The sequence below is a fragment of the Bos mutus genome, chromosome 4 (assembly GCF_027580195.1).
Source record: "Bos mutus isolate GX-2022 chromosome 4, NWIPB_WYAK_1.1, whole genome shotgun sequence".
In the NCBI taxonomy this organism is placed as follows: Eukaryota; Metazoa; Chordata; class Mammalia; order Artiodactyla; family Bovidae; genus Bos; species Bos mutus.
The window spans coordinates 8,166,393-8,743,108 of NC_091620.1; the positions used below are offsets into that span (position 1 = coordinate 8,166,393).

General features: G+C 48.2%; 1 protein-coding gene across 2 annotated transcripts; it reads right to left on the bottom strand.

Moving 5' to 3' along the window:
• Positions 1-5,469: 5,469 nt before the first annotated feature.
• PLXNA4 (plexin A4) lies at positions 5,470-486,294 on the bottom strand. 2 transcript variants are annotated; one of them, XM_070369025.1, is made up of 32 exons: positions 486,157-486,294; positions 411,587-412,838; positions 391,778-391,960; positions 172,920-173,051; positions 115,400-115,500; positions 105,355-105,478; positions 104,533-104,686; positions 103,229-103,328; positions 100,726-100,840; positions 88,733-88,933; positions 81,367-81,463; positions 80,802-80,992; positions 76,024-76,175; positions 73,156-73,273; positions 67,419-67,555; positions 66,008-66,172; positions 63,665-63,758; positions 62,945-63,184; positions 62,146-62,292; positions 60,893-61,127; positions 57,798-57,940; positions 49,358-49,626; positions 46,162-46,228; positions 45,248-45,394; positions 40,217-40,376; positions 27,758-27,861; positions 27,132-27,231; positions 25,612-25,802; positions 24,227-24,396; positions 20,002-20,214; positions 12,514-12,664; positions 5,470-10,219 (listed from the first exon to the last, which is right to left on the bottom strand). In XM_070369025.1, the coding sequence occupies exons 2-32, from the start codon at positions 412,769-412,771 to the stop codon at positions 10,124-10,126; spliced, it is 5,682 nt and encodes a 1,893-aa protein (XP_070225126.1). In that variant the 5' UTR covers positions 412,772-412,838; positions 486,157-486,294; the 3' UTR covers positions 5,470-10,123. The 2 variants fall into 2 exon arrangements, with proteins under 2 accessions (XP_070225126.1, XP_070225127.1); XM_070369026.1 differs by lacking the exons at positions 5,470-10,219; positions 12,514-12,664; positions 20,002-20,214; ... (24 more) ...; positions 115,400-115,500; positions 172,920-173,051 and adding an exon at positions 303,981-306,207.
• Between the last annotated feature and the right edge of the window lie 90,422 nt (positions 486,295-576,716).

Below are 576,716 nucleotides of genomic sequence, written 5' to 3' on the forward strand. Positions count from 1 at the left end.
AGTGAGGCATTGAGCTGTAAATCAATTTGTCTAAGCCACTCACATACAGCTAAGTAGGGTGTTGACGATTAGAACCCAGATCCCACGTCACTCTTGTGCATCCCACCAGGGAGCCTGCCAGCCTCTCATCCCTGTGAATGTCAGTCTCTAAGGTTTTCAGCTAAATTCCCATTCAATTTCTTTTCTTCTCTCCCTGCTTTAGTTCCCAGTTGCAATCCAGTGCCTATCTTTTCTCATTTTCTCTGCAATATCTTTGCATTGCCAGTGCTATGGTGATAATCAACCTACCATGGAAAGAGAGAGGGAGAGAGAAGCTCTTGGTTTATAGTTTGTTACAACAGAGCCCAATCAAGAGTATAAGTTTTAGAGTCAGAGAAGCCTAGATTCCCATTCCAGCCCCATCACCCCTATCATTTGCCGTTTGTGGGATGGGAGTTGCTATTGCTTTGAGCCTCAATGTACTCATCCATAAAATGGGTGGAGCAGTGACAGCTACTGCAGAAGGCTGGATCCTAAGAATGAATGAAGTAATGTATGTAAGTGATATATCAACTCATAAAATGAGTTGATCCCTCTAAGGCAGTTCCTTCTGGCCTGGGAGCTGATGACCCTCTTGTCACAAGGCATTAAACCAAGGTTACAGTTCTCCCCTACACTTGTATATGCTTCTCCATCTCCTCCCAGATGCTATACATTCTCAAGGCTCCTAAATTTTTTAATTGATGGGATACCAAAGACTAATGACATCTTGAAAACCTTGTATTTAGGATCAGTTTGGTTTCATTATATGATCTTCTTCAGGTATCTGATCTTGTGGCCCAACGCTTTAGAGAAAACAGTGGGCATTTGTCTTATTCCTAAGTATCCAGCTTTGAGTTCAGAATAAAAGAAATGTTAAGACCTGGTCTACTACTGAGTTGAGGAGACAGGACTGAAAACAAGGTGAAATTATTAGGGAATAAAATTATCATGTACATACATCAGCACTGGTTCTGTTAAAGTGCTGAATGCTGTATTACAGGCAATTAGAGGCTCTAGCCACTCAGGATAAGGTGCTAATTGTGCAAGAAAGAACGGCAGAGGTCTGGAGGAAGTTGAGTAGCAACCAGTCCCTCTGAGAAGTCACCTGTGAATGTGCTGGGTCACAGAGCCAGTGGGACTTATCGTTTTCAGTTATCCATTTCTGTATTTTATTGGGAAGCTGTATTCTTTCTTTCTTTTCTTTTTTGGCTGTGCCAGGTCTTAGTTGCGGCATGTGGGATCTGGTTTCCTAACCAGGAATCAAACCCAAGCCCCCTGCACTGGGAGCGCAGAATCTTAACCACTGGACCACCAGGGAAGCCCCAGAAAGCTTTATTCTTATATTTCAAAATTTGGGCAGCTGAGAGATCCTTGCACTGACTTTATTCATTCATCTAACAGACATTTTTAGAGCAACTACTACGTTCTTGGGATAGGACCAAGTACGAGACAGAGAGTCAACATGTGGGGTCTTTCCTTCAGGAGCCCGTCACTCAGTACTGAAGCCACCATCGGCTAAAAACTTGTAAGATGTTGGGACTCACTCTAAGTCCTTTGAAAGCCTTACATCACGTGATCCTCTCAACAACTCTGTGAGGAAAGCATTATTATTCCCATCTTTCCAGATGAGAAAAACCAAGATTTGGAGACAGGAATTTGCTCCAGTTGACCGTGCTAGGCAGTAATTGGGGGCGGGGGGCGGGGGGGGGGGGCGGGTCTTTGCTATTATTCTATGTAGAGAATGGGTTCAGGCACAAAGGGGGATGAGGTCACAGCTGTCTGGATGTGGGGTGCTCACACAGTTCTGAGCCCCAGGTGTATCCCGCCTGTGTTGCCCATGAGAATTCACACAACTAGAGGCAAACCACCGAGGAAGAAGAAATGAGAAGGGCCCTGAGGGATCAGGGTCAGTGCAGTCAGGCACATGAGGAAGGGGTGCCATGATTAGGTCCTTGTAGTTGGCGTGGGTGGGCTGAGCGCCATCTCCAGTGACTCGCCAGCCCCCTCACTGACAACCCTGCTTCCTGTAACCCCCAGGCCTGCCCTTGAGTTGCCAGAGGTGGCCAGGTTGGACCAGACAGTGGGGGAATCTGGCAGGTGTAGAAGCAGCAGGACTGAACTTCTGAACTCCAATATGGAAGAAGCATAAGAAGGGTCCCTTCGGCTGGCAGCATGTGTTCCGCCCCCGCTTTGGTCTTAGAGCAGCAGTCCCCAACCTTTTTGGCACCAGGGACCAGTTTCAAGGAAGACCTTTTTTTTCCACCGACCAGGGGTGGGTGGGTGGGGGGTGGTTTCAAGTGCATTGCATTTACTGTGAGCTTTGTGTATGTGTGTGTTAGTCACTCAGTCGTGCCTGACTCTTTGCGACTCAGGCCCCTCTGTTCATGGAATTCCCCAGGCAAGAACACTAGAGTGGGTCACCATTCCCTTCTCCAGGGGATCTTCCCAATGCAGGGATCAAACCCAGGTCTTCGGCATTGCAGGCAGATTCTTCACTGTCTGAGGCACCAGTTTATTCCTAATCCAAGGCTGCTGCTGATCTGACAGGGGGTACCAGTCTGGGGCCTAGAGGCTGGGGACCCCTGTCTTGGAGGGATCGTCAGGCCTTTATTAGAATCAGGCAGCAATAGGTGCTGCTGACAGCAGCCAGCCCGCGTGTGTGAACCAGCCTTTCTGGACATCACAAGAGGCTGTCGTCCACTGCCTCCTCGAGGCAGCTGCCATCTAGAGTGAGGACTTGGGTGGGGAATGCGTTCTCTCCAGAGTGTGTGCCTGGAGAGCCTGTTGAGAGAGACTGAGAGACTGATGGGCTCTGTACTAAAGCGATGTCTGCTGATGTCCCAGTCGTATTGACTGGGAATACGTCTGCTTTCCCCAGCTTGGCAGGGTTATCACCTCCTGAGATGCCTGCTGAGGACAGAGCCTTAAGTAAACAGATGCATCTCAGGTGGTGGAGTTCAGACACCACATAGCTGAAAAGAGAAAGGGCTGTGTGTCCAGACCGTAGGGTATGGTGGCCACCAGTGGCTACTTGTGGTCCCGCCTCTCCCTTTCAGACAGACACATAAAGAAACATTCCAAATCCCAAACTGCATTTTTTATTATTTTTTAATAAACTTTATTCTATATTACAAATAGGTTTTTTTTTTTTTTGTTCTGAACTGCAAAATAGGAATGCCTTATATTTACATACACAGGTATACAATTAATTATAACAAAGGTACAGAAGCTTGCCTTTACCAAGTTACAACTGGGCTCCAATTTAAATAGCATAGGTTTCCTTTTTAAAAACTTTTATTTAAAATCTTTTTTTTTTTTTTTGTAATCTTACTTGGATACACTTCTTTAAAAACCAAACCAGAAGACCCTCTTTCCTCTAATAGATTTCATCCACATATCTTTGAGGCTCATTATAACACTGTTGTCTAAAGATATGTTTTGCTTTGTTCTAACAAAGGGTTGGTGTTCAAGGTGGGAGCTTTTTGGAGACAGAAGTGGGGTGAGGCTGCGAGTGGGTGATGGGAACAGGACTGACCAACCTGCTACTTTCAGCCACCTGTCTCTGAGACTCAAAGGCCCCTGCCTGTCCCTTAAATCACCCATTCATCCTTTCCTGCTCCTCCTCCTCTCTCTAGTATTTGAGACTTAACTCTGGGTCGTCTGACCAGGCCAGACTCCTCTTCCCCCACCCCTTGGCTCATTGAGCCATTATCTGTTGTGGTACCCTGGAGTTGCTGGTTGCTATGGTAACTTGGCAGGACCCTGCTGAAAGACATAGGCTGGTCTCTACTAGCTAAAGTGGGGAGGAGGGCGGCTGCCTCCAACCCTTCCTTCCCATCTTGGGGCCTGGGGTTCTTATTCTTGGTCAGTGCAGCCAACACACGACTAAGCCAGGACCTCCGGCCTCAAGGATGCCAAGCCTTGAGAGAGTGATGGGGGTGCGGAGAGTCATTCACCCTAAAACACAAAGTCATGGTTTCCAAATGGAAACAAGATTCTTTGAGGTAAGCTAGCTTTTCTCTTTAAAGAACGGAAGGTTTAACGAGCCAACAAGCTGACGGGAACACTGGGGAGGGACAGGGAAGGAGAACACACAGGGACATGCATGCCTTCTTGGTCATCTGCCTGAACTGTGTCCAACAGTCCTGTTTGGTAAAGTGGTGCCTCAGTTTCTCAGGTGTCCTTTGCAGTGCTCTTTAACTGTACCCTCTGTTTGGAATTCTACTCTTATAAGGGAGCCCTTCTAAAATGTGCTTGACTTATAAGATCAAAGATACCAACAAAAGAAGTTCTGATAAAGAAACTGGTGGAAGACGAGATGCACAGACCTCTTTGCCATGCGCATCTGTCTTTGTGATCCCTCCACGACCAACCCCTAATAGGGTCTCCCTGCTGTTTGGGGGAAGCCCTGGGGTTCAACAACACCAGGGGCAGCCTGGAGAGAAGTGAAAGAGGATATAGAGTGGAGGGAAGGTGAGGCTCACCTGACCAAGGTCACTCGCCCTCCCCCATCCCCACCCAGCTCACCTCTCTGCCAGTACAAACAGAAATCTCTTTTTATTCATTAGGGATTCTGTTTTGTTTTGATTTAGGGTAGTCACCTGCCTACTCAAAGGATTTAATTGGACCTTAATGAGTATGTATTACTTTGACAACCAAAACATCCTTTACCTTATACAATAAAATTGGATACTCCCCTTAATTAAAAAATGATTTTATTGGGGAACACAAATTCATAGTTTAAAAAAAGGTCTCTCCTGAATGAAGTTTTACTGCAGAGATTCCTTTCTGAATGGGAGGCTGGGTCGTTCCGTTTTCCAGCACCATGACGGGAAGAGGCTCCCGGAGCGTCAGCCTGTCCCAGGAGCTGCCTCTACGGCGTCACCTACAGCTGTCCCTCGGTCTCCCTGTCTGTTGTAGGATGACTCGTTTGCTACACCTGTGGGGTGAGGCGGCACAGGGGGGAGGAGCAGGGTAGCACTGCATGCTCCAGCCAGCGAAAGTGCAGGGAAGCACCAAGAATGTCAGCAGCCCCTGGCTGCTTCCCCTGGCATGGCCCCGGCCCAGGGATATCTGGACCCATTTCTTTAACAAGTGGGATTTCCTCTGTCCCCCAGTCCCAGTTTCTCCTCAGCCCCTTGGAAGTCACAGGCAAAGAATTCTGTGTCCCCCCTACCCCCGGTATTTGGATTTTACATCCACACCTGGGCTCCCTCCTTAAACTCAAACTCTTAACATATACAAACAAAAAATAAACTACAAAACCCCAAACCACCCATTGATGGTTCAAAGATAAAGGGAAGGGCTGAGAGACAAGGGGTCCTTAATGGTCTGTCCTGAGAGCCAACAGAGAGAGTGGGAAGCTGAAAGAAGGTTCTTGATGACTACATGAGCTAGAAGCAAGCAGAAGGTCCAGGAAGCAGGTGGGATCTGCCTGGGTCAGTCTACTGGGTGCTGGGGGCACCCTGGGGACTCCGGTACCTATCCATGGAACTGCCTCTCAGAGGTCCGCCCTAGGTTCTCATTGTGGAGGGGAGGGGGTGGCGCTGTTCCTGGAAGGACTATAGTCCAGGGTCAAGAAAAGAGTGTTTATGGGCTTTCTGTCTGCAGAGTGCCTCCCCAAGGCCCCTCTCCCTCCACAGGTCTCTGTGAGGTGGGAACGTCTATTCTTGATTAACAATAATTAACCTTAACCTTCACTAGGCTAAATATTTGACTTCGCATTCTGTGAGGTCAAGGAGACGTGTCCCTTAGTCTTGAGAGAAGAGACGGATGGCACACAGAGCTTCCCCATTTGTAGGGTGGGAACGAGGCCTTGTTGAGGCTCTGAAAGCATCAACAGGACTTGCCTTGTGGAACGGAGGTCACTGGGGAAACCACTTCTGTGGCTCCTCTGATGGGAGACCCACCAGGCCCCGGCTGTATCAGGGAGCCTCGAGGGGGGCAACTTTGGAGGGCAGGACAGGGCTGGGGTGGTCCCAGGAGGCTGGACTGAGGGCGGAGCTGTCCACCTGAGGCTGAACAGCTCCCGAACTTAGTGGATACATGGCCTTGGGGCAGAGCCTCACGTGCAAGGGTTGGGGGCACTCTGCTGGGGAAGGGGCACACTCAGGAGCCAGACATGCAAAGGGGATCAGAGGTTGAGGACCTATGATGAGGGAAAGGGGAGGGGGCAGTGTTGGGATAACACATCACACTGACCCCAGTGTTGGGAGGTGAGAGCTGGAGACCTTACTCCCACTGCTGCCTGGGACCAGGCCTGGCTAGTCTGCCTCTAATGTTTAAACTGACTTGTCTCCTTCCAGCGTCTCTGGCCTCACTCACTCACCCATGGGCTCAAGAGAGAGAGGCTCTAGGCTGGCTCTGGGTGTGCACGGTATTCTCGGTCAATGGGATATCCAGGTTTTCCCAAGTCCCTGAATTCCAAACCACACTGAAACAAGGCAAGAGGAAGTTAACAGCCACAAAAGCCAGCTTCAGGCAGTGTTGCTATTTGTGGTGACCAGGACATGTCAGGGTCTCTCCTTCCAGGAAAGGACAAGGAATGGTAAATATGCCCACCCCTGGGGAGACTTGTGCCCTTGGGAGGGATGACCAGCCTGCAGCGAATTGTCCCAGCCTCTCTCTGCTCATTCTTTCTTAAATTCAGGACCTCACAGCATTTCTCCCTGCCTCTTACCATCCCATTTTGCTCCAACATTCAAACTCCTCACCTAATCCAAGTCGGTTATGTGTGACTGTGTGATCTCCTGGTACCATTTTAGACCCTGGTGGTTCCGAAGGGTTGAAGGAGTGAAAGAGACGGGATGAAAGGAAGGTGAGGAGACACGGCCTTTCCTCCTGTGCTCTCTGCCCAGGACTCTAGGAGTCAGATAAAGGTCCCACCGTGAACAGAACTGTGACCCGGCACATAAACTGTGACACGGAGGGGGGCCCTGAAGAGACCTCCCTCCTGCAGGACCCAGTCTGCCCAAGTCCCTTCTCTCATGCATGCTGGCCAGCACGGGGTCTCCGGCCTGCCAGGAGGAGGTTGGGGATTCCAGGGGAGGTTCGGAAAGAAGATCTAGGGGGAAAGAACAGCTTTTTTTTCTTTTTTTTTGATCACGCTGCCTTGTTTTTACTTTGAAACGGATCACACGTGCACCAAGAATCCAAACAAAAGAAATGGAAAACAAACAGCAAACGGAAAGAGTTCTTATGGGCAAGACGGGTTGCGCTCTGCATGACTCTGTCCTACTTCTCCATTCCCAACAGGCCGCAGAGACTTCGGGCAAACAAAGCACCAGAAACCACCACCCCACCAATTAAAGAAAACCTGCCCCAAACCCTCCCCCAGGAGACACGAGGAAACCAGGGAAACATGCCCATCCTCCTCCCCTCTTTCTTCCTGACATTTCTTTGATGGGTTTGAGGTTTCTCTTATAATGAAAAACGTAGGGAGAAAAAGTTTTGTACCGACAACAAAACAATAACAATAATAATAATCCAGTAAAAAAAAAAAAAGCTTCAGCAGAACCATGGTAACAGTCTTTTTCTCTGCTTGTTCATTTTTTTTTCTCTAACTGTGCAAAACTTAAAAAATAAATCAAAACGCACTCACTTACGCACACACACGCACAGCTTCCATTCAGCACACCTGTGTTAAATATGTTTGTGTCTTTCTTCTCCCCAACCCTTCACATGTGCAAATATATGTTAGCGGCCCAGGTGCCTCCTCAGCCTGCCTCCCACATGCTTCCTTCCTGGCCTGCCAGGCCTTGTAGCTTCTGGGGAGGAAATCAAATGATCAAGGGGAGAAATTCCACGCTTCTTCACCTGGCACTTCATTTGCCGAGACCTTTGGTTATGTTTTTCCCACTCAAAATGCATCGTTTCTCACTCTCCTCTTCCCGTTGATTAGGCTACTTGCGTTTTGCCCATCACTTGTCCCGCTCGATGCCACATCATGCCCTGCTCTGTGTCACCACCGCCTGGCCTCCAGTCACGTCCAGGCTTCTCTCGGTCAGTGACCACCCTGATTTCCTATAGACAGGTGACTTCACCCCCCAGCATGCAGCACAGAAAACAAGTATGGAAATGTCCTGAAGTTGCAGAATGAATGGTGGGCAAGGGCAGAGAAGGGAAATGCTTCAGACCCTCCCCGCCCCCGCATAGGACCAGAAAGCTTTCTGAGCTCTCTGCCTACTCCCGGGTCAGACAGATACACACACACACACACACACACACACGTGCATGTGCACATGAGATCTCACACACACGCACATGAGATCTCACACACACACACATGCTCATATCCAAAGGGGCTAGCATTCTTCAAATATAGGGTGTTCCACAGATGTTGCTGGGAATGGTCTGGTCCCTTCCTCTTTCCATGAGGGGCCCCTTTGGAGTGGATGGCAGTGGAAGATGTCTGATGCTTGAGGAGTGAAGATAAGACTGGAGGAACCTCATTCCCAACCCCACAGATGCCTCTGCCTGTCTCCCAGAGTGGGGAACAACTTCACATCGGGGTTGCCTGGGGAGAGTCTATGGCCGAGACTGGACCACAGATGGAGAGATGGCATCTAAGGTCCTTTCAAGGTTACAGGTTTCCACGGCCCTCCATCAGACTGTCTCTCACCATAGCCCCTGCTCACCTAGGACGCATGTCTGAGCACGTATCTGGCTGGCTGGCTAAGACGACGTATCCGTGAATGGAAGGACAGAGGGAGACACAATGCCAGGGCCAAGGTCAGTGGTTATGTCCCTCCTCCCATTTCCGGGCAGGTCCTTCCTCTTGATTCTTCGGTCCTCCCCAGACATGACAAACCTAGGGTTGAGTTTGGCTGGCATTTTGGTTTGTCTCTGAGAGGCTGTGCTTGCAAGTGTTTCTTCCCGGGATGACTGCAGAAGGGAGGAGGGAGGAGAGTGACTAAAGAGACAGCTGAGATGTTGATGAAATAATTCCCGGGGAGGTCTGAACAGTCCATCACAAAGTCATCTGCATAGCAACGGCACCAGACTCTGCAGGGAGTCAGGAGCGAGGCTGTCGGCCCCAACCTTCTCTAGACTTCTCAGGAAGGACAGTGGGGGTGGAGCCACGGGGACCACTGGAGGTAGAAGCTCCTGGATGCACTGGTGTTTGACCTTGACCCCTGATGAGTGATGACTAAGGAGGGTTGGAAGTGTATTCTCTAGACGGTGCTTGGGGGTCTGCGAGGGATCAGACCTCTGACTATGGCCGTGATTCGTTAGCATGTGGGGGTGAATGGAAAACAACCAGTTCTGCTTCCAGATAGATGCAACTCTCTTCTTTTCTCTCCTGCATGTTATATTTCTGCCACTATGAGCCACATCGGGAGGATCTCCATGGTGGGCTGTAACTGCTATTTCTCCTGTCTGGTTTTCCACAGGCCAGGACCGGGCAGGCAGGGCACCTATGGGCGCTCAGAAGGACTCCGAAAAGATCTGAAGGGGACAAGGGAGCCTCTGCTGCCAATCCCACATGTGAGAGGCAGCTTGCAAGGTGCCCCTCAACTCCTCACGCTCTCCACTCCAGCCATATGCAGGAGGTGCCGCCTTTCTTCCCAGAGTTGCAGGGGGACCCCGTGGAGATAGACACCTGAGCCAGGTGACACCTTCCCAGTGAAGATAACACTGAGCTCACTGCCTCTTCTCCAGGCCAAGTTCAGACCCACGTGGGGACTATGGAAAGACGGAAGGTGGGGTAACAGCACAGAAGCACCCCCATCCATGGCTCCTCATTCGTATCCGGGCCCTGCTGCTGCTGCTCAGGGTCAGCTGGGAAAGAGGGCCCCTCTGCTGTCTTCAGGTCAGGCCCCTTGGTGGGGTGAGGACAGGCCATCCTGGACTAACTTGAGGGTCGGCGGCTTGGTTCAGTCGTGTTGGCAGAGGAACTGAAAGAGAGGGGATCCAGGAAGGCAGGAGAGACAGAAACAGGCAGAGAGAGAAAGAGAGAGGGAGATAGCGCTGCTTAGGGGATGCTGCTGACGCCAGTCGGAACTTGCACTTGGTAAAGATGATAATCTAGACTGAGGCACGGCTTGGTGTGTCCCTCCCTCTGGTGGGGGAGGGGGGAGCGGGCGAGCTGGAAGGACGGTTCTCAGCTGTCTAAGCTCATGAGGGTTATGACTTGTTCTAGTTTGTAGGCCAGTTTCTGCTTCCCACACTGGTCATCGTGGTCCAGGGGTCCGAGGATCTGTTGAAGAGCCAAGAACGGGGTGGTTACCAGTTTGCGTGCACGTGTCTGTGTTCTTGGGGTACGCACTGACAGGGCTTGTGGTCAGAGAGTTTGGGAAGATGAGCGCGGGTAAAGCAGCCCACACAAAGTTGCTGGGGAGGCAGACGGCCTCCACGACTTGGGTGGGGAGGTGTGTGGGGGCGCTTGGGCAGAGGGAACCAACTCATGGGCATCCGTGTGTCAGTGAGCACAGGACGCCAGCACACACGTAGGCATGTCTGAATACACGTGTACCTTTTGCTCCCTACGTACGACAGCTGAGAATGGGCAGAAGACACCTGTGCCGAGATGCTGCTGTTACCTCTAGGCTAAACAGCAGGGGGATCCACACCCAACGGAAACTACAGCACTTAGTGTCTCAGGGCAACTATGATTTCACACTATCAAGACATCCCACTACCCTGTGAGAAAGGAACATCTTCCCATCAGCAGCCCAAGGCCTGAAATTCCACATGCAGAAAGTTATTTGACTCAACTTTGCCTGTTAAGAAACAAATGTCCCTCGAAGAGTGATGTTTCAAGCTTTACTGGTGACAGACATCTAATGACCAGCATCTACACAGCCTTCGCTGAGATTCGGTGGTTGGTGGATGAGAATAACAGGGAGCAATTGTAGGTACAAGCAGGAAGATGTGTGGGAACCTGGCTCAGACTCAGGAGGTGTAGCACTGAATAACGGCTCCGCCAGTTTCTAGCTGGGTGATGCCAGGGCAAAACACGAACTCTCTGAACCCTCCTTTCCTTCTCTGTAAAACCTGGGACCTATGACCCCCTCTCTGAGTTGCTCCAAGAGAGGGCATAAAGTCACGTAACTAACGTGAGCACCTGTCACACCATGCCTACTCCAGGAGGGGCAGGTGACAGACAGGGGTCCGGAACTAGGGAGTAGGGTGGGAGGGCAGCAGGAGAGAAGAGGAGGCTGAAGGCTGGAGGAGGGCCACCCCGAGCTCTGAATTTCCTGATCCAGTTAATCTATTTTTAATTGGGGAGACCAAGTCAGTTGCCAGCTTCTCAGCTGGCCAAGAACCACCAGTGATTGGCCCTGACATTTCATAAAGATGGGACATTTTCATGCTAACAGTAGAAGAGTGAACTTGGGAAGCTGGTGGCTCAGTGGGAAAGAATCTGCCTGCTGTGCAGGAGACTCAAGTTCAATCTGTGGGCTGGGAAGATCCCCTGGAGAAGGGCACGACAACCCTCTCCGGTATTCTTGCCTGGAGAATCCCATGGACAAAGGAGCCTGGCGGACTAGAATCTGTGGGGTTCAAAGGGTTGGGTAAGACTGAACATGCATAAAAAGATAAAAGAGGACCGAACCTGCAGACTGACGTCCTTTCCAAGACGAGACAGTGGCACTCATACACTGGCCTACTCTGTGTCATCCTTACTTCACAAGTGGCCACAGACAGGGGGAAACTGTCCTGGACCAGCAGTGGCCCACAGGCTGGCTGCGGGGTCCCTCTCTTAATGGACCCGCTGCCGACTTTCTCCATACTTGTTCACAGCTCATGGCCTGTGGGCACCAGGACTGGGCCCTGCTGGGGCTCCTAGATCCTCTCTTGGGGACAAGGCTGGGAGGACGTAGAGAACCCAGAGTACTGGCTTCAGCTCCTATTACTACCTTCCACTCAGAGAAGGTGGCTGTGCTGCTGCTCGGACATGGGGAGCCTGACTCTGAACCCACTTGGTCTGCACTGGTATGGCCAAGAAAACTCCCGTAGACACCTTTGTGCCGGCCAAAAGATGGCCATGTCTGAAGGGGCAATGACCCCAGGTGAGGTTTCTTAACTAGAGAACACAGCAACTAAAGACAGACTCCAGTCTACTCTGTCTGTATCTATCCTGTTCTGATTCTACCCTATCATCCTGTTTCTATTCTATTCCTTATGACCTGCCCATGAATGTGAGGAACTGCTTGATTAAAGAGAATGAAGTCAGAGAGCGATATAGAAGAAATAAAGGAGAAGGAAGAAAAAAATAAAGAGAAAAATGATGAAAGAAACAGAGACTTGCTGTATATATCTGAAAAGAAGAGGGATTATGTAGAATTTACAGAATGGAACATTTCTAGCATCCCAGTCTTTGGAACACAGCCCCCCAGTCCTGGGTGATAGAGTTTCCCCTGGCAGAAGTGGGTGGTGGAGGTGCCTGGGGTGGTGCTCTTGGGCACTGAAGCTGCTCCAGGCAGGAATATCTGGGTCTCTCCCCAGTCCTTCCCCAGGGGCCCCCGAGCAGGGCAGGGCAGGGCTCACCTCCTCACTGTACTTGCCCACGTAGGAGAAGATCTCGGAGAGGGCGCTCATGGTGTTGAACTCATTCATATGCATCCGGGACTGCTCAGCTAGGTACGCGTTCATGTCCTGGTCGCTGATGGCGGGCATCTTCCCGATGTCTGAGTAATACCTGTGGCGGCATGGGAGTGAGGAACTCTGCGTGCGTGTGTGTGTGTGTGTGTGTGTGTGTGTGTGTGCGTGCATGTGTGTGTGTAGTGGGGGGCCCAGGGGAGAGACGGGTGCTCCCAGCCCTGGGTCTGGGTCCAGTGGATGCCTGTGTGTGACCTCTTAGGGACCACGGCAGGCTCTCTTCCAACTGGGCTTCAGAGTGCCCTCTGCAGCTCTGGATGCAGGAGGCAGGGAGAAGGGATTCAAGAGTGACCCAGACAAGGTCAGAGAGTGGACACAGTGGGGCAGGAGGAAGGACGGGCTGTCTCCTGCACTGGTTTTGCTCCCAGCTCCCACAGGATTGATCCAGTCTGCCTCTCAGGTCCTTCTAACACCCCCTTCCGCAGATGCAGGAAGTCCCCTCCAGGGGCCTGAAGGCTCTTCTAAGCAGTTGCTCTGCCCTGACGTCGTCCCCATCTGTGAGTACTAGCGGGGAGAAGGGTGGGGCTGGGGGTGCTTGGTGGGGAGAGGCTGGGAGAAGGCAATCAGTTACTGTCACTTGCAGCTGTGCTCTCCTGTCAACTGGTTAATTAGATGCCAACATTTACATTTTTAATTTCTGCAGTTTGACATTTTATGCAGCAACCCCCAAATCTCCCACCAGAGGGGAGCTGTGTCGCCTCCTAATGAGGAACCAAAGGCCCCCAGTGTCCCAAAGACAGCCACCTCTCCTGGGTGCTTCCGGCCCTGGGCCACATGGCAGAGAGGCACCTGCAGGGGTGGGGTAGGGTCAGGACCTCGGGGCAGTGCTCCCAGGAGTCCTCACGGTGTCCGCTTGGCCCACACTGAATGCCCATGGCTTCAATGCTGGGAACAGCGAGCCTGAGAGCTTAGAACAGAGGAGGGTGGCGGGGGACAGTCTCCAGGGTGGGGACCAGGGTGAGGCAAGTGAGGCAACTGGGGCACAACATTTTAGTCAAGTCACTCACTCTCACCTGGGCGAGCACAGGTGACCGTGAGGGGCCCTGGGTTCCCAGAACTCAAGGCTTGATCAGGGGAGCGGAGGGCACATTCCTGGAGGCGCTGGATCAGCCTCACCCTGGACCCCAGTCCTGTGTTCCTCCCTCCGCATCCCTCACTGCGTTGACTGTGAATCCATCTGTCCTGTGCTCTGTTCCCCGCCTCCACCTCTGCCCACTGGGGCCCATTGGAGCTGGGTGATAGGCTGGCAGAGGTGGCACCTATGTGCCACTCCAGCATCATGTTCAACACCCTGCCTGAATGACAGTTCCAGTTCATCTGCACAGAGCATCCCCAGGCCAGCAAGAGTAGGCCAGAGCTGGGCTGGCTGCCCTGCTTGAGCCACAGCCCTGTGTGAAGGCTGTCACACGCCTGGGTCATGTGGACTTCCTTCCTTCACAAACTTTCAGTGTGGGGTCCTCTCTTCCCCTGCCCACCACCCCCCCATCTCCAGAGCCATTGGGCCCCTTACTCAGCTCCTGGTCCTGTTTCACTCTAGGTCCTCTGCTCCATTCCAGAAGAGCCCACTCTCTGCCAGGCCTGCAACCCACCCCAAAACATCTTCACGTTCCTTGGAGTTCTGGGGAATGATACCCCAGGTACATGCACTCCAGTGAGAGACTGGATTCATTGCCACTATTGTGGAAGACAGTAAATGCAATGTTCTGTTTTATAGAGGAGACCTGGAGCATCAGCGGTGGCTCCAGTCCCGTCACGCTCAATGATATTTGTGCCATCGCCCCCTCGCAATTGTATGCCAACTGAGCAAAATACATTTGTCCTGTAAGGGGTCATGCCCAAAGCTCGCATGGGGGGAACAGGAACGGACGACTCCCTCATTTCTGTGTCCCGGCCAGCAGCCAGACGTGGCTCTGACAACACAGCTGGGTCCAGAGTGTCCTCTAGGCAGTCCCACTCTGTCACCACGGACAGTCAGAGCTACTGACTATAAGGAAAACCCCAGCGTCCCCCTGGTGGGACGGCACTGTCATCAGAAGCAAAGGCTCCTGCCGTTTCTGTTACCTGCTTGTGAAACCTTACAGGTAGGAGGATGGCTCTATCAGGCTTTCTGCAGAGAGCATCGGGGCTCCTACTGCAACCTGTGTGGTTCCTGGGCAGCCTGAGAGCCCAGGTCAGGGACCACATCGTCTCCCGCAGAAACAGCAGACACCCAGCACCTTGTCCTTTCTGAATGGCCTGCCTTGTAGTGCACTAAAAGCCCGGTCGGTTTCTCCGAAGACAATATTTAGAAAATGTGTTTGTGTGAGAGAAAGAGAGGGAGAGAGTGTGGGATGGAGTTGAGAGTAAAGTGGCGGAGGGAGGGCTCTGATTCCTCACCGAAGTTGGGGGGGGGGCAACTGGCCCCTCCTCTGCTGCCCATGTGCAGAGGGCCCCACCTGTCTGTGCCACACGCAAGCCCACCTGGGGATGGGCCACATGTTCTCATCTTCAGCAAGTTCTACACGGCTGAGCTGAGTGGCTTTGGAATGCTCGATGTCCTAGAGGAGTGTGGGGCGTCGGGTCTGGCTGACATTCAGCCTGGAGCTAAGTGGGCCCGTACCCGGCTGCAGGTCTCTGCTGCCCTTGCTTTGACCTCTCCCCGCTTCTCTCCAGGGCTTTACCTAACTGCACCCCTTGAGCCTGATGGCCCAGCTCTGGCATCTCTGTGCTGTGGGCAAAACTGCTGTCTCCTGAGCACCTGCTATGCAGGGGCTTTATGCTGGGCTCTGCCGCTGAGCAGCCTTATTGATTGTGAAGAATGCAATTATGCCCCATTAATGAACTTCACACAAGTGTTCTTATCTGCTGGCTGTGCAGTGAGGAAAGGAAAGGTCAATCTGGACTCCTCTTCTTGAACTTGCTCCATGGGATGTCCTCCTGCAGGTGAGTCTTTCTCTAGAAGGGACTGGTGCTCTGAAAGTCTCCTGGGACCCACTCTCGAGCTGGCCAAGGACTGGCCCGCTGAGGAGGGGTGGAGCCCACCACTGGCCTTACCCAGCTTTCTTTGTTGTGCTTGGTCATACCAGGTGGGATGCCAGCACCATCGTGGTTCTGACATGGTTCTGACACTGGCCCTCAGGAGCTGCTACAAATCCAGCTGCCAATCACCAACAGCTGGATTCACTGCTGTGGACTAGTCTGCAGTGTTTCACATTCACGGGCTTCTATGAGATGTGCCCAGTGTGATGGTGGCACCTATCTCTGTCTCTAGGATGGCCCCAGTGATTGAGAAGAGGGTCTCCAATGCCCTGAAGTTTTTGCAGAGCCCAATGTATCCTTACCCTTTCAACACCTCAAGGATGAAGATGTAGACACAGAAGACACATCTGAGGCTCTAATGTAGAGACGCTTGCCGTTTAGGGTCCTGCACAAAAGTCTTTTCCTCTGTGTTCATTCACTGGCCTCCCTCTGCTCCTTGCTTCCTGAGCCCCCATGAGTACAGTTCATGGTGCCTGCCTATCTGTATCTTCCTCGACCATGAAGGCCATAAGGGAAGGATCAAGACTAATCCATCCTGAGTGTTCAGTGCATCCATGATGGACACCATAAAATGTTTGACTCATGGATGAATGAATATGTTAATGAAATGTCCATACTTCACCTCCAGTATGGCTCCCAGGGTGAACTGTCACAGTTTTATATTTTGAGTGATGGCTTCTTTAGGTGGCATTTTTAAATAGTTAAAATTCTTAGCCTTTTTCACAAGTGACACAGGTGACAGACGGCATCCCAACGTGTGGCACCCTTTAGTCCAGTTCCAAGGGGTCAACTGTGTTTCATCTCACTCATTCCTATGTACAAAACCTGCGCCTGCATGCAAGGGAGGCTGGGGTTTACTCAGTTCAGTTCAGTCCCTCAGTCATGTCTGACTCTTTGTGATCCCATGAATTGCAGCACACCAGGCCTCCCTGTCCATCACCAACTCCCAGAGTTCACTCAAACTCAGGTCCATTGAGTCAGTGATGCCATCCAGCCATCTCATCCTCTGTTGTCCCCTTCTCCTCCTGCCCCCAATCCCTCCCAGCATCAGAGTCTTTTCAAATGAGTCAACTCTTCACGTCAGGTGGCCAAAGTATTGGAGTTTCAGCTTTAGCATCAGTCCTTCCAAAGAACACCCAGGACTGATCTCCTTTAGAATGGACTGGTTGGATCTCCTTGCAGTCCAAGGGACTCTCAAGAGTCTTCTCCAACACCACAGTTCAAAAGCATCAATTCTTTCGCGCTCAGCTTTCTTCACAGTCCAACTCTCACATCCATACATGACCACTGGAAAAACCATAGCCTTGACTAGATGGACCTTTGTTGGCAAAGTAATGTCTCTGCTTTTCAATATGCTGTCTAGGTTGGTCATAACTTTCCTTCCAAGGAGTAAGCGTCTTTTAATTTCATGGCTGCAATCACCATCTGCAGTGATTTTGGAGCCCCCAAAAATAAAGTCTGACACTGTTTCCACTGTTTCCCCATCTATTTCCCATGACGTGATGGGACCAGATGCCATGATTTTAGTTTTCTGAATGTTGAGCTTTAAACCAACTTTTCACTCTCCTCTTATTGGGGTTAATTTCTATTTAATATGAGAGGCAATCCCTCTAGCATGAAAATGTTACTGCTATTGGCAATGAGATAGGAATGACTACTGACTGTAACACACCAGTTTGGTGACAACACTGTTGACTTCTGTTCCTTAAGATGAGCGGAGTGGGTGGTTGCTACTGGGGAACCAAGAGATTCTTCTCGCTTACTCTAGATGTGACCGTAAGCAAAACCCCTCATGCTTGGATGAAGGTGGCAAAGACTGGGAGTCTGCAGCGGGGCTGCCAACCACCAGTGCTGCAAGGAGGCAGGAATGGGATGAGGGATGCATGGGAGGACAAGTGGAAGGAAGGATGGGAGGGAGATGGGATGGGAGGACAGGTGGGAGGTTGGGAGGGGGTTGGTGCAGGGATAGGTAGATGAAGAACTTCTAGGAGGTGTGACAGCTTAGGTGGGACAGGATGACTCGGGCTACCCAACCAGCAGTTAGTAAGGCCTCTGGAATCCATATATGTTCCAAGTCCCTAGAAAGAGGGCCAGTCAGAGTAAACCCCATTTCTCAGTGGCACAGACAGAAGGCCCTCCCCAAATGCATGTAGAGCACACTCTACGTCAGCAAGGCCTTACGTATGGACTTCCTGTGTGTGCACAGCAGCCAGACCTCAAAATCAGGGGGTAGGAAAGCCCTGGCCATGAGAAAAGGGGGTTCTACCTTCACTTTTCTGACCTTGAGGCTGCCGGGGCCCTCAGCAGGTCAGCCTCCTGGTGAAGGGAGGGTGGAACTGATCACCAAAGGAAGAAGGTCTCTATACATGATCTCCAGACCAGGGCGTGCTATTTCTCATCCCCTTCTTTTTGCACCCTCATCCCATAAGGAGAGGAGGAAGAATTTGGGACCCCAAACAAGTGAAAGATGACTTTCCTGAGAGTGCCATTGGTTGCTAAGAAACTAGTGAGATAAGAAATGGAAACCATCAAGGCACTCCTAAAAATAACCAGATGGACTGGGGTGACTCGTGACCTGTAGCAGCTACGTGGCCCACCTCTCATTTAGCACCAAGCAAGAGGGAGACCGTTCGCCCAGAACTTGCATTATTCTCACCACAGCGTCCTCTAAGCAGATGCTTCGTCAATGCCCCCCAGCCCATCTCATCCTGGCCTTCTCCCTCCCTGCCCGAGGTCCTGTCGCATTGACACTACACCAGGGCAGGGATGCCCAAGAGCCCAGCTGCTGCCTCTTTCTTTTTTCTCTTCACTGAAGAGCCAGCTGACCACACGGGAGAGCTCGCTTCTGGCAGCTCTGTAGTCAGAAGAGTGAGCCACTGGCGATGCAGGGGGAGGCAAAAGCCTCTTTGGTGACTCAGACATAATCAGATACAAGGACAAAAGAGTGAGCGCTCTCTCTGACAGCCAAGGCTGGATGCGCACCACAGGCACCAGCAGGAAGGGGTGGGGGAGAGATCAAGGGGCAGGGGGAGAGGGAAAACAAAATGCAACTCTTTCAGCAGAACTAGGGTGGGATGGTCAGTTTTTGTGACTGGGAATGGCCAGGATCTCACCCCCTCTTGGTTATTCCCTGTATAAAGGAAGGCAGTTTTCAACTTATAAAGATGGGGACTGTGTCTCTACCATGAGCAAAACGGTATTGTTCATTCTGTCTCAGTTGCCGAGTTAAGAACAACTCCTGGTTTCTTTGACTCTTCAAAAAGATCCAAAATCTGAGCCTCCATCCAGGTTTCCTGTCTTTAAGCTTGGAAGAAAGAGAAAGGGACTCTAAACTCAGAATCGCCATGGAGCGTTGTGCAGGCTGTTCACTGCACAAAGGTGGGGGTGAGCTAGGGCAGACAGTCAGCCTGTCACTCAACAAACCACACATTCTGGCGTGGGGCCACATCCTCTGGTAGGAAGGAACACCTTCCTTAATTCGCATGGACACCATATGGGTTGGCAGAGGCCCTGTCTAAAAGGATTGTAAATGGTAGAAAGATTTGGGAGTCAGTTGAATTTGGGGATCTACTTTTCTCTTGGCCACATAAGTCATCTTGGACTGATTACTCAGCCATTCTATATGTATACTTCACCTTCATGGGCACAGAATGAGGTTATAAAGCCTGTCCTCTTATATTCCAGTGCTGCTGTGATGAATAAATAAATAGACTTTCAGCTGGTTGTCTAGCTCAGGTGCTTGGCATACGGAGCTGATGCGACCCAGACAAACCATGAATGTTGTTTATCGTGAGTTAGCTTTGTGCCAAGAGAAACCCAGCTTAATGGCATACAGGTGCCCTCCCCGCCACACACACAGGTGCACAGCTGAGGCTGGATTAGATCAGGGCCTGAAGCATCTAGAGCTCATTGCCTGAGCATCAAGGGACTGGGACAGCAAGAAGCTCTTCAGGGTTACCATGACATCCCCACAGGACACTGGAAGAACTGCCAGATGGACAGGGCTCCAGTCTGTCTGTGGCAAGATGTTATTCGGTCCCTTGAAGTCTTTTTTGTTTTTCTTTTTTTGGTGAGCGTTAGAGCAGTGGACTGTACTTCTTCCTTGGGCCTAGGAAGATCTGGGTCCTCCACGCAGGGGAGTAGAGCATCGTGGCAACTTCTAGCCATGTCCCATTCTTGTTGTGACTGACAACACCAGGTTCTCGGGCTGTGGGTGTCCCAGTGCAGGATGGGGCTTGGTGCAAGGACCAGCCTGCAAGCTCCATCCACTGCAGAGGGGAAGGGGGCCCCCCTACACACACCCAGAGAATTGCCTGCTGCAGCCAGGGTCCTGCCTGAGCTCCCTGGGCCAGCACTCACCTCTCCACCCAGTTCTTGTAGCTGGGGATGTCCTTGGCATAGAGCAGCTTGTTGGAGGGGGAGTCCTTGCCCAGCCGGTGCTCCGATGTGGAGCACGAGTCCATGAAGGTCTGGGCCACCACGGAGAGGCAGGCGTCGGTGATGCTGTTCTTGTGGATGTCAAACACGAATTGGGGGTTCTTGATCATGTTGACCCAAAACCGCAGGGGCAGGCTGTGTAGAGGGAAGAGGCAGATGGTCAAGGGAGATGGGGTGGGAGAGCTGGACACTGACCCAGAGAGGTCCCTGGAGGCAGAGAAAAGGCTGGGAAGCAAGCCTTCTGATGGGCCTTTCTCCATGCCATCAGTTCACCTTCTGGGGAGCTGGAGATCAGCAGTGTTGAACAGTCCATTCAGAGATACAGTGTTGATGGGCACTGGAGGTCTCGATGCCCAGCCCAGACTGTAGGACTCACCAGTGGCCCTGAGAGCACAAGGCTTTGGGGTTCGAAGCAGTCATGACAGGTGTTAGAAAGTGGAATGTCTAACTCTCTCTTCCACTGTCTGCCCCCACGTTAGATACAAAACATATCTGGTTGGCAAATCTTAACTAGCCTGGAACCTAGGCTATTTATTATTCTCTGTCCTCACAGTAACATGTGGAAGAAGCACATGTTCTTCTTCCCTGAAGAAGGAACACTCTTCCTCTCCGCCTGGCCTAATCAATTTGTTTTTACATGGTGAGGGCCCTGGCACTAGTACAGTTCAAGCAAAACTTACTGATTCTCATCTCCAAGCTGGCAAGCTGAACAAACCCCACTTCTGGCTCTCACCTGCCCCATTATGTCCTCTCCTTCCTCTCCCTTTCTTATAGTCAGCACCTACTCTATACCAAGAGCCATGCTAGCAGCTGTGGGTACAGTGTGAATAAGACCTATCCCTGGTCCTTGAGAAGCCTGCATTCTGGTGGGCTCATGGGGAGGTCAGGCACACAATCAAGAATTTTAGGTGCTGGACCCAGAGGATGGAGGGGGTCCAGTTTAAGACCTAGGTTGGTGTGATCAAAGCTACCCAGAGGGACGTGTCCGGAAGTCTGGAAAGTCTTCACAGAGGGGACCACGCTAAATGGTCTCTGTTTTAAAGATACAGAGGTGTTCTTTAGCTGAATGAAGCCTGGAGGAAGAGGGCGAGGAAAAGGAGGAGGAAGGAACCTCCAAAGGGGAATCAGTTCAACAAACAGGACGTGAAACATGCAGTGCAGTCTGGGAACCATAAACCCTCTAGCTATATGCTAGAAAGGATCCTGGAGCATTGGGTAAAGCCTGCCCACGTGCCCCTCTGTGACTACATTCCGCTGCCTCTCTGATCCTGCAACTGCCATCCAGCCTATGGAGACGTAGATCAGGAAGTGGGATGGCACCCAGCAAGGGATCACTTATTTCCCTCCCTCTGCCCCCACCTCCTCACCTCCTGCCATGTGCCCTGATGTTTTATTGTTATTTTGGTTGCTGTTCTCACGGTTGGTAATAGTTGGTAACAGTCATAATGTTCCTATGTGTTTGGCTTGCTTCTTAGAACTAAAAGTCTTTTGAATTACATTATTTCAACCCAGCAAGAACAAGATGTCTATATTCGTTGTATCTTCCAGCAGCCAGCATATACATAAAACAAATGCTAAAATACAGTAAAACCTCATGTTCAAGACTGCCAATCAGTCAACAAGTATTTATTAAGTTCCTACGAAGTGTGCTCTGGAGCCAGCACTGAGGTCTAACAATGTTAAGTGGCCCTCATTTCATCCTGGGAAATCCAAAGAGCAAATAAAGGGATGGTAAAAGTTCTGACACTCGGGGGAAAGTCAGGGTCACTGCAGCTGCCCAGGGGAGACCCTGAGAGCTTGGCTTAGAGCCCTGGATGCAGGGCTGCCCAAATGATGAAACCTCCAGTCACATCTTCCTGCTTCCCGAAGTTCAACATGGAGAGGGACCCTGGAGCCCACACTTGCCACATGGATGTTTCTTTCCAACACTCTCCTTCCTTCAGCCAGTTGTGCTGACAGGCAAATCAAACAGGGAAACCACAGCAGCTCCTGCCTAATGAAATATTAGCATATTATTAACATTAGTGGTGGCACTAATCTCTGGTTGATTGCAGCCACTCAGGCTAAATGAGCAGGAGGTTTATTTAAAAGAGAAAAGGCAGGGGGATGAGGAGGAAGGGGGCAGGGGAGAGGGTGAGCTACAACTTTGGCCAGGAATAAGGAAACAATCTCTTTCCAATCAGGAACAATGGACCCTGAGTCAGTATGTAGACCTCATAATTCCTGGACTGACTGAGTCTTGCGCAGGTGGCCATGGTCAGGGTTGGGGAAGTGTGTTCTCTGGTGAGAGGACCTGAGAGTTGGTACTCCTGCCTGACTGCCCTTCACTGGGACCGGAGCTCTTTCTGAGAACAGCTGGCACTTGGAAGAGCTGGAGGGAAGGAAGACTCTGCCCTCTCCCCCAAGGACTTTATTGGATCTTGGAGGTGGATTTAGCCCAGTGGGAGGTGTATGCTCATTTAGATACCATTTCAGGGGATGCACTTGTAAAGGTTACAAGGGCATGGTCTGGAAATAGCAGCTCTCCCAGGATAAGGTCTGGACAGGGCATTTCTTGTATTCTGAAGGCTGCAGGCATTCAACTCAGGTGGTAGGAAGGAAGACTCAGTGGCAGAGAGAAGCAGATTAGGTGGGTCAGGGACATGCCCTTGGAACAGCTCTGCAGAGTCATTCTGTAAAGGTGTGCAGAGTCAAATGCAATCCTTCTTTTTTTTTTTTCTGGCCATGCCATGTGGAATGTAGGATCTTAGTCCCCAGACTGAGGATCAAACCCATGCCCCCTGCATTGGGAGTGCAGAGTCTTAACCACTGGACCACCAGGGAAGCCCTCAAATGCAGTCTTACCTACGGGCAGTCACCGGGAAAGGCCAGACCTGCAAGCCTTTCAGAAGAGGGAGCAGCCTTCACCCAGTGCTGGACTAGATGGGATCCAGAGTCTAACTGTCTTATTTCCGAAAGGTCACAAGAACTCCACAATGTACCCCGAATTACCGTGGGAGCAACCCTACTCTTCCGTTTTACATCCAAAACTGTTCCTGCCTGACTTTCCAAATTTAGTGGAGATGCACTATTCTTCAGGGGAGAGAGGAAGCCAGAGCATCCTACCCTGAATAACATTCCAATGCCCCAGGCTGGGACCCTGGGCTGTCAGGGTGGCTGGCTGAGCCCTAGTACCATGTCAATCCTGGCAGTTGGCAGGTGCTACTCTGAAAGAATGGGCTGGGGAAGAACACCCCAGGACAGGGACTGTGTAAAAGCTACTGGGAGGCGATTCTGGAACTAAAGGGACTAAATATAAGACGGCTTTACCCTAGGTGGAACTCTCAAGTAGAGACCATCTTGGCTCTGCATCTCCATCAATATTTATTGAGTCCCAGCTCTGTGCAAGATTCCGCCACGAGAGCTGCATACTGATGTCTGACCTTGCAGTCTCAGTGAAACAACCGACACACGAACGAAGGGAAAGGCGGATAAAGGCTAAAGAAGAGAGGGGACCGTGATGAGACACCTACAGTGTCATTTAAGAGTTAGAGGCTCCCCTCGTCTCAAAGACACCCTAGTTATGGGACAGTCCCTTCCCCAAAGGGAATTCTGAAAAGGGAAAACCATGTCTTGAATGAACTGGAAAGACTCCCATGTTCATCTAGGTGACTCCTAGCTGTGCTCCAAACTCCATTTAAGAGTCTCTGTGAGCTCCTGCCTGTCTACAGCCCGGCTGCACACACGCACTCCACATCCTCACATGTGCCCCTCTATTCAAACAGCTGCCGTCCTGTCAGCCCACGGAGGGCAGAAGGCACGACCCGAGTGTTTGCAAACTCAGGGTCCAGCATGTCAGGCACAGGGGAGGGACCAGGATGTGAGAGCGACCTGGCTGTGACATCTGGCATGCTCATGTTTGCTCATTTAGTTGGTTTAATGTTTGTTGACTGAAAGAACCGATGACAAACATGGACGACTCCACTGAGGGAAGGGAGAGAGGAAGTGAACGCCCAAAAGGACCGGAAGCAGGTGGAGCCCCACAGAGCGCCTGCGCAGAGCTGCCGCAGCGGGGAAGGCGGGCTGGCCCCTTCTGCTTGTCTCCAAGGCCGGCCATCAACTCGGGGGTGGCCTCTCCCCGTGCGGCTTCCGCTTGCCCTTCACTCACCAATTGCTCTTCCAGGTGTGGCGGACGTGCGGGTCGTGGATGCCGTGCTTGTCTGCCTGCTCGTCCAGAAAGTCGAACATGTACTTGATGGCCAGGGGCAGGGCCGAACCGCGGTGCGCCGTGCTGAAGATGGTCTCGAACAGGTCGTCCACGAACTTCTGCAGCGTGCCCTGCGGAGGGGACCAAGTTCACAGTTCGCCCGCCCTGAGAGCTCTGAGGACGGGGCTGTACGATCGCCCGGCCTCCCAGATGGCGGAGGGGAGGGGAGGCCAGCACACAGCCAGGCCTGCTTGGGTAAAATCGCATAAGTGCGTGCAAAGAATCTGCACCCTCCTCCTGCCCGCTCTCATCTGTCTCGGAGCAGCTTTCCATTTCCCCGGCACGTGGAAAATAGATATAACACTGATGACTGGACCTAAGGAAGCCTCCCTCTGCCAACACCGCGGTTTGGTTTTAACACCCTTCGGTGGTGTTATTTTAGCACTTTTCACAAATGCTAATGAACAACTCACTCGGTCAGAGCAGAGAAGCACAATCTGCTGGTTCTGTTCGGGCATTACTCACGTCAGCTAATGAACAGTTTACTCATTTGGATCCACAAAGAGCAGAGCTGGGGCCAGTCTCGGGCCTTGTGGGACTAACTGTAGGCACACAGGGTCCCCAGAACCAGGATTAGAAAGGGGGCCTGCAAAGTCACTGATGGGGCCGCAGTTTCCACCACTAGAGACTGTATATGACACCCCAGAGATATATAGCCAGTCTTCCAGAAGGCATGGCAGAGGACCAGGAATGCACATGGCTAGTGTCTCTCTATTTGAACAAGGGCAAGAGAAGGGATTGGAGAAGGCAATGGCACCCCACTCCAGTACTCTTGCCTGGAAAATCCCATGGGCGGAAGAGCCTGGTAGGCTGCAGTCCATGGGGTCGCTAAGAGTCAGACATGACTGAGCAACTTCACTTCACTTTTCACTTTCATGCACTGGAGAAGGAAATGGCAACCCACTCCAGTGTTCTTGCCTGGAGAATCCCAGGGATGGGGGAGCCTGGTGGGGTGCTGTCTCTGGGGTCACACAGAGTCGGACATAACTGAAGTGACTCAGCCGTAGCCGTAAGAGAAGGGATGGAATCGAGACTTCAGACTGCGTGCCAGCCTGGATGTATGGGAGGGTCTGGCTGCAGGACTGGGTTGAGAAGAATGCTGAGGTTCTGTGCTGGGAAGGAGATTAGGCTGATGAGCAGGGCCTGCATGGATGGATGACTGAGGTGGGGGTCGGGGTGGCACCAGCACAGATGCTAGGTATTTGCCAGCTCTGACATTTCTGTGGGGTGATGACACCCCACCCCATAACCCACTCACACCCCACACCCTGGCTGACGTCCTGTACCTTAGTGGCCAGCAGTCGTGTCAGATAGATTTCAGACACCATCTTGCTCCCCCGGTCCCCCTCCTTCTGGTCCCCGTGCTCATGGTTCTTCACCAGGTGCCACATCTTGACTCCGCTCTCCAGGTCAGGGGTGATCATTGGTGTGCGCGAACGGAGGCTGTCGGGGCTGCCCGTGTACCGGATCATGTTTTCTGCCAATGCAAGGACCCCAGGCGGGTAAGGCCACCCAGCCTTCCAGCCTATTGTTTATGATACACCTCGGCTCCAGCTGAGGCCAACTCTGATCCTTCTTGCCTTTGGAGGCGCTTCTGTCCATTCCTGAAACTGGAACATCTTTTCCACCGCCTCCAGGAAATTCTCTGTGTCTTGTCCACCCAATCGGATTCCTTTCCCTCTTGTACTTGCATCTCTCCAGCCCTTATGATTCAATTTGTAAAAAATACAAGCTTGTCTCTTTTTGTACTTTCCTTGTAAGAGCTCTCAAGTCTCAGGATGTGTTCTGTGTCGCCAATTAAGTACCAATGAAAGAGCTCGGGGTGGTGGTGGGGGGGGGAGGGGGCCTTCCCCTGTGGCATCAGTGGTAAAGAACCCACTTGCCAATGCTGGAGACACAAGTTCTATCCCTGGATGGATCGAGAAGATTCCCTGGAGGAGGGCATGGCAACACACTCCAGTATCCTTGCCTGGAGAATCCCATGGACAGAGGAGCCTGGCGGGCTCCAGTCCATAGGGTCGTACAGTCAGACTGAAGCGACTTAGCACGCGCTCCTGAAAGAGCTGGGACCCTGTTTCCCTTAACCGGTGACTGACCAGCTGAGTGATCGCCCTGCCACTTGTGTACCTTCGCCTGCCTCTCTCGCCTGGACCATTTGTCTGCTGCAACAGGTGTGGTGAGATGAGTGCCGAGCGGGAAAAGAAGAGGCAGGTCCCACTGTGTGCAGGCACCATTGTGTGTTGTCTTCTATTTCCCAGAACTGTCTCATAAAGCTGGTGGCTTTTTCAGCCAGTTTTGCTGGTAAGAAGGCACCGGGGCGTCCAGCCCACCTCTGGCACCCTTCTCCCCACCCTGAGGAGCAGAGACCTGGGTCTGTACCTTCCCTCAACTGCTTCATAGTGTGTGACCTTTACCCGTCATTTAGCCTCTGTGCATCAGAGTTATCATTTGCTAATCTGCATAACAGGGGGAAATAATAATTATTTAATTCACTGATTATTATGAACCTGACGTTTGATAATGAGTTATCACAAACGTGGAAGCATCTTAGAGACTGTAGGACGCTCAGGAAGGTTAGACTTTCTTCTTGTTTCCAGGGACGAAGCTCCTGCATCAGAGTCCCTGCTCAGAACCAGGAACCTTCTTTTGCGTACAGTGTGCCTTTCTGGGGGCCAAGCTGCCTGACTCCCCGCATCCCTCCCCACTCCCTATCCCTGGCACCCACTATCTTCCAGCAGTGCTGCCATGGTGACCACAGCTGCTCAGGGGGCATCCTTTCTTCCCCAGAAAGATTTGATGAACTCACCGTATTTACTGGCTGAGGTCCTGGAGACAGTGGAGTTGTTCACTGCATTGTAGGCTGTCACTTGCTTGGACACTAAGGCCACCACAGAACCATCTGGCACCTACCGGGGAAAGGCAGGTAAGGGCCTGGTCACAGAAACTGCCACCCAGTCAGGACGAACGTGGTCCTTGGGGACAATCAGGGCCTCACTGAGAACCAGGGGATGGAGGAGGCTGTCAGTTTTCCTTTGATGAAACAGGACAGATCTGAGTATAGAACTGTAGTCCATGGTGGGGCTCACTCTTGGAGTGACTCAGGCAAGAGCCTCTCACCAGCACCCTCTGTCCTTATGCTTCCCTGGGACAGCACCCAACCTTAAACTCCAGGGCTCACCTAAGAAAGGCTTTTGCTCAGGGTCTTTGCCCATGCCCTGCAGGAAGCGCACACCCAGCATGCTATCTCCAGGAAGGTCAGGGTGTCGTGGGGTCCCATGTTTTCCCTGGGTCACTAAGGGCACACAAAGTGCTGGTGAAGAAGGGTTTAGGGCTTGGTAAGAGCCTCAGGATGACCCTGTTATTCACCGACAGAGACCCCCAGGGACCTGGCTGCCTAGCTTGCTAGCCCCTCCCCATCCATGGTCCCCTTACCTGGTAATGTGCCAGGGTGTTGAGTCTCTTCCAGTCATTCTCAATCTTAGTGGTGATGTCTTCATCCTGCAGGATCATCCTCGCCCCGCTTCCTTGTCGCCACTCTGTAGGGGGAACAGTTCCATCTCAGACAGGCCCTTGGGCCCCTCCCATGGGACCCTGAGGACCCCTGTGCAGGCAAGTGCACGGCACCACCTCAGGGTGCCTCCAAAGACAGACAGGTGCTCGCAGATGCTCCCAGAGGAGGGGTGCAGAAGCACAGGGGGACCCTGATTCCCAGGTCTGGTTCTCATCCCAACAAACTATATGACAGACATAGGAATAACGTCACCTCCACTGCCCACGTGTTCCTGGTGGCTGGCCACATAGGCAAGAAGTCAATGCTTATTAAATGAATGAAGAAGGCAGGGGGCTTCCCTGGAGGCTCAGTGGTAAAGAATCGTCCCACCAAAGCAGAAGACACGGGTTTGACTCCTGATGTGGGAAGATCTCACTCTGCCGTGGAACAGCTAAGTCCAGTACACCACAGCTACTGAGCCTGTGCCCTAGAGTCCAGAAACTGCAAATACCGAGCCCACATGCCACACCTACTGAAGCCTGGGCATCCTAGGTGCTCTGCAACAGGAGAAGTGACTGCAAGGAGAAACCTCTGCACCGCAACTAGAGAAAACCCACATGACAATGAAGACCCAGCACAGCCAAAAATAAGTATTAAAAAGGCACGTGAGGACACTTAAGGACATACTAAGCAAATGCAAGGTGGCATCACCAGTGTCACGTACTCTTTGCTTGACTGTGAGGTCTTGGAGCTAACGAGACCAAGACGGCAAATTCCACCACCAGGCACCCTCTTCCTATTCCAGGGGTGTGACTTGGACCCAAAAGCCAGCAGGTGGGCCAGTCTTGGCAGAGAGATTGAGTAAATGTACATGGAGAGGCCAGCAAAACCTATCCTCACACCCAAGAACAGCCACAAAGTCGATGTGGAGAACAGCATCTTGGTGATCTATCCGACACCTAATTTTCTTTGATGCCATAGGTGTACGGTTACCTCCCACCTTATCCTCATGGGTCCCAGACACCTACACACATGGGTTCCCTGATGGATCCCACATGGGGGAACAGGAGACTGTTTCTCACCTGCCAAACCCTCACTGCCACATGTGGTACAAATCACGTGGGGATGGGGACACGCACATTCCTGTCCTGAAAAGTTCGCACATGGAGACCCAGGTGCAAGCCAGACACAGACCAGCTCTTGTGCACGAACGCATCCACATCCACACACGCACACACGCTCACATGCACACACCAGAAAGGAAAACGGCCTTCTCAATTCAAGTACAACATGTGTGTCTGCCAAAAAGCCAGGAATCTGGTTTCCAAGCAGCCATGACCCCACTCAGCGCCTCACAGATGCTGAGATTCTGAAACGGGTGAGAGCACCGGGTTTTTGCGGCGTGCGGGTGGGGGCTGGCGTGAGTTACCCTCTGTCCTGGTCTAACCCCGCCTTGGATTTTTTACTGTGGCTCCACAGACACACATTTCCGCTCCCCTCCCTGTTCTCTCCTGTCCAGCTGAGGGAACATGACTGATTCCTTCCTGCCTTGTGCACTTGGCATGGCCAGTGCTGCAGATGAGAATCCGGCCCAGGAAGGGAGCTGCCTGCCTTCAGCAGGAACAGAGATGTTCCTAACAGCCACGTCCGTGCCTCTAGCTCCCGAGCTTGTCTGCTGCCTGGTTTAGAGCTTCTTGTAGCAACAGGCTGTCCCAGGAATGAAAACATGAGGGTGCCATGTGGGTTCACTGGAGCAGAGGAGCCTCCAGAGGTCTCTGGGGACCAGCTGTCACTTAGTGCTGTTGACGGCACGGCTGGACTCGATCACGGTGGTGAGGGTCTGGGGGCAGGTGGGGTGGTATGTAAAAGGGCAGATGCCCCACCAGGGCACCTGGTCATCAGCATTTTGTTTGTTTGTTGTCATGTTGTCTGTTGTGGGTTTTTTGTTTTGGATTTTATGCAGGTAGGTATGGGTGCATGTTTTTTGAGTGGTTGCAGTGGCATGCTGCAGTCCATGGGGTCGCAAAGAGTCAGACAGGACTGAGCAACTGAACTGAACTGAAGACTAGCCTGGGCCAAGGATAAGGCAGGGACACACGTTGTCCCAGTTGCACAAAGATAAATGGCCCTGAATGATAAAGCCTCGTGGGTCTCCCCTCTTGCCTTGTGAATGGTGCCAGGCCATTAAGTCAGAGGAGAACACATGGATGGGGGCCTGGAAGGCAGGCAGTGCTCTGCATGCCTCACATGGGAGCCGGAGGAGGAACAGGGGCCCAGCTCTGGACACTAAGTCTCCTGGCCAGGCCCGAGGGTAGAGGACTACGCTTCACTGAAGAGGCCGTGGGGCTGGCCAGGATTAAGTGGGGTAAGGTACCCACAGAGGGCCAGCTTGCTGGTGTGCACTGGCTCCCTTGCCAATGGCTCTGTAGCACCTCTCAGGGGGATGTAAACAAACCAAACCACCTGGGGGACCGAGCAATGACAGCTGGTGACTTAATGCTGGAGCTGGACGCAGAATTCCTCGCTATACAACTGCCCTGAAGTTGTGCAGTGCGCAGCCTGTGCGGCCCTATGCAGCAGCCCTGGCTCTGAATCGTGTCCAGCAATTATGTAAGCAAATGAAAGTCAGTCTGCCTCTCTGCCCTCGACTGAAAAAATGTAGGGCAGAGTGCGGCCATCCTCCCCCCACTCAGGGCAGCCAAGGGATGATGGCTTGTCCTTGGGAGTACAAAACTGATGCCACCAGATGCCCAGCAGCAGGGCTAGCCCAGCACGTGGCACACAGTAAGTACCTGATGAGTATTTATTACATGAATAATACATAAGTGAAAAGAGTGAAATAGATGAATAGATGAAAGAGGAGAAGGAGTAAGTGACTGAGTAACGGTGGCTTATTTTCCAAGCAGTGAAAGGATTTTCTACCCGTGGGTTGCTGCTCCATGGTGGGCAGACAGCAAGCTACAGGTCAGCTGTGAGCTGAGCTGTTAGAACCTGGGACAAAGGTAGAGCTGACCTCCAGAAGCTCAGCTGGGCACATTCACCGCCAAAGTGAAAGTTCCCTGGAATGATTATCACTCGTTCTTCCAGTTTTACAACTGGGAAATTAAAGAAGCAGGTTGGGAAGGCAGACCTGGAGGTCACTGCAACTTGGAGCTCGGTGGTGTGGTGCTCACCACGTGTGTGAGCCACTCAAGTGTTGGGGTGTGGACAGTGATGGCTGGACTGGAGCTTGGGCTGTGGCCACACTGGGATGCTGGTGGGTAGCTGCCTCCCCTCAACTCCAGACTCTGAGCTCCAGGAATCCCAGTGGGACACGGCACTTCCACCTCCACAAAATCAAGTCCATGCGGATGGGGTTACATGCCTTCCACACTGGCTGAGGCTTGTGGTCAGTGATATGCAGTGGGCAGCAGGATGGTCAAGGGCAGCAGGAAGCCTGCCCATCACTGTTATCAGTGCTTAGTCACACGTTTAGGGGCTGTCAGAAGAGGTGTCCTGTCCATTGGTCCTGCCAGCCCCGGCCCCTGCCTCTGGGGTGCCAGCGGGCAGCAGGGAGGCAATGACTATTGTCTTTTTTGGCAACTATCTCAAAAAGTTAAGAATGTTCCTCCAAAGGCCAATATGATGATAGAAAGCTGGAGAACACTTAGTCCTGCTTTCAGATCTCTCGAGTGAAGTGAAGTGTCAGTCACTCAGTCGTGTCCGACCTCTTTGTGACCCCATGGACTGTAGCCCACCAGGCTTCTCTGTCCGTGGAATTCTCCAGGCAAGAATACTGGAGTGGGTAGCCAGTCCCTTCTCCAGGAGATCCCGACCAAGGACCTAGGTCTCCTGCATTGCAGGCAGACTCTTTACCGTTTGATCCACGAGGGAAGCTCTCTTAGATCTCTCAAGCCTGTTATTCTCCTCCTACAGGAAAGATGCTATGTGCTTTTTCCCCTGAAATATCAGAAAGGTGAAAAAGTGAAAACCTCTGTTCCATCTCCAAACCAATCCTGAAGAATGAACGCAAGAAATATGGGAGCCTGGTGTTGGCAGCTTCATCCCTGGGACATGCAGGAAAGAAGAGAGGCCGTGGGTGGCCTGCCCAGCTGAGCCGGAATGAAGAAGTATGGATGCAACATGAGGGCAGGGCGTCCCTGGCACCAAGTGACATAAGTGGGCTAAACCCATCCCTCAATCTCACTCTTCTCTGCCCAGGGTCCTCAAACTCACCTGTGGCCTGAACACATGTCATTTCCATGTCACTCTTTTCCTTCCTTTTCTGAAACCCCATATCCAAGCCAGCTAGGGCCTCTCTTTCCCCAGACTCACCATGGGGTATCTCAGGAAAATCAAACAGGGTAGGCTCCGCTTTCTGGAATGCTCCTGTGCTCCTTCAAGACCTGCTCTTGACAGAGGTAGGGGCCATGGAGCTCACATTGGGACCAGGAACAGCCAAGGTCAAAGATCAAAGCTGCTGGCTTCCCTCTGTCCCAGGAAGAGTCCAGCCCACAAACTGCATGGCTGGCTTCGTGAACCCTCATCCCTACCCAGTGGTAGAGAGCCCCAAGGGTGGGGTGGGCCAGTTGAGGGCAAGGCAGACCTGCAGTCTTCAGGTCTGGTGTCCTTGGCAGTGTGGGCGGCTGGTCAGGTCACGAGGCCCCCGAGCAAGGGCATATCTAATTTTGTGCTCTGGGTACTTCTGCATATTCAACATAGGCTTAGTCCTAATAACAGTAATGGAAATCAACAGTATCCAGGTCTCCTCATCCCAGGTTCAGCATTCTTTCCACCAAATAGGCTCCTTCTGTCTTGCCTATGAAAACAGCACTAAAAATATCTCTCTTTTGTGTCCACACCTTACTGTGTACCAGGTGACCCTGTTAGAACAGCCGGGGGGCAAAGTGACAGCTGGGCCAAGGGCCAGTGTCCTCTGGATGAATGCCCAGCTGCCTGGACAGCTTTGCCTGCCCACGGGGCCCAGTGAGACTGGAAAATGCCTCAAGGCACCAAATGATGTGAGCTCGGTGATGGTCCCAGTGAATCCCGAGACAGGGACTCATCACCCTGCCCACGCTGGACCAGGTCATCTCCCTGCTCCCCCCAGACTAGGACACAGGAGGCATCTCCTACGGCCACCATGGTGAGAATCCACATCCGGAAAGTCTTAGAGCTCTAACCTCACTCACTCAAAACTGAGTGCCCACGGTGTGCTAGGCACTGTGCTGGCAGGACATTACACGGGTGAAAAAGAAAACTTCCTAACACGAAAGCCCTGGCCCCTGAAGGCCTCTGTGTGTGTGGAAGGTTATGCAGGAAAACAAAGGCGCACAGACCCAGAAAAGGGGGAGGGTAGAGGAGTATTTGGGGGTCGGGGAGGTGTTCTGGCCCACAGGGGCCACTTGTGTGACACTTCTAGGGATTCATGAGGGTGAGTCCTTGTGGGAAGGAAGGAAGTTTGGAACTGAGTTAAGAAAGGTCTGGAATACCATTACTTTACTAATATCTTAGTCTAGTGTCTAAGGCATCTAGGGTTGAGCTGGAAAACCAGACACAGGGGTGGATGAAAAGGAGTGGGGGAGCCCTGCCCAAGAAGGGGAGGACCTGGCCAAAGGCGGGGGTGGGGTGGGGTGGGATGCTCAGGAGATAGGATGGTACCTGGAGGTTCTTGGAGAAGAAGGGGTGGGAGCAGCAGTGGGGTGCCCCCACATTTCTGAGAGGTGTCTGGAGGAATAGTAGGGAGCTGAGGTGTAGAGGAAGGAGGGGTTTATCTGCAGGCCAACCCTGGAGGAAACACTGGCACCCAGTACATCACTGGTCTGGCTCCTGGAAGGTCCCCTACCCACCAGCAGGTATCACTTGGAGAGGGAAACCCCCCTCGGAAGCACGATCCACTCACTAGCTCAGGGCATCATAGTGTGCATGCAGACGGGTGCACATGCATGTGCATGCACACACATGCATAGTCACACACATGCACACACGCATGCATATACTCACACAAGCACCTCATTTCACCTCCTAAGGCTCTGCAGCCACCAAACTCTGCCTACCCCGGCCCCTAGTCCAATCTTTGCATCAGCCTCTCTCCTCAGACCCATCACAGGAAGCTTTAGGAGGGGGTGAGCTAGAGGGATGAAGGAGGTGCCCACCAGGCTGGTTAGAACTGGCTGAGTCAACCCTTCTGATCCACAGGGAACCAACTTCAGAACTAGCTGCCTGCACTCCCACTCCAGGTAGCCTTTCTTCCCTGCCGGGTGCTGAGCAGGATCTCAGCAGGTGCACACGCCAGCCTGCACAGGGCCCTCTCTACCTCCCAAACCAGGGTCCCGAGCAGAAGGCTAGAGGAGGAGACACAACTCTACTGCTGCACACCTGTCTGCAGGTGAGCCCCAAGGAGAACACCTGGCAGGGAGCCTGGATGCCCTCGGCACCCAGCCACTCCAAACTGTGGGAGGGAGCAGCTTCAGAGAAGAGTGGGGAGAGGCCCGAAGAGAATCAGTGTCAATGCAAATAGTTGGGAAATTGACTCAGGAATTGGGGGAGGGCATCTAAATATAATTTGTTAAAAGAGGAATAATTTTATGGTGAGAGCAAATTCTAAAATATAAAATAAGTGAACTAGGAAATGTGGTGTTTAAAAGAAGAAATCCCTAAATCGAACAGTGCCATCTACTTTCAAGCCCTAGGTCTTTGCAAACTGTAAAGTGCGGTGCACCAGCTAGTTGTCGCTTTGGGGAAGTCTGGAGAGCTAAAGGAAAAAGTGGGCTGTGCTCTGCTACTTGATTTAAGAGAGGTGAGCTAGAGCTTAATGGATATTCTTGAACATGGAATAATATGGAGGCTCTGGTGGTGCTCCAGGGTGGTGTGCCATGCTGTGCTGTGTCGAAGAAGAGTTAAGAGGCAAGAGATGGGCGGCTGGAAGGAGGAAAGGTGATTCAGGTAGCAAAGGTGACCCAGGTATTCATATGCATATCACCAGGGAAAATTGCTGGCTCTGACCTCTTCACAGCTCGGCCTGCAGCCCCCTGCCCTACTCCAGGCTCCAAGCACAAAGGACAGACACACTCACAATCCAATTTGCTATACTTCCACCTTCCAGGGAGAGAAGGAGGTGAAATAAAAAAGAAAAAAAAATCCCATTATCTTTATCTGTCCTTCCCATCAGGTGCAGCGAAAAATGCAAACTGGGGCGACAGCTGCTGTGAACTCTTTATATTTCACTCAGAAGATAGTGTATCTTTTTGTTGCATACAGGAATTAGTTATTTGAAAAAATATACCCTTTCAGACAGAAGGGGTGGCGGAGTTCCGGGGCTATTGATGGGGCATTTGCATTAAACCAGAGGAACTGGGAGGTCATGGCCTGTGGAGGAGCTTGTGAGGGAAGGGAACGGTTGTTCTCTTCACTTCCTGCTGTGTGACCAGGGCCCAGGCTCTGTGCCTCTCTGAGCTACAGAGTCTCCTCCTGTGCAGTGGAACAGAATTGCATCAATTATGTCCTCCGGGGAATGAAGAGAGGAGACAAAGAGTCCCTTGGCTCAGAGAGAGCAGTGTCCAGCCTCCTTCTACTGTGCAAAGAAGTGAGGAACTCTTAGCCGTATGGCTCCCTCTGCGCTGGGCATTTCCCCAGGGCAGGCTCTTATGAGATGCTGGTTGAGGAGTTTGGTGGTGTAACAGGGTTGTGGTTTATTTGGTCACTGAGTCGTGTCTGACTCTGTGACCCCATGGATGGTAGCCCACCAGGATCCTCTGTCTGTTGGATTTCCCAGCAAGAATACTGGAGCAGGTTGCCCTGACCTCTCCAGGAGATCTTCCTGACCCAGGGATCCTACATTGGTAGGCAGATTCTTTATCACTGAGCCACCACTGAAGTCCAGCATAAGGGAGTACCTACAACCAATACCTGTGGGTGGAAAGGGGCATCAACTTGGCGAGGACAGCCTCACATATAACAAAGCGGGGAGCCCTAGCACTGTGCTTTCAAAGCTCCCAAGGCCCACTGGCCCCAGCATAGTCCTTAACTCCTGCCCTGGGATGTCTTCCCTTCCCTAGATTCCAAGAGACTGAAACAAAGGCAGGTTCTGTGTCCTTCGCTTTGACTCTTACAATGGTTAGTTCTATCATATGTCAACTTGTCTGGGCCACAGTGCCCACCCAGATAGCTGGTTAAAAATTATTCTGGATGTTTCTGTGAGGGTGTTTTTGGATGACATTAATATTTAAATTGGTTGGCTTTGAGTAAAGTGAATTGCCCTCCATAATGTAGGTGGACCTCTTCTAATTAGGCGAAGGCCTGAGTAGAACAAAAGATTGACCTCCCCTGAGCAGGGGGGACTTCTGCAGCAGATGCCTTTGGACTTGAACTGTAACATGGCTCTTCCCTGGGTCTCAAGCCTGATGGCTTTCCCTATAGATTTTGGACTCAACAGCCTTCATGCTAGACACTGAATGTTTGTATCCCCCCAGAATTCATATGTTGACTCCTAACCCTCAATGAGATGGCATTTAGAAGCCGGGCCTTTGGGAGGGTGCCTGAGGTCATAAGGGTGGAGCCCTCATGAATGGGATTAGTGTCTTTATAAAGAGGATCCCAGAATGCTCCCTGGAGAAGAAAATGGCAACCCACTCTAGTACTCTTGCCTGGAAAATCCCATGAACAGAGGAGCCTGGCAGGCTATATAGTTCATGGGGCTACAAAGAGTTGGACATGATTGAGCGACTGAGCACATGTTTTCTTGCCCACTTTCTGTCATATAGTCCCAATAAGAGGATGGACACCTATGAACCAGGAAGTGGGTTCTCACTGGATACTAAATCTGCTGACACCTTGATCTTGGACTTCTTAGCTGCAAGAATTGTGAGAAATTATTTTCTGTTGTTTATAAGTCAAGCAGGCTATGGTATTCCATTATCCCGGCCCAAACAGATTCCTCCTGGTCCATTATTAATGAAATCCTCCATAACTGCATGAACCAATTCCTTCAAATAAGCCTTTCTCTGTATAAACATATCCCATCCCATTGGTTCTGTTTCTCTGGAGAACACTGGCTAATACAGTTCCCCATCTTGGCTCCTCAATGCCTGGAGAAGCTGGTGGAGTGGGCAGGGTAGGAGAGCTTCAGTCCCAGGAACAATGAACAAAAGTGTTGGGAATGGGGGACTAGGCCAGGCCAGGCGCCACAGTGATGATGAAAGGCAGGGGAAGGAGTTGGGGCTGGATGTACTTAGGATAATTACAGAGGTGGTTTAAAATGTCTTTGTTTCCTTCTAAGCTGGCCTGGGACAGATGTCCATGCCTTGCCAGGATGGGGAGGGCAGTCTTTGCCCAATGCCCTCAGCTATGGAAAGAGGCAACATGGAGGGAAATGAAGTGGAGGGGTATGCTTGGCTGTCTTGCCTCCAATGCATGTGCCTCAGAGACTTCTCTGTGCCTACATGCTATGTGTCCCTTTGTTGCTGTTGTTGTTTAGTTGTCCAGTTGTGTCTGACTCTTTTATGACCCCATGGATTGAGATTTTCCAGGCAAGAATACTGGAGAAGGTTGCCATTTCCTTTATCCAGGGGATCTTCCCAACCCAGGGATCGCACTCATGTCTCCTGCCTGCATCTCCTGCATAGCAGGCAGATTCTTCACCACTGAGCCACCAGGGAAGCCCGTATGTCCCTTTGGCACAGATGAATTTTTGATAACAATCTCACCTTATATTTGTAAACTGCTTTCAGGTTTCAAGGCACTTTCACCTACACAATGGGAGAAACTTGCCTTGCCTCTCTCTCCCCACGGAGGCCATGCAACTGAGTGGGAGCAAATCTTATGGAAGAAGCATTTGGGTCTCTGAGGAGGCCCTATTTTATTTGTTATGGAATCTGGCTTTGGTAGAAAGAAGACCAGAGTTGCGGGGACAGCTCCAGACCCTTCATTTAATAGAAAAGAAGGAAATTCCTCAGAAGAGCATCCATCATGGGAGGCCTTTGTGAGAAGTTCAATATGATGCCACTTCTCCAGGAAGACAAGGCCCCAGATGCTCAAATTGTCTCCTTCCTTTGGTTTCTCCCCTTTACCCTGCCTTCTGTGAAGCCTCATCCATCCAGCGATCCTGCATCCTCCCCAGCAGCTCCTGTGATGAGAAAGATGGCTCCTTTGCCCTCTTGGAACCTGGTAAGCACCATGCCCCTGGCCTGAGCAGCCTCTTAGCTCGAGAGAGTAGCAACTCTTGGGCGGGCCCTGTTTGCTGCATAGCCCTCAGGCTTCCTTCACTCTTGGTAGATGGCAGGAAGTGGACAGCAGGAAGTGGATGGCAGGAAGTAGACAGCAGGAAGTGGATCGTAGGAAGTGGATGCCAGGAAGTGGCCATAGCTGCTTTGGATACTGCTGCCTCCATTCCAGATTCATTACATCCTTTCATCAACAATCTGCTTTGCTGGACTTGCACCCGACAAATGTTCTAAAGTTAAAAGCAGTTCCTCCCCCTCCTAAGTTCTGGGTGTGTGGCTTCCAGGTGGGGATGGTTGATCCTGAACAATATCTATCTACCAGCCTTGACATGGTCTCTCTCCCCCATGGGAGGTCAGCCCATTCCCAAGCACCAGAAGTACACAGTTCTGTATGCACCCACCCAGTGAGCTCTTGCCATGTTCTAAACTAAGGCACAAGCTTTTGAAACTCACCTTCCAGCATGAAGATAAAGGTTCTTATAATAGTTCCTCCTCTTGGCCCTGCTAGGCCAGGGCTCTCCTCCCACCCATATTGCAGATGAGGACTTTGATAAGCCATGGCTCTCACAGACGGATAAAAGGCATGGTGAGTACTACCTGGTGACCGTAGTAAACTCAGTTCTCCCTGGCAGACCCATGGTTGATCAGCCCACTTAATTGCTTGAGGGTAGGGACATGGGGGTCTTCCTTCCCTGGCACTATCTTCTCTCTCACTGGTACTATAACTGAGCCTTTGACTCCATCAGTCTGTGGGATCTTCCTGGTGGTAAACTCCCCCCCACACAGACACAAATGGCCACTCCAACTCTAGGGGCCAGCACTGGGGACATACTCGCCTGGTACCCTCTACCCTGAGGATCTCACAGATGCTTCCTCCTTGTCCCAGAAACATACAGAGACAGCTCCAAAGGGAAGGGGAGAATGTGCTCGGTCAGTCTGTCCCTCTGGGCTGCCAAGCTCCAGGCACAGGGCCAAACACATCCTGCCAAGAGCCAACCAACAGGAGAGGTGGGGCAGGGGGGAGGGAAGGAGTAAGAATTGAGGTGAGTGAACTTCCTGATCCTGAGTCTTTAGGCATCAGAATTTGGTGTGTTGGCGGGGGGCGGGGGGGGCGGGGGGTGGTGGTGGTGGTGAGACAGTGGGAGGGGATGAAAATTCCCCATGGATTTTAGAAAATAGCACAGATGCCCATCTGCCTTGGATGGCTTAGCTGAAGCCAGCTTAGAAGCCAGATGGATGCATTAGGGGCCTCTGGAGGTCTTCTCCCCTCTATGTTGCCATGAATTTCCAGACTCAACCATGTACACACCTAGACACCTTTCCCTCCATGCCCAGGATCAACAGGCACATACCATTTCCTCACCAGTATTATCTTCATAATCAGAAATAATAGTGGCCAATGCTTCCTAGGAGGCACTATGTACCAGGCAGTACATTAAAAGCTTCTATATGCATCCTCTCTTTTCATTCTTACAATGAGGCAGGCACTATTATTTATCTCCATTTTATAGGCAAGGAAACTAAGGCACAGAAAGGTTAAGTAACTAGACCAAGCTTACACAGAACTCAGTGGAACCAGGACCCAAACTCAGGCAGGTGTGATGCTGATCCATGATGCCAAACTGCCTCTCTTCAGCCCTGGCCTCTTTGGAGCCTGGGGCTCCCCACTAGGATTTCCCCAGGTCGCTGAGTGTCTTATTAAACACGCAGGCAAGCTGTAACTGGATCTAAGTTCAGCTGGCCCTAAGTGGCAAGCCCTTGTTTATATAGGCTATGCGATCTATTCATGGAACATTCAAATAAAATGTCACCCTGCTCCACAGTAGGCTGTCATATCTCATTTTTCTCTATCCTTCCTCCATCACTGACCCAGATCCCTCCTGCTTTTGGTAGTCAGCAAAAATTAGAGGCACAGCACAGAGGCAAAGGGAAAGGCCTGGGGGCACAGAGAAGGTGGTGGCAAGACCTTGGGCCACGCGGATTCAGACTAAATTCTCTGCTGCCACCCCTCCGCTGCTCAAAAGACCCCAGAAGCAGACTGTGGTCCCCTCTCTGCTTATTTCTCACTAAGTGGCCATGAAGAAGCAGCCCCTGGGCTCCTGGGGGCCATGCATACCTGTTCTGTGCACCCTAGCTCCACTGGTGGGTAGGAGGGGCTTCTGACCAGTCAAGGACAGCCTCCCGGGTGGGCTGCTTACTCACCTAGGTCCATGTCTGCAGCTTTGGGCCGGTGGGAGCAGGGCACATTCTTGAAGATGGCATCCAGAATCTTCTCCTTGACCTGAGTAATGGTGTCGCAGTTGAGGATCTTCACTGGGACCTCGGGACTGTTGGCATTGTCGGGGTTGACACAGCTCAGGACCTGGTAGAGTGGAGAGAGGAGGCACGTGGGGAGGGCAGCATGGAGGTCCCAGGGATCACCAGCAGCAGCCCGAGGTCCTCTCCTGAAGGGCTCCCATCTCTGCGGGTTGGACTGGAGTAGGGTAGGGTGACCCCAGCTAAGCCCTCTTCCCTTCCCGTCCCCACAAGCAACAGGAAGGTACCACTTCAGCGTCACTGCAGGAGTAGGAGCTGCGTATTTAATTCCTCGCCACAAAAGACTCCATTAAAACCCTGATTTATCAAGGGGAGTGACGTCCAAGCAGGAGGAGGCAGCGAGGGGCACTGTGTCTGAGAACGGACGCTACTGCATGCCCCACTGTCTCACACACATGCGCTGGGCACCACCTCCATGTACACCCAGACCCTCACCCACCCCGAGACCCCTGCCCCATCCCTGTGTGTCTTTCTCGTCACTCTGTCTCTCACACTCTAATGGGAAGCTGGCTCCTTTCTCCAAAGATTTCATATGCTTTGATTTTTGTGCAGGTTCCAGGCTGATTGGAGGTTGGAGAATCTGTAAGAAGCTTAATGTGATCTTTAAAAAATAAAAAGATGCCCTCTAAAAACTTCAGGTTCAGGCCACCCGCAAGCCCGTCCTGGCTCCGACCTGGTGTTGGGGGAGGAGGCCACTCCAGCCCAGGACTTCAAATTCCCTTTTTGGAACTAGTCGGGTAAGCCAAGACTCTGCCTAAATCACCAAGCTATACTTTTTCCTTTAAAATGTTCTGGACCATTTCTAACAGCTTTGAGTCTCTTGCTGTTCTCAACGTGGGCTCTCTCTACATGGTGAGACTGCAGAATCCTTTTCGGGGGGTGGGCAGGGGGGGAACCAGAGCTGGTCGGGCTGCGTGCTCTGGGTCATAGATGCTGTCAAGTGGCCCTGCCAATCCGGGCTCCTGCACCCTCTGCCTGACCCTGCGACCTGCGCCCTTTGTGAGTTTCCGTCTCAGAACTTTCACTGCATACCCACCCCCCGCAACCATTTCCCAACTGCATGTCTGGTTCACAGATTCAGACAATGGCCTTCCACCCCCCACCCCTCTCCTGCTCCATGTGGCGGCAATCAGAGCCCTGGCCCCTGGACGTCTGCCTTTCATTAGCGACCAGACTGCTGTGAGCTCAAACCAGAACATGCTTATTCCATTAAGAAGAAGGAAACCTCCTAAATCTATAAAACCAAACTCTCACCCTCAAAATGTCTTAAATCGAAAACAACGGTGGAAGGAACTCTGGACCACGCACTCCTCCTGCATGCACTCTCCAAACCATTCCCTTCCAAGAGCCTTCTGGGCCCCCCTCCGGGCCCCCTCAGCCTGGCCATCTGTGCTGCTCTGTGCTGCCCTAGGCTCCTGTGCTCCGGGCCACGTAGGAGGAGGGAAGTTGATCTCCCCAGGCAGCATCACAGCTTTATCCGGGCTGTGAGACCACAAGGCAGAGGCTGCCACCTGAGTTTGTGCCCCCACACCGCCCCCATCTCGACATTTCTGCTTGCCCCTGGAGTTCATGGTGGCCCCACAGGAACAGCTTTGTGGAGTGCTTCAGGGCATCTGGACAGGCAGTAGTGGTCCCATCGAGGGACAGGGTTCCCAGTCACAGGCCAAGCCCCAGCTCCCCGGGAAGTTCCTTTCCCCATGTCCACGCCTCTGGGCTATTTCAGAGCAAACTGCCTGGGGTCTGTTCTGCTAGGTCATTGCTTCTCAAACATTCCTGTGACTAGGATCACTAAAATAGTTATAAGTGTTAGTTGCTCAGTTGTGTCTAACTCTTTACGACCCCATGGGCTGTAGCCCACGAGGCTCCTCTGTCTATGGAATTTTCCACGCCAGATCGTGAAGTGGGTAGCTGTTCCCTTCTCCAGGAGATCTGCCCGACCCAGGGATCAAACCCAGGTCTCCTGTATTGCCGGCAGATTCTTTACCATCTGACCCACCAGGGAAGCCCATATTACTAAAGGGTTGTGTTAAAATGCAGATTCTGACTTGGGAGGTGGAGGACCAGGCCTAAGACTCTGCTTTCAGACAGGCTCCCAAGTGAGCACCTAGCACTCTAGCGGGCTCCCAGCTAGGCTCTTGGGCACTCCCAGCAGCAGGGTCCTAGGCATGCTAGTCTAGGTTCAATCTAATTCATCACTCAGCATAGAGGAGGAGCATCTGACTGTCAAGTGACGCTTGCTGAGCCTCTCAGCACCTGTCTCACTCCCGCCTAGCACAAGGTTACCATCAGCTGGACCACAGCGCCCTGGGCTCCTCCAGTCATGCTGAATTCTAGGATGGCCTGGACTTTATTTGACCCCTTCATCTCGATTCTCAGATCAGCCCTGTCTGCTGCTAACACACTTTCTTCCTGACCCCTCCTCACCAATGACCAGGCTGCTCCCCCTTCCACAGGAGGGGGTTTCCTCTCACAGGCCTGAGGGTGGCTATTAAATCTCCCAGCAGCCATTTTTTTCTCCAGGCAAGACAGCTGCAATTTCCTTCCCCTTCCCTCACGGTGCCTCTTCCCCAAGTGTTTCTACCTCAGTGGATGCGCTTCCCTGACCCACTCCAATTTCCTCACAATCTCTTGAAGTCAAGTCATCTGCAACCGAGCTGGGTGTGCCAACAGTTTGGCCTCTGGTATAAAGGATGCTGCAATCTGGGGACACAGTGTTATTATAACTCATTGCGTTGGCGTCAATATTGGGGAACCACTGATGAGATGGGAAAGAAAGGGATCTGAGAGGGAGAGACCAGGCAGGAGACATTTCAACAGTAGTTTTTCTAGCTCATTAAGAAATCTATTCAGGTATCTATTTTTGGAAGTTTTTTTCTCTTTTCCCTTTCCCATGTTAATCAGAGACTCTAACTCTCCCCTGTAGCAGACCACGACACTAAGGAAGCTGGGCCCTCACGCAGACATGGCTGCCTCGAAGCCTTGTCAACTGAGCCAATCCTGGCAGATCCATTGAGATGCCTGCTGGGATCCCCAGCAGGATGGCCCTCTGAGGATGGAGTGGGACAGGTGCATATGGTTGCATCACTGCCAGCCAGCAGGACCAGCTGTGTTCAGAGTGGCCAGGAGATCTCCCCAGCTGGCTTCAGGGTCTGGGATTCGTCCTCAGCTCAGGGCTTCTGCCCAGTTCTGCCTTGCCTCAGGCTGTTGTGTATCTCATCTCCTGATAAGTGCATTTTAAACTCGTCTATTCTCTGTCCTTCTTAATGGTCCAACTGGATGTGAGCTGAGCACTAAAGAATTGATGTTTTAGAATTGTGGTGCTGGAGAAGACTCTTGAGAGTCCCTTGGACAACTAGGAGATAAAACCAGTCAATCCTAAAGGAAATCAACCCTGAATACTCATTGGAAGAACTGATGCTGAAGCTCCAAAACTTTGGCCACCTGAAGAGAAGAACTGACTCACTGGAAAAGACCCTGATGCTGGGAAAGATTGAGGGCAAGAGGAGAAGGGGGTGACAGAGGATAAGATGGTTGGATGGCATCACTGACTCAGTTTGACATGAATTTGAGCAAACTCCAGGATATAGTGAAGGGCAGGGAAGCCTGGCCTATTGCAGTCCATGGGGTCAACAAAGAATTGTACTTAGTGACTGAACAACATTCTCTGTCCATTTCTGTCTCTTCCACCTCCATTCTTGGGCTCCCTCCATGTACGACCCTCCACAGCTATTTTTTGTCTCATTTTCTCACTCTGGGCTTCCCTTGTGGCTCAGCTGGTAAAGAATCTGCTTGCAATGAGGGAGACCTGGGCTTGATCCCTGGGTTGGGAAGATCCCCTGGAGAAGGCAAAGGCTACCCACTCCAGTGTTCTGGCCTGGAGAATTCCAAGGACTGTATAGTCCATGGGGTCGCAAAGAGTCAGACATGACTGAGCGACTTTCACTCACTTCTTCTACCTTCTTTCCTCTTTCCTGGAGAAGGCCTGGTGGGAGATCAGAGCTCTCTTCCAGAAAAGCCCAAGAGTGAGCTCCCTGGCCTGGAAAGAGAGTGGGCACCAGCAGACAGTCAGGGGGGAAAGAGGAGCAGGACTCACATGAGCCAGCAATGGGGAGCCTTGACCCTGGGCTCAGGGCTTTGTACACCTGATCACACTCCATCTTCTGGACAGCTCTGGGAGGTAAATAGTGCAATTATCCCTGTTTTATTATTATCCTATTTTTTCAGCTAAAGATCCCAAACTCAAGATTTTTTTTTAAGAGTCATGCCCCAAATCTCCCAGCTGGTCAGAAGGAATCAGGGCTCCAATCCAGGTGTGCCTGGTTCCAAACCATGTGCTCCTAAGTGCTGAGCTTTGTGGGGATAACTGTTTCTAGCAGGAAAGGGAGTATAAGCTTGACTGAGGGTGGATACAGGTATCCACCTGTTCCCTGGACACACACCTTAAACAGATCAGCCGAGCATCCTATCCTACAGCCTGAGTCATTCAAGTGTGGGCTTCGGGACCATGAGCAACCATTTTTGGCTTTCCCCTCTTCATACACTACCTGCTACTATTTGGAACTGATCTGCAAAGCATGGGTTCTTCACTGGGAGAACTGTTAAGAAAGTGTCATTCCTTGGGCTCATACTCAGCCAGCTTTTGGCAAGGGGTTACCACCTTACAATCCAGGTTACCAGCCTGGAAGTACATTGGTCTCTGGCTGTTGCTCAGATATGTCTGAGACACTGGTCCCCTGGTGTGTTGGGATGAGGAAGTCGGGGTGGTGCCATGCACAGGGGGAAGGCCAGGCTGGCCCTGTGTAGTGGGGACCCGAGAGGTGGCTTGTCAGCATTCCCAGCATCCCCTGGGCTGGGCAGGGGCTGCACAGGACCAGGGTGGGATCAGAGTCACGGGGAGGAGCCGGGAGGCTGGCTTACCAGGGTCTTGTAGTCGATCTGCTGGCGGATGAGCTTGTCCTCACTCAGAGAGTAGCGGGCCTCACCTGTGATGGCATCGATGGGCCCCTTCTCCATCTGCTGCTTGATAGCGCAGAACAGCGAGAAGAGGGGCTCCCCAGCGCACTCCTGCACATGGAGGAGAGCCGTGCTGGGAGGACCCCACATGTGTGGAGCCTGGCCTCCCATGGCCTCTGTCTCTCCTCTGCTTTCCACTTCTCTGTCTTGATTCTCTTCTGCTCCCCTTCTTGTTCTTTCCCACTTCTGTTCTACAGCCCTCTCTTCATGTTTCTGGCCCCACACCCCTGTCTGTCCCTCTCCCAGTTCCCCGCTGTACCCTGCTTTCTCTGCTGCCCCATCAAGGAACAGAGGTCAGTCCTCAGCGGTGTGAACTCCTTACAAGTCAGTAATTGGAGGCCGAGCAGCTCTTCCGCCTCCCAGTCACATTTGCAGTTTAACTGCCACCACACGTGCTTCTCTACCTGCCCAGAGCCCTCATCAGCATCAGTAAGTACCAAGCTGGGGCCAGGGCAGGAGGAGAGCAAGAGGAAAAGAAGGGGTGAACTGTCTTCAGCTTGAAATGGGAACGCAAAAGAAGGGGTGAACTGTCTTCAGCTTGAAATGGGAACGCAAGGGTCTTCTTAGAACTCATCTCCCCTCACCTGGGAGAAAGTGGGGACCGTGCCTCTCAAGCCAGTCCTGACTGTGGGGCTCTGTCTCCTGAGATGGTCAGGAGCCTGTTCCCTCCATGACTATGAGGAGGGAAACACCATTTCTCGGTGGGATTCTAGGAGCTAGGCTGTGGTATCTGTGAACTTGGGAGCTTGCAGGTTGGTGCCCAGGCTGGTGGGGAAGCTGAGGCAGGCCCAGAGATTCCCTCCCGCATCCAGTCATACCTTGAGGAACTTGTAGAGCAGGAAAGTGAACCAGTTGGTCAACATCTTCTCGGCCACTGATTCAGTCCTGGCAGCAGTCATGGAGGTACCCAACAGAGCAAGACAGAGACAGAGGCAGCTGGTCAGACCTCAAGGGCAGGAGGGCAGGAACTCTACTTGGAGCTTGCTGCTTAAGGCTTTCAGAAATCTTAAGACCGTAAGGGATACCTGGAAGCTCCAATACTTTGGCCACCTGATGCAAAGAGCCAACTCATTGGAAAAGACTCTGATGCTTGGAATGATTGAAAGCAGGAGGTGAAGGCAGGGATGGGATGAGATGGTTGGATAGTGTCATCAACTCAATGAACATGAGTTTGAGCAAATTCCTGGAGATAGTGAAGGACAGGGAAGCCTGGTGTGCTACAGTCCATATGATGGCAAAGTTGGACATGACTGAGCAACTGAACAACAAGAAGGGATACCTGAGTTCCATGGACTCCTAGACACATCATAATGATTAAGATAATTAATAAGATAAGCTTTGCCTACCAAGCTGGGAGATAACTTTCTGAGTGTAGACTCCTCAGTGGGTTTCTGTGAGAATATGCTAGAACATCATGTCCAACTGTCCAAGAGCACTTTCTGTGTTGTCCAACCTGGTAGCCACCAGCCATAGAGGACTTGAAATGGGGAGAGGCAGAATTTTTTATTTTATTTGCTTTAACTTAGATTTAAATAGTCACATATGGCTCATAGCTATCACACTGACAAACATCTTAGAGAAATTTATAAGATAGGTGTGTTCCTTAGAATAAGAAAAGAAAAAAGAACCCCTGAGACACTCATTTGGCTGGGGATGGAAAAGAAGGTGACAGGGGACATGGGTCATGGAAAAAGGCCAGATAGACCAGACTGAGACCACCCCTTAAGCTAAAGGCTCCCAGAGTAAGTAGTAACAGGGAGCTGAATCTTAGCTCATTCCAATAGATATCCAAATTGTCTTATTTAAAAGGCTTCCATGGACTTTGGAACTTCTCCTGGGAGCCTTTCTAGAGTTTTATTTGCAATGATAGTGATTTCATTCTTGAGTCTAATTTGCATCTTTCATGCTACTACCCAAACCCATTTTTTCTTTTTTTTTACTTTGGAAAGTGAGAACATCACAGCAGCATGACCAACTAAAGGACACTTTTGGTTGCATTCACTTAAGAGAAAAACTACATTCAAACTTGCAGTAAGAGTGTGGCCAGTTCCAGAGAGAAAGCTTGTATCAGGTATGTCTGGATAGAGTTGAAAGTTGCAGTTGCCAGAAGATACTAACACCTCAACTCTCAAGGTGGTTGGACAGCTGCCAGCACTAAATGAAGCTGAGAAGAAGGAAAACTGTTGAAAGGAGGAGAGCAGCCAAGGACAAGAAGAAGAAAAGGAGACATAGGAGAGCAGGAGGGAGAGAGGGCATCTGGGAGAGAGCCAGTGGACAACGAGAGCAGGAAATACACGGATCCAGAGTGAGACCTCGGCGGCAAGTTGTTGGTGGGAGTTCTGGCGGGCGGTGGCAACCCTAGAATTATGCTGGTGGGTGGCTGCATGGTGAAAATAAAACAAAAAGCAAAATAATCTACCTTGCTGCTTCTAAAGCTGTATGATTGTGCCTATATGGAGCAACTTTTTGGAGCTGTGCCTGGCAAATGCCCACTGCACCAGGAAAAAGCCAGAAGTAAACACTTCACAGAGCCAAGACTACCCACTGGACTGAGCGGGAAGCCCTGCCTCCCACTCAGAGACCAAGGATGGAAGGCAAAGGCAGGCGATAAGTGGGGTGGTCCAGGCAGAGGGCTAGACGTCATAGCTTGATGTGGGGGAAGGCAGGTTCCAACCTCATCTATGCAAAGGCTAAAGGAAATGGAATAATAGCCTGGAGGAGAAATGGTCTTCAAGTGCATGGACAGTTTGAATGGAAGACCCTGGTGCCTCAGTGGCAAAGAACCTGCCTGACAATGCAGGAGACAGAGGGTCGATCCCTGGGTCAGGAAGATCCCTTGGAGAAAGAAAGGCAACCCACTTCAATATTCTTGCCTGGGAAAGTTCATGGACAGAGGAGCCTGGTGGGCTACAGTCCATGGGGTCACAAAAGATCTGGACACCACTTAGTGGCTGAACAACAACATCAGACAGAGGCAGAGGGTCTCTGTTTCCTCAAGCAAAGCCATGGTATATGGTTATGTCTGCACACATGACCATGCAGATTCCAAACAGTGTCAAGGATGAGGCATCCATGGTTTTGAAAGGTGGACCTGGAATTGGCAGAACCCACAGCAGATGCCAGGAAATACATGCTGTGTTGCATCAGGCAAGTTGTCACTAAAGACCTTGAACTCAAACGCTGACTGGACCAGTGCTTCTCGAATTTTAATACACATTCAGATCCCCTAGGTTCCTCACTAAAGTGCTGATTCTGATCCGGTAGGTGTGGGGTGACCTGAGGATCTGCATTTCCACCAAACTCTGGGTCAAGCTTCTGTTGCTGGCCCCGGACAGCAGTGAGAATTACAAGGGGCTGAAGTCTGCCATCTTGAAATGGTGAGGTGGGTGCCCAGAGAGGCCCTGGGGCATCTCTTCTAATTCAAGTTCAGTCATGGAAAATCCCATGGACTAAGGACCCTGGTAGGCTGCAGTCCATGGGGTTGCTAAGAGTCAGACACGATTGAGCGATTTCACTTTCATTTTCATGCATTGGAGAAGGAAATGGCAACCCACTCCATTGTTCTTGCCTGGAGAATCCCAGGGACGGCGGAGCCTGGTGGGCTGCCGTCTATGGGGTCGCACAGAGTCGGACACGACTGAAGCGACTTAGCGGCAGCGGCAGCAGCGTGGAAAAGGTGACGGGATGGAAAAATGACCTCTGAAGAATCCATAAGAGAAAAATTCTGGTAGAAAGGCTCAATCAGGGGAGTGTAAGGGCAGAAGGAAGAGAATGGAAAGTCAATAGAGGGGCAGAAGAAAAACCGTGGGGCAAGAAGATGAGCTTGGTTAAGTCACAGGTAACACAAGGGGCAAGTTCTTCTAAGAGGGCATGGGTCCACCCCAGCCTCTGGCCAGGTCAGTGCTGGACCCTGGGGGACTTGGATGCTCCTGGGAGATCCACCCTGGCCTCCCGAGGGCAGAAGAGCCAGGCTGGTGCGCTGGTCTGGATGGGGCCCCCGGGCCACGATCCTACCTCCTGAGCAGCAGCTTGGGATGGTTCTTGCTCTCCAGGTTCTTGTCGATGAGGTCGGCCAGCAGCTGTTTCAGCACATCGGTGGCATACTCCAGTTTGCTCTGCAGCACCGTCATGATGAGCGAGGCCACGTTGCCGCGATCGCGCATGGAAAAGCTGCGCTGAGACTCCAGCGTGCGGATGAAGGACAGCAGGAACACCTTGTTGTTGATGAGCTGAGCAAAGAGCTTCAGGCCTTTCTCCACACGCTCCTGCCGGTAGCCCGGGACCTGCAGGGGAGACCCAGGGGTGCGGGAGTCTTAATTGCCTCCCACAATGGGGTGAGGCAGGCCGAGCGCCAGGGATGCCCCAAGGGGTTGGCTGTGCACAGTGTGGAGCCTCCCAACTCCCGTTCACTCATGACAGGCCACATGGCTGATGCCACCAAGCCTTTATCTAGAGCCAGGCACTATACTGGGTGCCTACCTAACCCGTGTCACAGCCCACGAGCCAGGTCACTGTCTCCAGAGGCAGGGAGAGCGTCATCGTTAGTACGGAGTTGAGAAGGGGGCCCCTCGCCAGCGGAGACCGCCATCATAGCCCCAGGTGACTCCAGGTCATGCCAGCTGACTCAGGGAGTGGGGGCTTCTGATCCCCGCCCCCTGGCTGGGGGATCACCAAACCTGCGCCTTCGGCTGACCTACTGCTGACCCGTCTCCGATGCTGGGGTTCCTGTTGACAGATCAGTGGCCTCAGAGCCAGGACTTCTGGGCTCCACAGGCACTCTAACACCCCCATGCCGTGGAAGCTCGGGCAAGTCCCTTTACTTCTCTGGGGCCCAAGTTCATTCACTTGCAAAAAGGAGAAGCTTAAGCCCAGGAGCCTCTCAGGCACTGCCTAACTCTAGCACTTGTCGTTCTAGGAATTCCTTCTGAGACCCTGCTCCATGCTGCATCTTCTGTCCATTTGGGAGATCCGTGCAAGGGTGTCCCATCCACTCAGCAAACATGAGCCAGCAACTGAGCCAGGCATGGGAGCGGCAGCTCTGAGCTGCATGAGGTCAGGCACAGTGGTACCATGCGTCATGCCCCAAATCAGAAACGGCCGGAGGTCGGGCAACAATAAGAGACCCCCAGGAACTATCGTACATTTACCCAAGGATGTGCTTCAGGGCAACAGGGATGAAGGGCCTATTGCCACTCACAACAACAGGAATGACTCTTGTAAATGTATCGAGAGAAAAAAGTCAGGTGGAAAAGAGAGCATACTGTACAATACCATTAAACCCAGATTTAAATAAAACAATTAAAATTCTTCAAAAATGGAAGTAAAAGGGTTTTCTGGGCGGTGGCTGTGACTGGAACGGGGCTCAGGGGAACTTTTGGAGACTGTGAAGTTCTCAGTCTGTGCGCTGCCTGACGGTGTGTTCACTTGGGGGAAATGTGCTGAGCTGTGTTCTGATAATTTGTGCATTGCTCTGTCCGTACATGTGTGTGTGTGTGAGTCACTCAGTCGTGTCTGACTCTTTGCGACCCCTGTAGCCCACCAGGCTCCTTTGTCCACGGAATTCTCCAGGCAAGAATACTGGAATGGGTAGCCATTCTCTTCTCCAGGGGATCTTCCCAACCTAGGGATCGAACCGGGTCTCCCGCATTGCAGGCAGATTCTTTACTGTCTGAGCCACCAGGGAAGCCTTCTGTCTCTATGCTTCCATGAAAATAAAAAGTTCATTTAAGAAATTAAGCATAGCTTCTGCTCTGGAGGGAAGCACTGGGGGCAAGAGGCACCCACTGAAGGTGTCTTTGAAGCCTTGTCTTGAAGGATGTGTCCCCTACCCGCTGGGGGTGGGGAGGGTAAATGTGCCAGGTCCTTGGGAAGGAGTGTTGTGTATGGAGCAGTAAAGGACACAGTTTCAGTGTCTGTCGAGCTTGCATTAACTCCATCACAGTCACTTACGAACTGCAGAACCCTTAGGAGATTCAGTTCCTTTATCAGAGTCAAGAAGGCACCGCAGCTAATATGTATACAGATCTTATCTATGCCAAGCACGGTTCCTCATACTTTAGGAATACTGACCATGTAATCCACACAACAGCCTATGAAGCAGGGGCTGTTATTACCCCAGGGCCCCATGAGGATAAGGAACTTTCCAAGATCCCAAGACAGAAAAGTGTCAGAGCTGGGCCACAAAGTGGGCAGCAGCACAGTGTCCTTCCCCATCCCGGGGCTTCTGAGAGCACTGAACGAGACATGTGAAAACCCTCGGCATGACCACAGTCCAGTTATTGAGTGCATCTTGCTTCTCTCTAGAGATTTTAAACTGGGGGGGATGGAGGTGGCCAGAGAAATCCTGTTGTCAAGGTCCACAAAGCTGGCAGATGCAGAGCTGCAAAGTTCCTTCTGCTCATTTATGGTGCCGCCCTGTGTTCTGAGCTCAGGGCTTGGTGCTGGCTGAAGCAGAGTCCAGTCAGACCCAGGCCTTCCCCTCCGATCATCAGCCAGGAACCATGCAGTCCCTTCAGTGGGGGAACCCCTGACCCCTTAACTCTGCGGAGAAGCATGCGCACAGAACTCCTGTTGCCTGGCATCAGAAGCTCACATAGGTCAGGAACAGGCGGGTTTCCAAATTGGGTCCATTTGTGTTTCCTTTGCCGCTGTGCTGATACATGGAGGGCTGGTACCTCTCCAGTCAGTTCTCAGGAGAGATGGGAACTCGCCAGAGCCAGGGTGGTACTGGCTAAGGCCCCCCGGAACTCATCCTGGCTCTCAGCATAGCCCCCTCTGGCAACCCTCTCGTTCCCCAAGGTCCTCCAAGCTCAGCTTAGCTCCGGCCTGGCTCTTTGAGTCCCACACTCCACGGGGGCTCTTGAGGGAAGGGCAAGGGGAACACAGCCACCTCGCTGTCCATCAGGCAGGGCCGCAGTCTGTCCACTGTCTGTCTGTCTCCTGCTGACTCCCGCCCCGAGACAGCCCCTCCCACACACTTGCACACGCTTTACTTCCTCTCGCCTTCGGACCCCTCAGAACAATCTTTCTCTAATTTGTCCTGATAATGAGAGATAACGCCATTTCTCAGGCTCCTGCGTTGTGCAAAAGACAGTCCTGGCACATTGCACACATCGATCAAACAAAGCCCTCTCATAACCTCGCGAGGGTGAGTCGCGACCCCCTTATAGCCGCCTCTCAGGGAAGCCACTGCAGTTTCTCAAGGCCAAGCAGCTGGTGGCGGGCAAGGCTGCATTGCCAAACCCCAGCTTGTTTGGCTACTAGTCCCTGGCCATCTGCATCGATGGCCAGTGTATCCTACCCCTGGGTCTGGGCGGTGGTGACCGACAGTCAGCTCCAAGGCCCCCCATGCTGGGCCTCTTGGAGCTCAGGTGTCATTGGAGGAGGACAGGGGAGCCAAGCACAGGGGAGGAGGGGAGGAGTGGGGGGAATGGCTCTGGACTCCCTGCCGTGGCTGCACGCTCCTTCCAGGCAACAGGGCCAGGGCCCTGGGCAGGAAGGTTCATCAAAATGACCTGCAGAGAAAGAGCATCCCCGTAGCAGCAAGCAATGGAATCAGAGAGACTAACAGACTTGTACACGGAGGACGGCTCTGTCACCTCTGGGCTCTACTGCCTCATCTATAAAATGAGAATATGAGTGCCTATGTCATAATGTTTTATGAACATTAAATAAGATAATGTATGTAAAGTGCTTGGCACACACAGAACGCACTTAAACAGCAGCAGTTTTACTACCTGCTTCTCCTCCCTTGGCTGTTTTCACTGATCCAAGGTACCTAATGCATTGGCACAGTGTCCAGGGGCAGAAAGTAGGCACTTTTTCCCCAATTTTATGAAGAGGAGAAGGAAGTGAAGTATCTTGGTGAAAAGTATCCAGAACAATTCCCCTCTGTAACTTGCCGCCCCCACCTCCTAAGCAAATGGCACGCTGAAACAAGAGTTTCTTTATTCACCAGATGGTTCGATAATTTAGTTGAAGTCTGTGAGAATAAAATTGGATAGTAAATTTTAATTGTAACCCAATAGGTTAGAGTTTAGGAGGCAAGGATAGATGGAAAACGAGGTGTGCGGTTACTGTTTGCTCTGCATCTTTAAAGGACTGGTGTGTAACTGGTGTCTGGGCAGCCCCTTATCTGAATGCCTGGGCTGCACTCAGATTGTCATAAGAGAGGGCCTGGTGGCCCGACCTCCGGGACGGCCTGAAACCAGAGGACCCCATCTTCTTCACAAGCACCGACCATTCATGCCCATCCCAGCACCTGAGAAGGTGGAAACCCTGCTTTAAGTTAGTCAGTGGCTTCCCCGGGAATGTTTCCAAACCTGGAAAACCAACAGGGAGATACTAATCCAGAAGCAGGGAGAGGTTGGAAACAAATGAGAATAGAGTGATCCATATGAGATCTCTGGACAATGCATACGAGGCTGGATCTCACATAGCCCCAGGCTAACGTGGAACGTAAATGGCAATTTCTGTCTGCAAGAAATCAATGAATGAGTTTAATGGAAATGAGAAACTCCTGTGTTCTACATACAGAACCCAAAAGATGGAAGCAGGGCCTTCAACAGACATTCGTACCCTCATGTTCATAGCTGCATTACTCACACTAGCCCATGTGTCCACTGACAGAAGAATGGATAAACATAATATGGTTTTTACACACAACAGGCTACTATTCAGCCTTGAAAGGAAAGAAATTCTATCACATGGCACAACACGGGTGAACCTTGAAAACATTTTACTAAGTGAAAAAAACTAGTCACAGAAGGACGAATACTCTGTGATCCCAACTATACGGGAGGTATGGGCTTCCCTGATAGCTCAGTTGGTAAAGAATCTGCCTGCTCACCAGCTCAGCTGGTGAAGAATCCACCTGCAACGCAGGAGACCTGGGTTCGATCCCTGAGTTGGGAAGATCCCCTGCAGAAGGGAAAGGCTAAACCCACTCCAGTATTCTGGCCTGGAGAATTCCATGGACTGTATAGTCCATGCGGTCACAAAGAGTCAGACGTGACTGAGCAACTTGAACTTTCATACGAGGTATTCAGAGTAGTCAAGTTCATAGAGACACAAAGTAGAAGGGTGGCTGCCAGAGACTGGGAGAGGAGGATGGGGAGTTAGTGATCAATGCGTACAGAGATTGAGGTGGGGGAGATGAAACAGTTCTGGAGATGGACGGTGACGATGGTTGCACAATCATGTGAGTGAACTTAATGCTACTGAATTGTACACTTAAAAATGGTTGAAATGGTAAATTTTATGTTATGTATATTTTGCCAGAATTTTTACAAGTCTGTGTGACCTGCCTGATTCAGAGCCCATGCCTGACAATTAGCCGTCTCCTGGTCTCTGCCTCGGGGAGATCAGTGAAGCTGGCTGTTAACTCCTTTCTGAGCAGGAGGGTAGGACCAGAAAGTCTCCCCTCATGATAAAGGCAAGGACAAGACAGAAGCCTCAGGTTGGAGGGGAGATTTTAAGGTGCCCCATGAGGAGCAAGGCTATGGCAGGACATGAGGTGACTTGTAACAGGGGGCCATAGAAACAGTCTCAGACATAAATGGGGTATCCACCCAGAGAGCATCCAGGGAGTCATACAGGCTGGTCAGGTCATTGGCAGAATCCAGCAGCCCTGATTCTCGGAGGCTTTATTCTGCAGCCCTCCATGGACTGAGTTCATTCCACAGCCCTTGACAGATGGGTGGGTGTGTGTTGCGGGGGCGTCAGGGATTCCTGGTGGTGCAGCCCTGGACGGGCCTCCTGTGCATCCAGCCTGTAGGGTGGGTGGTGTCCCCATGAAGTGAAGTACAGTTCAGTGCTCTGGACTATACTGAACAAGGACTCCTGAAGCTTTCTGGGCAGAGGAAGGAGTCTGCTGCCATTCATTCTGCAGCCCCGGAAGCCTCTGTTTAGGGGATGCCTTAGCTGCAGGGGGACAAGGCAAGCAGGGCCAGGGCAGTGCACAGTGGGGGAGGGAGCTGGCTCCATTCTTGGGGGCCTGGGCTGGGTGTGAGGGGGCCCAGAGTTTCTGTCTGTTGAGCCCAGCTTGCTGGATAGGGCTAGTGGACTGTGCACCTTGCTGAGGATTAAGGCTAGGACTTGGGCAGCAGTTTCTCTCGGAAAACTAGCTCTCAAGGAAAGGCCCGGGGAAGTGCTGCTAGGTAAGGATGCCACCAGCTTTCAGCAAAGGGCTGGGTACAGTTCAAAAAGGTAATGGAGGGAATCATTAGAATTCTGGTCCTGGGCAAACAGGGCTGCTATGGACAGTGAAGCAGGCTGTGCACTGCACAATTCCAGGAAGTGCTGCATATGATCAGTGCACTCTGGAGCAGTGCTGTGTTCGATTGCACCACCACCCACAACATCCTGTTGGGGGATGAGCCCTGAAATTCCCCTCCACCACCTGGAGCAGCCCTTCGGCATGTGCTGCTCTTGGGTGATCACTATTCCAGCACCAAACCAGGCCTGACAATCCAAACATCTCCAGAAAGACTTCCTTAGTGGTCCAGTGGTTAAGACTTTGCCTTCCAATACAGGGATGTGGGTTTGATCCCTGGTCGGGGAGCTAAGATCTCACCTGCTTCATGGCCAAAAAAAACCCCACATAAAACAGAAGCAATGTTGTAACAAATTCAATAAAGACTTTAAAAATGGTTGGTCCACATCAAAAATCTTAAAACAACAAAACAAAATATCTTTGGAGGTGCAAGGGCAGGTGGAAAAGACATGAGATAGGATCAAATGAGGAATAAGATCATACATAGCATGTGGCATGCTTTATAATCTGGGCCATAGGACTGGTCAGGAAAGCAGTGTGGAGTGAGTATGTATCCATAAGAAAACACCTTGTGTGGGAGAAGGCTGTGCCCCAGCCCTGCTCCAAAGTATTCAGGCTGCCCTCCAGGGATGCTTGCTTAGAAGTGGTCTCAGCAAATCTGATTTAAAAGTTAAATGCTTCAGGGAAATCTACTTGGAATTTCCAGCTAGTGAAAACGAGAGAATAACTTTATATACTCATCGTAGTTGAATTCTTATTTTGAGGGGTATGGGCATGTTCAAACACAACTTCCCTTCCTAGGACTGACATTTCTACCCTATTTCAAACAGACATACATTCATCCAGTCAAATCATTCAGCAGTTCCTGCAGGCCTACTATGTGCTGGGCACTCTTGCTGGAAGACACAATAGATAAATAAGGTACGCAAGACAAAGATGAAAGGTATGGAAAACAAAGTTAAATAAGGTATGCACAGTCCACACACAAGTCATACACACGCGCACACACCCCCCCACACACACACGCTCCTGTGCTTCATTCCACAGTCAAGTCAGAGAAACATGTGGGCCCTGAGCACTGGGGACTTTTGCGTTTCCTGCAGGGGACACAGCTTCTATGGCCCCTTGGAGAACCCATGCAGACATTCCCACGGGGGTCAGCACCTGCTTAACCGTGCAATTCAAGTGACAGGTCTGTTTCTAGGTTTTGGACAATAGAAACATGGAATCAGGTTTATCTTCCATGGTGCTCTGGCTGAAGATTTTTGATCCATCCAAAGAAGTCTCCAGAGCCGCAAACCATGACATGGACATAGTCTCTCAGAAGCCAAGTATACAGCCCCGTCCCTAAGAATATAGACTCTGGAGTCTACCTGCTGGACTCAGATCCCAGCCCCACTACCTCCCCACTGTGTGATCTTAGTTTCATCACCTGTGAAATGGGTGTGCCTGCTTCTGAGGGCTCCTGGGAGGTTACATCAATGTGTACATGTAAAGTACTGAAAACGGGACCAGGATACTAGTCAGCAGTCAACTCAGGGCAATTATTCCTTAGAATTACTACTTTGCCCTGCTTTCCTCATTTATATGTTTCGCTTTTCTCTGGTGTTTATCTTTATAAGTCATTCCAAATCCCTTTCAGAACAAAGCGTAATATGAATATATGCATAAGCCAGACACTACACTAGACAGTAAGTGGGATAAAGCGTTCACAGGATGAGGTCCCTGCTGGTACAAAGGCAGTTACGTTCTTATCATTCACATCCCCACCTCCCTCCTGAGCACGGCAGTTATCTTTTCCACATTTATTTATTGAGCACCAACTAAGTGGCGAAGTCCTTTATACTGTGGTTTCTTAAACAAGCATTCACAAACCCCCTACACTGTTGGCCAGATTTCCTGTTTCTGCGTACATGGACAATTTTTGTGGGGGAGAGAAAGTCTTTGCTTTCCATCTAATTCTCAGGGGATCCACAGTCCCTTAAGACCCAAAGCCCTACTCTCACCTGTGCTCTGAGATCCCTTTCGTCCCAAGGGACAGACTGGCTCCACAAGGTCTTGTCCCCTCCCTGGCCTCAGCTGACCCTCCTCTGAATGAGGTGGCTGGACTTGGTCACCAATGTCTCTCTCTGCACTGACACTGTGACGGGAAAGGACTCAACCATGGCGACTGCTTCTCACCTCGAGGTCCCGGAGGACAGGGTGGTCTTCGATTCCCGGGAACAGCACCCGCATGGTGTAGGTTCTGTAGTCCAGGAAGGGAATCCCGGCTCCGTCAAGGTCACTGGTCAACTCGTGGATGTCCGTCTGCAGCTCGGCAAAGGCTGGCACAGAGACAAGCTCATGAGACTGCTGCGTGGGGCCAGCTCAAGAGCTGCTCTGCCTCGCAACACTCAGAACCCTCTCCCAGGCCCCTGAGACCTGCACAATGGACCACAGTAGTGTAGGAATAAGGCAGGGCTGTTTAATGCAGCAGAGGTGAACAATATAGGAACGAGAGAAAGATGCACAACGGAGAAGCTTGTCTTGGGCCAAATTCCTTCAAAACATGACTGGGGGCCAGAAGGTCCACAGATCTGCACTGTTGCTGGGGCCATGAGGGCCTCCCACTCTGAAGACAAGGGCTTTGGTTCTTGCAAGATACATGGAGGGGTAGGGGGATGTGGAAGGACATGGGGAGTGAGGGAGAAGTTCCAGTGATAGTCTGCTCTGGATTCTATGCTTTACAGTGGGTTTCCTTATAGGAGTTAGGAACACTTTCTTCCAAAGTCCCAGTTCTTGGCCTCACAGATTACCGGAGCCATCAGATCACCAAATGGGGCCAGATGAAGGCTCTGCCCAACTGATACATCCCTCCTGGATAAACACACAGGCCCCACTTTGTCTTTTCTTGCTCAAGGTGATGTTATCTGGTGGTGAATCGTGATCTTCAGATGGGTACCACTGCCTGTGGGGACAGCCCAGACCTCCAGACGGTCCTGAAGTTGCAAGACCAACCCCCATGGCCCCCTGAGAAAGTTCCATACATGGACCCATTATCACACAGCCATGTGATCACACTCTGTCCTGGGTACAGCCCTCCTCCCCAGGAGGCTGTCAGCGGTAATGTGCTTGGTCCTTCCTGCCTCCATCTTCTCCCTCAGCACGTGCAAATGCACTCGTACACACATGTATGCAAACATGTGTGTGCACATGCACACACACACCAAACCAAGATGGATCAAAATACACGTGCAAAGAACAGGCAGTGTACGTTGATTAGGCAATGCTTCTTTCTATTTATACAGACAAAAGTATGAAAAAAATGCTCTGTGAGCTCAGAAGGAATTCACAAGCCCAGTGTAGGTCCAGGGCCCTTGAAATGCCAGTCCTGTGCTCAGTGGGCTCTGCAGATGACATGATCATAACACAGCTGCCCAGGCACTGTCAGTGGGCCCCACTGCCCCCCAGAAGTGCTGACTTCCTGCCTGTGACCCTGGAGCTCAGAGCCTTGAGGATACCAATGCTTCTTGCTTGACAGAACAACGGGGAGGCCCCAGGACCCCTCAGAAGCTACTGTAGACCCCTTCGATGTTGCTCTCTCTCTGCACCCCTGGTCACACTGACACGGGGAGCAGGGTGATCCTTGCCAAGAAAAGTGATTCAGAAGGCAGAGGAACCCTAACACAACCGAATGGAACCTGCACCAATATGTGTGAGCTTACACCAATGTGTGTGAAAGGGGAGTCAGTAAGCCTTTCTGGGAAATACTGTCACCAAAAGCCCTGATGAGCACTCATGTGTGTGCCGAGTGAGGAACACACACGTCTGTGTCTATCTCTGGAAATGTGTGTGTGCATGGGTGTGAGTGTAAAGGTGTGTGAGGGCATGAGTGACCACCTGAGTACCAAGTGTCTGTATGTGTGTGTGCATGCATATGTGTGTTTATACCACCAAAGGTCAGGCCAGCGAGGGCCCAGGCAGGGCCTCTTCTGAGTCTGTGACTGGGTATGGCCTGGCTCATTGTCAGGTCTTCGGGAGGTTGCCTTCCCTGGACCCAGTTTGCCCTTTCAATGTTTAAGAGCCGGCCCTGGGCATGCCTGAAAATACCTTCAGGGCCAATCCTACGCGTCTTTGCTCTATCTCCTCCTCCTACCAACAAGAGACGGCCCTCTCCTGAGCCGGAAGCCACTGTGTGACCGCTAATTCCTCCTTCTTCCGAATGTTCTCCGAGAGGAACCCGGCTTCACACTCTCCTCGTGCCCCCCTCCCAGCTGGGGGGCTCAGCTGGCAGGAGGAGAAGGAGGCGGTTGGCTTTTTATAGGTCTGCAGCTTTCCTTCAAGTCACCGAGTGCCTCCAACATTCAAAGCCTCACGCCTGGCACACATAAAAGAGATTCTAATCACTACACCTAATTAGAGGGAAGAGTACATTGCGGAGAAAAAAATTAAGCAGCATAAATATAATAAAAGGCGGTAATTAACAGTCCCACAAGGCAGATGCTGTGTTGACAGCTGAGGATGTGGAGAGAGGGTGGAAGAGGTCTGCTTCCCCATCCAAGCACCATGGCCTCCCTGGTGGGAATGCTGGAGCCCCAGGTACAGGCTGATCACTCCATGTATAAAGCTCCACAAAGAACCAGCCCAGACCCTTGCAGGGTGACTCACGAATGATATCCTGGGGGTGACAAGAGTCTGACTCCTAAATTTCCTTCTTGGATTTAGTGTGGCTGATTGCACTTCATGGTGTTGTTGGTAATTTTTTTAAAAAATATAAGCTGTGAAATACTCTTTCCTCTAAATCTCAGATCGGCCCTCCAGCCTTATGTTCCTTCTGAAGGAAGAGAGCTGAAGATTACTTGAGTGTGTCATGGCAAGACACCTCCGCGTCTCCCTGAGAAGAGAGTGCCAAAGCCACCCCGGCCAGGATCCTGGGCTGGAGACGGCTCTGGTGCTAGCGTTAGTCGCTCAGTCGAGTCTGACTCTTTGTGACCCCATGGACTGTAACCCACCAGGCTCCTCTGTCCGTGAAATTCTTCAAGCAGGAACACTGGAGTGGGTAGCCATTCCCTTCTCCACGGAATCGAACCTGGGTTTCCTGCATTACAGGCAGATTCTTTATTGTCTGAGCCACCAGGGAAGCCTAGAAATGGCTCTAGTGGGGTTTAAAATGGCTTGAGGTAGAGGTTCTGGAGGCAGGAAACCCAGGCCTAGCACTGCCCACTGCTGCTGGTGTGTGAGATGCACACACACACACGCGCACACTCACGCCCGACTCCCCACCACTCCCTCTGTACCTTCCTTGCACTCCAGGGCCACGCGGGACTCCAGGTTGTCCATCTGCATTTGCAGCCGCTTTAGAGTCAGGTCACTCTCTCGGGACTTGCGCTTATAGGCGATGAGCACGGCCACAATGAAGATGATAAGGAGACCGCCGGCCACGGCGATGCTGACGATGGCAGGCAGGCTGAGCGGGCTGTCTGGGGCTATGTACACCATCCCTGGGGAGTACTCCATGCCACCGACTCGGGCCTGGGGGGAACACACCAGGGGAGAGGGAGCTGGGTGTGGGGACAGAGCATCCCAGGGAACAGACCCAAGCCACCAGTGAGCTGGGCACCAGGGCCGGATGAGGGAAATGGCTCCAGGGAGGAGGATTATCACTGGCTGTGAAAGCAGATGAGCGGCCATCGGGGCAGAGGGAGGATGGATAGCTCAGCTTTCCCCCAGAACTGGAAAAACCACACGTTAATTTTATTCGGGAACAAACATGGCCATCTTCATGAGGAAATGGCATTCAACTGGAATCTAAAAAAATCCTGCTACTGCTGCTAAGTCGCTTCAGTCGTGTCCGACTCTGTGTGACCCCATGGATGGCAGCCCACCTGGCTCTACCGATCCTGGGATTCTCCAGGCAAGAATACTACATGACCTCAAAGACTGGCTCCCCGAAGACTCATCCCATCCTGAGGACTGATGACTCAGGCACAATACGTGACATTATGTCCAGCCTGGGTCAACAACACTCCTCCCCGGGAAGCACCTCTTGCTTCTAACAGGTGACTTGGTGTGCATGTCTGCTCAGTTGTGTCCGACTCTTTTCGACCCCATGGACTGTAGCCCACCAGGCTCCTCTGTCCGTAGGATTCTCTAGGCAAGACTACTGGAGTGGGTTGCCATTCCCTTCTCCAGGGGATCTTCCTGACCCCAGGGATCGAACTCATGCTTTTTATGTCTCCTGCATTGGCAGGTGGGTTCCTTACCACTGAGTCACCTGGGAAGCCCAACAGGTGACTGAGCACATCACTGGATGCTGTTTGGCTTTGCCCTTACTGCAGCACCAGCCAGTATGGAAAGAATGACAACACAGAAGAAAGAAATTTGAAGTGAAATGAGGAGAAGAAACAGGAGTGTGGGTGAGCCAGGAGGAAAGTTCAAGAAAGCCAGAATCCCCTGTCAGAAAGCCCTGATGGCCCAGGATGGAGCAGGACCACTCCTCCCACAGCATCCCTGGTGCCCGCCCATCCGGTGTGGGTCCCGCCAGCCTCACCATCACTTTGTGCCTGCCGATGAGGTTGGGGGACTCGCAGAGCAGCTGCACATCCGACACCGTGACGGTGCAGGGCTTCTCCCCAACCAGCACGGTGTAGTTCAGTTTCACATTGCCCCCAGCAACAGGTGGGATCAGATTCTTGCCCTGCATGGACAGGAGCGCCTGAGTTCTCACTCCAGTCAGGAGCACAGATATTGGCTGGCCACCATGTCCTCCCACCCTGAGGCCCCATCCATCTGGGGAGCTGGTGGAGAGGCCACTTTCCCTAGTTAAGTCCAAAAAATTCATAACACCTATACTACCATACTACTATTCCCGTTTCCTCAGTGGGAATCAATAATCAAGGTACTCTTTTCAGCTTCTCCCAAAGGCAGCCTCAGAATCCTTCTCAACACAGAGCTGTAGTCAGTCACTACCAGTCGATTCAAATTGTCATATGAGTTAAAATTAATTTATTATCCATGCTGCAAAGAAGTCCTAGAAGGTGGTTTGCAAAGAGCTTTGCAAGAGGAAGCAGTATGAGTCTTTGACCTCCCAAGTCCTGGACTCGAGCCAAAGCTGGGAGTCAGATGGCCAGCGTGGATCCGGCTGCCCTGACTAGGCTTTGGTGACCCACAAAGAGTGCACATCTTAGTACAGACTCGTAGGGAGCGTTTACCATAGTCTGGGCTGTAACTCAGCCTCTGCTAGTTAGTGACACCACCATGAGATCTGGCAAAAGGCCATGACTCCTGGCCTCTTCCTGGGACATGGAAAGCCTCCCCTTGCACACCTCCTACCTCCCCCATCAATCTACCTTCAGGATGATGGGTGTGCCAGGCTTGAGCTCCAGGATTCCCGAGGGGCTGAAGGCCTCAAACACAGGGTTGGGGTAGTAGGTGAAGTTGGTCATGTTGAGGATTAGCAGGGACTGGACATTGTCTAGGATGAAGCCAAACTCCTCGGGCCTCTCTGTCAGGTCGGACTGGTGGTCGGGTCCCAGAGCGAGGGCTGGAGCCTGGCAGGTCATCTCAGTGGCGTTCAGAACCTCACAGAGCTGGGGAGGAGTCAGAGAAGGTTTATGTCTCGGGTCTCCACACACCCACAGCCCCAGCCACCCACCAGGCCTCCCTCCATGGTGTTGTACAGCATGGCGTTGACACGGGACTGTTATACACAGATCCCAACAGCCTGACCTGGAAATTCAAGGACAAGCTCAGAAGCTGGTCCCTACCTCTGCTCTGCATGGCAGCTGTGGCAGGCACTAGGCTATCTCTAAGCTAAGGAGTGCCACAGGAGATCAGAGGAGGAAGGAAGAAGGATCTGAAACCTCAGAAACCCAGGAGCAATGGCTCCTCCATGCCTTTAGCCAGAGTGTGGAAGGGGCCTCATGCCTGCTCCCCCATCCCACTATCCCAGTGTCTGGGGGCGTTGCACACGATGAGTCATCAGTGTATGAGATGAGCCTGCCTGAGCCCCCAGAGAGCCCCACACCCTCTAGGGCAGCCCTCTCCGAGCCCACTAGCCCGGGACTCACATTGATGTGCTCCTTCCCTCCATGCTTGGCCCGGATCTGGGGGTTCTGTATGAGGTCCAGGTGAGTACCCCACACGGCGATGGGTGTGTTCCCACTGACCGGGGAGAAAGAAGGCAGCGTGTAAAGACAGGGACGGGAATAGTAATGACTCTCGAGCACAAAGATGATGATGACGGTCAATCAGGCTGAGCTCTGGCACTGAAGATAATGATTACCAGGGGGCATGATGACGTTCATGGGGACAAGATGACAAGTGACTGTATAATAATAAGGATGAGCTCTCAGCAGCCAAGGGGAAGACAGTGATGACCAGATGTCCACAGCCGTCCTGTGCCGAGCTCATTCAGAGTGTGGACACCCCACGGAGGCTGAACCTGCAGCACGGCCCTCTTGCCCCTTCCCCGCTGCTGCTCCCTGCCCCAGCCTCCTGACCTGAGCCAGCTGCTTCTCTGTAGCCCCCCGGGGGCTCTTCCCCTGACCTTCCCAGTCTCAGGGAACTTTCTTCACACTGGCCTTGCTCCAGACCGTCTTCTACCAGACCCTCCAAAGTCTAAGCACAGGACAATCACACTACAAATTTCCACCTTAGAGGCTTCAGCTGGCTGGGACCTGGGAAAGGCTGAGGCTCAGACACTCAGGAACCTTCTGTAAGAATGTAAATATGAAATATTTCAGGGCTCTCGCACCCTGGGCGGGGGTTGGCTGGAGGATTGCCGATAGGAGAGATCACAGGATTTGTCTTTGGTAGCTTTGCATTGGAAACCTGGATGCCACTGTCCCACCCTCAGTGCCACTGAGATGCTGGCATGGGATGGGGAGCCCCAACCACTCAGAACGCACCTCCAGCCTTCCACTCGATGTGAGGGTGACTGGGGGTGACTGCCGAGTGCCGGGAAGGCCAACATCTCTATTTCTGTGACAGCGACATGAGGAAGAGCTGAATTAAACCAGGCTGTGAACGCCTTGGGGAACCATAGAGTTTGTCTAAGAATAGGGGCCTGTGCCAACTTCCTGGACTCACCAGGCCCTGGGGGCAAATCCTGGAATAGCTTTTACAGGCTCTTTGGTCCTCTCTGTGTCTTATATTTATTTGCTTTCAGGTTACAGTTAAAGCTTGTAAGGCCTGGGCCTTAGAGAGAGTAACTGTTGAGGACAACAAAGGCTCCCAAAGGCTGCCCTTCATGTGGGTGTGTAAGGCCAGGTGACAAACTTCCTGTAAAGGGCCAGAGCATAAATCTTTCAGGTTCCTCGGGGCCATATGATCTGTCGTAATTACTCAGCTCCACTGCTGTGGTGAGCAGGCAGCTAGAGACAAAACATATACGGATGAGTATGGCCGTGTTCCAATAAAACTTTATTTATGAAATCAGGCAGACAGCCAGATTTGGCCCCTGGGCTGGAGTCTACTGACCCTGTTTAAAAGACTGTTTTCTGGACTGGAGTCATCATTGACCCCTCTCTGCTTGTGGAGACCACATCTTCATGCTTTCCCTGGTCTCCTGACCCCAGATGGCTTCCAGAGCTGAAGCGGCCAGTTGGGTGGGCTGAGGATGGAGTGTGGGGAGGAGAGGAGGGGAGGGGAGCCAGGCACCGCACTGGGTGTTTGTAGCTCACATAATCCTCTCGGGGTCCTATGAGAAACCATGGATCCAGGGAAGCCAGCTAATCTTTAAGGTCCCTTGGCTGCTTGTGGAATGGAGCTGAGTTGCACTCAGTCCTTCTAACCCTAAGTCTACTTCCCACCCTGCTCCCTACCCAAGCATTGATACAAAGGTTTCCCAATGATCACCAGGGAGCATCCATGCTGTCAGGATGCCCTCAGCAGCCCCGTCCAGCCTCCTAGTTGCCCATGCATGCGTGTGTGCTAGGTCGCTTCAGTCATGTCTGATTCTGTGCGACCTTATGGACTGTAGCCTGCCAGGCTTCTCTGTCCATGGGATTCTCCAGGCAAGAATACTGGAGTGGGTTGCTATTCCCTTCTCCAGGGGATCTTCCCTACCCAGGGATCGAACTCGCATCCCTTACGTTTTCTGCATCAGCAAGCAGGTTCCTTACCACTAGCACCACTTGGGAAGCCCAAAGTTCCCACCAAGATTTGAACTCGGATCGCTGAGTTCAGAGTCCAGGGCACTCACCATTTTCCTAGTTGCCCACCAATCCTCAAATCAGGGACTGTAAACTCCTGCTGGCCAGAGTTTGGCCTCCAGGGCCGGGTCCTGCTCAGAGGCGTTCTCATTAGAAAGAGGGAGCCCCGGCAGGAAGGTCTGACCCACACCACTCCCAGTTCATCTCCTGGGTTTCTGAGACTTAAGGAGGGAAACCCGAGGTCGGGGCAGCCCCTACCTGACGATGCTCCACTCGGGCTCGATCCGCACGATGGTGGGATCCTCCACATACTGGAAGAACAGGTCCTGGTGGATCTTGGCCCTGTCCACCTGCACCGTCACCTTCATTTCCAGCACCTCGTCTGAGGACGTTGTGTTGCAGACGATGTAGGACGGAGAGCGCCTGGAGGGAGGAGGGGAGACAGGGAGCTGGGCTCCTGGGTGTCGATCAGGACTGTGGTCTGGGGTCAGGGCCCTCCTGCCCCCCTCCCTGTTCATCAGACTCCTTGGGGGCAGTGGGTGAGTGCTGCCCTGGACACTACTGATCTGAGATCTACTGATCAAGACTCTGTCCTTGACCCAACTGTAGACAGGTTCCTCAGAGCCCGCTTTTTTGACTAGACTTCTTTCTGGGGCCCTGCCTTTCACTCGCCTACTCCCATTTTTAGCAAGAATCCTGCTAACTCAATTTAGTAAGAATCCCCCACCCCACCCTGATATCTGAATACCCTTGATATCTGGGCAGCTTCTGCCTCCCTCACTCTTGATACCTGATCACCTTGACTGCCTTCAGCAAGAGTCTTGTTAAGTCGGTTTAGCAAGAATCCTCTTAACCTTGTTTCCTCTTAGTAATTTTCCATCCTCAGCTTCCCTCACTGTGCTCCTTGGCTATAATTCCCCAGCTGTCTGCTGTATTTGAAGTCTGATCTCTATCCCCGTTGCAATAGTCCTGACACCTATTGCAGTAGTTCTGAACAAGCTCTTTCTTACCATTTTAACAAGTGTCAGAGCCATGTTTTCTGGAACACTCAGGCAAGGTCTGGCCTGGCCTGATTCAGATCAGGCCCTCAGTATAGCGCTCTCCCAGGACAATCTCTCTCTGCAGAGCTTCCTGCCAACCACACCTCTTCTAGATGTGCATTAGATGTACCTCTCGCCTCCCGCCTCCTTCCCAACCCTCACCCCCAACCCAGGTTCCTGGCTCCCAGTTCCTGGAAGGTGTGTCCTCTTGGGACTGGACACTGGAACCAGAGGAAGGAAAGGAAAGTCAGTTGCCTTTGGAGGTTCTGTGACCCTTGGCCAGGTTTTAGCAGTCCTGGCTGGCTCTGCAGTAGCTGCCCAGGAGCTAACCCAGGGGGCAGGTACCCTAGATTCCAAACCCTGTCCTATGGAACCCTAGGGTCCTGCACAGTGGGTGGTATGGGGGCACCCAGGCTAAATGGTAGGAGACAGCATGACAGGTCCATCCAGGGTAGGGATCCCTGGCAGGTCCCCGGACTGAGCCACAGCCAAGCATGCCCATAAAGTCTCCTCTCAGAGAGAATGATCACTTTCTCAGGAAGGAAGAAGCACCTCCCAAAGGTCAGCTGGAGTCAGCCCTGCCCACCGTCTGCGCCGGGATCCCTGGAGCTGGCCCTGAGGTGAGTTACCTGTGGAAGAGGCAGGGCTGCTTGCCGAACATCACTACCACGTTGCTGCCTGCGTTCAGGTTGGTGCCCGTGATGGTCACCTGTGTGCCTCCGGACCTGGGCCCCCGGCTAGGCTTCAGGTCTGAGAGAGTCAGCGTCTGTGCAGGAAAGGATCTGGCCTGAGGACACTTCTGGGCAGGCCTGGGGCAGCGCCCCACTCCTGGAGCCACCTTCCGGAATCCTTAGTCATGGCAGCCTCCCAGCGAGCAGGTTCACATGCCCTTCATATATATACATATACTTAATCGCTCCATCAGTTCTACAAGGTAGGCATTATTGCCCATCTTAAAGACAAGAGTCAGAGATGTTAAGTTTCCAAGGTCATAAAGTGAAGCAGTGGCCTGAGACATGACTCCACGGCTGGAGTTCACCCCTTCTCCAGTCTACAGCGTGGGTTGCTTTCAAGAAGGTGAGTCGCCCCGTCCACAGGCCTCTCACAGAGAGCTGCCCAAAGCTCCCAGCGGCCAGGGCCACAGGATGTTTGAGTTCCACGGAAACCCAGGAGAAGCAGCAAGGAAAGGTCAGGGGATGGAGTGAAGAGTCGGACTGGGGGCGGGGTGGGGAGGGGCGGGGACCGCTCTGTGAGCTGAGGATTTGGAGTTTCAGTTTGTTCCTTCATTAGCATTTTAATGGAAAAAACTTTCCTTAGTCCCAGGTGAAAAGCCTGTATCTGCATTTAAATGAAGATTTCTCTCTTCTCTACTCCCTTAAAGAATTCAGCACCAAAAGTTGAACCCACTCAGCTCCTCGAAGCGGGCAGGCCACCTCCGCTCGGCGAGGCCTCGATCGATAACACAAGGGGAGGAGACGTGTCAAGCGAAGCCTGCAGCCCGGCGGCCTGACAGGGGCGCGCCTCGGTTGCCTCATTGGGTGGGGGACGCGCCGGGACATACAAGTACCATTGCGCGGGCGCGTTCGCGAGCCCGCCCACCCGGTGCCTGCTGATCCCGAACCTGGCAGCCCCGTGGCACCCACCGAGCCCAGGAAAGGCTTATCCTGGCTCTGATGCTGGCTCACCCTGAGATCCGCGCAAAGATGGGAAGAAGCTTCGGAAAGAGCCTTCCTTTCTCAGCTTTGCCTAGATCGCGCTGTGTGACCTGGCGCAAATCACTTAACCTCTCTGATCACAGAGAAAAAAAAAAAAAAAATGGTTTTCTCTGAAGCGCCTGACAATTTTCTGGTTCTAATCTCCCACTGATGGTGTCTTTGTCCTGCAGTCTGTAAAGGGAGAGCTTTCAAAGGTGGCTCCTGCTGACCTCCCCAGAGAGGAAAGGGGATGTGAGTGAGTTACTTAGGAGTAGGGGGCAAAGGGAAACAGAAAACAGGTTTTCTGACAGCTTGATGGTAGAAGGGGTAGAGGTGAGTAATCCTGGCTTTGCAGTGGCATTTCTGTGTGGGGTTAACTGGGCCCGGAGTTATTCCAGGGGCCCGGGAGAGGGCAACAGGGGCAGGTGTTTAAAAATGGTGAGAAATTATTCATTATCCAAGGCTTGCTTCACAAATATTTCTCAGTGGGTCTGCATCGGAAATCAAAGTTGGCATTTTTTGCGACCTCCTCCCCTGGCTCCCTCCCTTCACAGAGATCTCTAGGAATGGAACTGGTGACAAGCCCGAGAGTGCTGACTTGGGGTCTGTTGGCCTTGGCATCATGGTTTGGGGCGAATAAACCCACACATCAGAGCCTGGCTTAATTTGTGTAGGGAAACTGAGGCAGACCCAAACTTTACCCCGAACTTGCATTACTTTGCCAACAAAGGTCCGTCTAGTCAAAGCTATGGTTTTTCCAGTAGTCATGTACGGATGTGAGAGTTGGACTATAAAGAAAGCTGGGCGCTGAAGAATTGATGCTTTTGACTGTGGTGTTGGAGAAGACTCTTGAGAGTCCCTTGGACTGCAAGGAGATCCAACCAGCCCATCCTAAAGGAAATCAGTCCTGAATATTCATTGGAAGGACTGATGCTAAAGCTGAAACTCCAATACTTTGGCCACCTGATGCAAAGAACCGACTCATTGGAAAAGACCCTGATGCTGGGAAAGATTGAAGGCAGGAGGAGAAGGGGACAACAGAGGATGAGATGGTTGGATGGTATCACCAATTCGTTGGACATGAGTTTAAGCCAGCTCCAGGAGATGGTGATGGACAGGGAAGCCTGGCGTGCTGCAGTCCATGGGGTTGCAAAGAGTTGGACACGACTGAGCAACTGAACTGAACTGGCACAGGGCGGGGGGGTGCGCTCCCCAGCATCACCAAGTCCTGAGAAGTACCCCTATTCCCCAGAGGAGCTGAAAAGGGGCTCCCCAACTGAATCAAGAGGGCTTCTGTGGGAGGTCCCAAGAGTGCCCCCTGTAAGCTGCCCAGCAGGGTAGGAAGGAAATGAAGGCTCTGACGTGCTGGGAGGAGGGGGACGTGATGGAGGAGCATTCTGTCCTTCCTGCCTCCTTGGTGTGACTCACAGCCGGGGGACTTCTGCTCCTCATTCCCACCATGAACTCCTAGAAGCTCTGTTGCTGGTAGTTGTATGGAGGCCCTCAACGACCAGATCTTTAAATGCAACCTGGGCTGTAGGTGGATGCTGGGGTCCCTAGCACCATTCCCCCTCCCTGAAGCTCTTCCCAAGAGGATGTGTATCCCCAGGAGAGTTCATCAAATAGAAAAGTGACCCACGTCTGGGTCCCCGGGACCCCTTGGACCAGTGCATTTTTGCCTTGTAGCCACACCTCGCATCTTCCTTGCCCTTCTGCTCCAATCTCTCATCTAGCCCATCGACCCCTGCCTCCCAGCTCCCTTCTGCTCCCATCTTTTGGTGCCCTTCCATGTCACACCTTATGCCAGGAACAGCCTCCCACTGCGTGAGATCCATATGGAAAGCTGTATTCTGTCTTAGACAGATCCTGCCTTTCCTTCTGGCTCCTTCCATGAAGGCTTTCCTCAATACCCTACATCCAACCATATCCTGCTCTGGGGTAGAAATGATCATGCTGGCAAGACTGACCTTCCCTAAGAGCAGAAGGAAGAGGCTTTTGAATGTCTCCTGCCTGGACAGGTTCTAAGAGTTAAGCCCAAGAGCAGACAGCACAGAAGGAGCAGCAGAAGAAGGAGACAGAGAAGGGAAGGAAGTCAGGCCACTCAAAGGCTTGAGGAAGGATTGGATAGGTGGGCAGAGCGGACCGAGGAACTTGGACAAAGTCTAGAGGCAGTGGGCACCTTGGGTTCTCCTGGAGCTGGGGGCTGACATGATGAAAATGGTATCCCCGCCATGTGGCTGGATTAGAATGGGCTCAGGCCAATGGCGGGGATTTAAGGGGGCCAGTGTAATGGCACAGGGAATGGGGAGAGTCAGACTCCAGGACATGGTGATGGAGGGACTGACATCAGATGTCAGGGGATCCTCAATCACAAGGCCACCGATGTGGTGGGCCCGGGGGACAGGAAATGGGCAAGTGAGGGGGACATGCTGTTTACAGGAGCTGACAGCGGGTCTACCCTCCCATGGGTATGGGAGTTGATGGCAGGACATGCAGGGACAGTAGCCTTTGAGTTAGTCACAAGGGTGAGAAGCCTGGCTGGAAACACACCAGAGACAGCTGAGGCACAAAGCAAACATCAGCCTCATGAAGTGGCGGCTGTTCCTGGTACCGTTCACTTGGTCTCTGCCAAGAGACCACGGGATGAACACTGTTCCAGGTCTCTGACTGGCCAAGGAAGTCCAGCGCTTGCTTTGGCCATGCAACGGTGTCCTCCCTTTTACCACAGCTGCCAGGTAATTCAGAGCCAGGTTTCATGCCCAAGTATCGATGCCCATGCCACACCTCTCAGACATGTGGGGAGCATTGTCACTGACTCTCCCTGGTTTGGCCTCTCTCTGCTTCTTATCTCAGCTCTGCTGGAATAACAGTATCTGGGTATATAAATGTATATATATATTATACGCATGCATGAGTGCTAAGTCACTTCAGTCATGTCCAACTCGTTGAGACCCCCATGGACTGTAGCCTGCCAGGCTCCTCTGTCCATGGGATTCTCCAGGCAAGAATACTGGAGTGGGTTGCCATGCCCTCCTCCAGGGGATATTCCCCACACAGGGATCGAATCTGAATATCTTAACATCTCGTGCTTTGGCAGGAGGGTTCTTTACCACTGGCACCACCTGGGAAGCCCATGTATATTATATACATTTATATAAATATATATACATATATCACTAGTTGTCTTAAAGTGTATTGGGTTTAACTTGAAAATTCCCTCAAACCCTTTCAGAACGAGGTGTGGGTACAAATGCTAAAACAAATAGGTAAAACTATATATCCACTAAGTCCATGACGTGTGTGTTCTTCTCCATGAGTTCTTATATGTAGGTTCAGTGTCAGCCGTGTTCATAAGGTTGGCTGGTTTTCAAAGAGTAGAGTGGAGAAATGGAGAGATCAAGATGCAGGCAGGGAGGGGCACCTGATGTACATCCCTCCTGGGGAGTCCTTCATCTCCTCTCCTCTTCTGGACTGTGGGCTGTGTGAGGGAGGGGTTGCATGGGGTCTGATTCATCACTGTATCACCTGCAAGTCAGGCCGTCAAAGCATTCAACCAATTAAGCAAGTATTTATCAAACAACCCAGGGAGAGGTACTGTGCAAGATGATAAGTGGTTGTCAGCTGAAGGGAAGAAGGAAGAGGAGGCAGGCAGTTGAAAGAAGAGGGAAGAAGGAAGGAAAGAAGGAGAAAAACGGGCCCCTATGACATATTTCAGGGCATTTGATGCCCAGACCTAAAATCCATCATTTCAGGCTTCCACTTCCAAAAGTAGCTGAGAATCAAGAGGAAATGATCTCATCACATCTGTCATTAACCCAAGAAGTTAACTGGATGGTAAGTTTTGTAAATGACACCACATGTGTGGCAGGGGATGGTCCCCTGCCTGCAGAATCCCTGGCCAGGGCTGTTCAGCAGCCTTTTCAGGGTCTGAGGAGGGTCTGGTCTAGAGGGAATGTGAGGGCAATGGTGGGATCTGCGGAAGCTATGGACTGGGGAGGGAGATGTGGGGAAGGGTGTTGGGGCAGGCGGGGATAAGAATGTGGGAGGAGGCAGGTGGAGCGTGGACGAGATGCGGGTGAGGAGCTGGGGTGAAGGAGGTCGAGGACTGGGATGCTGGTGAGTGGGGATGATGGATGGAAGGGGCGGGCTGCCAGCACACAGGGAAAGGGCGGGGCACAGTAGGCAAGGTGGCAGGACTAGAAATCATCACAGTAGTGATACCAGAAGTGATCGATCTATTCTATCCAATCTTCGCAACAATACTGTGGCGTAGTTGCTATTATCGTCATCCTCATTTTACAAATGGAGACACTGAGGCACAGAAAGGTAAACCACTTGCCCAAGTTCACCCAGTTATTAAGTGGCAGAGCCAGGGTTCAAATCCCAAGAGTTCCCATGCACAGCCCACACCCTCACCCACCAGGTCAGGCTGACACTCAGCCAGAAGGGGACACTGGGGCCCAAGAGTCAAAGCCACTTCCCTGGAGCCCAGCCCAGCCCCTCAGGGTCAGGATGTGAACCCAGGGCTCCCCGACTCTCAGGCGCTACAGGACGGGACTCCCAAGAACTTGGCCTGGGTTTGCCCACAGAGGTCCAGAAGGGCCCGGCAATCACGGTAAAGAGGCCGGTGGCCAGCGTTCGCCCAGCCAGGCCGCTGGTGGTCAGGACTCACCATGAAGTAATAGAGCTGCGAGGACCTGGCCATGAACTCAGGCCGACACACGGCCACACAGATCTCCACGAAGCCGGCGTGCTGGCTGGGCTTGGCCTCCCCCATCTCACACACAATCCTGCAGGAGGAGAAGACGGCCCCTGGATCACAAGGAGGTCACAGGCCTCCTTGCCATGATCCGTGGGCCCCACACCTACCTGGGCCTCCTTCTCTGCAGTACCGTCTCAAGGATGGGCAGGGGAGGAGGAGGTGAAAGACACTGATTCCTGCGGCAAGGGCTCCTCCCTGGTTCTCAGGAAATGAAGTGTGATCTACAGGGGTCTCCTTGGGGAAAAACGGGGTGCCTCGGAGAGGACCCCAGACACTCAGTCCTCAATTCATGAATTGTCCACTCAGTTCTAAATTAGAGTGCAGGGAACGTTTCAGCCAAACAGCTTAGGCAATACAGATGGCAGAGCCTAGAGAGGTAAAGTGACTTACCCAAGGGCATACAGCCAGCAGATAGGGACCTCAGAGCAGACCTAAGGTTCTCAAGTCCTCGCCTTGGAGCTCTTTGCTCCCAAAGCATGGACTGCCCCAGGCAGTGGTTCCTGCTCCTAGTCCATCTGGCAGGGGAAGGGGTAAGGGAGAATCTGAACGTCTCCCCTTTTAAAAAAGTGTTACTGTTTCACTTACAGAATGGTTCATACCCTTGAAAACAGTACAAAAGTAAAAAGCAAGCATGCCTTTCTTCACTAATCTATCTCAAAATCTTGGTGTATAAATCTGTGCAGACCTTTCTCTAGAACTATGCAAATATATAATACAAATAATCTCCATTTTATAAATGAAGAATTGAGGCATAGAAAAATGTATGCTTTTCTGTCCCAATAACACAATTAATACATGGTAGGTTAAAAAAAAAGGGAAAAAAATCACCTGCCATATGTATATCCCCGCACCCCCATTGCATCCCCTGAAATATCCGCTGTCAACGTCTTGGTGTTTATGTTTCCAGTCTTGCTTTTCTCTTACAAAATTAATTATAAACTCTGTTTTCTGCTTGGTAACCTGTGTTCTCACTTCATAAAACTTGTGTATATGCCTGGTCATGATTCTCCTACAGCATCAAATTTAATGGCTGTGTAGGTTACTGTCCTAGGTATATACAATAATTTATTAAATTAATTCCCTATTTTTAGACATACAAATTGCTTCTACAATTTCACTGTTACAAATTAGGCCAAAATACACATTCTTGCAAATAAACATTTGTGCGTTCTGTTTATTTGGGGAAAGTTCTAGAAATATTATGGCCAGGCTAAAGACATTTGACCTACATTTCCAAATTGCCTTCCAGGAAGGTCATCCCAATTTACCCTCCCAACATGAATGTATGAATGTGCTATTTCTCATGCCTCTCACTTGAACTCGGTATTAACTTTTAAAAATTGTCCCCACTGTTTTAATTTGCATTCCATTGGTTACTACTGATATTAAACATTTTTTATATGACTTTGGTTCTTTGTCTTGTGACTCGCACAGGCACACTCTTTGCTAATTTTGGGATAATTGCCTTTCATCTATAGTACCTCTTCATATGTTAAGAAAAAGCATACTGTAACGGGGTAAAACCGTATTCTCGGTTCATCATTCATATTTCTACTTGGCACACAGCGGTTTTGGTGCACAAGTTTTAAGTATTATGTACTCAAATCTCCTAATATTTTCCTTTATATTTTTTCTTTTGCAGTCACACCTGGAACACCTTCCCTTTCTTGAAACCAAATAAATTCTCACCTGCATTTTGTTCTAATCCTTTTACAGTTTTATATTTCACCCTTAACTCTTCAATCCATCTATTTTACACCAATAAATGCACCAATTTATTTTGGTGTATAATGTGAAATAAAAATCTGATATACTTTTTCCAGGTATTGAAAATGAACCACTAATTGAATGAGCTTTGCTTTCCTTTGTTGTTTTTGTTGTTTAGTCACTAAGTCGTGTACGACTCTTTTGTGACCCCATGGACTGCAGCTTGCCAGGCTCCTCCGTTCATGGGATTTCCCAGGCAAGAAGAACACAGCATAAACACGTTCACCTGCCTAAGTGAGACCTTGCAAAGAGTTAAGAACTTATGCACACAGGGGCAAATGGCAAGGTTTCACTCTGGGAGGGGCAATATAGAGTGTGTAGAATATAGATTCTACTGTGCTGGTGAACATTTATTTCATGCCTGTGTTTGCTGGGCTGGAAAATTGTCTTTACTTATTTACAAGGCAATACATGATTCATAAACCTCCCTTGCCAGGTAGGTTAGAGGTCAAGGCCATGGTCAAGATCATGCGTCTAATGGCCCTCTCTGTGGACCAGCAGATTTTGCTGGAGGAAAACAATCCAAGTTCCCACAGGCGTGAGAGTGGGTGTGGAGGTCCATTCTCAGCCTCCATAGATGGTCACATAGGACTAGCTTTTTTCATAACAGGACTTCAGTCCACAGAGAGTGGACAGGACTGGGGAGTTAGAGACATCAGAGGGAGTCAAGGGGAGGAACTGAACTCTCACTACTGTAGATTTTGGTTTTGATCCATCTTGCTCCTACTCATCTCCACACCCCAAAGAGCTAATGATCATTTCTCCCTTCTCTCCTGGCCATCTCCCCTTCCCCTTTCTGGACTTCCCCCAGTGTGGCAGCTGGCTAGTTCAGGAGCTGGGGAGTTGTAGGAGTCCCCACCACACACACCCTAGAAGGTGAGGGACGTTCTCCTTTTGTCCATAAGCTCTAAGAGCCTCCACTGTTGACCCGGGAAGATGTCAGCGTAAGTCATCTATTTATATGAACTTCTCATCCCTGCCCTCCCCATGTCTCTGAAGGCCTCCACTTACTGTTCGGCAGGGATGTAGCCATCCACCAAAGGGCTACACTCCACGCCCGCCACCTTGACGTGGGAGGCGATGTCCCGGAATTCCAGGCCCAGGTTCTCCCCTCGGATGGTGACCTTGGTGCCCCCTTCCCGGGGTCCTGTCACTGGGATTATCTGGAAGGAGGAAGCACAATAATCTGATACCAAAACAGAGCATCACCCCCCCTGCTGATGGCACAGGAAGAGGCTCTTTCCCTTCTACACCCCATTCCCTCCACCCAATTCAAGTCCACAAGGGCACCCAGGTCTGGGACTGTGGATGGGCAGGAGCTTCTGGAAGAATAGTCTGGGTGTTTTAGGAACAGGGTTCAAAGCCCCTTGTTCCTCTTCCTGTTTCACAGAAGAAGAGATAGAATGTGATCTGCAATGTTACCGGGTAATTCATAGGAAATTGGAATTAAAGCCTAAGGCACTGGCACCCCACTCCAGTACTCTTGCCTGGAAAATCCCATGGACAGAGGAGCCTGGTGGGCTGCAGTCCATGGGGTCGCGAAGAGTCGGACACGACTGAGCGACTTCACTTTCAATTTTCACTTTCCTACATTGGAGAAGGAAATGGCAACCCACTCCAGTGTTCTTGCCTGGAGGATCCCAGGGATGGGGGAGCCTGGTGGGCTGCGGTCTATGGGGTCGCACAGGGCTGGACACAACTGAAGTGACTTAGCAGCAGCAGCAGCGGCATTTATTTGGTGGTGCTAGTAGTAAAGAACCCGCCTGCCAATGCAGGAGACATAAGAGATGCAGGTTTGATCTCTGGGTCGGGAAGATCCCCTGGAGGAGGGCATGGCAACCCACTCAAGTATTCTTGCCTGGAGAATCCCATGGACAGAGGAGCCTGGGGTCTATGATCTATAGAGTCGCAAAGAATCGGACACGACTGAAGCCACTTAGCAGCAGCTGCAGTATTGCTTTTGTTAGTTCCATTCTCAGTGAAAATGAACAAGCCTCCTATCAACCCACACGACGGCATCCACCCACCTTTCAAGATCCTTGTCAACAGTCACTTCCCCATCACTAGATGCTCTCTCTGTCTTTCTCCACTGAAATTTTAGGACACCTTTGTATGCTCTTTTCATCATAGTGTTTGTGTCTGATTCTTCACACTGCCATCCCCCTGCCCCCTCCTCTTCAGATCCTGAGTCTCTGAGAGCACAGACAGTGGTGCCTCCCTTCTCCTCATGGACTTCCTAGTGATAGCACCATAGTTATTTCTTGAGTTGTAATTGTATTGAACACCCCAACTATCCAAGGATCTTCCTGGAGTTAGAAAAATGTTTGTCACAGCTCCTCTGTCATTATCTGGTTTGGTTTCTAAGGAGATGGGTTTAATTTAGACTTTATTCTCAAAAACTTGGCCAAAATGACTGGCTTTCCCTCCTAAGACATCACCACTGATGCTAAAAACCCACGATTGGAATGCTAGAATTCAACAACCAAGGGCCTGCTTTGTGGTGGGGACTCCATACACGTCACGTGATTTAATTATGAGCCCACACAGTAGTGACCTGAATGGCAGAAGACACTCCATGCCAGCCTCTCCTGGCATCTGACAGACCAGAGAAGGGCCCATTTCTTATTCTTGGTGCCACTGAACACCAGCGCCTGGCTGTTTGTCAATGTCAACGGGATCACAATTGGAGGAGTCCAGATAGGGTACTTCTTAATATTACCTACTCTCTCTATCCTTCCAGGGTTACAAGTGGAGATTTCATCCTGGCAGGAGGGTGAGAGATGGGGAAGGAATAACAGCTTTGCTGGGCTTTCTAGGCTGCTCACCTACAAAGGTCAAAACACTTCTGCTTCTCACATGCATAGGTGTGCGATCTGTAAGTGAGCATACATGAGGGCAAGGGTTTGCACATGCACATTCCCACTGCAGTGAAAAAAACAGATTCTTTGGAGACAGGCTTGGTTCTGTGTGAGGAAGGTGGCCAGAGAGAGGGGGGTGGGTTGGGGCAGTCCCTGTCCTCCCCAGATGCCTGCCCAGCCAGTCTGCAAGGCGCCGCTGGCACCTGGCAGCGGCAGCAGCATGATATTCCAGCTCTGGTCTGCGGTCCTGAAAAGGGAATTTTATCTCTGGCTCAATCCTCAGGTGCCCGGGATTCCCAGAGGGCTGATACCAGTATGCAGCCAGTAAATAGCCTTTGTCGCAGGGAGATTTGTTTCATTTGCTGTCTCCTCCCTGTGATTTTCTTGGTCTCAGGCCAAGAAGAAAGCAAGTCCCATCCTTTTCACCAGACACACCATTAGCAGTCCTGTGAGGCAGCCCCGGGGGATGGTTTCTTGCTATGGGCTCTGAGGGTAGAGGGTGGCTGGAAAGGAGGGGCCCTCATGTAGAGGTGGGACAGAGGCATCCACCTGCCCGCCTTTTCCAAATAATTCTGTACGTAAAATGCATAAGTATTGTTCCGTGGTTTGAGAACTATTGTTGAGATTCTGACTCATGCAGGAGACTGAAGTCAGGACTGAATGAAGCTCTCTTGACATCTGGAAAACCAGGGATGTGGAGAGTGAAGTGGGGAACGTGGCGGGGCATTAACGTGGGGGAGGGCCCACACTCGGGGGCCACGCCCCGGAGGCTGCTTTGAGGGAGGAGCTACTCACTCAGGAGTCAAGCCCCTTCCTACTGTGCCTGCATCACTTGTGAGGGGAGGAGCCAGGGAATGAGTGGATGTTCTTCTGCCTTTGTAGGGCGGAAGATAGCAAGCAAGAGACCTGCTTTTCAGGACTCCTTTGATTTATTCTTTGGTCAGAGTAGATCTCAGTGTTGATCTTTATGTAGGAGAGGGTGATAATAACCCCCAATTCATGGGTTGCATTGTGTCCCCCTAAATCCGTATGTCAAAGTTCCTAAATCCCAGCATCTCAGAATTGTGACCTTTGGAGAAAGGGTCTGTATGGAGGTAGTCAAGTCAAAAGGAGGTCATTTGGTGGGTTCTAACCCAATATGACTGGTGTCCTCATAAAAAGAGATTTGCACAGAGACACACGTAGAAGAAGGACGATGTGAAGAGACACAGGAAGAAGACAGTCACCTACAAGCCAAGGAGTTGTTGTTGTTGTTTAGTGGATAAGCCCTGTCCGATTCTTTGCAACCTCAGGGACCTTCCCGACCCAGGGATTGAACCGCGTCTCCTGCATCGGCAGGTGGATAGAGGAGCCTGGAACAGACCCTTCCCTTCACACCCCTTAGAATGAACCAACCCCGCAACACCTTGATTTCAATGTCCAACTCTGGAACTGAGAGACAATGTGTTTCTATGTTTAAGGCGCTTGGTCGCGGCAGCCCTAGGAAACCACACCGCACGGTTGCTGTGAGCCCGGATGTGGCGAAGGACAGGCGGCTCTTCCACAGACTCAAAGCGCCACACAAACGTTCAGCCTCTAACTGTGGGCTTCCCTGGTGGCTCAGGGGTAAAGAATCCACCTGCCGATGCAGGCTACTTGGGTTTGACCCCTGGGTTGGGAAGATCCCCTGGAGGTGGAAATGGCCACTCACTCCAGTATTATTGCCTGGGAAATCCCCTGGACAGAGGAGCCTGGTGGGCTACAGTCCCTGGGGTCACAAAGAGTCAGACATGACTCGGCGACTAAACAACCAGCAACAATTGCTCGAGTAGCAGATGGGGCGTGTGTGACACTGCCCAGCGCTGGATGCCCAGCGTCCACTCACTCTGGACGGGCAGGCTGAGCTTCCTTCTCTTCTTCCGTCTGTCCCTGCTGTGACATTATCATTATCAGCACAAAGCACCGAGGCACCTACTATGTGCTTAATCCTGGGCGTCAGGAATCGACATATCAGACACTGTCCTGTTACTAAGACAGGCATGTCTCTTCCTTATTTTACAAGAAGAGTAAGGGATTCCATCCAGGTAGGGGGTAACTTAGGGGGTCGTCCTGAGGGAGTGTGGCTGTCAAGACACCAGGGCAGTGAAGGGCTCAGATACACACTTTAACAATGATTTTGACAATGTCGATGATGAACGAGGAGGAAGAAGGTGATGAGATCCCTACGAGCTGGGCGTCAGCCAAGCGTTTGTATGCATTTACTCATATAATCCCTGTCCCTGTGCTGGGAAGTGGGTGCTTAGACCCATGGCACAGGTGAGCAAGTTGAGGCCTGGAGATACGATGAATTAGCGCCATGGGACCCAACAGTTAGCTGGGATTAGCTGATGGCACAGGGATCTCTGGGACCCCAGTATCTGCATCTCTAGCTCTGCCCTGCCCGTCACCACTCCTGGCCACGCTGCCTGTGTCCCGTCCATCCTCCTCACCGTGCTCCAGTCTGTTTCTGTCATCTTACAGCTTAGGTCTTGCTCTGTGTTCACCCTGAAGCCTCTCTGCTCTGACCTCTGCCTCTCCAGGGCTGGCCATGCCCTTGACACCCACGCAGCCTGGGCTCATGGGCTGACTGCTTAATGAGCTGCCGCCGATGAAGCGTCACAGGCTCATCATCAAGACTCCTAGAGACCAGGAAGGGGAGTTGAGGACTGCGAGTCCTTCCTGGCACACGGAGATGCCACAGGACAGCTGAGTTGCACCCTCTCAGCTCTCGCCCTCCTCTGATGTGGGAAGGGCCTCTGAGCCAAGCCTAGAGCTGCTGCAGATTTGCAGGAAAACGAGGCTACTCACAGCCAGTTGGGCACCTGGTGGTCAGTGGGGTGCCGCCACCATGCCAGGCGTGGCTTTCAGGGCCCAGCCAGGGGGCAGGACAGGGCCCAGCAGAGCACAGCTCACCTCTGTGATGCGGGGGTTCGTGCACTTGCTGTTGGTGCTCGACAGCTCTAGCCACTGGCTCTCGTGGACAGGGCAGTGCTGCCGGAGGGTGCACTGCCCTTGGCTCTGGCACCAGCCACATTCGAAGTCCGGGTCCGCCTTGAGGCACAGCCCACAGCTCTCACGCATGGCCCCACACTTATAGAGGTGAACTGCAGGCAGAGGACAAGAGGGGTTTGGATGTGGGGGCAGGGCGGGGGCAGCCAGGAGTATGGACCGGGAACGCAGTCCTGGCCTCTGTATGGGACATGGACAGCCTTGTCTCCTCTGCCTTTTGGATGCAAAAACGGCTTGGGCAGAAGAACATGGCTGGGAGGTGAAGTCTACCCCATAAGCAGGGACCCGGTTAGCTAGCTGCTCCTTGCTAACCCTGCTCCCTCCACTGCACTCCCAGGAGCTGCCCACCCACTGGAGCAGTCACAGAGCAGTGGTGGTGCTGGGGAGGCGTGGAGGGTGGGCACGGAATGGCACCGCCCTGAATGGGAGCTGCTCCTCCCTGCCCGCCTACCTGGCCCACCTTCCGTACCCTTATTCTGAGCCGGGTTGTCAATGTTGAAGTGCCCATTCCACACAACTGTCAGCTCCACCGGCAGGTTGTTGATCTCCATCCCTTCGTAGGAATACTGCAGCCAGGATGGGAAGAAAGGAGAAAGCTGGTCACAGAGATTTCTATGGGGTGAGGCGTGCCTATTGTTCAGCTTGGTGCCCACAAGAGTGCATGGGGCTCAGGACAGGCCAAGACTGCGTAAGCACATGTGTGTGTGCACGTGCAAGCACACTCAAGCACACACACATACACGCATGTGCAAGCAAGGTGGGAATGCCTGTCTCAGGGGATCAGAGCAGGGGGTCAAGAAGCTAAGCTGGGGAGGGGCCGGGCCTGGGTGGGACACACATTTGGAATGTGGGTTCACGGAGCAGACTACAGGAAGTCTTGGCCACCTTCTCTGGACGTCTGTTCCTGCCAGCTGAGCCTTCCCCTGGATGTTTAGGTGAGAGAGGAGACTGCTTCCCACTGGGTGCCCAGGTGGGGAGTTCTGACCTTTAGGCCTTGCCAGGCCCTCGATGCAATTCAGGAACTTTCATTTCTAGTACATGTTCAGGGGAGGTGGGTACTTTACCAGGGAACTGGCCAAGCCTGATCAATTCTCAGGCAGGGAGAGAAGGGGAGACATGGGGAAGAAATGAAGGGGCTGCTCTCTTTAGGGGTGAGTGGCTGGGGGTTAAACAGAAGAGGATGGATGAGAGCTCAGAGGTGAGGTGGGAAACGCACAGATTTCCAGCACAAACCTGGAAATCTGGGTCAAGACACCAGAAGCTCCAAGATCGGGCAGAGGGCCCGAGCCCTGCCGCTGTCTGTTGGATGGGGAGCTGTTCCAGGCCTCTAGGCCCTGTTTCTTGACCCAGCTCTCCTCTAATGTCCCTGCCCCTGCCCCAGGCTGGGTCTATCCCAAGGAACTGTGGTGCTAAGCGGGGAGGCGGGGATGTGGGCGGTACAGCCCCCAGCATGCCAGCCCCCATCTACCTTCTGCCAGCATCCCCTTCACCATTCCCAGAGAAGGAGGGCAGGCAGCAGGAACTTGCTGCCCGCTCAGGGTAGTGCTTCCAATCCTACCTGGTGATTTTCTCATTATTCCACTGGATTCTGCCCACCACAGGGGGTGGGATGGGAGATTGAAGCTAAAACAGGTTTTCTGCGGAGGAGGCACTGGGAGTGGGCAATTTGTTGGAAGAGTTACGTCCAGGGGACATGGTCTGAAGTTGTGTTTGCAGAGCCAGCAGGCTCTCTTAACGCGGTTTATGTTTGGAGGGACTGGGCCATGGGGATGTGCGTGGCTATTGTGGCAGGCAGCTGACGCTTTGTTTCCCTGAGGGGATGACAGCACAGAAACTTGGAATGCTCAGCCTGCAGAAGGTCTCGGGGCCTCTGCTCTGCAGCCTATCTGTGGGGGCTTCTAAAGGAGATGTTATCTTAACCTGGGAAATTGTCCTATATTCCTGAGTAACAGAGCGTGCTCCATGATGAGCATGCTGTGACCTTGTCCTCATACAGAATCACAAGCAGGGTGTGTGTCCAGCCTTCTTCAGGCTCTACCCTAGCACACCAGAGGTTTTCACGAACTCTTTGCTGATGATGCCTGGGCCAGGGAGCCACATGCAGTGTTTCTCCCCCAGTGGTGGTGGTTTATACCACCATCCACACTCTTGCATAATCTCCCTCTTGACAGATGACTCCTGGGCCAGGGTCAGAGTTTGGGCTGAGCCGTAGAATAAAGCAAAGCTTCCTACTCCTGCAGAAAGAATACTGGAGAATATTTTTGGTCATCCTGTAACTCAGCTGATGATTCATAAGCTTTCTGCCTTGCAGGCTAGTAATCAACTCCCCAGAGGTTAAGTGTTTTGCATCTGGGTGGGTCATTCCAAGTTGCCCTGAGTTTTCTTAAAAAAAAAAAAAAAAGGACTGCTTTCATCAGTCATGGGGGTCTCGGGGGTGGGGAATGAGGTCTACTAAATGCAGATTCCAGAGCCCTACCCAGACCTGCTAAATCGGAATCCCTGGAGACAGGAGCACTTCCAGGGAGGCACTCTAGTAAGCCGGGTGCTGCTAAAGAGAATCTAGAGAATCACTGCTCCTCGCTGTCTGCTAGCAGCAGGAAGACAGAGGCCTGCCAAGGGGCATGTGTGTAGGAGAGGACTGGGGGGTCGGGGAGGCAGAGAACACTTTCCAGATACCCCCTTCCCATTTCCTCCTGTGGCCAAGCTCCTCTGCCTCATCCTTCCTATCCCCCTCCTCTGAGACCCCAGTGGGAGACAGATGGTGAGAACCAGTGTGAGGCCGCCCAGACCTCTAGGAAGGATGCTGGCAGTGCCTAAATCGCACTGGAGCCAGGTTCCTGCCGCTCAGGTCTGGGCCTGGGTCTCGCCCAGGGGTGTGTTAGCCAAAGACCAAGAGCACCTTCAGGGCCTTCTGCAGAAGGACCTGAGATCCCCAAGAGAGCTAGGCAAGACCGACCACCCACGTGTGCTCGGGAGTGTCTGCATGCACGAACGTCTTGGCATGCATGTGGACGTGAGGAGAGGTCTGTGCACCCCTGTGCTTTTAGACGTGTGTGCGCCCGTGAGCATACACGGGCACACACGTGTACTGCTGTGAAGGGACGCCACAGTGACCAGCTGTGTGAATGCGGGCAGAGGAGCTGAGTTTCAGGTTCTCCACGTGAAAAATAGGAATTACACACAGTGCGTACCTCACGGGACAGTCGGGAGGGTTCGAGACAACCGTCCGATGCTCTGGGCGGTACAGTGCCTGTCACAGAGAATGGGCACCCAAATATTACGGTGTATTTGAATCTGTGTGGGTACACTGAAGGGTGCTGTGTAAAAACACACTTGTGTTCCCTGCGTTTATGTTCATGTGGAATAATAGCAGTGCCTATTGATTGTGTATGTGCCAGACACTCAGTACATACGGAGACATATGCAGATGAGAACACTCATGTGTTCAGACGTGTGTGTACGTGTGTGTGTATATGCACACATTTTCTTTTGAAGAAAATAGAAATTATAAGGCTTTAAGGATCAGAAGTTCTGGGCATTGCTTCCTCTTTCTCCTTCCCTTCCTGAGACCTTAATTCTGAAATATTAACAGAAATCATTGACCGCGGTGTTCCCCACCACCCTCTAGGTCTCCAGGGAAGTCACTCTGCTTCCTGGAGATGCCCTCCCTCCCCTTTGACCTATATCCTTCTGGAAGCAGCCTGCTGGGGAGCCTGGACCACCGGTTCCCAGCCCCTAACATCCCCACCTCCACTCCACTTAGCATTTATACAGCTCTGTGTAATCAGTGGGCAGTTAATCTGCACAAAGCCCAGAGCTGAAGGAAAAGTGTTTCAGGCTCCCAGGGGCCAGGAGGTTAAGTGTCTCAATCAAGAGCTGGCTCACGGTGGCCCAGCTCACAGATGACGTTACTCATTCCCTGTGAACCTCAGTTTCCCGACCTTCTAAAAGCAAAGAGAGGACCTCTGTATAATTTGGAGATTCTTCCCTCCAGCCATTCCTCTGTCTGAGATATTTTGGTGGAAATTTCTATCAATTCTATCACCAACATAAGATGCCAGGGCTTCCCAGGTGGTTCTAGTGGTAAAGAACCTGCCTGCCAATGCAGCAGTCACAGGAGACAGGGGTTCAATCCCTGGGTTGGGAAGATCTCCTGGAGGAGGGCATGGCAACCCACTCCAGTATTCTTGCCTGGAGAATCCCATGGACAGAGGAGCCTAGAGGGCTACAGTCCAGGTCACAAAGAGCCGGACATGACTGAAGCAATTTAGCACGCATGCAAACGCATATGTGTTGCGTCCATCTCCAGGACCTCAGAGGCTCAGCAGACACACTCCCAGCTGTGTTCCAGTAAAGCAGGAAGCGGGAACGTGTCACCCCACCCCCATCAGTCTCCCCATCCTTGTTTTGCACGCAGTAAACTGGGGCACCACAAGGAGTCGTGAGGCCCCCGTGGGCGGGTGGAAGCTGGGCCTTACGTCTGCAGTGCAGCCAGCCCTCCAGCCCTCTGCGGCCCACTGACTATCGTGATGGCCAGTGACTGCAGGGCGGGACTGGGTGCTATTCTTAGCAGCACTTGGCATTTCTGGAGCCATAGTCTAAAGGAGGCCTCAAACACCCACAGTTGCTCCCTCCTCCCCCTGTTGCCTGCGAGCTGCCCTGATTTTCCGCCTACAGGCCCCCGAGGGCTACGGTGATTGGCCCAGGGCCTGTCCCCACATAGTGGGCTGGAAGTGAGCTGCCTGCCTACCAGCCCTGGGGTTACCCCGTGCAAAATGTTCCCATGTCTCTCTTTTCCATCTCTCCTCTTCTGCTCTCCTCTGAAACCTCTTGGTCACCCTCCTGTCTCTGCCATCAGAAACCAAGGGTGTGGGGGCAGGGGTTGGTTTCTCTGTTAGAACCTTCTCTCCTCCTGCCCCTACTCCAGAGAGCTCATTTAGGAAACAAAACAACAGTGACTCTCCTTCCACCATCCTCCCTGAGGCAGAGCAGACCCTACTTTATAAAGTGCAAGCACTTTATAAAGTGCTCAGTGCTGGTTTTGGCCTAACCTTTGATGAGGGGTGTGTTATAAGACTGGGCTTTAGTTCTAAATCGGCTATGACTTGCTGTGTGACTTAGGGCAGGTCACCTGCCCTCTCTGGACTTTGGACATCCCCTCCCCGCTTCTGTCACAGGAATAAGTAAATACTCAGGTCTTGTCCCGCCCTGAACGTTGTTTTCTATTACAATGGTAAGGGAGGCTTGCCACTCACAATGACCCCAATTGTCTTTTTTTAAGGAAGTCACTTGACAGTAAGCACCACCTTGGCCCAGATGGCATTTCAACTGGGATCCCACTGATCCCCCTGAAAAGAGAGGCTCCTGATAAGCCTTCCCGAACTGTGTGATTTCAGCAGGTCCTGGACCCTCCTAGAACTCACTCTTTGTGGGGTACACCTCCTGTTGCCTCAGTTTCTAAGACTTTAAAATGATAGAGAAACAAATGCTCCCATTACCTTCCTTACTAGGGTGTTGAAGTGAAAAAGGCAAGAGGAAAAAGGCTATTTTGGGAGCAGGGCCTCGGAGGCACTGAGACTGTCCATGGGGGTGGGGAGGCCTCCAGAGGATTCCCAAGTCCAGGGGGCCAGAGGCCAGCGCAGGCCCTCCCCACTCCTGAGGGGACGGCAAGGGGAAGGTCAGGAGCTTAGAAGTCGCCTCCTCTCCTTGGCGGTCAGAGCCTTGGGTTCCAGGCCTCCAGCCCCAGTGTCACATTTCTGCCATGGATCTGGTGTCTCCAAACTTCTGGAGACAGATCTGCAGGTGGCTGAGCCCGTGTACCCTGGAGGCTGGCTGATCGGGCAGGACTCCGTGGACCGGGGCCTCTGGGGACCAGAAGCAGATTTGACCATCATGCCCTGGGGCATCAGGCTCTAGGATGAGAAATTCTCGCACAAGCAGCTGAGTGATCTGTGATTTCTTAGCTCCCGAGAATTCAACATCAGACCAGCAGGTGCCCATGCTGGGGGTCAGCAGCATGGGCACTTATCCTTATCCCACTGGTACTAGCCAGCACTAGGGACTCAGAAGGGGCATCACAGAGGAGGAGACCTGGCCCCGACCTGCCTGGCTATTACCTGGGGTAGCTTCCTGTATTCCACAGAACTCAGTCTAGCACAGGGCCCTGAAGCCCAGTGACTCAGAGGCCACAGACTCTTTCCTCTCTCTTGACGCCTCTGGGATCTGGATCCCTGGGGCAGCTTCTTTGAGGACAAAAGCCTGTTTTCTCTAGAGCCTGAAAACCTACTGCTGGGTCAAATGTGGAACTCAGGCTTACTTTTCCCACGGGATGTCCTCATTTGGGGAGAATCATTTGAGCTGGACCCTGGGGGGCCTGCTCGGCCTCAGGATTCATGAGAAAGCAGGAGGCATTTAATATCCCTTGCAGGTTTAATCTGGGGTGCTGCAGAAGTCTGCAACACAGCCTGGCCACTGGGGAGGAGGAAGATGTAGACATGAGAGGTGGGCACACATCTGGGGTTTCAGAGGTTGGGAGGTTGATCGCCAGGAGTTGCTAAATGATAAGCAACCCGGGGCCAGCATGTTCACCCCTCGGAGCTCCGTTCACCCCTAGCCTGCTTCCTTCAGGAAGAGCGGGGTGCCCCGGGAAGAGCTTTGTCAGGGGCTCTCCTGGTCCCACGTCACATGCTTAATTACAGTCTCACCTGTAAGTACCCAGAAGCAATGGCATGAATGACACACACAGTGTGGTAGGGGAGGGGACCCCTGTGCCCAGGTCTGGCCCTGCCACTCACCAGCTGTGTGACCCTGAGCAAGGGTGGCTGGCCCTGGGGCCTCTGGGGACCAGAAGCAGATTTGACCATCACGCCCTGACGGGTTACCTTGAAGTGAATGGAGCCTAAGGGTCAGCTTTAGGGCCCTGCGTGAGCCTGCACAGACCATCCTAAGGCCTGCCTGTGTATCTCATTTGAATTGATGCATTTCATTCTTAAAGAAGGTCCCCCAAATTGTACAACTCTCAGCCCCACAAACCCAATCCTGCCCCTTCTTCTGGGCCTCCAGTTTCTCTTCTGTACTGTGAAGAAGAATGTAGGTCTCATATAGCTTGAAAATGTTACAAGTGTTTAAGTCTACTGTTTGTCTCTGAGCATTTGGGTGCACAGAAGTAGCCAGAAAGAGAGAAGGTCAAAGGCCATCGGGGGAGCCGGCAGACAGGCAGGGGGTGCCCCATTAGGGCACACTGTGTGGTGACCAGGGATCAGGCAAAGGCTGTTGGCAGTAGAGGGCAGCTGAGCCATAGTTGGTCCGGCACGGATTTAATACGGATTTCTAAATACTGGGCAGGGTTCGTGTGGATCCCCGCAGCACAGCCCCGCCAGCTCCCTCCTGTTTCAGCATCTTTGTGGATGCTGGCCTGGCTCAGAAGCCTCATGTGCTGGGACACAGCCTCTGTGTGGCTGTAAAGGCTGATGGGGGTGGCCTTTGTGAGCTCAGATGAGACCCTCAGGTCAGCCCTGGTAGGAAGTCCGGGCCCAGAGTTTCCAGAGCTCCTCTCAGGAAAGAGCACGGAGCCCCGCAAACGCATCTAAGCCCACAGACAGTGTTTAGCAGCCCCATGGCTGGCCCCTAGCCCCTCGGGTCACCACGACAGGGTCACACCTGCAGGCAAAGGCGTGGTGAGTTTGTCTGGGTCGGCAGGGTTGGCAGAAGCGGTGGGAGGGGAGCTAAACAGTTCTGCTGGTGTTGAGGGCAGTCCTGCCCTGCTGAGCTGACTGAGGCCAGGAGAGAGCGGCGGGCAGGGGTGGGTGCAGGGGCAGGTGCGAGTGGGCACTCACGGAGGTGTTCTGGCACTGCACGCTGGAGCTGTTGAAGCGCAGGGCGGGCACCCTCTGTTCGCTGCCCTGGATGTTGAGGACACACTCGTAGCCGCGCTGCCCCGACTGTGGCTGCGGGAGGTTCTTGGCCTTGAGGGTGATGGGCTTGATCACCTCCACGGGCACCAGGATCTTGTCCACACGCAGCAGCTGGGGGCAGTCCTTTGGACAGACAGCGAGGCTCAGCTGGGGTACAGGGAGCCCAAGGGGCAGGAGCCCCTGACATCACCCAGATGTTCCACATCATCTCACCCCTCCCAGGGGCTCCCCACATGGGGCCCTCTGCACTGCTGCCCACGCCCAGCCCCCAGCAGACAGGCAGAGGGACTGAGCACCCCATGTCCCGAGTCCTTGAGGCACTCCCCACGGAGGTCGACCCCCACCCCGCTCTCGCCAGCCCCTGTGGTCCAGACTCCCAGTGGTCCCCTCTCAAGGGTGAGGGTTCTACCCTGGCAGACAGAACTCTTCTGGCTAGGGGTCCTGTCTCATTTTGGGCTGCCAACCCCTTTCCCTTGGTTTCAGGCTGCCAAGCACTGGGACAAAAGGACCCATGCCAGCAGCCCCGCAGTGACCCCGAAGCCTGGGATCGAGGCTCTAGAACATCAGTCTGGACCACGGCCCAGGTGGGTGTGAGAGGACCTTCCAGAGGTGGGCTGAGTCTGGCATTTGGGGATGTTCTGGAATGAGCCCCAGAGACCTCTGAAATCCAGAAAGCTTCTGCCTGAGCTCTAGGGATGATCTGACCCCAGGGAAGTGCCCCTCGGCAGACACACACTGAGCTCCCTCTGATGGGGCAAGCCACTGATTTCTGAGCACATTCAGGGATGGAGGAGGTGGATCACTGGGCCCCTTTTCACTGGGCAATCAGCTCTGTCCAGAGAGGGCTGGGGGCAGAAGGGGGTCAAGTAAGGAGCATGGCGCTCTGCCCAGCTGGGACGTGGGCACTAGCATGTGGCTGGATTCTCAGGAGCTGGTTGGAAGAGAGTCTTGGCCTGGGCAGGAGTGAGGCCCAGGGTCAGGTGTGTTTTCCATGCCTAGATTCCTCCCAGCGTGATACTCTTTTGGGGCAGGCCCACCAGACAGATGGCTCTGGGCAGGTCAATGGTCAAAGCAAGGCTCACACATCCTTCATAAGGATGCTGCCTCATGGACTCACTGCAGACTCTCAAATCCCCAACCTCAGCTCTCTTCCTCAGTAAAGTAAGGCAAGAAAGAGGCCAAGGGAAGGCCTGAGACCCTGATGGGAGGGGTCCCAGGCAATCAGGCACCCAGGAGTTCTGTCCCTTGGGTCTGAAAGCAAACATGAGCCCCTCAGTCACTGAAAACTGGAGGGAGAAGAGCTCTAGAGCCACTGAGCTTCTGACAAGCTATGGAAGCCTGACCACATTACACATCCGTCCCCACTTGAGACTCAACTTCCTCATCTGTCAAGTGGGTGGAATCCAAGGACCCATTTGGCTCTAACCAGTCCTGATTCCATGGTTAGGGTGGTCTCACCTCCATTCTTTCCCATGACCCTGTAGCCTTGCCTTAGGGGAGCACCCCAGGACCCATTAAACGAAGCCCCTCCTCTCCTCCAGGGTATCCACTCCTTTAACCTGAAGAGAGGCCAGACCAGGAGCAGCAGACCCAGCTATCCACATCTGAGTTTGAATCCAAGAGAACTGGAAGTAGGGTCTCCAAGAGATACTTGATGCCCACATTCACGGCAGCATCCTTCACAACAGCCAAAAGGTGGAAACAATGGAGGTGCCGTCGTAGATGAATGGATAAGCAAAATGTTATATAGATATGCAATGGAATATGATTCAGCCTTAAAAGGAAGGGAATTTAAACACACTCTAAGTCATAGGTGAATCTTGAAAACATTCTGCCAAGTGAAACAAACCAATCACTGTGGACAAACACTACATGATTCCATTCACATGACTACCCAGGGTAGTCACATGCATAGAGACAGAAGATAGAACAGGAGTTTCAGGAGGAGTTAGTGTTTAATGGGTGCACAGTTTCAGTTGGGAAAGATGAATAAAGTTCTGGAGATGGATGGTGGTCATGGCTATACAACAATGTGAATGCACTTTTTCCACCACTAAACTGTACACTTAAAACTGGCTAAGATAGCAAATGTTATGATATGTGTGTTCTGACCCAGTTTTAACTAAATAAAATAGAGAGGAGCAGCAGGTGGGGAGAAGGGATGGAGCCTGAACCCTGCTTCTGGCCTTGAGGCTTAAGAGCATGTGGGTCTCCGGGACCTTGAGGTCCCACGTGGACTGAGGGTCCTAAAGGTCCATCCTGTGCCCTTACCTCTGCTGCTATTTCAGCCCCTCTGCTCGGGCAACATGAAAACTCAGGACACAAGACAAACGATTTTGTGAAAAGGATGAAGTTCAGGTCGGAGTGGGAGATGTGTGATGCTGGGAACTCAGGAGAGAAGACTGATGCCAAGTGGGGACTGGTGAGCCGGAGGGGTTGGGCCCATCCTGACTCCACTCTTTCCTCCTCCCTGAGACCATGGCAGCGCTCCCTCTCCAAAAGTGGCACAGGCCTGACCTTGCCCCCTGCTACGGCAAGGAGATCCAACCTGTCCATCCTAAAGGAAATCAGTCCTGAATGTTCATTGGAAGGACTGATGCTGAAGCTGAAACTCCAGTTCTTTGGCCACCTGATGCGAAAAATTGACTCACTAGAAAAGACCCTGATGCTGGGAAAGATTGAAGGCAGGAGGAGCAGGGGACGATAGAGGATGAGATGGCTGGATGGCATCACCGACTCAATGGACATGAGTTTGAGTAAGCTCCGGCAGTGGGTGATGGACAGGGAAGCCTGGCGTGCTGCAGTCCATGGGGTCGCAGTTGGACACAACTTCATGACTGAACTGAAACCCACATTTGCCCGAGGAGCTGCATCTAGGGATGTATTTGGACTAAGAGGAGTAGAGTTGGGATTTCTCATCCCCAAGTCCTACAGGAAAATCCGGCAGCTCAAGAACAATACAGCGAGGGTGTCTGAATCTCAGAGTCCTCTCAGTCAACCCAAGGATCCCTTCTACTTCGCACAGGAGAAACCAAGGCAGGGAGAGGAAAAAATAACAGTTCAATGTCAGCAGATGCACTGGCAGCTAAAGAACTCAGATGCTGACCTGCCATCTTTCCTCCTCTTAATGAAAGAGGCAAGTTCTCCCTGGCAGATAGGACCACCTTAGGATGGGGTGGTGGGTCAGAAAGATCCCCCAGAGAATTTAGGACTAGGGGCCTTCAAAACCCTCCTGTGGTGAGCTGGATCCTCGCCTGGGGGCTGGACCCGTTCTGGTCTGGGATGGAAGTTAAGCCTCTCTCTCTTCCCCTGTAAGATTCTCTCTGAGATTTGTTTTTTAATGAGTCCTCCTTGCCAGTGGCCCCATAAAGGCCTATTTTGCATATAAAAAGCTTGGCGGCTCTGAGACTAAGTTCATTAATAATAATTGGAGAGAGTTGGGGCTGGGCCGGGCCCATTTTCCTCTGGTGGCGCTACTGATTGACCACAGTGTCCCTCCTAATTGAAAGTAAAATGGCAATTTCTCCCCAGGCAACAAGGCATGGAGGGACCACTGCCACCCGGCTGCCTCCGCCCCCACACCCCAGACCCTGCCTAGCCTCGTGCTGAGATCCCAGATACAACACCACCTCTGAGTCTGCTCAGGGGAAATTTCAGAGCAGACTTCCACGTTTCTCCACCAAACATTTCTCTGAGGCCCTGTTCCCCAGCGCTCCAGCCATGGTCCTCACCTTTGAGCTTTCTTAACTAGAAAGAACCTGGTTTGGGAATCCTGTACAAGTGCAAGTCCGTTTTCTTCCTCTTGCTGACTTCAGTCTTGTTCACTGTTCACTGTTCAGGCTCTGAACAGTGCAGGGCTTCCCTACCAATGGGGACTAAAAACCCGTCCCCATAGGGTCATTTCAGGGGAAGTTCATGAACCACCCTGTATAATACGTCTGGCACAGAGGAGCAAGTGCTCAAATTTTAAAAAGAGTTGGTTCTTTCCTCGTTCATCCGTCTCAGCTCAGGCTGCACCTGGTCTCTCAGCTACTCCCTTTTTCTAAGGCTCCTGCTCCCCTGCTCCCACCTCGCCTCTGTGTTATTTTGTTCTTTTCCACGAACTCGCATCAATTCCCACGGTCCAGCCTATCCACCCCTTCTTGACTTTAGAGCCTGACAATTTCAACAGCTCCAAGTGCCCCTAACACAAGGCAGACAGGTAGAGAGGTCCCAGCTCTGTTCACTGCTCATCTAGCGGCTGTCCCCTCTTCCAGAAGGTTCCGTGTGCTCTAAGAGAGGACCTCGGCTGGCCAACCACATGGCTTTGGACAAGTTCCCAAACCCTCTGGGTCTCCTCACCCATAAAATGAAGAGGCTGGTTTGGATTCAGTGAATTGTATGGTCCCGGTTCTATTATCAACCCAGTAGATGATCTGGGACACATCCTCACATCACCTTTCTGAGACTCAGTTTTCCCATCTCTAAAATGGGGGCAAACAATGCCTGTTCAGGTAGCTCACAGCGTGGTATTCAAAATATCAACCACTGCATGCTGGAAGGTGGTGGGGGGTACTTTGTGGGGGAGGTTGGTCTCCTGGAAGTGCCATTTACCTACTGCTGCTGCTGCTAAGTCACTTCAGTCGTGTCCGACTCTGTGTGACCCCATAGATGGCAGCCCACCAGGCACCCCTGTCCCTGGGATTCTCCAGGCAAGAACACTGGAGTGGGTTGCCATTTCCTTCTCCAATGCATGAAAGTGAAAAGTGAAAGGGAAGACACTCAGTCGTGTCCAACTCTTCGAGACCCCATGGGCTGCAGCCTACCAGGCTCCTCCATTCATGGGATTTTCCAGGCACGAGTACTGGAGTGGGGTGCCATTTCCTTCTCCTAGGACGGAAGTATTTTAATAACTGATATTTTGAGAGTGAGATGGTTGGATGACATCATTGACTCAATGGACATGAGTTTGAGCAAACCCCAGGAGATAGTGAAGGACAGGGAAGGCTGGCATGCTGCAGTCTGTGGAGTTGCAAAAAATCGGACATGACTGAGTGACTGGACAAAAACAATATTGCAACCTGGCATAGTCACACCAGCGGACACTGATAGGCAGTGTGTGATACTGCTACTCTAGCTCAGACAATCAACACGGTGCAAGGAGTACAAGGCTTCATCCCGTAACCCACGTTTCCATCACCTTACACACATTTTGCCACGTGCTATCTTATTTCACAGCACAACACATATGATCACCCCCATGTCCATGAGCAAGAAATGAAGAAGACCAGTTACCTCACTCAGTCCCCACAATGACCACGAACAAGACACTCCCATCATCATCTCACTTTCATCCCCACATGATGACCAAACCCCCTTACAATTGAATTCCTTAAAAACATTCTGCCCTTCTTTTTCCAGAGAAGATATTTCTTTAAACAATCATTTGAAAGGGCCAGCTCCTGGAGAGTAGAAAACACCTGCATTTAGCAAGATTATTTGGAGACTCATGCCTATATTAAGAGCCAGATTCCTGGGAGGCTGTTTTGCCCGTGACAACATTCTGCAGTCCTAAGAATAAGCTGAGGGTGGGGAGAAGGGTGCCTTGAAGTGCAAGAACATTTTTAATGTCTTGGCTTTCAGGAAGAGGCTCCGGTGGACTCCAGGTCCACCATCTAGCCTTGTGCATGTTTTAGTTTCCACTTTTCCACTGAAATGAACACGGAAGTAAAGACAGCATGACCAATTATGGGGTAGCGTCAATCCCAAGCCGACACATGAGGGCAAAAAGCACGCCTTTCTGTCTACCATGTCCAGCGTGTCATTGGCTGCTTTATACAGAGGTTTCATTGCACATTTAAATAATTGAACAAGGACATAAAGAGTGTTGCCCAGCTGGGAGAGGAAAATCTGCCTCCAGGGCTGGTGGTGCCTGGGGAGGGGGTGGTGGTAGGCTGTGGATTTACAGCCCCTAGTGTGTTTACAAGATGAGGGCTCTAATTCTCTCAGTTGTTACTGCAAGACTAGGGGGATGTGATGTTCTGGGGCGGGAGTGGGGGAGCTGGGTGGGGGCAGCACAGAAGGGTAGCTAAGAAATAAGTAATTTGCAGGTCACCCCTCCCCCCATGTCACCTCAGCCGCCATCAATTCCAAAGCCAAGTCAGCCCCAGCCTCAACCCCCAAATTTACACTCACCTTCTCAGACCCAGGGTGCCCAATACAAAAATGCAATGCACCATATATTTTCTTCACTGTTCCCCAAGTTTATAATGCCATTAGCGTGATCTATGATGGGCCGGTTTATGGAGAGAGCCAAGTAATAATACAAAAAGGAAATACCCATAACCTTAAGCAGGGGGAGGGGCAGATGAGATTGATGGAAAGTGCAATTGAGTGGAGAAATGGCAACCCAGTAATAGAAACCTGCAGAGGGGGCAGGGGCACAAGGGGCGAGCAAGTTCTTGAGCTGGGTCTGGCTTTGTTTTCTCAAAGGAGGGTGAAAGGCATAGCAAGGATGCTTTTGTTTCCTTGAGTTGGGTCTCCGGAATAGTTCCTCTGCAAAAAGGGGAGCAGAGTCACTGACAAGGTGACCTGAGCTTCTTCAAGTCCTGCTGGGGGACAGGCCCTTGGCCTGCCTTATCTCTGGGCATGGGGCTTATTTCAGCAGCCTGTCCTGGGCCTGGACTTTCCCTGCCTTACTAATTCTGCAGTCCTGGGGAGGACTGACCTTGGTATCTGCAGGTTTCCCAATACCTGTCCTGGCAATGGATTCATCTCAGCGCTATCGGGGTAGTAGGGGACTTGGGGAGAGGCTTTCAAGCACAGCTTTGGAAATCAGAATTCATTTTGCCTCTTCTGATCTCACAGCGGTTCTCTGGAGAAAGGCTCTGGTTGAACTTCAGGAAGAGAGGGGCTGCAGGAAGCTCCTCTATGAGCCTGCTCATGGGCGCTAGGTGAGCCTTGCCTTCCTCACAAAGCTCAGCCAGGCTGGAGCCAGAACAACACAGCATCAAGTATAGCTGACTCTGTCGTTCAGTGTAGATGAGAAATAACAGCAAAATAGTCCTTTGAGGATAAATTCTTCTCAATGCATGTGCTTTCCCATGGAAGTTTGCCTTTGTTCCCCAAGAACCATAGTTATTAAGTGCGTGGGCTTGATGGGGGGCTCAGGTCACCTAGCAGAGGATTCCAAAACCACTTGGAGACCAGCAGCCCCTCCCTCCTTGGTGAAGGCGAGAGCATGGCCTTGTTGGTAGCTGTCCTGGTGAAAGCCCATTCCAGTGGGAAGCCAGGAGTCTCAGCTGATACTGGAGGAACAAGACTGAAAACTGTGATCCATCTTCAGCTTTCCCTCATCTTCCTCTTCCTACTCTTGTCGGTACCTGGGATCTGGCAGCTGATCTAAAGACCCAGGCTTGTTATCACAATGCCATCATTAGTTGAAACAAAATCATTCCTTGTAACTGGAATACAGTGACTATAAACGACATATGCTATTGGGCATTCTATTTCTAATAATTGTAATTACTGGAGAATACTTGCCATTAATATAATAACAACAATGATTGACCAGTTCTCTGTTCCAGACCAATAACTTCACCTGAATGCCGTCTTTGTTCAGGGGAAAAAAAGAGGTAATTCAACATGCGTGGTGATAGTCAGTCAACAAAGCCAGTGTTGAAACTGGAAGACGCCTGGATGAAAATCTTCTTAGGGATACAGGATGCTGCTGGGGAGTAGAAGGGCCACCTGGCAGCCTCCTTCTTGGCTAACAAAAGGCCTCTGTCTACATCCCCACACTCAAAGGTGGAAAGCAAATGAAAACCTAGGGACTTCTAGAAGAATGGCTGGGGCTGAGTCTCCTGTTCATTCCCAGGGTGTGTTTGGGCCTAGAAGTTCAGGGCTGCTACAAACCTGAGGCTATGTGAGCCCCTCGTTGGGCAGAACTGGGAGACCTAGGCCACCCTTGGACACCCCCCGATAAGGCCACTTCCTGGATGTGGGTTTCTCGTTGATGTTCTCCAAATTATTTCCACTGATAATACAGAACCTCAGCGATCATGTGGACCAATGGTCCCATTTCACACGTCTTTAAATACAGATCCACTGGTCTCTTGTGTGTGTGCTAGTCCTTCGGTTGTGTCCGGCTCTTTGTGACCCCAAGGACTGTAGCTCTCCCGGCTTCTCTGTCCATGGGCTTTTCCAGACAAGAATACTGGAGTGGGTTGCCATGCCCTTCTCCAGGGGATCTTCCCAACGCAGGGATCCTACCTGGGTCTCCCATTGCAGGCAGATTCTTTACTGTCTGAGCCACCATATAATTTTATATACTGTTAAACCTCCCATAATGCTTTGTGTGTAGGAAATGCTCAGCAGTGGGTAAGGCAGGATGAGAGGTGACCTGTGACAATGTTTCAGAGTACCCTGCCATGAATAAGCTCTTCACCTGGCATGGAGACTGGGTTATTGTGTCTGGAGTCTTCCTCAAAATCACCATTCAAATGTGTAAATTTCTTTGTTACCCCTTATTCCTGTTACCAGCTCTTCTGAGAGACAAAAATATAGAAAACAAAACAATGACATTAAAAAAAAATCATCATATTTCCATTAGCAGCCAGGACTTTTTTTTTTTTTTTTTAAATCTCTGAGGACAATGACCTTCTTCTGCTGACCTAAAATGGCTCGAATCAGCCAATAGCCCACAGATATGTACTTATTTCTTTTCTCCTTGGTACATCTCCAGGAAGACGCTGTTACAACAACCACGATGGAGTGGTGAACTCTGGCCTCTTTGTGTTATATTCAAAATAGTCTGTTATTGATCTGGGTATAGTGCAACCTACAAGTTTGGACTCGGAGGAGCACAGCTGTAAAGCTTCCTTCTCTTGAAATAAATAAACATCCAAGAAAAAGAGAAGCCAATGTTAATTCCATTCCGTGATGTGATAAGAGAGGCATGGTGATTTCAAGGTATCTGGGAGCCTGTCACTGTGATGGCTTGCCATAACAACGGTGACTGGACTGTAGTGGGTTAGTCCTTCTCTTTGCCCCTCCATCCATCACGCTCCTCCAGGCTTTTTCTTCTGTTGAGGACCCTGGTGCCACACCCTCTGAGGTTCCATGAATCCCCAGTGACCTTTGCCACAACCAGGTACAGATGGGAGCTGTGCCTGGCTTGTGATCTGGGCTCTTGAAAACATTGTTCTTTTATGGAGATCACTGAATGCCACTGGGAAACGTGGTGGGCTCTTGCTTTATTCTTTTTTGTTTTTTTTCCCCTCTCTTTCTGAATAGCAGATGCCAGCTCCTTTTACATATTTAAAAGAAAAGGAACTTGGGACAGGAGGAGCAAACAAGACAGAAAAAGCAGAAATGTGGAAACCTCCTTCAAGGTAATTAGATGATTAGGGCCTTTGAAATCCACCAGATAGCTCAATTGTCTCTGTTTTAATTTTATTCTCGGGCCTCTCTACACGTGAAATCCCTGCCAGATACACCAGTCTGGGAAGCCAGAGGCAGTCTGAAAACCTCTTTGTCTCTGCTTCCATCAAGTTACTTGTGGGTTTCTGAGCAACATAAGAAGACATATTTCCTAAGCTCTTAGCCCTTGCTTGGTGGGTCAACCAGCCCTTCTTCTGCTCCTGACATCACACTAAGACAAAAGTCCAGGACTGAGGAGACGGTACAGCCTTTTTTCAGGGTCTTCATGCCAAGATGTGCCCCTTGGCTGTCAGACCCCTGTCTGTCTTATTAGCTTTAGCTCCACTTTGTCTTAGTTCAAGACAAGCAGAGACTGTAACCATAAAAATTAGACTCACATTCCTACTTAAAGCCAGGACATAACCTCTTTTCTTCCTTTCCCCATGAAGGGATGATCTAGGTCTGGGGCTCTTCTCTGGATTATGAATTCAGAGCAGCCATTTCCAGCCATAGACAGACCCGGTCATAGAGGCAGAGGGTCATAGAGGGTCTAGAGATTTCCACAGCCTGTTCTTATTCTGGTCTGAAACCTACAAGGGACTTGACGGGAGCAGTCAAAAGAGGATTTCAGCCTCTGTCCAGCTTCCCAGGCTGGTGTATCTGGGAGGGATTTCATGTGTGGAGAGGCCCAAGAATGAGACCAAAACAGAGACAATTGAGCTATCTCGTGGATTTCACAAGCCCTGAAATCATTTAATGACCTTGAGGAATGTTTTCACATTTCTGCTTTTTTCTGTCTTCTTTGTTCCTTTGATCCCCCACCCAGTAGGGATCATCCTTTTACTCGACAACCTCACCATTCCTTGCCTTTCCCTCTACATGGACGGCTCTGCCCACTCTCTACCCGGAGAAGTCCTGTCTGGCCAGCACATCCTGGGAAAACGGGATCCAGGGCTGGAAATTCCTCATTGCCAGGCACAAGTCAGTTATTTTTCCTGGGTAAGGAGGGCCCGACACAGTAGATGCTGGTGGTGAGAAATTTCCCTGGTGGTCCAGTGGTTGAGAGTCTGCCTCCCAGTGCAGGGGACGAGGGTTCGATCCTTGTTGGGGAACTTAGGTCCCACATGCTTCAGGACAACTAAACCCGCATGCTGCAACTAGAGAGCCTGCACGCTGCAGCTACTGAACCTGTGAGCTCTAGAGCCTGCACTCTGCAACAAGAGAAGCTTGTGCATTGCAACCAAGACCCAGTGTAGGCAAAAGAAAAAGAAAAAGAAAAGAAGATGCTGGTGGTGAGGTGTCATTCCTACCTTTCAGAGACAAGACAGCTTCCCTCCTGCCCTTAAGGGTTTGGCCTAATTTAGGGTTCCTGGTGGGTGGGAATCTAGCCAGAGGGGGAGGGGGCACCAAGGCGAGCCTCTGTGTTCTCACCATGCCCTATCCAGTCCCCTAAAGAGCCCTTATGCTTTCTGTACCTGGAAAGGCCCTGCTCTCACAGCTATGGTTTTGCCATATGGTCATGGCACTCATGTAGGTGTGTGAAGAGGGCTGGAAGGTACATCCAAGACCTGCGGGTGGGGGCAATATCGGAGCCTGTCTGAGTCCAGTGTTGGTTGAGACAGTGCCCTGTCCTTGCATCCAGTGGGGTCTAACCAACATGGTATAGATATCGCTTCTCCATCTTTCTATTCTAAACAACAGCATTCTAAACCACTCTGCTCAGAACTACTGACCCCATGGTTGGAGTCAAAAAGCACCATCATGTTGGAACAACAGTAGACTTTTTCAAAGTGATTTTACACCCATTATCCTTGAGGTCTTTGCCCTAAAGCTTACACTATCAGAGAGGAGACAATATAGGCATAGAGGATGTCTATTATGATGATGAAGACTTTGCAGGGATAAGACTAAAGATGAGGAGGGAACAGAAACAGTGCCATGGTCATGGAGCCTGACTCAGTGATTCAGAGTGGACTGTGCAGCTGAATCGCAGATGCCTCAGCCCCGAGGGGCCATCAGCTGGTCTGGGAGACTTTGCATCTCTACGTGTTCCCAGGTGATGCCAATGCTGCTGGTCTGGGGACCACACTTTGAGAACCACCACTCTGCAGGGGTGGAGGTAATTTGACCTTTTTGATCTCAGCTCGGCTTTGTGGACAATGCTCCAAGGGAAAGCTAGAGGACTCTACACACAATCCTGCTCTGTACAATTATTTCCAGGGCACACACACACATCTCTGGAATTGTTTTGGAACTCACCTGGTGTGCAGAGGGTCATACTGGCTGGAGTGACCTGGAAGGCACTTCTGCCTGTAACTGAACCCCCAGGACTGATCCAGAGTGGAGAACTTTGCTTGTTTACTGCTTTCAAGAAATGATCCTTTAAGAGGCAGGGTTGGAGAGCGAGGGGGTGGTCCTCCTGGATTTACCTCTCTTTCCTCTTTTTAAGGGAGAGCCTCCCTGTGTGTCCCTTGCTCACGGCAGGCAGCACTCATGGCTCTGGCTGCGGGACCTACCTCAGGCAGCTTCACCCGGCCTTCCTGGAAGGAGCAAGACCTGGGGTCGTGGGTGCAGACGTGGCGGTATTTACACCAATGGCAGCGATACGGGCTCTCCACGCAGGACAGGCACCTGGGCACAGAGGCGGAAAAGGCACACGTCAGAGAACCCGTATGCGCCCAAAGCCGGGCGCTGAAGACTCCAGAGCCTAGCAAAACGTGTCTCCTGGTAGGAGAAACCACCCTTACACAGTCAGGAAGAGCAGATCTGGTTAAAAACCCAGCCCCTTTCTCTCCAAGTCCTCAGGAAGCTGGGAGTCTCTGGCCTCCTCCCTTTTAGTCAGGTACTTGACAGCCTGATCCCCCGGGACCTCATCAAGCGCCCTCCATTTTTACAGGATGGCCCTTGCATTGGCTGAATAGGGAAACAGTGAGGTCTGGAGTTGAGGGGCTCATCCAGAGAACCCATCGGAATTAGGACAAACAGTGAAATTGAGTTTTAATTCCAGTTGACTCCAGAGTCTCGGCTGACATGGACCCACCCTGGCAGAGGAAGGTCCTGAGGCTGCCCCCTCAGTATGATGGGCTCTTGTAGAGTTGGCAGCCCAACCTCTACTCATTACCCTAGGAAACACAAGGCAACTTGATAAAAGCACCTTCCTGTTTAAAACCCAGCATGGTTCCCTTCTTATAAAAGGTCAAACCTAAATACCTTGCCATGCAGGCTAAGCCCTTTGTGGTCCAGGCCCACCCTCCCAGCACGCGTCTGGTGCGTCAGCCAAGAACAGGCTGTGCTGTCACCAAGCTGTCCTTCTACCTGGAGTACCATTTCTTCTGCCTCACCATCTCCTCTTGCTTCTTTGACTGATGGCGAGTTGGTCTCACTGAAACCTTCACCCCATTCATCCCCTTGTTTCTGTCTCTGAGACAGTACTGGTCTTGCTGTATTATATTTTACTTATGTGCTGTCCTGTGTATCTGCTTGCCCACTAGGCCATGATTCTTGGGGGGTAGGGATTGAATCTTTGCATGTTATTATTTTCTGATCCTCCCTGTCTAATGAGTAACACACTGTCTTGCACATAGGAAGCTTAAAGTCATTTGATAGACTGAATGGAAACTTAGAATATGCTTTCATCTACTAACTTCACTTTCCTAGAGGGGCAAAAGGGGAGTGAGGGATTAGGTTACTAATTGTAAAGCCATGGCAAGCTCTTTTGAAAGGAGGAGGAAGAGAATTCCAATTGGCTGGGAGGAATGGCCGCCTGTTACGTGGGGCTCCAAAGAGAGCCAAGCTGTGGACTCACAGCTGCCATAACCAATAACCAGACAAAGCCCACAGCCTAGAGCCCCAAATATCTTTGGTGATGTTAACTAGCTTGTCCTATATGGAGAAGGAAACAGAACATTATGTTAAAGCCAGCAGAGCTTTTTGAGATCAGGCTCTGTGGCTTTCAAACTGTGCTCTAGGGAACCCTGGGAATTCCATGGAGCTTTTCTGGAGACTGTGTGAGATGTGAGGGATTCCTAGACAGAGGGGGTCCAGGTGCCCTTAACTCTCAACCATCTTCTACTTCCATTCATTTTGTTTCTCGGGCTTTCACACCTGATTTTAGTTGAAGAAAGGTTTCTATGGTGAAAGAAAGGTTTGTACCTTCTCAGTATGGTCCAAACCCATCCTTTTAGAGAGGAAATAATAATATAATAACAGTAAAGTGCACAGTGCCTAAACAATGGGCCAGACATGGATCTAAGTGCCATCCTTGTAATGGCTTTTTTAGCTCTCGCAGCCACCGGTGGGGGCTGGCAAGCAATCAGCAAAGTACCAGACAATGGGACCGAGCCCTCACCATGTCAGCTGTTAAGTATGTGGGTGACATCCCCAGGAGGAGAACTACCGCTTCCTCGTTTACAGAAGACACTGGGCGCAGAATAGCTATGTGGACTAGCTGGCCTGATGCCACAGCCCGAGCCTCTGTCCTCCGTGGCTTCCCTCAGGAAGTGGATGCTCCAGTCAAACAGAGCCAGAGCTGGAACCTGAGCAAGAGCCAGACCCCGCCCCAGGCCAAAGCCTTCCTCTGACCCTTGCCAGCTGAGTCTTGACCCCTCTGCAGGGAAACTGTGCAAGCTGAGCATTCGGGTGACTTGTGGGACCACCTGCTCACACACATGGGACATCCTCTCACTCCCCAGACCCCTTTTCTCATCTGGGGTGCTGGCTGCTCTGTTCTGCAGGTGAAAAGCACCCCCTCCTCAACCGATGGTGGAAGGTGAATCAGGTTAGACAGATTTATGCCAGAGAAGATGTATGGGCGAGGGACCTGGAGCTCCCCAGCTCACAGGCTCTCACTCTGCTGATTCTAGCCTCTTCCCATTAACCCCATGGGTGCCAGAGGAGGGAGGTGAGAGGTCACCTTATAGGGCCTTCGGATGGTAAGACGGAACAAGGGTGGGGCCTCCTATCTTTGGATGAGCTTTGACCCCAGAAACAGGGAGTTAAGTGAGACTGGGGGACACTTACGAATTGTGGACGCTGCAGTTGTAGAAGACAAAGCTAGTGCTGGCGAAGGTCATGCCTGTCTCCTTCGACTTGAGCTGCAGCTGGACAACGTGGTGGTCCCCTGTGGGCAGAGCCGGCCATGGGGTCAGGTGGAGGGCCACAATCACGTGTCAGGTCCCACTGAGAGCAGCACACCTTGGGAAAGGGCCGCCCACTCCCCAGGAGGTGTGGGGAGCTCTAACAGGACTTGGAATCAGCTGGGCCCAGTCCAGGGCAGAATGGAATAATCCAAGAACAGAATAGCTGCAGACAGTAGTTCTAGTCTATTCCTTTTTCCTCACTCTAGTCCCAGCATCCACCTCTCATTTGCTTACTAGGTTCTTTCCTGTACACACACACACACACACACACTCTGACAGGTATTCACATGTGCATTCACATGTATGATGTCCATGCAGGCTGCACAGAATTGTGAAAACACACATTGACTAGCTACCAGGAGAAACGTGTAGACACTTGGCAATGTTGCCACAAACCATGCAAGAAGTTTTGCACGTACGTAAGTGCCCCACAAGCCCCTTCCACTTCTGTAAGGGGAGACTCTGAGGCTCCCTCCTCGGGGGGACTGGTGGCTCCACTCGGGCGGGCGTCCCTGGACTCCTCAGCTGGCGCCAGTGAGGAGCTGAGGCCCATGTTTAATTCACAGCCCTGACCCCAGGCCCCTTGTTCTGAGCCTTCCCCAAGAGCCTCATTAATCAATCAGCTCGGAACAAACGTGACAAGCCCAAATCGGAGGACCAACATGGAATCAGGCTGCCCAGGCCGGTCTGTGCCTCCCAGTGCTGGGCTTCTGTCCACTCTATCCTTCCCATGGCAGCCAGCCACGAACAGGCAGCTCTGGGGAGGCTGGGTGGGTCGGGGATGGTGTGGAAAGCAGTCAGGGTCAGAGACCCTGCAGTGTAGGAGGAGGTAAGGAGCCAAACGACCCCTGCACCCCATCCCTCCTCCCATGCTGCAGCAAGATCTCTAAGCTGGCACTCTCTGATGCTGTGCTGGCCGTTCCCTCCCTCGCCCTCTTGGCATTGCTCCTCACCCATGGTGAGGCTGACTCCTGGATGCTCACCCGGTTTCAATTCCAAAGGCAGTGGAGGGACACTCCATCCCCGTCTTCCTAGAGCATCCCCACCAAGGTACACCCTTTCCTCCAACCCTCCCCTCCTGCGTGCTCCCCCCTCCCCAATCCCCTGCATCTGTCCTGAGTTCTCGTGGTCCAGGCAGCAGGAGGAAGGACTTGCCGCCCAGCTTTGCCTCTGGGGACTGCTCACCGTTCTCCGTGATGATCCGGGGCACCTCCTTGGCTGCCGGGGAGTAACACTGGATCTGATTGCCTATCACCAGCCCATCCATCTCTGACAGGTCCTCAAAGGTGCAGTTGACGCCAGCTGTCAGCTCCGGGACATTGTATGTCTCCAGGACCAGCTGTGAACAGCCCAGTGTGGGGAGAGAGAAGAAGAGAGAAATGGGAGAAGAAATGGGAATAAAGTAAGAAAGAGGGAGGGCAAGAGAGATCAGAGAGAAAGAGAAGAGAGAAAAGCATGTGGCAGTATTGACATAAAGAAGAAAAGAATTATGACAGGAGCGGATGGAGAAGGTAAAACAGTAAGAGACAGAGAAAAAAGAAATTAGCGTCTGAATGTAGTTGGCCCAGGAAATGGAAATGACTGTTTAGGGGATTTGTAGGTAGAAAGACAGGCATGATTCCATTATCTTCAATTTTGGAAAACGGGAACATCAGTCATCCAGGTGCCTGTGTCCCGGCTTCTCCCTCTGCACATGCATCTTTCCCATCTCACAGACAAGGATGGCGTTCCCAACACTCTCCTTGTCTCGGTCACTCTTCTGGTCATTTTGGTGTCTCAGTTTTCCCTGCCTCTCTATCCATTATGCACAGCGCCTCTTCCCCAGTATTCCTGCAAACGTTCCCCTCTCCCATCCCCAGGGACACATTCTTAACCCCTGCCTTGCCCTGGGGTGGCTCTGCTGGCCAGACACAGCCCAGCCTTCCTGGGGGTGGGGATGGGTCTGCGGCCCTTTTGGTGGGAAGAGGGCTCTTCCCCAAGTCCCTTGACCCCTTCCCACTGTCTCACCAGGACGTTGTACTGAGAAACGGAGATGTTGCTGGGGTGGACGGTCAGCCGGACGCACTGCTTCACCTCGGAGGCGAACCTTCGGGGCTCTCTGGACCGCTCACAGCGCTCCTTCCGGGTGCACCTGGCGAGGACAGAGCGACCCACGGGGACTCAGGATGCGGCTCCTGGTGCACCAAGGGGCTGGCACGGAGGCCTGGCACTGCCAGCAGCAACTAGGAGGTGCCCAGGACTAACCTAGTTTCCTTTCACCAGCCTGTCCAACCCCCATCACGTCCACATTGGAAGAAGGCAATTCCAACCACTGGTTGCCACATCAAACCCCTAAAAGTCACCCCAAAGTGCTCTCAAGGCCTCCTCATTCACAGAAACAGGTGAAAGTCCTTTCTATCCCCCCTCTCCACTCACTCTCATCCCTCACCACCCTCTCCCTCCTTAGCAAACCGAGGCTATTCTTTCCAGATTTCTCCTCTTTCTGATTTCCTTGCTTTTGTGCACCCCAGCTCCTCTGTCTGGATGCCCCTCTCACCACATTACCCTCACCCAACTTCTACCTATCCCTCTAGACAAGGTTCAACCATGCTCTTGCCATGGCGCCCCTCTCCCCACCAGCCCGCTCCTCAGTTCAGTTCAGTTTAGTCGCTCAGTCATGTCCGACTCTTTGTGACCCCATGAATTGCAGCACACCAGGCCTCCCTGTCCATCACCATCTCCTGGAGTTCACTCAAACTCACGTCCATCAAGTCCGTGATGCCATCCAGCCATCTCATCCTCTGTCGTCCCCTTTTCCTCCTGCCCCCAATGCCTCCCAGCATCAGAGTCTTTTCCAATGAGTCAACTCTTCGCATGAGGTGGCCAAAGTACTGGAGTTTCAGCTTTAGCATCATTCCTTCCAAAGAACACCCAGGGCTGATCTCCTTTAGAGTGGACTGGTTGGATCTCCTTGCAGTCCAAGGGACTCTCAAGAATCTTCTCCAACACCACAGCTCAAAAGCATCAATTCTTTGGCGCTCAGCTTTCCTCACAGTCCAACTCTCACATCCATACATGACCACAGGATTCTCCAGGCAAGAACACTGGACTGGGTTACCATTTCCTTCTCCCCTTGCTCAAGGTCACCAGCTAATCAGAGAAGCCTGCATTTAAACACAGATCAACTCTGGACCCTCCATTCTCACCCACTGTGCTCTGCCTCCCCAAAGCTTCTACTAAACCCATTTCCCTTGCCATTCTGATGTCCCCTTCTGTGCTTAGGAAAAGTTAAAAATTTCCCTCCAATCTTCTTTTCTAGGCTAATCTCTGTTTTTGCCTGCCACTGGAAGCACTTTGAATATCACTGAGACTTGTGAATTCTCCAGGACTCATCTAGAAATCACATCCCAAGGGTGAAAGGTCAGCTAAGAGTGTGGTCGTCTCCAAGGCGCCCCTGAGCTGCTCTAGCAGACCCATGGCAACAAGGGCATCTGCCTAAAAGTCTGGGAAGTTAATTTACCAGGCTAGCTCCTCTGCGCGGACTTCATTACCTCCAGCCATTAAGCTAATGTTATGGACTTTTCCAGGGTGTCTGCACTGACATCGCTATTAATAGTGTTATTACTCCCATTAACAGCAGACCCAGAGAGCTGGTACGAACTTCAATTATTCACTGACTCCCCAACTTTGAAGTTCCTATTTCCAAGAGCAATCAGTAGATCTGAAAAATGGCTTTGATTAAGTTATGAAGAGAGGAAAAATGAAGCTACTTTCAGCCCAAACATCACCAGGAGTTACCAAATAGAGTTCAGGCAGAAAAGAGGTGACTCTCTCTCTGTTGCAGGGGGTACAAAGGAACTCTGGTGGGAGAATCTCACGACAAGGTCTAGCTGCATGGTTCGCTGCTCCCAGAGTTCATGGGACTGCATCTTTCCACAGCTCCCAAGAGCCTGAAACTAACCATGTATCATCTCCCTTCAGATTTAGGTCTGCAGTGCAGGAGACTCAGGTTTGATCCCTGGGTCAGGAAGATCCCCTGGAGAAGGGAATGGTTACCTAGTCCAGTATTCTTGCCTGGAGAATTCCATGGACAGAGGAACCTGGTGGGCTATAGTCCATGGGGTCGCAAAGAGTCAGACATGACTAAAACTTTCACTTTGAAGGGAATGGCTACCCACTCCAGTTTTCTTGCCTGGAGAATTCCATGGACAGAGGAGCTTGGCAGGCTACAATCAATGGGGTTGCAAAAAGGCAGACACAACTGAGCGACTAACCCTGAGCACAAGTACATGGAAGCCATCTATAGCTTTCAGTTTTCAAGATCCCATCCTGCTCTGTACTCTTAGGCAAATTACTCTAAGATCATGGCATCTGGTCCCATCACTTCATGGCAAAAAGATGGGTAAACAGTGGAAACAGTGGCTGACTTTATTTTTCTGGGCTCCAAAATCACTGCAGATGGTGATTGCAGCCAAGTAAAAGACACTTACTCCTTGGAAGGAAAGTTATGACCAACCTAGACAGCATATTAAAAAGCAGAGACATTACTTTCTCAACAAAGGTTCATCTAGTCAAGGCTATGGTTTTTCCAGTGTGGATCCAGTATGGATCCACTATGGATGTGAGAGTTAGACTATAAAAAAGGCTGAGCGCTGAAGAATTGATGCTTTTGAACTGTGGTGTTGGAGAAGACTCTTGAGAGTCCCTTGGACTGCAAGGAGATCCAACCAGTCCAACCTAAAGGAGATCAGTCCTGGGTGGTTCATTGGAAGGACTGATGTTGAAGCTGAAACTCTAATACTTTGGCCATCTGATGTGAAGAGCTGACTCCTTTGAAAAGACCCTGATGCTGGGAAAGATTGAGTGCAGGAGGAGAAGGGGATGACAGAGGATGGGATGGTTGGATGGCACCACCAAGTCAATAGACATGAGTTTGGGTAAACTCCGGGAGTTGGTGATGGACAGGGAGGCCTGGTGTGCTGTGGTTCATGGAGTCGCAGAGTCAGACACAACTGAGCGACTGAACTGAACTGAATTTGCTGCCTCAGTTTTCTCATCTGTCAAATGGGGACAAAACAGTACCTACCTAATGTGGTTATTTATGAGGGCTAAAAGAGGATGTGAGTAAAGCATGGAAGACAGCAGCTGATGTATAATAAGCCCTCCATAAAAGCTAATGCTACTGTCCCATCCCTCCTCCACATTCCCCATCCAAGTCCTCCAAATCACAGCTGATGCAGAAGTACAGAGCTCCTCTCAGTCTGGCCCATGGGGCAAATCAGGGATGAAAAGAGAAGGATAGGGGAAGCACTTTTCCTCTTAATGAGGGAGAGGGAGCCCCAGAGGGCAGCAGGGAGCAAAGAGGAAAAGCCTGGGTTGTAGCTCTGCTTTCTTCCCAGCTGTCAAAGGGTATTGAGGACTCAGCTCTCTTCACAGAAAGTCAAGTTTAAGGTCAGTGTCAGGGATGTTTTGACATTTCTACTATCCCTCAAGGCCTGTGAGGGCGGAAGCTGTGAATGTCCAAAAGCAGACAATTGACCTTAGAAGTGATGGGGAAATGGAGGGGAAGAGTGGATTCCTTCTGGGTTCTTACAGGGTCTGGTGGGGTAATGGCTTTAGTGCTTCTGGCACTCTGATATCTCACTAGCCCAGGCAAGAGCTGGGAAATATGAAAAGGGTTAATTTATGACCCCTGGTAGGGAGGTGGTGCTGCTGGCTTGGATCTTTCCTTCAAAGGAACTACAGGGACTTCCCAGAGCATCTCTTTGCATTCCATTGTGGGGGCACCTTGTGCATGGCGGAAGACCCTGCTTCATCCGTTTTCCAGGCAGGACTCAAATAGAGCATGCCGTATGGCTTTGAGTTTCTAGACAACCATTCCTGACAGCACCAGGGCTGCCCCCACCGAACACAGACTTGCAAGAAGTGGGCTGCAGCAAGACAGCCCAGGCCCGGGATTGGAGTCCGACCCTGCTAAGCTCCTCTTCCCTCTCCCCCTTACTCCAGTTTCTCTGCAGAGGGTCCTCCAGCCCCATTCCAGAGGTGCTAAAAGCCCTTGGGGACAAAGGCCCTGGCCCCTGGAGGGGTTATTATTCAAGTCAGTGGTTCCAATGAGATTATCCTGTCTAATGAAGCAGCTCCTACCGCCTCCCCTAAGCCTGAACTTTCACTGCTGGAGAGTTCCCAGCCAAGTGGAAAATTAGAAGGGAGAGGAGTGGAAGAAGGAAGGGGGTGAGGGGTAGAGAAAGAGGCGGTGATTAAGTTCTCCAGAAATTGATTCCTAAATACGGCGATAGAAATATTAACTCTCAGGGCTGCCGGCCGGGCAAGCAAATTTCAATTTGGAAGGGGGGCTATTTGTGAGTCCGAACTTGGCGAGCCTCCAAACGAGTCAGCGGGGGGCATACATCATTGCTGGTCCATCTCCCCAGGCCCTCCAGGGTGGGTCTACCTGCAGGCCTCGGATATCAGAACTAGCTCCTTGCCTCTCCCCACAGGCAATTCCCTAGTCCTCAACCTTTCATGATGGTCATGCTTAAAGTGCAGTATTTGGGGAATCTGTGTTTAGAACATGAAGGGGTTGGAAAAAATGGAATGGAGGTGGGGCTTTCAAATGAACTTTATAGAAAAGTTAAGAGGAACCTTATTCAAGTTGGAGATCCTGGGGGCACAAAAGGACTTGCATTTTGGAATCAGTTTGGACTTGACTAAGGAGACATTTAGTCCCTGGTGGCTCAGTGGTAAAGAACCTGCCTGCCATTGCAGGGGATGTGGGTTCAATCCCTGGGTTGGGAAGATCCCCTGGAAAAGGAAATGGCAACCCACTCCAGTGTTCTTGACTGGGAAATTCCATGGACAGAGGAGCCTGGAGTCACAAGAGAGTCAGACATGACTTAGCAATTAAAAAATAAGAATCAACAATGGAACAAATTGCTCTCTCCGCCCTTTCCCAGGTGGCCCTGGGACAGCCACACACACACACACACACACACACACACACACACACACAACTGTTTCAGACAAGGTGTGGCTGGTTGGGGTTGGCTGAAGCAGGAAGACTTCCCAGCAGTGGGTTAGTCCCAGCCACCCTGCCAGAACCCTCCGGGGAGGACAGGGAGGGGACAGGGACCATGGAGGAGGCCCTGGGTCAGACACACGACCCCTGCTTACACTGCCACTAAAGTCAGAGCTGCTTCCCGGCCCCCCAGGGGTTGCTCGCACATCCTCTCCTTAATTTTCAAGGCGTGGCTGTAAGATGGCTCTTGTCACAGCCATTATATAGCAAAGGAGACTGAGCCCAGACAGGGTCTGTCCGTGGACAGGTTCTTCTTAGTTTAACCCACTGCTTCTGCTCCAAGTAGCAGCATTTTTTCATTTCTTTCCTTTGTTCCATCTTGGCAGAAGCTATACAAAGTGAGTCCTGAAGAGTGACCCATGCCAAGCCATCCTGGGGAGGGCATCCTTCCAGGAGAAGAAATCAGCAAAGAGGAGGGGTCCCCAGGTGGGGAAGGGAAAGACTTTCTCAAAGCTGATCATATCTCTCCCCTGTTAATGTCGTGGGTTACATGAGCCTCCCAGGGGTGACGCTGGTGACCCTGCTGAAGAAAGGTAACGTCTGGGCCAATCGATGGGGCTGGGTCTGCAGGGATCCCGTTACCTTCTTGGCCTGGGCATGGGAGGGGAAGTGGGAGAGGGGGCTGGGGACCTGGTGGTTGGAGGGAGGGTTCCAGGCCCAGGACAAGTGAAGGCTGGGCTTCAGGGCTGTAGGTGGGCTGTCGCATTTCCTTTCCTTCACCCAAGACAGAATAGGCTAGGGCCCAGTAGGGTGGAGGCCCTGCCAAAAAAAAAAGGCTCAAGGCGATGGACAAATAGATACCCAGTTTGTTGAAGCTTTTGTTATCAGTGGAACCCACCAAGCCCGTGGGCTGGGACCTGGGGCTGCAAGAGAGGGCTACAGGGGTGACCCTCTGTGCAACTGGGCTGGCAGGCCTGATTGAGGGTGGTGAGTAACAGGCGGGAGGGTTTCAATTACATGAGCATTTCTTAAGCTTGTTCAGTCTGTAGCCCACCTGTGCCCTTGCTGGTACAAACAGCCCTTTCAGCTACCTGAGCCACCTGTTGGTGGGGGCCCCTCCTTGAACTTCACACATGCTCTCTCTCCTCCTGCTCCTCCATCTGTTTCTGTCCCTCCCTGTCTGTCTCTCTCTCTCTCTCTCACACACACACCTGCTGTCATTCTCTTCCTGCAAAGTTCCCCATCGCCTCACTCCCTCCAACCATGGGAAAAGTTGGCAAAAGTGACAGAGAAAGTGGATGTATCTTGAAATCACAAGGAAGCCCATTACCAATGCTCTTTTGCAGGGATTTTCCTGGGGTTGGCTGGCTGGAATCGCAGCACTTAGCTCAGGGTCTTGCCTGCTGTGCAAACTCGAGAAACGTGCTGATTCTACTGTAGACTGCGACCCTCACCCCATCCCTGGATCACAGGCCTGGTTTCCGGGGACTTGCTGCCAGGCAGAAGGTCTAATATGGGTCCCTCTGTGTGCCTGAGCCTAGCAGAGTGCCTGGCACAGGAGGCCCAGGGCTGGTGTGAGAGATACAGGGACAAGTCTTTGTGTATGGGCATGGAGCCTCCAAAGTGATGAAACCCCTGCAGTCTTCCCCTCCCTAGTAAACTCAGGTGCCCCGATGGAGCATCTACACGTTCTCTGGCATCCTTGTCCTTCCCCACTGCCTCTGCCCAACCCCAGCCTGCTCCCTTACCTCCTGCTCAGCCTGAGTCCTCATCTATCAATTCGTAGCTATGAATGCCCAGTTGGCATCTATTTCAGATGAAAGGGATGCAAATGGCATATTTAGGAGAAGCAATGTCTGGCTTTGCCCTGAACTTAAGCAAATAAGAAAGAAAGGCCCCCTGGGAAGAATTAAGACAGGGCATGAGGGAACTTTCCGGAGAAGTTGTTGTTCAGTTGCTAAGTCGAGTGCAACTCTTTGTGACCCCCCTGAAATCATCATGCCAGACTTCCCAGTCCCTCACTATCTCCCAGAGCATCCTCCAACTCACGTCCATTGAGTTGATGATGCCATCCAACCATCTCATCCTCTGTCATCCCCTTCATCTCCTGCCCTCAATCTTTCCCAGCATCAGGGTCTTTTCCAGTGAGTGTGCCCCTCGCACCAGGTGACCAAAGTATTGGAGCTTCAGCTTCAGCATCAGTTCTTCCAATGAATATTCAAGGTTGATTTCCCATAGAATTGACTGGTTTAATCTGCTTGCAGTCCAAGGGACTCTCAAGAGTCTTCTCCACAATTCAAAAGCATCAATTCTTTGGCGCTCAGCCTTCTTCATGTTCCAACTCTCACATCAGTAGATGACTAGTGGAAAAACCATAGCTTTGACTGTACAGACCTTTGTCGGCAAAGTGATGTCTCTGCTTTTAATATGCAGTCTAGGTTTGTCATAGCTTTTCTTGATAAGAGAATATTGTATATCTTGATGGGGTATGGATTACCTTGGTTTATGCATTGATCAAAAATTTTCAGACTGTACACAGAGCATCCATTTATCTCACTCTATGTAAATTAAATATTAAATCCTGATTCAAAGCATCTTAGAAGATCCAGGGATCCACTCTTCTCCACCTGACCATGTGGGCCAGGGGTTTCTCCTGGTTATTAACTCTGGGAGGGAGGAAGGATCCAGGTACAGATTGTCACGGAGGGCAGGCAGCTTGGGTCTAGGATGTTCATGAGCTGAGTGCTCCCGGGAGTTGGGGTTTACATCAGCACAGCCCCGAGCACCAGGTCCTTCCCACAGCCAGGAAGCTCAAGGTCACGGAGAATCACACCTTGAGCCAGCAGAGCACTCTAGAGATGGGATGCTGCCCCAGGTGGCTACACAGTTGGGGGATGTGCAGTTTGGACTTGGCAGCAGGTGCCCCAAGTTCACATCCATGGCTGTTTACTTTAGGCCATGCTGTGAATAGGGTGGCTGGGCTTCCCAGTGCAGGCTGGTGGCCTCTTTCATGAACTGTCTGGACTTCACCTTGGACCCAGTCCACTCCTGTTTTCTGCCAGGAGGCAGGTATTAGGTTACTGAGGAGAAACTGAGGCCAGGTAGGAGTCACCTCTGGGACCTGCTCCTGTCATTCCCGTTTAGCTCAGCTCTAGAGCGGGGAGGTGGGAGTACTCGTAGCCCCCTGTACTACTGTCTCAGAGCCTCAGGGCACTGCTCCTCACACGGCTCTGTGCTATGCGGGGTGGGCCGGCATCGCCAGGCAGGATCAAAGCTGACACAGAGACTGGCCTTTGGGTCCCACAGGCATAGAGTGTCAGGGGGGGCTGGCTTTCCTGATCGCCCTTAAACGATGCCAGGTGTGAAAGCCTCATGCCAGGAGAAGCTGAGCCATCCTTGGCCGAGCTGAACGCCAGCTGCCAAAGGCCCCTAAGGAAGCCATGGATCTGGAGCATGGCCCCTTTCTGAGAGGCCTCACTGAGTGGGACAAAGAAAACGACTTCCCCGCTGCCTTGTAAAATATCATCCGGGCAACTCTTTTGCACTGATCAGAACTGATCTGGCTTCTGAATGCAGTCTTTCCCATCCTCTGCATGCCGGCCAGTCTCAGGCATCACTGTTCTGTTAGGATACACAGCTTTGAGTATGTGCCTCTACCCAGCTTTCTGGTCATCTCTGAGCTATGTGTATTTCAGGGTAGGTCAATGGGCCTCCATTTTTTCCCACCCCCACAGTATGCCTGAGGACTTTCAAACCTTTCCTTAGCAAACTCAAGGTCTTGTGGTGCCTGAGACTGTCACCCAAAGAAGGGAGGTTGCCCGCCCTGGGCCCTTTGGGGAGGATGTGTTAGAATTTAACAGGTCACTGTAACTTTCAGAGGCACTCCTGGGGTAGAGTGAGGCAGGACCCTGCCTCCACCTTCTTATAGTTGGAAATGACTGGTAAATGTCATCGGTCACATACAGTTCAGGCTCTTAGTAAAAAATCTTTTTTTTTTTTTTAATTTATGGTACTTGTGTCCAGTATTTTTGCCTGGAGAATCCCATGGACGAGGAGCCTGGCGGGCTAAAGTCCATGGCGTTGCAAAGAGTCAGACACAATGGAAGCGACTTAGCACGCACGCATACACATATCCAACTCTTAGCATGTTAGGTTTCAACTGTTAACTAGAAGCCTGGGGTTCCTGCAATGAAAGCTTGACTGGGACCAAGTTCCACTGAGTGGGACCCAACTACTGATGGTTTTGCCAGTCAGCAATGCCAAGGCCAGAGGTCTTTGGATCCCACTGAGAAAGGCTTTCAGCTCTCCGCATGTGTCTGGGTGGTTATCTATGCCCTTCTTTCATCCCTTGGTTTATTTATCAGGATCCGTTTGCCTCCATTGCACACCATTGCCTTCTTTCCACTTCTGGAGAGTCAAATGGAGCCAGCAAGGAAGAGGCACAGGGTGGGAGTGGCAACACCAGGGCAGAGTTTCACCCACTGGTCTCGTAACCCCGGGCACAGGGCACTCGGACAGCCAGTTGAATATTCGGACAGCCCCAAGGAGAGCCTTTAGGTGCTACACACTTGAACTTAACCCTCAAATACCAGAAGATTCTGGGGAGACACTGAAGTCTGTTCAGTGACTGTTGAATCACTAATCACATAAATGATTTAGCGGCCCATGTAAGCCTGGAGAAAAAGAGTCCAATACCTTTTTCTTGCTCTTCAGCCCTGGAATATCAGTCTGCAGTCAAATTGCAACCACAAATGTCCAGAGATCTCCCTCCAGCCCCTTAGAGTGTAATGATCCCAGGTGACCCCATATCGTGACTCATCACCATTCCCACGTTGACATTTCCATACATTTTTATGGTAAGTTAACAATTTAAAGTGAAGTCAGAACACAAGAAGGGAGATAAGATTTACAAAGGATATAAGGGAGGAAGAGTAAGAAAAGAGAGGAAGAGAAGAGAGAGGTCAAATTGTAGGAGAGCAGTGACAGAGAAGAAGACGAAGAGGAAGAGAATTACCTGGGGATGTGGGAAGCAGGAGGAAACTGCCCAGAGGTACTCACGTGTTGTGGAGCACACACCAGCCACAGTGGGGGTCGCCCGAGCCAAGGCACTCGCTGCAGCTCTGATACTGACCACAGGACTCCACAGGGACTCTGGTGAGCTAGGACAGGACCACAGGAGAGACAGAGGTCAAGATTTTGTAGAACAGCCTGTAGTCTACCAGGAATTGACGTTATCTCGTCGGGTGTATCATCTAAGACTGTGCGGTAGCAGGTAGGGGCCTAGAACCCCAGATCCAAAAGAGACCTGGAGGGATTGTATTTGAGCAGATGGCTGCATAAGCATCGGTTATTTTCTTAGAAGTCCCTGGGAATAGATGCCAAAGAATTTATATCACATTGTTATCAAAGATATTTATATCCTGTACATTTAAATTTTCCCACCATCCAAACCCTCAAATATCGCTACAAACATGCAATTCATCACACATTTCTCTCTTATCAATGTAATTACCATAGATGCTTCTTCTTTCTCCATTCATGTTTCTCTTTCACCCCCCTTCCCAGACCTCCTTCAAGTTTCATCATTTTTGTGGTTCCGGAGAGCATTGCACCCAAATCCAGTACCTTCCTCTCTCTCTGTAACAAGGTGTAATCCACTCGCTTCATGCTGTCATCTGCCCACTCTCTCTTTCTCATAATGTTGGCCAACTGGCTGGCAGAGTTGTTCACTCTGGAGCTTTTAAAGAGCAGCTGTTGCTATTTCTCTTCCTACCCGCATTCTTTTCATGACTAGAGGCTTCCTCTCCAACCCCAAAACTTTATCTTCACTTTCACCAGCCACTTGTTAATGTAAAATGTTCCACATGACATTTCTGTTTGGCCCAAATGCTTCTATTTCCTGCATCCCCATAAAGATCTTTTGAATTTCTTTGTTCTCTAACATAGCTTTGCCCCAGTGTCTTCTGACATGATTTCTCAGGGCCTGAGAGATAGGAGGTACTTAATAATGATACACAGGATCAAATGGAATTTTAATTTTCTTCCTAGAGCCTTGGTCTTTCTTCTCCACTTTTACCAGTTTCTTCTTTACAAAAAGGTTCTATTTTTTGGTAATCATTCTTTTCCATTTGGGATACCTTTTTATCTCGGTGGAGGACTTCTTACCTAATCTTTCAGCTTGAGCTAAGAGAATTTGATGTGCTTATCCTTTTTTTTTTTCAAACTTTGTATTTTGTATTAGGGTATAGGCAACTATGGGCTTCCCAGGTGGAGACAGTGGTAAAGAACCTACCTACCAATGCAGGAGACATGAGAGACTCAGGTTTGATCCCTGGGTTGGGAAGATCCCCTGGAGGAGGGCATGGCAACCCACTCCCGAATTCTTGCCTGGAGAATCCCATGAACAGAGGAGCCTAGTGGGCTACAGTCCATGGGGTCACAGAGAGTTGGACTAGGCAATAGCACCCCACTCCAGTACTCTTGCCTGGAAAACCCCATGGACGGAGGAGCCTGGTAGGCTGCAGTCCATGGGGTTGCTAAGAGTCAGACGTGACTGAGTGACTTCACTTTCCCTTTTCACTTTCATGCATTGGAGAAGGAAATGGCAACCCACTCCAGTGTTCTTGCCTGGAGAATCCCAGGGATGGGGGAGCCTGGTGGGCCGCCGTCTATGGGGTCGCACAGAGTCGGACACGACTGAAGCGACTTAGCAGTAGCAAAGTGACTTAGCATGCATGTACACATAGGCGATTATATCACAGCATTAACAATGTTGTGATGGTTTCAGGTGAACAGCATAGGAACTCAGCCATACATATACATGAATCCACATATATCCATTTTCCCCTAAACTCCCGTCCCATCCAGGCTGGTTATCCTTTTTAATTTCTTGCCATCAGACAGTAGACATGGTGAAGGATAAATCACCTGACCTGGCTGAGCCTCTGTGCTTTATGAGCAAATGCAGAGGCTGTGTGTTCCCTGCTGCTTCATGGGACATCTGCCTCCATAAAATTATGTAGCACTTGGCAGGGGCTACTTGTAACTCACGCACAGGCAAACTGGCACCAGAGTCTGCTCAATTAGTCTCAGAACTCTTTCGGAATTAATAATTCATTAATTGTTACTTTCCAATCCCACATGATTTCTTTTTCTTTTCTACTTTAATTTTCTTCCTCCCTTTATGTATCTTTCCTGTTTTCTCACGTGCCCGTTGGGCAATCTTAATGACCACCATGTGTGTTCACTTCTTCCAAGGCACCTTTTAGCTTCCTGCTCCTGTACAGATTTGCCCTGGGCCTTGGTGGCCCTTTCTCCACACTCTCAGATATCTTTTTGCACATTTGGAAGTTTATCTTTCCTTCTATGACCTCTCACGCCATCAGCCTGGGCTGTGCCTCAGCTCCGTGTATATACAGCCTTTCCATTTTCATAATTGATCCTGACAATCAGCCTCTTACAAATTACACCCCTGACTCTACACATAGCCAGAAACTGACCTGCTTCCTGTTGCCTCTTTCATTTCCTTACCTACACATCAAATGGGCATAGACACTGGTCATGTAAGCATATGAATAACGGTACCCAGACCAAGCACATGGACTCCTAGGAATTCACAAGTGGTAATGAGATCCACAGGTATTCTTAATATTTCCAAAAGCCCAATGGAAATTGGATTGTTGCTGTTTTCTGTTTGTGCGCATACTCTGTGATGTATTTGCCATATTAAAAATAGGAAATATATTATTACTTAATAAATACAGTTGGTTTAGTAGGCAAAAATCTTTCAAAACTAGATGTCTAGTGATGAAAAAAGTAATAAAGGGGACCAGAGATGATGAAAGTTGGTAACATAAGCACATAATAACGTTTTCATATGTTCCAGCTGCTTGTCTAGCACTCCATATTTTGCACAGGCTTAAAGAGGAAATCACGGCTTGCTCAATCAAAAGCATTTTCTTGGTCTAAACTTAATTAATATCCTCCTTGGTTTCTCCCAGGGACATGGTCTGTAATCTGTCTCAGATGGCCATGCCATGGGATTCTGGGGTGTACAACACATGAAGCCAGCTGCTTGCTGAATCTGATCTCCTCCAAAGCCTTTATATTCACATTTCTAAAAACATCTTGCAACCGGTATTTAATAATATCACTACCCGGAATTGTTAGATAGCAACACCGATTCAATGCACATGAGTTTGATCAAACTCTGGGATATAGTGAAGGACAGGGAAGCCTGGCGTGCTGAAGTTCTTGAGGTTGCCAAGAATCAGACATGACTTAGTGACTGAACAACAAAACCACCAACTAGAATTGTAAAGCCTCTCCTCTGTTGATTTTAAACAAGAGTCATTTACGTTTGGTTGGAAAGAGTGTATGAGCCTTTGGAGCTGGGTTCAAATCCTGGTTTCACTATTTACTGGCAATGAGGTCTTATTGTCTCTGAGTCCCATTTTTCCCCTTATCTTTCAACATGGAGATAAAGGTCCCCATCAATTCAGACTCCCCATCAATTTTGGACACTACTGAATGACTAACACTTTCACTTTCTTTCACTTTGTGAATGATCAAACACATCATAAGAGAAAGTTTTTATTACTGTCATCTTTGTCATCAATAGTGTTAGTTGCTCAGTCGTGTCCAACTCTTTGCAACCCCATGGACTGTATGTAGCCTGCCAGGCTCTTCCGTCCATGGGATTCTCCAGGCAAGAATACTGGAGTGGGTTGCCATTTCCTCCTTCAGGGGATCTTCCCCACCCAGGGATTGAACTCAGGTCTCTGGCGTTGCAGGCAATTTATTTACCCTCTGAGCCATCAGGGAAGCCCAAGCTTGGGGCGGGGGAAGGGGGGGTTGGGTCTAAGTAAAAGTACACAGTAACAGCATGGATCACAAGTCCCTTGAAAGTCTATGATCTGACAGGTTAGGTTAGGTTAGTAGTTCTAATTCCCCAGCCAGTTACAGAATGGTGAAAGAGACCAGAAAAGCCGACCGAGAAAGGAAAGTTGTCATTAATACTCACTCTTTACCACCCTGTCACTTTACTTCTTCCTCCCCCATCACCCCAAAACTGCCCTGACAGCCTTCCTAGGCCTCATGAACTTGGCCAGGAGTTTAATGCCAAGAAGAACTTCCTCCTTGAACTGTGATGTTTGCTCCTAAACCATCCATTGCTTCATCCTGGCCCGGCTTCCTGGATTTATTCTACCATCTATTATATCCATTAGGAACTTTTTTTTTTTTTGCTTTTCATCAGGGCAATCCCTGTAGAAGGAAGTCCTGGGAAGTTATTATGCTACCTAACTTCCTTTCACCTTTTCTTAGAGGCTCTTTCTACCTGTATGTTCAGTCATTTGTTATTACTCTTCTGAACTTTACCTAGGTTTTCTCCATTCTCCTCAAAGAACGGATGCTAAAACAGAGGAACCACCAGGATTCTGACAGTCCACATAGAAGAGCTGCCATTATTTAAAAGCTGAGTGCCACCTCCCTTCACCTTTGCAGGACTTTCACAAAGAAAGCCAGGCTCAGAGAAATGTCCAAAGTCCCACTTTCAGGCAGTATTCTCCAGCATGACCACCTCTCCAAGGGGGACCCCATAACTCCCAATCTACGTCATTGCTTTGCCTCACTCCCCACCCCATGTAATCTGGAGAGCATCAGAAATTTGCCTGACACTTTAAATAGCTTTTGAAAATTAGATTTAGCCCACCATCTATCTGGGTGCCATTCTGTACCCTAACAACTCTGGTTACTGGCCACACCTTGCTAGGAAGCTGCACAGGTGGTCGATAGATTCGGAGTCACCTTGGCACTAGGATCCTCTCTCCCCAGACATGCAACTTCTCCACCTGCGCCTGACAGCGAACAAAGCCGCCTCTTCCATCCCCCATCTCCACTCCTCTCCTGACCCTGGAACACAAACCACTCCAGATGCAGAGCCACGATTAATTAAAAGCACCCCACGCTGATTAAAGTCTTCAGCTACAGCGCCAGGCATGCTAATTAACCGGGTGAGGGAATTCAGGCCACAGGAAGAGGTGAAAAAAGAAAGTCATGGAAGGGGGCTTCTGCTTGGAGAACAAGTCAGATAGCAACGTGACATATCTAGAGATGAGTGGACCCTAGTGGCGGATGGTCTCAGAGACCACAGACAAGAGAGGGCTGTCTCCCCTGGCCACTGGACTCTAGGACAGGTGCTGACTTAGGGGTTCAATTGCCCCCTCATTGCTTCTAGAGACAGGAGCACCGCACCCCACCAGCCACTGCCTCTCAGGACCTTGGTCTGTGTCTACACCATGCTGGGAGAGAGTGGGGCTCCTGGGGTGGAAGGTTCTAGTAGGGCAGTCTTCCTGACCCATTCTGTCAGCTTTAGGCAAAAACCTATTGGGCAGTTTGGCAGTTCCTCAAAAAACTAAACTTAGAATTTATCATACTACCTAGTAATTCTAATTCTGGGTACATATTCCCAAAGAACTGAAAGCAGGGACTTGAACTTATATACCAATATTCATAGCAACATTATTCACTATAGCCCGAAGGTAGACACCCAAGTACCCATGGACAGATGAATGGATACTGAAATGTATAAAAAAATGAATGGATAAATAAAATGTGGAATATACACACAATTAAACATTATTCAGCCTCAGAAAGGAAGGAAATTCAGACTACAGCATGGATGAACCTTAAAAACATTATTCTAAGTGAAATAAGTCAGTCACTAAAAGACAAATATTGCATGACGCCACTTATATGAGATCCAGAATAGTCAAATCCATAGAGACAGAAAATAAAAAGTGGTTGCCAGGGGCTGAGGGAAAGGGAATAGGGAGTTAGTATTTAATAGGCAGTTTGAGCGGAGAAGGCAATGGCAACCCATTCCAGTACTCTCGCCTGGAAAATCCCAAGGGCGGAGGAGCCTGGTAGGCTGCAGTCCACGGGGTTGCTAAGAGTCGGACACAACTGAGCGACTTCACTTTCACTTTTCACTTTCCTGCATTGGAGAAGGAAATGGCAACCCACTCCAGTGTTCTTGCCTGGAGAATCCCAGGGACGGGGGAGCCTGCTGGGCTGCCGTCTATGGGGTTGCACAGAGTTGGACACGACTGAAGCGACTTAGCAGCAGCAGCAGGCAGTTTGGGAAGAAAGGGTTGTAGCACAAGGAGAATGCACTTGATGATACCAAACACCTAAAATGGATAAGATGGCAAATTTATGTGAGGTGTATTTTACCATAATAAAAAAATTTAAAAAACACTATTGGCTGGATATAAGAACACCTATTTCCTGCCTAGGAGCCTGGGTCAAGGGGGAGAAGCTTTCTGTTGGTAGACTGATAATAAATTCATATGCATGAAATATTCTGAGATCCTTGAGTGAAAAGATAGGCATCATTATTCAATTTAACCTCAAATGGACAAAAGAATTTGGGATGAATGTCTCTTATCGTGTATTGTCATGTAAGTGGACCTGTCACTCTCAAGCTCTGCACCTCTGTTTCCTGATTTGGAAAAATAATGTCTTAGTCTTGTTCCATCCAGAACCATGCTTCACATCTCACCCCTTCCAAGAGGCACAGGGGAGAGGTTTGGAATTCACACACTTCCTGTGTGGTCAAATGGCCCCTGGTTTTATCAAATTGTCCTCAAATTCAGCCTCTGCCTCAGCATTTCTCATCCCTAATTATGACCAGGAACATGTGCGTGCTCATCTCTATCTCCCCTCCATGACCTTCCTGGGAATCACAACGGTTTGCTCTATCCTTTGACCACCAAGGTAAACTTCCCTGAATAATACAGTGTAGTTGTGTCTGCTTTGAAACTATGCTCAATAGACTCATCATCTCTACTCTTTTATCTGTCCAGCCCCATGAACAAGACCATGAAGTTACAAAACAATGACCCGGGATAGGGAGACAAGGAGTGACTGACAGCAGAGCAAAGGAGCCCACACAGGAGTTCAATTCATGACCTTGGTCTTTATCAGCTTCTTCACTCTAATCAATGGAACCTATTCTCTGCTGGGCCTGGGGCCTGGGTGTGCTCTTGGCAGTTGGAGGAATTTTCTCAGTTGCCTTGAGTTCTGGCCCCTACAGCCCAGCCCCTGTCCAGTTTCCCTGATATTCTGAAAGATGCTTTCCTCCAGCAGTAGGGTCCCACTCTGCCTGTTACCGTTAACTTTGCAAAGGGTGCCTGCTGTTCTGCTGATTACATTCAGGAATGTTCCATACATAGAGCATCCAGTCTGTGCGTATACCTCTAATTTGTTTAAGCATTTGACATTCTGGTCTAAATGTGAGTTATTGCTCCATCTCTCCTCTTATAATTGGATGCTAATGCTACAGTAGATACACTGAGCCTGATGGTGGGAGTTAATTTAAATGTCCAAAGGCTTCGTAAGTACCCAATTTCCTTCAAAATTGTCAAAAAAGAAAAAAATGAGGCAAGATGATGCATTAAGAAACTCCGAGAGGCTGCTGTGAGCTGTCAACCTGTGGGGATGCTGTGCCTGGTCCACCGTCCCCTGTGCTGTTCCGTCTCCTGTCCCCAAGCAAAGGAAGGAGAGTTGGGGAAAGTCCGTCCTTGTGTAGAAAATTATTAACTCAGCAATATGTACGGGAGTTAGCATCATGGTCTCGGGAAAGCCTAAGTACCTCCTTTGGTGGCCTGTGATTGCCTCTCCAGGCTTTGTTTCTGCTGTCATGGGGCTATGAAGGGGTTTTGGAGAGCCCTGTCTCCCCTTGATGGCCTCTAAGCCCCTCACTGCCAGGACATGAACTTGTGGTGGCTGAGCACTGGTCCAGGAAGCTATGTTTATTTCCTGTCACTCTAGGTGCCTGGAACACAGTCACTCATATCCTCTTTGCTCAGAAAGTGAAAGTCGTTCAGTCGTGTCCACGTCCGACTCTTTGCAACCCCATGGACTATACAGTCCATGGAATTCTCCAGGCCAGAATACTGGAGTGGATAGCCTTTCCCTTCTCCAGGGGATCTTCCAAACCCGGGGACTGAACCCAGGTCTCCCGCATTGCAGGCAGATTCTTTACCAGCTGAGCCACCAGGGAAGCCAAGTACCTTTGCTCAGAGGTGGCAGGTATTTCTCCACTTGGCAGGCTGGCAAGAGAGGCTGGGGTCAGAAGGCTGGTCACAGGCTCTGGCAGACTGTGTTCTGAGGCCCAACTCTTTACTTCCCTAAAGTAGCCTCTGACACCCCCATGCTTATTCCTACCTGACCTCATGGTGAATGGAGAGGTGGAGTGTTCTTCCCACCCTTTGACCTTGGGCTTGGCCTCAGGACTGAATCTGGCCCAGGGGATGGCAGCAAGCACAGGGCAATGGTTTGAGATATGCCCATGTGCTTGGTCTTGCCCTCCATGCTTCTGCCACTGCCATGAAGAGAGCTTCCCCAGGTAGCCGCTTCCTCTTCTGCAAAATGAACCCATGTGGAGAGACCTGAACTCAACCCCCAGAAAGGAAAGGAATCCAGCTGCTGTGGCAGCTTCAAGCAGAACTGCCTCACTTAGCCTAGATCAGCTGATGTGCAAAGGATCTGCAGGTCTGTGAGAATGAGAATCAATGCTTACTATTATATGCTACTGAGTTTGGAGGTGGTTTGTTACACAGCGTTTTGGGGACAATAGCTAACTGATACACAGGTCCGATATGCAGAAAGAAAGTCACACCTGGGTGCAAAGGTGTGAAGGGGAGAGGCTGAATGCGGAGGGGTAAGGTGGCAATGTGGTACAGGTAGTTTCAATCCTGAGCACCAGACAGGTCTACATAAACACTCAGGTTATATGCATTTGGTACCATGTAGGAGAGATTATTAAAAACTGGGACTAACTTGACAAATGAATCTTCCTAGTATATCCTGTGCTGACCAAACTCTCTATGACCATAGATCTGTAGACCTCAGCGAGGCACGGGCCCTGAGCAAAATGCCTGAAAAGACTCCGGACAGAGACTATGGCTCTGCAGAGGTGGAGAGCTGACTGGAAGCATGGATGCTTGCAGGACTCTCTGTTCTGACCTCCTGGCGGCTCCAGTGCCAGGAAATGATTTTATCTACTTGGCAGTAATAAAAGCTCCTCAGGAATAATTTGCCTTGAACTTTGCAATTTCTTCTGCTTGCCTTCTGGCCAGCGGGCTCACTCACCAGGGGCCTCACTTACTTGAGAGCAGACTGATGCCCGGGATCAAGGGCATCATCACCACTGTCCCCACCTGCCTCTCGGCAGGGGGTTCTGGGGTCAAGTTCGTTCATAAATACTCATAACTAGCAAGGATGACAGCCCCAGAGCACGAGGCTTGGGGGCTGAGGTCCCAAGCTCTCATCCCTTCTGGGTGTCTGGGTGACCTTGGACAAACCCTCTCCCTTCCTTATGCCTCCCTGGTCTCGTTTTCAGATCAGAGGACCCAGGCCTCCTCTACCTCAGAGAATCTGTCACAAAATACTACTAATACAAATAGTCTGGGAAGCTCTTTGCAAATAAAAAGTAGCAGATGTTGCGAAGGGCTGCAATTTGCTGCTATTAATAAGTATAAATGCCTAATAGGAAGCCAGTTTGCTCTGGGAACTCGGACAGCCAAGGAGCGAGCTTGACGCCGGAATCATCAACATATGCTGCTCCTCATTAGCAAATGGCAGTAGCTGGGCCAGGAGCGCTCTATGCGATTTCTGCAGCCTTGAGAAATTACCCCACCCTCCTGCCTCCCGGTGTGGGCTGCACCACAATGGCCTGCCTTCTCTTCAGCCAGACCCCTCACCAAGCGAGGAGCCATCCCTTTCCCTGCTGCACAGATGGAAAAGCCACAACCCAGAGAGGCTGAGCAGCTTGCTCAAGGTCACACAGCAGGGCGGCGGCCAAGGTGGAAACTGAAATGAAGCCGGGGCAGCCTGCATCCGGCCAGCACACACCCATTGCCTGCACACAGGTCAGGGGACTGAGAAACCACTAGTCTCTCCACCGAACCCAGGTTCCAGGGTTGAGAATTCCATAGCATTGGAGGCTGCTGACTGTAAACGAGGAAGGTTTGGCTGAATTCAGGGGCCAAGGGGCCCCTTCACGGGGGCAAAGAGGTCTATCATTGACTAGGCACCCTAAAAAGAGGCCGATAGCAGGTCTCAGCAAACCCTCCTTTTCCAGGTAGGTCCCTCGGCTCCTTTTAAGCATGGTTGGAGAGGACAACAAAGTTTGGAATCCTTTCTCTCAGAGCCAAGTAGAAGCAGAGATTTGGGGGAAAGGCAAACCTGGATTTGAATCCTGGATCCGCCACTTCCTGTGTGTCTTGGACAATTTACTTAACCTCTTTGAGTCTCCTTTCCCTTATCTAGGGATGAGAGGGAGTGCACTGAAGGGTTGTTTTGGGGATGCACTGAGATGACAGATACAAACAAGTTAGTGCAATGCCAAGAACAACTCTTCCAGCATCCTTCTCAGGTGAAATGCCCCCCTGAGGGGTGGTGCGAAGTCATCTTTAGCTCACCACACTTGGCTCTCAGCTCAGGCACAGCAAATGAGAATTAATGAGCAAGAGAGTGAAGGCTTCCATTCACGAATGAATGAAGAAATAAACTTGGTTCCTGTCAAGCTCCTACATATCCCAAGGACCCCATGGAGATCAATGACTTGACAGTCTCGGCTACCCTCCCCTCAAATTTATAATTTCTGGATTATTGCCACAAGTTTGTCGCTTTGAGTAAAGGTCAAATTCTTGGCCCTCTCTGGGCTCTCATTCACAATGAGCTCAGGAGACCCTGCAAGGTGGGCCAATCCGGTGCATCTGATAGAGGAGATGGGCAGTCAGCACACCCACATCCTGCCCAGAAAGACCCCACACCCAAAATGTGAGTGAGAAAATACCCAGGATTGGAGGAGTGTTTCACAGGGTTAATAGCAGAAGGGGGGTGTTCTTGTTGTTCTGTCTCTAAGTCATGTGTGACTCTTTGTGAGCCCATGGACTGCAGCATGCCAAGATTCCCTGTCCTTCACTATCTCCCAGAGCTTGCTCAAACTCAGGTCCATTGAGGCGGTAATGTCATCCAACAATCTCCTCCTCTATCGCCCCTTCTCCTCCTGTCTTCAGTCTTTCCCAGCACCAGGATCTTTTCCAATGAGTCGGCTCTGAGCATCAGGTGGCCAAAGAAGGGGGACAGCCAGAAACAACCTAGCTGCCAGTCCCCTCACTTTTTCAGGTGAAGCTCAGCTGCTGCAGCGTTTGTCCAGGGCCACACGGCTACCAACATTACCCTTTGACACCCAGCCCCTAGATACAGGCTCCTGCCCAAGACATCTGCTCATGACCTAGCCCTAGGGTCCGGGATGAAGGAGGAGGCGGAGCCCTGGACTCACACCCAGGGAAAGAGGAATGTGAACTTCTCTCCCCACCTCACCCCTGAGGCCAGCAGGTGGGAAGGAGCCTTTGTCCTGGGATCAAAGTGCTGCTTCGGGTCCAGCCATCTTTCATCGGGCTCCGCAGACAGACCATGGCCCCATCCAAGTGGGGACTGGGGACCTGGTGGTGTGAGTTTCCCAAACTCAGCCTGCTCAAGGGGGGCCTTTGTTCCTACAGTCAAGAAGGGGATGGAGGAGGGGCTGGCATGGTGACACCTTTATCCAGGCCTGGTTGCTGAGCCAAGCGAATTTTGAGGCATATGCCGAGACCCTCTGGCTCGCTGGCACAGCTCTTTGTGGGAAGTGGCAGGGCAGGCCTCCTCCACCCAGCATCCAGGCTTCACTCTAACTGCCTTCTGTCGAGGGCAGTGCTGGTAGCATCTCCAGCAAAGGTCTGACTGTTCAGGCCCAAGAGTGGCTGTGGGCAAATCACACGCTGATGTGAATGAGTGCACAGTGGCCCAAGCGTGTATGCCCAGACACATGTGCCTGGTAACAGGGATGGTGTTTGCACGCATCTACGGGCAGAGGTTTTCTGGGCCATGGGAGCAGCTTTGCAAGCCAATACGGCTGTTCTTGCAGAGCCCCTTTCTGGTGAGGTGGCTCCTTTGGACAGCAGACAAACATCTTCCTTCAAAACAAGGAATTCGACCCTAGGAAAAATCATGGTGTCCGGATGAAAGGAAACTGATACCCTTCATCAGGGAGCCTTTGAGGTCCCATCACCATAGCATCCCTTCTCACACAGCCAGGTGCTACTGGCTTAGGAAGGAGACAGAGACCACAGATGCCCCCAAAGAAACCCAAATCCCCTTTCTCCACTCTCACTGCCCGCCTCTGTGTAGCCAACGAACTCTCCCAGACCTACATGAGCTCCCCTTGTGAGGTCAGGAGTCAGTTTGCTGCTGAGGGTAGTGGAGGGGGTCCTCTGATGTCTGAGTTATCCTTGGATGTGCATCATCTTTGCCCACACGGGCAAATGTGACCTTTTCATTAAGAGATGCTGCCCTGAGGGCGTTTTCCAGAGTTCTTCAAATATGAAAGGACAGCAGCTAAAATGCCAGCGTTTTCAAGGGGTTTTATGCTTTATACACTGTCGGTGGGGGGTTTCGACTAGTAAAACCTTTTTGAGGAGTCATTTTGTAGTTATTACCAAAATCTAAAATGACCCAGCAAGTCTTCCTCTTAGAATCTTTCTTATAGAAATACTAGCACCTGCATACAGGTACAAGGCTTCTCTGGTGGCTCAGACGGTAAAGAGCCCACCTGCAATGTGGGAGCCCTGGCTTCTCTCCTGGGTTGGGAGGATCCCCTGGAGAAGGAAATAGTAATCCACTCCAGTATTCTTGCCTGGAGAATCCCGATGGATGGAGGGAGCCTGGTGGGCTGCAGTCCATGCGGTCGCAAAGAGTTGGACACGACTGAGCAACTAAACACACACACACAGTTGCATGGCTGTGGACAATCACTGCGGCTTTGTATGTGATAACGACTATTCGGAAAGACCCTAAAATGTTCTTCCTTAGGGGACATCCATACTCTGATATAAAGTATGTTTGCATTATTCATATGGAAAGATATTCACGACCCATCAATCTTTGAGTTAAAAAAGCAAGTGACATAAACAACAAGGATTTACTGTATAGTACAGGAAACTATTCATTATTTTGTAATAAATAAGAATAGAAAAGAATCAATACAGGAATATATATATATACATATATATATACATAGATATATATATGAAGCACTTTGTTGTACATCTGAAACCAACACAATATTGCAAATCAACTACATGAGCATGCTAAATAGCTTCAGTCGTGTCCAACTCTTGTGACCCAAGGACTGTAGCCCGCCAGGCTCCTGTGTCCATGGGATTCTCCAGGCAAGAATACTGGAGTGGGCTGCCATTTCCTTCTCCAGGGGATCTTCCTGACCCAGGGATTGAACCCTTGTCTTTTATGTCTCCTGAATTGGCAGGTGAATTCTTTACCACTAGCGCCACCTGGGAAGCCCCCAAATCAACCATATTTCAATTTATAAAAACAAGTTACAGGAAAAGTATATAAAGGCTCAATATTTACTTTTAAGAGACAACTCTGTATTTCTAATACAGACATATTTTTGGGCAGAGAATTACATCTGGAGTGATAGTAAAACTTCTAACAGTGGTCAGCTCTGGAAAGTCTGCATTTTTCACAGACAGGGCATAACTAAAAAATTTTCAGCTTAGCAGATTAAAATAATTTTCAAAAGATGTTTTAAACATTAGTCTTTTAAACCAACTAATTTGCTCCAAATATATTTTAGGGTCAAAGTCACTATTTTTTCTTTATACTCGTTGATTTCTCACATTTGGGAACTATGAAAAGGATCCACAACTGATTGGTCTGTACCTGTTGGCTGTCTCACAATAACCAGCACGTAGACATCTACGTACCCTGAGTCATAGACGAGCCTTCTCCTCGGAACATTCGCTAGCTCATATTGAGTGCAGGGGGCATTTCTGAGAAGGTAGCTTAGCTGGTCACTGAGCGAGCTCATATGCTCACCCAGAAGACCCGCACATGAAAACTACTTCATCCCCACCCAACACAGAGGGGCTCCATTGCTCCATGGGTATACTGAGCAAGGGGCACCTCTGCCTGTGGTCCCTATGAGTTCAGACTCCATCACACACTTCCATTTGGGTCAGCTTAGCTTCCATGAAGAGGCGCCCCGATGTGGTGGAGCATCTCAGGGTTAGGGGTCCTGAGACCTGGGCCCTAGACTCTGACTTGCTGTGAGATTAGGGTCAAGGGTCCTTGCTTCTCAAGGGTCCTTGCTCCTCAGGGGTCCTTGCTTCTCAAGCTCTCAGTTTCCAGACATGTTGATCCTTATTGTCCTTTCTAGCTGGAAGATTCCATCAGAGTTAAAGGCTAGAAAAGCCTCCAGGAATTTCATTCCAATATCTTTCCCCATTTTATTCCATCCTGACAACTTTGAATAATAGGCAGGTTCAGAGCTGCCCCTTCTCTAGTTCGTATGATCTTGAATCAGTTAGATGACATCAACCTGAAATATATGTTGCATTATTGTTGTTGTTTAGTCGCTAAGTCATGTCTGACTCTTTTGTGACCCACCTGCATTGGCAGGTGGACTCTTTACCACTGAGCCACCAGGGAAGCTACTTTGCCTTATTACCAGAAAGAAAATGACTGCAGCTTGTGATCAACAACTGCAAAAGCACCAGTGTTTATTATTACCATTTCTATCTATTATTAATATAAACAATTGTGGGGTGAATAAGGGGCCTCAACGCTCAGGAGTGGTGGCTGCACCAAGTCCAGCCTGATAGGATGGGAAAGCACAGGCTTTCAGACCCTGATTTAGGCTCAAATCCTGGCTCAGCCACCTATCAAATGAGTGACCTGGGAACAGTTACTTTATGTCTCTGAGCCCCAGTTTCCTCGTGCATAATGGAAATAAACATTGTGTTCTGCTGTTAGATGACAGTTAGATTCCAGCACGCAGTAAGTACTTAGCAATATCATCCTCACAAGCTTCACGTATTCGAGGCAGCAGAGCCGGGGAGGTAAGGCAGGGTCTCTCACTCACATCTGCCAGGAGCTGACCTCGTTGGACTATAGCTGTGGGTCAGCTGGTTTCCATTAGGAGGTTCATTGTCCAGGGGTGGGTAGGGTTAGGGCGGGGTGGGTAGCTCATTCATTTCACATTGCATGCAGCTGGGGACTCTGATGTACATCAGACTAAGACTTGGAGTAGATCTCTGCTTCTGAAATGAGAAGCGGCTGGTCAGGGCTATATTTAGATGGGGACTCAGTGAGGTCAAATATAATTGCTGTCCCAGGATGGGGGTGGGAGGAGGAGGTGTCTGATTCTGGCCTGTGGGTGCCCATTCTCAGAGGACATGTGGCTGGGGGATGGCCTGGAGCCTCAGCCACTCTATTCTTATCCACCCAGGGCTCTGTTATAGGAACCAATGGCCCTCAACATCCAAATGCCACTGCCAACAACAGATGAGCTCGATGGGTGGAGCACCTGGGGGAGGAGTCTAGGAGTGGAGAGCCCATCGGGGCAGGGGGTTACCTGGGGAGACAGCAGTGCAGCCGTTAGGACCTGGGCTTTGCAACCTCAGGACTTGCCACTCTGACTCTAGCTCTGCCACTTAATAGCTTGGCACTTCACATTTTCCAGCTTCACAAAGGTTATGCCGATTAAATAATACAATACATGTAGAACACTCCAAACAGGTCCTGGAGCGTCCATACCAAATAAGTGGCCGCTATCAGGACAGTGATGACAAGCACAGCCAGCTTGCCTTTAGGGTTTGCTTCTCCTTCTGAAACAGACAACGTTCTCCTAAATGTAAAGTTCAGCTTTGAAGGTTTCCAGATGTGCCTTTATAATAGTGGAACATTTCTGCCCTCGGTTACTTTATAAGCAGTGTGGGGAAGGAGTTTGAACTTGAGAGATGTTGTGCTGGGACTTCAGGATCTGTCTTATTTCTGATGCCTCCAACTTCACTGAGGGAGCCCTGTGGTTCTGGGGTTTAGTTCTACAGCCAGCTCAGAACTTTCCAGCCAGGCCCCTGCCTCCTCTTTTTCTCTCTCCTGCTTTTCTGATAGCTGTTCCTCTGCCTTTGAAGAGCAGATGGCAGGAAGAGGAGGAAAAACATCCCAATGAATTGACTGTGTTGCGCACAGCACCCAGGAAAAGTGAGATGAAGCTAGGCAGACCTTCTAACTCTTACAGGAAACGAGGTCAGGGTTCTCTGCAGCGTCAGTGCATTCAGTTTCTCCTCTGACCTCTGCACAAAGGTGGACTCAAAACTTGGCTGTGGGGCTGGGACAGGACACCAAGCTGGCTATTGGCCAAGCACAAGCGGCCGTGCTGTGTGCTGGCATGTGGGTCTGCTGGTTGGCAGGGCACGTCTGGCAGGCCCGAGTTGGGCAGAGAGGCCCAGCGTGGTGGTGTTGGCACAGCGTCCAGCAGATGCTGCTGTGACAGGGACATGAGGATGAGGCCTCCAGACACGATTAGACACAGGGCGTTTGCTGAGTTTGCAAACGAACCCGCAAGACCGCAGGACTGACGCAGCAGCCAGGAAACAAAATGTGACCATTTAGGGCAGGTAGCATGCCGCGAGCGGAATCCCCAATTTACAAAAGCTTTTCTCCTCCATTAAGCTTGCTTGGGATGCTGCTGTGAATGTAGCCTGACCTGGATGGGAGTCTGGGGGATGTGGGGAGCTGCTTTTGGTTCTAAGACTTCCTTGGCAAGCTCCCTGTGGCACCATTTGCTGAGGGTGGACATCCTCCGGAAAGCTTTGCCTTAACAAGAGAAGCAGGGTATGTGATACATGCTTGGGAGGAGGGGCAGGTGGGGAGATGGGGTCTAGGCCAAGTGGCTCAAACTGAGATGTATATTTCAATCACGCTTGGACCAAGCTCAGATCAGCAAAATCAGAATTTCCAGAAGCCAAGCATCTGTGTTTTTCTCAAAGCATTATATTCCTTCCCTTATCCCTCAGCAATGACCCAGATGATGGGCTGGGTTTAGGACACCTGGCTTTGGCCATGGAGGAAGGGGAGCTGGGAACTAAGGATGATGTATTTCTGCCCTGAGTCTGAGAGACGTGGAAGATCAAAGGCTCCCAGGGCACAGAGACAGGCAGACTGGGCATCACATAACACTAGACCCTCACACTTGGCTTTGCAATTTATAAAGCAATCCCATTGCATGATTGTGTGTGGCCCCTATTGCAATCTGGTGAGACAGCCAGGTCAGCAATGGCAGTCTCCACTTTACAGCTGAGGTTGGAGGAGGTTAAGTGACTTGTTCAAGGTCACATAGCCAGGGAGTGGCAGAGCTGGGCTTTTCAGAGTCCATGACCTCCAGGACTGGTCAACCTCCCTTCTCCACTGGAATTCCCTCTCTTGCAGGTGCCAAGTGGCCATAACTCCCTCATGAGGAGCAGCATCAACTGCCCAAGCCAGCTCCGAACATCATGGAAATGGATGAAGGCAGAATCGGGTTGGAAGGTCTCATTTAAATATCTCTGAGAATTGCTCTCTGGCCGCCTTGTTTCCATGGCAAGATCTGTGTCAACAGACAAGACTCACATCTCCAAATAAGGCTTCTCTCATCTCAGGCTGGGCGGGATGCGAGACCATCGCTCAGTGTGCCATGGTGTCACCCTGGCAGAAGTAAGAGGGTATGATGTGCCTGACGTCGGGAGACTTTACCAATTATGGAATTGTTTCACTGGCTCTGGGGACTGCAGACTTCAGAACTGGCTCATGTCCTGGGGCAGCTGCTCCCCAAGGGCTCAGTCATAAATCCATGTCCTGTCTGGGGGGGCAGGGGTGTGGTCTGGGAGGCATGGAGCAGCCTGAACCCGCAGACTGGCCAACACATCCAGATAAGCTGAACTCCACCCCACTGGCAGTATGGCAGGACCAGGTGAGCAGCCTATTCCCACCTGGAGTTGCTCTCAGTTGCTTAGTTGTGGTCCTAGAGATCTGAAGGATCACTGGGCTGGTTTTCCTAGGCTGAGCTCTGAGCGATCTTCCCCAGCTGTGCTGAGGAATAAGCCTGACCCTGCAGGTTCTCTATAGATTGTGCAGTCTGGGAGGATCCATCCTGGTCTTCTGTGCTGCTCAGCTGGTCCTGTCAACTCAGATTCTTCAACACAGGGCAGGTGCAGCAAAAACCAGATACCCACAGGCATCCTTGCCAGCACATGCTTTAACAATCCACCTTTTTGCAGTTGAAGAGGAGGGCATTGGGGGCAGAAAAGTTGATGAGAAAGCTCCCTCACAGGGGTCCCCTGCAATCTCTGCAAGAGCCCTGGCCCCCATGTCCTGTTCATTTAGGCTCAGCAAAGCCTGGAGGGTCTCCCACCTTGGTGACTCTCTGTCCATGGCTCCTTCAAGGAGTAAAGAGAATATGAAAGTGTTGCAAAGGAGAGCACCACGTTTGAAAAAGGAAGGCTGGGGCAGAACGAAGATTGGCACTAGTAATGCCACAGGGGGAAACAATGAGCTACCCCCGCCCCGGTTGGCTCCTCCCACCTTGACATCACCCCCACCCCCACCCCATGTGATTATCTCTTTCTCCCTTTCACTGTCTCAGAAACTGCTAGGCAGCATCACTCACTCATCCTGCCATATAAGTGAGGTCTCCCTGGAGGTGGCTGCTGGAGGCTTGGTCCCAGGGGCAGAGTAGGAGCAGGAGTGAAAGCCCTGTGTTCCCAAAGACCCCAGGAATGGGGGGACCCTGCCTGACCACAGCCTCCACCTTTGGAGCCCACTTTTTCTCCCATCTGCTCCTCCCTGTCTCCTGTGACCAGTCCTCCAAGGACTCTCACATACATGACTGCATGAGCTAAAGCTTTGACTTGCTGGGATGCTTGGAACAACTACCCACCCCCACCCAGAGCACAGCTCCAAGAAAATCCACAGGGAGGAGAAAGGTAACTATAAATGCAAGGCTCGGCGGCTGAAACCTAATACAAGGAGCCAGGAATCCCAGCACTGGGTGAGACCTTCAGGCCACCTAATCCTGTCTTCTGTTGGATGCAAGCACCCTGCACAGCTAGTTATTCAATATGTTTGCCAGTTATACCCCATTCAAACGGCAAGTGATAAGAGTTGTTCACATCATTAAATGTAATCAGACGTGACTTATGAAAGAGTTTGACGCAGCATTAAACCATGCTTATCTCTACTGGGGCCCTAATTTGTTGCTCGTGTACCGTGATAATCTACTCATAATTACAAAAACAAAGGACTGGGAGCATTCCTTATGTTTCTTGGTTCCTCAGCCTTTTAAAGAGGCCTCTCCTCTGTCACTAGCAGACAGATATCAAGAGCCGTCTGAGTGCAGGGCGTGGGCTAGACACCTGTGGAGTGAGCTGAGTTCTCCAAGGTTCTTCTGCCAATCTGGACTCCTTGAAGTCTTTGCACCTGGGTCTTCTCCCTATAGTGGATGGTGGTCCAGAGGGAGATGAAAACTCAGACCTGTGCATGGATGTCTGTAGCAGCTTTATTCATAATTGCCAACACTTGGAGGCAACCAAGATGTCCTTTAGTAAGTGAATGGATAAATAAGCTGTGGTATATCCAGACAACAGAATATTATCCAGTGCTAAAAAAGAAGTGAGTTATCAAGCCATGAAAAGACACGAAAGAAGCTTAAGCGTAATTTGCCAAGTAAAAGAAGCCAACCTGAAAATCTACATATTGTGTGATTCCAACTGTATAGCTTCTGGAAAAGGCAAAATGACAGAGATACTAAAAAGATCAATAGTAGCCAAGAGCCAGTGGGGAGAGCAGGATGAATAGGTGGGGCCCTGGGGATTTTTAGGGCAGTGTAAGTATTCTGTAGGGTACTATCATGGTGGTCACATGTCATTCTACATTTGTCAAGACCCACAGAATGTACAAGAGTGAACCCTAATGTAAACTCTGGACTTTGAGTGATAATGATGTGTTAATGTAGCTTCATTGATTGTAACAAATGCACCACTCTGCTGGGGGATGTTGATCATCAGGAGGCTTTAGGCAGGGAGAGGAGAGCAGGGGGTGAATGGGGACTCTGTGTACTTTCTCCTTAATTTTATTGTGAACCTACAATGGCTCTAAAAATTAAAGTCTATTTTTTAAAAAAACATACTATGCTGGAAAAGAGGCAACATATTGTCCCTCCGTCATTTTAAAAAGAACGTGTTCCTATTCTCCCCTGCTCTTACACAGCTGAATATGACATGCCCAGGGGGATATGGGGAGGGGGGCAGAAGGAGAAATGCTATGACCAGAGCCATCCGGAAGCGCCACCGGCTGAGGGACCTGGTACAAAGAGCCAGGGAAGGGGTGATGTGGCTGCAATGCCCTGTGATGGGCCAGAACAGAAGACGCTTGCTAAGCGGAGCCTGACAGTGGACGTGGACTCACCTTCTGCCTCGCGGGCTTCGCCGGACGCGGTGGTCGAGAGCAGTGCACACAGGAGGTTAGCCAAGTCTCCCAGACGTGCTGGTTTGTGTGTTCCTAAGTACGCACGCTGCACCTAGACATCAGCTTCCGCCACTCCCAGTGCTGCACATTCCCTGCTGGTGAGTTACATGGGCTGGACACGTGGCAGCCCAGTGTGTCTCTGCTCTACTGCAGAGCCCTCAGCTCTTTCCATAAACAGCCTCAGGGGGCTGAACTGTGAGATGTGGATCGAAAGGGCACAGGCCCAGAGGACCCAGGCAGCTGCTGGCTGGCAACAGAAAGCTTGCCAGCTGACCCCTAGAGAAAACAGTCCCAGTCACTACCTCTGAATATATCCTCTAGGTCGCAGTGGTCCCAGCCCGAGCACGAGACATGGCCAGGTGTCCAGGAGTCTATGACAAATGCTCTTGGTTATGCATCCTTGTGCCATGAACACCTGCACCCCAGGATACCATGGCTTTGTGAGCGCGTGCGCAGACAGCCCCAGGGAAATGAGTGTGTCTCAGGGATCAGGGAGACCCAGGTCGAATCTCAGTTCACTCTCACATCTGAGACTGGCCAAATATTTCAACCTCCCAGGCTGCAGTTTCCTCGACTATAAAAGGCAAGGTTCTTTCCTGTTCTAACAACCTAAGACATTCGGGCAACTGAGAGTACATTTCCCTTCCTTTCCCTAGATTGCCCCTCTTTCCCCTCTTGAACTTGACCAAGTCCTTTCAAACCAGGCTAAAACCAAAAATCAATTTTAATTATAAAAATCTGTTTACTGTACCAATAAATCACCGTGGCCCCGGCTTGGTTGTGGGAGAAGGTTACACCTGGAGCAGGGCTAATAAGTCACTCTCTCCCTCCGCCTCGCGGCACCGGGCTGCCCCCTGCTCCTGCTCCCATATTCATCTCCGTCATTAGGCTGTGGATTATTAATGATGCCCTGGGCCGGTGGATGGGAGCCGAGATGCTCTAAAACACATGGTGTCGGTTGTAACTTGATTTCCAGCCGACCCCTTGACAGGAGACCCCGATGGGCTTTCTCCCCCTTCCTAGTGGTGGGAGGGGGGGAATGCATGATGGCGGGGCGGTGGGGCTTTGAGGTGGCTCCATTTCCAGGGGTCTGAATGAGGCAGTGGCATAGATAAACGGTGACAGACAGCACAGCGTTGTCTGTATTTCAGTTTCCTGGGGCTATGAGTCTTTTAAATTAATTAACTGATCGATTATTATTGCTGTGAGGGTTATCATTTATGTGCTTTAAGGAGAGAAGGACCATCTGCTTCAGATGGCCATCTGGGGGCAAGGGGGAGCCCCTATCCTATATGAGCTCTATGACACATCTGAAGAAGAAGGTAAAAGTTACTGGGCATAAAGGGGGTGGGGGTCAAAACATCCAGGGGCTACTGAACCCTAAAGATTGCTTGTCATCTGTGACCCCTGGCTAAGATCAAGGGCTCAAGTCCACCCCCTCTGTGTGATACTGCAACCCTAGGCTTAGACGGAGGCAGGGAGGGCAGTCAACAAGCAACAAGAGCTGACTTTTGGAACCACATCCTTCCAGCAGTGGGGACAGAGTCTCACTTCCTTCTTGGAGAGCGGCTCATTGTCAGCCCTCAGTCAAACCTGAGTCCTCGAGACTTCTGTTCACACAGCCTGAACAAGGGCATTGGTGAAAATGGCATGTCCAGACAGGAGGGGAAGGCCAAACTTCTCCCCCGGGATATCTGGGCTTTTGTGTCCTCTTTGCTAATCACCTAGACAGTAGAGATGCAAAACTGGTGTCCTGCGAGGAAGAGCACTCATGTGGTTGACCCACCATCAGTGGGGCAGAGACATGAGTGGTTTTTATGATGGGACCGCAGGACTGACCAAGGCAAATTTGTCCTGGTCACTTAAATTCACTGCCATCCTGGCACAGGTTTACCAGGAAGTGGGCACCTCCAGCATTTTCCACTGCCCAGGCTGGCAGTCACCCTATCCATCACAGTGAGCAGGCTGGGGCCAGATCTGTGCCCTCAAGCAAGTTGCTTAGTATCTTTGAGTCTAAGTTCCTTCCTTGTAAAATAGGGATTCTGGTCCTTGCCTTGGTTGTTGTGAGAGTATTTCACACAGTAGGTGTGGTTTGGAATATTTCTCTGCTTATCAGCATCTCTTCCTGAAGATGGAAAGGGGATAACACTCAAGACCTATCAAATTGGCCATTTGCCTGCATTGATTTTGTGGGAGGGAAAATTAAAAGGGACACCCCAAATGAGAATTTAGAATTGTTTATAGAGTCATTGCAGAGACATTGAATTTAACATTTAAAATTGGATTGGAGACTAACTGAGGCACATATCAGCTGTGTGACTTTCGAGAAGTCATTTAAGCTTTCTCATCTGTTACGTAAGATAATGATGACAACTTCAAAGCATTGCCGGGCAGGTTCAATGAGGTATTGTGCGGAAAGGCACTAGGGAGATGGCAAGTACTAAACACATCTGTGATATCATTTCATTTGCTCCCACTGCCCCATTAGCAAAAAATAATTTAGAGTTCGCCTGTACCAAGCTTTCTAAGGAGCATAAATGATAGTAACTATTAACTTCTTGATTCAATTCTTTCACTACCTTCCATTAAGGCACCAGAAGAGAAATCATTTTTCTTTTTTCATCTACTCATCATCATTTCAGACATCCTGCTACACTAAGATGCAAGACTGAGGAGACGAGAACATTATAAAAGAGAGAGCTGAAAAGAAAGAAGGAAAAGCAACTAAGCTCAGACATAGATCCCCAAGCTGAGGAAATGGCTTAATTAAATTGAAAACCCTGGTGCTTGTGGTAATTGTTATTAAGGAATCTATATCCCATCAGAACCTTCTTCCCTGGAGTTCGCTCCCTATATCTTTCAGCTGGGCATTCGAATTGCTTCCATCATTGGGCAGATGCAGCCACAGCGCCCAGAGATCATTGTGGGGTGACTGTCTAGTGTGGGGCTTGGGTAACAGCCATGAACAACTTGGGCCAAACCTGACCTTGTCCTTGAATTTCCCTGACTTGGACCTCACTCATTCCTTCTGCAAAAGGGCAACATATGCTGTCACTTAGGGCTGGTTATCTGTAAAGCAGACAACGCTTGCTTTTGGAGCCCTTCTGCTGCTCTACTGTCTGTAAGAGGGCTGGATTTCTAACACCTCTCAATGCTCTGGCTCCACTGGAATCCTGATGTCCCTGAGCCACTGCCACTTGTTTTATGGGCACCAGTGGGCTGCAGCCATGAAATTAAAAGATGCTTGCTCCTTGAAAGGAGAGCTATGACAAACCTAGACAGCGTATTAGAAAGCAGAGACATTACTTTGCTGATACAGTCAAAGCTGTATAGCTTTCCCATATAGTCAAAGCTATGGTTTTTCCAGTAGTCATGTACAGATGTGAAAGCTGGACCATAAAGAAGGCTGAACACCGAAAAACTGACCGCTTTTGAATTGCAGTGCAAGAGAAGACTCTTGAGAGTCTCTTGGACTGCAAGGAGATTGAACCAGTCAATTCTAAAGGAAATCAACTGTAAATATTAATTGGAAGGACTGATGCTAAAGCTGAAGCTCCAATACTTTGATGCAAAGAGCCAGCTCACTAGAAAAGACCCCAATGCTGGGAAAGATTGAAGGCAAAAGGAGAAGGGAGCGGCAGAGGATGAGATAGTTAGAAACCATCACCGACTCAATGGACATGAATTTGAGCAAACTCTGGGAGATAGTGGAGGACAGAGGAACCTGGTGTGTTGCAGTCCATGGAATCACAAACGGTCAGGCACGACTTAATGACTTAACAACAAGGGCTATAAGGAATGCCTGGCTGTCTTTTCCTTTTGATGCCACTAGAGCAGCTAGAGCCCAGAAGTAAATACAACAGAAACTTTTTAACCATGCTTAAAATAACAGCAAATATATAACAAGCAATGAGTGAGAGCAATGGGGGATAGTCTGATAAAGTGTTGAAAGAGCCCTGGAGAAACATGGGTTTGGGTCTCAGCTACACCATTTCCTAGATTCATGACTTTGGGAAGCCTTAGGTGTTGATTCTGAATCGTGTTTAGGGGAAAGCTGAGTCCCACCTAATTCAGGCATGCTGCTGCTTCTGCTACATCGCTTCAATCATGTCCAACTCTTTGTGACCCCATAGACTGTAGCCCACCAGGCTCCTCTGTCCATAGGATTCTCCAGACAAGAATACTGGAGTGGGTTGCCACGGCCTCCTCCAAGAGATCTTCCTGGCCCAGGGATCAAACCCACATCTCTTATATCTCCTGCATTGGCAGGCAGGTTCTTTACCACCAGCGCCACCTGGGAAGCCCAACTCAGGCATATCTATAAAGAGAGCATCTGGATCAAAACAGATGGAGTGATTTCATATACTTAGAGTGATATTTTGCTTATCAGTTATTGAGCATTTGTCGGGTCTCTACCCCAGGTTAAGTACTGTGCTACAACTGGTCACGTCGGACAAGAAAGCATCTTTGAAGTCAAAGAAAAACTTTGGGAACTATGATTCATTCTTGGATGGTCAACTGTTGGCATGAATTGAACAGTTAAGAATTGGGTGGCCACATACAGGGTAATATGTAGAAAGGACTGGGCAGCAGGCAAAGAGCAAGAAGCCAGGATTGGGGTCATTCTCTGTTTGAGGCAAAGAAGAGAGCCAGGAGAGGGCAGGCAGTTGAAATCCACATGGTGCTCTCTAGGTAAGCATGGATCTCTGATTCTCGGTATAAACATTCTGTATACCTGCAGCAAGTATACACAGGCTCTGGAAGACAGACCTGTGAATGGGACAGTCCTTGAAGAACAGGACACAGCTGCAAGTGCTGTGCGCCGAAACCCTGCCAGGCCACTCACATGGGCATGAATGTCCTGAGCAACCATCAAAAGGACCCCAGCCTGGACAGGGCACCCAGAGAGCTTGGGGAACCCATAGAACAACACATGCTTACTCCCTTAATAGACATGGAGACACACAGAGGTCCTACAGCATGGAAAGGGATGAAGAGAGAATAAGAAAAAAATTCATTAGAAAGAGGAAAGATGAATGGTTCAAAGTGAAAGTGAAAGTCACTCAGTCGTGTTTGACTTTTTGCAACCCCATGGAAAGTCCATGGAATTTTCTAGGGCAGAACACTGGAGTGGGTAGCCTTTCCCTTTCCCAGGGGATCTTTCCAACCCAGGAATCGAACTCAGGTCTCCTGCATTGCAGGAGGATTCTTCACCAACTGAGCCACAAGGGAAGCCCAAGAATACTGGATCGGGTAGCCTATTGCTTCTCCAGCGGATCTTCCCGATACCAGGAACTGAACAGGGGTCTCTTGCATTGCAGGCAGATTCTTTACCAACTGAGCTACCAGGGAAACCCTGAATGGTTCAAAATCAAGAACAACTTGACTCAATATCAACATAGGGCTCAGCAGACCTCAAACGCTAAGGTGAAGCCCTGCTTCCCAAAATTCACTGGGTTGGAACCCAAACTTAACCCAACTCAAGGGAAAGAGGGTGTTCGTACATGCACGTGTGTGTGGGGGTTTGTGTGTGTGTGTCTGTGTGTGTGCACATATGGGTGCAAATGGTGGGGAGGGTAGACTTTCAAATTCCATCACAGCCAATTATCACAACTCTGTCCATTTTTCCAGCCTGCCAGATAGAGTCCAAAACTGTGTGCATTTGATATCTCCAACCTTTAAAAACATTACTGTGGAGTTGAAAGTTTCTGGTGCCTTTTGATTAAACATTGTGTTAGGTAATGACTGTTTTACTTATTTTTTTTGTCCCCTTTAAATTACTGATTGTTGTCTGACATTAGGTCACCACTTGCTCTTATTAAATTAGTAAGCCTACAAAACTCTTAATGAATTGCAACGCATCAAATGTTTGGAAATGAATAGCAGTCTTGAGATTCTTTTCTTTCTAATGTGTCTCTGTGTGAAACTTTTGAAAACCCGTACTTGGGTTCAGGCAGCTGCATAGAATGAATCAGGTTTCGATTCTTAGCCCAGCTGGAGCAGCAGGGAGTCAGCTGCCCACAGAGGCTCAAGAATTTGAGCGTTTGGGTTGGTCCTCCAAAGGACAATGTGCTGTCCTGCATCAGCATCAGCTTTCTGGCTGCAACAAGTGAGTCCTACTTGCCTTCCAAGGGTGCCTTGGGAACTTCAATGCATTTGAAGACATTACTTGGATGCAGTCTGTGGTCATTGGAGTGAATTCCCCTTTTAGGGCACCTGGTTGGCAAAGGGATTAGACTTGTATTTGGGCTATGCTGCATGCTAAGTCACTCAGTCATGTCGGGCTCCATGGACTGTAGCCTGCCAGACTCCTCTGCCCATGGAATTTTCCAGGGAAGAATACTGGAGGGGGTTGCTATGCCCCTCACCAGGGGACCTTCCCGACCCAGGCATTGAACCTGTGTCCCTTACGTCTCCTGCATTGGTGGGCAGGTTCTTTACCACTAACGCCACTTGGGAAGGCTGCTGCCTGTTAGCCAATTGAGAGCTGAAAGGATGGGGATGCTAGAACCCAGTGTCCCATCTTCCCTGGATATTTTTTTTCTCTCCCAATGCCATCCTCGTTTTGAAGCAGACATTTACAGAGATACCTGTTGAGGTCCTCAGCTCCGTAAAGAGTGCATGTTCCTGAAACCATCACAGGGCATAGGGTCCAGTGAACAGCATAACCCCCACTTAACTTAGGGAGCATTCAGGGGTAAGCTCTATACTGACTCTAGCCCTACAAGTCAGAAAAAACAATCAGGTGACTGGGCAACGCTGCTCAAAAGTCAATGGTTTACCTTGGAAAGTGGGTTGCTACTTGAGTTCCCTGTGTGCCTTTAGGAGGAATCTGAAGAAGGTGAAGACATAATGAGCATAGCCCAAGGGGATCACTTTCCTTTCTGGTCACCAACTACTTCCCAGCCAGCTTTAGACCACACAGTCTCAAAGGCAGGTATCCCTGGACAGGTGTGCATGGGGCAAGAGGTATGTCTGGCTCATTGAGGTTTTGCCCTGAGAACAGCTCTGTTGTGTCCCAGCTGCTCACAACCCCAGACACTTACCTCAAAATGCCCCTGGTGGAGGCTTTGCAGGTTGGTCTACTTGCTATTAGGATGACTTGGTATAGTTAGGAGTCACCTGGCAGCCCTAAGGAACATGGCAAGACACTTCGTGCTATTCCGTGAGTGGGTCTGCTTCATATTTAGAGCTCTGCCACTGGCTTGTTACAGGATATAGGGATCTTAGATCTATAAGCCACAAGCTAAGAAAAATAGCTCCTTCTATGTGCTTGGAAGGGCTTCCCCGGTGGCTCAGCAGTAAAGAATCCACCTGCAATACAGGAGCGAAGGAGATATGGGTTTGATCCCTGAGTTGGGAAGATCCCCTGGAGGAAGACATGGCAACCCACTCCAGTATTTCTGCTTAGAGAATCCCATGGACAGAGGAGCCTGGCACGCTATAGCCCATACGTTTGCAAAGAGTCAGACATGACTGATGTGACTTAGCATACATACTCAGAAAACAAATATACATTATAGAACAAATAACACCCCTATTCAATAACACCTGTTGCAAATCTTCACTGAATTGGACAAAGAAAGAGCCCTCTGGATTTCTGCCCATGTCTGAGAAATGAGTTTTTATCTTCTGCCTACTTCTTAGCAGCATGACCCTGGCCATCAAGAGTTAATGCCATCTGACACTACAGTGTGGACTGCCAGCCAGCATAGGGAGCTGGGCAAATGGAGAATCCTGCCAGGACCAGTATTGATTAGCTTGCATGATTAGTTGGTTAATTGAATATCACAGCTTTCTAATATAATTAAAACAAGATAAATACTGGGGCTTCATCCTGTAAGCAAGTGCCATTAGTGATCATGGTACACACCCTGATTAAAAATGCAGTTGACTGGGAGGATAATTTATGAACTTGCCAGCCTCTCGTGCCACTCCATGGTTTGTAGGGTCTTGAGATACTAGGTGGGTGGCATGGAACTTCCTAACCTGTCAAGATTGCCCTGCCTTCTTGGTTATATATATAAAACACAGGGAAATATATGGGATGGTCTCTTGTTGCAGGTAGCGCTCCTCTGTGCTTGCCATGAGCACATTGTAAAATGTCAGCAGGGGAACTCTACAGCCCTGTGGGATTGTGTGTGCAGGCTAAGTTGCTTCAGTCGTGTCTGACTCTTTGCAACCCTATGGACTGTGGCCTACCAGGCTCATCTGTCCGTGGGATTCTCCAGGCAAGAATATTGGAGTGGGTTGCCGTGTCCTCTTCCAGGGTATCTTCTCAACCCAGGGATCGAACCCAGGTCTTTTATGTCTTCTGCATTGGCAGGCGGGTTCTTTACCACTAGCACCACCTGGCCATTTTCCCCTTTGCTCTCAATCCCAAAGACAGTACACTCCCAGCTCACTCTCTGTAATTCTTTGTTTTATCCTCATCAGGTGCACGATGACTTTTTTTCTTTTTTTTTGGCTGTGCTGCATTTGGGAATCTTAGTTTCCCACCCAGAAATTGAACTCTTACCCCCTGCAGTGAAGCACAGTGTCTTCAGAACCTCAAGTCTGCCAGGGAAGTCCCCATGGTGACTTTTAAAATATCTGTGGACCACTGACTTGATTAGGAAACATTTATGAAAAATTATTTGAAGCAAAGCAAGTGTGGCTAGTGGGAGGCACACAGGACTCATTTACTTGAGGGTTGAGGGGACTAATCCACAGGCTGCTAAGAGAAGCAGCTAAGCACCCTGTGCTTTTGCCTCATTTGCACACAGTGCGGGTGCCTGTGGAGCAGTCCTCTCTTTTTGGGCATCTCAAGCAGTGGGTTCCTGCAGGAAGAGGTGAGCCGCCAGACTCAGTGGAGTGCAGGTCTCAGCCTTCTTCCCTTGGATGTGACCTGCTGCTTCCTCAGTCAACTGAGGCCCGTGTGTGTTAACCGCCGGCCTGACTGGTGCATGTGCGGCAGAGAAGTGTCGTGTCACCTTTCCTGAGTCACTCCCAGTGATGTCTTGGCTGTCCCTGCTTATAGCAGAGGGAGAAAGCCTTTGTTGAGAGCTGGTGGGGGTCTCAGTGAGATGCAACTGGCAAAGTCCCTCAGCTGGTAAAGAATCCACCTGCAGTGCGGGAGACCTGGGTTCGATCCCTGGGTTGGGAAGATCCCCTGGAGAAGGGAATGGCTACCCACTCCAGTATTCTGGTCTGGAGAATTCCATGGACTGTATAGTCCATGGGGTCTCAAAGAGTTGGACACGACTGAGCGACTTTCACTTTCACTTTTGTAGTACCTCCAGGGAAAGTGCTATATAAATACAAGGTGTTCTTATTCTGTTAGCTTATGTTCTTAATTTTTGGAATGTGTCCAGATGTGTCAAGTGGGGAGCAAACATTACAGATGGGCAGGAGTTGAAGAATTCTGTTGCTAATGCCCAGAGCAGAATGGAACATCACATTGACTTTGCCTCGGAGCTGGGAAGGGCTCTGATGAGGGGTTAAGTGTACCTGAAAAAGCCAGTAAGAAGGTGCAGATGCAGCTCTAGTGTAGAAACAAAAAAAGCTACCTGGTGATCGTGTTCTGACACTTTTTTTCCTGCCCCCCCACCCCCGCCCCGCAAAAAGCCTTTTTTGGGGGATGGAGGGGAGAAACTTTTGCCCTTCTAAAAACATGTCCCTTTAGTGGCTTTATTTATTTTTCTGAGAGTGGTTTCATCTTGTTGCCCTTTTCTTTTCCCTGAGATGCTGCCAGGTTTGGATGAACAGGGGACACACTGCTGGGACGTCTGATAGTTTCATCACTAGAGAGAAGAGGAAAGAATGAGGCAAATAGGAAGGCCTACAGAGGCGAGCAGGAGCTGCCCTTAGTATGTGATGCAAAGTCAGGACTGAGCCCCCACCTCTAATGGGAATCACAAAGAAACGTGCTTGAGGGGTTGACAGGAATAATCTAGAACACCAGCATGCTCAGAAATCCATTCTGTTCACCCTTAGGCTTTCTAAAAGCGGAACTCATCTTCCTAAATGTTTATTTGGAGAGAGAAAATACTACGTGTAAAGAGATATGTATATATACAGAAATGAGGACATATTTCTACCTACAGTTTTGTTATTACTTTGCCATAAAATAAATGTTCATTAATTTCCATACCACATATGGAGGGAACTGCCACATGTGAATATCTGTCATCAGTAATTGCTGTGCCTGTGACTCCTTAAGTTATATGTGCCACAGGGATGGTTTCCAAATAAGAGCCTGGAGAGAGGGACAGATTCACAGATGATAGCAGAAACATCTGGAAATTACAGACCGATTGAGGTCAGCAAGAAACAAGTTATTCAATATATCCCCTGGGGGCTAGGACCAGACTTTTCCCCATGGTTCCAAAATTACTTGGCAGTTTCATTAAGGTGAAAGGTAGCACAGCCTCACAAGTGAACGATGTCACTTAAAATGCAGATGGACTTGTCAACCAAACACTTAGAGAGGATGGCATTTTGATGGTCTGTCTCTTCCTGCTCATAAGTTGCTCAAATTTGTGGCATAGATGAATGGGAGTAATGAGGATTGTAATTGAAGTATTTGACCGTATACGTATGTCTCTATCTATTTAAAAATTCAGGAAATCAGTACGGCTAAGAAGTCTGATGTCCAGGCAGAATTATTTACAACGCGAGGGAGCTGTCCTCAAGTTCTGGTGCTGAAATATAGAGTCACTAGTTTCATTTGATGTGCCTCCACAATATGAAGGAATGTCTTTTTCTGGCTCTGAGTAGAGTTGCTGCACAACCATCCAGGACCAATGTAAAGCTAAGAGAATACTTATCCCATGGCTAGAGGATAAAGTTTTAGGGAACATTACAGGGAAATATTCTTTGGACCTTTTTAGTGCATTAGGAATAAGTAGTGTCATTCACATCTGGTTCTTCTTTCCTTTCCAGGCACCCCAACACTGAGCTTTCCAGACTCCATGCAGTTATATGGGCTCCTGCAGTTATGTGAGCCCTGAATAATCCTGGCCTATGGGGTATGAGTAGAAGTGATATGTATAACAGCTGCTGCTGCTGCTAAGTCACTTCAGTTGTGTCTGACTCCGTGCGACCCCATAGACGGCAGCCCACCAGGCTCCCCTGTCCCTGGGATTTTCCAGGCAAGAACACTGGAGTGGGTTGCCATTTCCTTCTCCAATGCATGAAAGTGAAAAGTGAAGTGAAGTCGCTCAGTCGTGTCTGACTCTTTGCGACCCCATGGACTTCAGCCTTCCAGGCTCCTCTGTCCATGGGATTTTCCAGGTGAGAGTATAACAGTCAAGCTAGAGCATTTAAGGTTCATAACCTTCCAGCTCTTCTCTTTCCTCTGCAGAAGCAGTGATATAGACCATGTCTGATATAGAAGAAGCAAGATGGACTCAGCCTCTGTCCCCAAGTTCCCATTTGGAAAGTTTCATCTCTGGAGAACTACTGAGCCCATAGTAAACTCTGAATAAATAAGAAATAAAATGTCATGTATTAAATCTCTGAAATTTTGAGGCTTATTCTAGTCTACCCTAACTGATAAACTTGGTTAATCATTTTGATGTCTTAAAGCCAAGACTATCACAATAAACTATATGCTGCTACCAAAGACATCAAATAAATACACAAGGAGGAAAGGAAGTTTGATCACTTGGGGAAAAAATGAAATATATTTGACAATGTCCCCACAGTGATGACTTATATGTTGGTTTGTTTGGAAAAACTATGGAAAAGTGATCCCAGAAGGTTGAAGTTTCTATTTGGCATTGAAGTATATTTTTGAAATTCCTTTTAAAATGGTGAAAGAATCTATATTGGATTTATGATGATCAGAATTCTACAATGTATGAAGAATCCAAGGTAAGGTCAACCACTGACATCAAATGATGGATGTAACCATCAAGCAGAGGTCAAAGAGGATAAGAACTGAACAGAGACCATGGGATTTGGTTAAGAGGTGGTCACAGGCTACCTTTTTAAGAGAGTAGTCTCATCAAAAAAGCCAGATTGCAAGGGTTGAGGAAAGAGTTGGCAGTAGAAAAAATGAAAGCAGAAAGCCTAAACCACAAACTCAGAGTATTTGGTGGCAAAGGAAAGAAACAGGGCTGTAGTTTAAAAGAGAACGCAGACCTTGAGTCTGACTGAAGATGAAGGTGCAGGAACAAGATGACAGGAAGAAATAGATTAAAAACTGTGGACAGAAAATTCCTTGTATGTTTGAAGAGGGTAATATTCAGAGATCAGGGGGAAGACATTTGTTACAAAGAGAGGGAAAACATTAGGGTTGGAAAGGGCTTTCCTACTGAATTTCTTATTTCTTATCTGAGTCCATGACATCATCATACAACCAGGTTCTGAGAATAGTTTGCTGAGAGTTGTGTGAGTAGTTCAGTTATGTCTGAATCTTTGTGACCCAATGAATTGTAGCCCACCAGGCTCCTCTGTCTTTGGAATTCTCCAGGCAAGAACACTGGAGTGGGTAGCCGTTCCCTTCTCTAGATCTTCCCAACCCAGGGATCGAACCTGGGTCTCCTGCACTGCAGGCAGATTCTTTACCATCTGAGCTACCAGGGAAGCCCAGTGGGCCAAACACCCCAAGAATCATCTTGAAATCCTTTATCTCTTTCAGTCTCCCCTATATGCTGTTATTATCAAGGCTGTTTACCCTTCTAAACATCCCTTAAACCTATACCTTTGTATAACCTTAAACCCACCCCATAATTCTGATGGCACTATCATAATCACAGCTTTATCCATTACCAGCTGGGTGACCTCAGGTAAATTACAAACCTCTCAGTTTCTCATCTATAAAATAAAAATAAAAAATAACTACTTTGTAATTCTGCTGTGAAGATTAAATTAAATAAGTACCTGGTACAGTAATAGCACACATATTCTTACTTGGTCTCACTAACTTTTGGTTTCCAACTTTTTAATTCATTCACCATATTGCCATTGGAGAAGGGAGCAGCCACCCTCTTCAGTATTCTGGCCTGGAGAATTCCATGGACTGTATTCCATGGGGTCGCAAAGAGTAAGACAACTGAGCAACTTTCACTTCATATGTTGCCATCAGAATAATCTGTTTGACTTTCAAGTATGTCACTGTCTTACCCTACCTTAAATTACTCCAGTAAATCACTATTGCTTATGGAGGTAAAATCCAAATTTTTATTTTATTTTTATTTTTAGTATGTAGAGGGCTCTGTAATTCTAGATTGTACCTAACGACAGATATCCCAAATGATCAGAGGCAGGCTCCATATTTTCAACAAGGGATGGGGCTTTAGCAGGAAATGGGATTCCAGGGGTCTCACCTGCAGAACCTCAAGCTACAAAAAAAGTCCATCTTCTTCCACATCCCCTGCAGGAGTTGTGACAGGCACTGACTTCCTGAACACTTGAGGAAGTATCTAATTAGGTCTACCAAGCCAGGCTGTATAAAATCAGGTAGAGGAGACTAAAATAAACCCAGGAAATGGCTAGCGTTAGAAAATAGAGTTTCCCTTCTATTTGCTGAATTTGTGGTTTCTGTATGTGGTTAAAATATTTTGATTAGTGAATGATCATTCTTATGGAATCCAAAAGGCTGCCAAGGCATGCCCTCCATTGATAGATAAATGTTCTGTAGTAGCATGCTACTTATAAAGGCATCAGGGCCTCTAGCAGATCCCACTGAAAAGACTCTCATTGGCTACTGCAGGGTCACTTTGAAGCTGCCTCAGGTGGAAAGGGCCACCAGGGAGTGGACCTGGTCATGCTGATTATCCAGCTTTGTCTCCACCTAAAACATAGAGTTTCTACAGAGGCAACATAAGAGAGGGGCTAAGAGTATAGACTCATGAACTGTGTAATCTTTGGGAGGTTGCTTAACCTCTCTGTGCCTTGGGTTGCTATTCTGTAAGATGGGTCCAAATCTTGCCACAGACTGGGAGAAGGTATTTACAGATCATATACCTGACAGAGAGTTTGCTTTCAAAATACATAAAGACTCAAAATTCAACAACAAGGAGAGAAACATTCTGAATTTTTAGAAAAGGTGAAAGACTTGAACAGACTCTTCACCAATGAGGATATGGTACATGTACACATGCTCAGTCACTCAGTCGTGTCCAAACTCTTTTTCAACTCTATAGACTTTAGCCTCTAGGCTCCTCTGTCTATGGGATTTCCCAGGCTAGAATATTGGAGTGGGTGGCCATTTTCTTCTCTAGGGATCTTCCCAAGCCTGGGATCAAACCTGTGTCTCCTGCATTGGCAGGTGGATTCTTTACTGCCATGCCACCTGAGAAGCCCAATATATAGATGGCAAATAAGCAAATGAAAATAAGCTTAACATCCTCAGTCATTAAGAAAAAGCAAAATAAAACTATGATAAGATACTCCTACATATCTATGGGGCAACCTCCCCCCAAAACAAAAACATCCCCACAAAAAACAAGCCCCCCCAAAAAACAGACATTTAGTGAGGATGGGAGAAAAAAACCACGACTCTCATAGTTCACTGGTGAAAATGCAAAATGCAGCCAGGCTGGAAAACAGTTTAGTAGTTTCTCATAATATACCCAGAAATCCCACTCTTGGATATTTACCCAAAAGAAAGGAAAACTTATTCTCATACAAAAACCTGCATGAGAATGTTTATAGGCACTTTTCCCCAAACCAGAATCAACCCAGATATCATTTGATAGGTGAATGGATAAACTGAGGTGTATCCATATCATAGGATACGACTCACCAATAAAAGGAGCAAAACCACAAATGAATCTCAAACTATGGTGCTGAGTCAAAGAAGGCAGATACGAAAGACTACATATTGCATGATTCATTTGCACCAACTCCTAGAAATGGCAGACTATAGTGATAGAATGACAGTGAGTCTAGGGGTTGGTGATAGGGGAGGGGTCTGACTATGATAGAGCAGGGAAGGAATCTGGGGGGTGGAGTGATTTCTGGAGACTGAAATAAAGCTGGAAGAAATGGACAAAAGTGTACAATAAACTAATATTGCTACTTCTATTCGAAAAGTTTCGGGAAAGTTGATATCTAGAGAAGAAGAAATGTGTCTGAAGGGTATGGTGTTTAATGCTTTTGGTGAAAAAAAATAGGGGAAATTCAGCTTTTCAAAGCTATCTCACTGGCAGTTTTAAGATGTAGACCTGTTGAGAAACAATTTTACGTGTTTAGTAATTTTGTCAATGAATAGGTCAGCAATCTGTTATTTGTTGCATGTCTCTTAGGGTAGCGTAATCTGAATAACTAAGTCTTTCAGTCAGTTCAGTTCAGTCGCTCAGTCGTGTCTGACTCTTTGCGACCCCATGAATCGCAGCACACCAGGCCTCCCTGTCCATCACCAACTCCCGGAGTTCGCTCAGACTCACGTTCATCCAGTCAGTGATGCCATCCAGCCATCTCATCCTCTGTCGTCCCCTTCTCCTCCTGCCCCCAATCCCTCCCAGCATCACAATCTTTTCCAATAAGTCAACTCTTCGCATCAGGTGGCCAAAGTACTGGAGTTTCAGCTTTAGCATCATTCCTTCCAAAGAAATCCCAGGGCTGATCTCCTTCAGAATGGACTGGTTGGATCTCCTTGCAGTCCAATGGACTCTCAAGAGTCTTCTCCAACACCACAGTTCAAAAGCATCAATTCTTCAGCGCTGAGCTTTCTTCACAGTCCAACTCTCACATCCATACATGACCACAGGAAAAACCATAGCCTTGACTAGATGGACCTTTGTTGGCAAAGTAATGTATCTGTCTTTACATAATAGAAAAATAAAAAGCTTTAAATCTACAGCTGAAAAAAAAATGAGGGGATGGAAATGTCTATAGCAGGAAGAATTGATGCTTTTGAACTGTGTGGTGTTGGAGAAGACTCTTGAGATTCCCTTAGACTGCAAGGAGATCAAACCAATCAATCCTAAAGGAAATCAACCTTGAATATTCATTAGAAGGACTGATGCTGAAGCTGAAGCTCCGACACTTTGGTGCAAAGAGCCTACTCATTGTAAAAGACCCTGATCCTATGAAAGATTGAGGGCAAAAGAAGGGGGCAGTGGAGGATGAGAGAGTTAAATAGTATCACTGATCAATTGACATGAATTTGACTAAACTCTGGGAGAGAACAGAGGAGCCTGGCATGCTGTAGTCCATGGGGTCGCAAAATGTTGGATATGACTTAGCAGCTAAACAACAACAACAACATATCTGGATTGCAGTTGTGACTAAATTACTGCATACATTAAAAAAATTTTTAAGAACTATTTATTTTGAATTAATTTTAAACATAGAGAAAAGCTGTATAACTAGCACAAATATTTCCCATAGCCCCTTCGCTCAGGCTTCCCTAATATTAAAAACATACATAACCACGTTGCACCTATGAAAACCAGGAAATTAACACTGGTAAACTAACTAAACTCTAGGTCTGATTCTAATTTCACCAGTTCTTCTACTTAATTTTCTATTTCTTTCCAGAATCTCGCATTCTATTCAGTTATTGTAACTCTTAGTCATCTGTAATTTTAAACAATCTTTCCTTGTCTTCACGACTTGGACACGTTTCACAAATACCAGTCAGTTATTTCCTAGAATGTCTTTCATTTTGGGTTGGTCTGAGGCTTTTGCATAATTAGAATGAATGTATGCATTTTGGGTAAGAATGTTATAAAAGCGATATTATGTCCTTGTCAGTGCATTTTCTCAAGGAACTCATCATACTGATATGTCTTGTTACTGACGATGTTAACCTCCACTGTCAAGTTACTATTTTTCCCATTGAAGTGAATAAATATCTGGAAGAAATACATTGGGACTATACAAATATCCTGTTTCTCCTCTAACTTTTGCCCATTAATTTCTGTATCCAATGGTGGATCTTATCTGCAACAATGATTAGTGTAGTGTAATTAAAATTGTTTTCCTCTATCTACATTAAAAATTTTTATTTTGCTTTTTAATTAAAAATATTTTAAATAATTTTAGATTCTTGAGAAGTTGCAAAGATAATACAGAAAGGTCCCATGTATCCAACACCCAGTTCCCCCCAATGATTACATTGTACAAAACTGTCACAGCAAAACCAAGAAAATGAAATTGCTATGAAGTGTCTATATAGTTCTGTCATTTTATCACCTGTATAGATTCATGTGACCACCATTGCAATCAGCTTATAAACATCACTACCATATAACTGTGCACTTTAACAGGTGATTTTACATTAATTATGCCTCAATAAGCTGACAAAACATGAAGCCCCTCCATACACACACATACAAAAAGACACTGCCAAGGTAACATTAAGCAATATGTAACTATTAGTGTAAAGGACTATGTCAAGGCTGTATATTGTCACCCTGCTTATTTAACTTATATGCAGAGTACATCATGAGAAACGCTGGGCTGGAAGAAGCACAAGCTGGAATCAAGATTGCCAGGAGAAATCTCAGTAACCTCAGATAGGCAGATGACACCACCCTGATGGTAGAAAGTGAAGTAAGAACTAAACAGCCTCTTGATGAAAGGGAAAGAGGAGTGAAAAAGTTGGCTTAAAACTCAACATTCAGAAAACTAAGATCATGGCAGCTGGTCCCATCACTTCATGGCAAATAGATGCGCAAACAGTGGAAACAGTGAAAGACTTTATTTTGGGGGGCTCCAAAATCACTGCAGGTGGTGACTGCATCCATGAAATTAAACGACGCTTGCTCCTTGGAAGAAAAGTTATGAGCAACCTATACAGTATATTAAAAAGCAGAGACATTACTTTGCCAACAAAAGTCCATCTAGTCAAAGCTATGGTTTTTCCAGTAGTCGTGTATGGATGTAAGAGTTGGATTATAAAGAAAACTGAGCACAGAAGAATTGATTGTTTTGAACTGTGGTGTTGGAGAAGACTCTTGAGAGTCCCTTGGACAGCAAGGAGATCCAACCTAAAGGAGTCCATCCTAAAGGAGATCAGTCCTGGGTGTTCATTGGAAGGACTGATGTTGAAGCTGAAACTCCAATGCTTTGGCCACCTGATGCGAAGAACTGACATATTTGAAAAGCCCCTGATGCTGGGAAAGATTGAGAGTGGGAGGAGAAGGGGACGACAGAGGATGAGATGATTGGATGGCATCATCGACTCAATGGAAATGAGTTTGAGTAAGCTCCAGGAATTGGTGATGGATAGGGAAGCCTGGCGTGCCGCAGTCCATGGGGTTGCAAAGAGTTGGACATGACAGAGTGACTGAACTGAACTGAACTGTTAGCTCTTATCATTGTTGCTGTTTTATCAAAGAACATCTCTCTCCTGTTCTAGCTGATGCTCAGGCAAGGGCCAGTCCAGGCAATAAACAGAAGACAGGTTTTTCATGTTTTTTTTTTTTTTTTTTTCCTGCACGATTTCCTGACTGTTGCTCTACCACATGAATTAGATCAAAATTAGTCATGGTTGGGACCTCCCTGGTGGTCTAGTAGTAAGGCTCCACACTCCCAACACAGGGGCACAGGTTCAATTCCTGGTCAGGGAACTAAGGTCCTACATGCCACATGGCGAGGCCAGAAAAAAAAAAAAAAAAAAAGTTGGTCACAGACACCTAGCCCTGTTGGAGAGTTCCAAAGTTGTCTCCTACACATCTGCATGGGCTTCCGTTTGCCCCCGGCATCTCTCTCCATGGCAACCATCTTTCTCTTATTTGAATGTACCAAGCGCACCCTGCTTCAGGTCTCTGCACTTGCTGTTCCCTCTGTCTAGACTGTTCTCCTCATAAATACTCATATGTCATCTATTCAGAAGGAGCTTCCTGGGCCACTAAGCCTAAACCTGCCCCCTATTGCTGGTTCCAGCTCCACTCTGCCACATGACTCCTGCATAGCACTCAGCACTAGAAGAAATTATCTTGGTTGCTTGTTGGATTACTCGCTCACTGTCTACCACCATCCCCTCTAGAATGTAAACTACAGAGATGCAAGGCATCACCTGTTTTGCTGTATCTTTCCTATTGCCAGCTGACTATGGTCATATCCCTAGAAGACTTTTCTTTCCATCTTCCTTCTCATTTCTCTCTCCTTTCTTCTCTTTCTATAACTCTCTTTATGGTCCCTCCCCATTCCAACTCAAGCTTCCCTGGAGGTTCAGACAGTAAAGAATCCACCTGCGATGCAGGAGACCTAGGTTCAATTCTTGGGTAAGGAAGATCCCCTAGAGAAGGGAATGACTACTCACTCCAATATTCTTGCCTGGAGAATTCCATGGACAGAGGAGCCTGGCAGGCTGCAGTCCATGAAGTCACAAAGAGTCTACTGAGCAACTAATATCTTCACTTTCAGTCTAACACATATCCATTGAGATAAAAATGAAGTACCTAATTACATTGGAAAAATCACTAACTTTGCAGTCTTTTCTGCAACAACTCCTTCCTTCTCAACTCTTTTTCTTGGTTTTCTGCCTGCCCTTGAGGGTGTTTGCAGGAGAGACACCCAGAAAGGAGGACTTCCACTAAATTGTCTCCAGGCCTTTTTTTTTTTATGAACTGATTTAAGCTAATAGGAAAGGTTTCCTAGGAAATCTGCACCATCCTCACTCATGCCCTTTACCCCACTTCAATCTAGTTAGCTCTGTTATTATTATTTCTGTGGAATAGCATATATCTGTGCCATTAATTCCATGTATTTCTAGGGGAGAAGGGATTGAAAGAAGGAAAGACTGATTACTTATCAAATAAAAGACATTTCTCCTCCTTCTAGACAGCCAGGTGGATTTTTCTGAACTCATTTCTACCCCGGAAATGTGGCAGCTGCTCCTGAAATGAGTCCTCTGTGTTGGGGTGGGCTCTGTTTTTATGGCCAGTGGGTAATAGCATTTCCTGATTTATGAATTGGCACCTGGGGGGAGGTGCTGAGCCCCTGGATGGATTCATCATGGGGAGAACAGCCGTATAAATAATCCTATCACATAAAATTATTGTTCTCATTTTGATTTAAAAAAAAATTCCTTTTGTGTAGAGGTGGGGCTTAGAAGATGTTAGTGGGAAAGCAGGAGAAGAATATGTTATTTGGCCCTCTTTTTTTTCTATATGGCCAAAAATGTACAAAAGATATTCTCTAGAAATAGTGACTTGTATAGAAGACAGTGGGCTTCCCTGGTGGCTCAGACAGTAAAGAATCTTCCTGTAATGCAGGAGACCCAGGTTCAATCCCTGGCTCTGGAAGATCCCCTGGAGAAGGGAATGGCTACCCACTCCAGTATTCTTGTCTAGAGAATCCCATGGACAAAGGAGCCTGGCAGGCTATAGTCCATGGGGTTGCAAAGAATCGGACACAACTGAGTGACTAACACAGACACAGACAGACAGTAGAAGACAGTAACCCACATGGTTTCATTATTTGGGGAATCCTTGGAACTTGGTTTAGAGCCCATACGAAGGTCTTGGCCTGAGATGACATGTAGAGTGTTCCAGCTCATGAGTTTTGCCTGGGCTCTGCTTGGGATATTTATTTTAAATTGGTAATGAGAAGGTCATTTCATGGAGGTTTCCCCCTTCTTTCGCAAATCAGTGTGGGGATTCATCTGAAGATCCCAGATGCTCATTGAACATCTGCATGGTACAAATTATCCTCCAGGCCTGCAAAGGCAAACCAGCAGGAGAGTGTAGTGCAGAGTTTGGGGGTGAGAGTGACTGGAAGGGGAAGCAGGTGTAAAGCATGTACAAGATTTCTCTGGTGAGAGGTCATGGGGCATCCTGGACAGATAGCAAAATGGAAGCAGAAGCCCAGGGTGAGGACAGACACCGTGTAGCTGAGCAGAAAACTGACCACTGTTGGCAGTTCACACTTTATGAAGAAGATCCTTCTCCCCCATGAACTTGCAGGCTCCCAGAGGACAAGGACCCTGCCAGACTTCTTTTGTATCCAGCTCTCTTTTCTCCCTGAGCTTGAGATTTAACATATAGTAGGTCAGGAGAAACCACACTGTTGTCTATAAAAGGCCAGACTGTTTATACTTCAGACACTGGAGAGGTCATATGGCCTGTCTCAACTACTCAACTTGCTGTGGTGGTAAAAGCAACCATAGATGAGATGTCCATGAATGGGTGTGACTGGGTCCCAATAAAACTTTATTTACAAAAGCAATGGCCAATCCGATTTGAACTGTCGCTTGCCAGTCCCTCTGGTAGGTCAATAACAAGTGCTTGTGGAATTGAGTTGAAAGGATATCATTTAATAACACGTGTCGCTCACTTTTAAGAAACATCAACTACCACCTGACAAAGTTAAAGACTTATGTTCTATGCAGAAGATTTCCATGGTACTCTTAACATACAATCTGTTATATAAGCATATTCTAAAGAAGGATCATTTATATAAACATGGAATTCCTGAATCTTTAGTAAGCCAGATGTTGCACAAAGACCATCTCTTTCTGTGACACTGGGCTCAAAAGGGCAAAAAAAAAAAAAAAAGGACAAAAATATCTCTCTTCATTTTAATGGTCTAGAGAGGAAGAGTGCCAGGAATCTGGGAGTGAGAACCAAGGGGCTGAGAGGCAGGATTCTTTGGTGTTTTTGTAGTTTTGGGGAGGCAATCAGCAGAGGTTAGTGAGTGGCTCTAACCAGTGTGTTTAACCATGTGGGCTTCTGTTCATTTCTCTAATTTATTTCTTTGTTTTCATGGTAGAATAAACTCCAAATTCCAGGGGTCAACTAGGCGTCTTTCACCAGCCCATGTGTGGCCAAAAAAAAAAAAAAAAAAAGCTTGGTGTCATCAATCAATGCCAAATAGTTAATAATGACCAGCCTTCTTGCTAATGGCCCGAGGCAGGGGTCCTCGGGCATCAAGATTTCTAGCAGAAAGATGTGCAGGCAGCTGCGTGGGGAGGATGGAGCATTTCTGCTGGCCACTTTCAAGGGTGTATCCACCCAGGCTCAGCTCTTTAAGAAGGTAGTAATTAGTTTTACTTCCTTCGGTGCACACGGTGAATGCAGCAGAATCTGGCATTTGGAGAGCCCTTAGAGTCTTGACTCACCTCAGGTTTATGTCTATAACTGAGAAATATCAAGATTACAAGGCATTTCAGAGGTTATGTTCAGTTCCCACAGAAAGAAAAGAAACTTTCAAGTGTCAGGGCCCCAGGCAAAAAGAGGCCACTGCAAATAAAAGCTGATGAGGACTCAGCTGGCCCTGAACCACACAGTGTCTCTTACAAACCGCAGGTGGTGAGGACAACTGCTCAACAGTCAGCTTCTAGACGGCATTGATGTCTTTCGCATCTTTGTATGTTCCCAGCATGGGGACCTACACACAGGTTTACAGGGACAAATATTTCCAGACCTGTTTGTGGTCATCTGGACAGCGTTTCCCACCTGGGGAGTGGTGGCATGCTGTGAGGCTGGGGATGGAGAGCAGGTGTGCTACCATTTTGATCTTTCCAGCCCTTGGGGCAGCTGGGAAATGAGGAGATGTGTTCTCCAGAGTCTGGTGCCCTCTGGTCATGGGGGGACCTCCAGCACCCTAGAGAGCTGTGCAAATAAATTTATTTGCCATGTGTACCTTAATAATCCTAAAGGAAATCAACCCTGAATATTCATTGGAAGGACTGATGCGGAAGCTGAAGCTCCAATACTTTGGCCACATGATGCAAAGAGCTGACTCATTGGAAAAGACTCTGATGCTGGGAAAGACTGAAGGCAAAAGGAGAAGGGGTGCCAGAGGATGAGATGGATAGATAGCATCACCAACTCAAGGGACATGAATTTGAGCAATCTCTGGGAGATAGTGGAGGTCAGGGAAGCCTGGCATGCTGCAGTTCAGGGGTCATAAAAGTGTTGGACACGACTTAACGACTGAACGACAAAACCTTAATAAAATAACAGATTGGAAAGAATGAATCTGGTGCACAAATGAGAAAACAGAGACTCAGAAGTCTAGACTCACATCAAGCCAAGCTTTGATTCCAGTTCCAGTTAGCCTTACTCTGTGTCCAATGCCTGCCTACCAGCCCACAGCTGTCACACCAAACTGTTAACAAACAGCTGTTCAAGCCAAACTGTTGGAAGTGAGAAATCGCTTGACTGAAAACTAGTGAAGGAGCAGATGATGTCATTAGCACGGCTTGAAATGTGAGCCAGAAGTTCAAAGCTGAAGTCACCTTACTGCCGATGTATGCAAATCACTCTCATTCTCCCCTAGGTCAGCGTGTTCGTTCCAACCAGGACTCCCTCCCGGCAACTGATATGCTTTACGTCGCAACCCAGGGCACCCACATTCAGGCACATATATAGTCTTACAGATAGCACTTATCCTTACTATGTTTGATGGACACTGTTCTATTTGATTTTCATCTATTCCATTTAAAAAAACGTTCTGGTCATGACCCTTTAAATTGATTCTGTGACCCACTAAATTGATTTCTCGACCCACTAATGTGTCATGACCAGCAGTTGGAAAAACACTGGCCTGACCCCATTCTAGCTCTGCCTCCCTCCCCAGAGAGGGGAATGTGGAAGGTGGATGTGGAGAAGAGAGAGATAAGAGATTGGGATAAATAAGGAAGACGGTGGGAGGAATGTGGAAAATAAGATAAAGGAAAGAATGGGGATGAAATGAGACAAAGGAGAAATGAGTGGGAACTGGAGACATGATGAGAAAAGACTAACTCCGGACTGACTGGCTTCTGTCTATGTAACGATTCTCACTGGGCTTCCCTGGTGGCTCAGTGGTAAAGAATCTGCCTGCAGTACAGAAGACACAGGAGATGCGGGTTCAGTCCCAGGACTGGGAAGATCCCCTGGAGGAGGGCATGGCAACCCACTCCAGTATTCTTGCCTGGACAATCCCATGGACAGGAGCCCGGTGGGCTGTGGTCCACGGAGCCACAAAAGGTCGGACACCACTGGAGCAACTAAGCACAAGCACACACAGTGATTCTCAAGCTCCACGGCCATTCTGATCGTTTTGATGCAAGAACTGTCCCCGTCACCTTTCACCGCATAGCCATGGTAATGCTACCTGCTTATCCGAAGATTTTCTCATCTGTCAGCACCACCTCAAATTCCTTATTGTTGCTCCCACAGGGAATTTTCAATCTGCTGTTCAGGGATCCTGGCCCTAGAAAGATCTAGAAGGCGTTGGGCAAATTACTGAGGAATAAAGAAACTGGCCACAAGGGCTCCACCCACATGGATGCATTAACTCATAGAAGACTCTATGCGCTTCTGCTGCTGCTGCTGCTGCTGCTGCTGCTGCGTCATGTCAGTCGTGTCCGACTCTCTGCGACCCCACAGACGGCAGCCCACCAGGCTCCCCCGTCTCTGGGATTCTCCAGGCAAGAACACTGGAGTGGGTTGCCATTTCCTTCTCCAGTGCATGAAAGTGAAAAGTGAAGTCACGTTGCTCAGTTGTGTCTGACTCTTAGCGACCCCATGGACTGCAGCCCACCAGGCTCCTCTGGGTCTAAACACACAAACTCTTGGGTACAAAGGAGGGTGGTTTAAAAGGTAACGGGAAAGTGAATATCAGAGATTGAGATGAGAGTAATTTGTGAAACAGCTGCAACTTTACACACTCCAATGACCAGTAGGTCTTTAAAGAGTTCTGGTTGTATACCCATAGTAAAAAACAATTTTTGAGCATGCACTTACAAAGCTCATATATTTCTTTACAAAGAATACTTACTAACATCATTGCATTATTACAAAATGAGGAAATAATGAAGTGAGATAAAGATAAAATACCATCTTAATTTTTATTTTCTATTATTAATGAATGATACAAACATTTTACTATCACCATGAAAATTATTATGAATAATGGTGAGACTGATGTGTTGGGATTGCCTTCATTACTTTTGAAAATACTTGTTTAGCACTTCCTGATATGGGGTTTTGAGGTCTAGGGTTTATTTCAGTACTTTGCGTTAATGGCTGTCATAACAACAACAGAAAAACACTTCATGTATACACAGAGATGCAAAAAGTACATAGTTGGCTATGCTGACTAAATCAAGATATATATGTTTTTTCAGTTTCATGAACCAGTTATGTGAAGATTCTTGTTGAAATTCAGCTAGTAGATTTCCATCTTTTCTGATGTCAATCAACTGTTCTTTTAACTAATAGGAAGATGCTAAATTTTTATATTTTTTAACAAATGGGTCAAAACTCTCAGAAACTCTTCAGAAGGTTTTTAAGCAAGTTGCAGATTCTATTTTCAAGTTTTTAAAGCATTGAGATATGAGTTTTTAAAGTGTCATATTTCCTCATTATCAAATCCTATAAAGGTGAAAATATTTCCAAACATCCTTTTTCTCTTCCCATATGGTCTCTCCTTACCCTAAATGCTTTCTGAAAGTAGTTACTTTCTAAATCACTGTTAACACAGTGCCTTTATATTGAGGGGCAGATGAACTGTTTAAGTTTTCAAAGTTATCAGCAAAGTGGCATAGTTCTGACAGCTGCTTGTCAGAACTGAAAAGGTCAGGAAATGTAGAACATTTTGATTCTTTTAAAAGAAAAATCTTTACATTTCCATAACCAGAAAACCTCTATGTTGTACAAAATAAATTTTCATGCTCACTCTCAGCTCATCGCAAAATACTGTCGATTCTATTTAAAGGATTTTTTTTTAAACAATATTGACAGTATCGGTTGCATGTACAAAGTTTCTGTCATATATGTGAAACTGAATCAGTCAGTAAGACTGCCAGTGTCTACCACTGGGAGAAGTAAGCCCCTCCACATACCTCCATGCCTTCTAGACACATAAACGGCTGATGTGTAGACCAAGGCAGGAAAATGGTGCACAGTATTCACTGTATATTAAAAGAGCAAAGCCTAATTTCCTACTTTAAATAGAAAAATAAATAGGTGTTCTAATCATTTCTTCCCTTGTACCATCTGACCATTCTAAGCACCATTTAGCATCAAAGTATATTTTAAGACCACTACAATAAAGGAAAAAAAAAAGTGTACCACATATTGAGAGTTTGGTCTTTGGTGTTCTGGAGCAAGCATTAGTTGCTCAGTTGTGCCCAATTCTGTGATCCTATGGACTGTAGTCCGCCAGGCTCCTCTGTCCATGGAATTCTCCTGGCGAGAATACCGGAGTGGGTTGCCATTCCCTTCTCCAGGGAATCTTCCTGACCCAGGGATTGAACCCTGGTCTCTTGCATTGCAAGCAGATTCTTCACCATCTGAGCCACCAGGGAAGCCCCCATACTTAAATGAATTGTCTCTTCTAAATCATTGTGAATTGAGGAATAGCAGGTTATCAGCATTATTGAATTATTGAAGACAGACCTGAGAACAATGGCTCCTACATTAGGAACCATCTGAAAAGATGCAAAGTGGTATAATCTATGAATCTCAGGTGAGAACAGTATACATATGAATGGTGACAGTAGGCAAGAGGCAGAACGTTAATAATTTTAATAAAATTGGTGACTTTCAGAGAACAATGAATTAAGGATTAAGGGTGCGGCTAAGTTCGGAGTTGAAGAGGGCAGAAGGAACCTAGGATGGAGGAGAGATGGTCCTGGGAGTCCTTATGAGCAGAGAGAGTCCAGGGGGCAGTGGGGAGCAGTGAACTGGAAGGAGAGAATCTTAGCCCCAAAGTCTAGCTGTGATTTTAAGGCTCAGATCAAAAGAACTCTCCTTTCCCAAACTCAGAAAAGTGAAGACCAAGAATCCAGTCCGTGCCTAGGAATGAAACAGTGCAGAAGATGAGACCAGTGCCAGGCCTAGAGCCAGGCAAACAGCTTGAGTGAAACCTGGAAAAGCTGGGAAAAGATAAAAATGAAGTCTTTCCCAGTGAAAGTTCCAGCCTGAGTGCTTGTGGTAAAGTGAATTTTGTGGTCAAAGGAGTCTGGGAGACACGACGTCCTAAATTTGCCAGCGCTCCCCTAGCTTGGAGATTTAGCACGCTGATGCTCTAAGAAATGCTACAGTCAAGATATCTGCTTACTCATTGCTGTTTAGTTATTAAGTCATGTCCAACTCTTTTGTGATGTCATGGGTTGTATAGCCCACCAGGCTTCTCTGTCCATGGGATTTCCCAGGCAAGAATACTCCAAATGCATTAGACCAAAGAAGGCTTGTTTTTATTTTTTAATATCCTGTAAAACTTTGGCTGAGGATGAAATTTGGGGAACCCTGGACCAGCTGATGTTTAAAGTGGCACCGAGGCAGGGACATGCGGGAGAACCTGTGTGTGTGTCACACTTCACGTGTGTACTGCTAGTCTCCTGAGACTCCCTTGTCTTAACGAGAGTGAGCGTTTATCGCCAAGTCATGTGGACTAAAGGGGGCTGCAGGGAAGTAGGATTTCCCTTGAGGGGTCTCTCCTCCTACCCTGAGGGACCCACAGATGTGAGTGGTGACCCCCTTCCAAGGTGAGATCTCAAGGAAGCGAGCTGTGCACGAATGGGCCACTAGTGCAGCCTCAGTGCCTTGGACTCAGGCTAGGAGCCAGAGCTGACGTGGGAAGTGTGGCCCATGGACGCTGCCTTGGTCTTCTCTCTGCCATTTTAGGCACCAAAAAATGGGCCTCACAGGTCTTGGAGAAGACAAGAATGAGTGTATGAATGAGGGAAGTAAAAATATTATAGGTGGAACTTATTTCAATAAAATATAGGCACGCTTCTAATAATAAAGATGAAAGCTAAGAGTTGTTGAGCCCTAGTTAAGTGCCAGGCCCTGTACAAAGATTTATATATATTATCTAATTTATTCATTGTAACCACTCAGTCAGTGGGCACTAGCCCATCCCTGTGTTACTGCTGAGAAAAATGAAATACCCAGAGGTTAAATAATTTGCTCAAAGTAATATAGGTAGAACGTGGCAGAGCCAAGACCAGAAATCAGGACTGGTGGTTCTGCCTCATGCTGTGGACACCCTCAAGTTACCCAGAAGGTACTAGAATGCCTTCCACACCAGCACTGAACCCTGTCTGAGGACGAAATACCTATTTCTCTACTCCATTGTTTTGCACAACTTTCTTTAAATATCCAGACAGTCTCTTCCTCAACCATCATACATTCCCATGAAACGACTGCATCGTCTCTGAGTCAGTTTCAAATTCATGTCTCCATTGTCTCCATGTAATACTTGAAAGGCAATTACAAGACAGATCAGATATAATTCTACTATTTGTAATTTCTACTTTTATACCTATATTGTGTTTAGCAAAGTCATGTGACACCACTAATGCCAACTAGTCCTCTCGAACAATGGCACAAATTAACACACGTCTATTTACTTTCGAAAACTTCTCATCAATATTCAAACTGAGCACACAACTCACTTAAGGATCTAGTATTTCTCTTTCTGCAGAACTTCAAGCACAACTCAGATCAGTTCTCACTGCACTTAACCACTTCCATTCAGACACCATCCATGAAGGAAGGGGAGAGGGGTGGGATTGTGGGAGATGGTTTCTGTCTGCACCCACCCTGGGTTAGGGGATGGGGTACCTGTGGAGTTGAGGCTTTCTTGGGACACATACCCTGAGCTCTGTCTGTAGATCAGAGTCCTCGCAATACCCACCTAAGCTGCAAGGAGAGTGTGCCCTTCGGGCTAATATCCACCTTCTCCAGGACCCCAAATGCACAGGGCTTCCGAGGTGGTGCTAGTGGTAAAGAACTCACCTGCCAATGCAGGAGACATAAGAGGTGCAGGTTTGATCCCTGTGTCAGGAAGATCCCCTGGAGGAGGGCATGGCAACCCACTCCAGTGATTTTGCCTGGAGAATCCCATGGACAGAGGAGCCTGGTGGGCTACAGTCCACGGGGTCACAAAGAGCTGGATATGACTGAAGCAACTTAGCACAAACGCTGTGGTTCTAGGGCAACCCCAGCAGTTGGACCCCTTTCTTTTCAGCACCCTGTAGGCTGGAGTTTGTACTCATCTCACTCCCACAGAGCTTCCAGAACATCTTTTGCTCTGCTTTTCTCTATTCTGCACAGTGCCTGGCCCTGCACTGTGCATACAGTAGGCACTCAATAAACACACATGGGGAGATACCTGAAAGGTGGCAGAGATGCAGCCCCTGGCCCTGTCTGCCCATACTGTGGAGTCTCCGCACGTGCTGCTGAGTGGGATGTTACAGGTCGTTGCCTTTACGACAGCACTTCAAGTGCCCTGAAATAACGAAGACCCTGGTACCGAGCGGAGAGAGGATCTGATTGTCAGACCAAGTGCTGCAGACAGATGCTGAGTGGAGTTCAGGATCAGAGGGCTGCCGGGCGTTCGCCTAATCACCTGGCCCTCAGGTTTCCTGTCTTTCCTCCCACTCCGCCCCCTCTCTGCCCACCCCTGCCCTCCCTTTAGTACTAGCTCTTCTTTAGTTTGGGGCACAGAGAAGGAGAACAAACCATTTTCCTGTCTGCTCTACAGGTCCTGACAGGTGAGGAGCCAGAAGCTATTCAGATGTCCAGTCTGTGATGATGTCAAGTTCTGTGGGGCTGGACTCAAACTAAATGCCTTCCCTGGGCTTCCCAGGTGGCGCTAGTGGTAAAGAACCTGCCTGCCAGTGCAGGAGACATAAGAAGTAAGGGTTCAATCCCTGGGTCGGGAAGATCCCCTGGAGGAGAAAATGGCCACCCACTCCAGTATTCTTACCTGGAGAATCCCATGGACAGAGAAGCCTGGCAGGCTACAGTCCATGGGGCCACAAAGAGTCATATACAGCTGAAGTGACTTGGCATGCATGTACAAGCAGAAGCAGCTATGAAGATAACCCCGCCAAGACCCCTCTGCAGGGATGCAGCTGTCTGATTGGGATGGGAGACCCCAGGCCCCCAGGCATCAGTCTCCTGGTGCTAACAGATGTGAAGAGGGGGTGCTCAGGCTTTTCTGGGGGATTCTAAAAGGTATTGGGGGGTGCCCGGAGATTGTAGGGGGGCTGGTGGCTGAAGGTGAACTAGCTTTTAGCCACCAAAGGTTAAGTGGTTTGTCTGGGTGTTCCTAAGAGTATTAGTAATAATAGTAATAACAATAGTGATATCGTCCACGCCCGACACTTTACGTGTATTACCTTTAGTCCTGAAAGCTGGTTATTATCATTTGTGCTTTCTGCATGAAGACACTGAAGCACAAACTCTGCTTGAGTGACTTGCTCCGGGGAGCAGAGCAGATGAGCTCTGAGGGTCAGGGTGAAGCCCCATCTACACGGCCTATTCCTTATCGTCCCAGCGTCTCTATCTTGCACACATTTCTGCTTGCCAGTCACCCCCATGATCGTCTAACAGATGCCAGGCCACCGTCATTCTTTTCCTCTCACGGAGGCTGCTGAATTCGACCCTATTCAGATGTTAGAGGGTTTTACACTTTCTATGAGTGTCCCCCTCAGATGCAAGTCTGTTGGAAAAGGAGTGTGGGGTTAGGGTGCTTTGCTGCCCACTCCCCTTATGGGGTGTCCTGGCTGTATCTAGAACTCTGTGTACCCCCAGGATGTTCTAGAATAGAAAGGGGCTCTTGTCCCAGTGTGCACTGGACTGGGAGAATAAACCAAGGGCCCTTCTTCACGTGGCGGTGGGGGGGTTCTGAGTTCTTTTATTTTTATTTGTTTATTTATTTGGCTGCCCCAGGTCTTAGCTGCAGCATGCGACATCTTTAGTTATGGCATGTGGGATCTAGTTCGAACCCAAGGCTCTTGCATTGGGAGAGCAAAGTCTTAGTCACTGGACCGCCAGAGAAGTCCTGGTTCTGAGTTCTCATCATCACCCGCAGCGTCCCAATCACCTCACCCCACCCCAGCAAGCCTTTTCAATTTCAAAAGCTTGTTATGGTGGCCAAGGATTGGGATACAGAACTGTCCTGCTGGGAAGACTAGGAGATGAAGAGGACTCTCGCCCCCTTCGAGAGCTCCACGGTCCTCGTTGGAAGGGGGGTCTGGAGCAGACCTTGCAGTAGGAGCTGAGCTGTGTTCTAACTTGGCTCCTCTGCCAACCTGCTGTGTGACTCTAAATAAGCCATTTACCTCTCTGGGCTTCAGTCTGCTCATGACACAGAAGCAAAGGCAGCAGGAGAGAGCTGGGCCTGAGAAGCCTTGAGGCCTTATGGCCCAATGGAGAATTCAGCTACCAGGACCGGAGTGTCGAACCTGGAACAGGAAGTCATCTCCCCTGCCCAGGTCCCTCCCAGGGAGTGGTTCTGCCATGTTTTCAAAATTAATGAATCAATTGATTTGGGGCTGATTTTGGGTTTTCGTTGGTGTGCGCAAGCTTTCTCTAGTTGCTGTGAGCTGGGGCTACTCTCCAGTTGCAGTGCATGGGCTTGTCATTGCAATGGCTTCTCTTATGGCTGAACATGGGCCCTAGGGCAGGTGGGCTTCAGTAGCTGTGGTGCACAGGCTTAGTTTTCCCATGGCATGTGGGATCTTCCTGGACCAAGGATTGAACCCGTATCTTCTGCATTAGCAGGAGAACTCTTAACCACAGGACCACCAGGGAAGTCCAGGTTCTGCCTTTATTAGAAGGAAGGGAGAAGTGAAACATCTCAGTCATGCTGCCCAGGATCCTTTGGGAACAGCTCCAAACAAGTGGGAAGGCTTCCACCTGAGTGAAACTGGGGGAAACAGGGCAACAGCTCTTCTCTTTTTGCGAATGCCTGCGGTGGCTCACGGGCAGTTGCTTGCTCTCAGGCCTGCACTTCAAGCCCCTTCTCCCAGGAGCTATTGGGAACAGCCCTGCCTGGGTGCTGGGAGCAAATGTCAGCCATCCAAATGCAAACTGGAGCAGACAGCTCGGCCCTGCGGGACGGGAGGAATGACCTGTGCCTGGGGACCCAGCACCAGGGAGGGAAATCATTCTTACAGGAGCCATCACCCTGGACCCCAGGACTGCACTTGTATGAGACCAAGGTCCATGGACCTCTGAGCTTGTCAGACTTCATGTCGGCTAGTCTCAGAACATCCCGGGAGGCAGGTGGGGGCAGGGAGGGAAACTGAGGCACAGAGGGGCAATAATGGTGTCCTTATCGCACAGAGGGTCCTTGGCAGGAGCACAACCCAGAGAGGGTGCAAGTCCCAAGGGGCGTGAGCCTTGAACCCCAGTATCACTTTCCCCTGAACTGAGCTTCCTTTTGAAACTCACAACATGGTACAAATCATTTACAAAGCATCCTTTCCCCGAAGCCCTCTCTCCCACCACGCGTTCTTCACCATCTCTCCATTTCACAATCTCAGGCAAAGAGCTTGAACAGAAATACAGAAAACACAGAAGGGGACAGGGGTCCTCCACAGGCCCCTTCACTTTGATGTCTTTGCTCTCTGGGAAGCCTTCTCTGATCACTGTGCTTTTTAAATTTCAAGACTTTCACCCTGACCAGTCCTCCCGAATTCCCTTATCCTGCTGCATGTCATGTATTACCTGATAATCTACTATAGGACTTTTTAGCAGGTTGATTCTTCTTGACTGTTTCCTCTTGCTGAAACCAGAAGCTCCTAAAGTCAAGGATATTTATGCTTCTTCACTTTTGAATCCCCAGTGCTTGAGCTCGTGTTCAGCATGTAGTAGTTGCCTAGTTGAGTGAATCTGTTGAGTGAACGAATGAATCAGGCCTGGGTGATTCATCACAAAGCAAGATGGCCTTAGCTGCTTCCCTACCGGATTATGATGGAGCCAAGTGGACCAGATTATGGTGGACCCCTGCCTGGCCCTGCTTTCCTAGGTAACTCTGACCACAGGTGGACCCACCTCCTCAGCTCCTGCAGGCATCTGTATCCTGGCCCGTATCCTAGTACAGCTAGGACTAGAGTGCCACTGGCTTATGAGAGGGACAGGCTGTGATGTCCCCAGGCACCTGAAGCTGACCCACTGTCAACAGGAGTCAGTAAAACAAAGAGCTCCGTGAGAGACAGCTTGGCCCAAACACAATTGAATGTGTATCTCATGAGAAGAAACATGTGTTCAAGGCCCCCGGCTCTCAGGCAGGGGAGAGATGGAGTGTGGCTGGCAGGGATGCTGAAATTTACTGAGAAATCTGCCACTTGCTCTGAGGCTATCAAGGAAGACACTTTCTTGGTGGGGATAATAGCTGCTTCTCCTCCCCGTAGGGGGTCGCTCCAGGGTACCTGAGGACAGCCACCAGCTCTGCCGCCTCGTCTCTTCGTGCGTCTGCCTCACTGACACTTGTTCTCACTTCCCTCCCCATCAGTTTGGCAGGTTTTTATCGCACTGGTTTCGGTGTATATAGACGTTCCCTGGGGAGTGCAGCAGTTGCAGTACACATACCATATACAGTCACGCAGACTGATGGAGACACACAGAGTCAGACACAGGGGAAGGTGTGTGTATGCACACACACACACACCCTAGGGAGATACCCAGAGTCATGCAGAAGAAAGGAAAGGGACAGACACATAATATAGCCCAGCAGGAGACAGGCAGACCTTGACAAAATGACGCTGATACCTAGCAGGGCGCACTCAGCCACTCCCAGAAAGTACACATGGAAGGCGGCCCTTGCTGGACAAGAAACAAAGCGGAACTCAGCTATCCATAACAACAGAAACAGTATCTGGCTATGGAATTATTCAGCTTGCAAATAACTGTAATAGTAGCTCCATTACTCTCTTCACTTGGGAAATTCCAAAGATTGTGGTAATTCTGTACCATAAATAGGGTGGAGACCAAGTATGTTTTTCTTATTTTAAATCACAGTATCACAATTAGGAATATTATGTATGACTAGCACATGAGAGGAGAAGGCAATGGCACCCCACTCCAGTACTTTTGCCTAGAAAATCCCATGGATGGAGGAGCCTGGTAGGCTGCAGTCCATGCGGTTGCGAAGAGTTGGGCATGACTGAGCGACTTGACTTTCACTTTTCACTTTCATGCATTGGGAGAAGGAAATGGCAACCCACTCCAGTGTTCTTGCCTGGAGAATCCCAGGGACAGGGGAGCCTGGTGGGCTGCCGTCTATGGGGTCGCACAGAGTCGGACACGACTGAAGCGACTTAGCAGCAGCAGCAGCAGCACATGAGATGTATGATATTATTACTTAAGAGATAAAGTAGGCTAAGTTTATATAAGAGAAAACACAAAGAAAAAAATAGTTCAAAACAGGGCAAAAGTCATGACAGTAATAAATGGGACTGAAGTTTGGCGGGGGCGGGGGGGGTGTTTCTTTTATCCAAAGTGTAGTCCTTTCATTAACTACCTAAGTTCAAACTTAGGAATTAAGATAAGCAATAAATCATTTGTATCAGTCCTTCTCTTTTCTAACTCTGGCTCAGTGAAGACACTGGGGGTTCATTCATTCATTCATCAGAGTAACTATAAAGGGTTTAAAGTTGAGGTTTAGATGGATGAAAAAGACAAAGAACTGTCCTCCATCTGCTGACAGTCTAGTAGGAGGGAAAAATCAAAGTCATCATTTTGAGCTATGTTACTTCTATGCCTGTTTTCTGGATGTTCTTTTTTTTTTTTTTTAATCATAAATGGATATTGAATTTTGTCCAAAACTTTCTCTGCATCTATTGAGATGATCACATGGCTTTAGCTTTCAATTCGTTAAAGTAATTATCCTTCAGTTAAAAATAGATAAATAAGAAAGTCATCATGACTCAGTTGGAGAAGAGCTACCATAGAGGTGTAAACCCCGGGTCAGGAACAACTCAGTGGAGAATGTGGCAAAAGAGCTAAGCTTTAAGGGACAATAGAATATTAGCCAGATGAGAAACTGAAGCACATTTTAGGAGAGCCGACATCAGTGTCATCAGCCCATACCCTGAGCCTGTAGTCCTGGCCTGCAAAGTGTTCCAATCCTTCATGACTCACTCACTTGATGCCCTGGGGCCTGCTATATCTCCAGCTACATGTATTTACCAGGCTGCTCCTGTCCCGTCAGAGCCGCAGGTTGTGGGTTCTTGATTTGCTTTCCACTAGGACTGGATCCCTGCTCAGAGGCCTGTCTTGACCTTGACCTGTGCTCCACCCTTCATAGATAACCCAGAACCTTGATGCCCGACTCCACACGCAGCCAGTTCCACACACTCCTGGTGCAATGTCATAAGAATAAAAGCCTCTACTTATCGAGTCCTTACTCTGCCAGGCTTGATTCATGCTGATTACATGCATTACATCATTTGATCCATGGAACCACACTACTGGATTTTATCATTACCTCCATGAGCCAGCTGAGAACAAGGAAGCTTACAAAGCTTAACAGCTCCTGAGATCAGAGTTAGCAAATGGCAGGACCACGGTTTATGATCAGATATCCTGAAAACAAGGCCTGGTTATTTACCCGTCTTGCTACCTTACCACTCCCCACTGAGAATCTGTAACCCCAGTGGATTGTTGGCCCAGATATCAGGGCTTTGGAGCTATGATTTGGGTGGCAGCCACCCCTTCTCCATGAAAAGCAGCGCCATGATGGATGAAGGCCTTGACTCCATCTACTCCTGCCTTCTTCCCAAAGTGCCCATAATCCAGCGCTCCCAGCAGGCCTTTCGGGTCAAGCCTGAATGGGTGCTGACCACTAACTGTGCCCTCAGGGAAGCAGGACAGCTGAGGTCAAGAAACTTAAATCCCAAGGCACCTATCAGAGGGGGCTCCACACAGCTTTTGTATTTTCTTCTTTGGAAGTCTTTAAGTCTCAGGTTCAGAAACCTTGGCTTTCAGGTCATGTAAGAAATCCTGAAGCATTCAACACCTGTAGAGGTCTTGGGTCTTCTCTGAAGAATTCATTCCACAGAGGAAAGCTACTTCCTCTCAGCATCCAGGGCCTTGGAGGTATGCAGGGAGGGAGAGTGTAGGCCCCACCAGAAGGGAATAAGGAATGAAAGCAAAGGAGCAGCTTCATATGGGTCCTGACTCCTGGGATAAAAGGCTCCCCGCTCAGCCCCACCTCAGGCCATTCCCCGGCCATGGCAGCCTCAACCAGGACACCACAATGAGTCCCACTGTGGCTGAATAGGGGGGTCTCACACCCCGGGAAGATGTCATCGAGCTCTGGGGGAGGGTGGAGCTGCTGTGGGCTCCCAAGGCATAATGCACAAGCCCTGTGGGTGGTATAATGTGGTATTTATCTCCCCCACTCTGCAGAGAGGGAACAATCTAGACTCTGTCAGCAAGGTCCTCTGGGGAGTCCAGGCCTCGCTAATGAAGATGAATAAGACGAGGAATCTGCCTTGGCTGCTCGGAGCTAATGTATACATATTCATGGGCTGGGAGGACAGCTCCCAGGATGATCCATCCTCCAGAGAGGCAATGGAGGTAGGGCAGTGCAAAGCCACACTTGGGATGGGGGCATTTCTTGCAGGGTGGAACACTCTGTGAATTAGGGTACCACAGGACATACCCTCAAGTGGACCAGATTTCCAAAGGAAAATTGATTCCTCTGCCTGCTGCAAACTTATGAGCCCTGATCTACACTCAGGGACCCCTGAAGAACTGAGTTCTCAGCTGAGTTCCAGAAGTAACTCCAGCTTTGCCATTTCCTACTCCACCTCAGCTAATAACCATCCCCACACCGTATTTGTTCTGCCTGGCATGGCCGCATGGAATTTGCTGGAGGTTTCATGTTAGAGTTCTTGCTGCTGTTGTTCAATCACCCAGTCATGTCTGACTCTTTGCGACCCCACGGACTGCAGCATGCCAGGCCTCCCTGTCCCTCACCATCTCCCAGAGTTTGCCCACGTTCATGTCTGTTGCATCGGTGATGCCACGCATCTTATCACACAAAGGCTCAGGACACATGCCACAGCATCTCGTTTCATACACATGGACCTTTTCAGAATCTCCATCCATCTGACTCTTTCATGATCTGCCCACAACTATTTTTGGGGGGGTGACAAATCCTTGCCCACCATAGAACTCCAGGGTCCATGACAGTGACTTTGGCAGCAGATTATACAGTGTGTAGGAAAACCTAGACCAGAAACTTGAGCATCCGTACGTGTTTCTTCAAAAGAGGGCAAGTGTTGGCCCTGCCCCTATACACACCATCACTCTGAACTCAGTAGATTTGTCTCTGACTCACGGATATTTTGATATGTGAACCATTTCATTCCCTGTTTGGGTGCACTCAGCCTCCATCCCCAGGCAGCAGAACAGAAAGGATACACACTGAGCCCAATAAATCAAACCCCCTCTCTGCAGCCAGCCTCCTGTAGGTTTCCACGGAGCCACAGGCTAGTCTTTAGCGGCAAGATGAATGTCTGGCAGAGCGCAGAGAGCCTTACCTGCCTTTCTGACATGATGTAGAGCTGCTCGCGGTCCTTGGAGAAGGCCATGTCCCGGAGCACGGGGCCGGGCTCCACCACCTGCACCGTCTCATACTGCAGGGCGTTGCCCCTGGGCCCGTCTACCCGGATCTGTGGAGGAGAGGAAGAAGAGAGTTCAGATGTGAGTTCAGATCCTGAGCCGCCCTATGTCCAGCCTCAGCCGGAGCTTCCCTCCCCACGGGCAAGGGAGGGGCGGTGAGCCCAGTGAAGGGAAGTGAAAGTCGCTCAGTTGTGTCCGACTCTTTGTGATCCCATGGACTCATCCAGTGGAATTCTCCAGACCAGAATACTGGACTGGGTAGCTTTTCCCTTCTCCAGGGGCTCTTCCCAACCCAGGGATCAAACCCAGGTCTCCCGCATTGCAGGCGGAGTCTTTACCAACTGAACTATCAGGAAAGACAAAAGAGCGGCGCATGCCCAGCAGGAGCCTCTCGTGGGGAATGGCCGAGACGCCGAGACGCGGTGGAGAGAGTGGGGGGCAGGGGGAGGCGAAATCAGGCTGCACTCGGAACCTGATGTTCTTCTCTCTGGCTCACTATGCCTAGGCTCACAACTTTGACGCCTTGCTTGTGTATCTTTGGACAAGAGGGTGGGGCTGATATGGGGGAAGAGGAATCTGGGGATGAGGCAAATGGGAAAACTGATGCTGCTTCAGATCACAGCATCATCCTACAACAGAAAGGCAGTATCATTAGCTACATTTGTTAGCAGAATAAATCTGGATGTAAAGATATGGGCTGATTCTTTGAAACTGGCAGCCAGGATCACTGCTGCCCTTCGAGGAGAAGCCAGAACCCCCAAAAATTCACACCAGGTGGACTTGTTCTGTCTATGAACCCACTGGCTTATGCTTCAGATTCTGGAATACATGTAGGGTCCCCAAATACCCTAGAGTTTCTATTTATGTCCCCAGTGAAGGGCATGTGGGCATTCCAGGAAAATGTGTTTTGGGCATGAGTCATTCTCAGTCTTCCAAGAACACTTAACAGACTAGGTCATCTCTGGGCCATCTAACAGTCCTTCCTAGAACTGTTGGAACAATGTGAAGACCATGAGGAAAGACTTTTGTCCACATTCCCCAAGGCTGAGGACTAGTCTAGAAAAGATAGGACTTTCCCAATGCCACCCACTCCCTGATTCAAGGTGCTGGCCCAGGTCTTCAGGATCATCACCAGTCTGGGCTCACAGATTTGCCATGACTATTGATGAGCACTAATATTTCCATCCACATAAGTTGGGATCAAACATTACCATCCATGTAAGAATGTAGGAAGTGAGGAGAATGCCAGAGGTAGATGGGGAGAAGCGATAGCTAGATCACCAAACTTGATCAGTTGCCATTTGTACAAGTCTCTATAAGATAATGCGGTGTAATTTTAGAAATTTCAATAACAAACTAGAGAAACTAGAGAAACAAACTAGAGAAAAAATATAATATTCCAAATTATTAGAAAATTATTCCAAAAATAATATTCCCATTATATATTCATTTTTAACTTTAATAGGTAATTCTTAACCTTTTATGAGCTCAAGGAGAATGGCAGAGCTATTCAGAGGAATTAAGTTACAGAAAGAACACCATATTAATGCCATCTGATAACATCAATTTATCCAAAAGTGTGCTGTCTCTCCTTTCTGTTAAATTCACTGAACTCTGACACCAGGGTGGTGTGTGACATATGTATTTGATTTGGGGTTTGTGCTAGCCTTTTTGCTTGTCTTCCTCTTAAGCACAATTTTTCAGCCCTTCCTAGACATCAGGTACTGGGAGATGATTTTACACATGATTCCTTATTGATATAATCTTCTCAAGAGCTTTTTTGTCCTGGCTTGCATGGCCCCTCCAGGATCCATTCCAACCTCTCTCACCTTTTAGGTGGGACTGGACCCACCCCCTGCTTCCTGGGCTGGTCTTTGATGGGCAGAAACAAATTGGTTTAATCTCACTCTCTGGCCACAGTGGTGGAGAGAAAGCAGACCCAAACCATTCAACACTTGCAATTAGAGTGAAGCAAGGACTATGTCTTGTGACAGGGGGAGAAAGCACCTCCCCTCACCCTTCATAAGATCAGGTAGCTCCCAGAACTATTGGCAACCCTCTTGTTATAAGAAGAGGGTAGGGGGCTGGAGCCAGGGAAGGTCAGGGACAGAGATGAAAAGCATTGGTTTTTGGTGATGTCCCTGAGCCACTGAATCAAAATAGCCCCAAAGGCTATCATGTGTCCAGGCCTTTCTAGCTACTCAGGATATTTCCTTATTGTTAAAGTAACACAAAGGTTTTCTGCAATATCTAATGATATGTTCTGATAGAATAGATGGGGAAAATGGGACACAGCGCATTAAATAACTGCCCTGAGCTATCAAATCTGACAAATGAATGAGGATCCAGCCTGACCCAGGAATCCGTATTTTTCCTACCACTCCGGTTACATGAGGGACACTGTTCCTTGATGAGGTTCACGTTTACTTTCTGGGGATACCACCAAAGGCAGGGGCCTCCAGTATGTACAAATTCCAGAGGCTTTCATCAGTTATTCCCAATTCTGAAGCTAAAACACTTGTGCTTGACAGATATTTATTTTTAAAATGAAGAAATGAATGAAGTTCAAACTCTTCTTTGCAGATTTCCCATTAAGCTCAGGACAACAACAACAAGAATGGAAAAAAAAAAAAAAACTGGTGAAGGAATTAAGAAGAGACATGCTTAGCTGTTAAAATCCAAATGCCTGGGAATCCAGTAGCCCTCCTCCTTCTGTCCCCACCCCCAAGCCACCAAATGTCCACCCCAAGCAGGTCTTTCCTTAATCTGAATGAAATGGGAGCTCATGCAAAACCAATTGGGATTACCACCCAAGTCTGACTGCGCGGTGATGGCCTTGGCCTCCAGCCCAGCCAGGCTGCCTCCCCAGCTGTGAATCACCCTTGGAGCAGCAGCACAAGAGTGATCCTGTGCAGCCTGGCTGGTCTCCAGCCCCTTAAGGCTGCCAGCAGGAGCAGGCACCCCTCGGGGATGCTGGCAGAAAGGAGTCCCCTCCGGTGCCCTGTGTTGTGATCCCCGAGGGAAATTGGATTCAGTGCCTAAGTGACTGTCTTTATCATTTGGCTCCACCTTCCCTGCTCTTTAGGATGAGGTGATGGGCTGGATGTGGACATCAGAAGAAACTAGCAGAACTGGGCAGGGACAGAGGTGTGGACCAGGGAGCACTAATGTGGCCAGTTTTTCCCGGCCTGGAGAGGCAAGGCATGGGGCAATGGGACCCACCTTGCCCACTCCTCCAGGGCAGGAAATCAGTAATTGAAAAGGTGGTTATTCCCTGCACATCAACCCACCCAATCCATACTACTTGTTTCAGGAAACAGAAAGGAAAGCATCCATTCAATCTGTCTGCTGAAAGAGTCTCACACAAGACATGGATAACAAGAGTTTGTGATGGGATGTGCTGAATGATGGACAATTTGATGGACAGCCATCAAATTAAGTAGACTGGACTAGCTGCTGGCTCTTGGGCAACAAGAACTGCTAGCAACTTAGTGGCTGCTATGTGTCAGGCATGATGGAAGGCATTCTACATGTATTTATCTTCTCATTTAAACCTCACAGCTCCATGAAGCCTTAATATTATTCCATTTACAGGAATAATAAGGCACAGAGAGGTTTTAATACCTTGTTCATGGTCACACATCTAGTGATCAACGTTGTCTGGACCCCTGCTGAAGTCTGACCAATTCCAGAGTCCACTCTTCAATGCACTTACATAGTATACCAACACAAGTTAAGCCAGGTCCTACTGGATCTATAAACCTGCGTCTCTTCTAGGAGTGAAAGTTATTAATGATAAACAAGCATCACCCCAGGAGTGCTGGAGGAACCATGTCTATCTTCCACAGTCCTTTTGGGAAAGAATCATGCCTATGAATGAAAAAGATGCTGTTGTAAATTTTCAAAATAACGATCCCTTATATTTTTGTTTTATACCTTGCTGAGAATGTTATTCTTAAATAACACTGTCTCATCTGATGGCTATACAATTTTTATGATGTTGACTGCCAGCATAATCATTCTCTTTTTATCAATGAAAAAACTGAGATGGGGGTTGTTTGGGGCCTTTTCTAAAATTCAGTGATAAACTAATGACAGTCAGGACTAGAACCCAGGTCTCCTGATTCCTAGCTCAGAACTTGCAGTTGAGCTATTTAGATTTTCCCTGAGCCTTTGACAAGGTTCCACATGAAAAGGTTTTAAAAATAATGAGTCTCCATGGGACTTTGGGCAGTTTGGCCATGGAGAGAGAACCAACTTAGAGATAGAAAAAGACACATTTCTGCGTGGAGAAGTGGGAACTGGGGCACTCTCCAAGCAGTAGTGTTGTGACTGGTCTTATTTACTATTTTTTATAAATGGTCTGGAGCAGGGAGCAGGAACATTTACAGCTGATGCTAAGCTCTTTGGAAAAGCCAGAAGGCCCATGATGGAAATGAGCTACAGAAAGACGGTGCCTCCTCTGTGGGAACTGAGGATGGAGGAGGAGCTATAATTGAGCAAATAGACCTGGGTCGTCACGTCTTACAGTGGCAGGGATCATGCTCGGTGTATCCAAGGCTGCAGCCCCAGTGCCTAGCACAGGACCCAAGGCACGACTGGTGCTCAGGAAGTAGTTACCGACAGGTGTGGTGAGAGTATGGAAAAAGGAACCCTTGTACACTACTGGTAGTGTGTAAATTGGTATAGCCACTGAGGAAAACAGTAAGGTAGCTTCTCAAAAAATTAAAAACAGACCTGCCATTTGATCCAGCAATTCCACTCCTGGGTATATACCCAAAGGAAATAAAATCAGTATCTCAAAGAGATGTCTGCCCACCCATGTTCATTTCAGCATTGCTTCCAATAGCCAAGATATGGAAAAACCTAAATATCTATCAAGGGATGAATGGATAAAAAATGTGATTATATATATGTAATTCAGCCTTAAAATATAAATTTGGCCATTTTTTACGATATCGGTGAAACTGGAGAACATTTATGCAAACTGAAATAAACACAGAAAGACAAAATATTGCACAGTCTTGCTTATATATGTGGGATCTAAAATAGTCAGACTCCTAGAAGAAGAGGGTAGAATGGTGGGAGGGGAAAACAGGGAGATGTTGGTCAAGGCATGCGCTTCCCAGGTGGTGCTGATTGTAAAGAACCCATCTGCCAGTGCAGGAGACAAAAGAGACTCAGGTTTGATCCCTGGATCAGGAAGATCCCCTGGAGAAGGGAATGGCTACCCACTGCAGTATTCTTGCCTGGAGAATCCCATGGACAGAGAAGCCTGGCAGGCTACAGTCCATAGAGTTTCAAATGATCAGACACAACTGAAGCAACTTAGCATGCACACATGTTGGTCAAGGGATATAAAGTTTCAGTTATTAGATGAATAAGGTCTAGAGAGCTGATGTGCAACAAGGTGACTATAATAATAATACAATACTGCATACTTAAAATTTATGAAGAGGGTAGATATTTAGTGTTCTCACACACACACACACACACACACACGTGAGGTGGTGGATATGTGAATTATCTGAATTGCAGTGATTCAGTTCAGTTCAGTCGCTCAGTCGTGTCTGACTCTTTGTGACCCATGAACCGCAGCAGGCCAGGCCTCCCTGTCCATTACCAACTCCCACAGTCCACCCAAACCCATGTCCATTGAGTCGGTGATGCCATCCAACCATCTCATCCTGTTGTCCCCTTCTCCTCCTGCCCTCAATCTTTCCCAGGATCAGGGTCTTTTCAAATGAGTCAGCTCTTTGCATCAGGTAGCATTATTTCACAATATATGAATACATGAATCGAAACATCAAACTGTATACCCTAAATATATACAATATTAACTTGTCAATTGTACTCCACAGATGGATAAAGGGCTTTTCTGGTGGCTCAGCAATAAAGAATCTGCCTTCAATGCAGGAGACATGAGTTCCATCCCTGAGTCAGGAAGATCCCCTGGAGAAGGGAATGGTAGCCCACTCCAGTATTCTTGCCTGGGAAATCCGGTGGACAGAAGAGTCTGGCAGTCTACAGTCCATGGGGTCGCAAAGTCAGACATGACTTAGCAACTAAACAACAACAACAACAGGGATGGGAAAAGCAAGTAGTTATTAAATAACTGATCAACTCCCTCCAGGTAAAACAAGCCGCACTCTACCAATCAGAGGATGGACTCTGAGCTGATTAAGGCAAGATCACGGTAGGAAGCAGGATCGAAAAGGCAGAGCTTGGTTGTTACCATTTACTGCTCCCAGTACTCCACAGCAGCCAAAAAGTCCAACAGAATGACTGGCAGCTTTCACATGGGATTCCAGGGAAAAACAGGCAAACAGAAGCCATTCTCTGGACCAAGTTCTCCTAGATACAGAAAATCACGTCCAGTCCACCTCTGGTAAGTTAGAACAAACCAGACGCCTGAAACTTGGGGACAGCCTGGGAAAGATTCCCCCAGGCCACAAAGACACAGCTGAGATGAAAGGAGACACAGTGGCCGGTGGCTCCATCACTATCACAGGGGCCACCCTCAAGCTTGGGAGGGGACAGCTTAGAATAAACAAGATTTATTGTCTTACGCATTAGGACAAATAAAATGTATTCTGTTATACAGCACAGATGATACTTGCATATCAACCAGGCAGTGAGAAAGAATGAAAATACACACTGATTTAAGGTAGAAAATATAAGGAAACCCCTCATGTCCATTTTGGTGTTTAGAAGATGTTATTCTCTGAGGTTGACACCAAGGAGGAGACTGCCCCCTCACCCTGTGTGTTCCTTGACAGAGCGACAATCTACACTCACTCATCATCCAGCATGCATTTATGGAATGTGCAGTGTATACTAGACTCCGAGCCAGTTTCTGGAGATCAGTGAGTGCCTGCCCTGCCCTCTGGGAATGTGTGTGTGTGTGTGTTCAGTCACTTAGTCATGTCTGACTCTTTGCAACGCTATGGACTGTAGCCCACCAAGCTCCTCTGTCTATGGGATTCTCCGGGCAAGAACAGTGGACTGGGTTGCCATTTCCTCCTCCAGGGGATCTTCCCAACCCAGGAATGGAACTTGCGTCTCCTGCCCTGCAGGCTGATTCTTTACTGCAGAGCAACCAGAGAAGCCCACCCTCTGGGTTATTAGTCTTCTAATGGGTTCAGATTTCACAAGGATGAGGCCAAGCAGCAAATGCTATAGCAGAGAAGTGTTCGAAGGTCTCTTTTCCTTTGTCCCAGGAGATCTGGCCAACTGACTGGGCTGTAACCAGGAATTATCAGCCCATCCCCAGTCGAGGCTCAAGGGAGCATGTGCATGTCACAGAATAACAGAGCCACCGCGTGGCACCACCAGCCATGAGAGTTTGACTAATACAACACTTAGTGGGTAATATCAGATTCATTCAAAGACCCACTTCAGAGCCGAAATCTCTTTGGTCAGTAGGAAGACTGATCTAAAGGAGCAAAATGAGTGGCACTAACAGATTTTACAAAGATGCTGGCAGAGGGAGGCAAGAATGAACACATGAAAAAGGGGGAGACGGGGAAACTTTTGGCCAGCTTCATGAAGCCCTGTCCTGAGGAGACAGCACAGAGGTGTTCTCCAAGGCCTGAAGGGTGAGGTGTCACTTCAGGCCTCACCACAGGCCCAGTGGAAGGTCCTAGACAGCACGGGACAGCAGAAATAGAGTGCTGGCCACAAATGTGGGCCACATGGGCAATTAAAAAGTTTCCAGCAGTGGTTACATTAAAAAATAAAAGTGTTCGTCACTCAGTCATGTCTGACGCTTTGTGACCTTATGGACTGTGACCCCTCCAGGCTCCTCTGTCCATGGGATTCTCCAGGCAAGAATATTGGAATGGGTTGCCATGCCCTCCGCCAGGGGATCTTCCTGGCCCAGGGATAGAACCTGGGCATCCTTCATTGCAGGCAGATTCTTGACCGTCTGAGCCACCACCAGGGAAGTCTCCCAAAATAAAAAGGTAAAATTAATTTTTTCAGAAAGTGTTCATTTTTACTGATTTCTCTGGCTGTGCCAGGTCTTAGTTGCAGCATGCAGGATCTTTGTGGCAGCGTGCACGATCTTTTCAGTTACAATGTGGGATCTTAGTTGTGGCACTGGTGGGGGGTGAGTCTGTTTTTTGTTTTTGTTTTTTTAGTTTTGGCATATGGGGTCTTAGATGGAGCACGCAGGATCTAGTTCTTTGACCAAGGATCGAACCCAAGCCCCCTGGACTGGGAGCTCAGAGTCTTAACCACTGGACCACCAGGGAAATGCCCAAATTAATTTCAGTAATCTATGTTTTTACTAACCCACTGTGCCCCAAAATAGTATCCCTTGAACATGTCTAGAGTATAAACATTGTCAATGAAATATTTTACATGTGTTTTTCATGCCCCGTCTTTGAAATCTGATGTGTATTTCACACTGACAGGGGAACTCAGTTTGGACCAGCCACATTTCCGGTATACACAGGCCTCCTCACCAGTCCTTCGCAGCCGCTCAGTCTCCAGCCTAGGATTAATCTGCTTGGCCCCGCTTTCCCACCAGCCCATCCAGCAAGCAGCACCGCCACCTCTCCACCCCTGGCACGGTGGGCATCTACGTTGCCAGGCAGAACTGCTATTAAAACATCAGCAGGGTGGCCTCCGCAAAGGTCAGCCATCCGGGGAGCTCCTGGCAGCTGCTTGTTTGTTTATTGGAACATTATCTGGGCCGGGCTGTTTATTTACATCCATTGAAGAATTGAGCAATAAATATCGTCTCCTGGTAGCAGGCAGATGCTTGCATTAGAGCATTCTGGCTGCCGTCTTGCTTGAAATAATCTCCCTAATGAGCAAACAGTGCTATTCATCCTTAAAGATGCAGGCCACCCCAGGATTCCCCTTTCCTCTCTCCTCTCACATCCTCCCCAGACCTCCTGGTTAAGGTCTACGCCTGCCAGGCCTCCCGATCAGGCCCAGGAATAAGGCAGCAAGGGTGGGGGTCTCACCTGGCAGGCAGGGATGTGAACTGGGGCTGGAGACGCAGGGTGGGAGCAGACTAAATCTAGAAACCAGTGTCCCGGGACCCTCTGAATTCTCCACCTGGACCCCTGTGCCTCCAATACAGAGGCATGTGAACCCAGTCTCTGCTGCTCCCCTCAAGAGCCTCAAGACACGACTGCGGCTCTCCTGGGTGTCCTGGTCTCAACCTGTCTCCCACGGAGGCAGAAATAGAATAGCCGTGAGGATCCTCGGTGGGAAAAGAGCTGCCAGGATCTGCTTCTCTGGCACATACGGGGTTGTGGCGTCTCCCAGGAGGGAAAAATACTGCGGCTTTTGGATCTTACTTATGCGGTTTATTTTGGTGGTCCCCAGAGGCTGACAGCGCTGCAACCCTGGTCACTGTCACTCAGCCGCTTGCCACACAGACTGGAAAGCCGGTGAAAGGAGAACTGGGCACACGGCACAGCGCCCGCAGCAGGCGTGTGGCCGGTCTTGATCCTTGGTTGAATGAATGAGTGAACGGAGAAGCTCACTCTCAGCCCGAGCTGCCACACTGGGGACTTTTAGATGTGCAGACTCACTCACAGGCACAAACACACACACACCATCTCCATCCCTGAAGGTGAGGCTAGATCTCCACTCAAACACGGCCTCTAGAACTTTCCATGGGTCACTCTACGACAAAGTGATGGACGAGGAGGACCTGGAAGGGTGTCATATGCCAGCAGGAAAAGAGACACAAGAACGAGGCGTGACTCTCTTAGAAACTTGCTGGTGGTGGGGTTAGCTCTCCTTAGGGCAAGGGGCCTCTTTACAGTCTCCGAATCCCTGCGGAAAGAGCTGCCTGGTTCTCAGGGCAGTGGCTGGGATGACCTCTAAGCTCCCGCCAGACTGCCAGGGGCTGCAAGCCTGTCCCCTGCCAAGGGCAGATCCCTTGGCCCCAGGTACTCACTGTTAATTCCTACAACCCGAAACCAAGGACTTCTGCAACAAAACTCCACTCATACTCACTTGAATTGTCCCCGGTGCTTTCAAATTTTTTTCAGTGGCATGCCCATTAAAAAAAAAATTTTTTTTAATTTATATTGGAGAATAGTTGATTTACAAGGCTGTGTTAGTTTCAGGTGCACGGCAAAGTGATTCAATTACACATATACATACAGCCATTCTTTTTCAGATTCTTTTCCCAGAGAGGTTATTACAGAATATTGATGGAGTTCCCTGTGCCATACAGTAGTGCCCAGTGCTTTGAATTTAAAAATCAGAGCCTCTCCTTTTTTTCCTCTGGCCCTTCCAATCTCCTTCTCCTGCTCTACTTTCTCTTTTTTATCCACAGCACTTGTTACCATCTCACATGCTATATAATTTATTTCTTTATGATGATGATTATTTATCTCCACATAAACACCACAGAGCAGAAATCTTTATCTCTTGTGCTCACTGGTGTCTGCCAACCCCCTGAACCATGCCACATAGTAGGGGGGGGGTCAATAAAAATCTGTTGAATAAATGGAAACATTCAAACTACTCATCAACATCTTCCTTTGTCCCCAGGATGCAGATTTCCTTCTTATCTTATGACAAGGAAACAGAACAGTTGCGGATGTTCGCACTGGAAGGTTCAGCAGCAGGGGAGAAGCTGGAATCATCCAACCCAGACCCAAGGGGCCAGCGATGCCCATTCCTCCAACAAAGTGGACCGTGCCACACGCCACAGGCTCACCTCCCTGCCTTGAATCCCAGGGCTTCGAATGCGAGCAGGGCCCCTGCTTCTGCATTCACCCTGCTTAAGCCACCCCAGAATAGCACAGTGAGGGTGCTTTGTTTTGATTTCCTGATTCCAGCCAGGAGAAAGAGCTTGTAAAGGGAACTGCAAGAGGGTAAACAGTAATTAATTAGGCTCTGCGCGCACATGAAGCCTGAACCGTGTTACGGAACACTGTTGGGACAACAGGTCCCTGTGGGTCTCCCGCTGAGCACGCACAAAACCGAATGACGCTGTCCAGGTAGCCATTAGGACTTCTTGCCTGTATGGTCCACATCAGAGAAATCAGGGACAACGGTTTCCATCCCACCCACCCCCCCACCCCCCCCCGCCGCCGCTTGGGGCATGACACAAAGAACATGATACAACTCCAGGAGAGAAAGATGCTGATGAAATAAAAAATGAAAGACAGTACGGTTGATAAGAAGGAAGTACCAGAAAAAAGTTCAAACCAGTATGTTTCAAATGCAAAATATTTAAAATCCACTTCTCTTGCGGCATCTTCCCAATCTTATTGGAGAGAATTGCGCACACAAGTTACTGGGTTGGAAACTTAGTGGGAGCCAGATTGTGACCTTAGAGTAGGCTGTACCTCCAAATCCTGAATGGCTTTTAGCTATGTGCCTCTAGCCCCAAAGGAGCATGGACGCATTACTCCCACTCCTGGAAAAACAAGCACCCGTGAAGAGACTGTTGATACATGCCTGCCACTCACTGCTGTGTGCTTTGCACAATCTGCTCGTTCTGTATTGCAGAAGACCAGCATCCCCTGGCTTCTGAGATGCTACGTGTAGGCAGAGAGTGAGAAGGTAAGCCCACGGGCAGACGGTGTGCATCCCAGCTCTGCGCATGGGAACTGTGTGGCCTTAGACAACCTACCAAACTTTCCTGAGTTTGCTTTCCTCTTGGGGGGAAAAAAAAAAAACAGAAATAATCATAACAATACTTGGTTGTTACTGTGGGAGTCTGATCATGTCCCAAGCATGCAAAATACTTAGCAGAGTGAGGGGGTGATGGTTATGTTTCAATAAATGTTCAGTAAGTTTCAGTAATCTCATTGATTGCTAGGAAGCCAGTTTTAATGAATCTATCCCTGTGATCCCCACTCATCCCCAAGGGAAGCAGCAACCTTATGTGCTATAGAAAGAGAGGTTAGAGGATGTGGCCCCACAGAGTGGACTTTCAAATTCCAACAAGGTCACTTAAAGGAAGAGAGAAGAGGCCCCAGGGGTCAGCTGTGGACTATCTGAGCCAACCAGAAAATGGGCATCACCAGAGGAAACTAGGCCTGGAAGAGTCTGTGCCCATGACGGAGGGCTCAGACGGGCATCCCACCAATGTGGTCCAGAGACTGTCACACGATGCCTCAAGCCAGAGGAACTGTCCTGATGAGCCTGGTTCCACTCAGGCATGATTCAGAGAGCCAGCAACTTTATGGAGAAAGACGAAAGCAGCTTCATGCATACGGTTTGGGCAAGCCCCAGAAAGGGAAGTGGGGTACCACAGCCCAGCTCATGGAAAGGAGGAGCATCTTTGGGGACCCATCAAGGGTGGGAAGTTGACTCAGGGCTGGCAGGATGCTAAGGAGAAGCAGGGCCTGTTTCCTAAAGGTGAGGCAGTGGCACTGGAGACAGTCTCAAACCCAGAAGCAGGATGCTGGATTCCTCATGCCTACTCCCCTACTGCCTCCTCCATGAAACTCCACCCCATCCCCGGCCCTATATCCTCTGGGTTCAGAGGGCCCTCCTGCCAAGTGCGGAGGAGGCTATGTCCTCTCTTCTGTGCCCCCCACAACTGTTGCAGTCACCTATGGGTTAATGAGCAGAGGTGTATCCTGGCTGCAAGGGGCTGAGGAGCAGTCAGCATTTTCCTCCTGCTGGAAACTGAGCCTCCCCCAGAGTGGGACCCAGCAGCTGCTCAAGGTAGCTGTAGTGGAAGCAGGAGAAACCAGAAGCAGAGTGAAGGCTGGGGATGGATGGACTCTCACATGAGCTGTTACAGGAGTTCTGTGAGTCTCAGCTGGCTGGGTCTTAGCTCAGAGGATAGAGCTTCTAGCAAGCAGCTTGGCCCAGAGTAAAGACTCAGGACTTGTGTTGACTGAACGAGGAAAGTGGGCTTTGTCTAGGTTTTCTCCAAGCTTAGAAGCAGCTGTAACCCCCACCCGCACCCCCCACACCTTCAAGTCTCAGATTTTACCATTACTGCATGCCCCATTGCTCTAGTCCCTAAGGCCCACCCACCCAGGGTTCCCTGGTGGCTCAGACAGTAAAGAATCTGCCTGCAGTGTGGGAAACCAGGGTTCAATTCTTGGGTCAGGAAGACCCCCTGGAGAGGGGAGGGGCTACCTACTCCAGTATCTTGCCTGGAGAATCAATCCCATGGACAGAGGAGCCTGGTGGGCTTCAGTCCATGGGGGTCACAAAGAGTCAGACACAACTGAACGACTAACACTTTCACTTCCACTTTCTTCTCATCTAGGAATCAAGACTTGGATCCCCTAGCAACTTTCCCTCCTAGTTACTTTCTCTCCTGATCCCAACTGTTTCCATCTTCAGATGGTCCTTTGCATATTGTCATCTTTGCCCTAGAGTAGAACCAAACTCTGCCCCCCAGGCCTCCTCCCAGCTCTCCCCTTCAGAAACACCTCCCCGTCTTCCTCCTCATCACCTAGCAACCACCATCCACGACCACCCACCCACTTGTAGGTGCAGCATCCTCACGCCTCCACACAGCCCTGCATTTCTTGCCAGGCCTATACTTTCCTGTTTCCTCGAAGAATCGAACTGGTCCTTTCTCACAGTCCTGTTCACAGTCCTATTCACACCATGTCCCTCAGTTTCCTCTCTGCTTCCTCTCAACCAACCCACGCATGTCCCTCCTTCTGAATCCGGTCCAGGACACTCTTCCAAAGGCTTTCTCCATAACACCTGCCCCACTCTGAATGCCTCCCTGTTTCATATCACCCGCGGCCACAACAGCCCAGCCACTAAAAGTTGTCTTGGGCTTCGGCTCCTGTGGACGCCCGTCCTTTGCTCTCCTGCTTTCAGTGTGTTCATTTCAGCCATGAGAATGTCAGCCCCTTGAGGGCAGGTCTATAGCATTGAGCTTAAGCACAGGGCTGTGTAGCCAGCCAAGCTGGAGTCCTGATTCTGCCCATTATTAGCCCTTATGACTTCAGGGAGAATTTTAAAGATCTGCTTAATACCCTTCACTGAAATATGGGGCTCAGAATTCTGAGCCCAGGGTTGCAGTCAGGATTTCATCAGGTGAATTATGAGTTGCTCTTACTAAAGTGGCTGGTATATTGGGAGTAGGGCTTCCCTCATGGCTCAGAAGGTAAAGAATTTCCTGCCAATGCAGAAAAGTCGGGTTTGATCCCTGGGTCAGGAAGATGCCCTGGAGAAGGAAATGGCAACCCACTCCAGTATTCTTGCCTGGAGAATTCCATGGACAGAGGAGCCTGGTCGGGTACAGTCCATGGGGTCGTAATAGAGTCGGACACAACTTAGAGACTAAAACAACAACATGTTGGAAGTAAAATAATGCACATGACTGCTAGTGGTGGATAGTCAGTACTCACTTGTATTTAGTGAATTGGTCTGAAGATGGAAATGAGATAATGCCGTGATGGTGACAATGTAGCCGCCCACAGCCTCTAGTCCCCAACAGCTCTCTGAACACCAGAGTTGTTTAATAGGTGTTTAGTCAATTAACAAATGAATGCACAAATTCCAATCACAATGGGAAAAGATCAAAAGGATCCCAGGATCCTCAGAGACTCCCTCCCAAGTTTACATCTTTTTGATGTTCGTCTCCAGAGGCCCACCAGTCCTCTTTGTAAGACCAAGGGCTGCAGCGGCAGCCAGCCCTGTATGGTTCCCGCCCGCCAGACCCTGCACTGAGCTGCCTGTGGGAAGCCCCATGAACTGGTGGCTCAGCCCCTAGGCACTCCTCAGCAATTTTCTTCGCAAACAAATAACCCAGGGAGCATCAGACAAGTGCGCGTCACCTCGACATCTGCTCTCTCTGATGAGCTCAGCTCTGGGTTCTTTCCCTGCAGCCTCATCAGACTTCTGGGGATCAGCCCTTTCTCACCCTAGGACAGCTGTGTGTGTTTCTGTGGGCCTAATAACAACCTTTGTTGACTTAGTGCTAAGGGCCAAGGAGCCAGCTACGTACAACTCCCCAAGACGGACTGGCGGCATCTCCACCAACTGCTCACCCGACGTTCCGCGTGTCACCTCCCCCTTGGGAAGCATGTTGGTCAGTAGCCACCACCCCGCTCCTGGCTGAATGGCAGTGGGCTTGGAAAGCCCTGAAACAGGCAGAGATTCATATTTTGTTCACTTGAGATTTGTACCAGGATTTAAAGCCCCAGATTCTGAGCCACCTAAGATATATTTTGTGGTCAAAATGAGGGTTAGAACGTGTTTACTCAAGACACAGGTCACCATAACTCTCTCCAAGAATTCTCCCCACTGTCTCTGAGGATGGGTTCAATCACCACCTCCACCACCCAGTTTGCGTTCCTCCTGGCTTGCCGGGACCATGGCCCTTGGGACACCTCACAACATGGGGTCGTTATGTGTGCCCATCTTTCCACCTGCCCATGTGCTCCCCGAGCACAGCACTATGTCACGTTCATCTTCCCTAAAGTCACAAGGCCAGTGAGTGGAGCCCCAGACTGGAGTTTAAGTTTTCTGGCTCCAAATCCATTCTCAGTGACAGCTGACAGAAAAGTAGGTGTTGCTGGGTGCCCTAGCGGCAATGTCCATTATTATTATCTAGTAAAAACTTTCCGAATCTTCTTTGAAGAATAGACTTCAGTCCACTCAGTACTGCCTCACAGATCACCAAGGATTACTCAATTCTTCCTCTCTTTATCTCCACACATCTCCCCTGGCAGCCACTGCCTGCATTTTATATTAACACACACACACACCAGCAGTTCCTCTGAGCAAGAAACACTTGGAACTCTTTCAAATGAGAACCCCAGAACCCATGAGGCCTGGGTGAGGCATGTGAATGGTTTGCAGTCAGCAAATCCGTTCCCAGAGACAAGGGGAAGGGCCTTCCTCGGGATCAGAATTCTGGGGTGGAGAAGGGCGTCCCTGTGTGGCTGTGACATCAGCAGATGGGGCTGGAATGCACACATGTGGAGAGTCAAGGGGCCCCAGGGCCAGGAGAGAGCTGGGCTGTCATACCACAAAGGGTCTTTTGACCACCCTTCATCCCGGGAAAACCACAGACATTCTTCTTGAAGCTGCCCCCCTCCCTCAGCAGAAGGGCCTAAAGACACTGTCCTCTAATCCAACGGGTGACCTTTGACCTCAGTGAGGCGAGCCTGGAAAAGGCAAGAGGTTTCAGAGCTAAAGGGCCTCGAAGGAAAAAAAGAAATAACCAGTGCCTGTATGGAATACTCGTTCTGCCAGCAGTATGTGGAGTTAATTGCAGAGAAATGCATTTTAAAAATAAGATATTGGAAAACCATCCTCTCCGTCACTGGCCACAGTTATTACAATTATTTATACGGCATCACCATAGCGTGTGTTTCACAGCAATTAAACTATTGATCTTGCAGCTCTGAGGCGCTGAGCAAAACCCACTGCCACCATTCCTGCCCCTGTGGGCGTCGTCTGTCCCCACGCTCAGACATGGAAACTGAGACTGAGGAGGAAGTAGCCAAGAGCGGAAGACTTAGTAGTTGGAAAACTAATATTAAGAATCAATATATCGGGGACTTCCCTGATGGCTCGGACTGTAAAGAATCTGCCTGAAACGCAGGAGACCTGGGTTCGATCCCTGGGTTGGGAAGATCCCCTGGAGAAGGGAATGGCTACCCACTCCAGTATTCTTGCCTGGGGAATTCTACAGACAGAGGAACCTGGCGGGCTATCGTCCATGAGATCGCAAAAGAGTTAGACACAACTGAGCAACTAAAACACACACACACACACTGGTGGTCCAGAGGTTAAGAATCCATCTTGCAATGGAAGCAATGCAGGTTCGATTCCTGGTCAGGGAACTAACACCCCACATGCCACAGGGCAACTGAGCCCCAGCACCACAACTGGAGAGTCCATGCACCACAACAAAAGGTCCCACGTGCTGCAACTAAGACCCAATGCAGCCAAATAAATACATATTAAAAAGGAGAATCAATATATTGACATGATAAGCTAATATTATCTTAACATAGCAATAGTAATATGGTCCTGTCTCCATTTGGCCGGCATTTAGTCCATCGTGATGTTATTTTCCAGGCTTGCCCAAGAAGTTACATAGTGCAGCTGAGTGATGGAGTGCATGAGTCCCAGGGGCTACAACCATGGACTCCAAACCCAGCCCCAGCATGAACTAGATACAACACCTCTTGGGAAATGAGTCAACCTCTCCTAGTATCCTCATTCATAAAATCTTAATAATAACAACACCCAACACATTCAGCTGACGTGAAGAATTCATGAGTTAGTAAAGGAAAGGCAATTAGCACATGGGCTGGAACATGACTGGGGCTAAACTCAAGTTTCCTGTTATTGTAGCAGCCGGTCCACAGGATTCTCATTCACCCAGGACACTTCTCTCTGAACTCAGGGGTCATAGTTCCATCACTGGTGAGGGACCAAGGGTAGGCTTAGTCTCCTGTGAGGCTCTGAGATTTGCAGCAAGATAAGTAGCACACATTCTTTTTTTTTTTTTTTTTCCTTCTTTTCTGATAGCCTTGAGGTAGGAGCTGGACCTGACTTCTCTTTGTGGCTGGTCACCTAGATGTGGGTAGGGGTAGTCCTTGGACACCAATCTCCCCTTCTGCCTACCACACTCCACCCCAGGAACATGCCCTCATGCCCCATCATTTTTCTTCAAGTTCAGAGTCAATATTAAGCTAATGATGGTTATGGAAAGTCTTATTTATGAAATGTATTTGATGTATTATTTAATGCATTTTGAAGATATATTAAAAGATAAAATACATTGAATAGTGGGTGTCTGGGAAGGTACGAAAATGATTCCACTTCATAAACCTTTTTATTAGGAAGTTGCATGCTCCTGAGCCAAAATCTCTTACGTTGGATGGCATGGATGTGAAGAGATGAGAAGCAGAGTGACGTTCACTCTGATCCCGCCTCCAGGCTTTAGGAATCAAGGAGATGGATGTTGGTAGGAAGTGGTGGAGACTGCAGATCAGTTACTGCTCTGGATTGTTCCACCAAGGGGCAAGTTGGGAGGAGAAACTGGTGTGGCTGGGAAGTGAAGTGTGAGTCAGATCTGTGGCATGAAGTCATGGAAGCATGGTCAATTGGCCTTGTCTGATTGCCTTGGAAATTCAGGACTGGTGCTTGGATCATTGCTAAGGGCTTGCCTTTGGTCACTGCCATTCTGCAGGCGGACTATGAAGTCATGACACGAGACGTTTCCCAGAGTCAGAATTTAAGCCACTGTGCCTGGCTGACCCTCTCGCCTTCTTTCTGAGGGTCAGGTGTGACACACTTCATGGATTACAAGGTACAGATCAGAAAGTCAGTGGTGAAAGGAATAAAGTCACATTTTCTGCTTCCCTTCATGTTGCCCCCAAACAACCACAAAGAGTCCCTCAGTTGAGAACAGGGAACATTCTCCCATGTCCCAGGCTAGCCCCTAAAATAGGCTCCATGCCTTAACCTACTTGAGCTTACAAATAAATAGGCAGGCATGTTGAAGAACACAGGAAAGACATGCCCATCGCAGCATCTTCTCTACATGGTCACCACTATCCTTGAATTCCGGTGGAGGAACATTTCTTTGGGTGAAACATCTTTTTATGATACAAATATTGTGATGGAGGGGAAGCTATCTTTGGGGAAAGTGAAAATGAAAGTGTTAGTCAGTTGCTCAGTTGTGTCCGACTCTTTGCAACCCCACAGACTGTAGCTCACCAGGCTCCTCTGTCCACGGAATTCTTCAGGCAAGAATACTGGAGTAGGTAGCTGTTCCCTTCTCCAGGGGATCTTCCCGACCCACGGATCAAACCTGAGTCTCCCACATTTAAGATAGTATCTTTACCGTCTGAGCCACCAGGGAAGCCCATCTTTGGGGGGCATGAGGTAAAGTGAAAGGCCCTGGCCTGAAAGGGATACAGGAGATGAGTCCCATTGGCCAAGTCCCCCAATTCCTTAGGTACCGTCAGCAACATGGCGGGTTTAGATGCTCCTTCAGGTCCAGGTCATAATATAATTACGTAGCCTGTATAAATAGAATTTCTTAGCAGTTTTTTCATGACGGGAGAGAATGATTCCCAGGGAAAGGTTAACAAGGGGACAATATAAATCTGGATGACTCATAATGGAGAACTGGGGGGCAGTTTCGAGGAACTAAAGAGAAATCTCATTTCACATTACAGTTTTCATGGTTTTGATTGGGGCTGGTTCTGGAATTTCTACCCAAAGTCTATGTCATTTTCAAAAATCTGAATTTATCTATTATTACAAAGAACAAACCCTCAGGTTTTATGTTTTGCTCTGATGTAAGACTTAAAACCAAGTGAAGAACTCTGAAGGTTTACTTCTTTCTGCTCACAGACCCTTTCCTTTGGTCGCCTTTGGTCAGCTCCACACAAGTGCCCACCACCAGGGGTCGCTGGCTCCCTTCTGCTCCTTGGTGACTTCCTGCTTTTGCTACTATTGGTAGGAAGGGGAAAGAGGCAATAGAGGGAGGAGGGGAAAGGGTGCCAAGGGCCAGGAAACTTCAGGAAGAGAGAAGGAAACCATCCAGGCGTTACTCTTTGGGACCCAAGACAGGCCCCAACGGCCAGCCCAGCCTCAAAAGGCCCCAGGGGCTGAATCAGAAGCCCCCTACAGCCCTGGTCTGTAGACTGGAGGCCATTGACTGGATTTCTGCCCGCGATCCCTGGGCGAGTTTTATTTCCCATCCCTGGAGGTAGACCAGGAAAAAGCAGGACAGAAACACTTCTTTGTTCCTCTCTAGCCAGCAGGACTCTGCCCACATCAGCTTGATGTGTTGCTCCAGGGAAAGAGAGACCCAAAAAAAACCCCAGCAACAAAATGATCTCCAGCATTTAATTTCCTCCTAGGTTTCTAAGCAGGTACTTATTTCCTGGGCAGTTATTATTATTACAGACACCACATAAACAAAGGTGTCAGATAATTAAGAATAATCTTATCTCCCTCTACCCTAAGCATTTTCTTTACCCAGTGGGAAACAAACTCCTCCTCCATAGCTTCCCCTCCCTGACTTTTTCACTTATCACCTAAGATGAGCAGGTCGGAGGATCTGGGAGCAAGTGGGAGCAAGGGAGATATTTCTGTGACTGATGCTGGGGAAACAGGATTTCTGGGCTCTCTCGCTGGCCCACTGTGCACAACCTATAGGAGTCTCTAGTTCAAGTTCATTGTGAAACATCTCCACGTGCAGGACTCACAGGGAATCTTGCAAGGGAGTCAAAGAGAATCTGGCAGGTTTCCCACCTTCAATAATGTCTTGTCAACAACAGCTAAGATGCCAAACAGAATTTAGGAAGCAGTTTCACATCTCTTTTCTGATTTAATTCACACCACACATAGTAGGTGCACAAGAAACACTGGTTGATTTCATAAACGAGCTATAATTCTGACGAGATCAGGAGAGCGTTATTTTTAGTCACGTGTCATGTGTAAATAAACAGACTCAGAGAGGACACGCCTGAAGTCAGACATAGCTAACAAGCAGTCGTGTCATAATTTTCTACCAGGCCAACATGCTCTACTCCTCACACTAAGCTCTTCCTGCGGGAAGTGCATGCAGATAACTTGTACCTAAAAAAAACTTTATTTCAACCTTTATCCAAAAATTGTAAAAAAAAAAATGTTAAAAGTGTGTGGTGCTGAACTTCAGATGCTGACTTCTGACCGCATAGGCAAGTGGGGAGAGACGGTCAGGATAGAACTTTAGAGTTCTTCCCACTCCTGGAGAAAAGGGAAGCTCAGGGTGTGGTATAGGGTTAGAACACCAGGGCTCAATGGAGACCCCCTTTCTCCTAGCATCAGCCCGGGATGCCACCCACCCAACCCGACCCTTCCAAGGAAAGGAAGGGATGGTTATGCAGAGAAGGTTCTTCACAAAAGAGTGACAATTGGAACTGACTGTTAAAGGAAGAATGGGATCCCAATGGCAGGAACTGCAAGGAAGATGGATCCTGGGACTGCCTGGCATGAGGGGTGGGTGTGAGTGTCACGTGTGTGCAGCGGAGAGGGGCCAGCAACGGCCAGGCCATGTGACTGCAGAGGGACACAGAGGGAGGTTGGATGCAGGTACAACAGACTGAATGCCCTTTAAAGCACCAACCTTTCATCTGTAGGCAAAGGGGAAGCGTTGCATGTTGCAGAGGTGGAAACTGATAGAATCTGACTTGTGTGAAATAAAGACAGTATTCCTTCCTCCACTCTCCCAGCTTGGAGACCCTTCCTGGAAGAGGCACACTTTCATTCCTTTAGCAAAGCTGAGAATCTGCTTATTGTCTAAAACAACTAAATATGAATCTTTCCCCACTGCCACGAGGCTGCAGACTTTGTGCTGGGAATGGATTGTATTGAATCAGCCACATCCTCCCAGTTCTCCTTGTGGCCAGGTCTAGCGTTCAAGTTAAGGGAATAATGCATTTCTCTGCACCAAGCTCTCTAACTGGGGTTTTGGAAAACCCTGATACTCTTAATATAAATGGAATCAGCCCATCTAGACTCACAGAAAGTGAGACTCAGTCACAGCATTGTAGCACTTTCCTGACGAGACAGAGACCCTGACTCTCCCAGGCCTCCAGGCTACGATTTTAAAAACAGGTTTCACTTGTCCATAAGCAGTTACTCAACTAACAATAGTTTCATGTTCAAACGTTGCGGAGGCATTCTGTGACCATTATTTCAGTGTATCCTGCACCAGCGTAGTGACCCAGGTTGGCAAAGTGTACTCAGGCCCCAGCCCTCCAGCCTAGGAGGAATGAATAGACAGGTGTTCCATGGTACCCGTCATGGTACTGCTGCTGCTGCTAAGTCGCTTCAGTCGTGTCCAACTCTGTGTGACCCCATGGACTGCAGCCCACCAGGCTTCTCTGTCCATGGGATTCTCCAGGCAAGAACACTGGAGTGGGTTGCCATTTCCTTCTCCAATGCATGAAAGTGGAAAGTGACAGTGAAATCACTCAGTCGTGTCTGACTTTTAGTGACCCCATGGACTGCAGCCCACCAGGCTCCTCCATCCATGGGATTTTCCCGGCAACAGTACTGGAGTGGGGTGCCATTGCCTTCTCCCAGTTCCATCAATGCAGAGTGAGATGAGTAAATAGGGTGCTATGAAACTGCCTTTTGCCTTAGTTATTTATTTTATTGTGCTGTGTTATATTGTGTTGTACTGGGTTGTGTTGTGTTGGGTTGGGTTACATTGTGTTATGTTGTGTTAGAATGGTTATGTTGGGTTGCATTGCTTGTATTGTGTTGTGTTGTGTTGGACTGAGTTGGTTTTGTCACGCCTGCTGGATTGGATTGTGTTGTGTTGCACTGGGTTGTGTTGTGTTGTGTTGGGTTGTGTTGTGTTGGATTGGGTTGCTTGTGCTGTGTTGTGCTGTATTGCATTGGGTTGGGTTACATTGTGTTGTGCTATGTTGGAGTGAACTGGTTGTATTGTGCTTGTTGGATTGGATTGTGTTGTGTTGTGCTGTATTGTGCTGCATTTTGTTGGACTGGACTGGATTTACTGGTCCGTGATTCAGTATAACAAAGTTGGTCCTGGGGCTCACACTCCATGGTAAGTGCTGGTGTTTTGTTGGCCCTTGCCAAGTCACAATGGTTTCTTTTTTTTCCCTAATTTTTTTTTTTGATGCAGACCATTTAAAAGATCTTTATTGAATTTGCCATAGCACTGTTTCCATTCTATGTTTTGGTTTTTGGCTGTGAGGCATGTGGGATCCTAGCTCCCTGACCAGGGATTGAACCCACAACCCTGCATTAGAAGGCGAAGTCTTAACCAGTGATCCACCAGCAGAGTCCCACCACAGCGGTTTCACAGTTTTCGGGTCCAAGTTGCATGCACAGCAGGAGCAACCTGGGCACCACAAGCCAAGGTCAGCCCTCACTGCCTGGACTCTGGCTCCACGGGTTCCCAGCCGGTTCCCTCCTCAGCCGGCTCAGCTTGCAGGCAGCCAGGCAGCTTCAGAAAGGGGCAGGGAAGGGAGCCAAGAGCAGGGGTGAGCCCAGAGAGAGCCAGGCTGAGAGAAGGCGGGTGGGTAGAGAGTGCAGCCCCAGAGCATTCTCATTCTGGAGAAGCAGGACTCCGTGGCTCCTGGCAACGGTGGGAGTCTGGTGATCTGTTTCCCTGAAGACCTAAAGTAACCCAGTCCAAGAAACTCAGGGTGGTTTTGATGTAAGCTCACGGTCCCAAGCCAAGACAAGGTCAGAAGTTCATCCCCATAGAAAAGTGGGCATGCAAGTGGCCGGACAGGTGAGCAGAGGTCAGCTGTCCTCGGAGTGACTCTGGGGGTGCTAGAGCCCTCTTAGTCAGAGAGGGGACAGCCACCCACTTTCCTGCTCTTCTGAGCCTGGAGAAGGTCAGGCTCTGGCTGGGTTCTGAAGGCAGGTTGTGTGGTGGTGCTTTAGTCGCTAAGTCATGTCTGATTCTTGTGACCCCATGGACTGCAGCCCACCAGGCTCCTCTGTCCATGGGATTCTCCAGGCAAGAACACTGGAGTGGGTTGCCATATCCTTCCCCAGGGGATCTTCCTGACCCGGGGATTGAACCCATGTCTCCTGCATTGCTGGAGGATTCTTTACCACTGAGCCACCTGGGAAACCCCTCTGAAGGCAGGGGATACAGTTATTCAAGCCACAAAAGAGGAAACTGAGGCAGAAAAGACCTTGATACTGGCCAGCAGCCAGAGCCTCGGGGGAGGATGAGTTGTCAGCCTGTGCTCACTTGCTCTGGATCCCAGGGGTGCCCGTCTGAGGCATGGTTGGTCCGTGCTCACCACCTCTGGGCTCACACCCTCCCTCTCTGCCTTGTCCTGCCATTCCCGGGAGCCTCTCCCTTCTTCACCCCAGCAGACTTCATGTCCACAGCTCTCACTGACATTTTTACTTTCTGTGTTCTGGAAAACAGGGAAGAAGGAGGAAGAGGACGTCTTTTCAGAGCCTCTGTTACCATCATGCACTTTCTTTCCTTTTTCTCCCTTCTCCCCCTCCAATCTCATCCATCCCTGAACAGAGAAATTGAACGCATCTGTACTCATGACAACAAGTGAACAAACAGCTGTTGCTGAGGGCCACCAGGGGCTGGAGGGGCGCTGGTTGGGGTGTGCCTATGTGCAGATGTGTGTGTGTGCGTGTGTGCAGATGTGTGTGTGTGCGTGTGTGCCTGATGTGTCTGTTTTCTGAAGCTGGTGTTTAACCAGGCTGAACCCAGCATTGCATTCTGCACCTCCTCATACAGCCAGTAGGTGGCAGAGCTGCAACAGGCCGCTGATTTCAGTCCGGTGGCACCTGGCCCCACAACACTGGTCAGAAGTGGTCCAACTGTCGGGGGAAGGTGTGTCCACGGACACCCCCGGGGGGCCTGCACAGGGGTCCTGGGCAAGATGATTTGAGGGACAGCGAGCTAACAACGCTTCCGAAACCCCTCCCCTCCTCGATTCCATCCCTCCATACTTGGCCCTGCTTTATGTGCTCCTGTGCTCAGGCGTGTCCGACTATTTCGACCCCATGGATTGAACCTGCCAGACTCCTCTGCCCATGGGATTCTCCAGGTAAGAATACTGGAGCAGGTTGCCATTTCCTCCTCACCTCCTCACCTCCTCACCCTGGGTGGATCTTCCCCACCCAGGGACTGAACTTCGCGTCTCTTGTATTGCAGGCAGATTCTTTACCCGCTGAGCCCCTAATTTTATCTCATATGGAACAGCCTATTAACATTTACAAAGCATCTGCAAGGATGCTTTTCAGATTTTGTGGGAGTCTGTGCAAATGCAGCTTCCCCTGTGTACTTGGATTCTCACTCAGCACGACTGAAATGGAGCCCAGGAACTTGCACTTCGAGTAAGCGTGCCTGGTGATGTCCATACAGTGACCAGCGAGCCCCAAACTAGGACACCCCCAGGTGTCATGATGAGGGCTTCAAGATCTGTTCTTAAGCCTCATGTAATTTTTCACTCTCTCCACCTGTTTCTTATTCTTCAAATATATTAAATATGTACATGCATACTAAGTCAGTTATGTCTGACTCTTTGCGACCCTATGGACCCTAGCCCACCAGGCCCCTCTATCTATAGGATTCTCCAGGCAAGAATACCAGAGTGGTTGCCATGCCCTCTTCCAGGGGATCTTCCCAACCCACAGATGGAACCTGCATCTCTATTGTCTCCTGCATTGGCAGGTGGGTTCTTTACCACTAGCGCCACCTGGGAAGCCCATATTAATTGATCAAATATATTGTCACTGCCCTTCTCCACCGTGAAGTTTAAGTTCCACATCCATAAGAGACCACCTTCTTTTTCCTTAGGCTCCTTTCCCGGTGCTCTAAGACCCCTGGACTTCTGGCTCCTTAGGACGGTTTTCTCAGACTGCCTAGCTCTCATCCCAGCCTTTCTTTCATTTGTGTCTAGTGTCCTGAAAGCCCTAGCACCATCCCCAGCCTTGACGGTCAGGGGCTTGGCTGGAATTTGCAGAACAGAGGTCACTCTCCATCCCTCTCCCCTTCTCCATCCCCCCAGCTGCCCCAGCCACCCAACTGGATCGCCCTGGCAGGAGGTTCCACCCCCTTGGTGTCCTCCAAGCAGGGCTCCTGGTCTAGCAACCTGAAGCTGACCCATGGATGTGCTTAGGGAACAGGGCATCTCCTCAGAGTCAGCAGACATAAGACCCCACTCCACCCTACCCCACCCCACCAAAGTAGTCATGCTGGTGCTCCTAAGCAAACAGTACCCTCAAACTCTGCAGCCCCCAGGGGTTGGTTTGCTAGGGCTACCATAACAAATGACCACAAACTGGATCACTGAAAGTGACAAACTTATGCTTTCATCATTCTGGAGGTTAGAAATCTGAGATCCAGGCGTTGGTAGGGCCATGCTCTCCCTGAAGGCGCTAGTGAAGAATCCTTCTCTGGTTCATCCTAACGTCTGGTGGTTCCTGGCAAAGCTTGGCATTCCTCGGCTATGGCAGCGTGAGTCCAATCTCTGCCTCTGACTTCACATGGCACCCTTCCCTGTGTCTCTGTCTCTGCATCTAAACCTCCCACTCCTTTCCCTTATAAAGACACTAGGCATTGCATTTAGGGCCCACCCTCATCCAGCACGACTTGGGTCTGCAAACTTCCAATTACATCCAAAGAACTTCATTACATCTGCAAAGACTATTTCCAAATAAGGTCACATTCACAGGTCCTGGAAGTTAGGACTTCAGTGCTTCTTTGGGTGCTTGCGTGCTAAATTGTTTCAGTTGTGTCTGACTCTTTGTGATCCCATGGACTGTAGCCCACCAGGCTCCTCTGTCCATGGGATTCTCCAGGCAAGAATACTGGAGTGGGTTGCCATGCCCTTCTCCAGGGGATCTTCCCAACCCAGGGGTTGAATCTGAGTCTCTTATGTTTCCCACGCTGGCAGCTGGGTTTTTACCACTATCACCAGCTGGGAAGCCCCTCAGTGCTTCTTGAGTGGGCATCCAATTCAGTCCATCACACCCCATACACCAAAGGCACTCCTTTCACACCTGACCTTCTGATTAAAGAGGAGAGCAGGTTTCAGGGTCCAGGGTTTGCTTCCCCAAGCATTTCCCATGAATAAAGCGATTTCTTTTGCTGGACACAGTATGAAAGCCCAGTTAACACAGAGCCCCTGGTGACTTGCTGGATTAGAAGAGTTTAAAGCATGTCAGCTTTGGCGGTTCCCTGGTGCAGTGCCTCTCAGAGTGTGGGCCCCTGAGCAGTAGCATCTGGGAGCATGTTAGAAAGGCATATTCTCCCTGCATCACAGCAGACCTTGGAATCAGGAACTCTGAGGTGAGGCCAGCAACCTGCATACAAAAAGCCTTCCTGGTGATCTTGGTGCTCAGTTAAGGATGAAAATGCTTACTCCAGCAGAAGGGGGCCCACAGTGTCCCCAGGGAGGGCCAGCAGCTGGCTGTCACACCTGTGGCCCCAAATCTCCCTGTTCTCTGCCCTCCCGTCCCGGCAATGCCCATTCTCAGCTCCCCGTGTCATTCCACCCCCTGAGCATCTGAGGGATGCCAGCACCACTCACTCCATACTCACGGGCCAGCATTTCTCCCAGTGTTTCCCTCTCCCCATCTCCCCTCCCCGGCTCCCCTGCCACCCCTCAAACACAGGATGCCCTCAACTCCCCCTGGCTCTTGCTCCTGACGAAGGGAAGAGCTTGGCAGGGGTTGGTTAAGATAAGTCTGATCACACAGAAAACAAACTGTTATTTTTCTATCTGCCAAGCTGCCGAAGACAGGATGTCAAACCCAGGATCCGTGTGAACGTCAGATCTACAGTTACCCCAGTGTGTCTGTGTTCTAGGCAAGCGTTTTAATTTTTTTTTTTTTAAATCATGGTCCAACTCCTAGAGAGAGAGACCAGTGACAACCTCTCGGATGTTCATGGCACTGGCTGTGACAGCCTCCATACACATTCCCCGACCCAGGGAAGGAGCAGCTCCCACAAACAGCAGACGGCGGGTCACCTCTGACATCTGCTCCCCACATTGCTGATCCCTTGTTCAAAGCGACGCTGAGCTGAAGTGTTGGTGCACCGTGTGTGTGTTATGTCGGCACGCGCTAGTGACAGACCCGCAGGAAGGCAGATAGACAGGCAGCGGGGAGCCCCGGGGGACATGTGCTGCAGTCTGGTGAGCTTTCAAGAGAAGATTGCAAAGATATTTCTGTGGGTGAGGGGTAGGGAGGAGCAGAAGGCACTTTGGCCAGGGCCAGAGTGCGAGTCCAAGGGAGATCTATGTGTGAGTGACTGACATCCCAGTTTCTGGAGAGATGGCCCACCTGAGCACCTTGGGAGGAAGGGAAGTCAGTGTGGGGAGGAGCAGGTGGAGATGCCAACGCCCCACCCCCAAAGAAGGTGGCAACCAGCAGAAACCAGTATATTCACCTGTCGAGCCAACTGTGTTGGTGTTTGGGCAAATTACTGTACAGATTCCATGACTTTTTTCCCCAGTTGTCAAATTGGGCACAATTATAGTAAAATCATAGTGGATGGGAAAAAAAAAGAAATCCGCCCAATCAAAATGAATAACAGTGAGGGACCAGATGCAAATGGACCATGGCAAAGAAATCTGGAAATTTTTGCATGCCAGCACTCTGGTCTGAGACGCCGTTTGCACTGAGTCTGGAAACCAGATGAGCAAATTCCCTACAACTGCTTCATTCCTCTCCATTCTTCTAGATGGAGCTTCAGAACACACGAGGCAGTGACTCTAATCTTTCTATCACACAACAAGGATGCAGCCTGGCCAAGCATGGGCAACCACAGTCCCCTCCCCAGCAACTGATTCTGATGTGATATCAACCTCTCAGGACCATTCACCAGCCTCAAACCCTGAAGAGCATTTGGCCATTTAGGAGTCGACTGCTCTATGACTATGGCTGGTTGTTGTTGTTTAGGGGTGTCTGACTCTTGTGACCCCATGGACGGCAGCCTGCCAGGCTCCTCTGTCCATGGGATTCTCCAGGCAGGAATACTAGAGTGGGTTGCCATCTCCTTCTCCAGATGGTTGGATGGCATCACCGACTCAATGGATGTGAATTTGAGCAAACTCCGGGAAATGGTAAAGGACAGGGAAGCCTGGCATGCTGCAATCCATGGGGTTGCAAAGAGTTGGAAACGACTGAGTAACTGAACAACAACAAACCTCTTCTTAAGCACATCACACCCCATATACATTTTTTCTTTTAGATATTGTCTTGGCTGCTCTTGATTTAATGTTTGTGTAAAATGGAAGTGGTTTTCGATTTCTGACTCATGAGATACAACTGAAATATGAGAGCAATTCAGCTTCTCAAAGAACCAACCGTGAAGTCTGAAATACCAGTGTTTTCAGGGTATTGGGATCAGCAACCTCTTCCTTCTTAAATTCTGTGACCTGATATGCTGTCCCTTCTCTGGGATAAGTTCTTCCCTTAAGCTAATATGATTTTGTCTCTTGGAAACCCAAAGCCAGGGTTGTATTCCATTCCAGGATATGACACTGGAGATGCTTACTGGTTCAGTTGTTCAGCTGGACTCTAGCCGGCCAGGCTCCTCTGTCCATGGGATTTCCCAGGCAAGAATACTGGAGTGGGATCCCATATACATTTTTAAACTACTGTGACTTATTTTGCTTTGGAGACCATCGGGTTACTCTTCAAAGCAACCAGAGGGACCCAGAAAGAAAAGGATGTCCAAAACCAGGTTTTGGTTATCACTGCCCTGGGGTTCAAATTCCTGTGACTTATAGATCCATTCAGACTTTAAACAGGACAGTTGATCCATCACCTCTCAAGGGAACTCCGTTAGACAACATAAGCCAAAAGGGCCTTAAGATCAGAAACCAAGGTTGGAGAGGGGACACATTCATATCAGTGAACTCTCCTTTGGCATGGATGAAATACACCAGGTGACATAATGGAAATTCATGGAGGGAGGAGATCTATGGAAAGAGAGACTCATAACTCAGGTGGCCACTGAGCTGTGACCCCCGTGAGTTCACCTTGTCCAGCCTGTCTTCCCTCCCACCCCACACCTGGCTGTAAATCACCTGTGTGTACACTACTGAGAGCTGGGGGCTGATTCATGAGACCCGATGGACAGGTGCCCTGGTGAGAACAGGACAGTGAAGGGTGGAGGAGTGTGAGGCAGAGATTCGGGGATTCCAACGCCGTGATTTCCACAACACCTGTCCACGTGCCTCCATGGCGTGGGCTCAGGAGCCCATGAGCTGTCCTCCCCAGCCACTAGCTTTTCAGGCTCCCCAGTAGGTTAAGGTTACTCTTACTCCAGTCGCAGACTGTGTGTGTTTCCTCCCTCTTGCCCTTTCTTTTCTTCTCCAACTAAGGCTCTTATCTTGTCTCCCTCCTCTTTTTCTTTAAAGATTTTTTTTTTTTTTGATGTGGACCCTTTTTAAAAGACTTCATTGAATTTCTTACAACATTGCTTCTGTTTTATGTTTTGGTTTTTTGGCCTCAAGGTGTGTGGGATTTTCATTCCCTAACCAGGGATTGAACCTGCACGCCCTGCATTAGAAGGTGAAGTCTTAACCACTAGATAGCCAGGGACGTCCCTCCCCTCCTTCCTAGGTCCTAACATTGCTTCCTCTCTCCTCCACCCTGCCCCTGTAGTAAGGAATTGCCTAGTTTACCTCTGTTGGAGGGGAGGAGGCAGAGGGGCTGAGGGTGGATATAATTCTTAGATCTTCAGGCAAAGCGATGATGGGGTGTGTTGACGTGCAGTAGTAATCACCATGGTACTATGGAGGCCTGCTTGGGTACCAGGTTTACAAATGCTTGTCAAATCTCAGCCAGTTCTCATAGTGATACGAGGAATTAGACATTAGCATCTCAGGGCTTATGAGGAGGGCAGTAAAAGCAAAGCTTTCCTTCCCAGCCATCTGACTTCTGTCCATGTAAAATCCCTCTGGACAATTCTAGGCAGCCCCTCCTTCCAAAGTAGATCTGCCAGATCCTTCCTCTGGGCCGGGCTCTGCCAGGCAGGGTCATGGTACTAGGGGCTCCTCTGGGCCTTGGGTGGACAGGCCCCAGATAGGTCACTAAAGCACGGGCTGTTCTCAGACTCTGCCCAGAGTTCTGAGCCCAGCAGTGATCTCTTGTACACATACATCATTTTGGCAAGGCTTGGAGGTTCCATTTTTTTTGCCCCTTCAATATCTGCATGGCTGTGGAAAAGACGTGTCACCTTCCATGCCTCAGCTCTGTCATGTGGAAGTGAGAGCCTGATGTGTCTGCAGTTCCTCCAAGCAGAAGATGCTATGATGCTATAAGAAGTGCAAACTAACTCAACTGCAAATGATCACAACATACACCTGAGGATCGAGAGGGAGCTGGCTTGTACAAAGCCACGCAGGGACAATCACAGAGACAGGCAAATGTTGTGTCATGAGTACTCCGGAGAGATTTATGTACAAAAAGCAGGCTCCTCTCCAAAGTTAGTGGAGAACAGAGGGCAAGGGTGTCAACCAAAGAACAAGGATGTCAACCAAACCGGGACTCTAAGATCCTCCTAAAAGGAGAGTGACAGGAACGGATGAAAAGGGACGAGGAGGAGAAAGAAAAGAGAAGGGGAGAGAAAAAGAGAAAAATTTAAGAGTTCCATGGGGGTTAACACACACATGAAAATGTCCTAGTAGATTTGCATTTTCTGTTAACAATCATTTCCATTTTTATTTATTCTGGCAGGGTTTGCATGTCATGTAATCACTGTTTTAGTTCATTTCCCTCCAATGATAGATGGTGATAAGTCAAGTTGGTTGTTAATAATGCTACAATTTACCTAACAAATTTTGAGCTTGTAGTACAGCTTCATTAATATGCTTAATTTATCGTTACAATTCCTTCAGGTTAACGGTTTGCAAGTATGTTGGAGTTTAATCTGAGCAGTTATTATAAAGTGCTTGTTTCTCGTTAAAATGTAAAACTGAGATGCCCAAGATTTACTTGGGATAAACTGGCCAGAATAAATCTCTCCTTTGCATTGGGAAAGGAAAGCGTGCTGGCTAATAAAAAATATTCTGAATTGGAGAGCCCTTCTGATAACTTTAAAGTCATTTTGCAGATTAAACTGCCTTTCCCCAGGGCTCATGGAAAAGATGCTTGCATCTGGAATTCACTCTGGCAGGATTCTTTCTGGATGGAGCATGGGCATCAGAAAATGGGTGAAAACTGAATTTTGCCCAAACACGAGCATCAAGGATTCCTGGAAAGGTGTGTGAGTGTTGGGTGATGGTGGCAGGAGACAGAGTCCAACTTGTGAGCTTTTTATGTGTCCTCAGGAAAAGGATTAAAATCAAGAGCATGAGCCCTCCACAGAGAACAAAACAGGCCAGCAGCCTTCTCCTGTCTGGCTGGAATTGCGTTAGGGTCCTCGGCCTGGCAGACCAACAAGTACCCTCGTTCAGTAGCTCAGACACCTGTTCCCCACCCACTTATACTCCCAGGGCTCCTCAAACTGGTCCATTCTTCCAGGTAGCTTTTAACTCAGCTCAGGAGAAGGAAAAAATAAAAAACAAAAACCCACTCTGCCTTCAATTTAACCACCTAATTTCTCAGAGGAGTTTCTGCTGCTGCTAAGTCACTTCAGTCGTGTCCAACTCTGTGCGACCCCATAGACGGCAGCCCACCAGGCTCCCCCATTCCTGGGATTCTCCAGGCTAGAACACTGGAGCGGATTGCCATTTCCTTCTCCAATGCATGAAAGTGAAAAGTGAAAGTGAAGTCGCTCAGTCGTGTCCGACCCTCAGCGACCCCATGGACCTTCCAGGCTCCTCTGTCCATGGGATTTTCCAGGCAAGAGTACTGGAGTGGGGTGCCATTGCCTTATCTGCAGAGGAGTTTCTAGGATACGTAAAACTTCCTCTGGATGTGGGGTGTAGGCAAAGGTGCTACAGAGCCTCATCAGAGGCTTTGGGGTGCCTGGCTGTCTACATTCAGGGGATTTGTTGGTAATTAAAAGATGGCAAAGGAATTCTTGCCGTTATAATAATCAGGGCCCCCTGGACATGCCTCTGGCTCCTCTGAGGAGCTCAGGAAGAGAAGTGTCATGAATTAGGCACCCCCAAAGATATGCTGAGGGCTTCCCCAGTGTATAGAATCCGCCTGCAATGCAGGAGATACAGGAGATATGAGTTAGATTCCTGGGTTGGGAAGAGCCCCTGAAGGAGGGCATGGCAACCCACTCCCGTATTCTTGCCTGGAGAATCCCATAGACTGAGGAGCCTGGCAGGCTACAGTCCATAGTCGCAATGAGTCAGACGCAACTGAGGGACTAAGCACACCTGCACTGTGTGGTATGCTGGAGCCCTAACCCCCAGCACCTGTGAATGGGGTTTTATTTGGACATGGTGGCTGTGCAGGTGTACTCAAGCTAATATGAAGTTTTTAGGGTGGGCTTTCATTCAGTATGTCTGGATCTGATGTCCTTGTGAAATAGGAAAATGCCATGTGAGGATGAAGGTGGTGATTGGAATGATACAGCTTTAAGGTCAGGATGGATGGCCACCATCAGAAGCTGGAAGAGGAAGGACACCGAGGCTCAGAGAGAGCATGGCCCTGCCCACACCTTGACCTTAGACTTCAAGCCTCCCTAACCACGGAACAATAAACTGTTGTTATTTCATGCCACCCAACTTGTGGTACTTCATTACAGCAGCTCTAGGAAATGACAACAAGAAAGCCCAGAAGGTCATCCTTGGATGTTAAAAGAGAGAGGGGAGGGACATGGGGGTGCAGGGCCCCCAGGGCCTGGAAGGCAGCAGATGCCACAGAAGTGATTTCTTGGGCACAGCAGGCCTTCTTGTCACCACTAACCAGCCCCTCTTCTCTTTCACAGACCTGGAATTGAGCCACCCTGTGGGCTGTTAGGGCTTCCCTGGTGGCTCAGATGGTAAAGAATCCACCTGCAATGCAGGAGACCTGGGTTCAATCCCTGGGTCGGGAATATCCCCTGGAGAAGGGAATGGCAACCCACTCCAGTATTCTTGCCTGGAGAATCTTACGGACAGAGGAGCCTGGCAGGCTACAGTCCATGGGGTTGCAAAGAATTGAACACAAATTTATGTTCAACTTGACTGGGCCACAAAGTTTCTAGATCTTTGGTTAAACATTCTGGGTGTCTGTAGATGAGATTACATCTGAACTGGCAGACGGAGTAAAGCAGATGGCCCTCCGCAGTGTGGGTAGGCCTCATCTAATCGGTTGAAGGTGTGAATGGAACAAAACATCTGTAATAAGGAAAATTCTCTTTCTGCTTCACTCTCATTGAGCTGGGGACGTCAGTCAGTCTTCTGCCTTTGGACCCAGGCTGAAACTTACTCCATCGGCTCTTCTGGTTCTTAGGCCTTTGGACTCAGAGACTGGGGCTTACATCACTGGCTATCTGTCTCCTTCTTGCTGACTGCAGACCTTGGGTCCTCTCAGCCTCCATGGTCACAGGAGCTAATTCCTTATCATCTTATCTATTATCTATTTGCCTGCCTCCCTCTCTCTCTCTCTCTGTCTCCTATTGGTTCTGCTTCTCTGACTAACACCCTTTGAAATCAGCTGCCCCAAAATCCTTGTCTCATGTGTTCCAGATGTTTCCAAGATTTACATGACCTGGGCCTCCCTCCACCCCTGTCCACCCCACCATTCGCCTTGCCCACTTCACTCCCGTCTCTCTAGCCTTCTTGTTATACCTCCCACCTCAGTCTCTGCCTCAGAATTTTTCTGCCCACTTGGGTTGCTTCCCCAGAGAAATTCAAAGGGCTGCCCCTCAATTCCCGCAGGTCTCTTATTCAAATGGCATTGCTCCTCAGAAAGGCCTTCCCTGACCCCCCCAGTTTCCATGACTCCCACGCTCCTAATCTGCCTCCATTCCCTCACCCAGGTATTTATCTATAGCACAACCTGCCCTTACAGCTCTTGAGATATTGCTTGTTTCCCTGCTAGAATGTAAGCTCTCTGAAGGCAGGAACCATGTCTGTCTCATTCCTGACTATTCCTCCAGTGTCTGTTCCTGTGGGTGGCACAGCCTACTGAGTAACTTCTGTGATGGGAAGGCAGTAAGGAAGGAAGGAGGGAAGGAAGGAGGGAAGGAAGGAGGGAGGGAGGACAAGAGCCTTGCAAGCCCAAACCCCAAGTCCACCATCCATTATCCAAGGATGGCCCCTGGGGTCCGCTCAAGACCAGAGATCCTACAGTTTGATGTTCCTGAGGGAGGCTGCAGTCCAGAGGTTAGAAGTGCCAAGAGAAGGGTCAGTCACGTAAATAAAAATTTTATACATATGTACACACACACACACACATACATGTTAAGATAAGCATTTATATAAAAGTTCAGAGAAGATTATGATTGCTAATTATTAACCTCTGCTGACCTCTCAGCCTTCCTAGGTGGCACAGTGGTAAAGAATCCCCCTGCCAATGGAGGAGATGCTACAAACATGGGTTCAATCCCTGGGTTGGGAAGATCGCTGGAGTAGGAAATGGCAACCCACTCCAGTATTCTTGCCTGGAGAATCCCCATGGTCAGAGGAGCCTGGTGGGCTACAGTCCACGGGGTCACAAAGAATCAGACACCACTAAGTGACGGCCGAGCACACACACAAGTACACTGACCTCACTTTCCTCCTTCTATCTCCCAAATCTTCTGAAATGGCAAGTTCTTCTTCCAGAACAAGATCAGTGTCTACCTTCCTTGTCTGGAAAGTGAGGCCCCTCTGAGCACATTTCAGGGGTCACCTTGTGAGGACCCAGTGAGCGCTCACTCAGAAATAAGCACCAAGGGCTTGTGGTGCTGCAGGCCCTCGGGACACAGAAAGGAACACGGTGTGGGAAAGGCACTGTCTTTTCTCTGTCTGATTTATTCATCGTTTCTTGTTGTTGAGTCTCTAAGTCGTGTCGGACTCTTTGCCACCCCAGGGACTGCAACACTCCAGGCTCCTCTGTCCTCCACTATCTCCCGGAGTTCGCTCAAATTCATGTCCATTGAGGCAATGAGGCTATCTAACCCTCTCATCCTCCAATTAGACTGTATTTCAATCCTTTGGAAGTAAGTTCGTGTGTAAGCTAACAAATCTTTAAAAAAATGAAGGGAGCCTGCGGTCCATTCTGGCCTGCATATAAAGAAGGGACGTGAAGTCCCTGATGGCAGAGAACCTCCCAGCTTGTCCTCGGGGGACCACACTCCCTGTCTGCCTGTTGGATGAGGAGAAAGTCCACATTCTTCCTGTTGGGCTCTGACAACAGGGGAGACTCGGCCTTGCTAGGGACAGGTGAGATCTCTCCCTCCACATTGAAGGAAACCAGCTGTGGAGCAGAAAACTTCTGGTCCCCAAGGAAGGGATGGGGGGTGGGGGTGGGGTGGGCAGCTATCTTCCCCGTGAGTCGCCTGACTCTGCTAGGTGGGGGAGCTGGGCTTCCCAGTCCCGTCTCCACATTAAGTGGAGGGTCACTGGGGTCGGGCAGGCGCTGGCTTCTCTTCCTCCTGACAGATCCGTAATTAGAAGGAGACAGAGCATTCAAAGAGGAGTGCTTGGCTCCAGGCATATCTTTGTCAGCCTGTCAAGCAGAAGTCTGTTCTCCACGAGCTATTTTGAGCCACCTTCTCAGCTGCGTTTCTGATCCTCTTGGCCCATGACACCCTCCCCCCCTCCATTGCCCTCCCCACCGAGTCTCCGTCATGACATCACTGAGGCTCGTAGGTCTGGACAAAAGGAGCATTTTGTGCACGATGCTTGAACACTGGCAGTGCTGGGGCGGCTGCCTAACCCTACCCCACACCTCCTTCATCTGGTCCAGTGGGCTGTGTACAAGGGCCACTGGGCATGGGTTCTTGACTCTGGGAGAGATTGCTTGTTACTGGAAGCCAGGAGTTTCCACAGAGTCCTGGCTGTGGAGAGAGTAAAGGGTGACAATTCCCGAGAGAGCATTTCGTGGGAGCCAAACCTGGGATGAAGGACAAGAAAGGGTGTGTGTTCTGCCCAGATCTGTCCTTGCAGAATCCCCTGGGAACAGCAAAGCAGGGCAGATCCAGAAATTCTACACACCAGCTCTGAGTACCCCAGGCCACATCAGCTGGAAGAACACCCCAGAAAAGAACAGCTCCCCTCCTCAGCCCTGCAGGGAAGATGCTCTCGGGGCAGCTTTAGGAGTCAGGCTGTGGGAGGTGGCCGTCATGTGCCCAGGTATCTGCCATGCGGTGCTCGCGAGCACTGGGGGTCCCCATCACCCCATCCATGTCACACCTATGCCAACCTGCACCTCCACGGCTCACCAATACAGAGCATGCTGCCCTCGTCGGGAGGCTCTCCGTGTGCCCTCCTGGGACTCTCTGGGCAAGATGCGGTGAGAGGGTGGGCTGCTGGGGACGGGTGGGGTGTGAAACCAGGGAACCTGCTGACAAAGCTGAGAGCGCGGGTGTCAAGAAGTGAAGGCTGGGTCTGTGCTGCAGGGTGTGTCCCTGGGCCTCAGCCTCAGGCACACCGAGCCCCACTACCTGCCACGAGGGACACATACTATGGTGCTGCGTCCTGTGAGGCGTGCTGCTGGCAGCGTCTATTGTGGAGAGGGGCGCTCTCGTTCTGTCCCCACCCCCTCTGCTTTCAGCATAATAACATCCTTCACCGAAGCATCCTGCTGAGAAGGAGGGCTCCTGAGGGTGGGTGGAGGGCCCAGCCTTCAGGGGGGAATGTCTTTTCACAGAGAGGATGCTCCCGTCTGGGACTGCCTGCCTATAGACCCTCGCATTCTCTCCTGGGCCACCAGCTGCCCATTCTTTTGAGGTGGCTGACTCTAGAGAGGAGAGAAGAGCATGGACTGGAACCGGATCTTCCCTGAACAACCTTACTGACCATCTCAAACTAGCTGTGCAAGCTGACATGGGTGACAGTAATCAGAATCACTATATGCCTTACTTCATGGCATGTTCACGGCAGCTCTAAGAGGTAAAGACCATTGTAGATGAGGAGGTTGTCCTTCATGAAGACCCAGCTATGGAGGATATCATATCCAGACGGAAACCCTCACGGTCTTGTTTCCCGAGGAAGCTCAGTTTGGTCTCTCCAAGGCCATGGTTCGCAACGGGTGGTCCTGGGGTGAGCAGCGTCAGCATCACCAGGTTTGTTCCAAAGGCAAGTTCTCAGGCCCCCTCCAGACCAGCATCAGAGACCCTGGGGTGGAGCCAGCAGTGCATGTTCTAACACTGGGCCACCGGGGAAGTCCTCCCCTGCAATCTTCGGGAATGCCACCATCATCATTTATATCCTCCAGATGATGCTGAGGCTCACTCAGGTTTGGAACTGCACTCAGAGGATACTTGAGTATCAGCCCAAGGAACAAACCTCTAGGCAGAGTCTAAATACCCTCAGTCTGCCTCTCCGCACAGGTAAAATCTATCCCTTGAATTCAGCTCCAACCTTACCCTTCTAACATGCATCCCAAGCCCATTCTGGAGTTTCCTCATAGTCTTTTTTTTTTTTTAACTTAAAAAAAAATGAAATAACTAATTAATTTTTGGCTGCACTGGGTCTTCACTGATCCACACAGCCTTTCTCTAGTTGCGGCAAGCAGGGGCTACTCTCTAGGTGTGCGGGCTTCTCATTATGGGGGCTTCTCTTGTGCAGAGCATGCGTTCTAGAGCATGGGCTTCAGTAATTGTAGCTCCCAAGCTTCTTGGCTCCATGGCACGTGGAATCTTCCCAGTCCAGGGATCGAACCTGTGACCCCTGCATTGGCAGGCAGATTCTCAACCCCTGGACCACCAGGGAAGTCCTCCCCTGTAACATTTGGGAACGCCATGGCCCATCATTTTCTCACCCACTCCTGACACTGACTCTCAGTGTATTTTTGTCTTTGTGTGTGTGTGTGTGTGTGTGTGTTTCCCCTTTTATACAGGAATTGTTGAGCTTTTCCTGTTTGTGTCCCTGCAAGATTCTGCCCCAGGGAGCTCAGCCCACCTGTCTCTGTGCTGTTGGGTCCATGCCCCCAATGATGGTCACAGGCTGCCTTGATGGAGACCAGAGAGAATCGGTTAAGCACAACCCTTAATTGAGGCAGCATTGCCAGAGAGCCTGGAACTAACTCCCGCTGCTTTGCCTCGTTTGCATCCCTGGCCTCCAACTCCATGGGTTGTTTTTAATTACCAGAATAATGACAATTCAAAGCCCTTTGCACCAGCCATTCTCAAGGGATCACAGGACACGGAGATAAAAACGGGTTGGCTCCTGGCCTCTGGATGCACTCTGGAAATCTGGGGATACTGACAGAGGAGTGGGGCCCCACCCAGGAACCAGAGGTCCCAGGTTCTAGTCCTGCTTTATTCGGTGACCTTGACCCTGGGGCTCTGAGCCCTGTAATGAAGATCCTCTGTTTACAAAATTGAGAGGATTCCATCATTCATTCAACAGATTTTTTTGGACATTAAAGGAAGCCAGGTGCTTGCTGTATGGGGCATTTGGTACAAATAATGTATGAGAGACCTAACTCTTTTCAGGGGTGCACTGTACTGTGTGTTGAGGGCTATAGCTGAAATCCAGAAAGTGGGTATGCAGAGAGGCAAGGGGATGGGTCACAGAGCAGATGCCCCTGAGTTGATTCTCAAGGAAGGATTGGACCTTCTGCAGGTGGAAAAAGAGGGAATAGTCTAGTTTAGGGAACAGCATGTGTGAAGACTAGAGGTGGGAAGGACCTGCTGTGTCTGGGTTACAGTGTAACTGAGCAGAGGATGCTAAAGGGGTTGTTGGAAAGAAAATGAAGCTGGGGGCGGAGGGAGGCCTCTGTAGCGCTGGTCACCTCCCATGAGTGGGCCTTGGGGACACACCAGCAGGAACTGAATCGACCGTTTCACTGTGACAGAGGAACCACCAGAATGAAGCTTTCCCACTTTTCCAGTAATCACTGCTCAGCGTGAAATATAACCCACTTACCATGAATGGTTCAGAAGGGACAGGTACCGAGAAAAGAGGAGAAAAGGCCCACCATCCTTAAAAACAAACCGTGCCATCTCCCCATGAAGTCCTGAGTATTTCTACAGCACAACTCAAAACATGAAAGTGTTAAGAAGCTGGTAAGTCAGAGAGTCCCACTGCAGACCCTTTCCATTCCAAACTGTGTCCGTGTGTGGCTGTGAGGAGGTGAGCGGCCCCAACTGAACCGCTTTGGCCCAAAACCAAACCAGCCCGTAGTTGAATGATAGAGTGGGCTGGGTGCCTCACACCCAACCTGAGCTGTGGGTCTGATCTGGGTCACAATTTGTCAGGGCTCACAGGGAGAGGATACCCAAGACCACACAGCATCATTAACCCTGCAGTCACCTCGCCAGTGACCTGCTGCCCTTTGCTGTCCAGCCCATCACTGATACAGCCCAAGACACCTGTCACAGGGGTTGCAGGTGGTACTTAAGAGTGAAAAGAAAAAAAATTTTCATAAAGGGGAAGGGCAAGCAAGGGCAGGGACTGAGCAAAGCTGCTCCCTTTACTGTGATTCCCGCAGTCACCTCTGACTTTGGAATGGCTGCCTGGGTCTCAAGATCCGTCAGTCATTTTCCAAGGCTCCATGCATGTCAAGGCAGAACAGGGGTTGTGGGGGAGGGACAGACTGGGGGAGGGGGTCTACCCTGGCAGAAGCAGTAACTCCCCAGCCATGTTAATGAGAAGCTTTGTTCTGCATCACCTGGCTGTATAATAACAGCTGGAAGTAATACAACCACAAATTAATAGCACAGAAGAGCAATCGGGAGACAGAGATACATTTTTAATGGACTCAGCTGAGAGTGGAAAGAAGATGGAAACGGGCATCTCTGCTGGCTCCAGGGCCCGGAAGTGGCTGGGAGCCATAACACCCCTATTCGCACCTCACCTGTGCCAAGGATGGTGCCTTGCCTCTGCTTAGAGTCCACAGGGCCTGCCCCCACCTGCTCCCTGTCCTCACCCCTCCCTCTCCGAGGCACAGGTCCAGGAGGGGGTGAGATGCTCAGCTGCTGGGGACCTAGGCTGTCCGTGTCCCAGTCTTGCATGTGTTACTCCCCAGCGGAGGTGAAAGCATTCCTTCCCCACCCCACTCCCATCCTGCAGTTATGGAGAGCTGTCAGGAGCAATTTTCTATTAGGGCCAAGTGAACTGCTCACTCAGCCATTAAATCTAATAATAACAATGATAAAAGTAATAACCTCAAGTTTATAGTATCTCTCTCATCATAATAATGCGAGGCCATTGCTTGCAGGCTCTGCTTCCATGCCTCCCTTCAGGGGACCCAGAGCACCAGCCCCCCCGCCACCACCAGTATGCTGCCCAAGAACCCCTGTTGGAAGAGCTGACAGCAAAAACCAGGAGTCACCCACTTGCCTCAAACTATGCCTGGCCAAGGTCAGGGGAAGGGGAGGGCCATTTCCTATAGGAGAAGGAGAGATGCCACAAGAGCCCACAGTGACAGTCAAGGGTCCTTGGGGGAGTGGACAGAGGTCTTGGGTGTCCAGATCTGGGTTCTGGACTTTGCTCAGACACCCGGCACAAGGCACTGACCTTCAAAGGGCAGTTGCTTCATCTTCCATGTAAACAGACATAGATGGTTGCTCATTTCCCTTCAAGCACTCACACCTGGTTAATAATCATTACTAATCAAGTGAACACTCCCAAAGCCTCTGAAACCCCTGACTCATCCCTCTGCATCTGTGCACCTGTGAAAGGAGGGGAAGGAAAATGTTGGGTCCACCTCGCTGTAGATCACAGTTCTTTGCACATAATGACTGAGACCCTCAGGCCAGAGAGTGGACGTTCTTATTTAAATTGAAACTTTGGCTGACGCACTGCCCTGGACACAGCCTTTCCCTGGTCCTTTCCTGGGCCTGGCAACTGTGAAACGAGGAAGAGGAAACTTCACATGAAGGAGGAGGGCTCAAGGCCACCATTCCTTCTTGCTTAACCCACAAAGTCCAGCCCTGATTCTGGTTCTAACGTAACGAGTGATTCCTTAATCCAGACTTCCTCATTGTTTGCGATAAGGCCGTAGAATCTGAGGTGGCATTTCTAAATTCCTCACCGGGAGAATCCTTTAACCAAGGATTATTGCATGAAGGGCAGTTAGATTTCTATTACCTAGTAAGAGAAATGGTATCAACTGGTATTTACACTGGACAGTCGGGGAGAACTTGCCAGAAGTGAGGAGTGTTCATGAAAGCAGGACCTGCTTACCGACAGAAGTCGGGCACTTCCTTTAGGAGATCTTTGCATCCTGGGTGGCTCCCACTGGTTCAAGGAGCTTTGGACGGAACTCAGCACAGAAGGAGTAGGGTGAGGCTACCATCACCCTTTCTCCAGCTTTTCTTTACAATCGGAAATACATTTCAACCCAGGACACACACACTTACAGACAACAGAAGGAAAAGTTCCATTTATATGTGACATGCATTCTGATATTTTTCCCTTTTTAACAGTAAAATGCTGGTGACGACCCACTAAATGGCTTTCATGACACATTAATGGGTACCACTCCACAATCTCAAAGTCATCAGATTCAACGATCTCAAAAGGATGTGACTGGTTCCCATTTCTGGGTTCAAAACGGGAATGGGTAGGCGTCTTCTTCATTTGCTTGCTCCTCTACAACAGCCTTCCCTGGGATGATTGGGGGTGGGGGGTGGAGAGAGGGTTGTAGGGAGGGGTCTCCGACACCGGCTTGTTACCAGGATTCCCGGCCTGATGCTCATTAGACAACATGTGTACGAGTGCTAATAGGTTCCCCCAGCTCCTCCCCATCCTTGCACCTGCTCCCAGCCCAGAGCTGGTACTCCCCTGGATGCTAAGCAGAGAGGAAGAACAGTGAACCTGGGGCCGGGGGAGGTAACACCTAGTTTACCGTGGGGTAACCTAGGCCAGGGCGGTTGGCAGGGGAGGCTTCAGACATGCCCCCATTCCCCCCAGCTCCCGGCCGGCTCCTGCTGCTAACAGCCCCGCTGAGAGAGCAGGTGTGGCTGGAGTGCCACTGGGCTGTCTAATTGTGCCTGGGACTCAGCTGTGGAGGGCCACGGCCACCCTGGGGGTGCTTGAGGAGGTGTCTGGGCTTGACGGATGCTTCCCACCACCAGGGTGGGACCACTGAGCGGGGAGCGGCCGTGCATGGGGGGCCCCGAGAGAAAGCAGTCAGGAGAAAGCACCTCTCTCCTTTGGTGGGGAGAATCAGCTAGCCATCCACTTCCCGGGGGTGCGGTGGGGACTTGCTGGGGAGACACTGTTCTAAGTCTGGCCATGGTCTCTGTGCCTTGTCCCGTGAGCCCAGACAGCAGTGCTCACCGGGAAAGCAGTTGCTGGCACAGCCCAAAATTCATTGCAATCTCCAGCCCCTCCGACCGTTCCTACATGGAAGGAACCTAACTTCCTCTCCAAGGTCCTAGAAGACCTAATTTTTCCCTGTTTATAAGGTGCTGTGAGCATAGCTGTGCAAACATATTTAACTAAAGCTGTTACACTAATTAAGGGCATGTAATAATTGTGATGATTTTATAACATCTGTAACTTTTTTTTTATACCATGTAGCATCTATTTAAAGGAATTCTTGTGGCTCAGTCTAAAATATTTAAGTGGTAGGGAGTGGGCTTCCCTGGTGGCTCAGTCAGTAGAGAATCTGTCTGCAATGCAGGAGACCCAGGTTCCATCCCTGGTTTGGGAAGATTCCCTGGAGATCAGATCAGATCAGATCAGTTGCTCAGTCATGTCCGACTCTTTGCAACCCCATGAATCACAGCACACCAGGCCTCCCTGTCCATCACCAACTCCCAGAGTTCACTGAGACTCACGTCCATCAAGTCAGTGATGCCATCCAGCCATCTCATCCTCTGTCATCCCCTTCTCCTCCTGCCCCCAATCCTTCCCAGCATCAGAGTCTTTTCCAATGAGTCAACTCTTCGCATGAGGTGGCCAAAGTACTGGAGTTTCAGCTTTAGCATCATTCCTTCCAAAGAAATCCCAGGGCTGATCTCCTTCAGAATGGACTGGTTGGATCTCCTTGCAGTCCAAGGGACTCTCAAGAGTCTTCTCCAACACCACAGTTCAAAAGCATCAATTCTTCGGCACTCAGCCTTCTTCATTGTCCAACTTTCACATCCATACATGACCACAGGAAAACCATAGCCTTGACTAGACGAACCTTAGTTGGCAAAGAAATGTCTCTGCTTTTGAATATGCTATCTAGGTTGGTCACAACTTTCCTTCCAAGGAGTAAGCGTCTTTTAATTTCATGGCTGCAGTCACCATCTGCAGTGATTTTGGAGCCCAGAAAAATAAAGTCTGACACTGTTTCCACTGTTTCCCCATCTATTTCCCATGAAGTGATGGGACCAGATGCCATGATCTTCGTTTTCTGAATGTTGAGCTTTAAGCCAACTTTTTCACTCTCCACTTTCACTTTCATCAAGAAGCTTTTTAGTTCCTCTTCACTTTCTGCCATAAGGATGATGTCATCTGCATATCTGAGGTTATTGATATTTCTCCTGGCAATCTTGATTACAGCTTGTGTTTCTTCCAGTCCAGCATTTCTCATGATGTACTCTGCATATAAGTTAAATAAACAGGGTGACAATATACTTGACGTACTCCTTTTCCTATTTGGAACCAGTCTGTTGTTCCATGTTCAGTTCTAACTGTTGCTTCCTGACCTGCATACAAATTTCTCAAGAGGCAGGTCAGGTGGTCTGGTATTGCCATCTCTCAGAATTTTCCACAGTTTATTGTGATCCACACAGTCAAAGGCTTTGGCATAGTCAATAAAGCAGAAATAGATGTTTTTCTGGAACTCTCTTGCTTTTTCCATGATCCAGCAGATGTTGGCAATTTGATCTCTGGTTCCTCTGCCTTTTCTAAAACCAGCTTGAACATCAGGAAGTTCACGGTTCACATATTGCTGAAGCCTGGCTTGGAGAATTTTGAGCATTTCTTTACTAGTGTGTGAGATGAGTGCAATTGTGTGGTAGTTTGAGCATTCTTTGGCATTGCCTTTCTTTGGGATTGGAATGAAAACTGACCTTTTCCAGTCCTGTGGCCACTGTTGACTTTTCCAAATTTGCTGGCATATTGAGTGCAGCACTTTCACAGCATCATCTTTCAGGATTTGGAATAGCTCAACTGGAATTCTATCACCTCCACTAGCTTTGTTCGTAGTGATGCTTTCTAAGGCCCACTTGACTTCACATTCCAGGATGTCTGGCTCTAGGTCAGTGATCACACCATCGTGATTATCTGGGTTGTGAAGATCTTTTTTGTACAGTTCTTCTGTGTATTCTTGCCATCTCTTCTTAATATCTTCTGCTTCTGTTAGGTCCATACCATTTCTGTCCTTTATCAAGCCCATCTTTGCATGAAATGTTCCTTTGGTATCTCTGATTTTCTCAAAGAGATCTCTAGTCTTTCCCATTCTGTTGTTTTCCTCTATTTCTTTGCATTGATCACTGAGGAAGGCTTTCTTATCTCTTCTTGCTATTCTTTGGAACTCTGCATTCAGATGTTTATATCTTTCTTTTTCTCCTTTGCTTTTCACTTCTCTTCTTTTCACAGCTATTTGTAAGGAAATGGCAACCCACTCCAGTATTCCTGCCTGGGAAAGCCTACAGACAGAGGAGCCTGGTAGGCTATAGTCCATGGGGTCACAAGTCGGACATAACTCAGCAACTAAACCACCAGGGAGTGAAAGGTATCTATCTTCCGTCCATTCCCTTCTCTGGTCTTCCTCCCTCCCTCTCTTCCTTCTGTCCTCAAAGAACAATCTCAGTGGTTATATTTTTAAAAAAGAGGTAGATCTTTTGCTAGGAATCATGCATGCTCTGGGGCTTTCCGAGAGTTTTGCCTACTTTAGAAAGTGACACCTCAGATTCTGTGGCCTGACTGCAGACAATAAGGAAATCTAGATTAAGAAGTCCCTCATTACATTAGACGGGGAAGGCGATGGCACCCCACTCCAGTACTCTTGCCTAGAAAATCCCATGGACGGAGGAGCCTGGTGGGCTGCGGTCCATGGGGTCGCTAAGGGTCTGACACGACTGAGCGACGTCACTTTCACTTTTCACTTTCATGCGTTGGAGAAGGAAATGGCAACCCACTCCAGTGTTCATGACTGGAGAATCGCAGGGGCGGGGGAGCCTGGTGGGCTGCTGTCTATGGGGTCACACAGAGTCAGACACGACTGAAGCGACTTAGCAGCAGCAGCAACAGCATTACATTAGAGCCAGAGTCAGGATTGGACTTTGTGGGTTAAGCAGGAGGAAATGGTGGCCCTCCTGGGTTAGAGAAGGTTCCTTCCTGATATTCCTTCAACCACCCCCACCTCCCCCACCCCCCACCAAGAGAAGGCACTCCCCAGTGGGACACTAGGACTCAGTGGGACTAGAACAGGAGGCTCTCTCTGGAGTCTAACTTTCTGATCGAAAAATAAACTCCATTACAAAACACATTAATAAAATATGCAGTACTTTATGTTGTTCCTGCTGTTCTGTTTACTGGGTCTTTCCATTGACCAGAATATCTGTACATTTACATTGACGGGTTCATGTTTGGGATGATTACTCTAGCACAGGACAAATCCTGATGGATTCCAGATCATTTTTTTTTAATATATTATATTCAGCATAGTTTTATTCTATGGAAAGCATAAAGGACAAGGAAAACTTGTTGCTTCTTTTTAATCTTTTCGAAAATGCATCACCCCTTGCCCCAGATCTGTGTTCTAGTGACTCACAATATTACAAAACCCTCACCTTATTCCCCAAGCAGAGACTTCATAAATCAGCAGTTCTGTCTCTCACTCCCTCCACAGTGACCGTGAGCTTTATCAGAAATTAAGTCTGGGGACGATGAACAATAGGAATATTCTGAGTCTGGCAGGAGAACACTAAATAAACAGTGTTCCCTTTTTATAATAAGGGGGTTGGTTTACTGATGGCTAAAATCACCAAAGTCTAATTATTCTCTGATCCTGTGACTCAGAAGCCAGCATTCTGCTCCAGAGGGTGTTCATTTCCAACTCTCCGCCCTCCTTGCCCCACTGCCCCAAAGCACTTGAGTTAAATTCCCCTTAAATGAGTCAGCCTTGTGTGGTTTTCAAATACTTTCATTCTGGGGCTTCCTGGGCCAAAATAGAACCTTTTCTTTTTTTTTTTTAGCATTAAGGCATAAGGCCACCCTATATTAAGTTTTAAATTGATGAGTTCTGACATAATCTGTGAAATGACGAGTCTCAACTTAGGAAACAAAGATCTCGTTGTTTGTTCTTCTCTCACCCAAACCATCAGATAAAATGAGTTTATGGCATCTCAGTGCTCCCAGAGCTCTTCTAAGACAGGACAGGGCAAGGAAACTTTCAGAAAACAAGCTCCCAAAGAGGAGCAACAGAATCAATGGAGGGATAAAATTGCTGGTGCGAGCACCTGAATTGGCCATTTTTTGTGTGGTCTCCCTCTCTTAAGACCTTTCTCGTTCATTCTAGGAGGCAATCAGGAGCTTGCTGCTGGCACGTCCCACACAGAACAGGCTACTTGTCAAGACCAATGGGAGTTTCTGGGCTCCTGTCTGCTGAGAACAAAGGAGTCACTAGAAGAGAGATAAACAGCCTCCCAGCCCCCCGGGAAGAAGTTGCCAGGCCTTGGAGGAGTGATGGCGGGGCTGACATATTCTTTGTCATCTGCTTGCCCTACCATTGGTGGCGGGATCCAAGGACCCAGCTGAGAAGAATGAGAAGGAAAGCCATATTTTTTGTGAAAATCGCTTCTGCTCTCCAAGTTTTCTAGTCCCCACCAACTCTGTTTCAGATTTCGGATTTAATTAGCTTCATTAGTAGTATAAATAAGAATGCTAATAGCTTTGCTTCCTTCAGAGTGACTGAAGCCGTACCTCCCAATGAGCTAATGGCTTTTGTCACATTCCCACTCTAGGTCCTCAGCATCTGATCCAGGCAGCACCCATGTTTGCTGTGGATTTTCCAGAATAATCCTTCCAAAGTTCTCAGATTGTATGTCCTGATCAGGGGGTTCAGAAATCATGCATGCCATCACCTGTGTCCCCCTAATCCCTTCCCATGTGGTACTCGGTTTGATTTCAAAACCCCAAGGGTTCTGACTTTCTCTCGCCTCCAGAGAGATTTTCCTAGCAAGGAGGGAGAAGAGGAAGGAACATTTACTGAGCACCTACTATGTTCCATGAGTTTGTCTCCCAGGATCCTCAGAGGGTGGCCATTACTATCCTACTTTACAGATGAAGAAACTGAGGTCCAAGATGCAGAAGCTAATAGCTGGCAAAGCTGAGAGCTGAACATGGCACATTCAGGCTGCAAAGCTCTCTTCACCAAAACTATTGCTTTTCAGCCCAACAGTTGACAACCTGATTATTTTCTCACTGTTCTCTCACCGCTCCTTTTGATTCCCTAACCAAAATATACACTCAGTGAGGGCAGCCGCCAAGCCTCTGCTGACCAATTAACTAATTCCTGTAAGTAATAGACATTAAAAGCCAACTAGAGCAGCCACTTTGCTTCTGCGAGGACTTGTTTCTGACCGCTGCTAGCTTCCTGCTCCGACTCCCATCACACCCAGGAAATTTGGGACATGGCGCCAACAAAAGCTGCCTCTCTCAATCCACTCTGCTGTTGTAATAACAAACCATAAAATTAACTAAATTTCACCACAGTGTAATGTGCCCAGCATAAAAGCGGTGGCAATGTGTCTGCAGGGCAAGGAAACTTCCCATTGAAATCAGTTTCTCTTTATTGCATTGCCAACAGTTAACAATTTCTTCCCCCTGAAGGCAGGGAGAATAGCAGGAGCAGAGAGAATGGACACTTGCAAATGTGCTGCAGCTATCTGCCTATGTGTGCAGCTGCGGGCGATGTGGAAAGAGAAACTGATGAGGATCAGATACACATGTTCACACACACACACCCATGCACTTGTCCACACGTGTCCCCTGGCTGTGGAAGCGCACATGACTGTAAAATGAACACCCAGAGGCATGTGCAGACATACGCAGCTGAAACAGTACACACATACCTGTGATATGCACATCATAGCTGCTCCACACAGGTGTACAGATGTTCACCTTAGGCAGAGGGATGTGTTTTATTCTCGCCTCCAAAATGTCACCAGTCACCACCCTGGAGAATTCTGCAATCAGTTGCACCCCAGTAGTAGCAAGTTCAATCCCTTTCAGAGTAATGTTTAAAAGCCAGAACGCTCTCTTCCTGACCTATTGCTAAGGAAAAACAGCCAAGGCAGCTTCCACGGTTTTGGCAGGCTTGGCTTGATCCAGAATGACATAACCAGGGCTGCTCAGCAAAGAGCAGAAAACAATGAGTCTCGGGGACATTAGCCCTGCTTAGAACATATTTCCAGGCTCAGTAAACGTGCCTCTCTCTAACGGGGCTTCTGTTGCACTTTGGGAGAAAACAGAAAGCCCTGACAACAGCTGCCTAAGTCTGCAGCTGTTAAGATCTACCTTCGATGAGTTCACTGCACCAGGAAGTTCTCCTGAAGATCTGCCCTAAGTCCTTCCTGGTGCAAGGTAGGTCCATTCCCTCTCATGGGGAGAGCAAACATCTGCTCAGCACACTCTTTATGGACACATGTGTGGAAACCTGTTATTTCTCCACCTCTCAAAAGGTGAGATGCTCTCTGAAATTCACAAACATGTTCAGCCTCCACTCATCTCACACTGCAGCCGCACACTGTGGTGAGGGCAAGTTCTTAAAATTCCCAATGTCTGCAAGGATTGAAGGTTCCTGTGCGCCTTGGAGAATAAACACTGGACTAGGAGATAGGAGAGCTGGCTCGCACCCTGCCACCAGCCCAGGGACCCCGACAGATTCCAATTCCTCCTAGCCTCTAAATGAGGCAGAGACTCTTGAGCAGGTCAGAGAGGCCCTTTCAAATTCTAGGACCCCCAAATGTTTTGAAATACACTGATAAAAGGCAGATGTCAATCTCCCTTTTATAGAGAATGGCATTGAAAAGAGATAGAGAATACCTCCTGATGGTGTCAAAGCCAACCAGCTATTAAGTCTGGATGAAATGTAACTAGTAAGAACGACTTGCTCCACACTTTCAGGACAAACCATCTTAAAAATGCTGCCAGTGCAGCAATTACTCAGATATTTACACAGTGATTAACATTCTCACCCTCCAAATCACATGAGGATGTTCTATAGACAGCCAGATATCTTCTTAGTGTGGCTGCGGAATGTCTTACAATGCTCAACATTCAACAGATAATTCCTTAGTGACCACACTGTAAATATTGGGGTGTGGGGGACGGTCTGGCTCTGGGAACGCAACACTGAACAAGATCTGCTCTCAGATAATAACTGTGGAAACTGATGACCCCAGCCACTCACTTCTCTCATCTGGCACTCAGCTCCCATCCTCCAGACAAGAAAATAGTCCTTTTCTTCCCCCAAGAAGACACATTTCTGGGACACAAAACAGCATCCTAGAGTGGCACTTGGATGTTGGGCTGTCCATGCGCCAAATGAGGGAAGAAGGTCGGCTCACATCACTCTCTCCAGAGGACCTGACCACCTATCACTGTTTTCCATGCCAGGCCCCTCAAGGGATGCGATGACTGAAGAGGAGGAATGGAAGCCCAGGGATCCTCCCATGATGAGACACAGCTTCTCCCATTTAGAATGTCAAGGAGCCAAGGAAAGAAAAGGATCCATAGGGGTCCTTGTAAATACAGGGTGAGCAGCATCCTTGCTGTGTTACAGACCAGACGAACTGAGACCCAGTGAGAAAAGTGATTGACATCGGGACTCACAGAATATTACATCTGGGCCAGAGCTCAGGGATCTCCTACCCACAATGTACTTTTTTTGAAGTGAAAATTCTGATGTCAGAACTATGGTCTGGTCCAGGGTTCCCCAACCTCTGGGATCTAATGCCTGATGATCCGAGGTGGAGCTGATGTAATAATAACAGAAGGGAAGTGCACAGTGAGTGCAATGTGTTTGAATCATCCTGAAACCATCGCCACTCCCCGCCCCATCCGTGGAAAACTGTCTTCCATGAAACCAGTCCCTGGCGCCAAAAAGGCTGGTGACTGCTGATGTAGTCTCTATTGCCCAATTCCCAATCTGAAGTTTCCTACCGAACAAGGTCCAAAAAAAAAAAAAAAAAGAATGTTTATCTCTTGAAATAATTTCTCAGCTCACATTTAATGTCAGTTCTCAATCGTGTTCTCCACAGCTCACCTTTCCGTGTTTTGTCCCATCAAAAGTTTTGTTTTAATAAGCCAGTGAAGTAGAGATTCCTTTCATTCTTTCATAAAGGTACTGTGTACATACTATATGCAAAGCATTGATACAAAAGGGGAACCTCCTTAGGAAGACCAGCAATTATGGCTGTATTTCCTCACATATAAATAAGTAAACCTTAATAATGTAGCTTTCCTCTCCTTCTCCCTCTCCCCACTCCACCCCTGCTCCTTCTTTGTATACAATAATTGGAACTGATTAGACCTAAGTTTTCCATCTTTTTTTAGGTTAGGACAGAATACTCCAGGGCCCCCACACTTGGTTAAGATGCTGAAATACGTCCTATGCCTGCATTCAGGACTTACTGTGGCACGACCACAGAAGACTGGATTTTTCACTGGAAGCTTCTTTGAAAGCATTGGAAAGAGCCACCAGTGTTTCTTGTCTGAAAGGACCTAGCATAGACGCTGAACCTCATAGTGAGGACGTCTCACCAAAGACCCGATAAGAACATACATATCATATATGATAAATAATACAGACTGGGACTGGAACTGCTCAGCTCCTCTGCCTGGCTATAGCAGGGGAATGCCCCTAGGATGGAATTCGGGACCCTACAGATCCCAGTGAATCATTTTGTCTCCTTAGGTCTTGTCCATAAACTTTGCTCTTAGCCAATCCCACAGTGAGACTATAATACACAGTGAGTAATAGTGAGTTTGTAATACAGCTGAGATTGAGAGTTCAGTGGATTCTATTCAGTCCACTAAAGCTCTACCTTTAGTGGTCTGGTGGAGCTTAAGGGGTTGAGTATCCAAGGAAAATCACACCACACACTTCTCTCACCTATCTTCACTATATTAATAAATAAAAATTGGATGCAATGAACCTCGTGGACTGGTCTGAGGGAAGCACACAGAAGAAGAAGTGATGCTGAGAAGCCTGTATGGAAAGAGCAGAGGACATTGTTGCTAGGCAACCAGCCTGGACCACCAGAGAAGGGTGGGGCCTGTGTTGCCAGGATGAGCCTCAGATAGTTCTGAGCATCAGCTAGTGGGACCTCCAGGTTCTTCTTCACTATCTGTCTCCCTGTCCCTGTCCTTTTAACAGGAGGCCCATTGATTGCTTGTATTCCAAGGACAGCTCTCCTCAAGGAAGAGAGGCAGAAAATAGAAGCATAAAGATGCATGGGAGGAGACAGAAGGCACTCTGAAGAATCAAGAGACTGAAAGCAAAAAATCTCCCTTCCATAGCATCATCCCTTCAGTTCAATTTTTATGCTCAGGTTCTTAACTCTGCAGAATCCACAGCAGTTGCACACAGATAGGGAGACCCAATCTTGGAGGAAGTGGTAGAACATGTCAAGGGGCACATGGATAAGTCCGTGTGAAGGACAAGACAGCAGGGTCTGAGTGTTGTGTATAAGTCGTCTTTGGAACATATTGCATCCTTTCTCAGCAGTTTCGCTGCTTTGCCTGCACTTCTTGTTTTCTGCGTGCGGTTCTTTGAAGAAAGACAGTTCATCCTGGGTGGGGACTCAACCCTATCCAGGGACCTCCGCTGAGACAATGGCTCTTAAGTGTTGGGAGGACTCATGTCCTTTATCAGCACTGATTACATCTGAGCACAATTGGGCATGTGTTTACCAGCAGAACAAGTCACTGGAATGGAAAGGAAACAATAACAACATGAAGCTTTCTCCAATCAGGCCTTGGGTCCTGCAGCCTTTAACAAGCCATATTTCATTCAATCGGAGGCACCGATTATACAGTACACTGTAATTTTGTGTACTACTAAGAAAGGAAAAAATGCTGGCAATTAACTATGACAACACATTGATTGTAAGATGTATTCAGTTTGGAGATGCTTAAAAGGTGAAGGAAAATGTGTGTTAAAATACAGTAAAACCTAAAGCCCTTAAGATGGCATTCAAGCCCTTTGCAGAATGGTCCCAATCAACGTTCAGCCTCAGGCCCTGGCCCCACTTGTAAGACCAGTGCTCCAGCCAGATTTCCCTTCATGCATTCGCACATACCCCCACTCAGTTCGGGGCCTGGTTGATGCTGTTTTTTCTGCCTGGCAAACAGTCTCTCGGCCCAGTCTCCCCTCTGCCTGGACCAGTCCTCACACTTTGATGTCTCCTCATCATGGCCCTGACTCTTTACCTCACCAAACATCCCTGGTGGCTCAGACAGTAAAGAATCTGCCTGCAGTGTGGGAGACCCAGGTCCAATCCCTGGGTTGGGAAGATCCCCTGGAGAAGGCAATGGCAACCCACTCCAGTATTCCTGCCTGGAAAATTCCATGGATGGAGGAGCCTGGCAGGCTGCAGTCCATGGGGTCACAAAGAGTCAGACAAGACTGAGTGACTTCACTTTCCTTTCCCATCATGGCCCTGACCCCTTCCCTCATAGCACAGTTCTGGGGACTTCAGGGTCTGACCCCTTTTCTGGGTTATGAGCTCCTTAAGGAAGATCAGCCAACCACAATTAACATGTATTGAGCATTTACTATGTGCCAGCTAAGATAAGCGTTTACTATTAATACATGCATTTTATATACAAGTGGGTGCTGTTATCTAATGAGGGAGATATAAACAATAACACTGCCAAATTCACACAGGCTATTGACTAAATATACTCCTGCATCAAAATGGGCTTCGTTGAACCAAGGTCTGGTGATACCATTGCCCCATTTGTAATCATTTTGCCTCCTAGCGGCCTGAGCATCGGCATCACACAGGCATAAAGGAACCCTCCGTGAGCACGTGTGACATGAATGAATGAATCCATCCACCACAGATTTTTCCTTTGGCTTCGATGTGGCTTTGAGGAGACCAGCTCGTCTTGCTCTGCCTCTTACTATCCCTCTTCCCCATAACATCAGAAAAATCATTCCTGCCGTTAAGGAATTTATGAGCATAAATAAAACAAAGCCTTTAAGATGTTACTGAAAACTAAAGAAAAAGGCAACTCAATAAAAATAATAACATGGATCAAAGTAGGAATAACAATGCCAATAATAACAATAGAATTCACAAGCCATTGTAATATACTTAGGAAAATAAAGGTTTTGTGAATATAATGAGTTGCAAACAGATTCATCTTGGCTACAAAATAAGAAGCTTCTGTGATTGTTGCTGTTATTATAAATTAAGCCAGGCTTTAGAATTTCATGCCACCAACAAGGGTGGGTTTTAATGTACTTGAAAGGACACCCCAAAGCGAGAGGTCCGCCTCCTGTTTCTTGGGCTCAGGAATTTGGGGGCACAGATGCGAGGCCAGCATTCCTGCCGATCCCCTCATAGGCCAGAGTGCCTGTGACCTCGGACTTTTGCACGTTGGCTTAAGAAGAAGGGGGCTTCCCCGATGGCTCAGCGAGTAAAGAATTTGCTGTAATACAGGAGACACAGAAGATGGTGGTTTGATTCCTGGATCTGGAAGATCCCCTGGAGGAGGAAATGGCAACCCACTCCGGGATTCTTGCCTGGAGAATCCCATGGACAGAGGAGCTTGGAGGGCTACAGTCCATGGAGTCGAAAAGAGTTGGACAGGACTGAGCTTGTAATGCACCTTAAGGAGAAGGGAGCCTGGATGAGGTTGACTAGTCCAGTGAGTGTTTTCCCTCAGATGTTTATGGAGGCCTGAGGGACCCTGGCGTCTGGCAGAGTCTCCTGGGAATGAGGAGGAAAAACAGGATTCAAGGTTCTAGTGCTGAGGATCCACTGAAAAGAGTAAGTTGTTTTTAAGGCTAGAAAAAATAAACTATAAAAAGAAGAAAGGAAGCTACTTTGAAATGATATAGTCAGGGTGTGACTTCAGTGGAAAGTCTTTTTTAAAAAAAAATTTAAATTGTGGTAAAATCCACAAAACATAAACTATATACCATCTCAACCATTTTTTAAAGGGTACAGTGCGGTTCATTCCCATAGCTGAGCAACCATCACCTCCATCCATCCACAGAACACTTCATCTTACAAGACTGAAACTCTGGATCCATGAAACAACTTCCCGTTCCTCCCTCACCATGGCCCCGGGCAACCACCCTTTTACTTTCTGTCTGGAATGTTCTTTTTAAATGGACCATTTCATAATCATGATTGCACTGTTCTTCCCAGGAGACTTAGGTCTTCTGAAAATTTAGTCCTTTAAAGAGGGAAGGGTCATGCTTCCAGAGTCCCCTGGCTTAAAGAGACACTGGAATTAAGGTTTTCTCTGGGTATATGCCCAGGAGTGGGATTGGTGGGTCATATGGTAGTTCTATTTTTAGTCTTTTTTAAGGAATCTTCATACTGTTCTTTATAGTGGCTGTATCAATTTACATTTCCACCAACAGTGAGGAGGATTCCCTTTTCTCCACACCCTCTCTAGAATTTATTTTTTGTAGATTTTCTGATGATGGTCATTCTGACTTGTGTGAGGTGATACCTCATTGTATTTTTGTTTGCATTTCTCTAATAATTAGTGATCATAAAGAAGACTTAGCACCACAGAATTGATGCTTTTGAAATGCGGTGCTGGAGAAGATTCTTGAAAGATGCTTGGACTGCAAGGAGATCAAACCAATCAATCCTAAAGAAAATCAACCATGAATATTTATTGGAAGGACTGATGCTGAAGCTGAAGCTCCAACCATTGGCCACCTGATGTGAAGAGCTAACTCATTTGAAAACACCCTGATGTTGGGAAATATTGAAGGCAAAAGGAGAAGGGGGTGACAGAGGATGAGATGATTAGATAGCATCACAGACTCAATGGACATGAATCTAAGCAAACCCTGTGAGATAGTGAAAAACAGGGGAGCCTGGCATGCTGCAATCCATGGGGCTGCAGAGTCAGTCAAGACTTAGGGACTGAATAACACCTACGATAATTAGTGATGTTGAGCATCTTCATGTGTCTCTTGGCCATCTGTATGTCTTCTTTGGAGAAATGTCTATTTAGGTCTTCCCCCATTTTTTGGTTGGGTTGTTTGTTTTTTTGATATTGAGCTGCATGAAAGTAAAAGTGTTAGTCAGTCAGTCGTGTCTGAGTCTTTGGGACCCCATGGACTGTAGCCCACCAGGCTTCTCTGTTCATGAAATTCTCCAGGCAAGAATACTGGAGTGGGTAGCCATTCCCTTCTCCAGAGGATCTTCCTGTCCCAGGGATTGAACTGGGTCTCCTGCATTGCAGGCAGATTCTTTGCCATCTGAGCCACCAGGTATATTTTGGCAATTAATCTTTTGTCAACTGCTTTGTTTGCACGTATCCCAATGTTTATTGCAGCACTATTTACACGACATGGAAGCAACCTAAATATCCATCCGCAGACAGGTGGATAAAGAAGATGTGGCACATATATACAATGGAATATTACTCGGCCATAAAAAGAATGAAGCTGTGGCATTTGCATAGACATGGATGGACCTGGAGACTGACATACAGAGTGGAGTAAATCAGAAAGTGAAAAACTAATATCATATATTAATGCATATATGTGGGAAAACGGTATAGGTGAATCTACACATGTAGAGAGCAAACATATAGACACCAAGATGGGAAGTGGGGTTGGGATAACTTGAGAGACTGACACATATACACTATGACGTTAGGTATAAAATAGACAACTAACGAGAACCTATTGTATAGTTTAGAGAACTCTACTCAGTTATCTGCGGTGACCTAAATGGGATGGAAATCCAAAAGAGAGGGGATATATGTATACATATAGCTGACTCACTTTATTGTCCAGCAGAAACTAGGAATTAACACAACAAAATAGATTAACACAATAAATTAATTTAACACAATAAATTAACACAACACAATAAAAATTAATTAAAAAAAAAATAGACACTGGGGAGAGCAAACAGGAATCTGAGGCTGGCCTGAGCACCCAGGAAGAAGACGCTCAGTGCAAAAGCAGGTGCCATCTCTTGATAACAGACATGCAGACCCAGTGGCCACCTTCCCTCACTCCCACCAGAAACTGCCAATTTGACCACTGTGCCTTATCAGGATGACACAAGGGCAGCTGTTCCCTGTGGGCAGAGGAAGAGATTCCATGACTTCCAGAAAAATCACCTGAAATGAGCATGTCCCCACCGGGAAGGGGCCACAGGTGAGTCAAGACCTGGTTTTTCCCCTCAGTTCTTGGGGAGGCAGCCTCAAATGCCCCACAGAAATGGTCACTTCCTGTATGGCACAGTATGATAAAGGACTTCTGAGGTGTGGATCTGCAACCAAAAAATTCAGAAGAACTCTGAGCTCTTGGGGGCGAGGAGGTGGGGTGGGGAGACCAGTTCAAATGAAAGACCATTTAGAGTCTCAACTCCTGGAGACCAAGGGCGTTTCTGTGCCTACTCTCTGCACCAGAAATAGTCAGCAAGTGAGGGCCAGCCTCCAGACCCTCACTCACTATCTCAGTGCTGGGCTTTAGTGTTCTCCTTCCTCTTTCTTCCTTAGGAAGACATTGTTCATCATCTCTAGGGAGATAGAGATGTTCCATCATTGGAACAACTATGTCCCAATGTTGTCCCATCATCTCTATGACTGAATGCAGAGTCCCAGTGGCTGTTCATTGGAACATACTGTATTTCTACCTCTCTCTTCAAAGTGCTGTCACTTTCTATATTACAGTTTAACTATATTTCAAGGAAGGGTGGAGTCGAGCAGGACTCACCTTTCAACTGAACTAAGGGAAAAGGATTTCTCCAAGGCAGGCGGGGATCCTGTGTCTAAATACAAAACACAGCAGGAGTTCCCTTCTTCCCCTTATAAGAGAAATGAGAGGCACCATGTGGGCTTCCCAGGTAACTTAGAGGGAAAGAATCCACCTGCGATGCAGGTGACATGTGTTTGTTGCCTGGGTCAGGAAGACAAGGGTGCAGTCTGAGAAATGACAACAACACAGCAGCAGACAGCTGATGAGGGGTTTGAAGGGAGGAGAAAGGACAGATGCAGGGATGGGAGAGCAAGAAGGGGAATATTTGATATAACCTTTTTTTCTTGTTCTTTTTTTTTTTCTTTTGTAAATGTATTTATTTTAATCAGAGGCTACTTGTAGTAGTTTTTGCCATAGATTCACATGAATCAGCCATGGGTGTACTTGTGCCCCCATCCTGAATCCCCCTCCCTACTAAGTCACTTCAGTTGTGTCCGACTCTGCGACCCCAGAGACGCAGCCCACCAGGCTCCGCCGTCCCTGGGATTCTCCAGGCAAGAACACTGGAGTGGGTTGCCATTTCCTTCTCCAATGAGTGAAAAAGAAAAGTGAAAGGGAAGTCGCTCAGTCGTGTCCAACTCTGTGCGACCCCAGAGACGGCAGCCCACCAGGCTCCTCCGTCCATGGGATTTTTCCAGGCAAGAGTACTGGAGTGGGTTCCCATTGCCTTCTCCTCTCCCCCAATCACATCCCTCAGGGTTGTCCCAGTGCACGGGCCCTGAGCCCTTTTTAAAGTGCACTCACAGAAGCAGGAGGGCTTCCCTGGTGGCTCAGATGGTAAAGAATTCACCTGCAATGCAGGAGACATGGGTTCAATCCCTGGGTCAGGAAGATATCCTGGAGAAGGAAATGACAACCCACTCCAGTATTCTGGCCTGGAGAATTCCATGGACAGAGGAGCCTGGTGGGCTGCAGTCCATGTGGTCACAAAAGAGTTGGACAGGAATTAGTGACTAAACACCAACAGGAAAGATGGACTGGATATGCCCTCTAGAATATCATACCTTAGCCTTCTCATTAGAAACATGTCCATAGTAAATACTTCCCCACCAGAACAGGTACCAGCAATCGATAAACGTTGGTGAAATGAACACATGGAAATGCATACATGTATGCATCTTAGATCTTTAAAATAACTCCTTTTGGAAATGGGTGTAGGTGTGAAACCTCATGGATGAACAGTGTTTAAACTATTAACCAACAAAACAGGTATTAAAGTCTAGACTCTTAATGAATTAAGACTGGTTACTTAATATTAGAGTTCTAAGGGCGCATACAATCAGCACTGGTTAACTAACTTTTCTGCTAGTTTGACATGAATATCATCATTTATCTCAGTGAATGAACAACTCCAAGGCTTCCCTGGTGGTTCAGCGGTAAATAATTCATCGGCCCAATGCAGGAGACAGGGTTCGCTCCCTAGTCTGGGAAGATCCCACATGCCTTGGGGCAACTAAGCCTGTGTGCCACAATTATTGAGCCTGTGCTCTAGAGCCTGGGAACTGTAACTACGAGTCCACACACCACAAGTACTGAAGCCTGCATGCCCTAGGGCCCTGCACACTGCAACCAGAGAGTACCCCCCACTCGCTGAAACTAGAGAAAAGCCCACACAGCAATGAAGACTCAGCACAGCCAAAAATAAATAAATAAATAAAATTATTTTTTTTTAAATGAGCAACTGCAAAAAGTTATTTGGACAGTGATGAACTGTAATAATTTATACATCCACGCATGTTTCTTATGGACAATCGCAAACTAATAATTTGTACACATGGGTGCTTGTTATACAAGCATTAATTAAATATGAATACTTGACTCTTATCTCTTGAGGGCAAGAAAGCTCAAATTTACCCAGTATGTGGAACTCTCCTGTAGAAAGACATGTTATATCTCATCTACAGTTGTAACAACAACCTACATTGTTCTTGAATAAATAAATGAATGAGTGAGTGAGTGAATGAATGAGTGAATCAAGAGGAGCATCTGTTGAAACCGCCAGGAAAAGAGAGGATACAATCCACGGTTCTAACACACGTGAGTTCAGGTCAGTCGGTTGCTTGGTTGCTCCGGAAACTCCATAGAGTCGCACCCTCTAAATCTTCTGGGCTCTGCCAGCAACTCACTCCATTTGGGAACTTCCCTCCAATAACCATGGCTACATTATGCTCCTGGCAGGGCCCCAGGGTTCCAGTGTCTTACCCCGAGAGTAACTCTTCAGGCAGCGCCAGAGCAGCCCCAGCCTTACGAGTGAACCCAGCTGGACCATAAATTGTAGAGACAGAGATAAAGACGCACATTTTCTCCGGGCTCAAAGGCCTTCAGCGTGGCTCATTACCCTCCCCTCTTCCAGGCCAGCACGGGCATTCACATGGCTTCCTCTACTTTCTGTCCTCTCCACTCTGTTCCTTTTTTTCCTCTTTCCCCATCTGCTGCAGGAGCCATAAGGCTCCTCTAATTCCTGGTCACCGGAGCTGCATCTAATTCCAGAGCTGGTACAGCGGTCTGTTTGTTGGGATGACCTTGAAATGACCCAGTCTCGGGGACTGAGTCTCAGTGCTGGTTACACCTTGTTCCCAGAGACAGCTGTGGGCTGCTGAAAAGCCCTCAAGTTGAAGTCAGCCCATCCTGGTCCAGACACGGCTGCCTGCTACCTGAGTGACTCTGGATAAGCCATCTGATGTCTCTGATCCTTAGACATGAATGCCAGCCTCACAGGATGGTTGTCAGCACCAAAGATGTCTCATGGCTTTAATTAATCTTAGCATTTCTAGCATGCCTTGAAGGTTACAAAGTATCTTCACATCTTTGGGTCACTTAGAGGGGAGGCAGGTAGGTATTTCAACTCAGTTATTTTTTAAGGGAAAAAAAAAAGTTAAAACCAGAGTTTGACAATATCATGTGACTTAGAGAAGTCCAGAATGGAGGAGGCAGGATTAAAACCCAGGTTACCATTAAGTTCCCCATCCAGTGCTAACCCCACCCCTCCCTCCGTAAAATAAGTCTCGTGGCTAGAATTTTTGCAGTAGGCTTGTTTTCCAAGCATGCCAGAAAGGTTACAGAACAATCGGGAAACCTAGATAGTTTTCTCTTTGTGGTCAATAGATTTCAACCTAGTTAATTTCCAGAACTCTGAAAAGACACGCCATTCCTCACTTGCACTTTGCAAGAAGTTTCCCTCTCCTACCCAAAGGGGTTGGGTTATATATATGACACTGGCTAAAGTCCTGAGCGACTGAACTGAACTGAACTGAAAGTCCTTTGAGATGCTTAAAAAGCAGTTCTGGATAAATTACACATACACACACATATATTACTAGAAATCTGGACCAATCTAAGCTCCTGGAGGATGTGCCCTTGCAGAGGTGAAGGTAGATAGCATTGATGAGCTGTCTATTCAGAGCCGTGAATGAGAAGCTGAGATATTTTTTGATGGTGATATCAATAGGTGGTAAGATTTGCTCAGCAGTAAGAAGATGACATTAAATGAAGGGTCAGAGGAAGAAATAAAAATGCATTCCTTTGCTGACCTTGCCAAAGATGATAAAATATAGATAACATGGATGCTACCCTGATTCCATTTTTTTTTTTTTCTTTTTTCTCTGATCACTGCTTGGAATAATTAGCTAACACAACAAGGCAAACAAAAAACCTCCTGGATTTTTTTTTTTTTTTGCCAGCCGTTGCCCTCTCCCGAGCGCAAAGACTTGGATTAGGTAAGCATCAAAGTGCTCTCAGCTGAATCCTCTCCCTGCAAAGAAGGAGAAGCAAAGGGCAACGCCAGATCTTTCTTTTCTAGCCCAGAAAGGTTGCCGGGAAGAGCTTGAGGGCCGATGTGGGGTGGGAAGTGGGGATGCGTCTCCATGGCAACCACCTAGGCCCAAGGCCAGTTTCATCACCTGGAAACTAAGCAAGAGGCAGACAGACCCAGTAGCTGTCGGGAAGTTTGGATTCTCCTAAGTGTGAGCCAGTTTGTACACGGGTGTGTGGGGTGTGTGTGTGTTTGTGGGTGAGCATTTGTGCTGAGAAGGGAGAAGAGGAACGAAGATTCAAGAAAGGGGCTAGAAAATAAAATCAGTGGGGAAAAAAATAAAAGCCAGCCCAGTGAAGAGGTATTTCTGGAGAAGAGTTTTGATGCCCAAGATGGCCAAGAAGGAAGTTCTGGGTGGGTCACAGAAGTAACAGCTGTCCGAGGGCCTGGCATTGAGCAGGTTACCCCCGGGGGACAGGTGTGCTCTTAGAAGTGTCTGCAAACCATATCTGAGTTCCAGGAGGGCAGGTAGCTGCCCAGGATTCCACGCCAAGCTTCTAACCCTTATGCCAGGGCCGTCCTTGTTCTTCCATCGGCTTCACCCTCTCCTTCTCCCCTTTTCCCATTTTTCCAGGCAGCATGTGATCTTCAGAGGCACTTCATTGCCACCAGTGTACTCATCTGAACTAGACTTCCCCTGCACAGAAGCATGGACACAGGACAGCCAGACACTACGATTTGCGTGCCTTCCCAGGGGTGACTCTTCTGGGCCAGACGTGGGAGAAAGCATGGCAGGGAAGGAGGTGCAAGTCTCATTTGCCTCGTGGTTTTTCCTTTCGCTGGTGCTGGAGAAGTGCTTTCTGGGGTAGGAGGGTCAGCTGTAAACCTGCCCTTTTTCCCCACTGGCCCATCACTCAGCTGGAAAGAAGAGGGGGAAAGAGTGACACCCTGGCCCTGCCACCGCTAACTGAGCCATCTTGCCCAGGTAACCTCTTTGCCTCGGTTTCTGACTCTTTAACACAATAGCAATACCCAGATAGCCCTAATATGTTTCTGAGAAGTGAAAGTGACTCAGTCGTGTCTGATTCTTTGCGACCCCATGGACTACACAGTCCATGGAATCCTCCAGGCCAGAATACTGGAGAGGGTGGCCATTCCCTTCTTCAGGGGATCTACCTGACCCAGGGATTGAACCCAGGTCTCTGACATTGCAGGCAGATTCTTTACCAGCTGAGCCACCAGGAAAGCCCAAGAATACTGGTGTGGGTAGCCTATCTCTTTGCCAGCGTGTTGGGGGCCAGAGTGAGGTACTCCGCCCATGGCAAAGGTCATGAGGAAGGAGGCTCGACATACGCAAAGGCGGGATCGAGCCTCAGGAGTCCCCCTGGAAATCCTCGAGCGTCTACCCCCATAACCAGAGCCTGCCTACTTTACTACTTTGTGCTCTTACCTACACCTCTGACTTTACGGGGGGCTGTCCCCCACCACCTCTTTCGGAGAAGGAGTTAACCTAGAGCTCCAGTCAATAAAAACTCTTGGGTGTGACAAGAGTGTTTTAACCTACAAACTCCTCTGAAGGTTCTCTGGCCTGCCTGACAGGCTCGTCCGGCCACATGTGATTGCTCACAGCCTCCCAACCGTGAGAGGCACGAGATGCTTTAAACCTTCTAAAAACAGGTTCCTTAGAAAAGTTAGAAAACTATTAGTATAAGTATAATGGGCTAATTAGAAATTGTGTTGGTGAAGGGTTTTTCATTTGTTGAGCCAATGTTTGTTGCTAAGTCTCCACATCCCCTGCCCTTACACACATTAATGAATATATAGAATTAACCTTTGATATTAATCACGTTAGACCTTAGGCTAAGTAAATTCTTTCCTTAACTAAAACCCACTACACCCTCACCCTGTAGGAATGTAACTTTACTTGGGTGGCGTCTGTTTTGAGAATAATCAGCCCTGGAGAAATAAGTGTCCTGATTGACTGACCGCTGTCACAAGGAGAGGGTCGTAAATTGTCAGCAGGCCCCCTGGCTAGAAGATGATGTAACACCCCTAAGACCTCTGTATACATTTGTGTGAAGCACCTGACTTTAATAAAAGTCAGGACTGCTGTCCCCATGTGACTTTTGCATAACATCTCAGTGTATAAAAACAGACTCTGGAAAATAAAGAATTGGGATCAGTTTCTCAAAATACTGGTCTCCCCATGTCTCTCTCTCCCTCTGGCTGAGTCTCCATCTGGAGCTCGGAACCCACCAAGCTTACTAATTTTGCCTGGGCTTCTAAGATTCGACCGGGGAGGCCTCAGTGTCTCCTCTCCTTCGGGAGAACGGAAGGACGCCTGCGGCCTACGTAAGTGGTGCAAGCTTCTTGTCTTGAAGTTTTATTGGTCCCCCGCGTAAACCAAGCTACTCAGCCTCTTTTCTCCACTGAATTTTCCTACTGAGCTATCCTTATTCTATTACTCTTTATATCTCTATTTAATATCTAATTGAAACTATCGTATCCTGACCCTCGCCGATGCCGTCTCTCCTTCGAATACCCTGGATCAGCCGGGGCTGGTCCCCGGCACCAGCGGATCTTCCCGACCCAGGAATCAAACCAGGTCTCCTGCATTGCAAGTGGATTCTTTACCAGCTAAGCTACCAGGGAATATGTTTCTAGCTGCCCTCTAGCCTTCCACTGAGGGAAGCTCAGTCTGAGGACACAGCTGAAAAATCCCTGAGTACAGGAGTAAAGGAATGAAGGAATGGCCGCCCACCCATCTCATCCAAACTTCTTCTCTGGGGCGCAGATCTTCACACCATGATGCCTGTAGAGAAGTCATATTTGTAGAAAGTGTTGAGGTAACCTGCAGGACTTCCTGCAGGGGCAGGAAGCTGGCCCCAGGGGTTCTTGCTGCCCCAGTCCCCTCCTGATGGCTCCCAGTGGTGGGGAGGGAACCTGTATCTAGGCCCACTGCAGCCAAGAGAAGGCAAAGAAAGCACAACCCAGGGGATTTCTTGGTGGTCCAGTGGTTAGGACTCTGGGCTTTCACTGCCAAGGGCACGGGTTCAATCCCTGATCGGGGAACTAAGATCCCACAAGCCGTGCAGTGCAGTCCGCCTCCCAAATCTAATTGTAAAAAAGAAAGCACAGCCCAAAATATGAGAGTGGAGACATGGAGGTGGGTTGGCAGAAGCCCCAACCTCTGGGGCCTGGGAAATTCTGGCACTTATTGATTTAGGGTTATCTGGAACAAACTTTGTTATACAAGGCAGGAAGAATCACCCCACTGGGTTTGGTTGATGGGAATCTACTGTGGTCCTGGGGAGTGGAGACAATCCTCCTTACATTCCTGGTGTTTGTGTGTGTGTGCGTGCGCACGCTCAGTTGTGTCTGACTCTTTGTGACCCTATGGACTGTAGCCCACCAGGCTCCTCTATTCATGGGATTTTCTAGGCAAGAATACTGGAACAAGTTGCCATTTCCAACTCCAGGGGATCTTCCTGATCCAGGGATTGAACCTGCCCCTCTCGAGTCTCCTGCACTGGCAGGCGGATTCTTTACCACTGCGCCACCTGAGAAGCCCCTACATTCCTGGTCACTAGACTACAAGGGAGGAAGGTGGATGACCATGGGGTGGAAGCCACAACGATGCCCATGACAGAGAGACAGGGACAGGATTCCCAGTGGGAGCAGTATCCAAGTTGGAGATGTTCCCTCTTTGATCCTAATGCTGTGCCTTCCCCAAACATACACTTTGATCTGCTCATCCTTGAAACAGAAGTTGCCAGCCAAGTTCCCAAACTCAAAAGATCTGCCAAGGACAATCATGGCCACAGTAAGCCATCAATTAAAGGACCAAACATTTGAGCTTGTCTTAAAAGTGTGTGTTTTAAATAAAAGGGTTATTTAGCTCTCTTTCTCCCTCTCTGTTAAAAGCACCTTTCAACCCGGAGGCTGCCAAAGAAATTATAAGCTGGGATTATGTATAGAAACCACATCACTCACTATTGAAACAGTGAGCAGTGACTCTCCCATGACTTAGGGTGAGGAGAGAGAGAGCAGGCAGATCCGGCTGAAACTGGGCGTGGGGTGGGGGCATGGAGGTGGAGGTGGGCAGGGGATGGAGTGAAGACCGGGAGGGATGTGGAGGGGGGAGTGGAGGGGTCAGCACCACACTACCCGGTGCAAATGGGGGGTTTACAGGGAGCACTGTCACGGGCGAGCACTGCCAGGAATTGCAGTGTTTTTGTGATGGAAGGACCTGCCTCAGGGCATCTCATTCATGATCCCGGATGCAGTTTATCATATTTGGAGAGGCCTTCAGGGACAGGAAATTTGATAAATTCCCATTCCAATGTTTCACGACCCTGACGGCAAAGGAGCTCTTCCTAATAACTAAGCTACAGACTGCTTCTCACAGTTTAAATGCATTTTTCCTTCTGATGTCCTTAGTGGAGATGGGGAACAGCTGGTCACCATCCCACGTAATAACCTCTCTCATATTGAAGATGGTTATTATGTCACTCCTCACCTTTTGATTCTCCTTGTTAAAAAAAAACAAAAAACTTCAATTTCTTTATCTTGGCCTCAAACGCTCTTTTGCTTTGTCCGAACTCAATCCATCATCACCTTCTTTCTCTCATTAAAGTTATATGCTTCCTCCTGACCTTGTTATAAAATCAGAAGAGCACCTATACATATCATTCCTATGGTACCAGCAGGAGAGTGGAGGTCTAGGCACCAGGGGCGGGGGAAGGGAAGGAAGGCGGATTGTGTGCCTACCCTTCACAAGTTGGCTGCTTCCTCTACGTTCTCTGTTAAACTTCATGACCTGAGAAGGTCAGGAACCTCCAATTCACAACCTCCAGTTCACAAATCTGGAAACTGGGATCCAGAGGAACAGTTGCCTATTCAAGATCAACTGGTTAGGGACTTCCCTTGTGGTCCAGTGGTTACGAATCTACCTTGCAATCCAGGGGACGCACGGGTTCTGGGAACTAAGATCCCACGTGTTGTGGAGCAACTAAACCTGTGTGCCACAACTAGAGTCTGTGCATTGCTAAGAAAGGTCCCATGTGCTGCGACTAAGACCCGATGCAGTCAAATAATTAAAAAAAAAAAAAAAAGGTTGAAAGTGTTAGTTCCTCAGCCATGTCTGACTTTTTGTGACCCCATGGACAGTAGCTGGCCAGCCACTCTGTCCATGGAATTCTCCAGGCAAGAATACTGGAGTGGGTAGCCATTTCTTTCTCCAGGGGATCTTGGAGACCAGGGAGTGAGCCCAGGTCTCCTGCATTGCAGGCAGATTCTTTACCAATTGAGCCAATAGAAAAGCCCAACAATCAGCACAGTTGCACTTTGAATTCATTTCTCACAGACCAGTTTAGACCAAGAGTCCATTAAATCCATTCAGGAAAACCTGAATCAAAACCACAATTAGACTCTACTTCACACCCGCTTGGAGGGGGATGGTTATAATAAATAATGACAAGTATTGGTGAGGATGTGGAGAAATTAGAGCTCGTCACACATTGCTGGTGGGGAGGCAAAGGATGCAGCCACTGTAGAAAATGCTCTGACAGTTCCTTAAATGGTTTGGCATAGATTGGCTGTATTATCCCCCAATTCAAATCCTAGGTATATATCCATGAGAAGTGAAAACATATATCCAGGCAAAAACCCGTACACAAACATTCATAACAGCTTTATTTACAATAGCCAAAGAGTGGAAACTCACAAGTCCATTGGATGAAGTATGGGTGAATAAATTGTGCTATATTCATATAACAGAATATAATTTAGCAATAACAAAGGATGAAGTATTGACACATGATACAACACAGATGAACGTTGAAAACATTATGCTGCATGAAAGAACTCAGTCACAATGGACCCCATACTGGATGATTCCACTCAGATGAAACATTTAAACTAGGCAAAGCTATAAAGATTTTCTGCGACTTCCCTGGTGATCCAGTGGTTAAAACTCCACATTTCCACTGCAGGGGGTGCAGGTTCAATTCCTAGTCGGGAAACTAAGATCCCACATGCAGTGAAGTGCAATCAAAAAATAAATTAAAAAAAAATTTTTTTTAAAGAAAAAAAGATTAGTGGTTTTCTAAGGCTGAGAGGCATAGGGGTTGGAGGAGGGTGATGGCTAAAGGTTACGGAGTTTCTTTTCAGAATAATAAAAAATGTTCCACAATTGATTGTGGCAATGGTTGCTCAGCTCTGTAATTATGCTAACAGCCATTGAATTGTACTTTTTAAATGGATGAATTGTATGGAATGTGAATTATATCTCATTAACGCTGCAAAAAATGTGTACACTAAAACTCTGCTTTTTAAATGTTTGGGACTCCTTTGCTATCAAGAATTGGGCCAAGGTTCTATAAATCAAGTCCTTGGATCAATTTCTAGACTGACTTCATGAGACCTGCCCACAGGGATCCATCCCGTCAGCTCCAGGAGTGAGACTGGCTACTGGCTATATTGTCCTAGGAGGGAAGACCCCCAGGCCTCAGAAGAAGGGAGTGATGAGGCCCCTCTGGTTGCCTTGAGGAACTTCACTTCCATCTCCCCCACTGCCTGTCCAGGGCAGGAATGAGTCGAGCCTGGGATAAAGGACCTGGATTCCCCGCCAGGTGCCAGGACCGCCTTTCCTCAGATGGCAGGACCAGGAGCCTCTCAGCTGGAAGCTCTGAGGACTTCCACCTCTCCGGGCTCACCCCACGGAGCTCCAGAGAAAGAGAAAGTGGAGGCAAGGAAAGAGGGGAAGAAAAGAGCATGCAGAGACCAGTTGGAAAATAAAAGGGGGCCAATTCCCTCTTATTAAGCCTGTTATTAGGCTGCGAATCAAATTAAAGCACAGGGCTTTCCACTTACAGAGTGCTATTTTAAGGCTTATTAGACTATATTAGGATTGGCATACATTTCCACTGACATAATATCGGCCTTTAATTGGATTTAGGGGCGAGGAGGCTGCTTTCAGCTGGAGTAGGCCCCTGCAAGGGGAAACTTGGTATTCTCCTCATAGCCTCCCACTCCCCTGCTGGCGGCCACCCGAGGGCCTGTGACCCATTCAGACCCTCAGCACAGCTGTCCTCTGCCTCCTCCTCCTCTACCCTCTTCTGCTCCCTTGGTAAACTGCCCAGAGGCCACCGTGGGCCCGTCTGGTGCATCTGTGGGCCCATCACTGACTGAGCACTTGGGTCTCACAGCAGCAGGGCCCCCGCAAGGCTGGGGAGAAGACTTCAGATGCTGAGAGTGGGGACCAGGGAGAAAGCTGGCCTCACCTTTCTAGACTCCGGGCAGCGTGAAGGCTGACCTGACCGGCAGTGGGAGGTGCTGGGGCTTTTTGTGGATGCTGATGAACAGGGGACTTTGGGGTTGGAAGCCCCATTGGCCTTTGTTGCTGCTCAGTCACTAAGCTGTGCCCAACTCTTTGTGATCTCATGGACTGCGGCATGCCAGGCTTCCCTGTCCCTCACTATCTACCGGAGTTGCTCAAATACATGTCCATTGAGTCGGCAATGCCATCCAACCATCTCTTCCTCTGCCCTCCAACCATCTCTTCCTCTGCCCTCCCCCTTCTCTTCTTGCCCTCAGTCTTTCCCAGCATCAGGGTCTTTTCCAATGAGTCAGCTCTTCACATCACGTGGCCAAAGTACTGGAGCTTCCGCTTCAACATCGGTCCTTCCACTGAATATTCAGGACTGATTTCCTTTAGGACTGACTGGTTTGCTCTCCTTGCAGTCCAAGGGACTCTCAAAAGTCTTCTCCAACACCACAGTTCAAAAACATCAATTCTTTGGCACTCAGGCTTCTTTATGGTCCAGTTCTCACATCCATATATGACTACTGGAAAAAACACAGCTTTGACTATATGGGCCTTTGTCAGCAAAGTGATGTCTCTGCTTTTTAATATTCTGTCTAAGTTTGTCATTTTTTTCTTCCAACGAGCAAACATCTTTTAATTTCATGGCTGCAGTCACGATCTGCAGTGATTTTGGAGCCCAAGAAAATAAAATCTCCCACTGCTTCCATTTTTTCCCCATCTATTTGCCATGAAGTAATGTTGACCTTGGTCTTTGAAACTCCTCCCATCCCCTCCCCAATGGCCAGACTCTGGGAAATAACTCCCTCTGGTCAATCCTTGACTGCCCCTCAGGCCAGTGGCACAGTCTGAACAGGGAAGGAACGTGGGAAGGAGTCCACACACTGAATGGGGAAAGGAAGGTTCATGCACATTTGCTGAGCAGTGGTTGGTCCCACCAGAATCACCTTCTCTTCTTGCAATTTCCAATGAAAAGTAGGATAAGAAGCAACAAAGGCCATGGTCAAGCCCTTGGTTTCTGGAGTCAGACCCATCTCTGCCACCTGGCTATGGGATCAGCCTCTCAGAGCTTCAGCCCCCTCCTCTGAAAAGGAGGACTGGAACCCTTTCCTTCCAGTCACGATCGCTGTGAGAATTAATGGAAGCAATTGCAGGTAAATGGCGAGGGAAAGGTTTCATAACATGACTGTCTTCTCCCCTTCCCTGTGCTTAAAAATATCCAGTACTTCTGCTAAAAGGCATCGTAACGGAAACAGATCTTACCAGTCAAGTACGTTACAAAATAATGTTGGGAGGAGAAATTTCTTGGTACAGGGACAAGTATGTATGAAATACCACTTCCCAAAATATTGCTCAAACATGAAAAAAAATCCCAAATTCCTTAAGGTTTTCCACTCATATATGTGAACATCTCCTGCTCCCACTTGCCAAGATGCTTCTTGGCTTTCCTTTGATGTCTTCAATTTCCACACTTGTTTTCAGCTCTTCTGCCAGAGCCATGTGCTTGTTTATTTTTACTACATTTTTATGACGTTTCTGCTATAGCAATAAGTTTTGCATTATTAGCTTTATCAAATAACAGAATGTCTGGGTGGCTGGCAGATATTATTGGCCTGGTTTTTATGGCTCCATCCCAGAATACTTTTTGTGATTACTTTCTAAGTTGTTCTTAGATCCATTCTTAACTATGTGTTTGTGCCCTTATTAACACATTTAAGGGCTAATTATTATGGTACAAACTTAGCATCCGTGCAATGCCAATTGCTATAATCTTATTGTTATTACTTAATCACATGTTAGTGTACTCAATTCCATTCCACAGATGTACGTAGGAAAGTTGCTTGTAAATCTAATGTTTACGAACTGAATTTCTTTTTATATTCATTAGGAACCTTCCCCATCCAACACAGAGTATTACACCTTGAAATATCTGTTTGGCAAGTTCAGTGTGTTTGGGGTATCGAGTTTCCTGAAACTGGAGGGAAACCTTGTTACAAAACAAAGAGAAACAGACAAGCAGATCTCATCTCTGCAATGTGTAGCTTCTTCTACTGTTCTTATTTGACTGGTTAAGTCTATGAATGACTTGGTTCTATCTTGAGAGGCATAGAAAGCATGTACTCCCTCCACTAATCAAGTGGGAATCTGAGGCAGAGGACAGGGTGTATCTTGCCTGGCCCTGTCATGGGGTCCCAGCTGTCCTGGTCTCAACAGAGGGGGCCCTCTTGTCTGGCATGAACCAAGTCTGTTGTGCTTCTTGAAGGCTTTGCACCTCCTGAATGTCTGTGCTCTTTTCATGGCAGATCTGTCTCCCTTATGGAGCCCGAGCTCAGGTTTTTATTTTTATTTTTTCCTCTTCCCCATCCCAACACATGCCCTCATTGCTCACTGGCCCCCAGAGACTCCCACATCAATAAGAGAGGGGACCTCTTGGAATGTTCCCCCAAGGGAACATCAAAGGAGCAACTGTCCTGGTGGGATTGGATTAATGGCATCTGAGTTATTACAGCCCGAACTGTGCGTGTCTGTGAGCGGGGGTACCGGCAGATTGTGTGTGCACACGCGTGCATGCTGAGCATGTGCTTAACAAGGGGTTTCGATCAGGGATGAGCTGAAATTCATGTCATTTTAGACTCATGGTCTGCACAATTAAGACAGGAAGAGTTTTGTTGTTGTTTTTTTTTAAATCCACTAGGGTCTCAAATCTTTTTAGGGCTTGGTGATCTGGAGTGGAAGTCCTTTGTGCTCACTTTTTTTTTTTTCCTGCTGTGCCTTATAGCTCTGCTTTTCTCATCAGGGAATAGAACATTCAGATAATGGAGGGTGGTAGGCTACTGTCTTTCATAAAAACAACTTTTGATCAGAAAGCACTGTCATTACCATCAGTGTCGTTTAGTACTAATACGTGTAGGTTACTGACAAAGGGCAGGCTGCTTAGTGCGTGGGTCTGTGGGTGTATTTGTTTGTACACATATGTGTGTGTCCCTGATGTAGCCTTGCTCTGCAGATGGGTCTAATTAATCCAGGCAAGGAAAGCTCTTGGAGAGGGATTCTTTTCCTTCAAAAAGGAAGATGTTCTAGCTCCTCCCCCTGCTTAGCAACCAGCATGTACAGATGCGGCAGAGGCAGAGAATTAGAGAAATGGTCTGAAGTTCCACAAAGGCCTCCTGGGAGGCAACTTGCTGACAGCCCCAGGAAAATGTGGAGAAGATCCCCGAGTCCCTTTTCAGCACCAATGTGGTTTTAGGGTAAATGAGTCTTTGAGTGGCTTTGAAATAAGAATTGGTAAAAGATCAGGCAAATGCATGTCTTCCTCCACTGGACTTATAAACTAGGGGGTAGTCCGGTATACAAGCACCCCCTCCTTTGGAGAAACCCTCCATTAAGGGAGGTCTTGGTGGCAGGCAGGACCAAGTGCCCCTACTTGGGAAGCAGAAGGAACCAGACACCCCCTTTTCCTGCCTCTGGCATCTGGAGACCTGGCCTGGTCAATGGAGTCTTGCTTCAGTGAATCTGGATCTCCAGCAGGCAATGCACATGAAGGATGGTTTGAAATTGCTCAGGATGGCAGGGGTGAGTCATAGCAGGGACAGCACATCCAGCTGATGTTCTTGCTAAAAGATGACTGTCACACTTCCAGCTGCCACAGTGCCCCAATTCCTATGCTCCATCCAAGCCTGCTCCTCCAGCTTACCCATCAATCTGGGAGGCCCTGATAACCTTTCCCATAAATTCTCCTTTTGATTAAGATAACCCGAGTCAGTCTCTATTAGTTGCAACTGAAACATCCTAACTGATAAATCCCCAAGACAGCTGACGTCAGATTTCATTAGCTGAAGGGCAAGTCCCACTGGCTACGAGCAAGAAATGCACCCAATAGCAATCACCATTTCCATATAACATCCAGACATATGAGACCATCAGGGGCTCAGCAGATGCTTTCTCTCATTCATTCATTCAATTAACATTTATCTAGCACTAACCATGTGTCTGACACTGTTCTAGGTATGAGATACAGCAATGAAAAAGAGAGCATCTCTGTTCTCATGGGGTTTATATCCTGATGGCAAGAGAGACAGGCAGTCATAAACAGGCATAGAAATACTTCCTATGTCAGGTGTTTCTAAGTGCTGTGAAAAGAAAAAGCCTGGGAAAGAGGGGTACAGAGTGCAAGAGATGGGAGCATGGCTGCTTTACAGAACAGGGTAAAGTGTCAGTGGGACTTGAAAGAAGGAAGGGAGCTAGTTATACGGACACATGGGAGAAAAGAATTCCAGGAAGAAGGAACTGAATGAAGATGCAGCAACTGCAGCGGGAGTCTTAAGGATGTGTTGAGGAAACAGCAAGGACGCCAGACATGGTTAAAACTACCGAGCGAGGGAGAGAATCTGGAGAGAGAGCAGGAGGCCATCTGGCAAAGGATGTCAAGGACCACCATAAAAACTGGATCCTACACTGCGTGAGAAGGGAAGCCTCCGGGAGATTTTGAGCATAAGAGTAACACAATTCCACTGATGTTTTAAAAGGCCTCCTCTGGTTGCCTTTAGGATGAGAATCGACTTTGGGATGGTAGGATGGGAAGAAGCAAAGAAACCAGTGAGGAAGCTATTGTTCTAGTCCAGGCAAGAGAATATTGTGAGTTGGGCTAAAGTGACCCAACTAGATGGGTTTTCCAGAGATGGTGGAAGTGGTTAGAGCCTGCACATCTTTGAAAGACAGATTAAGCAGACTATTATAGTCAACAGAATGTAGAGTGTGACAGAAAGAGAGGAGTCAAGGATAACTCCAAAGTATGGCCTCAGCAACAAGAGTGGAATTGACATTAACTTATTGGAGAAGACTGGGAATGGAGCAGGATTTTACAGAGAAATCAAGAGTTGAACAGTGGGCATGTTAAGTCTGAAATCTTTATTAGACTTCCAAGTATAGATGCTGAGCAGGCATGTGGGTAAATGAGTGTGGAATTCAAGATAAAGATATGAGACTGGAGATGTGATCTTTGTAAATCACCAACATCTAGATGGTGTTCGAAGACAGGAACTAAATGAGACCCTCCCCACTCCAGGTAGTGAGTTAGAGAAAAGAAGAGGTGCAGGGGTGATGGGCCAAGGTATTCCAGTAAAGGGGTATGAGAAGGAGCAAACAGTGAGGTAGACAGGAGAGAAGAGGGGAGAGGAGGCAGAAAGGAAAAATCAGAGAAAAAGAGAGAGGAGGAATGGGTGAGGGGAAGCAGGGAGGCAAGAGAAAGAGAGAGATAGAAAGATCCAAAGCCAAGAGAAAAAATGTTTGAGAAAGATGGAGTAAGACCTCAGAAATACAGCTAACTTTACATCTCAGGGAACTAGAAAAAGAAGAAAAAACTAAGCCAAAAGTTAGAAGAAAGGAAATAACAAAGACTAGAAAAGAAATAAACAAAATAGAAAAGCAATAGGAAAAAATGAAACTAAAAGTTGGTTTTTTGAAAAGATGAACAAAATTGACAAACCGTTAGCTAGACAAAAAAAAGAGAGAAGACTCAAATAAATAAGAAATGGAAGGGGAGACATTACAACTGATGCTACAGAAATAAGGGTTATAAGAGACTACTTTGAACAATTGCATGCTAACAAATTGAATAATTTAAAAGAAATGGATAAATTTCTAGAAGTATACAACCTATCACTACTAATTCATGAAGAAACAAAAAACTAAACAGGACTATAACTAGTGAGGAGAGTAAACTTAAAAAAAAATTATAAATAAAATCCTTCCAACAAAGAGAAGTCCAAGAACAGATAGTTTCACTGAAAAATTCTAGCAAACACTTAAAGAAGAAGTGTCAATCCTTCTCAAAATTTCTCAAAATACTGAAGAGGAGGAAACACTTATAAACTCATCTTGGGGGCTTCCCTGGTGGCTCAGAGGTTAAAGTGTCTGCCTCAATGTGGGAGATCCAGGTTCGATCCCTGGGTCAGGAAGATCCCCTGGAGAAGGAAATGGCAACCCACTCCAGTATTCTTGCCTGGGAAATCCCATGGACGGAGGAGCCTGGTGGTCTACAGTCCATGGGGTTGCAAAGAGTCGGACACGACTGAACGAATATTACTCTGACCTCAAAGACAGACAAAGACAATATAAGAAAACTATAACTCAACATTTCTGGACAAATATAGATGCAAAAATCCTCAGTGAAATACTAACAAATGAAGTTCAACAGCATAGTGAAAAAACCGTACACCATGACCAAGGGGGATTTAAACCCTGGCATGCAAGGATGGTTCAATACACAAAAATCAATCAATGTGACACATCTCATTAATAGAATGAAGGATAAAAATCTCATGTTCATGTCAACAGATGAAAAACATTTGACAAAATTCAACATCTTATCATAATAAAAACACTCAACAAACAAACAATAGAAGGAAATTGCCTCAATATAATAGAGGCCAAATATATGAAACCCTCACAGCTAACATAATATTCAACAGTGAAAAACCAAAAGCTTTTTGCTAAGATTAAGAATGAGGGAAGGATGCCCACTCATGCCACTTATACTTAACATAATACTAGAAGTCCTAACTAGAGCAATTAGACAAGAAAAAGAAATAAAAAGCATCCACATTAGAAAAGATATTAGGAAATGACATCATTTATATGTAAAAAAGCCTGAAGATTACCCAAAAAAGGGTAGAACTAATAAGCAAATTCAGCAAATTTGCAGGAAACAAATCAACATACAAAAATCACTTGGGTTTCTACACACTAATAAACTGCTTGAAAAGAAATTTAAGAAAACAATCCAATTTATGATACCGTTAAAAAGAATACAATACTTTGGAATAAATATAACCAAGGAGGTGAAGGAGAAGGCAATGGCACCCCACTCCAATACTCTTGCCTGGAAAATCCATGGACAGAGGAGCCTGGTAGGCTGCAGTCCATGGGGTCGCTAAGAGTCGGACACGACTGAGCGACTTCACTTTCACTTTTCACTCTCCTGCATTGGAGAAGGAAATGGCAACCCACTCCAGTGTTCTTGCCTGGAGAATCCCAGGGACGGGGGATCCTGGTGGGCTGCCGTCTATGGGATTGCACAGAGTCGGACATGACTGAAGTGACTTAGCTTAGCAGAAGGAGGTGAAAGACTTGTAAACTGAAAACTACAAAACAATATTGAGAGAAATTATAAAAGAGATAGATAGCAAGACATTGATGTTCATGAACTGGAAAATTTAATATTGCTAAAATGTCCATACTACCCAAAGTGATCTTCAAATTCAGTGCACTCCCTATCAAAATCCCAATGGCATTTTTTGCAGGAAATAGAAAAATCAATCCTAAAATTCACATGCAAACACAAAGAACCCCAAGTAGCCAAACAATCTTGAGAAAAAAGAACAAATCTGGAGGCATTATACTTTCCAACTTTTTCTTCATGAAATAACAGTAATCAAAATAGCATGGTACTATCATACAGCTAGACATACAGACAAATAGAACAAAATAAAGAGCCCAGAAATAAACCCTTGCATATATGTAGTTGGTCAAATAATCTTTGACAATGGTGCCAAGAGAATTCAGTATCTTAATCAAACAGCACTGCGATCTCCACAAGCAAAAGAATGAAACTGGACCCTTGTCTTATACCAGGCACAAAACTGAACTGAAAATGGATTAAAGACTTAAATGTCATACCTGAAACTATAAAACACTTGAAGAAAATATAAAGGAAAGGCTTCATAACATTGGTCTTGGCAATGATTTCCTGGATATGTCACCAAAGCACAGGAAACAAAAGCAAAAATAGACAAGTAGGACTACATTAAACTAAGAGCTTTGGTGCAGCAAAGCAAACAGTTAACAAAGGAAAAAGGCAACCTAAGGTGTGATAAAAATATCCACAAACCTATATCTGATGAAGAGTTAATATATAAGGAACTAATCCAAAATATATAAAGGACTCAGTAACCCCCAAACCCTTCAAACAATCCAATTTAGAACTGGGTAAAGGACTTGAACAGACATCTCTCTTAAAAAGGCATACAAATGGCCAACCAGCATATGAAAAGATGGTCAACATCACTAATCATGAAAGTCATTTCATACCTGTTAGGGTGGCCATTATAAAACAAATAAACAAAACAGAACAAAACAAAACAAAACAAAACAAAACAGAAAAAAAGCAAGTGTTTGTTAAAATGTGGAGAAATTGGAAAACTTGTGCTATGCTGGTGGGGATGTAAAATGGTGTAGCCACTGTTGAAAATAGTATGGAGGTGAAATATTAAAAATAGAGCTACCCTAAGAGTCTGCAATCCCTCTTCAGGGGATTTATCCAAATGAATTAAAAATAATATCTCAAGGAGATATTTTCACTCCCATATTCATTGCAGCATTAGGTAAAAACAATCTAAATGCCCATCAATGGATGAATGGGTAAAGAAAATGTGGTATATACATAGAATGGAATATTATTCAGCTATCAAAAAGAAGAAAATCCTATCAATATGCTACATGGGTGAACCTTGAGGACATTGTGCTTGGTGAAATAAGTCAGTCACAGGACAAATGTTGCATGATTCTATTTACATGAGGTGGGTTAAACTCATAAAAGCAGAAAGCAGAATGGTGGGTACCACTCCGGGGAGGGGAGAATGCGAAGTGACTGTTCACTGGGTACAGAATTGTAAGTGGTAAATTAACAAACAGGTGGACAAGGGTGCAGTCTGAGAAATGACAACAACACAGCAGCAGACAACTATGAGGGGTTTGAAGGGAGGAGAAAGGACAGATGCAGGGACGGGAGAGCAAAAAAGGAAATATTTGATATTTCTTTTTTTGTTGTTGTTGTTCTTTTTTTTTTTTTTTGTAAATTAATTATTTATTTTAATTGGAGGCTAACTACTTTACAGTATTGTAGTGGTTTTTGCCATACATTCACATGAATCAGCCATGGGTGTACATGTGTCCCCCATCCTGAACCCTCCTCCCACTGCTTCCCCAATCCCATCCCTCAGGGTCATCCCAGTGCACGGGCCCTGAGCCCTTTTTAAAGTGCACTCATAGAAGCAGGAGGGCTTCCCTGGTGGCTCAGACGGTAAATGCTCCACCTGCAATGCAGGAAACAAGGGTTCAATCCTTGGGTCGGGAAGATATCCTGGAGAAGGGAAAGGCAACCCACTCCAGTCTTCTGGCCTGGAGAATTCCATGGCCAGAGGAGCCTGGCAGGCTACAGTCTATGGGGTTGCAGAGTTGGACACGACTGAGTGACTAACATTTTCATTTCACTTTTACAGAAGCAGGATGTCCAGTTCTCAAAAGAATTGCTACAGAAAGTGAAAACACTTTACTAATAGCAAAGATGTTTAGAACTGGAACTTCTTAGAAGCTCCTACAGGTAGGTGAGAAAGTGGGGTTCCTTTTCCTTCCCGACTGCACCCCTCCGAGTCTGCTTCCCTGCCCCAGTGCTCCAGTGTGAACACCGGCAGCTCAGATGTGGCTGTCTGTGTTAATGGTAAAGTTAGGTTTACAGCAATTTAATCAGCAGCATTAATAATGTCACCTAAGCTTAATGATACCAATTATAACCACAGTAAACATTGCTGAACAGCTTATAAACAGTGATATTAAAGATGAACTTCCTGCGTTCGGTCAATGCTGTTTTTAGAAAACAAAAGTGGAGGGGTTCGTGTTTTAAATATTCCTATATTCTCACTTCTACTCTGAATCAAGAAAAACACAGAATAGCACACTCCTGCAAGGGCGTGTGTGTGTTCGTGCACAGTGGCTTCAGTCGTGTCCAGCTCTTTTGTGACACCGTGGACTGTAGCCCACCAGGCTCCTCTGTCCATGGGACTCTCCAGGCAAGACTACTGGAGTGGGTTGCCATTCCCTTCTCCAGGGGATCTTCCTGACCCAGGGATCAAACCCCCATTGCAGATGGATTCTTTACTGCTGAGCCACCTGGGAAGCCTGCAAGGGAGTAGCCCTTTAGTTTTTGTGTTTTTTTTTTTCCTTTATCATCATAGCTGTTTTAACTGTTTGGTGAGAACAGATCTCAGCCCACTGTGGTTGGCCACCATAATGGAAGTGAGACCCAGGTTGGGGTATCATAGAATCTACCATCCAGGAACAAGGACATGGCTGGATAATAACTCTAGCTCAGGAAATATTGGTTCCAAATCCTCAGCAAGTCCTGAGATGTCCAGAGGCAAGCCAAGGGGATTTATAAAGGTCAAACAGAGAAGCTGTCAAAGCTCTAACCCAAACAAAAAACAGGAGGCAAGATTGAATTAGGACTGTTTCTCTAGGTGTGGGGCTGTCATAGGAATGATGGTAACTGACCTTCTTCTGCTTTGAACATGTGTTAGAGAGTCAAAAATGCTTCTGGAGGAATTCTCATTAGCAAAGAAAGGAGACAGAGACACATGGAAGGATTCCCAAGGAGAGGTTGGGAACCAGCCGAGGACTTCAACATTCTAGGCAACATCTTTGTTACACGGGCGGCAGCGTCCAAATGGACAGACTGGTAGGAGGGACCTGGGGCTTTTCAGCCAGAAGTCTCTTCCAGACATAAGAGCCTTGAAATTTTACTAGTGTCCAGAGACACTTCCATCTAAAATCAGCAGAACTCCCCAGTCGTTTCTTCTCACAGGAAACCATGAACTCTGCAGAGACCACGGGGGTAAACAGAGAAGATGGCTGATGAGCCAGAACTGCTTGGCCAAGGTGTGACCCGCCATGGTGTGCTGAGTGCAAAGCTCTGTTGCCTGCATTTCCACATCCTCTCACCTCTGTGATTCCCCTCTGCAAGGGGCTTCCTTCACCTTCTTCTGATGGTCAAGAGTGCATGACTCAAGGAAAACTCCTCGTACTTAGGATTCCAGCCAAAGGGGAATTCCTGTCCTCACCCCCACGCCATCATGTGCCACAGCTCTTGGAAACACAATCATATGGGTTTTTTTGTAACGATGCCCCCCAGGAGTTGTGTAGTAGGTAGCCTCTGAATCCATGTCCATTTTGGGGAATCTTAAGATATCAAGACACCAAAATTCACACGTTGTCTCTCCACCCACGTTTCCACAAAGATCAGCCAGAGTCTTTGACATTTGGTCTCAGGTAGAAGAGGGGCTCGGAACGTTTCCCACGAAAAAATCAAGGACTTTTCATCTCCCTCTTTATTCAGTTCCAAGAAAGTCGGCCTTCTCTTTGCCTCCAACGCAAGCCGTTCAAGCCTAAGATCCCCCATGACGGCGGGCTCTTCAGCGGGAGTTTACTGCAGTTTTTGGAAATTGGCTTGTGTGTTTTTATAGATTTGTGTGTGGGCCCGGTGGTCTTAGAACTCCACAGGCAGCACTAATAACTACATAAGAGTGCTGGGCTGAGCCCAAGTTAGAGTGAAGGATTTTGTTAGGCCAAAGTCAGAGAGAGGAATTACAGGGCCTTTTCTGCCAAAAAGCAGGAGGCTGAGCACAGGGCTCTCCACTTGGATGGAAGGCCAATGACATGTATATTTATTTTCCCAGTCAGCGCACCTCAATGGAGTTGAGGATTTGTGAACAAGATTCAGATTCCACTGCCACCGCTCACTTTTTTTTTAGACTCTGAAACAAAATGTTTCCGTGGCTGCATCTATGTGGCATCAACCATCTGGAAGGGACTAGAGAAGTTTATTAAATTATCCAGATATTTTGAAATATATGAATTCTTTCTTTTTCTGCTCCCAATGTAACCCAGATGTTTGTCTTCTGTAGAGAGTGTCTACGACTCAGTTTTCTCCTCTGAAAACCAGGGGAGTTTCAAGCCCAACTGTCTCAAAAGAATGTCCTTTACGCGAACAAGCGATCTCAAAACAATGGACCCACACGTTTTGGGAGAATAAAACGTGAAGAATACGTACGATCGGTCTAACTAGATAGCGGCAGGGCCTCTAAATATAGAAGAAATTTGCCGAAGAGTTTGGGAGGAGAGTGTTGGGGGAGAAGAAAAAGGAGAGAGGAAGTGATTGCGTTTTATTAAATTCTCTGGAAGTAATTAGCTCTACAGGGTCTTCAGACATGGTGATTTCAGAGGTTCCAGGCCATTATTTATTCACAGTTAATTCCTTAATGCACACGTTCATTCAACAAATATTAATTCGGTCCTTGCTGTATGACAGGAACTCTGGCAGGTGCTAGAGATAAAGGGGTGAAACATGCTTTTTTTTCCTCTCTCATTTTTTTTAAACTTTTGCAAATGAGTTGTTACAGTTGTGACAAGTCCTGTGGGAGAAAAAATGTGAAAGAATTCTGCCAATGGGTGTTGATGACATGCTCTCAACTGGTGTCGCTCAGGGGTGGGGTGGGGGGTGGGGTTCCTCCAGGACAGAGCAGATAAGGGGAAGAGGAGGGGCCCCATTGGCCAGGATCTGGCAGGCCACATACGTGGTGTTCAGTTTCATCATGAATGCAGTTAGAATCCATTGGAGGGCAGAGCATGATATAGAGGGAAAAACACCAGAATCAGAAGACTTGGGCTCTGTACTCAAGTTGACATCTCAAGGAGCCAGGTGGTTCTAAGAAAGCCATGTCTCCCCAGACTCAGTCTTCTCATCTGTAAAAGGGTCACAGAGATAGACTCAAGACTACAGCTGGAAGGCATCTGAGATTTTTGTTTTGTTTTAGTCCAGCTCCCTCCTAGTTCAGAAGAAAACAAAAATCAAGGTTTCTAATATCCATTCTGTCTGCCTCATTTGACTGAGGCAGTGAGCAAAAGAAATAATGCCCATAAATATGTTTTGTAAAATGAAGTATAATACCTAAGGTGATATTATTATGATTAGTTCTGATCTCTTCCACCCTGGCCACAGACTTACTCATCTCAGTGTCCCTTCATGTTAAAACAGAAAAGTGGAGCTGTGCCTGCATGTGTATATACCTGTCTGTGTCTGCATCTTTATCTCATTATTTAGATCTAGAGAAAAAGGAGGAAAGACAGAGCTGGGAGATGGCTGTGGTTGTACGGCATTATTTACAGGGAGGGGGCCAATCCTGAGAACAGCCGTATCCCCTTGAGAGCAGTGACCTAATCAAGATGTATAATTATCTGCCTTATCTAAATGAAAGCATCATTTGAGAAACAGTAATGGGCCTCGGTGTGGCTTCAATTGCTATATAGTTCTCAATTGCTATTGAGTTCTCATTTGCCATGGAGTTCAGTTGCTGAAGGGTAATTATAATGTTTAACAAATATATTCCCTTTAGGGACCTGATGTTAAAGACACAACATCCCTTTTCTTATTTCACTGAATTACCCAGCTCTCAGGACCATGGCTACCAACCCCAGAAGCACGGGCACTTTCTCCTCTGTAGCTCACCTTTCTACCAATTCAGCTGGTCAGAACCTTATGGTCTCAGGGGCCCAGGAGAGAAATCAAGGCAAGACCTCCAAGGGGGTCTGCCCCCCCAGATAGCCATGAGAGTTCTCCCTGCCCTTCATGTCTCCCTAATGAACTCCAGGACGGCTTGGGAGAATGTGCTTAGTTGATTATTTATCCCCCCCACCCCAGGTTCCAGGCACCAGCCCTTCCCCACTACACCAAGACAGAAGACTGTGAGGATCAGAGTACAGAAGGGGCTCACCCTAACAATGCAGATCAAAGACACTCAGTTACCCTGCAGACTACAGGACTACAAAAAATAAGGGCCCTGAGGTTTCCTTTCTTTAGCAGGCATGTTGCATATTCTTTATAGGCTAAGATCTCAGAGTTGAATGGTGCATCTCTCAACCAAACACACACATGCACATGGATCTGGAAGAGGAAGCCCAAACCCAGGACTGTTGCAGAGAGGCCAGCACCTGGGTCCACACTGAGCTTTGACTGTGGCACAGAGGTCTGCTTGTGAGAGACAGCTGGTGGGTGCTGCCCTCCTTGTTTGACTGATTTAATAAGCACAGCCCTGGACCCCCACCTTGTGTAGCCCCTGCCCCTCTGCGTCAGTCTACTGAATGCATGCAGCTTGAAGACGGGGGCCACACCCGCCATATTCACCTTTTATCTCTGGTGGCTAGCCCTGCTCTTAACCCTGCAGAGGCACTCAGGGTTAAGTGGCATGCTAAATGGCACACGGAGATGAGTAAAAAGTATTATATTACAGCAAGCTGCCTGCCAACCTGTTCCAAGATGTGGATGGTCCTCAATGCCATCCCCTCTCCCCAAGGAGTCATTCATAATGAGCCCCAGGGGGTGGGCTGCTGCTACACGGCTCAATGTGAACTCACAGAGCACCTTCCAGGGAAAACTGGGAAGAGCTGGGAGAGCGAGAAGTATCCTAAGTGGGCGTAAGGCCGAGATGACAACCACAGGGACCGCTCACTGTGCCAGAGGCCAGCATCTCCAATGGGTCCTGTGGGTCTGCGATGCCTGGTGTGAGACTCGCCACTGTGAGAACAGAAACACACTGTGTGGCCACTGTAGGTACCTCGTGAGCTCAGAGAAAACGATGGATTGATTGATTTGTTTACTGGGCCTTTTATTTATTTTGCCCAGAGTGATGGAAGAATTCAGCAAAGAGAGAAGGGATAATCGTATTTGCAGGATGGTCTGTCAGCTGCAGAGTGGCTGAACCAGCATCCCGTTATTAGCTTGGAAAATAACATTTCTCTCCAGGCCTCACTTAATCCTTCATTGGGAGAATATTTTTTCCAACCCACATTAATAAAAAACAATAACACAAAATGTGGACAAAGGAATGGTTAGAGTAGGAAGCATGAGGGAGGCAAGGAACTTGTTTAACAGAATTATTTCTGTGTCCCTTGAACACTTTGATTAAAGCCACAGGACCTCAATCAAAGTCACTGTAAGGAAAAATAAAAAGATGTCTGAGAACAATTTCGTTCAGGAATTTCTCCTCCTGTATTATATTATGGTGGGGGAAGGGGTAAAAAAGAGTTCTATTTGACCCTCCTTTGATCTTTCAAAGTAAAGAAGAACATTTGAAAAAGAAAAAGAAGAACAGAAATTTACACCAATCTTGTTTCCTTTCTTTCATTTACTTGCATTAATAACTCAAATAGATTTGAAGTGAGGTATGACCAGTTATTGAACCCAGGACATCCACAAATAAAAACCAGAAATATGTTTAACTAGAGGGAGTTCAAAAGGCCACTAGGTCACCAAGGACCCTCTCTCAGTCACAGATCCTCTCCTGTCAGCTGGTCTGCACACAAAGCAGGAGACAATTTAGAGGACTTGGTATCAAGGTTAAGTCAGACCAAGATGGAAGGTGAGTGAAGAGAGGCCTTCAATTTATATTCCCATTGTGAGTGGATTTTCTGCAGATCCACTTGCAGTAAGGGGTTCCTTCCATGCAAGGTTGGTTGCTCCACCAGTCTCAAAGAGGTGGTCAAAGGCAGCAATATTCAATTAAGACAGGGCTGCAAGCACTTGACTTATTTCTGGGGCAGGAATCTGTGTAACTAGTTCCATGGCTCTCCAAGGATGGCCATGCATTTTGTATACCAGCTCTCACGAACCTTTGAAATTTCATGAGTAAATAGTGATAAACCAGGGGCATCTAAACTAAAAAAAAAAAAAATCTGATGTAGATGGTAGAAGTACAGAGATGGGATGTAACCTTCACCTTGCCTACTAATTCTGACTGATTGATAGTGACCACATGTGTTGAGAATGATTCTGAGGATATTGAATTTCATTAGGAAAAGTGATCAATTGACTGATGCCTGCTATAGGGGTAGAAGAAGACATTGGTACCATATGCCATGCATATGGCATCTTGGGTAATTGAAAAGAGCACTGGATATGGAGTCAAAAGACTGTGATCCAATGCACTTGAACATATGTGGGTTCTTTTCAAACTATCTTTTGATATTGATTTCTAACATAATTCCATAGTGATAAGACAGCAGACTCCGTATGATTTCAATACCTTTAGACCATGACATTTTTGCACCTTGTCTTATGTTCCTGGGTATGTCTCCTAGTTCACAATCTAGAGGAACTTGAATAGAATTTGTGTCCTACCGTTGTCTGAAAATTGTATAAATCTTAATTATGTTAACTTGGTTCACAGTGTTTTTCAGGTCTACTGTATCCTTTGACTTCTCTGTCTGTTCATTCTATTAATTTTTGAGAGTTTGATATTAAATTCCAACCAAAAATCTTAATTTATCTACTTAAAAAATTGCAATATATAGTGGAACTATATGCAACCTTGTTGTGTAATTTACACATCTCCTATAAGTGTGTTATCCTACCTTCATAATTTTTAAAAAATACATAAAAACAGACCATGAACTATGACCTTAGGAAAGACCAAATCTTTCTGAGTCACAGGTAGCCTATTCATTAGAACTAACACTAATGACAGAAAATTGATATACATAAATGGACTTGGCAATTTGTGGAACAGGTTCACACATGCTATTCCTTTTATTTAAAAATTCCAGTAAAAAAAATATATATATATCTCTCATAGAATTGATGCTTTTGATCTGTGGTGTTGGAGAAGACTCTTGAGAGTCCCTTGGACTGAAGGAGATCAAACCACTCAATCCTAAAGGAAATCAGTCCTCAATATTCATTGGAAGGACTGATGCTGAAGCTGAAGCTCCAATACTTTGGCCACCTGATGCGAAGAATTGACTCATTGGAAAAGACCCTGATGCTGGGAAAGATTGAAGGCAGGAGAAGAAGGGGATGACAGAGGATGAGATGGTTGGATGGCATCACCAACCTGATGGACATGAGTTTGAGCAAGCTCTGGGAGTTGGTGATGGACAAGGAAGCCTGGTGTGCTGCAGTCCATGGGATCACAAAGAGTCAGACACGACTGAGTGACTGAACTGAACTGAACATAAAATTGGGACTTCCCTGGTGATCCAGTGGTTAATACTTCTTGCTCCCAATGCAGGGGTCCTGGGTTTGATCCCTGGTCACAGAACTAGATCCCACATGCCACAACTGAGACCTCATACAATATAATAAATAAATAAATATTTCTTAAAAGCTTTAAAAACATATAAAATTGACCATTTTAGCAAATTTTAAGAATACAATGCAGTGGCAGTGAGTACCTTCATCTTGCTTTGCAACCATCAGCACTATTCATCTCCAGAACTTTTTCACTTTCCCAAATTGAAATTCTGCATCCGTCAGACAACAACTTCCCATTCTCCCCTCCTCCAGCCCCTGGCAGCCACCACTGTACTTTCTGTCTCTATGAATATGACTCCTCTAGGACCGTATAAAAGTGGGATCATTCAGTATTCACTCCTATTTCACTTAGCACATCTTCAAGGCTCATCTGTGCCATCCATGTTGTAGCACGTATCAGAATTGCCTTCTTCTTTAACGTTAAAGACTATTCCGTTTTATGTATAGACCAATTTCATTTATCCATTCTTCTCTCAATGGACACTTGAGCTGTTCCCAAATTTTGGCTCTTGTGAATAATGTTGCTCTAAACTTGAGTGGGCAAATAGCTATTCAAGTCCCTGCGTTAAATTCTTTTGGGTATATACCCCAGAAGAGGAATGGTTGAGTCATGCTAATTATCTTTTTTTTTTTTTTCGGAACCACCATACTGTTACCATCTCTTTTTAAATTTCAATTAGTAATGCCTGTTTGGAATACTTCATCGAGAAGTTAAAGGATCACAAAGAGACAAAAGTTGATGAAACGTAAATGGAAGTCAGCCTGGACCTGGCCAGGAGCAGGCGGTGAATTCCCATCCCTTTCTTGCAGCTGCCTGAGATGCAGGTGGTTCCAGCAGGGCATCAGGATGGAGGAGCAACAGCTTGAGCCTGTCTGCCCTGCCACCCGCTGATGTGCAGGGAGCACATGGTCCCTGGGCCTGGACCAACTCTCTAGTGGGAAGGCGCAGGCTTATGGGCAAGAGTGTTTCCCTTGGCAGGCGGATAGCTCAGATGCTGCCTCCTGGAACGCAGACCCCTCCGTGGGAAGGGCGAAGGGGAGGGAAAGATGGAGAAGGGTGGACGGCCATGGTGGGAGGAAGCCATTAGCATTTTAGTTGTAACATATTTATGCTCGGGCTTTGTCATGTGTTGCAAATAACAGGATATTCTGATAGAGACTCAGCTTTCAAATAACAGGCTGAAAAGAAAGAAATGCACTGCCTTTCTTTGTTCCACAAAGGCCCTGGCAGCTGGCAAGACCCGAGCTAGCCTGCCAGAGTACAAAGCTTTAGAGTTCTTGTCCTTCCGATGATGAGGTGGTGGTCTAATGCCAGCTCACGGCCATTAAGTGGCTGAGCTGCCTGGATGCATCCCATGCCCGGGCACCATTGGCATCTGGGAGTGGCAACTAGCCCAATGGGCTCTTCCTTTCTCCATAAAGTTGTCTGGAAGTTGCTGGACTTAGAGGGCCTGCGGATAGTCATTCAGCCCAAACTCCTGCCTAGAGAGGACACTAGCAAAACCATTCCAAACCAGCAGGAATTCTTCTCACTATCAAAACTCTCCTTCTTTGGCCCTGTTCTGTGGATGTGGAAAATGATGGTTCCTTTTCCACTCCATCTTCATGGTCTAACATGAGGAGGAATAGGCAGACTTTGGGATCCAGCTACTCAGGCTGACTCCCAGGGCTCACAGTTATTACTTTGTGAATTTAGGAAAATTACTCCAATTACTACACTGCTTAATCCTCACATTCTTCATCTGCAAACTGGAGATAAACAAGAATGCTTGCCTTATCTCACTGAGTGATGCGGGGTGCCTGGCACCTCAGAGCACAGTGTAAGCTATGAGGGTTATACTCCCTCCAGGAGGAGGCATCCCCCTCAGGGAAGGTACCCAAAGCCCCTTTGACAGATGTCGACCTGGGCAGATGCCCTTCCACCAATGCTTCCAAAAGCTGTTAGGCATTTGCCGGATGACAGTGGCTTCTCACCAAACTTGAAGGTCTAGGAATAAAACCTGACACTTCACCTCCTCCAAGTTTGCATCTGGTGAGGGTAAATGCTCCACCAATAAGCCGAGAGCACTCAGTAGTGAGTAAATAAAAATGCTAGCTTACTATGGCCCCTGGGTGCAAAGAGGAAGGCCGCCTTCTGAGTGTTTTCATGTCCTGCCCCTTATCTTTCCAGGACCCCTTAGGGGGCTTGTCAATTCTGGGCACACCTCTGTCTGGAGGAAACCACCCCAATCTGGGGCTCAATCTTCCTATCTCTAAAACAAGGGGGTGGACAAATTCATTTCTTGACTGCTTTATATTTTAATGGGTCCATGATTCTGAGACTGTGGGTGAGGGATAGGAGTACCAGGAAAGAAAAGGACAGGAAAGGCTACTGACACAAGGCAGAGGGTAAGGGTGGGGCCCAAACTCAGGACTCCTGCTACTCAGGCCGAAGGAGAGGAAATTCAGAGAGAGGAAAAGGAGATCCAGAGAGAGGACAGGCACCTGCAAGGAAATAGCTTCTCTGCCAAGTCCTCTCACATGGAAACCTGTATCCCCAAGGACAATGCTGAAACTCAGTTCCTCTGAGAACGTAAAAACTGAGCCAGCAGTGCTCACTGCAAGTGGGAGAGCTGGATGGCCCTGCCTCCATCTTTTGTACCAGTAACCAGTCCCACATGGGACTCTGTCACCCTCCCAGTCCCCCGGGTACCTTGCTATGGCTCAAGGAGCTGGGAGACTCCCGAAGTGACTCAGTGAGATCAATTAGAAGGTGTGAGCCCATCTCAAATATGACTGGTTACAGGGAGCTGCACACTGAGAGAAACTGGAAGAAACCTACAACCCAGGATGAACACGGGGGCAACGGTGGGTCCGACCCCTTCCTCGCGTCACAGTGGCGAGGAGGAGATATTGTTCAGAACCTGAAGAAGGAGGGGGACCAACAATGAACCCCCATCTTGAGGGATTATCACAGATGACTTGGTCCAGATGAAGAGCCAGTACAGCTGGGCCAGAGGATCACATGTGGAGACAGCATGTCCATGGAGCACGAATGCCCACAGGGACAGGAGGAAGAGAGACAGAAGGAACCAGCAAAGGGCACTGGCAGGAGCTGAATGTCCACTAGGACTCAGGCTCTTTAGCTTAACTGACTTGAGTCCTCACAGCAGACAGGCAGTGCGGGTCTGTTGTCGTTCAGTTGCTAAATTGTGTCTGAGTTGTTGTGATCCCATGAACTGTAGCACACCGGGCTTCCCTGTCCTTCACCATCTCCCAGAGTTTGCTCAAATTCATGTCCATTGAGTCAGTGATGCCATCCAACCATCTCACCCTCTGTTGCCTCCTTCTCTTGACATCAGTTTTTCCCAGCATCAGGGTCTTTTCCAGTGAGTTGTCTCTTTGCATCAGGTGACCAAAGGATTGGAGCTTCAGCATCAGTCCTTCCAATGAATATTCAGGGTTGATTTCCTTTAGGATTGACTGGTTTGATCTCCTTGCTGTCCAAGGGACTCTCCAGAGTCTTCTCCAGCACCACAGTTCAAAAGCATCAATTCTTCAGCTCTCAGCCTTCTTTAGTTCATGGAACTTCTGAAATTCATGTAGATCTTCAGATCCATACGTAAGTACTGGAAAAACCATAGCTTTGACGATACATACCTTTGTCAGCAAAGTGACGTCTTTGCTTTTTAATATTCTGTCTAGGTTTGTTATAGATGAGAAAGTTGAGAACCGGAAGGCTAAGTAGCTGAACCTTGGCCTCCCAGGGGTGAGCAGTGGAACTGCACTCCCCACGCCGGGTCCCTGGCCAAAGACGGCTCCTTCCACTGGGTCACCATTCTCTTGGTGTTCCAGGCCTGATGGAAGACAGAGACCACAGTAGGGGGCAAGGAGTTTTCTGTGATAACGTAGAGAACACTCACACGGAGTAAGGAGGGTGGGTAAGAGAGGAGGATGCCTTGGAAAATGGCCGTAGAGCAGGGTGTTGATTGAACCACAGTAAATCCTGAGAGCATGAGCAAAGGTGGGGCAGGGTCACTTTGGGAGGAAGGAAGTAAAACAGGGGCATTTTTTACTATTCTATGCTAGTCAGGATTTTTTTTTTTTTTTGGTTGAATGTACAAAACTATTGATCAATTATTAAGATTCAAGAGGAAAAGGCAGCAAGGACAGTACAATGTCAGGCGGAAGGAACAGAGGGGAGGGGCGGAAGGGGAGAAGTGGATGGTCCACACAGCTCTCTCCCCATCACTCTCCTTCCTGCCAGCAGCTCCACGGACCTGCCAGGCATCCACAGGAGCAGCTGTGTGAGCCTAAGTCCAGCTGGTGGGACGCCCCCACTGACCTGGGGTCCAGAGGAGAAGCCAGGACCCTGCTCTCTCCTGTCAGCCCTGTCCTCGCTCCAGCTGGCATGTGGCGAGGTCCCAGGCTGGGCCCTCGGCAGCTCCTGCCGGGCCATGAGGGCCCAGACACCTGTGCACAGGTGTGCCTCATCCTTCCTGGCTCAAGGACACCTCATTCCACTCTGGGCAGTGTGCCCAGCTCAGCCAACAGCTGCAGACAAGGCTGGAGCTGGGGGGAAGCTGACACACACGCATCTACCAAGGAGCCGGCCACAGCCCTAGAGCATCTCGGCCCAGGACCTCGAGTAGCAGGGCAGCCAGGGTAGAATTTGCAGGCACAAGCTTTGAGTCACGGGGTGACACTGGATTTCAAGCACTGACCTTGGGCCCCACCTCCCATCTGCAGTCATGTCTGCACGCACCTCCCACGGCTCACAGAACCACCCAAGGGCCAGGTCCTTCCCCAGCCCTAATCCAGAGCATTCCCCTGCTCCACCCCAAGCAGCCAGCTCCACATCTGGGTGACCTGCTTAGATCTGCTGGAGACTGAAGCACCCAGCTGCACAGGCGAGCCCGGAGGCTCCCCCAGCCCTTTAACATGAGCTGAGATACCCAGCGCCTCTGCTATTTGACCAACGCAGCCCCTTTCAACTCAGTCTTCCCCTCGAGCAAAATCAGCAGCAAAGACGACGCTAAGTGGAGTGACCTAAGCCCCTTCCTTTGATTCTCAGGCCCCAAGAGCCACGCAGGCGCCAGCAACCTGCTAAGACTCGGCACCAGACCCCTTGCTGATATCATGTGAGTTTCCTCCCTCCTCAGTGAAACTGACAGAATTGTGGAGTCCAGCCTGGAGGTGAGCAGAGAGCTCCCTGAGCCCGGTGAGAACTGAGGCGGGCAGATGGATAGTTTCAGCCACCGTCCCGGGGAGCCTCCTAAGGGGGTCAGGCTAATAAGCCCACCGGCTCCGCTACTGGAGAGGCCCTGGCGGGTGCAACAGTCGCCACCAAGACAGAATACCGCCACCAGTATCAACAGTGAACAACGTTCCACCAAAGCCTCAGCCAAAAGGCAGGCAACGACGTGTCTGCCCCGACACCACTGCTGTGAACAACGGACTCATCAAAGAAAGGGAATTTTTACAGACTGTGGAGGGATGATCTTGATATCTAATCTGTCCATTACGGCCCCCTGAGAAGTAGGTAAAAATTGCTAATTGCCTCAGGGCCCCAGTTGGCTAGTTTGGAACATGGCTCCCAAGCTTTTCATACTGTCAACGAGAGTCAATGTGGTTCCTTGCCTCCCAACCTCAACCCTGTTTGGGAACTAGAGAGTGGTAAATCCAGACACATTCTGCCCAAAGCGCCCTTTCGGTGGGTGGGCTCAGAGAGACCCCACACCTTTCTATCATGGACTCTGCCCTGCATGAGATTCCAGGGATGAAGCGGGTAGCCAGCTGCAAGGGGGATCCCCTGAGAACCCACAGGCCTCTGAGGCCTGAGTCATTATGGGTTCTCAGCTTGGACGCAGCCTCTCAAACACTGAAGGACACCCAGCCCAAGGCCTTCAGTGATACTCCGTGGCCTTAAATAACCTTTAGAAAATCATCCATTTGTTTGGGAAGAAAAGTCTATATTTAGATAATAAAACTTGTCTTGCTCTGTCTATATTTGGCAGTGCCAACTCTCCTGGACTGTGTGTGTTGCTTATTTCTACTCCTCTCATATCACTAATACAAGAGAATATAAATGAATGCCAGCAGGAAGCAAATTCACTCAATGGAGCCATGAGCAGGTGCTTTTCTTGGGTTCTGTTGACTCATTTTTAGAGGCTTTCTCCTCACCTGCTCCAGCTCCTGGGTGCTATGACTGAGCCAGGCCAATCCTTGCATTTAGGGAAAACCATATTTACAGAGAACCAGTCAATCCTAAAGGAAATCAACCCTGAATATTTACTGGAAGGATTGCTGCTGAAGCTGAAGTTCCAATTCTTTGGCCACTTGATGTGAAGAGACAACTCACTGGAAAACACTGATGCTGGGAAAGATTGAGGGCAGGAGGAGAAGGGGGTGGCAGCGGGTGAGATGGTTGGATAGTACCACTGACTCAACAGATATGAATTTGAGCAAACTCTGGGAGATCGTGAAGGACAGGGAAGGCTGGTATGCTGCAATCCATGGAATCACAAAGAGCTGGACACAACTCACAACTGAACAACAATATCTCCAAAAAGACATAGCTGTCCGGTGAGCTGACAGCCCATCTCTGCCCCGAGGGGCCCCAGTGAGGTTGTGAAGTGAGAGATGGTGTTTGGTTTGCAGGGGCCCCTGAATGAGTGATAGCTACATGTGGACAGCCACCCTGGTGGGCAGGGGGAGAGGCAAGAGAGGATCGGGAAAGTGGAGAGGAAATCCCAGGGCAGAAGAACATGCGGTGGAGGAGGACCTGCCTCGGGGCTAGGACTTGACTGAAAGGGACTGTGTGTGCCTCTGGGGTCAAGGCAGAGAAGCAGGCTGGGGTACAGAAGGAACCAGGTTATATGTTCCTTGGCTTCATGGTATGTATACAGTAGGAGCCAGTATGATGGAAGGGAGGGGTGCAGGGAAAGCAGAAGAAGGAAAGAATGACATTAAGACAATGGCCATTTGAATGGATGAGAAAAAATGTTTATGAAAAACTGCCCCAGACGTCCCTCAGGGATGGCCCGGGACCCTCAAAGGCAAAGAGGCACCCCCCATCTTCAGCTGCCAGTTGCCTACAGGTGGGGTCTTAAATCACTTCTAGTGACACTTCTCTCTGATGACCTTGGGACCTCTCAGATGTGAGAGCCTATTTCTGAACAGAGCTCCAAGAAGGAAGTGTTGGGATGGGGCATTAGTCCTGGTGGAGGAGTTAATAAAACCAAGGTACTGAGAGGTCTGAAGCCCAAGACTAAAGTGACATTGAGGGGAGGGGAGCAGACTGCCCGGGAGGGAGTCTCGGATTGGAGTGGGGTGGTTGAGGGGGTTGAGGGATGGTCACAGCGATCCTCAAAATGGAGGAATCAAAGAGAAGCTGCCAGGGACAGTGAGTGAGAGGGAGTGAGTGAGAAGGTGCCAGGGATATCATCACAGCCCTTATAGGGACCTGTTGATCAGCCCCCTCCGACACCCTCCTAATTCACACTCAGCCACGGAGGAGCACTGGAGTTCATATAAGCAGCCTGAGGGAATCACCCTGGGGACACTTGATCAGAAAGGGGAGAAGTGCAACCGGGAATAATTCCAGAAATTCCTTGTGCATTCCAGAGCCTACCATCTTTTGATGATCTGTGTCACCACTCTGTGTAATTAATGTGGATCGTTGCCTCTAGATTAACACTAATATTATTTTGGCCCCAGCCTGGTTCTTACTTCCTATCAGTCAACTCACCATGACCCAGTGTGACCAGACATACACACACATGCTTTGGAAAAAAACCTATTTCCATGGGCCATGCCACATGGCACCACAGGAGGGGCTGTGAGGCCAGGTAATCAGCGAAAAACAAAACAAAACAAAAAGGCAGAGCAGATTTCCTACCAGCCAAGAGCTTAACTTTTCCAATACAGAAGAAGCAGGAGAGAATGACTAAGCTGAGTCTGAGATGATCGCTTTGACTGTTTCTGTCACTTTGATTTGTAAGTTTCCACAGAACAGACTATGTAGCACTCAGTATCATCACATTGATCACATAGGTATGGTGTGTGTCTGTGTCCTCAAGTGTCTCTTCCTCATCGAAGGGGTCTCCTAACACATTTTTTGTTAGGATTTGTGGATACTGTTCTTAAAGACGGAGAAGGCGATGGCACCCCACTCCAGTACTCTTGCCTGGAAAATCCCATGGACAGAGGAGCCTGGTGGGCTGCAGTCCATGGGGTCGCTAAGAGTCGGATACGACTGAGCGACTTCCCTTTCACTTTTCACTTTCCTGCATTGGAGAAGGAAATGGCAACCCACTCCAGTGTTCTTGCCTGGAGAATCCCAGGGACGGGGGAGCCTGGTAGGCTGCCGTCTGCAGATCCCTCCTCCTAACAACATCAGCTCAGCTACTCCACACCTGTTCTAAGCAGTAGAATCTCCTAAGCCAACCTATGTGTCTTCTCTATTTTAAAATACCTCGATGGTTAGTAGATGCTACTCATCAGCACCCAGATCTCACAGACTGGACCCCAGCATGATGAGTAGGAAAGATGGAGGCTTTTAGAATCAGACCCTCAAAGGATCAAATTAAAGAGCCTGGAATACTGTCTGATACACAGCATGTGTGTGCGTGCATGCCTGCTCAGTCGCTTGTCTTGTCTGACTCTGCGCCGCCATGGACTGTAGTCCACCAGGCTCCTCCGTCCATGGGATTCTCCAGGCAAGAATATTGAAGTGGGTTGCCAAGGCTTCCTCCATAGCATCTTCCTGGCCCAGGGATCAAACGCACGTCTGCCTGCATCTCCTGCATTGCAGGCGGATTCTTTACCCATTGAGCCACCCGGGAAGCCGGACACACAGCAAGCACTTGATAAATATCTGACAAATGAAATTCTGGTTCTGCTCCTCATCAATGGTATCATGCAAGTTCTTGAAGGCTCAACTCTCTCACTATAGAAAGGGAAAGTTGGGGTGCTTACAGAAACTAATCTATGCCTGTGGACTCCGTAAAGGGTTTGGCATGGAGAGGAGGGCAGTTCTTAGGAAACCGACATTTCATAAGCGTCTGCTTGCAAAGTCATAAAATACTTTGATTCAATGCCGTTATAAATGACTAAACATTTACTGAGTGCTTACTATTGCCAGACACTTTTCTATTGGTTTAGCATCCATTATTGCTTTTAATCTACCACACTTTATGTGCTTAGTCACTCAGTCATGTCCAACTCTTTGCAACCCTTTAGACTGCAGCCTGCCAGGCTCTTCTGTCCATGGGATTCTCCAGGCAAGAATACTGGAATGGGTTGTCATTTTCCCCCTTCAGGGGATCTTCCTGATCCAGGGATCAAATCCATGTCAACTCCTGCATTGGCAGGTAGATTCTTTACCCATTGAGCCATTGGGGAAGCCCCCCACACACACACTATGGAGGTGGGTAAATACAATTATCCCCATTTTGCATGGGCAACAACGATTTCAAGTTTTGAAAGTGGCCGAGACGTGATGTGCCCTGACAGTGGAAGCAATGCAAAGCCTACAGAGCACATGGAAGGAAATGGCAACTCACTCCAGGAAGTATTCTTGCCTGGAGAATCCCATGGACAGAGGAGCCTGGCAGGCTACAGTCCATGGGGTCGCAAAGAGTCAGGCACAACTGAGTGAATAATACTTTCACTTTTCTTTCATAGGGCACACGGACCAGCCCTGGCTACCCACAAGTCCTGCCTGAACTTCACTGCCAACTTCATCCCCAGACTCAGCAACCAGTGAACCCACCATTGGCCATGCCCACTCTTATAAAGTCCTTCCCAAGGTCTAGAGGAGAAGTCCAGAGGATGGGAAAGAAAAGGCAACCATTCCTTACACACCAGGATTCTACGACTGGAGCCAGGGCAACAAGTTTTCAGACTGAGTTGCTGAGACCACAGGGGCAGTTTTGGCACATTTAAGTCACAGACACTTCCAAGTGCAAGAGTCTCAGAGGCAGACATACACCTTTCTGGCTTGTCTTATTTTCCCCTGGAAATCCAGATCACATTATCGCTCTGAAACTCAGGAGCCTTTTGAAGTCATTGTGTTCAGACTATAAATCACATACACGCAAAACTGCTGGCCTTCATTAGCAGGGAAAAAAGGCTGTTGGATGGTTTGGCTACTAACGGCTTTCTGGCATTTGCACCATGACTTTAAATAATGAGAAGCCCATGGAAAGGCCAGGGTGGAGGAGGGAGCACTCAGCAGTCACAAAACGGAGGAGTCTGGGAAAACAGGGAACTTTTCATCTGTGATAAGAAACACTTACAGCTCTGATTAGGCTTTCGGCTCAGTCAGGGAGGTCCCCTGGCTTTAATAAAATCTCATTTTCCCCCTAAACTCTCCCATGTGGTAGGGGCCCAGAGTTTAATGGGGATATAAGAGATGATCCCAACCTGAGGCTCAGGTGGCTGCAGCCCCCCACCCTCCAGCCCAGCAGCTGGGATTGATCGCAGAGCTGCCGGTACAGCCACACACAAGCCGCTGCACATCAGAGAATAATCATGAGCCGTTTGATGCTGACCTGGGCCAGGCCAAGATGGCAGCCGGGCTCCTGTGCATGCTTGCTTGGAGGATGGAGACGCTCATCCTCCTGGTCTTTATTAAGAGGGGACCCAAGGAGTATGCCGACCAGTTCCAACATGTGATTTATTAACGGACGTCTGCATTTGAAAGCCTCCCTGGCTTTAATCTACGCCTGATCCCTTAAGGTTCCCATCAGCACTGCCTGATCATGTTCATTTGGACCGGGGCACAGTGGTCCAATTCATCTCCCCTGTCAGATGCAATTCTTTCAGGGGGTCTCACTCTCAGTTCTGAAAGGCTGATTCACAATGCTTAATACCACCCGACGGACTCCTTCACGAGATGGGCAGGATGTCACAACGGCGGAGCTGTTGGGAAATGCCAGGTCTGAGCCAGCAGAGTCTGGAGGGAGGTGGAGTATGAGCAGCTGGTAATTAGAAATCACCGGTGGGTATCAGAACACATCCATCAGAAACCCACAGAGATGAACACGCCCCAGTGTCTTCATGAGAGATGGGAGCTGGTGTTGGTTCTGAGTTTTTATTCCACTATTGCATAAGGAGCACCACTTGTTAAGCCCTTGAACCCCAGCCCTAAGACTAAGACTAAGAAATACCACGGCTAGCAACATGATCTTCACTTCTGGACAAATCTGTGTGAAGCGCTGGCACCAACAGGGACCATATCACTTCCATACAGCAATTTTATTACCAATTCAAACAGGCACACTTGCTCTTAAATCCACAAAAGTGCTCCATCTTTCTCCAGGGGGAAAGAAACACATGCAGTGGTAAGGCACCAAGAGTCAGTCCTGGCCATTACCTGACAAGTTTATTTCTGCCCAGGACAAACCCTCCATATTTTCAAGGTATCAGAGAGCTACTCTGGTAAACAATGTGCACAAGAGTGCATGGGAAAGACCAACAGAGGCAGGACTGCTCCCTGCCCTCCCCGTTTCCTCCCTGGACAGCACAGCTCACGTCAGCAAGGGCTGTGATGTGGACGCTCCCCACCTATCTGTGTTCTTTATTCCAAAGCAGAGGGATTTTGCATCCTGGTGAAGGTCTGGGCAGGGCCAGGGTAGAAGAGGCACCTGGCCAGACAGACTTCTTGAGGCTGGTGTCGACTAGCCTCAGTTGTCTAGATCCACCTCATCCTGGTCCTTTCCTTTGAGCAGCCTCCAGAGACTCAGACTCCCTACCTCTGACCCAGCCCAGCTCTAGAATATCTAGGATAACATCATTCAACTCACAGAGACATCTTCCCAAGAGTCCAGAAGTCTAGGTGTCCCCCAACAAGTGGGAAAGTCATTGGAGGCTGAAAAAAAATGCTATGGACAGGGCTCCCCCAGCCTTTAACACTGTTGACCAAAGACAAACGCTGTGTGCACTCTCGTGTGCCACTGGGGACCAGACAGGTGTCAACTGCCCTGCCCAACAGTGTCTCACACAGGACCCAGGAAGAACAGCAGACAGACACATGATTGAATGACCGAAACAGTGTGATCTATGAAAACACGGGCTATCGAGGAGTCCAGCTGCAGTCCATTAAGTGGGGCGATTTGTTCTGCTCCAGGACAAGGAGGGAGAGAGGGACAGATCAGAGAAGGCTTCTGAGAGGACGTGACATCTGAGCTGAGGAGGAGCTCTCAGGACAGTCAAAAAGGTGGGGAGGGTGCTAAAGACAGAAAAGACCAGACATGTTCATCAGGGAGGTGGGGAAACAGAGCAAAACACAATTTGGAACTGCTGGAGTTTAAGTATATGGAGCTGGGAGACCACGCATGCAATTTAGAAGAGAAAGCAGTTAGAGACGTCCCTGGTATTCTAGTGGCTAAGACTCTGCACTTCCAATGCAGGGGACCTGGGTACAATCCCCAAAGCAGGGGGCTCAGGTTCGATCCCTGGCCAGGGAACTAGATCCCACATGGCACAACTAAAGATCCCGCATGCTGCAATGAAGATCCTGAGTGCTACCACTAAGACGCCATGTGGACAAATAAATAAATACATAATTTTTTTAAAAAGGTTAACAGAAACCAAGGAAGGCAGGGAGTGATATTTCCTTCCAACTCACTTGATAGGAAAGAGTGGACGGCAGGTCTGTGGGCGTGACTGTAGACAAACGCCTGACACTTACAGAACCTCAGCCCACGGATTGTTCAAAGTCCCTGGAAAGTCCTAGGGGCCTACAGCCGGGGTGGGGGATGCAGACCCACAGCACCAGGAGGCACAGCACAAGCAGTCAGACACGGGGAGGGGAGGGAGGAGGGTGTCCCGGGCTCACATGCATGCAGGCACCTGCAGCAGAGTCCCGCGCCAACAGGATCCCAAGGAGTGGCTGCTTCTCTTCATTTACACTTGATTTCGCTCTCCCAAATACCTTTCTTTACAGGTGCTGTTTTGAAGGCCCTTCAGACTTCATGACTATAAACAGTGATGTTGGGCAAGGCGCTTTCCGCAAGAAGCAACCATAAGGAAACGAAATTGGCTGCCGCGAAATCTGTGCTCGCAGAAAGCGATTTGCTGAGTGATAACCATTTGTCAGGAGCCCTGATCAATCTCCTGCGCAGGCAGGAGAACAGGCCTCCCAGCCTCCTAACATCTCCATCCTGCAGCGGAGGCCTGGCCCCTCGCCTGGGATTTCACTCATTGGTCCCCGCCCGTGACTTGGGTCTGGGTTTGGGATCCTTCAGAGATGTGGTCCCTGGAACTGTCCTAGAAGGGACACAGGCTGACCGTCATGCCAACCAGGCCCCACCTGCACTCCAGCTTCCTTGCACCTCTGTTCCCCCCTCCCCACCGAGGTCACCTTATGACTTTCGGGTGTGAAGCAGGGTTAATCACCTCCGGGCTTTCATTGGGAAGAGCTGAATCCCAGCCCCGGGCAACACTTGCTTATGGAGAAACTTATCTTGCTTGCGTTGTTCTCTTCATCAAACATGAATGCCAACAAAAACTCCTCTCCCAGCCTCATGAATTTTGTAAAAAACAAAACACAAGGGGAAAAAATTCTTACACGGCACTCCCCAGATATTCTCTGTGAGACAATAAGAGGAATCGTCTCTCTCTCTCTGTCTCGGAAAGGCTATTTAGCAAGAGCCGGTGATATGAGATGCTTATATTATTAAACAGTGCCCAGTGGCCTTGTTTACGAGGACCCACTTGGAAAACAGCCAGGCCCCAAAATACAGCCAGGTCTCAAAATACAGCTAGGTCTCCTCATCTTCCCCAAATCATTTCAAGCAATTTCAGTTCTAAAGATCTTTCTTTCCCCACCAAGCTGAACACCCTCTGCTTCCTGTTTATCAACACTCATAGGATGGCTCTTGAAGAGTGTGTTTCTCTGATAAGCATAGAGCTTTTCCAGACACAGGTTTCTTCATGCTCAAACTTAAAAAGAGAGAGAGAGGAGGAGGAGGAGGAGGAGGAAAAGAGAGTACCGCGATGAGTAGGGAGGAAACCTGGAGGATAAGGTGTGACTCTCCCCCGACCTGTGGTACCCACACAGCACATGGGACAGGGCTGTCAGGCATCCTCACAGCATCTGCAGAGCCAGCCTCTGCCTCCTTCCTGCCCATCACGCCTGCTCCCCGCCTCAGTGCTTTGCTGCTTGGGGGGACTGTCTGATTGACTTGTGCCCCTCAGCGGCCACCAGCACAGAGCCGGCAGAGGAACGTCTGCTTTTCTACTTGAAAATCACTTTGCTTTCCAGGAGACATCTGTGAGAGGGAAGCTGTGGCTGGAGGTAATGATTAGAACGCGAGAAACCCAGGCTAAGTAGAGGGAAGGGCTGAGGAGCTGGCCTGACAAAGCGCTGTTTCTCCCAACACTGTCTGGGAAGAGAGAAAAGAAAGGAAAAGATACCCAGGCTTCAGGACTACGAGTTGGGTGCTGAGAGAAGGGAGCTGAGACCCTGTGGGAGGCTCACGGGGACTTCAGAGCAATCCACCAACTCCTACCAACACAGTCCCTGTTCCTTGAGTGTCGGGAGAGAAGGTTCGGGCAACACCTGGTGACTCCATCCCTGACCCCTGCCCGCCTCCCCGCCAAGCCACATGTTCCCAGTACAACCATCTGTGCCGGGACTGAAGTTCTCCAATTATCTTGTTTCTGTCAGAAGCACCCACGTTATTCTCAGGAGTCACGACTGTACCTACGCGGAGCCACTCACTGTCACAGCTCAGTGTCTCACATCACAGAAGCGACATTGCTCTCATGTGCCAGAGGTCGAATGCTCTCAAGCCACGACAATAGCTATTCTCGCCGTGTAGGACTGGAGATGTGCTTTAGAGCAGAGAGGAGGAGTATTTATCTATTACTTTTTGGCTGTGCTGAGTCTTCATTGCCGCCCAGGCTTTTCTCCAGTTGTGGTGCACGGGCTCAAGGGCACACAGGCTTAGTGGTCGCGGTTCCTGGGCTCTAGAGTGCTGGCTCAGAAGTTGTGGCACACAGGCTTAGTTGCTCCATGGCATGCAGGATCTTCCCGGATCAGGGATCAAACCCGCATCTCCTGTGTCTCCTATATTGGCAGGTGGATTCTTTACCACTGAGCCACCAGGGAAGCCTGGGGAGGAGTATTTACTTCACAGTTTCAGCTTCTTACCACCTCCGGTACCTAGCTGGCATGTGGCATGTTCTGGGTGATTATTTCTGACTTTTTAGTTAATGCAAACCCTCTCAAATATAGCACAACCCTTGGACGTTAGGGTGGTGTGAGGAGGAGGCGTGAAGTGTGTGATGCTGTGGGACTATTCTGAGCCCTTCCAATGGCAGGTTTCTGCAGACTCTGCCAATCCTTGACCACCAGAGGCCACCGCAGTGGCCTTACAAGCTCCCCAGTCCCTGAGAAACTGTCAGACATTCCAAGAAGGTTCATGGATAGCAGCCAAGGCAAATTGCAACCCTGGGCCAGTCATTTCTTTCCTCTGGGCCCCAGATCTCTCATTTGTTAAATAGGGTTTAAGGAACGAGAGAATGAGAATGACTTAGAATATTCAAAAGTCCCTTCACTCCTGATTTTCTTGGAGCCACTGAAATTTGGAATTCCACTTAAGGGTCTCGGGATATACCTCGAGTTGGATCTAGTCTCCTTTAAACCAACATGGCAGCCAACACAATTCTGAAACGGGTATCTGCTCTCATATTTAAAAACTCTGAAATGACCACTTAGTTCTCTTGTGTGTAACAGATGTCCATAAAAGTTGGTGCAGCTGTTCAAGTGTAAGCTGGACAGAAACTTGGCTGGGTGGTTGTGTATGGGCAAGGGAGGGGGTATATTGCAGGAGGGAGTATGAAACATTCAAAGGTGGCTAAACCAGGCAATTTTTCATCTGCCTTCTCATTCTGGGAACCTGTGATACCCAAGAGAGAACTTGGCCTACACTAATGAGACCTTGCTTTTATGAAATCATTGGAGGAGAGGAAGAAATGGAGGGAGCATCTCAAAGTTTTGTCAGTAAAGCATTCCTCTCTCCGAAAGCATTCATGACTCTCTCCTACAGTTCCCATTGAATTCTGTGAGTACCTCCATGAAAGCCCTGCCTCTGTATGTCTCCTTAGATGGTGGGCCACTTTTGAACAGGGATGTGCTTCACTCTTTGATGTAACCCCAGGCGACCAGCATAGTGCCAAGAGCACAGTGAGTATTAATCCAACGTTGAAGGAAAAGAAAAAATAAAAGAATGAATGAAAAAACAATCTTGCCCAAAGTCACAAACCATCAGTGACAAAGTCCACATTAGAAACCAGTATTCCCAGGTGGCTCAATGGTAAAGAATCCTCCTGCCAATGCAGGAGACGCAGGAGAGACAGGTTTGATGCCTAGGTCGGTAAGTTCCCCTGGAAGAGGAAATGGCAACCCACTCCAGTATTCCTGCCTGGGAAATCCCATGGAGAGGAGCCTGGCAGGCTACAGTGCGTGGAGTCACAAAGAGTTGGACACAACTGAGCGACTGAGCGACTGATCACACATGCACACATTCCTGAAACCTAGGGCATAGCTCTTCATATTAACTCTGCAAATTTCCCAAGCAGTGAATGATTGCGTCCAATATTACCCTACCCACTGTCTTTAGGTTTCAAGGCTTTGGGTTGGAGACCAATTTTTAAATTAATTCTTGTCTGACCTTTGCTATTTGCCCACATGATCTTGAAGCCAACTACCAACAGCTCCTCTATATACATACCCCCGAGGTAGGCTCACCACCTCATGTAAGGTGTTGACTTACTTGTGGCTTGAGAATTGGTTGAGAGTTACTGAAACTGGCCCCATATGGGATTCCAGGAGTAGAAGCAGCCCCTCCCCTTGGGGCTTCTGGGAACTACAGACAACTTTTTTAATGAACCAAAATACCAAAGAAATAGCTCTCCGGACATTTGTTATCTATTGCCCAACTCCCGGCAGAGAGCAGCCTGTGGAATCTGCAGCTACGTACCACGTGCAAAGGGCAGGACCAAGCCCCAGGGGTAATAACCAGGAGGAACACTTAGCCAGCACCTCTCCCCCGAGAGCTTGTTTTTCCTCCAGTGCAATACTGAGGCCCTCTTGGCTCAACCCACCCAGTCCCTGGCAGGAACACAGCAGTGGAAGCAGATGGGTAGATCTGAGAACTTGCCCAGAGACTAGTGGGAGGAGGCTTGGAGGGAACACATGAGGTGATGTGGCCCTGCATCCCTTAGGTGATGTTGCCTAAGCTTGGAGGGTTGCCAGCCTTGGAGAATTTCATAAGCCTGATTTTAAGAAACCTGCCAACATTTCCAGAACCCAGGAAATAGACAACTGTCCTTTGTGGGCAGGCTGCCGAGGAGATAGGACAGATTCAAAGCAACAGGAGAAGGGGCCATGTAGGAGGGAGCTCTGAGAGTTCCTGGCAAAGTCAATAGAGACAAGCCTTCAAAGCAGAGTTTTTCAAACCTCAGTCAGTATGAACATCACCTGGAGAATCTGCTAAAACCCCAATGGCTGGTCCCCAACTCCAGAGTCTCTGACTCTGTAAGTCTGGGTTCAGAACATGTGGGTCTAAGTGATGATGCTGGTGATGCTGATGTGATGCAGTTGAGGAACCACTGCTGCAGGGGAAGAGGACATTACTTCCAATTAGAGTGAACTACGCAAGATATCAGGAAGAACTTCCTACAGCGAAGGTTAGGAGTAAGACAGGAGATCAGGTTACTGAGGACCGTGCTGAAGTTTCTTGAGCTGGATACTCATCTTTCCACAACGGATCTGAATCAGTTCTGCTTAGCTTCATGGAAATTTTATCTACCACCAATTATATTTATGTTCAGTCCTAGATTATAGAGTTTCTCCTACATTTCAAGCACTGTCATAGTTACTATTCATACAATACACCCAGTAGAACATGAAACTGGGGGCTTGGATGGTTGGTCGGCTGATTTTTATCCCTGTTTTAGATGAGGCAACTGAGGCTCAGGGACTCCTGCGACGTCTCTCAGCTGGGATGAGACAGAAATAGGGTTCAAACTCATATCTCCCGTCTCACCATGTGTTTTAGGAATGAGCTGAGGGCTGAAATGCACCCATCAGTATTTTCCTAAATTTTATACTATGGTCTAGTGTCAAACAAAATGTTTTCATTTCTTTTTTTTTTTTTTCAAAAATGTGACCCAAAATGTGATCCCACGTCAAAAAAGTTTGGAGAAAGCAAATGCAAACAAAAAATTTATTGCTAGACTTCTAGGTTATTTTAATATACTTAAGTATATGAGTGCCAAAGAATTGATGCTTTCAAACAGTGATGCTGGAGAAGACTCTTGAAAGTCCTTTGAACATCAAAGAGATCAAACCAGTAAATCCTAAAGGAAATCAACCCTGAATATTCATTGGAGGGACTGGTGCTGAAGCGGAAGCTCCAACACTTTGACCACCTGATGCAAAGAACCGACTCACTGGAAAAGACCCCATCGCTGGGAAAGATAGATGGCAAGAGGTGACAGAGGATGAGATGGTTGGATGGCATCATCTACTCAATGGACATGAGTTTGAGTTAACTCTGGGAGACAATGAAGGACAGGGAAGCCTGGCGTGCTGTAGTCCATGGGGTTGCAAAGAATCAGACACGACTTAGCGACTGCACAACAACAACAGTCGTGAATCTCAGAGAGAAGGCTAGGAAGCATGACCCAAATTTAACAACAACTTGAAATTTCAGGTGACATTACACTGTGTACAATATAGTCTGGTAACATCTGGCATTGATATTAACAAGGCAAAGAATTTATACCACTAGCCCGTATTCTATTAGGCATATACACACACATTAGGGTAAATCCAAAGACCATGCCTAGTGTGATCCAAGTCAGTTAGAACAGATTCCAGGACCTGGCACCTTTTCCCCAGCATACAGACGTCTATCTGAGGACCCAGACTCCACCAGATGGTCACAGGCTTCAGGGACCCCTGCGGCGCCTCTGGGGCCCCCTGTAGCACCTCCAGGGCAGGAGTCAGAGGAGCCTGGTTATCATTCAGATCACCTCCCCTTGCAACCCCAGGCTTCCTGAGCGAGAGAGATTCCAACCAGAACTGTTAGTCATTGCAGCTTCTCGCAATCAATTATTCACACTTCTATCTGTTGGTTTGCTTTGAGGGAGAAAAAAGAAAAAAAATAAAAATAAAGTCATGGGGATTCGAAAAGACGAGGGAGAAGGGGGAAAGAAAGCCATTGTCTCTTTCCTGTGCAGGGTGAGGAGGAGACCCCTAGGTGCACCTTCTAAGAAGTTGTCTGCATTTGCCCGCTCAGACTGAGCAAACAGACTGGCCGTTCCCTTGCTCCCTGAAGCCCCGAGAAGAGGAAGCAGGGGACTCAGACCAAAGCCGGATTTCAGCGGTCAGAGTGATGCTGTCCTTGGCTTGGGCGAAAGGCTCTCGGTGGCTGTTTGCCTTGTCTGCCTGGGTAATATTTGACCAGCTGAGGAGCACAGCATAGAAGCAAAAGTCTTGTTGCTCCTGGCACCTGACACAGGCTGCTCCATGCTCCATAATTCCTCCCAAACACCAAGAGGGCTGTTGCATCTCACCTGCAGAAATCCAGGTGAGAACCAAACATGAAACACCTGTGGCAAGGTCTCCCAAACTCACTAGGAGCTTTTCACCCTAAGCATGCCTAGTCAATTTAGGAAAAATGAGCAAGATTTTTAAATTGCTATGTGTGGCATTTTGCAAATGGAGATCGCTACAGCATCCACTCATTAATCAGAAAGGAGAGGATGGGCATAGTCTGCAATCATTGCCATTGAAATGATCTGCAGTGACATGCCATCCTTTGTATTCAAAGACAACGCTACTAACATGGTACAATAAGTGCTTATTTTCCACTGCACAATCAGCATATAATGGCTGAGCTACCAATATATTTGAGAGTGCGGTTTGTAGGTGTGTGTGTGAATATGCATATGTGTGTATATTTACATTTACATATTCATATACATACACATGGGGCTTCCCTGGTAGCTCAGCTGGTAAAGAATCCACCTGCAATGTGGGAGACCTGGGTTTGATCCCTGGGTTGGGAAGATCCCCTGGAGGAGGGCATGACTGAAACACTTAAATATCTTTGCCTGGCAAATCCCCATGGACAGAGGAGCCTGGCAGGCTACAATCCATGGGGTCGAAAAGAGACAGATGTGACTGAGCGACTAAGCATAGAACAGCATAAATACACACACAGATGTATACACAGACAAATGCTGTTGTGTGTACATAATATGTAAGGTTGTATATGTGTATAAATGTAGTTATATTCATGAACTGTTTCACGTCTATACGTCTTAGCTGTGTTTTAACCCTAGATGAGAATGCAAGTTCTGGGACTTCCTGGTGGTCCAGTGGTTAAGACTCTACCCTTCCACTGTACACCGCTCAGTCTCCTCTCAGGGAACTAAGATCCTACATGCTGCAGTGTGCGGCCAAAAAGAAGAAAAAAAAAAAAGACTGCAAGTTCTTCGGGGTAACATTTTTTCTTTGTATTTCTTCTGTATCATCCTTAGTTGAAAACGGGGTTGAAATAATGAAAACATCCTTCATTATTGTTGTTCAGTTGCTAAATCATGTCAGACTCTGCGACCCCGTGGACTGCAGCACGCCAGGCTTTCCTGTTCCTTACTATCTCTTGGAGTTTGCCCAGACTCATATCCATTGAGTCAATGATGTCATCCAGCCATCTCATCACATCCTTCATTAAAAGCTCCTAATAAATTCTGGTTGGCAGTTGGATTTATACCAGCAGTGGGGAAAGGTTCGTGCTGATTCCTCCACTCACAAGCCACTAATCTGAGGCCCACTCGTGGCTGAGTCATGAGATGGTCCAGCCACCAAGCAAACCCACTGACCCACTCAGAGAAAGACCCCCCCACCCTGTAAATGCTGAGTTAATTGACTGGCTGGCTGAAGACCTTGGGGTTGATTGTTTAAAATCTCTCTGTTCTCAAACCTCAATGCTCTCTAAACAATTCTCTGGGGTTCTTTCCATTTAAAATTTTTAATTTTTTTCCATTATAAAAACAATAAACATGCATTCAAAAACTTTAGAAAAACACAGATAAATAGAAAAAATATAAGTAAATTGCATCTAGTCCTGTTTTCCAAGCATGGCTATTAATTAGACTTTGGGTGGATGTTTTTTTTTAATGCATTGTAAAAAGTTTTAATTGTATCATGGTTTTCCTCTTAATGTTATTACATAAGAATTAGTTAGAATATTGGCCTTTCTAAACTAAATGTTAAATGGCTGCATAATATGTATAATTTACCTAAGTATTCCTCTATAAATGGATATTTAGATTAATTCCAATTCAGCTAAATAATGCTGAAATATGTATCCTGATGATTAGCATCATTTTTTAAACTTTGAATTGATTCCTACCAAAAAAAAAATTATCGCTAGTTCAAAGGATCTGAATCTTTTAAAGGTTCTTGCTAAATATTTACAAATTGTCTTCTGACCGTGTTGTACTAGTTAGAATTCCCAGCAGCCATGCTTCAAATGCAAACAGAGCCAGCTTCATAGCACACTCCTGGGACTCGTTTCCGAAGAACTATTTACCATGCGTTTCGACTCCTTCAGAGTCTCTGTTTACCTGTCCCTGTGCAGGATCAGATGGCCTGTTATGAACCACATCCCCCAGATATAGACCGTTGTCTGGCAGAGGGGTAACCCTTCCAATGAAACCTCCAGTTGGGGAACTAATTTCCAGCCCCAACTCTGGAGCAACCACCCAACCCAAGGTTCGTGAGCACCCCCTGACCCATCAACTCCCACAGGACAGGACCCTGCAGTCAACCTTAATAAGAATTGCACTGATGCACATCTCACAGGAATGATTTGGGGGATTGCATGGCGTTTTTCAAGAACAGAAAGAATTTGTTGAATTTTCACTTATATTCAAATAATCATGAGACTACACCAGTCTTGAACCTTCCACTTGGCCTTCATGCATCCTTTGCATCATTTTATTTCTCAGTGAACTGAAAGAAATTATGGGAGCATATGATGCCAAGTGTTCTCACCTCCTACCCTACTCCCCTCCTCTTCCTGGGCTTTCCTGATTGAGTATTATGGAATTGGACCAGATATTGGTCATGCAGGAGACACAGTCATGCTCAGTCACAGCCCATTGTGTTAAGGAAAGAAAAGGGGACGCCACTAACTTTTCTTGGGGGTCCCTGTTGCTCCAGATGCCCAGGGGGCTTTAGCACATGATTGGCCACAGCAAGTACTTCCAGCTTCCCATTTCTTTTCTACTGCAGAGGCTGGTGTGGTTCTGACCAATGAGTTAATTAACATTACAATAAGGTAGGCTCTATCCTCTCTGCCTTGTGTACACACAAACACACACAGTATCCAGTGACTGTAGCTGCAGAAGTGGACAATTGAGCATGAGATTATCCCACCCCATCAGGGAAAATATGAACCAGATCTAAGAGACAACCATGCTCTAATCAGGGAGTCAATTTAGTTAAACATCACAAGTGGTAACACAGCGCTAGAGGACCTGACATATAATGTCATATAGTGTCCAAGAGTGCTCACAGGGTGCCTGAGGCAGGAGAAGAAGACCAACTACCCAACAAGCTAAGTGGGGAGACATTATCAGAAGTCCTTTGTCTCTAGGAACTTGGGGTATCCAGCTCGGAGCTATGATGTCTGGCTGAGTCACACTGAGTAGATGCTGGCTCCTTTATCTCTATTTTCCAACATCCAAGGCAGCTGTTCTTGTTGTTCAGTCACTAAGTCATGTCCACCTCTTTGCAACCCCGTGGACTGCAGCACGCCAGGCTTCCCTGTCCTCCACTATCTTGAGAAGTTTGCTCAAGTTCATGTCCATTGTAGTGGTGATGCTATCTAACCATGTCATCCTCTGCCACCCTTTTCTCCTCCTGACCTCAATCTTTCCCAGAATCCGGACTTTTTCAAATGAGTCAGCTCTTCATATCAGGTGGCCATAGTATTGGAACTTCAGCTTCAGCATCTGTCCTTACAATAAGTATCCAAGGCAGATTACATGCTAAACAGTTCCCTGCCACTCTGAAATTTGTCTCAGTTTGGCTATAGCTAGGTAGCAGAGCTTGCAGAGTGATTGTGGCTCTGGGGAATCTGAAGGCCCATCTATAGCAGGCTGGCTGGGGGGAGGTAAGGAAAGAGGCCTGTACCAGACATCTTGAAGGTGAATCTTTTTAGTGTCTTAGTAGACTTGGACAGTGTACACAGATGTGGTTGCAAAGACCCTTCATCCCTTCTTGTTTTTGGTAAACACCTGTACTAAAGTTCAGTTTCACAAAATGTGTTAAGAGGCCCAAAGCTATGGAACAGGGCTAACAAGGTCACTGTCATGGATCCAAATGCTGGATCAACCAAATAGCTTTGTTTAGGTTCCTTGACCATGGACACCACCCCACCCCCAGCCCCAGACACCTGTTTCAGGAATGTGTGCAGTGGCATTTGTCTTAGCAAGGGAGAACAACCAGGACAGCTTGGCTCATCTCCATCTGGGGAAGAACAACTCAAAAGGCCCACCTGATCAAGTAGTCCCTTTTACAAAAGTGAGACTGCCCACACATGTAAACACTTTCAATGACAAGTCCTCCTGCGGCCAAAGGAAAACCTCGTTAACGAATTACCCCAGTTGAAAGGTAAAGCAGCTTTGGGTCATCAAACTGAAGTACAAATCAAAATCTAACCACTCAATTAAATCCAGTTTAGCTGAAATCATATCTTTTTTGAACACCAGAATGGCTAATTTCCAAAGGATGTATGAAGATAATTCAACACAGGGTTATTCAGTATCAATCCCCTTTCTCTGTGATTTTCCAACCTAATTAGCATTTAGTAAAGATGAAGAGGTGTTCTGTGGAGCTTCTATAGTTGAGGAATCACCTCTAGCTCAAAAGAGGGGAGCGTGTACAATCAATCATGAAAAAAGTATTGATAGAAGCTGCCCAGAGTTGGACCAGGCACCAAGGGTATGTGTGTGCATGCATGCTCAGTCCTGTATGACTGTGTGCAACCCCATGGACTGTAGCCTGCCAGGCTCCTCTGTCCATGGGATTTTCTAGGTAAGAATACTGGAGTGGGTTGCCATTTCCTTTTCCAAAGGATCTTTCAGACCCAGGGATGGAACCCACTGTTCCTGCCTGGCAGGCAGATTCTTGACCACTAAGCCACCTGGGAAGTCCCCGCCAAGGGTGAGGAGTAGAAGAGAGGAGGCAAGATTTGAAATGGGTCCTGCCACCCTGCCTCCCTTAGGTCATCCCCCCGCCCCCAGCCCTGTCTAGCCTGTGTGACAGCCCACCGTGGGCCAAGAACAACAGAGACTGCCACTGCAGGGAGACAGCCGGACTTGTTTTCATCTCTGACCACTCCCCCAGCAGTCTGGGTCCTGCCAAAGGACCACGGGTCAAACGTGGGCGGGCGCCAGCTGGCCTCATTCCTGTTGTGACTGCGCTGGGCTCATTAACACCCAGCCCTCCCCCAAGGGCACGCGAGGCAGGAAGCTTTCTCGCTGGCCTGTTTTATTCAGCCTGCCTTCTTCTTTCTCAGAGTGGGGCAGGTGGTTGCTGCAGTAGAGATATATCCTGCTCAGTGACCAGGGATGGAGAGAGTGGGCTGCCCAGACCCAGCCCGGGTGCCTCCGCGGCCGTGAACTCAAAGGCTCTCTGGCTAGCAATCTCTCTTGCTACTTGGCACTTTTTGGCATCAGCAGAGGCTGAACTCCCCTGACACATTCAACCTTTGTCTGAAATACCCAGAATGCTGCCTGGGAAAGAAAACACTGAGCTGAACTTGGAAAACAGGCGACGTGAGGAAATGGCAAGGACCCGACAGGGGATCCTCTGAGGGGATCGCGTGCCACTAGGGTCTGTCCTCCACCGACAGGGCACCTCTGTACATGAGCTGCAAAGATTCAGAGAATCTCAGAGCCTGCACAGCATGCCAGAAGTCACCTAGTCCTTCGCGGCTCACTCCATCCGTGGTGAGGAGTTGTTCTGTAAAATTTCCAATCCATTGTAGATGGGCACTTTTGTCAAAAACCACAGAGACAAGTGATTAGAAAAATGAAATTTAAAAACACGAAATGCAGATTCACCAACCAGGCTTTGAGCTATAGCAGCAAGGTCAAATAACTATCCACGTTCCTAAAAGCTCATTCTCAATGTCTGTATGTATCTTGTAGGCTGTTAATAATTCACACATTTCAAACAGCACTGACCTAGACCTTTGCTATTAGAATTACAGTTCAAGGACTAAGAGGATCAGCATCACCTGGGAACTCATTAGAAATGCAGTGTATCAGGCCCCTCCTTGGACCTCTGGAATTGCAGCCTGTATTTGCATAAAATCCTGAAATGATTTATGTGCGTGTTCAAGTTTGAGAAGCACTGGGACAGACCAGACTTGCACATTAATAGATCACAAACGTTTTCTCCACATTGCACCCTTACAATGCCTCTGAATAAAGAATCAACGTTGAAGCATCCTGACTATGTTGGAGAGTGAGAGGGGGCTGAAAAACTCAGCTGCGTCCTCAGGCTGAAATACTTCATGGGAGCTGAGCTACCCATTTGTAGCTGGATCATCCGATGGCTTGGGAGCCACCTGAGAATGACCAGATCTAAAACGAGCCCAGGGGAGTGAGCACAAAGGATGAGAGATGTTTGTGAATCTGACGCTGGGAAACCTGGTGCTGTACCAGGGTCAAGGAGGGAATCCGAGGTCAGGATGTTGCAACAGACAACCCCATTCCACCACCGAGAGGGGGGCCTGCCCGACTGGAGACAGAAGCGTGTTGATTTAGATCTTGTCTGCTTAGCTGCTTGACTGGCTGCAAGGAGTTTGATTATCATTCTCCAGGGCTCTGTGCCCTCAGCCGGAACCATGTTCCTAATCTGCTTGGCCATTAAGGGCTCTCTGCGCCCTGCTCTGTCTCCAGCAGAGTGCGGGAGAGGCTGGCAGTCCTGGGGGAGGGGGCTGTGCCCTGAGCCCCTCTTCCAGAGTGTGTGTGCCTCTGTCTGGGGCTGCAGACTCCCTTCCATCAATTCTCACTGAAGAGCAGCCTGGGTGCTTAATTAAAACATTGAAACTGCACACGAGGGTGGGAGAAGCCACAGCCCTGTTATACAGACCAAGAAAATCAAGAGGCATACTCATTGACTCACCAGGGACCCTTCTCTGGGCACGGACCGGGTTCCCTTTCAAGTGCCACCCTACCCCTTGCTGTCCCACCTGCACTGTAACTCTACTTCATAAATCCTCTACTTCATAAGTCTCATAAGTCCCTTCCTCCTCCACCAAGAATCCTCAATTCACAAAGCTGGGAGACTCTTGAAACCAAGGGCCCAAGTGGCTAAATGTCTTGCCAGAGTTATCTAGCTAGTTTGTGTTGGAGTCTAAGATAGTGTAAGAAAATCGGCCATGTGGGAGTCAGTCACTCATATTAATCTCAGCCCCCAGATATGCTATTACAGTGACAATTTTTTGTACTCAATATTATGGCATAAGGTGCTTAGTCACTCAGCCATGTCCAACTCTTTGAGACTCCATAGACTGTAGCCCGCCAGGCTCCTGTGTCCACGGGATTCTCCAGGCAAGAACACTGGAGTGGGTTGCCATTTCCTTCTCCTTGTGGCATAATAATCCACCCCAATTTTGGTTCAGAACAAAAATGCCCTCTGTGGTCATCCCCTTTCTCACCAGCAACAGCCCACCCTCAGTGTCTTCTGAGAAATGGCGGTCCGCACCCAGCATCTCAGCATGTGCTCGGGATTCTTCGAAAGTTCAGTTCAGCTTTTACTTCCTCACACGGGTTGGGCATGAGACTGTTAAGGGCACGCTCTTTCTCCTTTTGTGCTCTGAATCTGGGAAAACAATGCCTATAATAAGGGACATTCTTTTCTGGAGACTCAAAAGCCAGGGAAAAGAAAAGTCTGGGAGAGTAAGGCCAAGTCGTTTCTCCCAAGAATCCCTGGTCAGCCTTAGCTGACCAGTTTCCCTTTTGCCCCAGCCTCCTTCAGAAACAAGCAAAGGGCTGACAGATGGAGTTTCTGCTTTGCTCCCAGAGTTAAATCATGGAGAGGTGAGTCTGTCTCCAGCCAGAGGCATGAGAGGACTCTCTTTTCCACCCCATTCCCTGACCTCTGCTCCTCACTGTCGAACTCAACCAGAAGTCAGAGGCTAGGGAGCCACGGAGATGCCCTTACACTTTATAGAGGATGCAGCAGGGAGCAAAGCACAAACAAAAGAGAAGGGACAGGGGCACCTCACAGGACAGAGGAGAGCTACATGTTCGTATTTCCTTCCTTCCTTCCAGAACACAGGTTCCTTGAGGACAAGGGAAAAAGTGGAAGCAGTGACAGATTTTATTCTCTTGGGCTCCAAAATCACTGCAGACAGTGACTTCAGCCATGAAACTCAAAGATGCTTCCTCCTTGGCAGAAAAGCTAAGACAAACCTAGACAACATACTAAAAAGCAGAGACATCACTTTGCCAACAAAGGTCTGTACAGTCAAAGCTCCGGTTTTTCCAGTCGTCATGTACTGGATCATGTAAGAACTAGACCATAAAAAAGACTGAAAGCCAAAGAATTGATGCTTTTGAATTGTGGTGCTGGAGAAGACTCTTGAGCATCCCTTGGACTGCAAGGAAGTCAAACCAGTCAATCCTAAAGGAAATCAACCTTGAATATTCATTGGGAGGAGACTGATGCTGAAGCTGAAGCTCCAATATTTTGGCCACCTGATGTCAAGAGCTGACTCTTTGGAAAAGACTCTGATGCTGGGAAAGATTAAAGGCAATAGGAGGAGAGGGTGACAGAGGACAGAATGGTTAGATAGCATCACTGACTCAATGGACAAGAATCTGAGCGAATTCCGGGAGATGGTGGAAGACAGAGGAGCCCGGCGTGCTGCAGTCCATGGGGTCACAAAGAGTTGGACACCACTTAGCTATTTAACAACTATGTGCCCCGGCACAAGGGACACTCAATAAATATTTATTACATTAAAAAGTGGCTGTATAAAGAAAGGAAGGAATGTACCAAGGGTGAAAACAAACCTAACCAGCCCTCATATAGTATCTAGATGCAAACCTGGTTATCACTAGGCTGTATGTAACCTCTCTAATATGTGGATGAAGCTTAGCTGGTTCTTCCAACCTGTCCTCTGGACTCCACCCAGGGAAACCACTCTCAGAGCCTTCCAGGTCTCTCTCAGATCCAACATGATACTCCAAGGTGAAAAGAGCCTCACCTGGGGAGCTGACACTCCAGACAAGCAGCAGGTGCCACAGAGGTCCTGGTAGCCGCTGTCTGGCCCCAGCGCCCTTCTGAAGGGAGGTGGGGAGCCAGGCATCGCGTGTTGCCATGCGCCCTGCTTGCCGTTACTGTGGCAACAGCCTGCATTCAGCCTCCTCGAGACTGTCCCGTGGTGCCCCGCTGTCAGAGGCTGTGACCATCCTATGAACCAGGGTCGTCCTGGTCACAGCACAGGTCCAAGTGCCTCAACCAGGGCGTGGACACAGACTCTAGCCTCCTGCTGAGCCTAGGCACGGACCCAGACACTGGCCTCTGCTGAGCCTGGGGTGGGTCAGCAGACAAGATGCTGTCATTCCCCCAAACCCTACAGCTCGGGGATACGCTGCTTCTCTGCATCTGATCACGCAGCCCAGCAGCTGGGTTCAGGGAAGATGCACTTCTTGAACTGTCATGGAGCCGTTTCACAAGCCCTTCTACAGCCAGGGCCTGACCCATCCCTCCTGAGTCCACACTCCAGCCAAATAAAGCAACTACACTTCCCCGTTCAGGCTATCAATTTATTCCTCTGACTTGGTGTGGGCTGTTCCTCACCCTCCCCCCATTTTCTACTGGGAAAGTTGCACTTACTCTTCTGGGTCTGGACCACTGCCCCTCTTCTCTCTCAGCACCCCTTTCCATCACCAAGGGCCCCAAAGCCTAACCCAGCCCCCGTTCCCGGGAGAAGCTTCATTCCCTATTCCAGGCTCCCACAGCAGGTGGTAGGCACCTCCATCATAGCTTGGGGGTGTTTGTACCATACTTCCCATGACTGTGTTCATCTCAAAGTCAGGGAAATCCGCTCCCCCATCGTATTATCAGTCCAGCACCTGAGCAAGCGACTGGCACTTAGTTGTTTATTGAATGGGTTTTAGCTTCAAGGCCCCACAGATCAGAGGCGATGTATTTGGCTCTGATCCAGAGGTCACACCAACACATGGAGAGCAAACAGAACCACATATCAGCTTTGGACAGGGGACTGGCTGATGCTAGAAGCCCCGACCAGCTCATCTCTCAAGTCCTGATTTTGTGAGTTAGATATTCATTCATTCATTCATCTGAGGAATGTTTATTGGGCACCTGCTATGCATGCTCAGCACTGGGAATTGAGAGGCGAACAAGGTGTAGCCTTGACCCTCTGAAACTCCAAGGCGAGGGTGAGAGATGGAAAAGGAAACTGACATGGTGGGGGAAGCAGAGAGGCTGTCTCGTCCACAGAAGAGGCACATGGCTGCCTGGGGAGCAGTGAGAGCCTGGAGGCCTTCGAGATGAGAGCAGGCTTAGTGTGGATGAATTTGAGAGGGCGAGTGGATGCTGAGCCACACTGCTTCAGCATGGGCGGTGCAGCCAGGCTGGCCCGGGAAGGGGGGCTGCTTTAGAATCCAGAGTCCACAGCCATCGTGTAGAGGGGGGCCTGCTCCAGATTCCAGGCACAGAGCTGTTGAGATGCAAGCTGCTAATTTACACCCACCCTCTCTTTTTTCCTTCATGCTAACTGGCATCCCTGTCTGACCTTCCCCAATCCCCTGACAACCTGGGTGTCTGCCTGGCTAGTAGCCATCCAGAATTTATTTTGTTCCAAGCCCTGGCTGAGACCCACAACACATAGGGGGTGTGGGGGAGGAGGGGAATGCGAGCTGTTTGTGTTTGTGCAAAGCTGGCCCTTCCATTCAGTCCCTGGGCCGGGATGGGGCCAGCTTCCCTCTGAAGTGTTGCCCAGGCACCAGGGCTGCCTGTGTCCTACCCCCGTGAGACACCCAGGCCGATTTCAGTGCAGATGGTACCAGCAGATGCCAGTCCCTGGGAGGACCCCTCCTCCCTTGCTAATGAGGGGAGCAGGTGAAGAGACTGGTGAACGTGATCAGCTGTGGGAAGCAGAACAAACACTAGATGAAGAATTAGGAAACTTGGGTTCTAGTCCCAGCTCTGCCATCAATGAGCTGTGTGACATTGGGCAGGTCGCTTCACCTCTCTGAGCCCGGGTGCTCCTATTGTCTGAGTCTGAGGTTCTAGATGTCAGGATGGTGGCATAACTGTTTCGAAAGAAAAGACCATTAACCTGTGGTGTGACATTGGGTAAATTCTCTCACCTCTTCCCTCAACCAAGTGCTAGCTGCTCAGTTGTATTTGACTCTTTGTGACCCCATGCCTGCCAGGTTTCTCTGTCCATGGGATTCTCCAAGCAAGAATACCGGAGTGGGTTGCCGTTTCCTTCCACAGGGGATCTTCCTGACCCAGGGGTTGAACTTGGGTCTTCCGCATTGAAGGCAGATTCTTTACCATCTGAGCGACCAGGGAAGCCCTGATAGCTAAGATTTATAAGTCACATGGCATACAACATGAGATTAAAACTTCATAAAGCAAGAGCCCCAATGAACCCAGGAAGACCCATGGTGACCTATGAAGTGCTTTTCCCCACTTTCTCCCATTGCCCCTGTGCTGGGCTTCTAGTCACAAGGAAGAAGCTGGTCCACCCACTGGGTTTTCAGCCCTTCTCTGAACCCCTGCCCTTCCTCAACACTTACAAATCTCCCTTCACTTAGCCAGCATCTTCTGCGGCCATCTGGGACTCAGATCCACCAGCCCAGGGAGCTTTGGGACCCACTCTGGGAATTCTCACCTTTGAGGGGTAGGTGGGGTGAGCTGTATACTCATTAGAGGTGAGGCTGAGCCTGTCCCCAGCCCCACAGCCCATAGGTACCCATCCCAGGTGCTGATAAGCAACCATAAGTGCTACTCATCAGATAATCCCACTTCTCACTTCTGAAAATAGTGGAGAAACACCCCATTAGGCATTCAGGCCTGGACTTGAGGGCAAACTGGCCACAGCAGCCCCTCTAGCCTCTTAGAAAATGCACAGGTGTGTCTGTCACCAGCGGACCAGGTGATGGGGTTCATGGAGGCTAGTGGGCATGGCTGAGAACTGGGGCTGGTGGGTGGTGGTCCAGGCAGAGAGGATACGGGGTGGGGGGCAAGATGGATAGGAAGTTTCTTTAGATTCTGAGGCCCTATGAAAGGGGGAAATAAATAAAACCGTGGAGGAGAAGACCCTAGAGAGTCCCACTGATGAAGGGTGTGGGCCATGATAAATTTGAGGAATGCAGCAATGGGCTGGAGGCACGGAGTCATTTACAAAGTCCTGCAGACGGCCAGGCATTTCCAACCTATACAGAATCAGAGTGCTTTGACATCTGGAGGTCCCATAAAGGAGTGGGGGAGATCCAGGGATTCCCTAGATATCCATGGAAGTTTCTGGAATAATAACCACAGCCAAGATTTATGTAGCAGTCACATACAGTAACTGGTTTTCACAACAGCACTGTAAGATAATCACTATTATTTTCCACGCTTTACAGAGAAGGGAAGGAAGGCAGAGAGAGGGGAAGTCACATTCCCAAGGTCCAGCAGCTGACTTGTGCCAGAGCCAGACTTTGAATCACTGGCGTGTCCTTTAGACTCTGGGGCTAGCTTACACCCCCTCCTGGGACCTGGGAGAATTGGTCCCAAGACCCAGCCCCAGACACCTGCCACTCTGACAGCTGGCCAGGGATGAGGGTTGGGACCGCACACCACCACATTCTCCACACGGATACCCAGTCATGAGTTTTAGGCTGAAACTCCCCTCTGCAGCCCAGCCCTCCTGAAAATTTTACAAATACTGGAAGATAAAAGCACCAGGACCAGCATGAATGGAGTGGGTTTTTAAGAGACAGTGTTTAACATCCGGCTCCCTCTGATGTGAGTCATTTGAATTCTGATGCATTTCTGGATTGTTTGTTGAATTATGCATCAGCAGCTTCTGATGCTGTAAAAAAAAAAAAAAAAGTCACCGTCACAGGCTGCTCTGAAACCTGCAGCAACGGAGACAGTTGGGTCCACAGTTTGAGGAGGAGATGCATCTTTGATGACGGTGAACCAGCTCAAAAGAGAGAGGCCGGAAGTGGAGACAAGGTAGCAGGAAGAACTGGAGGGACGAGAGTGAGAGAAGATGCCTTCCCCAGGAAACACTCAGGAAAGCCAAGCCCGGAGGGAGAGACCCAGAGGGAAGGCGGGCGGATGCGAGCTTCCCGGAAGCCCAGCCACGCCCCAGTCCATGGAAGAGAAGGAAGACAAAGGGAGTGGGGAATTCACCCGGGAAAAGACCAAGTAGCGTCTGCTTCAGCACCGAGATGCCCTGCTCTCCTTCAAGCAGGGGCTCCAGATGGTGGGACCCTTCCGGCAGGGCCAAGGGCAGTTATTGCTGCCATTATCTTTTTTTCCAAGTGTTTTCACATTTATTGCAACCTAGGATCTTTACTTAAAAACAAGGATGATGGTGTGCCTGAGGCCGTGGAACAGAGAGAACAGGCTTCCTAAGTCACAGGCTGCTCAGGGGCTGGAATGAAGTGGGAATCCCAGTTTCTTGACTTTCAGACACCTTCCCTTCCATCAGCCCTGGCTTCTCACCTCACGGTGGAGGCTCCCAGGATCCCTGACACCCAGCAGACCCACTGCTTAAGCTGGCAATGCCACATCCAGTGCCCAGGGCAGGGGAAAACAGTGGCCCCAGATGCCTGGTTCAAACCTCTCTCCAGCCCCAGGGTTGAGCGACCTTGAGAGAAGCCTGGTCCCCAACCCAGCCCAGGGGCAAGGGGTGTGGTCTTTTCTAAGGGCTGTCTTGAGCAGATTATTTAACCTTCTGTGCTTCCATTTCCTCATCTGCAAAATAGGTCTGATAACCTTTCTAACAAACTGTGGAAAATTCTTTAAGAGATGGGAATACAAGACCACCTTACCTGCCTCCTGAGAAATCTGTATGCAGGTCAAGAAGCAACAGTTAGAACTGGACATAGAACAACAGACTGGTTCTAAATTGGGAAAGGAGTACGTCAAGGCTATATATTGTCACCCTGTTTATTTAACTTATGTGCAGTGGCCACGGGACTGGAAAAGGTCAGTTTTCATTCCAATCCCAAAGAAAGGCAATGCCAAAGAATGTTCAAACTACCGCACAATTGCACTCATCTCACACACTAGTAAAGTAATGTTCAAAATTCTCCAAGCCAGGCTTCAGCAATACATGAACCGTGAACTTCCAGATGTTCAAGCTGGATTTAGAAAAGGCAGAGGAACCAGAGATCAAATTGCCAACATCCGCTGGATCATGGAAAAAGCAAGAGAGTTCCAGAAAAACATCTATTTCTGCTTTATTGACTATGCCAAAGCCTTTGACTGTGTGGATCACAATAAACTGTGGAAAATTCTGAAAGAGATGGGAATACCAGACCACCTGACCTGCCTCTTAAGAAACCTGTATGCAGGTCAGGAAGCAACAGTTAGAACTGGACATGGAACAACAGACTGGTTCCAAATAGGAAAAGGAGTACATCAAGGCTGTATATTGTCACCCTGCTTATTTAACTTATATGCAGAGTACATCATGAGAAATGCTGGGCTGGAAGAAACACAAGCTGGAATCAAGATTGCTGGGAGAAATATCAATCACCTCAGATATGCAGATGACACCACCCTTATGGCAGAAAGTGAAGAGGAACTCAAAAGCCTCTTGATGAAAGTGAAAGAAGGGAGTGAAAAAGTTGGCTTAAAGCTCAACATTCAGAAAATGAAGATCATGGCATCTGGTCCCATCACTTCATGGGAAATAGATGGGGAAACAGTGGAAACAGTGGCTGACTTAATTTTTGTGGGCTCCAAAATCACTGCAGATGGTGATTGCAGCCATGCAATTAAAAGACACTTACTCCTTGGAAGGAAAATTATGACCAACCTAGATAGCATATTCAAAAGCAGAGACATTACTTTGCCAACAAAGGTCCATCTAGTCAAGGCTATGGTTTTTCCAGTGGTCATGTATGGATGTGAAACTTGGACTGTGAAGAAAGCTGAGTGCCGAAGAATTGATGCTTTTGAACTGTGGTGTTGGAGAAGACTCTTGAGAGTCCCTTGGACTTCAAGGCGATTCAACCAGTCCATTCTAAAGGAGATCAGTCCTGGGTGTTCACTGGAAGGACTGATGCTGAAGCTGAAACTCCAATACTTTGGCCACCTCATGCGAAGAATTCACTCATTGGAAAAGACCCTGATGCTGGGAGGGACTGGGGGCAGGAGGAGAAGGGGATGACAGAGGATGAGATAGCTGGATGGCATCACCAACTCGATGGACATGAGTTTGGGTGAACTCCAGGAGTTGGTTATGGACAGGGAGACCTGGCATGCTGTAATTCATGGGGTCTCAAAGAGTCGGACACGACTGAGCAACTGAACTGAACTGAACAGAGTACATCATGAGAAACGCTAGGCTGGAGGAAGCACAAGCTGGAATCAAGATTGCCAGGAGAAATATCAATAACCTCAGATCTGCAGATGACACCACCCTTATGGTAGAAAGCAAAGAAGAACTAAAGAGCCTCTTGATGAAAGTGAAAGAGGATAGTGAAAAAGCTGGCTTAAAACTCAACATTCAAAAAGTGAAGATCATGGTATCCAGTCCCATCACTTCATGGGAAATAGATGGGGAATCAGTGGAAACAGTGACAGATTTCATTTTCTTGGGTTCCAAAACTACTGCAGATGGTGACTGCAGCCATGAAATTAAAAGACACTTGCTCCTTGGAAGAAAAGCTATGACCAATCTAGACAGCATATTAAAAAGCAGAGATGTTACTTTGCCAATGAAGGTCTGTCTAGTTAAAGCTATGGTTTTTCCAGTAGTCATGTATGGATGTAAGAGTTGGGCCATAAAGAAAGCTGAGCGCCAAAAAATTGATGCTTTTGAATTGTCATATTGGAGAAGACTGTTGAGAGTCCCTTGGACTGCAAGGAGATTCAACGAGTCCATCCTAAAGGAAATCAGTCCGGAATATTCATTGGAAGGACTGATGCTGAAGCTGAAACTCCAATACTTTGGCCACCTGATTCGAAGAACTGACTCATTGGAAAAGAGTCTAATGCTGGCAAAGATTGAAGGCTGGAGAAGAAGGGGATGACAGAGGATGAGATGGTTGGATGGCATCACCAACTTGATGGACATGAGTTTGAGCAAGTTAAGGGAGTTGGTGATGGACAGGGAAGCCTGGCATGCTATAGTCCATGGGGTTGCAAAGAGTCGGACACGACTGAGCGACAACTGAACTGAACGGTTCTTACACCACATTGAAGGAGACAAGACAGTTGAAACCTTTCGCTCAATTCCAAGGAGACAGTAAACAGTCAATACATAGCATGTACTGCTTTCATTATTGTTATTCTCCTGCAAAACTGTTGTGAGTTCAGAAGACCAGTCCCCAGGTTGGCCTGTGAAGACCCTGACAAGTGTCCAGTCCTCTTGAGGGGAGCAATGCAGGTTCTGTTGAGCTTCCTCAACAGGGATCCTCAAGTCAGGAGGCCCAGGGGTGTGCTGGAGTCTGCTGTGCTGGTCTGGTAGGCCTCGCATCCCTGTACCTTTTCATGAGACCACAGAGCCCAAACTATCCTCCTGGACTGCCTCGCTTGGAAGCTTGGGCTCCAGGGAGGCAAGGGGACCCTCAGCCCAATTATAAATCAATCTAGGAGTCCTCGCCAAGCCCGCTGCCATAAATGGCTCTAAGAGCTCAGCCTCATCTGCCCTCCAGGTTCAGGGCTCCAGGATTAATGAGCATCAGCTGCAGGCAGGCTGATGGGGACAGATGCTGACCTAATGAGCAGGGTGGCCCAGCCCACGCAGATGCCAGGTGGGCGGGGCCAATAAGCAGGTGTCATTGTCGTGCTGCCCCTATGCAGAGTGTCATTTTGAAAGGCAGGGCGGTTGTCATCAAGTGGCATCTCATCACCCCACCCTGGGGTGCCACGGGAGACTTAAGAGACCATCCACAAAGACCGAGTACTCTGAGGTCATACCCCCTGCCCCTGGGCTGGGTAAGGGACCAGTCTTCTCTCAAGGTCGCTCAACTTTGGGGCTGGAGAGAGGTTTGAAAACACTGGCCTGCCCGCCCTCCTCACACCTCCCTCCCCACCCTGGCTGGTGTTACATACACGAGCAGAAGTCTCTGCTAGAAGGTCCCTCAGTCACATCTCTAGCGTGGTCAGATTCCCCAAATATCTGGCATAGAGTGTGTCTGGAAGTCACACATCTGTGCAGATTTCAACGAGTACAAGCGTCCGGCATCTCGCTGAGCACGTAAGGGACACGATTCAGCCCTCCTCCTCAGGACTTGTCTGTCAGTCAAGGACACAGGACCTAGGAAGATGGCTCAGAAGCGTACTATAACAATGACAACAGTAGCAGTGATCATATATTGAGAATCTGTGGTGTGCTAGGCGGTGTTCTAAGCTCTTTAAATATACTAACTTAGTAAATAAAAATGGGAGATACTGAGTCATCATGTGTCAAATCACATGAAGGCAGTCAGTGTGAATAAAGCAGAAACAGGGAAGGTCACTTCAGCTGGAGAGACGGAGAAAGGCTTTGTGGAGAAGGCAGGACTGTCCTGGCCCTGCTGGAATGTGGGAAGGATGTTCTAGAAGCAGTAGCAGCGGACACACCAGGGCCAGGGGCAGAGTGGGTCCCCTGAAGGACACGTGACTATGCTCTGGAGGCAGAGGCTTGGGGCCACGGTGCACCTCTGAGAATTTCTTTAGCATGAAATCTCAATAGCAGGACTTTATTGCTGATGAAAGTTATTCTTAACTGTTCTCTTAACTGTAGCTTCACTGCTTCTATTTTTTTCCTGGAATGCGATTTTTTTTAAGGTAAACTCTACACACAGGGAAATGTACAAATCTCAAGGGTACAGTGTGATGAGCTTTTGACAAATGTATTCACCTGGGTAACTAACATCCCGATTGAGAGCTGGACACTCCCATGGGACCTGAAGAATACGAAGGTGACTTTTAAAATCTGATTGTCCTGTCCTACATCTTCTGGGCGTGTGTGGATGGGAAGAACTCAGAATGATCAACTTCCTCTCTTGCTCAACTCTGATCCACCCTCCCATCCCAGAAGAAAAAAATAAAGTATATTAAGTCATATTTGGAGAGACAAACACCTAATGAGCATTTGTATTTCTCATCTTCATGTTTCCGGAACAGTGCCCAATATGTGGCACAGAGCAGACATCCACTCGTGTTTCTTAAATTAGGGAAAGAACGAATATCCTCAGGTTAACGTCTCAGGGAAATGATGGACTCCTCTTTCTCTAAGTTCCCATATGACACTGACAATCACAAAGCCTTCCTGTCCCCCTCTTGGAGGGGAGGTCTTAGAAGCATGCAAAAGAGCATTTTCCTGTTGCCCCCCAGCCCTGACCTCGACTGCGCTTTCTATAGCCAGCCCGTCTTAGACTTCAAACTCCAAGGTCTCAAGAAAAGCAGGTTTGGGCCATAAGAAATTCCCATCTGTCCCCTACGCTATTCTGAAGACAATGTCTGACACCATGTGCCCCCACCTCGGACACCCCCAGTCTTTTTTCCCAGATCCTTTGCTATGTGAAAGAGCCAGGCCACTTCTTAATAGCTTTCAGGCTTAAAACATTTACACAGCTTCCAGAGCAGAGGGAAGCTTCAGGAAGGACCATCCATATGCATGTGGCCCATTTACTTTCTGGCCTAATCAGCACCTGGATGGGGCCGGAGTTGACTCCTCGCCAGCACGCTCACTGTCAGGGTCCCCGGGAAAGCTCCCTATGCACAGCTTGTGGGAGACTGCAGGCTTCTAAACAGCATAAGCCAGCATTCCAATCAGATTATTTCTCACTTGCAGTACTGCACAAAAGAGAAAAAAAATAATGCTGAACATTCTGTTCACGGGAGAAAAAATAGCAGCAGAAAACTGTCACATTGTTTGGTCTATTTTCAATTTCATTCCCCAGCCCTGGAAATAGTGATCCGTGCAAGCAGGCCAGAGGAGGACTCTGGCAAGCGAGCACACAGATCCCAGCTTGGGGTCTGGATGTAGAGGGGGAGAGGGAGGCTGCAGCTGGGAGAGTGGGAGCAGTCTGATAGACCACAGAGGGTCACGTTGGTTCAGCGAAGAAACGTGCATTCAGAGAGGATGAAGGAGGGCAGCAAGGGCTGGGCACAGTGGGATGCAGATGGGGTGTAGCTTTCAGAGCCGTGGTTCTCAGCCTTCGTCACACACTGAGAGCATCACCTGGGAGTTGTGGAAAATAATGCTATCAAGAGGTAGTCACATGAATCTACGCATGTGAGAAAATTGCATAGAGCTAAACACACATAAACATACTCACACGAGTGTATGTGGAAACTGGCCAGATCTGAATGGGGAACTTTGATGCATTGCACCAATGCTGACTTTCCACTTGCTGCGTTGTACTGTGTGCGTTCTAAGTCACTTCAGTTGTGTCTGACTTTTTGCAACTCTACAGACCATAGCCCGCAAGGGTCCTCTGTCCATGGGATTCTCCAGGCCAGAATACTGGAGTGGGTTGCCATTTCCTTCTCCAGGGTATCTTCCCAACCCAAGGATCGAACCTGCATCTCTTGCAATGCAGGCAGATTCTTTACCACTGGGCCACAGGGGAAGCCTGTTGTACCATAGTTACGTAAAAATGTTATCATGGAGGGAAACCGAATGGAGGGCACAAGGGACCTCACTGTATTATTTCTTGCAATTGCATGCAAACCCACAGTTATTTCAAAATAGAAAACTTGGAAAAAAGTGCTGCAGGGGTCTGATTTAATGCATCTAGGGTGCAGCTTCTGATCCAGAGTGCTCAAAGCTCTCCACGTGATTCTATGTGTGAAGGTTGAAAACCGACCACTCCAGAAGTGGAGACGCCGATGGAGAAGGTAAGACAGACACCTGAAATTGGGAAATCATCCACATATGATTCTGTACTAAACGCTTCACTGATACCTGTTGAATAAACGAACTGCTCAACAGCTGCATATAAGGAGTCAGGGGTGCTGAGAGAAAGGGTAAGGCACAGTATGAGGGGAAAGCACTGTGGAGGATGTGGGATTCAAACTGGATTTGATAGACGTGGAGAATTCAGAGAGGGGAGCCAGGAAAGAGCATTGCAGGTCAGCAGAGAAAGGCTTGGAGATGGTGTGGCCATTCTGGGAGGAGGAAGGGATGGTGGAGGGCAAGGACTCTGTTTTTGGCACAGGGAAGAGTGTGGGTGGATAAAGCTTATACTAAAAAGCTGGCTGTCTCCCTGTCTTTGGGCAGGTGGCTCTCCTGACCACTCAAATCAGCTTTTCCTTGCAAATTACCAAGAGCAATTGTCAGCAGAGACAATTCTCCAGAAGACCCATGGCCTTTTTCAGGTAAGCACAATGTGGAGAACTTGGAGAGGCTCAGAATATAGCTGTTTAGTCACTCAATTGCATCCTACTCTTCTGTGACCCCATGGACTGTAGTCCATCAGGCTCCTCTGTCCATGGGATTCTCTAGGTAAGAATACTGGAGTGGGTTGCCATTCCCTTCTCCGGGGATCTCCCAGAACCAGGGGTTAAACCCAGGTCTCCTGCATTGCAGGTGGATTCTTTACCACTGAACCACTGGGGACGCCCTCAGAGCATAGTACCAATGGGTATAAATTACCCATTGTAAACAGTCCTCATCACGGCTGAAAATGCCTTGCTTATCTCCACCACTCCATATGGCCTTAGACATCCGCAGCCCAGAACTCAGTCAAGTGCCAGAAAATTCCAGAACTGGCCTGAGAATGGCTGTGATAGAAATCTCAGTGCCTGCAAACCAAAGCTAATGCACTTGACACAGCAGGTCCTTTGAGTACTCACTCAATGTCTTTTTATTCTTGTTTTACACAAGTTTAATAAGCTTGATGATCGCTTTCCAAGTAAACGAAAAATTTCAAAACAAAATTAAACAGGTGTCACACGAGACAGCACCACTGACAACTGTGACAAGTGATAGGTGTGAGACGCACCAACTGTGGAGGGGAGACAGGAATTAGACGAAGTCACCAGAGGCGCTCATCTGAGAAGAAGGCCACCTCAGCAAGCTTGAGGGGCTCGGCTATAAAGGCAGAGAAAGAGCTTTGAGATGCTCAAGCCCAAGTTCTAAAAGCGCTGCCAAGGCTCTCCTTGCTTTACCCTTGTGCCTGTTATCAACTTGTCCAATGTATAGACAAAGGTGAGCGGCTGCCAGGGGGTGAGGGGCAGCTGCCTAGCCTTCTTGATTCCAGAGGATGCCCTCTGGCAAAAGAACGAATGCCCATCTTGAAGCTTGTCGTCTTCCCTTGTAGCAGCCACCACTGCCCTCCCAGGACATGCAAAGGGCAGGCTGCTCTCAAACTACTCAGTCTCTTAGTTCAACTAAACTTAGCAGGGAGGCATCCGAGGGACCACGAGAAGCACTTCTCACATCATGACCACAGAAACAGCCCTTTGCACGAGACGGACCAGCTGTAAACTCCAACATCAGCTTGGTCAGAAACTCTGTGCATCCTTGACCTAGCTGCTTCTTTGAGCCTGAGCACCCCACCCACTGACCCATTGTCCAGAGACTAGAGCAGAAGAGCTGGTTAGCAAAATACTTAGCTGACCCAATGCCACCACACACCAGTGTGTAGTCACCAGAACTCTCCTCCCCTTGGTGCTGATGCTGAGTATCTCCTAGGATGCTCTTTGTGTGGGGACAGGCAGGCTGGGTGGTCACCACCCCAACCTCCTCCAAACACAACCATCCCAGGAAGTAGTGCTCAGAGAAGAGAGGTCCCCAGCACAGGGAGCTCCACTCAGTGCTTTGTGAGGAACTAGAGGAATGGGATGGGGCGGTGGGGGTGGGGGGTGGGGGGTGGTGTTCAAGAGGGAGGGGATATACGTATTCATATAGCTGATTCACTTTGTTGTACAGCAGAAATGAACACAACATGGTAAAGCAATTATACCCCAATAAAAACATTTTAAAAAATTAAAAAAAAAAAAAACAAGCTGCCCTGGACTCTGAGGCCTTGCCACACACAAGTAGCCCTAGAGGTGGCAGGGAAGGGGGTCAGAGGCTCCAAACACAGGCATCCTGATGTGTGACACACATGTTCTCCTCCAGAGCCCCCAGTCAGCTCTCTCCGGCTGCTGCCATGTCCTGCTTTCATCCAAAGGTGAAAGTTGAAAAGAGAAATCAGGCAGGGAAGAGAGGCGCTTGGAAGCCCCTGTGCACTCAGGAGTAGATGAAAATATTAGCCTAAAACCAGGCAGCAGGTCAGAGGGTGGGGGCCCGGGCCCGGTCTCCAACTCTAATTGCTGCTAAAGATCGCCAGGCAGCCTGGGTGACAGCTGGGAGTCTTCCGTGGATCCTCAGGCACAAAACATAAATCATCTCCCTCTCACTTGTTACTAATCTTGCTTTCCTGCTGCGTCAGCCAGATTCCCGCATCGGCCTGGGTTTACACGGGGACTTTTGTTCCCTCCTAGCTTTTTTCTGTTCTTTCTCTCCAACCTCCTCCCCCAACCTCATCCCTACCGCAAGCGATGACTGAGGAGAGCAAACTCCAAAAGGTAGGCTTGTGGCTTCACTCTGGGGGTGCAGAGAGAGAAGGAAGAGGGGTTTGGGTGCCGACATGGGGGGACAGAACCTGAGTGACCAGGAGGGAGAAGGTGGTCGCCTGGATCCCCCTGCAGACTCTCACTGGCCAGTGTTCCTTCCAAGGCAAACCCCTTCTCCATTCCCAGGGCAGCCAGGTGAGTTGTGCATCAGAGATACGGCTTCCCCGTGGGACTGGATCTCACGGTGCGATGCGGAGAACAGAGCTTGCCCTGCTGAGTTGGCCAAGGGGCTCAGAGACGGTGACCCTGTCACTCCTGAGGACAAGGATGGCCCGAGCCCTGATGGCAGCTGCAGAGATCTTGTTTCATTTCTTTTCTTTCCTTTGGTCCTGTTGCATCACCTCTGTGATGCAATTTGGGTCAGAACTTCCTCCTCAGAGGACTTACCCGGAGGCCTGACCCTAAATAGCTCCCCGAGATGCTGCACCTTATGTAACCCTCCCAGACTGACGGAGGCTGCACACGGTACCAGATCCCTGCTGAGTCCCGTTTCATAAAACTCGGGGTGGCATCCCAGAAACTTTTCCCAAAGTTATCCCTCGAGCTGGGGGACACTCACCTTAGTGACTTTGCCAATGAACCCCTGGGGGAACCAGATGCTGGCCCCTGATCTCCCAGGGCAGAAAAAGAGGCTGGATGGGGCTGCAAGCCTGCATCAACTCACCACTTGCTGCAAACCCGTTCTCACAGGCCCCGAGCCAGGGAGGCACCAGACAGGGGTCACTGGCCAGGTGACAGAACCAGGACACTGCCAGGCCAGCATGGCTTGTGTGGGGTCTCAGCTGAAGCCACTCAGATCCCCTCACCCTGCACCAGCTGTGAACCCTGGCAACAGGGAGGTCACACGGCACGGGGCTGTGGTTATGAATGGGGCTTCCAAGCCCAACTGTGGGGCTGGGATCCGACGAGCCACCTTAACCATGACTTCTTTAACTTCCCTGTGCCCCGACTGGTCTACTGTTCAAAGGGTGAGAGCAAAAGCGGCACATCATCAAGGTACAAGATTAATGGACATAATTCATGTAAAGTGGTTGGAAGAGCGCCAAGCTTGGGTGGGTGCCCGGTGTAGGCTATGAGTACTAGTCTGATCTCCATGGTTGACGTTATTATCCTTTATTTTTATTATTATCCTCTCTCGTGACTGAGACTAGTGGCCTGGGTTGACGGGACTGCAGGGTCCGTGTGAGGGAGCAATGCAGACAGAGGGATGTTAGTGGCCTCTTGTCGCCCCGATCGCCCCACCGTACCCCGATGCTGGCCCTGCCTGTTGGAATGGGAGCTCACTGTGCTCTGAGAACCTCAGGGGATCAGTTGTTTCTGCAGACAGTAAGAGTAGAGCTGTTGGAGGGGTGTGTGTGTGTGTGTGTGTGTTGGGTAGGGGGACATATAACTCACATTCCCCTCATATGTTTAACCCCAAAGCTCTCAGAAGCCGTTTGCAAAACTGTGGACTTTGCAGCCAGGATGAGGACAGCACTCAGAGGGGACCGAGTGTGAACTTTGTCGATTGAAAACCTGGGTGTTAAACTGCCTACTGCACGTTGCTTGCCCACAGCTTCACCAAGTATCAGGTTCCTTGCCTAATGCTGGCAGGACCTGGATGTTTCTGAGGCTCCTTCTAGCTGTTAAGTTCTAGGAGCTGTGACTCCATTCCTGCCACATTTGACTCACTGTGAGGTGCTCGACTCACTCCTTTCGCTCTCTGACTTTGTTCCTCTTTCATTCAACCGCCTTAGTCTTGAAAGCAGCCAGAGGAGCAGGGACAAAGGGAGACCGAGAGCTCCTTGCCAGGCTGAAAGGACTGGTGACAGGTGTCTGTCTTCCCAGGGGAGGAGACAGGTCTCTGGGGTCCAGAATCCAGACCACAGAGCCAGGAGTCAGTGGACCGAGTGGATGCACCCGGGCTCCACACAGCCCACCGCGAGCAGAGCTTGGCGGGCCATGCTCACAAACATACCCACCTGGCAGGAAGATACTCTAAAAAGATGTACAGGGAGCCTCTGTACCCCTTATTCCTCATCCTCCCTATTCCACCCATCCTTCAGAGCAGTTCTGCCTGTTTTAATTGAGACTTACTCAGGAGATCTCACTCACATTGTGTCCAACTCTTTGCAGCCCCATGGACTCCTCTGTCCATGGGATTCTCCAGGCAAAAATACTGGAGTGGGTTGCCATGCCATCCTCCAGGGGAACTTCCCAACCCAGGGATCTAAACCACATCTTCTATGTCTCCTGCATTGCAGATGGATTCTTTACCTGCTGACCCATCGGGAAAGCCCAGGATCAAACAAAACTTTTCAGGAAAACAGGCCTTACCTTAGCTTCCTGGAATGCACTCTGATATTTTCTTATCCCATTTCATTTTAAAAAACACTGGGCCCAGCCCATGAAACTGACTTAATGGTCTGCTGAGAGGTTGTGACCTTGGTTTGGAAAGTGCTGTTTGAGAGGCAGTGACTCCACAGGGCTGCAAAGTAAGCAAAGACCCTGATTTTTGGAGGGACAGACTACCTGACATATTCAGAGACAGAATAGCCCTAGGGCTAAACTGAAGACTGACAAGGACTTTCCAGAGGCCTGGGCCACTTTGGAGAAGGACTTCTGTATCATTCCGGTGACTAACTCTCAGCACAGACCTCAGCTGGCCCATTTAAAAAACATGGTACACTCCTCCTGCCAGGAGACTCCATGCATGCATTGTCCACGTGGGTTGTGAAAGAAGCTGCATTTGGTAAGTCACACGCTCTCCAAGAACTTCTTAAAAATTTCAGGTACTAAACTACTCCAACGGAGGTTTTCCCTCACTTCTGAGACTTTCAGGAATGCAGAAACTCAGGCCCTTTCTAATTCACATGCAGGTCACACTTAATTCTCTTGGATGTTCAAGGACACCCACATGAGACAGAGGAAAAGGACTGTTCCTCTGGCCGCTTGGATTCACAGCAGCTGTTTCCTTCTTGCCAAGGAGCAAAGTATCTAGGCATACCTGATTTTTTTTTCTCATATTACAAACTTTATAAAGCTTTCAGAAAGGACAAGTGTTCACCTAATCCAACTCCTATTTTCAGGTGAGAAGAGCATGACCCAGGGAAGCTGGTGACTTGCTTAGAAACACACGGATTACTGGAGTCAGGGGCTAGAATTCAGGTGATGTGTCCCCCTGCCCCCAGCACCCCACACCACTCTCCACAAACGGGAGTAAGAAAGACCGAATTTCCGATTCTCCTGCGTTTACCCTCTGATGTATTAGCAGAGGAGGCTGAGGCTGTCTCAAGAGAATCGAAAAGGAGTAGGTGATGACTTTGAGGGGAAAACTCAGCCTTCTAGGCCTCATTTCCTCCTTTTCTAAAGAGAAGGAAAGCAAGCCCACGTGGGATATCTGCTTCTATGAGGACAAATCACGGCAGCATCTTCGTGTTTCGTGTGAAGTTGGAAGGGGCAGGGGCTCTAGGCATACCTACACTAATTGTCCTAGGTTTATGGATCTAGAGAGACAGATATTGACACTCTCATTTGTCCCGAGTGGTCCCTGCCTGCAAGACCTCCCAGTGATCAGCAGGGGCTCATTATCTCAGCTGGCCTATCCCCCTGAGCCTGGCTGAGATGGCCTCACCCTTGCTGGGATACCCCACCCTCCAGGCCTGGGCTGTTCTCTGAACAGCAGGGCTGTGGTGGACTGAGGGGGAGCTTCACAGAAGCCAGAGAGCCACCCTGGTGATTTTCACAGGATGGGGCATCAGTCCCATTTTCTACTGTGAGACATGTGTTTAAGAGTCCATTGATCCAGCTCTCAGGTTTCCTTCAGGGATGGAGATGCTTTTTGGTGGCATGCACACATATACAGAGGCACCAAGGCACACGTACCATTCAGATCCTACATTCCAGTGTGCCTCTAGGGACCAATCAGCCTTTTAAAAAATTCCTGAGGCTATATCAATACATCTCTCCTGGTCTGGGGTGCAGGCATTAGTTTGTAGGGTTTGTCCTGGTCAGTTTAACTGAATGGGGTCAATTCTTCTGCTTTCCAGGGGCATGGATCCAGGGCTTTGTTGTATTTTCAAAAATACTCAAGAAAAGAGTTTATTCATATCACAGTCCCTGGCTGCCTCACAGCCACACTTAAATTTAGAACACTGAGATTTTTCACGTCGGAAATGAGGACTGTCTACCACATTAGCAAAGATTTAATAAAATTTCATAGCTTTCTAGTGGGAACATAAATTGGAACAATACTTTTAGAAAACAATTTAGTAATAGATCGCCAATCTTGAATGTGTTTATGCCCTCTGACCTAGAAACACCACTTCTGGGAATCTAGCCAAAGGAAATAGTGTGAAATACAGAGATTAAAAAGAAGAAAAGCAAAACTTTATGCACAATCATTTTTATATTAGCATTATTTATCATCTGAAAATGAGAAGTAACTTAAATATAAAACAGTAAGAGAGTGGATAAGTAAATTATGTTGCATGCACATGGTAGAATATTAAGCACATGTTTAAAATTATGTTTATGAAGAGTTTACAAGTGAGGAAATTACTTGAGTTACAAAGTTTCATATATATATATGCATGTGTGTATGTGTGTATATGATTTTCTTTCCAGACTATTCAGTGAATATATGTATAGTATATAAAATAACCTTAACTATGAAAAATAATTAACATAAAAATTGGAAGGAAATATTAACAATGGTGGTAGAACTCTGGGTATGCATTTCTTTTTATCTTTCTTTTATCCATTTCTGTATTTCTGGACTAAAACTAAAAATTTTTCATTTTTAATTCATTTTTTTAAAACTTTGAACAAGGAAGTATGTTATAGAGGGAAAAGACCAGTCACATCTCTGCCACCAACCACATCTGCAGGTGACCTCAAGGAAGTTATGTGACCTTTCTACCTCCCTCCCTCCACTATCCATCACCCCTCCCCTCAATCGCTAATGAGTGTGTAGGATCACATGATCTCTAAAATCCATTCTTCTCTAACATTCTGTGTCTCAAAATATCATCCCCCTGTGTTTGAGGATGGAATCTCAAAAAGGGGCCCGAGAGGCGTAACCAGCTTACGAGTAAAACACTATAATCATCCTAACAAGCAATGGACTTGGAAGGGTCTTCTAGAAGATGCAGCTGTTCTTTTACAGTCAGAGGAGAAACATGCTGACATGATGTCCTTGGGTTTGGACATCTGGAGCCAAACACCCAAAAGAACGGGTCTGCTGGCAGCTGTGCTGTGAAACCAGGAATGGCAGCTGGGGGAGGCGGGGTCTCGGCCCTGAGTCTCCATCCACCAGGCTGGCTATAGTGAATCTTTCAAGTCCAGGGCAGACGGCATGATGACCCACGCTGGGACAGCAGGACAGATCTCACATCCCATAGCCTCCTCAGCAGCTCCAGCCCCCAGCATCCACCCTTGACCAAACTCCGGGGATGCTCTTCTCTGTTTTGAGCATGGAAGCCCTTCCTCCCAATTTGTAGTCGTCATCTCAAGTCCTGAGTCCCATTTCCTCAGTGGTGTTATCTGGCAATGAAATGTTGATGTGGTGTTGATGTCTTCCCCTTTCTGGATAATCCCACTGCAGCTGGATGGTTCACAGGGGAGGAGAAATGAGGAGAATCCACATACTAAACTGGCTTCCTACCCTGGACAAGAGGATGAATGGATCTCTCAGGTCCCTTCCAATGTGGAATTCCACAACTGGATAATCTCATGAGATTGCATAGTCATCCTCGGGATTTGCAAGGGTTGGTCCCCGGAGCCCCCATGGGTACCAAAATCCAAAAGCAGGCTGTGTCATCTGCCCCATGCCCCTGTTCTCTTTGTAGGGCTCACATTTCCTCCTTACCAACTGGGTTGAAAGTCCTACCGAGTGAACAGACATTGAAGTATCACACAAGCATCACCAGCCGTCCTTCTGGGCTCTTCCAGCAGCTACTGAGCAGTCACTGTGTTTCCCACCTGGCATCTTGAGGAGGAAGAAGGAAGCAGAGATGCTTTTCCTGGCTCTAAGGGGAAGAGAAGGATGGAGATGCTGAGCAGATGGCCTTGGGTCACCTCATCTATCATACGGACAGCTGGGAACAGACCCAGCCTCGCCCTTTGCCCTCCATGGGAGAATCGTGGAATTATCACCCCCATTCCCATCAGCAGAGGAGAGCTCTGGCAGGATTGCATTCTGTTCGCTGTATGTGGGAGACTGGTTTATGAGATGGAGGCCAGAGAGATTGGCTTCAGGGAAGGAGGGGTCGAAGTGCTGCCTTTTGATCATGAAACCATTGTCATTCTGGCCTGCCCTCTCCTAGCACTCACCCCACCCCCAGGTTCTGCTGAGAAAGGCCACCATCATGTTATACTTTTACAGACTCTCCATCAGGAGATGTAGAAGATGTCAAGGACGTCTTTGGACTCTAGGTCTTGCCCTTTCTGTCTGTCAGTCCATCTGTCCATCCCCTCACTGCAGTCTACCATCCCTCCTGGGCAGGGACTCTACTGAAAGCTAAAACTTCAGACGTGAGCTCTAGGAGACAACAGCCCAGGAGGCAAGCCCCAGTCTTCCGTAGTGTGTTGTTGAAAAAGTTCTGGTGTCTTGGCCATCATCCCAATTATGTTTGCCCATGATATGATCTGGCTGTCATGGATTAAAGGAACTCAGGGCAGGGTGGGAGGTGGTGGTTAATGCAAAGAATTGTTTAGAAACAGACAGAATGAAAGGAACGAGCTTGTGCTCATATGTTTTCACTTGAATGTATTCAGATCTGGTAGAGAAAGTGGGTCGTTTAACGTCTCATTAATAATTGCTCCATTTTCTCCCCACAACTGCAGATGAAGGCTCCCCCACCCCTATCTCCTGGAGTGGTTGATGCTCCACACAGGTTCTATCTCCCTGTCTCTGTTAAGCAACTTGCACCAATCAGATTGCATGCTAGCACCTCTCATTCCTACTTGAGCCTCCGTTCTGAAATCCTTCATCAACAACTATTAACAGTTCTGACACGCAATTGACAAGACCAGTGAAAGACGTTTTGTAGGCTTGGCTCTTGCCACCAAGTCTATCTCAACTTGAAACTGCTTTCAGTTTACTGACACCAAAGAGCCCAGAAGGTAGGAATGGGCTGTTACTGCCATTGTAAATTCATGGTCGTTTTTTTGAAATTTGAGTCTTATCAATTCATCACAAGTCTTCAGCAAGGTCCTGCTTTCAAGTTTTGTTCCAATCTAAGCAAGAGCCACTTGGGCCCAGATGCACTGTTTATAGATACATCATGTTTGTAAGCATAGAGGAAGAGAGTAATGTTAGTGTCAGTCACTCAGTCATGTCCAACTTTTTGCAACCCCGTGGACTGTAGCCCGCCAGGCTCCTCTGTCCATGGAATGCTCCAGACAAGAATACCAGACTGGGTTGCCACTCCCTTTTCCAGGGGATCTTCCCAACACAAGGATTGAACCCTGGTCTTCTACATTGCAGGCAGATTCTTTACTGTCTGAGTAGCAGGGAAGCCCATAGACGAACCGAAGACACAAGCAAACGATGTGCCCATTAATGTGTGAGCAGAAAAGGACCAAGAAGTTCTGGCATCCAACCTGCTGCCCAGCACCCGTTTTTTAAAGTGCACTCCTCACCACTTCGACTTCTCATTTCCACATCCCAGACTTCCCAAGGCCGTTTTCTCTAGATCATATAGATCCTTATGCTTGGAGTAGGAGGGATTCCAAATTCTATCCACCACATCCTTGAGTGTCTTGACCACCCCAGGTAGATATTTTTGAGATGGTTTACCTCTCCAAACCCAACAAACACCCAACACCCCCCTTTATAGAGTTCTATCCTCAAGGAGCCTTTCCTAGGCCCTCAAAGGTGTTCAGCTTTATCCCCACCTAATAACCTCCATCACTTTATGGCAAATAGATGGGGAAAAAATGGAAACAGCAACAGATTTTATTTTCCTGGGCTCCAAAATCACTGCAGAGTGTGACTGCAGACATGAAATTAAAAGACACTTGGTCCTTGGAAGAAAAGCTATGACAAACCTAGACAGCATATTAAAAAGCAGAGACATCACTGTGCTGACAAAGGGCCACATAGCCAAGCTATGTGGTTTTTCCAGTAGTCATGTACAGCTGTGAGAGTTGAAGCATAAAGAAGACTGAGTGCTGAAGAATTGATGCTTTTGAGCTGTGGTGCTGGAGAAATCTCTTGAGAGTTCCTTGGCTAGCAAGGAGGTTAAATCAGTCAATCTTAAAGGAAATCAACTCTGAATATTTATTGAAAGGACTGATGCTAATGCTGAAGCTCTAGTACTTTGGGCTCCTAAGGCAAAAAGTCGACTCATTGGAAAAGATCCTGATGCTGGGAAGATTGAAGGCAAAAGGAGAAGGGGGCAACAGAGGATGAGATGGTTGGGTGGCATCACCGACTCAATGGACATGAGTTTGAGCAAACTCTGGGAGATAGTTAAGGACAGGGAAGGCTGGCATGCTATAGTCCATGGGTTGCAAAGAGTCTGACAAGACTGAGTGACTGAACAACAACAACAATGCCCTACAGAGCTGATCCTGCTGCTTAGAAACTCTCCCCTCTGCTTGCTCCTGGTGGCTCCTTGTCACCCAGCAGATCTCAGGGTAGACATTTCTACCTTCCATTCAGAGTAGAGGGCCTCCCCCCACACCTGGTTATCTTCTATTTCAACACCCTACTTGTTTCTTCCAAAGTCCTTATAACTACTTGTCAATATTTTATCTGTTTTTGTCCTTTCCCTGTTTATAATTTGACTCCCTTTGTTGAATGAACAAACGAATGAATTGGATGGATGGATGAAACTGCATGCCAGCACCATGCCAGGCATTCTTCCTACACAGGCGATGCAACATTCTACCAGACAGATGGCCTCATGGGGCTTCTCATCTTGCAGACAGAGGCCCTACGAGAAACTGAAATTGCGGGAGGCTTATGCAAAAATGAAGGAGCTCAGACAAAGGCAGGAGGAAGGGAACAGCATCTCGTCAGCCGAAAGCTAAATCCGGTGTAAATATCACAGAAAATCTATTAGTGCTACCGGCTTGGAGGGCAATTGCTCTTTAATATAATAAGATCTTCCTTGGAGGCGATTATGAGGCCCTGATAAGGATCAGGTGACATGTTGAGGTTTTGCAGATGGATTAATTTCTGTTTACATCTAGTTGCTTACGGCCTGGGGAGTTCTTGGTTTTCAGAAAGAAGGTGGGAGAGAGGGCCTCTGGAGAGAGCAGCCTGCACAGAATCCTTTAGGTGATATTCTAGGGGGCACAGGACTTCCCAGGTGGCTCAGCGCTCAAGAATCTGCCTGCCAGTGCCTGAGACATGGGTTTGATTCCTGGGACGATCCCCTGGAGAAGGAAATGGCAACCCACTCCAGTATTCTTACTGGAATAATTCCTCAGACAGAGGAGTCTGGTGGACTACAGTCCATGGGATCGAAAAGAGCTGGGCATGATTTAACAAGTAAACAGCAGCTAGGAAGCACATTGCCTGTTGAAGGTCATAGGGTGAGCCGGAAAGACAATCAGGGCCCCTAGGGAGGCCTCCACTCAGAAAATACAGGCCAAGATTTGGATGAGGCTCCACTCTCCTTCCCTCCCAAACCTCAGGGCTGCCACTGCTGAAGTGGAAGAACTCCCAGGAACAAAATGTAGGGTTTTAGAGACAAAGTGACCTGACCCATAAGAGAACTGCAGATTAAACAATGAGGGAGGGAAACAGAAAAGGGTGTTTTCCTCTTAGCTCATCTTAGTCGCTGTCTCAAACCTCCATACTCTTGTTAGTAAATACTCTTCTTCCCTGAGTTTCACATAGAGATAAACTGAGGCCTGGGAACGATCAAGGACAGACCCAACCACAATAAAACAGAGGCTGGCTCCTGACTCACTGTGCTCCGTGACACAGGGCACATACAGCAAACCCCCAGACGATAACTCTAAAGACTCTCTGGACAGAGGCAGCTTCACTTTCTCCCAGAGCAGTGAGCTTGCAAGCCTACTGGCTCAGGCTACACTTTCCATCTTGAGAGAATCAGAGCTCCTAGAGTGTGTGCCGAAACTTCCTCAGTGGCTCCGTGGGTAAAGAATCCGCCTACAATGCAGGATGAAGTGGACATGGGTTCGATCCCTGGGTCAGGAAGATCCCCTGGAGGAGGGAGTGGCAACCTATTCCAGTATTCTTGCCTGGAGAATCCCATGGAAAGAGGACCCCAGTGGGCTACAGTCCATGTGGTTGCAAAGAGGCAGACATGACCGAAGTGCCTAAGCACACACACCTAGAGCGTGTGCCAAAGTTCCCCAGGTATCGAGACCTGGTTGCCCCACCAGGACGTCTGTGAAACAGGAGCAGTGAGCCTGGGCAGGGTCCATGGACTGCTTTTCCCACCACATGGCAGCAGTTGGGGCCTATGTCAGCAATTATGAGGCCACCAAGAGGCAACCCTTCACCCATGCCTCTAAGTTCTAATTCGGACAGATTCACTCTCAGCATAAACTCACCCAATACCATGGAAAACATATATAAGCCACTCAGGGGTGGCTTACAAATGGACTTCCCACACATCTCTGGTTGCCTGGAACAATCCTCTTTTATGTGAGTGTTCGAGGCAAACTATTAATAATGCCCCCTTTTACTTTAAAACTCTTTCATTTGGACAAGAAATTCTAGAGTCTTCCTACTTGTGATGCACCTGGATACTCAAATGTGTGAAATCCTCATAGCGATGATGCTATTTTAAAGTATGGTGGTGGTTTTAGTCGTTTAGTCGTGTCCAACTCTTGCGACCCCATGGACTGTAGCCTGCCAGGCTCCTCTGTCCATGGGATTCTCCAGGCAAGAGTACTGGAGTGGGTTGCCATTTCCTTCTCCAGGGGATCTTCCCTACTCAGGAATCAAACCCGGGTCTCCTGCAGGCAGATGATTTACTGACAACTATGAGGGAAGCCTATTTTAAAGTATATCCACCCACAACCATTAAAATGCCTTACTCTGACCCCCATGTCCTCCATCCACTACTCCCCACACATCATGCAACCATTAATCTACAATGGTTGCATTACACATACACATCGATATTAGGCACACAATACACCAGCCACCAGCTGGCATACTCTTATACTCCTAGTCCCTACCCGAGTCTCCCAACCACAGCAGATGAACTTCCTCCCTTCCACTGCTGGGGCCCAAACACAACCACACATATCTCATAACCGGGGGGAGCACCAGGAAAAACGAGCCCACTCGGACATCCATCCCAGCCAACTAAGCCTTCAGGGATTTGAAACCAAAGGGCCCTGGCTGCTATAATGGCTACAACCTTGTAAGGACATGAGTCCAAGTTCATTAAGAAGCTCTGTGCAGATGAACCCTGTTGCCGCTGTGATTAATAATCATAATAGACAGTCAGCTGGAGGGCTTCCCAGCTGCGCCTCCCGGGGGCCCAGTTCTCGGATCCCCTCTCTATCCACCAGTGAGTAATGGTTTGGTTTATTGGAGACTCTCTTTCCATTTTTTATGGCTTCAATTAAGTGATGGGGAGAATCTATCATGTAACCTTCTTGCTGCACTGCTAAAGACTTCCGGAGGGGAAAATATTTATCAAACCCCCAAACCATCAGAGGAGAGGCTGCGGTAAACCTAATAGGAAGCCAGGGTAGCAAGGAGGTGACCGAGGTGGTAGGAAAAGAAGAAGAAAATATCCACATGGAGGTTTCCTGCCTGGACAAGAGCCACATTGACTGTAAGATATCTGCTTGATTCACCAACATTGGGCTGCTTTTCTCTCCTCACCTCAAATCCCATGCCCCCAGGCAACCTTCCATCAAATATCCAAGTCACGTGGACTCCTGGAGCCCAACAGGTTCAAGGTGGCAACAAGGACAGAGATCCTGATGAGAGGTGGTCCTCATAGTGAGGGGCACAGGATATTCATCTGATGGGCAGTCCCTGGCCTTATAATATCCACAGAAATGTGGCACCCACTTGAAAACTGCCCACACTCCTCATGAAACTCACAATCCCTGGGTTGATAAGACTGCCAAAGAACCCATTTCCTGGTTGTAGCTACAAATTCCTCCCAACACCAAAGACAACAAACCCTCTCCCAGACCAATTCATTAGAATCGCCACTGCCTATCCTTGGCCAGGAGTTGGCCCTTACCCTCTCCCTGACCTCTGCCCAGGCAGCCCTGTGGGTAAGCGGAGCCGGCTCTTTTTCTGCCCTTTAAATTATTCACGCCCCAATCTTGGTCACTGGCATTAATCTTTCATTTGCTATTTAGACACCTGATTCCTGGGGCAGGATTGAGAGATGTCATTTGGGAGATCAGGTTGGCCAGAGGGGAGGTCTGAAGGGGGTCGGGGACCTGCTGAGCAACAAGGACCTGCCTGGAATTAATGGGGTCAGCTCCCTGTTCCCCATGGCTCAGAGGAGCAGGAGCAAGAGACAGGAGACACAGATGTGTCTGAAGGAATGAAATCGCAGGTCCATCCAATCCATAAGACCTGAGCATTTGTGCACATGTATGTGTGTGTGAAGATGGGGTGACCGTCACTCAGCTCTCACCCCTCACTGCTATTCACGCAAGCATGGGTGCTTCTTCACATACTACAGAAAGGGGAAAGTGTCTCAGAATGTAGAACAAACTTGACTGCAATCTGAGCCCAATATTAGAGAGGGAGTGTAGTCCTACTGATGATATCAGGACAAAGAAGGGGTTTGTGTCTCTGCAAACGACTGTTGTCAGATGCCATTTTGCCTGCTCTCCTCACACACCTCCTCAGGGTGGGCCCTGTAGCTGGTGTGTATCTGCCCTTGGGCAGAGGACTGGGGTATCTGGGCACCTATACAGGAGAGCTGGTAACTGGGCGGAGACTGAGGATCAAATAAAAAGGATACCTATGTGAACCCCAGGAGACAGTATGGTCTTCATATGTTAACTGGTAATAACTAAAGGTTACATTGTCTTAGTCCCCAGTCAGTTCAGTTCAGTTGCTCAGTCGTGTCTGACTTTGCGACTCCATGAATTGCAGCACACCAGGCCTCCCTGTCCATCACCAACTCCCGGAGTTCACCCAAACCCATGTCCATTGAGTCAGTGATGCCATCCAGCCACCTCATCCTCTGTCCTCCCCTTCTCCTCCTGCCCCCAATCCCTCCCAGCATCAGAGTCTTTTCCAATGAGTCAACTCTTCGCATGAGGTGGCCAAAGTACTGGAGTTTCAGCTTTAGCATCAGTTCTTCCAATGAACACCCAGGACTGATCTCCTTTAGGATGGACTGGTTGGACTTCCTCGCAGTCCAAGGGACTCTCAAGAGTCTTCTCCAACACCACAGTTCAAAAGCATCAATTCTTTGGCACTCAGCTTTCTTCACAAGAGTTCACTCTAATAGAAGAGAAATGATGAAATATATCTCCTCTCCTCCTGCTCCCCCTCTTCTTTCTCTCTTCCCTCTCCTCTTCCCCTCCTTCTTCTTCCCCAGTCTCATCTAACAATTGGGGCTTCCCCAGTGGCCCAGCGGTAAAGAATCCACCTGCGATGCAGAAGACTCAGGAGACCCAGGTTCTATCCCTTGGTGGGGACAATCCCTTGGAGGAGGGCCTGGCAACCCACTCCAGTATTCTTGCCTGGAGAATCTCCATGGACATAGGAGCCTGGTGGGCTACAGTCCGTTAGCATCACAAAGAGTCGGACATGACTAAAGTGACTAAGCACTCACCCATGCTCACCTACCAATTACAAAGTGCCAGGCACTAAGCTAAATGTTGTATGTTCATTAGCTCAGTTTATACCTACAACAATCCTAGCAGGTGGGATGATCAGTACTCTCACTTTACAGGTGAGGAAACTGACGCTTGGAAAAGTTAATTGCCCAAGGTCTCATGGCTAATGAGTGGTTATGCAGAATTCAAGCGAAGGACATGTGAATAAAGATAATAAGTTCTCAACCTATCTATTTAAGAAGAATAAATAGATAAACACAATAGACTAAAGAGCATTGGGACAAGAGGTTAGAGTTGTGCTGTACAATAAGGCAGTTACTAGATTCATATGTTAGGTTAAAATTAAATAGAATTTAAGGTCCAGTTTCTCAGCCAAACCGGCCACATTTCAAGTGCTCAGTTGTCAATGGGGCTGGTGGCTACCAGGATGACCAGTGCAAAAATGACTACTGCCATCATCACCGGAAGATCTACTGGACAATAGCAGGTGAGAAGATAATTTAAGATGTTGGCAAAATGGAATGCTTTTCAGAAAGAAAACATCTGGAGGAAGGATTACATTGACTTGTGAGCTGGTTAGATCTAGAAAGGACAAGAAAACAGGAAAGAAGAGGGTGGAGGCAGTGAGCGACAGATCAGTCGATGTCACTCAATATTGCAGAAGGAGGGGACCTTGAGGACTCACGCGTCCAACCCCTTCCCATTACAAAGGAGGCCAGTGACCACTGGAGAAGCCGCTGCCCTGGGGGCACACAGTCGATTAAGCCCAGGGCTCTCCCCATCCCACCCAGCCTGTCATCCCAGGTCCTTTCCATTGTCCCCATTCCTGATCCCTCTTAAGATGTGTACTCAAGAGGTGATTCTCATCACAACTTCACACTATTCTGACTCCTATCGGGTAAGTTTTGCTTGGGAGCAATAAACCGCCTTCATCCCGCTAGTTGCCTCTTCCCTTCTTGTAATGAAGCAAGGCTGCTCAAGAATGAAAAGGTAGGCCTTTAAAAAAGGGAAGCCACTGGAAAGATAAATGGCACACCTGGGGCTTGGGAAGCTGTGAAGTAGGGCTGTTTTCTACTCTGTCCCTAGGGCATGGCTTAGGGCACGTTATGGGACGTCAATAGACACTTCTCAAGTAAACCAGTGGATGGTGGAGTGGGGTCAATGGGTGGGTGGTTGGTTGGATGCATGGATGAATGGATGGATGGGTGGGTGGATGGATGGGTAGATGAATGGATGGATGGATGGAGAGAAGACACCTGTATAAAAGTTCTTTAAGCACTTCATGGGCTGGGACCACAACCCCCCAACTCTTACCCCCCATTGCTATTGACACAGCATGGGTGCTTCTTCACATACTACAGAAAGGGGAAAGTGTCTCGGAATGTAGAACAAACTCGACTGCAATCTGAGCCCACTATTAGAGGGTGAGTGTAGTCCTACTGATGATATCAGGACAAAGAAGGGGTTTGTGTCTCTGCAAAGGAATGTTGTTGGATGCTATTTTGCCTGCTTTAGAAATCCACAGACTCTAAGCCAAGTGTGTGACCACTCTACAGGGACTCCTGCTTCCCTTTCAGCCTCAAAGATCATTACCCATCTCGCTGCGAGGGCAACCCATCCTCCTAACACGTCACTGACCAAACAGGGCTGTCGGGGAGCCTCTGATAGCCAGAAATGAAATGGCAGAAGGGGTGCCTCATTGAGGGCTCCTGGGCCCCATTTTCTCCATGACTTAGACAGCCAGGTTTGCTGCCTCCTCACAAGGCCCAGGCTAGGGATGCGGGCTGCTTCCTTTGTTTCTCTCTCTTTCTGGACTCACGTTCCGTGGTGTTCCCTCCAACTACACATTCAGCCGTTTAAATGATTAAACTGTTTTGAGGAAAAATGAGAAATCTCAGGATATAGACTCTGCCTGGTAGATAAGGAATGAGATAATGCTTTAGCTCACAAATTCCTTGAGGGCAGAGATTTTATTTCTGTATCTTTTAAATCTGAATTTCCGACATGCAGAAAAATGCTTGGCAAATAATAAACCACCAATATAAAGGGTGAATAAATAAATGAGAGAGAGGGAGAGAGACTGAGAGAGACCCCATCAGCACTATCCCTGGTACTTCAGCTGGTACCCAGTCAGTTCTTGTTCCATCCCCAGGAAGGCTGGCCTACTCCTTGGTCCTTGGGTCCCTTCTCTTTCTTACTAGGTCCCCATTTCTCTCCTTCAATTCTGTGGTGAAACTGCTTTCTCTGTAACCGCTTGATTCACACCCTCTAAAGCATCTCGTCCTAGGTCACTTTGGTTTGTGTGTGTGCATGCTCAATTGCTAAGTCATGTCCGACTCTTTGAGATCCCACGGACTATAGACCTCCAGGCACCTCTGTCCATAGAGTTTTCCAGGCAAGAACACTGGAATGGATTGCCATTTCCTCCTCCAAGGGATTTTCCTGACCCAGGAATCGAAACTGTGTCTGCTGCATTGGCAGGCATATCAAGCCTCCGGGGAAGCCCTCTCATTTTGGTTTACTAGGATCAAATTCCCCTAATCCAAAATTTTTATGTTTAAGATTTTTTTTGAGCTGATGTACAAAAAGAGATGCTGGGCACTGAAAAAGACTTCCAAGCACCCAGCCAACTCTGTCGTCTGGATGACTGGGTCTCCCTAGACCCCTTGGCAGCCCCATCACCCACACTAAGCCATCCCGCTGCTGCTATCAGTTTTATTTTATTTTTTATTTTACTTGATTATACTATTTTATCTTATTTTATCATCACACCCATTTCTTACATCAGAAAGTGACCTGAACCTAATAAAGCTTCTCCTCACTGTCTATCAGAGTTCATTCATTCTTCCCCAAGGTTCTCCATCCCAGACGTCTACCCTGGACCCTCGGACTGAAAAGGCATATTCACCTTAAATTCTTAGAATTCTTACCTGTGGATGGCTCTTCCTTACAGGACAGTGCAATCTGTTCTGTACTATGACATGAGGGTCAAAGCCTCCTGATGAACATGACCCCTTGACCTTCCCAAAGTCCCAGAATCAAGATGGACTGAACCCAGCTTAGCTCTTAAAGTCTGGAATAGTCTGCTTCCAACTAAGCAAACTGTATTGTAATGCGTTATCTGGTTGTTAAAGGTCTTTATGGAGGATACTGATGATTAAACAGCTTTGAGACTAGGAAGCTTGGCTAAGCACTAATTCATAGAGTCATTATTTTGTCTAGTTCATAGTCATGCCAGGCACAGCTGAGAGAAAAGAAAGGGAAACCAGGTAGCCTCTAAGACTGGGGCAAACGCTCTTGAACAAGTCAATGATTTTCCTTCCATTGCATAGAGAAAAACTGGCAGTGACGAGCAGGTGGAGACGCAGAGGGAAAGGAAAAAGGAGACAGAGAAAGGTTGGGGAGGAGTGGGGAGGGGTTACACCAGTGTTCCCACCCTCTGCTCATTCTTCCCCTTTTCTTCCTCCACACCTGAATTTCTGTTCTGTTTTTAATGGCTGGGACCTGTGATCTGTTGGCCTCAATCGATAATTGATGTTTTTCAATGATATCCATGACACTTTGGGCAATATGTTTGTAAACACAAAGCTGCCTCGGATCTTGCGTCTTGTCACCTTGCATAAGAGCCATCCTTCGTCACTCCCGTGTCAGCAGCCAATCGAAGGGGTCAGGAAGGGAGCTCTGTGGCCTTGGTCCTGGGTCTTGCTTGTTTTTCTCTTTTCCCAAGAGCAAACATTCCTTATTCACTGCCCTCTGGGAAAATTGAAACCTCCCCCTTCAAATGGGAGAAAAATTGGGCAGAAATGAGGAAATGGCCCTACTGGGATCAGGCATTGCATCTCGACCATCCTGGACCGCAGTGCTCTGGGGAAGGGAGACACAGTGGGGAATCCACACCCACCTGGCTTGAACCTGGGCTTTGGCACAGGTAACGATGCCCTGAGCAGACGTAGCTGAGAGGCACGCGTCCAAATGTTATCCCCAACATCCAGGTACGCAACAGTAAATATCCTAGGTTCACCTAGACTGGCAGCTTTCTTTACATTTTGAACAAAGACCCATAAACCAAAGAAACAGTTTACATCACAATTGAGTGCACATATGCCTACTTAAGTGAAATTTTTAAAAAAAATCTTTAAGGAGAAAAACTGCCTTACAACAAATGATGTACTCTGATTTTTCTGCCATTTTTCTGTTTTTTTTTTTTTTTTTTTTATCTTGAATGCTGATCATCATGTTCCACTAAGTTGATTCATAACTGACTTGTGGGTTGTGACCCAGAGTTTGAAAAAAAATATCGGACTAGACCAGGGTCAGCAAACTTATCGGTAAAAGCCAGGTGAGAAATATGTGCAGCTTTGCGGGCCATATTATCTGTCACAACAGTTTTGCTGTTGCAGCAGGAGCCACAAACGGTGAGTAAACACTTAAGTGTGGCTGTGTTCAAATACAATTTCCCTGAAATGCATGATAAATCACATTTCATATAATGTCCGCATGTCATGAAATACTGTTCGCCTTTTATTTTTTTTTAAATCATTAAATAATGTAGAAACCATCCTTAGCTCCTGGGCTGTACACAGTCAGGGTGTGGTCCAGCCATAGCCAGACAGCCCCCAGCCCACACCATGTCTGCCACCATGCTTGGGGTGTGCTGCTAATCCTTCTCTCAAGGGTTCGGTATCCACGAACAGGCTGGGCTGTGGAAGCCCCCTCCTCACAGGTGCCCTTAGTCAGGGTCAAGCCCATGTTGATCTCGCGCCTATGTGTTAGAATCTGAGTTCTAACATATTCAATTAACAGTTTGTTCAGAGAGAGTGTGCTTTTTCTGCCATGAGTTTCTCCCACTGTCTTTAAATATCACTTTGCTTGCTTATGGTCTTCCTGAGAATGTGAAGCAATAGATCCCAGAAGCTGCTGGTCCAGCAGAAGACAGGAAAGTATCTGCTCTTTCCAAGCCTTCTCTTGGCTCATGGATACCATCTGCTCGGGAGCTCATTCCCTGGGCCTCCTCTCTTGGTTTGGCTGAACAGAGCCCCACCAGCTAATCTGAAGCCACAGGGCCTGGAAACTGCCATTCTAACTTCTGTCTCTGTGGGCTGACTATTCTAGGTGTCCTGTAAGCGGACTCATACAGTATTTGTCCTCTGCTGTGTTGCGCTAAGTCGATTCAGTCATGTCCGACTCTTTGTAATCCCATGGACTGTAGCCCACCAGGCTCTTCCGTCCACGGGATTCTCCAGGCAAGAATACTGGAGTGGGTTGCCATGCCCGCCTCCAAGGGATCTTCCCGACCCAGGGATCGAACTCGCGTCTCTTATGTTTCTTGCACTGACAGGTGGGTTCTTTACCACTAGTGCCGCCTGGGAAGTCTTTTGTGACGGGCCGATTTCACTGAGCATCATGTCTTCAAGGTTTATCCTTGTCATAGTACGTATCCGTTTCTTCCTTCTTAAAGTTGAATAGATCACTTTCTTTTAACAGGTGGGTTCCCCAGATTTTCCTAGAAAGTGAGAATATAACTGGGCTTTTCCCAAATTTAATTCAGATTTCAAGACAAACTCTCTTCATATGTTCCCCCAGAAATATCAAGTTTAGATGCCACTCCATCTCCTTGTCATTACCCTGTTCTTAGAACATTCCCTGGTTCGGTTTACCCTCCCACTCTTTAGTGTGGTGTCACAAAGAGGAAGCTGAAATTCCCAAATTTAAATCTTAGCTGCTTCTATACTGTGTGAGCTAAAGGTTTTGACCAGAACTTCATCTATAACATGGAAACATCCACCTTATATGTAACGATGTTGTAAAAGTAAAATGAGATGAAAAGCAAATTGTCTAACACAAAGCTTAGAACTTAGCCCTCAAAATTATAACTGCTTTTCACCCAATTCATCATTTCCAGGGTCACAGTCTGGTTCCTAGTATCCCAAAAGGAACCCTGGAGATTCCCCCGGGAAAATCCCAGAACCTCTTTTTGAGATGCCAACTGAGTTACTACAAAAAGTACCACAGTCAGAGCCTGCTATGCTATGCTATGCTAAGTCACTTCAGTCGTGTCCGACTCTGTGTGACCCCATAGACGGCGGCCCACGGGAAGATGTCAAATCCAGCACTGCTTTTCTGCAACCTGGGCAAGCCAGCATCTTTCTATCCTCTAGTCTCTTCCTCTGTGAAGTTTAGCAAATAACGCCTCTAAAATCTTGCTCACAATGAGGCAAGGGCTTCAAAGGGCTCAGAACTTTTCACAGGGAAGTCATTGTCAAATGTACGCATGTGGTTACAACAAATGCTAATACCTTGGGAACTAAAACACCCAGTTGCTCCCTGAATGCTCTGAGTCTTCACCTGATGCCAAGACCCATCCAAGAGGCCGGGAAACAAGGATGGACTAGTGACCTCATTACCCATCGCCATGCATGACTGTGCACATGTGTGACCCAGAGACTGTGACTTACAGAGAACAATGAGTGCCTTCTGCAGACCACACTGATCACCCACCTCAGAGAGGAGAAAGTTAACATCTCCTGGGGATCTACTGTGTATTACCAAGTATTCCACACCCACAATGACATTTCATCCTTCCCATATGTGAGCACATAGAAAGAAGCACAGTGAGGATACGTAGTTAGTCTAAAGCCACACGGCTGGTATCTCGTAAAGCTGATATAAAAAATAGTTTTGTCTGCCTCCAAATTCTGTAAAGTTTCTACTCTTCTACACAGCCATTCTAATAAAACCCAATCCTAAATATCCATCATAAATCCACCCAGAGATGGACTCGCATTGGTCCTACCTAATGGCCTGGCTCTTGTTTCCTTTCTCTCCCCCTTATGGCTCAAGCTAATTAGTGATGGTCTTAGTCCAACATCCAATTGCCAATTTTCTGGCCACTGGGTTCATAGAGAGAAGGAAAGTAGCATTCATTGAGTGCTTTCTAAGACCCCAGCCCTATTACAGGAACTCCTGGAATATATTAGCTCTCTTAATTTTCATAATAACCTTGAAAAGGGGGTAATTTCCCCACTGGACAGAGGGTCAGAAAGGTTAGGTAACTCTAGACAACCCAGGAGGTGAATGGACGAGGTGGTCCATAGCACCTTGGGAACCTCAGACAAACTCTCCCATAGCTGAGGCCACCAAGTCTCTTCGCCTCATCAGCCTCAGAGACACAGGGGAGAGGAAAATGGATCAATTATCATCCCTGTCCCTCTAGCCCCTTGAGGTGGCTCAGGAATGTTTACACAGGTCCCGAGTTGTGTTCTTCCTCTCTAGCCTCCCGCATGAGCAGGGCAGAATTATCCAAGAAGGGCTGGTCATCAAGCAAAAATCTGTCCTCCAGAGGGCTCCACATCTCCAACACATCTCCAACACTGTGCTAGATACTTTGCATCCATCATCTCAATTCATTTTTAGGACAATAACATCATGTCTTTATTTCCACTTTGCACAATTTGTGCATTATTTCTTTTGATTGTTCCCAGTAGGCCAAAGCTTACAAACTAAAGTAATCCTCCCAACCTCATCCAGTTGGGAAGTATAAAGCCAGGATTCAGACCCTGCTCCGCCCACTCTAACCAATCTGTCCTCTGCCCCAGACATACTACAGGGACAGCCCCACCTCCCATTTGACTGATGGGTAAGCTGAGTCCATGAGCAGGGCTGGGCAGTGGTTGCAGACTCAGGACTACAGAGTCCCAGTCACACTTCTGTCTGGCTTTTCTAGAGATGGTGATGGAGCCCAACAGAGGCTGTGGGCTGGGAGAGATCCTTGATAAAAGCTAATGTTGAAAAATAAAACTGAGCAATCTGTCTAATCATTCATCACGCCTCCCTTCTGCAATAGCACAGGGTTTTAAAGAATTCTACTCTTCCCTGAAATGAGTCAATAACAAAATATCTGATTGTGACTGGCTCTCCCTTCCGCTGTCTCTGCTGCAGAATGTTTTCTGCTTATCCCTGTCCTGTGTCTTCATAATTGTGTTATTCACATAGCAACGCACAGGGATGGAAGGGCGAGAGCCAGCAGCACCTGCACCAAGGGGAAGACTGGACATCCCTCCAGGATGATGCACCGCTCGCCCCCGGGGCTCCCTGGGCCAGGTGGGGTGACACCGAGGGCAACCCCCTGGCCAGAGCTGCCCCAGACCATTTCTTGAGCAAGCGTTTATGGGGCTTCCCAGGTGGCGCAGTGGGAAAGAATATGCCTGCCAATGCAGGAGATGCAGCTTTGATCCCAGGGTCTGGAAGATCCCCTGGAGAAGGAAATGGCAACCCGCTCCAGTATTCTTGCCTGGAGAATCCCATGGACAGAGGAGCCTGGCGGGCTACAGTCCGTGGGGTTGGAAAGTGTCAGACACGACTGAGCACCCCACAAGGGTTTAAGAGGACACCATACACCTGAACTCTGCCCCCTTTAGGTTCAATTTGGAATTGTAGTTTTAATAAACACCCTCCCCCAAATGGCATATTCTGCTAGCATGCAGTTTACTAGCTGTCAAGCTCTGTGCTAGGGCTGCTACATCCTGGCTGGGAGGCAAGTCCTCTTTGAGTGTCAGCCCTCCACACATCCTCCCTGCTCATCCATCCTCCCTGAAAGCCACTGTGAAGGTGTCTCTCAGGTCCGCTTGGGACTGGGTATCTTGGCCCCACTGCACCAGTGGGGTGAACCGTGACGACCCCTGCCCTACCCCAGCCGCCATCTCCAGACATGCTGCCGCTTTCCCTTCCCAAGGAGGTGTGTGGGACACAGAGAACCTTTCTCCCAGATCCCCGACTTGCTTGCTGCCAAATCTGTAACAGGGTTGTCACCGGGGCCCTGTCCTTGGAGGCTGCTCAGGCCAGGCTGGTCTCTTCTGTGCCTCCCCAGCACTGAGATAATAAAGGTGGAGATTTCTCCTCCTCCTTCCAGAGAGCAGACCAATTAACATTTTTAAAATTACCACTGGAGAAATACACCTAATTAGCCACTTTAAAGGAAACCTTTAAAAAAAAAAAAGTCATAAATTTCTAACTGGACACAGCTTGGAGACACTTTGAAAGCTAATTGTGTGTTTCTGGTCCTAATAGGGGAATTGGTAAGAGTTAGAAGCGGATTTTATGACCTTGGTGGGAAAGTGCAGGGAAATGGGTGGGTGGGGGGCGGTGGTTGACCTGGGCCGGGAGGGTTAATTTCTATTTATAGGAATAGATGGGACCCTCCTTATTCCCCCTCCCCTTCTGCTTCCTCCTCCCTTTCCCCCGCCACCCCCATCTCATGTCCTGCCTTGATCAGGGGCACCTGCCTTGCATGAATGTGAAGCCAGACAGCGGCGGACACCCAGCCTGGTACAGATACAAGGAAGAGAAAACGAGCAAGAGGAGAGGGTTGCTGGAGGGGACAGAGAAGACAGGAGCCATGGCCAGGTTCCAGGAACCTGTTTCTCATTTACGTTTCCCATTCAACTACCCACCGTGTCCCGGGTGAGAGTCCGGGGGGCTGCTGTGAAAGTGCTGCCGGGCCCCGCCGGTTCCAAACGGGAGGCCCCAGGGCTTCTGCAGCCCTTTTGCTTCCTCCAGGCACACCCTGCACGATGGACCCCCACTGCCTGGTCCCGAAACTGAGAACACACATCCTAACGTGAAGGGAGAGGTTCTGAGGGGCCTCACTCAGGGCATGGCTGTATGGTGGGGTGTTGGTTCCAGGGGAAGGGATGAGAAGACCTCCCCGCCAGAGGAGGCTGCAGAAAGAAGGGAGGCCAGGGAGAACAGTGACCTCTGCAGTGGCCCCCAACCCTCCTGCAGACCCCACCCACCAGGGCCAGACCATCAATAGCCCTCTCCTGCCCACAGTTACAACCTGGAGAGCTGCCAGCCAAGGGGGCAAGAGTGGGTGTCGCCCTTCCATCCCCACTCCGGGGGCTGCACGCCTCCGGCTGCGTTGCAGGGAAGAAGCTAAGGGAAGAACATGGCCCCCAACCCCTGCGAGGCCCACACACAGTGGCCGGTGTTGTGAGTGCCCCACCCTGGGTGTGGCCTCCATGTTGGGTGAGCAGAAGCGAGGGTTTGAGTTTTATAAACGGAACAAGTGAACCTCAGACATGAGAAACCATTCACCCGAGTAGCAGCTTTGTATGTCTGCCTCAGTCCTTGAGACCACATTCTTCATTCGTGAAGACCTTTGGTTCTATACGGTAAAGGAGACTACAGAGAAACTACACCCAGTTTGGAAACACGTTCTGGAAAGCCTACAGTACAGCATGAATTCTCAAGGGGGCATGAGCACCCCCAAGAGGGTGAAAATGGAGGGCATAATGCCCTCTTGGACATTATGGTGGTCTGGGCCCTCCAAAGCCCAAATTCTCAAAGCTTAGCAAAGTCTCGCATTTGAAAGAATTTAAATTTAGTTGTTCTTTTCTTTTTTTCTCCTAGTGGAGGAAAGTGATAATGAGAAAAGGGTTGAGAGATGCTAGAGCCCAGGGTCCACCTCCATGGCCATCCAGGCTGGACCCGCTGATGTCCTGCCCATGGGGATTGACCTCAGCTGAATGAAGAGGACATGGGCCACAGGAGCGGGCTCTGTCCTAGTGGGTGAGCCCTAGACATCCCGACAAAGACAATCCCAGGCGTTAGAGGTGGTGGCAGAGTCCAGCAGTCCTGGGGCTTGAAGCAACACCAGGGTAGGCAACTGTGTAAGATGCCACAATGCTGTGTATCCTTCTGGGTCCCAGGAAAGAGCTTCCAGAACTCAAAACACGGGGATTTTCACACCCCTCACCGCAGACCTCAAGCCCTAAGCGATGGAGTACCAGGTGGACTGGCCAGGCAGGCTCCTGGGGCAGGGATGGAGGGTGGGGCTGAGAGGATGCGGGGCCTTGAACATGGTCGGTGGAGCCAGGGTACTTGGGGAGGAGGAATGCGGGGCAGGGAGGAAGCCTGAGTCCCTGAACTCCTCAGGTACCCCTCATTCCTCCTTCTCCCCCTTCTCTGGCTCCAGAGGCTAGAAATGGAGATTGAGAGAGAAAAAAAAAAACACCAGCAAAATGGACACCTGTGCCCCCTGCCCCTACTTAAACACCTGGCAGTGAAGGTCCTTGGGCCCCTACCCCACCCCCCTGGACGTGACCCTGGGCTGCGTCTTTCAGGCAAGGGGTGTGGCTTCCGCCTGACCAGCCTCCGCCTCAGCGGGCAGCTTTGGCCTGTGGGAAAAGCCTGGAGTCAGACACACATGGCTTCAAGTATAGCGTCAACATCATGGGAACCTGGAAAGTCAAGGTCCCAGGCCTGGGCTCCACCGGCCTCCACCTTCCATGCGCCTCGCCTCCTCCAGCACCTGTCACGCTCAGGTGCTTCAGCTTGTCTCTGGAGTCATGTACCTTCGCTTCCCAGTAGGAACATGGGCATCACGGTCTCCCTGCCCTCAGAGGGCCTTGGTGAACGTGAACAGAGGCGTCACTGACGACCTGCCGGGGTGAGCATCTCTTCCAGCACCAGATAGCCTGGGTGTCTCCGCCCCATTCTGCTGGCTTCTCCACCCTTTCTAGAAATTCAGTGGTTTTCTTGGAAGTCACCTCATTTCATTTCTGCAGGCAGGTGGGGAGAGGAATGGGGGAGAGGAGGATGACAGGGTCGCAGACCAGATCACATACCTGGTGGTGGGGGGAAGGGGTGGTGTCGGGGGGGAAAGATGCTCCAGGTACACCCCCCGCCACAGTGAGCCGTTCTCTGCCTGGTCCCACAGGGCACAGAGCACTGTGCAGTTGGGGGACACGTTCCTAACAGCAGGGTCCTGCAGGAAGCACTTATTTGGGTCCCTTTTCTGGGGTTCTGGCTGCTCTCCCCAGGGGACACGAGCAGGAGCCCCATTTCACCTGCTCGGGCCCAAATCAGGAGGAAGCCACCCACCCCGTTCTCCCTCCACAGGCTCTCCTTGGCTTTCTGGGGGTAAGGGATGGCTCAATAGTTGCATTCTTTCTGTGTCAGGAAAGCGCAAACAATTCGGAGCCAGGAGGGAGAGGCCAGGCTCCTGTTGCCCGCTGGCAGGCTCCCCTGGGAGCTCCACCAGCGTCATGGAGGCCACTGAGAAAGGGAAAACAGCCAGCCTGTGGGGCCGGGAACAGGAGGGAGGTTTGTTAGTTATGAATGATTAAACCAAAGCTCCCAGCACCTCAGCGTGCTTCCTCTTGTCACCCTCACCACCCAGACGCAAGGAAACACGAGGGGCGGCCCTCTCGGGCCCCACCCTGTGCCCACCCACTCTGACGTGGCCCCCAGCACACAGTCAGGCCCCGGACAGCCGCCAGGCCCTCGCCTACTTCCCACTCCATTCCCTTCCAATCAGTTTAGGAAACAGCTCTGAGAACAATTAGAAACGATAACAAGGATGAATTACATAATTACAGTCCGCCTAGATCTCGGGTGCTTCAAAAACACTGCCAAACTGAGTCCAAAACCAGAACTCAAATCCAAAGGGATCGATGCGAGGGAGAAGACGGTGGGCCTGTGAGCGGTGGGGGTGCAAGGGCTGGGGCCCAGGGAGATGGGGGCAGCCAAGGGGCTACTATGTCCACCAGCTGGCCCAGCTGGGGCCTTCACGGCTGCCCAGGCCAAAGCCTCAAAGCACAGGTCTGGGAGGAGGCCCAAAGTTGTCCTTATGCTAGTGTGCAGAACAAGCCTCATAGACCAAAGAAGTGTGCCCACCTGTGAGGAAGACGGGGCCTTAGAGAGCATGCAGCCCAAACTTACGAGGATCAAAGACCCAGAGAAGAAAAGATCTCATCCCCAAAACACATAGAACTCAGGATACGGAACCCCAAAGGCAAGGTTTTGTCCATCTGCAAGCCCCTGAACACCTGGCTTTGTTCTCACACTGACTCTCCACACCGGGAAGTCCTTCCTTCTTTTTTTTTTTTTTTAAAATTACTTAATTTAAAATTATTTAATGAATTTATTTATTTTTGACTGCACTGGGTTTTTGTTCCTCTACTCTCCAGGAGCAGTGCTCAGGCTTCTCATTGCTGCGACTTCTCTTGTTGCAGAGCATGGTCTTACTTTGCGGCATGTGGAATCTTCCCAACCAGGGATCAAACCCACGTGCCCTGCATTGGCAGGTGGACTCTTAACCACTGGACGACTAGGGAAGCCCCAAGTCCTTCATTCTTGACCAAGAAGGATAGGTATAGAAAGAACTTTATCCTCTCGCACAAGACTCACAAACTTATCCTGTAAAGCGGGAGAGAATACATATTGAGGCTTCGTGGGCGACGTGCTCTCTGTTGTAACTGCCGTTCCACTGCATAAGCAACCACAGACAAGATGTAAACAAATGAGCAGGGCTGAGTTCCAGCCAAACTTTATTTATGGACAGGGCAATTTGAATTTCATATCATTTTCACATGTCATGAAATATTATTCTTCTTTTGATATTTTTCCCCCAACCATTTCAAAATGGAAGAACCATTCTTTTCTTGCGGGCTGTGCGAAAACAGGTGGCCAGCCAGATGGTGGATGGTGCCTGCTGACCCCTGCTCCAGAACATTGCTAGAACACTTGGTGTTTCTCTGATTGCTCCATACCCAGACCCTAAACAGGACTCTGTGGACTCAGCACGGCATTTGGAAAGTCTTGGTGGTCAGTGTTTGCTAGGTCATGCTGGCATGTTAACCATGGAATGACCTCAGGAAGTCGCCCTGCTAGTCTTACTCAAGACATCCCTTCCAGGCTTCCCAGGTAGCTCAGTGCTAAAGAATCCACCTGCCAATGTAGGAGATGCAGGTTCAGTTCCTGGGTTGAGAAGATGCCCTGGAGAAGGAAATGGTAACTCACTCCAGTAATCTTGCCTGGAAAATCCCATGAACAGAGGAGCCTGGCAGGCTACAGTATATGAGGTTGCAAAGAGTCAGACACGACTGAGCAAAAGAATGTCAATTAAAGATATCCCATGCTGCAACTTAGACCTGGTGCAGCCAAATTTTTTTAAAAAAGAAGAAAAGACATCCTTGCCATCTGCGATGGCTGTAATGAAGGAGTCTTGGGTTCAAGCCCTGGGTTGGGAAGATCCCCTGGAGGACAGCATGGTAACCTACTCCAGTATTCTTGCCTGGAGAATCCCACAGACAGAGGACCCTGGTGGGCTATAGTCCATAGGGTCGCAAAGAGTCAGACAGGACCGAAGCGACTTAACATGCAGGCATGCCATCTGTGAGCACCTGGGCCCTAGGAGGAAGCTAGGCAGGCAGAGCAGAGGTTTCCCCAGCCGGGCAAACAGTCTCTTCCCAGAAGAGGATGGAAGACGGGCTGTGTTCCAATTTGCCTCTTTCTGGACAAGACAGAAGGTCTCCTGGCATATAAACTAGTTGAGGACCAACCTCCTGGCTCTAGACGCAACACATGCCAACCTACCCCATGTCCTCCTGCAGTCTCTGCTTTTAGCATTGGGGAACATCAAGCACCTTCACTCATTCAAAGCAATTGTGTTGCGTGTCCTCCACGGCGCTATGCCGGGTGACAATTGGGCACAGGATGTCAGGCACACACTGGTCCAAGTCTCCATGCAGTTAGTGCCTTCAGGGCTGGGACCAATGATTCCTCTTTCAATCCCAGCAGCTGGCACTGCATGAGAGAGGCTCAGAAAATGCTGAACGGATGAGTAAAAGAATGAAGGCATGAGATGGAAATGGTTAATGGTGTAAGATGGATCGAATCCTATGCCAGCTGAGAGGAGGGAGAATTTGGGCCCTTCTGAGAAAATCATGAAAGGCCCAGTGACAGAGGAGGCGACTGAGCTCAGGCTGACAAGATAGGTGAGATTTGGGTGTGTAACACTGGGGGCTAGAAGGAGAGGAGAGAAGAAATTACAGCCAGAAGGGATAGCCAGCAAGGGTCTCGGGAGTGATGACATCTGTAAGAACACCAACAGGTTACCCTGCTGATTCTTATATGCAACTAGAGAAATGACAATGAGGGTTAGAAGCCAGGAGGTGAGCTTTATCCAGGTCACCGGAGGGCCCAGGATGTCAGGCAAAGAAGTTTAAACTTGTGTAGGTGTTGAGTCTTTTGAACAGAGGTAGTCGAGTGGCAATGAGATTAGTAAAATTAATATGACAGCTGAGAACATCAAGACAGGAGTCAGCAAGAAGGACAAAAGCAGGCAAGCTGGGCCATTCCCCTGGGAGGAAGAGAAGTGTGGCCTTCGATGACGTGGGACTCATAACACGATCAGTGATTATGAGTACATACCCAGGAGTCAGGGAAGCTGGGTTCAAGTCCAGCCCCAGTGCTTACTCGCCGTCACCAGGACCCAGCCTCCGCATCCGTGAAATAGGATAAATGTAATAAAACGGGACAATCACCTCACAGGGTCGCTGGACGTTTGGGTGAGGTTACACATGGATGTGCTTATGTACGTTAGCTGTCGGTGTTCTTTTGTTCCAGGAAAACTCCACAATAACAGAGTTACTCGCACAAATGCTCTTTTGAGGGCTGTGATAAATAGTACATATTTCTACGCAGCCAGCAGTCAAATAGTTTCCATTGTTCAGGAGTCACATGTGGGCCAGACCAGGTACTTGAGCTTCCTGGTGGCTCAGAAGGTGAAAGAACCCTCCAGCAATGCAAGCAACCGGAGTTAGATCCCTGGGTCGGGAAGATCCCCTGGAGAAGGGAATGGCAGCCCACTCCAGTATTCTTGCCTGGAGAATCCCATGGGCAGAGGAGCCTCGTGGGCTGCAGTCCATGGGGTCACGACTAAGCTATTAATAATTTCACTTTCTTTCAGGTTCTTTTCAGCAGAGTGTGGGGATAGCCGAGAACATTCTATATTCCCCGTTGCCTTCTTTCTCATCCTCCAAACCCTGGACCATGGAACCACCATATCCTCAGGAAGCTGACATACTCTCCCAGTCACTCCCCAGAGTCAGTTAGTGGCCGCCAGCAGCCAAAAATGTGCGGCCCCACACGGGACCTTAGTCAAGAAAAGTCACCGTGCTCTACAGAAAGCTCCCCGCCCCCAGCACTGCGGGAGGGAGGGAGTCCTGACCCACAGCCCAAAGGCCTTCTATCTCAGAACACAGAGGCGTCACAGAGGGATTCGAGCCAAGGCCTCTGGCCAGCAGACAAGCTAGGGGTCCTCTCATAGGCCAAGCCTGTCTTTTCAGATCCCTCATGCTAGAGACTAGCGATCAGTTGCTTGTCAGGCTCTGACCTGCCCAGAAAGTGATCAGCATCGTGGAAGACAGAGCAGGGATGCGGACGATGCTGGGGTTCTGATCTGAATGTCCCCACTCCCTGGCTACGTAACTGTGTAAACAAGGACAGCAGTCAAGGGAGGTTCGTGAGATAATGAGTGTCCGGCCCACACTGTAGCCCAGCACTGGGACCTCTGGCGTAAAGGCGGAGGACTCTGGAAGTCAGTGCCATTGCATTAAAAACACTGAGGTTTTGCTCACGTGCTGAGAGGAGGATGAGGCTTCTCCTCCCTCAGTCCACATCGGCCTCAGACCTGGGAGGAGGAAGTGGCTTTAACCAAGGCTCCCCCACCACCCCCAACCCAGGGCCTCAGTCATGGGCTCTGCCCCTCACCCTCCTGGGGCTCTGTGTTGCTCCATTTGGTCCCACCTCTCCTCTGCCCTGGCCCTCCCTGCCAACCAGCTGGATCTCCCATCTCTGCGTCTGAAGGAAACATGACTCTGAAGGCACCAGCCGCTCGTGAGCCATTCCCGTGGGCGCCCTGAGTCAGCCCTCTTTGCCACTCCCTTCAAATCCCATTTATGACTGACCGCATCTCCTAAGAGCAGGAATGCCAGACCACGGCAGAAGGAATGGGATTTAAAAAAGAGAGAAGAAAAGAAACATCCTTCATTTCCCAGGGCACCTCTGCACACAGTCCTTCTTCTGCATCACCATCTGGTTGCCATTGGCAACCAGGCAATCATATTTTTCTGGTCCCAGATATAATCATCATAATCAATATAGTAAAGTATTTATCCCACCTCCTTGGTTTCAAGGAACTTAAAGCTTTCACATTATCCTTTCTGCACTAACTTGGGGGAGACCCTGGAGGAGATGTGCAGCAGGGGGTGGGGTGGGGCAGGACTGAACTGATGCCTCTATTTAACAGATGGAAAAACTGAGGGGGCGCAAGAAAGGAAGGCTGTGAAGCACTGTCCACAGTGAGAAGAGAGTGCTCTTAACACTGATTGGCAGGTGATGGTGCTGTCACGTGTATTCTCCAGCTATTTCTCACACCATCCCTGGGAGGTAGGCTCATTCCATTCTCTTACAGATGAGGCTCAGAAGATTAAGTGATTTGTCCAAAGTCATATAGCTAGAAATGGCATTGCTGAAACTCGAATTTGGGCTTTTGAGTTCCCTGTCAGTGTTTTTTTTTTCTTCTTTCCTATAACATCTCTGCAAAGAATTATAACATGCTCCTAGAGTGATCATGTCTTTTCTATGCTTTGCCATCGCCCCACTGGAAATGCTCATCATTCTATTTGCTCTCATGTAGGTAATTCTTCTCTCGAATTCTGGTTGGTACGAGTACTCAATTGGCAACAGGGATAAATGACAAGATTAAAGCATTCAACTGGGTTGACAATTTCAGAAGCTATATTTTACTTCCAAAATTCTATGGATATCCCCTTACCCAAGTAAAATTTTTTGAAAAAAGAAATCAATATTTTTGACTGTGAAAGTCATTCATCACTTTGGCAACTATGTGATGTTGCCTGTTATTCCAGTACCTGGTTTGATGTCACCCTTTTATTGTAACAGCCAAAGTGATACTGGAAACATGCTTTCGGGCCCCTAAAAGTGGACAAGGCACATTCTCAACACCTTCCATCCTAAAATAAACACCAGCGAAGACTTTGGTGCCCACCTGGCTAGTCAGTGTTAAACAGGGAGCTAGAAGGAAAAGGAGAGCAAATAAAACACACCCGAGAGAGGACACAAGTGACCATGAGCAGAGCCATCCTAGATAGGGTGTTTTCCCGGACACCACTGAAAGAAGAGAGTGGCTGCCTTGTGTCTGAAGTTGCTTCTCAGGTCTCAGAACAGAGAATTGCCGTATTCCACCCCAGCTTTTACCATCTTCCTAACTTAGAGTGGGGCTTCCCTGTAGCTCAACTGATAAAGAATCCACCTGCAATGCAGGAGACCCTCGTTCGATTCCTAGGTTGGGAAGATCCGTTGTAGGAGGGCATAGCAATCCATTCTAGTATCCATGGGCTTCCCTGGTGGCTCAGATGGTAAAGAAGCCACCTGCAATGCAGGAGACCCTGGTTCGACTCCTGGTTTGGGAAGATCCCCTGAAGGAGGGCATGGCTAACCCACTCCAGTATTCTTGCCTGGAGAATCCCCATAGACAGAGGAGCCTGGCAGACTACAGTCCACTGGGGCGCAAAGAGTTGGACACGATTGAGCAACTAAGCACAGCACAACTTAGAGTGAGGCACGTTTTAGCGCTTGCAAGGAGTGGTCCCCAGACAGAAGAGCCCACTTGGGGTACCCCAGCCCTCCTGAAAAGTGAGATAAAGGGACTTGGGGCATCCTTCACCCTGCTGATAACTCATCTAACATCTCCCTGGATTCTGGAAAGAACTCACATTGGGGAATTCCCTCCAAACCCTCATTATATTCAATTGAGTAGACAGAGGAGTAAAATTAGAAACAAAATGCTTCCCGAGCCAGAACTCAGACTAAGGACACACAGAGAGAAACGCTGAGAATCCAGATAACCTCGGGATTGACAATGACCCATGTCAACCAACCAAAGAGGGTTCAGCACTTCACTGTAACGACGGCAATGGCCAGTTAACAGCCAGCCACCCACTGTCGGCCTTTGGTCTCACCTCCCCTTCTGTTCCCACTTCTACTCAGCTCCAGACGTTGTGCTCCTGTCTCCCGCTCCTCATCCCCAGTCTCCTCGTTGGCACCAGAACTGGCACTTCCACCATCGAATTTTAATGCTCCCTTTGGCCACAGTTTGCACCTCACCCCCAGCTGGCAGGGTCTCGGCTGGGTGTCCATTTCACTTGTGGCTGGGGCCCAGCTCGCATGGGCCAGACTGGTGGCATCTCTGCCGCGCCCATGCCAATGTCCACGGGGGTGATCAAAGAGGAAGGGAAGGCGGGTAAATGTGCTCTGGGCACTGTGCAGCATGAGATGGTTAGATAGCATCACCAACCCAATGGACACGAATCTGAGCGGACTCAGGTAGATGGTACAGGACAGAGGAGCCTGGCATGCTGCAGTCCATGGGGTGCAGAGTTGGACATGGTGTAGCAACTAAGCAAGAACAACAGTATCTCTCCCAGAAATTCAGCAAAATTCAAACTTAGACATGCAGGTTCTCTGAGACAAGGGGGCCAGTGTGGTACTCTTAGTAAGTCCTGTGGTTCCAAGTCCATCTCACAAGTAAATTCCAGACAACAATGACATCTTTCCTATGTGTGTGATTTGTTCTGTTCCAGAGCTCGCTCTCTGCTGTCTCTCTTTAGCCTGCTCTCAACCTTGGAACGGATGCAGTCAGACCTGAGGACGTGAGCCCCACTTTGCGGTTTGGGGACACAGAGGCACACAGCACTGAATGACACCGTACTGAGTCTAAATGTCACGCTTGGCTCTCACCACCCTCGGCCAGTCAAGCATGACCCTGACTGGCTGTAGGTGGAGGAGTTAGAGAACGTGCCCCGTGCAGGTGGAATGCTTGAGCCACGCCTGGATTCTGGCCCTGCGGGTGGTGACAACCAAAGTCTGGGCTCTGGTTCTTCGCCTGCAGTGAGTGTCCCAGGTCTGCCGACCCCGCCCAGCTTCTCTGCTCCTGGCTTCCCAGTCCCCCATCCATCCACACACACAGAGGGCACATCTAGGGGCTCAGGCTCTGCTTCTGGCATCCAGACACACTGCCTAGACCTTCAGGATCAGAACACAAGTGTGTGGGTCCCGTCTCAGGCTTCCTGGTCATGCATGTCCAGGTCTCCATTTAAAGGGCAGCCACGTGACAGAGACTGGCTGAGATCTGAGATCCTCACTCTCAGCTGTGGGCCCACAAACTCCTGCCAAACATGTCACCATAGCCTTGGGGTTAAACACCAGGAAGGAGGGAAAATAACGAAGGTGGGGAGAGGGGAGGGATTCTGAAATCTGGACAACATCAAGAACTGGTTTCCGTGACAACGCTCTGTATTACTGCAGCCTTTCTAATCAGTGCTGTTGATGGAGCCTTCAATCCCGTCTGTGGTGGCCCCCAGCTCTATTCCTTCAGAAAGACCACGAACCCCTCCTCCTGTGACCCCATTTCCTGTAAAGGAGAAGGGGCCTGAGCTTACAAGGTGGGGTTCGCTGGGGAGGGAAGGAAGACAAAGGGCGTTTGAGAAAATGGAAAGTGTCAGGAAGACTGAGAATCACTCCCGGCAGAAGTGTGGGAGCCATCATCGTGTGTGTGTGCTGGGACTGCCCATGTCGAGGATGCTTATCTGGGCACCAGTGAGCCCCGGGCACTGGCGGGACAAGTGATGATACCAGCCTGTGCACAAGCATGGCTGCCCGTGGGCACGTCAGCTGAGCCTGCCCACGCCTCCCTCCCCTCTCTGAGGCCCTGCCTCTTGTGTCTTCTCTCTCTCCTGTCTCACAAAGCTCTGAAGTCCCAGGGTAAGCCCTGGGAGGCAGAGGTGAGGTGTGGGTTGGATTGGTGCCCAGCAGGAAACAGGCACCACAGCCCCCGACCTTAGCTGGGTGAGTTGGGACTGAAGACAGCAGTGGCCCCTGACGTTCTCCAGAGTCACACTGCAGTGAAGGGTTTATGGCTAAAGGACTCCACACAGACCCCAGACTCCTCTAAGTTCCCAGAAAATGGTTGGTGACTTACAGGTTTCCCTCCGATCCGCAGATGGGGCCTTGGAGGCAAATCATGCATCAAGGTCACCTTCTGGGTCTGGGCTCCCTAGAAAACTAAACTCCGATCCCTCTGCTGAGCTGCCCTCTCCCTCCCTCTACGCCCATCTGGCATCACCCAAACACACTACAAATCAGAGGACACGTGACACACCACACTCTGTCCCGCTCCAAAGGGAGTCCGGGCTGGGGCTTGTGGGGACAGGGGATCTGGTTTATATTTTAAGCAGCTAGAGTGGAAAACGGGACTGATGAGGTAAGGCCATGGCAGTGAACACTGTGCAGTGGTCCAGGATAATCACACCGCCTCGCTGGACTGGAGCCAGGGGAGTGGGGCACAGGGGAAGGTCTGCCCCATGGACTGTGAGCAGCAGGGACAGAGCTGGTCGCTCCAGGAGTGCCAGCTCTCCACCTGCACCCACTCCACAAGCACTGTCACCCTCCCCTGGAAACACAGCTGAAGGAGCCAGAGGGGTGGAAGGTCCCAGAGGAGGCAAGGCAGTCCTCCCTGCCACTCCCAATCCTTAGGGAGTCCTAGAGAAAAGCTCGCATTCCACCTCTCCTCCAAGCTACTACATGGAGAACTGGGGTCTTGAATTTCAGTTCACAGCTGATTGCCCAAAGACATTGGGAGATCTGAAATCAGCACAGGATAGAAATTAGTGAGAAGGTCATTGAACAAGAGAGGGAAGGGACAGGCTAAAGGGTGTCTGCCACTGGCTAAGAATGTCTGTTGAAATCCCCAGTCCCTTCCTTAAGTGAGGATGGAGTCCCTGCAGTGGCTTTCCGGTCACCATACTCCACTGATGTTGTTCAGTCGCTCAGTGGTGTCCGATTTTTTGTGACCCCACAGCCTGAAGCACGCCAGGCTTCCCTGTCCTTCGCTATCTCCCAGAGTTTGCTCAAACTCATGTCCATTGAGTCAATGATGCCATCCAACCATCTCATCTTCTGCCACCCCCTTCTCCTCCTGCCCCCAGTCTTTCCCAGTATCTGGATCTTTTCCAATGAGTTGACTCTTGGCATCAGGTGGCCAAAGTATTGGAGCTTCCCCTTTAGCATCCATCCTTTCGATGAAGATTCAGGGTTGACTGGTTGGATCTCCTTGCCTGAGCTGAAATCATTAAAGGCCCTGATGAAATTGACTCATGAGGGGCAGAAATCTATCACGGAGGGATGTGGCCACAGTGTGCACGTGTGAGTGCATGCAGACATACATGTTCTCAGGAAATGAAGCCACAATAATTGGTGGTATGTGGATGTGAGTGTTGTGACTATGCGTAGCTCAGGATCAGGAATGGATGGAGAGTACTTGATGCCCAAAAACCTGCTGAATCAGAACCTCTAAACCAAGAGCTCCTTAGCCTCCTGTGCCTTCACTCATTCTTTCAGCTCTTCCCTCTATCCCCTGGGCCAGTGCCAACCAAGCAGAGATCTCCCTCATTTCATCCTCCCCAGGTTGATGCAAGCCACTAAGTGCCCATGACCTGGAAGATACAGGAAGACCCAGAGGTGGGGACCACGATGATGAGGGCACATACTGTCACCAGAGCAGGGCCAGCAGGCTTAGGACGGGAGTCAAAGGAGAGGGCGGGAGGGCAAAGTGGGGTTAGCAAGAGCCAGGAGAAAGCCAAGGGCTCTGTGGGCGGAAGGCTGGAGGCCAGCCCATGGGAAGTGGCAGGAGCCACATACATCATGTGGTTGTACTGGTGGGAGGAGGGGGCTCATCTGTGGGGGAAGTGAGCATGGTTTTAAGAAGCTCCTCTTGGGTACAGTATCTGCAGGAAAGTCTCTGCACAGCTCACTGATATGACAACATATAAATGGATTTGCACATAACAACCCCAAAGCACATGCTGGTAACTTGAGGTTAAAGGCTAGGACTCTGGTTAAAATGTGCCCACTTGGAGCTTCAGTTTTCTCATCTATGAGATGCAGATGATATTAAGTGATGGTTGGTTGCTTTTATGACAAAATCCACGAAAAAAGCAGTGGGCACAGTGCCTGGCATGTAGTAGGCACTCAATAAACATTCACCTCTTTTATTGTTATTTTCCAGGCTCCCACCATCTAAGGTCCAAAATGACAGCAAAAATAAAGGGGTGTTAGATACATAATGTTATGATTTGCAGCACAGCTTTTGTTCACATTACCCAGCATGGAAAGGCTCTCTTCCTAATCACACAGTAAATATAAGAATAAGATGATCATCCTAGCTAGATAATCTCAATATTAGTCTTATATACATTTAAAAGAGTCATATACCGTAATGCTAAAGCAAAGACTCTGATACTAGACTGTGGTATTATCCCATATTTACCTCTTGCTAGCAATTGGCCTGGCTTAGCCCAAATCGGCACCTACTAACAGCCCAATAAATGTTTTTAAAAAGTATAATCCTGTGTAGTCTTAAATGTGTTTTATATTGACAATTCTATTCCGGATCTCATGGTGGTTTTTTTTTTTTTTTCAATCTCTTGTATGACTATTTGTCAGCATATCAAAACGAAAAATTCTGTTTCATATTGGCTGGCTACTGCCAGATAGTAAGTCATTAAAAAGACTTTTGCAGGAAGGTGCGGAAAGTCTGGGCTTCCCAGGTGGCTCAGTGGTAAAGAATCTGCCTGCCAGTGCAGGAGACACAGAAGACCCGGATTTGATCATTGGATCAGGAAGATCCTCTGGAGGAAGAAATGGCAACCCACTCCAGTATTCTTGCCTGGGAAATCCCATGGACAGAAGAGCCTGGCGGGCTACAGTCCATGGGTTTGCAGAGTCAGACACCACTGAGCATGCACACACATGGAAGGTTTAACATGCCACGACTCTATGAAGCATATGGACATACGAATTCTTCCACCACCATTGAGACAAATCATCACGTCCCTTTTAAACTCTCTATCCCAGGCAGCAAGCATGAACTCACCGTTATCACCGCGTATAACACACAACGTGCTTTACTCTCAGCCAGAACGTCAACTGTCCCTGGTTCATTCACAAACTGCACTTCTCATTTTACCTCAGGCCTGGAGGGAATTGAGAAGCAGAAAAATCATCTCTGCCAGATCCAGCTGCCCTGACACTCACATCTCAGCTGGCAGGTGTCGGAGTTTCAGACACAAGGACCACAGACGCAATGGCCTGCCTTGCCCAGGCTCAGCAGCTCAGGAGGCCAGCCCTTGTGAAAGAAATCGCCCCTGGGTGCCTCACAAGATCCTCCCGGCTGTCTGCAGACAGGTCTCCCAGAAGGGGTGACCATCCACTCTTCAGAACACATGAATTAATAATGTTTATCCATATAATATATGATTGGGGCTTCTCATTAATATATGAATTAATAATGTTTATCCATATAACATATGATTGGGGCTTTATCCATATAATATATGATGGCACTAGTGGTAAAGAACCCTCCTGCCAATGCAGGAGACATAAGAGACATGGGTTTAATCCCTGGGTCGGGAAAATGCCCTGGAGGAGGGCATGACATCCTACTTCAGTATTCTTGCCTGGAGAATCTCATAGACAGATGAGTCTGTAGAATCTCATGGACAGATGAGCCTGGCAGGCTATAGTCCCAGGGTTACAAAGAGTCGGACACAATTGAGCAACTTAACATGCATGCATGCATAATATATGATTATACACACATACATACACATCCACACACACATACATATACAGGATATAGACATGCTGCTGCTGCTGCTGCTGCTACGTCGCTTCAGTTGTGTCTGACTCTGTGCGACCCCATAGACAGCAGCCCACCAGGCTCCCCCGTCCCTGGGATTCTCCAGGCAAGAACACTGGAGTGGGTTGCCATTTCCTTCTCCAATGCATAAAAGTGAAACGTGAAAGTGAAGTTGCTCACTCGTGTTCAAGTCTTAGCGACCCCATGGACTGCAGCCCACCAGGCTCCTCTGTCCATGGGATTTTCCAGGCAAGAGTACTGGAGTGGGGTGCCATTGCCTTCTCTGGTACATAGACATACATATGCATAAATCCACGCATATGCATATATCAGGGAGTGACTACACTTCCTATTCAGGCTTCCCTGATGTGGTAAAGAATCTACCTGCCAGTGCAGGAGATGAGGGGTCAATCCCCAGTCGGGAAGATCCCCTGGAGAAGGAAATGAAAACCCACTCCAGCATTCTTGCCTGGAGAATCCCATGGACAGAGGAGCCTGGCAGGCTACAATCCATGAGGTTGCAAAGAGTCAGACACAACTTAGTGACTAAACAACCACACTTCCCCTTCTCCTCAAGTGACACGACTGCCAGGGATGTTTGTGGGAGAAAGAAGAGCATTTTCTGTGGCTCAAACAGCTTCTGGAATCCAAACATTTGTAAGTTCAGTGCAGTCACTCAGTCATGTCCCAGTCTTTGTGACCCCATGAACTACAGCACGCCAGGCCTCCCTGTCCATCACCAACTCCCGGAGTTTACCCAAACTCATGTCCATTGAGTCGGTGATGCCATCCAACCATCTCATCCTCTGTCATCCCCTTCTCCTCCTGCCCTCAATCTTTCCCAGCATCAGGGTCTTTTCCAATGAGTCAGCTCTTCACATCAGTTGGCCAAAGACATTTGTAAACCCCTGGTTAAAGGGGCAAGACCTGAACTCAGATCAGGTAATAGATGATCAACCACAGTCTGCGGGAGCGATCCTCTCTGCTCTCTCCTCCTTTCCCTTTCCCTAAAGCCACTTGCAGATGTTTTAATACAGTCACCTTTTAATGTATAGCCCTTTAGGCCTTGCTGGCTGGGGGATTACCAGGGTGGAAAGCACCTGGTTCTTGACCCCAGAAAATGTCCTAAATATAACTAAACAGCATGTACCTTCTGAAGCTTATGAGATTAGGATAACATGCTCTGGCAAGGTAATTGGAAAACCTTACTCTATGTATGTGTGTGTGTCTCTGTGTGTGTGTGTGCACGTGAATCTGCAAGGGGTTGTGCATTGCTGCCATAGGACACACTTAGATTTTTACGGGATTCAGTTATAGCCTTCCATTTCCCCACAAGGAGGGCTCCATAAAAGTTTTGAGCTTCGACCTCGGGAAAATGCCAGGATCCCTGTATTTAAAAAGGGAGCCTTGTTTTACTTTCTCCATGCCTTCCACAGACGTAGGTGCACAGACAAACACCTGGCAGGCAGTTTGCAAGTCTTTGAGTTTCTGCCTCTCCCGAGGAGCTGTCACATTGCACCAGATCAACACGACACAGCAAATAGCGCTATGACACGCATGCGGCAACTTTTGAAAGTCCGCTCTCCCCACCCCGGGGCCCCGCCTGCCTTCCCCAGCGTGTGCTGCTGTCTTCAAACTAACCATCCTGAAACTGCTTAAAAGAGCCTGACAGGTAATTTATTCTGTGGCAGAGGATGGCAATTTCACTGTCCAGAGGCAGTGCATACCAACTGGATCAGAAAATCCATCCACTCAGGGAACACAGGTTTAATATGATAACAATTCCAGGGGTGTGTGGTCATAATTCTCTCTGCTCCTTCCACTCTGTCCCTGAAGCTGCTAGTAAATGTTATTACACAGTTTCCTCTTAGAAAGGCTCTCCAATGAGGCTCCATCGAATAAATCAAATAGTTCACCAAGAAGGGTGATGATCAGGCACTGGTCTGTGGCAAGAGCCAACTCTACAGAGGTCAGGGCCCAGATGCTGCGGAGGCATTTTTGCCCGTAAGTGGAATGTTTTCCAAAATCATCTCTGACTCTCTTTGCTGCAACTGTGCTGGGTTCTACTGGGTTTCACTGGGACACCTGGTCCCTAAGGAAAACAAGATCAAAGAAGGTTGATATGCAGGATGATGCTTCTAGAAACAGAATCGATACGCCTATGGACTTCGGGCTTTTCCTAAATATTCTGACAGCTGTTCTCACATTTTCTTTCCTAAAAATCCATGTAAAGTAAGGAAGTGCATCATCTTACTATTATTTCTATTTTATACAGTACACAGAAAAATCTGAGGCTTGGAGTGGTAAAGACTCACTCAGCCTCCTTAATCATATCCTAGGAACAGGCGACCCTGGGTTCCTTCCAGTGTAAATAGCAACACTATGGCTTGTCTGTGATCACGTGGCAAGCTTTCATCAGGGTCAGAGCTAGCACCCACGTCTCCTGAGTTGGTTCCATGTGCCCTCCCCGCCCCCACTTGCTTCTGCCCCGTGAGACTGCACCTCGCCTGCACTGCAACAAAATGCAGATTTTGTCTAAAAGGGATTTCTAAACTTGGCTCTGTCACTCAACTTGTGAGATGCTGGATGAGATGCTCCCTCTTACAACATTCTGGAAGACTGAGCTATAAGTGGGGCTGGTAGCGCCTCGGGTCGTGGTTCATTCTTTCAGGGTCTGCAGTGCCCAGCACGGTGCCTGGGCTCATCTGTGTCCTCCCTACCTGCTCACTGAACTGAACTGAGAACAACAGAATTCGTTCACCTCCCACTGATGTCTCCAAGTGAGGGACACGTGCTTGAAAGCACAGGACACTGCCCACAGATCCCAACGCTGCAGAACAGCAGTGTGTCCCTGTGCTTACTCTACTCAGCTCTGCCTTTCTAGGTAGTAATGGATGGAATTATTTTTTTTAAGCTCAAAGATAAAGATATTCTGAATCTACCACATTTAAACAACCTATTCAGTCATATGCTAATCCTACTGCTAGGCCACCAGTCAGGGAAATGAAGGCCTCTCAAAGAAGGATTTGCCCCAGGCCACTCAAGGCTGAACATCAGAGATGGGAGATTCCCAAAGGCAGACCCAGCTTAATGAGGCCAGAGGTTTAAACTGGGCTGTGTTTGGAAAGGGGCCCTTCAGGGAAAGGAGTGCCAACCGTTTTGCAAAGTAGCACGACGTCGCCAGCACTCTCGGTGAATATTTGCACACAAGAATGACATTTTTGGCCCTGAGTCACCGCTCCATCTACTGAAACAAAGCCCCAGATCTGCTGAGGCTGGGGGCCATTGGTTCATCCTATCTGAGGAGGAGCCCCAGCCCTGAAGAATCACACTTGCCTTTGGGTCTGGCCTAGAAGACCCAGGGGCAAAAGCGAAGACACAGCTGGGACATTTCTGAAGGGATGGAGAAAAGTCACCAGTCAGGAGCAAAGAGCTGGTGATGAAAGGAACATGCTTGATGTCACCAGCCTGGATTCTAGGGTTCCAGGGCCCCAGAGGTCCCAGATGCCAGCAGCTGGGGTGAGCCTGCAGGGTGTGTATCAGACTGCAGGTAAGCAAGCAGGGAAACAAGAAACAAAGGAGGAAAATCCTGGAAAGATAGGAACGAGGCATCCTTCCAGTACCCACTCCTTTTTCAGAAGTTTTCGCAGATGTCCCTCCCGCCCCCATCTCTTGGGAATACCTCAGGACTTCATTTCTCTGCAGTGGGCAGCTGACTCCACTACCTACGCTCGCTTTCTGGATTCCAATCTGCTCCTTCTCTAGGATTCTTCCTGTTCTTTTTCTTTTTCCTTTTGAACACTGACCTCTGTCCTCTCCAAGTTGTCACTCAGAAAAGTCCCCCTCTGCAAACTCATGTCATGCATTTAGGTAGCATTCATGAAGCATATATGCCCCAGGCACTGGGCTAAGCCCCAATGTGCACGAAACAGTGGCTAAGAAAGAAAACTGTCCCAGGCTTCCTGGAGCTTACAATTTACTATGAAAGAGGGCTTCTCTGGTGGCTCAGATGGTAAAGAGTCTGCCTATAATGCAGGAGACCTGGGTTCGATCCCTGGGTTGGAAAGATCTCCTGGAGGAAGGCATGGCAACCCACTCCAGTATTCTGGCCTGGAGAATCCCCATGGACAGAGGAGCCTGGTGGGCTGCAGTATGTGGGGTTGCAAAGAGTCTGACACAACTGAGCAACTAACACACACGCACACACACACATACACACACACACACAGCTTTTAACAAGGATCCAGGCTGCCCCTAAAAGCAATACCTTCTGCCTCCTGACTTTTCTTTCTTTCAATTTTTTGGCCACGTGGGATCTTAGTTCCCAGACAGGGATCAAACCTGCACCCCCTGCAGTGGAAGCTCAGAGTCTTAAAAACTGGACCACCAGGGAAGGTCTTCTGTTTCCTAATTTTCTGTATGGCTTCTTCTCGGAGTCCTTTGGCCTCCCCTTGTCCTGATCTGATAGTCGTCAGGCTATGGGTTGTTGGGACTGGCATGGCTCTGAGAAAACCCCTGTGTAAGCCTAAGGCTGGCATCACCGAGAGGGTGGCACTGATGGGGTCCGATGCTGCTTGCAAGCAGTGCCGGTTCCGAGTGCCAGTGCGTGTGCTGCCCCAGCTGTGCACCTGACCACTGGTGCTTCATCACGGAGAAGGCCGAGGGTCCGAAGAAAGCAGTCTTCTCTACCACAGTTCACACACCCGGCGTTCCCTCCCACCCCGAGGCCCAGCACCTCGAGTTCCGTGCAGGAACAGAACATTTTGCCCCAGTTGGAAGACCTCCCTCCACAATGCTCAGAGCCTCTCCAGGCTCCGTAGCCTTCTTTCCACAGCAAAGGCAAATCCCATCAGTGGCATCATCTTTTTCCCACCCTGTTCTCTTTGAGGGGAGACTTCCATCTTCAGGGCTGCTCCCAGTCACATCTTAAAGCCCCAAAACTTCACAAAGAGGAGTCATACTCCCCGAAGGTAAAGCCAACTGAGCCATTTTCTTCCCAGGACCCGGTTCCTACGACACCCTGCGGACTGTCTCTTTTCTTCCTTCTGAACAATGATAAGAGACACTGATGGTTTCTTGATCGCGCCTTCCGTGCCCTCTCACCTTGGATGTTTCCAGAATCAATTTGCGGCTGCCATTGGGTGCGTGGTCTGTTTTCTCAGTCGATAGGAATCAAGGGCGGTGACGACGATGCCGCAGGTGGTCACAGCCGCGTTCCCCCTGGATTGCTCTGCGCTCAGCCTTCCTTGGATACATCCCTCTTAATTAACCTCATGTCTGTACCCTTTCTTTATTACACGGAAGGGAAAATATTGTCACTGAAGGACTTAGCAGAGAGAATTTCCCGAGACTGGCATCTCCAGGGTTCCCCTTCGTTCTCTAAATTGACACTTCTCTCAAATTAAAACGTCTCTGGCAGAGCTTGCTTTTTAAAAAAATGTGTGCCTCCAGTCCAGAAACACAATTAACAGGTCGATCCTATCAATGGGCAGAGAGGACCATGGACCCGATCAGCTTCAATACGGGTCAGCATATACTAAAACAGGTGCCAATGGGGCCACACACCCCTCTGTGAACTTGGGGGAACCCCGTACCTTGCGCTCTCTCTCCAAATACCCTGCTTATAAACCGAGCCAGATAGAAAACATTCAGATGAACTTAAGAGCATCATCTTGCTGAATTTCAGCCTTCATTAATATTCTTTTCTAGAATCTGACAGTTTTGTTTTGAAGTCCTCTCCCATATGTACTTCTCTCCTTCAAATTAGGAAAGCACACCAAACATGCATCTGCTCACCCCCTTGAAAGTGAAGTCACTCAGTCGTGCCTGACTCTTTGCGACCCCATGGATAGTAGCCTGCACCAAGCTCCTCCGTCCATGGGATTTTCAAGGCAAGAGTACTGGAGTGGGTTGCCATTTCCTTCTCCAGGGAATCTTCCCAACCCAGGGATTGAACCCAGGTCTCTCACATTGTAGACAGACGCTTTACCATCTAAGGGGGTGACAGATGCTCACCCCCTTAGCCATGCCTTTCTCCTGGGTGCTGTCATCAGCAGTCACCTCCCTGCCGGACACAGAGGACCCTGTTTTGTACTCGCAGCATGCTGACTGGTGGCGGCATCTAAAGGGATGAAAGTTCTAGCCCCCCTCCCCAACACCAGGCAGCCTGGTGCCCAGCTTTGCTGAGGTGGGTGGTAGTGTAGGGTGGGAGGGACTGTGAGGTCTGAGTGAGGGTGTGCCTATCCATGGATGTGCAGCCCCCAACCACACACAACAAGGACTTGGCTGGACATACCTGCAGCACACCCATGCTACATCATTTTTTTTAAAGTACAGAAGAAACTAACAGTTGCCATTCCCACTCCCAGAGTAAATAAGGGCAACTTTGGGCCCTTCCAGGGGCATCTCCTCAAGCTGTGTCCTCATTAACCTCCTGATCTAGCCAGACAAACCACCTCCCCACCACCACCCTTATACCCACAGCTACTCTCAACACTTGCCACCTGCTCCTTCTTCCCTGTTATCTATGGAGCAGATGAGCAGAGTTTTGTCTGGAGTAACTCACACACATAGCATCTTGATGTTCTTCACAGCCTTCTCCTCCCTGGAGCTGGGTGGGCATGCCTGCTGTGGTGTCCATTTACTCAGCCCTCATCATGCCCATAGCAGGCACCTCATAGACACAGAGGTGCATCCAGCTGCCTAGGGGGTGGTGCTTGAGTGACTATCTCCTGGGTGCAAACCAAGAGTTATTGCATTTCCTTCATTTATAAGATATGAACTGTTGCTATGACAGGATACCACAGACTGGGTGGCTTGTAAACAACAGAAATCTATTTCTTACAGCTCTGGAGGCTGAGTCCAAAATCCAGGAGCCAGCAGATTCTGATCTGGTGAGGTCCCTCTTCCTGGTTCATAGCTGACCGTCATCTCTCTGTGTCCTCACATGGCAGAAGGGGTTAGGGAACTCTCTGGGGCCTCCTTTATAAAGACACTAATTCCATCCATGAAGGCCCCACCCTCATGACCTAAGCTCCTCTGAAAGGCCCCACTTCCTAACACCATTACACTGGGGATTAGGTTCCAACATGTGAATTTGAAGGACACCATATTCTGTCCACAGCACATGGTCACCCCACCATGACTATGACACTCACTTCTGAATAGATGGTGGCATTTTCACACCCACGTTGTTCACAACCTCTTGGGCTCACAGGATAAGGTGATAAAATCAAGGCCATAGTTAAAGGGTTAAATTCACAAGTTCTTGATGAAGGGGATTGATTGCCCAACTCTAAAAGCTGAGCTGACATCTGCCTAATAGATTCAACTCAGTCCAGCATCATGTTAGTGAGAGCACACCAGGCCAGATAGGGGCAGGGTGGCCAGTGTGCCCAGGCTGAGACACCAGGTTTGTTCTTGGACATAACCAAATCTGACTTCCCCTCTCCTTGAGCCATAAATGAATAACAGTACTAGGTGCTTGGGCTTCGCAGGTGGCTCAGGGGTAAAGAATTCACCTACCAATGCAGGAGACATGGGTTCGATCCCTGGGTCAGGAAAATTCCCTGGAGAAGGAAATGGCAATCCACTCCAGTATTCTTGCCTAGAGAATACCATGGACAGAGGAGCCTGGCAGGCTACAATCTATGGGGGTCACAGAAGAGCTGGACGTGACTGAGTGACTGAGCACAAACACACATGAGGTGCTTCAGGTGTTTGTGGTTAAATGAGGTATTACATGCAGCATCCTTAGACCAGAGACATCCCATCATGCTCAGCAGTACAGGTGAGGTCAGAACACCCAACATCTCCATAAAACCCTGCATATCAACCTCACAACAGCTCAGGCAGCAAGGCACCATGACCATCCCTTTACATATGAGGAAGGGCAAACCCCAGGCCATTGAAATCTGCCCCACATCACACAGTTAGAGACTGGGAAGCAAAATTATGGAAGGGTGGAATTTTCTGGTTCCATCCAAGGGGCCCAGACAGGAAACCTGGTGACGGCCTTCAGACTGCCCCAAGAAAGGAAAGGAAATTAACTGTATTCTCAGTCACCATAATTTGCATTTTAAATAAGAATATAAAATAATGGCTGTTTCCATATAGTGGGTAGTAACTATCCTGGTTATCCCCTTTTATTATCACAAAACCCCTACATGGTTTGTATTTTATAGAAATGGAAAAGCAAGAAAGTAAGGTAACTGGTCTAAGGCTACATGATGAATAAATAGCAAATTTAAGGTTTCAGCCCAAGGCTAGCTGCCCTGGGCACCCTGGCCCTTGGCAGCATGGCTGGCATGGACGTGAATACTTTTGAATTTCTCAGCAGGCCCCACGTCTGGACTTCCCATTCCTCTCTCTCTCTCTCCCCACCCACATCCACCATGTGCATTTTCATTAGGCATCTTTGCCCAGTGATCTGTTGATTTGTTATATTAGAATTGCAAACAAATGCTCTCATTCTGTCCTCTTGCTCCCCCCTCTCCTGCCCTCCTGGCATCTGGAATTCAGCATTGATTTTTCTGGCCCCGCTCCACTGCCTGATTGACACTTCTGGCTGATTTCACCTTAGAGGCCTTCAGTAGACTTTCCAGGCTCCCACAGGAGCTGGGTTTGGAATAGCACATCCCCTGGATCAGGGGCCCCCGACCTCCGTGCCAGGGACTGACACCTCCTGTCAGATCAGTGGTTGTGTTAGATTAGAAATAAAATGCACAATCAATTTAATGCACTTGAATCATCCTGAAACCATCCCCCCAAATTCCAGTCCATTGAAAAATTGTCTTTCACGAAATCAGTCTCTGTTGCCAAAAAGGTTGGGGACCACCTGGAAAAGCTGAATTGAACCACCTCCCCACCCCCACGCTTACCTGTTCATGGATGCCAAGACTCAGCGCCCCCTGGATTCTGTTCCCAATGTACCTAGTGGATGGGCACACACTCCTCAATCCATCAGGTACTCCTCAATCCTTCCTCAATGTGCAGGGGAGCCGGGGGAAATTGCAAGAAATGCATATCCTTTTAAGGTAGGACCAGTAAGCCTTGACCTCTTAAGTACTGATGTTTTTCAACCAGACCTGGGTAATTTGACATCTTGTAGATGACAAAGGGGATTATCCTGGAGCAAAACGGATCAGAAGATATGAGGAAGATGGGCTCAATGAGCAGGGTGGAAAGGCAGTGGGATACGATCTTGAAAACAGAGGGGTCCTGATCTCTAACCCATTGAGAAACCTTCAGAGAAGTTTTTTAAAGATGGACTTAATAATCCTCAAAGGTCATCTAAGCCAGTCCTCTGTACAGGCCACACAGCATATCTCAAAAAGATGAGCTTCTCTCCTAAGTTTACGAACTCAACTGCATAGATTCTCTCTCAACTTTCCAGTTTTTGTCTCTGATCATTCTGTTGGGGTACCAGGTACCAAATAGAGCTACATTTTCCTTTCCTGAACTTTCCATCCCCGGTGGATGCTACCCAAGCTGGAATTTTATGGAAGCCACCACTCTGCCAATAATATCTGGACCCAGTGCTCTGTTAAGTGGTCAGTGGATGACCAGCTCAACAGAGAGGAGGCTTGTAGTGGCAGGCCAGCTCGGGACAGCTGAGTGTTAAATTTTAGGGATTCTGGGATCTGGCCATTAAATCGTCGGTAATTTGAGCTCATCATGGAGGGAACAGTTATACCACAGAAACTGGCCTAAATCAGGGCATTATAAAATGCTATAAATCAGGACATTTTTTTCCTGGAGACTGAGGGTTTTATTGAAACGAGTGCCAGTCAAGTGATAAGCTTAAATAGAGACAGAAGTCAAAGAACGGGTGGAGTAAAAGATGGAAGGAATGGAAGCAAGTCAAGGAATCCACACTCTTTAATCTCTTGGAAAGAGCAACCTTTAATTTCATAATCACCCCTCTTCCTCATCTCCTATCCTGGTACAACCTCATTCTCTCTTCATCTATGTCACTTCCTCCCAGGAAAACTATCACTGGTCACACTTTCATACCTAAAATGGGAAAGGTTGAAGAGACAGGTGAATCTTGGGATTCTATCATTTCTCAAAAGCTATAAATTGGAGATAAAAGAACTAGCTAAGAGCACTTGACCAGAGGCTGAATTCTAGATGTACACTTATACGAAGTTTAGCCATGGTTGTCTCCAGCTCTTCCTTGTATAAATGTTTATTCTACCCAGCCAACTGACGAGCTCATCAAAATCAGAGACTGTACCTTTTATTTCTTATACATTCTTGACGGTGTCTGATAAGGTACCAAAGACAAACAGATAACCCACAAATATTTGGTTTATTCAGTTCAGTTCAGCTCAGTCATGTCTGACTCTTTGTGACCCCATGGACTGCACAGCATGCCAGGCTTCCCTGTCCATCATCAACTCCCAGAGCTTGCTCAAACTCATGTCCATTGAGTCGGTGATGTCATCCAACCATCTCATCCTCTGTCATCCCCTTCTCCTCCCACCTTCAATCTTTCCCAGCATCAGGGTCTTTTCCAATGAGTCAGTTCTTCACATCAGGTGGACAAAACATTGGAGCTTCATCTTCAGCATCAGTCCTTCCAATGTATATTTAGGACTGATTTCCTTTAGGATTGACTGGTTTGATCTCCTTGCTGTCCAAGGGACTCTCAAGAGTCTTCTCCAACACCACAATTCAAAATCATCAATTCTTCGATGCTCAGCTTTCTTTATGGTCCAAGTGTCATACCCATACATTTGGTTTATTAACTGAACTGAATCAAACTTATGACAAACCACCCACTGACTTTTCATCAGAGCCCTTTTTTTTCTAATGAGGTGAAACTTAGCTGTTGGCTAGACAGACAGATACTAGGTCATACGTGATCTTGACCTTGGAACTTACCTAAGCCCATACCTATGGCTCCACCTCATTCTCATTTTCCCAGCGGGCTATCTTCCTACTTTCCAGTTTCCCAGGATCCTGATCTCCTGTTAAGAATGATTCTATTTGAGATTGTGGTTCTTAGTAAACTGCTAACTTGGTCACTGACAATACTCTACTTTGTACCTGAGATGCCCTGAGATGAGGGTAACCCAAAGTCTAGTCAGGCCAAGACAACAAAGGGAGCCACCTCCAAAGTGGCTCAGAAGCTAGAGGAACCATCTCCCCAAAACCTCCTGCCTGCTTGGTGCTTTTCCCACAGTTGATCCACTACAGGAAAACCAGTGCCCAAGGATTTGAAGAGACATATCCTGGTCTCTGACCCCCAGCTCTGTGCCCACAAAGGGCGAGATGCACCTCATTTGGAAACCTGTCTTTCTCTGACTTCCCTGTCACACATGGCAGCCTCCATCTTTCACGCTTCTCTTCCTTCCCCAAACTTCCCTAGAATCAGGATCAATGTGCCATCAGTCCCCTGGACTAGAGGCCAAGATGCTGATTCAAATGCTACCTCTGAAAAGGAGGTCAATTCTCCCCCGTCTCATGACTGCTCTCACCGAAAGCTGCCAATAGGTGTTTGTGGGTGCCAAGACCTCTCTGAGAATCTTCTTGAAGACTCTGAAGAGTGCTCACTCACTCGCTGTCTTTATAGATGACTTCAGAGGGTTAATAAGGCTCCAAAAGCTCAGTGATTCCCAGGCCAGTGACTCCAGATTGAGGACACCAGATGAAACGCCCCTCCAAGTCACACTGTTCATTTCCTTCCTGGACACCATCTCCTATTTTTCATCTCTTGAATCCCTCCCTGTCTCCAGGAAGGAAGAGGACTACTGAATGGGATCCCTCCACATTACAGACTAACATCACAGAGACTGTGGAAAAGGCTCAGGCTCACACGGTAAGTTACTAAGAGAGCTGGGGTTTTTGCATATCTGAGGGCCTCTCTCTGGTCCTCAAAGCAGCTACACAATGCTGCTACCTGATGCAATTCCCGCAGATCTAAGAAACAACCACATCAAAACGTTGGCCTTCAACTTCTCCTCAGCTAGGAGTTCCCACCAAAAGGTTTCAGAAAGGAAGGAAGTGCCCCTCCCAGGAAGCAGGTAGGTCTCTAAACAGACTAGGCAGAGCATCTCTGTCCATCCTGAGCTGACATCTAGAGGACTGACACTGGAAACAGACACACCACTGACTCCAGCATTAACGGGGGAGTAATAGGAGCCTGTTAATTTTAATCCTGCTCCAGCAAGTGGACACATTCACCTCACACCCCCTCTTTAACTCCTCCAACCACTTGGCAGTTGGAGAGGGCTGTTCCCCACCAGGCAGCTGCAGGGATGGTAGTTAGGACCTCGCCCTCCCCCAGAACCATCTCTGCATGTCCATAAGTGAAGACTCTGTTCCATTCTGACCTCGAGGTGCTCGGGGCAAGCTGGAGATCCAGAGAGACCCAAGTGGGTAAATCTGTGCCCAGGCCTCTTGCTTCACAGCTCAGGACCCCAGGCAGGAGCCAAATCCTAGAGATCTCAGAAAGAAGGTGATTCAAGCCTGAGGACAATTCCTGGATGACACTCTCTTCTGTATCCATCCCTCCAAATAGGGATTGTATGAACTCAAAGGTTCCTGGTTGCTAATTCGAGATAAGCTCCTAGCTACCAAGACCCACCTGCCCCTTCCTTTTAAATGGCAACTTTCTCCTACACCTACAGGAGACCGTGTACTAATAGACAGTGAGAGGCCAGGTGGAGTGAGCCCAGACCACAGTGAATGAGGGCTCACCCTTCACGGCCGAAGCATTATCCACGCTGGCCAGAGCGCTCACCCAGTGAGCAATGAGGAAGACAGCTGTTTTCGCTGAGGTCTGCTTTTGGCTCCCTCTTCACTGCACCCCCATCCTAAGGCTTCTAGGAATTTCCACAGGAAGGGAGCTGGAGGCAGTGGCAGTGTCCTTCCAACCAGCATCATCTCCACCACCATGAACTGGTGTGCTGAACAGCTCAGGAGGAGGTAGGGTGGAGAGTCTAACAGGGCAGACAGGTCCTCAGACAGCGGGGGAAATTTACCAACACATGGGAACAGACATTAAACACAAGCATTAAGCAATGGAGACACCTACTCCCAAGTAAAAATTTTGGAGAGGGCTCTCTTACACTGATTTCCAGCAAGGAAAGAAGTTTTCTTTCGTGGCCCCCTTGCATTTTGTTGTAGGCTGTGTCTGCTGTGTCCGGAAGGGGAAGAGCAGTGGGGCAAGCTGTCAAGACTCATTTTTGCCTGTGGAGAGTTTTCTAGGAGGAGAGGGAGGTGAGAGCTTGATCCCTGGACCCAGTGGGATGCCAGGTGGGGAAGGCCATACCAGGCCCACTAGGAGAGAGCAAGCTTGAACGCTTTGGCTGCCTCAGCATCCCAGAACAGACTGGGCACAACAGGCTGGGTCCCTAGGCACAGGGGTGGGGTGTGTGGGCTGTGCAAGTTTATTGCAGCAATGACCCTCCTAGAGATGACGGCCAATGAGCCTCCTTTTCTTAAATCAATAAAACTTCTGCTTCCCTCAGGGTTAGATTGGACATTCTTCCAAAATGAGGCTCAAGGCATCAGACACCAAAACATTACATCACATTTACTGCTCTTTTTCTTCACCCAAAGTCCCTTCCCCGTTCCAAAAAGACACTTTGGAAGGACATACAAGTGATTCTTGGCCTTTCTCTTGGAGTAGTCATGAGTTTATTTTTGTCTCAAATCTGGCTGAGCTTTAAGAGTCAGAGAAAAGGCAAGAAGATGTTTTCCTCCCCTGCTTTGACTAGGGGGGAAATGTTTCCAAAAGAACTCAAAAACAGTTATCTGTCATCATCTCCCCACTGGAGCACCCTGGCACCATGTGTCTAAGACAAAGGAAAATCAATCCAGGATCGAGAGATGGAAGAGGCAGGAAGAAAAGGCAAGGCTTCTGCTTCCCATATTATGGTCCCACCTGCCACCAAGTCCTTCAGGCCTTCTCAGCCCAAGGGAGCTCGCCCAGGCCCATTCCCAGCAAGCAGAAATGAGGAGGGCTCCAACAGCAAAGGGGAAAGATCATAAGATGGTCTAACACTGGAAAAGCAACGGTGGCCATGTGCACTGCAGAGTCCAAAAAGACAGGGCACAGAGCAAGCTTCTAGGCTCAGATCCCTCCCGGAAACGGTCACTAAAGAGCACTCACACACTATGGGCTTCCCTGATGGCTCAGCGGCAAAAAATCCACCTGCAATGCAGGAGCCGCTTGAGACACGGGTTTGATCCCTGGGTGGGGAAGATTCCCTGCAGGAGGGCATGGGAACCCACTGCAGTATTCTTGCTGGGAGAATCCCATGGACAGAGGAGCCTGGCAGGCTATGGTCCATAGGGTCACAAAGAGTCAGACATGACTGAGCAATGGAGCACACACACACACTATGAGGTGTGGTATGAGAGGCGTGAGGGGCAGGTACCCAGCCCCTAGGAAGAGGATGTTTTGGCCTCCCGTCTGTGTAGGGAAAGACACAAAGGAAGGCAACACCCACATCTGCTCGTGAGCAACTTAATCCAACCCAAGCTCTCTGGTCTTGAGCAGGGAAGGGTTGGGAGGATAGGAACACCAGCGTGGGGGACCAGGGGAACAAGTATCAGCTGGAAGACAGCTCCCAAGATGGTCGGAAATGAAGGCCCTAATTACATTCCTCCATTGACTATGACCTGGGGTCACCACACACCAGCAATTATTTACTCTGCCAAAGTGATTAGGGAATTGGGGCCAGGGAACTGATATGCTGGGGTAGAGGGACACGAGGCTACGGAAGATGAGGCCGGTGATGGGAAAGATGCTCTTTTTGCATCTGACTCTTCCTAATTGGGGTCAGCACAGGCCTCAGTGAGGGAGCTGTACCCTCACCTGGTTCTACTCTTCGGTCTTGATGAAGTATCTGGAGGACCAAATATAAAAAGAGAATGAAAGAGAAAAAAAGAGAAAAAGGTCAAAGAAACAGTTGCCCATTAACAGGTGAGAAGCCTACATAAATCAGAGAGAAGACGGAGCAGATTCACCAAACTGCTCTACACCCCCCAGGATGAGAGCAGAAAAATCCGTTCAGGCAGGTAGGACAACAGCAAAGACAGGACAGGTTGGAGAGAGAAGGTGACACAGACCCCAGCCAGGGCTAGATGCTGTGCTTCTCTGAGTGTGGCCCTGGATCAGCAGCAGCAGCATCACCTGGAAGCCTGCTAAATGCAACTTCTCAGGCCCTACTCTGGGGGCTTTCCAGGCGGCACAGTGGTAAAGAACCCACCTGCCAGTGCAGGAGACTTGAGAGACTGGGGTTTGATCCTTGGTCAGGAAGATGCCTTGGTGAAGGAAATAGCAACCCACACCAGTATTTCTGCCTGGAGAATCCCATGGACAGAGAAGCCTGGCGGGCTATAGTCCATAAGGTCACAATGAGTCGGACATGACTGACGTGACTCAGCACACATCCACGCACGCACTGCAGGTGTATTGAATCAGAAACTGGGGCTGGGGCCTGGCAATCCGTGTGCTGACCAGCGCCCCCCCCCCACCCCACCCAGGTGATTCTGTATCACATTTAAGTCTGAGAACCACTCTGTCGGGAAAGGAGATTCCAATTTGGTGTTCCATCCTTTATCGCTAGTAAGTTTCTTCAAATTTTGTGTTCAAAACACCCCTTGAGATTGGACATTGCTTTCCATGAAAATATAATCATTTTATAGACAGAGATTTTGTCTTTGAGCACATCAGCAGAAATGACATTTGAGTGTAGTTCTTTCAGAAGCAGCAGAACGCGGTTTGCGTGGAGCACTCAGCACACCCTTGTCTCAGCTCACTGGCATGAACAGAAGGTATGTGACAAGTCGCCCGTCAGGTACAGGGTGCCTGTCATCTCCACACTGTCCTGTCTGCAGGGGTGGCAGTGGGATCAGGACTGAAACTGAAAGTAAAGGAAGCAGGTGTTGAGCACCTACTATGCGCCAGCTACTGCCCTGGGCATTTCACACACAGGATCCCACTTAATCCCCACAATAGCCTGATGGTGTGCACAGGAAAACATACACAGAGGGGTGAAGTAATTTGATGGAGGCCACACAACCATTGTCTTCCTTTTGTGCCACTACATTGCATTGCCTTTTTCTCTAAAATTATTAAAAGAATAGCCCCTCAACCCAAATCCTCCATTTTCTTTGCAGTTAATTTGCAAGCCGTGACACCCAGAGCTGCCTTATCAGCCATGCAGGACAAAGAGCTCGAGTTCTACGAGGGGCACACCATGGCTCTGGCCAGAGCTGGCTGGAAAATGGCCCTACAGAGAGCAGGTGGAGATGACCTTGTTATAGACTGAACCATGTCCTCTAAAATTCATACTCTGACCTCCTCACCATAGCACCTCAAGATGTACTGGGTTGGCCAAAAAGATTGTTTGAGATGTTTCCATAAGACGTTATGGAAAAACTTGAACAAATTTTTTGGCCAACCCAATATTTGGAGATAAGGTCTTTCAAAGTTAAGTAAAGTAAAATGAGGTCATTAGGGTGAGCCTTAATCCAGTATGGCTGACACCCTTATAAGAAGGGGAAATGTGACCACAGACAGGTGCAGAGGGAAGGCCATGAGAAGACAAAACAGTCATCCACAAGCTGAGGAGACAAGTCTTGGCAGGATCCCTCCCTGCCGACCCCTTGACCTTGGACTTCCAGCCTCCAGAGCTATAAGACAATGAACCTCTGCTGTAAGCCACCTAGTCTGTGGGCCTCCGTTATGGCTGCACCCTCCTGTCCCCTCTGTGAGCCATCCACCCTCTCACAGTGCCTGACGTGCCCCCCTGGGCCTGATTCTGGCCAGCGGTGCAGGCGCCCCGCATCCCGGCCCTGGGCAGGGGCTGGAGGCTGCAGAGGTGCCCCCTCCTGCCTGCAGAGGGGCCAGGACTGCAGGGAGACAGGAGGTTCCGGGGGGCAGCATGGCCTCCAGGGCCCTGCCTCCCTGGGCTTCCTGTGTACACACACAGCAAGTGCTCACTTCAGCCATTCCAGGGTTTACCTCCCATCTGGCAGGTGCCCAGAGAGAGAGAGAGAGCACAAAGTCCTGACCACGGAGGAAGGAAAAGCCCAGAGATAAAGGGAGACTCACAAGAACAGGATACCTTCAAGAGAGAGCAGGGAGGGGCAGCTGGCCCCCACCCTGTGCAGAGGGGATGGGCGGGGGCTGGGTAGCAGCTGTGTGGGAAGCAGAACTGAAGAGGAGGGAGAAAGGGCCAGCTCACAGCCAAACACGCTGGTGTCTACACCACACACGTACACATGCACACACACACACAACTTGGGCGTGCTGCTTGCACTTAACACTTTCAGACACAGCAGATCCCATTGGTCTCACACACACACCCACACTCCCATGCCAGCACAGTCTACACATCTTTGGGGCACACCCACAAGCTAGCTGCTGAGTGAGGGTGCCCCTTAGAGGATTCCCCCCTTGGCATTCACCACATACTCTGTTGTTCTGGACTGCAGAACTAGCCCTCCAGCAGGCAGCTGTGACGAGAGTTATACAACCACAGGGCACTCCCTGGTGCCTGGCAGAGGGGAGGGGAATGTGGCCCAGACTCTCCACAGCTAGTGTGGGCTATGGGTGCAGGGCTCCCAGTAAGCAGACTCGCAGCTTCCACCCCACCCCACCCCCACCCCACCCCCTCGTCCCCTCTCCCATCTCAGGAGACCGAGGATGGGCGTGGGGAACACGCGGAATTGTCAGAACAACGGAGGCGAGGCTGGACTCTGCAGCTTGAGGCACCACCAGAGAAGGCGGCCCCTTTCCTGCTTCTGGGCCTGAAATAGGGTTGGCGGGGAGCAGGAGGGAGGCTGAGCCACTTGGATCTAATTGCTGTAGAAGTAGTTTGGTGGTCCTGGTTTGCTTCATCCCTGTTCTCTTTTTCCAAGCCCAGGAGCTCTCTCTGCACTCGTCTACCAATTTCCTCGGAAGAGGCTGAGGGGCAGAGCAAAGCCAAAACAACCAGAGGGGCTAATCAAGCGGGTCTGGACAGTGATGGGATTACAGTCAGTGACAAATGTTATTAGGAAGCTCTAACCGTGCCCAGATAAGTGTGTGACGGGAAGATAACAACTCAGCTGTGAGGCGGCTGGCCACCCGGGAGCCCTTAGACTGAGCCCTGATGGGGCCCGGAAGAGAGGGGAGGGGGTGGGGAGGAGCTGATGAATCAATCAGAGACTGAGGGCGGGACTCCCTCTCCATTCACAAGGTAGGATCACCCTCTGCCCAGCTCCCGCTCCCCTGGGGGAGCCCTGGGTGGGACTGGAGATGACCCACCTGTTCCCAGCAAGATAACAAACACCATCTTATTTGTCTCACACTTCCATTTACACTTAAATGGTTCTATGTGCTGTAAACCTCATCATTTCTGTTTGGATCTTCTGAATACATTCTGCCAACCCTGGATCCTTTCTTCCATGTCACAAAAACAGATGGAGTTTGGAACTTTCCCACTGGTACCTGAGGGCCCTGCATTTCTTTAAACTTTCTACTTTGAAGTAATTCTAGATTTGCAAAAGACTTGCAAAGGTAATACAGAAAGCTCCCTTATGTGCTGTGCTTAGTCGCTCAGTCGTGTCCGACTCCTTGCAATCCCATGGACTGTAGCCCACCAGGCTCCTCTGTCCATGGGGATTCTCCATGCAAGAATATTGGAGTGGGTTGCCATGCCCTCCTCCAGGGGATCTTCTCAACCCAGGGATCAAACCCAGGTTTCTGGCATTGTAGGTGGATCAAGCTCCCATATATCGTTCCCCTAATGTTAATATCATATATCACCATCGTATAATTCCCAAGACAAAGTTGGCTAAACTATAGGCTTTGTTTGGATTTCACCAGTTTTTCTATTAACGTCCATTTTCTATTCCAGGACTCAATCCAAGATCCCACAATGCACTCAGAGTGACTTATATTTTGAAATTTTCCTTCCTATCCATTTGAGAGTTTTTGTTACCAAAGTAACAAAGTGAATTAATAATTTGATGAAACAATTCATTATCTATCCTTTAAATATATTTCTCTGGTCCCACCCAGTGACTTTTTCACACAATGCAATGAGAAGCATAGAGAGCAGCAGAACGAGCCCGCAACCTTGTGATGTAGGATGACGATGCTTTACGAAGGTGGGTATTATGGATAACATGGTGAAAATCAAGATACAAGGCTGAGTAACGGCTCCCAGAGACATCCAGGCGCTAATCCCTGGAAGCTGTGATTTACCTTACACAGAAAAAGAGACTGCAGATGTGATTAAGTTAAAGGTCTTGTAATGAGGAGACTCTCCTGGGCCATGTGGGTGGGAACGTCCTACATGCAATAACAAGTGTCTTTATAGGAGGGTGGCAGAGGGAGCTTTGGCTACACAGAGGAGAAGGCAATGGGAAGACAGAGCCGAGATTGAAAGCTGCTATGCTGATCTGTCCCTAACGATGGAAGAGGGAGCCATGAGCCAAGGAATGCAGCTCTAGAAGCTTGAAAAGGCAAAGAGATAGAAATGGACTCCCCTCTAGAGACTCTGGAGGGAGCATGGTCTTGCTAACACATTGATTTTGACCCACTGAGACACATTTTGTACTTCTGACCACCAGAACTATAAGAGAATAAGTCTGTATTGGTATAAGCACCAACTTTGTGGACATCTATTACAGCAGCCATAGGAAACTACTATCCAGATGATACCACCCTAATGGCAGAAAGCGAAGAGATATTAAAGAGCCTCTTGATGAAGGTGAAAGAGGAGAATGAAAAAGGTGGCTTAAAACTCAACATTCAAAAAACTAAAATCATGGCATCTGGCCCCATCACTTCATGGCAAATAGAAGGGGAAAAGGTGGGAGCAGTGACAGACTTTATTTTTCTGGGCTCCAAAATCATTGTGGATGGTGATGGCAGTCACACAATTAAGAGCTGCTTGATCCTTGGAAGAAAAGCTATGACGAAACCTAGACAGCATATTAAAAAGCAAAGACATCACTTTGCCAAGAAAGGTCTGTGTAGTCAAAGCTCTAGTTTTCTCAGCAGTCATGTACAGATGTGAGAGTTGGACCATAAAGAAGGCTGAGTGCCAAAGAATTGATACTTTCAAATTGTGGTTCTAAAGAAGACTCTTGAGAGTCCTTTGGACAGCAAGAAAATCAAACCAGTCAATCCTAAAGGAAATCAACCTTGACTATTCATTGAAGGACTGATGCTGAAGCTGAAGCTCCAATAATTTGGCCACCTGATGTGAAAAGCCAACTCATTGGAAAAGACCCTGATAATGGGGAAGATTGAAGGCAGGACGAGAAGTGGGTGACAGAGGATGAGATGGTTGGATGGCATCACTGACTCAATGGACATGAGTTTGAGCAAACTCCCAAAGATAGTGAGGGACAGGAAAGCCTGGTGTGCTACAGTCCATGGGGTTGCAAAGAGTCGGAACATGACTTAGTGATAAACGCATGTTCATAAAAAGGCAAAAATGGGAAACCATTCAAATGCTCATCAACAATGAAACAGAAAAGTAAATTTTAGTATAGTCCACAATGGAGTGCTTTACAAACACAAAAATGAAAAAGCTGCAACTCTGTGCAGTGATAGAAATCCATGTCTTGAGTAAAAGACAGAAGAATGAATAGACATGAGACAGTGGATGTGTGATTCCATTTGTACAAAGTACAAAACCAGAGAACCTAATCTGTGCTGTGAGAGATCCAGAGGGTGGCCACCCTAGGGAGGGTAGGGATAATGACCAGAATGGGGCTGGGGGGGGCAGGGGTGGTGCATGGTGGGGACTGTTTTGATTCTTGATTTGGGTACAGGTTACATGGACAAGTCTTGCAGGTGAAAACTCACTGAGGCGTACACTTAGGAGATGTGCCCTTCCCTATGAATATGACAGTTCAATAAGAAGTCATCCAAGAAATCAAAGTTGGGAAACGGTTCCCCCACCAAGTCCATCCATTCCCCAAGCCGCTGCGGTGGAGAGCTGGGCTAAATGCCGAACGGGACAAACACAGCCAACAAGGTCTGCCTATTACCATAATTACATCTCTGGGAACTTGCAAAGCCCTCATTTTCCTTTCATGTCTATAATGTTGTGGGGACACGGGATGCAATTACAACCCTGAAACATGCAGCTTAGTGAGCATAAATGCATACATTTCCGAGAGCCTGGGTGAGGGAGGTCCACTCACACGGCATGACCAATGCAGAGCGCGGCCCAGCCTCCACCTGCCTCCTCCCATCCAGCCATGAAGCTCTTGGACATGTTGGGCTGCTCGTCTGAACAAAGACAGCAACTTTGGGGGCAAATTTTCTGGGACAGAATCCCTAATTTAAAAACTGCGTGAAAAAGCACAGGGCAAGATTTTAACTAAGATCTTGTTTTTAACACCAATAAGATTTTTTGTCTAGGAAAAGAACCCCTATCTTCTTTTCCTATTTGAATTTCAATGCCTTGGTCATAATCTATCATTCAAGAAATGCTGAGAATGGCAGCAAATGTGAAGTGGAATATTCATATTTCCTTGACAGTACAGTGAGGAATCCCGGGGATAGAAGAGATGTAAGTGGGCTAGAGTAAATTTGATTTTGTAAGATTCTTTCCAGTGAAGCACAAGAGGGTATTAGTGATGCTGTGAGAAGATAGATGGGGGTCCAGTCCTGAGGTTTTGTGGGGGTTTATTCCCCTTGGGAATTTCCAATCCATAGTCCCAATCCTCCAGACATTCAGGCCAATGGTCAGCGTGTTGGAGAATCTGGGTTTGTTTTATTGCCCGCCCACTGACTAGAGGGTAAACCCAGGGGGGTAGGGGTGGGGGGTGAGGAGCCTGATGTGAAATGGGAGACTCCTCTGCATTTAATGCAAACTATCCCTGGTGGCTCAGCAGTAAAAACAACCCACCTGCCAATGCAAGAGGCTCGGTTTAGATCCCTGGGTCAGGAACTAGAGGAGGAAACGGCAATCTACTCCAGTATTCTTGCCTAGAGAATCCCATGGACAGAGGATCCTGGAGGGCTGTAGCCCATGGGGTTGCAAAAGAGTCGGACATGACTGAAGGGACTAAACAACAACAATCCCAGAACAAAGTGGAAATCATCCTTCAATCATCTGCAGATTTCAATTATCCCTATCACATCTCCCTTCCAGAAGTACAGATAATTGGAGTTGACTAACTTGCAAATGAGTCCAACTTTGGCCACCTCATGCGAAGAGTTGACTCATTGGAAAAGACTCTGATGCTGGGAGGGATTGGGGGCAGGAGGAGAAGGGGACGACAGAGGATGAGATGGCTGGATGGCATCACTGACTCGATGGACGTGAGTCTGAGTGAACTCTGGGAGTTGGTGATGGACAGGGAGGCCTGGTGTGCTGCGACTCATGGGGTCACAAAGAGTCAGACACGACTGAGCGACTGAACTGAACTGAACTGAACTTGCAAATATCCCTGATTTTCAAATTCACATCTGTACAAAGAAGTGAGCCCACACCTGGTCCCTTCTCTATTCCCTTTCCCCTCTGAGGATCACACTTACACACACGCTGGCAATACGTCACCCTGCCAGCCTGTGAGGACATGCATGGTGAAGGAGTACCACTCTCAAACAATATTTTGTGTTAAGTTAGCGAACATACCCAGCTTTGTTGCAGGTAAACATTCACATCTTCTGCTTCCAAAAGTCCAGGTATGGAAATTACAAGATGGCAATGGCAAGAATACTTATGACTATGTACAATACATGTACAACATAAAAAGAATTCAAATCATAAATTCTCCAAATATTTTCAAGAATAGCTGCATGGCTGCTCCTCCCTCCTGGGGCTCCAGAGTCCACCCCTGGCATGACAGCACTGTAGACTTCAAGGGCTTCAGGTGTCAAAGGGTCCCGGGTAAGGTTTCACTAAGGTGGAACCAAGTCAAGTCAACACGCTTGGAGGTGGGTTTCCAGCTGAGAGGTGGACCGGGGGCTTCAAAGCAAGAAGGCAGTGTTTCAGGTCAAAATTGTGTGTATACCATCACAGCCTCCCTGCCCCGCAGTTTGTCTCTGTTCTTACTTTATTGCGTAAAACGGGAAGAATGAATCCTAACCTCTGCTAACCGCACATATCACTCCCTGAGAGGGTGAATTTGGCTTTTCAGTGAAGTACAAACACAGAGAGAGACATAAAAAGAGAGAGACTGAGAAAGGCAGAGAGAGGTACTGGAAATCTAAACATTTCAGAACAAAGTCCACATTGCTCTTTTGTGAACCCACCACACCTCCCTTAGTAAGTCTGGACAAATAGAAAAAATTAACATCCAAAAAGTAAAAAAGATGGCTGACAAATATTTTGCTGTGAGAGAGATTTACCATGAAGGAAAAGAGAGAAAGAGAATGCTTGGGAAATTTTCTTATTCGATTTTCAGGAAGATTCAAGAGGACTTTGGTCTGAAAAAAATCAAAGTAAACAGTATCTAGAGCAGAGGTCAGTAAACTTTTCCTTTAAAAGACCAGGGAGTAAACATTAGCAGTTTTGAGGGCCACATGGTATCTTTGGCAATCACTCAGCTTTCGCAACTGCTCAGCTTGGCTCCAGGGGACAGCAGGCAGGGGATGGGTGGGAACAGATCTGGACTGCAGCTGCACCCTGTCTCTCACGTCGGATCTAGAAGGAAGAGCTCGTCGGGCACGCTTAGATGAGTGGCCGCGTTAAAACCTCACTGAAAGCAGCAGAAAGCATACTGCAAAAAATTAAGTTAAGGAAGTAAAGATACACTTGAAAAGCTTTCCCAGAACTTGGATGATAGATAGCGAGGGAAAAAAAAAGAAACCTGGACGACAAAACCAGGGGACCTAACATATATATATATACACACGTGCTGTGCTTAGTCGGTCAGGGCAACCCTATGGACTGCAGCCCGCTAGGCCCCTCCGTCCTCGGGAATTCTCCAGGCAAGAGTACTGGAGTGGGTTGCCATGCCCTCCTCCATTATACATATATACATATATTTATATATAAAATCATCACCATCTTTTCTGAGCTACACATTTGAGGCTACAGATTGAAAGAGCATATTGAAATATAGTGCAAAAGAAATTAAATCAACAAGTATACACATCGTGAAACACTTCCTTGGTATCTAGAGAACACTCTATAAGCCTTCAGACAAGTAAAAGGGAAAAAACATACAAAAGAACTAAAATCCAATTGGCCTTGGGCTTCTCCTCTGTATTCATTGCTCAGAGACAATGGAGTAATTTCAACAACTTTGAGGAAAGAAAAATACTAAACCAAGTAGCCATTTTCATGTAAGGTCAACAGAATGACATTCTCAAACATTCAAGGGCTTAAAAATCACATTACCAGTATTCCCTTCATGGAAAAAAAGAAAGTCTTAAAGGCAAATGCTGATCTACCAAAAGACAAATTAAAATTAAGAATCCATAGGTGAGAAATTTGTAGGTTGACAGACCCTTGAGCAATGAATAGCTATTCAAAATAGTGGAAATGCAAAAACACAATGTTTAAAATGGATGAATGAATACTGAAATGATCATAATGTAAAAATATTAGTATGAGCTTAGAAACTTATGTCATATTAAGGAAAACTGGAAAGTTGGAGGAGGGAAAGGACATAAAACCATAGTGTTTAATCCTTAACTTTGATGCTTATGAATTTAAATCTGCTTTTAAAAACTTAAGGATGATCTCTATTAAGTTCAAATAAGGTGAATATTTGCCAAATCACCAGAGGGAAGGAAGGCAGAGAAAATTCAAGCCATAGAGCAAAAATTAACAGATAAAAAGGAAATAGGAAATAAATGCATTAAAAAGGAAGCTAGAAAGCCTAAAGATACAGAAGAGCAAAGGTTGTCTTATAAAATATTAGACTGTCATTAAAAATCATGTTAGAAGGGTATTTAATCACATGGGAATATGCTCACAATGAAAAATGGGGCAAAGTCACATATAAAAATATATAGATATTACAGATATTACATTATCTCAATTACATGTATATTTACATTTTAATTTTAAATTGCTATTGGAGTATAGTTGATTTACAATGTTGTGTTAGTTTCAGGTGTTCAGCAAAGTGAATCAGTTATACTTCTTAGATTATATTTTAAAACAATAATATTTTGGATATATTTGGATAAATAAATAAAATTTTACTTATATTTTAATGTGGCTACTGGAAACTTTTAAATTGCCCATGTGGCTTGAATTCTATGTCTGTGGGACAGCACCTGTTTAAGATAAATATAATGGGATTTCCAGGAATAAAAAGCCAAGCAAACAGAAGTGAAACATTCATGAGAAATAACAGAAAAAACTTCACCCTGAGCTGAAGAAAGGTTCCCATCTTTAGATGAAAGGTTTTCAGATCATCTACGCATGTATTTGGGCTTCCCAGGTGGCTCAGTGGCACAGAATCTGCCCGCCAAGCAGGAGCCACAGGTTTGATCCATGAGTCAGAATGTTCCCTGGAGGAGGAAATGACAACCCACTCCAGTATTCTCACCTGGAAAATCCCATAGACAGAGGAACCAGGCAGGCTCCCATGGGGTTGAAAAGAGTTGGACACAACTTAGTGACTAAACAGCAGAAGTAATAACATGCATATATTTAAGGTACGTTTTTAAGAAAAAAAATAACCCACAAAAATTCACGCTTGTGTCAGTCATCATTTTCTGGAGGTGGTGGAATTTCAGGTGATTTTTCACTTTCTCATATATTCTTTTTGAACTTTTCCACAAATAATACATATTGCTATGTGTGTGTTAGTCGCTCAGTCATATCCAACTGTGTGATCCCATGGACTGTAGCCCGCCAGGCTCCTCTGTCCATGGGATTCTCCAGGCAAGAACACTGGAGTGGGTAGTGATGCCCTTCTCCAGGGGGTCTTCCTGACCCAGGGATTGAACCCGGGTATCCTGCATTGTCGGCAGATTCTTTACCATCTGAGCCACCAGGGAAGCCCATATCTATTGCTATAATAAGTTCAGAAAGCAACGAGCACTATAAAAATAAGTTTTAGGGTGCCATGAAATCAAACTGAGGATTCTTCCCTCAGTACAGAATGGAGGACCAAGAGGATTTGGAAGATTCAAGCAATCAGGGGACACTTAGCTGGTATCCGGGCTTTCCATCTCCCGCTGCCTCTGCACTTTTAGCCCTCGGGAGTCTCAGGACCCTCCGAGAAATAATTTACCAAGAAAGCTCTACTTTTCCCAGTCCTTACTCTGCGCTTCGTGCCACGTGCTTTAATCCTCACAGCAGCCCAGAGAGGCAGATTTTACTAGCCCCCTTTTACAGATGAGGAAACTGAGGCCAGAGAGGAGGAGAAGCTTGTTTGAGGTCACACGGCTGGGAAGGAACACTGTCAGGACCTGAACCCTGGCAGCCAGTAGACAGACTGTTTTTCAAATCCTCTTTCTTTTCTCTCTTCTGGAAGTTAAGAAAAACTTGTCTGACTTCATTGCTATTCTTTTCTAATCTGTCCCTACTTTGCTCTGGCTTAGGAGGACACAACTGTGAGGGTTGCTATCTCTTATTTTCAGCTGGACCGTGAATACAAATGCCCCAGCTTCTTGCACAAAGACCCTGCAAGCCGCACCCCATGAGCGCTTCCTGAGCAGACACACTATCCCTCCAGTTGAGTTTCAGGAGAACGAAACTGAACCAAATCCATCACAACTCCACCCACACCCACGTCCTTCCCTCAGGAACCAAGCATGCAGTGGAGGCCCAGCAGTCTGGCCAGTGGATGGCAGAGTCCTGAATCCATCTCCCCACAGGCTCGGCAGCAGCTACAGAAACCCAAGCTGGCCGTCAGCCAAATGAACAAAATCCCTATCTTCTCCAAAAAGGCCGGGGAGAGGAATGGAGCGCTTACCTCTGAATTGCAATGTTACTAGGACACAGTTTGCTGTGATAATACCAATTAACATTTCTCCCCCATCAGTGGTTTCTAGTACAGGATAAAAATAGCAATACACGTGGTGCGAGATATGGAAAATAACAATGGGGATGTGCTGGGAAGAGCCCGGCTCTGTCTCACCTAGAAGGGTGGGGGAGGCAGGCAGGAATATGAGGGGAGAGTCGGAGGGGACTGCAGAGAACCTGCTAGAATGCCTTCATTCTTCTCACCTTTCTACATCCTGCCCCTCTTCTGACCCGAGCCCCCAGATGTGCGCTAAAGACACCTGTGGAAGACTGAAGATGGCATTGAACGCGCAATCAGAGATGGGATGGTTGAGTCCCCACCATGTTCCTAATTGGCTTTGTGACCTCACTGAGTCAGGCGACCTCTCTAAGCTGATTCCTTATCTGCAAGATGAGAGTCAGGAATGGCAGCCCCTACTTCACTGGGGTGTGTGCCACTTAAAGGCAGTAACATACAGAAGAGCTTTGTAAATTGTAACGGGAGACTCAAATGTTAGAGGAGGTCCCCAGGTATTATATCTGGTGATGGCAGTGAAGAGGTGACATTTGCCAACACAACTCTGCTGGTGGTGGTTTAGTTGCTAAGTCATGTCCAACTCATGTGATCCCCTAGACTCTAGCCCACCAGGTTCCTCTGTTCATGGGATTTCCCAGGCAAGAATACTGGAGTGGGTTGCCCCTTCCTTCTTCAGAGGATCTTCCAGACTCAAGGATTAAACCCATGTCTCCTGCACTGCAGGCAGTCTCCTGCATTGTAGGTGGATTCTTTACCGCTGAGCGACCAGGGAAGCCCAATGCAACCTTCATTGGTTAGTAAAATGAAATTTAGCCTGAATTGGCCTCACTCTTCTCAGCAGGGTTAAAATAACACTAGTAGCTCAGATACTCTGTAGCGGAAGCTCAGTAGACACTTCTGACCTAGCACATGAGTCCGCACCTGTCTTCAAGGATGTTTCTTAAATGAAAATATCTCATTCTCAAGACAAAGGTGGCCTGGCCAAGAGCCACTGTCCTCATAGCCCTGAGATAGTCAACTGAGAGAGCACATGCCCAATCGCACTCAAGGCATTTCTCCAGGGCTAGCTTCCCTGTAAGAGCCATCACTCAGAACCTGACATAGCCCCAGGGAACCCAGGTGACATCTTCTGTGATGGTGCGACAGTCAGTCAATGGAAAGTCTTTTCCCTTTTTCCATCCCCTGGCACAGTTACCTCCTTCATTCTCCAGCGCTCTACCCAGGGGACACAGGACACAGCCCAGATGCCAGGATGAGTTCATCATTCAGTCGAGACCACCCACAAGGCAACAGTGTAGGCTGGGGATACCCTGCTCCATAATGCTGCCTACAATCCATGAGGTGTCCTAGGAGTCTTGGGGGCCATTGGGAAGACAGAGAGGGGAGCTCTGAAACCATGTCCCTCTTCCCCTCACCTATCCTACCAACACCAACATAGACTGAATTTTATATTTTATATTTGACTTCCTCAGAGTGTGAAAGTGTCTCAGAGGGTCTTGGGGGCTTGATGTCTTGGTGGTTCGGACAGTAAAGAATCTGTCTGCAATTTAGGAAACCCAGGTTCAGTCCCTGAATTGGGAAGATCCCCTAGAGAAGGGAATGGCTACCCACTCCAGTATTCTTGCCTGGAGAATTCCATGGACAGAGGAGCCTGGTGGGCTACAGTCCACGGGGTCTAAAAGAATCAGACATCACTTAGCGACTAACACTTTCACTTTCCTCATAAGGTTTTCTTTGAAGAAAAAGTTCTCCAAAAAGCTTCAAAAATCTTTGCTCTAGAAGCCTGTAATAAGTCTATGGAAAGGGGATCTTGGGTCCTGGGCTGCAACAGAGTCATGTAAGGGCCTCTTCCCCACCCAAATAATGACAATGTTTTCTAAGTGACAAAATACAGTCCAACAGGAACACCATCTAGGATTTCCCTGGACTTGTCGTTACTGAACCCGAGGACAAGGAATTGTCTCATGCACAGAAATAGCTCTTCTCCCTCTCTCGTGTGCTACAGTACCAGGACCATGGGCACCAGCGGTGTCAGCTCAGGCCAATGAACCTAAATGGGCAAAGCACTCTCAGTGAGTTGGAAGGGACACAGACAGAAGGTTTGGGGGAAGGAAAGAAAGCAGAAAGACCAAGAGGAGGCAACTCCCCATGGAGCTGGAGGAGAGAGAGACTAGAAGAGCACCCGTGAGCCCATCTGCTTCTTCTGAAATGCACATTTTTGGAAAAGGAGGAGGAGGCTCGGGAAGGAGAGAGCAGGAGAGCATCCCACTTACAGCAGAAGAGCATCCCTTCAAAGGGGGCAGAAAGCACTCGAGCAACAACAGCCTATTCTCCCTGGTACCCACATGTCCGGGGGCTGGGTCCCAACCTGAGACCCATCGGGAGGTCAGCCAGTGGGAGAGCCACTTGCCCCAGCTTGTTCCCTGGGGACATGGGAAGATTGGAACCATCAACCAGACAGGCAGGGAGCATTTACACATCATGGCTTGGCTACCAAAGATCTCAGGGCAAGGAGGATGAAGAGAGAGAGCCTGTTTGAGTCCATGGGAGAAATACAAAGCCGAGGGTACCATCTGATACTTCTAGGAGGCTGTGGGCATCATGGATGATGTGCTTAGCCTAAGACCAGGAAAGCACAGTGAGCACAAGCATGGGCTCTGAGCACCCTGCACTGAGACCCTGCCTCCACAGCTTTAATCATATAATCTTGGGTTAGCCACTGAACCTCTCTGGGCCTGTTTCCTCAAGCGTCCTTGACAATAACAAGCATGTCCACTTTGCAGGGCTTCCCTGGAGGCTCAGATGGTAAAGAATCCACCTGCCAATGCAGGAGATGCAGGTTCAATCCCTAGGTCAGAAAGATCCCCTGGAGAAGGAAATGGCAACTCGCTCCAGTATTCTTGCCTGGGAAATCCCATGGACAAAAGATCCTGGTGGGCTACAGTCCATGGGGTCATAAAAGAGTTGGACATGACTTAGTGATGAAACAACAACTACTTTTCAGGGCAGTCCTGAGGATTGAATAAATTAATTAATAAATTACATCATCCAGAGTAGTGCCCACGCTTAGCAACCATGCACTAAATGTTGGCCAGACAAGTCCCAGATAAATACCCCTGACCATAATGAGCCCCACTGGGTTCAGCCCCACTAACTGACGGGCATGAGGTGGATCACTCAGGCTCTCAAGGTGTCAGCAGGATGTGAGCAGCAATTGTCTCTAGGCACAACCGCCTCATATGGGGCATTCACCCCACTTCCATCTCTTCCATCTTTTCTTTTCCCAAACCTCTCCATTTCCCTTCTCTGGAAGTTTTCTAAACGTTTTCTAAGTTCCTCCTCTGTGCTCTTTTCATAAAGTCAGATCGCCAAGCCAACTCTCAAGAAGCCTAAATGAGTATAGTCGTGGATGCAGTCATCGACTCACAAATAAAAGTACCTTGGGGGCCGGAGGGTTATCCCCTGACTGGAATGTGTTGTAGCCTATTAGAGAAACTCACACTGTCACCCTCCAACCTTAACTGGCCATCAGTCATTAGCAACTCCCTAAACAGCTCCATCAGGTAACATCGCCCACCACTTGTTTCACACGTGGGAAAGCTGCAAGACAGCCCGAGAAGCTCCTGGAGGGGAAGGGGTTGAGGTCCCACAGGCTCTGATCTTCCTACCAGCTTGCTGTCTCCTCACTTAGCAAGTAATCAAATAAGAGAAGGAACTCCCAGTCCGCCTGCCCTGGAATCCTCCCGAGCTTTGCAGAGTGGCTGGTCTGGGGCCAAAAGAGGTGTGAGGCTCACCGCCCCCAGTGGGGATGGTGTGGGGCCTGCATTCTTTCAGAGCTGCAACAGTCACACTCTTTTGTGGTCAAGGTGACCCATTAGGCAAGAGCTCAGGGTTCTGCCTGAGGCCACCAGCCAGAATTGTTTGCTGTCCCCCTGCAAGCAGGGGCGGGCATGTGAAAGACCTTGGCCTCATTACCACCCGCTTTGGCCAACTTGGCCCACCAATCCTAGGCTCTGAAAACTGGTCCACTCCCAGGCTGCTCTCATCAAGGTCTTCCTCAAAGGTCTGCTTCACAAGCATGGTTTCTGGCCTGCTGTAGACAGTGGGGAAATGAACACACAGGGAGGCCAAGGTTACTGCCCACGATCACAACATGTCAAAGCGGTGAACCAGGGACCAGTCTTTCCGTCTACTCCCATGATGGCCAAAGAGAACGCTCCCATAGGTGGTGTGGAAGGACCTTGTTTCCGAGTCATTCTAATCGCTTAAATAAGCTCATCATCTAGGGCAGTGGTCTCCAAGTGGTAACATGTGCCATGCGTGGATGACAGTGCTGCTGAGAAATACAGCTTCTTGGCAGTGGGATCCTTGCTAGCTCATTTTGGAATGCCAGCATCCCACCACGGCATAGCTGAAATGTTCCAAATCTCTCAAACTTAATGAAACACCTGTCTTCTCTAACACCATCAGAGGTAATTACACATGGCTCTCACACAATCATACGTACCCAGCCTCCAACTGCCTCGTCGGCTGCTTCCCTGGGTATATATCTGGGTGTGTTCCCTGTCAATCCTGGCATGACCGAGTTGGAAGAGCCCCTCCTTCTTAATTCTCTAGGAAAACTGGCATAAAATTCTGTAGTCTGGTATCAACTGGGCTTAGATGAGTTTGAAGTAATTATGACAGAGTTAGGAAAATCTTTATCTTTTATTTTATTTATTCATTTTTGGCTGTGCTTGGTCTTCATTGCTGTGTGGGCTTCCTCTAGCTATAGCGAGCAGGGGCTGCTCTCTAGCTATTGTGCACGGGCCTCTGTCTGCGGTGGCTTCTCCTGTTGCAGAGCACAGGCTCTAGGGCACTCAGGCTTCAGGAGCTATGGCACGTGGGCTCAGTAGCTGCACTTCCCAGGCCCTAGAACACAGGCTCAATATGCGTGGTTTAGTTGCTCCATTGCATGTGGGATCTTCCCAGATCAGGGACTGAACCCTTGTCTTCTGCACTGGCAGATGGATTCTTTACCATTGAGCCACCAGGGAAACCCAGGGAAATCTCTTTTTTTATAAACAACTTTATTTTTTTTTCTTTTTGCCATGTCACACAGGATGTGGGATCTTAGTTCTCCTGTAAGTGTATTAGTCACTCAGTCGTGTCCAACTCTTTGTGACCCCATAGACTGTATAGCCCACCAGACTCTTCTGTCCACGGAATTGTCCGAGCGAGAATACTGGAGTGGGTTGCCTTTCCCTTCTCCAAGGGATCTTCCTGACCCAGGGATTGAACCTGGGTCTCCTGCATTGCAGGTGGATTCTTTACCATCTGAGCCACCAGAGAAGCCTTAGTTCCCCTACCAGGGATCAAAACCCACTCCCCTGCTATGGAAGTGCAGAGTCTTAACCACTGGACCACCAGGCAAGCCCAGGAAAATCTTTTTTTAAACAATTTAAGTTTTAATTTTTTGCTACCTCACACAGCATGCAGGATCTTAATTCCCCTACCAGGGATTGAACCCATGCCTCCTGTAGTAGAAGTGCAGAGTCTTAACCACTGGATTACCAGGGATGTCCCAGAGTCAGGAAAAACTTTACATTCAAACTGCCAGACTTTAAATGACTGATACACACACATAGGGTACTGTTGAAAACTTAGAATTCATATTTTTAAAACTCTATTTAGAAACTGCCCCCATTGGTAATTTTGTAGATGAATGTTTACACATACACCACACATATTCTACACAAACACATTTTCCTAACAGTGTTAGTCCTCACACTCAATCCCCATGAACTGCAAAGGGAAAAAAAAAATCCTCATCTTGGGAACCCAAAGACTGAGGTCAGATGGGGAAGTCTTGACTTGTGGTGAGAAAGTAGGAGAGACAGTCACAGGTGCACACAGAATTCCAGGGTCCCTTTCTATGCCTGCCGTCCCAGTACTTCTCTCCTTCTTCCCACAGGATGAGGAGAAGCAGAAAGAGATGAGAAGGAAGGCAGGGCCGAGCTTTAGAATAAGTCATCAAAATGGCAAACAGGTCTTCTTCAGCTTTTCCAGGAACAACCCCACCCTATCCCCACACACATAATTATATTTATGTACATACTGTTACATACACATATGAAGAGACAAAGAATTATAGAACACATCAGCTGTTCATTTTCACAAGCCCAGTTGAGAGCAATCCTGGAATAGGGAAGCCTGTGGTGAGAGTCCAGGGATGGCTACCAGCAGTGAGGGAAAAGGCCCAGTCTCTACCAGGCTCAGAATGCAGGCCCTGATATGCCCAGAAGCTTCCAGCATGCAGAGCCACCCAAAAACGTGAGTCTCAAGTGCTTCCTTCTGGAGCCTCAGACTCCCCATATGCCCCAGCCTCATCTCTACCCAGGTTTCCCTGGTGGCTCAATGGTAAAGAATCCGCCTGCAATGCAGGAGGTAAGGGTTAGATCCCTGGGCTGGGAAGATCCGTTGGAGAAGAGATAGGCTACCCACTCCAGTATACTTGGGCTTCCCTGGTAGCTCAGACAATAAAGAATCTGCCTGAAATGTGGAAGACTTGGGTTCAATTCCTGGGTCGGGAAGATCCCCTGGGGAAGGGAATGGCAACCCACTCCAGTATTCTTGCCTGGAAAATTCCATGGACAGAGGAGCCCAATGGGCTACAGTCCATGGGGTCACAAAGAGTCGGATACAACTTAGTGACTAAATAGCAGCAACAACCCATCCCTCTACAAAACTGGATATTTGAGGGGGAAGCAAAACTGAGTTGGAAAACGCACTCAGGGGGACTTGCCTGGTCAGTGGTTAATACTTTGCCTTCCAATGGACAAGAGCAGGTGCAGTCCCTGGTCAGGGAGCCAAGATCCCACATACCTCGAGGCCAAAAAAACAAATCGTAAAACAGAAGCACTACTATAACAAATTCAATTAAAGACTTAAAAAAATGATTCCATCCAAAAAATCTTTTAAAAATAAAATAAAATGCACATAGGCAAAAGGAACCAAAAAGTCATTTATATTCATAAAAGGTAGAGATTGCACAATGGATTATAAAGGCATAGATTTTGGAGTCTGTATGCCAGCTATCATTCTACCTTTCTGAATACAGATCTCTTCAAGGGCAAAACTGCAGCAAAAGCCCTCACCATGCAGGGTTGCTGCAGGGCGCTAGGCATTCGCTGTAAGGTCTGAGCCGCAAAGCACACAGCACACAGTAGCTGCTCATTTTTCCCTCACCTCTGGCTTCTCTCTTTCCTCCCCAGCCCTGACCGAAGTCCCAGTTGTTTTTTCCAACTTAGAAGCAGAACCAGCTCTCACTGACAATTCACCCAGGGGCTGAAAATTCTATTTCATACACCTAAGACTGAAGACAGACCTCAGTCTGGTCTAACAAACCCATTGGCCCTTTCTCACTCACTCTGCCCACCTAAAGTCACCAAGCCCATAAAAGCCCCCCTTTTTTTTTCTCTTCTTTGGTCATCTCACAATGCCTAAAATCTCATCTTGCTCAACAGTAAACCTCAGGAGAAGCTGGCCATGGTGCTGGGAAATTTTAGGAAGGAAACAAAAGTAGACACACAAACATGAGCCTGGCCAATCACGGTTTCCCAACCAGTAAATCATCAAGGTCAATGGTGACTCCCTTTCGGGGGAGGGGACACTGTTCACAGCTGTCACAACTGACCCTCGTGCTGACAGGTTTCCTTCCAGTTCTTCCCACTGGGCTTTGGTAGCTGTTGCACATAGTGGAGGAAACAAAACCTACTTTGCCTTGTAAAATAAAGACAAAGAGGAGCTTTCCAAAAGCCTTTTTTCCCCCCAGAAAAAGCTCTTCTGAAACCAAGGGAAAGCAAACTTACAGATAATGAAACTCCAAATAAAGTCACTGAAACTGATTAAGTCCATGAAAGGCCCCTTTCATTCCAATGTCCAAGAAGGAAAGCCCAAAGCTGTCTTGACCAGTGGAGCTTCCTGGGTTCCAAAACATGGGAGACCATCCTCATGCCGTCTGGCTGGGGTGGGAGGAACTGACTCTGATTGGGAACTATGCCAAAGTCTGGTGGGATTTTCAGTCTTTTTAAACACTTTACTTCTCTCTCTCTCTCTTTTTAATTGGAAGATAATTGCTTTACACTGGTGTGTTGGTTTCTGCCATATAACAACATTGATCAACCATAAGTATACATATATCCCCACTCTCTTGAGCCTCTCTCCCACCCCTTCCCATCCTACCCCTCTAGGGGTGGGTCTCCCATGGGTCCTATCTGGTTCCAAAATGCCTCCCCAAACTTCCACTCTCACACATCTTCCCCAACAACCTTGCAGCTATATCAGAGCCATCTCTGTGGTAGACAGAATCACTGCCCCTCCAAAGAAAGATGTCCACATCTTACCTCCAGAATTAGAGACTATGTTACTTCACATGGAAAAAGGGATTTGGCAAGTTCCCTGGTGGCTGAGTAGTAAAGAATCTGCCTGCAATGCAGGAGATGTGGGTCCAATCCTTGGGTTGGGAAGATCCCCTGGAGAAGGAAACGGCAACCCATTCCTGTAATCTTGCCTGGAGAATCCCATGCACAGGGGAGCCTGGTGGGCTACAGTCCATGGGGTCACAAAGAGTCAGACTGAGTGACTAACACACAAAGATAAGGACCTGGGAAGATTATCCTGGATTATCTAGGTGGGCCCAATCCAATCCCAGGAATACTTAAGAATAGAGACCCTCTTCCAGCGGTGGTTAGTAGGAGATGCACTCGAGGAAGGGGCAGAGAGATGCCGTGCTGCTGGTTTTGAGCATGGCGGGAGGGGGCCATGAGCCAAGGAAAGTGGGCAAATCACAGGAAACTGGAAAAGATGAGAGAACAGATTCCCCTCTAGAACTTTTGTGAACATGTTAGCCTCTCAGTTGTGTCTAACTCTTTGCGACCCCATGGACGGTAGCCTACCAGGCTCTTCTGTCCATGGGATTTCCCAGGCAAGAATACTGGAGTGGGGTGCCATTCCCTCCTCCAAGGGATCTTCCTGACCCAGGAATCTAACCCAGGTCTCCTGCATTGTAGGTGGACTCTTTGTGAGCTACCAGGAAGGAGTAAAGCTTTGCTGGCACCTTGGTTTCAGCCGAGTGAGCATCTGACCTACAGAACTGTAAGACAGTAAGTTTGTGCTGATTTAAGTCAGTAATTTTCATAATCTATCGCAGCAGTGATAGGAGACACACACTCCACTGCTGGTCCCTGGTAAGGGGTCTGCTGCTGCCTCCCCACGTTCCCTCAGGGCTTGATTCTTCCAAAGGCACTGCCGGCTGAGTCCTCCCAGCAGAGAAGCTCACCTGCCTCCCCTGTTACTTCTGTGGCGCTCTGGCCCAGGTCCTCACCAAAAGAGCAGCCTGTCCTCTTTTTCCATTTCAAACAGCCCTGCTTCCTTAAAGACACTCCCAAGACTTGTTCCTAGGACCCTTCGAGTTCCAAGCTAATTTGTCAGATGAGGGACTGCGGACACGGGGGAAGGTGAGGATGCTCCGGCACCCAGAGGTGGACTTGAAAAATATCCAGCACTGTGCTTGTGATGCAGGACAACTGTCCACAAGCAAGCACAAACACGGAAGAGGCTGGCCCTTTCTTCTGAGTCTGGGTGCACTCTCTAAGCTGGTTGTTATGCTGGCTCTTTCCTAAGTTGAGGTCGTAGGCACAAAAGCTAATCTTAAGAATAGGGAACCCAGGGAAGCTGAAGACAGAAGTGAGAATTGTCGGAGGAGACGGAAGCCCCTCTTGTGGAACAGTGGTGGTGGCAGGAGCCGGGGTACACGTGGGAGTCTCCTCCAGCAGACTACCTCCCAAGCCTGCCAGCGGCCCTGGAACCTGGTTCTGGGCTGTCAGCAAAGACAAATTTAGAACCAATGATTTCATCTTGCAGAACAGCCCCAGGGCCTCAGAGTACTCTGGGAAACATCACTTTGGGAAGTTGGAAAGTGGATGTCACTGCTGGTGCTATCAGGTAGGTGGAGCGCCCAGGGGTCCCTCCCTTGGCTCACCCAGGAGGAGCAGGTGCAGGTGATGGCCAGGGCATGGGAAGAGATGGGACATTGGGTGAGGCCTGGACTGCTGCCACCCTGCTCTCCCCCAGCCCGGAGAGCCCAGGTACTGTGAGCTGGCGCTTTAAGGTGAGTACATATATATACCAACGTTCTTTGCTGTGATGAGCAGTGAGTAGTAACAAATATCCTAACCATGAGCGGGTGGCTCACGTCCCTGTGAAGCCCCGCTCCTGCTTATACCAAGACTTGTTGTGATAGAGTGTTTATAAATGGAGCAGCAGCAGAAGGTGGGGGAGGCCTGGAGCTCATTCCCTCTGCTGTTTACTGCAAATAAGACCAAAGCCCTGCAAAGGGCCAGGTTGGTGATTACTGTCCCTTGCTCCTTGCAGTGAATCAGCAGCAGAGAAGGCGGAGAATTCATCATCAAGTGCAAACCCAAATTTCTGCCGCTGGCCCAGGCCACCTCTCCGTGGCCTCACAGTTGGTTTTTTGGCTTATCTTAACTAGGGACTTTTGCTGGTCAGTTCTCCTGAGGTTTTTCAGTGTGTGTCATGGACAGATTCTCCCTCCAGAGCAAAGAAGCCACAGCGGCAACTCCAACGCTGCTGCCAAAGCCCCAGGAGGGCAGTGGAGGGGGCAGGTTCTTTGAGATGAGGACCCATGGCTCCTGCTTCTGCAGTCAATAGATGGGGCTCCACAGCCCTTCCTGATGAAGGGAGGAATGAAAATTCTAACAGAGTGGACTTAATACATCTCTCATAGAAAGAAATCCATCTCTAACTACCAAATAAACATTGGTACTCCTAGAAGGTAGGACTCCACAGAAAAGAGTGGTCCCCACCCCATCACAGCTAAAGGTGATGGATAGTGATGGAGAATAAAAGCTGTCATATAAGAAAGGCCAGGTTTATATCCCAACCCGCCAGGGGTGAGTTGCATGTCAGTTTCAGTCATATTAGGGAAGATCAACTCCCAGAGAAGAAGGGCTGGGGGTCTGATAAATTCCATACTGGGAAGTGCCAATGGGAGGTAATGAGGGGCTGTCAGAGAAATAAATCAAAACATATTGAGAATTCGGGGTAACCACCAAAATAAAATCTCTTCTGCCAAAGACAGCAGAGACATCATTGTGGCTCAAGGAAGGAAAGTTCTACAAGCAAGTCAGAAAGAAACTGACAGCAGCATCTCTTCATGTAAAGATGTCAGGAAAAACTGCAGGGAGAAACTGTGATACAGAGCAAGAAGCTAGCATTAGGGCTACACACCAGGACCCAGAGGGTAGAGGCAGGGTCAGCTGCAGGAGCAAAGAATCTTTGGGGGTCTGACACAGAGCACTCAGCCAACATCCCATGACACACATGATGCGTGCACACACACATCTGTGCACACATACACACACGTATTCACACGCCCCTGCAGCACCGGGAGAAGAAACAAAATTACTTCAGACTGTGAACCATTTATCCTGGAGAGGCAATATGAGATTTTTTTTTTTTGGCTGTTCTTTTAATTAAAAGTTAGCTCATAAATCAAAGACCTTGTTTCCAGGCTGCAGGAGGTGGTAGGAAGAATCCCAAGCTTTTCAGAACTGAGTATTGCCCTGTGTCCCCACTTCCTTCACCCATGGTATGCACCCCGTTACAGCACCTCAAGGCAGTAGCAATCTAAGGAGGAACCAAGGGTGGCTTCCTGAAGTTCTCCCAAAGAGATCTTGAGCGTGTACATGCGCATGCGCGCACACACACACACACACACACACACACGTAAATCCCACAAGGACTGGTTAGTGCATCTATTTGGAGCCTCTGAGGTTTCCCCTGGGGACTTTCTACCCTCTGCTCTAATACTCTGCCTGGGTTCACATAGGTGTTTACCTCAATGGAGTTTGAAGACTCTCCTTAGAAGTTTACTAAGCACATAAAATCATTTGGTCTTCACCATTGTCTTAATTTTTATTCGTTTCTCCTACTGAATCAAGAAATGTTCTCCAGATGTGAAGACCTTTTATTCTCAGCTTATTCATATGAGAGATGGGGGGTGCATATATTAGCATGCTAGTTGCTCAAAAGGTGAAATATGTATAGTTAAACAATTTGTCCAAAATCAGGAGTGCAGCCAGCAACAAAGTTGAGATTTCCCAGCTGTCGGTTCCACCTCTTCAGACAATCTGCCGGTCTCGGTTTCAACAGTTTAGAAGCATGGGAAACCCCTGACACAGACCTGGACAGACACTTGGGCACAAAGGCTGCGAGGATGCCTAGAAGCGAACATGGGAAGTAGCAGGGTAGCACCCAATGGTGCCTTTCCCCCTTCTTGCCTTCTTCTGGCTTAAGAGAATAGTTGCCATGCCCACTAAGGAAGTTTATTATTTTTTCATTTTCAAGCTACTCCCCATCAAAGCATCTGAAAGCATTTGTGTACTCTCTCTCACATGTTTGCACATTTTGGGGGGAGAAAAGGGGACAAAGAAAGACGACCTCTTACAAGAAAAGGAATGGAGAGAGAGTTTTGTTTTAGCATCCTTTCTCGAATCTACCCATGATGCCCTGAGCCTCTCTCTCCCTGTGTCCCCTCACCCGACCCAGCTATATCCCTCTAATCTTGCTGTCAAAGAAAGAGTCCAGACAAAAACAAAGGTCATACAAAGCACAAAGTTCCCCTTTCTCCTGTCCCCAGACCCCACTCCCTCAAAAACAATCAAATTTAAAGCAGAGAGATTAAATTATCACTAAGTTAATTATGGGAATCACACTTAGGCTGGCTGTCGGGAAGCGAGGTCAGCAGGCAAGAGGCATTAAAATTAAAGGCAGATGCATGAAGCACTTAAAAAAGCAACTGGGAGAGTCATTACCCCCCCACCCATGAGGAAGCAAGAAACCACTCTGATGTTTGAGGCGCTGTCCATCTGGGCAATAGTCAGAGCCTTTGACAGCTAAATAGCTGCACTCTGTCATCATCTCAAAGCCAAAGTGGGCGAGTCAGAGGTAAACTGATTAGATGGTGTGTTGCTAATTTCCCAGAGAGAATGCGAGGGAGTGGGCTCAGTCCAAGAGGGCAGAGCACAGGAGGACCTGCCCCAGGCTTGAGTGCAAAGAGAAGGGTCTAGAATCTAAAATATGGCACAAACAAACTAATCTTCAGTGCAGAAACAGAATCACAGATGTAGAGAACAGGCGTGTGGTTGCCAAGGGGGTGGAGGCGGGGGAGAGGTACGGCCTGGGAGTTTGGGGTTAGTAGATGCAAACTATTACATTAGAATGGATGAACAATGAGGCCCTACTGTACAGCACAGGGAATTATATCCAGTCTCCTGGGACTGATCATAATGAAACAGAATATCAGAAAAAGAATGCATATATATGCATAGCTGAGCCACTGTGCTGTACAGCAGAAATTATTTCAACATTGTAAATCTACTATACTTCAATTTTTTTTTTTTAAGAGACGGGTCTGGCTCCTAAGTGTGCATGCATGGGTACACATCAGCATGCATGAGTGCACACAGGTATGCATGGAATTAGGTACATGTGCACGTTTATGGCATGAATGTGTGTGTGTGTGTGGCAGAGGGTCCACAGTATTTCGTATCCACCTGAAAATCGAAGGTGAAGAGCTTAGAAAGGATCAAAGGGCTCCTTCTAGCACATCTGCAACAGGGCAACTCCCTATAAGCTTTCTTTGATTTCCAAGACTCACCCAGTGGCTGCCACCAGCTCAGCCGTGAAAATACATATCATTTAATTATTCCAAGTGCCATCCAGTTATGGATGTTCAAGGACTCCTCAGGCATCGTCAATATGATGTAAGTTTAAGACATGTCAGCCAAAAAATTTGCTATCCACAGAATGAGTTCGAAGGCTGAAAAAAATCAGTGTTTTTCAAACCAGTCTGCAGGATTGCTTCCTCCATGCAGGATTCCAGCTCTGCCATTTCCAAAGAGGAGGAGATGGTGGGGAAGCCTGACAGGGAACCTGGCCCTGAGTCAGTAGCCAGCTTTGGAACTAGAATTCCCAAATTAGGTTCCTTGCCTGGAGGATGAATTTCAAGGGCCAGTGGTCCTGACTGTCCAGAGTGAATTTTTTTAGAATTCATAGTCAAAAAACAAGAGGACAGAGGGGAGATGGGGGAATTTGTCAGTGGGTGGAGTAAATTACATGGGGAAAATTAATTTGGAAGATTCCATTTAATTGTAGTTACGAGAAATGATTTAATAAATTTGGATAATTTAATTATTCCAAGAGACATCCATTGAGCACAGTCTAATCTTTGTATTTAAGTAGAAAAGTGCCCTCACTCTTAAGGAAAACTGGATGCAGGGAAATACAAACAACTACAGCCCTCACTAATGGAAGGGACTGAGTGATTCTCATTTCAGTTTCAGAAGAAGCAAGTCACCAGAAAACAAGCTGATAGAGCATTTGGTTTTTAAAAATCTCCAACACTCTTTCTGAGCTTGATGTCATAAAACCAGCCACATCCTGTATTTTTCATACATCTTCTCCAATATTAAGTAAGAAGATACCTTGTGCTCTTTAATTCAAGAAACACCCAGCATATTACAGACAGGTCAAGTAGAGATGTCCTGACTCGAGGTAATGTTCACAATAATAATTCTTATAGTAAACTGTACTATTGACAGAATATCCTCTGTCCCTCCCTCCAGAAACACATATGCACCTGGCCTCTTCCCGTGGTGAGAGTAGAGTCTCCATACCATTCCCTTTGGTGTAGCCTATAAAATGTGAGGGGCAATGATATGTGCCACATCCAAGCCACAGCATTAACATCCGAGAGGGATCTGGGCATGTCTTTAGCCTCTGTCCGAAAGAAGTGACCCAGAGCATAGCTGCAGCCAAACCAGGGTGCACATGAGCATGAGCTGGAGACAAGTTTATGCTGTTGTGGCAGTCACTTAAAATGGGGGTTATTTGTTACTGAGCCATAGCTTAGCCTAAACTAGCTGATACACACACACACACACACACCACACAGCTACTATAAGACCCCAAGCCCCAAGAGTCAATCTCAAAATATGTTTTTTATTTAGCATTTCAGGAAAGTGCTGTGCTGGACACCCACATCTAACTAGGAAAGGTTTAGACATGCTGGGGGAGATGTTTAGAAGTCTGATCGAGAAGTAAAAAAACAAACAAACCAAAAAAACTATTTTTTAATGCAAAGAAAATGAACAAATTCCTCTTGGGAAAAATTCTAAGATTTTGAAACTATTGCCTATGATTTCTGGGTAATAAAACTGGGAGTGAATAAAAACTCAACTTAGTAAAATAAATATGTTCAGAGGCTATTAATTTTAGGAAAGTGTTCTTCAGTTTAGAAAAGGACTCATTGGTTCCTTTGATGAACTCCTATCTCTTAAGCCCATGATCTTTCCATCAGTGAAGAGGCCCAGAGCCTCACTGAGGCAATGGAGCAGTCAGTCAAGTTGTCCTTGACCCTGCCCAGCTCTGGAGGAGACCAGTTCCCCAGCCGCCACAGGGGCACTTAAGGCCAACAGCGTGGTTCAGCTCTACGAGGCCTCAGATGATCCTGCCTGATAAACTTCATGGGATTTAAGAAAGATGGATTCTGTGAGTGATATTTAAAACGTAATTTCCTCTCCCAAGCCTGGTATATCTGGGGGAAGGCCCAGAAGAGCTTTAATCATAAAGATTAAATAAGACATTCTTATTGTATGCTCATCTAAAGCATTTAAAATATGGCTTTAGGTACACACAACTTTTCAAAAAGCCGGTGCCCCTATCATGAGAAATCGCTGTAAAGGGATTCTGTTTCTGGTAGAAAAGCATGGATAAATGCTGTGCTCTTAGGATGAAATAGAGAGAATTGAATGATCACAGCAGGGAAGGCTGGCAAGTTAGCCGAAGGACCAAGGTAGAGAATTCATCCACTTACAGATCTTTAAGAATGAACCAAAGGTATCTAACCATCTTCACTGTTATCAGAAACCACAAAGCGTGTGAGATACCCATGTGATATTAGGTATAATCCTTCCTGAAGCAACACTTGGCATCTGGGATTCCTGCTGGGAAGACCTGAGAAGCATCAGGATTTGATGTGACTTGTGGATGCAGTGATGAGAGTAGGTCATAAGCCGGCCTCAGCATCGTTCTGGCCCCTCAAGTCCAACCAGCCACTGAGGTCACACCCAAGTTCAGCTCCCCCGTCCCCAGCACACTCTCAATCTGGTGGGAGATATGAGTAGTTAAGCAGAAAGACAATCCAATTCCCTGGCAAGACTCTCTTCCTGTGTGCCTTCCCTTCCACCCTTCTTGGTCCCAAAACCTCTGGAGCCTTCAGGGTGGGGTATGGTGAGGGAGGAACCTTCTGGAAGGGGGCTCAAAGCAGAAAAATTGGGTTGAGGGGAGGCACTGGGGATGCCAGAGAGTGGCCCCAAGGAAGAGAGAGCCAGTGGAGGGGGAGGAGCCCTGAGCCAACACCCACTGCTGATGGACCCACTCTTTGGCCCGCTTTTCCTAAAGAGACTCACAGGGGCACCAACAGGGCAATGCAGGTCAAGTGAATCAACCATCCAATCACAGTGTCCCTCGAGCCACTAAATCTATGAAGAAATCGTGGAGCCAGAGCTGCCTCGGGACTTGCTACCCCACTGTCGTCCTGGGTAATCAGTCAAGATAACATCTGCGAATGGATTTCCCCTATGTAAAGTGTACAAGCCGCACAATGACAAGCAGAGGCCAAGAGCTGAGAGAGTAAATGTGGGGCGAGCAGGTCCAGGACAGAGAAAGGCCATGAGGCTTGGGTGGAGGGGACCGGCATTTAGGAGGAAAAAGAAGGCTGGATGGACTGGTGGAGGGAGAGGCTAAAAGGACCAGGGGGTCTAAGGAGACGGTATAATTAGGTCCCCAGTTGCAGGGGGCTTGCCAAGAAGTTATGGGATACGACCCAGTCACGGGACCTTGGTTGACCAATAACAGGGAAAGGAATCAGGAACCACTGAACACAGTCCCGGGGGCTGTTGGGAGAGAGAATTCTGTGACAATCCCCAAGACAAACACCCCAAGTGAGTCCTGGGTGGCGGGTCAGTGGTGAGTGGAAAAGCGCAGCTTGTTTCCCAGAAAGCCTCCGGCCCCTCCCCAGGACCACCACCCGCTCTACTGTGCAATGCACTCCAGCATAATTCCCCCTCAAAGGAGGCTGTTCTTGGAGGGAGGTTTGTGATGCGAGAGCTGCTGCAGGGGTGGGAAGCCCACCATTTCTTAGGTGGGAGCTCCTTCCTTGGTATTTCAATTTAGCTGGGATCCTGGAGACTCATAACGTGAGGGCCCAGGCAGTGTTCAGGGCTGAAGGGTTGAGCTGGAGGACCTGTGTCCTTGGAGAGGCTGGACCTCTGACATGCAGGTGGGTGACAGGCAGTGGGGGCCACAGAAGCTTGGACAAGATCTATAGTTTTTCAAGTAGGAGAGTGAGAGAACTGGAGCTGTTTTAGATAGATGAGTCTGGCACAATCTACAGGAAATTAAAGTGGGGGGGTGCCTTGAGATGGGGAATTCAGTTACAACCGTCCACACTTGACCACTGGGGCCCTGAGCCAGGGCAGAGACAGAGGGAAGGAAAGGAAAGTAGGAAGGTTCTGGCCAACAGGTATGCTGGCCAGAGGCAGGAGGTAAGATTTACCCACAGGCCGAGAACGTAGCCACAGGTAGAGTCCATGACTTGCCTGTATCAGCGAGGGCAGACCTTAGATCAAATTGCATGCCCTCTAGTGAGTTACTCAAGCCCTCTCCTCCTGTGTAGAAGGGAGGTTGTAGTCTTTACCTGAAAGGAAAGGCTGAGGATGCCATGAGATGATCAATGTACACAACACAAGGGAAGCACCTAGAACAGTGCCTGCTGCCTACGAGGTGTTCAAAGCACGGTGGTCCCCTTCCCATCCTCTTTCCTGCCAAGCGCAATCCACAGGAAAATGACCCCTTCCTAAAAGCGAGGTCAAAGATGAGCACACGTCCTTCTACTCCACCATCATGGTTCAGTTGGTAAAGAATCCACCAACTATACGGGAGACCTGGGTTTGATCCCTGAGTGGAGAAGATCCCCTGGAGGAGGGCGTGGCAACCCCCTCCAGTATCCTTGCCCAGAGAATCCCCAGGGACAGAGGAGCCTGGGGGGCTACAGTCCATTGGGTCTCAAAGAGTCAGACACGACTGAGCAACTTTCTTTTTGCTTCCTTCACTTTAAAAGCTAGGTGATCCCCCAAAGAGGCCAGAGTCAGGGGGCAAGGATTCTCCGTGGAATCAGAGCTCTCATCAGTTACTGACATGAAAGATAAGTCTCGCTTATCCACCATCACAAATTACTACCCTTTCCATAAGATAAGCTGGGTCCCCAGGGACGCCTCCCCAAGCTCCCAGACCACCCACCCACTCAAGACGATGTGCTGCCCTCTGGCCCTTCGAGTGTAGCAGGCCAGTTCGCCCCTTGTTGTCCATCCTTTGGGTTCTCTCCTATGTCAATCAAAGTCTGTGGGAGCCCAAAGTCAGGATTCAGTGCTGGCGCCATGATGGTTCCTGAGTAAGGCTGTGCTTCTTCCTATACCACTAAAAGTCAACTTGAACTTTAAAAGTACTGGTTCAGGGGTCCTTGATGGTTTAGAAACAGTCATCATGTGGCAGGCAGCCTCTAAGTGACCTTAAGGACCTAAGGTGACCTTAAGGACCCCTGCCTCCTTATCCATACCATTGTGGAAGCCCCTCCCCTGAGTGTAGGCTGGACCATGTGACTGGCTTCTAATAACAGGATGCCACAAAAGTCATCTCTGAAGTTAGGTTTCAGAAAATCTGGCTGTCATCGTGCTCGCCGCCTCTTGTTGGCTCCCTCTCTCAGCTGCCCTGTTGTGTGAGTGGCCATCATGGGGACCACGTGGCCAGGGGCCGAGGTTTCCAGTGAGGACCTGAGGCCTTGCACTGCCAAGTGCATGATCTTAGAAGAGGATCCTCCCCAACTCCGGCCTTGAGCTGGAGATGATGGATGCTCCAGACAACACTTTGATTATAGTCCTCTGAGCCAGAGGACTTAGCTAAGCCAGACCTGGATTCCTGCCCCATAAACTCTGTGAGATAAATTTGTTTAAGCCTCTGTGTTGGGGTCATTTGTCACACAGCAGTCCATAATCAATACATCTGTGTCCCCTGGGGGTGGGATAGAAGGCATGGAGTGAATGTGGGAGATGTGAGGAGTTGTTTAGAAGTCACCAGGAATGCCTCTATGAGAAACCAAAGCTGCTGGAAGAAGCACCATGACAGCACCAGGAAGCATGGAATTCATGGGAAGTCACTCGAGAACAAGTAGGAACTATAAGCAGACCATACCCCCCAATCAGAGCTTCCACGGATGGACTCTAAGTCAATTTGGCTACACTGCCTTCCCCATCCCTGGTCCTATCCTGGCTTGGAGCCTCCACCAGGATCACCATCCAGATTCTATCCTCTTCCCGTCCAAAACTGATCAGCTATGAGCCCAGTAGTGAGGGGACCATTGACGGCTAGGTGCCCCACCTCCTCCTCTTGCCTCCTGCCTCCTCCCTTTTCCTCTGGAACATCATGCCTTTCATCCTTTCCCATCTTTGTTGTCTTGGTTACATGGCCAGACTCCTGATATGCCGCTAGTTTTCATTTTAATGATATGTTCTTGTAAAGCACAATATTTTACTTCAATTGCATGTGTCACTGGATAAATTCCTCCAGCGTGCCTGGCATTTGAGCATCAGCTGACTGAGCACGCTCTATGATTTGGGGTGTTTCTGCAGCACTTTCTTTAATTTTAATGTCTGTGCTTTAATTTATAATCAGGATCATTCTACACAAATGTAGATATATATATATATATATACACACATATGATTCAAAAAAATGGCACACATGTATCAATAAATCTTGAATTGGCAAAGCTCATTTAAAATCATCTCCTTAAGTCATGTGCACTAGCAATGATCATTTGGAAAAAAGAACGACAAATGCTTCCAGGGTAGTATTTTCTGGGAAGCTCAAAGTGTGTTTAAAGAGGACACCAGGAGGAGAACAAGTCTAAGCCCCAGCTCTTGGGGTCCAACTGCCTTGAGAGGGGCTGCAGCAGACGCACCGTTGAGAGGACACCACTCTAACCCCACTTGGGTCAGCACTGGTGACCGCTTGGGATCCCCGCCCAGAGACCTGCAGGACAGAGGGTGAGCCTCAGGGCTGAGTAGTGAAAAGTAGGGAAGGATAAGAAAATAGCACAAGTGGGAACACATTTACACAAAAAGGATGGTTGAGTGAGGGCTTGATGTTGTTCAGGAATATAAGATATGCCCAAGAGGATGGTTCAGATGCTAAGAATTCACCTGCAATGCAGGAGACCTGGGTCAGGAAGATCCCCTGGAGAAGGAAATGACAACCCACCCTAGTATTCTTGCCTGGAGAATTCCATGGACAGAGGAGTCTGGCGGGCTATAGTCCATGGGGTCACAAAGAGTCGGACAGAACTGAGCGACCAACACACACACACAAGAGGCTACTGCCAGCTGAGCTGGTTGCCACATCTCCCAGGTACAACGTGAACAAAAAGGCCTACAGCCCAGCTGAGGAGACTGAAACGAAGAGGGAGGAGGGCCACAAGGAGTGGACGGAAGGGCACGAGGCAAGGCTGGTTTGAAGGCCAGTCCCAGGACCCCCAGGCTTGAATGACCAGCCATCTCTCTGTCCCTCCTTAGACATGAAGTCAGAGAAAGGAGGGTCCCTGGAACATCTGTTGCACTCTTCTGTTTGCAGCATCTCAGCCTCAGCATCCCCCTCACTCAACCCATAGGTTAAGATCTACGTGGGCCTAATACTTGCAAAACCAGGGGTGGGAAATGCAAAAACAGCACGACAACAATGACAACAAAAAGCCAAAACTCTGATGCACTCTTCTCATTATGGAAATTGTCTGGCATTGATACTTCAACATTTCTTTTTCCCTTCTGCTTGAGTGACTACCCACAAGCAAAGCCTCTCTGGTTTGAAAAACTAACAGAGGATGAGATGGTTGGATGGCATCACTGACTCAATGGATGAGTTTAAGCAAACTCTGGGAGATGGTGAAGGACAGGGAAGCCAGCATGCTGCAGTCCATGGGGCCGCAAAGAGCTGGACACAACTGAGAGACCGAACGACAACAACAACATAACAGAGGGAATGACTAAACCTTATATCTGGCACACTCAGGTTCTGCTCTGATCACAGGGCAAGCTGGAGTTTCAACTGTCTCCACTGAATTTTGTGATGCCTCCAGTCATCTAGAGAGCTTTCCATGACATGAGTTTCTTTTTAGTTAACTTATTGTTGTTATTATTATTGTTTTTATTTTGTTATTATCGTTGTTGTTATTAGTTATTATCAATTGATTTTTTGATAAATTTCCAGGTGAATATTAAAGAGTTCTCAGATACACTGAGGAAGTTGCAAGGCAGGGGCTGCACACCTCTGATCTGGTGTTGCCCTGTGACTCGAGCACTGCAGAAACACCCACACAGGCAGCAGCTGTTTCTGAGAGCTTATGTTCAGAATGACACAGCCTCAGGCGAGTCTCCCTCCACCTCTGCTAGTTGCCCTTCTGGATCTGTGTTCAGGGCCTAAGGAACACAGGCAAATCAATTCCAAACAGGCTCAGACAGAAAAAGGCAGATACGTATGATATCATTTATGTGTGAAATCTAAAAAATCTGATACAAATGAATTTATATACGAAACAGACTCATAGACATAGAAAACAAATATATGGTTACCAAAGGGGAAAGAGAGGGAGGAATAAATTAGTTTGGGATTAACATATATACATTATTATATATGAAATAGATATAAAATAGGTTACCAACAAGGACTTACTATATAGCACAGGGAACTCTACTCAATATTTTGTAATAACTTGCAAGGGAAAAGAATTTGAAAAAGAAAAGCTAGATATGTATAACAGAACCACTTTACTGTACACCTAAAACTAACACAATATTATAAATCCACTATATGTCAATAAAATAAAAAGTAAAAAAAAAAAAAACAAAATTCAAACAGGCTCACAAAAAAAATGTAGGAAGACTGAATTAAGCTGCATGACAATTCCCAAGAAGAATGACTTTATGTTCTCTACTCCTGTGACTCTCCATGCTGACACACACCCACACAAGAGAGGCTGTGTGTGTGTGTGCACACACACACACACACACACACACATCCGACTACAAGCCAACAGCAAGGCCAGCCAGGGTTCTGCTTACCCCACATTCTCCCAGTGCTCCGCCCCTTGGTGTGTGCAGTTCAACCTAACAAAACACCCAGGAAAGATGCAATCACAAAATGAAAGGAGCAATCACACCTCAAGTGAAAGTTTATGATGTTCTGGTTCACGATGAACATTAGTCTCTCCCACTAATGTCAGGCAGTAATTCACTGCTGAACAGCAGCCATAAAATATGATCACTTAGTGGTAAAAATGCAAGAGACAGAGAAATCGGAGCTGGAATATTTAAGCAAAGAGATCTTGTCCTCCAAGGCAACACTGACCTCATTTCCCCAACTTGGGTCAAAGGTTTTCAGATTTATATGGACACCTTAAAGCAAATCAGAATGGTGCTGGCCTTAAGAGTTTAACCTGTAGTTGAAACTGTAACAGCCCATAACTTATTCCTAAATTTCTAGGCACCTCCTGATGACTGGAGCATTTATGTGCCAATGCCAGCCATAACACACACACACACACACAGATCAGAAAAAATAAAAGACATCCAAATTGGTACTTTCCTCACCTCCTTTCCCCCTGCCTCATGTGATGTGTGCACTAAAGGAGTAAAATTACGGTCATCAGAGACAAGGTTGCCAATGATGGGGACCCATACCTTTCAAACAAAATGGAAAGTCAGTAATTTTCAGGGCAGCCCATGGATAGCTGCCACAGACTAGCTCCTGAACTCCTGAAACTCACAGCAAAGTCCCTTACTCTTAGCAAACCCCCTAACCCTCTCCCGCCCAGCCTTCCCACCTTGAGTCCCTTGTCATATCGCAAAGAACGCTGCAAGGCCCTTGATTCACGCGGGAGATTATTACAGGGCTCAGAGAAGCCGGCTCTGTAATTACGGCGGCTGTATGATTTCTATTATCCTGAGCCCCCAGTTTCAGTAGCTCACAAAACTTCCCACTAAATCCTCCTGCAGCCCCACAGCTTTCCACGGCTGGGTCTCTGCCCAAAGAGTGAATGGGGTCCTGATAACCTCTGGGAAAAGCAGGACAGAGTTATGACAGGGGAAGGGGAGTGGTGCTCAGTGAGCCAGAGTGGTGGGGAATTCTATTGTTTAGAAAAAAATAAATAAATGGGCCAGTTTCGCTTTTTATTATTTCAAACAACAGACGCGGCGGCCCAGCTTTCCTTTCCCTATTCAGACTGTCCCCCAGGGCCGGCTGAGTCTGCAGGAGTGTAGCTGGGCTTCAGCAAAACTATTAAAAAGGCCACCACTCTGAGCTCGTGGAGCAGAAAGTTTGGCTGCCCCCATGGCCTGGCTTTCCCCCAGGAGGGCCACTGGCTCATTCCCCTACACATGACTCTCTGGCCCTACTTCTCAAATGTTTATGCTTCACCAGTGCCACTACAGTCCTGGAAATTAAATGTAATGTCCCAGGTGACTGAAAGAGAACCTCGCCCCCACCCCCTGCTCCAAAGTAAAAGATGAGAAATGCCAGTCCACGGTTTATAAAGCCCTAAAGCCCCCGGTCAGGTGTGGCCTGTCATGGCCAGCCTGGCTGACCTCGGGGCACACTTCAAGGCAAGGCTCTGCTCACAGCCTGCCCCACAATGGATGTATGTGTGCACTTGGCTTGCCCGGGGTCCTGGAGGTGTCCTCAGCCCCCACTCACAGAGACGGGCCTCGCTCTGACCCCCAGCAGGGGACCGGCTCCCACAGGTGAGAGAGTCAGCCCCCATCAGCCTCTGACCACCCTCTGACCAAGAGCACACGTTTATTTGCAAGTCAACCAACTTAGGTTTACGATGCAGCCATGGCCAGGAAACATCTCCCCCCGCCCCCCAAGAGAAAATAACTTTCTGTTCTGTTGTTTGCAGTGAATTCTCAATGTTTATATCACAGACACCATATACCCACCAGCTCAGACAATAGCAAAAAAAAAAAAAAAAAATTCTATAGGGTCTACTTGGTCTGGCCAGCAAGTGAAAAGATCCTCTGGCCCCTGGTAGGAAGTTGAGGGGGTTGGAACCTTCCAGAACATTGAAAAAAGTCACCTCTCCCTTCCACTGAGATGGGCTTAGTAGAGACAAGACCTAAAGCACTCCCAGTTCCTTCACTTACTTATTTACCCTTTGCTGCTGCTAAGTCGCTTCAGTCGTGTCCGACTCTGTGCAACCCCTCAACAGTGCTTATTTAACCATCAGAGCAAGCAAAGCAGGTCAACAGACATTTCACTGTGTGACTTGTATATGGGAATGACTTTGGTATTTAGAATCCACTTTGCCAGCAAATCGAACTCGTTGAATCCTCATGAAGAATGAAATCACCTGAGCAACCAACAGAGACATCTTTTCCCGAAGTCCCTGCTCTAAAGCTCGTGGACTTCCCCCTCCTTGGCTTATACGGAGGCTTATCAGACATAATTTCAGCAAGTTTGGTTATCTGATTTCCCAGCTCACTGAAAGCTGAAGCTGCAGCTCAGGGAGGAGGCAGGGTGCTGATGTGGACCAGGCAGCATCTGGAAGGGATAAGTGACAAGGTGCCCTAGAGGAAGAGCTGGGAAGGCCGCAACGATCAGACACAACACGCCTGCACTTCCCAGCATCCTCCCTGGGCGTCCATGAGCCCTGTCCACTGTGTGAGTAGTAATCACAACGAGAAGGCCAAGGCAGCAAGGAAATATTCAGTTGCGTTTAACATAGTCTTCGCAGAAAGGCAGGTGACTAGGAAATATCATTCTTCAAGCTGTAAGGACAAAGGTTAAATGAATCTGTTCATTGACATAGAAGGCAGGACACTACAATGAGGAGGGTGATCCCAACGCGTGGTGGGCTGCCTGCATCACTCTCACTGCGTGCCATGGCATTTCACCAACATACGCTTTCTCTTCCAGCCGCTAGCCATGTAACTGCTCCACACACATCCCCAACCCACACACACTCTGCTCCCTGCCTCTCCCCCTCCACACTCCCACCCTCCAGCCCCACCACCTGTTCCACAAAGATGCACAATCTGAAGAGAGAAAAACAATGGCTGGAATGGGCTGTCACACCATAGAACAGGGTAACAGGTACAATCTCGAGATTTGCAGACAGCATTTCCCCTTGACCATCAAGCTCATACCGACAAACACAGCAAAGAGAAAAGCAGGCATCAAAACTCGGTCTCAGATAAGGCACCGCTGCTTCATCCATCTGAACCACACGATGTCCAGAAAATTCCAGGGGAAGCCTAATTAAAACAAGCAGGATCTCCGCATGGCATCATCAGTATTTCCCAGGAGAAAGCGTGAAGTATGATTATCGGCCAATAGAAAACAGGACCTACTGCCTTGAGTTTTAGAAAGGCTTTGGTCCAAGCAAGAAGGGCACTCTGGGGGACCAGTGCCAACCCACTAAGATGAGATCCCAAGCCAAGGCAGGTGACAGAGTACTTCTGCATAGATGGGGACATGAAACACAGCGGATAAGCCATGGTCACCCAGTACCACTGAAGTCAGCAAGCTTCTGGAGAACGAGGAGGAAAGCTCATGTCCCCGGATCACACGGTTCAACTCCACCTGAAGGCATTTCTGTGCTCCCACAGCATCCATGGTTTCCTTGTCCCACGATCTGGCTCTTAGCCCCAATAGCAATTCCAGTGGGTACTATATACTTTCCTCCATCTGTTCCCTAAATGGATTCCAGATGGATGCACAAACCAGAAAGGCTGAAGAGGGAGGAACAGGCACATCCCTTGCCCCTGTCCATCCTTCCCAACCATCCATGCCTAATAAGGGTCTTGCCTTAGGGCATAAGCCCACATTGGACAGAGCACACCATTTAGACTAGGAGCCTGGAGACGCACACCTCTCAGGAGCACACCAGCCCACAGAAGAGGTGGAGCCACACACTCACCCAGTGTGAGTCCCACAACAATCCTCATGTGAAGGCAGAGAAGGGACAAGAATACCACTGTCGACCTCAAAACAGCAAGACACCTTCTTGGTCAAACCTGTATCACTCACCAACCAGGCCCGGGGTAGTAAGAGAACACAAGCCAACATTCATCCTGCTGGGGACAGGCTGTCCATACAATCACCAAAATGACTACCCCTTGTCCTACCTTCTTCAGCTTGCCACTTTTGGTGCCCACGAAGGCCAGAGAGTGATTCTTGTAGACGTAAGCGATGACAGAAGTCATGCGGTCCCTGTCCTCTGTGAAGACGGGGATGCCACGCACCATCTCTGACACGCCCAGGGGGGCGTTCATATCCAGGCCACAGAAGTTGTCATCAATGGTTAAGAGCTGAAAAGGAACAGGGAGAAGAATTAGAAGCAAGCAGCTGGGCAACTCTCGGAGGTACTGAGTCAGGAAACTCTGGAGCTAGCAGAGTCCTTAGAAATGAATCACCTGGTATAAATCTCTGCTTTATCACATGAAAAACTCAGCTCCAAAGAAACTAGGTTGCCTGTCAACAGTCATCTAGGTAGATTGCAGAAAGTCACATGGCAGAAAGTCACAGATCCCTGGAGTCTTCTTTCTACCATACTCTGCAGCCTCTCTGCCCCACCTCCAACTGCTCCAGGTACCATCTTGACAGCCCATCATCACCATGACTTGGGAAGGTACTGGCCACCACTCACGCGAATGGGACCCAGACATCCCTGATAAGGAGTGAGTGGGGCAAGGTCTCCATATCTACACACTTACTGTTGAGCAGACACACAGATCAGGACACAAAGGTGTGGAACAGAAAAATAGGAATGTTAATACGTGTACGCCAACACCATGGCAGAGACGTGTATGGACAACTGGTTGGGGAAAGGAGCAATGGGAGGAGTGGAAAGTTTGTGGCTGAATTCAGTCGGGCCACAGGTGCCTCCCTATGTCCCATCTCAGCCTCCTTTTTCTTTCACAGCATAGTGAAGAAGGGCAGCCCTGACACTGTCAGACTCTCACCAGCATTTCCCAAAATGCCTTCCATGGAACACAAGTCCCACAGGATTTTCCATCATAAACGGGTTCCTTGGGCAAAGGATTTTGGGCAATGTCCTGAAACCCAGTGCATTCTAACATCATTTAAGATATTTCTAATTGTTACAAAAAAAGGTCTGAAAAGTCTTTTTAGGAAGAAATAGCTTTAAAATTCTCTCAGCATTTTTTCCAAACAATTTATTTCCTAAACCATTTTTTCACAGGAACACCTCTTAGCATCCCTTAAAGAGGACATTCCCGGGATTCCCAGGTACCCTGTGGGACACAGGGACCCAACTCTGGCTTCTGATTCCAAGACAATTTCAGGAGTCAGGAACCAACAAGTAAAGCCATTTCTGCACCCTACCCTACCTGCAGTGTTTTAGCTGAGTCTCTCCCTGTTTTATTCCAGCCTCCCAGATCCCCATGTTAGCAGAGGGTCACAGCTAGGGAGTCCTCCTAGGGAGTGGCGAAGACCTTGACAGTGGCTGCTGAGGGGCCTCCAGTGCCCCCCCACTGAGCAGCTTAGGGGTTGGCACAGACCTCCCTGAGGCTCAAAGATCCTACAATGGATTTCCCCTTTTTCTCAGAAGAACTGTCTCTCCTAAGAGTCATTCCATCTCTCTATGCTTTGATTTTCCACTCTATAAAAATGAAGGAAACAAACCCTGCTTTTTGATGGGCATCCATAAAGCCTATAGAGCTCATGCCTGTAAACGCCTTTGGACTTTTCGGAGAAAGCAGGGAAATAAAATACAAGGTGTCATTTTTTTAAAAGCTCCAGTCCAGCCAAAGGAAGAGGCTTCTGGAGAACCAGCAGGCAGGCTCTTGCCAGCAGAGCCACGTCAAAGTGGCCAACTCCAATCTTTCCAGGGATTCAGGGGCCCTCAGCTCCCTCCCAGCAGTGGGGGGCAGGGGTGACAGGCAATGTCTGTGTGCCGAGCATCTCGACCTCCCTCTTATTGTGGTGGGGGCAGCCAGGGCAGGGAGGGAGCACTTACAGCCTCGTGCAGAGCAGACATCCACCCCACATCCTGCCTTTGGCCTCTCTCGCATCATCTAATCCAACAGCCCAGACCAAACACAACCCCTACCTCGCTCAGTCGTGTCCAACTCTTTGCAACCCCATGGACTGTAGCCCACCAGGCTTCTCTGTCTATAGTAAGAATACTGGAGTGGGTTGCCATTGCTTTCTCCAGGGGATCTTCCCGACCCAGGGATCAAACCCAGGTCTTCTGCATCACAGGTGGATTCTTTACTGTCTGAGCCACCAGGGAAGCCTCTACTACCTCCACTCCCTCCAAAAACAACTGCAGGAGTCAAAGGCAGGAGGAAGCTTTCAAGGTCCAGTTTGATGTTTATGGTTCTTTCCTAAAATGAGGAACTAGGGAAGGGAGAGACAGCTAGGGTGGAGAGTAAAAGAGATGGAGAGGAAACAGGAAGGACAAAGCCCAGATAAAGGACAGACAATGTCTTCTCCCTGGTAGACATAACCACGGTGACTGCCAAGCATTCAGAGGGCAGCTTAGGGATCTTCATGGCCTTGCACATTCCTGCCTCTGGTCCTGTCCTCACCCTGGACTTTCTCAGCCCTAAACTGTGCTACCAGGATGTCTGCCATTAGCCAAAGGATCTCACCCACTACTACCATTTTCCAAGTGGATAAGGCTGAAGGACTGTCCACTCTCCACAAGGGGAAACTGAGGCAGGGAACAAGGCTGTCCATGTTTCCCACCACCTTGACCTGACACGACTCAGGTTGTTCAGCCCCCAGGACTGCAATTCTGAGTTTTAAGTAACTAGATACCTTTCTTCTTCACTGGGCAGAACATGAGATGAAAAACATCCACCTACAAAAACAAAAGTGTGTATTCAGCCAATGGCTGCATTAAATCCTTGCTTGCTCAGAGGCAGAAAGTCAGGGACCCACAAGTGTTTACCATGGCAGCATCTTGCACTGCAAAAGCCCTGGTGAGGAATGTTTTCATGGTGGGGGGGCATGAGAACAGCTCTGCCTGGTGTCCTGGCAGCCAGGACTCCACCGGTTTCAGCTCAAGTCAGCTCCCTGTGAGACCCACACAGGGGGCAGATTCCGGGCTCCTCACCTAGACCTGCAGGTACATCCCCAAATTGCTGACCTCATGGTATTGTCATCAGGCTCAAATGAAGCAAAGGCCTCAACTGGGGCTCCTACCGTGGCCCTAGGATTCTGGAGACAAAGATAGCTTCCCACTCAGACTCCCCTGTGTCTTGGTTTCTCCCATCTGAGCGGAGCCCTAGCTGAAAAAGGGTGATGGAGATGCTGGGCCAGGAGCCTGGACCAGACACCAGCCTGGGTGTGCATGGAAGCTGAGGTCCCCAACTGTGGCATAGGGTGGGGGCGGGGTCTTACTCTTCGCTTCCTCCAGCCGAGGTTGATAAGGGAAGGATTTTTAACAGTGAAGGAGTGGGAGAAAACACAAGACTTGGGCTCACATGGCAGCTGAGCAGCTTCCCAAGCATACACCTTGGCACAGCCTCCTCCCACTCTCTGGGCCTACCATTCCTTGACAGTAAAAAGCAAGACTGGCTCATCCTGAGACCAAGGTGACACAACAGGTGTGAAGGCACTGGCTAAATGGGAGCTCTCAAGGTACAGTGTTTCTTCGGGTTCATTTTCCTGATGGAAATCCTGCTCAGAACAGCCTTCGGGGGCGGGGGGGGAAGGGTGCAGCAGGGAGTGGCCCTTGCGTGCCCCCGGCCAGAGCATAGCTCTCTGAGGACACCACCCTCAGAGTCTGAGCCAAAGCATCAGAGTAATTGCAGCATGGGAGGAGAGGAACAGAGGGAGGGTCCCACAGGGCCTGCAGACCCTGGGGGGCTGGGGTGTAGGGAGCAGATGCCAGGACCTGTGGAAGGGAAGCCTAATTGGCGAACACCTTCGACAAGCAAAGGCTGGAGTGGATTCCTGAGCACCTTGGGCAACAGGAAAGGAGAGTGTGTGCTCCTCCAGCCCTGGCCGAGCCCTCCCCTGGGCCCCATTAACAGCAAGATTAGAGCTGGAGCCAGAGGAGCCAGGAAGGGGCTGGACTCTGTGGTAATCAGGAGCTGGGCACGCCTGCAGGCCCTGTCCCCTGCCAGTCCACAAATACCCACGAATGAGCTCTGGCCACCTCTCCAGGGCTTATTCATTAGACAGCAGCTTCATTCTTACCAGGGAAAAGATTAGGGTCTGCTGCATGGGAATGTATGCAGTGGGCACCCTGTGAACAGACCCCAAAGCCTCAGACAGGGCCATAGCCTCTGGGATTCCTTCTGGCCCGTTATGAAGATGCTGCTGCTGCTGCTAAGTCACTTCAGTCATGTCCGACTCTGCGACCCCATAGATGGCAGCCCACCAGGCTCCCCCGTCCCTGGGATTCTCTAGGCAAGAACACTGGAGTGGGTTGCCATTTCCTTCTCCAACGCATGAAAGTGAAAAGTGAAAGTGAAGTCGCTCAGTCGTGCCGGACTCTTAGCGACCCCATGGACTGCAGCCCACCAGGCTCCTCCATCCATGGGATTTTCCAGCAAGAGTACTGGAGTGGGGTGCCATTGCCTTCTCCCATTATGAAGATACCAGATCTGTTTTGCACAGATGTCCTCATGGGGTGCCTGACTTGTAAAGTGAGACTGGTGATCCACTGGATTCTGGGGGCTGGCCATGAGCTCAAGGATGGCACTGTATTTTAGGCATGTTTGTACCCTTAGCTCGGAGAAGGCAATGGCACCCCACTCCAGTACTCTTGCCTGGAAAATCCCATGGATGGAGGAGCCTGGTAGGCTGCAGTCCATGACGTCACTAAGAGTCGGACACGACTGAGCGACTTCACTTTCACTTTTCACTTTCATGCATTGGAGAAGGAAATGGCAACCCACTCCAGTGTTCTTGCCTGGAGAATCCCAGGGACGGGGGAGCCTGGTGGGTTGCCGTCTATGGGGTCGCACAGAGTCGGACACGACTGAAGCGACTTAGCAGCAGCAGCAGCAGCAGCAGCAGTACCCTTAGCTCTGTTCCTAGTTCATAATAGGTTAAGACATATACATTAAATGGAAAATGCATGGATGAATTGATGGATGACTAAATAAAGACCTGAGTCTCAAAATAGCTAACACTATTTTGGAACTAGAGCCAGAAAGCCTAGGTTAGAATCCCAGCTCCACCACTTAGTGCTGTGTGACCTTGGGCAAGTTGTTTAACTTCTGTGTGCCCCAGGTTTTCATGGGTAGTATAGGGATAACAATAATAATAAAAGCATATACTTCCCAGTACTGTAGAGAGGACTCAATGGCTAATTCACGTAGAACAATGTCTGGCCCTTAGTAAGTGCTAGGAGAGTGTCGGGCTTCCCTGGTGGCTCAGTGGTAAAGAATCCACCTGCCAGTGCAAGCGACCTGAGTTCGATTCCCGGGTTGAGAAGACCCCCTGGAGAAGGAAATGGCAACCCAGTCCAGTATTCTTGCCTGAAAAATCCCAAAGACAGAGGGGCCTGGTGGGCTGCAACACATGGGGTCTCACAAGAGTGGGATACAACTCAGCAACTGAACAGCAAAAACAAACAAGAGAGTGGTTAGCTCTGGTTCCTGTTGGTTATCCTTGTGTGTTGTGTGAAAGCCCCTCAGTCGTGTCCGAGTCTTTGTGACCCCATGGATTATATAGTTTATGGAATTCTCCAAGCCAGAATACTGAAGTGGGAAGTCTTTCCCTTCTCCAGGGGATCTTCCCAGCCCAGGGATTGACTCCAGGTCATCCATAGACAATTCAAATAACCTTTGTGAGTCTTAGATCTTTGGGGAAATTCATGATACCTGTCTCAGAGAGGTGTGATCAAGATTAAAGGCGCTCAGGTTATCAAGATGAAAGAGCAAAGGTGGTTCTTCCTAAAGATCTATCAAGGCCAATGAGGCTGAATAAAGGAGAAATAGTCTTAGGTCCAGAAGAGTTAGGGCTGGGTGTGTGTGTTAGTCCGACTCTTTGAGATCTGAGAGAATCTTGCCCGGAGAATCCCATGGACTGTAGCCCGCCAGGTTCCTCTGTCCATGGAATTCTCCAGGCAAGAATACTGGAGTGGTGTGCCATTCCCTTCTCCAGGGGATCTTTCCAACCCAGGATCAAACCAGGGTCTCCTGCATTGCAGGCAGATTCTTTACCATCTGAGCCACCAAGGAAGCCCTGGTTAGAGTTAGGGCCGCTCCTTAGAAATGCAAATTCTGGTCAGCCCCACCCCAGATCTACTGAATCAGAAAGTCTGGAGCTGGGGCTCAGAGATCTGTATCTTAACCCCTTCCAGATGATTTAGTAAGAAGCACCATCCCAGGTCACCCACGGGGGTCTCTTCCTGGCTGAGGGTGCCACAGACTAGGCCCAGGAGAGAACGCCATGTGACAAGCATAACCACCAGAGCAGGACCCACTAGACCTGGAGGCAGAGGGGCCCCGTGGCCGCCTCCCCGAGCCGAGCAGCGGTGGTGAAGGTGGCGTGGGGAGCCAGAGCTGACACTCCGAATTACAATCTAATAGCTTACCGCGCTTACCTCGCACTCAGCGGCAAAGGTTACCGTGCAATTACGTGTCGCTACATACAAACGACAGAGCAGTTACGGTCACTTTACCAATTACAGGGAAATTGCTCCCACTCTGCAGACAGACTGGCACTCTGAAAAGCTCTATCATCTCCACAGAAAGGGGATGTTAAGTGCTGCCAGCATCCTTCCTGCTCAGTCTCCCCAGGCTGCAGGGCAGAGCTGCAGAGCAGCCACCAGGGACCCCAGCGGTTTCTGGTGGTCTCTGCGGAGACCCCCTGAGAACGGCTGAAGAAGGAGTAGACCTGGGAGACAGTGGGCATCACCCTCTGACCCCTGCCCCACCACCACCCTGATAACCTGGGCCAATCCATCCTGAAGCCCTCCAGTGATGAGGCCTTGGGTGGGGACCTGATTCTGAAATCACTCTTTGTCCTGGCTAGCATGGCCCCCGGCCTGGTTCCAGATGCATCCCTCTTGCCGGGTGGAGCTGTTTTAGTCCCGCCCTTAGTCACCCCACCTTTGCAGAAACCCCAGATCGAGTCCTTATTATGGAAAGACCAGAACTAGACCAGAGCTCAGTGGTTCAAAAGCAGCGTTAATGAGATAAAGGTCACCAGGTCCATGCCCCTGTGGGCCAATTAGCTCAGCTCTGGGACCTGGTCTCTTCCATAGCCATAGGCTTCCCCCTTCACCCCAGACATCCACTGTTTACAAATATCCCAGACTGATCCAAAGGAGGCTGACCAGGTGAGCCTGCGGGGATGGGCGAATTCTCCACCTGGGGATACAGCTGCCAACCACTCTGAGCTGGCAGCCACCGTCTCTGAACCCAGGAAGGAAAAATACAAAGTCAGACCTGGTCCTCCCATTGCTCATGGTAGCTCCTGGCCTAGCAGGGAGATGAATCCTCCCATCTGGGAGCAAACCCACTCTCCAGCTCTCTCTGAAGGCAAAAGTAGCATCCAGCCTCGAGCCATCTAGTCCTGAGCACCCTGCACCCACCCCCAAAGCTAGGAGGCTGGACCATTATGGGGAAGAAGGCATCTGAGACCTTCCCAGGCTCACCCACTGTGGGGCCTTCAGTTGGGCCTTTTTCCATCCAACTTTTGGTCTCTTGTGCTACTGGAGCTCTCCGTTGCCACTAGAGGACACTGAGGCACTAAATGAAGACAGCAGTATTTATTGTTCCTCGCTGATTACTTTGCTTAAGAGAGTTTAGGAGGATCTACTAGGCACCAAGCAGCAGGTAAGGACCTAACAATAGAAAGATGGCTTAGAGGACCTGCAGACCAGGTCCATGACTAGAGAAGGCCATGTATGCCCAGCTTCAGTTGTGCACCGGGGCTGGAGGGACAGAGGGTGGGACCATGACTGCTGAGGGGGGCAGTAAGGCTTCAAGGAAGAGGCAACACTGGGGGTCAATTGTGGGTTCTCCATCCAGGACAGGGCATGGCCATGCTTTCACACATTGTACAATTTCAGAGGAAATTGACCCCAGAGCTTAGAACTGAACAGCCCCATTTTACAGAAGAGAAAAATGACCTCTCGTGTTCTATCAAGGTACTGAGAAATAGATACCAGAACCCCAAATTCCCAGTCTGGAGGGAAAAAAAAGTGGCATTACATAGAGGCTTCCTCTAGGGTGCTGGAGGGTGGCGCCAAAGGGACCAGGATCAGGGAACTGGTCTCTCAACATGACAGGATAAGAGAGGCTGCTGGAGGGACAGGCCTGACTTCTTTTGCTACCATCCAGGAAAAGCCTCCTGCCCTTCTGTGATCTCTGGGAGAAACCGAACCTCCTGTCTGGAGGAGGCCCTTGGCCAGTCATCAGAGTGGGCTTCCTCCTTTCCTGGGCCAACCTGTCCCTAAGGAGAGGGAAAGCTGAAGTTTATAAAATAAACACAAGTTAGAAGAAAAAGAGGTGCCTGTTGATGTGGAAGAGTAAAGGTCTTTAGATTCTTCATGCTCAGCGGCCCCAAACATGTACCCACTAATTAATACACTTACACACACACACATATACTGGGAGCTGACCAGAGTAGAGCTCCACAGGAAACAGGGACTAGGTGAATTACACATGCGGGATTCCTTTATAAAGGGAGATATTGATCAGGTAAGTACAGTAGCTCATGTCTAAATACAGACTCTAGCTGTATATCTCTGCAGTGCAGGAAAGTAATGATCCCCACTTATTGGGGCCAGATCTCAAATAGAACCGCTGACCCCACGGCATTCATAGATGTGCCAGGCTCTGATGCCCACAGCATATCTATCCCTGGAGACGACTCTGTGTGCCCTCTGACAGCAGGCAGGGAGGGAAGCAGGGAGAGTCCTCAGGGAGGCAGGAACCTCATGGGGAGGCTCTGGTTGGCTTAAGGTTACTCTCATCAGAAAGCTTGTTTCGCCATAAAATATTCCCATGTGCCTTGAGCACTTGTTTCTAAAACAAAGAGATCCAAAAACTCAGACAATATCGCCCTACGATTGCTTACTGTTTTTCATAAACTTTCCTCTTTTTCATACTTTCTAACCCTGTCTGAAGCTCTGCCCAGGACCCAGGCTGATCCCAGGCAGTCAAACTCACTTCAGAGCCAGAGAAACCCCAGTAGAGGCAAAGGTTGGCCCCACACCTCGGCCGTGAGCCCAGATGTCAAGAAAAGAGCATGAAGGAGACCTCATCCACTTAGTTACTAACACATTATCTCAGAACGGCTCTTTATTGTGTCTTTTTCAATGAGATTGAAGGAGAAGTGAATGTACAGAGAAAGAGAGAGGAAGCCAGCAAACCGCAGTCACAGTAACCTGGTTAGACCAACACATTATCGAAGGGGCTTTGTGAAAAGTGTCTTGGGGTTGGAAAAAGAGCCCAATGAATCACACCGAGATTCCCAACGAGCTATGTGCCCTGTTTCTAAGCATCTCACAGAGATGGGTACCAAAACACGGGTCGTCTAAGTGGCCATTCACTCATCATGATAACAAGTTATCTTTCTAATAGGCAACTAATGCCACTAATTTGAGCTGCTTTCCCAAGAGAGGAACACTAAGCCCACTCCAGGCTGTAACCAATGGCGAGCCATAGCAATGCACCCCTCCTAGGAATTGCTGAGCATGGCAGGCAAAGAGCAGCTCCAAGTCAGGAACCCCAGGGATCAAAGCCCTGACCTTCTCCTCATTAGCTCAGCTGCTGAGAGCCCCAGGTTCCTCCCTCTGGGTAAGCAAAGGGCCAGGACACCATGACCAGAGATTCAGGCTGGCCAAGCAAGAGAAACACGGATGAAACTCCACTAGTCCAGTTCTGCAGGTAACCTCCACGATGGGTTCAGTGCAGAAGCCAAAGCTGGACCCCTGGGAAAGACCGAAGAAGGCCTTGGAATGGCACCAAGCAAAACCCGCACGTGCGTCCCTTTCCTTGGGTACCTTAAGCTTCAGAGGTCCCCAGCGGCTGCCTGTCAAGGACCAAGAGCCACCTCCCCATCCCCAGACCATCAATTCCACATCCCCACTGCTCTCCCTGTCTACTGCAGACAACCTGAGCCGCCACCGGAACGGTAATTGGAGCGGGGCACACCACAATGATTAAGTTTGTGTGTTTTCTGGCCGGCGCTGGGAAGCAGTGGCCCCGCTCGCCAGGCTGAATTACGGAGGAGGTCATTCCCTTGTTAGGAGGAATAAATTTTATTAGCCCCAGTCTCGTTGCCATGCATCTTCCCCCTCTTCGCTCCTCGGGCCCGAGTGTGGGTCTGGATAATGTTGCCGGCACGCAGGATAAATCAGCCGAACAAATCCCATTATATTTTGGAACACTGACAGAGACACAGTAATGACACCAAGACTGGGAAAAGATGCAGGCTTTCTTCTCCCCCCGCTGATGCCGTTTCATATATGCGGAAGGCATGCAGGGCCCAATTCACTAGGAAAAATAAAAAAAAAAATATGTAAATTGAGGGACTGAATGGAGAACTCCGTGAGTTGTCTTTTTTCCTTCTTTCCACTAACTTTGTAAATAAGGTGACGCCAGCGCCGTGTGCCAACGTGGAGCCATTCCCTTCTGCCTTACAAAAACCAGAGGAGCACAGGAAGGTGACCACAGGGAGGATCTAGCTGGAAATGTCTCCTCTCCTTCAAAGGCCTTGACTTTGTATTCATATCATGTGCTGGATGGCAGGGAAGGCGGGTGGGCACGCTCCAGGCCCGGGATTCCGAACATAACATCTGGGTCTGGCACAGCCCAAATTTCTCAAAAGCAGACATCGGTGGAGAAAAAAAAAAACATTAAGTATGAAAGCACAGCAATATTATGAAATCCCTTTCTGTCTCCTCAGGTGGTTACTGTAACCCAAGGAGACTATACGGATGATGCCATGAGCTATTTCAGTGTTCTACAAATATAAGGTGTTCTGTGTCTATCATCACTTATGAATGTCTCTGTATTTGTCTTTCCCTAGGAGTCTCGGCATACTTTCTTAAAGGGATATGGTTTTATTGCCTCCTTCTAAAAGACGAAATGTATGATTCAAAGCAAAAGGGAAACCGCTCACCAGCTCAGTGACCTCTCATGAGATGGACCTGGCTGAGACTCAAAGACCCAAGCTCGCAGGCCAGCATCCTGGCCAAGACGCCACCCTGAGAGGATGATAGGAGTTGAAGGAAAGGCAGAACCGGATGGATAAGTCAGGCTGGTCTGTGTGTTGACCGAATGAGAGGCTCGGCTGCTGATTTGGGCTGGGCCATTGCACACCGTCTAGGGGTGTGTGTGCACAAGTGTGTGTGTACACGGGCGTGGGTACATAGCTGTACTTGCGGTGTGAGCTGCTGTGTGTGGTGTGGGGGTGTGGGGGAGGATCCACCACAGAAACGGGGAGCCTCAGGGATGTCTTGCACAGAGTATGAGTGTAAGTGAGAAAGTGAAGCACAGCAGAGAGAGCAACAGAGGGAAAAGACAGGGGACAGGCAGTGTGAGTCGGACATCCAGGCAGAGAGGATGTGTGTGCACGTGTGGGTGTGCACCAGAGTGCACGCCTCTGGGGGCTTCATGAAGTCAGGGTCAGGATCTCAGTGTGAAGACATGGCAAGACTGCCCCATGCCCTAATCCCCCACTGGGCAAACCCCACCCTGTGGCCGTGCCAGGTGTCTGTGTTAACATCTGCAGGCCTGATTCCTGGATCTCATCACCCTCCCTGCTGGCCCGATGGGCTCCAGAGTGGTTCCTAGGAAGTCACACCCAGCCTAGGAGGCCAGCTTCAAGCCCCTTCCTCTCACCAGGTCCAGCTCATCACCTACAGCTTGGCCACCATCAGGGACCCAAAGCCCTGCATGCTCTTGGCCGGGATGTAACGTTTATTGCAAATGCTTTCTCCCAAAGAGAAAGAGGTAGGTGTCCTTTTCACCTGAATACCTGAGACAGAAGCCTTCTCGTGGGGAGGGGGAAGAAGCTTGAATCTATAATGACTGGAGTTGTAACGTGTCAGGCCCCCAGTGCTAAACCAGAAGAGATCATGGGGCTGTGAGGGGTGAGGGCTTGCACCGATGTGAAAGGAGATTTGTGATGTGTGCTGTCAGGGGGACTTGAGTGTGGCATATGGGCTGGGTCCCAGTGTGTGTGTGTGTGTGTGTGTGCATGTGTGTGTGCGTGTGTGTGTGAGTGAGTCTTGAATGTATTAGAGCTGAGGAAGGAGGGATGAGGGGCACGCAGGAGCAGGAGATTATGGTCTAAGAGAGGACTTCAGCTGAGCAGAAAGAGAAAGCCTTGCCTTGCGCCATAAACAACAGGATACACCCATCTAGTCAGAGCCGCACTTCCTGCTGACAGGAAAAGAAAACAGCCCGAGCAGATGGGCACAATCCAGCCCCCGGAGCCTGGGGTGGCTGCCTGGCCGTTCCGGATACGGACTCTGGTGGAGTGTCAGGATCCCAGGCGCCAGACCTCACTGAGTGACCATCCAGGCCGGGCAGGGAGGCCAGCCCGCATCCAGGGAGTGACCCTGTCCCCTCCCAGGGCTGCCCTGCGAGAGCAGTGGTGAGTCAGAGTGACGGCACACACCAGTGGGTTCTCCTCCACTGCTGATGTGAAGTGAAGCTTGGGGTTAAAAATGAAAAGCTCAGTCCGAGTGCCTCTGTGAGTCTGAGAGGGACTGGCAAGTCAACCCCAAAGTTGAGAAGATGCCTGGTCTGGCAACAGGTCTCAAACAGGGGCTCCAGGAAACGGGAGGGATTTCCTGGTTTTGCAGTGACTGCAGAGTCCCGTGGGCATGTAGGGCTCTATAGTCCAGCAACGCAAGCGCCCAGCACCACCAATCATCCCCCTGCCCCACTCGATAGGTCCCACTACGGCCCTATCGAGAAACACCAGTGGAAAGAGCCCCAGGCTGAGAATTAGGATGTATAGAAGGTTCTGCTCCACCAATTACATGACCTTCAGTGAAGTCCTTGACTTTTCCGATCCTCCATTTCCTCAACTAGATGGGATGTCTGCCTTCCCTATTATCCTACAGAACTGCTGGGAGAAGAAAAGGAGGTGATGAAGCCCTTTATATGTTGTCAGGCCCCACAAGGACTCCAGTGGGATTGCCAGGTGGCTCAGAGGCCAACACACTCTGCTTGGAGGCTAGACAGGGGTGAAGCGGGAATTCTGGTCATAGTTTCTGCCCCATGGACCAATGTCTACTATTGGACGGTCACTTAAGTTCAAGTCTTGGAGGCGGAGATTAAGCAGCTGAGTTCTGGTGGCTTAGATAGTAAAGAATCTGCCTGCTATGCAGGAGACCCAGGTTCAGTCCCTGGGTTCAGAAGATCCCCTGGAGGAGGGCGTGGCAACCCACTCCAATATTCTTGCCTGTAGAATTCCATGGACAGAGGAGCCTGGAGGGCTATAGTCTAGGGGGTCACAAAGAGTTGGAGACTGACGTTTTCTGCCCCATCCAGCCTTCTCAGCATTAAAGCTGATGCTGCCTAACTCCTACACCCACTTCTCAACTGGTTCCAAACTTAGGGAAGACTTAAGTGGCATGAGTGATGGTCATTCCCAGGGCCACAGCCCTTGTTCCCATCACAGAGGCTATAATGACCTGCTTGGAGGCATCTCCCTTCTGGACTCTTAGGCTCCTAGAGACTGATGTCATTTCATGATTCTTGGCATCAGCCAGGAGAGAGTACATTGCCAAGGGCCTAATAAAAATTTCATCCATTCAATAACTCATTTGTAGGCAGAAGGGCTAGTGTTCTGTAGGTGACCCCGGAAGGCTGAAGAAAGGGTGAGGAGGTGTAGATAGCCATTCCTGGGGAGCAGTAGGATGCCCGGCTTCTCTACCCACGAAGAACACAAGGTCTTGGAGCCCAACAGCACACTTTTCAGCCTGGTGGCCTCACTCCAGGTCAGGATTCTTGGTGCTCCCAGAAAGCGACTGAGAGCTGTTACCTTGGCCTGCTCAGGTCATGGGATATGACAATAGCCTCGGGCTATGAGCTCCTCACCCCAACTGCAGACAGAAGAGGGTGTGGGGAGACCAGGCAGTAGCCCTTAAAGGGACCAAAGATAGAGACCATCTCAGTGCTAAGTAGCAGAAACACAGAAATTACACCGCCATCTTTAACCCTCACCCTGGATGCTCACCAGCAAAGGGTGTTAGGCTGGTCTACAGTCTCCCAAATCCTAAGACACACTAGGAGGAGGCCTGGTCGATCCCTCTAGGACCCATCCTCTGCTGAGGCCCTCCTGAGGTCCTTAGAGCAATTTTCAGATACCAGCCCATTTGTTCTTGGATACCTCTTTCCATCCAGGCTGGGGGAAAAAAACCAGGACCCAATAAGGAATGGGCCAGAAGGCAAAGGCAGAAGTTTCTTCTCCCCTCCCCTACCCAGCCCTCCCCAAGCACCAGCAAGTGCCCGGGCTGCTTCCCCAGCCTCTATACCTGATGCCCATTCTGGGATTTGCATTTGCAACATGCACTGACATTCACTGGGACACAATCCCATGAGGAAGCCACTTCTCGCCAACTGGCCCTTATCCATGATGGGGGCTCAACCAGACTTCCCTGGTTCTCCAAGAGTAAAGACAACAGGTTGCTCCCTACAGATCAAGACTCTAGATTCCCAGCCCAAAGTCTGTCCTCTCACCTAGTCACCAGGCTATGGGCCACACGTGGCTCCACTGATGCCCCACACTTGCAGGCCCTCGGACCTCATCTTCCCTGAGTACAGCTGAATACAGCAGGGACCTGGTGAGGAGGTGGGTCCTCAGGTTCATACTGCTTCCTGCTCGGAGTCCTGGAGGCATGAGTTCAGGGGAAGAAATGTGAATCCCAGGAAATGGAAGAGACCAGAAAAGCCTGAAGAGCACCATGGGACAAGTATTCTAGCTCAAGGAATTAGGACAAGAGTGCATTAAAAACGAGTCACTGGACAAAAGGGATGGACTTCCAGTTATAAAATAAATTAGTCCTGGGATGTAATGTAGAGCATGGTGATACAGTTCATGATACTGTATGCGCTTCCCAGGTGGTGCTAATGGTAAAGAACCTGCCTGCCAATTCAGGAGACAAAAGAGATATGGGTTCAATCCCTGGGTTGGGAAGATCCCCTGGAGGAGGGAATGGCAATCTACTCTAGTATTCTTGCTATGGACAGAGGAGCCTGGCAGGCTACAGTCCATGGGGTTGCAAAGAGTCAGACACAACTGAAGCAACTTAGCATGTACACACTGTGTTGTATATTTGAGAGCTGCTAAGGGAGTACAAACTGCGGAAAATTCTTCAAGAAATGGGAATACCAGACCACCTGACCTGCCTCCTGAGAAATCTGTATACAGGTCAAGAAGAAACAGTTAGAACTGGACATGGAACAACAGACTTGTTCCAAATCAGGAAAAGAGTCCATCTACATTGTGTATTGTCACCTTGCTTACTTAACTTATATGCAGAGTACATCATGAAAAATGCTGGGCTGGAGGAAGCACAAGCTGGAATCAAGATTGCTGGGAGAAATAGCAATAACCTCAGATACCCAGATGACACCACCCTTATGGCAGAAAGCAAAGAAGAACTAAAGAACATCTTGATGAAAGTGGAAGAGGAGAGTGAAAAAGTTGGCTTAAAACTCAACATTCGAAAACTAAGATCATGGCATCTGGTCCCATCACTTCATGGCAAATAGATCAGGAAACAGTGGAAACAGTGAGAGACTATTTGGGGGGGGGGCTCCAAAATCACTGCAGATGGTGACTGCAGCCATGAAATTAAAAGACAGTTGCTCTTGGAAGAAAAGTTATGACCAACCTAGACAGCTTATTAAAAAGCAGAGACATTACTTTGCCAACGAAGATCCGTCTAATCAAAGCTGTGGTTTTTCCAGTAGTCATGTATGGATATGAGAGTTGGACCATAAAGAAAGCTAAGCACTGAAGAATTGGTGCTTTTGAACTGTGGTATTGGAGAACTCTTGAGAGTCCCATGGACTAGATCCAACCAGTCAATACTAAAGGAAATCAATCCTGAATATTCATTGGAAGGACTGGCTGAAGCTAAAACTCCAATACTTTGGCCACCTGATGCAAAGAACTCACTCATTGGAAAAGACGCTGATGCTGGGAAAAATTGAAGGTGGGAGGAGAAGGGGACGACAGAGGATGAGATGGTTGGATGGCATCACTGACTCAATGGACATGAGTTTGAGTAAACTCCGGGAGTTGATGATGGACAGGGAGGCCTGGCGTGCTGCAGTCCATGGGGTTGCAAAGAGTCAGACATGACTAAGTGACTGAACTGAACAGAGTAGAGGTTTGTTTTTTAGTATAATTGCTTTACAATGTTGCGTTAGTTTCTGCTGTACTATATGAATCAGCTAAATGTATACATATATCCCCTCCCTCCTGAGCCTCCCTCCCACGCCCCCCATCCCACCCCTCTAGGTCATCGCAGAGCACTGAGCTGAGCTCCCTGTGCTTTGCAGCAGCTTCCGACTAGCTAGCTATTTTACTCATGGCAGTGTATATATGTCAATGCCACAAGAGAATAGATCTTAAAAGTCCTGATCATAAGAAAACATGTAACTACGTACGGTGATGGATTGTTAACTAGACTCTTGCAGTGATCATTTTGCAATATATACAAATATTGAACAATTATGCTCTACATCTGAAACTAGTGTCATGTTACATGTCAATTTCATCTCAATTTTAAAATGAACCACTTTGTAAGCTCTTTGAGCTGTAACTATGACAAAACCTACAGGGGACCCCAATCCTACAAAGCATAAGTCCTAAAGTCAGCCTCCTGTACCTTACACACCCCTCCTCCACTTTCCTGCTTGAAATGTCACAGGACAGAGGTCATCTGAGATTGTGTTTCCCTTCTCAGGCCTCCAGGGAATCCCAGACTCCAGGCAAAACAAAACAAAACAAAACAAAACAAAATTCTAAAATTCGTCCCATCCCCATCCCTCATTGCCTCAAGGTAAGAAGGCATAAGGGAAAGGAATGCAATGGCCTTGAGAATGAAGAGTGCGGGGAAAAGCTGGGTTTGCTAACAGTGTCCCTGAGAGGGCTCCTCAATGGGAATGCTCAGGAGCCTGGCCTGGCTGAGGCGGGTGAAACCTGTGTGGTCTGGGCTGAGGCCGAAAGAAGCGTAGCCTAGCCCCAGAGCAAAGTAACTCGAGCATCGGCTGAATCAAAAGAAACTGATACTGTGCATTAAAAGCCAGTGTGGTCTTTTAGACTGGCTGGGGAGACAGCCCCAGCCCTGTGTGGAGTTTCTGGCCTCCTCCTTTCTGCTCTCAACCCTGAACTTGCCTCGAACTTGAAAAGGCTAATTAAAGCCCAAAGAAAAATCAAAAGCTTGTTATCTGGCTCCATTAGTCCCAGTACTGGCATTAGCCTGTCTTGCAAAGCTGCCTTTCCTCTGTTCTCTCCAAGGCCGCCAGGCGGATGTTAGGACCTACAGCTCTGCAGACTCCCCATGATGAACTCTGCTTTTTGTGCTGTGGCAGGGAGCAAGGGCGAGACAAATGCTTGCCTGTGGGCAGTCAGGCTGATCCCCACCGCTGATTTTACTCCCAAAAGCATCGCCCCAAAAGACAGGCTAGGAGCAAGTTTTCTGCAGCAAAAATAGCCAACCCCTCTAATCTCAAAAGAACTAGCTGTTAAGTAAGCACACAGCATAAACTTACTATTTTCTAACACAAGGAGCGTGTGTGTGAGCTCATGGGGGTATTTCTTGTGTACATGCAATGCATGTGTATAGAGGTGTGTGTGGGCGTGTGTGCAAGCGTGGTGGCGAGAGGCAAGGGTTTTCTCCTCAAATGCAGTCTCTGCCATGCATACACAAAATATGTGACTTAGTGCAACTCACTCAAGTTGTCGGGCCTCAGAACAAAGATACAGATTGGGAGATCTCTGAGCACCTTCCCGTGGAAACACTCTTGGGGCATTTCCCCCAGGGACCTACATCTGAGTGTGTAATAAACATACACACAGCACAGCATCTGGCCTGTCATTCCTTGTCTTCATGTGGGAGCAGTCCACAGCCCAGGAAGCCCATAAACCCATCTTATAGATTCTTGAGTGGATCACCTACTGCCCAAACCAAAGTCTCTAGGGCTCAGCAGATACAAGGGAGTCCCCTCCATTCCCTGGCCTCAAGCCCCCTCAATGTGTTGCTTCCTTCTTTGGCTCATGGTGCCTCTTCAATGCCTCTTCAATTCCCTTTGTGACACTAGGGGCATCTCCTGGCTTTTCAGGACCTCCAAGAAGAAATGACATCTTATAATTTCAGCCTCTGGAAAATGCATCACTAGAAAACAGCCTGAGCCTAAATGCTAGGGCACCAAAGACAAACTTTGGGTGGCAAGTGAGTTCCTTCTTTCTTTTCCTCTCCCCTGCCATCACCCCAAATCCCAGTACCCCGAGGAACGACCTCACCACACGCTGGGGGTGGGGTGCCAGTGCCCTCTGAGGGCTGCTTGGCAAGCAGCCACACTTTATGAACGAAACTTGCACTTCTTAAATCAGTCCAAATACCCTCTCCTAATATGGGATTCCATCAAAGTTTGACTAGGAGTCAAGAACCACATCCACACAACTGAATGCTTCTACCTGATGAGTGAACTGACTTTTCTTCTCCTACACTAATATTATGGGATAGGTTTTCTCAAACAAGGTTCATAATTTTTCAAATGGACAATAAATAGGAAAAAGGGAAAGGAGAGTGACACAGAGCATAGAAGATGCCAATAGCTGAACCTTCTAAGTCACTTGAAGAGTGGTTGAGAAAAAACAACCATGAAGATGAACAGAAGTCAAGCCATAGAAAGGCAGGTGCTTTTCACTTTGGGTCACAAGTGGGTTAGGCTGGGAGAGGCAGGAGTCTGTGTAGCCCGCAGCACCTGCGGTCACCCAGCAGCCTGAGGTCGTCTGTCCATCAGGACCCTGGGCAGGCTTCCCAAACCAACCCTTCATTCTCCCCTTCCTCCAGTTTCCTTCAGCCCTTCTGTCACCCAGCACCGCTCCGTGGCTGCTTCTGGACATTGTGACATATCTCCTCCATGGAACTGTGCACACAGAAGATGCCTAACAAATGCAGTTTTCTAAGCAAGCTCTGTTTTTCATCTGTGTTCACTGGACTCTCATCCTATTCCTTCTGATCTTATTTTGCCATTTCCTAAAGACACAAGGGGCTAAAAACATACCTCTTCAGAAGTTCTACATCTACTCCAAATGTGAAATGACTGCCTCCCCTACTCCCAGTAGTGGTTTTACTCTAAGCTCTGCCCCCCCATCACCCAATGGTTTTATTCTATGCTCAGAAGGGTGACTAACAGGTGTGGTTGGTAAGAAGGTGGGTACACCAGTGCACGAGGTGAGGCATCCAAAGCCAGGGCTCTGGGACAATCTGGAGGGATATGGTGGGGAGGGAAGTGGGTGGGGATTCAGGATTGTTTGGGGGGACACATGTATACCTGTGGCTGATTCATGTTATGTATGGCAAAAAACATCACAATATTGTAATATAATTATCCTCCAATTAAAATAAATCAAATTAATTAAAAAAAAAGAAGAAGGTGGGTACACATCTGGCATCACAGCACACACAATGCAGCCTTCAACAATGCCTGGTCCACGCGGAATGTACAGCATACAATTCCTGCCTATTCTAGCCCCTCCTCTTTCAGCCAATGAGCCAATCAGAACAGAGAAAAGTGCCGATAGGAAATCTACATTCAGCTCCGGCTCTGACTCTCATAAGCTCAGTGCTAGTGGTCACAGCATGCCTGAACTGGTGATGATCGGAGCCTAAGGAGCCCCAGAGGTGGGATATACTTGTCTCATCTACAAAACGGGACAGGTGGTTCACACCCTGTGGAGGCCACAGCCTGGGCCTCCTCATTGTGCCCTCCAGGCCCACAGGTCCTCCCTGGACTCACCGCACTGCTGCAGGGAATGTCCTTCACCTTGAGCCAGGCCAGGTCCAGCGTGCCCTCGCCCCGGTAGCAGGACTGCAGCCGCTCTTTAATGCGGTCGTTGATTTGCTTTAGGATGAAGATGCATAAGGCCGACTCGTCCAGGGATTTCATCTTCCGCTTCTGGCCTTTGGAGAAGACGGTGAAGAGCAGGTCGTCCTCTGGGCGGACCCCAAGGGTCCGGGCGAGCACGGCCCCGGCTTTGGACAGGTAGGCGGCCTGCAGCAGGCGGTACTCCACCCCGCTGCGCTCACAGCCGATGGGCACCTCCACGTAGGAGTTGAAGGCTGTGTCCTCCTTGCAAAGCCTCACAAGCTTGGACGTATAAACCTGCTCCTTTGTGGTAGAGCCCGGGGGAGACACCATCTCAGGCTGGAGCGTCAAAAAGTAGACAAAGTTGCCGCTGCTGAAGCCGTAGACATAGTAGATATCAAAGTCGGGGATGACGGTGAAAGTGTCCGAAGGGATCTTGATCATCGAGGCCACAAACTCGTCGTGGAAGACATATGCGAACATGCCGTCTGCCTCCGAGTTCTTGGTCAGTTTCCGGCTAGAGATGGTGGGGAAATACTCAGGCTTCCCATCCACAGCAGTGGCAATGAAGAGCTTGTCATCCAGGTTGTTGTAGGAGACGATTACCCCAAAGACGGAGCCACTCTCGTTGACCCCCGACAGGTAGTGTTCCTTCTTGTGGAAAGGCTCCCCCAGCTTGAAGAGGTCCTCCAGCCTCAGTAGCTTGCAGATGCCCTGGTACAGGCTCCCACAGGCGATTAGCCTGTTCTCCTTGTAGTCTATCAGCAGCATTTTGTTGACATTATTGGTGGGGGTCAGGGGCTCGTTGCATGTCTGGACGATGCGGGGCGGGTAGCACTTGGGGTTGTCCTCGTCCGGCCCCGTCTGGTGGGTCACCAGGACCTTCAGGTCACTGGAGAGCTTGTAGATCCGGTTGACGGCACCCACGTAAATGTGCCCTGTCCTCTCATCCACCACCAGGTGGTTGAAGCTCTCGGCGGGCTCCCCGCGGAACGTGACGAAAGACCGCTTCTGGGACGGTGGGGGCGACTGCCGGGGGAGCAGAGTGGAGGAGCCCATCCCCACCATCAGGAGATGGGAGAGCAGGCAAGTCCAGTTCCAAGGCATGGCTTTCATTTCAGAGACGCGTCCTTGGGGCACGGGGCACTGGGCACAGCAGTGTCACGTGAGGAGTGCAGGCTCCCTGTGGGGGAAAGGAAAGAGGTGATGCTGATGACAAAGGCCGAGTCTTAGTTTCACCCCATAGCTTGTCTGGCTGGGCCCTCAAAGCATCCTGCACACACTGAAATAGATCTTCAAGGGGGGAAGCTGGGGCTGGTCCCCAGCATCCATGTATGAGTCAGCCCAAGCTAGTGGCAGCAGGTGGGCATGTCAGTAGTAGTACTAGTAATAATACTAGCGATGGTAGCAACAGTGATAATGGTGGTGGTAATAATGATGATAATGTTGATGATGATAGTCATTGCCCACAGAATGCCTGACTGTGCATCAGTCACTGTCCAGCACCTTCCAGGGACTCTCATTTCATTTGAACAAATTTTTAGTGCTGTGTATCTTCCACCTGCCCCTCCCCCCCCCACACACACACACCTAGCTCTGCTCTCTTCCCTTCTCTGTGCCCAGGAGCCCTTACATGTGCAGGTTCCTTGCCCTTGGGCTGAGTTAGGTGCAGCAGAGTGAGGATAATCAGCAGAAACCCAGTGGGAAGGGGAGAGGCTCAGAAGAGGGGAGGTGGGCTGCGTGTATTCGGCCTCCCCATCCCCGGAGTCTGTGGATTGCCTCCTATCTGCCTCCATTTGGTCCTAGGGGAGATAAAGGGCCTCCGTGTTTTTGGCCCTAAACACCGCCCTGCCTCTGAGGAGGCACCTGGTCAACAGCTCCTCTATTAACCTTTGTGCCAATGACCTGATTTGCATGTAGGATGTTTCCTACTAGGACCCTAACTAGCAGCCTCCTGATGTAAGAACCTCCGACACTCCCACTTTAGAGCGGAGGGCAGGTATCCAAGATGCACAGGTAAAAGCAGTAAAGGTCATCCGACATCCCTGGGGATCCTGTGGTTAAGAATCCACCTGCCAACAATGCAGGGGAGATGGGTTTGATCCCCGGTCCAGGAAGATTCCACGTGCCTCAGAGCAACTAAGCCCCTGCGCCGAAACTACTGAAGCTCTTGCACCCAGGGCCCATGCTTCTTCAGCAAGGGAAGCCACTTCAATGAGTAGCCCATGCACGGCAACTGGAGAGTAGCCCCTGCTCACCAGCACTAGAGAAAGCCCATGCGCACCAACGAAGACCCAGCATAGCCAAAAATAAATAAATGTTTTGAAATGCTATATATGTATAAAACTATACTTGAATAAACTGACTCATTTTTTGAAAAAAGCAAGAGAGCCCAACTCACACGTGCATGGAAACATCATACATGCAAATCAGGTCACTGGCACAAAGGTTAATTGAGGTCCATGCTCTCGTATTGTCCTGCTAAACCATTTCAGTTTACCCCAGCCGGGCACAGATGGGAATGTCCACCAGTGACGGCTTATACACAACAGATCAGTTCAAACAACCCTTCCTCGGGGGCTGTCCATTACAGCTCCAGCCCCCTGGGTCTGCACCTACTGCAGGGGAAGGTTCTCCTTTGCCCCTCCCCTCCACCCCAATCCCTGCTGGTCAGTGCAAGAGGCCAAATTAACAACCCAAATCCCAGATCCCTTCACTGCGTGTCAGCAACCCGGTCCTCTGGGTCCACTGCCCAGCTCTGAGCCTCGATGTCATTTTAATGAGGCAGATCTTGGCTGCCGCCCATAGTGAGGCCTCCTCTGAGAGGTTTTCATTAAAGGCAGAGCACAAATGCTTTAAGAAATGGTCAAGTAAATAAATAAATAAACAACTCCCTGTGGAACAATATAGTTTTCCATCCTAATGGTCTCATTCATTTCTATTCAAGATGCCTTTTGGCATGCATTTCCAGAAAATGGCTTTTCATATTTCTTCCAGTTTGGGAGAAATCTGGGAAGGAATGGCCTACGTCTTATTCAGAGACATCTCACCTCTGTGGAATTTCTTTCATTCTCCCCCCAGTCCCTGCCCAAATAACTCAGAAACAAGCTGATAGGAAGAGGTAGGTGACTGAGCCAAAGACCCATCCCCCATCCCAAGCAACTTGTTAGTTACTGTTAGTCTCTCAGTCATGTCAGACTCTTTGCGACCCCATGGACTATAGCCCAACCAGGCTCCTCTGTGCATGGAATTCTCCAGGAAAGAATGCTGGAGTGGGTAGTCATTCTCTTGTCCAGGGTACCTTCCCGACCCAGGGATCGAACCTAGGTCTCGTATATTACAGGCAGATTCTTTACCATCTGAGCCACCAGGGAAATCCCAAGCAGAGAGAGTGCAAAGTCCTAAATGAAATCAACCCTGAATATTCATTGGAAGAACTGATACTGAATTTGAAGCTCCAATATCTTGGCCACCTGATGTGAAAAGCCTACTCATTGGAAAAGATCCTGATGCTGGGAAAGATTGAGGGCAGGGGGAGAAGAGGGCAACAGAGGATGAGATGGTTGGATGGGATCATTGACTCAATGGACATGAGTTTGAGCAAGCTCTGGGAGATGGTGAAGGACAGGGAAGCCTGGTGTGCTGCAGTCCGTGGGGTCCAAAAGAGTTGGACACAACTGAGCGAATAAACAAGAGACGAAAGAAGAAAGTTAAACAGACACTTGACATTGTCAGCAAAGGTCCCAGTGAAAACCACAAATCTTCTCAAAAAAACATCAGAGGAGGGGAACTGGCAGACAGCACACCCAGGACCAACAGCAATCCTGTGAGCAGATGACCTTCATCTCTTCCTCCACAAGGCAAACATGAGCTCAGGGCACATTCCAAATGAGCAAGATACTGTGGATCCAAGGATGGCCAAGGCTGGACCAGGCCCTGGAAGAACCCTGAGTCAGGGGGGTGGATACCACCAGAACCCCAGTTACTCAGATGATGGAATGTTAGATGATGGACTTCAAGAGCTCAGATGAGTACAGCTGACCTCTAACCTGGGGCAAGGGGAACAAGGAGAAGGCTGCAGGATGCCTCAGCGAGGCCAGGGCATTTGGGCTGAGCCTTGAACTTTGAGAGGACCTGAAGAGCTGGAGAGGAAGGGCCTCCCTGGGGAGGGGTCCTTGGAGCCACAGCGAGGGCACCCTCAGGGTGCACACCAGGAGGCGTCTGTCTGGAAAACACAGTTCGTAAGAGTCAGAAGGACATAGGGTGAGAAAGGGAGCCAGGACCTTGTCAAGGTGTCCCTGGGAGGTTGAGACTAAAATACACGGTGTCGGAGAAAAAACTTGGGAAGAGCTTAGGTCCTGCTTCCAGAAAGGACCTCCATGCTCCTGTCGGTTTAACCTTTGCTGAAAGAACTGAGTTTGGAGCTGAGGCCTGTGAGAGCTCCCTGGGAGCAGGGGGTACCTTGTTCATTGGTGCGTCCACAGCGCCAGACCCACAGCTGACATGGAATGGAGACTCAAGACCTTTTTCTGGCTGGCAGGAAGAGGGCTGGAGGTGAGGAGGAGCATCAGCATCTGTGTATCACTTACAGGACCCCGGCCCCAGCCAAATGCCAGGACACCCATGACCTCACTCATCAGACACCTGTTGGCTGGGGTCAGAAGTGTTTGATTTGCTTTGCAGGTGAGGAAGCCAGCTCAGCAAGAGCACATGGCTCATGGCTCATGGCTCATGGCTCATAAGCTGGCAGAGCTGAGGCTGAAACCCAGCATTGGTGGTGGTGGTGGTCTAGTCACTAAGTCGTGTCTGACTCTTGAGACCCACCAGACTCCTCTGTCCATAGGATTTTCTAAGAAAGAATACTGGAATGGAGTACCATTTCCTTTTCCAGGGGATCTTTCCAAACCAGGGATCAAACCTGGGTTTCCTGCACTACAGGCAGATTCATTACTGACTGGGCTACCAGGAAAGCTCAGGTGAAGCCCAGCATTGTAGTACTACAAAAGCTGTCCTCTTTCTAGGAAAGCACAATTCCAGAGCCCCCAGAAGTCAATTTTATTTACTTATTTATTTTTAAATTTTGATTCTTTCCAGTGAAAGCTCTTATCAAATTTGTTACACTGCTTCAGTTTTATGCTTTGTTTTTTTGGCCATGTGGCATGTGAGATCTTAGCCCCCCAAATAGGGATTGAACTCGCACCTCCTGCATTGGAAGGTGAAGTCTTAACCGCTAGACCACTAGAGAAGTCCTGGAAGTCCATTTTAATCCATGTTAAGTTCCCACACACAGAAATCCCAATACATCACCCAGCAATACCTCTCCTAGCTCTGTAGGGGGAAAGCAAAGCCCCTGGAACCCCCAGGGCATAACCTCACAGGTAACGCCCATCAGGCAGGCACAGGTATTTATTTCTAAAAGCAATAATGACTGGAAAGTGCCTGGCACACAGTCTCTCCTGGCCCCAAGTAAGTGTTTCTTATGTGTGGGTTGTTATGGATGTTGCTGTGTTGTTGTTGTTGTTGTTGTTGACAAGACTTTAACAAGATTAGAGGGACTAGGATCAAAAAATACCCAAAGGTACCACCTCTGTAAGTGATGAGGGGTCAGGATGGTTCATTGTGAATTGCCTGTGCACATCTAAGTATCAGAATCTAGAAGTTTATCTGAAAGAGATGATCCATTTGGACAATTCCAACCGCTGATTTTAGAGACAAGAAAGCTGTGACCCACAGACGTTAAATGACTTGCAGGAGGTCAAACAGTGAGCTCACAGTGGGGATGGGGTCAAGCTCAAGTCCCTGGACTCCCAATCCAGGGCTCTTCTCACCACCCTTGGCCTGTCTCCCGACTTCACCTGAACCCCTTCAGCCTTTGTCTGGAGGAGCCTGCTGTATGGGTGCCATGTGCTCTGCTGGCTACTGCAGCTCTGAGAACACCGCTGCCAACAGCCAAATTCCAGCGGGGTTGGTAATCCTCATTCCAGACAGGCAGGTGCGGGTCAGGCCCCAGCCACCAGCCTTCTGGAGGGAACTGTCAACAGTCCCTGTATTGGAACCTGCCGAGCACCAGGAAAGCGTGCCTGCCACAGCCCTGCCTTACTGTACCCACTCACGGGCCCACAAGCCAATCAACAGCTCTCTGGTTTGCAAGAGGCGAGACGAGGAAGCCTGTAATTATAAATTTACTGAGCAGAAAGGTGCCAGGCCTCATTCCCCATCTTCTATTAGGCACTGAAATGAGACACAGTTATGCATCTCAAACACTCGTCACCCTCATCTGAGGACGGCGAAATTACTGCGCCTGGAGAGGGGGGAACCCACAGAAAACAATAACGTGTGATAGGAATAACCAGCCTCTCATTTCACACACCACGAAAGAGACTGATTAAAAAACAAATAAGAGAAATGGAAGAGAATGGGGGAGGTAGGGATGTGAGCTCTAGGGATGTGGAGGGCCCCAGCTTGCCTCATCAGAGACCCCACCCGGTGCCACCCAGGGGTGAACCAACTGCAGCCCTCCCAGCCCAGTGCCAGACCCAAAGGTGGGTAGAGTTGCCCACCTGCCCCCGCCCAAGGCTGCCTGAGGCCGTCCGTCCTGGCAAAGCTGGATTTAATCCTGGTAAGTGAGGATGTGACCTAGGAAACCCCCATTGAGATTCCAGGTCCCATCTGCCATTCCTCTCTCGGGTCATCACTCGGTTGATTTGAAAAACCAAGTATTGGAGGTGGCATTCAGCCCAGTTCAGATGCTTCAAGGCAAATAATGAAGCCGAGTCACCCCCAAATGGCCCTGAAGGACTCAGGAACTAGGAAGAATGAGAAAGGCTCAGGAAGGTGGGGCTGAAAGACTCTGAATCCAACCCAAACACGCTGCTGTTTCCCCCTCTTTGAAATCAAATTTTAATTCTAAATCATCTCAGGAGAGGTGGGACTCATTTTTAGAAGCTGATCATCATTTTGATTAAAGAAATTGGGGCTTTGTTTTATGTGGCACGTGGTGAAGAGCTCAAACTAATTTTCATGAAATAGCATCATCTTCTCAGATTCTTGAGTGGCAGAGAAGAAAGTTATTATAGAGTAGTTTAAAAATAGCAATTACTGCACAAAATTACTTCTGAGTTTACAAAGTGTTTTCATATATATTACCTTGTTCTGACTGTACTATGCGTGGCAACCCTGTTAGGCAGAAGAAGTATTTGTAAGTAGGCAGCCTTTACAGATAAGGAAACAGATGCATGAGTAGTTATAGGTCCTGGCTGGGGTCACACCCAGTCATACTGGGACCTGGAAATCTCTTCAGGTCTTCCTCGGTGGCACACAGTACTTCCCTGAACCTCTGAACAGAATCCTCTTGTCCTCAGGACCTTTGCTATGGAATAATAGAACATCCAGAAAATGTTTTCTGGGATGGCGTTTCAAAAGACAAATCACAATCCATCCTGAGTCTAGAAATCAACTGAGCAGGCCACATGTGCTCTTTTTAATGAAATAAAATCGAGGAGAAAAATAAAAGCATGTCACATTTAGGAAGGATAAAACTTCTGTGAGACTGATGTTTCAGCCACGTAAGTGCATGCATGAGTGTGAAGTAAGTCTACTTCCTACAGTCGGTCATTGTCATGGTAACTATGATGTGTCCACTTGACTGGGCCATGGTGCCTAGATATGTGGGCAAACGTTATCCTGGATGTTTCTGAGAGGGGTTTTTGGATGCGATTACTATTTGAATCAGTGGACTTTGAGTGAGGCAGACTTCCCCCTATAATATGGGTGTGCAGCCACCCAATCAGTTGAAGACTGACTCAAACAAAAGCGTGACCTCCCCAAGGGAGAGGGAATTCTGCAGCCGATGCCTTTGGACTTGAACTACGACATGGGCTTTCCTCTGAGTCTCAAGTCTGCAGTCCTACTCTGCTGATTTTGGACTTGGAGCCTCTATAATTGCATGACCTAATTCCTTAAAATAAACTCTCTCTCTCTCTCTCACACACACACACACACACACACACACACACACACACACAGAGCTTCTGCTTCTCTGGAAAACCCTGACTAATACAGTCATGATCAAAACACAAAAATTGGAAGACACTGTTAGACACAGTAGACACCTGTTGTTTTCGCTACTATTCATTTATCCTCTAGAGATCCACCCCTTCACCCTTTCTCAGCCAAAAGTTTCTGGGAAAATTAACTTCACCCCTGGTTCAGGGGAGGACACGTCACCCAAGCTCAAACCAATCAGCACAGAGCAGGGGCGGGTCCCAGTGACTGGTTCAGGGATGGGCACTTGGTTGGATCAGAATCTCTGGGAGGCAATAGACTTTGGATGGGAGTGCTGAGGAAAACATTCTAGGTCTGCCATTGGCTGTGTCCTTGGAGAGGGGCGGGCTTAAGAACTCTGGGCACCATCTTGTAACCAGAGGGGTTGGAGAGGGGCGGGGACCCTGAAGAGAAGGAAGCCTAGTCCCGGGAGAGCAGAGTTGAGCCAGGGCATGGAAAGTCCTGAGTCCCAGGTCCTGGTGATCACACAGATGTCTAGATCACGTGCACTGAAGCCAGCTCTATGCTTATACTTTCCAGCTACAGGAGCCAAAAATTCCCCTTTTATATAAGCCAGCGAGGGTTCTGGCACTTGTTAATGAAAGAATTATGACCCATACACAGAAAAATCCAGCCTTCCAGCCAAAAGAATAAGTGTCTCTCACCACATCCTCTCTAATAGATTGTCCTTTCACAAGAAGTAATCATGCCTGGGTCCCACTGCCCCAGAGATAAACTAGAATTTTGCTAATATAATGAGTGTGTGTGTGCATGTTGACTTTCATAGTCCATCACAATGCTCCCCTGTCTGCTAGGCCTTTGTCTTGAAGGCCATGCTGACAAGTCTCTTGGGATCTTCACCTGTCCACACCCCTGTGTCTTCTGCATAGGTGGTTACCTGGCCTGGGATGACCACCCCAACCCCTCCCCTAAGGCCTCATTCTTCTGATGAATCATGTCTGACCCTGGCATTGGTCTAGGACAGCCCCTCACCCATGTGTTACTGCAGGAACTCAGGTTAGTCTCACATCCCACAAACGCTGTTATATTTGCCCATTGATGCTCCCCCTTCTCTAAAAAATATGAGCTTCTGGAGGTTAGAAATTACTATGTATTTTTTGCCACTATTCTCTTCTATTTCAAGCCCAGAGCTGGATACATGGTTGGTATGTCATAAATGTTTGGGAATGCATAAATGAGTGGATGGATGAATTATGAATGAACGAGTTGATGAGTGACTAAATGAGGAATGAATGACGACTTCACAGAAGAGTGTATGAGACAGCAGCTGGGATTCCCCTACAACTGAAGTACCATGTAAATCTCGATGCTGAGCCACTTAGGCCAAACTCACAATGCTGACTTTACCCACTCTAACCCAGGGCATGTAGCTACTTAAATAGCCTATTTTGTCCATTAAAAACATGCCTTCAAATGCAATGGGAAACTACATCTCTCAGACACAGTTTACAATGGGAGCTGCCAGTCCACCAAGTGGAACATCATAATAGGTTGCCTGGCATCCACAAATTAGACTTGAGGACCATCTCCCTACTCAGCAGAGGAACTCAGCACAGACCATGTTGAGAAGAAAGAGCTGGGCATGAAAACTAAACTGCAGCGAGGAAAAGAGACAACACAGGAGACCCAGTTACTGGAAGTCAGGATGTGTTCGTTCATTCGGCCAATGAGTGTTGATGGAATATGTATCACATGTGGGGTTCTGAGCTGGGTGTCAAGGACTATAGACACTCCAAAGCAGAGAACAGTAGCCCTGCTGTCTGGTGGCTAAGGTATATTGGACCCTGTAGCTTTCCCCTTTGAGCTTGTCCACAGTCACTGGCAAGCTCTGCCAAGCTCTACCTCTCAGTCCCACCTGGTTTCCTAGAAACCAGGAACTTCATCCTCCTTCATCCTCCTGACGGGGCTACACTAGAGGTAATTCATCTTTTGTGCAGGTGAGCCCAGGGGGACAGGAAGCTAGCTATCCACCAAAATGGTATGCTTCTCCATCACTGCAGCTCCTGATGTAAAGCTGTTGATAAGAGATGCCTACCAGCTATGGTCTCCCTGGCCTCTCTGCGTCCACATGGCCTCCAGGTGTGACCGCATGACTGGTGAAGGAGTCATGGTGACACTTTCATGCCAAAACAGGTAAGAAATGGCTATGTCTTCTCTAAAGAGCCTTTCACCAGCTGGATAAAGAGGATTCTGAGGCCCTGCAAGATCATGGAGCCTCAAGATGGAAGGACCCACTGACCAACCACAGACATCCAAGTCAGACAAGAAATAAACCATTCTTCCTCCTGAGAAATCTGTATGCAGGTCAAGAAGCAACAGTCAGAACTGAACAAGGAACAACAGACTGGTTCCAAATCAGGAAAGGAGTACGTTAAGGCTATATATTGTCACTCTGCTTATATAACTTATATGCAGAGTACATCATGAGAAATGCTGGACTGGATGAAGTACGAGCTGGAATCAAGCTTGCCAGGAGAAATATCAATAACCTCAGATATGCAGATGAAACCTCATTTATGGCAGAAACGAAGAAGAACTAAAGAGCCTCTTAATGAAAGTGAAAGAGGAGAGTGAAAAAGTTGGCTTAAAACTCAACATTCAGAAAACTAAGATCATGGCATCCAGTCCCATCAGTTCAGTTCACTTCATGGCAAATAGATGGAGAAACAATGGAAACAGTGACAGACTTTATTTTGGGGGGCTCCAAAATCACTGTAGATGGTGACTGAAGCCATGAAATTAAAAGATGCTTGCTCCTTGGAAGAAAAGTTATGACCAACCTAGACAGCATATTAAAAAGCAGAGATATTACTTTGCCAATGAATGTCCTTCTAAGCAAGGCTATGGTTTTTCCAGTGGTCATGTATGGATGTGAGAGTTGGACTATAAAGAAAGCTGAGTGCCAGAGAATTGATGCTTTTGAACTGTGGTGTTGGAGCAGACTCTTGAGAGTCCCTTGGACTGCAAGGAGATCCAACCAGTCCATCCTAAAGGAAATCAGTCCTAAATATTCATTCGAAGGACTGATGCTGAAGCTGAAACTCCAATACTTTGGCCACCTCATGTGAAGAACCGACTTATTGGAAAAGACCCTGATGATGGGAAAGACTGAAGGTGGAAGGAGAAGGGGACGACAGAGGATGAGATGGTTGGATGGCATCACTGACTCAATGGACATGAGTTTGAGTAGACTCCAGGAGTTGGTAATGGACAGGGAGGCCTGGTGTGCTGCGGTCCATGGGGTTGCAAAGGGTCGGACACGACTGAGCAACTGAACTGAACTGAACTGGGACAAGGTTCTGAACTGGTGGACTTGTGTGTCCCAGCAGTTGGCACCAACCAAATGAACACAGAACACAGCCAGCACACAGTGTATCTCAGCTGGTTCCAATCCGAAACTGGTACCCGGGGGGTTCTGTTCCTTGGAGTACATGACCCCAGGGAAAGTCCTCTTTAAGTGTCAGTAGCTCCCTCCTTGTTCCCAAAGCCAGACTGCAAGTCACCAAGCCCAGCGAGGTGGGAGAAGGCCATGCCAGTGTCTCCCTGAGGCAAAAAATCTTCATGTTACTCTGAAGTGGTCTTTCTGAAGTTTGGGACCAAGGAGGCACCTTATGTGTGTGCAGCTGGGAGCAGTGGGGGGACTGGGGACACGGCCCAGGTCCCCTTTCTATTTCACCTAAGAAACACCAGCCAGCCACTGATCCGAAATAGTAAAATGGACAAAGGTCTTTGTAAGATTCCTCCTCCAATTTGTAATCAACGCATTCAGAAGAACACCTTCAGGAAGTAACTGGTATTTTTTCCTGTTAGCATTTCTCAGTTTAAACTCTTGGTTTCTAGAAGAAGGAGCCATGAATTGTGATTTTCTTTCTTTTCCCAGAGAATTATTTTTTTCATAGAACATCTGTCCCTGCCTTCTAGAAGAAGACACGATGGTTATAGCGTCCCCTGTGCGCTGCACTGCCAAGTCCTGGCCTTCGCTTCTACCCCTCCTCCTTGTCGATGTCTCAGAAATGACTGCCGCATTCATGGGAGGAAGAGCACTCCAGGTGTGGGTGTCCTAGTGCATTCCATCACTACCACTGGGGGAAAGGTCAGGTCAAAGGAACTGTCCTCCCAGGAGGAGGTCACAGCGCTGTGACTAAACAGTCTCCTATGCAGGGCTGGTGGGGCGGGGGCGTGCCCAGAAGGGTCAGCCTGGTTGTAACCCAGCACAAAAGCAGAAAGCAGCAACAGCAGGGGCAGGTCACAAGCCCAGGGATCAATCCCTCTAGTCTGCTTTCGCTGTGCTTCTGTTCCTTTGAGCAATGAGAAATGTGCCATCCGTGGTCAGGGAAGGGCTAGAGAAGGGCATAAACGGTATGGAGAGGGAGACATGGGGAGCCAGGCCCAAGCTTAGAGTCTGGCTGCCAGGCAACTAGCCTGGTCCCGGGAAAATCAGCACCAAGCTCAGTGACTTAATCCTTTACTTCCCAGTTTATTAGACAGGGCTGGGGGAACACGATTACCATGGACAGAGCCTTTGCAATCAGCCTGGAAGAAGCTCCTGCCAGAGAATGAGCCAGAGAGCCACCCCCATTCAGAGATTAGGTCCGTGCTGGAATCCTGAGGCCCCCATCTGTGGTTTCCCCTTCCCCAGGTCTCCCCTCCTTGGCCTTGAGGGAGCCCCCTCCCAGGGTGCAGAACCACTTGTTCCTGGCCAAGTCCGCCATTCCCAGCAGAGCCGAGTGGGAGCTCCAGTGAAGCCCAGGCAGCCCAATATGGAATGCTATTATTACACCATGGCAGTCCTTTATATTCCAGGCACTGTGCTCGGGCGGGGGAGTCGCTAAGCAATGAGTCTCTTTACTCCAAGTCTGGCTGCGAGGCTTTCAAAACACAACACTCTCAGAAGCAGCCTGGGCTAGGAGGACACAATTGTCAGCTTCTTTCCAGGGTCTCATTTAAAGGAAACGGCCGGCCAGGAACTGGGGGGCAGATGTCCCAAGCTGACTTGGCGTCCATGTGGTCACTCTCTCCCATCCCAATCCTTGGTCTTGCCGGTGAAAAATGCCCTGTCCAGGGGGGCTAGCTCCCAGTTACTTCTGAGCGTCCCCACTGGCCTGTGGATATGCAGAAATGGGGGCATATCATGGGAAGATGTTCAAGACACCCCAAAGCTGTGACAAAGGGAGTATTTGTCGTCACTTTTGCTGCCCCAAGGTCTGGGTAGACATTCGCATCACAGATAGGGGTCTCGGGGGCCCACCACAAGCTGGGGACAGTCATCGACCCAGCCAGGCCCACCTCAAGCGTGTGGCCTGGGGTGAAGTAGACTGAAGGCTTGCTTTGCTGTCTGATCTTCATCTAAAATGGAGGCTCCCCCAGCCACCCATGTGCCCCTCCCCTGAGCCTCGCCATCTTCTCGCCATGGACTCCCAGCCCAGCACCAGAAAGCAAAGTGACATCATGTGGGCTTCAGGCTAGCAAGCTCCTCTCTCTCAAGGCCCTTCTCTCCTGCCACGGTTGCAGGAAGAGGCTGGATCTTCTTCGTTCACAGCAGTTGACCTGTCAGCCAAGGTCACTCCTAAGAACCCCTTTCTCTCTGAATCACAGTAGTAAGGATGCTACAGGCATCAGGAATGGTCCTTTTGCTGGCCACAGTCCTGCTTTCTTGATGCCTCAGTGTCTCCATCTGTAAAATGGCATTTCTGGAAACAGGGTGCTGAGTCAAGGTCACTCATTGTGCTTCTTTTGGACTTAATTCTAGACGGAGTGAGAGTGAAGCATTTCAGGCTACGTGGAGCACAGGCTGACACTGATGTGGGGAGGGTTCCACAAGTGGCCTTTGCCGTGAAACGGTGAGGGTGACGACGCCCAGGGGTGGGTGTTCACTGCAAAACTGAAGGCTGGTGCTGAAGTCTCTCTCTCGAGTCTCTTTGCATCTTCACTTGAAGGCTCTGTAGTGGCTAAAGTCCAAGTTGTGAGGTGCTTTGGGAGGGCCCACTGGTCGAGTCCCACGATCTGGCCCTGGAGAACGCAGGGCACGCAGCTGTTAAGCCGGCTTCCATCACACTCATTGAACCTATTTTCTCTCTCTCAGTAAAGATTGCTGGAGCAGGACACACTGTCAGCTCAGGCATCAGCCAATTCACTGAGTCAGACTCTAGAGAGCAAGTTAACCCTCCAAGGAGGGGCCTTCACTGCTCCCAGCCTCTGAGGACCCCAAGTCTCTCGACAGTTGAGTGAAGAATCAGCAGGAGGCCTCCAAGTTCTGAGGCTCCCCCACCCACTAAAGGGCTTAACCACCACCCCACGATAAGGACATCCTGCCTATTTCATCTCCTATCTTCCTCAAGAGGAGAAAATTTTTAAAAGAATAGAAATTCCTCTCTTTAGATGGCTGGAAATCTCTCAGTAGACTTTTCTAACTAAAAAAAGTCAATAGGTTTGGAAAGGATGCTAGAAGCAGATTGCCAACCCACTGTGCTCAGATCCTTGCACTCAGCATCTCTCCCAGGTACCACTCTGTTCCCAGAATGCCTCTTCCCACCCAGAGCATCAGTGCCAGCTCCTTCAGAGCAGCCCTGCATCCCATACCCTGACCCCCTGCCTTCCAGCCCACAGGGTCTTCCTGCTGACAGGAAGTGAGTGACTCTGCCCAGCAGGGGCAACATGAGGGAACAGGCCATTTGGAGCAGATTTAGGCTAAATAACTGCACTTCTGTGTCACCTAATGTCTGGTGAGAGAGCTCTCTCCCTGGTCCCCTCCTTGTCCTTGTCCTCCTCCTCCCTTTATTTTTCAATCCCCCAGAAAATCAGGAAGTGAACAGTTGTCTCCCTTGCTGGTCTATATTCATGTAATTAGTGCTATTTAATTCCACGATGAGCCAAAGCTCATAAAATACAAAACACATTTCAGCTGCGTGCCGCAAATCTTGGCAGAAATCTCCCCTGCAGCCGGAAGCCGAACAGAGCTATATTCACTCCTTTTAAAAAAAAGTTCAGAATCGTCTGGAACAAAGTTTGGGGACCAGGCACTATTACCTGTAAACAGACAAGGAGCTAGCAAAATAGGGTATTTGATATCTTCAAGTTTGGAAATAATCTCTATCACCAAGGCAACACTGAATTTTTAAAATATTTGATCAAGTAATGGTAGTATTAGGAGGCCGTACCTCCTAAGCAGGAGGTTCTTAGCCCCGCACTCTCTCCTTATTCTCATGGGCTTTAGGTGTTTGGGTCCCAGGCAGTTGGGGGACCTGAGCCACCATCTCATCCTGCCCCTCCCACCTGCTGGACACACACCTATGAATCAAAGGACCAAGGAGACCTGTGGGTTCTGGCAATGATTCTCCATTAACTAACACAGTCTTATCTTCCAATTCCTTTGCCCCCCCGCAACGCACACCATTTTGCTGAGACCTCTCTCTATTTCCATATTGGTGCCAGCAACATATGAACAGGGAGCAGGAAATCTGAATCCCCATTCTCAAGCGAGGCACAGAATGGCAAAGGCCCTCCAAGACCATTCTCCAAGGTGCCCATCACTGCAGACACCACACAGCATGGGTCTCAAAGAGTCCACCTCTGCCCCCACATCAAGGTCAGGCCCTCTCGCCAGCATTCCCGAGGGAGCCTGGTCCCTCCCATAGCACCCCTATGAATCGGTCAACCCCTCCTCCTTCTCCAGGTGACAAGAACACGGGGGGCAGGGTGCTGGATGGCCGGGGCAAGGCCAAGCAGAGGAAGGAATCCTACTGGATGCTGCTGACACCTCGTTTCAGGACCTCCTAGCTGTGTTACCGGGGGCACAAGAGTCCAAGAGGTGGATCCAAGGTGTGATAGAGGATCAAACCCACTGTGAAACCCCAGAGACCTTGAAGTAGACCCTGCAGCTCTTACGAATCTGCTCTGCACATCACTCAGTGGATGGAACCATGCAATGCTCCACTCAGAGAGAACACGTGCCAGCACTGGCCAACCTCCTCCTCTCACACGGCCTGAAATTCCACCACCATCACCTCTTGTTTGTGGGTTAATTTGGCTTTCCACATGCTCCTTCATATGCAATCAGCCCTCATGACTCCAAAAATATATATCCATCCCCATCCAACCCATTATTATTACTGGCCAGATGGGGACACAGAGACTCAGATAATTCCATTAAGTTCCCAAAGCCCTGCTCTTCATATGTCTACAACTCAGGTCTTCTGATGGACCCAACACTTCCCTGTAAACCACAAGGCCACCCATCAGAGCCATCAATGAGGGTGGCATGTCAAAAGTGGGGTGGGGGATAAGTTGAGAAGATAAAGACTATGTGACCAGTGCAGTGGTTAGCTGGGAGGAAAGGGAGGCCTCCTAGCCTGTTAGAGTATAAACAATTTTGTACCGTCATGACCTCCATATACTTTGACGGCTTGCATGTGATGGGAGGGGACCCTTTCCTTCAGACCAAGGAGATGGCACAAGTAGACAAGTTCTCAGTGGCCAAGGGATGATATAAGGGGCCAAGTAGCAAGCAGGGTGGGCGACCCAAGTCTATCTCTGCATTCATCAACAACACTTAATCAGCTCCTACTACATACCAGAAACCTATGTTCCAAGGGTGCACAGTGAGTAAGACAAAAAGATCTTTGATGTCACAGAGCTTACATTTAACAGGAAGAAGACGGACAATAAACAGGAAGAATAGTTATTTTCAGAGAGTGTTATTTTCAAATTTTTGAAGTTATTTTTTTTTTAAAAAGGATAGTCATTTAATACAGAATAACTTCGGGGGCAGGGTGTTCCCCAGCTGTAGTGGCCAGTAGAGGTGCCTCCCAGGTGATGCTTGAAGAGGACTTAACAAATGACAAGGAGGAGCCAGCTATGCAACGATCTGGGGACACAGCATGCCAGGGCAAAGACAGAGTGAGTGAGAACCTCTGAGAAGAGGGCAGATTTTGTCAAGGAAAAGGCAGAAGACTGAACTGCCGGAAGGCATTGGGCAAGCAGGGACGTGTGAGTAATGGGGTCCGAGGGAAGGGCAGGGGACAGATGACAGAGGACATTCAAATCCATGGGAGGAATGAGAGTTTCATTCCCAATGGGGTGGGAGGTCACGGAAAGGTCTTGAGCAAGGCAGTAACATGATCAGTGTATCATTGACCAACTCAGTCTGGCTCCACGTGGAGGATGATTTGAGGGTGGAACAGGTGACCTGCCGGAGTTCCTTGAGGGGTGATGGAGGCCTGACTCAGGTGTTATAGGTGAAAACAGGGTCATCATTGTTCCAGTAGGGCTTACTGGTGAATATGGAAATAAGAGGAATATTTATAATACCACCTTGATTTTGGCCGGAGCACCTGGGTGAATGGTAGTTCCTTTCTACTGATATGGGGAAGGCAAGGCAATGGCAACCCACTCCAATGTTCTTGCCTGGAGAATCCCAGGGATGGGGGAGCCTGGTGGGCTGCCATCTATGGGGTCGCACAGAGTCGGACACGACTGAAGCGACTTAGCAGGGAGGAACACAGAGAAGGTAATGGCAACCCACTCCAGTACTCTTGCCTGGAAAATCCCATGGATGGAGGAGCCTGGTAGGCTGCAGTCCATGACGTCGCTAAGAGTCGGACATGACTGAGCAACTTCATTTTCACTTTTCACTCTCATGCATTGGAGAAGGAAATGGCAACCCACTCCAGTGTTCTTGCCTTGAGAATCCCAGGGATGGGGGAGCCTGGTGGGCTGCCATCTATGGGGTCGCACAGAGTCGGACACAACTGAAGCGATGTAGCAGCAGCAGCAGCAGCAGGGAGGAGCAGGGCAAATAAGGAAAGATGTCAAGAGTTCAGTTTGGAACATCAAGGGCAAGGCTGTCTGCAGAGTCTACATGCTGGGATGGAAGGGAATCATGGAGGGAAGTGGCTCACAGAGAACCCAGCTGTGTGGTCTACATAAAGCATCTCATTTAAATGCTCCAAGTGGATGCTAATGGTATCCTTATTTTCTAGATGAGAAACTGATTCTCAGTACCTAACATGCTTGCAGAAAACCCCAGAGGCATCCTGCTTGCATCAGCCTTTGGTAGAGGCAGAGACTGAACCAAGGGACCTTCGCTGGCAAAGAGGGATGCCAACTAAAATATTTTCCTAAGAGACCTGGCATTTTACACTTACATTTTGTGAAAGAAAAACTATCACATCAAAGTTTCCATTTTACTAAAGGGAAATTGCAAATGCTTATGAAGTACAGGCTAATTTGTAAGCTCATAAATTTGTAGCCAAAATTAATAATATTAAAAGAGTGGAAATGGTAAAGGATATTCAGCATCAATCATATACTTCTTAGCAATGAGCTCTCTCTTCACTCTCTCTCCAAGCTATAAAGAGCATCTTGGGCACCCAGTTATGCTAACCAGTGAAAGTTTAAGAAATTAGACTGAAATCAAAAGAATTCAGAATAAGGATAAGACCTTTTAATATTAACTTTTAAGAAAATTGTGGCAAAATCTACATAAGGTAAAAATTTTCCATTTTAACCATTTTTCTTCTTTGTTATTGAACTATAGTTGAGTTGCAATATTGTGTTAGGTGTACAGCAAAATGATCCAGTTAATAGATGTGTGTATATATATTCTTTTTCATATTCTTATCCATGATAGGTTATTATAAGATATTAAATACAGTTGCCTATTTTTTCAGAGAAGGCGATGGCACCCCACTCCAGTACTCTTGCCTGGAAAATCCCATGGACGGAGGAGCCTGGTGGGCTGCAGTCCACGGGGTCACGAAGAGTCGGACATGACTGAGCGACTTCACTTTCACTTTTCCCTTTCATTCATTGGAGAAGGAAATGGCAACCCACTCCAGTGTTCTTGCCTGGAGAATCCCAGGGACGGGGGAGCCTGGTGGCTGCCGTCTATGGGGTCGCACAGAGTTGGACACGACTGAAGCGACTTAGCAGCAGCAGCAGCCTGTTGTTTAGTCACTAAGTCACGTCTGACTCTTTTGCAATCCCAGGACTGTAGCCCGCCAGGCTCCTCTGTCCGTGGGATTTCCCAGGCAAGAATACTGGAGTGGGTTGTCATTTCCTTCTCTAGGGATCTTCCTGACCCAGGGATCGAACCCATGTTCCCTTGTGTCCCTTGCATTGGCAGGCAGATTCTTTACTACTGAGCCACCTGGGAAGCCCAGGCACTTCCTGTGCTATTCTATAAATCTTTGTTGTTTATCTATTTTATATATAGCAGTTTGTTAATTCCAAACTCCTATTCCATCCCTACCATCTCCTTTTTGGTAACCATAAGCTTGCTTCCTATGTCTGTGAGTCTGTTTCTGTTTTGTAAACAAGTTCATTTGCATCACTTTTCAGATTCCACATATAGGGGCTGTAACCACTGTAGCCATTTCTAACTGCACAGTTCAGTGCCATTAAGAACATTTGTATTGTGGTGCAACCATCACTGTCATCCATCTCCAGAACTTTCCCTTCATCCCAAGCTGCAATTCTGTACCCATTAAACACCAGTTCACCAAACCCCTCTCCCTGCAGGCCCCTGGCAGCTAATATTCCACTGTCTGTCTATGGATTTGACTACTCTAGGGACCTCATTTAAATGCACTCATACAGCACTTGTCCTTATATGTCTGGCTTATCTCACTTAGCATAATGTCCTCAAGGTTCATCTATGCTGTAGCATGTAGAGTAAGACACTGTTTAATTTGAAAACATGGACTTCCCCTGTCAAAGAAACTTTTCTGGATTCTAAGTAATTCCTGCTCACAGTTGTCATTTCATGGACACTGGTGAGAATGGGAAGAAATGTTGAAATGAGAAAATGTAATAGGATAAATGCCCATGGAAGCTTCCTGAATGAAAGCATACCCCCTAACAACACCTGCAACTCCAAACCTGCACACTTATCATGACATGGCAACACGAAGAACATCAGGCCCTCACAAAGCTTTGCCCTAAAAGGGTCCCTGATGAAGCAAGTTTGGGAAACACCAGTCACCCTCCTAGACAGTCAATTTGCATCTTTGTTGCTGTTGTTTAGTCACTAAGTTGTGTCCGACTCTTTGTGACCCCAGGTGCTTATTATTAAAAGTCCTGAGAAGTCTTTTGATGAAGACACCCATTGAAGGATTATTAACCAGAGTTTCTCAAACATGTTTGACTACAGATGCTTAATACCTATTAATAGCTTCCATTGTTTAACGCCTTTTAATGTCTCTAGGAACACTGTTCCACATCCACACTTTGGGAAATGTTGGTATGCTGGCTTCCAGGCTTCAAAATACCGTTCCATCTATTTTCTCACTTAGTCTTTATAAAAACCCTGTCAAGTAGATTGAGAAATTTAAGGTAATTTGCTTCACTCATTAAAACACACACACACACAGCGATCAAGCTTTAAGTCTGGAAGGAAAATCTCCAGGTGAGAGAAGCATCTGGAAGAAGTGGTCTGGACTCTGTCCCCCTGATGTCCCTTTAGGCCAAAAGCCCACTCCCATAACACACTGTGTCCACCATCGTCACAGCCCCAGGACACACAGCATCCCCACTTCTAATCTTCTGGCAGAGGACTACACGGCCGTGAGAACACCCTCTCCTGCTGCCTCTTACACAGCTGAAGTGAAGTGTGAAGTGAAAGCCGCTCAGTCGTGTCTGGCCCTTTGCGACCCCATGGCCTGTAGCCCACCAGGCTGCTCTGTCCATGGGGATTCTCCAGGCCAGGATACTGGAGTGGGCTGCCATTTCCTCCTCCTTACACAGCTGAGAACGGCCACAATTTTCTCTATGATAATATGAAATCTGACAGGGAAACAAAACAAACACAGACAAAGGAAGACACATAAAGTGTGTCTCTGTGAACAAACGATGGGTTTCTGCTTCAGACATTCCTAACTCATTCCCAGGTTCAAACGCCCCTCCATCCTCCAGCCAAAGAGCGGGTTCAACTTCAAGGTACCTGGCTTGGAAGTCTCACTGCCTCTCGGCCTGTAGTGAAGGCATTTGCGGTGCCCCTGTGGGGGCTGCTGCTTTGTTTGAGGATAATGAGCCTCTATCTTGGTCTCACGAAGGGGTGACCAAAGTGGCATCAGTCATCCAGGTAAGAGGTGGCTTCCCAAATGGGCACACTTTTGCAGGCAGGACAGGGGATTCCCACCCCTCTCTGGGCCCCAGTCTTTATGCCTAAACTTTAAAGGGCTTCTAATGGCAACCCACTCCAGTGTTCTTGCCTGAAGAATCTCAGGGACGGGGGAGCCTGGTGGGCTGCTGTCTATGCAGTCACACAGAGTTGGACACAACTGAAGTGACTTTGCAGGCAGGCAGGCTGGGATCCAGCCAGGGGTCAAAAAAGGACAGTGGAGATGGCAGTACAGTGCGTGTTCATCTACCGATGAAGAGAAATAAACCATAACTTGGAAATCACAATGACTTGTTACAGTATTTATTTTCCTTTTATGATAGCCAGGCCCTAGGCAAAATACTATTAAAATGTCCAGCTTTGTCTCAACCGTGCTATTAGATATTAATGGGAAGTTGTAAATCCATTCCTGGGCTGAGGTTCTAAGGAAGATACATCCCATCCTTGGGAGCCAATGCAGCTGAAGCTGCAGTTATTAGCAGGAAAAATCCCAATCTCTGGGGGAGAGCAGGATCTCAGTCACCACCCCTCCTCAAGTGGAGGTTCTTCCTCCAGTGCCAGGTCTGAGCAAGGCCATCATTCCCTGACCAAGCAAATCCTGCCAGCACCTCTAATCTCCCAGATGCCCACCTGCCCGCCTCCCTACCTTCTAGATGCTTTGGGGAGGAATTATCCTCTCCATTGAGTAGATGAGGAAACAGAGGCTCAGAGAGGTTAAAGGCCTTTCCAAAGGTCACTGAGAGTCTCCCAGGAAAGGGATGATCAGCAACCACATCAAGGAAGGAAAACACAGTGTGGTAAAGTGTCAAACGGGCACAGAAAAATGAATTGAAAAGAAATGAAGCGATCTCTAAGTGAACAATGAACAAGAGTCAGTCGACAGTGAAAAATCAATAAGGCAAAATGCTCAGCCTGTAAAGATCGATGAGGCAACCAACCAACGACCCGTATTCCCACCTGAATTGATACCCGACCACATCACGGTCATGTTTGTATTTGCCCAAACCAACCCCCCATGCCACCTGCCTGCATATTCCCTGGGTACCAGATTCAACCTCCATCTAGGCGACCCCTGGTGCTGATTCGAACAGCATCTTCAAACATCCCTTGAGAGGTAGCTGATGGAGTTTGCACAGACAGGCTACAGGAAGAAGCCCCTGGAACGAGGAGATAAGGTCACCTTCAGAGAGTTAATTTAGTAATGATAAAGACATCCTCACGGAAGCAGCAGATATCTGCAGAAGCCACCTTACAGGAACTAAGTGTCCCCAGATCACTACTGAAACAGCAGCAAGCCAAAGTCCACTCGGGTGACATGATTTCTTCGTCAAGACAAGAATGTAACTCTAGAAGGCTGTAGTCTGAATAAAGAAGATATTAGCCAGCTCAGGGCAGTCGGCCTGGAGTACAGAGCAAACCAGCATGAACTGCTGAGTTTTAATCTCATACCAACCAGGGAGAGAGCATGGGAGTGGCCGTCAGACATGAGTGTGGGGCTTACCCACTGGGAGGAACGACAGCAGTTGGTCACCAGGCTTCTCCATGGCATGGATGATACCAGCCTCCTGGCTCCAATTCCACATTACTCCCTTGAGCCAGCTGAACCCCTTGTTCTTTCTTGTTGGTATATCCCCCCAGCTTTATTCAGGAGTACAGCCTCCATAAGCAGCCTCACCTCAGAAGGGGGCCAATCAAGATTGGAATAAGCCAGTGAATCCCAGTCCTAGTGGGTAATCATGACTGGATTAAGCCAATCATGGGGGTCCCCTTCCCCCTGCCAGTAATGAGCTTTGGAACAGCCATGAGACTCAAGCCTGGCCCACTGGACCGAATGGGAAGCCTGCTGGGGACTCCATGCAGAGGAACAGTCCTCTTCCTCACCCTTGGTGAGTCCACCACCCTTGGGGCCATCAACTGCTGCAGGCTTCTCCTGAACGGGAGGGGAGGCATCACTGATATACCCACCGTGGCTGAGCGGAGGAAAGGAAGTACCTGGGGAGGGGGTGACCCATCACCCCACCTTATCACTGGATGCTGAGCCACTGAACGGTCCCACCTGGAGGCACCAACCTGCAGTCGTCTCATGGGAGATGGTCATTCACTTACTGTCCACACTATCCTTTGGGTTCTGTTAACAGCAGCTGAAAGCCTCTCACTGACTCACCCAGGAAACCTTCAGGTTACACAGGGGTTCCCCAGATACCCGGCCACCATGAAGCCAAGAAGGGTATCTAGGAGAGCAAGCACCTTTCTTCCATTAACTAGAACAGACTCCACGACAATGAATGAGGTGGCATTTGTACCTTAAATATCAATATCCCAGAGAATTAGACTGAGTCAGTCCTGAGAATCTCTCCATCTCTGGATACAGACCCTGGTCTATGGTAACTCCACTGTGGGGTACCCAACCCGGAGGCCACTTGCTGCCTGAATGTTGGTGTCACCTTGTTTAACAGCAATTGGAAGGAACAATGGTAAACACATGCCTCCTTCCAGCCCACCCATTTATATCCACTCAAGTCCCTTATCTACTCTATGTACTTGCATCCTTGTTTTTAAACAAGCTACATCTCTCCTGAGGCTTCCCAGGTGGCTCAGTAGTAAAAAGTTCGCCTACTAATGCAGAAGACACAGGTTTGATCCCTGGGTCGAGAAGATCCCCTGGAGGAGGAAATGGCAACCCCCACCCAGTATTCTTGCCTGGAGAATCCTATGGACAGAGGAGCCTGGTGGGCTACAGTCCATGGAGTCACAAAGAGTCGGACATGGCTGAGCAACTAAACAACATCTCTCTTACCTACCTCACGGTGTTCTTGAGAGTAAAACAAAATAAACACAAAGAATATAAAGTGTTGTATTTTGGATAAGAAGGCTGTGCGGAAAATCATTTCAACTTCCTGTGCATCAGAATTACTGGGGGAGCTTTGTAAAAAGCAAAGACCCAGGATCCCATCCCCAGAAACTCTCACCCAAAAGATGTGGGATAGATATCAGTATTCTTTAAAAATCAATAGTTATTCAAAATTAATTATAAAACAATAAAATGTTGCTTTTTAAAATAACCAATAACCACTTGATTCCCAAGTGATTGCTCTAATAGTGCAGTCAGGGTGGATGAGTACCACTGACAGCCAGTCCTGAGCAGGAGAAGTGGCAAGCCCAGGTGAGGGAAGGGGCTGCTGGACATCAGCCTTCACTGCCCACAGAGTCAGAACACCAGCGGTCTGGGCCCCTGAGTCCCAGATTAGGTACCTTCCCATGATGGGGCAGGGCTCAGGAACGTGCATTTCCAGCAAACTGCCAGGCAACACTGCTGCTGCCTGGGGACCACTGATACACGGACTCGCATTTCTCTTCCCACCACCTCATGTTTCTCACTTGCTTCGGGGTTATAATCCCCATCTTGTGGGCTGCTGTTGTTCAGTTACTAAGTTGTGTCCAATTCTTTGCAACCCCATGCACTGCAGCACGCCAGGCTTCCCTGTCCTTCACTATCTCCCAGAGTTTTGTCAAACTCATGTCCATTGAGTCAGTGATGCCATCCAACCATCTCATCCTCTGTCATCCCCTTCTCCTCCTGCCCTCAATCTTTCCTAGCAGCAAGGTCTTTTCCAATGAGTCAGCTCTTCACATCAGGAGGCCAAAGCATTGGAGCTTCAGCTTCAGCATCAGTCCTTCCAGTGAATATTCAGGGTTGATTTCCTTTAGGATTGACTGGTTTGATCTCCTCACAGACCAAGGGACTCTCAGGAGTCTTCTCCAGCACTACAATTTGAAAACATCAATTCTTCAATGCTCAGTCTTCTTTTTGGTCCAATTCTCACATCTGTACATGACCACTGGAAAAACCAGAGCTTTGACTAGACGGACCTTTGTCAGCAAAGTGACGCAGAAACTCAAAGTCAAAATCATGTGTCCTAGAACCACAAAAGGAGCTACAGCCTGGACCAAGAACCTGAGCTTAGTGCTCTGTGCACTCACCAACCACCTCCCTCAAAGGCAATAAATGTCTGAAGGCATAAAAAATGTTTAGATTCATTCCAGTAAAATGTTGAGAGAGATATCTAGAAAGCAACTGGCACTGGTATCAAAATATCCAGTAAGGAGACAGGAAGAGAATAAAGCGGTGATAACTAGAGACCAGTCTGGGGGTCAGGGTAATAGGTGCAAATGTGTAGATGGAATTGGAAGGAATTGAAATGCGGACCACTTTCCCTTCATTCTTGTGAAATGAGTTACCTCTTATCAAAATGAAAAGAAATTTTCTCTCCTGCATTGTCCAAAGTAATACGCCTCTGGGCACAGTGAATTACCTCTCACATGCTCTGTAAGAGTCACTTCTTAATTCTCTACACATCTGATACTCTTCTTTCCTGACTGCTTGTCTGCTCCGATCAAGACACCCTCTTACTTGGGAAATTTCAGTGGCTCCCTATTGTCTACAGAATGAAGGAGAGGCTTAGCTTTGTGTTCAAATACCTCCTTCATCTGGCTTTCATCATTTCACTCGAATAGAACTCCTCTTCACTGCTGATACTTGTCCCATGCTTTCCTGCCTTCACGCCTTCGTCAAGTTGTTCCTTTGCCTAAGATTCCCTTCTTCTCTCTTCTCTAGCTCTGCCCTTACAAATCTGACCCTGGATAGATTACTTATTCCCTTTAGACCTCAGTTCCTCAACTGTAAAATGGGGATGAGGGTAAGACCTGCCTTCTAGATTGTGATGAGGAATAACTGAGGCAGTTTGCATAAATGGTTACCACCATCACAAAGCCCCCCTAACCTCCAAGCCAAAGGAATCTCTTTCCTTCCCTGAGTTTCCAAAACAATGTGTGCAAATATCAGAACTTATCACTTGAACTTTGCAGTTGCCATCACATTTATACCTGTATTCACTTGGCAGCTACCTAAGCCCTAATGAGGTGAAGACATGATTCTTATGTATAGTTCAAGGCTCAGAGCTCAGCACCTAACCCACTGTAAGTGCCCAACAGGAGTTGGAAGGATAAATGATCAGTTTCGTGTGACCATAAATGGACCCTAGAATGTCCCTCCCAGTGCTTTCAGCCCCATGAGAGTAGCCACATCCTTGGGCATGCCACAGAGTCAGCAATCAGATGGGGTGAGGCCTCCAACACCCTGATGTTGAAAAGACCCTGCTGCTAGGAAAGATTGAGGGCAGGAGGAGAAGGGGATGGCAGAGGATGAGATAGTTGGATGGCATCACCGACTCAATGGACATGAGTTTGGGTAGGCTCCGGGAGTTGGTGATGGACAGGGAGGCCTGGTGTGCTGCAGTCCATGGGGTCACAAAGTCAGACACAACTGAGTGGCTGAACTGAACTGAGGCCTCCAACATGAAAAGATTTAACTCGTCCTGTGAACCAGTTGCTAAGCTTTGGAGAAGGGTCCCCAGACATCCCTGTTCAAAGAGTTCCCCCAAATCCCTAGAGGCCAGCCTCAGCCCGGTTTTCCATCCCCAAAGCATCTTCCAATAATTCAAAGATTCTCCTCCACAACAGGAGTCCTTTGTGCTTACTTAAAACAAAAAACCTTGGCTTCACAAGAAAACCATTTTTCTCTCATTTGATGCTTCTGGGCCTCTGTTCTTCCCGTGCTCTGCTCGTCTATGAAGCTGCTGCTGCCCTGCCCACCTCAGGGAGCTCTGACTCCGTGGAGTCTGGGGGCTTCTCCACACACAGGCTGCAAGCCCAGCAGGCCCCTTCCTCCACCCACTGCCAGCACCACCTCGCCTCCCCTCTGCTTACTGCCTGCCTTGGGCATCCCTGGTACCATCATCCCAGATCAAGCCACCTCCTTGAGCAAAGCCACATCATCCTGGGACTCTGGAACTCTGGCTTGGGCCCACTGCCTGTAGAACCAGACCACTGTGGGTTCTTAAGGACACATTAAGAGGTTCTGTTTGTTTTGGCATCTCGCCAACAACAGAAGCAATGAGACTGAAGGACATTCCTTTGATGGGGGGAGGGTGGGGCCTGCTGGGGAGGGGCTGAAGAAAGGGAGGCTGGGAAACAAAATGGCCGCTCAGTGATGACTGCCAAGGCTGAGCCGACTCAGAAGAAAAGGCCACTAAAGAGGAAGATTGATGAGGGATAAGGGAGGTTGCAGGGGTGAGGGGAGGCAGGTGAAGAGGAAGGGGGAGCAGGAGCTCACACTGAAATGGATAGTCACTGACAGTCACTCAGTTGGGCCCAACTCCTTGCAACCCATGGACTGTAGCCCACCAGGCTCCTCTGTCCATGGGATTCTCCAGGCAAGAATACTGGAGTGGGTTGGCATTTCCTTCTCCAGGGGAATCTTCCCAACCCAGGGATCGAACCCAAGTCTACTACATTGTGGGCAGATTCTTTTCCATCTGAGCCACCAAATGGATAACTGACCAAATGGATAACTGGTCAGCATAAACAAAGGATGCACTGCTTCTCTCTGCCTGGCCAGAAGAGGGATACCTAGTGAGATCCATCAGTAATTCTATTCTTCCCCGACCCTAATCTGGGGCTCCCCAACTGACCGACTGTGGGGCCACCTGTCCTACTAATTCCTCCCACCATTAGATGCACTCCTGCTGTAGGGGTCCCAGTAAGGAAGGGGCATCTCCTCTTCCAGGAGAGAGAAGCACGGTCTCCCTATACTGTGTCCCTGCCACAGTGCAGAGGCGAGAGCCTGGCTGTAAGGGACATCCCCATGGAGACATACACATGCTTACAGACACAAGCGGCAGGGAGGTGAGGAGAGAGCACATGGAGCAGGAAGGAGTCTCCAAGTGAGAGTCAGAGCAAATGGGACAGATGCTAGGTTGGCTGGTGCAGAAGGTGTTTTCTTCTACTGGTCTCCAAAATAAGGAGATATGGGAAGAAAATACTAGAGTTTCTATTTAAATATATTTTTATCTCAAAAGAATGAAAGATAACAGCTCTACAAATATTCGACACAGAGAACCAGCATGGCCCTGGGTTAACATGTCAACAGGCCTGTATCCTGCAGGGAGAGCAGGTGTCCTGAGGGCAGAGCTGGGCGGGACTCGTGTGGTCCCCTCACACCTGAATTTGCCAGCAGTATGAGCAAGATATGGCTGCATATCTGCATTAGCTAAGGGGTTTTATGATGCACTGCATTATTGCATTTTTACCATCCCGTGTTTTTCAAAATGGACAAATGGCTTTAAAAGATTCCTATAATAAGAGTATGGCTAGAAAAGAATAGGAAGTGCAAGTGCTAGCAAGGGACCAGAGAATGAAGAGGCCGTCCTCTGTCCCTTCTACTGCCAGCACAAACTCTTCACTACCCACATTACAAGTCACAGGGCCACCTAACCAGACCAGAAGTCACTCCCTTCTCCAAGAAAAGAAATCAAAATGATTCAGAAGACTGCTTTCATATCTGGATTTAGATTCACCATTGTGAACGCATTATGAATGCTGACCTTCCCCATAAGCGCTGCTTTACTTTCAGATACTGCCTCACGGATGGCAATACACACTGAAATGTGGCAGACCATAGTCCGTGTCCTGGTCCACCGTAGGCTTCTGTGGGAGGGCCGGGGCAGGGAGGACCTGTGATCTGACTGGTGGGCTTTCGTGGGACCATGAGGAAGGAGTGGGGTTATACTCTCATGCATCTCAAGATCCAGCTCTTCCTAAAGGCCTTTGAGCTGAGACCAACCAGCTGACTCATTTCTCCTCCTACCCTCTTTCTCACATCAGTCACAGATTTGGGGCTCTGGAGGAACAGGGAAGGGGTCCCTTCCTATTCAAGCACTTCATTCGTCTCATTCACCTTCATGGAAGCTACCCCATGTCCAGTGCCCCCTTATTCCAGCAGTTCACCCAAGAGAACCAAAAAAAAAGAAAAAATGTGATGCCAAGAAATGAGGACCCAGGTCCCCTGGCTCCCTGACTCTGCTTTAGTCCTGGATGAACAGACTCTTGGCAGTGCCCACAGTCAGGAGATTTTCTCTGTGATTGAATATCAAAGTATCTTCCCCTTCATAAGAGCAAGTTACTGAGACCTCACTACCTGCCCAGCACTAGGCTCTATGCTTGACCCCATCACCTCTGATAATCCTCACCACACCTCCTCAAGGTAGGTGTGACTCTTGCCCACTGACAAGGGGAGAAACTGGGGTTCATAGAGGGTAGGAATTCTTCAGGGCTGGAGTCCAGACTCTATCCCAGGCTTGGAACCTCAGCTCCCCACCTCTCTTCTGCTTCTCAAGGAGATCAGGAGTGCCAAGCCTGGAGAAAAACTCACATTTGTCTTGTGACCTTGGATGAGTCACTCTCTGAACTTCAGGCTCCCATGTATAAAAATGGGGTCATAATACCTAATACACTCCCATGTGCAAAATAGATAGCTAGTGGGAAGCTGCTGTATAGCACAGGGAGCTCAGCTTGTGCTCAGTGATGACCTAGAGGGGTGGGATAGGGGAAGCTCAAGAGGGAGTTCAGTTCAGTTCAGCCACTCAGTCATGTCCGACTCTTTGCGACCCCATGGACTGCAGCATGCCAGGTTCCCTGTCCACCACCAACTCCCAGAGCTTGCTCAAACTCATGTCCATTGAGTCGGTGATGCCATCCAACCATTTCATCCTGTCATCCCCTTCTCCTCCTGCCTTCAATCTTTCCCAGCATCAGAGTCTTTTCCAGTGAGTCAGTTCTTCACATCAGGTGGCCAAAGTATTAGAGTTTTTCAGCTTCAGGATCAGTCCTTCCAACAAATATTCAGGACTGATTTCCTTTAGGATGGACTGGTTGGATCTCCTTGCAGTCCTAGGGACTCTCAAGAGTCTTCTCAAACACCACAATTCAAAAACATCAATTCTTCGGTGCTCAGCTTTAAAAAGATCTTCATGACCCACATAACCATGATGGTGTGATCAAGAGGGAGGGGATATATGTGTACATATAGCTGGATCACTTTGTTGTACAGCAGAAATGACCACAACAGTGTAAAGCAGTATGAAAGTGAAGTTGCTCAGTCGTGTCCAACTCTTTGCAACCCCATGGACTGTAGCCTAACAGGCTCCTCCGTCCATGGGATTTTCCAGGCAAGAGTATTGGAGAGGGTTGCCATTTCCTTCTCCACGGGATCTTCCCAACCCAGGGATCGAACCTGGGTCTCCGGCATTGTAGGCAGACGCTTTACCATCTGAGCCACCAGGGAAGTCCTTGTAAAGCAGTACACTCTAATTTAAAAAGTGGGGTCACAATAGCACAAACCATGTGGGGATTAAATGAGTGAACAGGTGTAAATGCCTCAAACAGTGCTGGGCACCCACAGCCATCACATCAGTGTTCACCATGATTATTGCCATCATTCTTGGGTTATATTGCTCTCCCAGGAAGCTTAGTCTCTTTTTTCATCCCCCATGAAAGACTAATCCTTGTCATTTTATCCCAATCCTGACTTTTGCTCCAGGCCTGGGGAGAAGCTATAGATCATATAGGGGAAAGACCAAACACCCCTCGGCCACAGTCAGGTCTCCACCAAAGGAGCCAGAAAGTGAAATAGCAGCAGAAAAAAGATGCAGGCTTCAAGGCTCCTTCAGCTCATGCAGAGCCCCCACTTGGCACATCTAGTCTTCTCCTCCAAGGCAGTCTGCCCAGTATAGGCTGCTTTGCTGGGGCTCCAGACACCTGGAGACTAACTAGGCAGCCAGTCCTTGGGCAAATCAGCCCAGAGAACCCAACAGGAGGCAGCTGCTGAGAGAGGCTGGAAGGCTGCAATCACAGAGCCACTTCAAGGAGCTGCCCTGTCCATCCAGCAGCAGTGGCGGCAGGAGCAAAACTCAAAAGCCCTCCCCTCAGTGAGAAGCCACGCTACAGAGATGAATGACTTTGACTATTCAGAGGTCCTAACTGTAAGAAGTTGGGGGGAGAGATGTTCATGCGAAGGGTATTTTTTTCTTAAAAAAAAAAAAAAGCATATTTTTTGAGAGTGAACTGTGGAGTTCCAACTCTGTCTCAGACTCTGCCTCTTGCACAGAAGAGTTACTAAGTTGACCATACTCTCAGAGGTATCAAGCTGCTTAAAAATGAAAGGAAAAACAAGCAGCTATGGAGGATGGGGCTGGGGATGTTTCAGCTGAAGCTGGGGGCTACTGGGAGGGGAGACTAACCTTTCTGGATGACTCCAAGGAGCAGAGATAGAGCCTGTGAGTGGGGGTCATGAGGCAGAGAGATTTCGATCCTCTCTGAGTCCAGGAGACCAGTCCAGCCATGCCAGACAGGCTCAGACATGGCCACCCCAGACAGGCTGAGGCAGGAGCGAAGTGTCCAGTTGGCAGGGATGCTGTGCACAGAAGCAGGGGAGAGGACCAAGTGATGCTGAAAGAAGCACTTAGCAGCATCTAGCACCTACTAAGCACTCAGCCTGTGATAGCTTTTATGGTAATTTAATCCAGTGAGAAGATAGTGCGGTTCTTTTGAGCCAATAATAATAAAAACAGCCTTTTTCGAAGAGGTCTTAATCCTTCAAGTCCACTATCGCCCTGAATGAGGTTATTTTCAGCACCCAAAATACCATTTCAAGAAAGTTAAGGACTCCCCTGGTGGTCCAGTGGCTGGGAATCCGCCTGCCAGTGTAGGGGACACGGTTTCAATCCCTGGTCCGGGAAGATTCCACATGCTCCAGGGCGACTAAGCCTCTGTGCCATGACTCCTGAAGCCCGGACGTGCCCTAGAGTTTGTTGTCCTCAAAAAGAAGCCTCCACAATGAGAAACCCACTCACCACAACTATAGCAGGCCTGCGTGCCGCAACAAAGACCTAGCCCAGAAAAAAAAAAGAATTAATAAAATAATTAAATAAATTTTAAAAGAAAGAAAGAAAGTTAAGACCCTTTTTAAGGACTTTCACCGAGATTCCCCAGGTCGGGATAGACAGCCTGAAACAGAAGGCCAGGACCTGGACCGAGAGTCATGTGTCTCAGCACAGCGCAGGGGTCATTCCCTGCAGCACCATCTTCAGCTCGGGCTGTGCCGGGGGGCGGGGGAAGGAGGAGGGAGGCACATGCGGGAAGAAAGAAAAGGAGCCCCAAGGCCCTCTGAGAGTGAGGTGTCAAGTCCACAGTGACAGGGAAACCTCTGATAAGACTGGTAGGTTAAAAAAAAAAAAAAAAAAAAAAAAGTGTTTATCTGGATCAAGCCCTTTTCAAGCCAGGAGCTCTCTTGTCAATTTCATGGGGAGGTGCGAGGGCAGCGGGGGCCACCGCAACCCACATGCTCGGCCTGGACACCCAGCCCTGGATCATTTATCAAATCAGCAGACGGGAAAATCCCCCAGCACACAGCAACTCCTCTGCAGGATGTAGAGCATCGCTGAATCCGCCCTGACCCTAGACCTGCTTGCATTTCAATTCCTCCTAGAAAAGACATCAGTCTCATCCCTACTCACATCCCTTCTCCAGCTCTCCTGGTGCAGTTACACACACAGAGAAGCAGGCAGGTGTGTGGGTGCCATGTGACCACCAAGAGAGCCAGCCCCTCGCGGGGGACAGCCCCTGCACAGCTATGGATAGAGGACACCATCACCACCTTTCTTCCCAGCAGCCTGGGTGTATCAGCCATCCACACAGCAGCCCTGCAACAGAGGAGAGGGGTCCTCCGCTCACAAAGGGCAGACACTCAGGCCCATGGAGTTGGAGGACCAGCTCAGGTTCACGGGCAGAACCTGGTCTGAAGCCTGGGGCATCATCAGCTCCACGAGACTTAGAGAGTACCTGCTTCTAGGTAAGGAGTTGCTGCTGTTCAGCCGCTAAGTCGTGTTCAAGTCTTTGTGACCCAATGGACTGTATGTAGCCCATCAGGCTCCTCTGTCCATGGGACTTCCTAGGCAAGAAACCAGAGTAGGTTGCCATTTCCTCCTCCAGGGGATCTTCCCTACGCAGGGATCCAACCCATGTCTCCTGCGTTGCAGGCAGATTCTCTACCACTGAGCCACCTGGGAAGCCCCTGGGTAAGGTCCTCCTGCAGTGAGTGAAGTCTTCCCTAATTGAGACAGAGAAAATGCCAAGGCTTTAATGAACTTCGGTGTGAAAGGGTTAAGGGTATGGGCTTTACCTCAGGCAAAGCCTGGGCCCTAGGTCTTACTCTGTTGCTTGCTCATTATGCAAACCTGAGCAAATTTTTGGATCTCCAAACTTACTTTCTTTATCCATAAAACAGAGTTGAAAATAGGCCCCAAACCCACAACTACTATAAAGTGCTCAGTCTGAGCCCTGGCACACAATAAGCAATCAGCAGCTATGAGCGGTGGTTATAATATTATTATTGGAAGGATCTCTGGGTGGGGAGGGCACCTGGACCAAGCAGGCCTGGATGCTGCTGGCAGCTGTCCTGTTCTATGTCCACCTCTCTTTGGGTTTCCCTCACTTGGTCACCATCATGAACAGCCATCAAGAGATGCAGCTTCCCTCTTGACAGGCTGGCTTAAGCATGGAAGGAGGAAAATCCCTTCCCCTGTTTCCTGTGTGCACAGGTTGACAGTGTCAGGAGAGGAGAACAAAACCCAATAGTCCCAGAAAACTCAGGCACAATAGAAATGAAGTATCCTGAGAACAAGTCTCAGGATCTGTAGTAACACATCCTAGAGGACTTTCCAAGCTCCCAGCCCTTGCCTGTCACCCTGTGGCCGCTGCCACCCCCATCACCTACCTTCCCCTTCTCTCTCCTATTAATGGACCTCACTAGGACTTCTCAGGACCCTGCCCCTCCATCTAGAGCTCAGGGACACGTTGAGCCTCAGCAGACTGACAGTGAAGACAACCCAAGTGACACTCTGTCCCCTACCTCAGGGGCTGAGCCCTTAGAAGGCCACATCAAACATACAGAATCGCTTGATGTGTGGATATGTGTGTGTGTGACGTGTGCAAGCGGGTAAGGGACATACTCTCCACTTGCCTTCTCAGAGCTTACAATACATAGCAAATTGCTGGAAGTAATAAACTGGAAGACTTAAGTCAGTGGTTCTCAGACTTAAGTCAGTGGTTCTCAACACGTGGTACCCAGCGCAGCAGCCCCAGCAATTTCTTGGGCCCATCCCAAACCTACTGAATTAGAAACTCTAGTGGTGGGTCCCCACCACTTGTGATGTTCACAAGCCCTCCAGGAGATTCTGAAGTTTGAGAGCCACTGACTGAACTTATAGCCCATGTGGCTAAATAATCTTGAGTCTTGGCATCCGTAAGATGGGACTAAAAATAGTTTCATCATCTGTGAAATGGGAATAATAATGGGACCCACTTCTTTGGGTGGTTGGTTACAAAGATTACATGGGATCCTCCATGCAACATGCTTAGCAAATTGCCTAGCACATTGTAAACATTCACAAACATTCATTAATGTTAATCTTCCTCCTGAACCTAAGACATAGGTTTTACTATGATCACTATTCAACAAGGATGGACCCTGAGGGCTCAGAGAGTTTTTGATGTGATTTGTTCAAGGTCATTTCTCTGTCCAAGATAACAAAAGAGGAACAGGAGTCACGTGCAGGAAGAGTGTAAACCATGCTTTTCTTTTTCTCAGGCTTGCAGAAGTTCTCAGTCTGGAGTGCTCCACCACAGGCATCCAGAAATGTATGGAGGCTTTTTCGGTTGACCAAGAGCCCCTGGTTTTTAGCCCCCAGTGGGGGATGCTCACCCTGTATTTTGGAAGATGGTCATGCATAATGAAGAACTGTACTGACCAAAAGGCCCAGTGACACCTCCATCAAGAAACATAGGCTGCACCAGAGGTTCAGAGCTACACAGAGCAGAACTCTGTGTCAGAGGCTGCCTGGAGAACCTGGCAATGCAATCACAGTCATTGCAGTGAAGGACTGAAGTTTCAGGGGACAGGATTCCTGCTGGCATCCCCAAAATGCCCACATCAGGTATGGTGAGGACTGGGTTTTACCCTCAATATTTTGTTTTCCTTTGAACATGCAATGATTAAAGCTTCCCACCAAACCTACGTGAGCCTCTGCCTCCAGAACCCAGGAAAATGCTGTCCAGCTCTGTGGTATTGAGGATTCTCCAGAAGCTTGTACTGGAAACAGATGCCGAGTGCAGAGACTAGAGGGTATGAAGGGACTTGTCTTAAAATTTTTGTGCTGTTTACTATGTGCTGCTAAGAAAGGGGGAGGGCTTCCCAGGTGGCTCAGTGGTAAGGAGTCCACCTGCCAATGCAGGAGATGCAGGTTCGATTCCTGGGTCGGGAAGATCTCCTGTGGAAGGACATGGCAACCCACTCTAGTGTTCTTGCCTGGGAAATCCCCTGGACAGAGATAGCTGGTGGGCTACAAACCATGGGGTGGCAAAGAGTCAGACATGACTGAGTACACATGCTCAAGAAAGGGAGAAGGAGAGAAAAGGAAGAGAATGTGAATATTGTTCTGAAAGTAAAATATCCTGGATGTCAAGAGTGCGAGCAGTGGACTGAATCGGTAGAATCAATAAAGTTTACTTCAAAGGATGCCCCGTGAACAGGTGCCCAGACAGAGGGTGGAGGAGGGAAAGGGTGGCGGCAACAGTGCATACAAGTCGCCAGTTTCCCGGAAGCAGGGACGGCATGTGACCCTGATGAAGTGGGCCGCTGCCCCTAACTTAACACCTCTTTTCCCAAACACCGCCCCCTTCCTTCCCCCAGAGACTTCACCCAGTGCTTTCACCAGTTACTCCTCCCCGCAAGGGGTAGAGACCAACTGTGCTAAAACGTTTCTTCCCTTGCAAACCATTAAGCTGTCAAGCCAGGTGGTGAACAAATCCAGAGAGAACCAGAGCTGGAATGCTAATGGCAAACACTGCAATTATTCTTTCTGCTCTGGACAATCCCTGCTTCAACTTTATTGGCCCCAGGTCACATTTTGCGATCTTCGGATACTGATGGAAGAGACACAACTTGATGCAGAAAATAACCAGGGAGATGATGTCTTGATAGAGATGGAGGTAACAAGCAGAGGAGTTTGGGGGTTTTTTTCATTGTTTTCCTTTTGACATCCACATAGGTGTTCTATAATGGCTTCTGGTTACAAACCCTCCTATCCAAAGGAAAAACAACCTCTCCATAAATACTTTGCCCACATCAGTGAAATAGCTGTGTTACACACTTGAGTACCATTTTCGAGGACACTTTAAATAGAGCATCGGTCGCTGCTTTCAATTTGACGTGTGAACGGCAGCCGCTGAGGCAGGCAGAGATGATAAGGTGTGGAGACGGGCTCACAGCTTCCATCGGTGCATCTGCTCAGACTTTTAACAGATCCACAGGCACTTAAGGCATTCTGGGGACAAACCACACGCAAGTCTCACTCAGCAAGTAAATGGGCACTTGCCGTGCGTATGCAAAGCTAGGCGCAAGGCACAGAGTGAGACAGAAAAAGAAGAAAAAGGGTCCTCCCCCGGATGAGATGGGCTTAGAAATTACAGACGTTCAGGGAGAAGAGTGTAAGTGGTATAAAATAGGTAAAATGCTTCAGGTTCAGAGGAGGACTGGGTGGTCGTTCCTGTGTAGGAATCCCTGGTGAGTTTTAGGAGAATCAAATGGGATCGTGTATCATGAGTACCCAAACAATGCCTGGAACTAACTCAGTGTTCCATAATGAGAGCAGTCATCAAGGAAATAGAATTGACACTGGTGACGTTACAAATTTTTATAATTTTAATTGTAAATCTAGTGGGTGGTAAGAACAGGAATATTATCAGATAAAGCTTGAGGAGACAAAGATGAAGAAGCAAGGAACAGTATATGCAAAGGTACAGGATACAGGGGGCTTGCCTGGGAAATCATAAACAATACAGTATGTCTTCAACATTCTACATGTGCATTATGACATGTCTGGATGTAGATTTCTTTTTATTCATCCCGCTTGGAGTTTGTAGATCTCCTAGAATCTGTTTTTGATGGCTGATGGAAAATCCACAACCATTACTTCTTCAAATGCTACTTCTTCCCCATTCTCTCTCTTTCTTTGCAGAAATCCAATCAATTAGGTAAGACCTTTTCAATGTGCCCACGATGTCCCTTACCCCCTTTTCTGTACCTTTTTACCTCCCATTTTGGATAGTTTCTCTTGCCCTGTTCCCCACTTCATTAATTATCTCTTCAGCTGTGTCTAAAGCATTTAAAAGTCCATCCACTGAGTTATTAATTTCAGTTGCTACACTTTTCAGTTCTGGAATATCTTTTGGTTTCAAATCTACTATATATTCTTTATAGTTTCTAGTGTGCTGTCGGGTTTTTTGGTTTTGGTTTTTGTGTGGGTGTTTCAGTTAAGTTTTATCTACAGCAAAATAAGGACTGAAGCTCAGGAGACAGCACCTCATATAGCTCTGAGAAACTGCTCCAAAGAGGCAGGGAGGGGGAAAGGTCAGTATACATGTGATTTTGGGGAAGGGAGAATACGTGCAGTCAAGCACATATGTTTCCAGAAGGTTTCTACTAGTCTCATGAAGCTTTGCTGCTGCTGCTAAGTCACTTCAGTCATGTCCGACTCTGTGCAACCCCAGAGATGGCAGCCCACCAGGCCTCCCCGTCCCTGGGATTCTCCAGGCAAGAACACTGGAGTGGGTTGCCATTTCCTTCTCCAATGCATGAAAGTGAAAAGTGAAAGTGAAGTCGCTCAGTTGTGTCCAACTCTTAGCAACCCCATGGATTGCAGTCTACCAGGCTCCTCCATCCATGGGATTTTCCAGGCAAGAGTACTGGAGTGGGGTGCCATTGCCTTTTCCAAATGGGGAATGTCATCACCATGAAGAATTTTAGTACTTTTTCTAGATATGGGGAGATACATTTTGAAGTTAGTGATGGCACTACTCTCCAATTGAGAAAACTGCCAGGGGAGGGAGAAATTCAGGCTTAAAATACAGAACCTGCCACTAGAAAGCATCCAGCATAGCACGTGATCAGGCAGGAAGGACCAGCCTGTGCCGAGAGGGAGATTACCCTATTTTGTGATTTCAGAGATTCTCTAAGTGATGGTAGCTGACTGCACAATGCTTGTCCAGGGCAAGGAGAAAGCTCTCAGGGCACTTTGTTAATAACCAGATATTCTGGGAGATCAGAACACAAGCCAGGAAGTTCCATAGAAAACAGAGAGCATAGAAATGGATTTTAAATGCACAGAGGGCAAGAGGTGTGGACCCATCACTATGTGTGATAGTTGGTCCTCGGAGACTCCTAGGACCGCCATCACTGGTTCCCCTGAGCCACAGAAAGTGTCCACTAGGGCTGAGCTCCCAGGTTTCCAGCTAGAGACTCAATCCCAAAGAAATTTAAACCTTTAAACTATCATCACGTCTTCCTTGGCCTACACATCTGCCATGTACTACAGATATTTTTCCCCTTCCTCCCTTCCATTTATATGAATGTCAAAAGGTAGCCACCTGTGAGGAAATAACTTCTGCTTTCACGGTAGGGATCTGGGAGATGAAATAAAATAAAAGTAAAATGTTACTTTGGGAAGGGCTATATAATTTCATAAATAAATTACCAGGCTTGGCATCGATCTGAGCTGAACTTGTGCTACAGACAGAAGAGAACATGATGGCCACATCAGGCAAAGCTCACCAAGCGTACAGAACCTGTCTGCCCCTGACTTTCTTACTAATTGTCTGCACCAAACCAATGGGATCTGCAGAAAGCAAATGTACTTTCTCTCCCAATATCCTCTGGGCTCAAAAAATTCCCACTAATTCTCCGCAAAGGAACCCACCTCCTGCAATCAGGTCTTCGGCTCCTGCAAGCAGCTTACATTTAACCGAGTGAAAGTTAGATTGTGGTTACGCTACCTGAGCAGAGTCACTTCATCGTGTCCAACTCTGTGCAACCCCACTGACTGTAGCCTGCCAGGTTCCTCTGTTCATGGAATTTTTCAGGCAAGAACACTGGAGTGGGTTCCACTTCCTCCTCCAGGAAGTCTTCCCAACCTGAGGACTGAACCTGAGTCTCCTGCATTGCAGGTAGATTCTTTAACTACTGAGCCATCAGGGAAGCCGTGGGAGTGCTAGAAGGTTGGAAAACCAATGGAGGCAGAGTGTGGCCTGTGTAAAGGTGTCCCAGGAATGGATCATCAGTTCCCTGAGGGCAGGGTCCTACTGGCTGATTCGCCACTGAACCCCAGGCTCTGGCACCATACCTAGCTTATAGGAGATACTCCATAAATCCAGAACTGTTGAACTGAGATTCCAGGGAGGAGGAAAGCAAGCCAGGCATCATGTCTTTCCAAATAATTCTTAAATATTTTGCCATCTGAGAGCCAGGCAATGGATTGACACAATGTTTTTCTAACTCTTTCATTACATCGTCCCAAGGAGGCTCCCCCTATCCCTGCAAATGTATTCTTTTTGCCTCTCAAAGCACTCGTTCCATAAAAAAGAAAAATAGCAGTTGGATTTCCAGACTCCTGAGAAAGGGAGGGCTACATGACTTTCCTGTGTTTTTTGCAGGAAAAGAAAGAAGGTGAGGATAAGGTTAAGTTGGGATGAAGGTGTTAAGAAGTGTAACAGGAGAGAAGAGGCTAAGAAAAGTCAAGAGTGTTGCTAGGGTGGGGAACCTGCAAGGCTGAGGGCTGACACCATCCACTGCACAGCTACCAGCACCTGCGGGTAAGCACCCAGCAGGAGGTAGCCAGGTATATTCCTGCTGACTGATGGAGTAACTTTGTCTATTCACAGCTAAGGTGGGACATGAGAAGAGGACCACCAGTAACCCACCAACCCTGGAAACTGACTAGTGCTGAGTGACCAATCATCTCTGATAACTCCAGTCAATACCAGCTAGGGCAACAGTGGCTTTAACAACTGTCCCCAATGGACAAGGCACTCCAGAGGGTGCACATGCCTGAGCCAGAACTAAGCCACGGTGTCCCTCTGTGACGCTCTGGCCACCACCCAAAGACCAGGGGCCCTGTCCTCCAGCTAAGGAATTGTACCTTGCCTACTCCCAATGCTGATCTCTGGAATAGAGAGCAACAGATGAACGTAGTTCCAGGGCAAGCATAAGGACACAGATGTAGAGAATGGACATGTGGGTGCAGCAGGGTTGGGGGGGTGGGACAGGGAAGGGTGGGACAAACTGGGAGATTAGGACTAATATATACACACTACCATGTGTAGAGAGCTAGTGGGAATCTGATACATAGTAGAGGGAACTCAGCTCGGTGCTCTGTGATGAGCTAGAGGAATGGGATTGGGGGTGGGAGGCTCAAGAGAGAGGGAACATATGCATGCACATGACTGGTTTACTTTGTTGTCTAGCAGAAACTAACACAACGTCGTAAACCAATTATACTCAAGTTAAAGTGACAATAAAATAAAGGTTGGTTGGTTAGTCACTAAGTCATGTCTGACTCTTTTGCAATCCCATGGACTGTAGTACACCAGGCTCCTCTGTCCATAGGATTTCCCAGGCAAGAATACCGGAGTCAGTGGCCATTTCTTACTCCAGGGTATCTTCCCAACTCAGGGATCAAACTGGTGTCTCCTGTGGCTCCTGCACTGGCTGGCAGGTTCTTTACCACTAATCCACCTGGGAAGCCAAAATAAGGGTGTGCGTGCATACTAAGTCGCTTCAGTCATGACCAGCTCTTTGCGACCCTATGGATTTTGGCCTTCTAGGCTCCTCTGTCCAAGGGATTCTCCAGGCAAGAATACTAGAGTGGGTTGCTATGCCCTCCTCCAGGGGATCTTCCCGACCCAGGGATCAAACCTTCGTCTCTTGTGTCTCCTGCACTGGCAAGCAGTTCTTTACCACAAGCACCACCTGGGAAGCCCCAAATAAAGAGTAACCAGAAGCAAAAAAAAACAAAACAAAACAAGGGCAGCACTGCAAAGAAAAAGTTTGAAGGCAGATATGTGGGAATGGATGCTTCCAGGACCTCAAAAAATTATAGCATCCAGGAGGGGGCCATGCATTAGAGAGCTTCATCATTATTCTGGTTATTCCGGCTTATTCTCCTAGCTCCTCCCATCTCTGGGCCCAGAAGAAGTCTGAATTCTCTTCATTTTCATTCATCTACCCTAGGCAGAGTTTACAGTTTCCTCAGAAGCCCCTGACCAGTGAAGGAAGTAGGGAATCTCTACGTGTGGTTCAACCGTCCCCTGCTTGCTTCTGGCCCAAGCTGGGCTGCATTCAGGCTTCACCTCTCCGTTTCTTCAGAAATCCCTGTCCAGCCATCCAGGCCCTAGAGCAGGGCTTCCACTTTGAACAGTGAGTAGAGGAACGAGTGGCTTTTCTATTTCTCCTGGAAAGCTTAGCGAGGCAAGTTCTGTTCACTAAGCAGAGCCACCAAGAAGGCAGCATTTCACGTTCCACCAACAGGTGCAAAAGCAGAGCTCAGCTGTGTTACAGATGCTGTGTCCCCATCCAAGACCCCTGGCCCCAGAGGAGAAAAAGGAACAAGATGCCTTCACATCAACTTCTAACTCTGAGCTGATGGAGAGACCTGAGGCCTGCTCTCCTTGGTGGGATTTGCCTGGACCTCTCTGTGGTCACACACTCGCCCTCATAAGAAACTGTGCCTTGAACTCTAGGACAGTATTTCTCCAAGTGTAGTTTCTTGGAGCAGAATTGCACTCATGGGATCAGAACCTCTGAGGGTGCAGGAAGCAGCCTTCTAGATAATAGATCTTTAGGTGCCCCTTATGACACCAGGAGGCAGGGCTCCCAAAATCAAGTGACAACCCTGGGCCCAGGCAAGGAAGGCAAATAGCACAGAGAACACAGCAAGCTGAGCAGAGAGCATGCAGCTTTGCAAGCTGGAGAACACGTCCTCTGGGAAGTGGCCTCTAGCCAACTCTGCGATTGCCATGTAAGAAGAACGGCTTCGTGTTCTCAGATATGCCTGTATTTCTACAGATGTGTAAAAACCACATTTTACATGCAATCTCTTGATCATTAAATTTTGGCCATGGGGAAATATTCCATGTACCTAAATGAAACACAAGTGTGCTTCGGCTCATGGGTTTCCACTTAATAGTCACCATTGAGAACCACTGGTTTAGGATCAATTTAAGAACTGCTAAACTTCAGGATCTGGATGTGAGAGTTGGACCATAAGGAAGGCTGAGTTCCAAAGAATTGACACTTTCAAACTGTGGTGGTGAAGAAGACTCTTGAGAGTCCCTTGAACAGCAAGGCGATCAAACCAGTCAATCCTAAAGGAAATCAACCCTGAATACTCATTGGAAGGACTGATGCTGAAGCTCCAATACTTTGGCCACCTGATGCAGACAGTCGACTCACTGGAAAAGACCCTGATGCTGGGAAAGATTGAGGGAAGAAAGAGAAGAGGGTGACAGAGGATGAGATGGTTGGATGGCATCACCAATTCAATGAACATGAACTTGGGCAAACTCTGAGAAGCAGTGAGGGACAGCGAGGCCTGGTGTGCTGCAGTCCATGGGGTCTCAAAGAATCAGATACAACTTGGCAACTCAACAACAACAAACTTGAGACTGTTTCTCAGCCACACCTAGCAAGACCCTCCGTTTCCCATCTTAATCAGCCCACAGAAGCAAAAGGAGCCAGTGGCTGCCTAGTCTACTAGAGTGAAGCCTTCTGGTTCCTCCCAGGGAAGAGAAGGAAGACCATGTTTTCAAGACCCCTCAAGGGGATGTGGTCTCATGTCCCCGCCGTCAGGTCAGGGGCAGATCTACAGCTCCCATCACAGGAGGCGTGCCCTCCTGGCTTGGAGCGCTCTCTGCCTCACTGAGGTCCTCACTGACCTGCCGGAAGCCATCAGGATTCTTGGAAATTCACAGATTCCAGGCTCCAAGGTCCTTCCCTTGAGTTCCCAGAGTCTATAAGAGGAATAAAGCTGGCATGACTCTGAAATATGGTCCCTCACAACATCTGAAACCCATCCTTGAGAAGCAGAAAAGAAACGGAAACAAAATCACCCAGTGTATTTCCTAGAGTCTGTGCTCCTTGCAGTGGCTCTTACAGACATCAGGAAAACCCTTCAGAAGCATCTTCCTTGGGAGGATCAGCAGAGAGCTGTTGCCTTGGCTCTAGCAGGAGCCCTGGTCAATGGGGCCGAACAGAACAATGAAGGGGAAGCAAGGAAGGGTCAAGGCGGGACACCCACCCTCACACCTCTGGTGCTTCTCTCCCTCTTCCCCTCACACCTCCTTGAGGCCATAGCTGGGGAGAATCTGAAGATAAGAGAGAGGGAGGGAAAAGGACATCACACTGACATGGGTTTGCTTGAAGTGGTCTTGATCTTTCCCCCCCTTCTATCAGCCCTAGTGGGTTCACCATGCTACACTGCTGGATGTAGGACCTGAAAGAGAAAGTTATCCAATGCATATGTCAGATGCAAACACCCAAGTGAAAGCCCAATGCCAGCGGAAGTCATTCATAAACTTATCTTCAGATTATAGCATCATCACCCCTAAAGGGCCGCGGGTAACTCAGACACTCATCTAGATTCAGGAACAGAAGCTGACAGACACTGATATCTCTTTGAGTGCTGAGCTTTGAGCTTTTTAAGCTCAGCAGAGGTGGGCAGCGGGGAGAAGGAACACATGTCTTCCTCCTATGCCCTGCACTCCAAAGACAGTGATCTTGCTTCAGGTTTCCTAAACTGACTGATCATCAGATCCTCCTTGAAACCCTTTCCAGAAGGTTCTCCATCCTCAACCCCCCACTCCCAACACCCTCAGAGGCTCTGATTACATCAGCCTGGGATGAAGCCAGGGTATCTACAATTTTTCAAATTTTCTTAGGTGAATCTTAAAATAAGCAGAGCTTGGGAACCATGGGGTCAACCCTGAGATTCACAAAATGAAAACATGCAGGTCAAATATCAAACCAGCCTAGCTGGTTCTACTATTCAAGGCAGGAGATTCCCAAAGTATGCCAATTCCTTACAAGTGGCCTAAGAGATACATTTATTTTTCAAATACTTCCTCTCTTGAAAGAATACTCTGAATTACATCAGGTTAGTTCCACAGTGGTATTTCCCCCAATTCCAGTTCACAGAGATCATTTAAAACTGAAAATCCTTTCCAAAAGGAAGAGATATGAGGCCACATTCTTTGACAATGCCTGCTCTGGGCCTGGCACAGGGCTGAGCACTTTACATGCATCACCTCACTTAACTCTGTAAGGAAATGATCGGGATTCCATGCGACAGATGAAGAAGTGGAGGGTTAAGTACCTTGCCCAGGCTAGGAAGTGGGGAGATTGAACTTCACCTGCATCTGACCCGAGTCTTTACCTTCAAGCCTGCAGCACGTTTCTTCCTTCACCCCTCCCACATCTACATCTCTGCTTGCTCCTGGATCTCTGAACATCACTGAACAAACATCCCCTCCACGCCAACAGAGTTCCTTCAACTCCTATGTCAGGGCCCTCCTGCAGGCGTGCAGGCACCATTGAGGGCAAGGTCAGAGGAGAGCCTGGGAGCTATATATAGGCCTCCTCCCAGGCTTGCCTGATGATGTGAGTCATTGATCTCACATCGATGACTACACAGAGCAAAATCCCCCCATATGAACCAATATTGGATGGCAATGTGCAAACCCACTGATCTTTGGGGCTGTTTGTTACGGGATTTCCGATTTGTATCTACTATGCAGAAGGACCAAAGGACAGGCATTCCCAACCCACAGAGAAGACAGGGAAGGGGTGAAAGCCACCAGGATTCCACAAACACCCATCGAGAACAACAAATCAGAGGTGAAGACAAGAGAGTATGTTAGTTGCCTGGATTTCTGTTCTTCGGGCTGCTCTGTATTTCAGCCCCTGCCTCAGCTTACAGCTGAGCTCTGGGGGTGAGAAGAAACCAGAGAGCACCTCTCTCTGCAACCACAAGTCCAGATCCCCAGATCACCCGGACCAAATTAGGACAGAAAGCCGTCACTGACGCACACACGGGCCCCAGGGAGTCTGAGCGTGAGCGCATCTAATGCTGTCGAACAAAACGTGAAACCAAAGAAAACACCCAGCCAAACAGAGCCCTTTGAATTGATGGCTTCGCTCCAGGATCGCGGATGGGGAGAGCGTGAAGACAGACAAAGCCTCGCTTTGGAAAGGCTCAAAAGAGTTTCTAGGAATGCCACGTCCCAAATCCGGTGGGGTTTGGGAGGGGTCTGGAGAGCCCCGGGCGTTGAACAGCGCTTCCTTGTCAGAGTAGGAAGTGGAGTCCTAGGCTCGGGTAGCCCTGGTCTTTCATCAAATTAAAGTCTAATGCAAAATTAATTCAGAGTACAGTGTAATTCTAACTTCAAGATGACTGCCAAAGGATTTTATAAGCCAATGAGCCTAGGGCCATTTCAAGCTCCAGGGAGGTTTTTATTTGTTTTTGTAATGTCCCATCATTTTGTCTACCTTTGGGGGTTTTGCTTGGCGGGTAGAGTCCAGAAAACGGGGGACAGGCTGGAAACAGACGAAACTGCCAGCAGTGGACGAGCCTGCGGCTGAACACACGCCAGGCAGTCTGGGTTCTGTTCCACCACCCATCCCAGAAACACCTGTTCTGACTCAAAGTTTGGGAGTTCTCACCAAACACCAAGAATTCTTTGGTGCTTTCTGGTAAATTCCCAATCTAGCATTAAAAGCTAGAAAGTGAAAGTCGCTCAGCCGTGTCCGACTCTTTGCAACCCCATGGACTGTGGCCCACCAGGCTCCTTTGTCCATGGAGACTCTCCAGGCAAGAAAACTGGAGTGGGTTGCCATGCCCTCTTCCAGGGGATCTTTCCAACCCAGGGATTGAACCCAGGTCTCCCACTTCGCAGGCAGATTCTTTACCATCTGAGCCACCAAGGAAGATCTCACATCAATGACTACACAGAGCAAAATCCCCCCATAACATATGAACCAATATTGGATGGCAATGTGCAAACCCACTGATCTTTGGTGCTGTTTGTTACAGAAATCACCGATGCTGACTAATACACCATTCATGAGCAACTCAAGAACAAACAGAGCAAGCTTATCCTAGAAAAGCAATGGCCGTCCATTCACTGACCTTGAATTACAAAATTCCAGACAGCCCTACAGGCAGAGCAGTAAGTGTGATTCACCATAGTGAATGAGGATGTGCCAGCCACCCTCATACACAACCAGTCTCCTGTGAGAGATGGAGCACAGACAGCCCCACACCCTCTCGGACACCCTCCAGTTTCCCTATTCGAGTAGTGGAGAGAGCCTCTGATCTCCCAAGCAAAATGCAATATGACTCTAGGTGTCACCTTTCAAAGACTGTCAGCACAAGTGATTTAAGCCCCAGAAAAAACCCTTGTGTCCTTTTAACATCCAAAACTAATCCTCTTCACACCAGACGTCAATGTTAAATAAACAGAAATTTCCATTAACCTGCACCTCTGTACATTTATTTTTAAAAGGCGATGTCACTCTCCTTTAAACGAACATACTAATTAGTGTATTAATAAATAGCTGAATGGAATCAATGAGACATGTAATCAAGGCCTGACCAGGAGTCGGGCCAGGTTGAAGGAGGTTGGAGGGAGGGAGGAGGAAGAAAAAGGATCTTATTAGCAGGTTTGCTGAGGAGCAAAGTGTAAAATCAATGTCCCACATGCAACTGAGATGCAGCCCAAGTGGAAGGTGTGTGTAAAGCTGAGTGCCTGCATGCCGCCTCCCTTTAACAGGAAAGCTCCTGGTGAGAGTTAATGGGACTGGCAGGGTGGATGTTAATTGGGGCTGGAAAAGCCATTCAGAGATCCTGTCCAGATCACAGCTGGCAAAGTTTTTACCCAGAACCTCAGTGCTAAAGACCTGATTCCTAGACCCTAATTTAAAATACTGAAAAATAACAAGCTAGGAGGGTTGATTTCATCCTTAGCAAACACTTGCTCTAAACTAGAAGCCACGATGGGAGTTATTTGTTGGAGGTTCTCTGTTCCTCTTGCCTTCCTTCCAAACTCCTGGTCCATAAAGAGTAGCTGGAAGTACCTCTGCCCCCAGAGATGGGGTGCTGGGAGGCCAAGGGTCTGGAGGGCTTGAGACAGCTTTAGGGGTGGTACTGGGACAAACCCTGCCCTTCATCAGCCCTCAATTTCCTGTAGTGCACCTCAGACCAGGAAGGCTCAGGAAGGTGAAAAGAGGAAATTTTTTTGCAGGTATGAGGTTTCCAGCTGAAGTGGTGATCTGATTACCTGCAAACCCACCCACCTCCTTGGGGCTCAGGTTAGCACTGATACCCTCAGTGAATTTCCTCCACCTGGAAACACACCCCTCTGGGCTCGAAAACTCTGAGCTAAACAAACCTGGGTTTTTGTTTTCCTGGAGATTAATTTCAAGAGTCACACCCTTCAGTACAAAATCAATTCAGTGCCTGAGCCCCATCCCCAATATCAGTGATAAATGGAATATTGCCTGCCATATCAGTAAACAAAGGATGTCAGAGTCATCAGCAACTGCAGCCCTCCAACTGAACTGGACATAGAACAACAGACTGGTTCCAAATAGGAAAAGGAGTACATCAAGGCTGTATATTGTCACCCTGCTTATTTAACTTATATGCAGAGTACATTATGAGAAATGCTGGGCTGTAAGAAACACAAACTGGAATCAAGATTGCCGGGAGAAATATCAATAACCTCAGATATGCAGATGACACCACCCTTATGGCAGAAAATGAAGAGGAACTAAAAAGCCTCTTGATGAAAGTGAAAGTGGAGAGTGAAAAAGTTGGCTTAAAGCTCAGCATTCAGAAAACGAAGATCATGGCATCCGGTCCCACCACTTCATGGGAAATAGATGGGGAAACAATGGAAACAGTGTCAGACTTTATTTTGGGGGCTCCAAAATCACTGCAGATGGTGATTGCAGCCATGAAATTAAAAGACGCTTACTCCTTGGAAGGAAAGTTATGACCAACCTAGATAGCATTATTCAAAAGCAGAGACATTACTTTGCCAACAAAGGTCCGTCTAGTCAAGGCTATGGTTTTTCCTGTGGTCATGTATGGATGTGAGAGTTGGACTGTGAAGAAGGCTGAGCGCCAAAGAATTGATGCTTTTGAACTGTGGTGTTGGAGAAGACTCTTGAGAGTCCCTTGGACTGCAAGGAGATCCAACCAGTCCATTCTGAAGGAGATTAGCCCTGGGATTTCTTTGGAAGGACTGATGCTAAAGCTGAAACTCCAGTACTTTGGCCACCTCGTGTGAAGAGTTGACTCATTGGAAAAGACTCTGATGCTGGGAGGGATTGGGGGCAGGAGGAGAAGGGGACAACAGAGGATGAGATGGCTGGATGGCATCACTGACTCGATGGACGTGAGTCTGGGTGAACTCCAGGAGTTGGTGATGGACAGGGAGGCCTGGCATGCTGCGATTCATGGGGTCGCAAAGAGTCAGACATGACTGAGCGACTGAACTGAACTGAACTGAACCAGCATGAGCTGGTGAGCCCTGAGGGAACTCAGGAAGGAAAGAGTACCTGACTTCTAGAAGCCATCAGACCACAGTCAGTCCCAGTGAGCCCTGAGGAAACTCTGGATGTGAAAGCACAGGATACTGGCCCACAGATAGCTGAGGTGCATATCAAAGAAATGATTTCAGTGAGTCCCCACTCCTGCATCCTTCAGTACACACTACATTCCTTAACTTGGGAGATCTGGGTTTTTTTAATTAATAATCTGTTGATGTTCAGACTACCTGCCCTTTGTTGCAAAACTTCTATATTATCTGGCACCTCCCCTTTCCTCCCCAGAGTAGTTCTCTCAGGATCACTTGAGATGCTGTCTCTCAGGCTTGAAGTCCTAAAAATTGCCACCAAATGGAACGCTCAACTTTTAGGTTGTAAATGCTTTTTAAGTCGACACCAGCTAAGTGATACTAAGTGAAGTGGAAACTGTTCAGATGAAAGAGACTCAGAAAAAGAAATCTTGCCTTGGGGCTGGCACTGCCCATGACAAACCCCTTGGGGTGGTCCTGCTAGGAAGCAGGGCATTGGCTTGTTAGCCCTGATGGGGTGTGTGACCCAGAGTTCTGGGTTTCTGTAAGGCCCCCCATGAAAATGAGGGTCTTCTTAATTCCTGTTTCTGAAAAAGCCAGTCTCTCTGAGCTACCCCACAGGCAGAAATCCTGCTGCTCTGCACACCTATCCCTAGCACTTGCATCCACAGCAGATGACCCGGAAGCAGAGGCTACATCATGAGATGTGTTTCTGCCAGCCTCAGGTAGTGCCTGTGACCCGCTCACCGGAAGGCCAGCATTTCCTGGAGTGACAGCGAGGAGACACATAAAAGGAAGCATGGGGCCTTGGGAGGAGGCAGTTCTCAGCTGCCCCTGAGCTACTGTCCACAGGACAACTAATGGTGTTTTGCCCCAGGAGGTTCATAACACTGTTGGAAGGGTCTCCTCCCCAGATCCATCAGAAAAACCAAAGGGTGACAGCCTCAGCACAGGGGCAGAGTTTCCTGACAGGGCCACGAAATCAAATGCAGAAGGAGGGGCCCGAGACAACTGCTCCAGGCCCAATCTGAAACACAGACACCTAAAGTCGGTAGTCAGGGGCCTCCCTGTCCAGTTTGAGAAATTCTAGAGAAGTCCCCCTGAATCAGTCTTCATCTTACCTTCTCCACTGAAATGCCTGAAATGCCACCAATGGAGCTTTGTGTCTTTGGGTCAAGTGTTACATTCTCTCTCCCAATAACCCACTCCTTACTGTGGCTCCTCCATCACTTCCCTTTCCCTGTGGACAGGGAGACACAAGAGCAGGCAGACCAGGTGAGTGGAGAGGGTTCAAAGAGCAGGGGCCCACTGGTCTACAAAGCTACACGGTGAGACTGAGGAGAAGCGTCCTCTCTGGTCAACTAAAGCTTAGTGGGCAGAAGGATTTTGGTAGAAGAAAGAGACAAGTCTTTCCTCAGCAAGGAGATGAAACAAAGCTTGGCCAATGGGACATGGCACAATGGCAGCTCTCACTAACTCCTGAGTCACAGATACACAGCTAGAGCCCCCGAGGGCCTGTCTAAAGAAAATAAGGAGAGGCAGAAAGGAAGAAGTTTCACTCTGAATGGAGTTCTTAAGAAGAAAAGCAACTACTTTCCAATTTTGTCCAAGGATAACCTTTGGAGATATGTTCTTCAGTTGCTCAGTCACGTCCGACTCTTTGTGACCCCACAGACTGCAGTACACCAGGCTTCTCTGTCCTTCACAATCTCCCAGAGTTTGCTCAACTCATGTCCATTGAGTCGATGATGTAGGCAGATACGTAAATAGACACATGTATATGTGTATGTGCATTCTGTATCTATACATATAGATATATGTATATCCCATATCTATGTCCATATCTATATCTATACCTACATAGTGACTATTTTTAAACCAAAAATACCAGGACACATGCTTGGACAGTGGCATAGAATACCTGAAGTCTGTGTCTACTAAATCCAGGGTGCATGGTCACTACTGACAGGCCAGAAAGTGGCAGGTGGCTGTGACAAGGATATGGGGGTGATACTGCCAATAAGTGCCTCCTTTCCTTCAGGGAACAGGGGAGACGTGACAGATCTTTTTGTGGTGTGATTGCTCTAGAATGACCATCTCATTCCAAGCTGGCTAAATTCACTGTTCATAGAGGCTCCATCATCTTCAAAATCCACCAATGCACTGAAAGTCCCCAGGCTCCCAGGCTTTTGCTCCCTCTCCACAGTGGCTCATCACCTCTCTCCACAGTCAACCAGTGGTTTATTCCTCCCTCAGCCAGAATGTTGCTGGGAAAATGCATGTTTCCAGCTTAATAGTCCATCATCACGGAGAGATTTAACTGCTATCAGAACTGAGTTAACAGGAGAAATTGGGTATGCTCTGTCAATCGGGGTGTCTCGGGCAATGGGTTCTGACTGGGTCACTGGACACATACAGTGAAAAGCAGGCAGGAAAGTCCCAGAGGCCCTTGCAATCCAGCTAAAGGCTATCCTACCAGGAAACCAGGGCCTGGAACTGAAGACAACTGAGATGGGCTGTTTCCATAAATATCTCCTGTTGGACTCAGGTGAGTATATCCAGGTATGTCAATGCCATGTACACTGGACCCACCCTTCTGGTCTCCAATGGACCATGTCAGCTTTATGACTTTGAAGCAGGCACACAACAGATGCTCCATCCTGCAGAGCTTGACGTAATTATCAGGTAGGCTCCAGGCAATAATTACCCACTAATGGTTAGTCACTGCCTTGAGTTAAAGCCAAGAGTCTCCTATGTGCTCTCCCTTAAACCAAATCTTTGGGTCTGGGTGGTAAACCTGAAAAAACAGCAACCATCGCCACCGCCTGGCAAGAACACATTATCTAAGGTATCGCTGAAGGTGAAACATACGTAAAACCATGTATGTTTACAGGAGTGCATTGGCAAAACAGTTGGCTGAGCTGAGCACAGATCAAAGATATAATATTGCTGTTAAACTTAAACTCCAAGCAAACACTGGATTTTCCCAAAATGAAGAAACTCCTACAGAAACTTTTAAATCTTTTTCTAGGACGCCATACTTAAAAGGAGAGCCAGGATCCATGGGATCAGCCACCTGCCCTTCTGCTTCTCCCACATGCATGTGCAGTCTCAAGTGGTAGGCACACTGAAGTCTAGTGTTAGAAACAAGTGTGACTATTTATAAACCAATAAAGTTTAAGTGCTTTAATCCAGCACAGAATAGCAAGAATCATAACTAACAGGTTTTAGTTATCTGAAGAGGAGGCAATAATTTTCAGCAATATTATAAGCATTTAATATGTGCCAGGCAGTGTGCATAATGTTACTTGATTGTTTTAGTAATTCTGTGATCTATTATTTTACCTTTTCAATGATAAGAAACCTGAACATCAGAGAGGATGGGTTACATGCCTAGAGTCACACAGCCAAGGAGCCAGAGTTTGATGACATCTGTAACTTACTTTAAAACACTTCAGTGTAGACAGTGTGGTATAATGTATGTAAGTTACTTTTAATCTACACCCAAGGACAGTTAGTCAACATCTGAAGTACTGACATCAAAAATGCACACACACTCCAGGGTTGCTGAGTTGGCTTTTGAAAGACTCACATCAGAGTCCACCCTGAGTCTTTCAACTTCACTATCTTGATCAGCACCACTGGGTTTGTTAAAAAGCATAAGAAATGTTGGAAATAATTTTTCAGTGGGAAATTAAGTAGTGTCAAAGACAGACAATTGGACTGAAATACTGTCTGGGCACCTCTGCTCTATGGCACAAGAAACTGGAAAGTTTGTGGCTTAGGGCCCCATTAGATCTATGTTTCATCTTTCAAATGATTCTGTCCTCTGATCCCACTAGAAGGTGAGCTGAAACCTATAAGAAAAATATTGTTGCCTCTGCCTCAAGTAAACCTCCCTTCAAATAAACCTCACAGAGTCATGTTAGAGACTGAATGTGTCCCCCCAAAACTCATATGTTGAAATCCTAACCCCCAGTGTGATAGTATTAGGAAGTGTGGCATTTGCAAGGTAATTAGGTCATGAGGGTGGAGCCCTCCTGAATAGGATTAGTGTCCTTATAAGAAGAGAACAAGTGTCCCCCTGCCCCCATATGTGTGTGTAACATATATATAATCATATATATATATATATATATATATATGATATGTGTGTGTATGTATATATATACACACACACACACACACACACACACACACACACATCATACAAGGAGAAGGCAGTCACCTGTAAATCAGAAAGAGAATCTTCAAGAACTGAACCATGCTGGCCCCCTAATCCTGGACTTCCAGTCTCCAGAACTATGAAAAAATGTCTGCTGTTCCAGCCACTCTTTCTATGGTATGCTGTATAGCAGCCTAAACTGACCAAGATGGTCACTAAGCCAGTGCTCCCCAAACTTTCTCAGTTCCTGACACATGAAGAAAATGATAATATTTGTGCTACTCTCTGGAGCTAGAGAGGGCTGGCCTGGGGGCTCTGCCATCTGTATGCCTCATATGTCCACAGCGGGGCTGAGGGGACTTGCTATCTGTGGTGTACTAGCTGGGATCAAAAAGACAGGGTCATCACTGAGCTTTCAGGACAGGAGTGCAACTGATTTTATGTCTTTTTACTAACAAAGACGGGTGTGTGTGATGGAATCCAGTCTGATACTTGCTTTGTTGGAAGGTTGTGGAGGAGAAGGCCTATAGCTCTCATTCATCCATAATCACTAGAAACTGAGCCCCCAGATAATCTATTTATTGGGAATGGATGACCAGTTGGCATAAGCCAGGTTGCGAGGCCAGGTCTGTCTGCCTCCAAAGTCCTTGCTGGGTCCTTGTGGTTCCATTGCTTCTTGAGTCCAGAGAAACTTGTGTGTGCTAAGTTGCTTCAGTCATGTCTGATTCTTTGCAACCCTATGGCCCACCAGGTCTGTCTGTTCATGATTCTCCAGGCAAGAATACTGGAGTGGGTTGCCATTTCCTTCTCCAGGGGATCTTCCCAACTCAAGGATTGAACCCTGGTCTCCTGTGTCTCCTGCATTGGCAGGTAGGTTCTTTACCAATAGCACTTCCTGGGAAACCCTCAAAGAATTTTAATCAACTGTTATTAGTCAAACATATAAGGGAAGCTCTCCAAGAAATGCCATGCCAAAGGGTTCTGTCCTTGGTGCTCTGCAGTTTCACAATTTATCAGTAATATGAATGAAGACACTTCTCAGAATTGCAGAAGACAAACTCTAGGACTCATAAAGGTCAAATGAGAGGCAATGGGAGAAGTTGTGTGGTCTCTATTGGTGATAATGACACATAATTCAAAACTATCTTAGCAGGCTGGAACAGATCCGAACATGACTCCAAGATAAAACTGAATGTGATAAACATAGGTTCAGGGCTTCCCTGGTGGCTCAACACTAAAGAATCTGCCGACAATACAGGAGATGAGGGTGCAGTCTCTGAGTTGGAAAGATTCTCTGGATAAGGAAATGGCAACTCTAGTTGCCAAAAGAATACTCAAGTATTCTTGCCTGGGAAATCCCATGGACAGAGGAGCCTGGCGGGCTATAGTCCATGCGGTCGCAAAGAGTTGGACATGACTTGGTGATTAAACAACAATAACAAAAAAAACTAAGGTTTTTGTTGCAGAGCACCAAGGACAGAACCCTTTGGCATGGCATTTCTTGGAGAGCTTCCCTTATATGTTTGACAAATAACAATTGATTAAAATTCTTTGGGGGCTTCCCAGGAAGTACTAGCGGTAAGGTTCAAAATTTAGGTTTAAAAAACACATTAGTGAATAAAGTACCAGGTGGCAGAAGTTAACATAAAATATATATCAAATGAATGTGGAAGGAGTTTAGAAACCCCCAAGTTCTGGACCAGTAGTACCATGGGGCTGCCCCTAAAGTACATGGGAGCCTGTGCCCAGCACCTCTGATGCAGGGGAATTCTAACACTGGGATCTGGTGTCCCACCTCCCACAGATTCCCACCTTCTCCACACATCTGTCCCCAAGTCAGATGTGGAGTCAGACCTATTCTTTCATGGCAGCAATGAGCTCTCAGTCCATGTGGGAAGGTCAGTAGAAGAGAAAGAACCATCGTGTGTCACACAGGGTTGTTCACATCCCCCACAAAGATGCATAGCCCAGATGTGTAGCTCAGAATTTAAGGGAATTCTGAGGAATTTAAGCTGGGAATTTAAGATTTTCTTCACAGAAAATGGAAGGAATGGGGTGGGGGGAGAAAGGAGAAACATAAAAGCAGGCCATTAACTACTGAGGGGCAATCATCTGTGCCCCTAAATAAAAAACTCTTTATTTCCTTGAATTTCACTTAGATATTATCTTTGTTATTTTTTCACTTTTATGAAACCTGAGAAACTTCCAGCCAAAGACCACAAGAAAGCAGACGAGTTTAATGGGGTTTTCCCATTTTGGGAAGGAAGTGACTGGATCTTCCCATGTCCTCCTATGTCCTCCAAGGCCTTACAGTAAGTCTGTGGTCAAGACTACAACTCAGGAGATGCTCCATTCACAATCACTGAGCAACTACGATTAGACGGAAGATTACACACCAGCATGCAGACTTCATGGCGTGCTGATTTCCCTCTGAAACTACTTCCCACTTCCTGTGAGTTCAAAGTTGCTTCATTATATGTGATGCCCTCTACCATCTGCCCATTGCAGCACCCCTCTATTTTTGGCTCAGGAAACCAAGAAGAAAACCAAACTACCCTATTATTGGAGCCAAATGAATTGCAGATCACGTGAGACGGTACAATTACCCTACAATTGCACTCATTTCACATGCCAGCAAGATTATGCTCAAAATCCTTCAAGCTAGGCTTCAGCAGTACATGAACCAAGAACTTCCACATGTGTAAGCCAGATTTAGAAAAGGCAGAAGAACCAGAGATCAATTTTCCAACATACCCTGGATCATAGGGAAAAAAGCAAGATAATTCCAAGAAAACATCTGCTTCATTGACTATGCTAAAGCCTTTGACTGTGTGGATCACAACAAACTGTGGAATATTCTTAAAAAGATGGGAATGCCAAACCACCTTATCTGCCTCCTGAGAAATCTGTATGCAGGAAAAGAAGGACTAGAACCAGACATGGAACAATGGACTGATTCAAAATTTGGAAAGGAGTACATCAAGGCTATATATTATCACCCTGCTTATTTAACTTATACACAGAGTACATCATGTGAAATGCTGGGCTGAATGAATCACAAGCTGGAATCAAGACTGCAGGGAGAAATATCAATAACCTCAGATATGCATATTATACCACTTTAATGGCAGAAAGTGAAAAGGAACTAAAGAGCCTCTTGATAACAGTCAAAGAGGAGAGTGAAAAAGCTGGCTTAAAACTCAACATTCAAAAAACTAAGATCATGCATCCTGTCCCATCACTTCATGGCAAATAGATGGGGGAAATGTGGAAACAGTGACAGGCTTTATTTTCCTGGGCTCCAATATCAATGCAGATGGTGACTTAAGTTGTGAAATTAAAAGACGCTTGCTCCTTGGAAGAACAGCTATGACAAACCTAGACAGTGTATTAAAAAGCAGAGATCATTTTGCTGACAAAGGTCTGTATAGTCAAAGCTATGGCTTTTCCAGGAGTCACATATGGATATGAGAGTTGGACCATAAAGAAGGCTGAGCGCAAAGAACTGATGCTTTTGAATTGATGTACTAGAGAAGACTCTTGAGAGTCCCTTGGACAGCAAGGAGATCAAACCATTCAATCCTAAAGGAAATCAACCCTGAAGATTCATTCACTGAAAGGACTGAAGCTGAAGCTCCAATACTTTGGCCACCTGATGTGAAGAGCTGACTCGCTGGAAAAGACCCTGATGCCGGGAAAAATTGAGGGCAAGAGGAGACAGAGGTGACAGAGAATGAGATGGTTGGATGGCATCACTGACTCAATGGACATGAGTTTGAGCAAATTCTGGGAGATAGTGATGGACAGAGAAGCCTGCCGTGCTGCAGTTCATGGGGTCGCAGAGAGTCAGATACAACCTAGCAACTGAACAAGAAATAAGACAATCGTCTGCTTTCAAGAAGCTTGTAGCTAAAGGGAGATATGAGACGTAAATGTTAAAAATACAAGTCAGTAAATCACATATGACAAACAAATTCTTGGCAGCTTGAATTTGTAGAGAGATTCTAGCTATATGCCTGCTATCTTGACATAGAAGTTCCTCGGTATGGCTCATGTCTGGAATGTGGACAAGGTTACATGCAAAATTTGTTAACTAGGAAAAACTCGCCCAGGCCTGAAGAATTTTTTTTAATTTGCAAATATAAATGCCATTCTTTCAAAACAATATGTGCTGGTGAAATATTGCTTGATATTTTTAGGAGTCATTTTTCTCTCTTTGGCCATGTGATGATCCTCAAGCTTTACACTCAAGCTCTCTGGAACACTTCAAACATGGGCATCTTCAAATTAAAGCAAGATAATTTCTATTGCATCTTCAATACTAGATGCCAGGAAAATACCATTGTACCCTATAAGGGCAGCTCCATACAGTAGAAACTAACATAATACTGTAAGCAACTATTGCCCAATAAAAATTTTTTTAAATTAAATAAAATATGCAATCCATTTATTTTTTAGTACTTGCCACGAAGCACTGGCTCTTGCTAGTATCAAGTCCTAAAAAAAAATAATAATAATAAAAGGAATAAAGACATCTCTGATGATCCAGTAGTTAAGAATTTGCCTGCCAATGCAGGGGACATGAGTTCAATCCCTGGTCCTTGAAGACCCCACATATTGCAGAGCAAGTAAGTCCGTGGGCCACAACTGCTGAGTCCACATGCTCTAGAGCCTGTGTTCCACAACAAAAGAAGCCATCCCAGTGAGAAGCCCACACACCACAACTAGAGAAAGCCCGTGAGCAGCAACAAAGACCCACGCAGCCAAAAAGAAATTGGATACATTCCTTCATTTCAGTAGTGTCTGACGGGGACCACATGGGAGCCCACCAGGCTCCTCTGTCCATGGAATTCTCCAGGCAAGAATACTGGAATGGGTTGTCACGCCCTTCTCCAGGGGATCTTCCTGACCCAGGGATTGAACCCAGGTCTCCTGCATTGCAGGCAGATTCTTTATCATCTGAGTCACCAAATTTTTTAATTAAAAAAAAAAAAGAGTAAGTAGGGTAGAATGAGCAAAAGCGAACTCCTCATGAAATCAAGCCTGGGTTTAGCAAAGCATGCTTCCCCTCACCTCCCCCAGCACCCAGCCCAGGGCCCATCAACAGCCCAGACGTTCTGCTCAGTTCGATACTGAGCACAGAGTCAACAGCTCAGGTACCTGCACCTTTCCTGGATCGTCCCATCTACCCCCTTTGAGGGCGTCAGCTAAGCACAGGTTCAGTGGGAAGTCTCTACAATGACACTTAAGGGGGCAGAGAAGTAGAAAAGCAGGAGCAATGGGGATCACCTGCCTCTGTCCCAGACTCAGAGGCAGCCTCAGAGAGCACATGGCCCAGCGATCTGGAGCCCCCTGCCTCCCAGCACTCGGGGCCAGGCAGAGGGGACACCACCAGCACAGCCTTGGGTGCTGTCAACCAGTCTATCTGAGTCCTCGCCGCACATCATTGTGGTTAAGTTACTTCCCTTCTTACAGCCCCAGGCCCTGCCCTCTGCCCTCAAACAGGGAAACAAGATGCCACCAGACAAAGTGGGAAAAGCTACTGAGTTCCCTGAGACCAGCAGCGCACGTACATAAATATATTATGTACCGAGTGTAGCTGAGAAGGGCTGCTACAGAGGTGAGGGGCAGGAAGAACACGAACCCTGTCATCTCTGCGGGGCTCTGAGGAGGTAAGAGCTCAACAACACCTATCCTGCCCCCTTCCCTCTCCACGCGGGAGACCGCAGCACAAGCCATTCTGATTAGCTGCTCTGACACCCAGGGGTGACCCAGAGTAGCCCCATTGTTTCCCTCGAAATTGCATGGTGACTTTGCAGCTGGAGACCATCTTTGGAGCTGAAATCCCAGAATCCCTCATTCAGGAAGACTGGTGTGAATAGCATCTGTGCCAGCCAGACCTCTCAACTCATCAGAGGACCCCCAGCTTCATGGCAGCCTGGTGACCCTTCCACAGCAGCACACAGCAGGGCTGGAGGTTGAAAGGGTCTGGGCGGACTTGAAGCAGTTGGGTATTTTTCTCTCTACACAGTGCTCAAACCAAACATCCTGCTTCCTAAAGTTTCCATAGTATAAGCACGGACTGCCTAAAAGTTTTGCCAGCAGCCACATCTATGTCTCCTGGGCTTAACAGGGGCCACTAAATGACAAAGCGTCCCTGCAGAATGCAGAGCACTGGATGCAAAAATAACTCATTTTACCCTCATATACTGTAAAGAGGGGGAAAGTTCCACTACTTGAGTAGCTCTTAGGTATTAGGCTGCTGGTATTTTAATTCAAATATCTCCACCGTAAATGTGTGAAGCAAAGGCGTGACTACAGGGAGGGGAACCTGCCACCCGCTGGACAGGGACCATCCCACCTAACGTCTCACCATGAAAATCACACAAATTTCTCTTGAAGGCTCTTTGGACCAAGCAAAACCTCACTAGTGGCCAGATCCTACCTGCAAGCCTAGACTGTGTAGACCCGTTCCTGCGCGCAGGACACAAAATTAGACAAACAATACTTCTAAAGGGCAAGGTCAAAATTTTAATCCCCACCTCTCAGCTCAGGGTGGGGCTCATTTCACCAGACCACACTGTTTTATTTTCTTGGGCTCCAGAATCACTGTGAGTAGTGACTGAGCCGTGAAATTAAAAGACACTTGCTCCTTGGAAGAATAGCTATAACAAACCTAGACTGCATATTAAAAAGCAGAGACATCACTTTGCCAACAAAGGTTTGTCTAGTCAAAGCTATGGTCTTTCCAATAGTCATGTATGGATGTTAGAGTTGAACCATAAAGAAGGCTGAGCGTCGAAGAATTGATGCTTACAAACTGTAGTGCTGGAGAAGACTCTTGAGAGTCCCTTGTACAGCAAGGAGATCAAACCAGTCAATCCCAAAGGAAATCAACCCTGAATATTCACTGGAAGGACTGATGCTAAAGCTTCAATACTTTGGCCACCTAATGCAAAGAGCCGACTCATTGGAAAAGACCCTGCTGCTGGGAAAGATTGAGGGCAAGAGGAGAAGGGGGCGACAGAGGATGAGATGGTTGGATGGCATCATCGACTCAATGGACATGAGTTTGAACAAACTTGTGAAGATTGTGAAGGACAGAGAGTCACGTGTGCTACAGTTCATGGGATCACAAAGAGTTAGACATGACTGAGCAACTGAACAACAACACTGTTTTGAGTGTGTCCACATCCTTGGAAGAAAAGCTATGACCAACCTTGACAGCATATTAAAAAGCAGAGACATTATCTTGCTGACAAAGCTCTGTCTAGTCAAAGTTACGGTTTGTCCAGTAGTCATGTATGGATGTGAGAGTTGGACTATATAGAAGGCTGAGAGCCAAAGAATTGATGGTTTTGAACTGTGGTGTTGGAGAAGACTCTTGAGAGTCCCTTCAACCGCAAGGAGATCAAACCAGCCCATCCTAAAGGAAATCAGTCCTGAATATTCATTGGAAGGACTGATGCTGAAGCTGAAACTCCAATAATTTGGCCACCTGATATGAAGAACTGACTCATTGGGAAAGACCCTGATGCTGGGAAAGATTGAAGGCAGAAGGAGAAGGGTATGACAGAGGATGAGATGATTGGATGGCATCACTGACTCGATGGACATGAGTTTGAGCAAGGTCCGGGAGTTGGTGATAGAGAAGCCTGGTGTGTTGCAGTCCATGGGGTCGCAGAGTCAGACATGACTGAGCAACTGAACATTGAAAATGGGATGAACACACCAAGAAGAGGAACAAGCTAATGCCTGGAACAAAGGCCTGTGATTCTCCTCTGCCAAATTCTACTTCTGCCTTTATTCTGATCCTACTCTGTAATCAGCTGCATATGACTCAACCTTCCAGGCCCATGCTGTTTCCATTGGAAAATAGTAGAAATTTCCTAAGGCAAGGTGAATGCCTGGATGTTTTCAGAATAATCTCAAGCAAAATGTTCAAGATAGTATGTTTAATTCAAAACATGAACCACTTGAAAAATGTAAAAATCTATATGTAGGTTTTCTTGCTTCTTTACCAAGCTTCTGCCAGATCCTAAAATGAGCTCCTACATTGACAAATGGGACCAGCGGTAAATAGCATAGTAAGCAAGGAGATGATACTGCCAGCAACTCAGAGGCCATATAGCTACTGGCCACCTGGTCGCCTCTACCCAAAAATCTACGTGCACCTCAATGCACCACATCCAGAAAAGACCACATCCTGTCCCTCAACCGAGTGTCAGTTTAGAAATCTGTAGCTCAGTGAAGCAGGGCCACCTTTCACAGCTGCCCAAGCTGGATGCCTGCAAGACATCTCCAACTCCCCTTCCCCTCCCTCCCACCACCTTCATTACCATGTTCACCATCTGTCAACTCTAACGCCCACGGACCTGCCAAATCTGTCCCTTTCTCTCCTTGGCCACCACCTCTGTGTAGCCCTCTTCCATGTCTTCTGGGTTACCATAGTAGGATCTGATTCTTTCCCCACATGGTCCCATGGGGATCTTTCTAGAATGCAAATCTGGTCTTGTTGCTTCTCTCATTTGGAAATCCCCAAGGCCTCACCACTGCCTGCTAGATGAGACCCTGATCTGGATGCTTCTTGTCCTGGCCGGCCTCCAACAGTGTTTATATCTGGTCCACTTCCCAACCTGTGCTGTGGGGGCTCAGCTCTCCATGCCTTGTCTATGTTGCTTGTTCCCTCAGGGCACCTCTTCCCCATGTGTTCACAAGGCCAGTCCTGCTCTCCCTTCAAAATACCTTTCAACGCTCCGCTTGATGCCCCTCTCCTCCAGAAGACTTTCACCATGTCCTGCTTCATATCTAAATGGGCGCCCCTTCTTACATCTTCACAGAAGGTCCTCTGCATGCACAGAGCTTATGTCTCACCATCCTGTGTTAATGATCTAGAAATGCGTGCACTGTGGCCACACCAAGCTGTGTGCAGGCTCTCCCGTGCAGGAACTGAGTCTTTCATCTCTTTCCAGCCAAACTCCTGCATCATGCCTAGCACATCATAGGCACTCAAGAAATATTAACTAATTGATGAATTGATCAATTCATTGGTTAAATAGTCCTTAGCTCACATCTACCTACAGTATGTAAATATATACATATGGGCCAAAGTAGGAATGACAGCTAGGGAAGGAAATCAAGACCTTTTGGCTATCTTTGTGGTCCTTGATTGGGCTTCCCAGGAGGCCCTAGTGGTAAAGAACCCACTTGCCAATGCAGGGGATATAAAGGTCATGAGTTCGATCCCTGGGTCAGGAAGATCCCCTGGAGGAGAGCACGGCAACCCACTCCAGTATTCTTGCCTGGAAAATCCCACAGACAGAGGAGTCTGGTGGGCTACAGTCCATGGGGTTGAAAAAGGGTTGAACACAACTGAAGTGACATTATGCACACATTCACATGGTCCCCAATTAACATACTACGGCCAGGATCAGGATCCCCACCCCCGGCCTCATGCCCAAGCCTCTGGACTACTGCGCTAACCATTCTCTCCCAGGCTTCCTGCTATCCCAGGGGCATTCTCCTCTCTGACCCTCTGTGAGCTGTTTTCATCACTAGTCACTCTTCATCAGATCAGCAAACACACAGGAGCTGGTAAAGGTGCGATGGTGAGAGGCCTAATCTGAGACACTCTTCCCTCTTACTTGATTTTCTCTAACACTGGATGTAAATAGAACCTTTTTTCTGACGCTCACCTGGTCCTTTACTATGCATGGCAACGTTCATCCTCACGTCCGGGGCTTCAGGTCAGAAACAGCAAGGGCTTATTGTGGCTTGAAAGAAAGAGAAATCGAGGCCGAGCCCAGAGAGGGAACTCCCTGAAAGCGATTCAGCAGCCCTAGGATTAGAAGCCGGGGCTCCCAATTCCCTGGCCAGCACATAATACTTCTTCAATTGCTCTGAAAATGAAAACCTCAGGATTATTTTGCAGGAGGGGGAAAAAAATAAGCCTCAAGAAGCTGTAGCCATATTTCCAACAAGCTCCATTCAGAGGGCACCGTAACTTACATAAATGATTTCCTATTACACTGCAATTGTCACTGCAATATAACCGTGCTGCAGCCTCCTTGAGGTGTTCTCTTTGTTGTTTTTATGTACGGATCCCCCAGGAAAAAAGTATCAAATACAGTCTGAGCGGGAAAACAAACCACACAGCACCCACGGACCCAGGTTCCCCTTCCGCGTGACTCCTCCTGGGAAAGACCAAAGAGAAGGTTCCGAGTGGTCCCCCTTGGGCCTGAGCCCTCTTCCACCCACCTGGTCCCAGAGCTCCACTGAGTCCTGGGGAACAGGACTCCTATTCTAAAAAAAAACTGAAAGTCAACAGTTTATGAAGAAATGAAGTGGCAATTTCCCAGAATGCCTGGGAATCAATACAAGCTGTGGTCGGGGTTTTCCTTTCAAAGGGTGACTGCCACACTCCTCCAGAGTCAAGAGTGACAGAGCTCCAGTGCTTGACTTACAACACCTTCATCATGGCAAGATATGTTTAATTTAAAACTCACCGCACTTGGGTTCGAACTCAGCTGGGACTTGATTTACTGCTAATTCATCTCCCCGATTCCTATAATTCTAAACTCGGTCGCCAAACAGTTTAATGCTGCTAGAGTCACCAGTGCTCTGTTTTATGAATGGGCGTCAGGGGAATTTTGTTAGTAAGTGTGTGTTAGCAACTGCTATTCACGTTGAAAAGGAGCACGGTGCTTGGGCAAAGCGTGGTGAGGCCCTGTAATTGGGCACGTAGGTTATCAGTCAGCGTCCGCAGGTGCCAAAGCCAAGGAGCATGGGGTGATACCCCACCCCCACCCTGACTCATGCATGCACACACACACACACACACACACACACGCAAGCATACACACACACACATCATTACCTAGGTAAGACAAATACTAGGCGGTGAAAGGCTTCCCGTGGGAAATGCCTAGCTTTGCTCTCTGGGTCACTACCCAATGGTAGAAACCATGGATTTACAGTCTAATTAGAAACCTTCAGCCTCTCTGGGGTAGCAAAGTTTCTTCCTGAGAGAAAATGTGTTTCAACCATCCAAAATTTAGGGAGCTGTATCTTAATAACTCACGCCTTTTTTGTTAATTCTGAACGTTTATCTTTGCCAGTTACATTGAAGTCTCTTATTCAATAAGTGTAGCTGAAAAAATATATTGAGAAGGTGAATGTCATTACTCACGTATCTTGCAGACATCCATCTTGATCTATTATGTGCAACCGGGAAGTGCTACTTGTTGGAAACGCTGCCACAAACCTGTCAGAACTGCAGTCACGCTCCTAAACGGTCCCTTTAGAACACATACATCTGAAGGCACCAGGGTCACCAACGTCTTAGAGCAATTCACAGCCATTTCTGAGATTCCCAAAAGCAACTGACAAGGATAAGCAGAAGCCAGCACCTCACCAGTCCTTGTTTTAAGAGCATAGTAAATTTGTTCTGTTTTTCTCCTCCAAACTAAACTCAAAGCTGAAAGCTTCCAGATGAAGGCCAGTATCTCCCAAAATGCTTTCTGGGGAACCCTAATTCCAAGAAATGTCAACAGGTTTAAATACACCCACACAAAGGGATCCCTCCATTGAAAAAAATGATTGGCTAAAAATAGGGCCTCCCTGGTGGCTCAGATAGTAAAGCATTTGCCTGCAGTGCAGGAGAACAGGGTTTGATCCCTGGGTTGGGAAGATCTCCTGGAGAAGGGAATGGCTACCCTCTCCAGTATTCTTGCCTGGAGAATTCCATGGACATGGGAGCCTGACGGGTTACAGTCCGTGGGGTCGCAGAGTCGGACACAACTGAACTAACACTTTCACTTCTTCACTTCAAGAATAACTAACCAGGATTCTCTATAGCCAAACTCCATTGCCTTTAATGTGCATCTTGAATCTCCAAGAGGAGGACATAGCATAAAGTGTTTGTAAGACTTACACTTGGCCATGAATGCATTTTCCATGGGGCGGGAGTGTGGGGGGAGCTTGTCTTTGGAATGCTCTGGTAAATGCAGTTTGGTCATCTCTCCCAATATACTGGTATCTAAACCCATAGCGAGTTTTTCATGGAGAGCAAGAATTCAATTCTGTGTGCATCAGTGTAACAAGACCATGGCACCTGATGGCCTCCAAACCACCATTGCCCAGAACACTCTGGGGTGACTGATGGGTTCAGCTGTGCTAGTCTTGGTTCATCTTAATCTTGTGAAACAGCCACCAGCCTTGATGTGCTTCCAGCCAGCCCCTGCCAGGGAGCAGGCACCCGCCAGAGCAGCTGGTTTTCACCTCCCTAGTTTTCTCCTTTATAGACTGTTCCTCTGCTCTCTGCCTCCACTCATTCATTCTTTCTACTCAGCAAATATTTATTGACTGCTTCCAGTAACACAGGCCCTAAGCTGGGTACCGAGTATTCAAAAAGAGACATAAGAAACAAGCCCTGTCATCTAAAAGCACAAAGAAATCAGTAATTTCAATGCTATTTTCACCATTGCTATGGCCAGTGGCAGCTTCTTTAGCACCATCAAAAAGTATGAATTAAGTTCCCGATTACACAAGAGACTGCTTCAAGCAGGGGCTGGTTCTGGCCCTCTGGGAGCCGGAAACCTCAAGCAGCCGTGCTAACACAGATGTTGTCTCAAAGTCAGCGAGTTGCTTGCATCAATCAGTGGTTAAGGGCAGGTGCATTTAGGGGAAGAAGACAGGGGTCAGTATCTAATGGCGAAGGGAGTGGGGATGGGGGTCACAAGCACAGTGTGACCATCAGACTTTTGCTCCACCAGACCCTAGAGGAGCTTCCCCTGTGGCTCAGTGGTACAGAATCTGCCTGCAAATGCAGGAGATGCTGGAAACGTGAGTTCGATCCCTAGGTCAGGAAGATCCCCTGGGGGAGGATATGGCAACCCACTCCAGTATTCTGGCCTCAAGAATTACATGGATGAGGAAGAGCCTGGCGGGCTACATTCCACAGGGACCCAAAGAGTTAGACTGACTAAGCATGAATCAAAGAACAAGGGTTGTTAAAAAAGGAGGGGGACTGACTTCAGGCAATGACCTATGGGAAATATTTTACGCAGAAAGGTCCCCTGTTGCTTTGTCTGCCAATGTTCACAATATTTTTTAAATACTGGGAGGGGGCAAAAGTTATCTGTATCTGCCTCCAGCTTCCCAGCGGCTATGCCCCTCTGCCCCCACCAAGAGAAGTGTCTGAGCTAGTTGCACATCAGCATGTGGAAGGCATAACTCTGGTCAATAAGCCCTAGGGGTCAGGAAAGCCTCTTGAAACCTGGCTAGAACACATTCTTCATGTGGTTCCTCATGGGTTTAAATTGGGTAAGCCATAGTGTGCTTGGCTATTTTGGCCAGAGTCATGATTCTAGCAGCTTAATGATGCCTTATTGGAGCAGCTGCTTGATTCACTGACTGTGCTGAGGAATCGCTTCTTCCTTGTATGGAACCCATTATCACAGACCCCAGAGTACGTATCTTCTCAGATCACTGAGCCCCACCTAACACCCCACCCCATCCCCAGTTCTGAACTTCAACCCCTTGTGGTGCTTGCTCCCTGCCAAAGCAGCCCCATAGACACCTTGCCCCATTCATTCCTCTGCTCCTAAAGTTCCTGCTCCTTTTCTTCCTTCAGGGGTGAAGGTCAGGATACTGCAGGCCTACTATGGGGAGCAACGGATACCCAGGCCCTGGGCCTGACCACACAGGCTCCAGCATGACCTGCCATCATGACCCCAAGGGGCAGGGGAGTTCCCACCTTGTGGGGTGAACAGTGCCCAGGGAGATGCAGCAGGAAGGACCCAGCAGGTAGATGGATGCTGGCCATGCCTGTCCTCCAGGCTCTTCTGAAACCATGTTCCCATCAGGCTTCTCTTGGTACATCCTGAGAGTCTGAGCCACCAGCTGTTTCCTGGGGGCACAGTGGTTGGCTTGGTAATACATCATTCTTTGTACACTTTTTCCCTCCCTCTCCTCTCTTCTGCCTCAGTCTTTCTGCCCTTCAATGAAGAGTCACCACATCAGCTTTTGCCTCGGGCTCTGCTTTCCAAGGAATCCAGGCCAAGACTGGGGGTGGGGAGAAAGATAAGGGTGTCAGGCCCTGAGTTCTACATTGCTTGCACCAGAACAACGCATCTAGCATCTGTTCTGTGCATTAGAATTCCATTGCCTTCGTAGAGAATTCCACTGCATAATGTGGCACTAGTGGTAAAGAACCCACCTGCCGATGCAAGAGACATAAGAGACATGGGTTCAACCCCCGGGTTGGAAAGATCCCCTGGAGGAGGGCATAGCAGCCCACTCCAGCATTCTTGCCTCGAGAATCCCACGGACAGAGGAGCCTGGCAGGTACAGTCCATAGGGTCGCAAAGAGTCGGACATGACTGAAGGGACTTAGCTTGCATGCGCGCAACTGCATAAACATTTTTAAAATCACTGATCTAGACCAACTCCCTAATTTTATAAACAGTAATACTGAAACATAAGGTGATTTTTCCCAAGACCCCTTTGCTGGTGACAGGGCTAGGATTATCTACATCTGTGTCCAGTCATGTCCAACTCTGTGTAACTCTATGGACTGTAGCCCAACAGGCTCCTCTGTCCATGGGATTCTCCAGGCAATAATAGTGGAGTGGGTTGCCATGCTGTTCTCTGGGGGATCTTCCTGACCCAGGGACTGAACCCATGTCTCTTAAGTCTCCTGCATTGGCAGGCAGGTTCTTTACTACTAGAGCCACCTGGGAAGCCCTCTTCAAAACCTAGCTTTCTCCCAAAACACTAGCGCTGTTTAACCAGGGGGACACACCAGCATCATCCAGGAACCAGAGAAAATACACACCTCCTGGATCTCACTACTGTCTGAGAACCTCTCAGCTGCCTTGGAAGGACAAGGGCCAAACACTGAGTCTGGAGTTGAACTGTCTGCCCACCAAAATTCTGCTTGAAACCCTAGTGTCTATATAATCAGCAGAACCTAATACTTATCATGATAATTCAACTGAAACTTTTTTTTTAATAGATTTCACTCCTTCTTTCACAGACAGGGGTAGATGAATGAAAGTGCTTGTCAAGTCTGGCATCTCTTGGGGGATTCCCAGAGCCACAGCACATTGTATCTACTTCCTGTGGTCTTCCCAATGCACATTCATGTGTTTAAAGGCTCTGAGAAGTCCTGCAACAAAGAACCCCTTTTCGCTTTGCTCTTAACACTCAGGATTTCTCAAACTTCTTTGGCCATGGAAACTTTGTGTATGTGTAACACCTATTCACAGAGTACGCTCTGTGAAATTCTGCTTTATTTTAGGTATCACCTTCAGGAAGTAGGACTGAGATGAGGAGCAAGAAAATCCACTTTAATCGTCTCTGCAAAGTTAGCTCGGAGAAGGCAATGGCACCCCACTCTAGTACTCTTGCCTGGAAAATCCCATGGATGGAGGAGTCTGGTAGGCTGCAGTCCATGGGGTCGCTAAGAGTCGGACACGACTGAGCGACTTCACTTTCACTTTTCACTTTCATGCATTGGAGAAGGAAATGGCAACCCGCTCCAGTGTTCTTGCCTGGAGAATCCCAGGGACGGTGGAGCCTGGTGGGCTGCAGTCTATGGGGTGGCACAGAGTCGGACACGACTGAAGCGGCTTAGCAGCAGCAGCAGCAAAGTTGGCTGGCATTCCATGCAGGCTGGTTCAATCCCATATTCCGAAGGGCTGGCTGCCGCCCTGCCAGGCCCACCTCTCTATTTATTCCCTCCACGAGAGGAGACGCAAACACCCATCTTTACTCGGCTTCCTGTCCTTCCTCTCGACCTCTGGGCCAAAGCCAAGGAATGGCTTGCTCCCCCTCTGGTTCCCGACCCCACACTACCCAGAGGGAAATTCAGTGGGTCTTGTAACAGATAAGTTCAACGAGGCTGTCAAACGGGAACCCGAACTTGAGCAGAGACCAGGAGAGCCTCTGACCAGCTCTGGTTTTCCTTTCCTGAGATTTCAGTGACCTCGTCCTCCGCTGCTCCTCTCCTCGCACTTCCTAATGAAAATCCTCGTTCCTGGAAGACCTCGGGAATTGATTCAACGAGTCTGTGTTCAGCACATCGACTGCGGAGACGATATCCTCTTAGCTAGTGATCTGTTTTGTGTTGGAGTGACAAAACATTCCAAAATCCAATTTGCTGTTGCGAATCCTGGTTCATGGAGAAGGCACCGTGAAGAGGGCGGCGGGCAGCCAAGCTGAGCCAGCAAAGAGGATGCTTGAGGTCTTGCACGCACCTGTCGGCATGAGTCTGAGCAGGCCAACAGTGGCAGTCACTCCTGCTGCGGCCCGGAGGGGTGATGATGAAATCCAAGGGCACCCTTCTAGCCGCCTCAAGTTTAGCAGAAGCTTCACTCACTTCAGCGTGGAGGAGAAGCCAAATAAATAACACACAGAATGAAAGTTTGTCTTTCGGAGAGACAAAAAACAAACTAATCACAAGCAGATCACCTGTGGATGTTCCCTACAGTATTCAGGCCAGAGAGACCAAGTCAGGTAGCTTAGGCCCGACTTCCAGGGGGGACAGCACCCAGCTGGATGAATGGGCTCCATCAGGGCCTTGCTGCCCACATTTCTCAGAATCAGTATGTCATTCCTGGCTAAGCGCTACACTTACCATAAGTCTGCACAAAGACCTTCCCCACCCACAGGCCATTTGCACCAATTTCCAATGAATCTCCGCTCCAACACCATATGGTCCAGGCCTCCAGCACATCATGACATCCACAAGCAAAGATTCCTGTCCTGCCTCTGGCTTCCAAGATCTGGAACCCTAGGGTGGCTAATCAATGAATGAGCCAGCAAGTGGTGAGCACCTACTGTGTGCATACTTCCCAAAGAATGAAAAGACCATGCGCTGTATAGCAGACTGGAACCTTGGGCATTCATTCCATCTTAGTTCCCAGACCACCAAAATGAGAATAAATAATCCCCACTTTACTGGGTGATTTGAAGGATTAAATGAGAGTGTGAAGCAGCCACTGGGAGAACTAGACTCCTACCAGCATAAGACTCAGAGCCTCACAGAGTCAAAAGCAGAGATCAGGACTGCATGCATTCACTCCTCCTTAGGTTTTTCCCAGGATGAAATAGGAGCTGCCAAATGAGGCAAGAGTCACCCTCAGGAACGGAGCACTCTGCCAGAATGATCCTTGAAATTTCACAGCCAAAGGCAGTCAAGGATAAGGCCCAGCCCCATTTGGTGATAGGGGAAGTCGAGGTTCAAAGAATGAATAGATTTGCCTGGGATCACAGAGATGGTCCAAGGGAGAAACCAGATATTCTAAACCTTGCCCCAGCACACTCCCCGCAAACCTCCCCATGGCTTGCTAAGGATGCAAACACACCACAGTGACAAGAGGCCAGGTTGTCTGCCTAGGGTTGAGACCTGACTCCACCCCCTACTAGCTGTGTGATCCTGGACAAAGTCCATACCCTTCCCCCAACACTGCCCCCACCTCAGTTTTCTGGTGGAGGAAATGGGGATAATAGCAGTGATTGTCCCTCCGGGTAAGGAAGACATGGACCAACCTGTGCAAACCCTTAAACGATGCCTCTACCAAGTAAGTGCTCAGGAAATACTAGCCACCATTATCATTACTAATTATTATTTTTCATTCTGTTATTTTCACAAGGACAAATACGTCCTCACAGCCTCTCCCCTGGGGAGGCTGATGTCACATGATCCTAAGCACAGAGATGCAGGGTTCAGGTAGACTTGGCCTGGGACTCAGGAAGCTTTTCTTCCAAGTGGCTTGGTACCAAGCAGGGAAGCAGCCTCCTCTTTCAGGAACAAGGCCCCTGCTCTGGAAATTAGGACCCCTGCCTCCCTCCGCTTTAAAGATCCCTAGCTTTCCACTAAGCAGCAGAGCCCCCTTCAGCCTCCCTGCTGACTTCACATTCCTGCCACAACTGGAAGGCTAGCTGTGACCTGGGCAGTGAGGAGGGAAGAAGGAAGAGCTGGTCAGCCCGAACCAAGAGAGGGGATCAGGTTGGGGTGCAGGGTGGAGAGCAGTCGGGTGCATACCTACTAAAAAGGTAGCCTCCGCAGGGCTCCTCTCGCCCAAGCCTTGCACCACAGAACCTATAGAGCAATTACTCTAATCACATGCATCTCCGCAAGTCGTTTGATTTATTAGTGCGCCGTCTTTTAAAAATGCCGCTCTTAAATATAAATAACACTTAATCATCCAGCTGTCGTTAAATTCATGTTATATTGATTTCCTGGAGTGCCACAAATTTGAGGGCGAATGGGCTGGCGGATGTGTGCACGAAGCCACGAGGTGGATTGGCAAGGGGAGGGGCTGGGATGGGAGGAAATGGCGGGGTGGGAGGGGTGAAGAGGGGGTGTCAAGGGAGGGACATGAGCCCTGCTCCACTGCCCGAGGGTCCCAACTGGCTTCACATCGGGCAGCGCTGGACACAGATGAAGAAGAGGAGAAAAGAGCCTAGAAAGAGTAGCACGTGTGTTGCATCCCAGACGCATCCCAGCCTGGAATCTCTGGCGGGTTTTCTGCAGGGCAGACACCCTATCACAGTCCCTCGCTGAAGCCACCCCAACAGGTCTTGAAATGGCATTGTCTGTGGATTGGCTTCTCCGGATGAGGATGGGGAGAAAAACGACTGAAAAATGCCCCCTAGCTGGCTAGGAGGAGAGAGATGGGCGGCGATTTCTTTTGCATCAAAGCTTAGGGATAACTAGGAGCTAAGAGCGGGTGATTTCCCCGCCCCCTGAGCGCTCTCTCCACTTCAGGATCGTTGCCGCGCTAGAAAGACACCCCCCGCCCCTCCTCCCCCGGACTTAATTCCCAGCAGCCTTCTTCGTGATTAGAAGGATCGGGAGGCCAAGTGTAGGCAGACTCTGCGGCGCAGACTTCCCTGTCTGCGGGGAACAGCGGCCGCGGGGAGGGAGAGGTGCAGAGACGTAGAAAGGAAACAACTTGGCGGCCTCGGATTCCTCCGGAAACGTTTGCCCGAGTGTCGGTGGGCATCCAGAATGATGGGCTGGGAGGACAGAGGCGAGCCCGGCAGTAACTGGATCCGGCGAGAAGGAAGGGCTCGCCGGCAAGCCACGCCGCGCGCCCACATCAGAGGCGCCCGGAGCACAGCTCCGCAGCAGCGAGGGTCTGCAGAGAAGCTAGTTTGACTCCCTTCCGAGCAATGAGGAAGGCCCCCCACCCCCCAGAGAACTTAACTGGAAGGTACTGGTGGACTGGTGGAGAGGGAGAGTGACAAGGAACGTGACATGCTCCAGGGCTAGGCCAGAGAGCCAGGGAAAAAATGAGACGTACAGCCAGCTTTACACAGATGTTAATTCATGCCTGCTTTGTCCTAGAAACCAAATTGGTACCTAACACTAAGTTCCAAAAGTGTGGGGATTTTTTGAACCCACGTTAAAAAAAAAAAAATGTTTAGCTTGTCACCAGCATAGTGACTCCTGGCTTGGCGTGAGTATGATGGATCCTGAGGCTGCAAATAATCAAGAAAGGAAAGTGATTGGGGAAGGAAGCAGAGAAAGGTGCAGAGATTTCCCCTGGAAGGCACACAGACCTTTCCGGAAGCTTGGACCCCACCTTTCTGCCCTTTCAAGGTGCCCTGAGGGAATGTTTACCTGGGAGCCACCCACCGTCGCTGGTGCTCCCTATTTCTGTAGAAGACCATGTGCTGCTCCACGCATACGTGGGACCTCCCTGTCCACGCACCCACAAGGCATGCATGTGAAATGTTAAGGCTCTCCCGTAGCCACAAAGATATAGAGATGGGGTCCCCGCTGTCAACCTTTGTTATGTGGTTGAAAGAGCTGACCACATATAGCAAGGCTTTTTGAGAAGGCGCGCGTATATCTAGGTGCATGTACACACACCCACCATTCTTAAAAAGAGAATAATATCTCTTTTCCCGACTGGGTTCTCCCCATTGTGAAAGCTTTGCTTTATTCCATCTACCCTTTTCAATCAATCAAAGGGCAGCTCACACAGCACACAGCGGGGAATACAATCTCCCTCCGGGGGATGTCTGGTTCTCTCCTTCCCAGCCTAACCGGAGACCTTTGCAGGAGCTGAAAAAAGTTTGAAAATAGCAGAGAGATGGGGGGTAGGAAGAGGGCCCTTTAGTTCAGCACCCATCTTCAGTATTTACAGAATCAGCCCAATCCTGTGCTCAGCACTGAAGCCCACTTGTTCGAAAGAATGTTGCCTCCTTTCCCCTAATGTTCTGGAAAACTCCCAACATATTTTTCCCACTGGTGGGTTTGCAGGACACACTGAACACATGATCTTGTATAGAGAGTACAAGCTGATTCCATTTCTTGCCAAGTTGCCCAACAAGCTATGCCAAAAGGGACAGCTCCAGAAACACAGAACCTCGCTAAATCTATATTCAACTCCAAACTGCTGTTGTAATGGATCTCACATTCTGCTCCCTACAACTGAGCCCTGAACGGTTTGGTCTTTGATCCCCAAATGGGAACTGTGAATTAAAAAAAAAAAAAACTTTGGGAACCCTATTACTTCCCACCTCCTCCAGAAGAAGTTTGAAAATGGGCAGCCTGTGACATTCCATCCAGGGAGGAAAAAAAAAAGGACAAGCTTAAGGGAGATAGAGTCTTGAACCACAGGCTTCTGGAGAGCCTGTGGTTTCACATGTCAGGAGCAGCCTGGCTCTGGGAGACGCTGCCAGACCCAAGAATGCCTGGCCTCTTTGTAGGGTGGGCACTGCTGAGGTGGTCATGAAGGTGTGGGGGGGGGCCTCCTCCCTTCCTGCAGTGCGCCCTCCTCCATCTCCCTTCTAGTTCTATTTCTCAGACACACAGCTCGAAAGGCATGTGGCAGGTGTTAGGCGCAGGCAGGGGAAAGCATCCCCATGTTTCCCCGGGCACAGTGCAGAGGGAAGGCTAGGAAGCCCCAGGCGCTTGTAGGATTGCTGTTGCCCACAGACTGGAGATGCTAGTAGGTTAGACCTTCTATGGAGGATCCGGCCCCATACAGTCAGTCTCTCTAGACCAGCCACACACCCAAAGCGATGCTTAAGCCCCTTCCTGCCTGAAACCCCGGCGCATTCCCGGGAAAGCGTTGCCTCGCTTCAGAAAGGCGGTTGTGCTGCCTCTTACTGGGGAAACGCAGTGCCTGTTCCATACGCACCGCCCTACAGAACTGCAGCCCCATCCGCCTCTGTGGCCTCCTCCCCGTGCGCGGGGCCACCCCGCTCTCCAAAGATCTGTCTGAATATCTGTCGGTCCGTCCCAGCGTTAAACCCCTCCCGGTGCGTCAAGGCCACGGAGCAGAGATTACCTGGGGCGGGTCTCCCAAGACCATGACTTCTCTGGGTTTTTTTTTAAACCAGCTAGGGATGCCAGTGGCTGGGAACTGGGGGCGAAAAAAATCGCTCCCTCAACCTGGCGGGCCGGGAGGGAGAGGCAAGAAGGCACAGAATCCCACCCGAAAGTCCGGGTTGGCGAAGTCTGAATCCCAGAGCGTCAGAGGAGAAAGAACACGGGAAATACCTGCTCCGGCCACGCCGCACCTACGTGGGTGTCCAGGTGGGACGTGGACAGGTGCGAATGCGCGGCGTGTGCCTATGTGTATGTGTGTGTGTGCGCGCGCGTGTGTGTGTATGTGTGTGCGTGCGTGCAGGGGGCTGGCTCCGGGGCAGCCCAGGACTCCGGACCGCGCGGGTATCTCCACCCGCGCTGTCCTCGCCCGCCCGGCTCCTTACCTGCAAGCGCCGCTTTGCCTGCTTCAGCGGGAGCGCCGCATTGACACTGCAGATGGTGCTGGGGCCGCTGCCTCTCGCCCTCCTCTGAACGTGTGCGTGTGCGCGCGTGTGGCTGCCTCCTCCAGCCCAGCCCCGAACCAACGCGAATACTCCACCGAGGCGCGGGGAACCCAGGGGGGAGGCCAGGGAAGCGGAGGGCGAAATCAGAGCCTGCGGGACTTGACAGCTCCTCTGGCGGCGTCCAGGGTGGGCGGAATGTCCAACAGAAAGGTCGGGAAATGCGGCTAGCTTCCAAGCACCCCTTTTCCCCGAGATCCCGAGCCCCGAAGCCCGAGCAGCAGCGGTGGCGGCTCTCGGGGGCTGCGGTGGCGACGCGGGGCCGCCCCCCTTCGTCCCCACCCCCGCGGGCTGAATGTCCTTGATGCCAAGCGGGCACGGCGGCGTCACTCCGCACCGCCCATGCTCGCCCGGTCGGGCCGCTGCCCGGGCGCGGCAAGTGCGCCGGGGACCCGCCGGGGAGCGCTGTCCGCGCCTCCGCGCGCCTCCCTGGGCAGCGGCGGCCACCCCCCGGCCACCCGCGGTCGGCCGCGCCGCGGCTGCCCCCGCCCCCGCCTGGGGACGGGCCGGGCCGGGCCGAGGGGCCGGGGCTGGGGGGCCGCGGGAGCCGCCGGCTGCTCCCCGGGGAGGCGCGGGGCGGCGGCGGCGGCCGCCGGCTCTGCGGCGGCTGAGAGCGCGGCTGCGGGCCGAGCCGGGCCTCCCGGGCGCGCCCCCGGCCCCCCGGGCGGGCTGCTCGCAAAGTTTGCAGGGGGCAGGGAGCGGGGCCGCCGCTGGCTCGGCCGCCGCCGGAGCTCCCGGGCTGCCTGCTGCCGCCGCGGCTCGCTGCTGCTGTGCATTGAAGCCCGGCCAAGCGCTGCAAAAACTCCAGCTGCCTGGCGCTCTCTGGGTCCTCCTCTCCTCCCTCCCGCCCTCCCCGCTTCCCTGCCTCCCTCCCTCGCCGTGCCCCCGCCCCTCCCCGCCGCCCGCCGCCGCTCCCTCCCTGGCTCGCGCTGGCTGGCTCGGAGCTCGGCTGACAGCTAGACCGCCCGAGAGCGGCCGGCAGAGGGGGCAGGGGGCGCCTCCCCGCACCCAGCGCCCGCGCCGCCCGCCTGGCCCGCGCTCCCCGCTCCCACGTTGAAGGAGACCCGCCTGGTGCCCTCGGCCCGCACCAGGCGACCCCGCCGGCGGCGAGGTGGGGCGGAGGGGAGCGTACTTGGTGGCACGGGGGCCGGGCGCGCCCGCAGGATGGGGCACACAGCTGCCTCCAGCAGGTCCGGATGTGGGCGCCGACGGTCGGAGGGACCCCCTGGTGCTCAGAGCCAACACACCGACGCAGGCACCCGTGCCCCGAATCAGAGCCCCGCCCCAGCACCCCGCGGGGGACCTGAGGATGCCAGGCTTGTTTGAGAGAATATGGGTGGTCAATGGCCCTAGAGCTCCCTTGTTAACCTGACTTCTCGAGTCCTGTTCATATTGAGGCCGACCTGGCTCCTCTCTTATCGAAAACCCTAGATCCTAGATCAGAGCAAAACCAGACAATACCAACATCAGGGTGGTTTCTGAAGTCCAAAGAAAACAATCAGGACGTTCGTTCCTCAGGTTCAGAGAGCCATGGGGCAGGGCGCAAATATGGAAGTGAGCAGCTCTATCCCTGAAACCTCTGTCTCCATCCTCCCAGGACTGTGCCCCATCCAGCAAAAGAAACTGCGATTTCCACACTTAATTTAGCCCAAGACATCCATGTGTCCCTCCCTCATCCCGGCTACAACTTCCACCCACCACACCAAACTGGCACCATCAATTCTGCCCTCCAGGGACCTCCTCTCATGGGCAGCCATCAAGGAGGACCCTCAAAAGGAGCCCATGGTTTCTGGCTTCCTCCTTCCTGTCTGGTCTTCAACTTTCCTTTTTGCCCCCCACAGCCAGTAACTTCCTGTCCATTACTGTCCTCCCATCAAAACATCTTCAGGCAATCTTCCTATTGGGTGGAAATGATTGACAACAGCATACATTTCTATACCTTCCTGTAGGAATTCTGTTTTCACAGAGATCAGGGTTGTAAACCAGGGAGACTAAAACCAGCTGGGCACTGGGGGGCTATACAAGCCCCAGGGTGACACTGCCCTCAGGTCAGGCTGGACCCACCCAGACAGGCCTTGCTGAAGCTTTGCCCTGGAGACGTGGATGCCCGGAGAGCAGGAGAGCGCCAAGCCCCAATGAGAAGGAAACCAGACATGGGGTTGTTTGGTGAGAGGGTATTCCAGGAGACACAGTGGAGCCCTGGGAGCTTCTGGTCCTCCGCTGAGCACCGCAAGGCCCAGAAAGCAGCAAGGACTTATCTTATTAGCTTGCGTTAATACATTGATCTGTCTCTTCTCTTCTCAGAAACCCTGGATCCCAGACTCTAGATAAAGCACACACTATCAGGTTAGTTTCGGAAGTCCAGAGAAACAGAACAAAATAAGTCAGTCTTGCTGCTTCTTGGAACTCCATCAGGATTTGAGGAAGCCCAGGACCAAATGTTTCTCCAGGCGGGACCCAGACTAGGGAGAGAAAAGCCAGGCGCCCCAGAGGCAAAATTTCAGGAGGCATGCATGCTAAGGCGCCTTCCCGTCAGGCGGTCCTCACCCCAGTCTAGGCCCCACTTCAAGATATCTTCTCTGAAATTGCTGGATGAAACCATCACAGTCCTCTCCCAGAGGTGACAGCCCCACGGAAAACCCTAATGGGTTACTTATGGAATATGGTTCCGTAAAAGCAGGAGGGAGGGGGAACCCTTTCAAATGTGTTTACCACTCAGCTTTCAGGGTGCGCCATAAAAATGCCGAAGGTGGGGGGGGGGAGTGAGAAAAACAGCTCTGCTTCCATTCTCAGCCATCTAGCATGTATTTTTAATACAACTTGATTTTTTCTCTTGTAGCTTGTGTGTGCACATGAGTGTGTGTGTGTGTGTGTGAATATTGCTGGTACGCCCCAGGTCCATTTTCTGATGGATGGATGGGAAGTCAAAGACCTTTTTTTTTTAAGCGGTAGCAAATAAAGTGTATTTATTATTCTTTATCTCCTGCCTAGTGTGTGGCGTCATTTATTTTCATTCAAAGAAATGAATGCCATGTGGTGCCTGAAGAGCAATAACAGAGCCAAATGACAGAGAAAGAGTGAGGGAACGAGCTGGCCCAACAGTGGGCAGGTGAGGGGTCCCACCAGCCAATTCTCCTGTAGTCAACAAGGCCATTTTCCTTCTTTTCCCTTCCATTTAACCTTCCACTTAACAACCAGGTGAAAGGTGTGCTGAGGGGTGGTTATAAGGTCCTTGCAAGGAAGAACATGAAAGGTCAAATTAGCAACAGTGCCAGACCTGTTTTTTTAGTTTTGTTTTGTTTTAATTATGATAGCCGCTTGTGTTTACTCTCTCTGCACTGGAGAGTGCGATGGGTTAGGATGAGCAGTGCTCTAGACCGGATATTAGAAGACCTGGGTCCTAGTCCTGACTCTGCCACCTGCCCGTTGTATAATTTGCGGTGGATCAGACCTCCTCAGTGACACTCTGTCTTCTCACCTGCCCCATTTACCCCTTGGAAGCAGTGCCATTCAAGGAAGATGCTATCCATGTGCTTGGAGATTCTAAGGTAAGCGTGATACACACCTAAGGGATTAGCAATGCTTTTCAGAGGACCAAGTCTTTTTAAAAATAGCACCCTACAGGGAGGGCCAGAAGGTTCTCTGTCATCTTGACCATTCTCAGACACTGGGAAACACAGCGTCTACACAGGTTCAAAGTGGGTTTCTGCAGGATGTACAGACCCTCTTAGCTCCTGCACATCCCCCCCACCCCCGCCCCTGCCTGCTGGGGAGGGGGCCTAGAGAGACCAGAGCTTTCTCCTGCTGAGAGTGGGTCTGCACGTCACCCACTCTCTGCCTGCGCTAGTGGGTACACTGCAGAGGTCATTGCCTGGTTTACGGCCACAAGAGGGAGAAACTAAACAGCACACCGCTTCCTAAAGTCCTGTTTTCTAAGGAGACTATTTTGGTGGTGATTTGGTGGTGGTTTCTAAAGACAGTTGAGAAGTAGAGTAGTGGTTCATCCCTCAGGCTGAATAAAAGCCCAGATTTAACAGAGGGGAGAAGAAATCCTTGAGTTTTCCTTCACTTAGCCACCACCGTTTTATTAGTCTAGGAACAGAACCGCTATTTAAGTTGATAAAAGCCAGATATGCTCGTTAAATAAATCACCAGAGCCTGGTGGTGCTATAGAGAAAATTTTCCCCCCATAACTGGCCCCATGGCTGGGTTTGAAACTGCACCCGGCGCTGGATGGAGGAAAAAAAACAAAAAACAAAAAAAACAAGCCGAGTCCGCAGCTTAAAAACCTACATTGTGGCGCCACCTGCAGGCGAGTAGAAATATCAACATTATCCCAACGCAGCGGAGACTGGGAGGAAAGAGGTGGCACTGCGCTGGAAACAGGGGGTCAGGGTTCCAGACGGAAAGAAGGACCCCAACTCCCCAGCTGACCCCTGATTTCCAAGTGTGTCACCAGGTGCCCACCACACTCCTGCCAGCTTCGATCTGCATCCTCCTGAAAGCTGCCATTTCAAGGTGTCCACAACTGCTCTCAAGATTCTCAGTCTGTGGAAACAAACTTATTTTTTTCCTGTCTCCTAAGGGGTTAAGTTGGGCTTCCCTGGTGACTCAGTGGTAAAGAATCCACCTGCCAATGCAGGAGATGCAGGTTCCATCCCTGGGTCCTGGGTCTGGAAGATCCCCTGAAGAAGGAAATGGCAACCCACTCCAGTATTCTTGCCTGGAGAATCCCATGGACAGAGGAGCCTGGTGGGCTACCATCCATGGGGTCACAAAAAGGAGTCTTACATTGCTTAGTGACTAAACAACAAGAAACAAGAGCCTCTAACCTAAGGGTTCCATTTCCAAGACTCCAAGCCATAATGCTGTAAAACCGGACAGAGAAATGACTTCCCTTTGAGGAGGGTGGGGGAGGAACATCCTTGTGGCACCACAGTTCCTAATTGTACTTGACCTTGGTGACAAAGGGGGTGGGTAGCTCAGATGGTAAAGAATCTGCTTGCAATTTAGGAGACCCGGGTTTGATTCCTGGGTCAGGAAGATCCCCTGGAGAAGGGAATGGCTACCAACTCTGGTATTCTTGCCTAGAGAATGCCATGGACAGAGGAGCCTGGCAGGCTACAGTCCCTGGGGTCACAAAGAGCTGGACATGACTGAGCGACTGACACTGGTAACTGGGTATCATTACATACTACTAAGTCACTTCAGTCGTGTCCGACTCTGTGCGACCCCAGAGATGGCAGCCCACCAGGTTCCCCCATCCCTGGGATTCTCCAAGCAAGAACACTGGAGTGGGTTGCCATTTCCTTCTCCAATGCATGAAAGTGAAAGTAAAAGTGAAGTTGTTCAGTCGTGTCTGACTCTTTGCGACCCCATAGACTGAAGCCTACCAGGCTCCTCTGTCCATGGGATTTTCCAAGCAAGAGTACTGGAGTGGGTTGCCATTGCCTTCTCCAACAGTTATTAGTAGACCCAAATCATCTCAGGCTTCTTCAGTCTGTGGCTGCTAGCGAGGGATCTCATAGTGACATCTGAATCTCATCTCCCAGCTTTTTCCTGCTCATGCAGACTTGGCCTCCACTGACAAGCCCCTCCCTGATTCCTCCCATATGTCAGAGACCTCCAAGAATGGTTGTTCTGAGGAACAAGTCTGATCACATTATCCTCCGCAGGCCTTGTCATGGACGTCCACTGCCACATGCCACAAGATGGAAGGACATCTTGGCATCGCCTCTGCCCGCCTACACTGCTGGGCACGGCCAGCCCTGCTGCTCTGCTGTGGCTTCCCAGTCCACACCAGGGGTCCAGTGCCAAGGCAAGGAGGATGCTTGCTCCCTTCTCCCACTCACACGCTTGGTGGATCTTGGTCATCTGGGCCCTGAAGCAGCTCCCATGCCTCCCAGGGTTCAAGCCCTAAATCCCCTTCACCCACAGAAAGCGAGAAAGTGTCAGTCACTCAGTTGTGGACTCTCTGTGATCCCATGGACTGCAGTCCATCAGGCTCCTCTGTCCATAAGATTCTCCAGGCAAGAAGATCCTCCCCAGACCCCTCACCAACCACCTTTCTCCAGAATTCTCCCTTCTCTTCCAGCTAATGAACCACTTGTCTTTTCAACTGCAGGAACCAGAAGTTGGAGGATACTGGGTGGTAGGGATGTGACCTAACTCGATTGGCCAGAAATAGCAGAGTCCCCATTCTGGCCAGCTCCATATCTTGCTACAATAAGAAAACATAAATACTTCTGTGTGACGCTTGTTGGGGGTTCCACCCCAGGAGGCATGAGGTCTTATAGCACGCCTGAATTCCAAGAACAAGATGCCATTCACGGCTTCCACATGAAGGCTCCATCTTGCCTCTGCCCCGTTCACCTGCCAAGTAGCTTAAAGCGAGTCACTTGGCCCCTCTGACTGGGGTACCAAGAGCACAAAGGCCTCGGTTGTTTTCCTCGTAACGAAGATGGATTTGCACTAATGGATGAAATACCTTATCTGGTAACACACATTTCCAAGATGACTGCCAGGTGGTCTGAGTATAGTCTTCTAAGTGACTGTGATAACCAGCCTCCAAAATGGCCCTAGTGATCCTTGCCAACTGGTATTCCTGCCCTCCTGCAGTCTCCTCCCACAGAAACTGACTCAGGAGACCAAGAAAAGACGATGTGTGACTTCCAAGGCTAGGTCATCAAAGATGTTGCAGCTTCCAGCTTGGTCTCTTGGATCACTCTCTCTGGGGGGATGAACATCACCAGGTGGTGAGAACCCTCAAGCATCCTTGAGGAGAGAAAGTGAGGTTTCTCACCAAGAGCCAGCACAACTTGGCATCCCATGGGAGAACCGCTTTGAAAGTCGGTCCTCTAGCCCACTCCCCCGAGTCTTCAGATGATTCCAGCTTTAAGTCTTTCAACTGAGGTCCCAGACATTGTAGAGCAGAGACAAGATACTGCTGTTGTTCAGTCACTCCGTCATGTCCAACTCTTTGCAACCCCATGGACTGCAGCATGCCAGGCTTTCCTGTCCTCCACTATCTCCTGGAGTTTGCTCAAACTCATGTCCATTGAGTTTGTGATGCTATCTAACTATTTCATCCCCTGTTGCTCTCTTCTCCTTTTGCCTTCAGTTTTTCCCAGCATCAGGGTCTTTTCCAAAGAGTTGACTCTTCACCTCAGGTAGCCAAAGTATTAGGTCTTCAGCTCTAGCATCAGTCCTTCCAATGAATATTCACAGTTGATTTCCTTTAGGATTGATTGGTTTGATCTCCTTGCTGTCCAAGGGACTCTGAAGAGTCTTTTCCAGCACCACAATTCGAAAGCATCAGTTCTTCGGCACTCAGTCCTTTTTACGGTCCAACTCTCACCTCCATACACAACTACTGGAAAAACCATAGCTTTGACTATACGGACCTTTGTCAGCAAAGTGATGTCTTTGCTTTTTAATACACTGTCTAGCTTTCCTTCCAAGAGGCAAGCATCTTCCAATTTCATGGCTGCAATCACCATCCACAGTGATTTTGTATACTGTTGGAGGTGGGTTATTAAGCTGTGGATAACTAATCATATAGTGATTTACAGGAGAGGGAATCCTCCCCCCCACCCACCCCCAACCTTGGCATCATTAGCCTCTTACTCTTATTCTTTGAGCTCACTTGGCTTTAGAAAGAAGGACAGAGTGGGGCACACTTCATGCATGGTACTGACTATACTGGGCAGGACTGGGCACCAGTATGTATGTGCCCTGCCAGGAACTCCCTACAAAGCTCCTGCGTCAAGCCCCTCACCATATTTCACTGTGTTAAGTGAAAATGAAAAAACCCAGCCAGGGCGCTGGAAGGCACGACACACACAGTGCTGGAGTCGTGCTCACTTTAAGTAGATGTGGTCATTTCCAGAGAGTCGGCTTCAGAAACGCCCACACTGAGGTACAGAGTGGGGCTGGATCTCATTCATGTTATCAAGCTGCCCGGCACCTGCCCGCACGGGGAGCCTCTTGGAGGTCAGGTTGAGTGGACTCTGGTGTGAGCACCACCCCTGCAGTACTGAGAAAGTTCCTCCCACCTGATCCTGACCCTCCCTGCACTGCCAGGCAGCGGGGAGGCCCAAGGTCTCAAGAGAAGACTCAGGAGGAAGAGACCGGAAACAGGAGGCGGCCATTTCCCCTCCACTCGGTGCCGTAAGGACGTCCGCCCATCACCAGCTTCGAGGAATCTCCTCAGCCCTCTGCAGCTTCTGGAGAACGAGACAGCGCCTGAGGGTCGTCAGGGGCCAAGGCACTCACAAGGGGAAGGAGGAAAGTAGGAAGGAAAGAAGCAAGGGAAAGACGTGCCTGAACTGAGCTGGCGCAGAAAGAGCTGCAGATGACGCCTCAGGGAGTTTCCAGGGACCATGCATAGACCCAAGGTGACTTCTTTCCTCCTTCACATCTCCCTTCATTCTCTTTTCCTCTGTTTTAAAAGGGCTTCCTCCCAAAGCACTCCTGTCTGCCAGCTTTACAAATGCTGGGTGTCTGTCCCTTGTGGAATCCCCAAGGTCATAGCGGTGTTTGGTAGTTGAGTGCCTGGGAGGTCCCACTGGACGCACCTCTCTTCAGCCCTGCACTCAGTGGTAACAATCTGACAGCAGAAACCGGCCATGGTAGGAATATTTACACCACAGGAATCAGCACACACTGAAAACCAGGGCGCCCCACCACCCTTTTTTTTTTTTTTTTTTTTTTTTTTTTTTTTGGTGGACAGCCACTTGTTAAACCTTTCCAGAAAGGCACCAGGCAGGGCCAGTGAAGGGCCAAAAATGAGGCAGGTCAGTGCAGGCCAGGCTGGCTGAGATGTTCAGCTGACTGTTCACGGGTGCCCAGCAAATGCAGCAACCACAGGAGCTCAATGTAGTATCCCTGTGGCCAGAGTGAGAGTTCCCTTCTGCCCACACCCCACGTCTAGATAAGGAGAAAATGTTAAGGCATACCCCTCCTGCTAAGTCTAAGGCGCTTCAGTCGTGTCCGACTGTGTGTGACCCCATAGACGGGAGCCCACCAGGCTCCCCGTCCCTGGGATTCTCCAGGCAAGAACACTGGAGTGGGCTGCCATGTGTCTAAGGAGCTTTGTCTCATATTTTTTTGACACTAGAATCAAGAAGGAAAGTGATTTCCTTTCCTTGCCAGGCAACTGAGGCAAGAGATGTTGAAGTGACGTATCTCAGGTTACACAGGAATCTGAAATGTAAACCTGTTAACACCTGTCAGTCATTCTCACCACTTCAACTTTCAGATTAATACCTTGGATTTGGCAACAATTCTATTTTCATTCCCTTAAAGCACTGCTGTTAAAATTACAGTACACCCATGTAACGGAACACAGTGTAGCTCTTAAACAAATGAAGTAAATCTATGTAATCAATGCTCTGAAAAAAAAATGCAGAAAGGTATTTGTGTGTATACTTGCATATTTTTGAATATAGAGAATACTGCATACATATCTATATAGCTTTATATATACATAGAACATTTTGGAAGGAGACAAAAAATACTTACCAGCAGAAACCTTAGAGTCGGAACCAGGGTGATATATATTTTATTGTTTCATTGTATATCTTTTGTTCTTTTTGACATTTTACCCTGTGCAAGTATTACATTCTCCATGCAAGTATTAAAAAAGCTAGTTAAAAAGGAACAAAAAATACTGCTGCTAAAAGCATCTTCATCACACCACTCGCGATTCCCGAATCCAGCCAACCACTCCTCCACCCCATCTGTATCATATTCAAGTTTGCTTTTGTTCTACTTTCCGACTATCTGCTCCAGCGTGCTTGTCTTCTGCGGGCTGCCATGAAGGTCACGTAGCAGTCTGTCTGCGCAGCATGATGGGGTCAACATCCAAGCTCTAGTTCTCATCTCTCATTTCCTGAAGACCAGCCAGCATCCTACTTGCACTGAGGACTTCTGTTGGTACTAATTGGCTAGAGGGAGATTCCCGGATTGATCCAGAACATCCTTTCCATGCTAAGGCAGGTAAATTTGCCTTCATGTGCAGTTTGTCAGTCGTGTCCAACTCTTTGCAACCCCATGGACTATAGCCCGCCTGGCTCCTCTGTCCATGGGATTTTCCAGGCAAGAATACTGGGTTGCCATTTCCTCCTCCAGGGGATCTTCCCAACCCAGGGATCAAACCCTCATCTCCTGCATCTCCTGTATTGGCAGGTGGATTCTTTACCACCGAGCCACCTGGGAAGGCCCAAAGCAAGTAGCTTTAAGTCAAAGGCAGTATTCTTCTCCACTATGGTCAGTAAACTCATGGACATTGATACGCAGAAATGGTACAGGCTAAACACATGGTAATGCCAGGAAGCATTTAGATATTAACAGGTGAAAAACTCCATATTGTGTTTTTAATCTCATCAGGAACTGTGTAAGGGTGTGCTTGCTAAGTCGCTTTAGTCATGTCCAACTCTGTGTGACCCCTTAGAATGTAGCCCGCCAGGCTCCTCTGTCCATGAGGATCTCCAGGCAAGAATACTGGAGTGGGTTGCCCTTTCTTCCTCCAGGGGATTTTCCTTACCCAGGGACTGAACCCGCATCTCTTATGTCTCCTGCATTGGCAGGCAGGTTCTTTACCACCAGCACCGCCTGGGAAGCCCCAGGAACTGTGTAGGGAAAGGACTAGAGACAGGCAAACCTCATTCTCATTTTTCAAATGGTGAAAATAATGTAAGTTCTGAACACTACAAACAGATGAGCTGGGCCCAGATATTGACCATTGGCTCAGTAAAGGGCTGGCATGTGATTATTTAGAAAATGATATAGTGAGTGCTAGGAAAGGGCCTGTGATTGCCAAGAACAAACCCTACCAGGTTCGTTTTGCTCCCTAATTCAACAATGTGGTGAGGCTTTCACATCAAAGAAGTGTGGGAGAGACTATCTGAATTGATCAAGGATTCTTTAATAAGATCTTTCTAGAACACAGGGTAATGTGGGCTGGATGGATCAACTAATTCAGTGGTGAGACCCCAAAGATTATCTTCAGTGCATCAAGACAGCATCGAGGAAGGTTTTCTTGGGGTCTGTGTCTGAGCTCAGTTCTCAAACTAATCCTGTTCAACAGATTTACTGGTAACTTGGATAAAGACGGAGGAGACATAGTCATCAAATTTGTCTCTGACTGCAATAAAAAAAAAAGTTAAATATAAGTATTTACAATCCTTCTCCTTGCTCAGGAAAAAGAAACCTTTGCTTAATATTGGGCATTTTTGGTGTTTGTAAGGAATTTTGATGTTGACCTGGGACACCATGCTGAGGAATGAAACAGTGAGAGAAGCTGAACTGACCTACATATGAAAATATACAGAGCTCTCCAAAAAGAAGGATCTGGCAAAGAGGAAGGAATGGGGCAGCAGCCTGAGAGGGAAGGGGGCTGTGAGGATGGGTGGGAGGAAGGTGGAAATAAGGCTGTGAGGATGGAGTCCCTGGAGGCATGTGAGCATCAGTAACAAAAAGAGTGGGTTGCAGGAAGTCTTTCAGAGCGTGTGATGTAATTCCTTCTTTTGATGCCTCCTCAAGAGATCGTCAGTAGAAAACTTTGTAATTTGTCAACGCTTTGAAAAGGTTGATTTTTGCATTTCTTTTGGATATATTGTCAAGTTGGGATGGATCTTAAGGCAGAATCAAGAAGACCCTGTTTTATTCAGGATACAAGTGCGTGATCAAAGTCTAACAACATAAAATAGACTCTCTGAATTCAAAAATAATTTTGCGTGCTGAAATTATGGGGAAATTTTTTTCAACAAAATGAAATTTAATATAGATACAACCAAGATCCTATACATGGGTGTAGAAAAAAACTTTACAAATACAGGATCAAGGAGATGTGGCCATATTCTTGTTGAGTATAAGCTAAAGTTGAAAATAAGCTCTACATGTGAATCAACAGTGAGAGGCTGTCAAAGTCAATGGAATCACAAGCTATGTTGTTAGAGAGTGGAGTCCCAAAGGGGACAAAGATAGTTCTGCTCTACTTTGAGATGCCAGACCATACCTAGATTATTGCATATGAGTCCCAGGCCCCATATTTTCAGAGTGGCTGAGCCCCAAAAGGAGTTAAAATCCTGTTATATTTGGAACTATCAAAGGAGTGAGTGATGTCCAGCTTCAAGGAAGTAAGCATCAAGGCAATATGACAACTTCAAATATTTGAAGAGCTGTCAAGGGGAAGAGTTGCTGAATTAGCTCTAAAACTTCAAAATATCCAAGCATGATCAATGAACAGAATTTCTCTTACATAGGGTTATTTTGGCCCACTAAAAGAATGCCTTTCTAATAGAGGTTACTAAAGACAGAAGAGACCTTCTTGGGTGGCAGTGAGTTCTCTGTCACTTGATGTGTTCAAACAGGAAGTGATACCTAGGTAAAGGCTAGAGTTTGGATGAAATGACCTCCAGTGTCTCTAAGGGTCTGAGATTTTAGTTATTTTGTGTTTGTTGTTGTGTCCTCCACAATGCCATGGGTTTTGCTGTGACTCAGTAAATGTTTATTGAATCAAAATGAAATGCTTTGAGTGTCATGTCTAGGGAAGATAACCAACATCCTGCCCAAGCCTATGGAGAAGGCAATGGCACCCCACTCCAGTACTCTTGCCTGGAAAATCCCATGGACGGAGGAGCCTGGTAGGCTGCAGTCCATGGGGTTGCCAAGAGTCAGACACGACTGAGCGACTTCACTTTCACTTTTCATTTTCATCCATTGGAGAAGGACATGGCAACCCACTCCAGTGTTCTTGCCTGGAGAATCCCAGGGACAGGGGAGCCTGGTAGGCTGCCCTCTATGGGGTTGCACAGAGTCGGACACAACTGAAGCGACTTAGCAGCAGCAGCAGCAGCAGCCGCCCAAGACTATCACCAAGGAGAAGAATCAAGGCTGAAGTTAGAAATATAGTCAAGTCAAAGACTGAGATAAAGGGAATGAGTCTCTGTCCAGAGAGCTAAGGTGAACCTTGCCTCTTTCATGCTCTGCACTGTACATCTCATTCACCAGGCAGGCCATCCTTTGCCTTGTGCAGGCCGGATAGAACCATTTTCCTTATCATTCATTCACTGAGTACTCCCACAATCCAGAGTTCCGAACTTTTATTTTTTTTCCTTTGGTTTTCAAATTATTGCCCCCACCCTATTTCTTGCTCCCCGAATACCCATTCTCTCTTTCTGGCTGCTCAGGTTGATTTTTATTTCCCTTTCCTCTACATCTCTTCCTACTCCATCAGGGGAACTTTGTCATTCCTCTATTCCTACCCCTTTAGCTTGTGAAGCTTTCCACAGCTACCAGGGCCCTGACAACCAGGCCAGGGGCCCTAGTGTCTCAGAGAAGTTGCAGGTAATAGGCTCAGTGTCAAACTGTGTCATCTTGTAAACCTCGGGCTAAACAGGTCTCTGTCCTATATCTAACTGCATTGTGGACATGCAACAAGCTATTCATGTAATGACTGCTCTTTCACCCTCTAGCTTGTCTTAAATGATATGAACAATGCATTCTCATCCCTGCCTCCTCTCTACGCCCCAGGGGAAATTATTCATCAAATGCACCTCTCTGTAAATGAGTGGGTGTTGGCTTCTTCTGTGAGAGTTCCAAATTTTCAGTCTATCCCTTTGTCATTCCTAATTATGCTTCCTCCCGAATTAATGGTATTATTGACACCTCATCATTTTCTTCTGTAAATAAAACAAAAGCACCCTATCTCTTCCTCTCCAGTGATTTCATCAACACCTTTCAGGCCTGGTCCTAATTTCCCTTCCTGATTTGTCATGCTTCTTCAGGCATAAAGCTACAGGAAGAGAGAATACATCTTAAGGAAGAAAGAGTCAAGTGATACTGATGCTAACAGTGATAAAGATTTCTTCCAAAGACTAAAGCCAGATAGCACAGATTTTCATGAGATTTTAAAGGTTTTGTAAAATTTCATTGTAATTGTAGAGTACAATATGCCAAGGGGATGCTCTGCAACTCATATCATGTTTAGGATCATCCATTCAAAAATCATTTGTGAAGTGCCTGCCATATGTCACTATACTGTGGATCAAAGCTGTTTCAGGCATAGTCCCTTCCTTAGGGGTTTTCAGGTGAATGGGGGACAACATGGTAAACAAATAACTGCAGCAATATGTTGTCAATGCTAAGATATAAGTATTTGCCAAGTAATAAGGGATTATGGAGAAGGAAATGGCACCCCACTCCAGTGTTCTTGCCTGGAGAATCCCAGGGACGGGGGAGGCCGGTGGGCCACCATCTGTGGGGTCGCACAGAGTCGGACACGACTGAAGCGACTTAGCAACAGCAGGGGATTATAAGGAAAAGACTGTCATTTCAGAAAGCAATTCTCCTTAATTCTGATCATACCATATTCAAATTATAACTATTCATTTTGTTATTAATAGTGTCTCTGCTATTTCAATAGTTTTAAAATAAAGTTCAACTCAGTGAGAAATAATAATAATAATATCTATTCTTCTGATCAGAAGGACTTGGAGTAAGAAGCTGCATTGAGGCATGGACGAGTAGAAGATAGGAATGAACGATGAAGATCAGCCACTGGGACTGACTCGGTTGCAAAGGATGTAGGTGAAAGAAACGTGTGTGTGTGTGTGTGTGTGTGTGTTAGTTGCTCAGTCATGTCCGACTCTTTGCGACCCCATGGACCCTGTCAGGCTCCATGCAGGTAAATAGGTAAATACACAGGTACTTGGTAAACGTTACCTTTTAGTATCACTTCACCTTTTAGTATCCCTGTTTCATAAATACTGAAAAATTCTCCCAGGGAATAAAACCAAGGAGTCACATGAGCAGGTAATTCATATCTATTCAGCCTTTTTCTATTTAATGCTGAAGATCTTATTGGCTTTATTCAGTGATTTATGAATCAGACAGCATCCAGTCTAACAGAAAAAAAGGAGTCCCCTATACATTGTTTCTTCGATTCATTTCTTTATATGAATATATTCTGAGTTTCTCCTACGTGCTGAGTTCTAGGTGCTGGAGCTAAGATGGAGCCCAAGCCAGCAGGTCTCTGCTCTTGTGCAGTGCGCACTGTGGATGAAGGCAAGAATGAAGCAGTTAAATGAATGAACAGGATGATTGCAAGTAGTGATTTGTTTCATGAATAATATGAGAATATAGTGTTTTGAGGGGTCTCCATGTGGGTGAAGAAAGGCTTCTCTGAGCTGGTAACCTCTGACCTGAGGCTTGAAGGACAAGAAGGAACCAGCCAGGGGAAGACATGGAGTGAAGAAGCAGTAAGTGCAAGGGTTTTGAGGTGGAATGGAGAAGAAAAATAATACTTCCAAAGAAGACAAGCTTTGGGAACCATGAAATGGTCAGTGTGGGCAGAACTTTGCAAGGAAAAAGAGAGAACAAGCCGTTAGAAACACACACACCCATACTAATCCAATTGGGGAAAATAAAGTAGAAAAGAGTTAGGAAAAATGCATAACTCTAAAAAGGTCTTTGGATCATATGACTTCTTATACCACGTGGATCAAGCCTGGCTCCATAAAATGTAGTGGATAAGAAGGAAACTGACAAAATGATGAAATGAGGATGGAAGATGCTAATTAGAAATACTGAGGTGGAGACTGTGTTGTTAAGAAGACTTTGATCTGCAAGTAACAACATACCCATCCAGCTGTTTAAAAGACATTTAATATCTCACATGAGTAGCCTGGAGGTAGGTGGTTCCTGGTCTAGTGCAGGAATTCACTGAGGTTATCAAGGATCCAGCCTCTTTCTGTTTTGTCTGTGTCTCATCCCTAACATGTCATTTTTTTTTGCCCTTAAGCTTCATTTAAGCCCCCCAAAAGGAAAAGCAGTGCCAGAAAGCTCTTCTGCTGTGGCTTATCTCTCAAAATGCTTCTGTATGTCTCATTGGCCAGAACTGGGCCACATGGTCACTCCAAGATGTAAGGGAAGTCAGGGACATGAGTGTCTGGCAAAGAAGAACAGGATTCCTGACACCGATCTGGACTAACCAAGACCCCAGTAGTCACCCCCCCCCGCCATAGATTGAATCAACCTGGAGAGCCCTGGAACAGAAGAAGGAGGGGATAGTGGGTCATTCACTGCACTCCCTGCCAGGGTGAGAGGAAAGAAGCAGGGAGTATAGAGTGATGGAAAGACCTCCCAGATCTGGAATCACAAGACATGGATTATAATCTCAGCTCTGGGAAAATTACCAAACAATCTCAGCCAGAGTTCCTTCATCTATAAAACGAAAGTGACACCACCACCTACCTGTCAGGTAGGTTGTGAGGAGCAGAAATTGTCAGAACGGGTTGTAAGTCCTTAGCGTATTCCCAAGACACTATCATGTTGCAGGGCGAAAGTACTACAGTAACTTCTATTTCTACTTATTTTGCTCAGTCTTTAAGAATATATGTGGTTATATATTATACAATAGCATATAACATAAATAATACATGCCATATAAAATATGCATCTATAATATACATACTACATTACAATAACATATATAGGTATATAACTTATACATAAATAAAGTACATATGTTTTGAGTGCTCAAAAAATGTACTGACAAGCCTCCAGGTTTTTAACATAATCAGTTTGGCAACACTTTTTTAAAGAACACAATGCATGTAAGGTACTTGGCACGGGACCGGTGTGTATTGAGCCTTCAAAAAAGGCTGGCCCCGTAGCTGCCTTTCAGATGTAGTAGAATTGCGGTTTTTAATGGCATGAGCATGCATCTGTCACAGTCCCTCCCAACTCTGCTCTCAAAATGCTGCATATCATGTGCTCTTGTGCCACCACAAATCCCACTCCCAGAAAACAGGATTACAAACAGCGCACCATGCAAAGCAGCTCCCAGGAGCCCCGATCGTGTAGCTTCCCCAACTCCCTGGGCATCTTCTTCTCTTTGGCCAGGTGGGTGCTTCTATAGGAAGAGATGAACAAAAGCAAGGACAAGGGGAAGCCAAGCCAGCCAGGGAGGAGACCTGCCGGCACAGGAGAGAAAAGGCCCCCGTGGAAGGGGAGGGTTAAAACTCCAATGGGGTTTGGAAATTTTCTGTACAATTTACCTCTCCCTGTGAACCCTGCTTCCCATTAGCATGGACAAATGAGAAGTGCCCACATCTCCTTTACACCCACCCTCGTCTTTCCTTGCAGGGATTCAGGATACTTTAGGAAGAAGAGCATTTCTTTCTTGCCTTGAGCATCATCTCCGCGTTAGATGCGGGTAGAGAAATAAAGTCACAAGGTCACTTAGCAGCTCAGCTAGAAAACACCCAGGAGTCCTGACACCTGATTGAAATCACTTTTCTCATTAAAAGTACAAAGATAAAGCCTCCTTTATAAATATGAGGTCCTTAAATATTATCTGTGGCCATCAGTTCTGCTGGCTGTGTAGGCATTGTTCATTTATTTAATTTAACCTTTTCTTCCCCCCAAAGCTTTTGGCTCTGCCTTTAAAAACCCACACTAAATTCTCACTTAACGATTTGACCGGCTCCCCTTTTAGCTTCCTTTAAACGAGCTGCCGATAAAGGAATAAACTTGCTGAAGAAATAAGAAATAAGCCTCCTGAACACTGTAGCCCTTTATGCCGCCACTGTCCAGGCTGAAGGCTCCTCTCAAATGAATTGAGAGATAATGCTAATGGAATTACACATTGTGACTGGATCAGGGGCTGCCACGGGAAGATAAATACCAAAGCAAGGCTAAAGCATTTAATCAAAAATAAACCCCCTACGTGTCCTTTTTTTTTCCCTTCAGAGTTACACACACACACACACACACACACACACCCAAGACCTTGGTTTACCACATATATTACTTCACTCCCTTGACGCTTTTATTCCAAATTATTTGGTTTAGGGGAGGTCCCACATACACGCATTTAGAAGCAAATTAAATCAGTAAGAGTGACCTACCCAACATGTGTTTACACTGACACAAATGACACCCTGGCAAGCCTCTTGGAAGATAAACCGTATGTGGATTACTTCATGGAGATGATATAGCGCTTATCTGTTCTCTTTAGGCTCAATTTTAAATAAGATAAAATCGCTGGGCCCTGTGATCTGCCTGGTGAAGCTGTTTACCACGCAGTTGACACGCAACGGGGGCTGTTATGGAATATGGATTAGCAAGTGGCGGTGGTCGGCGGTAGCTTTCTTCTGGCTCGCTCCCGCTCCCCTAGGGGCGACAGTGATGCCCACAGAGCATGGGTCTAAGGTCCCAGTTCGGATCTGGGTCTAAAAAAATCATTCCACATAATGGTAATCTGTCATGTTTTGGGTCTCATTATGTGTCCTGCTTAATTCTAAAAATGAACTTAGTGACACCTCTCCAGGTAACCTAACCTGGGCTTCCCAGGTGGCTCAGTGGTAAAGAATCCGACTGCCAGTGCAGGAGACATGAGTTCAGTTCCTGGTCTGGGAAGATCCCCTGGAGAAGGGCATGGCAACCCACTCCGGTACTTTTGCCTGGAGAATCCCATGGACAGAGAAGCCTGGCAGGTTACAGTCCATGGGGTCACAAAGAGTCAGAAACAGCTGAGCAACTGCACGTAAGCACGCCAGGTAACCTGTGACATCCTGGTGTATTAGAGTTTGTTTTCATAAGTAACGGAAATGAATTCTGGTTCTCCTACACAAAAACAGGGCTTAGAAGAACATCAGGGACTCTTAGCAGAATGTCAGGGGGTTCTTCTAAGGGATGACCAAGGGGAGACCCAGCAGAGCTAGCCTATAGGAATGGGCTAGTTTGAGTGTTGCTCTGGCCTCCGAGTCATAGCATCACTTACTCAGGGGACAAAATCCCGGAGGATGGGTCTGACAGGCTGAGACTAAGGCATGTGTCCATCTGGCTACCTGGAGATAGCAGGAGGGTCTGCCCTTTCAGATCTGAGAAGGGGAAATGTGCTATCTGCTGAGGAAGTGTCACACAATAGGAGACTCTCCAAGAGGAAGATCCGGTGCTAATAAAAAGAGGTGGAACAATTTGTTGTTAGTCACTAAGTTGTGTCCAGCTCTTTACAACCCCGTGGACTGTTGTTTACTTCCCGGTCCTTCACCATCTCCCAGAGTTTATTCAAACTCATGTCCTTTGAGTCAGTGATGCCATCCCAACATCTCGTTCTCTGTCACCCGCTCCTCCTCCTGCCCTCAATCTTTCCCAGCATCAGGGTATTTTCCAGTGAGTCAGCTCTTCGCATCACGTGGCCAAAGTAGTGGAACGATGAGCACTCCCAAACTGGCAAATGACTCCTAGACTAGGGCTAAGAAAGGTGTGCTTGGGACCCTGTTCAGTCTGACGTCAAGTAGGAAACAGCTTGCAGTGACGAAAAGAGCACTTACCCGTGAGTTAGGAAACCCAAACTTAGCTTGGATGCTAAGGCAAATCTGTTTGAGCTAAGGCAAGTCCATTTCCCTCTAGCTCACTCTTTTGGGTTGAAACATGACCCTCCCAAGATTCATAAGTTAAAATCCTAACCACCAGTACCTCAGAACATGACCTTAGTTGAAAATAGGGTCATTACAGGTGTAATTTGTTAAATGAGATTATACTGGAGTAGAGCAGGGCCCCTAACTAATAATAATTTGTACAAAGGGAAAATTTGGACACAGACACCCATGGGGAAAATGGTCTCCATAAATGGAGTTACATTGCCACAAGCCAAGGAACTACCAGAAGCTAAGAGAGAAGCCTGGCCTGCTAACACCTTGATCTCAGGTTTCTAGCTTCCAGAACTGCAAGACAACAAATCTCTGTTAAGCCACAGAGTTTGTGGTACTCTGTTACAGTAGCTCTAGGAGACTAACACACTCAATTTCTGTAAGGGGAATGGGTTGGATTAGGTCTGTGACTTTTCAATGAATCTTGACTCAACTTAACTTCCTCGGAGTCCTAGCAGTTCTTGGCAGCATCCTTTGAGAACCGTGAGGCCAAGCAATCTCCAAACCCCCTCCAGTGCCCTCTAAATTAAAGCCCTTTTCAATTTGGACAAAGCAGTATTCAAAATTTTGGGAAGGATGTTCTTGGGGCTTTTTTTTTTTTTCCTTCTAACTCTCTGGACAGGCTAGTTGCTTAATTGGCCCCATGCCAATCTCCATACCACACACATTCACCCTGCTTTATCAGCCACTAAGCCTTAGGAAAATGAGGCTACTTCATCCAGTTTGCAGATGTCTTGGTCTAGTCCAGTGACATGTCCACTCAGACACAGACATATTTGCTGGGCGTGCATCCTGGGGACTCAGTCCTATTGTAGACCCTGATCCAGCCACTTGGAACTCAGAAGGTTCTGTGACCTACCACATCTTCATCTCCCTGCATCAACCCCCAGCATCTAGCGGCCAATAGATACTTTTTGAGTTGTATATGATGTCCGTGGTTCTATCTTTAAAAAGAGAAAGAAAGCTCATGATGTCATAAATATTTGGAGGGCAACAGGCACCCTGCCAGACCTGATCGCATACATGTCAGAAGCCTCTACATGACATCATGACACTGTGGGAACTGGCTGATTATTGATCTGTCTCCTAAGCTAGACTGAGAACTCTGTGCAAATAGAGTCCACTGTGCTTCTCAGATTTGAATCCTCAGATCCAGGTGGACAAACCATAAGTGCTACAGTTGAAGATCAAAAGAGCTGCCAACCGGGAAAGGCATGCATTCACAACATCCAGACTCCACACCACAAAAGAAGGAAGACTTGGCCAGCTCCACTTGCCCAACCTGATTCTCCTCCTGCGTTTGTAGGCTTGTGACCCTCCACACAGAGGAAGACCTCCAAGAGACAAAGAAACAGAGGTCACCGTTCTTTCTTCCTCCAAGTTGTGCTACAAAATTGTCTCATACATACATAAACAGCTTAAAAATTAGTGAAATGAACCCATGGATACCTTCCACTCTCAGCCCAATCATCATTATCACTCAGGCACATTTGTAGACATCATGAAATGTCACTTCTAGATACTTAGGCATAATTCTCTTAGAATAAAACATTATCTTATTTAACTACCATACCATGACTGCACATAATAAAATTAATAGTTCCACAATATTATCAAGTATCAGGTATATATACAATTTTTTCCATCATCCTAAAAAGTGCCACAGGTTGGTTTGTTTCTAATCAGATTCTAATCAAAGTTCACATACTTCATTTGATTGTTGTATCTTTTGAGTCTCCTTTAATTCAGCAGAGTCCTCCAACTCCTTTCTTTGATGACACTGACTTTTTGAGGACTTCAGTTAAGTTCAGTCACTCAGTCGTGTCTGACTCTTTGCAACCCCACGGACGGCAGCATGCCAGGCTTCCCTGTCCATCATCAACTCCCGGAGCATACTCAAACTCATGTCCATCGAGTCAGTGATGCCATCCAACCATCTCATCCTCTGTCATCCCCTTCTCCTCCTACCTTCAATATTTCCCAGCATCAGGGTCTTTTCTAGTGAGTTAGTTCTTCCCATCGGGTAGCCAAAATATCGGAGTTTCAGCTTCAGCATCAGTCCTTTGAGTGAATATTCAGGATTGATTTCCTTTAGGATAGACTTTCTGGATCTCTTTGCAGTCCAAGGGACTCTCAAGAGTCTTCTCCAACACCACAGTTCAAAAGCATTAATTCTTCAGCACTCAGCTTTCTTTATAGACCAACTCTCACATGCATACATGACTACTGGAAAAACCATAGCTTTGACTAGATGGACCCTTGTTGGCAAAGTCTCAATGAAACTATGAGCCATGCCGTGTAGGGCCACCCAGACAGTTCTAACAAAACATGGTCCACTGGAGAAGGGAATGCAAACCACTTCAGTATTCTTGCCTGGAGAACCCCATGAACAGTATGAAAAGGCAAAAAGATAGGACACTGAAAGATGAACTCCTCAGGTTAGTAGGTGCCCAATATGCTACTGGAGACCAGTGGAGAAATAACTCCAGAAAGAATGAAGAGATGGAGCCAAAGCAAAAACAACACCCAGTTGTGGATGTGATTGGTGATGGAAGTAAACTCTGATGCTGTAAAGAGCAGTACTGCACAGGAACCTGGAATGTTAGGTCCATGGATCAAGGCAAACTGGAAGTGGTCAAACAGGAGATGGCAAGAGTGAACATTGACATTTTAGGAATTAGTGAACTAAAATGGATTGGAATGGGTGAATTTAACTCAGATGACCATTATATCTACTACTGTGGGCAAGAATCCCTTAGAAGAAATGGAGTAGGCATCATAGTAAACAAAAGAGTCTGAAATACAGTGCTTGGATGAAATCTCAAAAACAGTAGAATGATCTCTATTCATTTCCAAGGCAAACCATTCAATATCACAGTAATCCAAGTCTATGCCTAGACCAATAATGCTGAAGAAGCTGAAGTTGAATGGTTCTATGAAGACCTACAAGACCTTCTAGAACTAACACCCAAAAAAAGATGTCCTTTTCACTATAGGAGACTGGAATGCAAAACTAGGAAGTCAAGAGATACCTGGAGTAACAGGCAAATTTGGCCTTGAAGTGCAGAATGAAGCAGGTTAAAGGCTAATAGAGTTTTGCCAAGAGAACACACTGGTCATAGCAAACACCCTCTTCCAACAACACAAGAGAAGACTCTACACATGGACATCACTAGATGGTCAACACCAATATCAGATTTATTATATTCTTTGCAGCCAAAGATGGAGAAGCTCTATACAGTCAACAAAAACAAGACCAGGAGCTGACTGTGGCTCAGGTCATGAACTCCTTATTGCCAAATTAAGACTTAAATTGAAGAAAGTAGGAAAAACCACCAGACTATTCAGGTATGGCCTAAATCAAATCCCTTATGATTATACAGTGGAAGTGGAAATAGATTTGAGGGATTAGATCTGATAGAGTGCCTGAAGAACTGTGGAAGGAGGTTTGTGACAGTGCACAGGAGACAGGGATCAAGACCATCCCCAAGAAAAAGAAATGCAAAAAGGCAAAATGGTTGTCCGAGAGGAGGCCTTACAAATAGATGAGAAAAGAAGAGAAGCTAAAGGCAAAGGAGAAAAGGAAAGATATACCCATTTGAATGCAGAGTTCCAAAGAATAGCAAGGAGGGATAAGAAAGCCTTCCTCAGTGATCAATGCAAAGAAATAGAGGAAAACAACAGAATGGGAAAGACTAGAAATTTCTTCAAGAAAATTAGAGATACCAAGGGAACATTTCATGCAAAGATGGGCTCAATAAAGGACAGAAATGGTATGGACCTAACAGAAGCAGAAGATATTAAGAAGAGGTGGCAAGAATACACAGAAGAACTGTACAAAAAAGATCTTCATGACCCAGATAACCATGATGATGTGATCACTCACCTAGAGCCAGACACCCTGGAATGTGAAGTCAAGTGGGCCTTAGAAAGCATCACTACGAACAAAGCTAGTGGAGGTGATGGAATTCCATCTGAGCTATTTCAAATCCTAAAAGATGATGCTGTGAAAGTGCTGCACTCAATATGCCAGCAAATTTGGAAAACTCAGCAGTGGCCACAGGATTGGAAAAGGTCAGTTTTCATTCCAATCCCAAAGAAAGGCAATGCCAAAGAATGCTCAAACTACTGCACAATTGCACTCATCTCACACACTAGCAAAGTAATGCTCAAAATTCTCCAAGCCAGGCTTCAACAGTACATGAACCATGAAATTCCAGATGTTCAAGCTGGATTTAGAAAAGGCAGAGGAACCAGAGATCAAATTGCCAATATTCGTTGGATCATCAAAAAAGCAAGAGAGTTCCAGAAAAATATCTACTTCTGCTTTATTGACTATGCCAAAGCCTTTGTGTGGATTACAACAAAGTGTGGAAAATTCTTCAAGAGATGGGAATACCAGACCACCTGACCTTCTTCCTGAGAAATCTGTATGCAGGTCAGGAAGCAACAGTTAGAACTGGACATGGAACAACAGACTGGTTCCAAATTGGGAAAGGAGTATGTCAAGGCTGCATATTGTCACCCTGCTTATTTAACTTACATGCAGAGTACATCATGCAAAATGCCAGGCTGGAGGAAGCACAAGCTGGAATCAAGATTGCTGGGAGAAATATCAATAACCTTAGATATTCAGGTGACACCACCCTTATGGCAGAAAGTGAAGAGGAACTAAAAAGCCTTTTGATGAAAGTGAAAGAGGAGAGTAAAAAAGTTGGCTTAAAATTCAACATTCAGAAAATGAAGATCATGGCATCTGATCCCATCACTTCATGGCAAATAGATAGGGAAACAATGGAAACACTGTCAGACTTTATTTTGGGGGGGCTCCAAAATAACTGCAGATGGTGACTGCAGCCATGAAATTAAAAGCTCCTTGGAAGAAAAGTTATAATCAACCTAGACAGCATATTAAAAAGTAGAGACTTTTTGAGGAACCCAGACTCAAAAATGGAGTGTTTTCCATTCTCAAACTGATTGTTTCCTTGTAGTATTGTGTGACCTGTTACTTTATCCCCTAGAGGCAGCCACCATCTTGACCTATCAAAATCTCTGATTATGGACTTAGGCTAAGATAGAAACAGGGTTGAATGCTCCTGTTCTAAAGTACCCTGATCTCTCTCTCCACTAAGTGCAGGCTCCATGCCAGCATCTCCACCACAGCACCGCCACTGAATGCTCCATCCTGCCAGGCCACTGCTCCAGGGCCACCGCACCACAGTGCAGTCCTGTCCATATCCACTGCCTTTGAGGTCTGAGTGGACACAGCTGGAAACATCCAAGCAGTGCCACAGAAGATTGCAACCATTTAAAGATTTTTTGGTGATTTATGTCTCTTTAATTAAGGGCTTTTATGCTTCAAATAAAAAGTTACAGAAGTTGTCTTTACTTCTGAAAAAAATGTGTTCATGGTTGACTGCCTGAGTGAATTAAACAGCATCAGATCCCTAGGCTGGCTCCATGCTAGACCCCTACAGCTCATTTTCAGGGTAGAAGAAGAAGGTCAGTGAGAAATACCACTAAGAAGAGAGGCTGTGACAACTTTCATTACTTTTTGATGATCATGCAATAATTTTCCATGATAAATCATCCTATTATATTTGCAAATTCGGAGGCAAAATCTAAATACCATTGTCCTAAAAAAAAAAAAAAGCATTGGGACGTGTTTTAAAGAGATTCACCTCCTAGTTGAGGAAGCGGAGACAAAGCTGACATTTTATTACTAATTGTTTATTACTAATTGATTGGTTCTCAGGTAAAATTAATTATGTGCAGTGTATGATTTTTCAGAGTTAACCTGGTCTGCATGGAGAGTCTGGAGCCAACATCAAAACCCATTTCTGAACCTAGATGGGCCCCAGACTGGCAGATTATCTGAGTCATTTGCCAATTCTATGGGCTCAGCTCAGGTATCAAGACATCTAATGCTACTCCTTACAAAGGATTATCACTGTTTGCCTTGGCAATCCCTTTCAGTTCAGTTCAGTTGCTCAGTCGTGTCCGACTCTTTGTGACCCCCTGGACTGCAGCACACCAGGTTTCCCTGTCCATCACCAACTCCCAGAGTCCACCCAAACCCATGTCCATTGAGTTCATGATGCCATCCAACCATCTCATCCTCTGTCGTCCCCTTCTCCTCCTGCCTTCAATCTTTCCCAGCATCAGGGTCTTTTCAAATGAGTCAGTTCTTTGCATCAGGTGGCCAAAGTTTTGGAGCTTCAGCTTCAACATCGGTCCTTCCAATGAATATTCAGGACTGATCCTTTAGGATGGACTGGTTGGATCTCCTTGCAGGCCAAGGGAAAAGGCAATCCCTTTGGATTTACCTTTAACATTCACTTTTAATTTTTCCTTCATTATTTGAATTACATTATTCATGTCATTCTTGTCTCCTCCACTAGAGCACCACTGTCTCCTCTAGAATCTCATCTCCCCATCCCCCCAGGTAAAAATTAGACCACCATGATTTGTGTTCTCCTTCTACCATGAGCAAAATTGCTCCAAAATATTTTAAATCACTTTATTCCACTTTTCAAATGAAATATGTCTATCTCCTTCTACTAAATTATAAGCCCTACAGTCCTGGGTGTTCATTGGAAGGACTGATGCTAAAGCTGAAACTCCAATATTTTGGCCACCTCATGCAAAAAGTTGACTCATTGGAAAAGATCCTAATGCTGGGAGGGATTGGGGACAGGAGGAGAAGGGGACAACAGAGGATGAGATGGCTGGATGGCATCACCGACTTTAACATGAGTTCAAGTAAACTCCGGGAGCTGGTGATGGACAAGGAGGCCTGGCATGCTGCTATTCATGGGGTCGCAAAGAGTTGGACACGACTGAGTGACTGAACTGAACTGAATGAACATAACTTGATCATCCTTTTTCTTTTCTATTCTACTAGATCTAAGGTCAGAGAATTGAGTAAACCATACTCTTAGTTCATGACACACTCATTCCTGTATGGCCCTTCTCCATTCATTCCTTCATTCTTGTACTCATTTATTCCCTTAATTCCCCTTTCTCAATGCTGTTACCTTGATCATTGATTACCATTCTCTTTAAGTTAATGAGGTTCTTTTGCTTTTATGCATTGTTATCAAATGTGTATATCTTTATATACACAAAATTTGTATTTACATAAATATATAATATCATATATTTCATGTTGTTTTTCTAGAATAAAATATACCTGTATGGTAGGAATTCACTGTTCTTTATAAATGTGATAGGATGAAACTTTAAAACTATATGAGCCTCAATTTGAGGCTCATATGAGGGAATAAGAGGTCTTTGGTTATCATTTCAATTTTTTTAGTGAAGTGAAGTGAAAGTCACTCAGTTATGTCTGACTCTTTGCAACCCCATGGACTATACAATCCATGAAATTCTCCAGGCCAGAACACTGAAGTGGGTAGCCTTTCCCTTCTCCAGGGGAATCTTCCCAACCCAGGGATTGAACCCAGGTCTCCTGCATTGCAGCCAGATTCTTTACCAGCTGAGCCACAAGGGAAGCCCAAGAATACTGGAGTGGGTAGCCTATCCCTTCTCCAGCAGATCTTCCTGACCCAGGAATTGAACCGGGGTCTCCTTCATTGCAGGTGGATTCTTTACCAACTGAGCTATCAGGGAAGGCCTTTCAATTTTTTTAGTACTTATGTTCTAATTATGTTCTTGAATTTTTTAACTTATTTAAATTATTTTTATTGAATTATAGTTGATTTAAATGTTGTGTTAGTTTCAGGGTACAACAAAGTGATTATAAATATATATATAATCTTTTCTTTTAAGATTCTCTTTCCTTATAAGTTCTTAATAAAATATTGAGTATAGTTCTCAGTGCTATACAATAGGTCTTTGTTGGTCATCTCTTTTACATATAGTAGTGGGTATATATTAATCCCAAACTCCTAATATTTCCCTCCCCCACTTCTCCTTTGGTAACCATAAATTTGTTTTCTATGTCTGTGGGTCTGTTTCTGTTTTGCATATAAGTTCATTTGTATCATTCTTAATTTTTCTCATTTTATTTAATTTTTACTTGTACCAAGTTTTAGCATTTATGTTTCCTAAAAATGTATCCATAACTTCTAGTATATTCATACTATGCTGATTTTTCTAATCTCTGCTTTTTGTATAGTTATTTCTCTTTTCATTCCACATTTTATTTATTTGTACCTTCTCTCTTTTGTCTTGATGAGTCTTTTCAGAGGTCTAACTATTTAACAAATGACATTAAAGAATCAGTGTTAGTTTTGTTCAATTTTTCTATTATTTTTTGTTCTCAATTTTAAACTGCAATTATATTTATTAATTCATTTATTCTTATTTCTTTGTGTTAACTCTATACTTCTTTTTCACTTTATATCTCCAGAGACGAGCATGTACTTAGTACATAGAAGCTTTTTATCAAATGTTTACTGAATAAATGAATGAATGGTAAATGTCTTGAAGTCAGATGATATGTGTTATCCATCTTCAAAGTCCTCAGAACACCTACTACATCACCTAGCACATGGGAGACCTCAGTAAGGATTGAGGGAATATTTACTGAGGTAACTGTTAATACAAGGAAATACAGTTCTCCCTAAAGGAGACCATGGAGGTCCTCTAGTTGAGTTTTCTGATTTAAAAAAAGAACAGACAACCATAGTGGCATTAGTGACCCTCTACTCTTTTCTTCTTCTTTAGTGATAGAACCCCTAATTTTAACTAGAGACAGAGCTATCTGGAATGAAGATCAAGTGATTAAGTTCTCATCAGTGATTCCATAAGTGAAAATGTTGGGTACAACTTAAGAAAGTGAACCTCAAGAGAGATGTGTCTTTTCCCTTCTGCTTGCTTTCTGGAACATAGATTCAATGGTTGGGATTTGAGGGGTTATAATGGATCAAGAACTGACCTTGGGGACAGAAGCCCACAAAACAGAGGAACAAGACCAAGTGCCTGGGTTCCTCACACCAGGAACTTTCCATGGCAGCCCCAGGTGACTGCTCTTAGACTTCTTTACAAGAGAGAGAATTCTTGTCTTGTTTAAGGTGCTGTTTGGGGTCTTTTTTCTTGGGGGAGTGGTGGGAAGACTTCTGTCACATGTAGCTGGACATAGCAACTTATCAGAATAAAATTAGCTTAGAAACTAATTCAGTAGAGACTTGTCAGTTCATTTCTAATGCAGGTCTCTCTTCACACAACAAAGACCTAAGAAAGAAGGTGATAAAAAAAAATCCCCATTTCCCACATGGGGAATGCAGTGAGGGAGCCGAGGTCCAGACTCACCTCTCATTCTTACTCAGATCTCAGCTTACTGATGAAGTATACCCTTGTAAACTCAATCAATTAGAAGAAGGCTGATTCCAGGGGTTCTAATCATAGAAGAATCTAGGGATTCTCATGCCAACTCCCAATAATTTGCAGCCCCAATGATTACCTGGGTAAAGTCCAGTTCAACCTCAATTTTCTAGATTCTAGTATGATTTTTCTCATGCTTGACTCTCTTGCTTACAAGATAATCAGGTTCCCAGTCCCTTTGAGAAAGGTTAAAGACAAGTCAAAGATATGAAAGGTTTGTCTCCTCTATGTGGCTAATGACCTTAACTCTCAGAGGGTTGCTCTATGTGTTTCTCCAGGAGTTGTGGTTTGGGGTTCACACTCAGCATGGCTTTGCACACTCCAGAGCAAGCTCCATGGGAGACACCTGTATGCTCTGTAATCTGTTAAATCAAATGATCTTGTTGCCTCTGTCTCACTACCAACTTCATCTCCCTATGGTGTCCTTGCTGTGACCAGGGGATTCTTGGAAGATTCTCTCTTAAGTGGCATCATTATCCATGGCCACCATCAACATCAGCCCTGTATTGATCTGAGAATTCTACAGAAAAGAAACAGTTCTAGAAGGGGTTGTATCTTCCAGACACCAGGGCCTGGGATTATACGGCAAAACATCCAAAGTCTTAGCCAAAGTCAAAGACTAAGCATCCTTAGTCTTGGGGATTGATAGGGTAGAGGGGATTTTAAAGGACTTAGGATGCCTTTGTGCTCTCTCTCTCTCTCTCTTTGTCCCCTCACTGCACTGTGCAGTTTGTGATATCTTAGTTCCCCAACCAGGGATTGAACCCGAGCCTTCAGCTGTGAGAACTCAGAGTCCTAGCCACTGGACTGCCAGGGAAGTCCCAGCTTTGTACTTTTATAAGTGAGCTGGATCCAGAGCAGCCTCTGACCCAGACATCTCACCAGAAAAGAGGAAAAGAAGATAAAATATTTAGTGAGAGCACTCTGTGTGCCAGGCACTGTTAGCAGGCACTTTCAACATGCGTGGAATCCCTTGTTCAGATGAAAGGCAGTATAGTGTGATGCCTAAGCATAATTAGTAGCTCTGTGGTCTTGAGTGAGTGACTAACTTATCTGGGATTCATGTAAAAAGGAGGTAAACTAGTTCTTACCTCTTGAATTTTATATAATCTGTGTCTTTAAAACAGTGCCTAGACTATGACTGTTGTTGTTTTTCGTTTTTACTGAAGGAAGCCTAATTGCTTTACACCGCTGTTTTAGTTTCTACTGTACAGCAAAGTGAGTCAGTAATACGTATACATATATCCCCTCTTTTTTGGATTTCCTTCCCATTTAGGTCACCACAGAGCACTGAGTAGAGTTCCTTGTGTTATACAGTCAGTTCTCATTGGTACATAGTATCATCGTTCTGGGCTTCCCTGGTGGCTCAGACAGAAAAGAATCCGCCTGCAGTGCAGAGACCTGGGTTTGATCCCTGGGTTGGGAAGATCCCTTGAAGAGGGCATGGCAACCCACTCCAATATTCCTGCCTGGAGAATCCCATGGACAGAGGAGCCTGGCGGGGTTGCCAAGAGTTGGACACAACTGAGCAACTAAGCACAGCACACAGCACGCATCAGCAGTTTATATGTCAGTCCCAGGAGGGCTGTAATTGTTAATCCTCACAGTGGTACTTCAAAATGGGTTTATTACACCCCCTAATAAAGTCATGGAATGACACAATGGAATATTAGAGTCAAAGACTTAAGATAGCTTTCCCAAGTTCAACTGCTAATAAGTGGAGGAACCACGATTCAAATCCAGGTTCAGTTAACTCCAACCTCTTGCTCTTTGCCCCAGACATTTTCCAGAAATTCAGTCCTTCCCTAGATGGTCATTCTAGACACCATTTAGCACTCCTTCTGAAACAAATAATGGCCTTTCTATCCAGGCCATTAATGTGGTTAGTAGTTGGGGCACTAAATGTAAACAAAATATTGTCTCTTGAGGGAGTGACCACTGATCATAACCTGTTCTCCTCTGCCAAAATCAGCTGAGATATAGAGTTAATCAGGAGTTAAATAGGAATAAAGATATTAGGTGGTTTTTTTTACTGGCAAAAGTGGAGGACACAGTTTAGACCTAAGACCAAAACATATTTCCTTTCTTCCCAAGCCCGAAACCTTGGTGCTCACACACAGAGGGAGGTTTGAGTAGGCAGAAAAGACACATACCCAGTACCAGGATGATTATCAAGAATGACAACAGCCTGTCTCTATCTCAGACAGGGGAAGAGAGTCAAAGAAAGACCAGAGATATGGGAACCAGTCTCTGATGAAAACTCTGCCCCATGGGATCACATGGACTAAAAATGTCAGACTCTCACCATCTCCCCTGTCAGTGGAATCTCCTCCACCCTTGGTAGGTAAGTAAGATAGAAGCTTCTTCCTGATATAATTAGGAAGTGTTGGTATAATTCTACAAACCAAAATAAACATGGAGAAAGGAAGAGGATCTCTCCCTTTACCATAAGCCCAAATTCTTGACACATATACTCATCAACCACTTACAACTGATCAGTCAAAACTAGAAAAAAAAAAAAAAAATCCACAAGTACCCAGAAAAGAGCTGCCAGCCTTGAAATAAAAGTTTCTTTTTTTTCCTTTACTTTTTACACCATGTTTTTATTCTTCTTATAGCCAGTTTGCTGGTTTCACTCCTCATTTAAGTAGCTCCTTCACTAATGCAATTGGTACTTTAAATGTTTCAAAGAAACAGCCCAGACCACTGGGATCTGTATTCTCTTTCTAAAAGAAAAAAAAAAAAATCAAATGGACTTCAGAGAGTTAGATGGAATTAATTCCACTCTGGGAAGACAGAAGTCAAGCGACTTCAGTCTCCTGGTTTATAAGGTCACCAGAATCCCTTGTCGGGAATTATTCTTCTGTAAATCACTTCTGCCCAGCTACTCTGCGGCCCTGAATTGCAGATAATCCAGACAGTGACTGTGTCTTGTCTCTGAACAGAAGCTTCACTGACCTCCCCTAAGAGGATTCTGGTGCTAGCTTTGGCTGCAGGAAGAAGTTAGGGAGTCTAGCCACAATGCACACCAGCTTTGGAACCACCTTCCAGCCAAGATTCGGCCTGGCATGTAAACATCTTGGGTAGAGAGGCCCCTCCTAAAAGCACAGGCTCTGTTCTGCGAGAGGCCCCCATGCCCCAAGGCCCAGCTCCTACAGCACGTAGGAGGACAGAGGATGAACCAGGACTTGGGAGATGGGGGCGTCAGCTGGCGCCAAGCACACGAGACACCCAGCTGTGAGGCTAGTGTCTATTTGTGTGTTTCCCTTGGGCTGGGTTTTGTTTTGTTTTTTAGACCACTTAGTGGGCCTCCCAGGTGGTGCTGTGTTGAAGAATCCACTGGCCGCTGCAGGGGATGTGGGTTCGATCCCTGGGTTGAAAAGATCCCCTGCAGGAGGAAATGGCAACCGACTCCAGCATTCTTGCCTGGTGATTCCATGGACAGAGGAACCTGGCGGGCTACAGTCCGTGGGGTCACAAAGAGTCAGACACAACCGAGCACGTGTTCACAGTGACACACACACCACGTAGTTCACCTTTGGTTCCCAATTACTTCTGGCCTTGGGCAAATCATTCACTTTTGAGCCTGAGTTTCACACAGATCTGAATTGAAACCCTGAATTTGCTGCATATTAATGATGACTTTCAGCAAATTACATGATCACTCCAAGCCTCAGTGTCTACACCAGTATGTTGGGAGCATTAATGCATAGTTTGTAAGGTTGTAATGAGGATCTGAAAGATGACATATAAAGTACATAGACGGTGATCTTGTTGTAGTAAACCGTGTGGGTTACTTGCCCAGCTGTGTCAATCACTGGGCACAGCGCTCTTTGGAGACATCCCCCTGTGTTTGCAGTCTGTGTAGTCCCAGGATGGCTGTCAGGATACCCAACTCCACTACCCCTCTGTGGTCCAGGATGGCTGCCTAAGCCAAGGCAGGTCAATACAAGTCCCTTCTCTCAAGATCTAGCATTGGCTAGGTACTAAGAGAGAGAGGACCACGGACACCCAGGAGCTCAGGAGCTGACGGGGGCGTGATGCCTTGCCAAGCAGCCTGGAATAGCCAGAGAAGCTGGTCTTCAAATGGAAAAGAGAGAAGATGGACACAGAGAGGAGAAAAGAGACAAAATGCGGATGACACTCTAGCCTCAGTCTCTAGTTCACCTTCGCCCTTGGGCTCCATGAACCTCACACCCCTGTATCCTCGTGATCAAGTTCTTTTCTTTTTAGGTTAGCTTGTCTGGTTTTTGTTACATGCAAGAGTCTTAACAATCTGGTAAACAGTTGTGATTCAATAAATGGTAAACACCAACGTGTGGAAAATGACAGAATTGATCAAATGATGCCACAGATTCTTCCCCTCTCTCTGCCTGGAAATAATTATTTCCTAGGAGCCCCACTCTATTTTTATATCCTTTAGAACAACTTTGACCCACACTTATCATTATTCAGTCACTTGTTCATTTGATAAGCTGCTTTTCCGTATGAGGTCGAAGACCATAACTTAGCTCTATGTCCATGTGCAGATGGCCACATCTCTCACCCTCTCCCCTGAACACGACCTTCTTCACACCAGACTCTGCCCATCCCCCATGCTGCCCCACCACAGTGACTTCCTGGAACCCAGCCCATGTGGTCTTGCACTTCCATCCTACCCCAGCCCTTGATGGCCCTTCCTTTGTTGACTCCAGCCCTGGCAGCAAACAGCAGCCCAGCCTCAGCACCCATCAAGAAAGAGGCACTTTTAAAAGGCAAGCTTCCCCATCCTCGTGATAAAAAGAGCTAACTGTGCAGTCCCCACACTGAGTATTCCACAGGAACCATCTCATTTAATTACCCCAACAATCTATGAGATTGGCACTGTTATTATCCATATTTTAATGACAAAGAAGCTGAGGAAACAGAGAGGGTGAGCAATTTATCCCAGGTCATACAGATAGGAAGTGGCAGAGCTAAATTCAAATCCGTGCTGTGTTGCCAAGGTCCATGCACTTTACCTCTTAAACCACACTAGACTACAGCTTTCGAGATGGGCTTTGATTTTTTTTTTTTTTTAATGTACTACACAGATAATCTGTCTGAGCAATGGCTACAAGAATTCAGAGAAGGAATTCAGTGTGGGCTGATAAGGTGAGAGAGGATTTAGGGACAAGGTACTAGACTTTGACCCTGCAGAACAGGAAGAGGACATGACAGATGGTGGAAAGGTCAGTGGCCCAGAGGTCCGACTGTGTGTGGAGGGCTTGTTGGGAAGTAGGCAGGTGACGCTGGTAGATTGGGGTCAGTTCTGGAAAACCCACGCATCTAGTGTCAAAAGTGAACAGTCCTATAAGAGTCAAGAAAAATGCATTGAGTTTTTTTTTTTTCCAGTCCTAGAAAACTAACATAGGGATCATCAGAGAAACCCCCAGGTCCTTGAATAAGATTGGGGCAACTGGAAGGAAGTCATGTTTTCTGAAAATCAAGCTTAAGCAGTGGAAACTGCTCTGAGGCAGAGAAAGAAAAGAGACTTTGAAGGAAAATGAAGACTCAGCCCAGCAGTCTCTATACTTTCTCTCTCTCCCTACAGGCCAGGGAACGGATTCCTTCCTCCCTTCTCTCCCCTTAACTTCCTGCTGGCCTACTGAAGGCTCAGAGCCACCTGGCCCTTCTCTCTTTAGCTGGGTTTCTTCACCTATAGGACGGAGGTGGCAGTGCTGCTGTGGGCTGCTTGGCATCCCTTCAGGTGCCCCTTCTGTGCCCACACCCCCAATACTCCTCCCTGCACTGTCTTTCTCCATAGCACTCACCACTCACGGTCAAGGGAATGTTGGTATGTTGGCCTACAGTCTACCCCGCTTCACTAGAAGCTCAACTCTTGGAGGGCAGCCACGTGCTCTGCCCACTGATATAACCCCGTACCCAGATTAGGACCCAACATGTGGCAGGGCTTCAGTGTGGAGAGAGGGTGGTATGAAGATGAAATGGGATGATGTATACAGGGCATCTGTTCCACAGGAAAGATGCAGTATGTGCCAGTTCTGCCCCTTCTGTGTCCCTGAACGCTTCTTTCATTTCACCAAGTATTTCCATGTTTAACTCCAAAGCTGGGAGGATGTGTATTCTATACTTTGGATACCATAAAATAAAGTTGAAGCGATACTACCTTAGAGATCTATTTTTCAATTTTGCTCAATTTTTCATTTCTGTAAACTGGAAGATATCCTCAGCCTTTTAAAAACGTTCTTTATAAGTTATGTATCTTTGGTGAGCAATCCAAGTGGCCAGTGGTAAGAAGATCAAATGTTACTCGCAGATGTATTAATAATAAGGTCCCTTCTCTCCAAGATGCACACTATCTTCCTTTCCCAGCTGGTCAGGGTGAGGCTGGGAGCCCCCCACTTACAGCCAGGTTTGCTTTAACGTAGCAAACACAAAATCACCATGATGTGCAAAACGGCTTTATAAAAATCACAGAGTTGTGGAACAAGTGAGGTTAGAGGCGCAGCACTCAGATATTTCATCAAGGACACATATATTTTTCTGGGTTTGTGTTTGTTTGTTTTAATTTTTACAGTGCTGTGTTGGTTTCTGCCATACAACAATGTGAGTCAACTATAATTATACATTTATCCTCTCCCTCCCAAATCTCTCTCCCCTCCCCCATCCCATCTCTCCAGGTCATCACAGAGTGCCAGACTGGGCTCCCTGTGCTACCCAGCAGCTCCTCACCAGCTATCTGTCTTGCCCCCGATGGTGTGTATATGCTGATGCTGCTTTCTCCATTCGTCCCACTCTCTCCTCCCCGACTGTGTCCACAGGTCCATTCTCTACATCTGCGTCTCCCTTCCTTCCCTGCAGATAAGTTCCTCGATACCATTTTTCTAGATTCCACATATATGCATTAATACACTATATTTGTTTTGCTCTTTCTGACTTATGTCACTCTGTATAATAGGCTCTGGGTTCATCCACCTCACTAGAACTGACTCTAGTTCATCCTTTTTTATGGCTGAGTAATATTCCATTTATATATGTACCACATCTTCTTTATCCATCCATCTGTTGATGAACGTCTAGGTTGCTTCCACGTACTGGATATTATAAATAGAGCTGCAGTGAACGCTGGGGTACATGCATCAATGACACATTTTAAAAAAGAAAAAGGAATCTAATGAAAATGGTAGCACAATGTGACGCATGTAAAAACAGTTAAGGAAGCCACAAATACTACAATAAATATGGTAATTTACCCTGAAAAATTCTGATGCTTGCTTATGGAAATGCGACCCCGGAAAGTTTGCAGCTTGTGAGTTATTATAACATGAAGTCAACAGAGAGTTGTAACAACAGATGTGGATGGGTGTAGCTCCTAAGATGCAGTGAACAGATGTGGCCAGTAGATGTTAGGGGCGTGTGTGTGCATTCCATACATTCTTATGCTGTTCAGTCAGTTCAGCTGTGTGCAGCTTTCTGCATTCACCTAGTGTTTCTTGCAGGCTAAATGGCACATAAGTAAATGTGAAATCTGTATTATGCTCAGATTGTTCCCTAAGACATCAATTGCGTTGGAACAAATTTGCATTTCCAAAACAAGTGTTGTAGCAGAGCTCACTATATAGCCAAACTCACATAGGGGAGTTAGCAATAGGTCTGACCAGTTTATACTAAATTCTCCTGACTTGGCAGGGCCATATCTCACTTTTAGCCTGAGAAAAACTAGGGAGCCTGTGACACGTGGTAAAATTTTCATTAACCTGGAAACACCTCAAGCCCTCATACATTTAGAATTATCCATCTTCAACTTGCAGAAGAAGTCAATCACAAGAAACAAACTGATGTCTGGGAGTTAGCCAAGTAAAATCAAGAACACATCCTGGAATGAGATTTACCCAGTCCCCGAGCCTTCCACACCTGTGGTTACGTGCAATAAAAAATTGGCATTTCAGCCTAGAGACTCTGATCCTGATCCTGAGTATGTTCCGAATCACAAAATCAAGAGTAAACAGTGTGCAGTGTTCAAACGGCTTAAGGAAAGAAAATGGACCAAAGCCTTTGAAAAAAAGTTAAAGAAGGCTAACTAAAATAGAGTTTTTTATAATCCTCAGTTAACCAGAAAAGGCATGGTCCAGGCATTCACAAAGGTTACCTATGTATGCCCATAGGAAATGTGCCCTCTGAGCATGCAAGATACATCACAGTTTAAAATGCTGAACTTCCCTGGTGGCTCAGACAGTAAAGAATCTGTGTGCAATGTGGGAGATGGAGATTCAACCCCTGGGTCAGGAAGATTTCCTGGAGAAGAAAATGGCAACCCACTCCAGGATTCTTGCTGGAGAATTCCATGGACAGAAGAGCCTGGTGGGTTACAGTCCATGGCGTCGCAAAGAGTTGGACATGAATGAGTGACTAACACACACACACACACACACACACACACACACACAATGCTGGGGAAATTGCTCAGGTGGTTCCAGTAGTTTAGGGTGATTTTGACTCCCTCTTCCCTCCCTTCCTCCACCAGCCTGGATCTCTTCCTGCTTCACCTGGGAGCTCCCCCACCCAGCCAGGAGGAACACTGAGCACAGCAGAGTAACAGCTGCAAATCTATATTAAGCAGATGAGGAATCAAGGGAAACTTTTATAGATGGAGAGATGGATAGTCCTGAAGTGCCACAACCAGGCTAAGGGGATTTGACAGAAGAGCCTTAATGGGGCCCCTTGCGAGCTAGGAGAGCAGTGAGCACTCTGTAATGGAAATGTTCCCTGAGCCTGTGGTTTCTTCCAGCCACAAAGTTCCAATCAGGACATTTTGCTCACATTAATTAATTAGGCCTCCTGCATTCCCCAGGGAAGCTGGGAAGCATTATGTGTGGAGAGAGGAAGGTGAGCAAAATGGCGTCACCACGAGCATCATCATCCCACGGCGTTGGACAGGCATCTGTGAGACACCGTGCTGGAAGCGGCAGTAAGCTAGTTGTGCATGTACCCCTCCCACATGTGTGCAATTTAAGGCAAAATGAACAGTCCATTCACTCATTCATCATCATGTCAACTCTTTGGTGGTCATTGTTGTTTAGTTGCTAAATGGTGTCTGACTCTTTGCAACGCTATGGACTGTAGCCCACCGGGCTCCTCTGTCCATGGGATTTCCCAGGCAAGAATACTGGAGTGGGTTGTCACTTCCTTCTCCAGGGGATCTTCCCCCAGGGATCAAACCTGAGTCTTCTGCATTGGCAGACAGATGGTTTACCACTGAGCCACCAGAGAAGCCCCAACTCTATGGATGTTGGGCTTCTATTCTGTATTAGTATAAGGGGTACGACTGGAGTGAATAGGACTTAGTGTCTGCGTTCAAGGAACACCTGGTCAAAGGGCAAAGATGAAAAAACTGCAAGCATTATAACTTAAGCACCGTAGAGAAATTTGGCCCCAAATTCTAATTACCCAACAGAGTAATAGGTAGTCGTCCTCAGCCTCCTGTCACGCATCCCCCAAGTCAACTCATCACCAAGGCTGCCAGTCTTTCTTCTTGCTGTTCCTCTGCCTTGGCTCCGGCCCTCCAGGATCTTGCAATAGCCCCCAAACTAGCCTCCACCCTTGCGCTTATGGTCCACCCTCCCCAGCACAGCCAAACAGATCTTCCCAAAGGCAAACCAAAGGTGTCACTTACTCCACCGACTAACTCCCCCCCACCCCCACCCTTATCTCAGGCCCGTGTTCAGGCTGGGAGCAGGCCTCACTCAGCAGTTCATGTCCAACACCCTTGGGTGGCCTGACTCTTCTCACCCTACAGTGCTCACTGATCCCAGGGAGAGCTCTTTGGGTCACACCCTGAAGCCTTGCTCACATGTTATCCTTTCTGCCCCCGTGGCTACCTGCCAAGATCCCCATCCTCCCTAAACGTCCACCCCATTTCCACACGAATGACCTCTCCCAACACCTTTCTTCTCATGCCAAGTAGGATTCATTCCACTTCAATTACAGCACTTTTAAAGTTTTATCATAATTCCTTGTTTGAATACCTTTCTTCCCGCCTAGACTGAATTCCTTGAGAGCAGGGCCAGTCTCCCTGATGCCCGGTCAGGGCCTGACATAGAGTAGGGGAACTCAGTAATGGCTGGTGGAAGGCATGATGACAGACAGAGCCTGTTTCAAAATTGCCAGTGGTTCCCCACAGAGTACGTGAGATCCTCTATTGTGATCATAAGCCCTGCCGTCTGTATAAAGTCACCATCCTGCCTTCTCCTGAGGCTGATGTCAAGAGCATGTGGTTTGTGGGCATGTCTTGGAGTTAGGGAATCTTCTCTGGTCCCCACACACTTCTTGGTCCCTCAGCCACTATCCTGTGTCCATTGTCACATATAAGTGAAGACTAGCTGGAGTGAGAGTGTGGTTCGTGGCCCTTACTTGTGGGCTATGACTATAGGAGGCCTACTGTGCACTGCTCGTTTTGCTTTTACTTACTGAATTGGATTCATAGATAGTATTATCCCTATCTTATAGGTGAGCAAACAGTCCTGCTAGGGTTAAGCTGCCGGAGGCCACGCTAGCTATGGTAAGTACCAGGGCTGGGATTTGAACCTCTGGCTGTCTGATTCCACAGTATGAGTCCCTCCCATCACTCAGGGCTGCCTCCCGCTTGCAGTGGAAGTGGGAACATGTGGCCAAGACAGGCACAGTTTGGATAACACTGCCTCTGCGTCCTGTAGGGCCAGCACTCTGTGAGCACTGGTTTTTATTTACCTTATATGGCGAAAAGAGAGATGCCCATTTTTTTTTTCCCCATTTCTGCAGACTAACAGACGGGTGCTAATTTGGTAAGTGCAAATTGTCTGGCTTCGGTTCTATCCACCATCTGCCTGCTTGAACTAGTGAAACCAGGGTGACTTGTAATTATGCCCAGTTCTCTTCACAGGGTCCCTCCATCCCTTCAGAGGCGCTTATCCTTTTCCTATTTTAAGAAAGAGCTTCACATAGCACAGCATTTATGGACCACATCCAAGTACCAGAGTAGAAAGTGATATTATGAAGCCGAGGCAATCACACAGACAAAACCCTTAAACTAGATGCCAGGGGGGGACCCGGGCTGGCCCTGCTCCTCCCAGGAAATTGCCAGGCGATGGGAGACCAGTCACTGTGACTCTCTGGGCCTCAGTTTCTCCCCCAGGGCACAGACATCGGGAGCCCCCGAGAAAAGGAAGTGCTGCTTTGCTGTTCGTGTGGCAGGCCTGCCCTGGCTGCTGCTACTTCTGGTGCTTCGGGTGGGTGTTCGCAGGGATCTTCCCAACCTCTCACTCTCATCCTCCAGAAGCAGCTCTTCAAACCCTGCATCAAAGATTCCCCCTGACTCCCCACCCCCGCTAAAAACAAAAGGCTGCACTTCATTGTATTCACACCACAGCTAGAATAGTTGCAGCTGCTTGAGGCTCCACTTTCCTGCTCTCTGCAACAAACTCTTCCAACATCCAGACTCCACCATGCTTTAAAAACTATGGGCAGAAGTGATCAGAGGGTCACAGGGCTAAAGAAGCAGTTTACCCAGCTGGAAGCACACCACTGAAACCCCAGCATCATTCATTTTCATCAGAAGCAATGCTCTCTACGCGTTTACTTAAGCCAGTCTTCTCCTGCCCGTTTCTCCCTCCCTGGAGGATGGGTCTTTTGAGAGATAACCACCCACATGGAAAATGAGTGGATTTCCCCTTCAGCGTGAAGATATCACCTCTTGGAAGGTGCACGAGCAAGGGTGCGCATGGCCCATGGGAGCAGTTCCCTGCCTGCCCCGAGAGGAGGGGAAGCATCTCCTTGCCTCCAGCCACCGCTCTCCCCCTCACCTCCGACTGTCACTCCTGTCCCCAAGCCCGATCACACGGCCACCTCATCCCCCGCCCTCGAGGCTGCCAAATGAGCCAGGCCCACCGCCAGCAGCCAAGTTAATTTTTTTATGAAGAGGGAAAGTTGGCTGTTTAACTTGGTGGTTTTCTTTAGCAACACTGAAATGTCTAACATCTCAATGTGTGCTGTTTGCGAACTTAAATACGTCGCCTCTGGACCAGTCATTCCTCAAGGAACATCTGCTCTCCAGAAGATCAGAAGTGAGAAACCACAAAGTTGCATTACTTATCTTTCCCTAAAAAAATGAAAGGTGTTTTTTTCTCCCACTCAAAGTAACAGCTATTTCTCCACTTCACATCAAAACTCCAGCCTTTGGCAAGCATGTCTCAGCACTTCCAAATCCAAGCTTCGGCACAGAACTGCCGACTTCAAAAGTGATGGTGCGGAGCCGGCCCTGAGAGCACCCCTCAGTACCTGCTCACTCACAGCTTCTGAGCAGTTCGCATGTACTGAGCTCATGCGATAATACACACCCAGAGGAAGGGAATTCTTTAAACAACCCAGGGTGCCATCCTGGAAGATGGGCTACACCCAAAGCTCTCCATCAGTTGAGTCTGACCTGGAACTTGGAAAACTGTGAAAATGTCACCTGAGGTTGGATGACCATTCAGCATGCAAGGAGACTGGTACCAGAACAGAAGTAAGAAAGGAGTCCCCAAGATGGAGTAGAAAGTGCCGTGGACCTATTATATTCTCCTTGCTGGCTGACTCTCAGCTAGAAGGAGTTTCCACCATCTATTATGGCAACCTCAAATAAGAGATATGAACACACCAAGTTCACTGGTTCATGTAAAACATGTCTGGAAGGAAAGAGTCCAGGGGCTCCGTGAAGCCAGTGAAAACTAAGGCTCCTTCTGTCTTTGTGCTCTGTCATCTTCAAGGTCACCTCAAGGCCACTTTCTGGCTTCCACGTGTATGTGTGTGTGTGTGTGTGTGTATGCTCAGTCGTGTCCAGCTCTTTGAGACTCCATGGGCTATAGCCCACCAGGCTCCCCTGCCCATGGAATTTTCCAGGCAAGAATACTAGAGTGGGTTGCCATTTCCTACTCCAGGCCCTGGTTTCCATATTCAAGGTCACTGGTATTCTGAATGATTGAGCTCCAGCAATCATACTATGTTCTGTGTATCAGAAAGAAGGAAAGAAGAGCAACGTGTCCCAACACACCACAAGCCACGTCACCTCCATTCTAGCCATCTTCCTAAATGACGAGATACTCCTGCTGACATCTCAGTGGTCAGGACTTGGCCACATGGCCACACCTAACCTCACAGGACAGTGGGAAATCATGCCCTTTAACTGGGAGCATTGTGATCTCAAAAAAAAATGGGCTTCTTTTGCTAAGGATAGAACGAACATTGAATATGAGGTGGCAACTGGCAGCCTCTGCCACAGACTCAGCTTTCCATCACTCAAATGAATATATATATCTTGATTATATTTATATCAGAATATCTCAGCCTCAGCACTCTTGACATTTTGAGCTAGTAACTCTTCGTTGTGGGGGGGCTGTCCTGGGTATTATAGGATGTTTGCAGCATCCTTGACCTCTGCTCTCTGGAGACCAACAGCAACATCTGCACCCCCAGCAGTCATGATAACCAAAAATGTCTCCAAGATGTCACCAAACATCCCCAGGGGGACAAACTCACCCTTGTGTGAGAACCACCAAAGCACATCAAAAGGGCATCCAAATGAGATGATAGGCATGACTTTCATACAGCAGGAGTATGAATTTTACCCCTGCTCACTAGGGGTAGCACTATGAGAAACAGTGCTTTGTTGATGCTTTGTTGGTTGCTTATGTTTTGTTGAAAAGCATCTTGAGAGGTTTTAAGAGTCAAGTGTACCTTACGATGCTCACCAAGTTCCAAAGGATAAACCCAGAACACACTGAGGGAACCGACCCACCAGTGATTCGTCCCACCATCCAGAGCTTGGAACTGCAGAGATAATGTCCTTGGCCTCGGGCAGCTCTTCTTCTCCATCCCTGGGTCTTCCCCCACCAGATTCACCCTGTCTGGGCTCCTCTCCCATTTCTGCTCTATGCACAGATGACTCCTCGGCTTAAATGTTGTCAGCTTAAATTGACCACGAATCTAAGTCAACCTGCCCCCCACCCACCTCCTGGTTCCTTTCCTGAATCCTCCATATCACAGTTCATAAATGTGTTCTTACTCACCTTTATCATTCTTCCCCTCGTTAGACTATAATTTCCACTAAGGCGGAGACCTTTATATTGCTACCCTGGTAGCTCAGTCGGTAAAGAATCTGCCTGCAGTGCAGGAGACTCAGGTTCAATCCTCAGGTTGGAAGATCCTCTGGAGAAGGAAATGGCAAATCACTCCAGTATCCCTGTCTGGAAAATCCCATGGACAGGGGAGCCTGGAGGGCTGCAGTCCATGGGATTGCAAAGAGTCGGGCACGACTGAGTGACTAACACTTTTTCCCTTTTCTATTAAGGCAGAGACCATATCTCTCGATTCACCTGTATTTACCAGTACCTGGTGCAACAAAGTGCCATTACATACCTGATTGAATAAATGAATGACTGAACGAAGATGGTAATGGAGGTGAGAGAGAGATAATGGGGTGGGAGGGAGTCGGGGAGGGAGTGATGGGAAGAAAGGAAAGCAGACCAGGACAAAAGCTTCATCTGAGCTCACAATAACCAATCTGTAGTAAGGGTGATTTTCTTTCACAGACTCCGTATATCCAGTCAGTTATAGGTGCTTATTGGGTGTCTATATCTGGAATAGACAAATAAATGAAGCATGGCCTCAAGGACCTACAATAGAATATATGGCAGCAGTCCCCAGCCTTTTTGGCGCCAGGGCCCGGTTTCGTGGAAGACAGTTTTTCCGTGGACGGGGTGGGAGAGGCTGGTTTGGGGATGATTCACGCACATTGCATTTAGTGTGCACTTTATTTCTATTATTATGTTGACTAAAAAAATACACTCACAACCTGGAAGCAGAGTTATTTTATTTGGTGGGAATGTTCAGGACTTCCGAGCCTGGGAGGCAACATCTCAGTAGCTCTGAGAAAACTGCTCTAAGGAGGCAGGAGGGGAAATCAGCCTATAAACAAGTTTGCAACAAAGGGAGCAAGCACTCTGAACATTAAAGATCAGCTATCAAGTTAAGGAATTTAGCATTCCTTGTGTGGGAAGATGCAAGCCTCTGGGCTCACTGAATTCATTCCTTGCTTACGTACCTCAGCTCTCTGGGGCCGACCCTGTTTTCTTGTTCTCCTTAAGGATTGGCATATCGCTGCTTCTTGCATTCCCCCAGCTCCTCAGCTATCCAGCATCCACTGGATTGCAATTCTGGGAGCCCTCATTCACATCTGGAGGCCAGAAATTGCTGCTGGCTGTAACATTTCTTGATTATTGATATGGTAGGAGATATTTTCATTTTGCAATTATATCAGTTCCACCTCATATTATCAGGCATTAGATCCCAGAGGCTGGGACCCCTGATACAGAGGATAACACACACATACTATAATTACAATGAAGGCAGAATGGGCCAAAAGTATATTTTAAAATACAGAAAAGTAAAACTAAAAGAAAGAAGTTCAACAGTTCTGAATGTAAATAGCTACCGGCAGAAGTATCTTAGACATGGAGCTTCACAGGGCAGCACTGAAGGGGAGGTTTTGCAGGATGGGTAGGAGCTGGGTAGTGGAAGATGGACAAGCCTTCCTGGAGGGAGAAGCAATCTGAATAAAGGCAGCGCCTGAGAAAACCCATGCCTTTCCCAAGACTGTGGCTTAGGTCAGCACTGTGCAGCGGAAATGACATGTGAGCCACGTAGGTAATGTTAAATTTTCTAGTATCAACATTTTAAAATGTGAAAAGAAACAAGGGAAATTAATTTTAATATTACATTTTATCTAGTTCCATATATCCAAAACATTCCAACACATGATCAATATAAACAATCATTAATGAGATGTTTCACATTCTGTTCCCTAACTATTAAAAACACAGTGTGTCTGACACCTTCTATACATCTCGGTTTGGGCTGGCCACACTTCAAGGGCTCAGAGGCCAGTGCACTCAGGTAGAGCGTGCTTGGGCGGCCTAGGGCGGACCCATCCAGGGAAGATAACAGGATGTGGCAGAGGCTGAAGTTTGAATGGGCGTGTTTAATACTATGGTTCTCATAATGTGAGTTATCCATACAAGCTCAAAAATGGGAGGTACAGAAGATTGCAGGAACACGGTCAAGGGCAGAGGTTATCAATGTGAGACTGGCAGGGACAGTACCGAGGCAAGGCTGGAGGTCACAGACATGGTCCCCTGCAGCTACCACTGTACATAATGACCCCTGCCTGGCCACACTTCCAGGACAGAGGCACCTGGCCCGACTTGGCTAATAGGAAGCTGTCAAGGAAATCTGAGGCTAGTTAGTTTACTCAGGTCTCTTGAATGGAGGAGATGTAAACACTAGGGAGATGTGGGGAGGCGCCTCCCACCAGGAGCTGAGCAGCAGAGAAAAGCAAGCTGCATAGGATGAAGAGGGAGACAGAGGTGCCGAGAGAGAGCACCGGAGGCTTTGAGAAGGCTGTCTGGGTACCACCAGCTCTCAGCTTCCAGCTTCCAGACTCTTCTGAGCTCCCCTGAAATCCTGCCCTCGGGATGTCCTTTAAGCTTAAACTAAAATCTCTCTCCTCTTCCTCCTTGTAGAATGCTGGTTTCTGCTCCATGCAACTAAAGTTTAGAGTCCTGAGAAATACTATTAGTACAGGGTTTTATAACATGCAAGGTTGGTTTTTTTCCCCCTTCCTGATCTGGGAAGAAGGCACAGGGAGGAAGTGGAGGGACCCGTGTGAGAAGTGAAATGGTCAGGGTCAACACCTGATTCAGTGAAAAGTGGGTGAGTGTTGGGGAGATGGCCAAAGGTTCGAGTTTGGATGACTGGAAAATTGCTGGTGTCCTCCACACAGGTGGGAGGGGGAGGAGAGGGAGGGCAGAACTCGAAGGGGAAATGATGCTGCTTTGTGCATGGACATCGAGTTCTCAGCATCTCTGCCCTGGCTGGGCATGTGGAGATGCTGGGCAGCCCATGGCCCTGGCTGAGTGTGGGGCTGCTTGTGCCCACCAGCAGGCTGTCACGGGTACCCTGGTCTGAACGGTTTCCTAAGGCTTCCGGATTACAGCCTTTCATCTCCTGGTCTGCTGCCGGCTTTGGCTACAACAAATAGTCATTTCTGCTGTTTACCTTCAGATCTGTCTTCTGACGCTTTCTCTCCCACTGGCACCTGCCGCTTATTCCCTGCACCAGTCTCCCCACTCTGTGGTCTTCTTTCCCTTCTCTTCATGTCCCAGAGCTGGGGTACCCTACTTTAAACAGAGGAAGAAAACCTAACAGATATACAAACATGCACGTGTGCCCACAAACACACACAACACAAACACACACAAATGCATGCATTTATTTTCTCTCCCTCTCCCTGTACCCCCCCACCTCCTCTTTCTCTCCATCAGCCAGACTTATCCAGTAACACTTTTTCCCTAGAGCAAACCTTTCAAAGATTTTCAGCCTCTCTGGGGAAAGCAATGGCAGATAATGCATGGAGTCCCCTGTTATATTTTCCCCTGGCTCTTCCAACCGAGACAGCAGTCTCTACCTGACATTGATCACTACCACACACCAAGCACGCCCACCCCATGCACCATGCACCCTAATATGCCATGAATGCACGCTGCCTCTCTGTAGTCCTTCTGCAAAGCCCTGCAGCTGCTTTTGCATTTGCTGGCTACAGGCAAGGGCAGTGAAACAGTATTCAACCTAATTTTATCCTGTCTCAGTCTCTTTTCTTTAAGGACTTTTCAGATATCAATCCTAGAAGCTTCTGAAAGGTGAGTCATGATTGGAATTTCACAGCCAAGGAAACCACAGTCACTTTGGGGTTAAAGGCTCCAGGCCCCATTTTCAAAGAGCCTTTGGCACTCACAGCCTAAGGTTTTTTTGGTCCCATTCTCTGGCTCAGTGGTCATCCAACATTTCTGATTGCTTGCTCCATCCACAGAGCTTTTTTGAGCATCCACCCCCAGTGTATGCATATTTATTTACTTATAAATTATAATCATGTACCACTACATATACATTATGCACTTTATAAATAGATATACTCATTATAATAGGTATAATAGACATGTTCAAAAAATAGACATTTAAAAATGAGAGGATAAAGGATAAATATAACTGGAAGGACCACTATGTTCTTCCTTCTCCCAGTGGATCATGTATACTTCCTGGGATGCATGCCCACTTTGCAGACTTCCTATTCCCCCATCAGCCTTCTCACAGTGTGGTCTCTGAGGTGGGCATTGCTGCTGCTCATCAACATTTGCAGTTCCCCTTATCTTCCAGATACACATGGGAAGATTGCGAACCCCAGTCTTTGAAGGTAGGAGTGGCTATGTGACTGGCATGTCCAAAAAATGACTCACTTCTGCTTGGGAGCACCAGGAACCACGATGCTCCATGCTCTCCCTTCTCTTGCCACAAAAAAAGCCTGAAGCCTCATGTTGAAATGTGGTATTGTGGATGGTCCTCTGGGAACCCTCAAGTGGTTATATTACAGATACTGCTGAGCCACCCTGGATTTGAGTTTGGGTGGTTGTTTGTTATTGCAGCACAACCTAACTTGTCTTGACTGATACTCTCTGTGATGAACCAGATGACATCATGGTCCTGAGTTTGTCTACTTTGCCTCTGAGGGCTGGTCTCTCCCAAGTTGCATTGCTGAGACAATAGTGACAGCCAGCCACTGTACCATCAAGGAAGAAAGAGTAGGGGACTGAGCTAAGAGTCAAGATGTAAGAAATGGCCCAGGGTGTGACAAGCAAACCTGGAGACCAATGGGGTGCCATCTGAGCAGACGTGCCCAGGAATTGAGAGGCAGTGATCACTGTAATCCAAAATCCCTCCCTGGACGCTGGCCAGAAGAGTTCCAAGACAGGGGGTGAAAAATGACTATGTTCCTGGTTTCTCCATGTCCTGTGTCTTGCTAATAGAAATAAGTTCAGTTTGGAGCCAGATACATAAATCCTTCTCCTTCAAGTTACTCTTTTAGCTCCTAAGGCTGTAGATCTTTGTCTTTAAGAAAATTTCAGGGGAATTAAATTGGAAAAGTACCTATATTACTGAAGCTACCTTTCCATTGGCTCTAAACAGCCCATTTCTCACACGCCTCCCAGATCAGCTGATGCAAGGCCTGTTCCTAAATTACACTATGGGATCCCAAGTGGTTAAGAAGAGGAGATTTTGAGTTTGAAACTCTGTTAAACCTTTTACACTTTTAAACCTGATATAAGGCTTGATATATTGGTCTAGCTGCCCTAATAGAGACTAAATAACAGTAGCTTCCACCAGATATACTTTGTCTATTCTTTCCCACATAACAGTCTACAGGTCTTGTGCTGGTCAGGCAGCTCTGCTGTGCAGTACTTTTTCTGGTTCATTTTACTTTTCTCCTTGGCTACCTTCACCATTGAGCTTCCCTCTCATGGTCTAAGATGGCTGTCCCAGTTACCACCACTTTTCAGACAATAGGAATAGGAGACGGAAGGCACATCCCAGAAACCAGAAGTAGCACACGTCACTGCTGCTTAGATCTCATGACCTAAATTTAGTCACATAGCTGCAGTTAAGCTGCAAGGAACCCTGGGAAAGATAATCTCCAGCGGGGCAGACATGCTTTGGGACATGCTTTTATTAAAGGATGGAGAAGGAAGTGCACAACCCACACTGGTATTCTTGCCTAAAGAATCCCATGAATGGAGGAGTCTGGCAGGCTACAGTCCATGGGTGTGCAAAGAATCAGACACGGCTGAGCAATTAACACACTTTATTAAAGGAAGAAAAAAAGAATGAATATTAGTGAACAACTGACAGCCTCTTGCTTCTTGGTGTGCTATCTAGCCTTCTTAGGAAGCTTTTCCTCCCACCTCTGCCCCTGTCCACAAGCGCCCATAGTGCCCTGCACTGCTGGTACTCAACACATCACTGATACTCAACACACGATGGAGTGCTCATCATGCATTGTGGTACACAACTCATCACTCATGGTACACAACTCATCACTGGTACTCATCACTGCTGGTACTCAACATATGGAGTACCATGTGCCATGGAACCCAACCCAGTGTGCTGTAAATGGCTACTTACTCTTCTCTGTGTCTCATCAGGAAAAGCTTCATGAAAGCAGAGGCTGTGTTCATCTGGTTTATCCTTATATCCCCGGGGCCTGGCACTTAGTGCTTAATAAATACTTATTGACTAAATAAACAGATGATTGTGTGATAGGAGAGTAATTATTAAGTTATGGCTGTTCTCTGGCATTCCCTCCCTACTGCCCTCTAGTCTTGCCTATCTTTGCCTGCCTCCCGCTCTTTCTGTCTTCTCCTCGAGGCCAGGCTCCCTCTGGCAAGACCAGTGCTTTGGATTTTTGTGATGCACGATTATGAGAAACAGAGGAGAGAGAAAGAAGCAGAAGGCTGAGGTTGAGAGGACAGTTTTTGAATAACTGTCCTGGCAAGAGCAAAGTGAATAGCAAAGAAAAGTAGATTTAAGGTGTATCACTGTGGGCATCATGGCATTAAGAAATACAAGAAGAACAGGACAGAATCTATTTGAAAAATTTTTAATTTGTTAGACTGTTTCTATGACCCAGACACTGCCTGGTGACTAGACAAGCTGTGGCTCAGAAGGAAATGACTCAGAACACCAGGAAAATGTCAAGGAAGTGTAAATCCCAGAAAGGCTGCTTCACAACAAATTTCTGCCTGCTTTGGATCCTTAGGAAAAATAAACAACTCTGCCAAAGATCCAAGTATACGTCAGTGGTTTTCAAACATTTTTCAGGTAGTATCAAGCCTAGAAATGATGATGCTCGCCATATAGCCCCAGAAGATATTTGTATTTTTATTCTATTTTAAAATAATAATATAAATAGTATAATAAATAATAATATAAATAATAATCTTAGTATGAGACAATGTTATCTAAGTCATGTATATGAAATATAATATCATATCCAGGCATACATGTCTGAAAAGATTCATTGTTAAATTAAACATTAAAAAACTATTTCTGAATTTCCCTGTTAATACTCTTTTGCAACTGGCTCATCCTTATTGGCTTCCCTGGTGGCTCAGAAGGTAAAGAATCTGCCTGCAATGCAGGAGACCCAGGTTCAATCCCTGGGTGGGGAAGATCCCATGGACCAAAGCAAGGCAACCCACTCCACAGTATTCTTGCCTGGAGAATCCCATGGACAGAGGAGCCCATGGGCTACAGTCTATGGGGTCTCAAAGAATCAGACATGACTGAGCGAGTAACACTTTCACTTTCATCCTTATCACAATTGTCTGTGCTTACTGGTTACATAAGCGATATGAAAAATCAAAGGGAAAGTTTATGGGAGCAAATCTGAAAATGGAGAAAATTCTGTGCATTAATGCTTTCTGTAAATTAGGAGGACATCTCCAGACGGTAAACTCCACAGGGGAAGTGGCAATGACTATCCTATTTGTTGCTCTGTTTCAGTTCCTAGGACAGTGTCTGACATATTCAGAAACGAAACAGATACATGTGACCAGCTCTTTCATCTTAGCTATGGAACCTCTCACTCCAACTGGAGTCGATTTTGACAACTGCTGGCCAACAGCAACACTCCGTGTCAACGGTGTTCTCTTTTTTGTTGGTAAATGTGTTCAAGGTTCCAGGGCCACCCTCACTCCTCCTGGTTCTGAAAAATTGCATGACACACTCAGTATGTGTGAGATCCTAATCCCAAGAACTCCTGTGATTTTGGGAGCGAAAATGGGACAAGTAGGATTTGTGAGAGGATTCTTGATTGTTTTATTTTTGTGTCTTTGTTTAAGATCGTAAAACATTATGATAACAATAAAAAGTATAAGTAACATCGTTATTTATATTTTCAAATCCAACATACTTAGACTTTTTAATTTGTTTTCTCACTTTAGTCATTTCCTTATTTTTATTTGTTTTTAATTACATAATTAGTATATGAATGATGCTTTACAATGATTAAAATCCCAACAATAAAAACCAAAATCCCCTTGGTTATGATCTGAGACCCAGTCTTCTCCTGAGAGGCAGCAACTTTCCCTGGTTTGTACCCTTCCAGATCTTTTCCTACACTTTTACATATAAATGTATATGTACCTAGAGACATTTATAGTTTTATCTAGTCTTCATGTCTATAAATGGTATAATTTATTACTGGTGCTCTGTGACTTACATTTTCTTTTGGAATATGTCTTAAAGCCCTTTCCATGTTCATCTGTATAAATCTACCTTATATTTTTAAGCATTCATAGTATTCCACACCACCTGATAGTTCAGCTGGTAAAGAATCCATCTGCAATGCAGGAGACCCCGGTTTGATTCTGGGTTGGGAAGATCTGCTGGAGAAGGGATAGGCTACTGACTCCAGTATTCCTAGGCTTCCCTGGTGGCTCAGCTGGTAAAGAACCCACCTGCAATGTGGGAGACTTGGGTTCAATCCCTGGGTTGGGAAGATCCCCTGGAAAAGGGAATAGCTACCCACTCCAGTATTCTGACCTGGAGAATTCCATAAACTGTATAGTCCATGGGGTCACAAAGAGTAGGACACGACTGAGTGACTTTCACATTGCTTTCATTCTCAATATGCTATAGTTTACTCACCTAGTCCCCCACTACTAGCTATGTACATGGTTTTTAATCTTTTGGTTTATGTACATCACTAGCAATCAGCATCTTATTCATGCTTCACTATACACTTAAGAGAGTCCTACTCTAGGAAAAACAGTGAGAAATCAAATTGCTGGGTCAAAGGGTATGAACACTTAAATTTTCACAGACACTGACAAATAACTCTTCAAAGTGGTTGCACCAGTTTATTCTCCCACAAGTACCGTATGAGAGAATCAGCTTCTGTAAACCCCTGTCATCACCATCAAACTTTAAAATGATTGCTGACCAGATGAGTGAAAATAATTTCCCGCTGTTGTTTTATTTCACCCTGTAGTGGTTTGAATGTGGAAGGTCAGTGACGTTGCTACTCTCTAAAACAGGTTTTCCTCACTGTGCTGTATTTCTTGCCCCCAGTAAACAGAGACATACCCTCAGCAGATGGCCATGACAAGGACTGCTAGCTGTCCACCAAATCTCCTCTTTTGGACACACAGGGAAACTACATTTCCCAGACTGCTTTGCAGTTAGGTAGAGCTTTATTACTGGATTTTAGCCATGAAAACATAAGTGGGGGGATATGTACCACTTCCCATACTGACCTATAAAAACTTTCCACCCACTATCTTTCAGGCTCTTTTCCCCTCCACTGGCTGGATGCAAATAAGCCTGATGAGCCTAGAAGTCTCATTTTCAAGATGGCAGAGCCATAGCAGGAAAGATGCCTGGGTCCTTGAATAACTGCTTGGAGAAGAGGCACCTATCAATCCAAGCCCGTTTTGATTTAAACAAGACCACATTTCTAGCATGTTTGAGCATTGAGGGGGAGTGGAGAGGTTATCACGGCAGCCATCAGGATGCTAATATAATAGAATGAGAACTAACTCATTAAAATTATCGTGGATGCTAAAAATCAAGGAAGTTTCCTAGGTTTGGGGGACAATGTCCCAGGGCAGAATATTTCATTTCGGGAACTCTCTAAATAATGAGGAGCTAGCTGAAGGCAAAACAAACAAATAAAACAGTCTGAAATATTGCACAGTTTGGCTACCAAAAGGATTTTGTCCATTTTCTGGTTCCCACTGTGGCCTGAATTTCCCACTGGGGAAGCTGGCTGTTGGTCAGCACTTGGCCTAGGGGACTCTGTTCCGTTAAAATGTCCTGTCAGCTCTCAAGGTCAATCATCACAGAGAGCCTAGACACTGCAGAAGCATTTCATCCAAGTTCAAAGATGACTCAGAATGCCATTTGCTGTTAGAATGCTGCCCATGAGCTCGGGGCCGGGGGTGAGGCCACCACTTGATCACCAGGTTACCTACTGAGGATGGCTGTCTGCAGTGAAGGGAAACTGCCATAAGGGGAGTCAGACCCAGCGTTTCATGTGAAGCACAGTCCCAGCAGGGTAACTGTCCAGGCTGCTGTCCTATGGCTATGGAAGGAAGCCACCCCACCCCTCCAGGTGACTTGTCACCCACCCAGTCCCTTCCCTATTCTATATGAGTATTCAGATTAAAACCATCATTTCCTGGTTCCATCCTAATAAAGGCAACCAGCCATCTCTGCCTCTGGCTACCACTGGGAAGAGAAGAAAGAGACTTTGAAAGAGGCTCACCCATGAGTCAGAAGTAAAAGTTAGAAAAGATCAAGGATCCAGGCTGTCCAGCTCCTCTCACCAAAGGAGCAATCTTCACACAGTGATATAAAGCAGGAGAAGAGGAGCAAGCTAGCTGAAGGCAGAGAGCAGGACTCGGAGTCCCTCCTGCTTCCTCCGCCCCTCACCCATGTGATTTCTCCCTGAGCACAGTTTGAAGAGCTTCTCTCTGAAGGTCTTTCCGGATGGCCCACCCATCCAAAGGTCTAGTAGGAAGCAAGCCCAAGAGTGTGCAGCAGCACACCCAAAGGTGCCAGGCCAGCCTTTCTGGATGTGGGAATGCTAACACTGCCCCACAAGCACGTGAAACTGGAGACTTCATTGCTTTCATTGTATTCCCAGAACCTGGCTTAGCATCAGACACAGAGCAGGCACTTAATATCCAGAGAATGAGAGAAAAAAGGAAGCCAGGTCTTCGCATTGCAATCAGCAACACTTATAGCATATTGGCTGTACAGCAATTTACAGTTTATAAAGCACTTTCCCTTATACTGTCTCATCCAATCCTCAGAACCCACTGTGATGCAATCAAGACTGATTCTCATTCTTTCAATAAAAATTGAATTTCAGAGAAGTCAGGGGACTTGCTGAATGTCACACAGCTAGTCAAGGGCAGCTACAGGATTAGAAGCACATCTTCAGGCTCCAAGTGTCGATGTTTCTTCCACTACCCTCACTGCTGAGGTTCTTAGGTGTGCCCACCATAGTGGCAGCAACCATTGGTGGTGATGGTGGTGGAGTATTCATTACAACCACAGCACATCCAACGTATAGAAAGATCTAGTCCCTGACTGTAAGCAAAACCTGCTGATTAGCTTACATGTCTGTAGCTTCTGTCTCTTTACACTGAAAAGGTCAATCCCTGCTCCACAGGCACAGATCACAGACCCCACATCAAATAGTCATCCTAAACGTTCATACCAGGCATCTCCAGGGGTTTGAAGAACATGGAATGCAGAGTTGCTTTCATGACCTGGAAACCAATTCAAACTCCAAGCCCTACTTCACACAGGAAGTTACATCTGAGAGTTAATCAATCTTGATAAAGGAAGCATGAATCTAGAAACTACAATTCCTATATCCTAATATAAGTCGTGAACTTGGTCCGTAAAACTCACAGGTTGCTGATTTGGTGTTTAGTGACAAAGATGAAATACCGTCCAGCAAATTGTTGAGGGCTATGCTATAGAAGCTATCCATAGCCTGTCCACTACTCTTAGAATCACCTTCACCATAAACCTTGAGAAATTCACCTCCCTCAAGGTTAGTCCATGAGCAAGCATGAACAATAAGCATGCGTACAGGGGGTGCAAGAGAGGAACAAATAGCCTAAGCCAGGGAACTTTCTTCTACTTCTAGGTCACCACTGACTCCTTCCGATGGATGGCCAGTGCTATGAATGCATTTCCAACTGCAGAAACTGAGTCTTGGCCACAAAGCAGTTTTTTGGCCTTCAAGATCTTTCCTTCTTTTGTTCTTCAAGTTCCTTCTGTACTGACCTTTTCCATCTCAAAAGTGAGGGCTAGGCAATTTACAAGAACCTAAACCTCCTGGTGGGGTGCAGACCAATGATTGAGGCCCAGGAGAGGTTGGAGGGTACTCAACTGAGTTTCCCTGGGTTGAAGGTTATATGACCACATAATAAAAGACTTCCCCTTCCTCTTCCCTGGCATCCCAGCACATGACTAAAGCTTGAAGAAGCAGAGTTATGGTGATCAGGGAATCCAATTCTACCTTTCCTATTTTTGTGGCCCTAAAAATATCACTCCCCTGTCTTGCTCAGGTACATAATCTGAGCTCATTTTCAACAAAATTGGCTAATTCTGCAATATTTTAAATAGATCTTTCTGCCCTCTCTGGACACCATCTTTTCACACCATTCACATAGATCCTGCAGAGCATTTGGTCTACCCAAGCACCAGAGAGACCATCATGAAAGGTGAGAACAGGTTGGGAGGCAGAGTGGGGTGTATGGAGTCCTAGACCTGAGACCCCTTGGATGCTCTTCAATTAGTTGCATTTGGTATGTGGGTCCAGCCCTATGCTGGGTGCTGTGGGGTGGACAGAAGTTAAATAATTTGTGATATCTGGCAACAAAAAGTTTGAGCTCTCATTGAGGTGGCCAGACACAAAGAGACAATCATAGGAACAGTACATTTGACCAACAGCAAATATCTACATGTGTTGTATTCTCAACACTGGGATCTGCCCCAGGTACTGGGATACAAAAAAAAAAAAAAGTCCCTGATTTCATGGAGTTGAACTTCTAGTAGGAAGTATATTGGGTTAGCCATGAATTTTACTCAGGTGTTTCTGGAACATCTTACAGAAAATCCCAAACTTATTGGCCAATACAATAATTCAAGGTTTGGTTGTGGAGGTCAGAAAACAAAAGTCATCTGTAACTAAGAGATGATATCTGGGTGAGCTGAGGTAGAAGCTTCTAGGGGGACTTCTCCCCCCACAGGCCTTTCTAATCATCTTATCCCAAACTGAATGTATCATCTTTTCTCTTATATAAGAGGCCCTCTCTGTGTGAATCCAGCCAGCATCACCATCCATCCAGCAAGAAACCTGGAGGTATACCAGATGGTCCTAACTCACTTTCCTTTCTTTTCACTCACTACAGCCAATCTCTCAGCATGTCATTAGACTTTATCTCCTAATTACCTCTGAAATCTGTTCCTTCTTCCATATTCCCACTGCCATAACCTAGCTGAACCTTCATCATTGCCTGTCTTCTGTAGAAACATAAGTAGTGGAGATGGTCATGCATAGTTCAGGTTCTCCTTCCATAAAAGCCTTGTGGCCCCAGCTCTGGGGATGCTGCTGGTGCCCAACCCTTAGGAAGTGCTTCAGCTGCAGAGAACTGTCTTACTCCAGGCTCATCTATCGCAGCCCAACTCGGGAGAACTCCAAAGAGCTATTGTAGCTCCAGAGCTCCCTGTGGGGTCAGCTGTTGTTGAACCTGCATCATAGAAAGACATTTTCTTCTGCCCATTCCTGCTTCCGCCCACTCCCTTCCACAGGTGCTGACCCCAAGGATCCTCCTCAACAATTAGCCTGCAAGCTGGAAGCCAACCCGTGATGCTCAGATAACTGCAGTGCCTCCTGACTTCCTCCTCTGCTTCCACTTAATCTCCAAATATCTACAAAAGTATTATTTCTGACTTTCTAACAGATTTAGCTTAAATTTTATCAAAGCACTATAAAGTATTCAAAATGTTACTCAAGGGTTATACCACAGAATGATATCTCCTTTCTTCATCCATGACCATCACCTTCTGGCATTTACTTTTAAATTCTAAATAACCTGAATATGCTTCTATTTGTTGATGATTTTAACTGTTAGATGTTTATTGACTTGCTACCATAGAAGATGAGGGTTTAGATCTTTTACACACATACATACTCTTCCTCTCTTCATTCTCCCAATATTGTTGTATCACAACTTTCATTGTTTTTCTTGTTTTTACTCTATTATATTCACAGCTGATCAATGTAGTATATGATTACATTTCTGTTTCTGTACAGGTTTTTTGCTTTTCCTCCAATAAGTAATTGCCATGTTTTCCAATATGCTTCATTTTTATGTGCTCCTCACTAATTTCTTTCCAAACCCTTTACCAGAACATCTCTTTTTGATATGTTTAAATGCATTTGGTAATTTATCCATTTCATACTTTTCTTCTAGATTTCCCTCTTAAAACTCTCTTTCCTCTTTTTCTAACACCATCTGAAGCTCCTTAATCCTGCCCAGTTATTCTCATCCTTATGGAATATAGGCTTCCCTTGTGGCTCAGCTAGTAAAGAATCTTCCTGCAATGCCAAAGACTGGGGTTCAATCCCTGGGTTGGAAAGATCCCCTGGAGAAGGGAACAGCTACCTACTCCAGTATTCTGGCTTCAAGAATTCCATGAGTATAGTCCATGGGATTGCAAAGAGTCGAACATGACTGAGTGACTTTCATTTTCACTTGTGGAATCTATTTTATAGCAGCTTCCTGACCAAGGGTACACATGGGTTAAGTGTATAAGGCATGCATTTCTAAAAATGTATTCTATCTTATATTAGTCAGGGTTCTCCAGAGAAATATAACATATATATATATATATATATATATATATATATATATATAGTGAGAGATTGGCTCACATGATTGTGGAGGCTAAGAAATCTCATGATCTGCTATCTGCAAGCTGAAGATCCAGGGAAGCCAGAGGTGTACTTCTAGTCCAATTCTGAAAGCCCAAGATCCAGGAATTCTGGTGTCTGAGAGCAGGAATAGATAGCTGTCCAAACTCAAGAAAGAGAGCAAAGTCATCCTTCCTTTCCTTCCTTCAATGACTGAGATGATGTCCCCCTGCACTGGTAAGGGCAATGTTCTTTACTCAGTCTGCAGATTCAAACCCTAATCTCTTCTGGAAACACCCTCACATATACACTCAGAAATAGTGCTTTACCAGCTACCTAGGCACCTTTAGCTTAGTCAAGTTGCCACTAAAATTAACAACCACATATTCTCATGCTAGAGGTAGTTTGGCTAGGTATAGAATTATTGTTTCTAAACAATTTTCCTCAGAAGTCTCAAGTCAGTGTTCAGCGGTCTTCTAACTGCTGATGAGAAGATGCCACCACTCCTCTTTCATATTCTCCTCTCTCTCCCTTCCTTTTCCATTACTCTCTGTCTCTCTCAGCTTTAGGCTGTTTTTATGGCATTTTGAAAATTCATGATGTGCCTCAGTGTGTCTTAGCTCAGAGCTGTCATAGCAAAATACCACAGACTGAGTAGCTTAAACAATAGAAATATTTTTCCCACGGTTCTGAGGGATGGAAGTCCCAGATCATGACTCCTAGTGAAACCTCACTTCTGGCTTGCACGTGGCTGCCTTGCATTGTGGCTCCTCACACAGTTTTTCTTCTGGATGCCTGAGGGTGTCCAGGATGGAAAAGGTGGGGGTGGGGGGGAACAGGAACTCTCTGGTGTGAGGGAGTAGAAATAAGTGCAAGTGTTTGACCCATAAGTGTACTTCCCATTCCCTGAAAGTGACATTTCTAAACTGCAACCTTTGACATATGATCCAACAATCCCACACCTGGGCACACATCTAGAGAAAACTCTAATTCAAAAAGATACATTCACCCTTATGTTTAGCACTATTCATGGTAGCAAACTAAATGTCCATCAACAGATGAATGGATAAAAAAGATGTGGTATATATACATATATATATATATATGCAATGGAATACTACTCAGCTATAAAAAAGAATGAAATAATGCCATTTGCAACAACATGGATAGACCTAGAGATGATCATACTAAGTGAAGTCAGAAAGAGAAAGACAAATGCCATACGATATCACTTATATGTGAAATCTAAAATATGACACAGATGAATTTATTTACAAAGCAGAAACAGACTCAGAGACATAGAAAACAAATTTATGGTTATCAAAGAGAAAGGGGGTGGGGGAATAAATTAAGAATTTCGGATTGGCAGGTATAAATTACTGTATATAAAATACATAAACAACATCTTATTGTATACAACAGGAAACTATATTAGATATTCTATAATAAATCATAATGAAAAGAATATATATATGGAATATATATATGTGTATAAAACTGAATCACTTTGCTGTATAAACTAACACAACATTGTAAACCAACTATCCTTCAATAAAAAATATAATTAAATAAATAAGCTGCAAGCTTTATTATGACTCTTCCCTCACTGAAACCCTTCCATTTCTCCCCATGACATGCAGAAGAGACTTTGAAACTTTTCAGTCAATACGCTCATAGTGGCAGAAGAGAGTTAACATGTGTACTCCTCAGTTTCTGGGATGTAGTCCAAAGAAGTCAACCACTTGTGTGCAATTTCTTTGAAATTTGAAGTTTTATTTTTTTAATATATGCAAATTTTGCCCCTATTCCATAATAGATCTGTTTGTTTTAATATAAGAATATTATTTTCAATTATTGGAATTTAAATGGTTTTAATTTCTTTTCCCCAATCTTTCAAGTAAAACTGATGCTTTGGAAATACATCGTGTTTATCTCATGGCTTTGTGTATCCATGAGACATAGATTTCAATTTCAGAGGCCCAGCCTTTATTCGTATTGTGTCCCCCAAACCCAGCACAGATTCAGGCTGTATGAAGATACTTGACAAATGTTTGATGAATGAACTGAACTGAATGGTCTTGATGGAAGACTATCATTTGGATGGGGAGTGGGGAGGAGCAGGGAGCATTGCAAGAAGACCATTTAGCCAAGCCAAGTTCTACAGAGAGGAGTGAACACAGTTTAGTGAGTATGCTCTGGATGGTACCCCAGGCTGAGAGCTTTTCCAAATGTTCTTATATCTGAGATTTTGCCTGAGATCCCAAGAGAGCTGTGTCCCTGGATGGGCCTTGTTAATAAAGTGTCTTTATTATGACATATAACTACATAGAAACTCTCCCTGCCCCAGGCTCTCAGCTGCTCCTCACTCACCCCTCCTCACAGCTCCTGGCAAGATGAAATCTATGCTATATGGCTGAGCCAGTGCTAGAATCTATATTCTCGGAAGCAGGGATGGTCTTCCATGGAGGGGCATGGTCAGACCTTTCAACTTTAAGCATGACAGGGATAGTCCCTCAACTTAAGCAATCTCCCAGGAAGTCAGAAATCCTTCCCCTGAATCACTGTCCTCTCACTACACAAAGGGCGCTGGGAAGGGTACCATGGGAGGGGGTACCATGGGAGGAGTACCTGGGAAGGGTTCCCTGGGAGGGGTGCCATGGGGAGTCTGTAATGTTCTAGAATGACTGATATACAAGCAGCTTCCTATCTTCTTCCTATCTTCCTATCTTGGAGAAGGAAATGGCAACCCACTCCAGTTAGCACAGTTATCATCCTCTTCTTATCCTTTATTTCCTTTCCTTTTCTTTTTTAACTTAATTATCTTGGAAACTGTTTCATACAGCCATGTAGATGTGCCTCATTATTGTCAAGTTGCATGATTTCATTCCACATACAGTGAAGTGGCTCAGTCCTGTCTGACTCTTTGCGACCCCATGGACTGTAGCCTACCAGGATCCTCCGTCCATGGAATTTTTCAGGCAAGAGTACTGGAATGGGTTGCCATTTCCTTCTCCAGAGAATCTTCTTGACCCAGGGATCGAACCCAGGTCTCTAGCATTGCAGGCAGATTCTTTACCATTGGAGCTACCAGGGAAGCCCAAGAATACTAGACTAGAGTGGGTAGCCTATCCCTTCTCCAGGGGATCTTCCCAACCCAGGAATTGACCCCAGGTCTCCTGCACTGCAGGTGGATTCTTTACCAGCTGGGTTACCAGGGAAGCCCACTTATTCATATATCTTTAAGCATAAGTGTAAATTTATCTATAGAATAATTTCCAAGAAATGAACTGCTAGGTGAAATGGGAAGAAAATGGTTTGGATCGATATCGCCAAAAACTGTCTTTCAGAGATGCTTTTCTGTTGACCCCATAACTTTGTGTGCTCAGTCACTCAGTCATGTCCAGCTCTTTGAGACCCATGGACTGTAGCCCACCAGGTTCCTATGCTCCATGGGATACTGGAGTGGGTTGCCATTTCCTGCTTCGGTGGATCTTCCTGACCCAGTGATTGAATCCACATCTCTAACAACTCCTGAGCATCCTCCTGCCTTTTTCTCCTTTCCATCTCTTACTTTTTGCCTCTTCCTTTCATTAAAGCCCTAAATGGTAAAGAAGTATGAGAGAGAGATTGGATTAACCAGCTGGGGGAAAACATTCCAAGTCTCCTGTGTAGAATGTCTGGAATTAAAGCTCTTGGTGGACAAGAAAATCATATCTTTAATGAAAATATTTAGAAGTAATAACAGAGAACATATAAACTCATTACAACCCCACCAGGTAGGTACTATATGACTCCTATTTCACAGATTAGGAACTTAAAGCCCAGAGGTCACATAACTAATACATGTGGGAACCTTGTGAGACCCAAGACTGTCTGGTTCCAGAGTGAGGTGTGTAGGGGAGGAAAACTACCTTTCTATCCTCTGCCTATCTTAGGACCATGGCTGGGTCTCTGTAACAGATGAACAAGAGAAAACATATAAATTTATTTCATATAAATATTATGTGGCATGAGAAACTTCCTAAGGAAATAAAGACCCAAAGAAGTGGTTAAGCCTGCGTGTTTTCATGCTGGTGAAGAGATGAAAGTCATGGGGAAAATGTGATAGGACAAAGGGCATGAGTTGAGGGTAGGAAGCTGGGTGGAAGCTTAGTAGGGTCTGCTCATTTGGGTTATTCTCAGTACCCCTCCATCTTTGGAGATAAGGATGCTCCTTGTCCTCCATACAGAGAGAGGGCACCTCTCACACGAGGGCCTACGATCCACTTCAGGGCAGGTCAAAGAGTTCTTCCTGCCCCTGTGGTCTCTCAAATTCCTAGAGCTTGAAATGTTCACTTGCCAAGGGGCCTTCTTGGGGGTGGCCTGTCCTGAGCCCCCTCAGGCTCTTACCCACTGTACCAGCTCCTAAAGTAGCAGTGTAGCATCTCTCTCCCCCACTCCCAGACTCTGACTTGTCACATGCCAAGAAAATTTCAAAATAATTTGGGGGAGGGTAGATCGACACAGGATTGCCAACTTTACATTTTGCCAAATAAGCACATTAAAAATAAATCCTATTATCACCATCATTTCATTTTTAAATGACTTGTTAACACTATAAAATGGGAAGAACATAATCACAGGATAAGAGCAGAAATCTCAACCAAAGAAAATTAGACTCATGAAAAATGCTGCATGCCCTTGGTTGTCTCCATTTTTCCTGAAGACCAGTGAAAGCTGCCAGCGACCCCCATGACCCCTCTACAGCACTTGGAGCCAGCGCTCAGCTCTCTGGAATGCCTATGTCTTGGGAAGCAGAGTCAAGCGTCCTGGTTCACTTGCTGTGGAACCTTGATGGGGACACACACCTCAGCTTCAAGCCTGGGAACATTCCAGGTAGAGAAGACTAGGTCCGTTTTGAGGCTCCCTCCATCCTAACCAGACTCCCTTGAAGCCCAAATACTCCTGGACCAAGAAAATCAGCATGAGGGGAGGTGGGCAAGGAGATGAAGATCGAGGAGCAAAATCAGTGCAGCCAGTGTTCTCAGTAGGCTGCAGAGAGCAAAGGTCGCCAAATGAAATGAGGCAGCTAATAGCCCCCAGATGGAGCAGGACAAACACGATTTGCTCAAGGTAGTTGACAAACAGTGGACCTTGATCCCACTGTTTTGTTTTGTTATGTTTTTTTATAGATCATCTGATTTTAATGTAACAGAATGTAAAAAGCTTACTGGTATATGTTTTAGCTCCTAAAATTTTTCATAAATTACCAAAAACTTGATGGCTTAAAATAGCATAAAGCTATTCTTTCAGAATTTTAGAGGCCATAAATCCAAAACCAAGATGTTGGCAGGGTGGTGTTTTACTTCGAGACTTTAGGGGAGAATAACTTTATGCCATTTTAAAAAATTTTATGTATTTTTAATAGAAGGATAGTTATAATATTTTGTTGGTTTCTGCCATACATCAATGTGGATCAGCCATAGGTATACATATGTCCCCTCCCTCTTGAGCCTCCCTCCCACCTCCCACCCCATCCCAACCCCTAGGTTGTCACAGAGCCCTGGTTTGAGTTCCTGGAGTCATACAACAAATTCCCACTGGCTCTCTATTTTACTATGTTGGTGAGTATGTTTCCATGCTCCTCTCTTTATTCGTCCCACCCTCTCGTTCCTACCCTTCCCTGTGTCCACAAGTCTGTTTTCTGTGTCTGCATCTCCATTGCTGCCCTGCAAACAGGGTGCATCAGTACTATCTTTCTAGATTCCATGTATATGCCTTCATATATGACATTTGTTTTTCTCTTTCTGACTTAACTTCACTCTGCACAATAGCCTCCCTCCATTTGGGAAAGCCATCAGCAAGGATTCAGTCCATAACTGAAGCCTTCAAGGTGAGGCTCCAGTCCTGATGATGTCACCCCAGGAGTATTTTTCACATTTCCCCAGAGGTTTCCCTGGCTCAAGTTCATCATTACTTCTGTCAACCATGGCAATGGCCATGGAATGCAACTCTGCCAGGAGGCTGGCGGCAGGAGGAGGGGGCTCCAAGTTTCCGCTGGGAGCATCCTGTTCACCAGAACTCAGGGGGCAGAGCGCCCCGACGAGCAAAGGAAGGGCCGAGGAGGAGCAGCCACCATCTCTGTGATCAAGATGGAAAACAAAGGCAGCAACTCTGGCTCAGAGCCTTGGCTCTAAGGCCCAGGTTGGCTCAGCTTTGGACAAGAACTCCGGAAAAGCTGGAGCTTCAAAGCCAGAAAGCTGGGGAGCTCTTCTGAGAGGTTCCCCTGCAGCAGTAAGCTGAGAGGCTACTGGGGGTGCTGAGGCTACTGGGAACTGGGGGACACCGAGAAATGGGGCCAGGGTAGAGGAAAGAAGGGGCCCCCTTGAAATCAGGGAGAGGAGCTGAGGTGCTGGCAGCCTGGACTCCTGGTTCTACAGATTGGGAAAGGTCCCCCTGGAGTCCAGGGTTTGAGGTGTGGAACCTCTGGGGAACGACATTTCCAAGAATGTGTGAGCTTTAGAGACTCTCCAAAGCAATTGCACCCCAGGGGAGACAGAGCTTCGCAGCCAGTGGCTATTGTCCCCCATACTTGCTTCCATCCCACGGTCACTATACAAAGGTCCAAGTGCCCTGGGGCACTTGGGCTCCAAAGCAAGGATCTCACAGCCCAGGGAACAGCAGCAGCAGCTGCCAAGATCCTGCCCTGCCTGCTGCTCTCCTGGGTGACTTCAAGCCTGGGAGAGTCAGAGTGTCCCCACCTGCCACCCACATCCACCCCCAACGCACTCCAATGAGGCAGCCCTCTTTGAGCAGCAAAAAGACTTCTCAGCCTGGCAGCTTCCTGTGACTCATTCTCTTCCTAAAATGCAACTGACCTTGGGCAGTTGAATCATTCTGGTCTCCCTGGGGAGCACCTCCAGCCAGTCTCACCTCTGATCTTTTGAAGGTTGCAAAAACCATAGCTAGCTGAAGCCAAAGGATGGAGCCGGTGGTGAGGTGGGAAGAATTCTGCTCCACCCAACAGCCCCATCAGAGGGTCCACCGTCCCAGGAAGCAGTGGCCTCCAGCCTTCTCGGTATCCTCTGATGCACAAACTGTCCTTTGTGGAAATGCCAGGAATGATGGGATGAGTGAGAGAGAGCACGAGATGGATGGTTCAACAAGTCCATGCCCTGGAGCCATGCAATCACCCCCTTGGCTCTCAACTCCCCTGTCCTCTCTCCCTCCCTCCTGCCTCTTTTCTCCCTGCTCTCAGGCCAAGGCCACAATCTGGATGCACAATCCTCCCTGGCCTGCGGGTGTGTGTAAAAAGGATGAATTACCTCCTTGATCTCACCCGAGATGGCCCCTGCCTGAGCACCCTCACCTGCTGGGTACATAATTGAAGTGTGGTCTCCCAGTCTGCAGCTGTCACGGAGGAATTGACAAAGAGACATGAACAGGGCCCAGGCGCAAAGCATGCTCTCCTCGGCCACCTTGAGCACAGGAGAATGCAATTTTCCACACCGTGCACAAGGGGAAGGCCACAGAAAGTTCTGAGGCCCTGGAAGTGCCCTTTATCTGGGAACAGAAATTAGCACAGATGCCCCCAGATCTGCTTTCAGCTGCCTCTCACCCTCCACTCCTTCTCCTGCCTAAGAAGATTCTGGAAGGCTGACAAACAGAGGCCAGGCTTGTCTTCCAAGTCCATGAGAAACTCTCGGCCGAATTAGCACTGGTCTGGCCTGGCTCTCATTCTCCCTAACCCTGCTATGTGGTACTTATTAAGCAAATACACAGAAATAGAAAAGGACTCCCCAGAATTGTGAGTTCCAGGCCTTCCCTCCCTTCCCCTGTCTCTGCCTTCCCTTCTTCTATAGGCTGAGTACTGAGGATCCCCTCTCCCCACTGCCACCCAGATCCGGAGCCAATCCCAACCAAGACAGGAAGCTTACAGTGGCTCCATTGCCTTTCTTTCTGTTTTCTACCTTAGTCTCTGCTAAATCCAAAACTGGATACTAAGCCGGGGATCCCCTGGCCTCCTTTGGTCTTGGCATCTGCCTGGAGCCCCGGTGGCCAGCTGGCCTCCATCATCATCCACAGAAGTGCTGCCCGAGTGCTGGCCCCAAACTTGGCAGACTGCATCTTGGTTCCCCCATCTCTGGCCCTTGATCCAGGGGAGCTCTCATGCCAGGCACAGTCCTGCCCCCTGCCTTCCTGCCTGCTCCATGGTGTCACAAGCAGATCACACTCATCATGGCAAGTCTAAGTCTGGGACAGTTGAAGATTAAATAGACAATCTGGGTAGTTCAATTCAGTTCAGTCGCTTGTCTGACTCTTTGTGACCCCATGGACCGCAGCATGCCAGGCCTCCCTGTCCATCACCAACTCCCAGAGTTTACTCAAACTCATGTCCATAGAGTCGGTGATGCCATCCAACCATCTCATCCTCTGTCATCCCCTTCTCCTCCTGCCCTCAATCTTTCCAATCATCAGGATCTTTTCCAAGGAGTCATTTCTTCTCACCAAGTGGCCAAAGCATTGGAGTTTCAACCTCAGCATCAGTCCTTCCAATGAATATTCAGGACTCATTTCCTTTAGGATTGACTGGCTTGAGAAGACTCTCAAGAGTCTTCTCTGACACCACAGTTCAAAAGCATCAGTTCTTTGGCATTCAGCTCTCTTTATAGTCCAACTCTCACATCCATACATGACTGCTGGAAAACATAGCTTTGACTAGACAGACCTTTGTCAGCAATGTCTCCACTTTTTAATATGCTGTCTAGGTTGGTCATAGCTTTTCTTCCAAGGAGCAAATGTCTTTTAATGGCTACAGTCACCATCTGCAGTGATTTTGGAGCCCAAAAAAATAAAGTCTCTCACTGTTTCCACTATTTCCCCATCCTTGGGCTTCCCTTGTGGCTCAGCTGGTGAAGAATCTGCCAGCAATGTGGGAGACCTGGATTCAATCCCTGGGTTGGGAAGATCCCCTGGAGAAGGGAAAAACAATCTGGGTAAAACTCATACAAAAGAAGAGGTTGGGCATTAGTTCCCATGGTGACTGAGCTATGGCAGCTCTCTTTTACCCTGATAATATGAAAGAAGAAAATAAATAAATAAAAGAATGATGTGAGGGAAGCATTTTGGGCCAAGAGGGAGCGAGAGATGCTCTGGTGTGTGTACCTGGAATGTCTCAGCCCATGGGGACGAAGGCTCACTGACATTCAGTGCACAAAGAGCAGCACCTCTGAGCCGCGCCTGCTTGACCAGAAGGTCATCTCATTGTTCCCAAGTTTCCAAGGCCCTCAGGAATCATATCTATGCACCCTGTCCTTCCTGCTTCCGGTGGGCACCCCTCCCATATGTTCTATGGGGTCGGGCTCCCCAGCAGCAACCTAGCTACATTCCCGTCCACACTGAAGTTCATCTCCAGGGATGGTGACACCAGAGCTGAGGGCAGCATGTGGACCAGCCCAGGAGACCTTGAACATCACCCCAAGGTGGATAAACCAGAATAGCGCCTCTGTGCTGAGACCCGACCTCCAGCTCTGGGATCCCAGGGCAGGCCCCTCTTCTGAACAGGCCATAACAGACCTTCTGCTTCCAAGCCTTAATGTGTCCATTTTCTATAAAAGGATATCCTGTGTCTCAGTTTCCATTTCCAACCCAAGTTAAAGACCAAACCTCACCCCCTAGAGTCTTCTCTCTGTTCCATTTTTTTGAAAACAACCCTCAACTCCCCACCTCCTCACCACCAACACTAGCATCATTTCCTTGTACAAGAAAAAGCAAGAACTTGGGTAAAGTAAAATAAAGTGGGAAGCGGGAAGGACAGGATGCATAGATGTGATTCCTGAGGACCTTTGCCCTTCAGCCTTCCCATCTCCCCCAAACTGCTGCCCCCCAAACCCTACACTCCAATCACCCACAGCAAAAATTTCTTTCAGGCTTTACATCTGCATCAGATCAACACTGCCTCCAGCCACCACTCTCCAGTTTCCCTGGCATACATGGGTGCTGCTCCATACAGCCAAAGGAGCCATTCAGATGGGTCTTCTAGAACAAAAGTCTAATCTTCCCAAATATAATATTAAAGTTTTCATCTCCAGCTTAAAAAAAACTGCATGAAATTTTCCAACTACAAATTTCCTGGCTCTCATACGTCAAATAGAAAATAGTCTTAGAGTCATGGGACATTTGTGAATTTCCAGACTGATGACCAGACTCAGGAGGTGGAAAGGGCATTGTAGAGGATTCCTGAGCCTCTAACTAGCTTTGAGTAAGGATTTTGCTCCGTTTCCTCTTCTGTGATTTGAGAGGATTTGACTTGATTTCTAAGGATTGCCAAGCTCTCATGTTCTAGTGCTCACTATCAATCATGACTAGTAGTTATGACCAACAGGAGCTGGTCTTGACACCAGTGTCTGAAGCACATATGGGTGATCTCTGGTCTTCTTTCCCAAAGCAGAAACATACCCAGTTCTTAGAGGGGATCACAAAGTTTCCAATGAGGCCACAAACATTCATGGGACATTTCCTAAGTGTCAGACCATGTGCTAGGTGTTGGGGGTACAATGATGATCAAAGGAAAAATCTGAGTGTCACCATGGCACTAACAATCAAAGGTCTATCTATCAGTTGGCAGGACAGACTTACACTAAATAAATATGTATCACCACATGTTAAGGACTGAATTGGGTCCCCCCAGAATTCATATGTGGAAGTCTTAACCCCAAATGTTTACAGATAGGGCCTTGGAAGAGGTAATTACAGTTAAACAATATCACATGTTTGAGGCCCTAATCTGCATCCTTGTAAGAAGAGGAAGAGAGAGTTTTCCTCTCCGCTCATTCACAGAGAAAAGGCCACATGAAGACACAGCAAGAAGGCAATCAACTGCAAGCCAGGAAGAAAGGCCTCACCAGCAACTAAATTTCCTGTCACCTTCATCAGGGACTTTAAGCTTCTGACACTGTGAAAAAATACATCTCTTATTGTTTAAGCCACCTAGTCTGTGGCATTTTGCTATGGCAACTCGAGCAAACTAATACACCATATTTAACCAAATCCAGGATGCCACTGACTTTGTGACACTCTTTTGCTATTTTATTCTATTTTTAAAAAGGGTTTCCCTGGTGGCTCAGTTATAAACAACCCACCTACCAATGCAGGAGATATGGGTTCAATCCCTGAAAAAGGAAGATCCCTGAGAAGGAAATGGCAACCTACCCCAATATCCTTGCCTGGGAAATCCCATGGACAGAGGAGCCTGGAGGGCTATACTCCATGAGGTCATAAAGAGTCAGACACAACTTAGTGACTGAGGACACACACAAGGAAAAAAACAAAACAAAACAAACACCGCCAATTAAATACAATGCTTTAGTATCAGCTGGAATATTCAGACTTATGGGAAGACTTTTTGAATCATTCAGATAGATTTTTTTGTTGTTGATCTTATGCAGACAAAAAGGGAAATATAATCAAGGTAAATTGTTAAAGTGATTCTAAAACTTCTTATTCACAGCCAACTCTTCTGTATCACTTTTCAACTCAGAGTTGAAAATGGTGCCATGGATGGATGATGGATGAGACAGCATTTCTTAAAAGTATCTTCTACTATCATCTCCAGGGCTCTTTCAAACCCTTGACATCCATTATGCAAAATGGCTGTTGGATGCTTTCACGTGTGTTCTATGATACACAATTCTTTCATGCTAGTATCAGTATGTAACATAGCTTCATCTGCTTGTAAGAGTCTTTCTTACTTAGGTCCTCGTATTAGTTTGCTAGGGCTGCCATAGCAAAATACCACAGACTGGGTGACAAACAATAGAAATCTGTTTTCAAACAATTCTGGAGGCTGCAAGTACAAGATCAAGGTACTGGCAGGGTTGGTTTCTTCTGAGGCCTCTCTCTTTGGCTTGCAGTTGACAGTCTTCTTGTTATGTCCTCACATGGCCTTTTCTCCATACACATTCATCCATGGTATCTCTTCCTCTTCTCACAAGGATGTCAGTCATATTGGATTAGGCTCCCACCCTTATGACCTCATTTAACCTTCAGTTCAGTTCAGTTCAGTCGCTCAGTCGTGTCCAACTCTTTGCGACCTCATGAATCGCAGCACGCCAGGCCTCCCTGTCCATCACCATCTCCTGGAGTTCACTCAGACTCACGTCCATCAAGTTGGTGATGCCATCCAGCCATCTCATCCTCTGTCATCCCCTTCTCCTCCTGCCCCCAATCCCTCCTTAGTTTCCTCTTTAAAGGCCTTATTACCAAATACAGTCATATTGGAGGTTAGGGCTTCAACATATAAATTTTGGAGGGAATCAATTCAGCCCACAACAGTCTTGTAAAGCATTTTGCTGTTACTCTGCAAGAATATATTAAATTAATATTATATTTCCAATGATAAACATGTGCCTTGCTAATATAAAATTGACAACCTGCTGTTCTATTTCCTTGCCTCTCTGCATAAACTGTCTGTTTCAGTTCCAAAATAGAGTATGATCCTTTGAAGATATTTTAAATATCAACTAAACCCAAGACACAATATAAATAATGTACTTAACTCCACTGAAGTGATGGAAGTATGAAAAACCATGACCAACTATGTGTTTGTTCAGACAATGGTAATAGCACCAACAGCTGCCCAGTCCACTACATTGCAAGGCAGTATCAACAGAAGGACATATTCCAGTTTCAAAAATCTTAAATGTGAACAAAAGTGCATATAGATGAAATATGGTAAAACAAAATTAAATTAGGATATTCATAAAGTTCTTGTGCAGTTTGAGTTTTTAATAAATTCACTTCTATATAATATGTAAACAATTTGTAAAATGCAACAGAGAAGGAATTTACTTAAGATTGCAATAAAACTGTTAATGATTCATTTGTTCTACTGTTTGTTAATTTGTTAATGTCTGTTAACATTTGTTAATGTTTTTAGGTAATAAACCCTATACTATATAGAATAGTTACAGCCAAATATATCTAAAATTACATTAGATATGTTGAAACTCAACATTTCTGTAATTAAGTATAGTAAATTATAATGAAATTTTCTCTATGTTTTATCTTGCAGATTGCTTGTATCATATATACAAGTGAATTTATTAAAATTCCAACCTGGGTAAGGACTTTAGGGCCATTCTGTACAGTATCAAGTGATTGATGACAGTGCTTTGGGGATGAACAGAACTGACCTGAGAAAGTACTTCTCAAGCTGACGCCGGTGAGCTGGGTGTTGGCAAAGAGTAGGGAGTGAATATTCCAAGAAGAGCAGCGTGTGGAGGCGAGAACAACTGAGGAAGGTGGCAGACAGACTTGGAGCTGAGCGCACAAGCATGAGAGGGTATGGCAGGTTGCGAGGCTGGAGGTTAGGTAGAGGTCCCGTGGGTCCTAGCTTGTTGGGCCATGTCTAGACACAACCAAGTATAAGGAAGCCATTCATTGCTTCACTGTTCACCATGGCCAAAGGTTAGAAACAATCTCCACGTTTCATCAAAGGGACTGGTTGAAAAAATGATGGTCTACCAAACCAAGAATTTCTAGAGAGTTGCAAAAAAAAGTGGATTGAATTCTTTACGGATCGATATGCTGTGATCTCCAAGAATGACTGAGTGCTAGATGCAAGACAATGAGTATAATTTATGTTTAAAAAAAAGAAAGTAATTGACACTTGCTTATAGGTGAGTAAAGACTATTTCTAGGAGGATACACAAGAAACTAGAAATGGTGGTTACCTACAGATTGGGCATGAGGTGGCTGAGGACAGGGACAGGAGGGGGAACTATTGGGTTGGCTAAAAAAAATTCATTCAGTTTTCTCCATACGATCTTATGGAAAAATTCGATGAACTTTTTGGCCAACTCAATACAACAGCCTGCTCTTTGAATCTTACCAATGTAATGTCTGTTAATAAGGAGGAGGGGGGAATTCTCTGGCATTCCAGCAGTTAGGACTTCTTGCTTTCACTTCCAGGGCCCAGGGTTCAATCCCTGGTCAGGGAACTAAGATCCTGCAAACCACATGGCAAAAAAAGGAGGAGGAGAAGGAATATAATAAAAGAGAAATAAGATAATTTAAGTGTAAGGGCAGCTCATATGGGTCTGTGACTCTGTTTCTGGAAAGGCTTGTGTGAAGACAAGTAATGGTGGAGATCCTTCATGTTCCTTCAGATTTCTTCAGGATTCTCTCTGGTCTTTTCCTACAGTCACTTCACATGGGGGTGTTCCTTGCGGAAGATTATAAACTCCCAGGAACTCGGATGTGTAGGTTCAGGATCTCCATAGAGCCTAACCCAGGCCGGATCTAGCAAAGGGGGTCTTCATTCTAGCCACCAAATTTGCTGGTTCATCTGCCTCTTGTCACAATGACCCCTGGAGTCTCCCCAACCCAAATGCCTCATAAACAAGGTCAAGAACTGCTCTTCTCCTAGTTACGCCAGACTGCTCTAAGGGTCAGAGAAACACGACTTGATTAGAATTGTTCTTTGTGGTTAAGCTTACTCTCCCAAGCACCAAGAGGAGGTGTCTACAAACTGAGGATTCACAATCCATCACTGAGTTGTGAAATCAATTTAGTGGGTCCAAATGGCTTTAAAAAAAAAGAAGAAGAATTAAAAATCAGAATGCATCACACACTAGTAAAGGTAAGTACTGCTTTGTGAAAATGTTCAATTTCAAATATGTATGTGTATAGAGGGCATTGCAAAGAGCCATCTCATTGGGAAAGACCCTGATCCTGGGAAAGAAAGATTGAGGGCAGGAGGAGAAGGGGACGACAGAGGATGAGACGGTTGGACAGCATCACTGACTCAATGAACATGAGTTTCAGCAAGCCCCAGGAGATAGTGAAGGACAGGGAAGCCTGGTGTGCTGCAGTCCACGGGGTCACAGAGTCGGCCATGACTGAGCGACTCAACAGCAACAACAAGAGGGTCCTGAGGTAAAACACATTTAGCCCCAAGTGTTTGAAAACCAGTGGTCTAGAGGAGAAAGTGAGTGCAAGGATCTCAGAATCAGGCAAAGCATGGTTCAGCACCACCTCTATGACTTCCAGTCCCCTAGATGCCCGCTCAGTCTCTCCTGGGTGGAATGTGGAGAGTAGCAATGCATCATGGGACTGCTATAAGGTGCTTAGCGCAATGGTCAGCATTCAAAAATTACTATCATTTCAGAATATTACTATCACCACCAAGAAATAGTCTCTCCATCTTGTCAAGCCTCCTGGCCCACCAGCAGACCATAGACTTGGCCATCCTCAGAGCACTCCTGACCAGCAGCTCCCCTGCCCAGGGCCACTCAGGGAACGGATGGGTCCACAGCTCCCTGCTTCTTGACCATCTGAGGAGCTGCATGATGGGAAAGGAATGTCTCAATTCAGCAGAGAACATTACTTTGCTCTAATGGAGACATTTGTTATTCTGGCCCCCTTTTGGCCTTGGTGCCAGAGAAATAGATGGTCTCCAGCCATCATAATTCCTTCCTGGGAGATTTAAAGAGGAAGACGATGAAGAGAAAGATGGCAGTTGATTTGTGGTTTGAAAGAATATATGATATGCATGGCCCCATCCAAAATTAAGGATGATGAATCAATGTCTGAGAGTGAACGTACTTTATCCTGGGGCCTTTGACAAAAAGACATTCCTTCTTCTGGTTCCCAGATGCAGCCTTTGAACATTGGGGAGGGTTTGTTCTGAGTCCCTTCTTCTGGTGAAAATTTCAAAGTTTATCTCCCTCTTCCTTTCACACTTTCCAAACCAGCTGCCAACACTGGTCCAACCAGTGCCAACAGCTGCCAACCAGTGTCCACCCAGGGGAGAGGGAAGGAGAGGAGGTTGTAGCAATTGAGAGCTTGAGGATGTGGGGAAACCAGCAGATGCTTCCTGTTGAGTGAGGAGCTCACCCAATGCCTGTGGACCAAGAAATACCAAAATGCTTGCTCAGTTAGGCATAGTGTGTGGCTCAGCAAAGCTGAATGTGGATGTCCATAAGGGTCCACACCATGACCAGGTACCATATTATACTCACTGCCTTGTATCTAGCACTTAATGTATCTTGAAGATCACTGCAGTTCCACAGATAAGAGTTCTACCTTCTTGTTTATAAGTCTCTAGAAACTCTTGTTTGCCTGGAGCATTGTTTATTTAACCAGTCCCTCACTGATGAATGTTGCTTCCTCTGCGCTCATTTCATTATCTCCAGCCTCTTCAAGAATACTAGGGGAGGGAGCAAAGCATTTAAAAGAGAGAGAGAGAATCCCCACGTCTCATGAGTGGAGCAGACTCTGGATGGAGAGGAGCTAGCCTTCCAGTGGCATCTTCATGTGACTCAGCCCAAGAAAGTCCATAGTTCTTCCCAGGAAAAAAAAAAAAGCATCAAGCAGCTGACAGAGGGAAGATGACTGTGTTCTCTGAAGCTTGTCACCTTAATGGCCCGATGAGAGGAGGGTGACAGAGATAGATCAGGATAATATTGTAGATTACTTACTGGATTGCCATGACCATTAACAGCCTTAATTAGTCTGTAATATACTGCACCTCGGCAGCAAGTGCTACTGTTAGACACAGAAATCAGGCCAGCAGTTGGGAAGACAGACAGCAAGTCAGATCCGCACAGAACGCCTTTCTGACCTTGGAAGGCAAGGCAGTGACTCGAGTACAATGTGAGACTGGGGTTTTTAATCAGGCCTGTGTTTCTCGATCCTCATCTTTTCGGTCCCTGTTCTCTCTTCCTCACCAACAACTGCCGACTCCTGCTCCTTCCATCTCCCTTGATGGCAACACCATCCACCATTTCACATCTTCCCCAAGCATGTTGAAGCATATTCCTTCCTCACAGTAACTCTGTGGGGTATCTAGGAGCAGGAATTCTTCTCATCTCATGGGAGGAGGAAGTTGAAGCATAGAGTTGTTGAATGAAGTGAAGCCAGGACTAGGATCCAGGCTAGGATGAAGCCCAAATGTTAACCCTAATTTTGAACCCATTTCCAGTTCCACAATCTTACACACACACTCACACACACATTTACACTGACACACGTTCACAGTCATACACACTCACCTATATACTCACACTCTCCCACACACACTCTCACACACTATTACACACACACCATGACCGTCTTTCTGATCAAACTTTCCATTTCCAACAGTATTAAATAATTTCTAATTATTGAGACGAGTGACTCAAAGATCCTTCCCCCGATCACCTCTTCCTGACTTTTCAGTGACATAAAATTTAGAACCTGGGTGTTTCCCATGGGGCCTCGGCCATGGGAACTTTACTCTCAGGGACTTTACTAAGAGCTGTTTCTTAAATGGCCTTTGCCTTCATACTCCTGACAGTTACACTGCTCAAAACCCCCAGTGATTCTTGCTGAGGTGCCTCCTCTAGCCAATCCTTTTCCTACCTTTTTGGGGGGAATTAAAGCAGAAGCAAGTTTTCGGCTCTGTGGTTCCTTGCTCCTTAATCCTGCTTAAGAAGAACTACTAACCTGGCTAACCACAGGCGAGACCCTGGTGCATTAAAATAGTCAGCTTAGGTGGTCTGCATCTCCCAATCCCATAACCTCAGTTTAATTATGAGCAACATCAGCCAGGATATTCTACAAACCATATGACCAGTAATCTTCTAAAGTCTCATGGTCATGAAAAATAAGGAAGGACTGGAAAAGTGCACAGCGTGGAGCAGCCTAAGGAGACAGCACCATGTGGGATCCTGGCCTGACTCCTGGAAAAGGAAATGATGACAGGGAAAAAACTGGGGAAATCTGGACTGAGTCTGCAATTCAGGTCATATCATTGCATCCATGCTCACTTCCCCTTCTGACAAGGCTACTACATGTATGTAAGAGGATAATGTTAGGGGAAGCTGGGTGAAGGGTATGTGTACTATCTAGGCAAGTTCTCTGTAAATCTAAACTTATTCCAAAACAAACTATGTATTACATAAAAGGCAGCACCTGCCTCAGTTCAGTTCAGTCCAGTTCATTTCAGTCGCTCATTAGTGTTCGACTCTTTGCAACCCCATGAATCGCAGCACGCCAGGCCTTCCTGTCCATCACCAATTCCCAGAGTTCACTCAGACTCACTTCCATCGAGTCAGTGATGCCGTCCAGTCATCTCATCGTCGGCTGTCCCCTTCTCCTCCTTCCCCAATCCCTCCCAGCATCAGAGTCTTTACCAATGAGTCAACTCTTCACATGAGGTGGCCAAAGAACTGGAGTTTCAGCTTTAGCATCATTCCTTCCAAAGAAATCCCAGGGCTGATCTCCTTGAGAATGGACCAGTTGGAACTCCTTGCAGTCCAAGGGACTCTCAAGACTGTTCTCCAACACCACAGTTCAAAGGCATCAATTCTTTGGCGCTCAGCTTTCTTCACAGTCCAACTCTCACATCCATACATGACCACAGGAAAAACCATAGCCTTGACTAGACAAACCTTTGTTGGCAAAGTAATGTCTCTGCTTTTGAATATGCTATCTAGGTTGGTCATAACTTTCCTTCCAAGGAATAAGCGTCTTTTAATGTCATGGCTGCAGTCACCATCCGCAGTGATTTTGGAGCCCAGAAAAATAAAGTCTGACACTGTTTCCACTGTTTCCCCATCTATTTCCCATGAAGTGATGGGACCGGATGCCATGATCTTCGTTTTCTGAATGTTGAGCTTTAAGCCAACTTTTTCACTCTCCACTTTCACTTTCATCAAGAGGCTTTTTAGTTCCTCTTCACTTTCTGCCATAAGGGTGGTGTCATCTGCATATCTGAGGTTATTGATATTTCTCCTGGCAATCTTGATTCCAGCTTGTGCTTCATCCAGTCCAGCGTTTCTCATGATGTACTCTGCATATAAGTTAAATAAGCAGGGTGACACTATACAGCCTTGACGTACTCCTTTTCCTATTTGGAACCAGTCTGTTGTTCCACGTCCAGTTCTAACTGTTGCTTCCTGATCTGCATATAGATTTCTCAAGAGACAGATCAGGTGGTCTGGTATTCCCATCTCTTTCAGAATTTTCCACAGTTGATTGTGATCCACACAGTCAAAGGCTTTGGCATAGTCAATAAAGCAGAAATAGATGTTTTTCCGGAACTCTCTTGCTTTTTCCATGATCCAGCGGATGTTGGCAATTTGATGTCTGGTTCCTCTGCCTTTTCTAAAACCAGCTTGAACATCAGGAAGTTCACGGTTCACATATTGCTGAAGCCTGGCTTGGAGAATTTTGAGCATTACTTTACTAGCGTGTGAGATGAGTGCAATTGTGAGGTAGTTTGAGCATTCTTTGGCATTGCCTTTCTTTGAGATTGGAATGAAAACTGACCTTTTCCAGTCCTGTGGCCACTGGTTACCACAAAGCAGCATGTTGTATGTTCATTCAGGCTCATACAACTGATGGTTACATATGACATGAGCATGCCTCACACATGTGGGTCTGAGTCTTGCTTGGCAGTTATTCCCTCACAGAGGGGTGAAGGGTGCTCACGTGCTGTGGTGATGTACTTGCTGGTACTATTTACTGGATGCAGCCATGCCAAGGCCTGAATTTTCAATAAATTAGTGCGGAATTACAACCTTCCAAACCAATGACATGTTGAAAAATAGTGTGTGTATACATACACACACACACATATACATATACACACATGTGGATGACAGAAAAAGCTATATTCTAAGGGTCATGCAATATGAGTTCACCTAGCAAAACAAATTAGCATGTTGGTTTTGAACATGTTGATATTTGGCATATAACCCATTAGAGATGTGTTTTTCATTACAGCTCTAAAGATAGGTTTTGGATGAAATTCAAACTGCTTTGGCAGAAAGAGACCTAGGGTACCACAGAACAGTTTGAGGATCACTTGGGTGATTATTTGATTTTATAGGTGTGTGTCCTGACAGGCTTACTCAAGGTCACCCAGCAAGCCAGAAGAGGAACCCAGGCCTCCTGGCTTCCTGCCCCAGTTCTCTATACTGCAGACTGGTCAAGGGCAGGCCCAGTGACAGAGCCCTGGGTCCACAGGCAGCCATGGAGGACAGCCCTGACATTGTAAGAGGATAATCAAGACACAGGGGAACCACACCCCAAATTCTATAAAAAACTGAGCGATCTCTTGATAAATATTCCGGTCAATCCAAACAAACCCTCTGTAAGAGATACATATGATATAACACACACAGGCATTCAAATCCATATCCACCTAAGCTTGAATAGTTCTGTTCCTGCAGCCCCAGGTCTCTCCTGGCAGAGGAGTCAGCAAACTCAGAGCTTCCTGCTATGAGCATCCACCCAGATGGAGAACCAGATGGCCATCCAGGGAATGATGCTGGACACAGCATGTGGGTGCTTAAAGATTCCTAGGCCTGGGGGGCCCTGGTTCTTCGGCCTCTGCTGCTCGTTAGCTTTGTACTCTCAGTTGAGTCTTTCACGGTCCCCACACACAGGTCTCCTCATCTCATGAAGGACACCATCATTTTCCAGTTCTAAGCCAGAACACATCACTTCCCTATAAGCCCTCCAGAGACTTCCCATTCAGTTAGGATAAAGTCCAAGCTCTGCATGTGGCCTGCATGTCCCCAAAATGAAAGTGTTAGTCACTCAGTCGTGTCCAACTCTTTGCCACCCCCACAAACTGTAGCCCACCAGGCTCCTCTGTCCGTGGAATTCTCCAGGCAAGAATACTAGAGTGGGTAGCTGTTCCCTTCTCCAGGGATCTTCCCCGGCATGGGGATCGAACCTGGGTCTCCTGTATTGCAGGCAGATTCTTTTACCGTCTGAGCCAATAGGGATGCCCACACGTCCCCAAAGGATCTGGCTATCCCGAATCTTCTTAACCTCATTTTCTTACTGCTTCCTCATCTATTCATCCTTCAGCCTCACAAGTCTTTTTTGAGTGCCCAGACAGCACTTCCAGGCTGTTCACTGGCTAGTCCAGAACTAGAGCATGAGCACCCCCAGATATTCCCATGGCTGCTCCTTCCTGCCAGTCACACTCCCTCAGAGAAACCTTCCCTTTGTACCACGCAGTTTTCTTCTCTAGATGAGTGTTACCGTATCTAAGATTATCTTCCTTATTTGCCTATATTATCTGTCTCCTCCTATTAGAATGTCAGCCCCTTATCTGTCCTGTTCAGGGCTGCATCTCCAGTGCCTAAACAAGGCCTGGAATACAGTAGGTGCCCAATAAATAGTTACTGTATGGATGAGGGGATGAATCCTTCCCTCACCTGACATGTCTCTGACTTTGTATTTTTTCCCCACTAGAGATGTTCCTGGGGAGAAGGCAATGGTGACTCCCTCCAGTACTCTTGCCTGGAAAATCCCATGGGTGGAGGAGCCTGGTAGGCTGAAGTTCATGGGGTCGCTAAGAGTCAGACACGACTGAGCGACTTCACTTTCACTCTTCACTTTCATGCATTGGAGAAGGCAATGGCAACCCACTCCAGTGTTTTGCCTGGAAAATCCCAGGGATGGAGGAGCCTGGTAGGCTGCCGTCTATGGGGTTGCACAGAGTCGGACACGACTGAAGCGACTTAGCAGCAGCAGCAGCAGAGATGTTCCTGAGTTGCATCTTAGAGTCTGTTTGTCAAGAAGCAGAGGCTTTGATTTTAAAAGGGATTTGTTGGGTGTATCTCAGGCAGGGTGTTTCTGCTTCACTTTCTCTCCCTAATGTGTGACAGCACAAACCACAGTCTACAACCCATTCTGAGAACATGCCACTTCTTTCTTGGGACCTTCATATCCAATGCATTTAGTTTACAAGTCAAATGCTGATATTTTTCCTGCCTTTGGGTAAACTCTAATATTCATGTCAGATTGCTCTTCTGTCTTAGGAATTCTGGACTTAGAAGGATATTGAAAGGCTAAAGGAGATTCAGAATGTCTTACCTTGAATAGGGAACCTTAGGATCACAGACATGATGTTTTTGGCTTAGTCTACTCTGTACAGCTCTCACAAGCAAGCATCACACACAAATTTTTGAGTTTCAAGTCTCTGGTATTTATGACCTAGGGCATTGGTGCCACCATCTTTCCATATTTCAGTAAGAATGAGAGAAATATACTGTTTAAGAAAAATAAAGTAGAGGGGTTTGTCTTATTAGATTTCAAGATTTATTATGCATACCTATATCCTTGATACAGAAATGGTATTTCAGGTCACTGGAAAAAGGATGACTGTACCACAAATGCTGCTAAGTCAAGTGATGATCCAAGGTAAGGAAGGGGAGGAAGATAGAAAGATATGAATTCCTACTCACATGTAAAATAAAAGTCAATTCCAGAGGGATAAGAGACAAATATGAAAGACAAGCATTAAAACATTTAGAAGATGATACAGGTGAGTAGTTTTGTAAACTCAAAATAAAGGAAGGATTTCTTCAGAAACCAGTGTAAAAGACTGACAAATGTTGGCAGCTCTAAAGTCAAGACCTTCTGTTCAAAAATTAAAAAAAAAAAAAAACATTGTTATCAAAAAATATCATTAATTAAGTAAGTACTAACAGGGAGAGGGCTTCCCTCATAGCTCAGTTGGTAAAGAATCCACCCGCAATGCAGGAGACCCTGGTTCAATTCTGGATTGGGAAGATCCTCTGGAGAAGGCATAGGCTAACCACTCCAGTATTCTTGGACTTCCCTTGTGGCTCAGCTGGTAAAGAATCTGCCTGCAAGGCAGGAGACCAGTATCCCTCTGGGAAGCCTGGAGAAGGGAAAGGCTAACCACTCCAGTATTCTGGCCTGGAGAACTCCATGGACTGTATAGTCCATGGGGTCACAAAGAGTCGGACACGACTGAGTGACTTTCACTCACTTAACAGGGAGAATTTGGTAGCTCGGATGGTAAAGAATCTGTCCACAATGCAGGAGACCCACGTTTGATCCCTGGGTCCAGAAGACCCACTGGAAAAGCTAATGGTAACCCACTGCAGTATTCTTGCTTGGGAACTCCATGGACAGTGGAGTCTGGCAGGCTGCAGTCCATGGGGTAGCAAAGAGTTGGACACAACTGAGTGAATAACACACAACAGGGAAAATCATTTGAAAGATTTTTAATCACACAAGGTTGGGAGAGGACCATGAGTAGAGGATAAGTACCCAAACTCTGCTCTGGGGAGAGGGGCTTGAAAGGGGGGGAATTCAGGGAGACCCCATGACAAGGAAGCCAGGCAAGAAGGGCCTGGGGTAACCTTTCCTCTAGCGCTGTCCTAGAGTCCTTTCTGTAACCATGGAAATATTCTGTATCTTTACTGTCCAATATGGTAGCCATGAGCCCCTTGTGCCTCTTGAGAACTGGAAATATTATGTTATGAGCAAGAAACTGTTTCTAATTTTCTTTGATTTTTTTAATTAATTTAAACTTGAAGAGCCACATCTGGTTAGTGGCTATGTATCAATGCATTATACAACAAGGCTCTAAAACCTAAATTAAAAAAAATTTTTTTTCTAATTTAAAAAGATGAGGTATTTTAGAGGGAGACCACCACCAGCCTTTATTTTTGGGGGCTCCAAAATCACTGCGGATGGTGACTGCAGCCATGAAATTAAAAGACTCTTACTCCTTGGAAGAAAAGTTATGATCAACCTAGATAGCATATTCAAAAGCAGAGACATCACTTTGCCAACAAAGGTCTGTCTAGTCAAGGCTATGGTTTTTCCAGTGGTCATGTATGGATGTGAGAGTTGGACTGTGAAGAAAGCTGAGTGCCGACGAATTGATGCTTTTGAACTGTGGTGTTGGAGAAGACTCTAGAGAGTCCCTTGGACAGCAAGGATATCCAACTGGTCTATTCTGAAAGAGATCAGCCCTGGGATTTCTTTGGAAGGAATGATGCTAAAGCTGAAACTCCAGTACTTTGGCCACCTCATGAGAAGAGATGACTCATTGGAAAAGACCCTGATGCTGGGAGGGATTGAGGGCAGGAGGAGAAGGGGACGACAGAGGATGAGATGGCTGGATGGCATCACTGACTCCATGGACATGAGTCTGAGTGAACTCCGGGAGTTGGTGATGGACAGGAAGGCCTGGCGTGCTGCGATTCATGGGGTCGCAAAGAGTCAGACACGACTGAGCGACTGAATTGAACTGAACTGAACTGAACTGAACCACCACCAGTGGGAGGTTCTGAGCAAGTTCAGGGACTCTGAATGGTCAGCCTATGAGAGTGGGGTTTCTACCTGACACTAAGGGAAAAACCCAGATCCACCTGCAAAAAAAAAATTCTTTTCCAGATACCAAGAGACAGGAGGTTGAAGACAGATGTAAAGAAAGCCATCATTGTGCTGTTTCTAATAGCCAACACATTGGAAATAATAGCAGATCAGCTGAATAAAGATTGATGGACACATAGAATGGGATATTATACAAACATTAAAAATCACAATTTAAAATAATTTTCACAATGTAAGTGAAAAAGCAGAACATAAAAAATTATATATATTTCATGCTTGAAATTTCATGGAGGGAAATATATATGTATATATACACATGTGTGTGTGTGTGTGTGTGTATGTGTGTATGCATTGAAAAAGGCTTAGAATGAAATACACTAAAATATCTTTTTTGGCTGGTGAAATTATGAATTTACTTTTTTTTTATATTCTTTGGACTTTTTCCAATTTTTTTTTTTTTGGTTTATTACTTAATACCAAAAAACCCTTTCTCAAAGCATGCTCTAAAGAGTTTTAATAATGTGGGAAATGCATTTTATAGATAAGCAAAAAAAACAAAGAATACAATATAGTACATGTAGTTCTACTATAATCATATACTCTACTAGAGTGGGTAGCCATTCCCTTCTCCAGGGGATTTTCCCAACCCAGGGACTGAACCCAGGTCTTCTGCACTGCAGGCAGATTCTTTAACGTTTGAGCTACAGGGAAGATCATATTCTATGTATACAGACCAGATTGGAATGGTTACAGCACTCTGGTGAAAATATGTATTTTTCTATTATATTACACTTCTCTGTGGCCATCTTTTCTGCAATTATACATGTATTAGTTTCTAAAATAGGGAGGAAAATCTAATCTAAACCATCTGGATGAGATTCCAACCCTCAACACTGAAACAAGCATCTTCAGGCCCTTCCTCCCAACTCTGGGTAGACTGCTGTGAAGCGCACCCATGTCCTCTGGGGTCACAGAGGGCAGGTTCCAGCCCAGCAACCTCAGTGGCCTCGTGGCTCTCCCATGCCACAGCGGATGGCCACTCACTCACCCCTGGAGGCTCTTTCTCTTCTGTCCTCCACCCACCCCATGATCACAGAGGTTCATTGAAGGTGATCAACACATATGAAGAATACTTGGCTTTCTTCTCCGCCCCCCCACTCTTTCTCTGAATGAGTCTGTCTGCCATGCTTAACAGGAACCACACCAGAAACGGAGTGCTGCGGCTCCTGCTGGGACACTGGCTTCCCTCTCCTCCCCACCCTCTCTGGCTGTACTTTCCAGAGATTTCAAGATTGGCCGCAACGCTCTTTATCAACTTGGCAGACACTTTTGCGTCTTCTGCTCGGCTCGCGTGCATCCTGTGCTGGGCTCCCCCTTGTCTGCCGCATCTCCCCTGCTAAGATCCCAAAGCCAGCAGATCTCTCAGAGCCAGCCAAGGCTCAGCTGCAGCTGCACTGCCCTGTCCCTGGAGGACCAGAAACCATAGCAGCTGGCTCACCAGCCTCCACGGTGCACCCCAGAGCCTGAAGAAAGGAGAATTGTCAGATAGATTCCCATCTCAGTGAAGAATCTCCTGCCCATCATCTCAAAACACAGCAGTCCTGAGCTGTAAATGGACCTGAATGTAGTGGAAACCCCACCGGTGCCCTCCATGGGGAGGCCTACTCCACACTGTAGACACAACCTTGACATTTACATGTTTAACCTTCACTATTTTGACCCAGGGGGTCCATCATCCATTGAAATTTTATCACAGCAGGAATTTGAATCCTTTGTGTTATATGCTTGATATGGTCAAAGCAAAACTGAAATAAAAAAACTGAATACTCATTTGGTTGGGAAACTGAAGCACCCAGTGATGAAGGTATTGATCCAACAAGGCCTTAAAGGTTCTGATTTCAGAATTATAGAGGAATACTCACATGGTTGGAACAGAAGCTGACCTAGATTTATAAAAATGTCAGTTTCTTGATATAGCAGGCTTCCCCATGAATTTGGAAAACACGTAGAGAGAGCATTTATTCACACCCTTAAACTGCACTGTTTGCTCGTAAAGTTCTGCAGTCAGTCATCATTGCAATCTGTGGAACTCAAATTATTCCCATTGGGTCCTAATCACCTGCTCTCAGATCTCAGATCACAAAAACGGGAGCCCTCTAGGTGAGCCTGCCCCTGGGGGGCATCTAACCACTGTGGCCAGGTGGACCCTCCTCATCCTGGTAGCTTCCCTCTCTTTCTTCTTATTCCCATCCACTTCAGTCCATTCCCACACTGCCCCCTCTTAAGGCTTTCTTCCTAAAATCTCTTATCTACTCTGCATCTGTCTGTGACACGGACGAGCACTAATTACATCTCAAGGAGGATGGACATGCCACACGGGTCCAAAGCACAATCCTCTTACTCCAGGAGTAAGCCCAGTGGGGGTCCAGGGGAAGAACTCCCCACATTCCTCACGGACAGTACACACCCACTTTTGAATGGAGCAAACATCCCTTCTCTGTGTGTGTACTGGGGGCTAGATCCCTCAGGTCACCAACCAGCTAGGGAGGCAGGGAGGAAACTGAATGGTCAGACAGGTCATGCCCAGGTGTGTGGAGGAGGGCTGAGTGGAGAGTAGGAAGAAGCAGGCAGAGCCCAGTGAGAGCCATCCCATGAGGGTCACTTCAGGGCACCAACGCTCTGGTCGATGGTCTTAATCCCATTCCTACACAGTTGGTCCTGCAGGTGAGGTTTAAATCTGTTAAGTCACAAGGGTCTTGGTGACGCTTTATTTTTTTTTAATTTATTTTAATTGGAGGCTAATTACTTTACAATCTTGTAGTGGTTTTGTCATACACTGACATGAATCTGGGATGACCTGGGATGGGATGGGGAGGGAGGTGGGAGGGGGCTTCAGGATTGGTGACACTTTAAAGAGAGGTTGGTGTTTTATTCAGCTATGAAAGTGTCTCCACTTCCCGGGAGGCTGGTTTTGATCTAGAACAGAAGAGTAGTGGGCTCCCTGGGCAAGGAGAGAGGTCAAAAAGCACGATGGGAGAAAAAGGCCCAGCAACAAGAATGGTAGCCAGCATGTGCCTGTCTCTCTCTCTCCCCAGGGTCAACTGCAACCTCCTCTTTCTCCTTGCTTTGTTTTAATTTCCTCCTCACTCTCCTCATGCTTCATCTTTTCCACTTTCCATGGAAGAGTCACTACTTCAGTCACGGTGGCTCCGGGTTTCCCCAACTTGTCTGCCGCAGACATTAACCTGGGTGTGTGTCCCAAGGACTTCACTGGATCATTCTCCCATGATGCTCTTTGCACAGCCTCCATGCGGCAGCTTGCCTTTCTTCCCTTCCTCCTTCTTTCCTTCATTTCTTCCTCTCCAATATCCCTCCCTCCATCCTTCTCTCCTTCTATATTTGTTAGGGACCTGTTTATGGACCTGGGACAATAAAGATAAATAACACACAAACTAAGCCACCTTTCTCCTCTCAAAATACACTTCAAAGGCTAAGCCCAGGGCTTCCCTGACAATCCAGTGGTTAAGATTCTGTGCTTCCACTTCAGGAGGCAAGAGTTCAATCCCTGGCTGGATAACTAAGATCCCACATACCACACGGTGTGGCTAAAAAAAAAAAAAAAAAAAAAAAAAGAGGGAAAAGCTAAGCTCACACTTTTTTTTTTAAAGTATAGCTGATTTACAATATTGTGTTCATTCCAGGTGTACAACAAAGTGATTCCAGGGTGTGTGTGTGTGCTTGTGTGTGTGTTCAGTTGCTCAGTCATGTCCAACTCTCTTGCCACCCCATGGACTGTAGCTCACCAGGCTCCTCTGTCCAGGGGATTCTCCAAGCAAGAGTAGTGGAGCGGGCTGCTGTGCCCTCCTCCAGGGGATCTCCCCAACCCAGGGATCAAGCCTGCGTCTCTTATGTTTCCTGCACTGGCAGGCAGGTTCTTTACCACTAGCGCCACCGGGAAGCATAAATATACCGCCCAGATATAGGTTTCCCAAGTGGCGCTAGTGGTAAAGAACCCAGCTGCCAGTGCAGGAGATGTATTTTTGACACGTAGTTTGTATCTGGTAATCTCAAACTCCCAATGTATCCCTTAACCCCTTCCCCTTTTGTAACCATAAGACTATTTTCTGTATCTGTGTCTGTTTTGTAAATAAGTCCATTTGTATCGTTTTTTTAGATTCCACGTGTAAGTGATATCGCCTACCTGACTTATTTCACTTAGTATGATAATCTCTAGGTCCATCCGTGTTGCTGCAAATGCCATTATTTTATTCCTTTCTACATCAGCCCACATTTTGAGTGCGGCAAACACATGAGTTTTCAATCTACTGGTTCCTCTGACCTTGGCTCTCTCCCTCCGTCAGTGGATCTCGAGCAATTAAATGAGCTCAACTCCTGGGTTTCTTCATTGATAAAATAGGAACAGTAGTAAAATATAAAATCCTTTTTCCCCTCTCACAACCTTGAAGAGAAGCATCTTCATTTGCCTATAGTGCAATGATTTGTATCCCTCTAGGAATGCATAGAAAACAAAGTGGTATTATTAAACACGCCAATGAAAGATTTTTCCAAATTTAGAGAATGTGTTTCTGTTTTGTATACTGATGCTTTGGTAAATCTTCCCTAGAGATTGCATTATAATAATATCTTATTTTAAAGTAAACTGAATCCATTATTCTACCTTAATGTAATATTTAGATGTGTGTGATTTTTTGTTTTCTCTAACTCATAATTTGAAAAAGAGCTTTTCATAAGAATTCCGCCCCCCCAAAAGTTGCTGTTTTTCCTAGAACTCCTAAAGTCTAATAATGATCATATTACTCAAAGCATGAGTTACATCAAGGATTTATAGATTATTTTTTGAGTTGCACATGTTGTACCAGAAAGAGCATTAGAGTTAATATCCCGAGTCCTAGGTTTCAATGCCAGTACTGCTATTTACTAATCCTGGGTCTCTTTTACTTACAATTATTTTACTTCCCAGCACCAAAATCAACTATAAATGACCGCTTTTTTTTTTTTTTTAATTATTCATTGGAAGGACTTTGGGACAGCTCATGAAACTGAAGGAAGAACTGAACAACAAGACATGAGGAGAATACACAAGAGCCCCCAGGCACACAACATCGGGGGAAGGCGGGATCCTTCCAACCATGCTGCCCTTCATGGACTTAAACTCAAGAACCCTCCAGGCTCTGTTTCAAATATCAGACTCTGGAGAAAGAGACTGATATGCTCAGCTTTAGACCAGGGTTGAGAGCTAGTTGTTTTTGAGGCTTACTCAGGAGGGCATTTGGCCACCTGATGCAAAGAGCTGACTCATTGGAAAAGACCCTGATGCTGGAAAAGATTGAAGGCAGGAGGAGAAGGGGACGACAGAGGATGAGATGGTTGGATGGCATCCCCAACTCGATGGACGTGAGTTTGAGTACACTCCAGGAGATAGTGAAGGACAGGGAAGCCTGGCATGCTGCAGTTCTTGGGGTCACAAAGAGTCAGGCATGACTTGGTTTCTGAACAAGAACAACAGGAGGAACTCACCAGAATAGGATAATAGCCCTGGGAGCTTCTTCCTAAACTGCAGACATTCTCAGAAAAGGGGGGACATCAGTAGAACTGAGAGTCATTCCTAGAGACCTCTGCCAGAGTCTTTGGGCAAGTGGCCCAGTTCCTGGGCCTCAGCTCCTTCTATAATCAGAAGTTGGACACTATTTCCCTAAGATCCCTTCTGCTTCTTTATCCTGTAGCTAATGGTGGTGGTTCCCAGTGCTTCTGGAAAACAGTAATGAACAACTAGACTATTCTCAATATTTCTAAAAATGTATCAGAAATGGTTTGTTGGAGATAAGCCTTCCCGAGCACCCTAAAAAAAGTCATATTTCAATAGCTTACAATTATTTCAACAAGTGGGATAGCGATAGTCACATATGGATCAGAAGCTCTGATTGGCAGTTGACTAATATAAGATGGAGAAATAATCATCCTTTAATCAATGTAAAGCTTGATTGAGAAAATGACTTGTGAGGTTACTTAGGAGTGAAAAACACTGGCACCCTTAATCTATGTTGTAAGAGGAAACAATTTATTTGTGGGAAGTTGTAATCAATTTCTCACCCATATCTACAGACACCTACAACTTTGGAAAACAGAGAACTTGTGGCCACTCCTACTTAGCCCTCAGATGAAAAGCCATTGGTGTCAACATCCAAAGTAAGGAAGACAATGGACTTAGCAGGAGGCCTTTGAACAACGAGCTTGATGTTTCATCTCAGAAAAGTGGTCATAAATGCACTCACCCTCCTTTAAGCAACTCAGAAGGAGGACTTGAAACCTAATAGACTTGTAACTACTTCTCATTGTAAACATTAACAATTAAAACATGTTAAAATAACAGGCAATCGTAACATACTCTTATGTCTTAAATATTTTGGATGAATTTTGGTTTAGAAAATTACACCTTCATTTGAGAAATGTAACAACAGAAAAGTTGATCTCTACACAGTTGCAAGTTGGATGTGGGAAGACCTGGCTTCTGAATAGTCCCACTCCTCCTATAACTAGCTTTGGTCCATAGAGCAGTCACATCTCCTTTTGAGCTTCAGCTCCTTCCTCTGCAGACTGAGATGTTCAATATAAGGCTCTCTAAGATTCTTCCTAGTTCTTATTTTCTGTGTTATTAAAATACCATATGTTGCTTGAGCTCCTTCTAGGTGGCAGGCACTTCTCTAGGTGATTAATACATATTATGTCCATTAATTCCCAACAACATAGCATTGTCATTCCTGTTTTAGGAAAGAGGAAACTGATGCATATGGAGGTCAAGCTAGAGAGGAAAAGAGTCAGAGGTCTGTGTCCAGAAAGATAGCCTTATTTGTACAGACACGGGAAATTTCTCCACATCCCCTTCCTCCAATTTTTGCAAGCCAGTATGAGCAGACGCTTGCATGTGCAGTTCTTTTCATCCTTCCCCTGACATCACCTCTAATCACCTAAGTTACTTTGTCTAAATTGCCTGCAATTTGTCTTCATCTTTCGAGAACTAAAGAGATGATCGCAGTGTCTTCCAGGTGCAGTTTCCTTGGAGCCCCCCAAACAAGGAAGTAAACTTCATTTGTGGAAGACCCCAGGAAGTCCCCTACAGCACAGTATCAGTTCTGTCTGCCCCAGAAGGTGAGAAAATACAGAATTCAAAGAGAACCAGAGCCCCAAGGAGAGATAACTGCCTAACAACTGAAGAAACTGGGAGACAGAACCCAAACCAAAAAAAATAAAGAAATGGAATTTGCTTACCTAAATGTAATAATACTGATAAACATTGGGAAACAATTCTCCATGGGGCTCTGACAGTTTTGCATGTCTTGCAAGCAGGGGGCAGACTGTGCTTTGTCCCAGACCACCTTTTTAAGAATGTTTGCATAGCAAACAGACTTGGAAGATATAGTGTCTCTGTCTAGAGCAAAGGGCAGCCATGCTTACTGCTTATTATAAAAGAGTTGGGTTCCCTAGGCTCAGAGTTCCTCTCCTACATCGGAACTCCCTGTGTGTACAGCTATCATCTGACCATCTTCATTCCTACCCTATGGGAATTAGGAGTCAGTGAGCCAGCACAAATATGCTGACATTGTGGCTACTGCTTTTGCTGTGAGTAATAAAGTCTTTCATCTCTGATCCAAGAATCTCATGTCTTCTGCCAACTTGAAACAAAAACAGGCTAACTTTTTATGTTGTCAGTAAAATAAAATCTCAGATTCTCCATAATATTTGACGTTCATGTACTTGAGAACAAGTTTCAATAAAAGGAATGGTGTATCTTTAAAGTGAGGTCAGCAAATTTTATTTTTTCCTTTCTAAGAACCAAAGAATATTCTCTTTAATTGTAGAAAAGAAAATATGGACCCATACTTTCAGATTGTTAAATTTGCTAATATTTATATGGCTTGCTTAGGGAAATTGTGGACTCTCCTCTCACGGAAGATTTTAAAGGATAGTCTAGACATGTCAAAGTGAAGCAAAGTGAAGATATCTATCTATGTGATATGCATCAAGCCTAGACACACCTGCATGCAAAGACACAAGCGGGTATCAGCACAGCCTCCATAATGCTGGTAATGACTTACAGAGCAACTCTGTCTGTACACAGACTCTCCGCCTGGCTCCTTCTTCATATGAAACATCCACAACATGTGAAGTTTTCTTCAGTGAATTAGCTCTGAGTTGAGCAACCCCAGTGCACAGTCCCCCTGATTTCTGTTCATCAGTTAGGACTCATGACCCAGTTTCCAGGACCCAGTTCTTAGATAAGCAGATCCTCCCACTGTAACTTTAGGCCTGCCTGGGAAGGTTGGGGCAGCTGCTGGTGAATTCACCAGGGTGGGGCGGTGACCTCGAGGAACCAGAAACTGGGATGGCTCTTGCTTGTCTTCTTCACTTTACTTTATTTTCCTCTCTTCTGTCCTCCCCAAAAAGTCCTCCCTGGGGATGGCTTGAGGAATAACTAGATAAGGGATTGGGTAGTCCTAATGACTGTGGCTTCCCTGGTGGGTCAGAGGGTAAAGCGTCTGCCTGTAATGCGGGAGACCTGGGTTCGATTCCTGGGTCAGGAAGATCCCCTGGGGAAGGAAATGGCAACCCACTCCAGTATTCTTGCCTGGCGAATCCCACAGACGGAGGAGCCTGGTGGGCTACAGTCCATGGGGTCGCAGAGTCGGACACGACTGAGTGACTTCACTCACTTCACTCACTCAATAACTGTGTCCCAGATGCCGCTGGATAATGAAAGCATGATAACGACAGCACAGAGTCCTGAGCACCTGAGAAGAGGTTCAAACACGCTCACTTCCTTTCTAAACACAGAGCTTCCAGTGACCTTATACACATCCTTTCTGATAAAGAACTCAAGCATTTCATGTGAAATTTCCAACACATGTCCACACCGTTAGCACTGCCTTCCTTCTGTATGAGATTTCTCCTTTTTCAAAGCACTGTCATCTCATCTGATTCAAACAAAACCCTTCTGTCAGGGCAAATATTATCAAATCCATCTTACAGATGAAGAAATAGAAACTTACAGAGATTGAAAGTGTTTCTTGAGGTCACAAGGTGTGGCAGAGCTGAACCTGAAACCCAAGTGTCTGACTCTG

What these genes read in the sequence shown, in the direction of transcription:
- PLXNA4 (XM_070369025.1), bottom strand. Translation starts at nt 412,771, where the DNA reads ATGAAAGCCATGCCTTGGAACTGGACTTGCCTGCTCTCCCATCTCCTG. An exon ending in CACACCTGGAAGAGCAATTG is followed by an intron (nt 20,215 to 24,226) that starts GTGAGTGAAGGG and finishes CCCTCTACACAG; the next exon opens with CCTGCCCCTGCGGTTTTGGG. An exon ending in TGGGCAAGTACAGTGAGGAG is followed by an intron (nt 10,220 to 12,513) that starts GTGAGCCCTGCC and finishes GCTCTTCAACAG; the next exon opens with ATCCTCGGACCCCTGGACCA.